General features: G+C 43.9%; 25 protein-coding genes and 1 long non-coding RNA gene across 48 annotated transcripts in view; 11 read left to right on the top strand and 15 right to left on the bottom strand.

The window, feature by feature from the left end:
- Nucleotides 1–93258, bottom strand: part of CDC73 (cell division cycle 73) — a 95803-nt gene extending 2545 nt beyond the window's left edge. Inside the window, exons 1-15 of the mRNA XM_079313522.1 lie at nucleotides 93055–93258; nucleotides 87820–87925; nucleotides 86832–86901; nucleotides 85740–85802; nucleotides 85598–85650; nucleotides 85165–85253; nucleotides 83609–83825; nucleotides 74312–74410; nucleotides 73010–73088; nucleotides 64188–64252; nucleotides 14386–14443; nucleotides 11351–11386; nucleotides 10868–10955; nucleotides 2646–2807; nucleotides 893–993 (exon numbers count right to left, since the gene is read on the bottom strand). Coding sequence (XP_079169648.1) covers nucleotides 893–993; nucleotides 2646–2807; nucleotides 10868–10955; nucleotides 11351–11386; nucleotides 14386–14443; nucleotides 64188–64252; nucleotides 73010–73088; nucleotides 74312–74410; nucleotides 83609–83825; nucleotides 85165–85253; nucleotides 85598–85650; nucleotides 85740–85802; nucleotides 86832–86901; nucleotides 87820–87925; nucleotides 93055–93185 — 1417 coding nt within the window. The 5' untranslated portion in view covers nucleotides 93186–93258. The remainder of the gene's footprint in view (nucleotides 1–892; nucleotides 994–2645; nucleotides 2808–10867; nucleotides 10956–11350; nucleotides 11387–14385; nucleotides 14444–64187; nucleotides 64253–73009; nucleotides 73089–74311; nucleotides 74411–83608; nucleotides 83826–85164; nucleotides 85254–85597; nucleotides 85651–85739; nucleotides 85803–86831; nucleotides 86902–87819; nucleotides 87926–93054) is intronic.
- B3GALT2 (beta-1,3-galactosyltransferase 2) lies at nucleotides 34618–42838 on the top strand. The gene is made up of 2 exons (XM_079313525.1): nucleotides 34618–35213; nucleotides 40077–42838. The coding sequence occupies exon 2, from the start codon at nucleotides 40209–40211 to the stop codon at nucleotides 41472–41474; it is 1266 nt and encodes a 421-aa protein (XP_079169651.1). The 5' UTR covers nucleotides 34618–35213; nucleotides 40077–40208; the 3' UTR covers nucleotides 41475–42838.
- A 3385-nt stretch (nucleotides 93259–96643) lies between the features above and the next one.
- Nucleotides 96644–99826, top strand: GLRX2 (glutaredoxin 2). The gene is made up of 4 exons (XM_079313554.1): nucleotides 96644–96735; nucleotides 98256–98325; nucleotides 98646–98822; nucleotides 99336–99826. The coding sequence occupies exons 1-4, from the start codon at nucleotides 96686–96688 to the stop codon at nucleotides 99453–99455; spliced, it is 417 nt and encodes a 138-aa protein (XP_079169680.1). The 5' UTR covers nucleotides 96644–96685; the 3' UTR covers nucleotides 99456–99826.
- A 7073-nt stretch (nucleotides 99827–106899) lies between these two features.
- On the bottom strand, nucleotides 106900–115591 carry RO60 (Ro60, Y RNA binding protein). Of its 2 annotated transcripts, none has more exons than XM_079313520.1 (8): nucleotides 115015–115591; nucleotides 114106–114326; nucleotides 113736–113882; nucleotides 112404–112541; nucleotides 112060–112176; nucleotides 111200–111313; nucleotides 110649–110795; nucleotides 106900–109741 (listed from the first exon to the last, which is right to left on the bottom strand). In XM_079313520.1, the coding sequence occupies exons 1-8, from the start codon at nucleotides 115574–115576 to the stop codon at nucleotides 109589–109591; spliced, it is 1599 nt and encodes a 532-aa protein (XP_079169646.1). In that variant the 5' UTR covers nucleotides 115577–115591; the 3' UTR covers nucleotides 106900–109588. The 2 variants fall into 2 exon arrangements, with proteins under 2 accessions (XP_079169646.1, XP_079169647.1); XM_079313521.1 differs by having other exon boundaries at nucleotides 115244–115382.
- A 3450-nt stretch (nucleotides 115592–119041) lies between these two features.
- Nucleotides 119042–135018, top strand: UCHL5 (ubiquitin C-terminal hydrolase L5). 3 transcript variants are annotated; one of them, XM_079313534.1, is made up of 12 exons: nucleotides 119048–119433; nucleotides 120640–120703; nucleotides 122439–122544; nucleotides 125795–125878; nucleotides 129651–129776; nucleotides 129861–129922; nucleotides 130000–130130; nucleotides 131518–131581; nucleotides 132651–132753; nucleotides 133172–133285; nucleotides 133452–133550; nucleotides 134892–135018. In XM_079313534.1, the coding sequence occupies exons 6-12, from the start codon at nucleotides 129861–129863 to the stop codon at nucleotides 134934–134936; spliced, it is 618 nt and encodes a 205-aa protein (XP_079169660.1). In that variant the 5' UTR covers nucleotides 119048–119433; nucleotides 120640–120703; nucleotides 122439–122544; nucleotides 125795–125878; nucleotides 129651–129776; the 3' UTR covers nucleotides 134937–135018. The 3 variants fall into 3 exon arrangements, with proteins under 3 accessions (XP_079169659.1, XP_079169658.1, XP_079169660.1); XM_079313532.1 differs by lacking the exon at nucleotides 125795–125878 and having other exon boundaries at nucleotides 119047–119433; XM_079313533.1 differs by lacking the exons at nucleotides 125795–125878; nucleotides 133172–133285 and having other exon boundaries at nucleotides 119042–119433.
- Nucleotides 135019–143539: 8521 nt separating this feature from the next.
- On the top strand, nucleotides 143540–150162 carry DMRTB1 (DMRT like family B with proline rich C-terminal 1). Its single transcript, XM_079313543.1, has 4 exons — nucleotides 143540–143977; nucleotides 145520–145752; nucleotides 146300–146444; nucleotides 149392–150162. The coding sequence occupies exons 1-4, from the start codon at nucleotides 143602–143604 to the stop codon at nucleotides 149460–149462; spliced, it is 825 nt and encodes a 274-aa protein (XP_079169669.1). The 5' UTR covers nucleotides 143540–143601; the 3' UTR covers nucleotides 149463–150162.
- A 27806-nt stretch (nucleotides 150163–177968) lies between these two features.
- Nucleotides 177969–360855, bottom strand: GLIS1 (GLIS family zinc finger 1). Its single transcript, XM_079313555.1, has 12 exons — nucleotides 360800–360855; nucleotides 354889–355009; nucleotides 350199–350553; nucleotides 271497–271671; nucleotides 264572–265673; nucleotides 210045–210206; nucleotides 206892–207002; nucleotides 204083–204215; nucleotides 199263–199413; nucleotides 186785–186969; nucleotides 181303–181470; nucleotides 177969–178621 (listed from the first exon to the last, which is right to left on the bottom strand). The coding sequence occupies exons 1-12, from the start codon at nucleotides 360838–360840 to the stop codon at nucleotides 178485–178487; spliced, it is 2841 nt and encodes a 946-aa protein (XP_079169681.1). The 5' UTR covers nucleotides 360841–360855; the 3' UTR covers nucleotides 177969–178484.
- On the bottom strand, nucleotides 360856–374906 carry NDC1 (NDC1 transmembrane nucleoporin). The gene is made up of 18 exons (XM_079313500.1): nucleotides 374768–374906; nucleotides 374371–374491; nucleotides 373391–373492; nucleotides 373033–373207; nucleotides 372450–372588; nucleotides 370947–371055; nucleotides 370089–370140; nucleotides 369479–369611; nucleotides 368445–368537; nucleotides 367121–367202; nucleotides 366167–366322; nucleotides 364883–365137; nucleotides 364633–364751; nucleotides 364350–364400; nucleotides 363866–363929; nucleotides 362998–363098; nucleotides 361913–362073; nucleotides 360856–361108 (listed from the first exon to the last, which is right to left on the bottom strand). Exons 1-18 carry the CDS (start codon nucleotides 374807–374809, stop codon nucleotides 361045–361047), a joined length of 2019 nt encoding a protein of 672 aa, XP_079169626.1. The 5' UTR covers nucleotides 374810–374906; the 3' UTR covers nucleotides 360856–361044.
- A 328-nt stretch (nucleotides 374907–375234) lies between these two features.
- Nucleotides 375235–381341, bottom strand: YIPF1 (Yip1 domain family member 1). Of its 2 annotated transcripts, none has more exons than XM_079313539.1 (9): nucleotides 381152–381341; nucleotides 380318–380481; nucleotides 379612–379692; nucleotides 379416–379503; nucleotides 379175–379291; nucleotides 378069–378235; nucleotides 377454–377636; nucleotides 376529–376629; nucleotides 375235–375598 (listed from the first exon to the last, which is right to left on the bottom strand). In XM_079313539.1, exons 1-8 carry the CDS (start codon nucleotides 381180–381182, stop codon nucleotides 376534–376536), a joined length of 927 nt encoding a protein of 308 aa, XP_079169665.1. In that variant the 5' UTR covers nucleotides 381183–381341; the 3' UTR covers nucleotides 375235–375598; nucleotides 376529–376533. The 2 variants fall into 2 exon arrangements, with proteins under 2 accessions (XP_079169665.1, XP_079169666.1); XM_079313540.1 differs by having other exon boundaries at nucleotides 380318–380451.
- Nucleotides 381342–382337: 996 nt separating this feature from the next.
- DIO1 (iodothyronine deiodinase 1) lies at nucleotides 382338–386943 on the top strand. Of its 2 annotated transcripts, XM_079313545.1 has the most exons (4): nucleotides 382350–382917; nucleotides 384435–384578; nucleotides 385637–385836; nucleotides 386300–386943. In XM_079313545.1, the coding sequence occupies exons 1-4, from the start codon at nucleotides 382587–382589 to the stop codon at nucleotides 386387–386389; spliced, it is 765 nt and encodes a 254-aa protein (XP_079169671.1). In that variant the 5' UTR covers nucleotides 382350–382586; the 3' UTR covers nucleotides 386390–386943. The 2 variants fall into 2 exon arrangements, with proteins under 2 accessions (XP_079169670.1, XP_079169671.1); XM_079313544.1 differs by having other exon boundaries at nucleotides 382338–382917; nucleotides 385637–386943.
- Nucleotides 386944–387426: 483 nt separating this feature from the next.
- Nucleotides 387427–389808, bottom strand: IFT25 (intraflagellar transport 25). The gene is made up of 5 exons (XM_079313553.1): nucleotides 389620–389808; nucleotides 389084–389190; nucleotides 388699–388767; nucleotides 388122–388165; nucleotides 387427–387658 (listed from the first exon to the last, which is right to left on the bottom strand). The coding sequence occupies exons 1-5, from the start codon at nucleotides 389715–389717 to the stop codon at nucleotides 387551–387553; spliced, it is 426 nt and encodes a 141-aa protein (XP_079169679.1). The 5' UTR covers nucleotides 389718–389808; the 3' UTR covers nucleotides 387427–387550.
- Nucleotides 389809–389844: 36 nt separating this feature from the next.
- Nucleotides 389845–396394, top strand: LRRC42 (leucine rich repeat containing 42). Its single transcript, XM_079313524.1, has 8 exons — nucleotides 389845–389982; nucleotides 390787–391274; nucleotides 393397–393528; nucleotides 394549–394667; nucleotides 395022–395110; nucleotides 395193–395306; nucleotides 395459–395543; nucleotides 395911–396394. Exons 2-8 carry the CDS (start codon nucleotides 390802–390804, stop codon nucleotides 396165–396167), a joined length of 1269 nt encoding a protein of 422 aa, XP_079169650.1. The 5' UTR covers nucleotides 389845–389982; nucleotides 390787–390801; the 3' UTR covers nucleotides 396168–396394.
- Nucleotides 396395–396740: 346 nt separating this feature from the next.
- Nucleotides 396741–402920, bottom strand: LDLRAD1 (low density lipoprotein receptor class A domain containing 1). The gene is made up of 6 exons (XM_079313550.1): nucleotides 402815–402920; nucleotides 402380–402431; nucleotides 400997–401128; nucleotides 400523–400660; nucleotides 399901–400029; nucleotides 396741–399209 (listed from the first exon to the last, which is right to left on the bottom strand). Exons 1-6 carry the CDS (start codon nucleotides 402833–402835, stop codon nucleotides 399064–399066), a joined length of 618 nt encoding a protein of 205 aa, XP_079169676.1. The 5' UTR covers nucleotides 402836–402920; the 3' UTR covers nucleotides 396741–399063.
- Nucleotides 402921–406448: 3528 nt separating this feature from the next.
- TMEM59 (transmembrane protein 59) lies at nucleotides 406449–414703 on the bottom strand. Of its 2 annotated transcripts, none has more exons than XM_079313530.1 (8): nucleotides 414398–414703; nucleotides 412259–412364; nucleotides 410032–410126; nucleotides 409687–409839; nucleotides 409346–409430; nucleotides 408951–409032; nucleotides 408123–408231; nucleotides 406449–407416 (listed from the first exon to the last, which is right to left on the bottom strand). In XM_079313530.1, exons 1-8 carry the CDS (start codon nucleotides 414686–414688, stop codon nucleotides 407261–407263), a joined length of 1077 nt encoding a protein of 358 aa, XP_079169656.1. In that variant the 5' UTR covers nucleotides 414689–414703; the 3' UTR covers nucleotides 406449–407260. The 2 variants fall into 2 exon arrangements, with proteins under 2 accessions (XP_079169656.1, XP_079169655.1); XM_079313529.1 differs by having other exon boundaries at nucleotides 408951–409035; nucleotides 414398–414696.
- A 165-nt stretch (nucleotides 414704–414868) lies between these two features.
- TCEANC2 (transcription elongation factor A N-terminal and central domain containing 2) lies at nucleotides 414869–420859 on the top strand. Of its 2 annotated transcripts, none has more exons than XM_079313548.1 (4): nucleotides 414869–414998; nucleotides 415981–416122; nucleotides 417300–417493; nucleotides 419920–420859. In XM_079313548.1, exons 1-4 carry the CDS (start codon nucleotides 414897–414899, stop codon nucleotides 420106–420108), a joined length of 627 nt encoding a protein of 208 aa, XP_079169674.1. In that variant the 5' UTR covers nucleotides 414869–414896; the 3' UTR covers nucleotides 420109–420859. The 2 variants fall into 2 exon arrangements, with proteins under 2 accessions (XP_079169674.1, XP_079169675.1); XM_079313549.1 differs by having other exon boundaries at nucleotides 414881–415002; nucleotides 415985–416122.
- Nucleotides 420860–425073: 4214 nt separating this feature from the next.
- Nucleotides 425074–434937, bottom strand: CDCP2 (CUB domain containing protein 2). The gene is made up of 7 exons (XM_079314483.1): nucleotides 434768–434937; nucleotides 434018–434151; nucleotides 432031–432378; nucleotides 431597–431941; nucleotides 430771–431124; nucleotides 428126–428304; nucleotides 425074–427947 (listed from the first exon to the last, which is right to left on the bottom strand). Exons 2-7 carry the CDS (start codon nucleotides 434091–434093, stop codon nucleotides 427633–427635), a joined length of 1617 nt encoding a protein of 538 aa, XP_079170609.1. The 5' UTR covers nucleotides 434094–434151; nucleotides 434768–434937; the 3' UTR covers nucleotides 425074–427632.
- Nucleotides 434938–439052: 4115 nt separating this feature from the next.
- Nucleotides 439053–448956, bottom strand: CYB5RL (cytochrome b5 reductase like). 4 transcript variants are annotated; one of them, XM_079313728.1, is made up of 7 exons: nucleotides 448819–448956; nucleotides 447436–447615; nucleotides 446447–446595; nucleotides 445254–445341; nucleotides 442133–442237; nucleotides 440883–441086; nucleotides 439053–439284 (listed from the first exon to the last, which is right to left on the bottom strand). In XM_079313728.1, the coding sequence occupies exons 2-7, from the start codon at nucleotides 447610–447612 to the stop codon at nucleotides 439081–439083; spliced, it is 927 nt and encodes a 308-aa protein (XP_079169854.1). In that variant the 5' UTR covers nucleotides 447613–447615; nucleotides 448819–448956; the 3' UTR covers nucleotides 439053–439080. The 4 variants fall into 4 exon arrangements, with proteins under 4 accessions (XP_079169854.1, XP_079169856.1, XP_079169857.1 ...); XM_079313730.1 differs by lacking the exon at nucleotides 448819–448956 and adding an exon at nucleotides 448636–448809 and having other exon boundaries at nucleotides 440883–440930; XM_079313731.1 differs by lacking the exon at nucleotides 448819–448956 and adding an exon at nucleotides 448636–448791.
- Nucleotides 448891–452854, top strand: MRPL37 (mitochondrial ribosomal protein L37). The gene is made up of 7 exons (XM_079313727.1): nucleotides 448891–449368; nucleotides 449542–449725; nucleotides 450182–450297; nucleotides 450784–450969; nucleotides 451251–451408; nucleotides 451877–452080; nucleotides 452632–452854. Exons 1-7 carry the CDS (start codon nucleotides 448972–448974, stop codon nucleotides 452707–452709), a joined length of 1323 nt encoding a protein of 440 aa, XP_079169853.1. The 5' UTR covers nucleotides 448891–448971; the 3' UTR covers nucleotides 452710–452854.
- Nucleotides 452855–456958: 4104 nt separating this feature from the next.
- SSBP3 (single stranded DNA binding protein 3) lies at nucleotides 456959–511032 on the bottom strand. Of its 3 annotated transcripts, XM_079313526.1 has the most exons (18): nucleotides 510833–511032; nucleotides 510643–510715; nucleotides 510399–510460; nucleotides 509759–509843; nucleotides 475023–475112; nucleotides 467230–467310; nucleotides 466379–466438; nucleotides 464480–464546; nucleotides 464294–464370; nucleotides 461384–461448; nucleotides 461234–461282; nucleotides 461021–461056; nucleotides 460800–460854; nucleotides 460324–460394; nucleotides 459531–459609; nucleotides 459317–459345; nucleotides 459028–459129; nucleotides 456959–458466 (listed from the first exon to the last, which is right to left on the bottom strand). In XM_079313526.1, exons 1-18 carry the CDS (start codon nucleotides 510886–510888, stop codon nucleotides 458437–458439), a joined length of 1167 nt encoding a protein of 388 aa, XP_079169652.1. In that variant the 5' UTR covers nucleotides 510889–511032; the 3' UTR covers nucleotides 456959–458436. The 3 variants fall into 3 exon arrangements, with proteins under 3 accessions (XP_079169652.1, XP_079169653.1, XP_079169654.1); XM_079313527.1 differs by lacking the exon at nucleotides 467230–467310; XM_079313528.1 differs by lacking the exons at nucleotides 466379–466438; nucleotides 467230–467310.
- A 1094-nt stretch (nucleotides 511033–512126) lies between these two features.
- On the bottom strand, nucleotides 512127–520214 carry LOC306805622. The gene is made up of 3 exons (XR_013775248.1): nucleotides 516934–520214; nucleotides 515338–515414; nucleotides 512127–514279 (listed from the first exon to the last, which is right to left on the bottom strand). It is a non-coding gene; the product is annotated as an uncharacterized lncRNA (long non-coding RNA).
- ACOT11 (acyl-CoA thioesterase 11) lies at nucleotides 516153–541301 on the top strand. 11 transcript variants are annotated; one of them, XM_079313493.1, is made up of 18 exons: nucleotides 525313–525500; nucleotides 529467–529542; nucleotides 531058–531268; nucleotides 532085–532154; nucleotides 533992–534042; nucleotides 535033–535093; nucleotides 535214–535315; nucleotides 535534–535669; nucleotides 535943–536099; nucleotides 536416–536535; nucleotides 536611–536755; nucleotides 538241–538296; nucleotides 538424–538490; nucleotides 538576–538659; nucleotides 538749–538882; nucleotides 539139–539270; nucleotides 539343–539469; nucleotides 539553–541301. In XM_079313493.1, the coding sequence occupies exons 1-18, from the start codon at nucleotides 525478–525480 to the stop codon at nucleotides 539706–539708; spliced, it is 1908 nt and encodes a 635-aa protein (XP_079169619.1). In that variant the 5' UTR covers nucleotides 525313–525477; the 3' UTR covers nucleotides 539709–541301. The 11 variants fall into 11 exon arrangements, with proteins under 11 accessions (XP_079169623.1, XP_079169624.1, XP_079169616.1 ...); XM_079313489.1 differs by lacking the exon at nucleotides 525313–525500 and adding an exon at nucleotides 526327–526481; XM_079313495.1 differs by lacking the exon at nucleotides 525313–525500 and adding an exon at nucleotides 529200–529219.
- Nucleotides 516259–520960, top strand: LOC306805618 (uncharacterized protein). The gene is made up of 2 exons (XM_079313552.1): nucleotides 516259–516338; nucleotides 520253–520960. Exons 1-2 carry the CDS (start codon nucleotides 516299–516301, stop codon nucleotides 520678–520680), a joined length of 468 nt encoding a protein of 155 aa, XP_079169678.1. The 5' UTR covers nucleotides 516259–516298; the 3' UTR covers nucleotides 520681–520960.
- A 1297-nt stretch (nucleotides 541302–542598) lies between the features above and the next one.
- Nucleotides 542599–544223, top strand: TMEM205 (transmembrane protein 205). The gene is made up of 3 exons (XM_079313551.1): nucleotides 542599–542909; nucleotides 542999–543162; nucleotides 543904–544223. The coding sequence occupies exons 1-3, from the start codon at nucleotides 542780–542782 to the stop codon at nucleotides 544195–544197; spliced, it is 588 nt and encodes a 195-aa protein (XP_079169677.1). The 5' UTR covers nucleotides 542599–542779; the 3' UTR covers nucleotides 544198–544223.
- Nucleotides 544224–544587: 364 nt separating this feature from the next.
- On the bottom strand, nucleotides 544588–551768 carry TTC4 (tetratricopeptide repeat domain 4). The gene is made up of 9 exons (XM_079314269.1): nucleotides 551421–551768; nucleotides 551068–551347; nucleotides 550183–550260; nucleotides 549303–549427; nucleotides 548957–549043; nucleotides 548488–548702; nucleotides 547293–547374; nucleotides 546172–546251; nucleotides 544588–545274 (listed from the first exon to the last, which is right to left on the bottom strand). The coding sequence occupies exons 1-9, from the start codon at nucleotides 551751–551753 to the stop codon at nucleotides 545175–545177; spliced, it is 1380 nt and encodes a 459-aa protein (XP_079170395.1). The 5' UTR covers nucleotides 551754–551768; the 3' UTR covers nucleotides 544588–545174.
- A 611-nt stretch (nucleotides 551769–552379) lies between these two features.
- Nucleotides 552380–555080, bottom strand: PARS2 (prolyl-tRNA synthetase 2, mitochondrial). Its single transcript, XM_079314482.1, has 2 exons — nucleotides 555041–555080; nucleotides 552380–554461 (listed from the first exon to the last, which is right to left on the bottom strand). The coding sequence occupies exon 2, from the start codon at nucleotides 554430–554432 to the stop codon at nucleotides 553023–553025; it is 1410 nt and encodes a 469-aa protein (XP_079170608.1). The 5' UTR covers nucleotides 554433–554461; nucleotides 555041–555080; the 3' UTR covers nucleotides 552380–553022.
- Nucleotides 555081–560387: 5307 nt separating this feature from the next.
- Nucleotides 560388–569711, bottom strand: DHCR24 (24-dehydrocholesterol reductase). Its single transcript, XM_079313523.1, has 9 exons — nucleotides 569380–569711; nucleotides 568318–568473; nucleotides 567777–567882; nucleotides 567399–567517; nucleotides 567045–567308; nucleotides 566187–566330; nucleotides 565083–565280; nucleotides 564153–564331; nucleotides 560388–562598 (listed from the first exon to the last, which is right to left on the bottom strand). The coding sequence occupies exons 1-9, from the start codon at nucleotides 569635–569637 to the stop codon at nucleotides 562445–562447; spliced, it is 1578 nt and encodes a 525-aa protein (XP_079169649.1). The 5' UTR covers nucleotides 569638–569711; the 3' UTR covers nucleotides 560388–562444.
- Between the last annotated feature and the right edge of the window lie 1013 nt (nucleotides 569712–570724).

Here is a 570724-nt window from a genome sequence, read left to right as displayed (position 1 = left end):
AGGTCAGTGGCTCTCAGGCTATTCCAGGGTGAAGGGAAAGGGCAGCCCCTACTTTTAGATGCACAGATTCCAAGGGAACAGCAGAAACACACTGCAAATTCAAGTACATTCTCTTCGAGAAACAAAGAAGTTCTTTCTGAAAATCTCTGAACTGTGAAAGAATTAAAAATAATAATAAAAAAGGTATTTCTGAGACCATTGAGTAAAAAACTTGGCTATCTCCTAAAATAATCTTTACAAGATTAATAGTAGAATGCCAGTGTAACCCCCAAATGCTGCATAAAGTGTTCTGAGAAATTTAGTAACTGCCAATTTCTAGTGATCTAATATCAGTTAAAAATGGCAAAATATTAACTGTTATTTTTCTCTGTCAGATGTGTGACCTGTGCCAGAGAAGTGCTCAATACACCACAAATGTGGGGACTCAAAAAACCTGCTCAGATCTATACAATCTATACAATCTAGCTCACTTGAAACTTAAACTTTTTAAAACTCTGAAGTTTTTGTCAGACACCAGATCATGTTTTCAATGCTTTCTGAGTGGCACACTAGGTGATTAATCCTCTCTTCAAAATAGCACTGGAATGTGAAGACAGCCTGTAAACCTGCTATCTACGAATTGTTGGAATATGCATTGTCTGTTCACCCTTTTTTTAGAAGACTGGAAAGCAGATTTGTACACCAGCTATTTGTGCCTCTTACAGCTGACAGCTCTGAGAAGATTTCCATGAGCTTCCACAGATCAGAGCAGAAGAAACCACAAAGAGCATGGGAATACTGTGAGGAGACCACAGCCCAAAGTCTGCTCAGCCACCTGCACCCAACAGCACTCTGTTATGAGCAAAACCACCCTACAAGAAACCCCAAACCAAGAAGAAAAGAAATGCCTTACTTTTAGCAAAGATATCAACAGGAGATCCATCGGGCAGGAGCCAAGGCCAGCCCTTGAACTGCCAGGCAGGTCCCTGGACAAACACGGCCACCACGCGGTCCCTGCAACACACAGAGCGCGACACGGGCACGGCTCAGCACCTCTGCTGTCCCCAGCAGGCTGAGCCTCAGCACACTGGACAGCACCTCCAGCACACTGCTCTTCCTCTTGGAAAGGAAAAAAAAAACATTCCTGTGGTTCCTCTGGGCTTTCAGCCCCGTCCCTTTGCAGAAGGCAGCTCAGTTTCTCAGGTTGTGATTTTTCAAAGTCAGTGTTTATTTGTGGTCATCATTACATTGCTTTGGAGAAGTGCTCCAACATTTCAGAGGTAAGTCTGGAAATGGCACTTGAAACTGAGATGTGCAGATTTTAAAAGCCTTTATTCTCAACATGCTGGCTTCCAGGATGAAAATTAGTGAGAAGCAACAGCTGCTAAATTTCTGCAAAGTGAAATTTCAGCTATTTTAAGAGCACACAATCATTACCTGTGGTCTAAGAAAATAAATTTGTGATTAAGGCTAATCTTTTGCATTAGCAAAAATTTTTAAAAACCACCTTTGAGAATAAATGACCTCCCCACGTATGGTCTACCTTTTTCTTGAACATTTACATCATCCAACCACAGTTCCTACCTACCACAACATATAATTACCTCTCTAGTCCCCCAAATTTAATTTATCATTAAATCCACTAAATCCAAATGAAAAGGAATAATCCAAGTGAAGTTTTTTTTGCAGGTTTTATAATGGCTTCCTTGGGTAAAACCAAGATAAAAAACCACACACCACCTCATGTCTTTGGTCAAAAGTACTTTAGAAAGTAGTTTAGATGGTTCTTAAAGGTTTGATCATTAAACATTTTAAGTGGTATTTAATATTCAGAATTTTAAATGCACTAATTTCTGATTAGCTCAAGTTCTAAATACAGAGAATAACTGATTAGGAACAGAACCTTTTCAAAGTATTCCTCTCCAGTAAAATCTAATTTGGAAATTACAAAATCACTAAATATGTCATTGTCCATGTCCCAGATCTTCTCACTTGTGAGGAGGAAGTAAAAACCATAAAAACACTTCTCCAGAGTTTTTCTGTTCAAAGAGAACTGTTTTTTATAGCCTGAAAAATGCCCTACAGACCAAATAACCCATTTCCAGCTTTTTCATAAAAGTAAAAACTACAATTCCCTTTCTGCAGCTAGGGCTCTTCCTTCAGAAGTAAGATTCCAATAGTTCCAATACTGGAATCACAGTTCAGTCTTCACTGTCTGATGTATTTTCTTTAACTATTGAAGAGTTGGCATGTCAGATGCTGATGCCTGCAAGATGTATCTTCTCAACAGACCCTGCCTCAGAAAGGAGAAGGGAGAGAAGGGATTTTCTTACAGATCATGGTTCAGTGACTTGCATGTCACACTACCACAAACTAGAACAATAATATGAACATTTCTATTGGAATTTCTGGAACATTTCTGGCAAACTCAATAATATTAGCTGTGCTGTTCACACTGTTAAAATATAAAGTGTTTCAAGTTTTAAAGATCTTCTAGATTAATTTAGTTGCATATTAGTTTCAGCTGAAGACTCCTACACAATTAATAAAATCCATCCTTACATATGTATCTTCACTTTTCAGTAGATTTCAGAGCATTTTATTGTTTTCCTCCAAATTCTGCACTGTCCTGGGTAAGAAATTGTGTGAAGGAGAAATGTCCTTACCAGTCTTGTGGCATGAGTTTCAGAGGCTGGTCTACAACTCGGTAAGGGACAGTGACACTGACTGTGGTTCCCCCCGGCTGCATCTGGTCCTTCCTCCTCTGTATTAGAGTCTCATTCTCTCGTTGACAGCCCTGCTTCTTCTTCTCATCTGATGGTACAAACCTTAGGGAATAACAAACCCCTCAGTAGACAAGGGTAATTTACTTGATGGAGTCAGCAGGAAAAGTAACAGCTTTATCAGAACTTGGCATTATTGACAGCAGTCACTGCAGCCACCTCGTTCTCACGATCCCAAGTCTCCATCACTACTCATTCAGAACACCAAAAAAAACCAGAAGAATAATATTTCAGAAGCACTCATGGTAAAAACAGTCACACTAAAAGGTCCTCAGTGCCTCAAAAATACAGCCTGACCCATTCTTAGACATTTGGGGCCTTACACAATAATATTTGCAGATGAGGAGCCAGACCACAACCTGCAAAGTGACCACAACTCTTCTTTTTAGTGACCTAGGGTAACCTGGGCATTAAAACAATTGCTTCCTGGAGTAAATTTTAAAAGCTCTTGGAGCCATTAGAGTTATTATCAACTAGAATTCTCTCAAGACAAATGGAATTTTTGGCCAAAAATAGTTTTGAATGAGGTCTTATTTTTTTGGAGGATGGTGATTTTACATTATCAATGATTCATCTGGTTGCTATGATGCATGACACTATAGGTTTTTTGGGTTTTTTTCTAAACAGATTCTGTAATGGAATAAGTGCTTGTAAAATGCAGATAATGTGGCCCTCATGTCATATATATGCTCAATATGACAAAAATAAATGCTGAGATGTGACATGGCTTTCCTCCCTCTGATTAATTACAGATCCTTAATCTTTCAACCCCCTCACCTTAAAAAACAAATGCAATTGCATTTCAAGGCCCTCTTCTTTATAGTGATAATAAAATACTTAGAACAGGTCTCATCATAAATGTGAGAGTAGCATGGTCCTTTTTACTGATAAATCTCAGTGGATTTTGAGATAGATAAAAGAAAGAGTCATGCCATTCACAGAACTAGAAGTGTGTCATGGAAAGGGAAGTTGATGTGACCAGCAGCACCTTCCAGGCCAGCACAAGAACAGAGTTCAGGACTGTGTTCTCCTAATATTCTATTCAGAACCACCCAGCTGCCCTACAACCCTGTCTGCTGCTGACATTTCACTGCCAAAGCTTCTGGTAAAAATAAAACTCTGTTTCTCTAAACTGCAGTAGTTAGCAGGAGAATTTGTGGTACATTTTAAAAGCACAGTACATAGTTGGTAACATTTCTCTTCATTATAGTGCATATGGTGCTTTTGAGCAGTTTGCTACATTTTTTTGTTAAGTTGTTTGCAGCATTTCTATTTATTCTCTTCACTTTATTTCTATTTGAATACTAAAAACCAAATTTAAATGTGCTTTAACGGGCAGACCACACTTCCTATTGTTAGATAAACAGGCAAAAAGAATGCAAGATTGAATATGAAGAAAGTTCATTATTCAGTGAACTGGAAAACACTAGTTTTCACTACATATCCAATGAGAAAATGGCATTTTGGGGAAGAAAAAAAAAAAAAAAAGCAAGCAAACATGTTTTAAGGCAGCAGGTGAAAATTGTCAATAAACCTCCAAAAAAAACTGTGTTACTTTCCCAATGTAAATTAACCAATGATGTCTCCTCATGCTCCTCAGGATTTAACAGTGTTTCAGAAACAGAAAGTCATAAGCAATTTCTGAAACATGTGTCCAAATGCATTCAATTGATACAACTGCACTGGGAAATTAAAAAAAGCTCAACACCTGCAAATAACTATGAATGGTGCATTAAAGCTGACTAGAACTGCAAATACAGGAAAAGGATCACAGGTGTTCAGTGAGGAGCTACAGATTAAATTATGCTTGTCTGTCTGTCTAGTGCATATGAAACACCATCACAAGAAATACAGACAAAAAAGCTGTAGAGGACACTGGAGAAAAGAACACACTGGCCACCTTTTTTAGAAGCTAAGATAATAATTTCCCTAATAATTGAAGTAATTAGCAAACAGTTAATATTTACATACATTTTATCCATCACAACAGACTGACACATACAGTTGCATGCTACACAGAGGCATTTAACTGAGTTCTGAACTGGAAAAAGCCACCTAATGTGCCACCAGAATTTAAGTATTTCTCATCCATTAGCTAATTTAAGAAGTCCAAGGTGAGGTGCCCCTTTATCATGAGCTGTCCTGCCAATGTGTCACAGGCTTTGCTTTGCCAGCAATAACTGATAGGAAACTCTGTAAACTGAAATGAGGATTTGCTTGGTGGTCCTTCAGCTTTTAAACATCACCCATTAGAGCTAAATGAATCTGGGCTGAAAAGAATGAAGATAAATTTTTAAAAAAATAATTAGAGAAACAAGCCCTCAAACACCTTTTATCTAACTGGCAGTGTTTGTAGGAAAAGCCAGGGTCACCTGAAATGGTGAGCAGCTTGGGAAGAATTTTGTTATTCTCCATCCCCTACATTAAACAAGAACAAACTCTTAGAGAATATGTAAATAAAAACCAAAGAGCCCTACACACATTGCAGTGATAATCAAGCATTCATCTGAACAGGGATCTAAAAGGTCACATTTTCAATTTAATTTGTAAATGTGAGGAAGCAAACACATTTTAAATGGAAACAGGAAAGCAAAGCAGCCCTGCCAAATGAGAGCAGAGGCAATATTGCTGTGCTATGGAGTAACAACTTCACCACCCTGAGCCCTCTCACATTCTCTGCTTTAAATGTTTCCATGTTTAAGAATTCCTTTCAACACTAGTTTTTTGGCACTTTCTGCCCATTTCAGCCAGAAACTGTTACACCATTCACTTGCACCTCAGTTATGCCCCTGCTAGACAATGGTTTCAGTTTCATCTGGAAAAATTCTGAATTTTTGAATGCAATTCTCTAGGACACAACACAAAGATATCTTGTTAAGGAAAGACTATCAATGATCAGATTCAAATGGCACAGCATCAAATTAAGCACCTACATAAACACAGAGTACAATAATAAAGGACAGCTTACAGAAAGTTTATGGAATATATGCCTGCATTTCCAGGAATCATCGACTCAGTAAGCACAGTAAAAGTCATGTGCTCAAGAACTGAGAATCAATAGAAATTACTGAATAATTATAAATATATATAGCCTATGTCATCACTACTCAGATATAAAACAGAAGCCTAAGAAAACTGAGTATTAAACACCAAAAATCCCATCTTCTCTTGGAGATTATTTATAATATTACTATATAATACTATAGCCAGTGGCTTAACTACACATTTGTACTTGACAGCTTTTTATACACCAGAAATGTGTTCTGAAACCTGAGTGTGCAGGAGCTTACAATTTCTTGCTACTTCTCCAGATTAATATTCCCTATTAAAAAAAATTTTAAAAAATCCATATCTACTTAGAATGCACTTTTATGGCCCTAGCAGGGGTAAGAAATTATTAACCCTCGTTGTTAATTGTCAAAATCATTATCCACATGAAAAATGGTGCACTCTCACTTTGCAAAGTGAGACAGTGGGAGGTAACTGGTCAGACACCATCCACTGAGCTGCCTGAGCCACTCCTGCCTCAGCTCTAAACTCACTGCCAGCAGTCCTTGAAACATTTTCACTCAGGTCAGATCAGCACTTTCTGGCCCCCAGCACAGGCACACTGAAGAATTCATGAAAGGAGAATAAGGCAACTTACCAGCAACTGAGATCATCACAATACACATTTGATTGTGTTCAGAACTGGAGACTTATTTTTACCACCCTCTCAGTATTTCTGTTAAATCACAGCATCAAAAGCTTTAGACACCTCTTTTTGCAAGAGAACAAAGGTGTTTTACACTACGTCATGTCTGAATCTACTCCAGATATTTCACTAGGTATCAAAGCTGGATAAATCTCCAGTGAGTTGCCTGGCCACATCTGGTTAAATGTATCACAAGCAAGAGCATCATCATAATAAAAGTACATAATCACCATTTAATCATTCTCATCTGCCTGATGGAATTACTACTTTGCTTTGGCTGCATTTAAAGCAGAAGCCTTGCCTCTGAAAAGCCTGACCTTGAGTCACAGTTTCACACAGTAATTGTGATATCCAGTGTTGCATTCAGATAGTGAGAAAGAATAAAATATATTACATAAAATATTTTAAACAAGCATCACAACATACCAGAATGTATTGCAGTTCTGATTTTAAATTAAATGTTATCTTTTTACTATTTTAGAAACTCTTCATTTTATGTTGTATTTGGCTCTTTAGAAAAGTAACCTTTCAAAAAAACTTAGCATGAATATTTGCATATTATGCAGCAGGTAAATTGTATATATTACAATCACATACAGAAATGTCTCCCTTCAAAATCAAAGTTGCAACAAATATATTAAATAGAAAAATTAGATATCTTAAAAATAAAATCCTAAACCAGTACTTTGGGTTTGTCATATGCATTTCCTTCTACACATGATAGTTTTTCTGCTTTCCATATTCTCTACCCTAAAAGAGAGCCTAACATAAGTGATAAAGTAAGATGCTAAGCATCATACAAATGTCAGCCAAGTTTGGCATGAAAAACTAATATACCAGAGAGCTATGAAAAGCTTAGTAAAAATCTTGGTATAATTAATAGGTTTCTCTCAGTTCTTGGCAATTTAGTTTAAGTTCTACCACAGAACTGAATGAAGAATCTCCTGTTTATTTCATAACCACTAACCTAAAATATCTGGCAATTATTTTTTTCATATCCAAAGTGACAATGCATTGCAGTCCAGTTCCTTTAAAAAAAAAAAATCATCCAGGATTTTATATAAAAAGCATCCTAAAAGACAGATTCCCAGCTATGATTGCAAGTTATGATCTCTACTTTTGATCTTTAATTTCAGCTGATTTTTTTCCTTATTTTAAGAAACATTTAAATGGACAGAATCACAAGACTTGATTTATGAAACCCAAACTCTCATTCTTTCTGATCACACACTTCACAGACTGTGCTGCCCCAGGGATACCCATATCCCAACCACCACGGGGGCATCATCCTCCCAGTCTTCTCCTACATTTCTCCACAGTCTCCCCTACAATGGCTCTTTTACCCCTCCAGCTCCAAAAATCTCTCCTCCTTCTGCTCTACCACCAATCCCCTCTGATGGCAAATACAAGCTGACTATCTCTAGAAATACAAGAAATGCAAATCTACCTGCATTTTCCTCAGCAAGGGTAAGGGAGGGAAGATTCATTTAGGTGTGTCTTTTCTACCTGGACAATATTTCTTCATCCCAAAATTTGTGGCAATGAAAGGAGTCTCTGAAATCTCTGCTCTTCTGTCAAATTTAGCTGCAAGTGGGGAATGAGTTAAGAAGGTGCTGACTTAGAGGCAGAAATTAGTTAAGTCTTCTTTCCTTGGAAAACCATCACATATCCATCAATCACACTCGACTCAAGGCTAGTTCTACACTCTGCATGCCTTAACAGTAAAAACAAACCCTGAAGCCATTCCTGAACAAAGTACTTCCATCAATCTGAATGCAAACAAATACAGGCCAGGTGGCATATTTTCCAGAAGAGTGCTAGACCTGTCATGGCTAAATTAATATTTTACTCTCCTGAATTCTGCTCTTGCACATTTGATTCATTAACATACTTTGCTTTTCCACTTTCTCTTTCATGTAGGCAAACTATACAGCATCAACCTTTGAACCCTTAAACTTCCTTTCAGTTTGTTCTGATCATGCTCATTGCACTCTAAATATGAGCATCCTCTTGGGATGGCCTTGGCAAGTTGACTGCAACTCTGCCCCAGTGGAGCTGAGAACAGCAGAAAACTCTGACTCCTGACACAGATGCACTTAGACATGACAGACTGACTGTCCTGGCCTTGCCTTAATTGAATTTTTGGTGAGGAGGAAAAAGAGGCAGCCACAGAAGTGACTTTCCCTTGACAAACATTACAGTTTCCAGTGCTGCAATGACACAGCCAAGACCAACACTGAGAGCAGCTCAGCTGGGATGGTGGAACCCACAGTGAGAGGCAATGCCCCAAGGCAGGGCCCAGAGAGATCAACCTCCTCAGCACTGAAATATCCCATGTGAGAACCAATGAACCTGTGGAGCCAAATCTTCTCCCAAATCAGAGAAAAGGAAAGTGAAGGCACATGAAGAAAACAGGGTGACACCAATGGCAGTGAAGAAGGGGCCAAATCTCAGAGGAAAGAAGCAGAGGGGATGCTCTGGTTTTGGAGCTGAATACCTTTTGCAAGCCAAGGTAGGAATATAATATCCCAGACTACTTCCCTGTAGTTCATAAAGCATATGGGGAAATGCAGCATTCATCCACAGCTCAGGAGAGAACTGGAAAATACAGATGTTGAAAGAAACTGTGATCTGACTTGAACAGAGAGAACTTTGCTTTAAGAGATAGAAGACAACTTTTGCTTTCAGAGACAGAAGAAGAGATCCTTTGCATCTCTACTGGAACAGTCCATCCTTAAAAAATTGCACCCCATAAGCCACTGACCCACAGAGGCAGTTGTGAGATTGCCAAAATGTGGGAGGGACTTCATGACTGCAGATTTCCAGGCAGGCTGCTGTTCGTGAAAATTAAAACCACAAGAAACTCTTTCCTATGGCATGGCAAGAGAGACTCCTCTCCCTAAGCAAACTGAAGAAATTGAGATTTCTTTTTATTTTTACATGTGATAAACTGACTCAAAATCCCAGGTTTTGTCTCTTTAAGTTGTCGGTGGGAAATAGATTGAGAGGAGGAAAGGTGTTCTAGAGGTTTATTTTAATTCTTATTATTCTCCTTTTAATTCTGTTAATAAAGTTTTCTTTATACCCTTTAAAGTTTTGAGCCTGTTTTGCCCCTAAAGCCTTTTCTCCTAATCCTTATCTCAGCCCTATGAGCTTTAGTTTAACTGTTTATTTTCCCCTCCTCTGCTCCAATTACAGCAGAGGAAGATGAGCAGATGATTTTCGTGAGTGCACTGGGGTTATCCAGCAGTCAATCTGCTACACAGGTGCTTAATTCCTTTCTGGGTACACCTGTGCCAGGAAGTCACAAATTACACAGCTGTAAAAGCCAGGAATTGTGAGTTTTTCTCTAAATATAAAAACCCTCATCAACAAAAACCACCCTCTGTCAACCCAATTAGATCAGTGCTGTGACAGCTTGCACATTAAACTGTAATGTTAAAAGCCAGCCTTCTCTCAAAGTATTTTAGAGGAGACACCAAGAGTCCAGTACACTCACTGGATCTTGGATGGCAGTAAGATAGGAACTGGGACTAGCTGTGGATCAGAAGGCACCTGGTATCTCAGAGCACAGGATTAAACCATTCTAAGGCAACTCCAGCAGAATTTGTACCACAACAGCCTGGTTTGGACCACAAGCAGTGTAACAGTATCAGAAAAGATGAGTGCTGGAGGTGATAAAAAGATGACCCCTCCATTTTTTTGACATACCATTGCAGAAAACCTACAACGGTGTATTTCTCTGTGAAAATTACTGTTTCCAAAAATTACCTGATATTTACTGATAGGCAAGTCTAAAAACTATGGTCTGTTGGACAAGCAGAAAGATTCATTCACCCATATTGAATTAAATCTTAGAATCAGATCTGTGATGCAATAAACAAATTTTAGCAACTCACTGAAATATCCCTGGATGCATTTGCATCAATACTTAACGACAATATATGAACTTCAGAAAAAATTATTTATTTGCACAACCAGTGGGGATGCTAAGCTGATACAGCCTATCTGATCACCTCCTTTACAGTAACTGTGGTCCTTCCCCAAAATCTTTTCTGAGCTCCATGAGCTTCCTTGGTCAGCTTCTTTCAGCTTTCTTCTATGGGAAGGGTTCACTTGCATGTGGCTGCACAGATGTGACACCAAAGAAAAGCACTGCACACATTTCAACTGCTACTGCAAGAGTTTCCTAAACATGCCCATAGGTCACAACTGAGCCAAAACTCTGAATTAGGTTTTTGCTTTTTTCCTACTAGTCAAGAGAAATTAATTTCTTTTATACTCTGGTCTGTAAAACTAGCTTGTCCCAAGAGAGTAAATGAACCCTCTTGCTTAATTACTAATTAGGTGCTAGTATAACTTTGTATCTGAAAACAAACTGTTATACAGTATCTTCTAATCAGCTACTTACTTCAGATCTTGCAGAAGGTCCTTTGCATTAAGCATTGTTATTAAAGAGGTCGTGGCTGCTGGAATAATGATTATGGGAGTTCGAGATCCTGTAGAGATAATAAAGTTAGACTTGCCTGGAGGGTTTTTTCTTGTTGTGTTCTGGTTGTTGTTTCCTCCCCTCTACCCTTTTTTCATTAAAGGAACAGCACATAACAAAACTCTTGCTTAAAAGGTCCCAATCATAAAAATATAGTGAAGGAAAATAGTAGTAAAGCTTTTTCTAAAGACAAGGTTTTCATTCACCAAAAAAGCAGATCCTTATATCTCTCAATATGTGTGGGATCCATATTTAGCAAAATATAATGTTATTATGCTATACAGAATACATGCTATATATTCCACTGCTTGCTTATTTTGTTGTTTGTACTGCTAGGAAAAAAAAAAAAAAGTGGGCAGAATTCACACAAAAATGAAAAAGATCATGTAACAAAAACTGACTCACCTTTTTTCTGGTTTGGAGGTGGTCTTGCTTGAGAAACTGAGGAAATAAAGCAAAAAATACAGCAGAATGACTAGGACATAAATCCAAATGTCATTGCAAGGCATCTGTTTAATTGCAGGAGTGAATAGGGAAGAGTCACACCACAGTTATTAGATTGTTTCTACAGATGTAAGACACTAAGAAGGGATTTATAATTTGGGTTTGAGTATTCAGAAAACAAACAGCTTTTGACCATCTGAAGTAGTTCTTAGGAGAGTTGAGTCAATCTCTCCCAGTTTTACTGAAGCTACTTATCCCCCCTTATCCTCCACAAAAAGCCAGGACATGTCACCATGGACAAAATTCCCAGCAGTCTTGAAAAAAGCTGCTTGTAGATCTTCAGTTCAGTAATGCTGAACCAATAGGAAAACCACAACAAACTGATCTCTACACTTTACTAGTTCATGAGTAGCTATTATTGCACACAACATCCATGGAATTTAGCTATCCTGAACATAAATAGAACTTTTAACAATCAAAACCTTAATTTTGGGTTTACTCAGGTTAATTTTGGATTGCAGCTTGAGTTACATGAGGTCTTCAGGAGCCAGAAACAGTCAAGCTTGACATTCAAGGGGAAAACCACCCAACCAACCAAAAAAAAGAAAAGATAAAAAAAGATTAAAAAAATAGATAAAAAGAAAAAAAAAAACAACCAACCCATCCCCGAACAAAATTATCCTCAACCACCAAAGAAACCCACAAAACCACTGTTGGACTGGTAGAAACCACAGAACTGCCCCCCAACTCTCCAGTCAAATGTTCCCCCTTCAGCCTTCCAAGCTGTGACCACCTCAGCACAGGAGACACTACATTCCAAGACTGGAAAAGCAGCTTTGTTTCTTCACTTTGGTGCTATTACTGACCTACCTGGTTTCCCCAAATAAACATTTTATAATTCAGTTTTCAGGAGCCAAGTGTAGCACTTGATAATCACCATCATCCATGTTTATCATAATTCAGAAAATGGTGAGTAGTAGAGAGATTGATGCAGACAAACTCAAGTCTCAACTGCTACTATGCATGACAAATTTCATTAATTGACTTCCAATTGCTGAGCACCAACTTGCTCATGTTTATTTATGACCAACTGTTTCACAAACTTCCTAGAACAGTATAAATATTCACAGCACATACTTGCCATTGTTGAAATATTGAGACCATATCCTTAATTATCTTTTCCTGACACTGTCAAATGCTCAGATATAATTGGCAACACTATATTGAACTACATGAACTTTACCTACTCAGTGATTTTTAATAATTTTTTTTAATCTAGGTATCTCCTTAAAGTTAAAATGTTCTTGAAATTATGGGCAGAGCCAGCTGTCTTGAATGCAAAAAACAACAAAACAAAAAGGAGAGGGAGAGAGAATAAGAATCTGTAAGAAATTTAATAGTTGTACAAAGACAGGAGAAAAATTGGTAATGCAAAATGGTGCCAAAAAAATGTAACTTAGGAGAGCATCTCAAGTACTTTCTTCAAATCACTACTGTACAACAGTAGTTAGCCTAATTTAACTAATGCTTCCTATGTGGAAACAACAGGTTTTAGTTGCTTTGACTGCTAAGAATAGAACAGTTGAATTCTTAAAATATCCAAATATCAAAATGAAAAAATATCCTCAGAGAGAAATCCCTTCTGACTACATCTGTCTTCTTTATTCTCCCTTCAATTTCCAGTATAGATGCAAGATAATGGATGGGGCTGGCCTTAGAGCAGGGCAATATCAGTATCACCCATATAATATTTTGCATAATGTACAAACCCCACATTGCTGGCAGGAAATGCCCAGGAAGTCACAGCCAGCAGCAGGGACTATGACAACTCAGTCACATTTCCATTCTTGCCACTTTTACCCTTTTCATACTGCTGTCTGTCAACTCCATCTGCATTAGGATGCTTAAAGGAGCTAGTGAGATAAGTATGACAGGCAGCATGACCTTTCCAGTTCCAAAATAACCAAACAGAAGAATCTGTGCACAACAGCATTTAGGCATGCTGAGAACATTCAATATTAGAGTGGATTTTGGGTGAAGAAGCAGCTTTACAATATTAAATCTTAGCATTAAATCCTGCAAACAAATCTCAAGGAATTAGCAAGGCACACACTGAAAGCATTTAGAGTCTCAACAAGGATACACAGTATTCCAGCAGTACTTCTTGAAAAAGTATATTCATTTTAACTGGTAGCTTTGTTTCCAAGCCCCCCAGAATGTCCCTAGGACCTTCATAACATCATCTTGTCCTGAAATAGCACCTTTCACTTGAGACCTTCTTCCACCAAACCACTAAACTCTCAAAGTATGTAAATCAGGGGCAAATCTGCACATCAGGTTGCAAACACTGTCCCTCTCATGTACTGGTCCTACACACTTCTAAAAACTCATCCTAAGGGTTTCTTATTTAAACAAAGTACACTTATCATCACTGCATCAAAACTTGAGATTCAATCTGACAGACAAATGGACTTGGTAGCCAAAATCTACTAAATTAAAAACCCAGTTGAAGATTTTGGCTCCATTACAAATACCTTATGTCCTTAAAAGTGTGAAGAAGTAATGATAACACATTCAGAGAACTACTTATTTCTGATACATTAATCCTAAAAGTAAAAATATACCTCTTTTTGAGATTTGATTTGATTTAAGTTGTTGGAGTATTAACCAGCTCTTGTTACATATTTGAGTGAGAATTTTGTGGAATTTTAGTGACATACCAAGCCCACAACCAAGAAGTTCTTGACTTTTTAATTTCAGCAGTGCATCCTTTCAACAGGCTAATTGGGCAACACACTGAAGAGAATGACCCTAAGTCCCATGGTATAACATTAAGCAAAAGGTATGGGGGTTTTCCATTATATGTACAGTTAAAGGCCAAAAATAAATAACCCATACATCATTCTTGAGCTAAATAAAGCTTTAAATAGAAAGCCTTTGAAACTCCTGCATGCTAGAAGTGGGACAGAAGCACATGTGGCACTGGGCCACCTTACCTGGTCGTGGCACAGGCTGTGCTGCTGGAGTTTGTGTTTTTCGAGCAGATGCACCTTCCTTTGAAAAGACAGAAGAGGCAACATTATCAGCTGGCCTTTGTGTCAGGTACATGAGATTTTCAAATGAACACAGAGGTACAGAAAGTATCATGATAATGAGAGCAGTTTCCACTAAAGAGATGGAAGAAAATAGAGGAAACATTCCAAACTCTTAATGGATCTTTAGGTTTAGGGAAGACAGACCTCAAACTTTTACAGCCTTACATTTTAAGCAATCATAAACTTATTTTAATATACATTCAAAGAAACCTTTCCTATTTATAGTATTGTTTCATTTTACCTACTATTACTTTCACCAAGGGTTAGTAATGCAAATATAAGCAACTGGCTGTAGAAATTTCCAAACAAGATCCACTTATGCTTTGGATGGAAAACCAGGACCAAGAAGTTGCAATGCATTCTTGACTTGAGGAATTTTAGTGCCCAGAAATAGCACTCTCATGATAATTAGTTCTGCTCATGCCTTATCCAATTACCTTAATGTAACACACAAAAGACCTGCACTACTGTTTATTCTGGTTAACTCCCCAGAGTCAACACAGCATCAGAGAAAACAGTGAGGTCACATGTCTGCTTCCAAAGCAGCACAATTCCTGCAAGAACAAATTCTGCTCTCAGTTACTGCTGTGAAACCTCACTCAACATAACATACAGCATCAACATGCTAAAAAGCTGCAGAATATCCCAGCCACTTCTATTTGCAGAGCTGACAGGAAAAAAAACCTTTTTAACATGGAACCAGAGATTTTTATCTGCAAATTACTTAAACACTATGTGAGGTATCCTATAAGCAGGAGAAACTGAGAAAGGTCAGAGACCCCACCAGAGAAAAACCTGTTGGACAGGACTCCAATACAGCATTATCTGACTTCTATATCCATGCATAACTAACAGTGTGTTTTGTAATGCAAAATAAAAGAAAGCTACTGAGAGGGCTCACTCCATTATTTAACTAACACTTAGAGGAACTGGTGTAAAGTTTCCATCATGAAAGTTAGAACTCTTTATCTCATGATCTCTGAAGTACAAATAGAAGCTCCCACACAAGCCCATAGAAAACACAAATTTACTCAAATCCTCTCTTCCCTGAGCATTAGTGAAGCAACCCATGATTAGTTACAATAAACCTGAGCTGACATTTGGTGCAGTGAGCAGCTTCTGTAACTTTTACAGGCAGCAGCCTCCCATTAATCTTTAGTACAAGGATTTAACCCTGCACTGCAAGTAATGGGTCCATCCCAAATTTTGCTGTACTCTTTTCTGATTATTAAAATACCAACATTTATGTAGGGCAGTTGAGTCAGTACCTGTTATTTTAAGACCTACTTTTATAGCAGCAGAGGAAAGGTATTTTTGCCAATGTCCTTTCACAACAATTACTCAGAAAATTACAAAACTGAAAATACTACTACTCTCTAGAGGAAGAGCAGCTGGAAAGGTTGACTACCTTTGAGACAAGCCCTGCAACTGAGAAACAGCATCTTTCTTTTTACTTCCAGTTTCCAAGACAGCAAAAATAAAACATTTTGTACCTCTTTCTGTGGAAAGATACCATGTTCTGTGTCAAAAAAATGATTCTGTGCTGCTCATTACTCATTTTGAAGAAACCAAGAATTCCCCCATAACACTTCCTTAAATTCACAGTAGTTGATCAAACGTAAAGAAAATTATCAAGCTAAAGAAACATCAACTCCTGCAATGCCAAGTTCCAAGTTTCTAAATCCAGTTCAGATGCACAACCATTCCTGTGTGCTGTCCCACAGCTCCACTCCTCCTTCCACCCCTACAGAATCAGCAGTGCAGCCTTGCTGCCCCCTCTGCCACTCATTCATGCAGTGAAGGGAGGCAAACAGGAGTGCTGAAGAGAAACTTGGGAAGAATTATAACCAAGGAAGAACCAAAGCCAAACCAGTGGCTTGAGCCTAATGAAGTAACTGGCAAATTATCTGTTTGAGACTTCTTCACACTCTCCTCTGAATTTCCTGCACTACAGTGACTTATGGGAAACCATTCTATTTGAAAGACCAAATTCTGAAAATCAATAAATTATGGAGGTCACAGCTTTTAGTTGGATAAATTGGTACCTTAGACTATGATAATCTCAGGAATGAGCCTCCCTCAGCTCACAACTCCTGATATTGAGGTATCCTCACAGCTCAGCTGTCACCTGGTTGAAGGTGGACCAACAATTCTTTGGAGGTGACTTTCACCCCTTCTCTTTTTACAATTTTCAGTGATCTAACCATTACCTCCTATGCTGTAAAAGCTGCAGCTGATGTAGCAAAAGAAACTCTGATAAATATTTCACCCCCACATTTCTCAGAAGATTTGTAGAGAGAAATGTATACTGCTAAGGTGAGGAAAAACAGAAGTATAGAGCTGTGATGGTTGACAACATCTGCAAGGGGAGAGGAAAACCTGTTGTCACTAAGTCATTGCCAGGGTAATTTTGTTATTATTCTCCTTTGTCCTGCTAAATTTGGATTTAAAATTAATGCTTTTCCTAAGCATTGAGATAGAGACATAAGCTTTTCCTATGACAACACACTGATTTAAGACAAGCTCTGCTCTGAAGACAGGTATGAGCACAGAGAACTCCATGCCAGGATTTCTCCCAGAAAAACAGAATATCCATCTGACAGAGCAACCTCTGTAGCTGCTTCATCCAACACAGAAAGGAGGTGCTGCTGGTGATTTGTGGCCTCTCAGCTACTCAGAGTTAACTCCTTGTTTGCATGCTCTCACTGCTTGTAAAGAACAGAGTTATTGCTCACTGAGCACACAGGAAGGTATTTCAAATCTTCTCATGTGAAATTTTTAATCTAAAAGTTACTCTTAAGTAACCAGCAAGCTGCAAATTCAAACTTCAGCTAAGGGAGCTTTTGTTCATGCAGCTGTACCCTAAGCATCACAAGCAGCAGAAATCACTGTTTAGCTATTTAAAGAACATTCATTTCCTCAAAATTTCTGAATACTCAGACAATTTTGCTTGAAAATGACATACCTAATTCTCATGCATAAGCTGTTTGACACTGTTAAGGAGTATATTATGAATATTCATAAGCTGAAACTAATTTAGTAACAAAACCATGTAATTTGAAAAATACAAATCTTCTTTAAGACAACCACTTAACGTTGTTTTTTAATCAAAAACATATTACTTGGTTTACTTCTGCTAATTTACCATAGAAGGTTATATATATATATATATATATATATATATATATATATATATATATATAGTTTACTTGTGATTTACATTTTAACCATTCAGAAGCAACAACCTGACACAGAATGTAATCAGCTCCACACTTTCCTTAGCCTCACCTCCCCATAGTGCTGGATCTGCTCTGTGGGACTCATTTCAGTGCTTGTGCTCCCTGTCCTTTTACACATTGAAAATATCTCTGCTCAACTGTCTCCTTGTGTTTAGTGTATCCCTTCTGCTATTCAGCACTGTCATACCTAAACACCTAAAAAGTACTGGGTTCACAAACCAATGCATGAGTGGAAAGCAGGCTCAGTACATGTGGTTAGTACAGCTGTGGTTGCATTTAATTTTCTTATGATTGGGTCTTGGGGGTTTGTTTGTTTGCTTGTTTTCTTTTAAACACCTTTTAAAACCTTTGGAGCATTTTTGACCTTTCTAAAAATATCAGTTTTTAAAAACAGCACTAATATGTATTAATCAAGAAAAAAGACCCATTACCAATATTTACCTGACAAATTCATCAGGACCCAACTATTATTTTCCTGTATTTTAGATACTTTTAGTATTTTTCTTAGGTCTAAATGAGCACTAACACCCACAGTTAGGTTACCTTCATTTTCCAACTGGAATGAAAAATTGTCTGAACAGTAACTCCTCTGTTACTTTAGAAAATAAATCCTCCTGTTTGAAACCAAGTTATTAAAGATATCCTATGCAGCTTTACAGGTTCAAATGCATTTCAAATGTAAATTTCATTGCATATTCCCTTTCCCAACTGGTTTATATGTAGAGATCATAAGAGCCTGTAGTATTTTGACCTTTAAAAAATCATTAGGAGCAAAGGACAGAGTTGACAAATTGATGCCATCTTGTGGCTTTAATTTGGTAAATTTAATTACTATCTTGTTTCTTAATAATATTTAAATTAGTTCCAGAATTTCACCTAAAAATCTGAAAAGTATTGGGTGGCTTGCATGCTCCTACCCAAGAAACAGCAAAAAGCAACATTTGATTCTGCAAGAAGCATTAGCAAGTGCTTGCATGTAAAACACAGAGCAGTCTCCAGCTTCACCACCATGACAGAATTCACCCAAAGACAGCTCTGTTTGTGAAGAGAAACACAGCAAAACTTGGATTCAAAAGAGAAAGAGAATAAGTATATGTGGATGGCAAGCTTGTAAAATTATTTTTAAGAACAGACTTCAATGTATTTAATTTACTGCGCAAGAGACTGTAAAAACTCACTTTAATTATCAGCAACTCTATTATAATTTCTTGACTTAAAGTATTGAACCTTTGAAAATTTTAGTAAAGCCAGCCTAAAGAATTATTAAAAAACTGAAAAATAATATGATTTTTCTATAAATTAAATATTGCATGAACAAACAGCCAAAACAAAGGGTTGACTTCAAAGCAGGTATCTAAAAACTGGTCCAGATGCCCTACTTGAAGCCTGATAGAAACATCTATTTCATATAAATTGGATTCTGAAAACACAGAGTATTGTTCAAAAAATTTAAAGCCCATAGAAGCCTTGGAAAAAAAATCCAAGCCTTTCAAAGAGTCATGCAAAATAATCCAACTCAGTGGCTCTACCTCTGCAGCCTTCCCAATAATTCTCTGACTTCTGTTTGCATCAAGAAAATTTTAACAATATTTTAACTAGTGTTTCACATAATAATTTTATTTATACATCAAACTGGTGTAGTTTATTTTCATACTTCCATGCACACACATCTGCATGTAATCCCCCAAGATATACTTAAATAATAAATTGCAAGCTTTTAACTGCCTTTGTAATTTTAAGCTATACAGTAAAAACTAGAATTTGATAACAGGATCTAACTATTGTGCAAATACTTTAAATATAACTGTCACTTTCACTTCCATTGTTTGCAATATTAATGAAAAGGTCATATCTACTGTTTATATTGTTATCTTGCTTATTCCCTGGAAGGGAGAGTGGGAGTTTAAGCAGAATAAAAGATGTTTTTACAGAATAAATTTTAACAGAAAAAAAGTTTACCAGTATTTATCAAAGGACTCCTATACCAAGTACCTAAAGAAAGTAACAGCACAGATTCATTTTTTTGTATTTGGACAGCTAAAAGAACTGATGTGACAGGACAAAGAGGACTGATAAAAAATACATAGAACATGTTTATTTCAAAATACAAAACTCATCATATAATCATTAAATTTGGAAAATACCTTCAAGCTCATTGAATCCAACCTTTAGTGAATTTTATTAAAATGTATTATACTGAAGGTCATGTCTTATCCAGCACAGAAGGCTTCCAATCCTGAAATTCAGTTTCATGCCAGAAAATTCAATGTCAATCTTGCAAAGGTAACAGAAATCTCATTAGTTTTCCAAATATTGAAGTACATATACCAAATTTCACAAACGTAGAGAAATCAGAATGAGCACAGAACTACAGGGATGGAGGAGAGGGGGAAAGGAGAACCAGGGGAGGGTGGCACAAATAAAACTCTGCTGGTGCCACCCAAGGACTGCCCAAACTTTAACACTTGTACTACACCATGCAAATTAAATTTTCACTTACAAATCTGGTGCTTTATTAATCCACCACAGAATGAAAACTGACAAGTTTATCCAAATTCAGAAATCCTGACACTGATAAACACAATAAACAGAACTGATGGGTGTTTTCAGTAGCAGGTTAGACCTGGCAATGAGTGTCATTGAATGAAAAATATTCACTGCAATTTCTTGTTCATTGTCAGGTTAAAAGAAATTCACTTTAAACATGACTGAATTAACTGGACTGCTTATTGATATCTTAGGAAATATTCTGGTTCTGCAAAGAAAACAAACCAAAACACAACTGAATCTGAAGGAAAACTGTAGTGATTAATGAACATTTAGGGACAAAAGCATATTAAAAAGCTGCAGTAATAGCAATAATGAAAATCACTGGAGAAGCTTTTGAAAAAAATTAACCAAATCCACAACTACTGGGATGCTTTAAAACCATTACCCCCAGAGTTAAGCTACCCAACCCCTCTGAAGAGTCCTCTCTCTCTTCAAAGAGTGCAAGTGTGCTAGAGCTCCTCCCACCTTTATCCTTGCACAGTGTATCTGCAAAATTAAGAACTTTGTCTTGAATTTACATCAGTCACATAAATCCAAACTGTTGCTAAAAAGCAATTTCTGAGCAGAAGAGGGATGTTGATGACAAAGACTAAACATGCAAGCACTTCCATTTTCCTGAGGATAAGCTGTTTTCATCAAAAACAACAGCTCTTAATCCTGAGAGCTCCAGAGGACTTGTTTGCTTTTTTGAAAAATAAAGGCTTGTCTATACCTAGCTATGTTCATTTTAATGACTCATTTCCTTGAACTGAGTGAAAAGACAAAGGTAATTATCACTAAAACATCAGTTTTGCTTAGAATTCTTTCCCTTTGGGTCAGTTATCTAAGCTGGCCTCACACAAATTACTTGGCAGCCAGAGAGGGTTTTGAGAAGCACAGTTTGAGTATTAAGGGATTGCTTTATCTTTCTCAAAAGTCAGGTGTAAAGGTTTCTACCCTACTGGTTTTCTGCATGCCACAATCACCCCAGGACATGAGTTCAACAGAACTGGAATTTGGATCCAATTGTGAATTCACTGCAATTAGCTCATTTTTGAGTCTTTAACTTACCACTTCACATATTCATAGTTATCTAGCTCCAATACTGCCTCTAAGGACAGGGACTAGTCACTCACAGGAAGTGGTTTTTATCAGAAATACCACAGAATATGGGGCTCAAGAAATACATTTGCACAACAGCACAACTGGCATGCAAATTCCAAGCATACAGAGAAGCACTATTGTTTTTGTGATCAGATTGAGCTTTGAAAATGGGATTCAAGGGAACAATCCCATTGACATGACAGAAAATGCTGCTCAGTACAGAGCAGCAGGAAGACCCCCAGTTACAGCTGCACTCAGTGAGCAATACATGAACAGAGGTGTAAGTGACCTCAGAAAGGTTCCTTTGCCACTTCAGAAAGACTCATTAAATGCTCTGTGTGAGAAGAGTATTTTTAAAAGCTCTGCAGGTACCTAAATGAATACAGATGAATCCTTGACTTCTGTATGAGAATTTCTCAAAAAAAAAAAAACAAACCCCAAAATGAATCAAGACACAAGTAACTGAATCACTTTGTGGGATGCTGTCAAACATCTCAGTGCAACAGAAACTGCTGAGGCTCTTTCCAGCCTTCCCCTGCTTATACTGACTCCCATTGCTGCAACATAGGGGATGCTGGATTAGAATTCTAATACATGGGTAGCTATTAGAAGACCTTGAATTATTTAATGATTGCTTATTCAACCAATTATCCAGCACCAGTTGTTCCCAGTTGTTCACCATCCTGATGTGATCTTCTCCTTTCTATTCACTGAAAAGTGGTTTTAGTACTATTCTTCTGTACCTCACCAGCTTTAGCAATCCCAGCACTATGCTAATATATTACATTATGTTCCAAGAAAACACAATTATCATGGGTGGTCATGGGCAGAGAGATGAAAGCAATTTTCCAAGTAACCACCCAGCAAGACTTAAAATATCTGGGGAAAATCCTGAAACTGAATTCCTTGAGGAGCCAATGTGCAAAGCTGCACAGCAGAGCAATGAACTCCAAGTTGTTTGTGTTGCCTAGAAAAAACACTGCTGAGTTCAAAGATGTGTTTTTCAGGATCAAAAGCTTTAGCTGCAGCTATAAGAAATTGTAACAAACAAGTCAAGAGTGATGACAGCGATGGATGTGAGCATTCAAGAGACTGTAACCACTTGGATATGGAAAGGGCTATTTTGAACTGCCACAGGCCAGAACAGACTAAAAAATGTTCAAATTGCAGAGTGCCATGTACTCCAGGTTTCCTTGATGAACAACAGCTCATCTGCTATGCAAATTCAGCTGAAAAAGCAAAGAGACTTTTTTTTTTTTCAAACCTCAAAAGGTGATGATTGTGAGATCTGCTGTAACTGTAGTAAGTTGCTGGTAATACTAAATTGCACATTTGCAGACAGCTGAGTAATACTGGGCATGAAACTTGTGCTATCTCAGATTTTCTTCTCAACTCTTGTACATTTTCACTTTGTGACTTTTATACAAGCACACCCCAAGAGATTCTTGTGGGATGCCCACTGCTTCAATGGCTACAGCAAAGTTTACTGACAGAACAGTAACTATAGGTGAAAAAGGAAAAAGTAAGTGTATTTATAGAAATTATCTATGAAATTTGCAGAGTAGTGAAACTACAGCATGACATTGGTTAAAGCCCTCGGATCAACAACTTGTCTTGTTCAGACAGAGCAGATTCACTGTCTTGGGTGCTGGTGATAAAACTATTGACAAGATACTGAGACACAAGAGAGATCTGTACAATATGAGACAAGCAAGTTAGAAACAGAGCAGTAATTCTCTGCCAAAATTTCTGAGTTTTAGTCCAGCACTAGAGTGTTAAGATATCTGGACTTGCACATGCTGCAGTTATCCACACCCTGTAATTCCTCCAGATGGGGAAAACTGGATATTTTAATCTGCTTACAAGATTACCAGAATTCAGTCTCTGAACATTTGCCCTGCTCCAGCTGCCTCAGTTCACAAGTTCAGTTTTAATTGTCATATGGGGGAAAAAAAGGAGTCAAAATTAATCAAAGGAACACCACAATTCACAGAATCCCCAGATCCTGTTCTGCTCTTACTCTACAGATTTTATTGCTTTAACTCATTTTAAAAAAAAACAAAAAACCAACAGACTGAAAGGAAGAAAATATGTTGTCTACCATGAAGACTGAAAGTGAATTAAATAAGGATGCAAACAGAGTTTTTTGGAGGACAGGAGTGAGAGGAAAATGGGTGAAAAGATTTTTTTTTTTCTTTCTAACTCTTCAGCTAAACACCCTTGATCATAGTGGCATCAAAGAGTTCTCCTTGGCAAGAACAGGATTTGGTCATTTCCCTTCTTCTCAGATTCTGAACTTGAGCTTTGAATTTACAGCTTGTACAACTGGAACAGCCCCTGTGAAATGTTTGTCAAGCACTGCACATACACACAGCATATGCAAGGTTAAAATGCAGGGGAACAGTGACAAAAGCTTCAAACAAAACTTTCTGCACCAAATCCACCTGGAGGGGGGACTTCTCCCATACTGCCAGCCCTTCTTTCCTCATGTGCAGCCCCAGAACAGTCCCTGTTAACAGGCTGATAATGTGTTCACAGCTCAGATTTTATCACAAGAAGCTGGAAAAGCTGCCCCAGAACTCGAAGTTACTGGTCATGTTGTGAATGAACTTTCACTAAAAATACTAAATCAGAGAAACCAGCTGGTGTGAATATAACACTTTACATTTCCAATGTCCAGACTTGCTATAAGGTGCCCTATAAAAAAGCCTTATTTTGAGAACTATTATGACCAGAGGTGACATTTGACTGCAATGTTTCTTTCTGCCCCATGACTTTATACATTTGCATCAAGTAAAACAAAAGATGTCAACACAAAGAAAACACATCTATTCTTGGATTGAAATGTTTATATTCAGATTTCAATAATACAAATACACCCTTGGAAACATTTTCCCATAGGGCATGGAGGCAATTTGGAATTCGCAAGAATATATACACACAAACTTCAAACCTACAAAGTTCCTAAGCAGTGTATGGATAGTACTTCAATCTTAATTTTACACTTTAGGAGTTACCTAATTGCAGCTTCCCATAGGTAAGCTTAGATATTTAACACAATGAAATGTCATTGAAAAAACTCTTGTGCTCTTCAGTGTCCTCAAATGGCTGCTCCCACCTAGAGTCAACATCATTAACCTATTTTTCTCAGTACAATATTCTGAAGTCAGCATTTCCAAAATTTGCAGTTATAGCATTCCTCTCACACCAGTCACAGCAGCTCTGACAAAAACTGCCTTCTAGACTACCTTCCCTTTGGCTGCAGGATGTCTAAGTTCCATATGCAGCATCATAATCAAACAGCCTGAATAAAAATGCAAAGGGCTTGGTGCTGTTATGTGCCATTTATCACCCTGCCCTCCACTTCTCTCTGCCTCCAGCTTCCCCTGTGAGATCCATTCCAACACATACTTTTCATTGCAAAACTCTCATACCAGAAGTCTGTTTTAATTAAAATATTCTTTTATTTACAATTAGGAAAGAGCACTCAAATTAGACCAAAACATTTATTATTCCCCCTTTTCCAAGAAATTTCCACTGAGTGCAGCTGGGTAACTACAAAAGGCTTGAAATTTCCCTCCCTGGGTACAGATGTAAACAGATGAAAATGTTCAAGTATTTTGCAGGTATCACTACTACAGAGCACAAAATCATAGTACTGTACATGTCAGCAGAAAGAGCCAGGCAGCCACCTGAACCCAAAATCCTGTATTTCCTCAATTAAGCCTTTATACTTATCCTATAGATTCCACAATTAAAGAGCACAAAACCCAACCTAATAATTCCCCAAACACAACAACAAATTAAAACCTTCTGGTTTATACCCAGAGAACAAAGAGACAGCACACATTAAAGTTTCAGTTGTCTCCATTTCAGCATGTCCTAAAAACCTGGCTCTTTGCCAAAAGTAATACAGCCTTTGGACATGGCTGATTTCCTTCAAAAAGAAATCACACAGGGGGACCAAGCAAGAGAATCACAATATTCATCATCAGCTAACAAAGTCACCTGGGAGAGAAAAGCATTCCAGTCACACATCACAGATTCATATACTGAAGACAAACAATAGGAGAATATATACTGTATTTGCATCACAGCAACAAAGCTTCTACTTGTGTGCTTCTTGAGAAACAGATGTTTAAAGAAGTGTCTTCAAGGCTTTTAGTGCCAGCATGGCTTCAACAGGACCTGAGTATTATTGTTACAATACCATACACCAAAGAGATTGTGCCAATGGCTGTTGGTATTGGTATCCTGAAGAAACATATCATTCATACTACATATGCTGGAGCATGTAAATACTGATGATGTTACATGCCCACATCAAAAAACTAACTGTAGTGGCAATAAATCATCCATTAAGTTAAAATACAGGAAGGCTTCTGGCTGTATCACAAAAGAGGAATTTTTCCATTTGGCCTTCTGCCTCTACTTTCAGCTTCCGTTGGCATTATATCTAAATTCCCCATTATTCTTCTTTCTTTAGTACAGAAGATTAAATTAAGCCCTTCTCAAAGCACTAAGATGACAGCATTCAACTTTAATTTTTCCATTTTGCACACAATCCATACACTAGATAAAACTATCTCCAAGCTTCTACCATTGCATTAGAAGAACTGGTTTATCCCATGACTGTTCTCAGCTGTATTTTTGGTAGTGCAGAAATGCATCCTCTTCAATAAAGGTGAACTGACAAGTTGACCCCTCACATTGTGTGGGGCCATCCTTTCAAAGCTGAGGACAGGATAAGGGCTCTACAAAGCCAACAGACTTTAGGATCTGCTTGTTACCCTGTAACTTTTATACAGGCTCCATCCATCGCTGCAAAAAAACAACCCCTGACTAAAGGAGCAGATTCAAAAGTGCTCAAAAAACAGGTTCTGGAAGTTTTCAAACTGCTGTGCCCTCTCACTCTGTACACAAACACACACAAATTCATCTTGAAGAACCTCCCACTGTGAATAACCACCTGAGATGACAGACTGCCAGTCAGCACATTCACAGGTGAGGTTCACTACAACCATTATTTCTGGCCTCACATATTAGCAATCATCAGTCATCCATGATGATCCTGGGGATTTCAGTTTATCTGAAAGAAATCTGACACAAGCAGCAAGACCTCCTCAGCTCTCCTCCAGCCCTCACATCTGTCCTGGTACTCCAAATAGCTGTTTCACCTTTGTCTAATGTCAATGATAAAAAAAAATAAGTAAGTTGTTTGGTTGGGTTTTTTTTCTACAGCAATGTGTTGCAAAGTTAAATCCCCTCAGTTCAGAAAACTGAACACTTAAGTGGCAGGAAATAAAAAGGAGTAAACCACTAAGAACAGACAATGTTTTGGAATAGAGTTAGGCTTTCAATGCCAAGATTTCAATGAGAGAAAAAAAAAAACAAAACAAAACACAACACAAAGTGTAACAAGATTCCTCTGTTATGACACCCTGGAACTTTCTGTGCGTGATTAGGATGGCTTTACCAGTCACAAACAGATTCAATTTCATAGAGACTCATCCAATAATTTCCTTGTCTTAGTCAGGTCGTGCTCTACTTTCATGAGAAAAACACCAAAACAAAATAGCAGCATCACCTTTTGAGCAAGGGCAGCAGAGTAATTTTACATTTAGCACAAACAGGCTGATAATAAGCACACAGACCAGACACCTCACATTTTCCTATTTATTCCCATGCTTCCAAAAAGACATTTTGAAAATGTAAGAAAAAATAACTAATCAAGAGTTAATGCCAGACTACATATTTCTTCCTTATTTTGCAGGTTCTGCATTGGCATATTCTTGGGGGAATGAATTTGTGCCTATTCTGAAGGAAAAGCAAAAATCCTTATCTCCTCCAACAGACATTTCTGTCACTGACTAGTGCCTAGTTTGAAGAAACACATCTGAAGCACTGCCACTATGAAAGCTGTTCTAAGAAAAACCCCAACTTATTATCCCCCTCAGATCCCAATCAGCTGGGATCAGATATCTCCAGGTAGAATATTTTCCATTTGAGATGATGGAGATGCTTCCCTCAGATTTCACCATTTCCTTAGCTGGGAGCAGCTTTTTAGAACTGCTGCTCTCTTCCCTCCCAGGCCAGCAGGCTGCAGCCACAGCACGGGCACCCAGCAAGGAGCTGCTATTTATAATATCTCCTGGATGCCTCAGCATTGTTCCCAGGACAGGCAATTCTGCACAGAACCATCAGAGCTTAGGAGCTCCAGCCACATGGGACCCTGTTCTGGGCAGGCTCCTGCATCTATTGCCACATTCCACATTCCAGGAGATTGTGTGCATCACCCTGGGCATGCACAGATCCAATTTTACTCTGGCACTGGTCCCAACCAACCTGCCAGCAAGAGGAGAACAGAGAGCTGCTCTCACCTTTCCTGCTGTACCCAGGGTTTCCCACTTTACTCACACATCTTGCTCACCCCCCTTCCCCCCATGCACCTCTGATAAGTGACATTTAATTACACACAATAAAAAAACTCTTCCCCTCTTGTCACTAGGCAAACACAGCATAGGAGTACAGATACTGACGCATCATAAGGAAAAACAGAAAAAGAAAAAACAAAGAAAATGGCAAATGTAAATTTTTCACAGGAGGGAAGCCTTTTTCTTATGAGGTGACCTAGATTCTCAAACAAAGGGATTCCCTTTCTGCACTGCATCCAGACCTTATTAAATCAAGAAGGAAATTTTATTCTATTTATTACTTTGCTTGTTTACTCAGAAATGCAATAGAAGGGCTTTTTATATTTGGCAAAACAAGGAACACCAAGGCAAAGACTAGCACGGAGATCCAAAGGTGTGAGGGAAAGAAAAAAAAACCAAAAACCAAAAAAGTGGGTCAGATTTGGTCTCATCAACAGTTCATTGATAAAACAAGCATGCATTAACCAAAACTTACAGAAAAAGCACGTGTACAAGTCTGAATGTTTGATTACACAAATCCTCAAGAGAAGACTTCAAAGAATCTGCAATATGCAACCCATCATCCAAGGTAATGAGATTTTGTGGGGGTTTTAAGAGGATGACAAGTTTTTGTATGTTTTTAAGCAGTGGGATGGGCTTTTTTAAGATGACAAATGCTCTCTATAAATTTACTTTAGCAAGACAGATCAGTGATAGAACTCTTCCCAGATGCTGATTGCAAGATTATATACCTAACAAAAATATAATCTTGAATTTTAGGCCAAATTTTATTAATTCAGCATTATTATATTAAATAAAATCAGTATTATTAAATATTATATTAAATGCAACCAGTACTTTTTCTTTACAGACATACCTCCCTACAGAATGCATCAATGATTCTTAATATTATCTCTTGAGGAAAACAAGATGAAAAAGAGCTGTCTCTGATTTCTTCTTCTGTTAGAAGAATAAATTACAGAAAATAAACCACCTGGAATTTAAGTTTTAAATATAGCTTAAGATAACAGAAAATAATAAAAATTCTCTAATTCTCAATCAATATTCCCTGTCATTTTATATCATACAAACCAGACTCGGAGGATTTTCTCTAAATCACGTATTTGTGGACTAGGAGTCCTGGTTACTGACTCTACATTAGTAATTTATGTGAAAAAAAAATCCTCAGGCTCATGAAAATAATGTAGAGTCTTACACAGATTACAGAAGGAATTATGAACACAATTATTCAGATAAAATCCATTATTTCTACAGCAGAGCTTCCTTTTCCTTGGAAGCCACTCAAGGAATGGTATCATTTAAGTTTAATGAGAATTTTAGAAGTGGAAAGTCTGCACCTTAATCTCCACTGATTGGGAACTACAGCAAATTGAGGAAGACATGAAGGTGGAAAACCAGGAACACGTCCCCAGCTGGCCAGGCTGAAGCAGTTCAGTCAGATTGGGTGATGTGCAAAGTGTTAAGAGGAATTTCAGTTCCTCTAGCATGCCAGAAAAAGGGCAGTAGGGAATTGCTTTTAAAAGGGGATTTATTCTCTATTTTATGATCCAGGTTTTCTGTTGGCTATGAACAAATATGGCTGAAATTTATTACACGAATAGGACCTCTTGAGCCACAGGAGAAAGTATGTTTTTCCACAGATTTTGTTGGTTTTCCCAATTTAAGCATCTGTACTTGAAAAAAAGGACTCAGGCATTTAAGGCACTTGCTAAATCTTTGTTATTTCTGCTGTAAACCTTTCATGTCCCCCAGAATCAGCTGTAAATGAGGATACCTACAGGATGGAGCTGTAGGAATTAACATACTAAAGCTACTGAGGAAATGTGACAGATGGAGAGTCAGTATAGGTCTCAACCCCAAATCACAGGAAATTCTGACAGCTCTGAAAGTCCAGTTTTTTGATTTCACATCATTTAACATTCACTAAACAAACACACCACCAATTTCAGTACTAAACATTTTTGAGGCTGACAAAATGTCTCCATATTCCTGCAGAAACCATATACATGGGGAAAAGAACATAGTGAGAGGATGAACAGTTGGAGTTGCTAATCTCTTAATAAGTCCCACACAAAAGAAAAAAAAATAGACTCCTCCAGCATGGAAGAGTGCTGGGCAGGATGTCTGCATCCTTTGCTGAACCTGATGAGCCAAGCCTCTAAGTTATTGGGAGAGAAATGTGGGATTCCTCAAGAGCCTGAGGACAGCCTGAGGGAAAAGGGGCAGAAAAAGAAGGAATGAGAAAGAGAAAAGGCTTGGACAGGTGGCAGCAGTTGGAACAAGACACTTTTCCTTCCTCAGCATAAAAGCTGGTGCCTGTTATCTCCAACAGAATGCCATCTTCATTCCATCTCCCGTGCTTTGAAATTGGATATTCAGTAAAAGTTCTTCCAGGAGAGTCTCACTTTCTCTAACTCTCATGCCAGGGTTGCAAGGATGGGTGTTAGGGGTACCTTAATCATATAATGCAAGCAAGTGGATGAAACAACCACGAGGTAAGGGGGAAAACACCAGCCCATTTCCCACTGTAAACTGCCTGTGAATTTTGGTACTTCAGCTGCCTGGCATCCTCTCCCCTGCTGTGCTGAATCAAAGCTTCATAAAGTCCCTGCTCTTCTCAAAATGCAAAAGCAACACTTGTGACAGGCAGAAAATATTACTGCTGGCACTGGCTTGTCAGTTCATCAGCAGAGAACCACACAACCAAAAATCCTGCACAATACAAATGAAATTATCTTGTCCATCCCCTGAAAGGAATAAAATCTGCATTTAGCACTTGAGATCAGCAATAATTGCATGCAAAGCCTGGGGGAAGACAGGAAAAATCAGAATACAGAAGAAAGAAAATATATGATAAAGCAAACAACACAGTATTGAAGAAAGAAATACATCTGAAAAGTAGTCCAATATACATCTGCATAACACACAAAACCAGAAATGAATCAAAGCAGACCAAAACTTTGTATTTTGTACTTTGGCTTTTTGAATTAATTTTGAAGCACTTCAAACCTGTGTTCCTCTAATGAGGCTGTGATAGGAGAATAGACTGAATTCTAGCTGGACACCTAGAACATCAGTTTACTTAATAAAAAACACAAGCTTCTAAAGTACAGAACATCTCCTTGCAATGTTTCCAAAGAAACACCCTTCTGACATGAAAACATCACTTGGACTTTCTCACAACTTTGTGAAGTTGGGGATGTGCTTATATTCCTTATGGAATAAAACATAATAATCATAAAACCTGATGCATGTTTCATAATAACTGGGAACTTTTTCTAGTTCTATAGATTGATCTCTACTGCTTCATTCAAGTTCTAAAGTTAGGACACTCAATAGTTAATGAAATCACCAAGTTTATGGCTTGGGTGTTATTAGAGTGCAAAATCTTGACCATTTATTAAAAAATGCACCATGTGTAAAAGCTGGGTTTCACTACCAGCTAAACAATGGTGAAAATCTACTAAGCAAAATAAGGCAGGCAATACTGACACTTGTGGTCATTTCTAGATTGCTATTTTTCATTCATTTACAAACGTGTCTGGGATAGCTAAGAAACACGCTGGGATCTCAAAGCAACCAAGGAAATTCCAAGTATTTGCCAACCCTGTTTCCACTCTAGATGAACTTACTGGAGAAGTATTATTTTTGAAGAAAAGAGCATAATGGCCACTGGCCATACACATAATAATTCTCAACATGGAAAATTAAAACTAAGCATTTATGACACTCTGTATTAATACATTTCCACAAGGTAAAAATAAATTTTAAAAACAAAAATAACCAACCTTGAAAATGTTGCCATTAATCATCACTTGAAAGGTTTTCAACACATTACAGTTGATATACTATTGATATAATACTCCATTTCACTATGATAAAATAAACTCTGCAATGTATTCATGGAGTATCCAGAAAGCATGGGAATAGTGATAGGTCATCTATGGCCTAAATATTTAAACTCTCAAGGGGCTTGTGCCACCAGGCAGAAATTACCAAGCAGTGCATGCCTGACTACTGCAGTTACTCCAAATTAGTTTGAGGAATTTCTGCTAATATTGCCAAGACAGAACTTCACTGAATGGCTCAGCCTAAGAGTTTATTATAAAACCACTTAGACAAAACTCTGCTGACACCCTCTAAAAACTACACGTGGAAAGTTTTTAAAGTTTTTTTTAAAAAAATATTCCAAACCACCACAAGTTTGTTTTTCCCTGGATTTTGCTCAGTTCCAAGTGTGACATGCACAGGGCACTGTGAGCAGCTCTCTCCTCTCCCTCCTGGTGTGTTTGCAGGACTCTGAGTGCTCTGGCTCCTGGGCACAGGAACCTGCTCCTCACACAGCCTGAACATCCTCACTTACTCCTTGGAGCCCGAATAGGTGGCAGCCTTTCAAACACTACCATTGCAGCTTCTAATTTCGGATGTAACCATAGTAACATCACAGAACACACTACTCCCTGCTTGGAGAACAGGCAGCCAGCTGACCCTTCACACTGGGACTGTGCTGAAACAAAGCTCATTGCAGCCTCTACCCCAGCAACACCACCAAAACCTGCAGCTCCTGCTTCCAAAGCAGGACCTGCCCTCCTGAAATACCCACAAATGCACAGCGCCATAGGAAAGTAGCAAAGAACAAAGTGCTACAAAAGAAAAGGAAATTCTTCCCAAAACTTTGATTCTAAAGCTAAATCAGTCAATCCCAGACAAAGTACAAAAATCAAAGTTTTTTCTTACTTTTCTATAAGATGAGCAAAGAACTGCTCATATTTTTGGGGGGAAAAAAAAAAGAGAGAATGAATGAAATAAATTGGTCATTAATATTTAAGAATTCAATACTCAATTTGTTCACAAGGCAAGATGACAATTTTTTCACATACCAGCAGACAACAGCTCTGCTTGAACTTTACAGGCTACACACAAGGGATATGGCCATTTAATTAAAAGCCAAAGCTGATGTCTCTTCCCTTCTAAATTTACTTTAAAAAGGATTCTCTTTAGAAAAACAACCCTTGGGATTTTTGTACCTTTAATATTTACTAATGAGCATTTAAAGAGAAATAAAAACAGCTCTCCCCCTTCCAAAATAATACATAAATGTCCTTCCTACCTAGAGTTCCTAAACTCCAGGTACAGTGAAGCAGTAGCAAATAAATTAAATTGAAACAGCACAGATTTTAATTAACATTCTGTTGAGATCTGAACTCGTTTCCCAAATAGAAGGTTACATGTCTTGTCCAAAAATTACAACTCAGAGGTGTTTGACAATCCTTCTGCCTAAGTCCCCATGGATGCACTGACCACATGAATAACACACCTGGCATAGCAAACTCTAGCATCTCTGTGTGCTTCACAACAGACTTTACAAAATTCTGGATATTATATAGAGAAAGCTTTGTGTGTTTAGGTAGGAAATTGAATAGTCTGGGCACATACAGAACACCTCAATGCACTGATTCTCAATTATCATAAAGGTCCCAGATCAGTAAGTGGTGCAGGACACATGCCCTGTTTTCATGCTCCACCCTCACACTGACCCCTCCCTTCCATTTTTTAAACACTGATTTGTTTAGATTGGAGGAGATAAAAAGTCTTTGCAGATATGCACTTTATATTTATAATAACTATTTAAGAAATATGCTCATGATCCTAAAATGTCCTCAGATAGGATCAAAGGATTTGTGGAAATTGTTATGAGGTTAGGAAATGCATGCATTACAAACAAGACAAAATTAATAGAGAAAGTTAGTGTACATAGATGATTTAGTTAGGAGGATCTAAATCTGATTACGTTTCTAGTAAATTATCATATTATGCATGCAGAATAATAAAACACACTGACTGCCTGGGGAAACCTTATTTCCCAGTAAGGGACATGCCTATCCCCAACCCTACAAATGAGACACACCAGGTAAGTCACAGTTTCTTTACTCTCTGGCTAAAAAATAGTAAAAAAAAAAAAAAAAAAAAAAGAGAGAGAGGGAGAAAGAGAGAGCTTTTCAAAACAGAGTGGGCAAACACAGTGACTAATAAACAGTGACTAATAAATACCTGGGTAAGTAAGCTGCTAGCTCTCTATTTTCTCAGGTATTATGGTATTTTATTTATATAGTAAATATAATAAGATGCTTCAGCACAGAAGGGTCAGTCATTAAAAGGAGAGAAATGAAAGGAATACAAGTTTCCTTAGGACCAAAAAGACAGATTTTATGACATATGTATGTCTGTAACAGACAAAAGACATTTTAGGTTCATCAATAATTGAAGTGCCCCTGACTTTGCAATGCCGGACCATGGCACAAAGCTATTAACAGCAGAGAGGCAGTGAACAGCATGTGCTTATACATCAGTGTTGATCAGCCCAACTGAATAACCTCAGATAACAAAAAACAGTTTTTCAAGAGTAAGCATGGGTAAAGGAAACATGAGGAAAGAAAGACACTTCTATCTTTTCTTTGGCATGAAGGCACAGACCATTCGTACTCTAAGAGAGACAAATGGGTTAAATCAAGCTTCAACATTTAAATGCTTATAATTCCCTTGCACTGCAGAACAGCTTTTGGAATATGGGAATAGAATGTCGAGCATTAAAAATCTCCTAGTGAAACGTAAGTTACAGTGCCAAGGAAAAGTGAAAACAATCTGCAAAAACCCTAAAATTTTCACTTAACGATCATACAATTTTTATACTATTCACCTACCACTGTGCATGAACCGAGTACGTATCATTTATCAAATAAGAGCAAGAGCCTGTAAAGCTTCCTGTCTGCCTTTGGATTTAGTCAAAATGAATGCAAACAATCACGTGGGATTCAGCCAAGCAGTGACGTTAAATTCTGCTCTGTCAGAAGACAGCATCTGTCAAAGCCCACATTTAAACTGCTGCCTGCCTGTGCAGCAGCTGAAGAACTACGGGATGGATTTTATACGCCACAATTCTGGGTTAAAACAACTCCAAACCATTTCTATTACTGCCTAGCAACAATGAAGGAAGGAACAGAGGGAGATCCTATGACTGAAGAAGATAACTGAGGCACAACGCGCCAGCGCTGCCTGCTAACATTCCCAGCAGGAATATGGATCCCGGGGAGAGCAGAGCACAGCCCTGCATTGTCCGGGGCGGGAGGCAGCAGCTGTAGAGCGAGCCCGATGCGGCGGCCCTGAGCGCCCGGCACCCCGCGCCCTCAGCTCAACTCGCGTCCCTTTGTCTGCAGCATGGACGGGCAGCGCCGCGACAAGGACGGCACCGGCGGGCGGGGACGGTGAGGCGGCAGCGGGCAGCAGATGGACACGGCGGAGCCGGCAGCAGCGGCTGCTGGGGCTGTGCGCATGGCCGAGAGCATCTCTTTTGCTGAAGTGATGGCGTGCCCAAACTATTTTCTGTGGGTATAATCCTGCACCATAAATGGCCTGACCGAGGAAGGTATGTCAAACCCTTGTGTGTGATATTCATTCGCTTGTCTGTTATCTTTTCAGCCATTACAGATAATGATCGCTCCTAATTTGCAGAGCCCTGAGATAACACTGGCTCAGAGCAGGGAGAAAGAATTCTAGCAGGTTTTGCTCTCCCCCAGCACAATGTCACTCCCTTACACTGACTAAATGCACTGCTCACAGTCTGGTGTGGCTGGAGAGGAAGGATTAAAGGGATAATGGAGCTCCTGTAATGATTGCTTTTAACTGAGAAATTAAAAACTCAAACCCCTCCAATACAGAAAATCCAGTTAGAAATCCTCTCAAACTAGGTCAGAATTAATCCTTATCTAAAGTAATCTTAAAGCATGGTAAAATGGCCATAATGTGACACACCGAGAGCACTGAACCATCAAAACAGACCACACAGTCAAAAGGCATTATCTTAGAAGTCCCCTCAGCCCTTTTTACACTTGCTTTTCTGCCCCCCAAACACAAGCAAAATGTCACAAGGGCACCACCGGCCAAGCATAAATTGGGAGCATGCAAAAAAGACTGGGCATGATTTAAACCAACAGCAGTGCGATCAGCACCACGATTTACAAGTAACATCAGGCTCCCTGACATCCTAAAAGGAAACCTTCAAACACTGCACACTCAAAATGGTAAGCACGTAACTTATCTCCTGCCATCACTGCAATTTCTGTTTAATATGAAAACACTAACTGTTTAACTTGGATTGTAAAATGGCATTCCATCTAATTGCCATTCATTCCTGGTTTTTGTTGAAATTTAAATACCTTGTCACTATTGGCCAAAAAAGAAAAAAGATGAATATTTGCAATACAAATTTAAGACCTAAATCTATAGCAATTCAATACACCACAGTAAGAAAGTGCTTATCTGCAGAATCTACCAATAAGCTATAATAAATCATTAAATGTCAATATAAATGTGCTTTCTTTGCCCAAGGCAATGCCAACATGAAATAAACCAACTGCAGCTGGAAAGAGCTCACAAACCAAGGGATGCAGCATACATCAGACACCAGTTTTAAATCAGTTTTAAGACATTTAGAATATAAAGTCACTTGACAAAAGTTTTAAAGCAACAACAAGAAAATGTACCTTCAGGCAACACTCCAGGAGAAGCACACCTGGCTAATGCTTACATTGGTATCAGGCACTCAAAAATCTGCACATCAAACCTTATCCCAAACACTGTTTTGTGCAAAAGATTAATGGAGTTCATAAGGGAAGTAAGGCACATTAAATGAGACTCAATATGCAACTGCTGTTCATCAGAATACAGACTCAGGCTGCCTTTTGAACTCTTCCCTCTAATTTAAGAGTTTGCCCACAGAGCTAATCAAAATATGAAAATCCAAGACATGTGAATAGGAAGTCAAATGCTTCAATTTTCAAAGCTGTAATTATAGAGCAGAACTGCAAGTACCAGGAACCAAAACACCAGCAGAGCACAGACCACAAATAAAAATTCAAGAGGCATTCACAGTTTATGTATTTGGCATTTGATAATGCATCAGTGGCTGCACTGCCAGGTGCCAAAAATGAAGCAGCAGTGTCATAAATAATATTTCCAAAAAGCAGTTACATGCAACAACACACTCTCAGAGGACAAGATGAGTGTTCTAGAGACCCTCTGCTGTACTTAGGTTTTCTCATCTACTGTCAATAGTTGGTGCCTGTTCATTACCCTTCTGTGAAATGGAATTTTAAGTATTTGGGAAAAAAAAGCAATGCTCTAACCCTAATTAAGTGAGAGAAAATAGTATTTTTTATCACATAATTTGATGGTGGGTTTAATATCTAGTGACAGTTTTTAAACAATGCAGCCTAGCATGCAATATTTTTTTCCAAAGGTGCAATTGTTGTTGCTGTATTTTCAATGCTTCATACCCCACTGCATATTTTGAAATGTTTTACACACAACTGCAAAGAAAATGAGCCCACGTTATTTGGGTTTTTTCAGTCAATAACTCTATCACGCTGAAATATAGACGTAGGTGCTTCCCCTATTCATAAAATGCCTTTTTAAAGGGCAAACAGAGACAGATTTTCTACGACACGCCTACCTTGGAAAATCAAGGAAACGTAAAAAAAAAAAAAAAAAAAAAAAAAAAAAAAAAAAAAAAAATCAAGGAAATATGACTCTCTTAGAATGTCTTCAGATTCTAGTTCTGTTCCTCAGTGTAAAACTTATTTTCATATGCATTATGTAAGCATGCAGCTTAATAAAAAAAAGGCTTCAGCCATTGCAAATGCCTTTGCTGGGACCCTTCCTCACTGCATCAGGGAAACACAGCACCTGCAAACCCTTTCCAGTTTACACAAATACTTACATAACTTAAGATTCTCACTTTTGCCTATTGCCTTATTGAAGTAGGTGCTCATCAAAACACTACCTCAGTTAAAGATTAAACAAAGATTAGTAGTGCTTAAGCATTTCCATCTAATGACTGTAGTTTTGTAAGTGGAATAATTCAGTGTGACAAAATTATTCTTAGTTCTAGCTGCTTCTCCACATTCGTGAAATTCTGGTTTTGATTTTCTTCTTAAACTGTGGATGCATGCAATGGAGCAATAATTAATCAAACATTCAATTAATCAAACTGCTGCCCTTCAACCTGTTATCAAACAATTAACTTCCCTGAGATCTAGGCTATCCTTTGAAGTGGCATTTATGTTTGCTCATACAAGAGATATTCCTGAATAGCCGAGTGCTCATTTACAACTCACTGCACACTGCAGACAAACTAAAAATCACGAGTTTTGAGGGGAAGCTTCTGTTTTTCCAGCAGGGAAAAGCAGGTGCAAATGGTCACATAAACACGAGTCTCGCACATTTGGGGCTGATCTTCTTTTAAATAAGGACAACACTCGAGCTCAAGCAGCACAGACATGGAGTGTCAGGTTAATTCCTGACTACACAGTTTAGACACAAGAGTTTATGATTTTTACAGAGACAGTTGACTCTCCGGGAAGTGCCTTCAGCCCCGAACACTCAAATACGAAAACCAGAGGTACTTTCAGTAGCTGTAAAACCGAACGCGCGGAAGCAGCCGAAGCGCTCTGGGCCGCTCGGGCGTTCCCGGGCCGGGCTCGGGCGTTCCCGGGCCGGGCTCGGGCGTTCCCGGGCCGGGCTCGGGCGTTCCCGGGCCGGGCTCGGGCGTTCCCGGGCCGGGCTCGGGCGTTCCCGGGCCGGGCTCGGGCGTTCCCGGGCCGGGCTCGGGCGTTCCCGGGCCGGGCTCGGGCGTTCCCGGGCCGGGCTCGGGCGTTCCCGGGGAATCGCCGCGCGCGCGCCCTTCTGGCGTCACACTCGCCGCGCGGCGGCGCCCCCTGGCGGGGGTCGCTGAGGCGGCTCCCGCTCGCTGCGGAGCGCGTTTGTAAAGATAGCGGCACTGAGTAAAGTAAACATCACTCACACCCCTCTCCCCACCCTTCCGAAATACAAATATTCCCTTTCGTGAAAGGGCAGAATGAATGTTGCATCACACACATACAACTTAATATCCTATTACTCGACTGACATCTTAAATTATTTCCATATAATTTCCAATGTAACATATCACTTGATTTTTAAATGCACAAATTAATCCAAATATTGGTTTAAGAAGATAGCGAAGCAATTAATAAATTACATATTTCTATTAGAAACAGCATTTTCTATGGAGTCTTGTTCAACTGTCATCCCTTTTCCTATACAAAACCCTAGGGCCCAGGAATAAATTAGAGCAAATTGAAAATCACAAACGAATTGCTATTGTACAGTGAAGGCTCATTTACGAGGTGATGTGATCAGCTTTTAATATGCAGCATCATGAAGCTGCCATATTGACTCTGCTCCTGAATATGAACAAAAATTTAAGAGAAAATGAAGCACAGACTACTTTGGCACTTTTTCCTACAGCTACAGCTGCTGGTCAGAATACTTAAAGTTTCCAACTGCTATGTACAGTAGTTACATACACTGTTACAGAGGAAAAAAACCCAGCCCAGTATCATAATCATCAGATAGCTGGCCAGAAACTTAGTCCTGAGCAAATTTATTTCCAGTTAACACGATCACTACCCAAGATCTCTGTTTGCTGAAAATCGAGAGCTTCATTTTAATTCAGCTGCCTCTGAGCCTGACACCACAGCCCAGTGTTCCATGCAATGTTTTCCTCCAGTGTGGAGCAGAAGGTGAAAGGTGCCTGAAAGGTGACTGGGAATGTTATCCTGCGTCTGAGGCTGTGCAGTGAGGTTACTGGACCCTGAAAATTAATTTTGACAGGTGCATCTTCTCGTTGCCTTTGCTTGCACGGTGGGGCCAGTGGAGATGTGCCAGGCAGTGTCTGTGACTCACAGAGCTCTGCCACCCCAGCCCTGCGCCGTCTGTCCCACCACCAGGCACGGGCAAAAAGGGCTTTAAAACTCTGAGCCATCCTAGCCTCTGCACCTCTAATCAATTTTAATTAATGCCATTAAACCTTCCATCTGCCAGCAAGGCTTTTCCATTCAGTCCTTCTCAAATACTCTACAAGGATTTCACAGCCATGGATATGAAGCTATTTACATCTACTTCACACTTTTTCCTGCTAACTCAATCCATTTTTTTTCTCTTTATCTTTGCTATCCACAATGTTTGTCAAAACTCTTACCAGGCAAAAAAAAGCATTTTTAAAGGCTAAGAAATCAAGTTAAATCATAAAACAAGGTTGGCTTTTAGCATAAGTCAAATCTTGTTTCCATTAACATGGGCTGTTCTTTGAAAAAGTAAATTTAACTCAAATTATCTAGTTTCTGTTTGTAACTGTTTATATTACAAGTGTGTAAAATGTAAGATTTCTGATTTTTTTTATTCTTTGCAGAGTGAGCCCTTTGCAGACAATTACTCAACTCAAAGGAAAATGAATACCAAAGAATAGCAGTGGATTCTAAACCAATTGGAAAAGCCTTTTCCTTGAGCACTGTCTCATATCCCATTACTGGATCCTTACAACATGCTTCAGTGGAGGAGACGACACTGCTGTTTGGCAAAGATGACCTGGAATACCAAAAGGTCTCTGTTTCGCACCCATCTCATTGGCCTGGTCTCTCTGGTGTTTCTTTTTGCCATGTTTCTGTTCTTTAACCATCACGACTGGCTGCCTGGCAAGGCTGGATTCAGAGAAAACCCCATGTCTTACACCATACGAGGATTTCGATCTACAAAAAGCGAGACCAACCACAGCTCCCTGAGGAGCATGTGGAGAGATGTGCCTCAGACACTCAGGCCTCAGACAGTCACCAACCCCAACAACACGGATCTGTCCCCGCAGGGAGTCACCGGTTTGGAAAACACCCTCAGTGCCAATGGGAGTATCTACAACGAGAAAGGCACTGGGCACCCAACTTCCTATTATTTCAAATACGTCATCAACGAGCCTGACAAGTGCCAGCAGAAGAGCCCTTTTCTAATACTGCTCATAGCTGCAGAGCCAGGCCAGGTGGAGGCCAGGCAAGCAATTCGACAGACCTGGGGCAACGAGAGCCTGACACCTGGCATCCAAATTGTGAGGATTTTTTTGTTGGGCTTAAGCACCAAGGTAAACGGATACCTGCAGCGAACCATCCTTGAGGAAAGCAGACAGTACCACGACATCATTCAACAAGAATACTTAGACACCTACTATAATTTAACTATAAAAACTCTGATGGGAATGAACTGGGTTGCAACCTACTGTCCACATGTTCCGTATGTTATGAAAACTGATAGTGATATGTTTGTCAATACTGAATATTTAATACACAAGCTTCTGAAACCAGAACTTCCTCCGAGGCACAAGTATTTTACAGGTTATTTAATGAGAGGTTATGCACCTAATAGGAACAAGGATAGCAAGTGGTATATGCCACCTGATTTGTATCCAAGTGAACGTTACCCTGTATTCTGCTCCGGAACCGGTTATGTTTTTTCTGGAGACTTAGCAGAAAAAATCTTTAAGGTCTCCTTAAGCATCAGACGTTTACATTTAGAGGACGTGTACGTGGGGATCTGTCTCGCCAAGCTGCGGATTGACCCCATGCCCCCACCCAACGAGTTTGTCTTCAATCACTGGCGAGTCTCCTACTCCAGCTGTAAATACAGCCACCTAATTACCTCCCATCAGTTCCAACCTAGCGAGCTGATCAAATACTGGAACCACTTGCAGCAGAACAAGCACAACGCCTGCGCCAACGCGGCCAAAGACAAGGCAGGCAGGTTCCGCCACCGCCGGCTGCACTGAGGGCGCCGCGCCTCTACACAAACAGCCCAGACTGAGCCCAGCACACAGCGACGGCCGGAAATTATTTTTTTAAGTTAAAAAATAATATATGTATAGCTCTTGAAAATGATGGAATTAGAACTAAAATTGGTTTTCCCAGCGAATTCGAGATTAAAAGATAAAAAAGATGGTACGTAAGGATTTTTGTGTTAACATGCAATAATAAGCATGCACACTTTGGTGGTACAATTGCTGATTCGTGTGCCAGTAAAATATAATTGAGTATATTTTCCACACTAAAATTTTTATTTTAAGGAGTGCATTCATAGCTCTAGTTCTCTTCCATGTCATTTCTTATTATCCAGAACTGCTATAAAATGAAAAATTAAACACTAAGGAAATGCAGAAAGGGCAGATCAGTTTTACCTTCAAATGCCACATGACAATTATTGCACACTACTTTAATGTACCACACATTTAGCAATGTCACAATTTAGTAGGACACTACCAATAAATTCTAAAGCACTAAGAGTGTACTCCCTTCAAGTAGGTCCAGTTTTTGTAAGTTTGCTTATGTTGTTTGGAAGGAGAGATAAATGAAATCAAAGTTGCAAAGTTGTTTTGTGCATTGCCTTCAGACATGCAAGTGGTGTTCTGGATGCAACTTTCAGTCCACAAAGAGCTGACTGAAAGTTACTTCATTCTCTAGAAGTCACAGGGAAAGCTCCTAAGATCTGGTGCCAAGTAACATTCATTCCACTTGGAACCATTCATGCAAATTCATTGGATCTGCTACTAATTTCCCTACATAACTTCAAGGCAACTCAAAGGCTGATGAGAAATGCAAAACATAAGTTCCAGTCCTGCACTGTTCTTGACAAAATTTCCTGTCGTGCTAAGTGGGAGAAAACTAATCAAAGGTGATTACTCTTTCCTGTCTGACAAAAAGCAAGGGTCAGCCAAGTGAAAACACATCTGCTGGAGAAAACGAAGCCCCACACCTGAGTTTATAGGTGGGGAAGACTAGGTCACAATAAGATTGAGAGTTCCTGCCAGCAATATGGGCAGGAACAAAATCTAGGCAATTTAAAGTCACATCACGTACCACTGAAAATAAATTGCAAAAAGTGGGCTAAATCTATTTACAGGTTTGCAGTTTTCTAACAGACAGAACTTTTAAAGCCTATTTTCCAACTGTTACAGCAGAGTTATATCAGATTCAGGTTATTACTGCTTGTCACAGTGCCAGGGTAAGCAATACCCACTTCTGATCATGAGCAAATGATCAAACTGCAATTAGTTTTCTGTTTGACTGGGACTTATTAATTGGATAAAATACAAATATTTGATGTACTTTTATTATTTAATAAAATTGATTATATTTATGGTCTTAAGATGTTACTTTTTCTGGGAAAGCTGCTCAGGAAGAAAGAAATTTCTAACTTTAGCAATACTAGGTTTTTGTAGTGCTCCCCTAGTCCTCAAAGCTGGGGTTTCATGCACAGCACAGAGATCACAGAAGGTTTTCTCCTTTGTACTGAGAAGACAGATCACATTACTGGCCACTCTCAGCAGCTCTTGGGCTCTCTGTCTGCAGGAACTCTCACATGTGAACAGATTGCAAGGCACTGCATGTACCTCTGAAGCAATTCCAGCAGGTTCTCTGGAAGGTGGAGGTGGGAATTTGCTCAACACCATTTTTTGATGATCTTCCACTGAATTTTTTTCCTCTGCTGTATTTGAGATGTGCTAACTTTACATTTCTACATTTCCAACACACCTCAAATAATATAAACATCTGGTTTTGGGGAAAGCAAATACCTGTAAAAGTAATAACTCTCTTCTGCAGAGATTTCCCAACTAAACTGAAAGTTCATACACTCAGTTTACACGATGCCTGTTGGCATTCATGTGAGAGAGCTGCCCTGGACAGGTGTTTTGGGAGTGTGCTTTCAGCACCCATTGCAGTTTCCCCACTCTGTGTGCTGCTCTCCCAGCTAACTAACACAGGCCACGGCTGACATGCAGCTGAAAAAAGGCATCTGGCTGGAGATCACTGCAGGCAGGCTCTACACCACAGTGCTAGCTAGCTCTAGACCCAGAGCAAGTCTGGGAAGCCAGCTACTACTGCAGGGACTGAGTTTTGGAAGATATCCAATGTCATAAGTGGCCTCTCCACAAGCAGTGCTGGCCAGGGACACAATCCAGCCTCCTGGAGAGGACTTCAGTGCTGCTCCAGCCCTGCTGTGATGGACTCCATTTCACCAGCTCTGGCTAGTCCTAAATGCTGAGCCTGGCTCCTGGGTGTAGTCCAGGAGGTTAATGCTAAACCTTAAATAGTTTGGCACTGGAATCATCAAGTTTGGCAGCCAAACCACCCCTTGGGTGCCGGGCTTTGGAGCTCCTGCACGGTGCAGAACCACGGCAAGCTGCCCATGAGCTCAGCAAACCAAACCTCCTGCTACTTACAGCACTAGTGAGGAGCACCAGAATGTTAAATAAAAAGCCATTCTTAATGCCCTTTTAAGGGTCCAACACGATTTTTAAAATTTGTATTAATGTTTGGGTGTAAGTTGAAACTACTCTATAAACATACTTGAATCCTCATCAAGATGGTCAAAGGCGACTAAAAACATCTGCATCCAAGTACTGTTTTCTTGCACAGTTTGTTGCAAAGCTCTCAGAAACAAAAGGGAATCATTTTGTATGATGAAATATGCAATTACAGAATGAACACTCTACATTCTTTTCTCGGAATGTTTTACTGTTTTCTAGCTTGTGTTTAAGCGATTTGCTCACTCCACTAGAATATAAAAACAGTTCATGTTAAAAATAGTGCAATAGTTAATTATATCATTAAAAGCTTGGACAAGTTCTCTCACTTCCTTTCCCCATACAGCAAGAAAAAAAATGCACTTTTCATTAGCAATAGCATACAAGCTTGTAGCTAAAACTCTAACATGTCTGCAGTGCAGTAAAAAAAAGGATGTGACTATTCATTGAATACGGAAGTACAAGAGTTTGTATAATATTTGCTTTAAATGTTTTTACTTCTCTGTATGTCTGCATCAAGTTGAAAACAAATATAAAAGTCATAACGTCTCAAAAGTTATGATGGGAGAAAAAAAAGTGACATCATCAACACCATTATTAAGGCAAAGAAAAATCTTAGAAAAGCTGTCTGATAACAAAAATCAGAAATTGGAATTCCGTAATTTCCCCATACATATTTAATTTTCAGCTTAATAAAGGTTTACACATTGATACCATAGGACCAAAATGAAGTGCCACAAAAAAAAAAAGTTGTTATTGAACAACAGAACTGTTCTTTTCACATCTTCAATTAAATCAGTGGTGGGAGATATTTGCACATCCCACATCAATAGAATTAAGAATGCAAAATGCATTCAACTACAGCCTTTGGTGTAGTAGAACTGATCCCATCCCCAGTCACTGAGAGATCTTCCATGGGTAAATTCTGCAATCTGTTCTAAATTTTAAAAATTACATGTCAAGGTACTTCCAAGCATCAGTGGTTATTCTGAGAGAAAATTCAGTGCCCACTACGATCTTCACTTAAATTTATAAACTTAAATTATGGGATGGCAGTGATCTAGAAGAGATGAGGCAGACTGCTTTTCAGGTTAACCTTACTAGAAGAGCAATTTAGAATCTGCTTTTCCTTGCAGTGCAGTAATATAAAATGTGTCAGTCCTCATTTACAAAATATTTTCAGAATATATCAACATGTTAAGACATGCATTAACTGTCTCCAAGCCCAGGCTAAATCAGGCACTGGAGGGGAGGGAAGCACCTAAAGGCCATTACTTTAGACAGCCTCCCTCTTCCCACTTATTTTCCTGATATGTTAACACAGTCCAGAATCACACGTCAATCTAAAATACCAACATAATCCCACAGGGCAAGAAAACCTTTTCTCTTGAATGAATGCTCATTGCAATGCATGGAAATGTCCTAGGAGGAAATGAAAGGGAGAGGGAAGATGCTAATATAGAAGCTACTACTTCTGCCATTTGTGCTTTTGGGAAAAACAGCCTTGTAACTGATTTGCAAAAACATCACTTGTTATGGCCATGTTTTCCCAATATTAGATGTTATTTCTCAATTCATCTTTTGCTGTCGAATAGCACAAACAAGAAAAGACTGGACAATCACTCAGTTACACTGTGAGAACTGCACCTCTCAATGAAGGGCATTATTGTCCTTTTCATTTCAGATTGTCCTTCCAAACCAGGATGTGACTCCGGGCACAGTATCCCCCCCTTGCTGAGCACATGTGCTGGACATGGCACTGGCTGTTATTCCCACAGATCCCATCTCCAGCCCATCCAGCAGTGCCTCCCTTCCCCAGCCCTGCTTCCCAAGCCCAGGGGAAGGAGGGAGGCAGGGAAGCTGCACTGCCAGCTCTGAAATGCTGCACTGTGCAAATGTAGGTCAGCAGGGACAGAACGTGGGCTCTGCTTTGTACCAAGAGGGAAAGCAAAGGCTTTCAGGGCAGGAGGCTGGGGGAGGGCTCTGGAAACAACTTCTTGCAGCAAGTCAGTGAAAAAGGAGATGGAATGTCAGAAAACTGAAGAGTGAAACTAAAATTGCACAGCTGATCAACACCACACAGGTTGGCAATGCAGGGCAGAGTCAGTGGCAGGGAAAAGCGTTAAAAAAGTGAGGCCAAATGAGAAAGCAGGATCTGGAATTCTAGTCACAAGTGTTCACACTTCTGTACTTAGAGAAAATAGGAACCTATGAGGCAAATCCATTTTTCTCACAAAATTTTTACGTTGTGACTGCAGTGCATGTGTTTTCTTAAAGCCCAAAGGAAATTCCAAGTCATGACACGATGTCACGAACGTATCATTAACTCCACAGAGAATACTTGACACACAAGCAAACCAAGAGCACAGCAAATTAGATCACTTGTGCCTAGAATGTGTTTAATTTTCACACAAAGAGTTAATTTCAGCCTTCATTTGTTCCAGCTCAAAAGAAAACAGAGTCTGGTATAATATGGTACCTTCCTTTCACAGTTAAAAGACTGCATAGGAATTTAGCTGAATATGGGTTATGGATGAACACGTTGCTTTTCTGATATTGCCATGGCAACAGTTACAAGAGCTCTCTTAAGCATTTAAAGCTGACAGTTTTCCTGATAACACTAACTGAATGATAGTAATGATGCATTTTGGTTCATGAGCTAACTGCTCTATAACCACAGGGTACGAACTGTTCCCTTTCACTTTTCTCAAGGCTGTGCTTTTGGTCAAAATGTTCTGACCAAGACAGTAACCTTGAATTACCATTCAAAAAAGAAAAAAAACCAAATCATACAGTCCTTCCAGCTCAGGGAGTACTCATGGCTTAAAGCTTTATGTACTCTCAAAGGTTTCCATTTGAATGCTTAAGTTGTGCAGTGTTTTCAAGGTGGAGAAGTCAAGACTGCTAAAAATCTTTGATGGGATTTTTCTCAAAGGGTTTCCATTCGCCTGGGAAGGCTGGAGAAAAAAAAAAAATTTCTGAAGGGTGGATTGAATTGTCACTGACCTTCAAGATGTCATTTGCTCAAGAAAAGAGAAGGAGGAAGAAACTGGCATTTTTATACAATCTTTATCACTTTGTAACCAATATACACTTTTTTAAACAACAAAAGACTGCAAGCTGTTCTACCTCAGTGCAGGCCAAAGAGCACAGTGTGCTCTGAGGACAAGGGCATCACAGCAACACCTCCACCTTCCATTAGCCCATTTAGCTTTAGCTAATAATAAGTGGCATTTCAACTGTTTAATAGAAATATTCTATAAACCACTCACTCTGATCTCCCAGATGCTCAGTGTGGGCATAATGGAGAAGTCTCTTTTTCTTTACCTCATTAAAAAGTGAAGTGTGTGAAACATGTTTGTCATCCTAACATTTTAAGGATACCAGCTTTGATAATGCCTTGCAAAACATTCAACTGAAAAATACCAAGATACTGAAAACTGTATGAAATCTTTCAAAATTTCCCAAGATGGTGAAAATTAAGATTTCAGAAGAAAAAGTCATGCTTGCAAGGATCTAAGAGAGGAATCTTTTCAACACAAAAAAGTCCTCAAAAGGTAAAATATTCCCAGTTCTTTTGCTGTTAACACTTTTTAAAGTTTTATATTACATTAAAAATTTAAAACATCCATGCCATCCTAAAACCACCAAATCCCTCCACACTCTTGAAAAACCACAACCCCACCACATCTTTTCTTCTGGAAAGGCCAAGTATTCCCACATCTCAGTCAGGCTCAAAGTTTAAAATGAGAAAAAAACAACTGCCACAAGAAATCCTTTGTTAACAGAATACCAGACACAGAAGGAAACTAAAACCTTCCTCACTGCATTTCCTAAACATTTTACATACCCTGCATTTAAACAAGGTGAGGCCTAAGAACTATTTTGAGAATAAGAATAGCCTTCAATCTTGCAGGTTTCATTCAGGATTTGTGTCACTGGCATCACTTTCAAAAGAAGCATCAATTTACCTCACATTTTAATCCTGTTTTGCCTTGACATACAGGTTGATACAAGATAACAAATAAAAAAAAAAAGAAACACTGGAAAGTACCATCTGTGACTCAGTCAAAAATTTAGTGCTGCTACTTAATGCAAATGCCAGTCCTTTTATAGTCATTCTTCCAAAGTCCACCTAAACATTGATTTTTGCTGCCATAAAAAATTCAACTAAATCATCCAGTCTTCTGAATGAAAAGAACCAATTTGCCATTTCTCATCTTTAACTAATCTAAAATATTGTATTTTATTAACTGGTTTTTAGTGCAGAAAAGGATAACATTTTTATGTCCAAAAAATGTAGAGAAATGAGACAATTCAGAGGTACTCTTCATGTTATTCAAGACTGTAAATTAAAGGTAAATAACTCATATGTACCTGAGGGAACAACTAACACCTCTATTGCTCAAAAAGCAAATTACAAAGCTTATGCTGTATCCACAGTGAGGCATATCAAAGGGAAAAAGGAAAAAAACAACCAAAATCCAGCAAACTCCCATAAATCACATTGTTCATATATAGATGTATCTTCAACAATCAATTCAATAATACCTTTATTTATGTCATGACAAAATTCTGTCTTCCAAATCTGAAATTATTTTCAAAACTTGATACAGCAGTTTGCTTTTATTATTTGATCAAATTTTACATTATTTAAGTATTTTGGATGTTACCCACATTAATTGAAAAACCTAATCTTTTCCCTGAATTCTCAAATGGTAAAAAAAAAAATAGGGCAGCAATGATAGATAATCATAATTCTTTTACTTTACAAAAATTAAAAGCCATCCAGCTGTGAATTATCCCCTTTTTAAAAAGGAGGCAAATCTGTTTGCTACAACCATCAAAGGTATGACTTTTTTCTAACCAAAATTCAGCTGAGAAATAGATGCTGCAAACAACTTCAGATATCCAGCTTTCATTAATGTTAATAAAGGAATGGCAGCCCTGTGACAATAATTTGGAGTCTCTAAGCCTGAATGAAACACAATGGTGTCCTAGTCATTAACAAGTGCAGTGCCTGGATCCCTCAAACATTTTAATTGTTTTTTCTCCTTCCACCATTTCCATATTTTCCACTAGTAGAAGTTAAGCAGTTTGAATGATTTAGTGTCCAAATTTCATGCTAGCAGAGCAGAATGGAAAAACTAGAATAAACTACATAATGACATTTCTTCCCTACCCATCTTCCTATTCATTAAAAAAAATTACACCCATGAGCACACTTTTGTTAAGTAGCATCTTCTGCACACATCCCATAAATTGAGAGTTTTATGAAACACTGTTTTGGTTTTGCCTGTAAGACTCCTTATGACAACCAGTCAAGTATTAATGTTTTACCTTTTCCAATTCTGTAAGAAAAAACCCACCTACCAATCTTGTTTGTTTTTTTTTTTTTCCATTGTAAAATATTTTACATGGAATAGAGTGGGTTTTTTTCCCATTTCTTATCACAATATTCTCCTGGACTCAAATTCATCAGACCTTGATTTACTCCCAGAACAGATAAATCATAGGATGTTCACGACAAATCAGATGATCAGGAGCATTAAGTGTTGTTTGGTTTTGTTTTGTTTTGTTTGTTTTTTTTTTTTCTCACAACATACTGACATATCCTGGCTAGGACACAGCAAAGTTCTTCTGCTCCAGTTCCAAGTGCAGCCATGTCAGCACATACAACTATGATACAGTTTAAATTCAACATAAATTGCAGTTGGACAATACTCACACTCTGAGAGGATGGACATTTCTTCCACAGGTTGTCTGGGCAATCTGTTTCAGTGCCCCACCATGCTCACAGGAAAAAATTTCATCATATTCAATTGTGTAACCCAAGGTGATGGACAATTTCCTTTTTTTTTTTTTTTTTTTGTGTCACTTTAAGACTTGGGCAAAAATAGCTTTACATATTTGGTGAACATATTTCACACTGGCTTTGTCAGTTACTTGAAGTGAAAAATGATGACAATGAGATGTGTTGCCATAGGAAAAAAAAAAAAAAAAAAAAAAAAGGCTGCCTCCCACCACAGCTAACTAAAAAATTTGGCATTTCATTTGTTTCAGTGGCCAATACAGATAAAACTGTGTTTGTCCCTGGGTTTTGGGAAGTCAGAAAAAAAAAGAAATTTTTTTTTCTAACTATCAGTAAAGCTTTTTTTTTTTGTCATCCTATTTCCCTTTTACAACTACCTCTTCACAGGTAGATGTTTTCTCAAGTTATCAGAGATATGCTGCAACCCACAAGAAGCAAGTCTTTGCAAGATGCAATATGAAAAATTAAGCATTTTCTATACAAACCCCATAACAATTTCCCTCCTCACCCAAACACCTCAAAAACACATTAAATAATCACTCTCAGAGAAATTTCTAACTAGTCCTTTTAAGCAAGTGAACACTAACTCCCTAAAAACCTTTTGACTCAGAGATGACACAAATCTGTCTGTTTCTAATAAACACCAAACTACAGTGTCTGAATTTTCTATACAAAATTTTCAAAGCTTACTAGTAAGTTTTAGTCCTTTGGACAATTGATCATATAATGCAGACCAACTCTTTACTAAAGTGGCATCAGATGATATTAGACCAAATCAAATTTACTTGTTTCAAAGAAAACCAGTAAGCATAAATAAATATTGAATTAGGACCTGTTATTATCAATATCTCCTCCCTAAACAGCTGGTAAAATTTAGCCAACAAGTCACAGAAATACTACTCAAGTTTCCCCATTTACTGAAAAATATAAGGGCAGAAGACAGAAATTCACCTACATATATTCAACTACAGGGATGTGGTAATCTAGGACTGTACCATCCTCCACACATGCAGAATGGGAGAAGAAATTATCAGTATATTCATTCTGCTGCTGCTAACTCCATTAAATGAAAAGTATTTGTTAAACCTGGTAGAAATCCTTTAGAATAATGGACAGTAATTACAAACTTTCTAAGTTGTTACACTTCAGTAAGTATTACAGTACATCTCTTTTGATCAAACAGGGAGATAAAAGATGCAAAACCCACAAAATCATACTCAGGGGAAATACACAGCCAGGACAAGCACTTAAAAGAAAAAATATTCTGCCCTAAGGAGCTTATATAAGTAAATAAGTGGACAAATTTTAAATGGTAGGCTTCAATTCATCAGTTTAAGTACTGGAAATTAGTGGTTTTTCTTGTGTAATGACAATTGAAGTAAAGTGTGAAAGCACTGAGTATGCCCAAAAATAAACAGTCTATTAAGCATCCACAGCAATTTAATTTCCTATTCCCTTCTCAACTTAAAACATCCCAAACATAAAACTGAAAGCAAAACAAATTACCATTGTGCTTGCCAACCAAAATAAAAGCAAAAGTTAAAAATACCTTTAATTTTTAACTCTCTCTATATATACATATAAACACACAGAACAAGGGCATTATGAAAAACTTAAAAGGTACTGAATTTACTGCAGGATGTCCATGAAATCCAGAGGATCCTGAACTGTGCATTGTGGAAAACATGCAGGCTTTGCAGGTTAGTTAATAAATACTACTGGGGCTCTGTATAATCCATCCATTACTGCCTGGAGTGGAAAGCAGCAGCTGAATTTTATTTGTGGCTCTGGTACAGATCAAATCTGTAATCCCATGTAAGACACACACAGCACTAAGAAATGGGAGCAGGAATCATAGATGGCAGTCTGGGGAAGCTGCTCCCAAACTTAAAGGGTGAACAAAAATCTGAAGGTTTATCAAGATTCAAGGAAAGGTGGGAAGTCAAAACATATTAATTTAAATGCACTGAATTCCCATGTGAGTTTTCCAATGCAGAAGTAAATTGGCCTTCACTCACTGTAAACCAAGGAAATTAAACTACATACAGCTCCCTAAATTAATTTTATTCCTAAAGACCAGCCAATGGCAATTTAATGCATTCTAACTTATGAATGTTGATGTTGAACACTTTAGTAATTTGCTTTAATTTGCTTGAGTGCCTTGATCTAGATATAGCCTTAAGGAATACCTGTATATTGCCATTTTAGCTTGCATCATCCATTGTATTAAGGAGAAAAGGTTATTTGTGAATGGCAGAACTATGAAGAACAGGAAAACACAGAGAAGGGCTGAAGACTCTTAACTTCCTAAAAACTCCCAGCCATGCTCAGGTGGAAACAGCTCCACCCTGGAAAGTCCTGATGTGTTTTGTTACAAATGAAATATGAATTAAGATTTTAACTCATTAAAACAAATCCTGCTTTGGGGAGCTCAGGAGCTATAACAAATCTGGAAGGAAGTTCCACAAGGTCTTCAAGTCCCTGAAGGGCACTGACTGACAGAGACACCCAGGATACCAGGAAGAACCACAGTCATTTCAGGGAGGACTTTTTTTCACCCCAAAGCTTTACATGCCTTTTTTTTTTTTTTTTAAGAAAAAAAAACCTGAGTTTCTCCTACAGCAGCCTGGGGCAGCTTGGCTCTGCAGCCAGTACTTTATCAACAGAAAAGAAAAATATTAGAATATTAAGCAAAAGAACTGAAAACTAACTAAACTAAGTAAAATGAAGATATAAATAATGTAGGAAGGTTCTGAGTTTTAAACATTTAAAAGTGAAAACCAAAGAAGTAAAAAGCAAATAAAGTTCACAGTAACACCTAAATTTATCCTGAAGTGTAACAGATTCACTACAAATCACTGCTGGAGTAAATGAACTAGTAATACATAAACCCAGAATACATCTTTATTTTTCCATCAAGATAATGTCAAAGAGCACATGAAATGTATTACAGAAAGTTATAAATGCCTTTCTGCAATTTAACTAGAAGCAAAACATTCCCTCCCACCACCATTATCTCCAGACTTGCCAGAGAAGCTCATGCTACTTCCTTCACCCCTGAGAAAATAAAACATCTGCCCACCCCATCAGCTTTTAATCTTCTTATGGACAGAATTAATTTAGCTTCCTTCTGGGGAATATGATGGGAGAGGAAACTGGCCAAGCCTATTTGAGCCAAAGTCAGTCTTTTGTTTAAAGGAGAAAAAAGAAAAAGAGAGGGGAGGAAGGGGAAAAAGCCATAAGCTGTGAACACTCTTTAGTTATGCCACACTTATTAAGTATCAATCCATTTCTATGCATTTTACTATAGTTTAAATATGACTTCCCTAAAAAAACATCACTTTACTAAACATATGGCAGAAACTCCCTGAAGCATGCCACAGACTAAATGTCAGGTTAATCAATCATTTCCATTCCACTTAGGAGAGGCATCAGAAAAAGTTCCATTATTTCCTTAAAGGTATGATTTTTATTCATAACTGAGAATTTTCACAAATATTAGTATACTAGTAAGACTATCCTAGTGTTTCAACTTTAATCCATTCTGGATCTTAACCTGGAGGATGTTGAGTACTCATTACCTTTTATATTCTATTTCTCTCAGCTCCATATAAAGGAGTAATAAAATAATAGTTGAAAATATTTTCTGTGTACTGCAAATTTCCATCAATAAAATGTTCCCTGCATATGGATTAGTGTTATGGTACTCATTCTTTAAAATTATCTAATACCCACATTTGTATTTGAAAGGATTACAATTTACAGTGTTTGTTATTACAAGCCAAGAGCAGGCAGCTTTCCAGAAAAGAAAATAAAAGGACATTAAGAGTCTTGCTGAGCCCTGCCAGGGGAAGGAATATAAGAGACATACTGAATCTGTGGTTTTGTTGTGCAGTACAATAACACACACATGCAAGTTACCCATATTAAATATTTAGCTCACTTTAGGTGAGCAAACTGTCTGATTAGGCATTTTCATTATTCTGAATGGAAACTGTAACAAACCAGCAAACACAGTTTTCAAAATATTTCAGCTATGAACAAGGAAGTTGATTTACTTACTAAAACTTCACCTTTGAAATCTGAGCCAGCTATAAACCTACCCTTTAAAATCAGATGTACCATTTAGGCAGTTCAGAATCCCTCTAGATATTAATTTCTAAGACAGTATTAAAATCCATTTAGGATTTTAATATGTATTTTACTACTTTAATCTGCATTTCACCTGCTGTTCATGTCCAGATATTTTTGGAAGTCTTTTCCTGACATTATTTTCCAGACATAATTATACATGTGAAAGCTACTATGATAATCATTGTTTGCTGCAGCACAAAACATCACCCTAAAACAGAATGGCTTTTATAGACCCATATGAGGTAGCTGCATATATTCTGTATATTATTTTATCTTCTCTGTATTATTATCTACAAAATATTTGTCTTAAGGCATTATAAAGCCCTCTCTATCCACAGGTGTTCTGTTTTAGTTAGCAATCATGATAAAACACAACTAATCAGGCAGGTTATCTGCTTTAATGATGACTGTATTCCATTTTTATTTCAGTCACATGTAAATCTGTTTGCCTGATTCACACCAGAGGTAAATGGGAAGTAGGGCTGATGAACAGTGCTGAATAATGCACCCTCAAGTCTCCTGTGCTAAAGCAAAAGCAGACTTGGCTTTTTTCCCCACCTCAGGAAACAGCTCTTCTCAGTCTACTTTAGTATCATCCCCTCCCTTCTCCCACAGTATGGTTCAAAACTACTTCCCAATTTCAATAAAACCTGGAGAAAAGTTATTGCCTTTGTCAACTTTTATGAAAATTGCTCGCCAGGGAAATTAAACCCTCAAATTACTGTTCCCAGAGTGTGTTCCCTGCACTCCCAGGCTGTGTCTCCTCAAAATGGCAACACCCAAAATCACAGACCTGTAACTCAATAGCTGCACCTCTCTCCAGGCCAAGGGAGGGCACCAGGAAACACCCACCTCACTTCCAGGAAGAGGCTCAGGCCATTAAAGAGACAAAACCCGTTATTTATATGAAAAAACCTAGAATTTTTAATAATCTTTTAAATTAAAAGTACTATGAATTTACAGCCAGTAGACTGACAGTTAACTAGAAGCAAACTTATCACATCACTTTGCTTAGTCACACCAAGTTTTTTTTTCCTTCGCACTTGAACTGAATTTTAAAAGTGTATCTGTTGCTCATGCACAAAACCTACTCATATATCTTTATGGAGAGACAGAAAGGAAGAGATTTAAATTCCAAAAATACATCCTAAGTTTCTTAAAGCAGCAAACCAGCTGAATAGTTGGACTTCCTAAACCTCAATGTGCTAAATGCAATGGAAATACAAGATGAAATTTAAAAAAATGCTTTGTTAATATTCATGCTGTATGAAGGCTAACCAACAGTTTTATAGGTGTGAGAAATAAGTTACTGGGAATTGGCTTTTGTAAAATATGATATGAATTGATATTATAATGTTAATATTAAGATGTTATAAAGTGGTGAATGTTGTTCCACAACCCATCCTTCCTCCAGGAGATATTTCCTGTTAATGGGCCACTGAGTCCCACTGCATGACTGATACAATTACATCATCCCATTTGGAAATGCTCCACCCAGGGGGAGGAGCCGAGCCTTTCCTACCTAGATAAAAACTGAGGTTTGGAACACCAAGGCAGCCTTTACCCACTGATTTCCAGAGGACAAGAGCTACCAGACCTTTCTGCAGGATCACTATTTCAACAAGATCACTTCATCTGGACTGCTGCCACCACCATAACTAGCAGGGTGTCAGTTGTATTCTGACTCTGACAGTGCTTTTTCTTTTGTACTTTTGCATGTATTTTATTTCTCTTTTTTTTTTCCCCCTATTAAATAGTATTTTTGACTTGGAGTCTCCCATTGGTTTTGCTTTCAAACCATTACAATCCCAAACCAAAAATCTCCAGAAAATCCCACAATCCTTTTGGGAACAAAGAGGGGCAACAGAGGAAGTGGTGAATGAGAATGAAACCAGCCAATGCATCATTCAGTGCCTGCCTACACACACTTGCATACAGACACATCTGCCCTCAGCTCAGCTGAGTTTGAGATGAATAAAGAGCCAGGAGCCACCCTTGCAGCAGCAGTGATGCAGTGGTGTCAGCAGTAGCATATTGCTCTGTGCAAACACCAATCCAGCTCCAGATGGCAGCTCAGCAGCTCACACTCACAGGTATATTCCAGGAGGAATGAACAGCACTGCCCAAATGCCAGGTGAGTGAGCTGTAACTAATGCACAGCTCATTATATGGCCTTTACAGCCACCTACCAACAAGAAAGCCTGCACTGAACAGCCTGTTATCCAGAACCATCAGGAGCAAACCTGAGGAAATCAGGACTTTGCCTACAGACATCCTAAAAGTAAGGATGCTGATTCAGCAGCAACAGTGTGTCTGCATAGAAGACACAGGCAGACTAACACCTGGATTTAAATCCAACACTAAAATCTCACAAATTTTAAGACCTAAATATAGTCACTCTTAATTAATTACCTGCTTAAATGGTGTGAGAAGGAACTGCCAAAAAACTTCAAAATATGTCCTCTTTTGCTGTTCTAACTGGATCTTCTCATTAGTTATGTTGCACTACCTGGAAATAGTGTCCAATGATATCACTTATAATCCATCCCCCAAAAGACTGAGAACCAGGGCTCTTGCCTCAGCATTTCATCAACATTTGCCTCTAAAGCTCTCAGTTCTGAGCTCTGCAGGTTTAATGTGCTTTGAAAAGACTATCTTTGCCTTACCTATTCTAACTGAAGAACACCTGCCCATGTCACACTGCTGTAATAACTGTGTACCTGTGAACAAAATCTGCCACACTGAGATACCCTCTGGTATCACACACTCCCAGCCAAAGACTGAAATAATTCAACAGAAGGGAAAAAAAACTCAACTGAACAACCAAATAAACCCACAGCTGCAAGAAAAAGGAAAGGAAATGGACCTTTAGAAGAACACCACCAGAACAAAGTCCACAAATTGAAACAACAGTACACAAGTGTGTTCAAAGAGGGCAACAATAAGTGTAAGCACAGAATATATAAAAGTAATTACAAACAAATCATAAAGGAGCATGTGCTCTGGCTTAACTAAGTAGCAGTAAATGGCATGAGTGAGATGCACAGGAGCCTGGGCTCTGAGGCAGCTCCTATGGATATTGCTAAGGTAACAAGCTATCCTACTTTCTAAGCTCAGAAGAAGGCTTGATTATAATACTAAGTTAGATATAAGCAAGTACTCCAAGCAGAAAACTTGTTTCCACAAATAATGCATTCTACCTCACTGCTATTACAAGCAAACAGCTAAGTAGGTAGTGTCACAGGGTCTCATGACAATAGTATAATCTCAAAAACTGACCAGAGAAGGAAATCCTGACTCAGTTCTCACATTGGTTACATGAATTACTCAGATGATCATTAAATTCTTTAATTGTAATTTTGTTTTAGTTGCTGTATCGTGAATTGCAAAGTGTGTTAGAAACCTTCAAAACTTGTTTAAAACTCTAATTCCAATACACAAAAATGGCTACCCATAACCTGCAGGAAGAAGAAGGTATGTTAAAGTGAATTAATTTTTGATCTCCCATCTGTCACATGCTCATTTCTACTGGGTCTGCAAGATCTTTACACCATCTTCAGTAGTTGTGAATAAATTACAACCCTACATAACAGCAGAGTTGTCTTTCCCCAGCAATGTCAGGTGAAGATGCAGCTGTTAGACATTCATTAGATGTTTGGGGATAATTTACAGAGTAAAGGTGTTGACCCAGATGTTTGAAATAAGCCCTTGCAGTGCATTATGTCTGATTGTTCAGAACTATTAGTACAAAGTGTAAAAAACTGTATCTTAGGTTCAGCTGGTACCACTGAGCAGCACCCTATAAAACTTTGATTACACACAAACCCAAAGACCTGAGAAACACAAACTAATCTACACAGGACTCAAGAAAAGGTGGACGTTTAATTCAAGGAACACAAATGAAGTGTCCCAGGCAGTTTTATTTGGGGCTATGTTTCCAAATGAGAGTGACTGCTGAAACATTCATAAGGGATCCCAGTCCTAGTGCACAATGGCAGGTGAGTTTCTCAGGGGACACCCCTAGGCTGACAAATACACTCCTGCCATGCAGCTCTGGATCAAGACAGGTCTAGGAGGTGATCTCAGAACTCACACCAAGCATGTCTGAGGCTCTCAAGCCCTTTTAAGTAAAGCTTCCTGGAAGTCCAAATGCATACTCAGAAATGCTTTGGGTTCTCATATTTGGCACTCCTCCATTCAAACCTCTCAAGGACCTGCCAGCCCTGCCATGAGCACACTGAGTACTGACACAGCTGAGTTTCACACACAGCAGTGATTCAGGGGCAAAGCTGCACAGCTCCAGGGCTTGCTGCCTCTTGTTCTGCAGCACACTGGTGCCACACAGCAATGCCTAACTTCCTGAGGCATGACTGATTATACAACATCCCTGTCTTCACTTGAATTTGCAGTTCTTAGCCTCAACATAAAAGAAAACCTATTACAGGGAACAAAACAGGCAGTTCTATTGTGCAATGCAGTACAACAGTCAGATATCTTGGCACAGATGTACACGATTTATAATCCCAAAGAAAACCAGTGCACTATTGTTCAACCTAACATATTTTCTTGAAAGCAGCATTTGTATGTGATTTTTCTTGGTCTGTATCAGCTTTACTATTTACACTAAAACTCTTTAAGGGAAAGCAATTTAATATTTGAAACACAATTGAGGCAATGAAATGCCAACCACTGTAACTGTTGTGTGGGCCTTAAATATAAAATACAATAATAGTTCATAGGAAACTTGGTTGCATTTTATCCACTCTCATTGGAGTAATACAGACACACAAAGCTTCTTATCTGCTATCTCAGAGCAGTGTAAGGTTGTTGGAGAAACATCCATTTCTCCAGCTAAAGGATTTTTTTTGAGTTCATGGTCGTGTCCTGGCCCTTCACCATAATGGACAAAGGAGCTCATGGGCATGTCTGAATTATTTACAGAAAAGTATACTTATGATGAAAAATAATTTACAAACCCATGAAAAACAAGTATCTACCTCAAGTATCATGGAAAAACATCTGCCTTCATGCAAATCTATGTAACTTTATGATTCTACATTATTACAGTTTTCCTCAGTTCCTCTTGCTGGTTAAAAACTGAATAGGATGCACAGAGAGAATTCACAGAATGCTGCTCAGCCTGCAGAGGGGAGTGGGGGTGTAGGCAGGCTGGTGCTGCACTCACACTGGGAATAATGACCACCTTATGCACAGGCTGCATGAAAACTATGCAGCACTTTAGAGCCTGTTCCAAATATTTCAAAGAGTTCATTGTTTTGCTGACTCCTCCTTCAATCCCACTGTCCTCCAACATTTTAATGAGATGAGACATGACACAGAAAATTGCTGATGTGGACAAGTAGGTATCTCTCTTCCATCTCTAATATTAATTATGCATTAAGTTTTTATTTCTTTTTAAAAGTGCTATTTATCTGGACACCAAGAGACAATGTCCAAATCCACCATATGCTTCTAAACAGTCATTTTGAATTTTGGAACTGAATCACAAATTCCTCATGATCAATTATAGGATCCTGTGGATTTACTCACCAAGAGACATATCAATTTTCTTAAGTCTTTTATACAAAATACATGCACACACCATTTTAATTGTTTCTGCCCCAACTGCTTCCTCTCCAATGGCTCAGTCTGTAAAGTGCCATAATTTAGTAATTCTTTTTGTTTATGCTACACACTATTCCTTTAAAAATACACCATAATTGATTTTAAAAACCTCTCAGTTAAAAAAAAAAGATTATACCCAGAGATAATACCCAACTCAAAAGATGTTGAGGGCAATAACATCCTTTGATTAATTAATTCCCCAAATCTGACACTGACTGAAAAATGCTGTTGACCTTAGAGGTGTTGAATCAGTCTCCATTTCTTTTGAGATTACAACTGCTTGTACTGTGGTTTACATAAAGACTCCTTTTTAATTACTTGGTTTCTGTTCAGATTATGAAATGTATTTGTTGTAACTGAAATGTAATGCATTTACTTTAATTATTGATATTCTCATATGTTTACTCAAGGCACTTTTATCCAGATATTGCTGCAAAGCCTGGCAGTGTACAAAGGTAAGAGGGATATTACTTTTGTCAGTTTGGAGGAAAAATATCACTCAACTCAGCAGCACTGAAAATTTACATAGAATTTCTTACTTACAAAGTTTGAATACACCACAGAAATTTGCATCTGAGTTTGTTATAAGTGAAGTGCCTCCAGTGAAATCCTCACTAGCAGTACTGATCATCCAGGTGTAGCTGCAGACTCTCTGGGAAAGCCCTGAGCTCAATCCTACAAGAACTCTTGCACCTGCCTGTTTACTGAACTGGAAGAGAAAGAAATGCCAACAGTAGCTCTGGCTGCTTATGAGTGCAGATGATCAATGACACATTCCATTACTAGCAGCAAAAACCAAAGACAAAGAAAGCTCTCAAGCTTCAGCAGCCCTGCATGCTAAAAGAAATCCCTAGCTGAAAACAGGAGTTTTCCAGCAATTAGGAAAGACAAAAAAAAAATTTATTTCCACAAATAACCTATGTAGTTCTTGTTCACTTGAACACAAGTTTCCAGCACCCCCATCACATCCACTGACCAGACAAGGCACTCAGAACTCAGAGGAAATCACCCTACAGAACTCCACAGCCTTTCATGCTATTTCTTTCATATTAAACCTATGAGAACTCAAGGATAAAAGCACAAAGATGAGTAAAACCAGCATCACCATGACTATTCTTATAATGGATAAACAAATATTATTTGCAAGTGCACACAGTCAATACAAAGCATGCCCTCAGCTTGGAAGCTGCTCACAGCCAGCTTTATCAGGACAAGCAAATTCTTCCTATCCTGCCCCTAGGTGCAGATAATTGCTCTGTTCTGATCTTTATATATTGAGCTATACTAACAGTTAAATGCTTCACATATCCTAGTTACAGAAATGCACAGCCCAAAATTCAATTTCATTGCATGTAAAAGGTGAAACCCACCTTCTAGGCTTCCACCAGATGACACTGGCCTCCAAGTTAACATTACCCTCTAGAAAAGCAGAGGCTTTATGTCAAATATGTCAAATTTACACAAGTAACAAAGAATGTTCAGAATATCAGCTTAAGATTCTCTCTCAGCATTACCTCACAGCCTGTGTGGTACAGAAATACAAACATACTTCTCTTCCAAAGATTTATCCACCTCAAACACCAAACTTCCTTAGATAAAAAACAGAAGTTGTTCTGCTATACAGGGAATTATGCATGGAAATGAAGCCTGCAGGGAGACCTGCAGGTTCTGAAAAGTCAAGCTGAATAGTTTGCTACATTGACTGCAATGGGGAACCAGATAGCAAGAGCTACCACTACTAGCTTGCTTATTAATTTTCCAAAATATCATCAATCCAGGTGCTACAAGGTATTAAAAAAAAAAAAAAAAAAAGGTAAAAACCAAAATCTGAGGAAAATGCCTTGCTATACTTGCTATAAACAATTCCAGGTCCAGAATAATGAGATCATGCTTTCACAATAAAAATTCAATAAATAAGTCAGTTCTTCCTAAGAGTGTGCCAATCAAGCAAAAACCCTGTTACAGAGAAGAACTGCCAGCAGTACAAGTTATTTTAGCTGACATTACTTCAGAAAAAGCCCACCATTCACCATCTGCTCTGGCACAAATTCTGAATGCAAAGAAAGTTTCCAACATCACTGATGAAAAGAAAGCAGTCAAGATGAAGAAGTTTTTGTTTTGCTGCTAAAAAGAACAAGCATCTAGGACAGCTCACATTTCAGCAAGAACAAACACAAAACATAAGTGCACATTTCATAAAAATAATTACAGAGAATTACAGAAAGGCAGAGTGCAAGTGTAGGAAATATAATACAGAACAAAAACCTTTTACAAATTTTGTATGAGAAGCAGGTGGGCAACTCCAAACAGTGGATCACTTGACACTGGAGCTAAGAACTGTAAGTTTTAAGGAAATCTGACCACACTCCAGAAATACATTAATGGAAGCAAACCCCACAGAAAAAATGGAGGACATAGTGGCATAAAAAAAAGCAGCTTTCAAATGTGAGTATCCACCTGGAAATCAGAGATCTGAAGTCTGAAGAGAGCCTCTAAACAAAAACTACCAAGCACTCTTAATTCCTTTGAAACATTTGATGAGTTCCTGCAGGGGTTATACCAATACTATGAGGACAGCAGATGAGATCATGCAGGTGGAATGAATTCCAATGCTATCCTTCACATTCCTATGATTTAGCCAATGAGTATAATGTACTTTCCCATTAAACACCTAGGGAAAGCAATTACTTTCCCATTTCCTCCCTGATTTTTCTAGCATAAAAAATATAACAAACCACAAAAAGCCTTGAGTAAAGGCAAAATATGAAACTTGCTAAGTGGCAGGAGATTAACTATTCTCCACAAAAATACTATCTGATATTAAGGGTAAGAACTGTGTGGTCCATCACTATGACAAAGTTTAGACAAAAACAGATGAAGGTAATTAACAGATTTATTTCTCCCCCATCTGAAACACAAAGCCAGGATGTCACTGCAATTTATGAATGAGCTAAATATTGAGGGCACCTTTTTAATAGTCTGGAAAAATAAGGCTCCAAAAATCCCTCACCAGTTCTTTCTTAGACAAAAGCTGGGTAACAGATGGAGTTTTAATATTTCTCATGACACCAGATGATGCTTTATGTGCAGTCATGCACTCTTAAATAGTTATTTCAAAAAATGCTGGTTTGTGTTGAAAAAGGGTTTACTTGTAATATAATATCTATTATGTTTTCTTCCAAAATGGAAGAAACCAACAAGGACAGTTTAAAAACCTCAAAACCCTAGGCAGTAAGCTCAATACACAAGGTAGGATTCCTTGAAGAAAAAACCTTACTTATCTTTATGACCTTAAAAAAAAAACCCTATCATTTTTAGACTTACTCTACATCCCTTCACTTTTAGAGATTTTACACTGATAATCTTAAAACATTTCAACATTTCTGCTTTACTATAATCTTGCTTTTCTCTTCTTTGTTCTTCCTCCCTACACAGCAATTTAAACAGAACCCATTTATTAACCTATTTCAAACCCCAACCCCTTGAAGCAGATAGGTTATCCCACAGAAACCTGGGTTTGGTGTAACAACACTGATTCCTCACAAAGCAGCTCAAAATAGAACAAATCCTCAGACATAACAGGTTATCTTTTTTCTTTATACAATCAATTTCTGAATTCCTCTACAAATTACACTGCTAAGTAGATTCTTTCCTCAAATATTCCCTTCCATTTTCTTTTATAGTATCTTAAATCAAGAGGAGTTGGGAATTAAAGATTTGGGAAAGGACTTTTATCAAACAAAAAACCTTTGAATGGTTTTCGGAAATTTCTACTCAAGGTCCCATTTTACATTCAAATCAGAAGTGCAAACTAAAAGTAGTGCATGGCTTTAGGAGAGTGTTTAATGCTTTCTATTCATCACATTTACACAGGTATGCAGCTGGCAAAAACCTTAATGAAGATTTTTGAAGAAGTTTTCTAGCTAGCAGTTTTTTCTAGCATCCATCATATTTAGCAGCAAACAAAACAACATTTGAGAGCATTCAACCCACTTACACAAAAACAGACAAACATTGGCCAAAGAAAGAAAAGGGAATCTGTTTTGAGGGTCTCTTTTTCTCATGTGTGAATGCTTCAATTCCCACTGACAGCTTTGTAAAGCCATACAATAGAAGCAACCACCTCACCAGGCTAGAAAGCTTTAACAGTAATGCTGAGGTCTAACTCTTCCACTACCAAAAAAAAAATCTATTTTATTAAATGTAGAGTGAGACACAGAGTGATACTCCAAAGCCTGGGTTTGTTACTTCAGTCTTCTGAATATAGTTTTATCACTTATGATTATGATCACTTATGCCTCTTCCAGACACACCTAATCAGCAAAAATCTGGGTATGTTAAATATAACAGAAAAAGGCTGCACCTAAAAAAACCTTCCCAGCACACCTTCTTACTTCAGACAAACAAATCTCTGGGGCACAGACCTCTAGAACATGCAGATCAAACAAAACACATTTTGTTTTTTCATAGACAAGAACTTTCATCATTTGTTACTCAGTCTAAGTGACCTTCCAGAGCATAGACAAGATATCTCTGGCTCCAAACATACACTGTATATATGTTTACAACCATGCCAATGAAAGATATTTAAGTGAAGATTTTCCACTCACCGTCACAGACTTGAGAGTCATCCCGTGGTAAGTGCCCATGGTGTCAATCTTGAAGCCTTCAGTTTCTGCAAAGGAAAAGAAGCCTCCTGTAAATCCTTGTGAACACAGCAGTGTCATGTCTAAATGGACAACACTGGAGATCTCTTTGTTATTTTGTCAAAGAACACATCTTGCTGCTGCTGGTTTAGGTTCTGTTCCCAGTACCTGGGTTGTCACTAGGAAATCTGCTTTCTTTAGACAGGTCAGTTTGATATTGCTGCTTTCTCTAAGCAGAGCAAGCTTTTTCTGCTGCATGGAATAACTGAAAGCACTTCAGAGAAAGGCTGTAAACCTAAATCTTTGTGAGAATATGTTACAACTTGCATGTGCTCTCAGAAATTCTCACTACAAGATTAAGAAGCCCCATTCATATTCCCAGAATGCATTATAATGCAGCATAGTCAACTTGCATTAATGGAAAAATATACCTAAGAAACAGATTTACATGCCAACTATAAAAGTGTGGCCATTTTCCTTGATTAATTCACTTATAGAGTGCTGAAGAATAACATTGTCATTGTCATATGATACAGAGGACAGAATCTGCATAAATATACAATACCAGACTAAAGGATATAAAAATGGGCGTTCTTGGGGTAAGCTTTTTAATTAGTTTTAATTAGATTGAATTTATGCTAAGTGCCAGAAGCCTGCAACTGCCCAGTGACTAAACCTGCTGTCAGTAGCCTATTTACTTTTGAATACTCCTTCCCTGTCCCCCTATTCTCAGGCTTTAAGATCAAATTAAGCACCTGAATAGTGAGTGCCACCAGTACTCCAAAAGAAAACCTTTTTGCTTTTGTAAATTCCCCAGACTTATGCATCTACCATCAACTGATGCCATCACCCAACCATCCAATCTCTACCTAAAATGGCATGATATCACCACTCAAACCATGATAAACAAGCATTTTTCTACATCTAAGCAACTTTTAGCAATTTCAACTAGACTTGGGTAAAGGTAACTGATTCCGTGTAGAAACAGCTACTTGGAACTGGTGTGGTTTTTGTCATTTCTTATACTCCCTTCATTTTGTGCACCAGCACAAAATCATGATAAATGAAGAAATAAGGCAGAACCAAAGTATGGTTCCTACCTGCACCTTAAAAAAGTCCAAGAAAAATATTGAATTTTCAAAAATTTGTTGCTCTCATTGTGAGTAAATTAACTTCAACTGAAACCCAGACAACCCTGAAAGCAATGCACATGCTCTGGGAAACATCTGTGGCTGCTCATCCTTTCTTCCTTAGCTGAGGAAGGCACTCAAAGGAAACAAGGAAAAGATTTAAGAACTCTCCAGTGTCTATAAAAAGATACAGCAGAGTTTGGAACCTATCATAATCCTCTCAGCACAGAGATAGCTTACTGAGCATTTGGGGTTTCACCTTGTCCCCCTCACTCCTCCAATAATGCCACCAGACCTGCCACTCACCACCAAGTCAAGATGCTCAGTGTTACTGATCATGTTTTGTTTTACAGTCACCTCAGTTCCAGCTCTTCTTCATTTTCACTTCTCAAGGCCACCCCTCCCCTTCTGCCAGATTAATATTACAAACATAATTACATAATTCTTAGAGAGTAAAATGCAGGTACAGACACAAATTAATCCAGTCCTTCCTACCAAAAAAAACAAATAAACAAACAAAAAAAACCCCACACAGACAAACAAAACAACCTATCCTCCCTATATAAATTGATACTGCCTCCCTATATAAATTGATAGGCCTTTCCACCTTTCCCCTCAACCCCAAGCTGTAACTATGCCTTGAGTCTTAGCTCAGAGGTCACACCACTGAACTTGAGCTGAGGATGGTCAAGATGTGACTGCACAAACATTTCCATGGAGAACAGTTTGCTTTGTGACTATATAGGTTACTGCTGCAGGGCAAAGAGCATGTTAATATTTCAGGTGGTGCCAGGAGCCTTGTGGAATACTTGGTAGAACTCCCTAAGTTGAAGGGATGCTTTTGCTGACTTGGAGTGACATAAATCAGGTGTCTAACTCAGGCTGACAGTTTATGAATTTTAAAACATCACCACCAGAAGAACCTTTATCCTTTCCAGACTGACCTATTATGGGTTCCTCATGCCTGTGACACACAGCATTTCCAACTATTTTGGTTAGATGTTCTTTCCAAAGCATACAGACACCTCATAGCAAGACCAGCACAGCACTATCCTCTGTTGTACATGTCCTGCTGTGGCTTCTTTCTCTCAGCAAAAATCCTGACTTTGTAATTAGCTCTCCATGTTTGTTCCCTGTCTCCATCAGCACTGCAAAGGGAATAAAGGCCCACAAAGCCAGCAGTACAGTCAGAAAGTAAATCAAAGGGGAGAGAGGCACCTGGCAGGGAACAAATCTCTGCTCAACTGCCACTGGTTTCATCTTTTGCAAAGTCTTCCCAAATCTCTCATAAAATCTGTCCTGGTTCATTTAATGAGCCACAAGAGCCACAAACCACAGCTCTGGCACTCACCAGCTTCCTGCTCCCAACCTTGTTCTGAGACCCTTCTTTCTAGCAGGACAAGTAAATAACTTGGATGAAGAGCCACTTGTTGCCTCCAGCAAATGCCAGTTTCCTGCCTGATGAATGTTCCAGCAGCTACACAGGGTCCTAGTACTATTTAGAAGCTAACAGGGTAGCAAATAAAAGAGTTCTGATAACTAGCAAATAATGTCATAGTAGCATTGTGTACTAATTCAAATATAAAACATGTTAAATGGTCAGTGTAGGTACCCACACACATTCCTGCAAACAGTTTCTGCAGCCTCTACAAAAGCTGTTCAGGGCCCATGTTCTGCTGTCTGCAGTAGGGTGGGACCTGTAGAAGAAATCACCTCCCAAACTTCCCACCAGCTCTCCAATTTCCTGCCTCAAACTCTCAAGCAACTGGTGAATTAGAGTTCACATCTCCAGCTTGCACCCCCTGGAGCAGTAACAGCACTGACACATTTCTCAGAACACAAATTTATTGATTCAATCCTCTCACACCCACCATGTGATATTGTACCTGTCAGCCAATCACTTCTCTCACACAAATAAACATTGCCAGAAGCCAGAGCCCTGCCCCTCCCATGTCTGTACCATGTTTTAAGGTCTCAATAGTTTGTACACTTGGGCACATCCAGCAGCACCCTCAGCTCCACTCACTGTGCACAGCCTGGACAAAGCAGGAAAAAAATGTTTCCAGGTCAGGGACTCCACAGCTCCTGCTTCATTCCCACTTCAAGAACTGCAGGGGATATCAGCCAGGTTAATGCTGTAAAAGATATTCAAGGACTAGGCTAGAAAGCAGAAGCACTTCTTCCAGATTATTCTGCAAGGCCGGGGTCTGCCCCTGATACAGCTGCTCAAAAGCAGACCTGAGACACAAGAGGAACCACGGGCCACAGTAAAGAGAACAGAGCTCGACCTGAAGCCCCTGAGCATGGCCTCAGCCCTCCACAGCACAAATGCTCTGCCACACCCTCCAAGAACACAAAAGCAATGCCTCTCCTCTCCTCCCAAAGCAGCTCCAACCCCTGCTGCTGAGTCACACACCAGCAGTGAGATGAAATGGTCACACCTGGCCAAGAATTAGTTTATAACTCTAGCTTCAAAAGCCCAGCTTCACTGGTAGTAATAGAAGCAGTTAAAATGATAAACCATCTACTAAGATAAGGGTGTTTAAGAAAAAAGAGCCTCCTAAATAAAGGTACCATGATGGTAAGACTTTGGAGCCCTGTTTTTAAGCTTGGAACTAGAGGCAGAGTATCTATTAAAAAACTTACTTGAGGGTCTTCAATACACTGGGATTTTTCAATAAAGACAGACATTTCCTTTAGGCAAAGAGCAGTCCATATTAAATGCTTCAATCACAGGTCTAACATTAAGGACTACAGAATGCAAGCAAAGTCCAACAATAATTTTGTCATGAAAAACTGTACTGTGACCTTTTGTTTGCCAAATATAATCAATTTTAGAAATATATGCATTGTTAAAAACACCAACATCAACTGATGTCTTAAAACTATATCTTGAGAGACTAAACATAGTACCTAGAACTGAATAAACAACTCTAATGCTTCAAAAACATAACCTATCACCGTGGGTTTTTTCCTTCTTCAGTCATTGCACATATTACTGTCACAGTTTCTCAATTCTGTGACCCAAAGACTGGTAAAAGAACCATAAACATTTCCAGGGTGGTTCATCACAAGTTACCTTTCCAGCATCCCCATGCAGCAATGTGAGTGCCTTTTCTTATTTAAAATAATTAGACCTAGAAATGAAAATATGCACCCTAATGCATCAGCTTTTTGGAGTGATAATATTCTCCATCAGCATTTGGGTGCATGTTCCATTTTTTTGCATGTAAATATTAATGCTCAGAGAGCCTTTCCTTTGCTGAAAGCCACTGCTCCACATCCATCTAGGTCACTCTGCACTTTGATTCTGCACATTCTGCAGCTCAAGTCATCCAATCCAGCTACAAATTTGAGCTCTGATACATTACCAAAAGAATAAAAGCTTGAAAACTACTCAAATTAACCTGAATTTCTGGAAGGAAGTCAAGGGAAATAAAAACAGAACAAAGAGCATGTCTCAGACAGCAAAGAGCTCGAGTTAAAGACTTGGTTTGAATTGTGGATGAATAAGAGTGAATAACCACTCCTTTTCTCAGCTGTATACTCTTCAAGCCCCAGATAGCAACACTCAGCAGACAGCCTGGAAAGGATTCACTACCCCACTTCACAGCCCCAGGAATTTAATCCCTGACACCAAATGCCACTCTGCATGAGAGTTTACTGAGCACTCCTTTACAGTACCCTAACAAGTAAAAGTTTCACAACCTAAATTTCCAAGTTACACTAATTACTTTACAAATTCTCTGTACAGTTCATATATTACAGCTCTGTAATAATCTTACCAGTAATTAACACCAACACCTTAAGTTTCTCACAGTTAAAAGCAATTTATGTGTTTTCCAGCACAGAAGTGAATGTACAGTGCTGAAAGTTTTTAAACTAGTTGGTCACACTAAGACAGAAAATACAGATGGAACACATTCTGTAGCCAAATGTGCATCTCTTGCACATATTCTCTGTTAGGAAAAAAAAAAGAAGAAACACATAAAGTGAATGCAATAAGTAAAAGTTTAACAGGTCAAACTAAGTCTGACCAGTAAAACTTCAGAACCTTCCATCTCCTGCTACCAATTCTATACTCCCTGTGTAAAAAGACATCACACCATTTAAAACAAAATAACTTATAATGAGAAATGCTTTATAGAGAAACTCTCTCAACAATGTATATGAGAGAGAAACAAAATGTTATGGTCCAGAGTCATCTCAAACATAACAACTTCACAGTCCTCAGTTCCCTGGGCTGAGCACTTAGGACTGATTGAAAACCAGGCAAACTTCTGGGAAATGGCAGCTGTGTCTGAAAAGCCAATAAAGTTATAAATAAAGCATAAAATAACAATAGAAGAAGTCAACAGCAAACTTTGCTGAAGGAAACACTTGAACACAGTCAAGAATATTCTTTTCACCATTACAGGCTGAAATCACACAGCAAGACTCTGATTTACACTAAATAGGACTGAATACTGCTGGAGGTTTTGGGGGTTTTTTGTTTTGCTTTGGAGGCAGTATTAACAATTGGCTTCTACTATGTTGAAACTCTGAGAACAACAGGAACACTCCTGGAATAAGCCTTAAAGATCTAACCTTGAAGCAGCACAGGGAAACTTGACTTTGCCATCCATGCTGAGATGCACTCAATGGGCCACAAAAATGTTACACCTTCAAGACTACCATCCCAGCACTACTGCACACTTTCAAATTACAGAACAAACAAGTGTGTGAAAAAGATCTTCTGAGGTAAAGCCACCCAAGAAAATCAGGGAAAGACAAGGTACAGCATTCAAAACATATATATCAATAATTTGCATTTAAGTATCAAACATTAGGGCATACAGGAGAGGACACAAAATAAGAGCTTAAAGCATCAAATGGCATTTGAGCACAGGATTTTTAAATCCTGAAAAAGATTTTAAAATTACGTTTCTCAAGAAGGTATGACAACCTGCAGTTTGAAAAAATATCCCCAACTGTAAAGATGCACATTAATGAAGTGTACAAAAACCACTCAAGCAAGTAAAATGTAAAAAGGAATAGGACTACCATGGTAAAAGCAGAGGAAGTTTAGCACAGGATGGAGCTCTATGCTGTTGAAGAGAAGACACCATCACTAACTGCCAACATGCAAGAAACCAAAGCAACAGGAAGAAATCAGCACCTAAGGAAAGTGATTGCAAGCAGCTCACCTCCTCACCTCAAAAACATTTGAGCAGCTGGGCAGGATGGGTGCACTGCCAAGCAACATGTTCTTCCACTTTCCATGTGGAAATACCCAGGATGTGCAATTCCTACTGCAAACAACATTCTAATGCATCACAGACCTTGAAGAATGTCAAAGGAAAAGTTTCTCTGTCCTGTGTGACCAAAGCTGCAGGAACAGACCCCTGCTGGGCAAAAGGTGACCAAGCCCTGTCCCTGTGCTGCTGAGGAGTTCCACTAACTGCACATGGAGTTTACTGTTTGCTCTTCAAGAGCAGCACAATTACCACCCCTCACACTATTAAACCACCCTAGCAGCAAAGCCTGACCCATCTGGCATGAAAATTTTAAGTCAGTCTGCCAGAGAGGCATCCTGATACACTGCATCAGAAATAATGATCCATCCCAAGGAGCAGAGAAATTTGGCTGCACCTCAACAGTTTACTTAATGCATGTTAAAATTCCTAAATTTACTCTTAGCTCTACAAGCTTTAAATTTCTTATGTTAAGGACAAGACAGCTAATGGAAAAACTCTGTATTAAAGCACACAACTATTCAAAGAAAAACAGTTCATCTCTTCGCTGCCTAAACTTTAAATATTGTAGCATTGTGGATACAATGGCATAAAGACTGCAAGTTATTAACCTTTGTATTTAATCCCTGAAGTCCCAATACTGCAACCTTTCCACAAACATTTGTAATTCCAAGTTCTTACTAGACTTATCGTAAAAAAAAAAAGAGTTTAATTTAAAAAAAAAAAAGCTTTATTTTGTTTTTCTGCTTGTAGTCTCACTTCTACAATGAATATTTGGGAGCCACAGCTTCATTTTGAGAGCAACTAAATGAAAAATCCCATAAGGAATGAGTTCACTTATGACAGAGCCTGCAAGTGATGTGCATAGTTCAGTTTTAAGCAAATTACATTATCAGTGCATTAATGCCTAATTATGACAGGAAAAACACAAATTAATAGTTAATAGTTTTACAATGGAATATCCTACAAGTAAATGAGATCTTTGCTATTTTTTGAAGTTAATTTGAAAACAAAGATCATCACAAATATCTCTAGATATATAAAATACTAAGAGAAGGAAACTGCAAAAATATTCATGGAAGAGTTGGTTTAGCTTTATATTTTTTGTTCCTTCCCCAAATTGCCTTGGCTTTTCTTGAAACAATTCATTCTTCACAGAAGCTACTTGAGCTTATTTTTCAGCACTGAAAAAGCTGCCAAACATCCTGCTTTGGCTTTTTTCTCCAGCCCACCATGCAACTGACAATGAGCAGTAGTAAATAAAACCAGTGCATTGAATTATAAGTATATGGAGGCCAATGGGGAATTGACTTCAAGAGGATATAATACAATATCTGACCAAATTTCCCATAGGAAGTTTCATACACAAACAAACACCTCCATAAACATAAAGGATGCATTCACATGTAAATGCATCTTTACAAAATCTTTTTTTTTAATTTAAATAATTTAAGAGATGAGTTGGCTCCAGTTTCCCTTAACAAAAAATGGTAATAACTTGGACAAAGTCAAATATTCTAAAAAATGCAAGTTGAATTGTTCACCTACAGTTTAAAATGGCATTTAGCAGCATGTAAGTTCCTGCTGCCAGAATAGAAAGCCATTAAAAACATTAAGCCCTTAAAAACATGGGAAGTTTCATTAAAGAAGAAAATTATTTTGTTTGAGAACTGGAAGAAAGAGACAATTCAGAAGTGTAACAAAATTTGCATGACCTTCTGCAAGAAGCACAAAACCCTCCAAGCACAACAAACACAAGATTGCAAAATAAAACCACAGCAAGCCATAAAAGTGAAGTAACTGAACTTGTGCTAAAAACAGGATAAAAAAAAGGAATGGAGACAGGAGAAAATTGCATTAGAATGACAAATCATCACTGAAGTTCAATGTTCACCATGTTTTAAAACTGGTGAGAATTCTTCAATATTGTAGATTGCTTCCATCTCCTCTCCAGAAGGGAGCTTGTGTTCTGCACTGCTGTTCCCAGTTTGTTTTCTAATTTATATAGACACAACTAGACAATATTTACTTGAAATTATTGGAGACAACTTTTAGAGCAACTGTGATTGTTTGAAGATGGGGAATCTATTACATATTATGCACCTGACAGTTATCCTTGCACTTGTGCTTGTTTATTGCATAGGACCCTCCCTAAACTTTTTTTTCCCCAAGAAGTTCTGGTTTTAAGCACTCCTTTTGCTTCCTAAGAGGCAGAAACAATTTCAGCAAAATAATAGTTTTGGATTTTATTACTTGGAAAGCTATCTTGAGATAAAGTTACCACTCTTTTTATGTCTTTTCATAGGTTTGTAAAATAAAAGCAGAGAAAAATCCCCTAATATGAACTTTATGACTTGTCAGTTTGGGTTCTCTCTTTTTTTTTTTTTTTTTAATTAAAAAAAAAGTATTGCAATCAACTTACCCTCTTTGCCTTTAAATCTTTCCTGATCATATCTGTTGTAGGCAGCTGGAATAGGTTGCTTATTTCGCAAAGTAGGATCCTAAAACAGGTTAAATAACATTTGTAAAACATACTAAAAGGCATTTGATAGTTTTTGACTTTCATGAAGAATTACTTAGAACTACTCAAGAGTATAAACCCAGTATATTTTTGTAGGAGTTTCAATGTATCTGAAAACTTTTGATGTTTCCATTCAATATCCACTTATAGTCATACAGAAACAGAGTTTAGTGCTGAATGCAAAGAGAACAACTGAGGCAAAACTAAAATAACAAGCAGCAACAATCTACATTACTAAATCTCTACTGAGTTTTTGTTATATTTAAAGAATTAGTGAGGAAAAAAACATCAACTGACAATTCATTACTAAGGTTTCAGCCACATAAAATTTCCCTTGTCAGCCTGATCAAGATAAAATTTTGCTAAATAAAATAAATAAAAACAAGTTTTGAGGAAAAAAGGCATTCTGGGGAAAAGGTTTTTATAAAGCACCAATCTAGAAGTACACTCAACACCAATTCAATCCTTTTTGTGGATTGGCTTAGTTATGTATTCACACCTATTCTGAGTAGGACATTTGAATAATGTCATGCACAATTTAAGAAATTCAACACAAAGCAAATATTTACATGTTGGAATTCATCTTGTTATTTAAATTTAGTTCTTTGTTAAATGCAGTAGCAGCAAAACAAAACACAGTATGATCAAACAGCTTTTAGAGCAGACTACCACCATGTTCAAAGATACATTAGGTTTAATAGAACACAACAGTAAACAGCACAATTCTAAACAAATCCTGTCTAATACCTAGACAGAAGTAAACAATACAGCTCCAAGTCTGTTCTGATTTATTACAGGCAAAAGAAAGCTGGTTTGAGCTGTTCCCACTCATGAGTCATGCTCCAGATTCTTAAACATTTGCTACCCTATCTGTCAGAAAAGCAGCAAAACACTTCATTTGAAATGGCAGCACTCTCATGGAACACATTTTTTGCAAATAGATGCAGCATGTGGCTAATGCTTGATAGATGCAGAAGCTGGCACTAGCAGATTCATCTCTCAGTAACAAGAGCATATTGAACTAATTAAACTAATATATTCAACTCTTTAAATACCAATAAATGCAAGTTAAGTTGAAGAATAGCTGAGAAGTTATGCTTGAAAAATGTGCATTTTTTGGAAGCAAACCAAAACAATTGTGTATGTAATACTGAGAAGTATTTTTGGACACACTGTTGGTGTCAAGCCAAACACTGCTCTTACCGTTGGTGCTGTGTTTGGTGCAGGTCTTTGCTCAGGTGCTCTGCCTTCTTCTCTGGCTTTAACTGATTGAAGAATTGCAAAAATATTCTTGGCAAAGTTCTGAAAAAGATATCAGGTACCTGTGAACCTTACTGACCATCTGTATTTCACATAACAACCAGCCAGGTGGATTGGTTAACTTGGCTAATTTACATTTCACCGAAAACCAAAACTGGTGCACCAGTTTTCTGAACAGCTGATTTCTGACCCCTTTTCTGTGACAGGATCCAAATATTAACAGGGTTTTAAAGCATCATTGCTACCCCCTACTCTTCAAGGCCCACAACTGCTAAATCTAACTGGCTTCATTACATCACAAAGTAAACCAAATTCCTTTCAAAGCACTTGTAACCTACAAGGTACAGAGTTAAGTGTACACAATGTCTCTTACTAATGTCAATTTTCATTAAAGGTTCATCAGCAAAAGAAACTTTTTACCAATTAGGCAAAACAGCTTTTTTTTACTGGTTCAGAATAATATAAAGTACTCACAAAATGATAATGCTTTTCCAGAGTATTGTATATTAACACTGAAGTGGTGTTAACACTATTGGTATCATGAAACAAACAGATGAATTGCAAAACAAAGACTTCTGGGGTGAATTTTGTAGAAATCATTTAGAAATTTGTACTGCAAAGCTTCCCTAAGCCAGCTCACTTGACCTCAGTGAACATCCTGTCAATTCACTGCAAACCACCAAGGGCAGGAACTGGAAAACCACCAGAAACACACAGGCAAAGCCATGCCCTGAGCAAACCCAGTTCTTTTGACAAAGACTGAAAGAACTCACACAAAACTTTATTTAAAGTTCTTTTCAGTCTGAAAAATCCCCGGGAAAAAAACTTTCAAGAGCTGCATGCCATGCACATATCAATTATATGAAGATACTCCCAAACTGTGGCCTGGGCACCATATCAATCACAATTCTTGTCATTGCTGTGCCTTATCACACACTGTCTCTAGGAAACAAGGCTACTCCATCTTCTGAAACTCACAAGGAGGAACTAATTAACAACAGCAGCAATGTTATAAGAGTGATTATCCATGCAGAAGCCAAATCTCCCAGTCACAAGGAACTTACAACCAACATTCACGTCTGTATTTTACTCATAAATCCACAGTTAACATAGTCTTAAAGGGAAGCTGAACTTCAAATAATGCACTTTTCAAAGGCCTTTAAACATGGGATTTTAATAGCCTTAAATTGCACATCCTGGACCAAACTCAGGTAAAAAAACCCCACAAGGTTCTTTCTCCTATCTGCTGAAAACAAACCACTAATAAGCATGGAATCAGAAATGTTCTTGCTGATGTCTTTTTTCCACAGTGTGAAAATGCAAGTCCCCCAGGGCCACAACTAATGGCTGTTTGGAAGAGGAGAAAACCAGCAGGGTTTTAACAAGCACTCAAACTAATATCATCTTCTTGCTGGTCACTGGCTTGGTCAGGGATATGGGATTACATTACTGTGACAGAAAAATGATTGAGCAGGAAGTCCACTGCATGTACCAGCTGATTTGTAAAGCCCTGCAGAGCTGAAGACTGCTAAATTTTCATTGTTCATCCCTTCAGAGATCAGAATATGAATATTCATCAGCTTCTGCCCTAGATTTAGTTAAACTTAATAATCAAGTGCAACTTTTTTACTAGCAAAAGCTTCTGGTCTGGGGGACAGAGCAGAAAAGAAGAGGGGAAAAAACCTCCAAATATCAAAATACTTGTTCCTCTGCACAGATGCTCTATTCCTTGCCAACACATGTATGACTAACATACACCAAACCAAGTTACTATCACTGGTGGTGATTTAATGCCAAGATATTTGTGGAAAAATCCCAGGGCCAGTCAGATCAAGTTGCTCTGATGAGGAAAGCTTAATGAAGTCACATCACTAACCAATTTTTTTTGCAATAAAAATCCTTCTATGGCAATATATCACATGCAGTCTTTAATTTCTGTAAGTCACCATAACCCTAATTTCATTATCAAAGACTTCCAGTCACTACAGCAGCTTTATCATGCTAGCAAAAATAAATAAAAATATATTTTTCTAATAGTGATCATCAAGGATAAACATTGTTTTCAGCTTAATTGAAAACAATTCTAGAAGAAAGAAAATTTGAAGAAAAGTATACTTCATCTCTATCATCTGACAAAAATAAAATCTTAAATCTAACATGCAAAACAAGAAGTATATACCCTGCTATACAGTATGACTTACAGTGCTTAAAAACTTTCCTGCAGCTAAGTTGTAACCAATTTTTAATCAGGTTTACACTCCAGTGTTTCACTGCAGAGAAAGAGGAGCCTAAGAAAAACCATACAAATTTTCTAAATCTCATATTTGATCTGACAGTAAGGATTTCTTGGATGTGTATCCCAGGAAAATCAAGAACTGCAGAATGTTGTAAACATTGTCCAGACTTAGAGTAGGGCTGGAGAAAGAGGAATTGAGCCCCAACTACATTTCTTTACACATTTGCTTAATATGCTGAGACATACTGCTAAATCCTTTGCAGCCATTGGCAGAGTGAAAGGCATGATGCTGTGCCAAAAAGGAAATATTCCTGTCACACATTTTCAGTAAATCCTATATATGGCATGACAAGAAAAATGAAAACAGCATTGAGATGGCCTCATAAAAGTACAGCAGAAATTAAAACATTGCTCATAAGGAACATGAAGTGATAAACTGTATATTTAAAAGAAAATATTTTGCACATCTAAAATTAAAGCACATATTTAAATCTGGAATTCAAATCAAAAAGTAAAAAAAAAAAATAAATATTTAAGGCATCACTCTCCTATGCCTCAGAATATGTATCTTCAATTTGAAAACTGCTCACCATCTCTGAAGTTGATTTTCTCTCCTCTCTGCTCTTGTAATTCACTCTGCAGGGACTCACAGGACCCCTCAATCTGTTCTCTGCACACTTTTGACCCAGGCAAGCCCTGCTGGGGCACACAACAAGCAAACTGCCACACAGGACTGTGGATTAACCACCTGAATAAACAGGTGTTTGTGATCCTGCTTTCAGGACAATGGTAGTTGAAGAAATTCACATTACACTACTGGAATTTATATTGCTAAACAACTGATAGAAGAGCACATAATGACTTTGTCAAGGTTCACATTAGGGAGCCTCTAAGAAAAATTGATAAAATTGAACTTGTTACTAATTGTTGGGGGAAAGAAAATAAAAATGAGACACTCCTTTCACAAAGTTCATCTTTGTTAATTCTTTGTGTCCCCTTCAAAAAGTTAACTGTGTATTACTAAAGCTGAACTGAAAACATAACTGTGAGTATATTTGCTCCCTGTATAGCAGTGGACTATGCTCCTTGTACAGCTCCCTGTACATTTGTGTTCAGTAAAAAAGTGCAGTTCTCATTTGTCCTATGTTATCTTCACTAAATTTTTATTGCAAGAACATTATATGAAAGATAACTGAAACATTTAGTTTGAAATGCTAATTCAGAAGTGTGAAAGAACAGCAACAAAAGTCTGAAGATACAGTACAACATAAAATCTCAAAAATCCCAATCCCCTTGATACATAATCCTAGTTCATTTCCCCTATAAATGCAGCATATGGAAATACATATTTTTTTTTAATAATAGTTAGAGCAGTGTTAGTGTAGAGTAGTATTTAAGGAATTACTTTATAGCTGACCTAAATATTCTTTCAGGAAACATAATGCTTTATTCCACAGATTTTTGGGTCGAATTCAAGGGGCATGTATAGACAAAGTAAGATTTATTATTGCTCAATATAAATACAATTTTAAAAATCTGGCCCATCTTTCCTTTAAATGCAGCATTCAAAATGCTTGCAGTAGTGCCTGGCATCAATAAAAGAATCTGCCTAGTTTTCCCAAGGGAGCCAGTCCTGCATAAACTGTCCCATGATATCTGTGCACAGCCACCCTCCTGCTCCACCAGGACTAACAAGAACACCAGTTGCTGTTAGCCTGGCACACCTTTACTCTTTCAATTTGCTACTGAAATCCCATTGCTGTGAATTTCAAGAAGGTGAGACAATTCTGCCACCTAGAGCCCACATATAAAGATGTTTTTACAATCAATTTCTTTTAAAATATCCAAAATTTTATTCTCAGACCACTTAGTTGTCTTAAGTGATTAAAATACTACTAGTGTTGCTTCAAAATTGTTTTTCCAGCTAAATTAAAGTACTGGAATTTTAATTATAACTGTAGTATTAACCTCCTCACAGATTACTTCAGTAGTAAGAATGGTCAAGAGTCATCAGAATAAAAGTAAGAGAACTGAAAGTAACTGAAAACATGATTTCTCACATTTACTTCAAATATAGTAGTTATTGTAAAAAGGACCAAACCTATAAAGAAAATGCATTAATTTTAAAAATAAAATATGCAAGTACTAACTGCAGTAGTAATATTTTGCAGGTGGTAACACAAAACTAAAAATCTCACAATATAAAGGTTATGATACTACAGACTCAGCTCCACCTAACTCTGATCCCATATCAAGTCTCAGTAGTTTTTCCATTATAACCTGCAGAAAGAGCCCACATCCCATCATTTTTAAATTTAATGCACACCTAACTCCATTGGAAACATGTATACCTCAAAAGCCAATTTCTCCTGTCCAGCTCTCATGGTTCTGCTTCAATGCTTTTCCCTGGACTGTCTCCAGGCAGGCAGTAATGTTAAGATGCCATATAGGTCACTCCAGACTCCCAGTGCCCAGCAATGTCTTCAAAAGATTTACACAAGGCTCAGGGAGCAGAAAATATTTACAGATATGCTAAAAGCTGAGAAATGCAGCAAAGCACAGCTGGGCCAGCTGCTGACAGATGTGTACATGTGTCTGCCTGGACAATGCAGCAGGAGTGTGCAGCTACTGCTCAGCTTCTCAGCTGAAGAGATTAAGAAAGGTCATGTGCTATAACCTTAAAGACTTCCCATATCTTTGGCAAGCTGGATTATGTCATTTCCTTGTATAGAAGGTTGGAGTTCACTTGAGAAAATAGAATTCTAATATACTTGCAACTGTGAGAAAAGATAACTGAAGAGTGCTGGCCAAAATTTAAAGTTTTAGCAATAATCTGTAGCATTTTGCCATGAACTGGGTCTGGCTGAGGTGGAGTTAATTCTGTCCTAGCTTTCCTGGCAGTGCTGCACTTGTGCCTTGGTAGCCAGAAAGGTGTTTTTGACAGCCCAGTGCTTTGGCTGCTGCTGAGCAGTGCTGGGTCAGCAAGGCACAGTGCCTTAATCTACCCCCTCACCTGTCAGCTGGGGCTGGAGAGGACAGGCAGCCAGGACAGCTGATCCAAGAACATTCCCCATCACAGGACATCTGCTCAGAAGTAGAAGCTAAGAGAAAGTAGGAGGAGGGGCATTTCTTGTTACAATACTTGTCTTCTGGAGCAACTGTTAAATGTACCCAAGTTCTGCTCCCCAGGAAGTGGCTAGAGATTTCCTGCTGATGGAAAGTGGAGAATACACCTTTTGTCCTTTTTGCTTCCCCATACACCCTCTGTTTTTTGTTAAACTGCCTTTATGTTGACCCACACACTTTTGCATCTTATTTTCTCCCAGCCATCCTGCTGAGGAGGGATGCACCTTGGTGGGCACCTGTTATCCATCTAACCAAGGTCAACCCACCACACACTACAAAGAAAACTTTTTTTTTTTTAAGAACATCTGAATTGCTCAGAGCTGCTTATTTCAGAACACTGGTTCATTTCAAAAAGATACAAATTCACAAGGCCAGTATTAGTGCATTTCTAAGATTCCAGCTTTAAGATTTCTCTGCAAGCAGAGCATGTTCAACACAGCTCACCCAGTCACCTTGCTGCTTATCTAAGAAATAGTTCTGAGCAATCTGGGAGATTAAAAATAAATAACAAAACATAAATCAAGTACACCAGCAGTCACAGACAAAAACACACTCTCCAAATACACCTGTGAGTGCTGAAACTCCTGCTTAGTCTACTTTAATTTGTTCTCACAGGAAAAATTCAAGTGCCAAATACATTTACAGTACAGATGAAATGAGGAGGTTTTTCCTTCAGAAAACATTGCTGTTGCCTGCTACAGAAGATAATAAAAAGAAGAGGATTCTAGGAAAGAAAACTAGAGGAAGGATGTGAAAGGAAAGAATCAATTTCAGTATAAACACAGGTTTTTTCCTAGATGTTCAATGGCATGTTTTACAAAACAGCTTCCCATTTATCTAAAAACATGCACACAACTGAAACCTGTGCAGAGCACTGATACAAAACTTAACATTTCAAACACTTATGATAGTAAATAGTCTATGTATGGATTCAAAACTCTTCCTGAAATTAAATTCCCTTAAACAATATATGCTGTCTAAGAGTCCTAAAATGAAGTTACTATGAGAAGGAAAAAAATCCTTATACTAAACAGATGCAATTTGCTCTGAAAAGTGATCACATAAAAATGTCACATTATTCATAAAAATCTAGAAAACTACACCACAGACTTGGGGAAAGCCAACAAATACTTAAAACAGACAGAGCAGGATGACTCACCTACTAGGAACTAAATCAAACACTGACTTTCCAAAACAGGTAGAACTGCATAATAATCATACAGAAAACTATGGAAAAATAACAAAGTGTTCTAAGCAAAACACAACAATAAGCAAGCAGATAAATGCAAATGTAGAAATCTTAAAACCAAAAGAGGAGAGGTGAACTGAAATGTCTGATTTTACAAACAATAGGAACCTCACAAAAATCAGTAAAAAGACATGCAGGGATCAACCCTCATCTGATCAAAGGAGGGTAGCAGAGAGGTCAAACACACAAGGGACCTTACTTACACTTAAATTACACATTCTCAAAAAACAAAAAACCCTCACAGGCAGGAATATATCTATCACTAATTTCAGCAAGGGGAGATTTGTGACAATGTAGATGCTGGCAACAAAAGCAGCAGGTAAAAGGACAGAATCCAAGTATCATGAAAACTTCTTAAAATGTTAAAAAAGAACACTACACCACCAGAGACTTTAAAAAAAAAAAACCAAAACTGAACAGTTCTATAAAGGAGAAACAGTAAATGTTTCAGAAATATAGTTAATATTTTAGGCATGTATGAAGAATTTGGAGGAGCATATTGCTGGTGGAATCAATATTTTCTTCAAACATATCAAAACCAGAGGAAACCTGTCAGTAAGCTGAAAAGGTCAAGAGATTTTTTTTGTACTGTGGTTTGATCTTCCTAGTGTTTCCTTCTTGCATCTTAAGCTGTTTCTGCATCTTAATTTATTACAGAGAACACAGGGAAAACTTATACATAGGAGTGTTTCTCTGTGGAAAAGAGCTTTAGAAGCAGCCTTAGACTGAAGCAATTTTTGCAAAGAAACAACAAAAATTACATTTACAAGTGCTCACTGTTTGTTATCATTCACCCAGCAGGTTCCAAAGGAATTCAGATATTAAAAAAGCAATGCTGAAGTCAACTTGGGTTATAAATACTCTGTGAGGATTCAAGAGACTGCAGATAAACCCAAACCAAGCAGATAGTGAAAATTTACAATAAAAACAATTATCAGGCACATCAGCAATTCCAATATCATACAAAAGAGTAAAAACAGCATTTGCAGAGCAGTATCATGCCTCCTGGCCAAAATTCTTAAAAGGAAAAAGGGAGAAGAAATTATTTGCCTGAAACAAGGTATCTGAGTTTCTTTACAACTTTCAAGAAGTTCTTCACAAAGGTTCTTGAAATAGAGGGAAAAAAAAAAAGAAAAAAAGAGAAAAGAAAAAAAGAAAAAAAAGAGAAAACAAAAACAAAAACCAACCCAAACACACACCAAAAACCCTCCCAAACAATGTACAAATGAGAAACCTGAGCTGTTCTGCAATAAATCACAGCCCTCAGCAACATGTGATGTTTCCCCATCTACTTACTCTCACTGCTACTTGTTGGAAAATATAAACATTAACACTCGGTGATTTCTGTCCAAGCTACCAAGAATGTTCCTGCATCCCTGCACAAACCGAAATAGAAGATTTGCTGTTATGCCCATACACTCACCAGGCTGCTCACAGTAACTGCATGCTAGAGCCCAAGAACAAATTTCAGCTCTTGGTTCTTGTCTTTCTCCCTGTGTCATGTTTTGCTTTCACTACAGGGTCACTACAACAAACACATTCACCTCTTCCTTACTATCTTTGCAATTTCACTTGGAAAAAAGTAGAGTGAGGAATGCCATGAATGATTCACAAAAGGAAGAAGAGCTATGCAGATTCCTTCAGTACAAACCTTTCCAAGGATTACAATATTAAAACTTTTATCAATTTATCACCTGCTCAGCAGCAAGGCTGCTACAAATCTCTGAGACTCAAAGAAGCAACTCTCACTCTGTAGGTGGCAGACAGGGATGTGCCACATACCCAGTAATTACCCCATAATTCATGAATTAAATTATTCTACCACTAATGCCCTGGGACAATACTGGAAAGTTGAGAGATATGTAAAATACTGTTAAAAATAAGACAAATGAAGACTGAGAGCTCATTTACTTCTAAACATTATTTTCCTGTGACAACACTTAAAAGTAGTAGTGGAGGCAAAGGATGCTGTTTGACAATAACCTCAGGAAAACAGACCCTTGAAATCTTCTAGAAATTGACTTACTGCTTCCTTGAGAAATTTAGTGCCAAGTAGCTCTGCAAAGAAAGCCTTACTGTCCAAAGAGAGCAAGCTGTCAGCTGTACTTGCAACCATGTTCAGAATAGCACATAACCAAGTGCAGCCAAAAGTAGCATAAAGAGACAAAAATCTCTTCATGGCAACACTTTCTGGTTTTGTTCATTCCAGCATTTTTTTTCCTTACTGCTTTGGTGTTTTCCACAATGTAGAGGCCTTTGGACTTTCAATATACCTGTGTTGCTCTTTCTATCAGTTACTCCCCACTTTGGTCTGTTTCCAACCCACAGGTACTTTCATGGAGCCCGCCCCACTGCACGGCTCAAGCTAGCTTTGGTTAAGAGGAATTAAGTGATTACTTAGTATCTTTTAAGTGGCTGATGCAAGTAGTTGGAGATACAATTTAGATTTACTGTAATGTGATAAGGACAAACTCTTCTGTCACTGTGCCAACAGCCCTGCAAGCCCACCTTGATATGGAACAGTGAGCATAATCCCCCTGTCATCTCTGATTAACAAATGAGATACAGAAAATCAAAATGCAGTTTGTTGTAGGGATCATAAAACCCAGCTTCATATCCAGAGCCTTACCTTGCCTGTGCTTTGTAAGATTGTAGTTCTTGTCCTCCATACTCTCTCTCTGCTGACAATATCTCTAGTTACATCCACTTCAGCATCAACAAAACTTCTCTGTTTAAGAGCAGTTATGTCATCATCCAGATCAGTTTTGATAGTGGATCTTTTCTTTGCCATGATTTTGGCTTTGATAGCAGCAATTTTTTCCACTGACATAGCTTCAGACAAGGACCTAAATGAGCAAAAGTAACAGCAGAGACTGAATAATTGAACAAACAATTCTTCTGAAAGAATTTGTGAAAGAATAACTTTATCCTGCCGAAAGTTTAAGGCTGTGCTATAAACCACAGAACAGTCACCTTATATATACACAAAATATGGGCTTGGCATTTCTGTTTTGGCCACGTGAATTTATGACAAAAGACTCACAGTACTAACACAAACACCATCCAAAACTCCCAGCTATACCAAACAAAAATAAAGAATCCAAACGTAAAGGATCAGGACCAACCTTCATTTGTAACAACAACCAAATTTCAGTTCCCTGTTATTTTTAGTGGATTAGAATTTTGTGTCCAGTCAACCAACCACTGGTTGCTCAGAGGCTTTCAAAGCATTAGTCTAAATCTTGGCTGAGGTGCAGTTATGTGGACTTGGTCCCTTGGAAGATGTGGTAACTTCTAAGACCATGCAGGACAGCAAACAACAGATGGTGGCAACTTTGTCCACACTAATCTGAGTTTGAGAGAACTCACTCATGTCCAAGAGTGCCAACACCTATGTGTGTTTGCTTTTAATTGTAAACACAGAATAGGGCTGTCAGAGAGCCCTACTGTTTTGCAGGTGAGCTGAAGAAAAAAAGATAAAAACTGAATTGCACAATACTAACTGTCCATACCAAATTCACTATTACATGGGGTTGTTTTTTCTTTGAGAATTCACTAAAAATTAATGCAAGTACTGCTTGTGAAGCATTCTCCTTTATAATAATGTTATGGGAAAGGGAACTTCTTTGTCTTTCTACTTGGTTCACAGCAGTGTCAAGCATGGAGCTGAAACTTACCACCTGTAATATCTGTACTTTTTTATAAGGGGCAATCTTTTACATTCAGTATTAAAAGAACTGGTAACTAGAGAATACAAACTAATTCAAACAACACTTGGTAATCCTCACTGCAGCACTGCAAAGGTGTGACATACTCAAGGTAGCATCCAAATTATTCATTTATACAAAATCACATGTACTTTTTGAATTTTTTTTCTCATGCTTTCTAATCATACCTCAATCTGATTTTTTCCCTATAGTTTCCTTTTAAGTACACCAATATAAGAGACAGGAAGAAGTCATTCAAAATACATATTTTTCATGTGGTTAGCTACAATTAAGGATTTCACAAATGCCTCAAATCTGCGCTGTCATAAATGTTTCAAGGTCTGACTCCTCGAACATTACTGAGAATATCAAGGAGAGAAGTTCCACTGGACAGAAGCAAAACTGGCTGCTTTGAACAGCACAAGAATTGCTCTCTATCCTGTAACTAAGCATTAGGCATAAGGGAAAGTAATCCCACCTGATCTGCTCTGTTTGCACGATGCCCTCTTTATGTCCTTCCAGCCGAGCTGCCAAGCGCTCCTTGTCGAGACGCACACACTCTTCATCCTGCAAAAACAGCCATGTTTAAATTCTTGTGCACTCCCTTTTCAAATATAAATACAGCTAGAATCAAAGCTATTCAGAAGTATTTTCTTCACATTTGCAAGGAGAATCTTTATTTCCAATGATTTTTGATCTGGGCACTAGCATTAAGTGCAGAGCTATTGGAAGTTTCCTCAAGAACCACAATTCCTCAAGTCAAATTTCTAATCCCTTCCAGCTCCCATTCACATGAAAAGAAGGACACCAAAGGACAGGTAACCCAAAAATTCCTACAAAATTCTTACAAATTCCTACAAAAACAGATAAACTCCACCCCAATTTGTATTTATGACAGTCACTGTCATTACCTCTATTCTTGGTTTCTTTGCTTCTGCTAATATTTCATCTGCTGCTCTTTTAACTACAAGAAAAAGAGAACATAAAAAAATGCAAGATTGTAGTAGATTTTTATAAAATAAACATCAAAGTTATTCTTTAGTTAAACTGTACCTTGAGTGGATCGTTGAAGACCAATTTCAAGTGGAGCACTTCTGTCTATGCTTGATGAAGTTGCTGCACACAAACAGAATGTTCAGTTTAAAAAGAAAATATTTGCAATAATTTTTGAGTATAACAAAAAGGACAACAGATGAATGCAACAATGGAAACTCTACATATCATGTAGCAAAGGTGGTTAAATGCTGGGACTGGAGTGGAATGGAGATATGCAGAACCTGATTGAATTTAAATCATGTTGCTCAGGGTCTTTTGGCCCATCTCTGAAAAGGGAATTGAACCAGGTGACCTCTGCTGGTCCATTTCAACATAAATTAATCAATGATTCTATGATCTCTATATACCACTCATAAAAGAAAACAATCACAATGAGAATTAGAACCTAGAACCAAAACCTACTGGTTTGCTAGTTGGTTTTTTTTTAAAGACAACTTGCTGATCCCTTTAAAATATATAAAGTGATTTTACTCATCATATTACAGAAATAATTTCATACTCCAGGATACTTAAAGACCACCTACAAAACAGGGCATCTTAAAAAGGTGATATTTCAGTTTTTCTCAGAGAAACTTCTTTTCTCTGACTATTGTTAACAAAAAATTTAAGATGATGAAATGCTAGGCAAATCTGCCAGATTGACAAAGCAGTGATTTAAAATATTTTATTAAACTGAATATTTCATCCCACACATCTCTTGCATTCAAGATCAATGTACTACTGAAAGCTTCCCATAGTCTACAGAAGGGAAATACACACATACTAAGCATTCTAACATGCAATTATTAGCCAAAATAGGCTAATAGTAATAGTAGTAGTAATGTTCACCTCTAAACATGCATGTAGGAATGCAGCTATCTAAGCAAAACAGTTAATTTAAGAACACAATTAAAAACACAAGAAATAATAACTTTGAGAAGTTTCAGCACATTCAATTAAGATGTAAACTGCCTAAAGTTTCAGCACATTCAATTAAGATGTAAACTGCCTATTGTTTACCCAATCTTCCCCTCCTACTCCTCACTTGTGCCATGAATATGAAGCAGTAAAAAGCACTGTGTGTCCAAGGCAAAAGAACACATTACTCACATGTTTCCCCATTTAGGTATGCAAGCAAGTCTTTCCTATCAGGTCTTCTTACCACAGGAATGTTTTCAGTCTGAAAAGACAGCAGATGTGACATTAAACTGTTCTTCCCTCATAGAGACTCTTGCTGAAGATTTTTCAGTTTTACTGAAAACTATTCATTCACACAAAGACAAGCCCATGTGTCCTGCTATCCAGGGAAGTTTAATTATCAAGCTTAAAGTGCAACCACATCCTAGAGGATGTGCAGCTACACAAAATTAAACCTGCTATGAAACTGAAAGAGAAGGCAGCCTTTTTCCTCCTCCCTTCAAATTTGCAAATATGATTAAGAACTGGCTTTTGCCACACACACACACACACACATACACTCCTCTCTGCCAGGAGCCTGTGTTGATACATAGAAACCAATTGTGTTGTTCAGGTAACAATGAAGCACAAGGAAAGATGAAGAGTGGCCTCCTAGAAAGCAGTCAAATGGAAATCAAATGGACTTTTAAAAAATTCCTGTACCTTTATTTGTAGAGCTTAATCAGTTTTTTTTATTGGATTGCTTACTGCCAACTCCACTCCAAAGCTGTTCTGCTTTTCTCCATTCTGTAGATCCCTACCATCTACAGCACTAAAGACAAAAGTGCTCCTGAAATAGTTTAGTGCTGGAAACAACTATGTCCATAGAATATCAAGATAAATGCTACAATTACTGTTAATAACTGGTTGACAAACTCTTGCTGTAAACATAATTTGGTGGTTTGAAGTGATAGTCTGACAGGAAGTAAACTGCCAAGAAAAATACTCCACCCTGACAGGACCTGTCATGTGATCCTTCTGCAGAGGTGATTGTTTTTAAACACACACTTTGCTGCATATCATTCTCACTTTCCCCAGCCAAATTCATACACACAAGTGCTGTTATCATTCCCTGAAAATAACCACACACATATCCATTACCACAAGACAAAAAAATCATTATTTTGTATGTTGTACTTACTGCAGCACGACGGACATACACAGGATGGGAAAGGTGCACATTATTGAGCAGGAACAAGATAGAATCCAAGGTGTAGTATTCCCTGGGCTGGCCCTCCTTCCCTGTCCTGTAACACAGGAAAAGATTGGAACATTTAACTTCTCCATCTCTGCCCTCAAGCACACCCTTTTTTAGAAAAGGTCTCTTTTCTTTCCAGATGACAGCTTAAAAAACAAGCAGTTAATATTATTATCAGGCTATCACCAAACTAATGAGCTCTCAACTGTGCTAGAAAGAACAGGTGAGGGAGATGAGTTCTTGCAGCCTCTTTAGTGAATTTATTATTAATTTATTAATGAATTATTTAAAATCTTCCCAAAATAATCCAAAATAAGAGTTGGATGCATTGCAAAATGCAAGACTTGGGAAATTGTAAGTACACATTCCCCCTCATTCACACTGTTTACTCTGATTATCAAAGGAACTGTCTATTCTATGTGAGACAGCCAGAGAAACAGAACTTAAATAAAGTATTACATCATCCTCAGGTACAACAGCCCAGAATTTTCAGCACTAGGGAAAAACAGTAAGAACTTGGGATATATAAATTCCACAAAGTCTAGGGAGCAAAGGGTTCAAAATGGTGCTGAAAGATTAAAATAAGGAGTGACTACAAACTAATTGCACACAAAACCAGCAAAACCCTAAAGGGTACAAAAATCACAGTGAGCTTCCATATTGAAGTCACACCACATCAGAGCAACAAAACAGCATCAAGTTCAACCTCAGCTTTCAAACTGCTTGTTTCAAAGATACAGCTTTTAAGTCTAAAAGGGAACTTGTTCTGTGCAACTATTCACCAAAAAAAAAACCCAAACAAACCACACCAAACAAGGCCAAATAAATCCCTGGCTCAGTTTGGCTCCATGTACATTGAACACAACTCCCCCCTCTCACACATTCACCCATTATGCTGTTACTACAAGATTTTGTTGGGGAAGCAATGCCTGTCCACATTTTAAAAAACCTGCTGCCTAAAGTCCAATTGCTCTGAGAAACAGACCTGGCAGTCAGGAAAGCAGCAAGAGCAGCAATTCCACTGCCCACCCCCACTTTGGGACCTGGCAAACCCCAGCTCCAGGCTGGACAGGGCTCCTCCACATTGCCCAGTCCCTGTCCCTGATTAGCTGGTTCACCTTACAACCTGAAGAAGTCACCACAAAACCAGCCCAAAGCTATAAATTTAAGCCTAATAGAGAATTTTCAACACAAGAGAGATTTCAGGAAGAAACCCTTCCATTAAAAGAGTTTTCCCTCTGAGTGCAGTGGCTTTACTCACACACCACAGGAGTGCCAACCTCACTGAGAGAAGGCAGAGGAAATAAAAAATACTCAGTCACAACTTTATGGAGCCTGAAAGAGCCACACAAAAATCTACTAAACCAACAGAAGTATATGTCTGTTTTCTCAGTACTATGGATTTAATGCCAGCAACTGCTTTGTTTGTCATAATTTTTCTGAAATTAGCCAAGAGTGCCCAATAACCTGTTCAGAACTTATTATTAGCAGTAAAGTTGAAAGCCTCACTGTCACAATGATGCCTCAGAAAACCAATAAAAGAATAATATGCAAAGAAAAGGGATTCAGGATACCAAAACTGTAGAATAAAGGCTCTCTTACCACTGTCCCTTCCTTCTGATAACTTGCTCTGCATGAGGTAGAGGATGCCTGTACTTTTTGTTGCTGCAGAGGAAAGGGAATAGACACAGGATCTTTCTTTCAGCTGCTAAGAAGCCAAAACTTGGCTTCACAACTACAGAACTGGATTCCTCAGCAAGGAACTGTTTGAACAAGCAGCAAAGCAGTAAGGATCTTTGATAAGGTGGTATCTAAACATACTGGAAGCACTAGCAGAAACAAAAGCTTCCTCCACACAGGCTTGGCTCTGAAGCAAAACCATGATGTCACATGATACAGCTGTCACTTCATTTTAAAACAAACATTTTAGAGTATCTTAGTTCAGAATAACTCATATATAATGTGCAAGACATTGCACATTAATGGGAAATCAGATGGACAAGCAGTTGCACACAAGGAGAAAACCTAAGCCTAAACTGACATTTCAACATCAGTGTGTGTTCCTGCTAAATAAACAGAGAACTAAAAACAGGCAGATCCAAACATAGCTTGCCTCATTTCATTTACAAACATCCAAAGCAGAAATAGAAATTAATTCTGTTATTTCCCATATTCAGTTATGGCATCAATTACTTAAGCAAAAAAAGGAAATTTTAGGAAGCAGACCTCAACAAACCATTAAAGTAAATTAAACTAAAAGTAAAGTAAAAAAAGTTTAAAAAGTAAAAAAATACAGAAGAGTTGCATCTCTTACAAAATAAACTCCAGCTTAAAAACTGAGAAAATGTTTATATAATAGGAGAAAGCAAGTTTCACCTGTTCATTTTTAACACCAGAACCTACTTCTTTCTGATCCATTCACCTTCTTCCTATGAGCACCAGGACTTAATTCATTTCTAACAGCTTTATTTCCTCTTTCTTGTTTCAAAGCCTTAAGTTTTACAGAGGTACTAAGGACCTGTGTCTCATCCACAAAACCAAGCAGAAATCTTCAAAAACACAAGAGAAAGCACACTGAGTATCACACAACTGACAATACCCAGGGCCAGCTCTCACTGTTTAAAAACTCAGCTGCATATCCAAGCCCCTTGACTAGGCAAACAAAGCAATAAACTTTTCTGGTAGATTGATCCCTTCCTTTGGTTTTGAAACAGATTCATTAATCACTCTTCAAGGCCCATAGGCCAAAACACACAAACCACTTCATCTCAGACCACCCAGCATTTTTCATGTGCCAGCAGGAGCATCCCTATAATTATCATCTGGAAACTAAACTGGATTAAAGTTGCTTTCCCCTCACTTTTTTTTTTTTTTTCATCCAGGTTACTTTTAACTTGGCTTGATTTCTCAGACCAATTCCCTGTTTGGGTGACACTTGTGCTAGCAGAGAGAGAAGGCAATGCAGGGCAGCACTGCTGACTTGTGCCAGCTAAGCTGCTCCAGGAGCCACAGCTAAAGGTCTCATGGGACTACTTCTAATTCTAGCAGGGACAAATGCCACTGCTGCTCTTCAGCCTAGCATTACTCTCTTCAGGCTGGAGATGCAATTACAGCAATACTATGGACACCTAAAACAGGACTCAAGGTTTGTTCTGTGAAAGTCTAAGCTACCAACACCTGCTCACTGCAAGCATAATTTAGATCCTGGCAAGTGACCTGAATATAAAATGGTTTGAAACTTGAAAGTTTTTGAAAATGTCCCTCCTGAGTGTGGTAATTACCTAAATTAGCAGTTCCTAAAGTGTGGTGTTCAAGCTACTGAGCATGGCTTGCAGAACTGGTCTCATTTTTACTGTGTCTTCAATTCAAAGCTGAGACATGCAAAATGCCACAGTGGTTGACAAGAAATGCTGTGAACTGAGAGCAGTCTGATCCTATCAAAAGATCAGAAGCCACTGGTCTAAACCAAGATTAACTAGCTCAGCTCAAACAAAACAAAGAAAAGCCCTCAAATTCTACCACACATGTATCCCAGGAGGTGAGCATGTGTGAGAATGTCACTCACAGCTCTGACAAGGAGCTGCTGTGCTCAGAGAATCCTCTGGTCACTCACACATCCTTCTTGACCTGGAAGACAAAGCTCCCTGGCTGTGCATAGCAAAGTTTGTTACCAAAAGCCTAAAAGCAGCTGGAGAGCAATTTCAGGTCTAATCCAAGTTCTCCTGAGCAGTAGGATAGGGCTGACATATCAGTTTGCTGTTCCCTGCAGAAGGGCAATGAAACCTGTTTGTCTGCTGAACCATTACCTGTCAGCACTAGGGAAAAGCAACTTGTGGCAAGGAAACCACCACAACTGTCTAAATATTGCCCAGCAAAAATACAGCCAAGACTTCTAACTGCTTATCCAAATATTTTTCTTCCTCTTCAGTCTACATACCAGTATCCCCCACTCAGCCAGGAAGCACAAATAACTCCAAAAATTACTTTCTGAAAGCTCGAAACAGCTAATGAAAAAGCATGTTCCTAGTAATATATAAGGTAGAAAGTAAAATCAGCTATGAAAAGTCCAGCTACAACTGAAGATAAGCAAGTAGGCTAATTTCCTTTCTCTCTCTCAATCTGAGGCTAATGAAAGTCATATCATAATTATGAGGAAAAAAAAAAAATCCTGGTCAGACTTAACTACAAGTTCAGGGTTTTTTGAGAAATCTGCAGGCACTTTTGCTTTTCCACAAAGGTTCACAGAACATGTCCTCTCTGATCAATACCTGAGCTTTAACAAGAATGGTTTTTCCCCCTTAAGTTTGAAAAAGATTCACTGGAACCCTCCTAGTGAGGACATCAAGAAACAAGCAGCTGCTAAATTCTGAGAAAAGTCAAACAAAAAACTCCTTTGCAGTGCAAGGAATCCATACTATAATAAGAAATTCAACAGGTAAAAACCCTCATTTTCTAGAAGCTTTCTAAAACCATTTTATTTTATCTTATACAATCACGAAAGCCACATAACACTCTCTCTACTTGTTTATTACTTTGTGAGCGAGTAGGAAGCAGCGTGCTGCCCAGCAAGAGGCCTCAGGTGGGGGCAGAGCACCTGCACAGCTCAGAGGCAGCGTCACCCTGCACCTCGCTGCCTTTGTTCTGCTACAGCAAATCTGCAGGAGATGAGAAACAGCCCCGCCAAGGCAGCAGGAGCAGCACGGAGCAGGCTGAGCGGGACGGGACCCGTCAGGATCACCCACTGCAACTCCCGAACCCGGGCAGAACACCCCGAGAATGCCACGGCGCGCCCGAGAGCGTCCGGAGAACAATATAACGCCTCTTTTTGGCCAAACACCCGGAAAAACTTGGGTGAAGCTGCCTCCAGGCATCTGATCGCATGAGTCTGCAGGACAGGAGCGCCGAGAGGCGCGGAGCGGCCGGGCCCCGGCTCAGGGCAGGAGCTGGGAAGGTTCCCGAAGGGAGCAGCGAGCGCTGCCTGCCCGGCAGCCGACAGGAATCGCCCGCGGGACACGCGAGGCCCCGCGGGAGGCGGCAGCAGCCCGCCCGATCCCATCCGCTCGCTCCCCGCGGGGCGCCGGGGGCAAAGCGCGGCGGGACCGCCGTCCCCGCTGCCCGGGCGCAACTTCGGGGCAACTTCTCCCCCCGGCCGCCCCTTCCCCCGGCCGCGTCGCTCACCCCCAGATGACATAGTTGGTCTTGACGTTCTTGGGCCAGGAGAACTCTCCGAAGATCACCTCGTCGCCCTTGACCACGATCTCCTTCTTCTGCGTGTTGTACTGCCGCAGCACGCTCAGCACGTCCGCCATCTTCGCCCGGCCGCCACCGCTCCGGCCGCCGCCGCCCGCCGCAGGACCCCGCCGGCGCGCCCCGGGCTGCCCGCCGCGAATGCCTGAGCCGACGCCGCCGCGCCGCCTACTCGGGGCGACGCCGGACGCGTTGCCAGGGGAGCGACGTGGGGCCGCCCCCGAGAGGGGCGGGGCCGGCCGGAGGGAGAGAGGCCACGCCCCCTCCGCCCTCACGGCGGGGCGGGTGCGTGTGGACGTAGCTCTGCCTCCGGGGCACACAGAGCTTTCCCGTGTTTTGTGTGAAAATAGAGCCTTTACACACCATCACTGCCTAAATTTATCGGCGCTGCTTCTCCTCTCTGGAGCTTCGATGCTCCCGGGTGTGCGCCGAGTCACGGCGCGGGCGCTGGGATGGTTTGGGTGAGGGTAATGAGTTCTGAAAAGGGTTTAGAGGGTGCTGGAAGGGGGTTGGTGGCGCTAATGAGGGCTTATGGGGGTGTTGGGATGGATTTGGGGGTGCTAAGGGAGTTTTATTAAGGTGCTGGGAGGGGTTTGTAGATGCTAAAGCACTACTAGAAAGTATTTCGGGGATGTTGAGGTTTATGGGAGGATTGGGGATGCTAGGATAGTATGTGGTACACTGGGAGGGGTTTTATGGAGCTAAAGAGGTTTTGGGGTGCAAATGGGGCTTTAGAGTGTGATGAGGGAGCAAAAATGGATTTGGAGGTGCTGAGGAGGTTTGGGAGGAGTTGGAGGTGCTGGGATGGTTTGCTGTGGGACTAGGAGTGGTTTTAGTGACACTAAAGAGGTTTTAAAGGGCCCTGAGTGGGGTTTGGGGGTGGTAAGGGGGTTTTATGTCATTACAGCCCTGCAGCACGTGGTTGGCATCAGCTGGGACAGCACGGTCACAGGAATACCTCAGGAAAACTGTGTAAAAGGAGCAGAATCAGTGAAGTTTATGCTGGACATCAGGGAAAGGTTCTTCACCCGAGGGTGGTCAGGCTCCCCCAGGGCAGTGGTCATGGTCCCAAACCTGCCAGAGTTCCAGAAGCTTTTGGGCAATGTTTTCAGACACATGGTGGGATTATTGGGGTGTCCTGTGCCCCAGAGACAGGAGTTTGGTTCAATGACCCTTAAGGGTCCCTTCCAGCCCAGGATATTCTGTGACTATATTATTCTCTCACACTGTGTGTGCCTCTCACTCTGCAGGCTGGAGAGAAAAACTCCTGTATCCTGTATATAAAGCTGGGTTTAAAAAAGATAGAAAAGCCTCTGTTTTATCAGTCACAAAAATGTCCTTTAAAAAAAAAAGACCATAGCAAAAAGAAAAGGTCATTAGCAAAAAGTTGCCTGTAAATCTGAAGAAGGACAAATAGTAATGCCATGGAGCATATCCTACGTTACCCTACAGAATTTGGGACCTCAGAGCTCAGTTTGCTCTGTTTGCTCACCTGAACAACTGCACAGCTGCAGCTGGCACGTGCTCCCTCCATGTTCCAGGTTAATTTCTTCACTCAAACACACAAAAACCTGGGAGCATAGCACTCCCAGAAGAACCAAACGAACTGGTACCCCCTGGGGAACTGCAGGATTTGAGGCCCCAAAGCAAGCTCTCATCATGGCTTATTCTAACCTTGGATGCTCATAATTTTCTTAACACTCTCCAACACTGGCAGAAAACATTATTCCATCTTAAATTTGCAAAAGACAGAACTGGGTCATTTTTCTTCTTGCAAGTAACATGTGCTGAGACTGACAAAACAGACTAGAAGGCAGCAGCCTATAGAATTCCCTGTTTCAATATGTTAGTGATATCCCCATCTGTGTCAGAACAACTCAAGAGCACCACAAGTGTATTTAAAACATTTCAAATATGGTATTGAAATAGTCTAGCACACAAATATGAACCACAACACCCATGGTGAATTATACCAATCACTGCCAATATTTATTTGTCAATGGGTATGGAGCAATATTTATGTGTTTAGAAGACAAAGCCATAATGAATAAACAGTATCATTTCCTGAACTGGATTTGGAATTATTAGTGGAACTACAGGTCATGAAAATTGAAACAGGAATTTAAATGTTTCCAAGCAGGCCAAGTCTCATTTCCATGCCTCATCCAAAAGCCCCAGTGTATCCCCTAAACCAGTGCCACCTCTTCAGAAACATCTCTTCTGTACATCTGCTGTACACCTGCTGCCCTACAGCAATGCTTCTTTTCCGTGAGACACACAGTCACTGCATTACAATGACACCAAAAATCCCCTCATTTCAATTCTGCTCCGTTCTGCTGCTCGGGGAGCAGGGAATGGTGCACTGCACAGTCAGCTGCACACACGGCAGCAAAGAGATTTATTTCCAAGTTTCCGGAAAATGTTGCTCTGATTTCCTTTCTCATTTCAGGCTGCCCTCACTGGGGAGAACACTGAAAAAGCAAGCTGAGCAAGAAGGAGCGTGTGCATTGGCAGTAGTCCAGCAGGGACAAGCTGGCTGCAGCCTTAGGAGCAGATCCCTGCAGGAGCTCAGTGTGCTGCTCGGAGGAGGGAACAAAGCAGGGAGCAGCGCCCAGCGAGTTTGTCTCGCCCTGCTGGAATCAGCGCAGTAGGAAACAAAGGATGGAGCAGCACAGAGGCGCTGCGGTCATGCTCTGGCAGGAACAATGCAGGTGACAAAGGTAACAAGCCAAAGGAATGATCCAAACCATGACCCAGCTTTGGGTCAATAACCCCCATATATGCTCATGACTAAAATCAAACTCCGCTTAAGCAGGAAATTATGTCAGCTATAACTTCACCTGTTCCCATCACTCACTGAAGACAATATAAATACAGCTGCAGTGGAAAGGGAGGTCAGAGGAGACTCCATCTCTGTATCCTGGCACTGTCAGAGGGCTCTGCCTATCTCCTCCCCACAGAGACACTACAGGGTAAGACTCCAGCGCTCAGCTATACCGGGTGCTTGCTCATTTAAGGTGCAAACTGTGCCATCCCCATGCTGTCCCTGTGCCATCCCTATGCTGTCCCTGTGCCATCCCTATGCTGTCCCTGTCTGTCCCTGTGCCATCCCTATGCTGTCCCTGTGCTATCCCTGTGTGTCCCTGTGCCATCCCCATGCTGTCCCTGTGTGTCCCTGTGCCATCCCTATGCTGTCCCTGTGCCATCCCTGTGTGTCCCTGTGCCATCCCCATGCTGTCCCTGTGCTATCCCTGTGTGTCCCTGTGCCATCCCTGTGTGTCCCTGTGCCATGCCCATGCTGTCCCTGTGTGTTCCCATGCCATTCCCATGCTGTCCCTGTGCCATTCCCATGCTGTCCCTGTGCCATGCCCGTGCCATCCCCATGTCCCCGTGCCGTCCCCGTGCCATCCCCGAGCTGCCCCCGTGCTGTGCCTGTGCCGCTGGCGGTCCCGGCGAACCGGCAGCGCTGCGGGCAGCCCCGGGAGGCGGCGCGGGGGCCTGAGCGGAGCGGTGTCGGACCGCCGTGAGGACTGAGGGAGCGCCGCCCCTTCCGGCCGGCGCCATGGCCCTGCAGGGGGCGCTGCGCCGGGCGGCGGCGGGCTGGGGGCGGCGGTGAGTGCGGGCCGGGGGCACCGGACCGGGACCGGGAATGGGAATGGGAATGGGAATGGGAATGGGAATGGGAATGGGAATGGGAATGGGAATGGGAATGGGAATGGGAATGGGACTGCGATAGCGAGCGGGATCGGGACACGGAGAGCGATAAGGATCGGACAGGGACCGGGACACGGACACGGTCTGGAACAGGGACTGGGATCGGAACTGGGCATGGGACTGGGTCAGGGATAAAGATTGGGATCGGGACACGGATAGAGATAGGGTTCGCGACCGGGACTGGGAATGGGATTAGGGTCGGGACGGGGACAGGGGTCGGGACTGGGATCGGAACAGAGACCGGGACAAGGAGAGGGTCCGGAACAGGGATCAAGACCGGGACCGCAACTGGGATTAGGGTCGGGACAGGGCCCGGGACGGGGACAAGGACAGGGTTCGGGGTCAGGATCAGGATGAGGACAGGGATGGGGATGAGGGCAGGGGTCGGAGCGGGCGGGGTGCCGCTCTCCCGGCAGGGCGAGGAGCGCGGGCCCGTTCCGCGGGCGGCGTCGCGCTGTCACACGTCTGTGTCTGTCTGTCTGTGTGTCTATGTCTGTGTGTTGGTGTCGGTGTCGCGCTGTCACACGTGTGTGTGTGTCTGTGTGTTGGTGTCGGTGTCGCGCTGTCACACGTGTGTGTGTGGCTGTCTGTGTTGTTGTCGCGCTGTCACACGTGTGTGTGTGTGTCAGTGTCTGTGTCTGTGTGTCTGTGTCGGTGTCGCGCTGTCACACGTGTGTGTGTGTCTGTGTGTGTGTGTCGGTGTCGCGCTGTCACACGTGTGTGTGTGTCTGTGTGTGTGTGTCGGTGTCGCGCTGTCACACGTGTGTGTGTGGCTGTCTGTGTTGTTGTCGCGCTGTCACACGTGTGTGTGGCTGTGTCTGTCTGTGTGTGTCGGTGTCGCGCTGTCACACGTGTGTGTGTGGCTGTGTGTGTGTGTGTGTCTGTGTGTGTGTGTCGGTGTCGCGCTGTCACACGTGTGTGTGTGGCTGTCTCTGTTGTTGTCGCGCTGTCACACGTGTGTGTGTGGCTGTCTGTGTTGTTGTCGCGCTGTCACACGTGTGTGTGGCTGTGTCTGTCTGTGTGTGTCGGTGTCGCGCTGTCACACGTGTGTGTGTGGCTGTCTCTGTTGTCGCGCTGTCACACGTGTGTGTGCGGCTGTCTGTGTTGTTGTCGCGCTGTCACACGTGTGTGTGTGGCTGGCTGTGTTGTTGTCGCGCTGTCACACGTGTGTGTGTGGCTGGCTGTGTTGTTGTCGCGCTGTCACACGTGTGTGTGGCTGTCGCCGGCGCCCGGAGCGTTTCCCGTGTAACGGCCCCGCCGCGCTGTTCGCAGCCGCGCCCGTCCCTGCAGGCACCAAGGAGCTGCAGGCTTTGCGGCTCAAGCGAACTGCGTGGAGAACTCAGTTCAATATCCAAACAAAGCAGGGTAATGTGGCGTTTCTCTGAAAGCTCGAATATCTGACTGTCACTTCTTTTCAGCTCTAGAATGGGGAACATCCAGACCGCTTCTGCAGGATTGTCCAATGATGCTGCTGTGAATCAAATACAGGTAGCTTTATTTATGTTGCTTTTACTGATTGTCAGCTTTATAAAAGCCATTCACTTCAAGCCTTTTCTTATTTATACAAAGAAATACTGTAAATATTTCTGCCTGTTGAACCTGTTCCTATGTTTATTATGATTATCCAGCCATGCTGGCAGTTTTATTTATCCACAGCCCTGGAACCTGATCCTCCTAGGCTGCAGATTTTCCTGTGTTTGCTACTCTAGCAGCAGGTTTTTAATTTGTGTATTACTTTCATGACTGTTCAGTAGTGTTCAAAGTGCATGGGCTGGAAGCTCGCTGAATTCTCTTTTTTGAGCACACAGGACATTATTTCAAACAACCAGGTGGTGATTTTCTCTAAAACAACATGTCCTTACTGCAAAATGGCAAAAAACCTGTTTGAGGGTTTGGATGTGAACTACACAGCTGTGGAACTGGATGTAAAGACAAACGGGAGGCAGTTCCAAGACATTCTGGAAAAGATGACTGGTGGCAGAACAGTGAGTATATTCTCTTGTATGTAACAAGTAACAGCTTGGGCTACACACATCACTCTTGGTTATATCCATAGCAAGTCCTTAATTTTTTTGTGACACTTAAATTTGGGATACAAGCTTTTAAATTAAATACTGCAGGAGGGTTCTCTTCTTCTAGAACCCCTCTGGCTATCCCTCAGAGTTGATTTTTGCCATATTGCCACTGAAATAATGGAACTATCAAAGCCATTTTTCATTTGTGTATTCAAACCATTGTGTTTAACACTTGTATTTTATTTTATATAGTCTCACTTGAATTTATTACAATCACCCACACAGTGACTTCATCCCATTTTTAAGGGGCACATGAAGTTTCCCATCTCTGTAAATATTCTGGAGAACTATAGGTTATACACTAATATTATCCACTGATGTAGAAGAGTACAATGATTGTATGTACTGGAGTCCACATGGGCTTGCTTGAATGTTTACCTTTTTTGCAAAAAGTAACTAATGCAACTTTTGTTTTCTTGATAGGTTCCAAGAGTGTTTATCAATGGGACTTGTGTTGGAGGTGCAACAGATACTCAAAAACTTCATGAGGAAGGCAAACTGCTTCCTTTAATTCATCAGTGTCAAATGAAAGCAAATTACTGAACTACTGTCTCTAGCTTAGCTTCATCTTCCTTTGTATGAACAGAATTTCAGATTAATTCAGATCACAGACACACAGCACAAGCTGCACTCAACAACCTCAAACCATGGCTTTCTGAATTACAGATCACTTAGAAAGACTTTATGGACTTGGTGAATTACTTGGTGTCCTTGCCTCAGCTTTCCCACAACCCAGATGGTCATTAGCAAACATTATGTAACTCCTGGTGTTCTTAGTGAGACAGTGATGTCATTCCATGGTGATTGCATCCTGCTCCAAGGAAGTCCAGGCTCTGCAAAAAGAATCCTGTGGGTTTTGCTGCACATTAGTTTACTTTCTAGCTTTGTCTCAATAAATTGTCAGTTTAATTTAATGGTTTCTTTAAATATAATTCTCTGTCAAACTAAAGTGTGAAGGAATCCCATATTGTAGTGATATTGGTGTGTGCATGCCTGCCTCTTGTATTCCAGTGCCTGATCACCCAGCTCCCAAATTGTGTGTGTCCCATGGAACAGAAAAGGGAATAAAGATTCTGGCAGCTTTAGGGAGTGACAGCTTTCCTCTTTGCTCTGCCCTGTGAGGTACCAGTCTGCACTGCCATTCAGGAATGTCCTTCCAGGGGGCCAGGCAGCTCAGGCACTCAGCTGCAGCTGCACACTGTGCTACAACCAATGCAACAATAGCATCAAACACAAGACCAAGTGAAGCAGGTCTAATATGCATAGAGTTTATTTAGTACTTAAATTCTACAGTCAGAATGCAGTTTACTAGCCATTTTAACTTTCAGTTACATGTCTAAAAGAAATTACTAAAATTCCATCATTTCAGTACAATGTACATCCAAAGCCAGACCAGGCAATGCCAAGACTCTTGGTTATTTCAAAGAAGTTCATATGCAAGTAGAAAATTAGATCCCATTCTTCAGTTAAAGGGACCATAACACAACTAAAGGTGCACATATTAGAATAAAATCATTAGTCAATTAAATTTTTACTCACTTTTTTGTGAATTAAGACTCCTGTTATTTCCATTGCTTTCAGCATTGCATGTACCTAAACTACTTTTTCTCCTCAAGGGAAAAAAAAACATCAATCTTTAATTCCAGCTAACCAGGATGGCAAGAGTATCATTTAAACTTGACAGCTTAATTTTTGTGATGCAGGTTTGAACTCAGTTTAAACTGCATCATTTGTAGAAAGTCTTTAGTATACAGTTGCCTGCATTGTGCATCTTTACCATGTAATCAGCTAATTCAACACATTGACCTTGCTTCATTTTAATTATTGCAGTTTACTGGATGGTGCTAGAACACAGTCATCAAGGTAAACACACAATGTGAATCTCTCTGAATTTATACTTAATAAAGCAATTTATTTTGCACATACAGTCATATAAGAATACCAAGTATTCTTTTTCTCTGTGTAGAATTTTTCAGCCAGTGATGTTTTTACCAGAACCTTAACAATAATTTTGTCCCCAAAGCTGATAAACCCATCACATAAAAATAATAACAATAGTATGAAAAAGAATTTTTCAAAGACCTTTTCATTTTGTTCCCTGTTTAGAGGCTTGTTTTTTTAACCAGTAGTCTAAAATACCCCTTTGAGTTCCAAGTTCTGGAAATCCCAGGGCATTGTCACTTAAGACAAATTCTCTTGCAGCTGTTGAAACAAGCTATGTGCCTGCAGATGCAAGTGAGTGCCCCATCATTAAATAGGATCTAGCTTAAGGCACCCAAAGGGTTAATTATGTTTATTTTTTTAAACCATATTAAGGCTTCCCATCCAAACAGTTTTTTCATTGTGTACAATTTCACAGAAAGTAGCAGCAAGACAGTGCCTTTGTTACTGGATGGCACAAAGCCATGTTATGCTTAAGTTAATTAAACACAATATGGCAGTTAAAGTGTGGTTTTAATCTAGGGGTAAAAAAAAAAACAAAAAAACACCAAAATGAAGAACCTCGAGAATAGTCATTAAAAAATTCAATTTTTTCCCCCCCACACTGTCTCCAGGACAAAGCTGTTTATCTTAAAATAGGCTTGTCCTGGGATCTAAATATTAAAATTTATCCACTAGAAAATCTGGATACCTGCTCATCCATCTTAAATGCCATGCTTCTAAGAAGCAGAAGCTGGAAACAAACACTGAGTTTTTTAATGAAGCACACAGAGCTGTAAATTTGTTACTTTTTAAAGAGTAGAACTGCACTTTTACAGGAGAAGGAAAAGACATTTTATTTGTAACTAGTTGTGCTTAACTCTTAAGCTGGTAACATTAGGAAAACAGTTACTTCTATTCATTATTTGTTAATGAAGCATTTGTCAAAGTTTTCAACATACCACATATATATGCAAATATATATATATATTTAAACTTAAATTCAGAATGCAGAAATACCTAAAGAAACCACACTTTGCAGTATCAAAATTATAAATCCAGATATGTAAGCACACATATTAAAGACACCATACCTTCTGCTGAAATTAGCTAATCTTTTATGATTTCCCTCAGAGTAGCATATCCATAAAACACTGTCCTGGTCAGTGTTTTATCTTTTCCCCAGAACTCTTGCTCCACTGTGTCATGGTAAGATGAAATCTCTACCATTCCAGCAAGAAAGTCATTAGAATAGCTGCTTACAGCATATCTGTGCATTTAAAACCACTGCAGACAGCAAAATAAACCTAGAAACTGGTGGAATTTCATAGAAACTAAAGAAAAGGATTAAATGCAGAAGACAGACAAATTATTCTTCTCTTAGGTTTACGTCTATAGATTATTATTCACAGACTTTTTCATCAATATTGCAAAGAAGCTGCCTGTTTATCCAGAATATTAATTTGAATGTTTTCCTAATTCTGCATTACAGCAGCTTGATACTATTTAAAAAAATGAAAAGTTTCAAATCACTGAACTAATTCTAGAAAAAAAAAACTTTACATTTGAAAAGCCAATTGTAAGAGGTTACTTTTTTCAAATCAAGCCATTCACAGCAAATGCTGGATTTTTTGTAATAAATAAAGTATACTTTTGTCACTGATTTTTACAGAGTTTTACCAAAAATCTGTCAGGTATAGCAAATTAAATGTTCTGTAAGAGATTTATATAATTACAGAACAGAAAAAAATATTAATTACTAAAAACCTTAAATACTATGCCATCAGTTCTGGTGCAGGGAGCTAAGTGAGCACACTCATTGACAGCAAGAAGGCAGAAGAACAGAGGCAAAAAGTGTAAAAAAAGGAATGGATGACAGCTTGTGAAAAAAGATTCAAGTATAGGCCTGAGGTGACAAGATGGAGAAAAAAAACCCAACACTAACAGAGAAAAGGGTACAGCAAAAGAAGAAATAAATTGAACCAACCAAAACTAAAGCTTCTGTCATGGTGCCTGTGAGCTCAGGACAGGGTTAAGCAGAATTTGCAATGCAGACAAATATTTTCATAGTGTTCTTACAGACAGAGCCATTATTAAAATACATTTCCCAAACTGCTGGTGTGTTTTTAAGCCAAGGATATGTACTTTGTTGAATAGCCTTTAAGGCCATACCCATTTATGGGCACCAGTTAACAACAGCAATGTAAAAGACCAACATAAACGCCCTTAAAACTTATGTTTAACAATCAGGTTTAACAGTGGTTTTAAGCAGCAAGGTATTTTAGTGTTATTAGTAATTATCAGTAGCCTTCACACAGTGAGCATTTCAGACTGGCCCTGCTGACCTCAGAACTACACCTACCTTCAGACTTCTCTTTTTTCAAACACACAGGACTGCCAACTAATTCTACAAGCACCTCAAACTCTCCTACTCCCTGTTCCAGTCTAAAATTCCTGAAATGAAATTCTATTTCTTGGCAAAATTATTATGGTCATTATTCAGTTTATTACACGATGTTGATGTGCTCACTGCATTATTTTTAAAAGTTCAAGAGCCTCTTGCCCTCTCCATATCATTGTGTCCCTTCCATGAAGAAACCTGACCTTTGATCTTCATTCCTTATAGAAGAATGTTTAATTTCTGCTGTGCTTCCAGCCACAACATGCTTTTCTTCCTTCCTAAAGCTCAAGTGCCTGAATGTTAAAGTCTTCCACACAATAGTCTAATGCTCCAGAATTGCCAAGGGGGTCACAGGGAAATGGCAAACTGAAACCATGTTAGGTATCAGAAACAGTTGCACTCTGCATTTAGACCTTCATTAATACAGTATTTTGAATTTAATTCAGTATTTTGAATAAAATTAACTAGCTTTAAACTTGTCCCTGCTCAATATTTACTGATAAACTGCAGTGCACAATTATAGCCCCTTCTCTGCTTCTCCAGTCAATGTTCTTCCAATGCAAAGATCACTATTAATTTCATTCTCCTTATGGGTAAAAGGGTAGGTTGTTTATTGTACACTGAACTAAAGCTTAGGCTTAGCAACTTTGTCTTAGCTCATTTTTTTTTATTCTTTTTGAAGCATTACAGTAATTTTTGCCTCTTTACGTGTTCTAGATGTTGCTTTGGAAATTACCAGTTTAATAACTAAAGACTAGAAACAGGACAAATGCATCTTATGGCAAATGAGTCATGCTGTCCCCTAAAATTCAGTGTATGGGCACATAAAAAAGATCCAGTCTATGGACAAGGACTATGCAGCATCATTCTTCTATGCCCCTTACTAGAAGAGAATGGCAAAACCAGAAACTCCCAGAAACAAAGGACCACACACTATAAAATTTCAGCTGTCAGCATTTACTTTAATTTCCCCTCTCTGTGCAAGCCTTGAAGGAGGATCAGATGGCAGCAGGGTCTCATCAGTGCTGGTTTTATATCACACAGGCCCCTGACAAGGTTTTTAATCCAGAGATACAATAAATCATTAGGAGCAGATTCTGTACCCTAGCAAGGATGACTACCTTTCATCACTGGTCACAGCTATCCAGTGTCAACAGATACAGGGATCTACCATTTCTATCAAAGTTCATCTTTACTTCCACACTCTAGTTCAAGAAATTGCATTTTAAACTGGACTGCTTCCAAAGATCCATCACCACTATATAACCATACAAACTGTTAGTAACTATTCTAATTTTTATTTGCAATGAATTTACTTGAAAGTTACTTGAAACACTTGTTTTAAGTATTCATTTTATATTTAGTCCAAAATATTTCCTATTACTTCACAAATACTACTCCAAATAAGAAAAAGTACTTGCAAAAGATACTTATCTATCAGTTATTTTTGACATCTCTAGCTTAGAAGGAAACACCTAATCAGATGTTTGACTATTGTGTCATTTAAAATGCATTACTACCAAACCCAACCCCAAAACATCAGTGCATTTACTTGAAATAATTATTAACAAGTACTGAGCAGATGAGTTTACTCCCCATATTCATGGTGTTTTGTTTAGATGCTGAAAATGATATGCAGTTTTTCACCAAAATGGCCGTTTTTGCAAACCCAAAAGTGCTGTCTTAGCTTTTGTAGGAACACTTGGCTTGTTCTAGAACTCACCTGAGGAGCTGGTGGCAGTCCTGTGTCTCCCAGCATCCTGCCAGAGCTGCTCTGTGAGAATTCAGGAGTGATTTACATTCATGTTGGCTGAAAGGCAACGCTCTACCCAGCAGCTCCTTCAGCCCTGCTTTGTGCCAGGAAAGGCTTCCCTCTCTGGAGTGATTATTCATTAAGGGAGAGTGTAAGTAAGTAGCAGAATACCTTCAGTAACATGTAATATCTTATTTTAGCACCAAAAGAGATATCCCAGCTACAGAATGTAAGCTTTGAATTTATAATCAATAAGAATGAGGCATAATGAAAAGTGCTACAAGTACTAAAAGTATAATAGGACCTTCAATTTTACATTTAAAAGCTTGGGTTTTAGGCAGAAAAATATGGTCTTATGTGTAATTTATCACTATGGGTAAACATGAAATTTTTATAAATCACCATTATTTTCAAATTAACATCAAATTCACTGTTTAAATTAGTCTGCATTAGCATAAAAGAGGCTGAAATACATATGTTTTATAGGAAGTCATAAAAGCATCACTAAAAAACCTTTCAAACCTTGTAAGACTGATCTACTAAAGAGATCTTTTAACTTCCCCCCTATACACACATATAGAAAACACAGAATTAAATACATATACACACAAATTGCTATCAATTTCTGTTCCAAAGTGGCAGAATACTCACTGACTTTCTCTTTGTTACACTCTTACTATCAGACAAAAAATAAAAAAACTAAAAATAAAGAATCCAGTTTCAGTCACTTCCTAAACCAGATTTTGTGAACATGAAGAAGGGCAACTGTACAGTTCATAAAAGTTTTTAAGAATTGGTCACTATAAACTGGAGGTAGTTTTGAAATATGTTAGCTTGAATTAATTTATTAAATCAGAAGTAACACTAACCTACAAAAAGATATTAAAAAAATGAAATACTCTCCTGTTAAGAAGATTGTTTCTGAGTCATTGAATACATTCTTTTGAAAAATAAAAAAATGTAGCTTTTTGTTTCTGGTAGTTCCCACTCAGCTTTGGGGAGCAGGCCAAGACACATGCACTTGTTAATCTTGCTCACTGAAGGTGTGCTGATGCTTCTTGTAATTGTGACAAGGTCTGAATCCCAATCATTTCCAAGGTTTTTTTCTACTTAAAACAGTTTTTAGAACTTCCTGTAAAGTGTCTGAATTCTAAACTAGTGCTTCTGAAATGGTATTGTGCAGAAACTGCCCCTCAATTTATCTAAAGGCATATTTCCTCCTGAAAATCCAGATGATAATCAAGAGAGAAAAAGATTAGCATGAGCTCTTGCACTTTCAGTTTTATCAGTATAAAATGTCCCTGGGTAACTTTTACACTGTATCACAGTCACATGGTCTCAATACATACCAGAAAAAACTTGTTTTGTAGATTTTAGCTGTAACCATGGAAACCACTGAACATTAGTAACATTTAAAATACAAAGATTTTTAGAAGTCCAACGAAAAGTCCCTCTCAATGAAGTTGCTGGTAAACTGCCATTATTAAAAATACCAAGCCCATTTGTTTCCAGCCCCATTCTAAAAGTAATTAATGAATTTATTCTTGCAAATAAGCATTCCACAGCAATGGGGGAAATTAAAAATCTCTCCATATTTATAGTCTACTATAAATGAAATTCATTTATATACTATGTAACCCTGTAAGCTCTTTTAGCAAACTTCTCACTGTTATTTTAAATTGTGTGCAACAGGAAAAAAAAAGAGATTCCTCATCTGCTTTTCTTGTTTTCCCTTCAAGAAAAGGTAATAAAGAATCACAAAATCATGAGGGTTGGAAAAGAGCTCTTAAGCTCAAGTCCAACCATCAACCCAACAGTCAGGTCCACCACTGAGCCATGTCCCTAAGCACCAGGTGCACATGGTTTTGGAACACTTCCATGGCTGATGATTCCACCACTTCCCTGGGCAGCAGTGCCAAGTAAAGAGCAACAAGTCATTCCCTGGTCCTGCTGCCACTCTTCTGATCCAAGCCAGGATGCCCTTGGCCTTCTTGCCCACCTGGGCACAGCTGGCCAAGTTCCCTCACTCTTGACCAGCATCCACTGGGCAGTTTTCCAGCCCCTCTGCCCCACCTGAGCAATACAGGGGATTGCTGTGACCCAAAGGCAGGAGCCAGCACTTGGCCTCGTTGAGCCCCACTCAATTGGCCCCAGTCCATGGATCCAGCCTGTCCAGACCCCTCTGCAGAGCCTTCCTGCCCTCCAGCAGAACTCCTCTTTGGCTCAACCTGGTGTTATCTGCAAACTAACTGAGGGTGCCCTCAATCCCCTTGTCCAGATCAGCCATAAAGACACTGAACAGGACTGGCCCCAACAGTGCCCTTAGGAGCACCACTGGTGACCAGCCAGCAGCAGGAGGTGGCTCAGTCACCACCCTCTGTGCCCAGCCATCCAGCCAGTATTTTAGCCAGCAAACAGTGCACCTGTGCAAGCACAGGCTCCTAGCTTCTCCAGGAGAATGCTGTGACAAGTGTCCTAGGCTTTGCTGAAGGCCAGGGAGATGGCATCCACAGCCTTTACCTCATCCACTAGGGAGGTCACCATTCACTGTAGATCAGGTTGGTCAGGCAGAACCTGCCTTTCACAAAGCCATGATCCCTGGCTGTCCTGCATGTGCTGTGTGATTAAGATGATCTGTTTCACAACCTTCCCTGGCACTGAGGGCAGACTGACAGGCCTGTGGTTTTCTGGATCCTCCTTCCAGCCCTTCTGCTCCATGGGTGCCACACTGACCAACCTCCAGTCGTTTTGAGACCTCCCTGGTCAGCCAGGATTGATGACAAATGGTGGAGAGAGCCTTGGGTGGATTCCATCTGACTCCATGGACCTTTGAACATTTAGGTAGAGCAATTGTCACTGTTTCCTCCTGAATTACAGGGTCTTCATTTTGTTCCTTGTTTCTGTCTTCCCAAGGACAACTGGTCTGACTATTGACCACTGAGGCAAAGAAGGCATCAAGTACCTCAGCCTTTTTCTGACCCTCTATGGCAATGCTTCCCCTCACATGCAATAAAGGATGGAGATTCTCTCCTTGGCCCTCCTTTTGTTGCTGATGTATTTGCAAAAACAGTTTTTGTTACCTGTTATGGCAGTGGCCGAATTAATTTCCAGCTGGGGTTTCACTTTTCTAACCTTCCTGCATAACCTAACAATGTCCTTGTAGACCTCAAGAGCATCCTGCCCCTTCTTCCAGAGGTCTTTTTTACCTGAGTTCCAGTGACAAGCTCCCTGTTCAACCAGGTCTGTCTTCTTCCCCACTGGCTCATCTTTGAGCACATGAGGACAGCCTGCATCTTTTAAGATCCTTGAAGAATGTCCAACCCTCCTGGACCCCTTTTCATTCAGGATTGTTTGCAAGGGACTTTCTCAATCCTAAAAGACCAAAGCCTGGCCTCTGGGGCTCCTCAGCTTCCTCTACACCCTCCTCAATGACTCTAAGGTGGTGCTCAGCACTCTGGAGATGATCCACTTGCATCCTGGCACTGCTGGTCTCTGCTGCTGCTGAAGTCCTGGGGGACAAGAAGTTGGCCATCCTGCAGTACAACCTCCTGTGGCTGATGAAAGCAGCATGTCCTCAGCAGGTGCTGCTGCAGCAGGGATATCTGCAGCAATGGAACTCCAAAGAAGCTGGATAACTTTGTGGCCCTCTTCACTTACCCTGCTGAGCAGCTGGATGTGGTCAAGCTGGTGTCTGGGCTAACTCCAGCACTGGTGGAGATCAAGAGCAGGGTCCAGCATGGTGACACAAAGTGTTTGCTGCAGTGGTGTCTTCCTTGGGCCCAGGCAAAACCACCCTTCTCCTCAAAGCAGTAGAACAACAGGGATGGGGTAATTCATGTGGTGCAGGCCAAGATAGCCAGGAAGACTTTGGTGAAGCCCAGGACCAAGGGTTTGTAAAGTACACTGTGGTGCTGCCATCATCCCATCATAACAGGGGGTTCTGTTCACCCCCTGGGACAGATCCAGGCTGGCTGTTGCTGGCCCACAGAACTCAGAGCACAGTTACTGTGGTTGTCACATAAGGGATGATGCTTTCTGGATCTCCAGCTCATACAGAGCTCAGGCTGGTCAGGGAATTAAGTCCAACTAGAGTTTTGATTGTGTGTATAGGAAGAAACCAACTGCCTTGGGAAAATGAGCAGGCTGGATACAAGGAAGGTGGCTGAGAAGTGGAGATGCCCTTCTGAAGGGGCATGGAGCAGGGCTGCAGGACTCTGAAGGGTGAATGACTGCACTGCCAGCCATTACCAGGCGTGTCCAAATGCACAGTGTGCTGCTGCATGGCGCCAAGTTCCAGGGTGACAGCAGTGACACATGGCTGCCACCTCCTCTGGCAGGGGGATGACTGGCTACTGACAGTTTGACACCAGAGATGCAAGCACTGAGTTTCTCTGAATCTGTTAGATTTGCATGAGACTGAAGTTCTGTTTAACCTTAGTGAGAAGCTCTAGTCAGAAATGCTTGAAGTGCCACCATCTCTGGTAACATTCTGATATGTATACAGTATGCCATAAGCTAATAAAGTGTATTTGGCTGGGAATTCCCAGGGTGAAGTCTGTTGCCAGCAATGGACCCACTGGGAAGAGCAGGTGCCTAAAAACCTTAGATGAAATCCAAAGTGAAGTTTCGGATGACATCCAAAGCTCCCGTATCGAAGCCACAGATATCCAACATCCCCCTGTCATCTGGGTCTGCAATTGTAAAGCCATGGGAGGTCATGCCACACACAACCAGCTTAGCAGGAATACCCATTTTCTAGAGGAAAGAGAGAAACAATATCAAAACACATACAGAGTAAAACATGTGCACATATGCAGTTACTCAAATAGGCCAGAGGGCCAAATCTCACTTGCATAAGCCTCTGTCTGAAGAGCTGTACTGACAGAAACAAGGAATGCCAGAGCCAGAACTGCAGGGTGCCTGTCAACCCTGGAATGACAGCTAACCTCAGCTAAGGAAACCAAATTAAACACTTCTGGTATTCATTTCACCTGGGTGGAAACTATGTAATGATTAAAGTCCATACACCCATGCCTGACAAACACATTTCTGGTAGTTTAAAAAATAGTTTCTTCAAAGCATAAAGGGTTTTTTGCTGCATAAATAAGGGTTTCCAATAGCAATGTGCTTGGAGAAGGTATTTTTCTTTGTTCTCCTGTAAAATTATGAAGCTGTACAGCTCAGAGCTGTCCCTTTAAAACACAAAGGGCTTTCTTCACAAGATACTGCCACCTCATCCTCTTGACACTTGCCTACATCACTTCATTGAAACTTTTCGACATCTACTGCAGACATCAAAGTTGAATTTAGCTCTGAGAATCAAACATCATTCTGTAACAACTATAAAAACTTATTCCATCAATTATATAAAGGATGTAGAAATTAATACAGTCCCTGAATAATAAAATTTCATGGGACATTGCAGCACACTGAGCACGGCAGGCTAATTACAAATCCTTTTAGCATTTCTGTTGTTTTAAATATGCACAATTAGTGCAATATGTGCACTAATTCTGCCTAACTGCAGTATTGATAAGTTTTTAACAATATATAATTATTTTCTGAACAAAGACACAACCATTCCAATCTCTAAAAGGTTTTTAGAGCTGGTACTTATTCTGTACAGTATTTATTAATCATAAACAGTCAGAAGCATATTTACCTCTCTGTACTCTGCAAGGGCCATTGCAGGAGGAGTATTCCCAGCAAAGGTCTCATTATCAGTAAATATAACAAAGACATCAGCAGCTGTCTGAGTTTTTTGAGCCCATATCATTGGAAGGGAACAATCAGTGGTACCCACTGGAATCTTATAGAGAAAAAAATATATATATTGAACACATTAATACAGAAATTAACAAACCATGGAAAAATTACTTTTGATGTAAGCTTCATGTTTTACCATGTGTTACTACACAAATAGGCTTTTTTGTTACATTTGGTCACTTTATCTATATTTGTCCAGGGTTTTTTTTTTTTGTTTTAAATTTTATTTTAATATTCAAGCTAACTCATTGTGACCTAGTACTGCCATTCTAAATTGCAATGTTTAATATCCAGCAAATTAAAAAACATTCGCTGGGCTCTTTCTAAATAAAACACATCAAAAAAATCCAGTCTTGTACTAGAGAGATAGAGATTAAACAAAGTAGTAGAACTTATTACACAGAAAATACAATGTAACTGCTGAGGTTGGTTTTGTTTTTTACATACTTCATACATTTTCACTAAAACTTGAGGTAAGGTCATGTCAGCCGTGACTGGACAAGGGACCATTTCGTGTGAAAAGGCAACAATTTGGGAATCCTTCTCAGTCCGTGCTACAACCTGAGAAACAGGGAGACAAAAATAATTCAGTTACATTCTTCTGAATTTTAAATGTCTGAACTGGGCCATTCCCACCAACACAGCATGACAAGTGCTTTTGTATTTAAGTCATCATGGCTCCTCATAAACAGTAATGGTTCACTCTACACTTGAAATATTCTGTAATGTTACTGTAAATAAACAGTGCAAGAAGAGCTGAACTACTGCTCTAATTACTGTAATTAAAGATAATTCCTTTTTTCTTCTCTCCTCTCTGACATAAAACCTTGACCATTTTTAAGGACCAACAAAAGTTCAAGTCCTCTGCAATAAAAGCATACAGCACAAACTTTAGAATACTAAACTGAGGGAAAAGCAATTGTGAATAAAGGCCACATAGATAACTCAAATAGACATAAGAATTATCCCAGCATTTCTTATCTTATCTGCATTTTTCTGTGAATGTTTCTGAAAAAAAATGAAATCTATAAGATAAAGTTGTCTTTTTTAATTATAGCAAGCCATTTTATTATGGCTAAGCTAAGTGAAAAAGCTGCCCTAACCAGTTTGATTCACAACAGAAAACCACTTCTTCAGACAGATGTTTCTGAATATGGCTAGTACCTTTCAGCAATGAGCAACCTTCTCCCAAAAAAATACTATGTTTAAGTTTCCTCTTGATTTCTAACCAGCTTTAGAGCATCTTTGTATCAGAAAAGCAATGCAAGCTGAAAACAGTCATAAATAAAAGAAATTGAAAGCCTCACCATACACATTACTGCTGCAACTGTGCTGGCATTGAGCACACTGCCCAAAACCTTTTGTGTCATTGATGCACTAACATCAACTGCAATTACAAAGCGTTTTCCTGTTGGTTCCACTGTCTGAAAGAATAAAAGACAAAAATATAACAGGTACACATAATTTATATCTTAATTTCTTCTGTTGCTTTCACTCCTGAAGTCAGCATTTTTCCTTTTTCTGGGTAGCATCAGGACAGTCCTGCTGCCAAAGTTTCCAAACTGTTACCCATCCCAGGAACTGTTCTTGATAAGCTTTCAGAAAATACAGAACTCTTAAAAAGCTTAACAAATTGGAGACATATAATTACCTTGAAAGCTTTGTAAAATGAGGCATCTAAAGCTCCTAAAATGTCTTCATCAGGACGCCACCAAAGCTTCCCTCTGTTTCCATGTCCAGCTTTATAAGTTTCTAATGCAACCAGAATATGGAAGGGATGTATTCTACCCTACAAAATAGAAGTCAAAAACAAGGGTATGAAAATGTAACCTCCTTAAAAAAGTAACAAACTAAATGTGAAAATAAGTTAGTACTACAAAAAAATCTCAGATTTAGTTTATGGTTACTTTAAATTTGTTAAATCTAATGAGTTCATGCAGTCTTTGCACAGCTGTTGGATGAACTGATACTTGTGGGTTACTGATAATGGACCTCACTCCCTCTCAAGAATCCTCTAATTGACAGCAAATGGGAGGCCATCACCAGAATTCTGGTAAAATTTTGCAGCTCTGTGATTGTCCAGTGCTATTTTCCATCACTTACAGTAAGAGAAAGTCCCTGCCCAGATGAACAAGGAAAAGAGCCAACTTAAAACTAGCTTTATACAAGATACAGTAACACTGGACAAGAAATTATTTTTGGAGCATAGCATACATTTTTCTCATGCTATAAAACACTCCAATTTTTTTTTTTTTTTATTTCCATATATAAACTTAACTTATATAACTTTATCAACATTTTGTTATCTTTATCTTTGTGTTTCAGTCCTTAATCACTGTCAGCATCAAAACTCAGTAAATCTGAATGCCTGTCCATTGTTACCTTCCATCAAGGTACTGCACCATGATCTTTGCTTGCCCTTCTCCAGTGCTTGTGGCTGATTAAGGAACAAACCAGAGAAAAGGAGTAGCAGAAGGATGGGGAATAAAGGACTTCTGTTGTGCTCAATTCAGCTCTGGTGCTGAAGAATTTAAGTGTCCTGATTTTAATCTTCCAGCTCACAAAATTGCTGACAAAATCCCTGAAAATTTGATTCTCTATTTGGGGAACCCTCTTACTTTCCTACCATTTTGATGGACAATAAAGCAATCAGAAAAGAGGGAAATCTCCTTACCCATCTTGTTTTTCCCCTCAGCTGCTATGCTATTTTCTTAACTCACTTCAAAATTACAAGTCTCAGAAGAAACTGATGAACCCAACTAGCAAAGCTTGCCACAGCCCTCATTTAAGAAAAGATCCAATAGCTGCCAATACACTTATTTTATCAGAATGTTTCAAAAAGCAGGTGGGGAGTCAAATGAGAAATTACAAACAGAAATTTTAAAATAAAGTTGCAGGCATTATACTGCATTTTCTAAATAGAATAAACCAAACATTAAAATTTTAAACCCACAAAGGCTGGCAGTGATTATAAAGTTCTTACCTTTTTTAGTAGTTTCTCATTTCTCAGTTTTTCACATACTATTGCCACTTCTGAACCTCGTGGTTCAAGCACTGAATTTGCTGACAGCTTTCCTAAATTTCTCAACAATACAGAAATAGGCATCTCCTTGAGTAATGCCTTCCAAACCTATGATGAAAGAGAAGGCAAACACAAAAAGATGAGATTCTCTAACTACAAGAACTGTTAGCTGTACATTGAATAAGTATATTTTAAAAGAAATGTAAAAATTATATTAAGGGCCAGCATAAGGGCCATTTTTTAAAGAAATCTAGACTTAGTACTCTGAACAGCATTACCCTGTGGAAAATTCATACTTTTAGGGAGAATTCAACTAAGGAAGTTTACCTACCTCTTTAGATTTCAGATGGTTTGTCAGGAGATGCTCTCTAACTAGACCATATTCCTCAATCAAATGAATAACTTCCAATTCATCTTTTGTGCGTTTTACTTTCTCCACAGCCTCCAGATACTTCAAGAGTTTTTCAGTCTCAGCTGAAACTGCTTTCTCTTTATAAGCTTCCTGGACCTCTTTCCACCCCTTGGTAATATACTTAGTGACTATAGCAATTCCTGATGAAAAAGAAAACCATTTCTCAAGCAGGATTACCATCTGTATATTGGCATTTATCATTCTAGCATGCAAATGAATTAGCAGGTTTCATTCTCAGATCTACCAAACACCCATTGAAAAGGTCAGCCACACACAATTTAGAGCAATACTTTTAATTACTGAATTAATCTCCTTAGAAGTAAGTAGCTTTATGTATTTGTTACATTGCCCAGAGATGCTGTGGATGCCCCATCCCTGGAAATGTTCAAGGCCAGGTTGGATGGAGCTCTGAGTAGCCTGGGTTAGTAGAAGGTGTCCTTGCCCATGGCAGGGGGCTTGGAACTGGATCAGTTTTATGGTCCCTCCCAACCCAAACCATTTTATTATTTTAAGATTTGAAGTCAATAGATCTTCCCACATAATGAAAAAAATGTTATTTCATCATTTGTAAGCAAATAGGAACAAAATGAGGGAGTTGTGTTACTTTATCTTCTCTTGGCACATGGCAGAAAAGAAGGAACAAACCCTGTTTACCTTGGAGATAAACAGGTTCAGTTTTGATACAAACATCCACGCTTTTAAGATGCAATTTACAGGATATCATCACTAAGATTTCATCTACAATGGCACTTGCGCTTCCAAAATACCTCCACAGTAAATATAAAAGGTTCAAAAAACAGTATTTTCAGGTAAATAAAAATTTATTACCTTCACTGGCAGGTTTTAGGTGGGACAACCTCAGAAGATCTTTATGAGACCAACCACTTCTTTGCTTATATTTTGTAACCGCTAAAGCAAGAGCCATGCCATTCTTTCCATTGTACCAATCTGCAACAGCTTTCCTCAGAGCACGGCCCCACATGCCACATTTCATGCCCTCCTTCAGATCTTTTTTAAACTGGATGAAAGTAAAGAGATGGGTTGGTATGCAACACACCTCGGGGACAGCTTTAAACGCCGCTTGTTTTGTTTTGGCATCAGAACACTGCGAGCAAACTGCGAGGGCAAAGAGCAGGGGCTCCTGTTTTGCTGCTCTGCCCTCCTGACTAAACGCTTTGATTTCTTCAACAACTTCGCAGCCTCTGCCTTCTTCCACCAGCCTTAGCAAAGCCTCCGCGTTTTCAAAGGCCAGTTTCTGCTCCTTGGCGTGGTAGGTGGGGCTCTCGGAGCCGAAGCAGAGGAAGCGCTGCAGGCGGCGGCTGTCGGGGAGGGACCCGCTGCGCTGCGGAGCCGCGCTGGGCGGCTGCGCCCCGCTCTCCTCCGCCTCCATCCCTCACACGGCCGCAGCTCTGCTGGAGAGAAAACGCGTCTTATTAGCGACTGCTCTTTTAGAAAAGTAAATATGTGTTGTCTGTAAACTTAAAAATGTTAAGTTTTCTTTCGTAAATTTAATCGCGGCGTGCTCCAGGTGTGCGGTAATACACATCAGTCAGAGGAAAGGAAACAACTCTCTGAGTTATAACAGTGACCAACTTATTTCTTTAAAACCAACTCAGAAACTACTTAACCCCACTTTTGTGGCAGACAAAAAATCACGAAAATCACAAAAATTACAGCCTTTTGCCACTAATATATTACATCACTTTCTTAGGTAGTTTTTTATATTGCAGATCAAATGGCTCAGAATTCAGATCTTGCCCTGCTTTATTTTTCTCAAGAATTGCTAGTACCGACCAAATGAAGAAAAACGAGGCTAAAATGAAGAACTAAGTTGAGCTGAAAGACTTCGTGAGAATTTATATATGGATATTGTAGGTTTGAGTGAAGCTTAGACAACAGCTTCTTAGCTACTGAGTAGCTCAAGAACAAATTAGATCAGTCTGCTGCTCCAAGTGAGATCCAAGAAAACAGCAACATCACATTTGTACTGCTTTACATTCGAAGTCAAGAAGCAAAAATTAGCACAAAAATTCACAATCATTCGGGTCTCTCTATTTATACACTCCTGAGCTGCAAGAGAGCTGTAATCATTGTAGGGCAGCAGCACTGCTCTTACTTGAGAACATCCAGCATGGTAAAACTCAAGCCATGACATCTAAAATGAAGTAAATGCAGGTGAAATTAAATTAGCAGGGTAAGGGTAAGAAAATTCCTCATCACCACTATTTCCAAAACATTAATAGCACAATAATAAATTCAGTTTACTCAGTTCTCACCAAACACTAAAATTACACTAAATAGCACCAAGAGCTCCTGCTGAAAACCAAAAAGGCAGAACCAATAATCTACTCCATCAAACTGCATCTATATCTTAAAATACAGGGGCTGAAGTCTGAGCACACACAAATGACCTCTCAAAGAAATCTAGTAAACAATTTTCAAGAATTGCAGGTATCTACTTTTGACTTTTTTGGTTTGTTCAGATAGTGAAGACAAATAAAAGCTATTTTGCTCCATTTACCAGGATAAGCTAGCACAAGCAAATGTCACTAACATAGACAGGGGTTTTCTTCCCACCAGTTTCAGTAAGTAACACTCTGATTTACAAACAACTTCCCTACTTCTTGACAGAGAATTTCCCTTTTTCTGCAAGTAACTAGAAATGCACCTTTCCTCTATTTTTGCACATCTGCATTAATCTGCACCCAGAATTACACAACAATCATCAGTGCTCCCACTGCATTCTACAAACTGATAAAAATCATAAAAATAGAACCATCTACTGATACCTGGTTTAGGAAAGCAGGTTTCATTGAAAATTAAGTAAGAAATATCTTTAATTGTATTATTTACAGCATTGGTGCTTAGCTAAAATTACACATTCTATCCACATTTCCTGCCAAGCCTATTCAAATACACATCATTGTTGAACTTTTCCCTTGACATCTGAAGCAGCCAAACACCCTGAAAATGACAAGGGAGGTATTTCCCATGCATGAATACCACATCAGGATTTTTTCATGTCTAAATACATTTCATTACAATACAGTTCCATTAGATCATTTCACTACACAGTCAGTAACGTTTCATAATAAACACAGAAAACCCAAACAAAAAAATCCTGAAATCAAAGTAAGCATCCATCTATTTATCAAAAAACAAAACAAAACAAAAAAACAGTAGATGAAAGATACTGAGAAACACCATTATCTTGAAGGAAAAACAAGCACCCACAAACAAGAACTCCATGTATATAGAATGCTGAGCATGGTTTCTTTCATATCCCTACTACAATAAGTACTACTCCATTGAAATGGGACAAGTGGGAAAACTCTTATGGATATTAACAGTGGATAATTTTTATGTTTACTCTTGTATGAACTAGGCTATTCATGGACCCACAACACTGGAAAGAGGCATATGCCTGCATCCACATGCTTCTAACACAAACCCATAATAGAAAAGAGAGATGCAAAGAGTTTTTCTGACACCTAGCTCCTTAATTTGCTTTCTTAGGGATACGCTTTTAGTTACAAACCCAGATTCTATTAATTTCCCAGGCTAGGAGTTGTATAATAAAAATTGCAAAACTAAACTCAATGGCTGTTCACTGTTATTAATGAAAGAGAAAACCCACGACATTTCAACTGCCATATAATTTTTTTAAGTAAAAATATGACTGACTGCTCTGAAACAGGCCATACACAAGTTACATATCAACTAGCAACTCAGTATTTTTGTTGCTGTACCACAGCATGATCCAGTTCTTAATTTCGATGGCTTTTCCAACTTACCCTAGCTTTTCTAAGAAATCAAATGTCTGACAAGTTTCATAGATGGATAAAAAAAACCACAAAGTATAAAGCTTTAACAGAAGTACAGATTCTAATTTAAGTTCTTAAGTTTAACTGCTACATTAACAATTAATCAAATGTAGTAGCAAAATCCTATGAATTAAGCTTTGAAAAAGTCAGATTTTTGTGACAAAAAAAAAAAAAAAAAAGCATTAACATTTTAGAGACAACATTTAAAATTGTCTTTGAATACTTCAAAACCATATATAGTTCAATCTACAAGGAACTGCATTCTGCTTCTCTGCTCCCTAAATTCTGTATAAGCATTAACCTGAAGACTACAAGGAATGTCTTCTAATTAATGGAGCAGAGACCACAACCATCACATTGTAACAAAGCAGGCTTGTGCTACAGATTAGCTCTGACAACGTAGTTGCCATATTTCAGGAAATAAGCACAACTGGGATGCCAGGAGAACACTTCCCAGCAGCAGCACAGCAGGTATCCGGCTCTACGAGCCACATACCAGCCCACGCATTTCTACCGCAGAATTTGCAAGAGCCTGACTGCTTAAAAAAATGTATTGAGTGAGGAGCGAAGGCAGCTTAGCTGACGCAGCGCAGAATTAGGAGATGGACGCACCTAAAGCGGATACCCGTGAGCTGCGCCCGCAGCTGTCAGTCTCCACAAAGGCGATAAACGCGCCTAACGCCACCGAGGGCCGGGAACGCCCCGCGGGCCCCTCGCTGCCCGGGGCTGCCCCTGCGGCCTCTCCGCATTCCCCGCATCCCTGGGGCCGGCCAGGGACCCGCACCCCGCTCCCCCCGGCCCGGGGAGCGCCACTTGCCTGCGAGGCGGCGGCCCGGGCGGGGCCGGGCGGTGCCGCAGCCGCGGGGCGATGGGCAGCGGAGGCACCGGGGGCAGCGAGCGGCGGCCGGGCGGCTGCGGGGGGCGGGCGGGGCGGGCAGGGCCGTCCCGCTGCTGCCGCCGCAGCTCCGCGTCTCCCGCTGCGGCCCCGCCCCGGCCGCAGCGCCGGGACCCGGATGGGGCCGCGCCCCCCGCGCGGTGCCCGGATGGAGCCATGGCCGGGGCCGGCCCCGCTCCCCGCCGCGCAGCCCCGGGGCCCCACGGCCGCCGGCCGCTCCCCGGCCGCCCCGGAGCGCGGCCCCGAGGCGCGGCGCGGCCCCGCCGCGGCCGGGACGGTGCCGCCGGCGCCCGCGGCCGCCCCGGATCCCGCGGCTGCCCCGGATCCAGTCCCGCGCGCCGCTTCCTGCGGCCGCCCCGCCTCTCCATGGCGCTGCCGGGCGCGGGTCCTGCCGGGAAGGGAGCGGCGCGGCTCGGCCTCGCAGCCTGAGCGGCGGCGGCGCCGCCATGTCCGGGGGCAGCAGCGCCGGCGAGTGGTGCCTCATGGAGAGCGACCCGGGCGTCTTCACCGAGCTCATCAAGGGTTTCGGTGAGGGGCGAGCGGGGCCGGGCAGGTGCTGGGCGCTCCGCGGCGCTGTTCCGCGCCCCGGGTGCTGTCCCTGCCGGGGAGGGGATGCGGCGGCTCGGTGGCCGCGGGGCCGGGCGGGCGCCGGGACGCGGCGGGGCCGGTGCCGGCAGCGCGGCCTCGCCCCGCGCCTCTCGCCGCGCTGCGGGATGCTCGGCACGGACCGCGTGGAGCCGGACAGCGGTAATTGCCTTGGGAAGAGTCGCTCGGATCCCCGAGTCCGACCTGTGCAGCGCCACCCTGTTAACCAGACTCGGTGCCGTGTCCAGTCTTTGCTTAAACACAGTGACTCCATCGCTTCCCCGGGCAGCCCGTTCTAATGGCAGATCACCCCTTCGAAAAAATTCCTCCGGGTATCCGAAAAAATCCCTGGCGCAGCTTAAGGCTGGGAAGGTGTTGGGGTTACAGAGCAGTGAGGATATTCAGGGTAGGAGTTGTGCTTAGGCCGAGCTGTGGGGCTTGGCTGCCTGCAAGCAGCTGCCTGGCCTTCTAGAATGTTAAATTTTGTGTTAAATTGCATTTTAAAACTATGAATTATATGGTTATTACAACAGACTTTCAGCCGAAGAACCAAAATTATTTTACTCCACATTTCATTGGTTCATAGTTTCTGTCTTGTCCTTTTCTCAGAAATGAAGTCCAGACGCTCTTCTTTTATGTTTTTATTTAGCTAATAAATTAAACTCCCACATACTAAATATTTGAACCTTTTGGGCTGTGTATTATGCAGATGTCTTGCTTGAGTGTACAGCAGTTTTGGTCTACTACCATGAGTTTTTGTCTGGAGATAGATGTTTAAAGTTCTGCTTTGGACTTGCTGATAATGCTTTTATAAACAGTGTTGTTTTCAATTAAGCAAAGGACTTGAGGTGACCAGAGATATTTAATCTCCTCTGCTTCTTTTTTAAATGCAACTGTATTGTAAAGACAGCATCACTTTACACAGGTTCAGAATTTCTTGAAGTAATTTCTCTTTGACTGTCTTGTTTGGTTTTTTTTTTAAATCAAAGTCTGTTAAAGCCCATGGATAGACTTTTCCATAGCCTGGACATACTAGTTGTAAATATTATACAATGTCTTTATGTCTTCTTTTATAAGTCTGTCTTTACTGGCCTCATCCATTTTTTAATGGTTTAATTGAAGAAACCTGTATTTTTTCCCTTATTTCAGGCTGTAGAGGAGCACAAGTTGAAGAAATATGGAGTTTGGAGCCAGAGAACTTTGAAAAGTTGAAGTAAGGCACTTGTTTAAATTCACATTTTTCTGAAGTCCCTGAAAGAATGTATACTGAACTCAGGTGGATTTTTGGTGGATTTTTTGTTTGGGGCATTTTGTGTTTGTGTTTTTTCCTTCAGTTTCTACAGAAGTTCAGTAGGATTTTGATTTAATGGCATAATACCTGGCAGTTAAATTGGTTTTTGTTAATGCTTTGGTACTTTATCTAACTTAATCAGGTTTTGAAAGGAGTGCTGATAGCTAGAATGTGGAATAGATTTCTAATGATTTTTCCATTAGCTTGCCTTATAGCTTTTAACACATTTTGGGTAAATTTCTGTTCCTTGCTTTATCTCCATTCCTCATCATATCCCATGATGTTGCTTCTGTTGTCTTAAATTATTTTCTGGTATTTAGATACCTTTGTAACTCGTTTTTCTTGCAGAACCACTTCTATATGTACGTGAAGGCAAATAAACTTCTTATGACTGATAATGACTGGTGTCATGTGGAACAATTTTTTCCTCATTAAGCAACATTAATTCTTTTAACATTTTGTCCCTGCTATGTTCTTATCCATGTTTATATACAGGATTTTAAGAGGAAAATAAGTATGGTCTTCTAACCTGGACCATACTCTTGTATCTCATGCAAATATCCTTTACTTTTAGGAGTAATCTTTCAAAAGATGCAGGAATTGGTACAGAGGATGTACTTTTAGGATTTTTGACTGAAGATGTTTGACAAGCAGCACCTGAATGGCAGGAATGTTGCCTACAAAGCAGTTTATATGCTGTCTGCACCATCAGAACATTTACCTGTTTGTTCATTAAGTGACAGCTTTGTGTGTCCTGAGAGATGTGTGTCCTTCTGGTCCTGAGGGATGGGGAGCTTCCATCCTCCTTTCCTATTATACCTGCAGGATTTTACACAATGTGTAAACATGGGAGTGAAAGAATATAGGAGCATCTTTCTAAACAGCAGGTCCAGTGAGAGAATTTGAAAAAATGCATCTCAGACTTCTGGTCAGAGCTTAGGAAAAGTTTCTTATGCAGTACAGGTGTGTGTTTGTGTTTTGTAGAGAATCTTTTTGTGGCTTCTTTGTGGTGGTGACCTTAGATTTAAGCTGATGAATAAGTTTTTATCTTACTGTAACTGTAGATTTTGTAAGACCTGTCTCCTTTACTGGTAAATTTTTTATGTTCTGGGAATCCTAAATACAGTGCAACATGTAGTAAAAGCTGTTACTATTCAAGACATGCAGTCTGAAAGGTAAGACACATTTTTACTAAAGGAGAAAAGTGGGTTTCTCTGACTTATTGGTGAGATAATAAAAAGAGCTCCTCTATGGGTATTTAATCTGTGTCTAAAAGGATTACCAAAACTTTAGTTCCTGTTCTTGTATATGACTGACAAAAGCTTTGACAGCTGTTTAATATTAAGCAATTCAGATGGGAGGTCTGCAGCTATAAAAGTTGCAGTAAGGGAAACTGGTCCAGACTTTTGAAGATGACTGGCTAAATGCTAATTCATTTTTAGTACTTACAGAAAGATTGTTTAACACTTACAGTGAGAAGCCTGAATTGTTTTTTGCCTAATTAAAAGAGCATATCTGAAAATTACAGTGCAAGTTTCTGATATTTAGAAAGAATTCAGAGAATTACCTTACCAGCATACAGCTAAACTACAGCACAGTAATTTTAACATTTTTCATCAGTATTGGTGACCTTTTTCCTATAAATTTTGTTTTTCAGGCCAGTACATGGGCTGATTTTTCTCTTCAAGTGGCAGCCTGGAGAGGAGCCAGCAGGTTCTGTTGTCCAGGATTCCAGACTGGATACAATATTTTTTGCTAAGCAGGTATGAGAAATTCAGTAATTGTTTTAGATACATCATGAAACATAGCTTTTAATACAAAAAAAGTAAGTGTTTTGGGGTTTTTTGTTTGTTTTTTGGGGGGTTTTTTGGCTACAGAAATTAATATTTTGGAAGGTAAAATAGCTTCCACAAATTCTGAGAGTAGGAGTTGTGTATGGAGAAAGCAAATCAGTTTGGTCTGTCAAATCAGGGAAAAATAGCAGCTATGGAAGAGGAAAGTTCTTATTTATTTGTCAGCCCTCACCCATAAAGTAAATCAGTCTTCTTTGTAGTAAGTAGTGACTTAGTAAATGTTCTCAGCAGAATGAGCAAATTACTTCTTTTGAAACCACTTTCAACAACTTGTTGGAAGAATTTTTTTTTTTGCTCCTGTTTCTCTTTCTTATTTTTCTCAAATGCTCTGAAGCTGGGGCAGTATATGCAGGATAATGCTTTCCTTTAAGGGTTTGCAGACAATTTTGCATGCATATTTTAAGTATTCAAATCAGAAAGATGAATTTAAATGAGAAATAACAGGAAAAATCGTTTTTGCTGATGTAATCCATTGTGTTTTATTAAATACAAGGTAGTACTGAAATTTTGTCTTAGAATTAACAGACTGCTGTGTGTGTTGTTTGCAAGCAAGAAAGGCAAGAGAAAATGATCAGAATGAAAGCAGTATTTTAAATGGATGTTATTTATAAAATATTGATATCAAAGGGCAAACTATTAGGATTTTTGTCAAGACTCTTACACAGTCTAGTTGTTGGGGTGTTTAGGGTGGGAGTTTTGGGGGGCTTCTTTTTTTGGTTGGGTTTTCTCCTTTTATTTCCCACCACAAATGCAGAAGTGTTTTGAATGTAAATTTCAGGATATTAAAAGATCTCCACACACTTCCAGGTAAAAGTGTAAAAATATGGAAAACAATGCAAATAGGCATCTTGGGCACTCTGTACCTGCACTTCTGTTTTGTTCCTTTTATAGTTGCCTTCCTGTTTCATGCTGTTGTGGATCAGCTTTTTTTCTCTTCATTCTTCCCCTGCTGCAGCTCTTCAGTTCTGCCAGGCACTGCCCACCAGTTTTTTTGATAAAGTGATCAGCAGCAATTTGCTAATTGTCTTTACAGTTTGATAGCTCTCATAGACACTGGGTTAGGTTATGATTTCTGCCTAACCAAACATACTGTTAGTAGCCATGGGCTGTAGAAAAAGAACAGCCATGAGGCAAAGAACTCAGAAAATCCTTGATACAACTTTCAGGAGGTAGTTGCATAGTGGAAGGAAATAACTCTGATCAGAATCTAGAGAGGGATTTTCTTAGAGGATGTTGTTTTTTTATTTCAAAGTGAAGGTAAATTTTCCCTCACTTAAGGGATTTCATTTTGTTTCCTGTGAGTAGCTGAGGTTGTCTTCAAATTGCTGTTTTTGTGAATGCTGAAAAGTTTCAGCACATTTGTCTCCTTACTCTCTTTTTGCCTTTTCCACTCCCCTTCCCTTTGCTGAAGCTTGACACTGTTTAAAGGCAATAGCTAAGGGAAGCTTTCTTGGGCTTTAAGATGAAATTGCAAAATGTACATCACAAAGCTTGGATAATGTTGTATTTGATAATAAGCCTCACAAAATTAAAGGTTAACAGTGAAAATTCTTTATTTTATAGTTTTCTTTGAAACACTCATATTTTAATATGCTCTTAAGCTGAAACCTCCTTTCTAATTGTCCCTTTCCTTCACCTGCTGCCTTAAAGAGAATGTCCTGGAGTGACTCTTAATTTCAGCATGGAAAGCAATTTCTAGAAATATTGAATCTTAGAGTAGTACTGCCTGGTTATGCCACTTGATGGCGTGGAAAAGATGTTTCAAAAGTCATTTGGAAAAAATTTAGAATTAGCATATTTTTCATTTTTTAGTGTTATCTCTCAATCAAATGTAGTGGCTTTGCAAAATTAAAACATTCCTTGCAGACATATATATGCTTGTGTTTCATATCAGTTCAGTTTTGCCTTGACTGAACAACTAGAAATAGGTACAGAGAAATTATTATTAAAAGTCAACAGAAAGAAGCTGCTTTGGATATTTTGGAGGAATACCAGTTTAGCTCTGGTGACTTTCACACTGAAGAAAGTTAACCTAGGTTAGAGATACAACTTGACAAGCAATGTTTTGGGACTTACAGTGTTTTCTTGAGCAAGTGTCTGATCTTATGATTTGCTGCTGTTGAGAGCTGGGTGCAGTGAACTCCTGTGAGCCAGTAAAGCTCATCCATCCCCCAGCAGTTTTCTGTGCATATTATCTGTCTGGTCTCTGCTGTACTATGGGATGTGTCTGTACAGGGTAAAACTGATAACAGGTAAGTGAGAGAACAGGGGGCTCTTTATGGTAGTGCTGAAGTTACTGCATTTCTCAGAATTGCAGTCTGAATCCTTCTGAGTCACCCAGGAGCACAGAGCAAGATGAGTATTAATACTGAATATTTGTGTTGTGAAAGAGCAGGTCCTCCCAGCCATCGTTCAACTGGGTTTTTGTGTAGTTTTTATTTCCTCTGTATGTTTTAAGCCAAATTTTATGCTGGCTTTGAGGGTCTTTTCAGAAGACCTTTGCCTTCATTACAAAAGTGATGATGTAAAGTTACACTGTGTTCATTTGTAGACTGGAATTCCTGAACAAATAGATTGATTAGGGCAATTTTTATGATATTGAAGATCTGTTGATCTGTATCTTCAAAACTGTCATGACACCAGAGCCTGAAAAATCTCAACAGGTCTTTGCCTCATTTTTCCCTTCTCACATATTTTTTTCTTTTAAATGGTCCAATTGGTTTTACTGCAGACATGTTTTCAAGTGTCCTCCTGAATCCTTTGTGAGCAAGACAAGGTTACTGTTAATACAACAAGAAATTTTGTTTCTGTTCAACTTCATTATGTGTTCAGTCTTAAAAATTGTTTCATTGTGGGGTACTTCAGTTAGAGGTAAAAGGCTGCAGCTCTCAAAGTGTCTAGTAAAACATCATTAAAATTGCATTAGGAAACAATTTTGGTAAGCAGCTTGTGCATGCTCACATTTTCCTCATTTCCACTTCCATAGTGATGTTGCAGTTAAATTCCAGATGGCAGCTAGATCTTGTTCCAAGTTAAATCACAACTGTGTTGGGGGGTTGAATTTTGAAGTCTGTCTTGTATGCATGCATATTAAAGGGGTTTTTTTAATGGTCACTTTTTTGTGCACTCATGTTAAATTTGGCCTCCCTGTTATGCCTAGGTATGGTTTGGTCCTCTAGTTGAGGCCACAGAACTCTGGAGGATCTTACATACCCTTTGAGCTAGGATACATAGGCACAATGAGGTGAGTTAAGGATACAGTTTCAGCCTTAACTCAGAATTTCCTGATTTCTCTGTTGCTTCGGTGCTGTTGTTTTACTCACACACAGTGGGTACCTGATTACACCTACTCAATGTGTTCAGCTCCCTGCCACACTCTAAAGAGGGGCTGCATTCTCTGCTGAGCACTGCAGAAGTGTCTCTGGACAAAAAAAAAAATGCCATTGTTGCAGGCCTGAAACTACTTTTTTTGAGTTTAACAAATTCTTCAGCTTTTAGTATGGAACTATTGGTACTGACTTTCTTAGGTGTCACATATTTATTTTATTTTGCTTTGTCATGACAGAGCATTAGCTTCATTAATTGGGAATAAGAAGGAGTATTTTATAAAAGATACTGTTAATAACAAAACACTGGTCTCTGATTATGTTTATGGCACTAATGTAAGCATATGGGGATTTTTGTATTTCCAATACTTAATTGGTTTCAAACTCAAAATTTTTGACCATTTCAAATTTGGTAACATTAAGATAGACCAGATATCTGTGTTAAAGCTAAGTTTGGGAGAACAGATAATTTACAAGAAGTACAACTTCAAGAGATGAAGTGAATCAGAAAGAGAGTTTCAATAACTGAATGTAGCTGTAGAAAGATTATATCTTTACTCCAACAAAATGTAAATGGAAAAAAATTATATCAGGATTATGAGCAAGAGTAAATTGTGGAACTTTGTACTGATGCTGAATTTTTCATGTTGAGCTCTGTAAAACCAAGTGTTCTGTAATGTTGGGATATTTAGTAAGCTCAGGGTCTTGGTGGTTATACTATCACTTGCAGCACAGGTTTGTCCACAGTGTTTCTGAAAAGCAAAACACATAAGCCATCAGGTAGAAGATGTGAGTAAAGAATTTAAAGTGCTTCTGCCTAAAGTTGATCCAGAAGTTCAGATTGGATCCCTGGAGAAAGGTGTGTGATTAGGCTGCTCTCATCTTACTTAGAGAGTAGCCTAATCAAATGGGTCCTTGGTTTGTTTTAAGCTGAGCTTCACTTGGGGATAGGTCAATGTTCTCTTGATACATTTCTGTGTATGAGTTTACAATTTTCTTTCAAATATTGTTAAATACACCTTGAACTTATGTCTGCAAAATCTTTTAACTGTGAGTATCTGCTCTAAGTTGGAACCTTGGTCAATCTAATACATCACCAAGACTTTGTGGACAGAAATATCCTGGCAAATCTTGGTATTTCTGGACAAATACAGAAAATCCTTTTAAACCTCAAGTCCAAATAAAAATCTTTTGGGAAAAGCCTGCATTTATTATCATGTTACCTAAATGCAAAAAATGTTTTCTGTTAATGCTGAGGCACCCTAAGTAAGTGACACACTGGAAATAAGAGATGGGTATCCTGAAGGACTCTCTAGGTTGTGTATGGAGCAGTGCTGGACTGGCTGTGTGCACTGGTGACATTGTGACAGATAAATCCAGCCCTTGCCCACATTTGGTCCTGCAATCACATCCTCCTCACTCTGCACTCTTCACCCTGCTTGTGAGCCACCACTGGCTGGATATTCCCTTGTTCCACCATGGTAGTTCTCCCTTGCCATCTGCATCCAGGAACACACTGGATTTCTGTGCACATCACCTGCATTTCCTTCTATTCCTCTGCTACAGGCTGTTGTTGCTGCCTTTTCTTAACTCCTGCCTCTCACTTGACTGAAGTTCTAGAATGTATTTCTGTAATCTATTTTCATTTCAACAGCTGGAGGCTGTTGTCCTGAGATCAACATCTTTTGCATATTGTTTTCTATCAATCAGACTTAGTTAACTTGGTCTATATATACTTCATCAAACTTCTCATGCTGGAGTTGGAATACAAAATATGTTTAAAAGCCAATATTTGATGAGCCCATTAATTATTTGCCAAGTCTAATTTTTCCTCTGATTTTATTTTGTGTTTCAAGCTCGTGGATCCTGCTGTTCAGCAGTCTCAGTGTTGAACTTTCCTCTAGGCACACAATCTCAAAAAATTTCCCTTCCTTGTTTTGAAGCCATTATTGAATTGTCTGTAAAAACTGATCCATCTTGATTTTTCAGCAAAATTAGTTGCCATTTAGTCCTGTCCCTCCTATAATGCCCTGTATTAATTATCATTTGCAAATACAATCTGCCTTTATTGTAACAGCACTATTCTAACAGTGTGTCAGCACAGGTATCTGTACCTTCATTTGCTTCTCTATCAGCTTAATTACACTGCATCAGCTTCACCCACTCTGATCCACTTGAGATTTCTCTGTTTTCATCCTAGAACTACTTTACAACTGTCTGTGATAACATCCTTTAGTAGTATCTCAGAGAATCTTTAGTTCTTAGTTCTTTTTCCTGTGTTACAGGGTAATTCAAAGTATGCTGCTCTGCTGGTCTGGGGGTTTTGAATTTTTCTGCTGCTGGTTCATTATTTTGCTGCCCTTCATGGATTTTCCTTGTGTGTCCTTTATTTTGCATTTGTGTGTATTCTAGCCCTTAGCTTGTGTACCTGCAGTTGGTTTAATTTTGAGTTTTGGCTCCTGTAATCTGTTCTCCATGTGTAGTTGACTCCCTTGATTATCATTTAAGTCAACTAGATTGTATTTCTCTTAAATTAAGAAGTGTTTTATTATTTATCATCTGCATACAGATATAATCTGAACTGAGAACACCCTGAAGTATAGAAAATAAATTTATGACGTGGCTTTTAGTATTAACATACTAGGTTTTCCTTTCTTAGGACTAGCCTTGATTGTAAAACAGGTTGCTTGAGTTTTCTTTTTCTTTCTCCTTTCTTGTTGGAAGTGGTTTCACATTCACAGTCCTGAACTGATTTTCATTTTTTTATACAAAATTCACATCTTCTCTGGAAGTTTTAAGGTTTAAGTAGCATTTTCAATTGCAAAATAGTCTCAAAGACTAATGATATATCATTCTTTCCTAATCTGTAGCTCTCTGAGGAAAAAATGCTAATATAAAGTATTTTATTATGGCCTCATACCATTTGATTACAGTGCATTTAGTTAAATCTCAAATTATATTTAATAGTCCTTGTAGCCTCTTTCTTTAAATGCAGTGTTTTAGTTTGGTTGTTAATAAACAACTTTAAAGACATGGCTTAATATGAAGGGGGCTGTTTATATTTTCTAAAAGTGGAATATTTAACACTTGAAAAGGATGGGTTTATTGGGCAAGCATATTATTTAGCTAACCAACATTTAAGCAATCTCTGCATCTTGGAACACTTAAGTTTTATTACTTTATCTCTTGAAATTTTTTGTCTAATAAAACCTTTTAATAAAAATTCTGAGTTCTGTAATGTGCTTTTTTGCTTCAAATTATTTTTTTTTTTACCTCCTACTTCTGGTAGGAGGTCTGATTATTTGAAGGACTTTGCTTGGGAGAGCTGAATTTTTTTTAAGGTCGTAGATAAAATAACACAATTTGGGCAGCTTGCTTTAAATATTACTGTGAGTTTTTCCACAGGGATCTGAGGATTTCTGCCTTCCTTCCATGCCTTTCATTAATAGTTTCTGAGCACAGCTGTGAAATATGAGTTTTTTCAGTAAATTGTATATGACAACCATGCAGAGCTGTTTTTATTCCAGCAAGGGCTTTTCTGTAGCTACCCAGACAGGAAATCCAGCCTGTGTTAGGCTGCAGCTCTAATGTGAATCAGCACAGAAAGTGTGTGTTTGTAACAAAAGCAAACACAGTTTGGAGTGAACCATTCTCACCAGTGCTGACCAAATTCTCCATGCTTTTTCCTAGGTCATAAATAATGCCTGTGCAACTCAAGCCATAGTAAGTGTGCTGTTAAACTGTGCTCATCAGGACATTCATCTAGGAGAGACCTTGTCAGAATTTAAAGAATTTTCCCAAAGCTTTGATGCTGCGGTGAGTGAGCAGTGTGTTCTGCATTTTGAGTGTCCCAGTGTTACAGCTGGGGTGGTTTACAGATGTTCTGGTGCTTCCTTTCAGATGAAAGGTTTGGCACTGAGCAACTCAGAAGTGATTCGGCAAGTTCACAACAGTTTTGCCAGGTAACATATGTTTTAAATCTGGCCAAAATTTGAGCAAATCCTGTTTAATCTCAGGAGATTTTAATTTTTTTTTGCAGACAACAGATGTTTGAGTTTGATGCAAAGTCTTCAGCAAAGGAAGAAGATGCCTTTCACTTTGTAAGCTATGTTCCTGTTAATGGGAGGCTCTATGAGCTGGATGGCTTAAGGGAAGGACCAATTGATTTAGGTAACATTTTACATTTTTACTGAACTTCCTTTATTTTAACAATGGCTTTTTGCAACAAATTGCTCATATGTTATAGGCTCAAAGCAAATTATTTATTAAAATAAAGAATATCTTGAAAGTTTTCTCAATGTGCTGTAGGCTTGTACTTCCTTGCAGTCGTTTGTATTGTTGGTCTGAAAATACAATTTTCTCCCTGTTTCCTTCATGTCTCTGCTCTCTTAATTAATATATAATAATTTAATTAAATAATTAAATTTAAATAAATTTAATTAAATAATAAATAAATAATATATAAATTAATATATAAATAATATAAAATATAAATAATAAATAAATAAATTTAATTAAATAATTAATTTATCAGGTTCTGCAATCCCTTCCAAAACCTTGATAGTTTTGTTGCAAGAGAGAAGCTTACATAAAGGGAGAATGTATACAGCTGACTAAAGACACTTGATGTGTTTTGTGTTTACACACTGACATGCTATCTTTTAGATAGCATTTTCCTAATGGTTTAAAAGAAAATAGCTTTATTGTCTGTAACACAGGCTTCTGTTTTGTAATCTTTCTTGAGATATGTGTGCCCTGTTGAGTCTTGAAAAGCTCTGCACTGCCTGTCATGTATCTGTACTTTAGAGTCTGATACATTGTCAGCATGTTCTACACACCATTCCCTGAGTGTTTTCCCAGATTTGTTGACAATTTTATTTATGTTTATCTTTAGTAGTGTAGAGATACTGTACTGATGCCTAACAGTAACATCATTTGTATGGGGTCACAAGATCATGAGTCTCTAAATTTACTTTAAGGTCTTGAAATTGCAAAATAGGCATTTTCAGCTTAGGAAATCACCTGTAGGTATTCTGTCATGTATCTTGAAATCAAGTCCTGTATCATATATCCTTTTATAGTTTTTCTTTCTGTCTGACTTTCTAACATTATATTGCATCTACACAGACAAAAACCAAGAGTTAATATTAAACAGCTGTGCCTGTCCATAGTGTTTTCCTTTGCTGTCTACTTCAGTGTTGTCATATCCTAATTTCCCTTGTGTCATAGAGATCTTACACACTTTCCCCCACCCCATTATTTCTGTTATCAGTGAAACAAATGTTAGATGCTTATGCCCTTAAAATTTAGCTTTGTTCCATTGCTTTGGCTGCTGTGTTATCTAACTATTGTTATTAATAAAATATCTTCCACCTCCTGAAAAACCACCTGAGTCATTGCAGACTGCCGTAGCAAAGGAAAAACTTGTTATATACTCTGAAGTTGCTGCATAAGCCTGAATTATACAAGTCAGCTTTGCAATAAATTTTGCAGTGATAGTGCATTTATTCCTGTGTTGAACTTTGCAAAGATGGTGATTTTTCCCTGTTTTTCCCAGGTGCATGCCATCAGGATGACTGGATAAGTGCAGTGCGACCCGTCATAGAGAAGCGCATACAAAAGTAAATGGTCATGATGCCTTGGAAACCTGGCACCTCACTAAGCTTCCAAATTCCATAATCCTAATCTCCTTCAGTTCAAGGATTTCCACCAAATTTCTTAGCAATGCATCATTTTTTTATGCATATCATAAAAAAACTTGAGAACTTGTTGCCCAGCATGAGGCAAATGTGATGATAGATAAATCTCAAATGCACTTTGCTGCTGCATAATTAACCCAAGTGGGTGTCTGTATAGTGAAGAGAGATCCTATAAGTGCTCTGGAGAAGATTATTTCTGTTACACAGCTGTGGATCTTTGTGAGTGAAAGCTGAGAGTGCCATGACCATGAATATTTGCCTGTGCACTTAAAATTATTAGATAGTCATTCTGTCCATACAACTGGTATTTAGAGATGAGAAGTTTTTCTTAGGAATGGCTTGTCTTAGAAATTTAAGGTGGAAAAACATACTCTGGAACTTTCTCACTTCTTAATTCTGAACCCAAATTCAGTGCCAAAGTTGTTGGAAGTAAAGTTGATTTAATGCCATTTTTAGAAAAGAATTATAAGTTTTTGTTTGAGGCCCCATTTTTTTTTTTTATTGCATAAACAAAACAGGACTACCAAGTTGCTTTTGGAGAATTTAACCTCCCAAAGGTCTGCTAGTCTTATTTGTTGACTGTAATTCTCACACTGTGTGGAGAATTCTCCAATATTTTCTAACAAGTAATAGTTATGAGAAAGTAAAAGCTGTGGTGTGAAGCTTCTTCTATAAGTTCTGTTGTTGTGATTTTTTTTTTGGCAGTTTCAGTATTTTTTTTTGTGACCACAGACAGGAATAGTAACTTGGGGAGAGAAGATTATTAGGAGTTACTGGATATATATATTGGATAGAGTTAATTTGTGAGCTGATTTTATTTTGTTACAAGATTGGATCTGTAGCACAATTCCATTTAATAGACCCATTTAAAATTTTGTTTCCATGAAATGCATTCCTTAAAATGAAATGGAGGAGGGGGCTTTTGAGTTGTCATGTTGGTAACTAATTTTGAAACTGGGTTTTCTTTGCTGTTTTGTTTTTCCTCATTTAGATACAGTGAAGGTGAGATAAGGTTTAACCTGATGGCTATTGTGTCTGACAGGAAGATGATATATGAGCAGAGGATTGCAGAGCTACAGCAGCAGCTGGCAGAGGTAGGCCATGGAATTTGAATTGCTGAAGTAGTTCTCTGGTAGTTCTGTGTGTTGGCTTTACCATGCACTTCCCTTCCTTGCTCCAAATGGAGCAGTAAAAAAAGCAGGAAGTGATTCAAGAGATCTGTCCACCACAGTGTGGATGCTCTCAGTGCTGCAGCTCTGAGCTGAGCTCTCAGCACAGCTTTGACCTTGTCATTTTGACTTTCTGCCTTGACTCATTTGCTGTGCTGCTGGAACTGATCTTTTCCCAATACCTGCTTGTAACTAACTGCAGAAATTCCTGGAATATTCCTGTAATGGTAAACAAAACTGAATCTTTCTGTGATAGAAATACCCTTGAAGCAAAACTTGCTTTAAAAAATAGTAATTTAAAAATGGAGTAACATCATCCATTTAAATTTTTGTTTTGTGGAAGGAGGAGCCTATGGATACAGATCAAAGTAGTAATATGTTAAGTTCTATACAATCAGAAGTTGCAAAATACCAGATGTTAATTGAAGAAGAGAACCAAAAATTAAAAAGATATAAGGTATGTAGTCTTTGCTTTTCTGATTAAATTATTGGAACAGTTGTAAGAAAAATACAGCTTTTATGTATATATGGGAGCTTTGCAGTTAATCTGAAGGAACTGGATGGGGACTAGAAGATAGTTTAGCTACATAATAATTCTGTTAATGCTTTTAATTTATTTTTAGATTGAAAATATTAGAAGAAAACATAACTACCTGCCTTTCATCATGGAATTGTTAAAGACTCTAGCAGAGCACCAGCAATTAATACCATTAGTAGAAAAAGTGAGTATTTCCTAGCTGATAGTACATCACCATAATTTTTCATACCTTCTCTTTTAAGTAAACAAGCCCATGACATTTATTCTTCCAAGATCCTGGGCCAGGGGTGGCTCCCCACATTCCTGTGGCAGCCTTGGCACAGCACTGGGAATTCCATCTCTCCCTTTTCTCTCCTCCTATGCTCATTTACTGCTTTGGGTTTCCCCCTTTCTAAGGTAATTAGCCATTAACATTGATTTACTGCCAAGGTTTGTATTAACATTTCAATAAATAAGCCTGTCTTCCACTCTGGCAAGGTTTTTAAACTGGTCAGGTACTTGAATTGTACTCAGCTCTGTGCTGGTGTGCACTTGTGCTTGAGTGCCAGAGGCAGGGTCTCTGATTTTGTACTCAATGAGAAAGGATCTCTGAATTATATAATGAAAAAGGAGCTGTGTATTATTTAATGAGTACATTCTTTCGCTGAATTTGTTTAGGAAGGTAAATTTGCAGGCTGGTAGTTTTTTAAGAGAGTAACTTACAGAGTTCTAATTCAGTTTCATGTTAACAGAAGTCATTTGTAACACCCATCCAAAAAAAAAGATTTCACAAGTAAATTCCCAGTGAACTGGTGGTAACAGATCTTAGTTTTTAATCACTGAATTAGATGCTGTTGTGTTCAATAATAAGTGATAAGAAGCAGTATTTAGAATGAAGCAGATTCAGAATTAACTAATGCTTAGACAGAAAGTTGTTGGCCACTGTTGCTTCTGAGCTGCCCCTCTTCTTGCCCAATCTGTTTCTTAAGTAAATGCATATAAGGAAGAAGGTGCCAGTTCCCTATTAATTTGAACTATTTATGATTGATATAAGTTATGAGAATCTGTCTGCAAATATTTTGAGAGGAACTTTTGTGGTGTTTTGTTCTGCTTATTAGAAAGATCTAAACCACTAAGATCTTGGGTCATTTCAATTCAGTTTTGATAATCTTTGTCTGAGTGTGGTGTTTTCTTGTGACATAAAATGTTTCCATTAGGAAGAGGTTTTTTTCTATGTTAAATAAAATTGGTATGGAGATACGAGAAATTAAGGTTTACATTATGTTTTTAAAATAGTGTTTTTCCCCTACAGGAGTTACCTAATCTCAGTTTCTTTTGCATAATTTATTTAAATCTGTATTTATTCTTAAAAGGTTTTATATACTAACCTAGTAAAATAGTAGGATGCTTCTGAAGGGTCCAAATTTACATTTAATTTTTTTTCCAGCGTATCTTTAATATTCAGAAATTTAATGGGTAGTCATTCAAAGCTCCAGGATGATCTTCATCTTACCAAAGCTTGACATCATCTCCCTTTGTTTCCTAGGCAAAAGAAAAACAGAATGCCAAGAAAGCTCAGGAGGCCAAATGAAGATGACTTTGCAAAACACATACAGTTACTTGCTTCTGATACTATTTTCATGACAACAAATAAAACTTTTCATAAACTTCAATTTTTGTCCAGTGCACGTTTACCAGTTGTAATGGTTTGTCTTGTACTGTGTGCATGGGTCTGACTCTTCCTTCCCTGCATCTCGTGCATGTAGTACTGCTGAGCAATGTTTAGGTTCTCCTGGTCACATTCAGTATTTAACAGTCCGTCTGATTGCTGAAACCTTGGGAAGTGGACCCAGAAATGTGCAAGGAAAATGTCCCCATTTTGTCCCACTTGAAAATGATACAAATGCCAGAGGTTTAAGTATAAGCATGAGCTTTCTTTGCTCATCCCTATTAACAGTTACAATCCTTTCCAGTTGTTCAGTGACATAGCCTGTGTCTTTGTTTTTATGAAGTATGTGTCTAATTTTTTTACAAAATGGAAAAGTATTAATTTAGCTGTAGAAACATTTGCAAAGACCTATGTATAATCTCAAAAGAACTGCATTGCTTTAGTAGAAAAGATAATAAATATTCCCATTTTTATTTTGGCAAACTTTTTTCTGTGGTATTTTATTATGGAATAAGATGATTAGGATATGGAGGTCATCAGCCTTGTGACTTGAGTATATGCATTCTAAATTTGAGGTAGAAAGAAGGCACACTGTTTTGGGGAGTTAATATTCTTGGATATAAGGTATTTCTCTTCTGGAGTATGTTTCATTTAGGTCCTTAAAGCAGTGCTTTTTATTTAACTTTGAGAAGTAATTTTTACCTTTTTTTGCCCTATTTCTAGAATCGTTTTTTCATAATGTATGTCTTGGCTTTAAAGGCAGTTATTTATATGTTAGGACAGCATCACATGAATACAGAGCTGGACATGTTGATCCTGGCTAGGCTGGGATGCAGTTAATTTTCTCCTTGGTAGCTGGTGCTGGTGTTTTGGATGGAGCATGAGAATAATGTGGATAACACATTTATGTTTTCAGCGCTTGCTCTGAGCGCAGGAATTTGCAGCTTCTCGGGAGCTGCGGGGGCACAGGGACGGGCAGGGGACACACCAGGAGAGGGATATTCCCCAGGATATGGTGTCACGGCAGTGTTAAAATCGGGGCAGGGCTGGCTCGGGAGCCTGCCGGGCACTGCCCGGTGGGTGATTTCGGACAAGATTCAGACGCGAGATGCAGAATGCGGCGGCTCGTAGCGCTGAGAAGGAAAGTGCGCGGTCCAGGCGTGTTTCGGCGAGAAGCAGCGCTGGAGCCCTTCGTTCACAGGCAGCACAGTGTTCTGTGCGAGACGTAGACGACTGTTTGCATCCGAGAGGGTTGAAAGCTCGACAGGTTAGAAAATGCCAAGAACGAAGCTGCAGAGCCCCGGGCTTGTGCGCGCATGAAAGGATCCCTGTCCTTCCCCGCTACGTGCAGCATCGCATCCCGTCACTGCACGGAGGAGCTCCTGCTCCAGCTGCACCCGCTCGAATCCGGGAGATCTCGGCTTTTTCTTGGGCACTGCCCGCGCTCAGGAAAACAACCACACGATGGCACCTTCGACTTGCGAAAGAGAGGAAAGCCCCGAGCCCGGCTGGAAGCTGCCCCGAGCGTCCAGGCTCTCAAATCAACCGTGCCAGGACAAGGTTCCACTGACCTTCCCCTTCCAAATGCAAACTCTTCTTCGCACCACGCGAACTCCGCTGCCCTGAGAAAGCTTTTCATTCTCGCACAGTCCAGCCACAAACTTGAAAATACCCGGCAAAAACACGGCTCACAGAAGTGCCAGCTGAGAAAGATCTTGCTGCCTACAACTTCAACAGCATCCATCGGACTCCCGGCACACGCCCTGCTATGGGCACTTTCCTTCTCAGCTCCAAGAACCATCCTTCAGTCTCAGGAGCTGCAAGGAAGGGCACCAGGGACTGCTCACACACTAAAGCTACCAGGACAAGCTCAAGAGGTTGGTGTTTCCATTCCCACTGACAGTTTGACAGCTCTAACCCAGAGAGCTGCCTATAGGGAAAAGCCTTTAAATTTAATTATATTGAAAATAACTCTGAAGTAGAGGGTCAGATTTTTGAACCATTATTACAGCACTAAATATAGACTATAATTTGGGTTACTAAGGGCCAACACAGTAAAGTGGGAAAACTACAGAAGTCAATACTACTTGTCCATATTACATGGGGGAAACGCAGTGAATTTAAGAGGGTTAAAAATAAAGCACATTATGATAAGCAGGTTTCTATAAACTGGATTTCTCTAGGCAGCTGAAGGAAAAGCACTGTAGCCAAGAGTACATGTATGACTTTGGCTATCATTCAGTCTTCTAAACACTTGAAAAGACGCCAGAGAGATCTGGCAGAGAGGCGCAGAATTAATTTTATTTTTCTCTGTAACAAACCTCCATGTATATATGATAAGATGTAAGGAATAAGTTGTATAAATCCCAAGTGACTATTTAAGGATATAATTTTGCCTTGTAATTACTGTGGTCTCTCAACTACCGTTGTGTTTAATCATTTGAAACACTTCAGGGCTGGAACGATTTATCTCGGAGCTCCATCTACTGATCCGAAGGTGGCAAAACGTTGTTGGGAACCATCCCAAGCCTTCAGACCTGAGCTCTGAACCTGGGTAAATCCCATGTGAGGAGAAACAGATAAACCCCTCTGAAGCCTGTAGGTGTATCCTGTATATCCTAAACCCATGTGTGGTTTGACAGGCATCCCTCTGTGTCCCCTACCTGCACGTTCCCAATGCCACAGTCCCACCTGTGCAGACATTTCCCAGGCTTTTCAGGAAACAGGGGCAGCTAATTCAGACAATGTTGGTGTATTTTGGCCCAGGGGCAGGGATGAAGGCATAGCACCTGTTCCCCACACTCCCACTGCCCCCCAAGTCTGTGGAAAGCACTGAGCACATTAGAAATTAATTGATATCTGCCACACATTTTGAAGCTTCTTTAGAAAATGAAGATAAATAGATTTCTCTGTAGAAATCTAAGTATCTTTGCATAAGATTTTAGTCAGACAGCTCCACCTTCATTTCAGCAGAACTCAATGAGATGTATCAGAGTAATGTCATTGTTCTTTGATTAATTATAATTTTCTTAAAAGATATTCAGCACTCTGAATATCTGTTTTAGAAAACAGAAATCACTCAAGACTTCATCTTTGGTATTTAGCATGAAAAGCAATCAAAACAGGGTTAATGTGAACTCTCTTTAAAAATCATTTTATCAAATAAGTTATACCAGATTGTTACAGAGAGACCAAGGAAAACTAAACCTGTATGAACAATAACAAAGCATTTGGAAATAGACTGCATCTGAAATTCCAAACCTTGGAAGCAATGCAGAAAGAACAAACACTTTCTTTGAAATTAACTGTATCGAGACAGAGCAGCAGCTGCATACTGAGATTTGGAAATAAATTTATCTTATTATCTCCTTATTCTAGAGAAAGGAGGATGAGATGTGACTTTTAGTGATGTGGCACCTTGCATTGATCAGAGGAGTTCCAATCAACTCATTTGCTTGCAGCCCTGTAGGTAAAGTGCCCAACTGAAATCAGGCTTTGCCAATTGGAACACAGCTCCCAGTGCTAAGAGTGGTCCCCAAAAGGAACATTTATCACTGCACTAACAGTGAAGAGATGGACAGCAGCAACATTTTGCTCCATAGCCTGGGGTGCCCTGCTCTGCTCTGAGTTTTAGGAGGAATCCACTGCAGGAAAATCTCTGGAAATGCTCTGGCTGTGCTGGCAACAGAGAGAAAAGGGGAGTCAAAAATACACCATTTCTCCAACAAAGAGCAAGAATGCTACAGGCAAGAGCAGTTACACCTGACAGCAAATTGACCCAGCCAGGCATCAAGTGCACTGACCTCTGTCCAAGCTGGATTCTACCCAGAGGAATAAGAATATTCAAAGAGAAAAACTAGGACATTAGAATTCTTTGGAGATTTGTTCATATAATAAAGCACAAAAGAAATCTTCTTGTAGGATTCTATTTCTATCCTGAGGTCTTTAGTGGCTATTAATTAAAAATTTATTGTCTGGTTAGATAGACAAAGACATTCAGAAGCTCAAGTAAAAGATAAAAAAATAGACTCCATATAATTAAAAAGAATTCTGAAATATGTTTAATTATGTGTTTTATCTCTCTGTAAAGCAATTTAGTATTTAATTTTTAATTTAATATTCTACTAATTATTCCTTGCCAAGAATACTTTTATCCCAGTGAAAATTCCTCCTGCCACTGTGACAGAAACAGCTCATAAATGCCTGGCATAAAGGAGTAACATCTAACAGAAGCTTATAACATTTTCTTGACAGAACTGCCTAGTTTAGTTTGAATTTCTACAAAAAGCACTCTGTTGAGAAAGCATGAGCACCCATCCCCTGCACCCCATTCCATGGAGTCTTTATCTAGACCCACCCACACCACAGAGACATTTTGTCACAAGTTTACTGGGAGTCTATCAGTTCCCAGAATCATCCCCAAAGACCAGATGATGTTCTCTTGGTGTGAATACCAGAAATCAATTTCAGCATGCACGCCAGAGATTAATCGTCACTAATGTTGTCTGTTCTGTCTCCAAATTAAACATTTGGATGATAGTCTCTCATTCTATGCTGGTAAGTAACTACTATTTGGTAATTTCATTTGTGTTGGCTTCACTGAAGTATCTGTGAAGGGTCCAAGCTGAAGAGGAAGAAATTAAGGCAAACAGATGGTTTTATTTATTTTGCATTGTTTAAGTTACTTCAGATATTCTGAAATCTAATTCAGATGTGAGGTGGAGAAATGCATTTAGAAAATGTGGGATATGTACCAGTGTTGACAATCACAAATGGAATCCTACCCACAGCAAGTACAATTGATGTTTGTAGTGGTCTTTCAGCTGTCTCCTGCCTTATCCATCTATTAGCATTGCTTTAGGCTTGCTGACAAGGCAATATGACAATTTCAACATGAAATAGGTGCTAAGCAAAGATGACTCTAAACGGGCCACCTACTAACTGTGGAGAACATGGCTGTTCCTGCATGGCATCCTTTCCTGCTCTTTGGGAGAACTGGATTGTGATTTTCTGTTCTTTGTGTCTAAGATAATATGACAAGAACTATAGCTGAGGGGAAGGAGAATGAGGACTCTGGATTAGAAATGTGTTTATTTCTCTAGGCAGAGGACTGATGGAGAAGCTGAGTGACAACCAGTATAAAAATCACTAAATTTGGGAGGTTACTGAAGTACAATGGTGCTGTAAGTAAGGCACCCCTGCAGCTGCTATGGCACTACCAGAGTGGACTATTCTTTGGGTTTTCACTTACTCTTTTTTCTATTAATGCCAAAAAAGGTGACCTTCTAAAGAAACAAAAGATTTATTCTGAAGGGATATTTTTTTATTAGACATAGAAAAATAAGCAAACCATCAGACTTTGATGATACAGTGGTCCTTATTCATTGCAAACTAACTGAACAACTCCCAGAGGTGGTTTTTTTTTACCATGGATCTATTTTTTTCTAGGTCAGGATCTTTAAACACCCTATCACTTATTTGGGGAAAGCACTTGTGTGTGTGTGTATTTATGTCTGTCTCATTCTTTTTCCCTTAATGCATTTTATTTCCTGCTTATAGGAGAGGTGGACTGATGCAGAATAAGAACTGCTATGTGTTTGGTTTCCTTGCTGGGGTTGATTTCTCTCCAAGTCCACCCCATTCTTCTGGAACTCATGAAATAACCAGATCACAGAGTTTGCAGTTTAATTGCTTTTTCTTTTCTCTTAAATAAAGATCTTGTTGCAATAAACAAACAGCAGTGTTACTAATAAAGTCTCTGCTGTTGATATTTAAGAACTGTTATATATTAAAAATATACTCAATTTTAAGTACTCAATATTTATTTTAGTTGTGTTTGTTAAAGAAACCAGAAGTGCTTATATAACTTTGATACATTTTTAAGACTCTAAAATATGTATAAACTCCATCCAATTTTCTCTGATCACAGTATCGAGTTTCACCTTTTTGACAGAGCAGATGAAAGTCAACATCTAATTGTGCTCAGGTTAAAACTGTTTTAAATACAACAACAATAACCCCCCCATCTGGATACTTCCATACTACATAATGGAATACTTCCAAACTACAAAGATAAAAAGATAATTTTTGAATAGAGGATTTTGCCTTCATATGTGATGTCTTAAAAATTTGAAAGATACTCTTGATTTTTATGTATAAGAAAATGTATTTCCGACCAAGCGTGGAAATATTTATTAATGGAGATCTCAGGCTGAACAAATTTCTTGATTAAGTTGCTGTTGCTCCTGAAATGTCAGAATGATTTTCTTGCCACAAAAAAAGTTTTCTTGCCAAAAAAAATTACTATATGAATATTAGCTGGAAAGTCTGAGAATGAAGAAAAAAACACCAAATTTTCTGCTATTCACTTTTATGGCAGTCTTTTGATTTGCTCCCTTTTAGCTAAGTCATTGTTTTTCCTCACTGTTTCATGTACAAAGCAAACTGCATACTAAAACCACACACTTTATATGATCCAGAAGTTAGAAAGGAGTAGAGATATTATTGCTATTTATTTCAATAACATGAAGTCAGCAGGTTGCCTTCCTTTCATTTTTGCAAGATAATAATTCTTATAAATGCTACTTTAATACAGAACTCTTCATACACTTTATGTTCTGCTGCCTCTATATATTGCATAAAATACTAGAGAAAACTAAGTTTTGAAGAGATTTAATTTGGCCTCATTTTCTTTCAAATATGAACAAAGAAGAAATTTATAAAAGACATGAAACTGCATCCACATACAAGTCTACATTTCGTTCCAAAAATGTATTTTGAAGTTTTTCTATCTTCTCTCTGTTATGGTTTTTCTTCCAGTGTGTGATTAGGCTAACTCAAATATACATACACAAAAGCATAACAGGATTTGAATAACAGCATTATTTGAACTGCCTGCAGAAATAAGGATTTACCTCACAAGCAAAGTAAAATGTTCACTTTTCTACTAAAAGCAAGTCTAGTTATGTTTGAAACAAACTATATGGAGAGTACAATAAATCCTGAATGTTTTGATGAACTCTGTTCAAAAGAAAAATCCACATGATTTGAAAGATATTATTTAATTAGTGAGGAAACTGGTGTAGCCCATGGCTCATACACCATTTTAAAATATTTGTCTTGAAGAATAGTATTATGTGACTCAGAATAGGAAATTCCTGGGGAAAATGCATGTAGCCTACCTTTCTCTCAGTATCCAAATGAACACAGATTGGGTATCTATGAAAAAATATAATTACAGGTTTTTTAAAATGCATCATCCATCCTCTTTCATTCTACAGCTAAATCAGCACATCCTGAGCATAGAGCAAAAACACAGACCATAAAATTAGGAATATTTTATCTGTCTATATTTAATAGCAGCTGCATTGAAGGCACATCGAGAGACTGGGTGCATTTGAGATTTGGCTCTGAATTGCGTTCAAGTGCAAGCCTGGGCTCCTGTGCTGGTATTGCACTTACAGGAGGGATGATCCTACTGGAAACCTGCAGGACATAGTGCAAAGTCCTTCCTGCTGGTTCTTTTGCAAAGGGAGGAGGCTGGAATCTCTGCTGAGCTCTGGTGGGCACAGGGGGTGGCTGCTCACTGCAAACAAGGCTTGTTTCCACATCACACTGTTGCCAAATCCCTAACTGATGCTCTGCTGGGGTCTCACCCCCCAAGATGTTGAAGGCTTTGCAGGATTATTTGCACCAAGGGAAGAGTTTCTGCCACGTTCTGTGAAACAAACTCCATTGCAGTTAGAATTGTTTCAGAGCAAGCAAAAGATGTTACCCGGTTCTCTTGAAACTTATTAGAGAGCTCCACTAGTACTTGCTGTTTAATTTTTGTGGTGTTCTTTTTAACATAGAAGCTATTGCCACCTTAAGATTTTAAAGCTGCAGTTGTATAGGTTAGAAAAGCCAGCAGTGTTGCGAAGTGGGGAGTTTTCTCCTGAAATGGGCTACTGTGTAAACCATGAGTTTGCAGCTACCAGCAGAAACAAATAACAAGTGCTTTCAAAGCAATACTAGAACTGGAAAATTCCTGTATTTCTAACTGTCAGCTTGTCTTTTTTTCCCGGAGAATAAGGAATTCTGAGAAAAAGAGACAGGTCTCTGGAATGACATGTGCTTTCCACCTTCGTCTTAGTACCTTCTTTTGAAAAACAGAATGATGCAAGTGCTCTTTTTCTGCTGAGGCGGTCACTCCTCCCCAACAAGAGGAGCACGCTGCAAATTGGAAACAAAATGGGACTGCAGTCCCCTGAGAGCTGTGGAAGTGGGTGCAGGTGTTGAAGCGCCAAAAGGGAACATTATCCTTTAGGGCACTGCTGTGATGGCCAGCCCACCCACAGGCGCACCCGGCCCGGCCCAGGGCTCCGTGCCCCCCGCAGCTCCGGCTGCCTCAGCCCCCCGCGGCTGCGCCCGGTCCCGCCCGCACCAAAGGCTGCGGGGGGTGCCGGGGAGGCTGAGCCCTGGAGCCGGGCAGGGAGCCCACAAAACCCGGCCATTCCCCACCCGCCCCTTGGTCTGCTCCCCGCCAGGCAGCGCCCCGTGCCACACAAGAGCGCGGGGAAGGGGGAGAGCCCGGCCGGGGGGCGATGCCATGGAGGCGGCCGAGGCCACGGCCAAGGCGCTGCGGGCTCCCAAGTGCTCCCGCTGCCGCAACCACGGCTTCGTGGTGCCCGTCAAGGGCCACGCCGGGCACTGCCGCTGGAAGCTGTGCCTGTGCGAGAAGTGCTCGCTCATCTCCGAGCGGCAGAAGATCATGGCAGCGCAGAAGGCGCTGAGGCAGCAGGAGGCGGAGGCGCCGGGCCGGGCGGGCGCGGAGCCCGTCCCGTCGGGCGAGGGCCCCGGGGCGGCGCGGCTGGACGGAGCGCCCGAGCCCTGCGGCCGCGAGAGGAAGAAGGGCAACCAGCCCGACAGCGGCGGCAAGGGCTCGGCAGCATGGGGGCCACCGCCGCCTCCCTTCAGGGACGACGGTAAGGATTGTCCCCAAAGCCTCTTCCTCTGTCCCTTCCCTGTCAAACGTGCCGCCTTTCGCTGGTTGCTGAGGCTCCGCTGCCGGTGCCGCTCTCCCTCCCGGGGCGCTGCGCTCCAGCGCGGGCGGAGCAGCGTGCTCAGCCTCGCCGCCCTCTGCGGGCTCCAGCCTTGTGGAAATGGCTTTAATTGAGAGGGAAATGCCTGGGAGTGCCTCCAGCCTTGTCGAAATGGCTTTAATTGAGAGGGAAATTAGTCTGGGAGTGCAACCAAACTGCGTCTGCACCGCGTGTTAGTGCTGTCACAGTGTTTATAAACTCACAGCGACAAAATTCCAGCAACAAAAATGCAAAAAGTTCAGTGATGGCATGTAAATAGATAAGGTACTGGTACTGGCTGAAGCAAGCATTTTATGCCAGCACTGTGAAAGAAAAAGACGTTTTCGCCTTAATTCATGCCTGTGGCAAAAATTTAATTTGGCTCGGATGACCTGAAGTAAAAGCGTTTGGTATATAAGAGCAGGGCATAAACCTCTCAGGTGGAGCAGTTTGTCATCTCTTAAATTGCTTCCTTTAGTAGAGTCTTTCATGGGACCTGTCTAGTTTATTATAGTAACTCTATTCTATTATTATAAGAATATTGCAGAAATTCCTACTGATTGCAGTAGTCACAAATCTGAGCCTCTGGAGAGTTGGCAGCCTGCAAGACAAGATGTTGTCCTGAGAAGCCCAGGGAAAAGACTTATTTTGGACATCTCTAATCCCCAGAGAATACTGTCAATAACTTCACTTTTTTAGCTTTGTTTTGGAATAAAAGTGTGTTTATAGATGACAGTAGCTATACAGATGTCTGTGAGTCCTTCCCTTAACATTTCTAACCTGCTGACCAACTTCAAAAACAGATTAGACACGAATTATAGTACTCCAGAAGTAAACCTTTCAAAAGAAATTGTTTGCCTTCTCTGCCAATTGGAGGATGGGGCAGGCAAGAAGGACCCTATTTACATTCAAATAACCACTCTGCTTTTTTTCCTTAGAGTTCAGAGAGGCCATATAAGATTCAAGATGCAAGATAAAGAATGAAGTAACTGATTTCTGCTTCTGAAGTTGTTTGTGTATGAGCCTAAAACTGAGCATGTTGCAAATTAACCTAAGAAGTGACAGATAGGACTGCACTGTTAGAATACTAGAAAGTTAGAATTTTGCCATTTCTGTGGAATTTTGTTTTTGTCTAGTACCACTAGAGTAAAAAGTTAAGGTAGGTTGTTCTGTTCTTGATATTGTACTGAAAAGACTAAGATTCTGCAGCCAGTGCTTTACCAAGGACAAACTTTACAGCAGACAAGACAGAAAAGAATGCAAAATAACTGCATTACAGTATCATGTGCTGTACCTTTTGCAAAATCAATTCATGGGGAGCTAAGCATGAAACCAAAGGACCAGATTCTCCTGTCTGAGAGCTGAATTTGTTCCTGCAGCTACTGCTACATAACTCCATAAAATTACATGGATAATTTTGTTTGCTCTTTTCCCATTGTTCCCTAGCTCACCCTGCTTTTCCTCCAGAATATGCCATCAACCCAGAATACCTGGAGAGAGAAATCCCCAAAATGTACCCTGGGTGCTCTGGAGTGTATCCTTACCACCCATTTCCCCTTGGATTTGCCATCAATGAGCCCAGCAGTGGGGAAGCACCATCACCTCCAGGGATATCACTTCAGAGGGGATTCCGACACATTCCTAGCAGCTACATGCCAGGGAATGCAACCACTGTATCTGTGAGTAGCAGACTTTTAATTATTTGTGCTAATACTGCTTTCTTTTAGCTGCCTTCTCTCTGTTGAAGTAACCGTGAAGAGTCATCCTCCTTTTCAGTTGCTTCATAGCATTTTGATACATCACACTGAAGAAAACATTAGCAAATGATGATGTTAATAATCTGAGCTGTTTTCAGCACAATTCATCAGGTAGAGTGATCTGCCTCAAGATGATAAACAATAGATTTATTGTGCTTGTGTAGAAATTCCCTGTCATGTTATAGGGGTTACTGAGAAAGAGGATGACTGCTCCTGATTTAAACAAATTACTCCAGTGAGATGTCAGAACAGTGACAAGGACTTAAAAGGTCAGTTTTGCTCTGACATGGTCTGAGAAGTTCTTGCTCCTCAGTTGCACCATGATACCCTGTGCACAGGCTTTCCACATGCCAGTGTGCACACTGACATGGCAGCATATGGACAAAAACCCAGAAATGGTCTGGTAATGCAGATGTATCCTGAGGAGAATCTTTAGATGGAAGGTGATCTGCTTCATGTGTTTCCACAGGTTCCAGATGGAGCTGGAGATTTCCCTCAAGGATACTACACTCCTCTGCATCAGTTCATCCCATCAGGTTTTCTGACAGGGATTCATTACATCCCAGCTCCAGTTTCACTGAACATCCTGGCTGAAACAACCAAGGAAGTACATGGTAAGGAAGCAGGAGATTGACTGTTAGCCTGGTTTCAATACCCAACCCCAGAGATGGAAACCAAGAGACTCTGATCCCAGCTAGTTTTGACCTCTGTGATTGAAACCAGGCCTAAAATCCTGATTCTTGGGACAGGTTGTTCATCTCTGGGAAGGGCTGAGCTAGGGGAGGCAGCCTGGCATGACTGGGCTTTCCAGCTGACAAGCACCTCAGTCTAAAGCAGATGTCAAAGGCCCCAGGACTCAGAGCTATTCCAGAAAATCATCTGATGTTTTCAAAAAGAAAATATTTCTCTACATAAGTAGTTTGCAAGGCATATCTTAAAAATTCTTTGGTTGTATTTCAATTTAGACAAATAGTTAAAAAATAATGCCGACTAATACTGACTATGAATAATAGGAAATTTCTTGCTTATCTGAAAATGCTAGATTTTAATTGCTGGAAAAGAAAAGTTGAATCTTCAAAATCTCTAACTGATTCCCACAGGATTTTGAATTTCTGTCATAGATTAAGTCTTTGTGCCCCTCTATTTTAGATCTGTTTCATGTACTGTGCCTACATGTGGACATGTTTGTGATGATACTCACAAATTTTTTATTTGGCTGCAGCTAAGCTGTGACCACAAGAGGGTAGAGCTGCTCAGAGAATTAACCACTAATACTGGATGAGCAAATAGCCAGTTCTATTTTAATTTTTTTATTTTAAATCTTTTAAAATGCAGATAAATAAATACAACTTTCTTTCTCTTTTTGAACATCAGAACAAAAAATCATTAAGCTAACAGTTTATGAAGTTAAAAAAAAAACCTGAAAAATCAAGATAGAGGAGAAATAAGAGAAGTAGAATGATCTCATCTGAACTGATAAGATGGTGGTGATGGTTATGTGGGACAAAATATAAATTGGGGTTTTTGGTCTGATTTTTCAACAACATAAAGCTCATGCAGCCTCATTTTCTGTTAATGTCAGTCCTCTCATAACTCTTCAGCCCAATTGCTATTTTCAGCCAAACATATTTGTTGTGTTGACATGTGTACACAATATTGATGTGCAAGGGAAGCAGATGCCTCTCACTTTGCTTTCAGCCCCATTGGGGTGTTGTGCTGGCTGTCACCCTGCTCTCAGTCCCTCCCTGGTGTGTGTGTCCCTGGGCCAGCCACCAAGTGCTGCCAGTCAGCCCAGCAGTGGGGACACATCCCCCAAGCACTGGGGACATCCCTGCTCCTTGTCTGGCTGGAAAGCCAAAGAAAAGGAAGCAGGAGTTGTGGTGGACAAGGGGAATATGGAGAATATGGCAGTATGGGGGTGTGCAGACATTGTAGAAATGTAAAGTTATTTTAAGATACTGGTAAAGGCAGTGTGTGGGAGATACTGGTGTGCTGGAGGTGAAGTAATAGGGGCTGAGTTTGAGGGGAAGAGAGGAAAACAAGGGCTGGCATGCAAATCCAGAAGTGTGTGTGAGGATTAGTGGGCTTTGTGATTTGGAGGGGATAAAAACCTGGGGGATGCTGCAGTGGCAGGGAATGTTTAGGGAGCTGTAGCTTTTCTGTTGGACTCTGAGGGAATGGGAAGGAATTGGGAGTAGCACACAAACATGGGGGACATGGGTTGAAGTTGCAGTAGTGTGTGAGGGAAACAGAAAATCCAGTCCTGCACTGGTGGAGTGAAGTTGTACTGGCCAAAAAATGATGAAAACAGGAACTGGATAGAGAAGAAACACCAGTGGAACAGCCTCCCCCAGGGAGCAAAATGCCATCTAATGTCCTCAACACACAGCAGGGGAATCACAGCCCAGGAAAAGAGCCATAGGGAACAATGCATCAGGGATTGTGCTGCTCAGAGAACAATCCAGTTTCCTTAGTGCTGTGGAGAAAGTAGAAATTAATTCTACTGCTTAGCACTTGTGTTCTAGGATATGTAGGAATTTGCAATTGCAGCCCAGTAAGGGGAGATAATTCTGTATGAGATCATACAAAATATCCTAAGAGTAGAAGATGCAGATATAAAGGGAAGAGTGAAACAAATAAATTCTTTTTGGAATTCAGGATGTTTGAAAAAAGAGAAAAGCTGTAATGTGTAGTGTATAAGGATGTGTTAGAATTGCATAATGTCTTTCTTTTTTCAAAATGGAACTGACTCCAACCTGCAGTTAAACTTGGGAACATCCTTTCTCCAGAAACCTCCAGAACTGAGGTGAAATGGGCTTTCTGGCAAAACTGTTGCAGGAAGATTGATATAGAAAGCTGTCACCTAGCTCAGTGACAGCTGGTGAGGAGAAGTGTCTGTGATCTCTGACCAGAAGGAAATCTCAGATAAAAACAAAAATGAAAAACTCCCAAGGCTTACCTGAAAAAGATGCTCCTAGGGTAGAAAATGCTTCCAGAAAGATTTGAGTTGATGAGTTACAGAGGTGATGTGAGGTATAGACATGTTGTTACACAATTCCATGCAGTATTGACTGGTAGTGTTACAGAGATTTGACAAAATAAACACAAGATATGTCCACTAGAACAGCCAATCCAGCATCTGATGGTAGACTCTGACTGCAAATGGTTTGCTTTCTAAAAGAGCAAGATACAGAAAACCAAAACTCTGATTGCCTGGGAGGAGATGAGGGAGCTTTTCATGCAAATTGCCAAGTAAATACTTTATAAAATAAAAATCCTTAGATGCATTTGAAAAAGAGATTATGAACAGTCTGTCAAGGCCTTTGAGAATTCACAGGAGTGTTAAAAAGGCATATTAAAGGCATGTTTAAAAGGTGTATCATCCACAGTGTAGGTTCACTGTGGGTAAGTGGGCAGAAGTATCTGCCTCATTCTTCTACTCCAGTGCAGCTTCAAATGTGGAAATGTGATTGATTCCAGGTGTAGCAGGAACTGAAACAGAGGGTTTGGGGGTTTTGCCTTCTTTGTTTAACTCTGACATTTTTCTATTCTTCATTTCAGCTACTGAAACTGAAAGTGAGGATTCAGGAGTGGTTCATGAACACGGCCAAACTCCTTCTTCCCCAGAATAAACAAGAAGAGACCAATCTGTACATTATACACAATAAATGGGCTGGAGAAGAGCTGAGAGCAGGCAGCACTGTTTTCATCCCTGAGTGTTAGTTAATGAGGGTAGAGTGACACTTAATCACTGAGCAGTCACAACAGCCAGAAGGGGATTAGTCCTCTGCCTCACTTTATGATCAATGTTTGAGCTGCCAGGCTCACAGCTCTGCCTCCCAAGCACTACAAAGCCCATGTAAAAGGTTTTCCAGTGGATGCAACAAATGATTATTACTCTGAATTTGTTCCTCTGCTGAGGTTACCCAGACCATGGTCTCTGAGCCATGTTCATTCTGCAGCATTTTCATGTTCATGACATTAGTCAGAAAGATGTTGTTTGTATCAGTTTGCTGTATAGGAAATCTGGTTCTGAGTGTTACAGAAGAGTTAAGTGATGTGGAGCCTGAAGACTGTGAGAGAGGATGTGGAGACAGCCTGGGTTGTGATGCACTTGGCTGCCTAAGAAGGTGACAGAGCAGGGAAGGGAAGGGAAGGGCATGGCAGGAATGTGTGGGAAGGCCTGGAGCCTCCACATTGCTCCTGGGTCCTTTAAAGCAAGTCCTGTGTAGAATGGGGACAAAGCTATTTGAAATCACCTCTTGTCACACAGGCTTCACATCTGACATTTTGAGTATCCTTGATGATTTATACATGATTTCAGTGTTATTTAACTCAGCTGAGACTGAGAGTACTGTTTGTTTCTAAAGGGCTGCTGTGGCAGCTTTACACCTGTGTACTGGAAGTGCACAGCCAAGGTGTGGAGAGATTTGCCCAGGACAAAACACTAGTTACAATAATAATTAGTCAAATCCATCCATACATGATTGTCAATGATAATCTTTCATTAAAAATGAATGGTATATTCCTCTGCTGGTTTGCCTGCATTAATTGGTTTTGTATCAAGTGGATCAGTTGTTAATGTTTGAACAATTGGGGTGAGACTTTTGTATAATTAAAAAAGATACATTAAACTGTTGTTCTGGTTTGATGTGTGTCTGCATGTAATTTTTCTAGCCAAATGTCAAGATGTTGCCCTGAACAGCTCTGTGTAACAGACTTGTCTGGAGAGAGATTTAGGCCTCAGTATTTTTTTTCTTATGTCTTTCTGCTTCTGCAGAAATGAGCACAGTAAAATAAACGGACTTCTTTTCTGATATTTGTAATAATAACTCCTTGCTCAATGCAAAAAGTAAAGTTCTGATAAGGTGAACATTTATCTTTTGTTTAATGTAGTAGATGATCTGCTGGAATGCTTTGCAGCAGTGTTCTGGGGCAAAAGTGAGAATGGCAAATTTAGAACTGCCAAGAGAAAAAAACAGAAAAACTCATTTATCTATAGCAAAGAATCTGATGTATAACTTGTTATATTTTAGATTACAATAGGATCTTTGCTCCCAGGAGTGTTCCAGAACTTCTGTCTTCTTGAAAAGCTCTGGATACCTCTTTCTTTTCAAAACAAAATAATCTACAAATAGAAATACCAGCAATGCCCACAAAGTCAGTTCCTCTGTGGATGGAGGGTTTGGTTTTCATAACATAATGATTTAAGAAAACAGTAATGTTCAGGATGAATACTTGAACCAGCTCCTTCCCAGATATTTTTCTAAAGTCATATTGAGTGTTGTATTACTCCTTAAATCTCAAAGCAGGGTGGGTTCCAGCCCATTTCACTGGTTGTATTTCACTGTAGGTACACTGCACATCCAGCACTGCTTGCTCTGCCTTACTGGGCCAGGGACAGCTTCCAGATTGCTGTGTCACAATCCTTATTTTCCTTTTCCTCCACCTTTCTGAACTCTCAAGTGAACCAGAGCCCTTTCTTTGGCTGTTTGAGGGATGGTCTGGCACTCCACAAGGGTCTCCCTCACTGCCTTGCTGCAGATAAATGGGCATCTCCAGAGGGAAGCAGTTTAAGAGAAGCCAGAGAAAGGCAACTAAACTGTAAAAAATGAGATTACTGTGGGTCTAAAAGTAGAGTTTTTAGTTTTAGAACATGTCAGGTGTGGCAGAGCAGCTGTAAAACCATTACCAAACCTTGCTACTTTATACACCTGAAGGACAAGAAGGTAACTGGGGTAAAGGGTCAATTTGTTTTCACAGAATCACAGAATCATCAGGTTGGAGGAGAGTTTTAAGATCCTTGAGTCCAACACCTGCCCTAACATCTCAAATAAACCATGGCATTGAGTGCCACATCCAATTTTTTTTAACACTTCCAGGAATGGTGATTCCACTACCTCCCCAGGCAGATGATTCCAGTACTTTATCACACTTTCAGTAATTTTTTTTCCCTAACATCCAAACTAAATTTCCTTGGAACAGCTTAAGACTGTGTGTTCCTATAGCTGTAGGAAAATAGTGAGGCCAATCCTGCTTAATATCTTAATCCTGTCATCAGTCAAAGTCTGTGTGGTGTCATTTCAGACTTGCACATTTCAGGAAACTTGTCCCCAAGTTCTTGCACCTTTCCCTGCCTAGAGACATAAATGACTTGGTAAGAGAACTGAAAGTGGGTAACACTCCAGCTGACAGGATGAACTTACATGGCTAATTCAAGGTTTCATTCTTCCACTTTGTGCTCAGCTTGTCCTTTTTAACTAAGGAAAAACCATTCCTTGACAACTGGTGTTGTCATACTGTGCACTTAAGGACTTCAAAGTGAGTAATTTTAATTCCAAACTTAGTGCCAACCGGTGTTTCCAATAATTAAATTCTGTGATCACTTCTGACTCCATTTATTTAAATAAATGACTTAGGGATAATGAAATCAGTTTGGATTGAAATGGAATGATTTGGATTAGACAAATCACTCAGAGGTTGTTCCAGCCGAAATAATCCCAGAATTTTATTGTTTTATATTAAAGATGAAGCCACACAGACTTTGGTTCAATTAGTAAAATTTGTGAAGAAAAAGGAAAGGATTGCTTTTGCTTCTGAAATCTTTCTGCATGCAAGCTGCTACTGGTTGCATATATGCAACATATATACAGTTGTCATCATCACTATTTTCAGATTTCTGAGGATTCACTCCTTGAGCTGAACTTTTGAAGGTGATTCCTAACACCTGGCACTTTCTGTCAGTTCTCTGTCCTTCTTGAAGTCTCTGGGTCCTCACAGAGCCACAAACTCTTGTTTGTTCCTTGAAGGAGAAAACCTGGAATTAGGACCCAGCTCTTTAACATTTATTCCCACCACTAATTGAATTACTTCCAGTGGAATTCCTTGTGAGGGTAGAGAGTGGACAGCATTGGTTAGGTATGCAAGTTTAGGATCCAGATTTTATTTAGAGGTGTCTGTGGCACTCAAAACCCTCAGATTATTGTAGATCCACATTTATTTAGGTAGGAACTTTAGAAAAATGAAAGCAAACCCAAGAGATTTAGAAGGATAGTATAACATGTCCATTCTGCAAACATATGTAGGATTCATCTGACATTTCCCTGCAGCAGACTGCTCAGTGTTAACACTTTCAGGCTATTGCCTTCTACATCTGCACTGAAGCAGGTTTTCATATGACAGTAATTATAATTCTCCTTCTAGGTTTTTGTTTTTTTTTTTTTTTTTTTCCACTTCTTGGAATTAGATGCACCCAGTTGGAAACCTCTGAATCCACAGCAAGACTATAGCTGGTTTTTCCACATTAATGAGTAATTAATTTTGAACTGCAATCCAAAGAAATATTTAATTGCTTACCAATAAAGTCAGCTTGCAGCAAAGAAAAATCTCCTTCCCCTTAAAAAAATAGTTTTCATGACAGAAAAATTCTTTACGATGTGAAACATAACTATTTCAGAACAGTGAAAACTTTAATTAAATCATTCTTACAGGCAAGTGGGTCTGCTTTTGCCATTTTTTTTTTCCCAATATTTTACTACTGCAACATTAGCATTAGTCACAGAGTTATGTCTCTGCTTAGCTTGCCAGAATATAAGGGAGAAATCCAAATGTAAAGGGAGACCTATTGGAAACTGTTGCTGAAGTCAGAGAGGGATTGCCTGCCTGTTCTGTGTGAGACTCCAGATCCACCACAGGTGCCCAGGCAGTGATGTGTCCACACACCCACCTTTGCTTTTGACTTTTCCAAAAATCCTTGCAGGTACACCTTAAAACATGAGCAAGCTTGGCTTCAACAATTCTGAAAGAGCGCCCACAAAAAACAGATTTATTTTGGCATTACTTTTAATTGCAATGGGTAATGTTTTTCTTGTTCCTTCTTGCTGATTTTTTGGATATTGTCCTCAGCCAGGCAACATTAGTGATGACCTCGCTGCTGATTTCATAGGGTGATCTCCTATGGATCTAGTTGTGATTTCACACAGTTTGGTTTTATTTTATTTGTTATTTTCCACAACTGCCTTCAGTGGAGGCATTTCTGGTTTCATTTAATAATTACTGTTAGGGTTTAATATCCTTACTGGTACAAGGCACTCCAAAGTGCTCAAGCCATATAAGCTACAACAAATACAAATTGCTTCTTTTTACAAAATTTTTCCTCTTTTCCAGAGAATGTGGTTTAAATAGCAGCCATAAACATAGTTCCCTAGGATAACCTTCCCAATATTTTTTACAAAAGCCTCTGTTTTTCATTAAGAAATGTATTATAGTACCAAATACTTGGTACAGCTTTACATTTGACACCTACATTTGCTTTCAGACTATTATATCAATTTGAGAAGTCTAAGTTTAATGCCCACCAAACCTGCAGCATTGAAACAGGAAAGGAAAACATTTAAGACTTAACCTAGAATACTCTTACTTTTTAAGTAATTCAACACAGTTATTCATGGCTTTGAATTCCTTGGACATAAACTTTGGCTATAATGGATGTTTAGCCCTAATGAGACTTGTGCTGATTCATGTTGAACATCTGTCTAAGATTCAAGGTCAAATGAAATCTGACTCCTTCAGACCAATTTATGTCTTTACAGTGTTTCATACTGGCTAAACAAATTTGGTTGGCTGACTCCAGTTCCAAGTTCAAAAGTGAAATTTTAGAGGAAGAGAGTTAACCAGGGGAACAGATTGCCAACAGGGTGGTGTGAATTTTCCATTACCCTAAGTCTAAACCAAAGTAAGCAAGTTTCCCTAGAAAACATGCAGATGGGTTATGTTGAAGAAATTGAGGTGAAATGTGCGTTTCATGCAATAGATAATCCAAACTGCTCTTGGAGCCACAGAAAGGACTGGAGCTCAAAAAGGCACTTGTCTTCTGGGGCAAGCAATTTTCAATCTTCTTGCTGAAAGGACCCAGTGCTGTAAGAAAGCAGGAGAGTGCTGTGCCTTCAGGACTGTCCATGATTGTGTTACCTTCAGCTCAAGTCTCTGTTTTTGATCACCTCTCAGCATGAGAGTTACATATATTTTTATAGCAATATAAAAAAATTAATTTCTTTGTGTAACTGTAGGAAAAGAATTGGGCAAAGATATTTTTATACCAAGTTTCAGGCTTTCCCCCTCTAAACTCAAGCTTGTCAAACTGATTAGTGATTATTGCAGTGTTTAAATCATACAGATTCTAAGTAGATGTTAAATAAGCTAGCTCTTAGTGGGTGATTCATGAGGCAGGGTGCTGCAGTAGTTGAAGCTGAGTCAGGAAGGTTTTGTTCAATCCCTGACCTCAGTCCTACTGAGTAAAGTCAGGCAGTTAATTCTCTTCTTGTCCTAGTTTTGTCAGACCAATGGTCTTAACCTTTTTTGGACTTGAAGTGTTTGCAGAAAAATGATGTCTGAGAGCTGTTTAAATTACAGAAGCCTGTGGAAGCACAGCCTATGGACAGACTTGGTGTGCATGGTGTTCCTTGTGCTAGTGTTCTAGAGCAGCAGGTTATAATTAAAGGCAGTTTTCTTTTTTTTTTTTTTTCTTCTCCTAGAGTATAAACCTTCCTTCCAAGAAAAAGGCATTCTGTTTTCAAAGTTGAGTGAGAGAATAAGGAAATTAAGAGTCTTTGCAGAAACAGAGCTAGAATGTATCACAGTGTATTGGGATCTCCAGCAGGGAAAACCAGAGAAAATAGGACTCAGAGCCTACAAAGACCCAATGGGGATTTTGTAGCAATCACACAAATGTATTTAATATTGGCCACAGTTCACTTCTCGATGTACTTCAAGTGTGATTTCCTACATTATGTCTTCTGATACATTCAAGCACAGCAGTTCCACAATACTGACTTCATCCATACCAGACACAAGACTTTCTTCCCTCAAATACAAATCTTTTACATCTGACTAAATGAGAGCCACAGCTGAGAAGAATAAATTTGGTGAAGAAACCAGAAACTTGCAAAGCAAATTGCTGCAGTTGGAGGGCCAATGTTTCATCCAGTGAGTTTAGTTCCTTTTGGAGAGATGTGCAGTGAGAGGCAAGAAAAACACAGGCTAGCTCTCAAAAAAAAAAAACAAAAAAAAAAAAAAAAAACAAAAAAAAAAAAACAACCCACAAGGAAAACTGTCCATTGAACTATGATCAGAATGCAGGCTCAGAACCTTGTAAGATGCTGTAAGATGTTGTAAGATATGTTTAGAGTGGATAATCTGTACGTTTTTGAGTGGCTGGTGATAAAATTGTTCAACCTGAGCTGTAACTGAATCAAAGAGGCCAGACTGATATCTTCTCTAAGGATAATTTCTGGATCATCAAAAGTTAATTTTTAACTCTCCACGAAGTGATGTATCCTCAGTACCTGTGTGAATAGGTACTGTGTATATTTACATAATTAGGCTCATGTTTGAGAGGTTGGTTTTAGTGTCTTGATTGGGAAAGTAATATCTTTTCCAATAGGTGGGTAATTTTTCATGTGTGTGAGCAACATCAAGTAGTGAATTTTATTCACTGTTTTAGAATGCTACTCATTAAAGACATCTACTGTGTATTTTGCAGCTTACAAAATTGTCTTGTCAGAAAAGCAGAATTTTTAGCCATCTTTCTATTCCTTACTGAGGAGCATTTTGTAAGATATAAATGTGTTAGGTGTAGTGTACTGAGTAATAAGTGAGAAGTGAATTGAAATGACTTTGCATTTTTAGAAATACCCATTTTAGTCAAATATTCATGAATGATTCTAATATTTGCAGAAGTTCTGACTGAACTGGTTGTTGTTGATTATATTAATTTTTCTGGACCTTGGTTTTACATGAAGCCAGAGCTCCATGGCCTTCAGAAAACTCTTCCCTGTAACTGGTGAATTAAGTGCTGAAACATTAAAGAACTAAGCATTTCTCTTGGTACTCTGCCTTTTCTGCAGTGAGCAAACCAAAATCAATATCCCCATAACAAACTGGACATTTTAATGCAAAGTTTGGTTTAAGCTGGAGAAGGGTATTTCTTCACATCTACAACAAAATTTTTTTTTTTTTTTTTTTTTTTTGTCTGTCCTCTGTTCCCCCCTGTGTAGTAAGTGAGACTCCCAGGGAGAATGCAAGAAAATGCCTTCAGAAGTTTGGAGTTTAACCTGACTGTAGATGCACATTTGACTGCAGAGAAGCAAGTCCTTTAATTTTGCCCATTTTTGTTTGTTTGTTTGTTTGTTTCATTTGAATGTGATGATACCTGAAAACACATATGGAAAATACAGGCCCCTTCTGAAGGGTATAAACAGAATATTGATGATGTGTAGCTCAGCACTCCTCCACTCCTCTTACAGATTCATGTTACTTATTCTCTTAAACAGGGGAGGACTTGGCAGTTTAATGAGCTGGACAAAAAATCCAAAGTTAAATTGGAAATAAAATCCAATTTCTTCAATAATTAATCACAAGAACCATTGGCATTTCTCTGAAAAGACTTTTCCCAACTAAAGAGAAATGTTTAAGATAGATTTCCCAAAGGTAGACACAAATGCTTGTCAGGGACTGGAACAAGAAAGACTTACTGGTGTAAAGAACAAACTGCAATATTGCTCCTATTTTAACTTTTGGACATTTGTCCATTCATGCTGATTAAACACTCTGGAATATGTTGTCAGGTTTTCCAGCGTTGTTGAACTGACTTAAAATGTAGTTGACTTAAAACAAATAGAACAAAACCCTCATGTAATAAATGTCAGGTTCATGCTGACTGGAAAGAAAACACCTTGTTCCTGCCCTGTGACCCCGTGCTTGTGTTAAAGCACAAAGTCTCCAATCATACAAGTGGAACATAAAACCTTTCACTATTCACTTTCTCCATGTAACCAGGCAGGTATGTGGGGGTGTGGGCAATATAAGAAGCTGGCTTTTTATTTGTGTAGAAATTTGATAGTGCACCTCACAGAGGAGCCTGGAGAAGGCTCAGCCAAAGATAAGACTCTTAAGTGATGAGATCCTGTAGAGTCACTGATGCCCAAGATGGGCTGGAACATGGGACAGACACCTCTCTGCAGGTGATGGCTGTGGCCCCTGAGATGTCAGGGCTCTGCCTGCCCTGGTGTGCAGCCATCCCCTGGCTTGTGATTCCTGCCCTTCCTGCAGGGCACACCTGGTCTGCACAGCACTGCCAGTGCTCACAATCTTCAGGAGACAGGCAGGGAGGTGATGGCACTGATAACAGCATTGTGATAGCTGAGCCATTGCTGTGGGAGATCCCCCCCAACAGGGAATTTGGCATTTTTCCACACACTGGCACAGCTTTCATGACGGGGTGGGCAATGCCTGTTCTTGACTCTTGTTTCTCCTTTTGGAAGTGTCTGTAAGTGAGCATTCAAGCCCCATTTAGTTAAAGTGGGTCTCTGGAGACCAGGTGGTTGCAAGGAAATCCAGAAAGAGGGATGGGTTGAAGCTGCCTTTCAGTAGCATCTCATTGAGGAGAAGACAAGAGCCCAGATTAGTAACAGAAGATTCAACAAATGGAATTTTCAGTGGGAGTATCTTCTGTTCCAGGGTTTGACCTCCCTCTACAGGGTAGTGGCAGGCAGGTTCGTTTCCCTCTTGCTGTCAGTGAGGAATGTGCTGGTTCTGTAGGTGCCCTGTGTGTGCTGTTCCAATTTTCCTTGCAGTGTAACTCACTGTGCCCTTCACTGCTGCACTCTGCCTTGCTGTGCTGGTTCCCCCCACTTTGCACTTTCTATTTAGACAATAAAAGGACCGTAGGGAAAACAATGTTTCTTTATGGTACAAGTACAGCAGCCTCACATGTCAATATTTCTTTTCCCCTGTGCGCTCTGACTTGGTTTATTTTTTTAAACACTTTGGCTTCTTTTGAGGAGATTCGAGTTCCAGAGCAAACCAGTTTGCACAATGTGCTCAGCTTCATGTTGCACTGAACTGATGGCATTTGTTATGTCTACCAGCTGATACAGTTTTCTGAAAATATTTAGCCTGTAATGTAACCCTCCCTGGTCTTCTGTTTTTATTACAAACATGCAATTAATCACCCTAATTGTTCCAATTACCCAGAGGCCCAAGTGATTATGATTTAAAAAAAATAAATAAAGATAGTGATGGCATAGTGTGGCTGTAAGAATGAGGTGAACATTCAACACAGCTCAGGAATCTTCCACTGGTTCTTTTCTGTCAGGGTAGGTGTCCTGAAAGTGGCTTGATGCACATGCTGGGTGTTGTATAATTCAGCCTGGGTAATCCCTGCCTTTCTGGTGACCATTGTGTGCTGCTGCCCAAAATCTTACTGCATTTGGCACCAATAAAAAGTGTGAACTGATAAAGAACTGCATGGGAGAGAGTTGGCTTAGAAAATTATGTTTAAGAAACAAGACCAACATCATTTAGAGGTCATATATATATATAATTCCTGAAAATAACTGCAATCAAAATGAAACCAAAGGTCCATTTCTGTTCTTTGTAAATTAAAAAAAATTAAAACCAGTGGAGATTTTCTCCCTTTCAAATAATTCTCATGCTAGGAGCTTGAGTCTATAATAAGTTTCACTTGTTTGGCACATTCTCAGGCCCAGTTAAAAAATCCTTGGAAATTATCATAGAAGTAATGTCCAAACACAAACCTGTGAGCCCTGATCCTATGGTATGCCAGGGAGAGCTCTGCACTTCCAAGACTTCTGAAAATTTCCACAATGACTCTGAGCAGCTCTGGGGAAAATAAAGCCAACCAAAGTCTGAATTTTTTCTGTTATGATGGAAATGGTGTTTTAATCTTCCAGAAAAGTACAAACCACATGCTTTGATTTTTCTACCAAGAGGCTATGGAGGAGTTTGCAATGTTCTCCAAAAAATGCATGTATTTTATGTATTTATTAATTTATTTGTATATATAAGCTTAGCTCACACTAGCATTACATCACTGCTTTATCTATTTTAAATCTGGCTCAGTCCTGAATTACAGTGCTGTGAATGCAGATGGAGCTTGGACTGCAGCACAGGTCTGAAATGCTGTTTTCTAATAGGATTAGTGAGTCATTTGTGTCCAGATGTAGATTTTTTTGGGGGAAGGGAACGAGGGTGGGGTGAGGAGATGGTATCCTGATTTCAGATCCCACCAACATCCATGGAAATTTTCAGCACTTTGTTGCCCATCCTTGCTGCTCTTCCCAAAGCACAGGGAGCTGGAGATGAAGAGAGGCAGGCAGTGTAAAGAAAGTGTAAATCCTAGGAGGGATTGAGCTGGGTAGGACTTGAGCCCTCAGAGATGTGGGAGTGGATGTAACAGAGGTTTACAGAACCCTAATCACCAAGGGTGAGCCAGCAAATGCAAAACAAACTCAGTTGCAAAAAGTCAGGGGACCCCAGGGTACATGCTGTTGATGTACAACAAAAGATGAAATTATTTCAGTAGGAATTGGATGAAATAATGGAGAGGCCCACAAAAGCTACTGTACACCAATATCCAGGGCATGAGAACAGGGCACTGAATAGGAGTTTAGTTGGTGTGAACCTGGAGTTAATGCTGATGGTGCTTCTCCCTGGAACAGTGGTTCCCTGAAAATCCTTCTGCTGGGCAGGTGTGGGCTGGCTATTAACCTCTGAAATTTCAGTGGTTTTAATGAAGTGGGCAGAAGTCAAAGGTTCAAACATTTTTATTCTGTAGGTTTGTCTTTGCTTGTGGTCTGTAGGTATCACTTGCAGTCTGTCCTAGCTGCAGACAGCTAGCCCACCATCTGACAGAAAAAGAGTAATTATATCATTAATATGGACATGTATATTTTATGGGAAAAATTAGTATGCCACCTTGTTAAGTAAATATTTACCAAGATCTGTAGCCTGGAAATGCTGAGGGACAAAACAAATGCCAGTTAATTCTGTATACTTTGGATCAGATTTCAGCTACAGTCAGTGCCAATCATAAAACTGAATGGAGTGACACAGAATATTAAGGAACATATAATTTGTCACACAGTGTCAACATTGCTGGCATTCTATATTTCTTGAGTTAGCTCTTTTGAGCCAAGTCTTGTAAAGTGTCCCAGAATCTCATTTAGCATGTCAAAAAGTATATTCATTGTTCATTCTCTGAATGGTGGAGAAACAGCCTTTGAGATTGACAGCTTTTAACAATCATAGCTGAACTAACCTCCTAATGGTGGGATTTTGCCTGTTACAAGTGTGCAGTGTTTGAAGCCAGCCCTGCTAGAAAAGTCTGTTCACTGCAGTGACTGAAATTGCATTTTCTTGGAGCAGTGTCTGGGTATCTTCAGACACACATGCTCTATGCATCACTTAATCCTAAGAAAGTCAAAACAGAACAAATCATAACAAAATGGGCAGAAATTCACATTTCCTAAGAACACATACAAACCCAAACCATGAAATTATTCTTTATTTGGTGGTTACTAAAACTGGAGTCTTACAGCCCTAAACACACCGTGTCTGTTTTATGCCATTTCTCTGTCCTGAAGGTTTGACACTGAGGTGGCTTTGTTACCTAAAGCTGGGCAGTTCTGCTGTGTTGTGAGAGTAAAGCACCTTTTTGTGCTCTTTTTGTGCTCCAATAATGCCTGAAGGCCCAAGTCAGCCCACAGCTCCAGTGATGCTCAGCACTGGCAGGGGAAGGCAGGCAGGGCTCTGTGCTGAGGACACAGCACACTCCTCTAGGAATTCGGGGAGGAAGGGAATGGAATGATGCTTACTTTTCCAGAAAAAGTGAGATTTTGTATGTTTTACATTATATTTTATTTTGAGATTTTGTGAGAGAACATCAGTTGGCACCAGAGTGGTTTTGCTCATGCTTATCCTTTCTGTACTCTTGCACTCCTGACTCTTTCAATTCACTGGTGTTGCACTGTGATTTCAAGAACTCAGAACATATTTGTCCTGCACAAGCATAGTGAAACTGGATACCTTCTTTTTTTTTTTAATTAAAAAGATGAAGTTGTTTTGGCTGCAGTAAAAGCTAAGAACAATGTTTTACAATGAGGGAGAGATGTATGACATGCAGGCTTTTTTGCAGTACACTGTTCTTACACAACTCATTAGAGGAGGTAAAAGTCCTTTGTGTTCTGAGCTAAGTCTGATTGCTGTGCTTCTCCTATATAATATTTTATAAATTCCCATAAAAGAAAGAAACACTAGACTAAATGAATGTTTTGAAGTACTGTGACTTTGACTGCAAATAAGGAATAGGACTTCGATTACTGCCTAAAAGTTACAGTCTAAAATGTTATTTTACATGCTATCCTAAGTCAAGGCTTATTTTAAAAACAAGCTCTTGACAGCAGAAATAAATTCACATGACTATCTGCATAGGGCTGGATACATTTTGTGATGATGGTTTAAATTACCATCATCTTTTCAGCACCTCCTGATGCCATGAAAAGAAGCTTTCTTCCCTGGTTTTCAGTGCAGAGTCTGGCATTCTGAAATAGCAGCCACACTTCTAGGACATTTTTCTGCAAAGCAGCTACCTGTAAGTGTAATCAATATTCCAAAGCTTTGGGCTTGAATTCTGTATTGGCTGTGCAAATTCTTCCACTGAGGCCAACATGGCTTTTTGCATAAAATAACTTTGTGAGCCACAGCATGAAATTCTCTAAATTACTACTTTGTGCTTTCTACTTGTGTGCCATATAGAAAGATAGTTAAAAATTCAGACAAAAGAATAAACTTTATAACTTGGATCAACTTTTATTTCATTTTTGAAACTTTTTAACAACCTGCTAAATGACAGTTAGCAGGAGTCTTCCTTGACATATGCTCTTCAAAATCACAGCTGAATGTGGGTCCTTGGCTTAAGGAATTTTTACTGAGTTTTCATTACTTTTTTAATTACTCTGTTACTTTTCTGCTTGGCTGAAAGGAAAAAAGCTGGTTCTAGTCAAAACACTGTAATTAAATGTTCTGTAATGCAAACTCGTGCATAGTGGGAAGACCTGGCAAGTGGTGAGACACTTCACAGCTCAATGTTTACACTTGGCTGTCTGCTTGTGGAACGACTGTACCAGACACTGCACCAGCCCAGGCTCAGATATTGAATGTACTGAAGCTTCTTTGGGCTTCTGACTTTTTTATATCAACCTTTATGCACGTCCTGCTTATGTGCCCAGCTCTCCATTAGGTACAGTAAAAACTCCACAAAACAGAAAACAAAACCCCTTCCAGATGATAAAATGTGGAGTTGGTTATGGTGTTACCAGATACTGAAGAAATCTGGAAGCCTGAAAATGGAGATTTGCACCTCATCTGGGACCAGGAATGGATCATCCATAAGACTTGCATATCATTATCATAGATTTTTATTTGTGTTATAGTTACAGTGTGCACTGAGAACAAATCTAAGACCCAGTTAAGCCACAGCCACAACACCACCAGCCTTTTGCTCTAAAAAATTGTATTAGGAAAATGAACAAAGCCAGCAGAAGACTGAAGAAAGGAACTGGGAACAGACAGAAATCTGAGCAGGATGCTGAGAGCCAGGGCAGGTCTTTGCCAGCCTGGATATCACTTTGGGCTTTGTTCTGTGTGTAGTTCTGTGGAGTCTGCTTTGGGAAGAAGGAGTTAAGGCTTCCTTAGGGTTGTTCATCAGTTTTTAATGCAAAACAGTTTATTTGCTCCTTGTAGGCAGCATGCACACAGTAACCTGTTGCCAGCTTTGGTCAAAGAACTGATACTGCATTTCCCTATATTTTGAGTTTACCCCTTTGGCTTTTCCCTCTGAGGGTTCTCTCTCTCTTTTCTCACCTTTTCCCCCAAGCTTCTCACAGCATTGCAGCTTTGGCACATCTTCTGATTGTGTTCCTTCTTTTCCCTGTCTCCAAGCACCTATGCTGCATCCAAATTACTTATCCCAGGGAGAACTGGTGCCAGCAAAGAACCTGCATTTTCTCTTTGGCTCTCAGATACCTCTCTTTTTCTTGCATCCCATTCAGTTCTCAGCCTGTTACCAGCATTGTCATCACTTGGTGACTCTGCTGGAGTTGCTGATGTCTGTGCAGCCTTAAGCCTGGTTCATCCAGTTTATTAAACCTGTTTTGCAGCTGATTAATTTCATTTTAGAGGCCCAAAACTGCTGAGCATTGCCATCAGCCTTGGGGAAGGGAGCATCACTGCCAGCCAGGATCTGGCTGCTCTCCCCTCCTAACACATCCAACAGCCCATGAGGAATCACTTCTGTTGAAATTTCTGGTGAGGAGGAATACAAGCTGGCCAAGACCTAAAGATTAAAATTCATTCTTCTTACTTTCTTTTAAAGTACCATGATGTAATTGCTAAAAAATAAATGGTCAAGATTTTGGTTGTATTTCTTATAAGAAAGATTGCCTTTCCAGCAGCTCAATTTCCCCAGCACCAAGCTGGGAATTAGTTCAACACAAACATAGGAGAAGAGTGTCATATTCTGAAAAGCTGCCTGCAGAACTTGCCTTTTCTTTTCAGGAGGGTTATGGAGTTGAGTGCATTTTGTGCACATTCTGAATAAACTTAGGAAAACTTGGCTTGTGTCTAATGAAACTTTAAAAGCCCCAGTCCCCAATCTTAGCTGAGAGCCCTCTGCTGCAGGCTGGGAAGCAGGGATGGTCATTCTGGATGGTTCCTGAGATGCTCATTTGCAGGAATACTTTTCTTGCTGCTACACTGGCTCTGTCCTTCCAATTGTGCACAGTGTGATTCAGTGTTAATTCTGTTACCTCCAGGTTTTGGACAATTCACATTCAAATCCTGCATTATTGCTTGTTCTGACTCCCTCCAGTTGCTCCAATTTACTTTCCCACTTACCTTCCTGCCCATTGTGGCTGCTTTGAGCTGCCCATGCCTGTGATGAGCAGCTCCTTCCCTGTACATCCCAATCCTTCCAGCCCCTCCTCATCCTGCACTGTCCCTTCCTTTCCCAATCAATCAGCTCAGCAGCCTCTGCAGCTTCATCTCAGATCACATTTTCTCCTCTGAATTTGCCTGCTGGGTTTTCAGAGAGGAGTTTCACTTTTCAGTTTTGGTGTTTAAAAGCTGCGAACCTTCGGGGGCCTGCAGAGCATCAGTTAAAATAATAAAGGCACTAATTAATTGACAAGATGTTCTCACTCCAATTTAATCTGCCAGAATTTAACTCTGCCTGGAGGACATAAACTTTTGGTTTCCATACCTTCCAGTTCTAGCACTTGTAAGGCTTTACTTAGTCTAGTGATTATTGCTGAGGTAGTTTGAGCAGTGTGAAAACAGACACAAGTATCAAATGCATCTGTCACCTTTTCAAATTGTCTTTGTGTCTTTTCCTTTCTAGTTGAAGGAGCAGGATCTGACAGTAGCATTCCTACATTATCATACTGTATTTCTTATTGTTTCAAAGGCTCTCCAGTGAGGAGAAACTTAGAGGAGTATCATAGCACTAAAATATCTTCAGCAATATTGTTTATTTTTCCACAACTTCTCTGGGAACCTTCTTGCATCACTGTTTTCCCTTAAATTAATATTAATTTGCTAGATCTGAAGCAATTGAATTTAGGATAATTTCTGACATACAGCTATTATTAAGTTGTGTTTGAATGGTGTCTAATAATATATTCATTAAAGAAAGCTGTTAGCTAGACATCATAAACACCCACATACCAGTTCCTGGCTTCCTTCCACATGAATGTCATCCTTTATTCCTCCATCTCTCTTGCATTACTTTTAATTGCATTACCCCCAATGCCAATCTTGTCTCTTAAATGAGCATTCAAAATTTGCTATTTTTGATATTTTAAATAGTGAATGACTTTACCTATTATTTTTTAAATGGTTGGTTAAAGACATGATGAGGTCATCTGAAGTGATTCATTATGTTTAATGTCTATATTGATAATAATTGCATGTGGAAAAGCAATCTCTGCAGTGTTACTCATTTCTCACTAAAACTCCCACAAATCTGCTGCTGTAGAGAGGGAGACTTACTCACATTACAAGTTTTTAACCTTCCAAAATGCCACCTCTGCTTCAGGTAGGGGCCACACAAAGATTAAATACAATGAACATGTATTATATTGTATGGGATAAGTAAAGACTGCAGTGCCCACCATGAATTTAATGTGTTTTTCATTAACAAAGTATTTAAAAGTGAATTGGAAAATAACATTTAACAAGTATTGCCCTGAAATCAATCATATTTTTAATTAAATAAACATAAGCAGGCAGTTGAAAATGAGAGCTGAAATCTTTAGTAATGAGCACCATAACTGGTAAAATACCACATCAGTGTTGGTAATTCATTAACAATACTGGGAGAAATCATATAAAAATGACAGTTTCTATTTCAGAAAGAAGTTGATGAAATGTTGGAAAATATGTGCTGCTGAGAAGAGGGGGGGGTGTGTATCCCCCTGTGGCAGCCTAGTGACTAGGAATGATTTTCAAAGATTCAGATTAAAAATGAATCCAAGCTTGAGGCTGTGCCTCAGGCTCGCTACCCAAATCCTTGTCCTTCTTTTTCTTGTCCTGGTGTGCTGCCTGGCTTTGGGAACAAACCCTTTTCTGGCCCCTGGTCTGCTGTTCCTTGCCCCCAGGCAAGGCAGATGACTCACCAAATACATTCATTACAAGATCCAGTAGGGAAAAGAAGCCTTTCAAAATTAAAATGTTGGTTTTTTATTGTTAATGAGTGTCCCCAAGAGGGATGTCCAGGTGTCTCCAGGTATCCTTCACTCTGGCAGAGATGGGCTGTGAGGTGTTTTGGTTTTGTTCACTGTGATTGCCACAATGAACCTCAAAAGTTCAAGTAACAAAACTCATGCTCCTATGAAAGGCATTTTTTAGAGTCTGTGGACAATTCAGAGAGCAACATTTGCTGCTGATGTGCAGCTGAAACCACCACCACCTTAAGGGCAGAAAATGCCCAAAAGGTGAAGCAATATTTGGACCCTGTAGGTGGCTTCACAATGCAAGGGATAGGCAAAAAAAAAAAAAAAAAAAAAATTCCCCCAAACCCCAAAGGAAATGAGAAAATAAAAGATGAAATAACAGTAGGAAGCCATCTGACTGTGTACAGCATAGAGAAATGCCAAAAATACCAGAGAAAGGAACCGCAGTTCATAAATTTAAGTATCTGTTGCTTTTTAAAGAAGAGAAATGCCTAGGACTGAAGTACTCTAAAAGTGCATGAAAAAGTGAAAACTCATTTCACTGACACTGAGCTGAGACAAGTGCCTTACACCTCCATCAGACTGGGAGCAGGATTTTGTGCCAGGAGCAGGTGCAGGACAGGGCAGAGCCAGACACTGCAAACCATTTCCAGACTTTGGGAGCAAATCCCCAGAGCTGAGAATTGTTTTTGTCCCAGCACATGTCCCTTGTTCTCCTGGGACAGGATCCCTAAAGGCTCAGCTAGGAGCTTTGGGGACAATCTGCTCAGCTGCATTAGCTGTGAATTCCCATATATAGAGGAAAAGAGATTTAAGTTTGTGGATGCTTCCTTTGGTTTAGCCAGTGCAGAGCAGCAGGCTGTCCTGATTGCCCAGCATTTCCCTTGACACAAACCAAATGGCTTCCAGCTTGAAGAACTGTCTGTTGAGTCCCATGTTTATTATAAATCCAGGAGATGAAAAAAATTATTTCAGTTTCTATGTTTTTTACAGCATTTCCCACCAGAGAATGCTAACACTTGTAAAACAATAAATGCTGTAGTATAACATAGCAAGACTGTGAAATGCTGAACAGTAGATTAAATTATTTGCCAATACCATTACCATTTCTTTTTCAGAAATAATGCAGCATTTAATTTTATTATAGATGTGATGGGTGTAATTTTTAGATGCTACAAAAAGGAACATAAATGCAGAAATGCACATATGCAGTAAGGTACATTCACTATTTTAATTATTTCTCTCACTAAAAATAATTTGCCTCTGTGATTGATTTCATCTCTGCTCCACCAGTTTTTGAAAAGCAGCTACTTTGCTAAGCAATTCAAGGGAAAAGCATCAGCAAGTGTCCCACTTGGGCTGATTTTCAAACAAGATTTCATGGAAGGACTGGGGATCAGAGGATCAGATTGTGTTGTTTCAGTGCAGTGAATGGGTCAGGGACATTTCTCCACTTAGGCTAATTTGTTCTCTGATGAGGTTATTTCCATTCTTGCTGTAATACTGAATTCCAGTGCAAATGTTGAGTGCTGCTGTCACAGGATGGTGGTTAGAGGGGAAATGCTTGGCTCTGCCTCCTCTTACTCATTGTGCAGCCAATCTGAGCCAGTTTACAGGATGGGAAAATGCACATTAGCATGAAGAAATCTAGTCCTGAAAGCAAAGCATTTGAATCCATCCCCTACCTGTGCATTTCAGCTTCTTTTCTCCTTCTTGCTATAAAAATAAGGCCAAGGCCAGTGGCTGCAATGGCAGAGAGTTTGTAGCTGTTTCTTCAACTCTGCCAGCTTTTTCTATTGATATTCCCTGCAGATGATTTTCTCTGGAAAAGCCAAAAATGGAGACTCAGCACAACAGGCTCTGCCACTTAAAAAGTCCAGAGAGGTGGCCAGGCAGGTTTGCTGATTACTCCTGGGGAGCAGTTCTTTTCACTAATGTAATCCCTAAATAAAAATTAAGGTACTTTCAACCATTCCAGAAAATAATTAATTTCCCAGCATAACACGTCTGGATTTGCCAGTTCTCCTTTGATTTTCATTGCATCATTAAGTAAACAGTGGTGCAGTTTGCTTGGCCATGTTGCAGCTCTACCTGGAGCTGCTGCTGCTGGGACAGTTCCTGTGGATCAGTGCTGGGACAGTTCCTGTGGATCAGTGTTGGGGCAGTTTCTGTGGGTCAGTGCTGGGACAGTTCCTACGGATCAGTGTTGGGACAGTTCCTGTGGGTCAGTGTTGGGACAGTTCCTGTGGATCAGTGTTGGGACAGTCTGTGGGTCAGTGTTGGGGCAGTTCCTGTGGATCAGTGTTGGGGCAGTTCCTGTGGATCAGTGTTGGGACAGTTCCTGTGGATCAGTGTTGGGACAGTTTCTGTGGATCAGTGTTGGGACAGTTCCTATGGATCAGTGTTGGGACAGTTTCTGGGGATCAGTGCTGGGACAGTTTCTGTGGATCAGTGTTGGGACAGTTCCTGTGGATCAGTGTTGGGGCAGTTTCTGTGGATCAGTGTTGGGACAGTCTGTTGGTCAGTGTTGGGACAGTTCCTATGGATCAGTGTTGGGACAGTTCCTATGGATCAGTGTTGGGGCAGTTTCTGTGGATCAGTGCTGGGACAGTTTCTGTGGATCAGTGTTGGGACAGTTCCTGTGGATCAGTGTTGGGACAGTTCCTATGGATCAGTGTTGGGACAGCTCCTGTGGGTCAGTGTTGGGACAGTTCCTGTGGATCAGTGTTGGGACAGTTTCTGGGGATCAGTGTTGGGACAGTTTCTGTGGATCAGTGTTGGGACAGTTCCTGTGGATCAGTGTTGGGACAGTTTCTGGGGATCAGTGTTGGGACAGTTTCTGTGGATCAGTGTTGGGACAGTTCCTGTGGATCAGTGTTGGGACAGTTTTCAGTGTGCTGGGAGCACAGGCAGTGCTGGCACAGCCAGCTCACACCAGGGATGTCAGTGCACATACCTGGGCACTGCTCCTGGGGTAGGCACACAAAGCTCTCTTGGCTAGGGAATTTTTTTGGCTAAAATACTCTGCAATTCAGCTGGGAGCTGACTGGAATTCTGGTAGCTGCTTCATCACATGCAATCAGCCAGCTGAGCCTTTCCCTAAAATTTCAAATTGGGATGGGAATAAAGTGACTCAATATGAGCTGCAGAACTTCCTTTTTTTTTCCTTTTTCCCAAAGTGAGCTCTACCCTTTTCTATAAACTTTGATTTTCTATAACTGCTAGAACCACTTTGGCAAAAAGTTCAACATTTGACAGTTTTTATTTAGATGTCGACATGTGGTTTTTATATTCTTAAGTTTAGAGAGATGGTGAATTCTGTCATTTTCAAATGTTTAACTTGTAACTGTTGGAATCTGCTGGCTGTTTAAAAAGGATTTGAGAAAGGAAGTAGGGTATTAATTTTATTGGGGAAAAGAGAAAAAATATTTTTAAAAGTTCCTTTAAACGAATGTTTTTCTTACATAATATAGAAAAATGTATTTATATTGATTGTAGTGTTTGATACTGCATAATATAAATGCCAGTTGGGAAATATTACTACAGTGAAATATTCCGTATTTATTGTATAATAAATGTTCCACAGAAATAGCATATAATGTTTAGAAAAAATAAAATCGGATTTGAGGGAATGTATTGCATGGCTAAAGCTTTTATGTTGTGCTAATACTACTTCAAAAACCATTTTGTATTAAATAGACTGTCGCATTTGTATTTACCACAGACTGTGAACAAAGTAGGTATTTTTAAAGGCAGACTTTATTATTGTTTGAAGAAGCCTTAGCCAGCGCCAAATTCATATTCCCTCTCTCATTGATCATGGTCTTAATTAAACAAAGCCGAGCTGAATAGGGAGGCAATGAGATAATTTTAGACCCTTACTCCATGGGTATGAAATCCTTAATCCACGGATATAAAACAATTTTTTGGAATCGGGAGCGAGTCCATTAACATGTGTAACAGGTAAAGCGTGCAGGGAAACTGAGGCAGCCCCGCTCTCAACCCGCCGACCTGCCGAGCCTGTGCGAGCAGCAGCCTTTGAACAACTTGTTTTAATTATGTGAGGAGCACGCTAGCTTTCCGCAGCCGCCTTTTAATCTTTTTTATATTTCTGTTCGCACTCTGTCCCAGATCCGCGCTGCGTTTAACCAGCGCGGCTCGGCTCGGGTGCGGGGCTGAGCGCAGGACGGGACGGGGCTCTGTTCACCTTCTTTACGGGATTCTTCGCCTTGCTGGTCATAGCAAACCCTAGCAGATCTATATTTTCAAGACAGATGTGTTGCTCAGAATAAATCAGAAGGATTTGCAGCCCGTCCGCGCTCTGCCTGGCAATTCCATTGTCAGCGCCCGATCCTGCTGTTCTGCAGCGCCCCTGCCCCTGCCTGGCTCATGTGGGACCCATCTTATTCGATTTCCCTAAAAAGTCGGAGCCTCCAGCAGTCTCCCTGCCCCAGAGGAGCCCCGTACACCTGGTTCCAGCCTGGGGACACCTCTGTGTGTCACTGGCCACCCCCGAGCCGTCGTTGCGGTGGCAGAGCGCTCCATGGTTTGGATCTGTCAGTAATTCTGGCATCAGCAGAGGGAGCCCAAGGACTCGCAGTCTCAGCTGCGCATTTCGGACCAACGCGGATTTCTGGGTGCTGAAGTGTTCCTGATAGAAACTCTCTGCCTTTGAGTGTGACAAGAACTTATTTTTATGTCCCCAAACTGTGCAGTGGCTGCGTGGGGCCACCTGGGTTGTGCTGGAATGAGGAGAGCTTAGAGGGAGAGGTGTTGCTAATAGGAATCTCTTTGGGGAAGGGACTTTTTTCTTAAAATTATTAATAATGAGATCAGCACAGAAATCCAAGGTGTCCAACATGACCCTCTGGTGGACCAGTTTGGGTGACCACAGACCTGCCCATAAATCTGGGTGAGAAGCAGGATTGGAGTTGGATACAGGGAGGGGTTTAGCTAAACTCTGAAAAATGTTACTTTAACTGGGATTTGCTGTGGGGTCTTTGCATTAAAAAAACACTAGAATGGACATTATAAGGACAATTGGTATTCTTGTGCTATAATTCCATTTTATTACTTCTGACCTATTTCATTGCTCAGCCATAACACCCATCTGATTTCTGAGGAAAAAAAGTTTTTTGACAATCACCGATCTTTCTAGCACTGTTAAAAACCATCAAATTCATTTGGCAAATTTATAAATCACTGAAATTCATATTGATTTTTCAAGTGCTTGTTGATGGGTTTTTAACTGCAAAAGGAGCCCTGCAGTCCTGACCTTGAACAAGAGATGGTGTTTTCAGGGTCAGCAGGGCTTGGGCAGGATGTTTTCATGCCAGAGCCGGAGCTCCCTCTTGTGAGAAAGAGAAATATCAGAAAAGTTTGGGACTGTCAACTGGAAATGTGTAGTGAAGGTGATGTTCAGCAGGGAAGCAATTCCCAGTAGCCTTTCCTGTAAGTCTGCACACTCTCCACTGGGACAAGAAAGCAGGAGATTCAAAGTTACCAATTTATAAAATAGGGAAGTAGCACCATAATTTGTGTTTAGCTGTGGTGTGTCACAGAGTTCTGATTCTTGATAAAAGTACAGGAGTGTTTTTTAGTGGAAATAATTCCTCTGTTCCACACACCCCAGTGACTTTTGTCTCTGGCAAAAAAAAGCCTAACTTTATGTCAGCTAATAAAAAGCAGAAAAATAAAGGAATCTGTCAGAAGTGATAAATACTGTTTGCATTTTTGTGCTCTCTGTGCTCAGTGTCAGCTGTGATGAATTGGTGACTCTGCTGCCATCCTCAGCACCATCTCCCCTGGGAAAGGAGGAGTTTCCAGACATGCAGTGGGTGCTCAGGGTATAATGGGGTACATCATCCAGGAAAATTATATTGGAGACCCTATAGATGTCTTTAGGTGTATTTTAGCTTGGGAACATTTATGGAAAATACTTGGTATTTCGTGAGATCTGGTACATTTCAAAGGAGAAAAACTGTTTCAGAAGTATTTTTATGAGCCTTAGGATTAAGTTCTTTCTGGCAGCTGTGATTTAGTGGCAGCCAAAGGGGTGACAGTGACCAGCAGCAGCATGACTTCACTGGGAGAGCTGTGGCAGGCTCTGGACAGCCCATCCAGAGCTTGGGAATTGGGGATCCTCCCCCTTCCTGCTGGGGTTACACCTTGCCCCATGCCCACTGCCAAGGAGGAGCTGCTCCTTACAGAGAGAAAACAAGTGTTTAAAGAGTTTTGCAACGTTTGTTTGGTTTATTTTGCTGTTGATAAATAACCAGAGCTCCTGGGTTAGCCATTGGTGCAGCTGCTATGGCTTTAACACCAAAGCTGAAGTATTTGGGTTGCTTCCTCCCACCTCATCCCACCAGAACCTGTCACCTCTGTCCCTTTTTCATCAGGGAAAGGACAACTCTTGCATCTTACAGACTGTCCCCCAAAATCAGAGTGCACCCAGGTCATGGCACCTCCAAGGATTTACACACTGCTTTTCCAGGATGTAGTTTATTAAACCAGCCTCTTTTCCCTCTGCATGGCAAGAGGTAATTGTGCTAGTATATTATTCCACAGGATTATTTAAAAAAAAAAATATATCGTTCTTCTTACAGCAGGGAACATGTCCAATAATTGATGTGGGAATATTAATACAATATGTATGTTATCAATTTAGAAAAGCAGAAGACATATTTCCTTAAGCTTCTAATCATTTATACATATGACCTTCATTTATACAGCAGAAGGGCTCTTCCAGAGAGCTACAATTTGCTTCAGATGTTTAGCTTGGGTATTTTGCTTTACCTTCTAACTGCCAAGTTTGGGATTATTTAGTAGTAAAATTAGAAATGTGGATTTGAGTATGTACCAAAGTCATGACAGGTGTTAATGGAACTCAAGTTGGATATTTTATTCTTTAAATAGTAAAATGTAAACCTGCATTTGTTTAGCTTTGCCTTCCTGCCAACTGTATCAGGTATCTTGTGTGACTAGAATCACTGTTTTCTGTACATGGTCTTCATGGCAGTTTCCAGTGCCTGTTCCCAGCTCAGCCTGTATTTATAATCCCAACAGATTCCAGCTCCACAGAGAATTCCTTAGGCAAATGTGTGATTCTCAACTCAAGAGATAGGAAAGAAAACTCATAATGTTGTATAGTCCAGAATTGAAGAATATGCCTAAAGGTACAAATAGATTCCTAAGAGGATTTCTCAGAAGGAAATAAAATCCTGGAGATGAAATTAAAGCAATTCAAGGCAGTTGTGTTAAAAACAAACAAGCAAACAAACAAACCCAAACCACTTAGTCCTTTTTTTCATTCTTAGGCATTCAGATACCTTTAAAAATCTGTTCCTCGGCCCATTGCAATTTAGCAATGTCACTTACCCAGGGCAAACTCTGGTTGAGAGGGGTTTGTTTTGGTCCCAGTGGTTTCCAGGTTTGCTCAGATTGCTGTGTGGGACCTGCTCTGTTTCAGAGAGGAGCACTGGATGCTCAGGAAAGGCTGTAGGATACTGGCACAGCACTGGCTCAGCTTCCTTAGCACAGGAACTGCTGGGATGTTTATTATGTCTGCATTTTGATGTGGAGACTGTGGCTCCTCAACACCTTCCTGGGACAGACTGACACCCCTTTTGGAGGCAACTTTTCCTTCTCAGCTCCTGAGAGGAATCCAAGGTGCAGGTCTGACCACTCATGGACACCGGGAGTAGGGGGAAAGGAAGTTACTGAAAACCCTGGATTTCTTATCTGACCCACACACTGATCCAGGTGCTGGGAGGGGAGGAGCTGCTCTGGGGCTCTCTCAGTTACCATTGCCATGAGGACTGGGGGGGTCCTGCTGCCCCTCTGATATTAGGGGAACCTTAAAATGTGGGAGGATGGGTCCAATCCTCCAATAAAGCAGCACAGTGAGCTCCCTTCCTAGCCCACTCCCAGGCCAGTGTCTCTGTACTGTCCCTGTGCCCAGCAGCTCATTCTGTTCCAGTGTCTGCCACACAGGCACACTCAGAGAGTTGCAGACTCTCAGAAAGAACAGAGAAACTCTGAAATCAAGAAGGCCTAAACTTGTAACAGTTTTGAAAATCAGCATCATGCTTTTCTTGGTGTCCTTGATAAATTGATGAGAACTTCTGTATATAACAGGGCAAGAAAGGCATTTTTAAAATTGAGTCACTTGGGTTTGAATGGGTTTACTGGCACTGGCCAGAAAATCTGTATTTGCACAGAAGAATTATTTTATTTTCTTCTGGCTTCCCCACCACTACAAAAATCATTTTGCCAAAGGAATGGGCAAATTTCATCTCAGTAGGAATCTAGTAGAAAGCTCAGTCTTATAAGGCCTTTAGCTAGATTGGGACTTTGTACAGCTTCAGTGGTTTAAAGAAAAATTCTGTCATGGTTGAGTGGTTTTCAGCCCACGGAGCTGAGACAGGCAGCCTTGCAAGGCTGTGACAATCTATGGCTACAGCCCTCCTTGTGCTGACTCTGGGCCATGGACTCCCAAATCACCTCAGGGAGTTTGCAGTTTGCTTTGAAATTGAAGCAGAGAGGAGTTTTTAGTGTAACTCTGCAGATCTCAGAAGGGCTTATCTCAGGAGGGAATATTTCAATGGCTTTGTGCTGTCAGTGAATTAAATTATATAGGCTCGCTATTTTTTCATCTTCTGTTGCACTGACCTAATTCAATACAAATACATTACTGGAGAGCTGAACTAAAATCGTGTAGGTCTTAATAAGATCATAACAAAACCCATTGAAATCTTTTTCTCTTATGCAATTTAAATTCAATTTACAGTCAGTGTTTATTTTCACATACTTGGTTGTTGTTTTAAGCACTGGGGTTTTTTTGCACTGCTTGCGTAACTCAGAGCTATTGCAGTATCAAACCGGTGCTCTTAATGTGCTCTGGAATTTGGCCTTTTGGACTTCTACCATTTAGAAAATGTATCCAGTTTGAAAGGGCAGTCTCAGGAACAGGGGAGCCTTCCCACAAGCAGCAGCTGTTCCTGCTGTTGGGTGTGTGTGTAAGAACAGAAAATATCTGAGATGTTCTCAGTGCCTGTATCCTCTCCCTGGGAGCACGTCTGAGCCCTGAGCAGGCTGCAGCCTTTCCTGCTGCACACCTGAGCCTGTGCCCTGTGCAACATCAGAATGAGGGCATTACAAGAGTGGTGTTTTGTCACTAGATGTCACACCTTGGGCTCGATGAGCACGGAGCTTTCCAGCCTGAGCAGTGTTGGGAGTCTGTGAGCACATCTCATCTGCAAAGGTCCCTCTGGAGCACGGCAGGACCATCACTTCTGGAGCTTGTCAGGTGCTGCAGTGGGATGGGAACAGAACAAGCATTTTGGTTTTCTATACAGTGAAAAGCCTGAGCTTGATTATATTAAAAGCTTTGAAGTCCTGCTGAATGTTTGGCTCCCAGCCCAGCTGGTGGAGAGTGCAGAGAAGTGTCTTTGCTGTTTCGGTGTCAACTTGAAATTAATTTTCTGTCTCCCAGCTTGATCAGCCACTGAAGGTCATCTTATTTCAGTTGTTCCTAAAGTGTCCTGCATACACACAGTACATGCACAGGGGTAAATGGGGTTTGCATTCACTGGGGAAATGATTTGTAGCTATTTTTCAAGTACTGTAATTTATTAGTTGAATTCTGTTATTTAGATTGAAAAAGTATCTGACCGTCAACTGGAACCAGCAGTTCCATTTTAATTCCACAGGGTAATAATTTTCTACTATTATATATAAAGCCTTACCCCAGTTATTTATACATATTAGTTGTTGGGGTTTTTACAGCACCACAATGAGAAACTTGCCAAGCAATAAATTCCATTGAAAGGTTTCTTTGTGTCTTTAGGAAAAGCTTACATGAGATACTTCCCTACTTACATGTAATAAAAGGAAATAATAAGGTACACAGCACACAAGTAACCATTAACTTGTGCTATTGTGTATTTTACTGGCTTTATTATGGATAACTTTCCAAACCATACAGACTAAAACAAGTGCTTTTCCATTTCTCTGAATCTATCCTTTTAATTTACAGAAAACCTGATTCACACAGATTGTGGAATTAAATCATCACCCCAGCTGCTATGCTTTAAGTTTCCCAAACCTTTGTGAATCATTGTGTGGTTTTGAAGAGCCTGGTTGTTGTGACATAAGAATTTTTGTAATTGATCAAATATGTTTAGGATTGGTTGGTTTATATTTTTAACAAAAAAAAAAAAAAAAAAAAAAAAAAAAGAAAGAAAAAAAAAGAAAGCTGTTTTTAGAAGAATTTATTTAATTTTTAGGAAATTGAATTAATCTTGTTTTTAAGTCACTATTTCCTTTCTGTGTTTCCAACTAATTGCAGCACAGGAATTATTTTGGTTTTTGTCTCAGACATTACAGCTTTGTTGGGCTTTGGATATTTTTCTAACTCTTCCTTCAGAATCCCTAATTCTTCCTGCTTGGCATTTGTTAAGCTACCTGCCTCCTTGTTTAATGTTCTGGGAAAGAGTTCTGCCCACTTATGTCTGAGACCAAAAAAACCCCAACTCTGAGGCATCAGAATAAATAAACAGGACAGAAAGCCAAATGTGGCCGTGATCAGAAGCAAAGCCACATGTGTAGGCTTAGAGCACAATTTGGAGCCTTTCTGCATTTCAGCTCTAGGAGAGGAATGATGAGTCAGTGCTGCCAGGGCTGCTTGGCCACAATTAATGGGTTTGCAGCTGGCACTGGGTGTCCTTGAGAGCCAGAGAGCTTGAGGAACCCTTGCTAAAACAGGGGGGGGGTCGGGTCATGTAACCCCATAAACCTTGCTCTGCAGTGACTAAAACTTCCTGAATGTCTAAGTTTCATTCAAATTTCTTGAGGACAGAAAGCTAAATTGGATACAGAGACCCCTTCAAATGCACTAACAAGGTGCAACCAGGCCCTGGAGGAACAAGTGCACAGTGCAGCTCTGGTTACCCTGGACCAGCCTCAGCATGGGGGAGTTTCTGTGTTTGCAGGGGCTGAGGAGAGGCACAGGGGCACCAGGGATCCTGGAACTGGGACACAGGCACCCTATGGGACCTGAGCTGTGTCCCACACTCCTGAGGAGACAAGAGACAAAAAAAGAAAAGTTCCTTCCCAGCCACAGCCTGGGTTCAACCCAGTTTGGGCTTTTCAGCAGTGCCCTGTAGCAGCCTGGCTAACTCTGTATGAGAACAGACATGGACTGATGCAGGGTCTGGACAGCCCTTTTTGAGCCCAACTTGCACTGGGTTGTAAATGAGAAATCTTTTTTCCCCTCCAGTTATTTTTTCCTTGCTGTTCTCCCAGAGCCATGGGACAATTCCAGGAGCTGGGCTCTCACAGCCCTGCCTGGCACACACTGGGGGCAGGGCCACAGTGACAGGGAACCAAACTGCTGCAATGGAAGCCCCTTGGTTTTGTTCACATAAAGGTGGGCTGTTTTACTGTCACAGTGACTGAGATGTCACTGCTTTGTTAAAATACCTGTCAGGCACGTTAGCAATGCAGTACCAGGGAGCCCAGTGGTGATAAGAAATGACAGTACACTTGTTTCCAGTTTTTAATGCTTTCTTGTAAAATTGAAAATACAAAACCAGCTGAGCAAATGTAGATCTTTATATACATGAGGTCTCTGATTAAAAAAATCCTTTTAGTTAAAAAAAAAAAAAAAAAAGAAAAAGGCAAGACCGAACCAACAAGTTAAATGAAAACTGATTAAAGGGAACAACATTTTCAAATTGAAGCATACTTTCCAAGAAGGAAAACATCTTCTTTACAAGTTTATTATATAACTTACATTTACACTTTACTGAGAGAACTTACAAAACAAGCTGCTTGAAATACTCCTCATTCCCTTAAAGCATGAATTTCAAAGTGCCACAGCAAAGGAACAGGTTCCAATATTATCTTATACAGACTATTCATGTATAAAATGGTTTGGTAAATGTGAGGTGTTCATTTAAATGAGCACATATAGGGATACAGACTAAATAAAAGTACTTGAACAACACCTTTGTTATTACATACGCAGTTATAGGTATAATAAAGGAAACAAGGCCAGCACTGCTCTTAGGTATCTGTGTAGATGGAAGGAATGTGATTCAAGCAGTGATCAAAGGCACTGTTCTGGAAGAATCCATTTCCATCAGTTCCATTGGAGACCATGTCTTCAGACACACACTGGGCTTCAGAGATCCCCTCATAGCCTGGAAGAGCATGGACACGAGTTAGTGCCAGGGGAGGAGGAGGCACAGCTGGGGCCTGGGCTCACACAGCACAGCATGGATGGACAGACAACAGTGCTCAGCATCAAAGCTTGCCCAGGAGATTTCAGCACAAATTTCAGTGAGTGTTTGTGTCACCATGGCTGGTGACAGCACAGCCCCCTTGGGACTCACAGTCATTATCTGACCAGGACATCAAAACAATGAGGGGGCAACAATCCTACTAAGTGTGCACTAGGAGTGATGCACACCTCTTGGTCTGTGTTTTTCCTTTTAATAGCACTTCAAAAAAATACTCCATGTGTCTCCCAGCTGCTCTTAAAACCCAGAAGAAACCTGGACCCTCCATTTACCAGCTCCCTACATAGTGCAGGTCTGAGGAAGCATGGCTGGGGCAGCTCAGGCTCAGGACATAAGGAAAGAGCTGTGAACCTCAGCCCACCAAAGCCCAGCAGGCCAGGCTGGCTACTGCCATGGCTTTCTGGTAGCCTGCAGTTCTCCCCCTTAGCATCATCCTTTATTACATATTCTCATTTCCTTTACCACCTGATTGGGATTGGGTCTTTAGAAAAGCATCTGTGTGAACTTCAGCACAATGTTCTATCCCTTGGACTGAGCCTGCAGGCACCCCAGAGCCTACCTACCACAAATGGAATAAATAACAGCAGCAGCAGCAGCTGAGGGAGCACATGGAACAAGATGCAGTTTAGCAAATGCCTGTGCTGACACAGAAAGTCAAGCCCTTACACAGAGTGGGGACTGCACTGGGGATGGCTGATCCTCATGACTCTGTGGGGCCATTGGGAAATGACTCTTTTTCTGTACCTTGGTGGAAAATGAGGTGATGCCTTCTCTCCAGCCTTCCCCTTGCCTTTTCCACACCTTTGCAGGCAGGTGTGCCTGGGTGGGGCTGAGCCAAACTCTGTCCAGGGCCCTTGGGGCTAAGTGGTGCCACACCAGCAGCCAGGGATGGATCCTGCATTACACTGCAGTCCTGGCTGCAGGAAAACCTGTCCACTTCATTGTGGCTATTTTACTGTTAGGTACATTTTTATTTTTTGAGATCAAATTCTCTACTTACTTACATTTCTGCATTTTCCTATGACTTATTAACTGACTGTTGGTTTACAGGTCACATTCTGCTGTCTGCAGAAATCTGGCACACAGTGAATGTCCAGAGGTTCTGGAGGACGACCTCAGCATGTTTATCTCTGTTGGGCCAAGTGGAGTGACCATATTTTGATAAGTTTTGCAAGTGTTTATGTTATGCTAATTTCTATTTGATGAGGCTGTATACAGGGTGGATACAGAACCACAGATGGATAAAACCCAAGATAAGCATACACCCCAGAAATCATTATTAGATTCCAGATAGAGTAAACTATCCACAGTCCTGAACAGAAAATAAAAATTTATTGACTGTTAACGTGATTCATGGAACAGCTGTTTGCCAGTCACATTTGGCATTCCTGTGAGATGAGATCTCATTTAATATTAATGGTGCTATAAAAGCCTGAAAAAAATTAATGCATAGCCTTGATGAATCTTGCAAACCTGAATGGTTCTATTTTACACACTAAAAGATGAGATGAGATTTATATATTTCATACATGTTTATATTACAGTCTTTTAAGTATTTGCATGCCTCAATAACCACTCCAAAAACAAAAATACTAAACAGAAACATTTCATGATAGTTTAGGCCCAGACAGAAAAATCAACTGTTGTTGAAGTTGGTGTCTTGCCACGGTATTATTCTTTACTGCTACAATTTCTTTTGGAAAGTTTATTTAGTCTGCTCTTTAAATATTGCAGGCTGTCAATCTAAGCTTGAAATTTGATGTTAACATGAAAAACCCCTATGTTTCAGTAATATCAAACTTATGAGTAACACTAAAGAATTCAAAGTTTAAGCTGAAACTTCATCTTAAATGTTTCCCTTGTGTTGGTTACTGATGCATGCACTTCCCAGAATGGAACAGCAGACAAATGCGTGCACACTTGCTCTGAACAGAGCCTCCTTTAATACAAAACAAACAGGAAAGTCAACTCTAATTTTGTGGTCTGACTCAGGCCCCAATTCAAATAGCACTTAAACATATGTTTTCAGTATCATTCTTAACCGAGGTGCCCTCCTGAGTGCAGACATGAAGAGAAATTTCTTGGAGATATGTAAGTAAAGATTGCTGCAAATGGTTGTGTTTTGTGGCTCTGACAATTACTCACATTTTGTTTGATTTCAGCAATTCTGTCAATTCTTCATTTTAAAGGTAGGGGAAAAAAAAAAAGAATACTAAAATACTGCAGTACTATAGTAATGTAGCCAGTATAATTTTGACCTGATTATAAAAGCCTGCCTGAGCACACCTGAGATGTTCAATGAACAGACCACACAAAAAAATGTAGGGAGTGCCTAAGTCAGCTCTCCTGAAGGTGGGTGTTGTTTATGGCATCCACAAGAACAGAAGATAATTTGCCTATCAGTCAAATACAGCAAGATTAAAGAAAAAAAAATTGCTTTCCTTCTGGGGTTTTTATAGATGAAAACAAAATTCAGGGCATTTTTCATACAGTTTTGTCATAACTTTGAATATAAAATGTAGTCTTTGCCCCTTTTGCTACAAATACCACATGGTTAATTTGTTATAGGTGGAATAAATTACCTGTTGAAGCTAAAGGTGCATTGAGTATGTGATAGCCATTCTGCCTCAGAGGATTGAAGCAATGGGATTCCCCTGTGAGCACATCACTGCTGACAGACTGGTCCATTGTTCTGTAGCAATCTCCATAGTGGAAACAGTTTTGTATGGAGTGAAAGCTGCCTTGGTAACCTGCAAGCAGATATTGCACACAATTCAATCCTTCTGCAGTGGTACAATCCCTGCTTCTGTCACAGCATTTCATTACTGTTGGGGGGGTTAGTTCCTCAGTTTTAACTTTGGAAAAATGATTGTCCTGTTCTATAAAGTGCAGTTACAGAAGAGCTGCATCAGACTTGGTGCCACAAGGTGCTGTGGACTGTGATCCCCATCAAGCAAAAATCTCAAGGATGGGCTTCATTTCAAGCAATAGATCAGCTGAACACAGTCAACAGCACACTTGGCTCCAAGCTAAGCAGGGAGCCCTCCACTGGATCAGGTCCACACTGCTCAGCTCCTAAGGGAATGTCTCTGTAAAGAATCACTCTTAATTTAAATACAATAACATAGTATTTAAATGAATAGCACTGCTTCATTTTCATTTAAGTGAAGTATTTTCTCATCCATTGTGTGCTGTGCACACCTTCACAGGTTCCTCAAACTTCTTTCTCTGCTTTTGATTCAAATGAACTCCTTTTACTGGACACAGGAGGCCACAGTATGAAGATAAAATTGACCTAGAACTGCAGGACTGACTCCAGATGGTTGTCACATGAAGATGAGTTCAACCAGGGGGTCTTCTGCTTCTGGAAAGTGCTAAGATAGATCTGTACAGTCTCTGCTTGCCTCAGTCATTCTGCTTTTGGGGCATGTTTGACTTTCGTTCTCCACATACCCAACATTTCTTAGATCCTGGCTTTTTTCCCAAGTGTTGTATTATCAGTACCCAGCAGTTTGGGTTTTGTCATCAGAAGTTGTGTATGAATTGCAGACAACAAAAGAAAATACTTAAGAGTAAAGGACAAATGAATTGCTGAGGAAGGAATTTCTCGATTTTTTATGAGTTGTTCCAAAATCCTAAAAAACTGTAATTTGTTCCCATAAGGATGATCTCAAAGTATGTCACAATATTTAAACCAACCATGGCCTGATTTAATTCTCATCCTTCCTCCTGCCTCTTCTTTATTCCAGGTGCATTACACATTAGCTGCACATTCCCATCAGCTACCCCTTTTCCTACCTTCTCTGAAATGACTGTCCTTCCCTTAAATGCAACTGAAGTCAACCAAATTAGGCTTAAAGTCTAGCAGAATGTGCTTCAGGATTTTCCTCTGATTGCCAGAAAAAAATATGGAGCTGTTGTCTTTCTTTCCTGAGTCTTACTCAGACTGAAACATTTCCTCAGTAGAAGCTCAGGGCAGTTCAGTGAATCCCAGTCCCAGCCACATTTCCCCATTTCCAGCTGACAGCACAGACCTGCCCTGCTGGGCTGCCTGTGCAGCTCTTCAGTCTGTTTGTTCTGAAATTAAATCCCTGTGCCTGTCCCAGAGCACATGGGGCTCCATGGGGTGAATGTGTCCTGTACAATTCCTGCAGTGTGCAAGCTCTCTCCTGTTCAGTAAGATCTCCCACACATCCCTATGCTTTCCCTCTACTACCAAATCCTGACCAAGCAGACAGCACCAGGCAAAGCTCAGGGTCTGGGCACTTCTTATTTCCTAAGGTGGCAATAAATAAGGCAAATTGAGGCAATTCTTGAGTAGAAACTGCAATAAACTCATTGAGTGGTGAAAGATTTGCTCTGAAGTTTCCCAGTTTAATATGTGCTTTGGCAGAACCTTCAAGGATTAGATGCATCATTTTTTGAGAATGTATGATCCATTACAAAGTACATAAACTGTTGATGTCCATGATCAGTGAAGTCCTAATGGATGGCTCTTAGATAAAGACACTACACACTCTCTACCAAGGCTGCTCATATTTGCTGCTGGAGAAGCAGCAGCAAAATGGAGAAGGCAGCCCAAAAATTTGGAAAGCTGAGCATTAAATGAGGCATGTCTTTCCTTGGAATAAACAGCCAGCCACCTCTGTTTACTGCCTGGAGAGTCTGGCTCAAAGAACCAAGGAGCTCTTAAGAGAGGTAGCACAGCTCTCTTCTGATGTGGTTTTAGGTACAGTGTGGCTTTGATAATTATCCTGAATTTCTGTTTATGAAACACAAACTCCTTGCTGTAAGCCTTCTAAAAATACATCCTTTTGAGATGAGCAGTGAAAAAAAGGAGACACTTGGCTTCAAAGGAGGCACAACTGATTGCAGAAAGCACTTAGATGCATTGCTAGAGAAAAAAAATGAACCTTTTCCAGAATGTCTGCTCTAGACATCACTCCTAGAGAAGCATGATGTGTATTTTCTCTGTCCCTGTAACTGCTGTCTTTCCCCTGAGCTCCCAGGCTTGCCTTTGTTACATCAATTCAAAATCTTGATGATCCACAGAGCTGGCACAGTGGCTTAGAAAAGCACAGAGCAGCCAACTATGACAGAACTGGATTGAAACTAGTGGGATCCAGGATTTTCCCAAGACCTATGGGGAAAGGGTATTTTGAAGTGTTTTAAGTTACACTGTCTGGAAATACCTGAAGCAGAGAATTGCCTCACAATCAGAGTCTGGAAAAGAACTGCCATAAGCAATGAAATTCTCTCTTTGGATTGCAGTGTTTATCCCTCAGCACCACTGTGAGATAATCTGAGAAGGCAGAGGAAAAAGTGTTCCTGGAACCACCCAGTGAAGAGAGGGGTGTAGGAAAATCCTCCTACTGCTACTGCACTGCTGAGTTCCACCAGGACCTGATTTCTGCCAAGAGAAAACACAGAGAAATGCACCCTCCCTGCTCTAATGTGCCTGCAGGGTGGGATAAATGCAGGCATGAAAGTAAAGAAAAAACACAGAACGAGGATGGCAAAGGGTGCAGCAGGAACACAAGTCATGTAGAACAAAGCATGACACTAAAAATGGGATTTCTGACCCTTTGGGTTCATTGCATTAGTTGTGGTTCCTTTAGATTTCTTTGAAGGCTTCACTGAGAAAATATGGGGAATTAAAATATGAATAAAATCCCATGACCAAGCATTCAGTTAACTAAATATGGTTGATTAGAGTAAACTAAATAGGGAGCATTTATTACAAGTTCTTTAAAAAGACTCCCTTCAGTGGTTAAATACAAAGTAAGCAAGAAGGCTGATCCAGTGCAGACATCCCTGCTCCTTCTAGAGTGCAAATCTGTAGTACCAATTTGGCAATAAGTGTTCCACCAATATTTTTTTTGCCACATGGATTTCAGGTTTTCCTTCAGTTTTTATTTAAATCAAGAATTTTCTGAGGTTATTTTCAAGTGAAGAATTTACTAAATACCCTGTCAGTTTAAATGATCACTGTTAAATGTTTTATATACAGTAGATGTAGAAATATAACAGTTCATAAAGGAATAAACTGAGTTCCAAACATAACATTTATTTAAAATTTTGCTTTGAAATAATTTGTGGCAGAAAAGCTGTACTTAGCCACTTCACACAGTGCACTGGCTGCCTCTGCTTCTCTAAGGCACAGCCTAGAAAACTTCAAGCAGCTTTAAAATGAATGATGTAATAAGCAAATAATTGGAATATGGCTATTAAATGCCATCTTGTTATGTCATGTCATTTACATGTATTTGCAAATAAATCTCAGCTTTTCAAATTCCATAAAATTTCTGACAAGAAATCATGTCAGGTATAAATAACTACAGGATTCCATTGCCTGCCAAATTCTTTTGGCATGTAATGATTTCCATGTGATTTTACTACAGCAAGGTTAAAACATATAAATAATATCAGCTTGTTCTTTCATGATCAATATTTCTGCTACCAGCCTGATGAAGCTGCCATCTCCTAAAAATTCCACATCCATGCTGTTTATGTGCTTCTGTACACATGCCTGGTTCTACACCAGGTTTATGTGGTACACCGTTTTTTGGCAAAAATTCAAAACTCCTTAATTATTACAGATTCCATTAGAAAAATGTGCTATTAATGAACTGAGAGGCAAAAAAAAAAAAAAAAAGTAGAGCAAGTACAGCTAAGTACAGGTTACAGATAATTGGTTTCAAAGGCTGCTAATCAAAACTGATTTTGGAATGACCATTTCCATAATTAATTTATAATAATACTTCAACATTTGGCCAAAGTGGAAAATTATTGCTTTTTCAAAACCACATGACATAACACTTAGAAAGCAACAATTCATTCAAAAGGAAATGTGGTTTTCTTAAGGAATAAAGTCAATTTATTTAAGTGGTTCAAAACTTGTTCTGTCTATGCATTTGTTTCTGCCGTAGTAATGAGCTGCTAAACTTTCCTCTTGTGGCTTGTAGTTATTTAGCTCATTATAGCAACATAATCATATATCATTATATGCTATCATAAATCTGCCACTTCTCCTTTACAGAGTTAATCTTTTTAAATTGAATAATCTGTTGAGCATCAGGTTGAGTTAGTTTTTCCTACAGCACAAATCATTAAATATAATATGCTTTAACTTTTCAGACTAAGCCTGTCCAACCCAAGAGCAAAAACACTGCTCAGAGAACGAGGGGCAGAGGGAAATGTTGGGATACCCAACCCCATCCCAGCTGGGAGCTGCTCATGGGTTTGTGTTCAGGCTCTTGCAAGCAGACAGATGTCCTGCACACTTCTTTATTGGGAATATTTACCACATTTTAGCAGCTCGCCATCTGGATTGCATAACAGATTTCTGAAATATGCAAGCTCCTGTTATTGGAAGAATCTGTGATAATAATATCTCTTGCTAATTTGTGCCTCAGAAATTTCAGGGATATTAATTATTTTCCACATCAGAACTCCAGAAGAGGTATGTAAGCTCGCAATTAAAAAGGCTGAATAATTCAGAAAAAAATATTTTCAGTTAAGCTGTGGGACAGCTGCTTACTGCTCCCATTCCTGTCATTCAATCCCACAGGCACTCTACAGTTGTAGAGAGTGCATTTACATGTTACTATGTAACATAAACCAAGCTGAACTTCCAAATAATAAGTGAAAAAATATCTTTTTTTTTTTTGTCTAATTCCATGTCTTGTGCATCACTGTGAGTGGGCTGAGCAGGACACTGCCAAGGTGTGCCTCGTGTATTTTGGGACTGGATGGCTTTGCAGGGTCACTCTCCAGGCTGGATAATCAGACAGAGGAGGTGCATGGCCAGCAGCCTTCCACTGAAGGACCTGAATAAAAGCAATGAATCTGTTGTTGGGTCCTTCTGATGACAGCCCCATTATGATGACATATCACAGCATGGACCTGTCTGAGTATTTCCATCTGTATGTACATCAATCCAGTTTAAAAACTGGAGTTCCCACTGAAATGCTGAGAGTATTAGCCAAAAAAAAAAAAAAAAAAAAAAAAAAAAATTCTTTCAAGCTAGGAATTACAAAAGTTGCAAAAAACAAGAAGAGTTACCTTGAGATCCCTGCTGTACAGACTGGTTGGGAAATGGGGCGTAGGGTGTATTTGGTATCCCAGAAAACTGCTGCCCGTTGGGTGACTGGCTGTGGGATGATGGAGAGCCATGTTTCTGCAAGAGGGAAGGTGGAACTAAAGCTTTCAGGGGGCTGACAAGTGGAGAGATTATGTTGGGAGCAAGCCTGGAAAAAGAAAATACAAAAAATCTTCACATATCACATCATAATATGGTAAAATTAAACACTTGAATGAACTATTTCCATAATGGCCAAACTAGAGAGAATCTGGTTTGCAAGTACAAATTATATTGGAATAAAGGACAACAATACAGTGCTACCTTCAGATATTTACTAGGAGGCAAGAGAGTTGACAAGGAATTCTGTCCCTTTACATTGAGTTCCTGCACTCACCATAACAATAGAATCAAAATGACACCACTCCTCAGTGAGCAACTTAAATGCAGCTCAGTTTGATTTAGAATTTTGTGAGCTGCGATGTATGTCTGCAAACAGAAGTGGAAAATGTAGACAGAATGAATAAATGCAAGCAAATTGTTTAAATGCCTACACAGGTAAAGTTGTAACAGGGTCAAGCTGCAGCCAGGACAAAGAAAAGTGTTGGTTTCACTCTGGAGAGGAGCAAAGAGTGAATCTGGTACAGCTGTGACAAGGGGCTCTGTGCTGCAGAGCCCAGTGTGCCCTGACAAACAGCACAGAGCAGCTCTCAGTACCCTCTGCTGCCTCTGGAGCTTTTGCTAAACCTAAGAAGGACCTTTTTGAGCAGCACCAGAACCTTCAGATACTGCAAAATCCATCTCACTGTCTGAGAGCCACCCTGTGGAAACTTCCCAGCTACAGAACCCAAGGAAGAAAAATAAAACAACCTCTGCAGGTTGTAATAGATGTCACCGAGCTGGAAAAAAATACTGAGCACAAACCATTGGAGGCAGACAAAAATTAATTAAATAAAAACTTTAATCTCTCACTGGTGTCTTCCTCTACCCCTGCACAAGCTGTTCAAACACTATAAACCATCATTTCACACGACAGCTTCTTGGAGCAATTGGACCAACCTTGGGAGTGAGGCTACATGGGAGTGTGCAAGAGGTAAACAGAGGGGAGCTGTGAATAAATGGTGACAACAGCTTAACCAAATTTAACATGAGAGGCACAGGAACGCTGCCAAAAGCTGTCACAGTGACACTTTAAATATTAGAAGGGGTTTAAATCAACCAATCCAATCAAATAACTCCATCTCCCAAAACAAGGAAGCAAGACTTATAATACAAACCACAAAGGCTGAAACTCCCCAAACTAAACTAAGGACTTAAACTAGCGTTGTTAAATGGGTGAAGGCAAAGATATTTTCAAGTCAAATAGCAAGAAATGGAAAACATTTTTTTTTTTTTTCTAAGAAAGATACCCCTTCCAGTAAGTGCTGATCAGTAATACGTAAAATAAAGGCTACTTGTCGAATTAAAGGAGCCAACACGTAAGGAGAGAAATATCCTATTTGTTGTGGCTTGGAAAAGGCCTGGGGCTGCAGAGGAGCCAGAAAGGGACTGGGAGGTGACCCGGTGCCAGGCCAGGGACCGAACGCTCTGTGGAGCCCGCGCTGCTGAGCAGCAGCGGCAGGGAAACACCGGCTTTATTTAGGGAGCGGCAGCAGCAGCAAAGGCAGGGGCAGCTCCCCTGGGGCCGCAGCTTTTCCTCCAAGGGCTGCGGGGCCGCGCTGGGGCCGAGGGAGCGCCGTGAGCCCTGCGAGCGCTGAGCCGCGGCGGGGCCCGGCCCGCAGCACGGCACCGACACGGGCACGGCACCGCGCCCTCAGGAGCCTGGAAATGCTTCCATCCGAAAGGAGATTAAAACGATTGCAGTTGTTTTCGTTGGAAAGATAATAGCTAGAAGAGCTCATGATAGTGACATTTATATGGGTAATGACCACACACACATTTAAAAGAGAAACAAAAGACGTACTAAAAACTCCGATGCCGGGATGAGCCAGAAACCACTGTGAATAGGGGAGGGAAATGCTTCTGGGGAGCGAGTCCTCTGCAACTGCCTGTGTTGGGTTTCCTCTGCCTGTCCTTGGAATGTCTTGTCCTGGCTACTGCTGGGAACGCAGCACGCCACAGAGACCTGCCGGGCTGCTCCGAGCGCTGTGCTAGCGCCGGCCATGGCGGCTCTGAATTCTATAAAACCCCGCTGCTTGTCCAACAAAAATGGTACACTTCGGTATCCAGCTGCGGGAACACTGAAAATCCCAGCTTCCCTACCCAGTTTAACTACTCCCAGAGGCTACTTAAATCTTAACCACGGGAGAAGAATTTAAGTTTTTATTGTTATTTTTTAAAGCGGTGCTTGTCCCCACTCACACTGTCGCATTCCTGTTTTTCCTGTGTGTGAGCTCTGCAGGCTGAGCAGAGTGGAGCTGCCGCCGGGCACGGCAAACATCGCTGGCTCCGGGCAGCTGTATCCCAGGAGCAGGAACCCGAGATAAAACCCTGGCAGCTCCGGGTAACACTGGAGCATCGCTGCCTCCTCTGCATCAAGAGACTTCCACTGACTTGAGCAGTTCACCAGAAAAATCTGCTGTGTTCTGCTCGGGCTCTCCCGAGAAGGAATTTAATATGCTTACTGGAAGTTAAGGCAAAGTTTTCAGCTAGGAAAGAACTCTGCTCAGCAGAAAAGTCTGGCTATGTTAGCACAAGTGGCCAACATGGGGATCTGTGTCCTTAAAATATTCATCACAATCCCTACAGCTCAATCTTAACATCTCAATATTACCCCGCGTGTGCGTGTGTGCATGTGTGAATGTGCTCTGGCACGCTCAAGGGGAGATTTTCATCAGCAAAACTGTCCAGTCTCCAGTGCTGTGGTTTCAATTCTCTCCTGAATATCTGCCTACTAATTAGGTTGCTGTGATACTCAGATCGTTAAAAGAGGAGGAATCATTCCTGATACAAATTAAACGGATTCAAGCCTAAAAGGTGATGCCTTCTGTGTGGAAGATGAAGCACTGAAAGACTTACAGCAGGAACTCAGCTGGATACACTAAAATTCCCAGGCAGTAGCTCAGGCATGTGTGTTTCAATAACTAATAGCCTGCACATTTCCTGTTAATACTGTACTACAACCACAGTTTGCTTTGGTTTGGATAGTAATAATAAATATATACCATATATTTTACCTTAATTGTAACTTGCATAATTCAGTAAATTTGCAGGTCCTTTGGGACTTTTTAATATATATCTGTGCCTATATATAGCTATATATAAAAATATATAAATACTCTCACAGGCATGAAAAAAAATCCATATCCTTCCTTAATTCATTATATTTGAGGGCTCCTGGTTCTATGGAATATTTTTGTTGAGGGCCATACAAGGGTGTGATGGGGGAGCCTCCTCTCCACCCTGTCCAAGACACAGGAGCAACAGGACACACACCACTGAGAGAAGGAGCTTGGCTGGAAACAAAAGGAACATTTTGCTCACACAGCATGCCCTGGCCTGTGCCATTCACAGCCACAGAATCAAACAAAACATCTATTTTTTTTTACAAAGGGACTGAATAATTTAATGGCCAAAACCAACATTTCCATGCAAAGCGAGGGGTAATCACATCTTGTGCTTCAGGATGTGATCACCCATGGAGGCAGAGAGGAATTCTGCTCTCCTCACTCTCCACACAGCTCAGGGTGACTGACCATGTACTGGGGCCTTTTCCAGTTGCCCCTGGAGCACCACTGGAGGATGGTGCTGGAGATGGAATTCCTGCTGGAGGGAGCTGGGATTTCAGGTGGGATTGCAGGGCCAACGCCTCCTCTGAGGAGGCATCAGCAGGAAATCAAGGGAAAGGACTACTCAGAAAAATCTTATGTGATTCATACACAACCAAAAGGAAACTTTGGGAATAACTGAGCCTAGCTCAGTAACCACACTGTCTGTGGCACTGTGCACATTTCTGTACCAACACTGCCTGAAAAGGCTCAGCTCCACAGCCCTTCCCACGGGAACTCCTGCAGTCAAGCAGGATTCTACCCACAAAGAATCATGAAACCAAGTGCCAGTTATGGACAGCAAACCAGTTCCTCAGTTCTACTGGAAAGCATTTGTCACTCACATCAATGAGAATGCCCAGAAATCTTGGTCCTAACAGAAGGACTTTGCAGAAGAGAAAATTAAAAGTCAAAACGTAAAAAAAAAAAATCACCTCTTCCTTTCTAAGTGCTCATCATAGGAATCTCAAATCCCAGTAATTTTTTTAATATAAACTTTCTTGTGAACATGTTTTAACAATATATTTTGGATGGTGGAAGTTTATATTAAATTGTAAGTATGAGGGAATTACCTGAGTATGCCATGAGCTAGGAGTGACCTACAGAAACCACACCTAAAGACCTCAAGTACCATGATTTTGCTTTAGAATTATTGATCTTGTCTCTACTCTCAGCCTCCCCAAGCAGGGAAGGGTGTTTAAGGATCTCTGTATTCTCCCAATGCACACCAAATGTCCTGTTGCAATATCAGTGCAGCATAAAGAACCAAAAAAATAAATACAGATGGACATGGATTGTTCTGAGATTTCCATCACAATGTCTGGATAGATGTTTTCTATATATCCACAGTGCTTAGTCTGAGGAAGAAATAGATTTGCCCTCTGCTTTAGTCTTTATTCAATACCAGTTCAAGGACAAATTAACAGAATAAGAAATTATAGAACTCCTTTCAAGATAAGAGAGCTTGACTAGACCTTGACTGTCAAACACTACATACAGTGTACTTAGTAAATACTATGTGGAACTGAAAATTGAAAAATAATAAAAAATAAATTCAAACTAAGATTTTTGAATTATAAAGAGGAATGAGTATAACTGCAAATGTAAATATGGAAGACAGGGATGTTTCCAATATGAAAACTGTCTGGGTTTGTTTTTTTTTTAATGGTGTGATGGCTTGACTGACAGATTCCTCAGCTAGAAAAAGAACCTCAACCCATATCCCATTGAGTTCAGTGGAAACAGGACGAAATCCAGGCTTAAAAACATATGTCCTTTATGTCAAATCATTTTTTGTATATTTTGGATTATAAGACCATTCTGTAACAGTTCCATGCCCAGCAGTGCTGCCAGAACAATCGTGACTTTGGAGAATCATGTTTTAACTCAGATTAACATGAAAAAACATAGTAAATAAAGCACCAGAGTAAGAAGCATAAACCAAAGCAGTTCCACATTTTATCTGAAGTGCAGCACTGTAGCCACTTACAGGAACTCAAGAGTTTCCATGAGATGAGGTTCTCCCATAAAACCCAGCACACCAACCAGTTCATTCACAAAATCTCTCCCCCAAGCACTATAGTCACTGATACTGTGAGAAAGTCCAATTCAGTTCCAGGACCAGGAGATTATTTTTTTTTTAATGGAAAAAAAAGTTAACACGGATTTTCATCTCTTCCCATAATATTAAAAATGATGTGTAAAGCTCTGCTAATCAGGTCCCTGGATAGAGCCCAATCTCTGGCCACGTGTTTCTGTTCTGGGTCTTGCCCTAGGGGAATTTCTGTCAGCACATGCTCAGGAAACAGTTACACCGTTCACTCTTCTGGACTTTTTTGTAAGACAGACTCTATCTGAAGTTTGGTGAACCTTTGCACTAATCACTGCCAGGTGCCTCTGGTTATGTTTCTGGAATGCAAAGAATCTTTTCCTTCTCTCTTTCTTTCTTCCTTTCTCCTCTTTCCCTCCTCTACTCAATATATAATAAATCCTGTAACACAGATCACCTTGCTGGGCATCATTGCATTTCTTGCATTTCCTATAAACAGTGAGCACCCAAGTCCTGGGGCTGTGATTCCAAGGTACAACATTGTGTCTGTCTCCTTTTCTCAGGAGCATGGACAGAGGCTCTGCCCTCCTCTGCTGCAGTTGCAACCTGTGACACACCTGGTATCACATCCTGAAAGTAGTGCTGAGGCAATGGCAGCCTTTTTCTAGCTTTTAGACAAACACAAAATACTAATTTTCACTCAAAATGCTGCCTTGGATTTCCTGGATCTGGTTCTGCACCTTCACTCACCCACACTCTGAGCCCAGTCCACAAGTGCAGGAGGTGCTCAGCTCTAAGGAATAAGGGAGGCTTCATAAATATTATGGAGAACATACATTATCCACAGGAACTTTCATGTGACTGAAGAGTTGCAGGTCATTTAATTGCTTTAGAATATTTTTTATTTTATTTTAGTGATACCAGTAATAATAGTGATACAAAAGCAATTTCATGTTCAGAATCACAAAGGAGTCCTAAAAGTCCTCTCCTGGTACACTCAGGGGTTTTCTGTGTGGGACTGCTCTTGGGCCCAGAGGGGCTTCTTGAAATACTGAAATACTGAAATACTCCCTGTCTGCTCTAACAAACACATGTGCAAGTCTCAGTGGGGCACAGAATGTAAATTGGTGTTTGTCACCCATTTCACCATCTACACAAGCTCACAAAACACACAAACACTTACTCTGTGCCAAATGAGTATCTCTGCAATTGTTCTGACCTGAGATGTGCAATTTCTGCAGAGCAGTTCCTCACAGGGATCAATATGGGAACTGTGCCACTACAAAGGATGCTTGTATTTATAAGGGCTTGTTGAATAACCTGAATAATCTCTGAAATGAAGCTGATGAATTGCTACAGTGGAAGTCACTACACATGAGGGAGATTTGAAAAATTATTCTTCCTTACAATCTAGCAGGAAAAGGTATTTTGGAGTGAAAGAAAAGCCTTATTAATATGGTCAAAGAAAAAACATATTTAAATAAAGAGCAGTGCCTTAGGTTCAAGTGATTGCCAGGAAGTCAATTACAAAAACATGTAATCAAACACAGAGACTGTCTACTCCAGATTATCTGGCATGTGCTGCATGCTTGACTGATCTATCTCATTTCAGTCATTTAAGGCTCATTATTCTCTGGCAAACAGGCAGCAAGATGCTTCCAGGTGGGTTCTGTACAGGTACTGATGTCTGCTGTCTTCAGGTTTGCCAGGTAGAACACACTGCTCAATAGTGGGAGACATTAAAATAGCAAAAATACTATTTGTTACATTGTGATAAGCTTCTGTGTTGGGTGTATATGGTTTGCACCAAACTGCAGCAGTTTTGCATAAAAAACAAAAAAAATCTTGGGAAAAAATGGAGAAAAAATGGCTTTACAAATGTTAAATGTAAATTTAACTACAGATAAATCCAGCTATGGCTAAAATCATTAATGTAATGCAGAAGGGCTCTGGCTGAATCCATTTTAAATGCTTTCAGAGTTACTTTGACCATCTCCTTTAACCTCTTACCTTCTCCTGTAAATCTCTGATTTCTCACTCAGTCTTCCTTACAGTGTCTCCTCTGGGCAGGCACCACAGCCCTTACTTTGAGAGGCACTGGCTCTCTCCTGAGTGTCAGTCCAGCCCTCTCAGAAACTCAAATTAAACACCTGCCCACCTATTTCTGCTGATGGGCAAACAATATTTATCCCAGGATCCAGCACAAGGTTATCCTTAAATACATAACTGTTGAAACAGGTCTATGCTAATGCTAATTTTGCTTTAAGGGGAGAACCTGTATAAGCCTATCTGGACATGATTATGAATGAATTCTGATCACTTTTTCTACAATGAGATAAATGACTTGGGATTTGAAACCAGGTGTTTTTAATTACTGCTGTTCTTTGTTTTTGGGGCCCAGTGCCACACCTGTACATTGTTCTTTCTGGACAGATGTACTGATGCCCCTTCTGCGTGCTCAGATCCATAAAACTCAGATAAATTATGAAGGGTTCTTGGCTTCCTCCATTGAAAATGTTTTCAGCTGTCAGAGATATCTGTTTCTTGTTACTGGTTTTAGTGCTTTTGAAGGGGAGACTAAACCACTGACTTGTGTATTCTGTTATAAATGAAGAGTATTCTCCAATGGAATCCACAGAGAATGAGGGATGGATCTCCTTGGTCTGTTAAAATATCTGTGCAGGTATTTAGTTCTCCAAAGTACTTCTAGAGAGTGAAAGTTTCTTTCCTACAAAGATCCTAACAGCGTGTCAGTTCCTCCTCCATTGATTTATATAAACTCACAAACTTAATTTAAAAGATTAATCAATAAACAAGAATCAGATGTAAGTGGCTAAGACACCTAATTGTCTCTTAAAGTAATGAGAATTAGGAGCACAAATGTTTTTTCCTACCTGGCCTGGATCCTGGCAGCTCAAGGAAATAGCACAGGAAAGAATCTCCCCCATGTAACCTACAAGATTTTATCCTGCTTGTTTAGTTTCAAGCTTAAAAATACCAGGGATTTCAAATCTGGTGTTCCCTGGTTGAGCAGAAGGGAGGCTCTGTGTACCTAGTGTTACTTCACATAAAAAGAAGTGAAGGACTAAGTTTTTAACAGAGAACTCTTTACACTGAAGTATTCCTGTGGTATTTGAAATAACAGGTGCTAAGAACCAAGCAAACAAAAACTCTGATGTTTAAGCGCCCTGATTAAAATGTCTCTTTTCACTTGATAGTTATTAAATCCCATTTCTTGTGATTTTCTGTGGGGGTCAGTGTCACTTCAGGGGGGTCTGGCCCCTGGTTTCTGCTGGCTGCAGAAGTCCAGGCCAAGGGAGTTGTGTGAGCCCTTCCCTCTAACCTTGCTTAGAGCTAATCCTTTATATTAAGGGCTCACCAGATTTGGCTCAGAGTCCTCATTAATCACCACCTCTGCACATCACAGATGTCTAAATCCCACTACTTCTTCATTTACTGGTGTGTTTACAGAGCAGAAGTGACCTAAATTACCACAGGAATATAAAAAAATGGTTTCACTTTCCTTTCCCTTGGAGACACATCACCCTCCCAATCAAGTCATTATTTGCCAGTGCCCCAGCTCCTGTTGGGAACAGAAGTGCAGTTTGTGACAGCAGCACAAGTGACAGAGAGCCTCAGTCACACACACAGGGATCGTGTTCAGGTCCTACAAAGTGACCTTGTTGGGCCACTGCACTAAATTAGTGCAAATCCCAAACTTGGTGTCACCACTCAAACTCACTTAACTTCATTCAGATCAGTTTCATTAAAGCTGATAATTTATCACATAGAATATTCTAAATTGCAATTTACAGAGATAGTCTACAAATAAAACTAAGTACACTTTTGGATTACTTAGATAATAAAAAAAAAATAGAAAAGCAAGCCAAGTGCAACATTCACCCAAGATTTAATACTAAAAGCTGCTTTTCTGTCCTCACTCTGCTACAAATCAAAATATACTATTTTTGCAATGGGCAAAATGAAACCCAGTTTGACATTATACATGGCAAATGCTACAAGAAATGCTAAAATAAACCCTTGCTACCTGAAATAAAAAATAAATATACATTTTAACCTGGATGATGCCAAGCCCACTTTCTGCATGCTGAAGTACTTCTCACCCAACCACTTTTACCTAAATTAATATCAGTATAAGTAATTTTTTTTAGTGTAGCATACACATCATTCCAGAATTTGAAAAAATGTGCTCCATATTGAATAAAGCCAGTATAAATACATTTGGTAATGAGGTCAGATTTTGTTAGAACATTTTCAAGTGAATTAGATAATTTTGTCAAACTATTTAAATGTCTCAGCAAACCATTTGGGAAAATTGACTGCTGCACTTGGTATTGACTTTGGCAAAGGACAGTGTAACACAGGGGTTTTTTTTGTTAAAAAAAAAGAAAAAGCCTTTAAATCAAATTCTGAATCTCATGTCAAACTTGAGTAGACTATTTGTACTCTGCCTCATGTAGTTTTTGGCATCTTGCACATTTGATGACTCAGTAATTAGATTTCTTGATAGTAATCACTTGGTTCCTGCCACAGAGTGCACGATGTGATCCAGCCTTGTCATGGTCCCGATCCACAGAGCAGAATTCTGTGTTTGCTCCAGCCCAGTGCTGAGACAGCTGACAAACTCTGTCTGTGAGTGCAGAGTGCCCATGGAGGGAGGCACTGGGAGAGGTTCCCTCTTTTCTTCCCTGATGTACATTCCAGGAGGGATGGCACTGCCAAGGGGAACAGCCCTGTGAGCCAGGGGCTCCAAGCATGCAAGTGTTAAGTGATTTTGCCCAGTTAAACTATGCTAAATGAAACTCAAGGACTATTAATTAGCTCACACAAAGTTTCTGCACTTGCAATTAAGATGTCATGGGCTGCATTTCAGCAGTCATGAATAATGTAAGCATAAAGCATTAAATACAGCAGAAGGATCTTGGACTGGGAATGACGAAGCTGAATGAAGATTATTTTGAGTTTAGAAAATGGTATTTGAGATGCTGAAAAATTCCAAGTAACTGTGTCATGAAACTGGATGCCCTGTTTTAAAATAACTATTCAGAAATACATTCCAGTCTCCATTCCCTGATGTTTGGCTCATGGTTGGGAATCTGTTCTCTGACATTTTTTCATAGGATGTCTGGGCAAATACTTTACTTAGATACATGAGCACTGAGATAAGGAATCAGCACTGTTGTCTCCTCTGAGAAGGAATCTGCACTGCACTAAAGCTGGAATTGGCAGAGACAATTCTGATGGAAACTGTGGTGTGCCTGCAGCAGGAGCTCAGTGAGAGGCTCGGCCCATGGTGCTCCTGGAAGGGAATTTCTGTGCTCTGGAATGGAGACACCAGGGGCAGGAATGAGAATTCATCTGGGAGCTTCCAGCCTCTCAAGCTGGAAACTTGTCTGCTGCCCTCACTCTGCTCAGGCCCTTCTTTCATTTCCTATTAGCAGCACCAGAACACAAAGTGCCTTAGAAACAAATCCACCTTCCTGACAGCCTGCTAAGTCCTTCCCACAGTATATCCTTACTTTATGCCATTCTTGGTTGGGATTTTTTGCCTTAACTCCCCTAGGAACCAACTCCAAGAGGGAACAGCTAAGCAGCACACTGGGAGCAGTCAGAGAGAGGGATCACACTCCAACAGGCTCAGGCAGTCCCATCCTGCAGAGAAAGAGCAGCTCATGGATGCCCTTCACTTTGGAATGTCTCTCTCCATTCCTCCTATTTGCTTTACTGCCTTCTCTGCTGCAGAAAACTTCCTATTTATCTGGAGCCATTTCCAGTGCCTCCTGTTGGCCATGACTCTGCAATGGGAATGAGTCTGACAACAGAGAATACAAGGCCAGGAATGTGGCAGGGCAGGGAAGGAGAAGGACTGGGCACAAACATTTTATGGGACAAGGACAGGATAAATCTATCCATCATACTGGGAGGGGGACACTGGTACCTGCTACTGGCCAAGGTCAGAACAGAAGGCTGAAGGAGCAGAGGGTACAGAAGCTCAGCTTGTTACAGAATTCATTCCCCAATTAGGAAAATTGAATTTCCTCAATCAGATTGTTCTCCAACCACCCCAGGTGCAGATTTCCTTACTGCACCTCTTCCATGCCACACACATTCTGCCTTCTGCCCTTTGCTTAAAATCCTTCTGGGCTTTCCTTGTGCCGTATAAAAGAAGGGAAAGGTCAGTCACTGGACTAGAACAGGAAAGCTCTACATTTAATTGCTATATTTGCTAAAGGACATCAACATATTCCTAGGGAAAGAAAATCCTTTAATCTCTCTGTATCTTAAATTCCCATCAGTAAAGCCAAATCAGAATCCTTTCCCCATCCAAAGTACTGGGAAGTAAAACTGTAAGTGTGACGCTGAATTTGCATGAGGCCAGGCACCAAAAAAATCTGAGTAAAAAGGTTAGAGCAGAGTTTTGTGGCTTGCAGAGAGATTCTTTACTGCTGAGAAGATGTTATGAGAGCCTTGAGCAAACGGCACTTTTGAAATATCACACCCTATAGCCATGCAATTGTATCTGTGCTGTAGCAGTGCAATCCATCCAATCAGTGGGATTTAACACTCTTCCCTGATTAGGATCTGGCTGGGTAAAGGCTGCTGCTGAGAGGTACATTGCAGCAAACCTTATCAGAGAGCAAGGAAGTGAGAAAGCCTGGCTCTGACAGAGTGAGTCTTACTAAGGCAAACACAGCCTGATTCCTAAGTGAGTCATAGGTCAGGTTTTACCCTTTGAGAGGTTTCTCATGTTAGCTGAGAAAAGTTCTCTGTGCTTATCCAAACCGACGAGAAGTCATCCAGCAAGAATTTAAAAAATTAAAATTCAAATGTAACTGCATGGTATGAAGAAAAAAAATCCTATAGTGTTTTGTCAAAGACAAGGACAAGGCCCTGAACAACCTGATAATGATGTCCAAGTTTGCCCTGCTTTGCACAGGGCATGGATGACACAACCTTTTGAGGTCCTCTGAAAACTAAATTATTCCATGACTCTAAAACAAACAAAATTGTTTCGTCTGGGCCAGTGTTTTCTTTTGAACAGCATCCATGTACAGTAAAACAAACAATTCATCACCCATGCTCATGGCAGCCCCAGGCCCAGCATGTTTGGCATGACACACATACCCATCCCTGGCACTCTCCAGCGGCGACTGGTGCTGGTGTGGGCTGGACAGGGCAGAGTCGAGGGGAAGGTGCCTGGAAGGAATGTCATGAGGAGGAGGCAGCACAGCTGGGGAGGGGCCATTGTGGTTGGTGCTGGATCCACTGTACATGCCTGGGAACACACAGCAGTTGGCAAAACAAAATAAGCAAGGGAGCATCAATAGGACCTGTGGAGTCTCCAGCTCCTTCCCTCTCCCCCACCCACCCTGAGGCACAGAGCAGAGCCCCTGTGTCAGTGACTGCCCCTGTGCCTGAGCAGCACTCTGAGCTCTGCCTGCTACTTTGACATGTCTCCTCTTTGACCCTCCCAGGTGCTCCAGCTGCTCCTGGGCTCTACAGAGCTGTAAAACCCTCCTGACATCCACGAGGGCTTGGCAGGACTCCCACCCTGCCTTTCCCATAGCTGTGAGAGAGAACCTGCAGTGCTCAGGGGATGGAGTCACACACCCATGGTACCCTGGGGTTCTGCTGCTCATTTCAAACTTTGTAATTTGACTTTCCATTGCTAAGCTGCTGGACTTCCCAGACCATTTCAAAATATCACATACTGATATAAATGAAACCCCAATAAATTAAATGAAAAGAGGAACAAGGAGAATTTTTAAATGAGATAATGAAAACAGGTTCACTAATGCAGAATTACTGAAGGAGTGTGGATGTACTATTTTTGCGGACTGCACCATGGCAGCAAGGCACCAACAGCTAAGTGCCTACCATGCCCTCAAGCATTGTTGAGGAAGCTTTGGCAAGGGCTCTTGGATGAGGATAACTGGAATTAAGTTTTTTCTCCCTTCTGAAGAGTGACCATGCACCAGGACAGGCACTGCCTGGGCTCAGGGCTCTCACACTGACATTTGGTGTGAAGGCTGCACTGAGGCAGGTCTCTGTGGTGACAGACATCACAGGAGTGCAAGCATGGAGTGTGCCAATGCCTCTAATGACAGGGGAAAAGGGCTGGCTCCTGTCATGCTGTTCTGGGAAAAGTCTAGTCCTTGTTCTTCCCAGTTTTTCTGCCTTTCTCCAAGTTTTGCCACAGTTCTGTCCCACCCTCCCAGGGAATGTGCACATGGGTGAGGACCAGAACTGCCACTCACACTGTGACCTGAAGGCTGTGAGCAGCAGGTGAGGTCTGCCAGCTCCCAGTGTCCAGCTCTAGGGCACAGAGACCCCACACTCCCTCTGGGGCCTTTCTTTGCCATGTCTCCTGTACCATTTATTTTCTTTCCCCCTGCACACCCAGGTCAGAGCCATGTGCCAGCTGTGCTCAGCCCTGCCCCGTGTCACTGGCAGGGCTCAGGACTGCACCTCTCCAAACCCTCCTCGTGACACAGAACAAGCACAAGGCAACATGAAAATCCTGAGCTGTGGGGAATGTGTGACACCCTTGGGGTGAAGAAGCAACATCTGAATGTCAGCATTTGTTTCTGTGTGTGACTGAAGAGCAGAACCACCGAGGCAAGATTCCAGCCACCTTTGTAAGGGGCTTCAGATGAGTCAAAACCCCCCAATGAACAATGAGTCCTCAGCTGCTGACAGATCTAAAGCAACAAAACTGAACCACATCATCTCTGTCTCCAGCTAGACAGAACATTTGTCAACCAGCCAGTGAAAACAACTTGCTTTCTGCACTGCACACCAGACAGAGGGGGCTTTAAGAAGTCAGATGTTCCCAGGTGATGCAAGGATTTATTTGTCAAAGCCTCTTCTGGTAACAGTAAGTCAGTAGCAAGGATGCTACATTGTGGAAATGCTTTTCCACTGGTGGCTTCAGTCCATTTCACAATACAACAGTTTCCATTTCCCTCATATCCTCACTGTTCATACACCCATTGTCAGGGCTGAAAGATGAGCCAAATTTGACCTGGTCTGTTCAGTGTCATTTTGCACTTCAGCTCTATTTCCCACACCACTGGTTCAGGTATATTGACAGAACAGCCTGGAGGAAACAGAACCTAAACCAAAATGTTCATGCTCTAAGGCTCCCACACTGCTGGCTCAGTAGTAACTTGTACAAAAAGCTCAAAAATCCACAAAAAAAGGTTATCTTAGCAGGCCAGCAAACACACTCCATGTTTTATCTTTCAGTCCCATCCCTGTACAGTTCATGAATGGTTGGGATGTCTCTCCTGGCCTGTTCCTTGAGGTGATGAGGGAGACAGAGTAGCTGAGTGCCTACAATCAGCACAACCCTCCAGAGCAGCAGGAAAATGTTTAAAAACCACCCCACAACTCTGTATGGGCAGCAGCTGAGTCCCACATGACCCCTGCACTCAAACCCATCACATCAGGAAACCAAATAAACCAGAATCCTTGTCACCCCTAGTTTCTGCCACCCCCAGCCACTCTGCAGAGTTTACCCATCTGTGGAACTGCTGGGGTGGACACCCAGTGCCCACTGCAGGGCTTGAAGAGTTTCTAGCTGGGGACATCCTCTCCCAGATCTATCTTTTTTGAGCACTAATATTTTGTGTACCTGAAGTCCCAGAAAAGCCTTTGGAGCTGCTGTGAGTGACTCCTGCAAGTGCAGCCCATGCCAGACCTGTGCACCTTGGGCCATCTCAGCTTGTAAACAGAAGTCATCAATCAGTATTTTTAATGGCTTGGCCTTTAACCTTAACATCTGTGGCCAAAATAGTGCTCTGAGCATCTGTGACCAGCAGCCTTTTCCCCCTCAGCTTTATGCTGAAAGCAGGCAAACAATAATAAAACTCAGAGAAAATCCTGAGTGGGACCAGAGTGCTGTGTGCAGCCATGAAGCATCTTAGTTATGAGGAGGGGAAAAAAAGGAAAATCTCAGCAAACAATGGGTTCCTCTGACTGCAGAAACATTATTCTGCTCACTGTCTTACCTGCTTTGAAGTCAGACAGAAGGGATGGGGCCTTTTTTAATATTTCATTTTTTCTGTGATAGGTTTTCATCCCTGACATATTTAAAATGTGCTTTAACTTGGAGAAAGACAAAACTGAAATTCTCCAGGAATCCAAGTGATCCCTAAAGCCCAGAGCTCTGCACATTAATAACGTGGTTTCTTTGAAAAAAAGCAACGTACAAACCAAACTCAAAATTCCAAACTATGAATGTTTTCATATTTCAAGTAGAATATGAGGACATCATACACTGTATTTATCCATGTATAGCCTATACTGATTGTAACTGATTTCTCAAGAAATATTGCCTCAGCTTATTTGAAAGAGCAAATGTGCAATCACTGCAGACTATAGGTGGCAGCAGGAATGTCCTTATGCTTTAATTCTTTAAGATCAGCACTTTGGTTTATATGCCTTGAATAATGACAGAGGAACAGTTTTGCCTGTGGACTGTACTGCACATAAGATGAAGCAACTTCTGTTTCACTGCAAAACAGTCTTTGAAATCTTGATTTATTTTTCCCTGGCACTTGTTCATACTGTGCATTGATGGGGTCTCATATGGAGTGACCTGATGCAAGTATCAGGGAAGATTTACAGTTTTTTACAACATCCTGGTGATGGATCGATACAATCAGCACAGAAATCATATCAGACAGAGCCAGAGTTATGGACAGATAAAATCCTTCATTTCACAAGAGATTCTCTGAAATGACACTGAGAGGTTAGGGATGGTCTGTTTATCTGTGAGCTAATAACTCTTTTCCTGTTTTATTGTTGTCACTTGAAATCTGAGGCTGTTTCTGAGGTTCTGAAGGGGGAGGCCAAGCCATGCTCCAGCTACACAGGGCTGACAAGGGGACAGCACAAGCCACATGCTGCCCTCACAGACATTTTTCAGTGCAGGTGGCACAAGCAGAGACTGGAAATTAACCCAAATCCCTCCAGCTTTCTCCCACTTTTCAAGGAGCCACATGAAAGCCCTGAGTGCAGACTCCCAAGGAAAGCACATCAGAATGATGGGTATTTCCCTTTCTACTCCATTCTGTTACATTCCAACATTTTAATGCAATTAGAACTAGAAAAGAGCATAGGAGGTATCAAGCAAAATGTATTTTTTGTTTTGAAGATTTGGAGTAATCAAAAAAAGTAGGAGATTTTTGCAGAAGGCAGATTACAGCTACACTGCTGGTCTTTGGTAGTGCCTCTCTCTGCTGCCTGAACACAGAACCTCAAAATGCACATCCCTGATTCAGGATCCTCTGCTGGGGTTCAAAAACTGTGAATCTAGATCTTATTTCCTACAGAAAGGAATAACAGCCTCTTTTTCTCTTCCTATAAAATGTATAGAAAAGTCTAAGGTCTCTGATAAGGGCCAACTCTTGTTCAAACCACAAGAATGAAAGAAAATACAGAACAAAATATTAAGTACTAGAAAATATTATTAGAAGAAGGTTTGACATTTCAAATTCAAGTTTTCTCCCCATTCATGTATCACCCTGTTTTTTGTTTTGATCCAAACTGCATCATAACATTCAGCCCCATCAGCTTTCCTGCAGCTCCTGAAGAAAACCCTCCTGCTGGGAATCTGTGCCAGAGCATCCTCCTGGAGCTCCTGCACCTGCACCCTGCCCAGGCCAAGGCTCACTTTGAAAGGAGAACAAATGGATGGAGACTGATTCTTAGCAGGTCTGCTGCCCCCTCCATGTGAAATTAACAGGTTCTATTTCTCTAACTATGACTAATTCTGAAAAACCAAAAAAAGCAAAGCCCTAGCAAACAATTCACGTAATTATTTAATCTTATTTGTTGGTCTGGAGTTTTTATCAACTTCCACAGTGACAAATATTTTCTGGTTTGAATCCCCTGTTATATGACATATTTAGCACTACACTTATTAGAAGGATTCTTACCTGTAATTAAATCATGAGGACCTACAGACCTGCCACACTTCCCATCCAGGATGTGCTGTGAAGATGTGTGGAGCTGTTGGATAGCTAAGCATTCACTGAGTACATCTTGTTCAATATCAGTACATGACTTTAGCTACAAGAAGAGGATAAAAGAAACATTGTGTTACATAGTAAAACCAAATTATTTGTAATTAACTTCATATATCTCCTTAAGGATTATATATTGAAGGAAGAAATGCCATTGTTAGGAACTCAGTGTAATTAAGGATGTGTGCAGTACTTGGTACTGGTAATTAGAGGTGACTGGTTTTCTGAAGTGCCCAAGTTCAGTGTGCTAATCTTAAATCAACAACCAGTTTGCTTCAGACAATAATGCACCCTGTGTTCCTTCAAACCTTCCTCAGTAATTCAACTGCACATTTTCAGGCTTTCTGCAGCTCCTTGGATTCTGTGGCACACACTTTGCATCACCCTGTAACTGTGACACTTGGAAGGACACTTGATAGGGAAGAAAAGCCTTTGTGCTTATCAGATTAGAAGTGGCAGAGTGAGGAGCTGTTGGTGCTGTGGAGAGGTGCCACTCACGTGGCAGCTGTGCTCCATGGAAATTAAAGCTCTGGCAAAAGGCTCTGAAGCAAACTCTTGAAAACCACAATGTCGATCATATTAAAAACAGCAGGAGAGGAGAATTAAGAAAGAAAAGCATTTCTAATTCTCTTTCAAACATGCTGATGCTGCCAAGCTTTTGTCATAACAGAGTGCTCGCATTACACAAACAGCCATCATATTCTGCAGCCATTAATAAATAGTTATTGTCCTTATGGGTACAGCCTCACATACCCAATTCCTCTGGGCTTGGGTATTCTAAATAAAGGGCCCAGGCAAACCTTCTCAGAATTCTGCTCTACAGCCATTTGTGGGTTCGAGATAAACATCTGACATTTGGATCACAAAATGCATCTGCAGCCAATTAAAATACTACTAAATTAACAGCTAACTTTCTCCTGTTTTGTTCCTGTAAAGCCTTTCAGAACAACCAAATATCACCACTGCACTAATCCTCTAAGCTATGAACTAAGTGCTCAGGATTCCTTTGATACAAGTCTAAGCTCAGGCATTTTGTTTTGTATCAGAGATGGCACATTTTGGTAGCATATCTCAACCAAGACACACTGGCAGAACAGCTTGTTAGTTTTTCTTTCTTGGCTAGGTCATTTCCACTCAGAACATTTGGGAAGCTGATACCAATGGACAACTGCCTTTACTGAGTTATAACCAAAATGAGCAAGTGAGTATAAACAGTCTTTTTCCCTTTTTTTCCTAAATCTGAAATCCAAAGTAGACTGTTCAGTAATACTGGGATTTACTTAGTTGTGAAACACGTTGGGGTTTTTTAATGTTTAAATTAAATACTTAGGGGGATTCTTGTTTCTTTATCACCCAGGTTTGCTTTGATCCTTTTTAAGGGAGCCTGACCAAAACACATTTTAAATCTGCTGCTTTTTCAGGTGCCTTTTAGTTTGAGGGGAAAAAAAGTCACAGGATCAAGTATTCATAAAGTTATAATGGATAAATGAGATAGGAAATCTGAAGATAATTTCAAACCACTTGAGGAGTGCAGATTTAGACTGGTCTACCAAATAAGGTGTGGGAGGCAAGTTACTAACATTATTTTAAGATAGATTTGATAAGTCTATACAAGGCTGTGTACATGCACACAGCAAAACTCCTCAAGGCAGGAGATTAAGTGATATGAAACCCTGGATATTGATGTCTTGGTGCATCCAAGCAGCCTGAGCTTGCAGCTGGTGTTAACAAATTTGTCCTGGATTGATTCTGTGCTTCAGGCCTCCTACTGCTGATGCAGGCAGTACTTTGTGCCTTTTAACACAAAGTTTGGATTTGGGGGTTTTTTCCCACTCTGCTCTGTAGAAAAGGAACGAGGCCTCAGGAGGGGACAAGGTGTAACAGTAGGGACTGTCCTTGGATGTAAAGGATGGTGACACGATAATGCTGTAGGGAAACCACAAGGCCTGATAATACAAAATTGGGATGGAAAACTAGGCAGTGGCCAGGCTATGTAAAACTTCTGACTAGGGCTGATATGTGCAAAGACTCTATTCCATGGACACCTGGATGGTGCTGGGCCTGTGTGTCTGCCAGGCACAAAGCTCACCATGCAGTCAGTGAGCCCTGAGCATCTGACACAGCGTGCAGAGCTCTGGCACTGATGTGCTGGGAACTGCTGCCACACTGCACACATCTGGCAAAGACAAGGGTTACAGGCAGAATTAGGGGACACACAGCTGGCCTGGGGAAGGGGACTCTAGGTTCAAACTGCTGAAAACCCTGCAAGAGGAGCAGCAGGAGGGAAGGGCCATGGCTGACACAAGGACATCTATTCCATTCCATTGTACCTTGCCTTAGTTTCATTTGTGTTTTAGATGATTTGCCACCATGTACTTTAGTAAATACCATCAGCTAGTCCTGATTGTGGAGACTCAGTGCATGGACATTTTATGTGCATGACAGCAGTCTGACAGGGCTTGTGTATGAAGGATGAACAGCAAAAGAAATGCTTGGACAGAAAGTGTGACAAACTGAAATTAGAGGGTGGCAGCCTTTGAAAATACCAATACAAGGTGGTCTGGTTAACAACAGTGATTAAAAAACAGGAAAATCAGCTCCGTTTAAATTTTCTTCTGTGATATCACAGCAAAACTGATCTGAAAACACATGAATTAAAGGTAAATAAAAAATGACTGCACTGAGGAGCTGTGGGGAGGGGCCACTCTCTGCCTGCTCTTACCTTCTTCCTCACCTGCTGCTCTTTGGCCGAGTGAGCCTTGACGTGCTTGCGCAGGGAGCTGGGGTCGGTGTAGCGCTTGGAGCAGCCGGGGATCTGGCAGGCATAGGGCTTCTGGAACAGCAAAGGGACACAGTCACACCCCCTGCCCTGCCTGCCCAGGGAGTGCTGCAGGGGGGCACACAGAGTGCTGGGCCTGAGCTGCTCCCTCTCTCTGCTGGGCACACCTTTGCTCTGAGCTCACAAACCAGGCACGATGCAAACAGAAGTGATGCTGGCACACTGGATATGGTTTACTGGGCTAAATGCTAGTGAGGTGGAACTGGAAGGATTTTGAGAACATTTCTTTATTCCCTAGCCTTTACAGCAAACAAAATTATCATAGGACACAGTAAAATTATAAAAACAGACATTCTGATTTTGAATTCTGATTTACATAAATTTTACAAGGATTGCAAGGCACTTGTGAGACCCCACCTCGAATCCTGGGTGCAGTTTTGACAAGAAAAGCATTGAGGGGCTGGAGCATGCCCAGAGAAGGGCAATGGAATTGGGGAAAAGTCTGTGAGTGAGAGAGCTGGGGGGCTCAGCCTGCAGAAAAGGAGGCTCAGAAGGGACCTTCCCAGTGACTGAAATCCTCACAGAATTCTTCTTGTGGCTATGCCTATTCCAAACAAATGGAACACTATCTCTGGCTTGCAGACAAACTCCAAATGAAGGTACAATTGTCAAATGAGCAAAGGCACTTTTTATTAATTAACAATTGGCTTAAGTGCCAGTAAAATAGTGCTGCATGGCACAGCTCACAAAGCTTTAAAGTTGAATGGAACATTCTTTTGCCCTCTGTTTTCTTGCCTCATCTATCAGCATTACCTCAGCCTTCTCACTAGACTAGCAAATCCTTTTGGTGTCTTCTCAAAGGCAGATAACTGGTTTGCCATGACCTTGATGTCACATTCTTTAATCCCCTTGGTTTCAGAAGGAGGATGCACAGAAGAGAAAAAAATCCCTCCAGTTTTGGGAGAAGTGACTGTGAGGTCCTTTAAACCCAGTTCCTCTGCTCCTGGAGGAGTGCTGATGTGCCCTTTTTACCACAAGGACAGACAGGTTCCCTTTGTTCTGCTCCTGCCTGGGAGAAGGATCTGCTTCCAGATGATTTAGTAGGGATTCTATCAAACTAGCATACACCAGTAAGTGAAATGATTTACAGATTCTCCTTTGGAGAAGATAAATGATGGAGTGACCTATGTTGAGAAGCTTTAAAACCAATTCCAAATGCACTCAATAAGGAAAAAGCAGCCTATATAAACCCCTTTCTTTGTAAGTACCTCCAGAGGATAAGCAATGCTGCTCTGTCCAGCCAGCAGGAAATTTCTCAAGGAATAATAGAATCATTCACCAATTCATGACCTTACAGGCTAACACAGCACCTACCCAGAAAGTTACAGGGCAAAGGAGATTTATTGAGAGTGTCTGGAACACAGAGAACTGACACCTGAGGAAAAACTATGGAAAACTTTAACAAATCCCTTGGCAGAAAAACGAGCAGAGTATTTTTCAAATCATTGATGTCATTCAAATTAGTGATAAAATCATTCAACTCAGTCATAGGGAAACTAGATGAGAATCTGAGCACCCTTACAAAGGTTCATGGCTATTTGCTCTGACATTTCAGGCAGCTGTTTGGTGCAGCAGCACCATCCTGTAGCTCTGCTATTTTTCACATTCACATAAGCACACAGTTCACTCAGGTTAAACTACAGGGCTTCAATTAACCCAGGTAAGTGAAATTCAGTTACTGTGTGCAGGACTACAGAAACAGTTTTAGAGAACCTGCAATGGAATAGCATGGAGGATGGTTTTAGATAGTTAAGAAAGTTATTAGAAAATTATTACTGTACCTTTTTCCTGAGTAATGAGCATTTCAGATAACAAAGACAGAGATAAAGGGAGAAGAGAATAAAAGAAAATAGAAAGTTAAGACATTTGTCTTCAATATTGCAGAGACAACACATACAAAGAATTTGTGTTCATTTTAGTAACCATGTAAGTTCTCTCTTAAAACTAATAGATGGCATTCCATTTGTGAGTTTGGCTAATAAAAAATATATCTACTAGATTCATGCAATTCAATTTAAAAACTGCATGCAATTTAGTATATCCACTTTCAAAAGAGATGCAAATTACAAATTCAAATATCTCAGGTTAACTTTTAAATAAATAAAACATTGTTATTGTAAGTGTGTTTTGGTTTGGAAAATGTGACTGACTTGCTTCTCTTACTTGTTTGTTTTTGCAAGGCATAATGTACATTAGACATTCCTTAATGCTGCAATGTCTGAAATGTGTAACTGCTTAAAAAGTAAATATCAATTAAACTCAAAAGTTCTGCCCCATAAACACTTGGTCAAACTAAAACATATATTCACTTCTTTGAAAAAGACAAAAGAACAACTCTGCCTGTTATTCCTTACAAGCTTTATGCTGAGGACATGACTGGTCTGCAAAGCTGTCTCATTGCTTTCTTTCCCCATGATCTGGTGATTTCATTTCAGTAGAGCCCAAGACACCTGACAGGCTCCCATCCTCTCTGGAGACAAGTGAGAAGAGCTGCAGAGTCAAGCCAGATCTACCTACTGTAGAGAATAAAAGTGTGTGTTTCTCACAGTTGATTCTGATGGAGGGTACTTAACTGATTCCACAGAGTTAAGGGACAGATTTATTTTCACTTTTACAAATTTACTGTCCAAAACTGAAGTGCATTTGCCTTCCACTGAGAAGTCTGAACAGCTTTTGCATTCACTCAGAACACTCACTGAAGGGGACAGAAGTGAGACAATGACACACATTTGGTGCAGCAGCAGTGACTCAGCTACACCTTATTGAGCTGCTGCTTCCTCTTACTGGAACAGGAACAATGGCAGAGTTTGCTGAGTAACTCACTGCTCAGCATGAGTAACACCAATTGCCTCTCTGTGACCAAGTCATTTTCATTTCTCAAAGCACATACAGTTCAAAACCAAACACACTTGCTCACAGCTGAGTTTTCTAAGACTCTCCTCATGAAAAGACCAAGTCCTCCTGCAGCTGCAGAACCAACTGTGTACCAGGACCACTGGAAACCTCAGTGCACTCCCAGTGTGAAATGATGCTTACAGTATCCAGGTGTGTCCTCTGGTGCTTGGCCCGGTCACTGGAGTTGCTGAAAGCTTTCTGGCAGCCAGGATGCTGACACAGGTATGGCTTCTCCCCTGTGTGACTCCGGAGGTGAATCTTGAGGTTCTCAAGCCTAGAAAATGCCTTGTTGCACCCTTCAAACTGAAAAACGTCATAAAGAAAAAATCATTGTAAGGTTCTATTAAATAAACCATGTGCAGCCACAATGAGAACAGTGTAAGAACCAAGCTGGACATGCAATAAATCAAGCAACATTCAAACATCTGTTGAAATTTATGGATGAAACACAACATATTGTGCTGTTCATTTCATCTGTCACCAAAGACACGGTGTGGAGCCCAGCAATAATACAAGGCTTATAAATATCTCACATATTCTGTCTGAACTGAACATTAAAGACATGGTGTCAGAACAGAAAATTTAAAGAAAGAACAAGTGTTCTGGGGAGTCCTCTGAGATGTTAACTGGCATAGGAACCACTGTGGGCAATAACAATTAACTGCTACAGATAGAGAGCAAAAGAAGCTGGCGGGTTAGAACCTGGTTTCAGGTGTCTGAAATATTATACACTGGAGCAGATGAGCATGGACTATTACAGGAAGACCTGATCCATCTGAAGATCAATCCAAAGGAACTCTGCTGTTATCCTGCACCCTTTTCTTTACTAGCTGTATCATTCAGAGCTGTTCTCAGCATTTATACAACCAGTAACCTGAGCAATTCTGACTTCTTAAGCACCCGTTTCATTAGGGCACTCAGCAATAAAACACTGCATAGCCTTCATAACAGAAGTCACTGTTTCAAATTAAATCTGAATAAATAAATAAGTAAAAGCTACTAGGCCAAGGGAAGAGTGCTTTGTGTTGCCCACTGCTAAGTTTCAGGCAGTGGAGGCTCTCCCAGGTAAATAAACACAAATACTTGTGTGTGCACATTCATGCACCTGCACACCCACAAAATGCACTCAGATACCTGCACAGGTTCAAATACTTGCATGCAAATACTCAAGTGATGGTCTGCATATATTGCTGTTTCATAGCACTGCACATCTTCTCATGCCTCTATACAGATAAAAACCTGGTTCCTCAAGGATTTGTGATCTGGAGGAATGTATTTGAGAAACTCGACCAAATCCACCTTCCTATCAAACACTAAGAGCAATTCTGAAATAAAGTATTTTCATAGAAAGGTTTGGGTTGGAAGGGACCTTAAGGCTCACCCAGTCCCAAGCCCTACCAGGAGCAGGGACAACTTCCACTATCCCAGGTTGCTCTAAACCCTGTCCAACCTGGCCTTGAGCAATTCCAGGGATGGGGCAGCCACAGCTTCTCTGAGCAACCTGTTCCAACCATTTTTCTAGCTTTTTCTATGATTCTTGCTCATAAACAGTGAAATCCTGACTCTCATAAAATCAGCAAATGTTTTGTCACTTCCTTTTGCTGAGTCGAGATTTTGCTCAGCAGTTTTCCAGGAACCTGTGGCTCCTCAGAATGCATCACAGAAATCACCACCTTGCCAATCCTGTTTGTCACACACACCTCTTACATCAGTGCATGCAAACTGCAGACTCAGCTGTGGCATCCAGCAGTGCAGGGGGAGGGATGGGAAGGCAGAGCAGCTGCAGATGGAGCACTGAAGGTGCTGTAACCTGGAGACACCTCCTCTCCTAAAGGCAAATCACTGATGGACAAAGGGACACCACATTCTGCTTGTCCCAGTGTGTTTTGTAAATACCTCGACACAGCAATCAAAGTGATTCTCAAGGCAGCACTTCATGTGCAGGCTGTGTCCTGGCACTGGATGCAGATCAGCTCTGCACACTACAGGCAGAGGAGTTTCTGGCACTTCTGTGCCTGTCCCAGCCACTCACACACCAAAGGATCAATGTGGCCTTTACTGCCATAAATATTTTAGTGCACTGAGCAGTGACCTGTCTGAATGGCATACTGGGTGTGTGTACAGACAACTCTCTGATGGGTATATATTTTCCATCTTTTCCCATCATAGCCATTGTGACAGATCCACCAAATCACATGCGGTGTGAGTTCACAAGACATGCAGTTTATGAGTTCAGAAGCTTTGTCTGGCCACAACCCATCTCTAAATACTGGAGCTGGTGCAAGGAGGTGGGGGGTGGGGGGGGGGGGGGGGGGTTGGAAGTGACCAAAAACACCAAGGCTTCAAAAGAAACAAACTTTCTTCACAATCATCACTAAAAATCTGACAAAGATTCAGGACGGAGCAATTTGAAATGTGCAAAAATGCTGAAGTCCATGAAAAACAGAGCAGAGTTCAGCAAATTCATAGTTCTCATAGGACTTTCCATAAAGTTGAGTGAATGTTCTCAGGTCCTAAAGATCACTTTTTTCCTTTTTGTTCCCAATCTACCTCTCCTTTCCAGCCTCCTTGGATTAGTGTGCCCTGTGTGGTATCCCTTTGAAGTACTATCCCTTTAGTGTCTCTTGCAGATCCCCTTCAAGCTCTGAGAGGCTGCTCTAAGTCTCCCTGGGGTCTTCTCCAGGCTGAACAGACCAACCCTCCCAGCCTTTCTTCTCAGAAGAGTTGTTCCATCCCTTGGAGCATTTTTGTGCTCCTTCATCCCCCGGCCTGTGTTGATACCAGAGGTTGCCCAGAACCAGCTGTGGGATCCTGGACTTGACTTTGTTGAAACCCCCAAGAGCCACTTCTGGAGCTTGTCCAGGTCCCTCTGGATGCCACCTCATCCTTCAGGAGTGTCAACTGCAGCACTCAGCTTGGTGTCACCCATGAATTTGCTGAGACTGTGCTTGGTCCCACTACAGACCCCCAAGGGACACCACCTGTCACAAACGTCCCATCTGAACATCGAGTCCTTCACCACTCTGGAAGTGACCATCATTCCTCATTCTCTGAGCCCTCCAACCATCAAATCCATCTCTCTCCAATTTAGAGAGAAGGATATCGACCCTTAGAATGTTTTTCTAATGGATTACCAGTCTTCAGTTCCATCTCTAGAGCCCAATGCAAAGTAGGAAGGTATGCAGAATAACCCAAACTCATTAAAGGTCCAGCTCCACTCTCATTGATGTCAGTAGCAAAAATTTCAACAGCAAATGTCCTAAAACATCTAAACACAAGCTTAACTTAAAACACATGAAAGCACATATGTTTAAGAGTTTGCTGGATTGACACTTCAGGGAGAGAAGGAGCAGGCCCGACCAGAAATGCTCAGAGCTACAGTACTCAAACAAATATGGGCTTATTTACAGCCCCTTCTCCTGCAGTCAGCTGCCTTTTCTCAGTAAATGTGTCCAATGCCTTCAGCAGTAAGGTTCATCCATCACCACATATGCTTGGACATTCAGAGCTTTTCTTATCAATGTTATTATTTCCTATTTCACATTATTTGCATTACCCAGCTCCATTAAACTGGATAACAGACAGTGGGATGGCTCCCAATGCAGTGATAAACTCAGAGGAAACATGTCATGTGGAAAAATACACCAGCAAAGAGAATGATGTGACTGCAGTACTCAGATTTTCAAGTTGGCAAAGGCTGGGTTGGTGAAACAGAAACTCCTTTCAAGAGGAAAGCAGTGGGGACAAGAACCTTGCCACAAGTGATGAGAAGAGAGGAAGCTGAAAGGTCTGAAAGGGAGGGAGGGAGGAATGGAATTGGTGCAAAGAGCTGAACAGGGTGGGGCTGAGAATGCACTCAAGAGCTGCACAAAGAACTGCACTTTCCAACTCTCTCATTTCTGGATCTGCTGACTGTGTCTCTCACAGTTTGTCCCTGCAGAAGTCCACATACAGAAACAGCTCCCCTGAGGCAGAGTGGAACAACAACTTCAACTGGGCTCTTGCTGTTAAGACAACTTTGTAAGGTAATTGTTGGGTTTAAGGGCTACTCACCAACTCTTTTAACCATTCCACCTACTCTTGCTACTTGGAGTGTGTTTACATTTACACTATATAAAACTACTCTTGGAAGAAAGGGGTGCTCATTCTCCTTCTTAAATACCCTCCAGGAAGATCCAGCCATCCCACAAGTGCCTCAGCTTCAACTACAAAGAGCAAATGCTCAGTTTCAAAAGGGCTTCAGGATGCTAAGAGCTATTTTATCAACTGAGAAGGCCACTTACAGCATCTCCCAGACATCTGGCCCCAATCTGTCACTGCTTAATCCTACAATCCTAAACATTTTGTGGACGTTTGATGCCCAGGATAACTGTAACAAAAGCTGCATGATCCTCAAAGTCTGTAAATGTCAACAGAGCTCTTAAACAAGCTTCATCAATAAAAGTAATAGTTATATTGCAATTACTACTCTTGTCTTTGCTGTGAGATTGTTAATGCTGCATACACCCAAGCACAGACACCAAACAATGCCACGATTACAGGAAGAACACAATGCAGTTATTGGGTTTTATAACTACTGCTGCTTTCAGAACAGGGCTTCTACCAGGAAAAAAAACCTTGTAGAAATTTATGGGACTAAACTCATTTGTTACCATATGGAAATACACGTTATCTTTATTTCACACAAAAATCTCACTGCAGTGTCACTGTTGTAATATCATGCATTCAAAAGCCGTATTTATAAAAACACTGAATTATCTCACAGTGATCTAAACACATCACGATTTTCCCAACAAAACAGTTTAATCTAATAACTGTAATTGCTTAAAATGTTTCTTCTTTGCTTCCAGATTATACTTTGAATGCACCTGAGAATGTTGCCACGTAGAAATAACAGCATGTTCCCAAGAGGGTTTATATTATCAAATGTTTACCATTTTCATAAGAGTATTTAATCACAGCCATGTCTAGAATATCTGTCAGTGGTACAGATCAGAAGAAATAAACTATAAACGAACCAGCTCAGACCATAGGGTGAAGCAATAACTGACATTTTCTTAGGAAATGAGTTATGACTGAAAAAGAGAAGGCTTCACAGTCATAGTGCTAAATAGGTCCAGTGTGCCATTAGAGCAAGCTCATTAATATACACCTCTGCTCTCTGCTGCAAGATCAGTTAAACAAGCTGCCTTTTATTTATAGACCTAAAAGGGAAAGAGCAGGTCATATTGGCTGCTGACATCTCAGACAGCCTACAGATGGAAAACCCAAAACATTTCATTCCAAAGCATTTAATGCTATCAATAGGAAATCTGATGTCTGGTCAAAACATCCACAAGCCTTATGAACATTGTGAAATGTTCTTTCTTCCCCCAACTGATTACAAAATTGAGAAAATTTTATTGAAAAACATGCTATGAGAAAAAGGATCCTGTGAGGCTGTGTATCCCTTCTGGAGGGGAGGAAACAGCCACACCACTCTTTAAATAGCATCAATGTTTTACAGCACACTGAGGCCAATGTTGGGGCCGTGGCTGGGAGAACATGGGGCTCTGCTCTGTTACCAACCCAGGAACTTAAAACACACGAGCTGTTCCACCCCACAGCACAATCAAAGTGTCTGTCTTGGTGCTTTGTTTTTCCCAGCTAGCTCCTAATTAGATTAATGTTTAATTCGCTGTTGTAGCTACAATGTAAAGCTCTGATCCTGCAAATAGTTGTGCACGAGTAACATGGCTCATGCAAGGAGTTTTATTAAACTCAACAGAACTATCTGAGCACATAAAAGTCACCCATAGGAATGAGACTATAACATCCTAAGGAATCCCAATTTATTGAGCCAGATTCAAGCTTGCAGATTTAAATTGTTAAAACCATTTTTTTCCCCCATTTGTGATTACAATGAAGTGGAAGGTAACTGCCAATTTCTGGGTTTGGTTTTATTTCTAAAGCCTGAACAATTTATGTTTACAAAGTGACACTACAAGTCATTTGAGTCCTGGGCAAAAACGCTTGCACTTTTAATTATTTGTCTTTAAAAAAAGCATTCAGGGCTTTAGCCAGAGTGCTGTACAGCTGCTGGTGTGTAAGAGAAGAAAAGCTTAAAAGGTTCAGAACAGGAAGAAAGACTTAGAAAAGTAAGCAACAGTATAAATGCAAGACATCCTTCACATTGTTGGGGTTTAGGGTAGTTGTGGCCAACCTTTTGACATCCTCACACTGCCCACCAGTAGTTCATTTTTCTTTATGCTGTTAGACAGATTGTGCATTTCCTAATTACCAGGAAACTGGGAAACACACTGAGAATCCCTGGAGGAGGTGTCTGATCATCACTGACTTAAGACTTTGGGCTGCCTGTTTTATTTCAGTGTTATGAATTTTATAAGCCCCTAAGCCTGCATTGCTGACCTCCCTTGGGCAGTGCAGCAGGGATGGATCCATGAGGAATGCAGACCTGGCCCACTCCTTTGGTGATGCTGTTCCAAGAGTGAGCAGGTCTGATCCTGCCCACGAGGTGATTCCCACTCACAAACAGACCCAGCACCTGCATCCCCTGCACAGGAAAATGCTGCTTCCAGCATGGAATATTCATACATTCATTTCTTCCAGTGCCAGTAGGTCACACACTTCAGTGAGCAAACAGAGCTTTCCATACATTTTCCAGCAACCCCAAAATATCTGGGAAAATCGGAGCATCCTATCCTTTTTACCAGACCTGATTTCCAGTATTAAAACTCTTTTTAGTAATCCTTCTTTAATCAAGCAGAAGTATAAACATTTGTCAAAACAGGGGTAGTTGCATTTGTTTGCTACAACATATGAGAATGAACCAGGAAAGTTGGGAATATTTTACTATCAGCAGCTTGACAGCCACAGATTTTGCCATAAGGTTTTGCTAAATATGTCATTTGGAAAGCAAACAATTTTCTGAAACCTCATTACAGTTGGACTGAATGCAGTATTATGGCTTGCAGGCAAAAATAACATTACATGAGGCAACATTTTAAAGAACAAAATGCAAAATTCATAGGGTCATGTAATAAGCAAAGAAGACACCCCATGTCAACCCCTTTACTCCCTCAGATGTAATTGGGAAACTATTCTTTATTTGAGATTTTTTGAATAGCTTACAAGCTATTTGAAATTAAAGGACAGCACACAATCCAAGATTTGCTGTTCTAATATCTGAAGCCAGATCTGCTTGTTTTGAGGACAAAATTAAGATTGAACAAAATCAATTAAAAACCCTCTCCATCCATGCCAGCAAAAAACCACAAATAAATTAAAATGCTTCCCTCTGGTACTTTTATATCTTTTTTTAATAAAAAGTATAGTTTCCTACATGTACTTCAAAACCTTGCTTCTCTGGATCAGTAATTCATTGTCTTAATTTCCAAGGAAACATTTCCATCCCAGTTTGCATCTGAAGTACCAGGGGCAATTTCAGTACAAACAGTTCTGTTCTGACAAGCAAGGTAAAAAAGGTGCTCATAATCTACTTACAGGTATGAGAGTTGGAAAGTTTGGAGTGAAGAATTAATTTGCTTAACATAAAGAATGCAGCCTCAGAGCAAAAAGAGAATCCATTACGACTGATGTGCACTAACCAGTTGGGGTAACACAAAATAAAACAAATAGAAAAAAGAAAATAATTAAAGAGACAACAGCATAAAGAAGGGGGAAAAAAAAGTAATTATAAAAAGAAAATAAAAAAACCTACCCCAAAACTTATGGCTGATTAGCATAGCCTAACATCTTAAAAGGCCAAAATACCACATGTGTGGCATGTTACAAAAGAAGATTAAAATAAAGGAAAAAATAATCCAGAGAACCATGAAGTCTCAAAACATCTGGAGTTTTATAGTAACAAGGAGGAAAAAATCAAAAACATAATTGAAAAAAGTCCACTGTGATACATTATTGTACAATGAAGCTTAATGGAATTGAAAGGAGAAGAGATGAAAAGGCAAAATAAGGGGGGGCAAAGAAATAAAAGAAACAAGAAAAGGCATTTATATTTTAAAGATGTCACTGGGGGTTTTTATCCCAGTTATTAAAAATTACACACCCTGCTTCTGTAAGCTGTTCCTGTGAAGTGTTGAGCACTCTCTTTCAGCATGGGGCAGTCCTGCAGCTGGGGGACTCAGCAACCCTTCTGTGCCCAGCACAGGGCACTTCTCACCCCTGGGTCTGGCAGAGACATCTGCAAAGGGCATGGCAGAGAAGCTGCCTGTCCTGGTTCACATTCTGAATCCAATGGGAGGTTGAAGAGAGGCAGGACAAACATAAATTAAGAATGTTTGTTAAAAATAATGTGCACATTCAGGAATTAAGCAAACAGTCTTGTGCTGTTATGCTGGGATCAGACACTATTGAAATTCTCTGAATGTATTCACTAACAAACACATGGGGGAAAAAAACAAAAATGAAAAGCTTCCCTCTTTATTTCATATTTTCCTTTACTTTTAATGAACCAGCAAAGGAACAAAAAGATCCTCACATAGTCCAGTCTGCCTTTGCAACATGCCAAGAGTGTGTCTAGGAACAGGATGAGTTTCCAGTGCAGCACAGACAGAGCAGCCTGGGTTAGGTCTGTGCTGTGTCTGTCTCCAGCCACAGGAAGATCTGAGACCAGCATGTGACAAACCTGTGTGTCACACACACAGTGTCATCTGAACTTCCCACTCATCCCCTCTGAACTCCTATTGTCTTATGATTCTGGATGACCCAGCTCCTATCTTTGCAAAGACCAATAAATAAATATGTTTTACAGTCATAGCTTGTCACATGTCATCACAGCTTACAAAGTGGCTCCTGCCCTTGGCAGATCAAACAGAGGAGGATCCTGTGGATGAAATCTGATCTACAGTGGGAAATTACTGGCTACAGCTGACTAAACTACTCCAGCACAACCAAACTCTCTTAGGAAAGATGAAAAATAGCAGCAAGGTAACTCTCTGCCCATCTAGGTAGGGTTTCTGTTGCAAATACAACTTTCTGTATGTGGTTCAACCCAGCTTGCTCATTTTCCTCACTAAATATTTCACAAAGTCAATAGTTTTATTGCTGGGGTTTTCTCCCATTTTAGTTAGGGCGGATTTTTTTTAATCTTAAAACCTACTGTCCTTCTCATACTCTACTTGTGTTCATTTCCCTAAATAAATAATGGAGCTTTTACAAGTTGTTATTTCTGTGAAGTTTAGCTCAGAAGAGTAGTTTCCCTGCAGAATTTGCCAACACCAGTTTAATCTGCACAAAGAATGAGGAGAACACACAATTTTCTCAGGAAAGTCAGTGGGACTTTCAGTGCTCAAATGGGCTCCTGCTCCTTCTGTGCCATGCTGATTATCCCCAAGTGAAGACTGAGGACCTGTAAACCAAAGCAGGCAAGGGATCTGCTAAAATGAGTGTACCTGACACTCTCTCATGTATGCAAAGCTGAGCTCTGGCAAAGAGCCCTACAAGAGGTGGTGCTGAACCACTGGGGGCTGTGTGATGTGCTGGGAGCTTGTTCTCACTGCAGCTCAGGAGCCTCACTCTGCTCTCCCTCGTGCCCTGGCTGTGAAGCTCTTGGGCAAAAATGCTTGTACTTTTTATTACTTGTCTTTTAAAAAAGCATATTTAACTACAGCAGAATCTCACAGAGCTCAGGGTAACACATGGAGAAGGATAATATTCTCTTTCTGAGAGAACTGGCTCTCTTCCCCCTACAAATAAGGAATTCATCCTCACTTTACCCTAAGTCATTAATTTTAGTCTGGCAGTGTTTGCATTTTGTCTTGCTTGGCCACGTTCATTAAATGAAGGAAAATCTGAGAGATTTATTCCTAGGAAAATGGCTTCAAGACCTCACCTTCTTTAAAGGAAGTCAGTTTTCTCTCCAAAGGAGATGTTAAATCAAGATTTTGCTAATGAACACCCTATTGCTGCTCTTCACTCAGGGTGATTTACCACACCCACTGAGCTGGTGTGGCACCTTCCATCAAACCCTGCTCAGTTTAAAGAGCTGGAGCTGCCTCCTGAAGCCTGTTGAGAAGATGAGCTCTGCAGAAGAGCAGTGCCAGGTCCCTCCATTCTCTGCAGCACTGTGGGATCCTCTGGATAAAAGGCTGTATAGCAATGTTCTTTTCTGAATAGCACTTAATGTTTTCCCACAGTCTTATTGTTTACAGGGAGTTTAGCAAGTCACTTCTCTAATTTAAAATAGATTGTGTCCCACATGGGTGGATAACAATAACACATATTGGTGAATCATATGGCTTTCAAATGATATGTATGAAAAAGAAGCGCTACACATATTGTCTGAAATTTTATTGTGTGAAACCACAGCACTTAGCTCCCTACCAGCTGTGTCAACAATTCAGTATAATAAACTAATACAATTGTAGAATAACAGCAAGGTTAGTTCTAAAAATTAAAAGCTAAGACTGAAAAAGAAATGCAAGAAGATGTATATGAATATAGATGGACATTATTTCAGGTGGGAAAAATCTGCCTTGCAAATGATGCAACCTCATGAAACTTATATCCCATGGCACAGGTAAAAGCCTAAGAGGAAAAGGGATTATATGAGTGAAATGATTTTTAAAAGGGACAAAGGGCAGGTTTTGATATCTGAGCAATTTGGCATATTACACTTTGTGTGACCACGGCAGAACCATCCCATCTTACTGCAAACTAAACAACATGGGTCAGCTTTAAAATGACAGAATAAACATCTTCCCTGGACTTAGCTGCAAGGTTGAGAGCAGCTTCCCATCCACACTGAGCACACACAGGACTCACTCACATGATGCAGCTCCTGAGGCCACTGCCAAAGGACATTCCTGACATGCCTGACCAATGGCAGCCCATGTACAGGAATGGCTGAGTGAGCCAGGCTCACATAACAAAGGTTCATATTGAGCTGTCTCACATAATTTTTAATATGCTCCTAAATAAATAAAAAAATAACTGAATAAAAGATATTTTCTAAGATAATATTTTGAGGGAAAACTGGGAAAGGAGCTCAACGGAAATAGGTTTTAAATTGAAACGTTGAACTGTAGCCCAGAAATGACAAGAAAACTAAATCTCTTTTTCTCCTGAACCCCAATAAAAAAAAAAAAGTCTTAAACACTCTCGGTAGACCACAGTTTTGAAAGAAATGAAATTATGTTATTGTCATGGATGATTATTAGAAGGTATCTGCAAGGTTTTCCTGAGAGTTATCCCTCTATCCCAGAACCTAGCAGGAAACCACAATCACTTCTGTACCTTACGTGAAGGACTTTGAAATGAAAGTGCCTCAAAATCAAATATAAGCAGCTTTCAACATGTGCATTTAATCTTCCTAGGTTAAGAAACACCCTGTGGCCACCACACTAAAGAACTGAAAACGTAAATTGAAGAAATTATATCCATATGATTAAGTAAGATTCTTAAAGAGAAACATGTTGTTAAGTACTTCATTCAGAATAAAATGAAATGCAGTAAAATAGAAGCTATTTGGAATAAATCACTGACGCACATGCTTTCTATGCAAAATGGCAGTGTTCAGCTCAGAGTGGACATCTGGAGCAAATTAGCATTATGTTGAGAATAATATAAAATTGAAACATTTCGTTTCAGCTTCTAAAATTAAATATAAAATCAGAGACCACTGTTGTGTTGGACAGCTCGCCTTGTGACTCTGATAGCAAGAGTTTATTTTGTTTTTCAAGTTGTTTATTCCTGCTATCACTGTCCTGGGAGCCCTGATGCTCCCAGGTACCACGTCTCAAAAAGCTCCAGGCACAGGAGTTGTGTCTCACAATGTGCTGCCAAGTCCTGTTCTAGGGGTTCAAACCAAGCATGGGCCAGAGCAACTTGGGTAAATCAAAAAATAAATGACCCAAAACTACAGGAAGAAATTGCACCACACCCCAACCAAACATCCCAGGAAGGAAATGGTTCATTTTTACCTGTGCATGGTGACTGCTCCTCCTGGAGAGGTCCACGTGCTGAAGGTGCTGGGTGACCTCAAGCCCTTGTGCAGCCCCTCTTAAAATGTGCTGAGCTGCTCCTGGCTGCTGGTGCTGCTCAGTTCATGTGAGGTTTGGCAGAACCAACCCACAGGAGATCTCCCAGCTCCTACTGAGGTGAGGGGGAGAAGCCTCTGCTCCTGGTGGGACCTGCCCTAATTGTTTCAGGGACAGCAGCCACCACAGAGCTACTTCCACACCCAAACAAAGCTTCTGCTCCAGCTCCTGTCCATTCTGTGTGCAAACTCCAGGTGCTAAAGACAAGTGAGCATTTGTACTCACTTCCTGGAGAGATTAACTGGGATAAAGGAGGTGTATAGGGCAGTAGTTCCCTATAATCATTCTCTTCTCCACCTGTGTCACTTGAGCTGCCTGAAGCTTGGAACTGCTACACCTCAATACCTGGCCTGTCCACTTGGGTTCTGAAACAGGAAAAAGGAATGTTTCTGCTTCCTTGAGGTGCCAGCCTTGGCACTTGACCACAAACTTCAAGAAGACCTAATTTTTCTCCTGGACATCTTTCAAGATGTCCAATTTCAGCACTCTGCTCCACACAGCCTTCCAGAATTTACTGGCTTATAAAACTTCCCATCTCCAACTAGACAGAAGAGCCACTAGCAGCAGTATTTGTGAAAAGCAGGACCCCAGGACATTTTTGAACAATTCACACCTGGTCCAGGAGCTGTTCTTGTAACTGGTGTCATGCCAGTCCAAGTGGGTGACCCTGAACAAATCATTTCAACACCTGTGCAGAGTTTAGCCCTTCATGTTTCTGTATTCAAACACCTCCTCAGCAGGGACTGCATCACCACCTGTGAGGTATTTTTTGAGTGTCCTGACCTTATCAGTCACTTATCAACCTCTGAGCCAGGAGCAGAGCTCTGGAGAATCAGGACTTCCAGCAGATCTATAACCAGAACACTGGAGAGAATGCTGGACACATCATCATCTTTGGGTAGTTTTTATTGTTCTTTTATGCTAATATTCTCCTAGATACTTGGAAGTAACACTGAACAAGCAACCAGCAAATAGTTTATGTAGCATAAAAATGAGCTCTTCATAGTATGGCTTATCTCCTTTCTGATACAGCTGGGGGCAAGCCAACCTTGCCACCTGTTCCTAGACTTCCTTTAAGGTAGCTCTGTCTTTCAGCATGAAACCTAAATTGGATGTGCACAGCCTTGCTCCTGCACTCTGCAATGTAAACACCTGCACATATGTTTTAAATAGCCTCACACCTCTATATGTAAAATTTCAGACACCTGTGAATTGGCTTTAAACAGCCCCACTGGGTTTTGTGGATGGAGAACAACTTCCAGGTGCAGATGAATAAGGTTATTTCAAGGGCACAGGCAGTGCACAGCCTCCAGTCTGAGTATGTACAATACTGTATTTCCAAACTCAAAGCACTTTAAATGTGTCCTCTCTGTGATTCATCAATCATCTACAAAATGTGGAAATAAATGCATTTGGATCTCTCTGGCTTATACTGAGCTTTAATTCACTGGGGCTTTAATTCTGTAAAGCATCTTGAGATCTCTGCACTGGGTGAGCATTCCTCAGGTAAGGACAGTTCCAGCCTTGCTCTTCATACAGATGCTCAGGAAAGGCTCATTTTCACCAGTTTCAGACCACAGTGCTTTGTGACTCTTCTGCAGGGCCATGACTCTCTTTTGAAACATTAACAAAATTCTGTTATTTTATTTCAATTCTACCAGCACCTTCAAAGCAGAGCCTCACAGCTCATTTCTTATTTCAAAATTTTGGTCTGTTTTGGCCCGTCATCTAGTCATAAAGAATTCTGATAAACTTTTTCAAATTATAGGCTATGTGAATAAAGACTGGAGCTCTAAATTAATCTACAGCATGTCTTCTTAAAACCCTACCTTGTCCTGTTTCTTCTTCAGTCACCTCATAATTGAGAAAAAAAATGTTTTAAAGTTTAATTTTCTGTGAAAGAGATGAGTTCTGCAGCAAACTCACTTTGATTTCAGGGTGATCTTTGTGACCACAATGTGTTCTTTGAAAACGAGAATGAACTTTTACATTTAATGAATGATTAGACCTTTCCCCAAAGCTGCCAATTTTTTTTTTTTTTAAAAGCTGTGTCTTTTTCTCCTTCCCCAGAAGAATATCCAAAACAACCTCAACTTTCCATAGCATGCAAACACATATTTTAATGAGAGTGAGGAAAGGTCTGCTGGGAGAAACAGTAGCTTTTATTAGCCCAGCTAATACAACTGAAAAAGTGCATAAAAGCCTTTCTTTGGAGATGATCTTTAAGATCCCTTCCAACCCAAAGCATTCTGTGATTCCAGGTAAAGCTCTCTCCAGACTGATCTCAAGGAACTGTAGCCAGAGGAAGAAAGGACAGATGCAGTTTCCATTCTGCTCTACAAAGAGAGACCTGATGGGCATGGCAGCCTGGGGGGAATTTCCACACTGGCCTGAGCAAAGAGTGGCAGAGCTGCTCTCTGCCTTTCTGAGCAGATCATTAATCCAGACTCAGGACAGCACAGCTGGGACAGTCAGCTTCCAGCTGTGCAGCAGGCAGTGCCAAATGGGCACCACCTACTGCAGGGGCACACCATGGGCTCAGAGAAATGGCTCAGGGGTGCAGTGGGAATGCCTGGCTTTGGACAGAGCAGACCATGTAAAACAACCCCCCTACGACTCCTCCACTTTGTTTTTCACTTTTTACCCTTGGCATGGTTCCTACACCTACTCCTCTCCCACTGACTGCAATCATGGAAATGCCAGGAGCATAGGAATGGAGAGATGCAGCCTTTCTTTCTGTCCAAACAATCCTGGATCAATATTTTGTGTGAACAAAAACCTTCACCTTCTTTCTTGTGAACTTTATGTGTTCTTTTCTCACTGCCAAACATGAGCATATGAAGCAAAAACTCTTTAAATTTCATACTGGAGGCTGGTGCCTTTTTAATTAGTCCTTAATTACAGAGAAGCTAAAGAGCAGACAGGCAAGTTGCAATTAGAAAATGTATGCAAGGAAAATAAAAGGGGCAAGAGTGACCAACCTACTAGCCTTTCCTGTTCTCATGACTTTTATATACACATGATCTCACCAATTACATCAACAGGCCTTTCTCTCTGCACTGAATGTCTTCAGAACATTCCTGGCCAGAGAAATTTATCTCTGAAACCACCCACTAGCATCAATCCTTTGCATATCCTGAAACAGGGACTGCACAGTCGTGCTTCTGTCAAATGATGAGAAGTGTAACTGGTTACAGAGCCCTTGTGTGTGACCACACCATTACTGATGCAGCATTAACTCTCTTGAGCTTGCCTCTTGCAGTAGAAAATATGCAGAGATCTGCTCTGAAAGCTGAGCTTGAGCTACAGGTTTGCAGTGTGCTACAGAAACACCAAGAGCTGGGGTGGAAGGCAGCACCAACATTATTCCCTGCTGAGACATGGTGATAAACAGCTCAGAATCACTGCCTCAGCTCTGGCACCTGTTTGCCACTAAAGCACAGCCAGAGTGATGGGCTCCTTAAATTGAGAATGGCTCATCACCATTAGAATGCCTTTTCCTAATCCTCACCAGGAGCCAGTACCTGCACACAGCCAAAGAATCCACATCATCAAACTCTTCACATTTTCCCACCAAACCGGGAAAGCAAAATAACTCAATTTCATGGAGGAAATAAGGCTTGAAAGGACAAAGGGAAGAATGGTGGCATCCCTCTGGGAGGACAAGACCAAAGCCTGGCTGGGTTGGAGGGCTGGGAAAGGCAAGGCATGAAGGGGAGATTCAGCTGAGAAAATGGAGCAGCTCTCAACAGTCAGCTGCACTCACTATCTTGCTTTCACTGAGGGGGTCACCAAAAAAACAACACTGGCATAGAAAAACAAGACAAAGGGAGCAGAACAAATGCTGAGCAACACATGGGGCAGACTGTGCCCACTGAAAAGATTTTAAAATTAGAAGACAGGACGGTAACAACAAAAATTACTAAAAGGTTACAGAATACCCCTCCTGCCTCTGAATCCGGTGTACAATGAGTAATGTACCAATGATTTTTATGTGTAAACCTAGTTTCTGCTCAAAACCAACCAAGTCCATGCACCTAAATACCTCATGTCAGGCAGCACAAAACATACCCCCATTTTTCATTACTTTGTTTGGTTCTCCATTAATATTTTCCACCATAACTAACACATGATTTTCCCTCAAAACTTACCATGACAAAATCACAGCTTTAAACATAAGAGCCCGCAGGCTCTGAGTTAAAGCATGCCCTGGCACAACAACCATGTGAAGGACATACTCAGCCACAAAGGATTATGCCAACAGATTACCACAGACACATTTGTGAGCTCACCATTAAAAGCCACACACAGCAATCTCTGGCAAACAATGCCAGTGACAATGTAAATGATCCTCCATCAGGGCACAGGAAGATCTGACCAAGGAGAGTCTGCAAGCATTTGGTTAAACCATCTCCCCCAGGCTGGAGTTTCCTGCACATCAGCTGGACAGAGTGAGTGTGCTGTCAGGTCTAAGTGTAGGAAGAAATTATTTTGCTTTTACCAAAAGCAAGTCATTATTGTGTTCATTTGCAGGTTGTTCTGAAAAGCCAGGTTTGTTTTTTAGCAAAACAAGTTTTGTGAATCCTTTCTTGTCCAAGCAGTCAAGTTACTCAGCTCTCCCACCTCCCACAGACAAGGATGAATTGGGTGCTAACTCACAGGACTGGCCTCTTCTGCTCTGCCTGGAATCCCACTGACAAACATCCCAGCACATAAAAAATCCAAAGTCCACTGCTCCACACACAGTGTCAACAAATCCAGGCTCTCACCAGTTCACCTGGGATATCCTGCCTTTCTCCCCCTAAGCTGTGGGCTTGGACTGTTAGTAAGAAGTTGACACAGCTGTCCAAGATACAAACCCACCGGCACTTCATCTGATATCTTCAAGTGACAACAAACAAACAAATCCAAAAAGTGTTAATGCCAAACACAATAGTTCAGCTCCAAATACATGCTAACATTGATGGGAGGATCGAAGATCTGAAGGCAGGGACCACAGTAAATTAAAAAAACTTTTAAAGTTTTTTTTTCTTTTAATGCCATCTGGGAAATTGTGAAAAACTAGTGAATTTTAAACTCTAGGCACAGCACAATGCTGTCCAAATTTCATGCCCTTTCAGTGCTGAGTAGGTGATCTAGGATGTAAATGGCAATATAATAATGGTGAAGATAAACAAGATAAAAACATGTAATCTGCAGAAGAAAGAGAAGTCATTAGAACTCACTTTTTACTGCTGGCCACTATTCAGTACTGGCAACTGAGGCACGAAGGAGCCCATGGATCTGTGATGTGTCAGGAACAGTTCTCAGCTGAAACACCCAGTTCTGCTGTTCTTTGATCTACCCTTGTGTATGGGACATTATATTCTGGTTGTGTGCACAGGAATCTTAACTGGAAAAGTGTGTGCTCTTACAACACAGGGGCCATACACTCTGTGCTGTAGTGCTCTGGTTTGTTTAGAATATTAACTGGTCTTTTATTTTACTCTAATCCTCCAAATTGACACTATCTGCATGCAATATCCATGATACACATTTCATCTGGTAGCAATCTTTCCCCCCAAAAACTCCTAAACCCCAAGTAATCTGAAAGTCGTTCTACTAAGGTGGTAGAATCTGAAAGATTTTAGAATTTAGACCAAAGTCTGAACAACCATTTTAATTATTAAAAAGAATTATTTTTTAATAATTATTTAAAATAATATTTTTTTAAAAAAGAAGTCATTGCTAAGGCTCCTCACTGACTGCTTTACAACTCCAAGTTCATTTGAGAAATAAATCAAAACTGGATGAAGAGAGTACAAGTAACTTGTCCATCAAATCCTCTTCCAGAATAACCTAAAAACGACACCTCTTCTTTAGAATAGCTTTAAGTGTGTGAAAGAAAATTTAAGGTTTTCTTTTTTGAAAAAAATTATTTTCTTCTTCACGTTTTCCAAATTATCTCAGTGGACCTAAAAGCTCAAAACAAAATTGTTCTGTTTTGCTTTTAATGAAAATGTAGGTTCTGGCAACCATATCTGTGCCAAAGGATCTGGAAGCTGGTACAGGAATTTGCCTCATTGTATGGCTACCTTTTAAGTGCCTGCCTCTGGTTTACTTATCTCACTTCCCTCTGCCCTAGCAATTGCTATTTCAACACATTAATGGATTTATGTGTAAAAGAGAGAAAGAGAGATGTACATATTTTTTAATCCAGCCCAGTATGAAACAATCATTTTCAATTAGCATGTCCTTAGATGAATACAATAAGCCAGTGTTTTTCATTTCCAATTTGTTTTGTTCCGTGCAAAAAGAATTAAAGAGATAAAGGACACACAAAGACTGGTCCCAGATGCAGCTGTAAAGCAAGATTTATCAATTAGTATGTTAGAAAAATCAGGCATTCAGATTCCCATCTTTTAGTTGTATCAAGTTTTCTGCTTTTAATTAAATATTGAACATCAGCCTGGTTACTTGAGATAGCATCAAAATAGCAGCAGCATCCCAACACTGTTTGGTGACTGCTACATTCAGTGTGATACAGGAGATTACATTAACCACCACAATTACAGGGAAGAGAAGATGCACTGGATAAAGGTGTCTTTCCATTTCCCCTCTAGAGGGAGGAGCTTCAGAGCACTAAGTACACACTATTTTACCTTTTCAAATAATGCTGTCCCACCCTCAGCATCCAGCAAAGCCATCCCTGCCCTGTCCAGACACTGGAAGTCTCACTCAGCACTGAATGGTGCTGAATGTAGAGTTTTCTCTCAGAGCAAATATAGCTTGGATGAGCTGCACTGAACTAAGCTCAACTGCATTTGTCACATACCCAGAGGATGACAAAAATCCATTGTAGGTGTGTTCAGCAGGTGTCACCTCAACTCAGGGCCAGTGTCACAAAGCAGATGCTTTGGTACCAACACTGACTTCAGGAATTCTTGTCCCTGTTTCCCCCATTTTTTACTCATCCCTCCATTGTTTTGCATGCCTTCAGCTCAGTCATGGCAAGTGCTTGCAGAGTCATGCTGTGAACCAGACCAGTGACTTTCCCAGAGTGAAAACCAGAGAACATCAATTTTAATCACATCTGCCTAACTCAAACTGTGGATTCCATAAGGCAAATAATAGAAAGAAGGTACAGTAACATTCAAACCCTGGTGCATGAATAAACAGTGAGGGAACACTTTTTAAGCCCTGCTGAAAGCCCATGCACTGTGAAACTGTTTGGAGCAGCAGTGGCCTAATCCAGCCAAGGTTGCAGGGCATTAATCAGAAGCACAGGGAATCACTTCCCAATCTCTTAAATAAACACCAATTACACAGTAAAACTGCAGCCTGCTTAACACTCTTATCCTTGCTTAGCTCTCTATGATCTCTCTTTTCCTACCCTAAACCACCAGAAGTCTCCATGCCCTGCAGTGTTCCACAGAGTTCCTGACCTGTGCCTTGCTGAATCTCAGACTTGTTGAAATTAGACTCGATGCAAATGTAAGTGATTGCTACTTTTGAAATTTCCATTCTTTTTCAAGACCTTACATTTTCACAGGTACACAGATATTAAACTTCCCATCCTCTAGTACACAAAAATGAAAAACTGCCAAATTAAAAAAAAAAAAGTCCTGGTAATATTTATCATTCCACACAGTAACACAGAGATAGAGCAAAGATACAAATCTTCACATGTACATCTGCAATGAAATCCTATTGTGGCTACAGAGATCAAGACTAAGGAACTTCACATCCTGTCCTCTCTTATTTTAGAAAAGTGAACTAGGTCTGGATAATCAACACCAGAATTCCTCATGTCTTAAATCTCAAAGGTGTAAGTTTTTGGTCACTGGGCAATCTCAACTCTGTATGCAGAACTCTATGCCGTTACATTTCTTTGATTTTAAAACAATAATTTCTCATCACTCTACACTCCCTCAACCCCTGGGCAGTGACAGCCACAGCCACACAATGCCCATTCTGTCTCACTTCTCTGCTTTTCTCTGCCTCTCCAGTGCTGCCTGACCCTCCCTCCTGGAGCAGCTTCCTCCCAAAGCAATCAGAGGAGCTGGGAGGTGGCACAGAAACGGTGCAGAGCATGGGGCTCTCTGTGAGAACAATTCTGATTTTTCATTTCACCTCCCACAGTGCTGAGTTGTACCAACTTCCATGTTCTCCAGTGCCTCAGTGCCAAGGGCTCAGTCCATACAACCCCTCTGCAGCAGCAGTCCCTGAGTGAACAAACAGCAAATGCTCAGATCCTTCCCCAGTGCATCTACAGAGACCATTCCATCTGTAATTTATTACCTTTCAAGAAGAGCCTCTCTAAAGTCAGCCATGCAGATTAGGAGGAGAATCCCTACGCACACACAATCTGCAGAGTGAATCTGATCACAAATAGCAGAAGACACTTGCAGGGGAGGCCAGCAGATTGTCAGAGTTCTGCCAAGAGAAACAGATATGGCAGCAGAGTAATTTGTCCACTTGATTTGCTCGAGTACTGTGACCACACACAGGCTGAAAATTCCTCTGCTTGGTCTTTTTGGTCTGTACCTATGTAGTCAAACCTTTTTCTGTAAGAAAGTATTTGGAGTTGTATTACCAAGAATGCAACAGAAGTTGTGAATTAGCCAAGACAAATCTTGAAAGAGTGAGATCAGTCAGGGTGGGAGGTATAAGAAGTAGTTTTATGCTTCATGAGACTACAAATACCCAGCAAAAGCACCTTTTGGATGGTAAAATTCATTTTTCTGGGTCCAAGGAAGAAGACTTAGATCTGACACTTTGTGACATTCGATAGAAAAAAATCAAGTCTGAAATAGGATTTATCTAGCAAGCCTGAGCCCAAGTCCCACTAAGACAGTGAAGAACATCAACCAGCTTTTCGACAGGTCCAGAAACACACCCAGAAGGTCCCACCTGCTGAATTCAGAAAATGCCAATCTCCCCTCCTCTCACACTACCACAGTATGGATGCAAGATATTACAGAAGCATTCCAAACATGTTTTCTGAAGTGTATTTTGTCAATAAAGATATTATTTCACATTGGCTTAGATACTGAAAATCAACTTAACTTTTGCTTGTTCAGACATTTCTCCTGTAAGTGAAACATCAACCTGCTCAAGTCCAAGTTCTCAAACATAAGCAGGTATCATCTGCAAACCTAAACACATATTCAGCATATTTTTACTTAACAGAATTAAGTAAAGCTGATTAAAAAATGCAAACTGATCTGCCAAGAATAAACACAGATATTTGTGTGGTACTTTCACTATGAAACTAGAATTCAAAAGCTCAGTGTATGTAACTCCAACCTGCAGAATTACACATGCATGAGAACATAGGATGGAGCCTGTACTCAAAGACTCAGGGAGGGGCCAGGATGTTGGCAAGGACTGGAGAAGCAAGCAGAATTAAGTCTCCCAATGTTCACCCAAAGATCATGATCATGATGTGCAAAGCCTGAATTCCTCACTGCAGCATCAGTGCTGAACAGAGTAAAATGCATATCCATGGATTCAGATTTTAAATCAGAAGCTTTGATACAGCAATGGCTTAAACTACAACTACAAAATCACTTTCATTCCTGTGCTCTCCAGAAGAGAAAGGCAGCACCTGAAAATCTGATCCACAAGATCTCTGGTGTCTTCTGCAAGACCAGATGCTTTAAATAGAATGGCCTTGCCCAAATCACAATCAGCCTTACTATACAGGTCTACATTATTAACTGGTTCCTTTTATCTTGCCTGTATTTGTTTCAGCTGTGCTTCAGAAGGCTGAAAGGCTGCATTAGGATTAATCAGGCTGAAAGATGCTATACACTATAGGTATACTTCCTCAATAAGCACAGTAGCCACCATTTAAACATGAATTTCTTAACTAGTTTTAATTCTTTTTAATACTCAAAGGCACCAGTAGATGTTTAAAGCTGTTTGGGGGCTAGAAAGTCCTAAAAAAGGGAAAAAGAGTTTCTGAAACAATTAGATTTCTATTTCACTCGTCACTCTTTTGCAATCTGAAAACAGGCCTGTCAATAAACCAAATGCAGTTTAAATAAGGAAAGCAGTATGCTCTCAGCCTGGAACCCTGTGTGCCAAATTATGGCTTGCAGTAAATTTTTATGAGCAAGTTATAAACCCCTGAAAAATGGAGCTTGCAGCAGAAACATTGGAAGAGCCATCACTGCAGCAGCCCTAACATGCTGCTTTGCTCTAGCCTGGTGAATTCCAGCTTCATCCCTCCTCCTCTTCCTCAGCATCACTTTGGCTTCCCAGAGGGACTTGAAATGCTGGACCTCCCACCTCCACCTCTGGGCACTGAACTCTGCATTATCCATCGTGTCTTGCCCCCTGCTCTGATTTCTGTGCTCACCCTTAGGGAGCACCTATCTCCCTCTCAGATCTGTGGTTTATCCCACGATGCTGAACCCAACTCTTGGCCTCTGGCTCTCCACCTTGGCAGCAAAAATGTCCTTCCCTGTCACCCCTCAGTGACAGACAGGGTGAATGTGGACTACCATTTGCAGTGAAGGAAAGTGAAGATTCAGAGGAAGCAGAAAATTCTGGAAAGAAGAAAATCCTAACAGAGAATAACCAAATAACAGATGAGTGCTCATGATGTGATTAAATTGGCTGTTTCATGAACTTGGCAATACGAAAACTATAATGGGAATACACTAAACTTGCCCAGGATTTTCACCTGAGCTGAATACAGAACCCTGTCATCACAAAAACTGGGAAAGAGTTCCAAGCCACACACCGAAAGTAATGCAGTTTCTACAGGATAATCCCTACTTACATGGCTCTGTGAAAACACCTCTGCACTGATCAAAACCAAAGATGGGCTCAAGGGCAACAGCACAGCCTGGTGAGGAGAAAATGTGCAGGTTTAAAGGCAGCTGGAACTGCTGATCTGATTGACAAGTGCAGTTGGGTTTGTTAGCTGATGTACTGACACGGAGATGGAGGAAAACCATCTCAGGCAAAGTGATGTACTGTTAACCAAGACACCTTCAAAGCCTGGAAAAATGCATCTGATGGGAAAAAAGGAACACTGGTCACATAAATAATTCTCCTTGGTGATATCTTACACTCATTGTAAGAACTGATTTTTTAGTGCCTGGAATGGTGTGCTTTTTCTTTTCCATCTCTGATTTAAAATTATGTTTTCCCAAATCTGAAAATGCTTACACATTTTAGACTTTTCTACATGTTTGTAAAAGGATTTCCACAATCTTTCAGATATTCTGTACTGTTTACTGCTCCTATTTTCCTCTTTCATATATTTCTTCCTATCATCTGTTTCTTCTCTTTTCCTTCTTTCATTAGTGATAGAGGAGGGATGAGAGACAACAATAAAAAAGCTGTATACTGCACTGGGCAATAAGGGCATTCTTTGTTCAGGAAATGCTGAAGTTTTTCATGAAGCATACCTTGACTCTTTTGTCAACTCCATTCTGTGACCTTTTTTCTCACTGAAAAGAGACTTTCTACAACACTGCCTCATTCTCATCAGGTTCAAACAGCAGGTTGGGAGCATCTTCCACAACCATTTTTTACTTTTCCTATTATGCCACCACAATGAGCTGGTTTTAGACCCTCATACAGCATTGGATATTTAACTTAAGAGGAAACTAAACACAATGAATGGATTCATACCACCTGTCATGACTGTATTTGGAAAGCTGTTTGACAAAAGCACAGTCACAGTCATGAAAAGCTCCCTCCTTCCACACTTCTGTGGTGTCTCTCTTAACACACACAGTGAGAGCTGTGTGTGGAACAGCCTGTGAGAGCACTCCTCATTTTCTCATTGTCTCAGTACATCCTCCATGATTTAATTACAGATTTTGGCTCTGCTTTGATTTCAGTTTATACTAATGATATTTGATTGACAGTAACTTAAGAAAAATCACAAACTTATGTTAAATTACTAGATTATTTATGTATTTTCTGCTGTACTGGTAACAATGACTTCAGTGAAACATATGGAACAAATAATGAGATATTTAGAAATCAGGAGTTTATAAGAAACTGGAAACAATTTGATATAAACCATTTAAAAACTATATTGTGCTTCATTAAAAAAGATATATATTTACCTAGTCTGTCTGGTATTACAGGAAACAAATAAGAGAGAGGTACTTGCAACTGTAATTGAAGTGACAACATATTTCATGGTAGCTGGAGATTTCAACTATCTCTAAAGACTGGATTCACTTTAAAACTACACAGTCTACTCACATCACTGTCCAACTTCAAAACACACCTAACATTAAGAAGAGTTGGCAATGTATTCCCCAAGCCAGGAAAGTACTTTACAGTACTGAGGCACAGTTGATTCTGATTATCCTGTTGTTAACTGTCACCCCTCAGGCACAGCTGCACAGCCCCAGGCCATCATTCCTTTGGGGAGTGAGGGAATCCATGGAATACTGAGCTTCCACTTGCCTGGGTCAGTCAGATGCAGGCTGGGGCTGGCAGTGCTGCTGAGGCACTTCTAGTGCAGGTGAGGATGTGACCTGTCCCTTCATCTCACCCTGTTTGGTGACCTGCACAACTGCTCTACCAGCACTGAGCTCCTGTGCTAAAAACTGTCCACAAAAAAAACCATTTCAACCTCCTCAACAACGTGCCAAAGCCAGAGATCACCAAGCACATGCTAAGAGCAAACATGGGAGAAAGCCAATGGCAATTAAAGAGAGCCCTGAGGTGCAGTGGCAGAGGAGTGATTAACACACTGCCAGGCACTAATTAAGGTGAAGTAATAATATGTTGGCAAGTCACATAATTAATAAATAGCTTGGTATAAATACAAAGTATTAAAAAGCAGTTTATGTGCACTGTCATTTTTAATCACCAGATTTATGAACAATTATGAGTAACGATGCCCCACAACACTATGAAGTAACAATAGAACTGTGGTCCAGGCAAAGCAAAAGCAGCCATTTGTTAGTCCTGGCTGCTAGAGATGTCCATAGCTCCTACAAATCAGATTTGCCTTAAGTACAGCCTCCAGCTCCCACTGCAATCCAACTGCAAAGCACACCTAATAGGTCTCAAGGATATGTTTTTCACACCAGAGCAGTTTCAGTGCCACTTAAAACCTCACCAGCAAAGCTGGTCACTGTAATTCTCTGGACCCTTTGCCAGCCAGTGTATAAACCCCCATCCACTGTTATTCTTAAATTTCCTTTGTAGCAGTTTTTCTCCCAGAAAAGCTGGGAGGAACAGTATTGACAAAAAGGCTTCTTAATATATATTCCTGTGAGAAGACAAACCTTGCTCCTGGGTAGCTAGGAGGGAGTATTTGGTATCACTCCATAATTTGATAATATGAAAAAATTAAACTGCAGTTAAACAGCCTTGAAAAGGGATTGCAAGACCCCAAGCAGCATCAGAGCTTTAATCCCCAGCAGGATTCCCAGCACCTCCTGTACCCAGAGCTGTGTGCCTGCACTGGGAGCAGCCTGGGAAGGCACCACAGGCTCCCTGTCCCACCCTGCCCAGCCTGGACAGAAATAAACTCAGTGTTTATGACATGGGCCTAGCTCCTGGCTCCTTGAACACAAGGTACATTCCACTCTAATTATTCCTAATTGCCATGACCTAATGTGTAAATATTTGCAAGCACGAATGCAGAAGTGCTTCCATACTGTTGGTAGGGCCCGTTCCCAGCTGCCAGGAGCCTCTGCAGGCTCAGCTCCTCAGCTGACCTAAAGCCTTTGAAGTGAGGGCCTGTCTTGTGTTATTGAGGTTTTTCAACAGATAATTGAATGGGAACTAATGTAGTTCTGATGCCCCAATTTGCACACACCATCTTCCCATAAATCTTTTTTTATCCATTTGTTATTGTTTTCCACAGCTGCTGGATGCCTATCATTGTGCAGCACGGACCCCACCTACCCTAAATCTTCCTTTGCCCTGTCCTGACTGCTCCCCTGCCACTTAATATTCTGTCTCTTCTCCATCCTGCTTGCACTGTTCTGATTCCAGGGTATTGGAAAACTTAATTTGGCACAACAAGACCAGCTAGCTGTAGAGCAGACATGACCCAAGTGTGTTCTTCTCAAATTAGTCCCTTTTCTTGGTAGAGCCAAACCTGCAGAGAGAGTCAGACACAAATTCCAGGGTGGTCAGGGAGGGAGCTGAGCAGTGGGTGGCACTGGGAACAACCAAGACTTTGGCTGCCAGTTCCAGAAATTTCACAGGATGGTTCTGGAGGCAGCCATCCCAGGGCCAAAAAGCAGACAATTCTTAAGGTTACCCTGCAATCAAGTTTTCCACCTCAGGTGGGTGTGCCAGGGCAGTCTGGCAGCAGGAATCCCTGTCTGCTCAGGTTGGATTTACTGACTGCACTGAGTGCCATCAGCCATCAGGCACTCCTGAAGCTGGAAAGATTCTCAGCTTCTTCCACTTGGACCAGAAAATTGGAGCAGCTGAGACACTGTATGCACACAGTGCTGTAACTCACTACAACTCCCCTGAGGCAGCTTGGGCTATAATTTATACAGCTCTGAGTGCTTTTATATTATATAGAACTGAGAGCTCGAATGAAAACCAAACAAAATGAAACAAAGCAAATGCAGACAATGAATAGCCTGAGAAATTAAAATAGCCTCAAAACTTGAAGAACCCAAACTGTCCCCCTAAATGACTCACACTAAAGATGCCTCATTTATTAAGTTAGAATTGTAAAAATAAGGACAGATTTAAAGGAAGAGCAAGCTCTCAGGAGTTTCACAGGTCACAGTTTTTATTTTAATTCTAATCTTTTGATCCATATTACACAGCCATGCAGCTGCCCTAAGGCTGGGCCTTTCAGCTGCTGGTGACAGGGCAGCCTGTTCTTCCTTCCTTTCTTTGAGGATAGAGAAGGTACCACATAGGGCCTGGCACTGCCTCCACTTAACAAGTTGTTTTTTTCCTCTTCCATCCCCCAGGAATAAAAACCTCTCCCCCAAAACCTGACACAGGCCTTGCTAAGAGGCTGGGGAAAGAGGGGGGTGAGAAGGGACAAGCCACAGAGCTGAAGATGACAGCAGCCCAAGCCATCCTCACTGAATCCTCTCCCCGGCCACTCTCATCATACAGAGCTCACAGGGATTTGGCAAAGTTGAAATAATTTTTAATGAACAGTAATAGCAAACATGAATTAGTCTAATAGTGCAAGATTATACACATAGAGTCATTCATACTTGTCACAGAGAATACAATGCACACACTCTCCTCTTAGTCTCTGTCCATGCCATTTCCCCCAGCATTATTCTGCAAGCTGAAATGAGTTTCCTTCTGGGACGAGCAGTCCTCAGCAAACTCTGGGCAATAAATAATAATAATAAATAAATTACAAAAGCCCTGGAGCAGCCTGTTTAGTCATCTCATTAAGTGTTACCAACACTTTCACAGCGTTGGACAGGCCTTAGTCATTCCTGTAAAAGACATGGTTTTCTCATCAATAACCCTCTGCAAAAGGAATTGCTACAAACAGAGCAAGGAGCTCCTCTCTGCCCTCTCCCACTGCAGGACAGCACTTAAAGGTTGTTCTGCACTTCTGCCTTTTCTCTCGTTGATTTTAACTACAGGACAACATTTAACCATTTCTGATTACCAGTCTGCTCCCACATCAGCCAAAGTAGCTGGAGCTCTGTCTTTGGTTATAGAAAAGCATGAGTAGATCCTAGCTGTATGAGCCAGTGAGGCACTACAATTTGCTTTAAAAATGGGCAAAAGCTTTTCTCCTTTTATAAAAAACAAAGGGGATGCCATAATGGCAAAGTAAAAAATAAAGCAAGCAGTAACCCTCAACAGTTTAAGTTTCCAGATGCTTTGAAGATAAGTTTCTAAACTGCTCTTTTAATTTTAGAGATTGAATCACATGATCATGCTGCATCTAACCAGAAGTGTTAATCAGAAAGACCAGTAACAGCCCATCACAATGGTAGTAAGTACATAAATATTATTTGACATACTTTTTCAATAATCTTATATGTGCTTTTTAACAAGCCTTCATAACACAGAGAACACATGAGCCCTGCTAGTATATACCAAACAGCAAGGTAGTTAAGAATATATTGCATTTATAAACTATGCACAACTTTATGGGTCTCTAGCTATAATTTCATCATAGCACAGTAATTGGAAAGTCTGCATAATTCTGGAAGGATATGTGTTTTAGTTAAAAGAACACTATTATTGCTAATTGGATACCAAGGTTACATTGTAAATCAGAGCAAAGTATGGGCTCCTAATTACAAACTTTTTTGAAACAAGCACTGTATGTCTTTACATTATTTTTGGCTAACAAGTGACTTAAATAATCTTAGTGTTACAAAGTCCATAAATCTTTTCTTTAGCTGTGGCTGATGAAATGTTACAGGATAAGAATGTGTGTTCCCAAGGTAAATATCTGACTTGGCAGCCTCATCTCCTACAGTGAATCAAGGTAAAGGAGTATGTAAGTAACTGGCACTGGCACAGCCCCAAGCAGAAAAGGTAAAAAAGTAAAAAGCTGGTATTAACTTATGAAGCATGTTGCAGCTTAACACATTTTAAACAGGCTGGGATCACTCTTTGGCATCTGGAGCTAAAAACTTACAGCCGTGTTCTTATGTGGAATGAACTTGTGTATTAGAGTTTTACAACACCAGCAACAAGCTTTTATGAAGTTGTTAAGGCCCTGAATCCAGAGCTGTTTTGCGAGGCTCTTTTAAAAATTATTTTTTTCCAACCAGCTTTTCCTCCGCACGCCTCGACCCGCTCTTGGTGCACCTGTGGCAGCAGAGATAGCCCTCTCTGCTGAGGGACAGACACCTCAGCAATAAATATGAGACATGGTGCTTTGGGAACTCTGCTGGGCTGACAAAGTGCCCAAAGCCTTCTCCTGTGAGAACCCATGAGAGAAGAAAACAATGAACAGGAGTTATGATGTGCAGGGGCAGACCCTATCCCAAGCCTAGGTGCTGGGAAGATGGTTCACTATTCAGGTAATGATCTGAACACACTGGTTTGTTCAGCATGGCCTTAAAGGTGTGCTGTCTATGTCAGTGATGGACAGAGTGAAAAGTCTTTGTGCATTAAAAGGCACGAGAAGGAGGCAACTTAAAAAACTGGATGTCCTGGAACATGGAATATGGTCTAGGAAGATCACCACATCCAAGTTAGATGTCTACCTTTCATTCTCTCCACACTGAAAGGAAAACTCATTCCTATTTTCAAAGTCTATTAAGTAGACATTAATGTACTACAAATCTCTGGAAATCATTTTGATTCTCTACCTATTTATTAAAGAAAAATGTAATGTAAACTTAGGCACAGTGATGCTGTTCAAATGTCAGCCTGCACAGCATCAAGACAGAGGCCATGTGTTCCAGATTTAAAAGCTGTATTCACTTTGTGATACACCATTCAGCAAGGACTTGCTGTCAGATGAGCTTTCTAATCTGTTCAGCATGTTTCCACCTCTTCTTCTTCAGGGAACTGTTGTGGCACATCTCACCAGGTTACTAAGTAATGGTGGTGTCTTTACAGCCAGCTGGAAAAGAACTGGTCTTTAATAGTCCCAAATAACCTATGGGTCTATAGGCTGAAAAAGTCCCCAAGGTCTTGGAGTTCAGCAGCTCTGGATGGTGTATGTATTTAACCTTTCATCCTGGCCAGGTTATTAAAGTGAGTTCAGTGAACTTGATTCCAGAAGAAAAAACAGAAGCAGCATGCTTGCACTGTTACAGATGAATAAGTACGGCTAAGTCCTGTTTTATGACCACTGTAATTCCTTTTCCATAAATTCCCTAACATCAAATCACAACTGTGAATGCCTCTGACAAACAAGACTTGTCTGCATGGAAGCAGAACATTTCAGGCTCCACTTGGCTTGTGCCTATTTGTTAATGCAGGACCTGAAAATTATTTCCGTCACAAATTTGACCACAATCTTCTCCATCCAAGGTTAACCCAGGCTCAGTCTTGCACTGTAGATGACTCAAATGTGTTATTAAAAGCACAGTGGTACAAGCACACCAGCCATGGAAACTGCCTTGGAGCCTTCTCACCACCACCAAACCATAGCACAGCTTTACCCAAAAACTGATGTATCTAGGATGGTCAGACATGAAAGACAGAAAAAAATCACACTGCACTGCCAGAAAGACTTCAGATGAGATTGTCTGAGTTGATTTGGCCAGCTTGTTCTGGCTCAAGTCTTTAACATCTAGAATCAGCCTTTTAGGACACTCCTGATAACTGAACATAGCATGAAAATACTTTCTCCTGGAACAACTGGATTAAGTACAACAGTGTGGGAAAAGGTCCTTTGGGGAACTTTTCCTCAGTGTCAGGTTGGCAGGTGTTTCTCATTGACCAAAAGAACTGGGAATTATTCTGGAACAGGCAACATGTCCTTTGAGACAAGAAGAAAATGTCAACTGGAAACTTTTAACAAGAAAGGTACAGCAAGCTCTACTTAGACTTAGACTGAATCATTAGAATGTGATTGTAAAAGAAGAGAAAAAAGGGACAAAGTCAGATGTGGACATGCAGAACAGACAGCAGGACATGACTCATTGTCTTCTGGACAACTTTAGTTCTTAATCAGAGTCTCCAAAGAGAATTCACCAACTCAAGTAAGAACACATTCCTGTGAAGCTGAGCACAACATGTGCTCTTCATAACCTACAGAAACCCAGGAGGCAGTGGGCACACAGAACGAGGGGCAAGCACACACAGTTCAAACCTCACTGCAAGGCAATCTGCATCCACCTCACACCACCTCAGGGGCACATGGAAATGCTCTCTGAGTTCTCAACTCAGCAGCAGAGGGAAGATTTACTGTACATGGCAAATAACCTTTCTCCACAGAGCAGAATTTGTTATACTAAAAAACCTAATCAGACAGCCACAGACTGCACCTTCCAGACCCCACTTGCAATTAATATTTTGAAACTTGCAGATAACTGCATTTTATGTTTTTATTTTTTGTTCTGCTATTCTGAAAATTCTGATGTTTTCATTTAACACTGCTTGAAATGAATCATTAATTTCAACTAAAACTAGACAAAATTCTTCACCTAAATTCTTATTTAAATACCTTTAGAAGTAGTCTGTTTTTATAGGTGCTCAGACTTTGAACCTCTGAAAAAAATTGAGGTGTTCTTCATCAGACACCACTTCTCTCTTTAATTAAACTGTGTATTTCTGCCAACTTGGAATACTTTGTTTTCAAGTAAAAATCTGTCCTCTCTATCTTTTGGGCTGACACTTGGTTCAGTCCCTGGTTGTCTCTTAACAGTTTTCTAGGGGCACAGATATTAAAATGTCCCAGTCAAAATAAACATGTTCCTTTTCTTACAGACCACCTGAGCACAGCAGCAAGGCTGACCTCCCATTAAATAATTACAAGAATTTCTTCAAGACTGGGTCAGGTGAAATGGGGGAGCAGCCCTGCATGTGACAGAGCAGAGAAGCAGCAGGAACACAGCTGAGTCTCTGTTTTGTGCAGAATCCTGAGAGTGCTGACCACTAACTCTGCTTTCCAAACAAAGTGAAACGTTTTGCCAAGAGGGATTGGAAGCCAGCTATTAGATCTGCCATGTGCATGTTGTATGTGCATGTTGTAGGCTATGCCCAAGTAACACATGACATTCCCATTAGTTTTTGTTAACTTCTGCATCAGAGCAAGCCAAAGTCTTAAGAGTATTAACCTCTGTTCCTTCTAAGTGTTCCTTAATTTTTATTAGAACAATTTTGAGGGTAGTTTTGCAAGCTTTTTTTTTTCTCCTTTGGATGGATACAAAAATTTCTCTGATGAAAGCTTCAGGCTTTTTCAATTAAAAACAAAACAAAACAAAAAAGCCAACAAACCCCAGCCCTGTAACATTACTTTCCTTGAAGAAACTGCCAAAACTCTAGGAATCAAATTACAGAACAGAAGAAGACGTCACAATTCCAGCTTTACTCTACCTACCCAGGAAACCTGAAAGCCTCTCTGAGGTGATGAGTTGATGGGAAACAGCACAATTCTGCACTAAGGAGGGATTTTCTACTTGCATTTAATGAACTTGGTGAAAGTGAAGCTTATGAGCATATGTAATGGATTTCTGTGTTCTTAAAAGATGGAAAATAATTCTTTTTGCCTACTGCTGAATAAACTTCCATGCACAAACCTACAGTCACCTCAGAAAGAGAAATGTTGGGGGCTTCCATTTGTGGTCTGTAGAGTGTTGAGACTGCCATAAAACACCATTACAAAAAGCTGATTAGCAGTGGACATACATTTGCTATTCAAGAGTCTGCAATCCTAGTCAACCATTTTTTTTTAGAAATCTATAAACAAAACTACTTCAGGGTCGCAGGGCCTGATTTTGGCCTTCTTCACTCATGATACTGTTTCTACTTTCTTAATTGACACACATACTTCATTCATAAGCCTTGTTGCTTAAATGGCCATTGACTTCAGGAAAAAAAGTCTCTGTTACATTCAATAACTGCTAACCCCATTTATCCAACCAATAAATAATCCCTCACTCTCTCCTCCCTCCTCCTCACTCCCAGGTTATTAAACTGCAACATCTTGGCTCTATGCCTATTTAATCTTGGTAATAATGATCAAAACCAGAGTGAATACACAGACCTCAGCACCCTGATTAGGATCACCAGCCAACTAAACAACACACAGACTTCATTAGAAAAAGAAGGTTCTGCCAGAGGTTGCCATATTCAATTGGAACCCTTACATTTTTTAGGATTTAATGTTATCATCAGAAGTTTAGATCCCACTGGACTTTGGATGGCAACATTTATTAGGTTTTTTCCCCATTGTTAGAGGCTAATGAGAAAGTGGAGTTTTTCCTTTATACATTAACTTATGTCAAGAATGACGATTCTAAAAAGCCATTAGTGAGCAGGAAATGCAGAGTGATTACAGCACAATACCTTACAAATGACAAGATTCTGTTCCTGCTCCAACAAATGAAAAATGCTGCTAAGTTTTCACAGTCACATCTATCAAGAAACAGGACAGTCCAAATATAATGTCTGGGTGATGTCTCTTCAGTGCTTTTTGTAGGAGCATTTAAGAATGCACTTTGGCACTCAGTGGCTTTCTGTGACAGTGGCCAAACATCTACTGATCAAAACTGTGCAGTCTAAAGGCTTCATTTGCCAGACTCATGCTGCAAATAACCAGATTCCAGGTGTACAGTACAGTTTACCCTGGCAAGGAGAAGATGGCAACTGATTTATGCAATCCAACTACCACCACATCTTGCCCTCTGATGTGCAACAATAGCTACCATTTAAACAACAATCCCCATTGCTTGGTTCTGAAACTGGACAGACAAAAGATTCACTGTAGTTATGTTCCTTACGTTTTAAGGTAATCTATCCTTCAGTATATGTGGGAAAGTCAGGAATTAATTGAGTTCCAGTGCACACTGACTGGGTGATTATTCTGCAGATGGGGACTTCATTGGCTGGCAGGGACTTTTCTTCCACTGATGTGGTGATACATAAAAAATGTAAAACCTGAGTCATTATACACAGTTGTTAACAGGGGAAAATGCAAAGATATATTTTAAAATAATGCTTTGCCATGGTCCTGCCTTAAGCAGATTTAAATCAGCTTAGAACCCTACTCTCTTTTGCAGGGTCAGTGTCAGCAAGACTCGGGGTGCTGACAGAAATACCAAACTGCCAGCCTTGGCTGTAGATGGCTTGAGACACCCAGTTTGTGCTGACATGTCTGATTCATGGCTACTTTACAGAAAGAATCATTTATCTTATCTATAGGTTACCTTAATGAAAGCAACCTGGCTTTCCTGAAACACTGAGGTGTGCAAGAGAGACAGATTTCTCTACACACAAAGAAAATTCCAGGCAAAATGACCAAGGATTTCTGGCTGAAAAGATATTAAGTTCCTACTAGTTTTTACAAAAGTTGGCAGCTAAGAAGGGGGGGAGACTGAAGAAAAGACATCAGTAGATGGCTAATCCTCCCTAGACATCAGAGAATCCTCTCAGCCTTGAGACAAGCAAAGGAAAATGGGCTGGATTAGCTCTGCTATCCACAGATCTGTTTTTAGGTTAATTAATGTATCTCCCCTATAGAATACTAAAGAATCCCTTAGTGTAAAAACATCTGTGGGATGGGATGATGCTGCATGAAGTGTTTCTGTCTGCTGCCTCTGTCCATAGAAGAAATTAACTGTCTTTGTCCAGTGGACACTGCAGGGAAGGGGGCTGGGCAGGAATTGGGGAGGAGGGATTTGCCCGTGCACATGGGTTAAAAGACATTTAATGAATCACAGAAAATAATAGCTTTACACAGCAAAAGCATTCCCTCTCCCTGCTTCTCTCCCTCTGCTTTTCCACATAAATTATGTGAACATATCATCAAAACATGATGATTTTTATTTTCATAAATAGGGCCATATGTCAGTTAAAACAGAAAATGTGTGCTGAACTGTGATGTGGGTTACATGATACACTTTAATTGGATGTCACTTTAATGTAAACAGCTTTACATAAAACTCAGCCTGAAAGAAAACTTTTTTAAATTGTCAAATATTAGTTGCTAAACCAATGTGATGCTGCATGTGTCTTTTTCATTGTCTAGTCAATCAAAGGGTACCAGGCACAAAGGGGCTGCATTCTGATCCCACTTGCACCAAAGCAGGCACAGAGACCTTGCTATGGTACTTAGAATAGGGAGTCCAGGAAAAAGATTTTTTTTGTATAAACATTTTGGCCTAAATTTTCCATATAAGAGGACTATCTTTTAATTGCAAATGTCATTTGTTCATCTAAACATTTAACAAGTGCAGTTCACTTGTGGTCAAGCCTGCAGGCCAACATCCCATTTTGCAGTGGGAGCAATCTTACTCTGAAAAAACCCCAAAAACCCAAACCAAGTACTATATACACACTTACAGAGGCAAAACAGCCAACTTTCCTTCATCCAACACACAACTGCAGCTACCCACATGGAAACAACATCCATAAACAACATACTACCATAATAATGAACAGCTGAAAATGACAGGATTAAACAAAATTTTAAAATGCAGATTTGATAATGCAAATAAAATATCAACCACTTATACCGGGAAAAATTAACAAGTCAGTATTTTCTAGCTGATCCCACAGGGCTACTACCACAGTCATTTTCTGTGGATAAACACAGGAAAAACAGGCATGTCTCACCTGTTTCTCTGTGGTGGATGCTGGCAGAGGCTCATTCCTTGATGCCACTGGCTCTGCTATCACAGCAAAGCTCAAATGGAACCTTTTGAAAGACACCATCAAGTTCAATTTCAAGTGACAACTGATTCTTACCACCTTGCAGCAACAAACTCATACTTGAGCATCAGATATGCAGCTGGATAACACTTGTGACCTCCTAGAAGTATTCATACATGTCAAACAGAACTGCTGGCATCAACACACAGTCACCATAAACCACTGCCACGTTTATCAAATACCTCTGGTTTCTTGTAGCAATCCATCAGGCTGCTGTGCAGACACTCTCCAATCTTCAGAGTTATCCCTAGCACTAAAGGCAGAATCCCACAGCATGGTTAGAAGCATTCCCTATAAGCCACCCCACAGAACCCATGGTCTGCTTTGTAGGAAAAATAGCAGCTACTGTTTCTTTGCCTGCAGGTTTTACAGTGAGTCACTGCACCTCAGAGCCACACAATGCCACCCCAGACCTGGGTTCTCCTAAATCAAAAGAAGATGCACAGTTCTCTCTGAGAACCATCTAATATGTTCTGGAATTACTTCTAGACCACCAACAAAGCTGCTGGAGAAAAAGGGGAGCAGTGTTGTATTACAAAGCTTCTCCTTACAGTTCCTGTCACTGATTATTGGACATCATTATGGCTCTTGTAATGATGGCAGCATAAATCAGCAGGCAAAGGCTGAATAGAATGTTCTACCCTTGTCTCCCTGATGAAAATTCCTGTCCAAAGAAGGGATAAAATAATATATTTGTTTTAAAGAATCACTTTTCCCCTCGAGTTTATTTTGGTTTAATTTAGCAGAATGCATAAAAGAGGGATAAAAAAAAATTCATAAAACCAAGTAAACCACAAAATCCCCTTAAAAAAATGAGATTTATGTTCAAGCTTGAAATGGCATAAACAGACGTTACAAAAATCATCTCTGTTCCAATCAGAGTCATAAAAATTGTCTTAAAAATTACAAGGCTGTAAAAATTGAAGATGACTGGTTCAGCAGCCCAGTTGGCTCCTGCTAACTTAGTGTTTGGTATTCAAGTGTAAGTGGCACTGCAGGTTCTTCACGTGCTGCCTGTCCCTTAGGCTTGTTCAGACAGATCATAATGAAAGAGGGAAGCAAGTCCATGTGCTGCTCCCCCAAAACGTGCAGCACTCAAGATGACCCCAAATGCAGTGCCAGGGGATAGGAGGGATCAGACAGCCACCTCCAAAGCAACGTGCCTCGTGCTTAAGGGAAATTTCACCACCTTACAAGGAAAGCCTGGGGGGGAATACTGCTCTAAAGCATAATTTTGCACATGAATATCTGCTGAGATGGAAATCATCTTTAAATGATGATCACCTTTAAATCATCTTTATGAAAGAATGTTTGAGAATCTTATTTTTCAGGCTACACTGAACAGGGCATCCACTATCTCAATCCAAGAATGACAAAAAAAAAAGGGCAAAATTTTCATAATCAAGCTGCAACAGCACAAACAGAAAAACCCAAGCCAGAATGGCTTTTATCCTCTCTGTCAGAAAGACTTTTGACCTGAGCAGGTCAGTAACAGCCCTGCACCCCCAGAATACACCAATTGTTCCCTGCAAGTGTGTCCAGGTATGTCCCTGCAGCACTGCCCAGTTGCCCCAGCAGGGACTCCCTCTCACATCTCCCCAGCTGCCCACAATCCAGATGGATGATTTTAACAAAATCTCATTTACACCAGCAGAACATAAATCCCATGCATGAGGGTGGGCACTGCCCCAAGCAGAGTCTCACCAGGGATGGCTGTTAGACACAATATTTATCCCAGAGCCTGCAGCAGTCATCCCTACATGGGTCTGTCCCAGCAGTGGTGCCAAGGCTCGTGATGGGAGAGGCATTCTGTCTTTGTCCCTCTAGCACAGCCCTGGCAGCCCAGAGCCCTGCTATTCTTTTATGTACCTTTTCATCTAGGCAGCAGGATGCAGCATTCCAGTGCCATGGAACCCCTCTCAAAATGAGGGTGATGGTCCAGTTGTGCAGGACTTCACAAGGACGATTAATTCAGACATTGCAAAAATCATCCCTTTACAATTATTTTGGAAGTATGGGAGAAAACAACACCTACTGGAGCTATGGAGACTCATCCCTGCCTCCAACATCACCTGCAGTGTACAGAGGAGAACGAGCACAGGAAGATGTGGTGCAGGTGAATGATTTAACTGACTTGGTTGTGTGTGTTGTACAGGTGGTGGGATTTGGCTTGTGAAGCATGACCCTGATTCAGGGATTATACATCCCCTTCCTTTCTCAAGAACCAGGCTGGGGAAGGGGGTAGAGAAAGTTTGCACACATGCATGTATGTGTATGCTGACATACAGACACACATGCATGCACATACATGTTTATGCTTTCAAATATGCCCAGAATAAAATACAGTTGTCTGACAAAATTTTCTCTCCCTTATAGCAGCACTGCCAATCCAGCACCAGGCATTCCATCTTTTATATAGAATTCAGTAAACATATCAATCTAAATGCAAGAGCCATAGCCAAGGTATCAATAACAGTGACATATTATGAAACTTTCATTCCCTTTCCCCCTCCCCTTCTACCCCAGTAATAACTGTCAGGCGATCCTGGCAATTTCACAAGCACAGCAATGATTCAGCTGGCAGATTTCAGTGGATTATTGTGGCCAATTTGGAAAAACACTCTAATAAGCATTACTTTCCAGAAACCAATATAAATCTGGAAGAGGGGATTATTAAACCCAGGGAAACTATAACAAAAGACATTAATTGCATTTTTGGAAGGAGCTTTTGAATTAAATTATTACCTGCTAGTTTATAAGGAAAATATATAGATAAACCCCACTACCGTGACAAGAATTTATTTATATTGGCCACATACACCATAGGAAATTTACATACCAACACTCTGTTCATTTATGGCATTATATAAGCATATGTATATTTTCAGACAATTAGGATTATGCTGTTTACTCTCACATCCACACATATGCACACAAGTGATGGTAAGTAAAGCAAAAAGATCAAAGGTAGGAAGGATCACAATGAATTCCAAGCCATGTGTTTCTGTATTTGTACATACATTTTAAGGTTTTTAGACAGACTTACAACATAATACAGCATCTCTTAAAATGACAGGACTTAGATTTCTCTAACTTGCTGCTTACATCTGTTTTAAAAAATCACCATCCTGCTCCAACGTCTCTTGAAGTACATGAGGAGCTTTCTCTTGACACCAGTAAATGCTGGATCAGACCATTAATACAGAAAGATTAATCACTGCCTCAAACGTTTGTGTCTTTGGGAATTGTGTGAGAAGAACGATGGAACAACCACAAGCCATTTTGGAGGTTCCAACACTAAATGACTAAAGGATTCATCTCACTGTTAAATAACAGTTTTGAAAACAAAATAATGTATTCTTACAATAATATGATGTAACCTCTGATTTTCTTATTTTCCCTTTGTGAGACCATTAGATTGTATACATGTTCTTCACATTTCATCTGTGTTCTCCTTGTATTTGTCTTTCCAAACATGTAATGAGTATTTTTGGAAATAAAGGACATACTCTCTCCTTTGTCACTGAACTTAATTCCTCAAAGGCAGTAAAAAGATAGTGTGATGAGCAAACATCTAAATGACAAGAAATCTATACAGCCATAAAAGACTAAAACTGGTCATGAAGACTGTATTTGTTTTGGTAACTTGAAAAAAAAATAAAAATAGCTAGGATTTTACACTCCATTATTATTAATTAACAGACTCAGAACAAACACAGGAAGCCAAGCTCCAAAACAAATACTGCATAGGACACTGCTGCTCAAACCCAAAGCACAGCCAAGGAGGCAACAAGATCAGAAATACCCAAACAAACACTGAGCCACAGGACTCCCACACTGTTACCTTTTGCCTTCCTGAGTGGGAAACAGAGCCCATGTCCTGAACCCAAACATGATCACCCCCTCTCCTATGCCCAACACCAGCTCTGTCTACCCCACCTCCTGCACTTACAAGTCTTAAGGCTTTTATAAATATAAGTGCTTTTCACAGCACCCTTCAGAGTGACCATTACAAAAGTTGGGTGAAAAAAGAGCATTAGAACTCTCTGCTGACCTCAGCAGTTGCCAAGGTCTCCCCACATGTCACTGGGGTCAGACAGCCCCCACAGATGCTCACTTTCCCACAGCATGCTGCTCCTTGCAGGTTTAAGGTGGATTCTGATGGGATACAAGTCAAACATGGGCCCTAGCACCATTGTCAGCTGTCTGTTTTATTAATTCCTGAATTAATCAATACACTGTGCCCATATATAATGAACCACCCTGTTCCCACTAATTCTTATTCTAATTTTTCATTTCCTGGCTACCCTGAGACCAAAAATTAAAACAATTACTGTGTGGTAAATTTAGAATGCTGCATCCATCAATGAAACAGGGCTGAATTTACAAAGGAGGAAAGGATAAAGGAATTGCTCCCTTTCTTTTCCTTTTAGCACTGCACATGGATAAATTCAGGTAAGACATGCCCTCTCCTTTTGTCACTCCTCAATTCCCAAATGACCACCAGTCATGTGTTATCTGCTGAATTTGAGGAACACTTGGCCTTCAGTGATATGTCTGGCTGGAAAAAAAGGCTCCAATGTCTTACACTGTTTTGCCTTAAACGTTGCTCTAACATGAAACTACCTTAGAATTAACTGAGAAAACAAAGTTCCTGGGTGATTCATGCTGCGTATTTTCCCTAAACCTGAGCTAAAACCTTCAAAGGCTCCCAAACTGAATCACCAGAGTGAATCACCCTGTTTCCAAAGGGGTGGGGAGCAGGGCTCAGAGGTGCTGTGGAAAGCACAGGCAGGGGAAGTCACCCCCCTCTGCAGCAGAACCACTCAGAATCTCAGGAATGGGGGATTGATTATTGAGCTCGGATCAGTCCAGCCCTGGCTGTGCTCCCACTTGTTTGTGGTCAATGGGAATTTTAACCCCTGCTCTCAGCACAGCTGAAATTTGCCTTTAGGAACTGGCAGAGGCTTGAAGTTTGCAACTGGGAAGGCTCCAAGCAGGTGCACAAAGGATGGAGACCCTGCTCTGCTCGGAGCAGGGACACTGGGGACACTGTGGGGAAGCAGAGCTGTCCCTCCCTCCCTGCATGCTCCAGAGTGGACAGGACAAAGCCAAGCACAGGGGAGAAAACAGCTACAATTCCACCTGGGAGTGCACTGTCCACTCTGCCTGCACACCCAACAGCAGAGCTGACTTCTCATCAGCAAATATTTCTACATTTCTAGCAGAAGAATCAGCCCCTCTGCTCCCAGCCCTTCCCATCAACCTCTCTTGCCCTCACAAAAGCACAATGACTTGATGGCCAAAATGATGCATCTATAATTTCTGCAGTAACATTATGAAACAGTTCTCAAAATGTATCAGGACAAGACTCAGGTCATGAATAAAGCAAAGAACTAGGAATTGGGATTTAAAAGCTCACTGTTCTTCATCCCTCATAATCTAAGTGAAAACTGGCTGCAATAAATCCTAGAAATTAGATAGTCTAGATATTGCTGTTTACTCATAACTTCTTTTAAACTACATTTGCCAGCAATCTATATTTACCATTTTCTTAAGTATACAACACCAGTGTCTTTGACTGCATGGAGGGACAGAGTTGAAACAATAAAACATTTTCAGTGCAGCACTGTAATCAAAAGCACTCAATTTAATACACACCTTTGATAGTCTAAGGTGGCTATTTTGTTCAGGTTGTGGTTTTTTTGTTGTTGTTGCTTGAAATGGGTTCTTAGGCAAAGCACCACAGATTTAGAATGACACACTGCCATGTTTTTAAGGAAAATATGGTTTTGTTTAGGCTACAATTAGATGCTTTCACAATTTGTCTCTGGCAAACCAAGACTGAAAACTCCAGAGTCAATTTGTTTAGTGTGAACTGAAGTAACATCTATCTTAGTAAAGAAAACTTTACAACAAAAGAGCCTTCAACATGGTAAGAGTTTTCCTTCTAAAAATGCAAGGCTGCCATGCAGTTCTTAACTCATACCAATTCACCAGGCTATCAGCCAATTCATGAGCCATGTATTGTTTGGAAGCCATGGGGGTAAATCAAATTATCATGAATGACACTAATGATCCCATACTTGCCTGAACATAATGCACCTTATACAGTCTTGCCTTTAGGGATTATTTTTTATATATATAATTAGTACAAATGGCTTACTCCCCCTCTTTTGTTGACCTTACAAAGAAATGCACTCAGGTACAGAGTCTGCCTTTCTCGGGTTAATTATGGGAACCAAACCAGCCTTGCCCATTGTGTGAGAAGTCCCCAGGTAATACCTGGGAAAGCCCTGAGTGCAATAAATGGAGGAGCAGATCATAAAATGCATAAAATGACTACCCTCTACTGGATAGAGCCAGAGCAGCTGAGCTGTGTCAGTGGATCCTCAAAGCCATGATTTAATACAACTCCTTTCTCAGTGGCTGGGCTGGGTTTGGGTTTGCACAGCAGTGGATCTAAATGCAGTTGTCAAAAGGAATTCCTGGGCAATCAGGATATGCTGTCCTTGGACAGAGCCAGCATTTCTGCTAAGCACAGGTCAATTATATGCACAACATACAAAAAAGTGAAGGTTTTATGAGAGAAGAGAATCGTCACAGACTTTCAGAAATCCAAATGGTTGCTTTGCCTTGCACTTTTATTTCCCAGCAAAATCAGGCCAGATCCCAGCTGGTAAAAACTGGCAAATTTCCATTAGCCTGTGGGTCATTAACTCTGAAAAAAGGGCAGTTTCAAAACCAGTTTTGTGTATAGTGTTAGTTTCTGTCAGCGTTGCTATAAACAATCAAAATAGAAAGTATCTGGTATGACTACAATACCCATTTATTTCTCTTGCCATTCAGAGATGTGATCCAGCCCTGATTTTCGTAAAACAATTGACACGTATCAGAAGCTACATCTGATAAGTTGAAATATTCAACCCCAACTTCTAAGTTTGCACCCCCTTGTCTATCTATAACCATCTCATAAATTCTCCTGGCAGTGCTTTAAGTGCTGAAGGGAACAACTCATTAAAAATGGCTGGCACAAACAAAGAGCAAAAAATTGGCAAACCTAGGCCCAGGTACAGATTTAGCAGTGATGTCTACAAACAATCCAGCTTTTCCTCTCCCCAGGTTTTGTTACCATCACCTGCCTGTGCTGCTGTACCTGTGCAGCTCCCACATGCCCAGGTTCCCTTCCACACCTGAACACAGACCCATCCCTGGGGCTTTGGGACACCCACCAGTGCCCACCAAACAAGCTGGGACCAAGACTTGATTTCATTGCCAGAATTCTGAGTGAGTTAGACTGTGAAACTGCTGCTGTGCTCAACAGCCTCTCTCTGTCCTGTTTCACAGCAGAAATAATGGATCCATATGTCATGGCACAGTGGTTTCTGGCACAAAGCTCTATGAGGTGTGTTAGCATTCACTGGAATCAATAGTCAAGCTTTCCTTTAGGGTGAGGAGAAAGGTTTTGTTCTAGAAAGGTCAAACCTGGTAAAGGCAAAACAAAACAAAAGGTATCTCTCTTGGCAAATGCACTCTCTAGGCAGTAATCCCCCATTTCACACCTGGCACAGTGAAGTGCAAGCACATGTTTGTGAAAAGGTCTGAGAGCCTGGCCTGGAAGGACAGGGGGGACCCAACTCCAGGGATGCTGAGCATCCCTCTGCATGGGGTCTATGCTCAGATACCTCACAGAACATCAGCAGGACAAAAATACACACATAATACATTCAGAGTGCAGACATCTGAAGGCTTGAACTGCATCCCTGTGCCTGCTAATGCATTTCTTTCTCTTACATCCAGTAATCCAACAATCTGTGTTCAGAGAGTGGCAAAATGTGAAGTAATTTTGCATTCAAAATTATTCCCTATTTTCCAATTTTTTAAGACAGTCTAGCTTATGTTACTCATACAGCTGGGCATCTTCTACTTCCACTACAAAATTGTTCCACTCTAAGACAGATCTCCTTTTCAGGAAACCTTTAGTGAAAAATTAATTCTCCTTTGCCTGATTTTGCTTGATTATTCCTACTTGTTTCTATTCTTTCCTAAACAATCCCTCCCTTTTCTCTTCTCCCCAGCCTCAGTTTAATTCCTTTCATCTTTCCTTAAAAGACTGTCTCTCTGTCCCCTTAATCATTTTTTAATTTCCCATCCTTTAGGCAAGTGCCAAAGATGTTAAAATAAGAAATGGATGTTTGCCATAAAGGAACAGAACTCCTGTAACTCCAAAACAGTTGAAATCATGAGAACTTGCAGGCCATTACCCCATTATGTGAATGGTATTTTTACAGCATTAGAAATGAAGTAATGCAGCTACAAATATTCATGTTTTCAATGTGGTGTCATTCTAGTGGCCTGGCTACAAGTTGCCTGAGAGGTACTGAGGAAGGCTGGGGTATCACATTCCCCTGAGAAGATGACTCAAGCTTCACAAATGTTTCTTCCATTCTGATCCATTTAACTTTGCTCAGTGTTAAAATGTAATTCCTTTACAAAGTCCTAAATTTGCTGCTTTTCAACACCCACCTGTGAGAAGGGATGATGCAGAATCCCTCACCCAGCCTTTCCTGTCATGTTCACTGTGCACCTCCAATACCTCTCCCTCCAAATTCAGCAAAGTCTCTTCACACCTGGAAGTATTCCTGACTGCCTCCTTTCAAAATCTGAACAGAAATGCTCAGTGATCAACTGAGATAACTTTGTCACTTCAGCTCAGAAGCAAGGGGTCCACAGGAGGAGGTTGGCCAATCTGAAGTGTAAAACATGCTATTTACCACCTACCTGGCTAAAAGACTTGCTCTGACTAAGCTGGAGTGTGTGCTCTGTGCATCTGATGCATGTCTAGTTCCTGGGTGCTGCCAGCTTTTCATTCCTTGGCCTTGAAGACAAAGCATAACCTAAAAATGTTCAGCTGGACCAAAGTCCTGTAAACAGTGAACTCTGAGATCACCAAAACCATGCAATAAAAAATGTCATTACATTTGAGGATATGCAGGAAGATAAAACTCCATGAGTAATTGTGTCACTTGAAAATATTTTTACACAAGCTGCTTTTTTTCTGATCTCCTATGTCTTTTCTGAGGGGGCAGTTTATTATATGGAGGCAAGTGGGCAACACATCAATCAATAAATGTGATTTTGTTGAGAGCACCCCACACTGAGTCAGGTCTACTGCTCTTTTGTGAGTACCACAAGGTATCTATCTCCTGCCAGCTCCCTTCTCCATGGAGTACCTGAATGTGTTTTCAGACATCATGACTTGCACCATGCCAGGAGCATCCCCTGGGCCTTGTTTTATTAGAGACAGTTTGCTCGAGGTCCACAGGGAACTGGGTTGAGACTGTGTCTCTTTGTAAGGAAAGCAGAGTGATTTATTTCTACACTGGCCAGCTCCTGAGCAAAGGCAGACAAATTTGGTTGTACCCAATTTGAAATCAAGGGGAAAAGGGGCAGGATTTGTTTCACATGACTGAAAGGTCCTGACTTACAAGCCCCAGTGTTGACAATCCACCTTTCCCAAGGCAGGACAGAGTGCCCTGTGCCTCTGGGTGCACTGCAGCATCACTGTAAGTGACCCACCACTTCTGCCTCGTGTTTTCCCTTCTGTAACACTCCATCCTCACCCTCTGGCTGAAGCAGGGTGCAATCATACCAGCATGGACACAGCAGATTACTTTTACAAGGTTCCCACCAGTCAGACACCCATCAGCTTTCTAACCTGGTGGAAACACAATCCCCTTTGCAAGGACGCGCCGCGCTCTCGGCCCAGGGCTGCAGGTTAAACTGATACCCAGGCCCTGCATTCCACCAGCTGCTGATTGACTGACCCTGCTCCTGACATTCCCAGGGGCTGGCAGCCTTCCATGCAAGGGTTAAAGGCAAGTTGTAAGCAACGGTTCTGAAACACTTGGAAGAATCTCCTTGAATCAAAACCGTTTCATAAAAGGCTCTCTGCCAGGCAATAAAATATTTTTTGATGGACTCTTATTTTATCGTTACCCATGTAAGAAAAATGTATTGCAAGAATCCCAACACAATTCAGGGAAGTAATCATTTGCAGATTTAGTAGGCATTCTCAATTGGCAAAAATGAAAGATTTATTGTAGGCATGATGAAACAAAGAGCAGTTGTGCAAACTTTACTGAGCTGGATTATGAGAACATGCTTTTTCCATTTCCCACTTTTAAATGCCTTGGATGCAGTTTCAAAAGACAGATCAAGATCAATTATTTAACACTGCAGCTCCACTGTACCTGAGCAGAGGATCTCTTCACACATATGTTATCTGTACACAACAATAAAAGGAGATGCAGGGAAGACACTGATATAGACAGCTACAGCAGACTTTGAAATAAAACTCCTATTGTTCCTTGACTCCACAATCAGCCAGGGATGTAAACAGAAAAGTCAGGCACTGACAAATATCTGTGATTAAATGCACAGCTATTTGAAATGCAGCCATTTCTGACTTATCCAACTATGGAAAATACAGGTGTCTGTAAGATACAGGGCACCAAATTCTCTACAATGGTGACATTTTCTTTGAAAGCCACAGTACAGCTGAATAAAATCACTGTCTTGCACACCTCTACTCATGAGAATAATGTTCTGACGTAGAAGGGACTTTCTGGTCAGCAAAGCTGCACAGTCTTACACCGAATTCACAAAGTACATGAAAGAGAAAATACTTTGGAAAGGAGGATATCTTTTCTTTGCCTTTTCCACCAGGTACTTAAATGTATTCTTTACAATGATACCAGTTTAAACAGGGAGAGGAAACAGAAGAGTAATCTGACTTAATTCAGTTACATGCAGAACTTGGGCACAAGAGTTTTCACCACACAGAAAAAATGCCGTTGGCAGGCAAAAGCTTGAAAGAGCTTTGAAATTCTCAGCAGAAGGAATGATTAGAGATGCAAAATAGCATTATGGGCACACTAAGTTATTGGCCTCAGCACCTCACTGTGATTACTCACCCTCACTGTGCTGCAAAGAAATTTATTTCATTGTACTTGTAAGGAAAAGGAGATCCAAGGTGACAATATCCCAAAGTGGTCACGAAATTTCAGTAACAAAGTTCCTGGTCTGAGAGGAAGAGAATTCAATTTCAGAGGTGGAGAGCAGAGCACCTCCAAAAAAAACCTACCCAAAACCAGGCCTGCTTTTGGAAATAGCTCAGAGTGAGCTGTCAGATGCCAGTAGGTCACATTTTGATATACTTAGCTTAAGCAGCACATTGTTTTTTTACCAGGCCCACTGGATTACTTGCTAAATGAGCCAGTGAAGGTTTCAGAATGTGACCCTGCACTGTGCAATGATGGCTTTTCATTTCTCATCTGATGTTAAAGGCCAACTGCTGCTGGTTTGCCCCAAAGTAACAAACAAATGCATCACATTGAGAACTGAGATAAAACTGCATAAATGACTGCATAAAGTTTTAATGTGCACTAAATTCCTCTTTCTCCCCTGAGACTACACTATACAGCCTCTCTGCTGCCTACAAATGCAGATTAACATTTTTATTAAATGACATGGGTTTCACTAATACAGGGTATTAAATGTATTGGCCTAATAAGAAATATTATTAAGTGTATCGTTGGTGCAGGTTTTAAACAATATTTAATTTTATGGCTTTTTAATTTGACCAAGCCTTCTGCCAGGTGATACAAGCTATTTTTCCTTCTTGAGGTTAATCATTGTCCAGAGAGGCAAAATCATTGAGAATTCTGAACAATTCCTACCACTTTTAATAATCCCCACAGAACACATACAAAGGAATAAAATAAAGCCATGTACTTAACCTCAAGAACAAAAGCATAAATACTTTGTTTAAAATGTTATAACTTACAAGTTCTCCACCAAGCAGCCAACTTGTCCACCAAGTAACAGGATTAACAGCATTCGGATGCAAGTTGATTTTTCTAAATTAAATTTCAGGGAGTAAAAAGAAAATTCCTCTCTCATTGCTTGTAGATATTCAAATCACTGAATCACCCTACTTTCCCAGATCTTCTGGAGACAACTCACCCTCCCAAAATTATGCTGGATCCTGTAGAATTATGGTTTTAGGACAACTGCTGGACACATCTTTGAGGTACTCTTGAGATGCATTAAGATATTCCTACAGCAAACAGGTATTTCACAATTACATTTCCTACTCTGTAAAACTTATTACTAGAGTGGAGAACGTGTCTGACTAGCTGAGGATGTATCACTTATCTTTACTACTGAGCAGATTTATACAGTGAAACCCATGGAGGATGCACCCCAAAGCAGGGGAGACAGTGAGAAAGAAACCTTCTGCATGGGAAATGGTGAGCCACAGAAATCTTGAAGAGTTATTGCCAACACAATGCTTAGAGGCTGGAAAGCCCTTCTCCCTTTTTGCTCTTCAGATGTGATTATTTGATAAAATCCATTGATCTGCATGGCAAAGAAAGTGATCCTGTGGTGCAGCTGGAATGAATTGGGAGTTAGGAGGCTGTTTGCAGCATATCTTCAAAAGGTGATGCCTCATGAGAGGTTTATAGGTCTGTGCTGAGACTGGGGTTTGTCCAGAGCCAGGCCACAGCAGAGCTGGAAATAATTCTGAGTGTCTTAATATGAGAAAGAATCACTACTTGCTGAGTCTTGTGGGACAAGAGGATAAAGATAAAAACATGGTATCGAGATGTCATTTCTGTATGTAAACTGGGTAAAGGGAAGGGAAAGCAGCCTAGAAGAAATCTTCCAAAAAAGACCTGGGAGACATGCCTAGAAGTTTGTCTGGCAGCCAGACATGGTAGGTCACAACTAATAAATTTCACTTTTTTGCAGTTGGGCATACTTCAGCCTATATTATTTGACAAAGAGCATGAATGACTTTGTATGGTGTGGAGGAGTTCTGGTGCAAGTACCCCACCTGTGCACAAGGGTGCAAAGTGGTTCTGTGGAGAACCACTTTTAATACAAAATTGATCCCTTCCTTTAAGATGCTCTCCTTAATCAGAGCATTGTCAGGTATTTGTAAAAAGTTTGGTGTTTAGGATTCTGACAAATACCTGTGGCTTTGCAAGAAAAAGTATCTTTTTCCTTGTACTCAAATCAGGTCACAGTTGGAATTGTGGTGAAAAATATGTTTCAGTAGCCAAATAAGAATACTGAAGAATGAAGAGAAGATAAATCAGTCCAGGATGAGATGAAATATAATTGTTTAGGAGACTCTACTAACAAAATAAGAACACTGAATAAATCAAATGGGGAAAGCTTTTAAACAACAACCAGTGTCTTTGTTTAAACCTTATTCATTCTGAAACAGAAAGTAAAAAATTGTCTATAAAATGTCAATAGTAACAGAATCCTCCAGTCCTGTTCACTGTTCCTCATCACTCATTTTCCAAAGTGAAGGTGACCCAGATTCACTAATGGCTTTTCTTCTCAAAGCTCTAACGTGACACTACTGCTAGACTGAAAAAACTGGTGAAAAAACCTAATAAAATTTCAATCATGGAAGGCGGAAATGAATATCCATGCTTTTGTCACAAGGCTATCTGTTCTCTAAACCACTATCTGCCTATCACCTTACTTTCAGCAGATACCAAGTATTGTTAGTGGAAATTATCCAACACTGTGGGAACTGTAATAGTGGAAATTAATTACTATATCCTATGGCAGGGAGTTTCACAGGGGGAGTGCCCATTATGTTGTGGTATTACTGTTAATACCCCACTTTCTTTCTTATTTAACACACTGAACAGCAATACCTACACACAGTCACCAGACCTGCACAAACATATCAGGAAATCTTCAGGATTAGTATGCTTTAAACTGGTCCCAAATTACTTCATAATTTATCAGGTCAAATGAAATTAAACCTTGTGGAATTAAACATTCTCATAGGATAAAGAAAGTATGCATTTGAAAGCTCCTCCATGCTATACCTCTAACTAACATATTCCATTTCTCAGATCTCTTCAGTGTCCTGTATAACATTTTTAAGGCACACAAGTGAACTTGAAAACCAATTTGGATTCTGGCAGCAACACTCAGAATTTACTTCATTTTAATTTCTTTAGATTTACGCAGAAAAACTCCTGGAAGTATGTCAGCCAGACCTAACCCATATCAGACTGCTGGAAAGTAACAAAAAAGGCAGCCAGCCCAGCTTAGTGAGAGCACAATTCCATCAGGTTCAGCATCCCATATAATTTTTCTATCAGCCTGATAAAGCAGATGCACGTCATAGAATGTCCCGAAGACCAACAATCCCAGGAAAACCGGGAGGCTGATAATCCTTCAGGAAAACCCTGGCAGCTCCTCTCCCTGCAGCCCAGCTCAAGGAGAAGTCTCAAGCCCCCGGGGTAGTGTGGGGCCATTGCACTGTACTCATCTACAGTTCTGTCCTGCTGCACTGGAACACAATGGAATTTGGGCCATAACTTCTGCTGCTTTTGCTCTCCAAGATCTGTTAGTGTGGAGCTTTCCTGGGGGCAGACAAAGGGGACTTCAAACCCCCCAGCTGGTTGGGCATGAGTGAGAGAGAGCCAAGCCCAAAGCCTGTTGCTGGCCTGCCCTCCAGTGCTGGGGCACGCTTAAACCCATTTGTACTGCCCTGGAATCTGCAGTGGGCTTAGTAAACAAACAAACATGGTGTTTCCACAAAACCACTGCCTGCTGTCTGCTCCTCTAATCAGGGTGTTTTGAATGCTGACGTTCCTTGACAATATCGGGAAATGCCATCAGAGACCTAATAAAAAGAGAGATCTCTGCTGAGGCAGCTTTGATAGAATGGATGTTTCCTACTACTGACTTCAAAGGAAAGAAAGTGAGCCCCATATTATTGTTGTTTTTTTAAAGCACTTCTTTGGCATCAGTGCATGACACCCTCCACTCCAAAAGCTGAAAACACTTTCCAGACTTCCACAACATTCCCTTGAGTCAGGCATGGAAACTCATTGTTTAGGTGAAGTAACTCACAAGTGGATAAGCTGCTGCATGCAGACTCATTTTACCCACAGATGCAGGGCTGTCCCTGAGACTGCTCTGTAGCTGTAGACCTGCAGAGATCTTATTTCTCACCCTGCACTGCTGGACACACTCCCCATGGACTGCAGATGGCATCAGACTCGCCATCTTCTGGGAACAGAGATTCCACACTGGTTTCCTCAGAAACAGAAGCAATAATACTAATCTGCTCCACAGGCACTGCCCTGTATTCCCAATAGCCAGGTCTCTGCCCATGAAGTGTTTCAGATGCAGCCAAGCCTTGTGAAGAAAGCTCTCACACACTCACATCATGTCAAACCACCTGCGTCAGAGGCGTGCAGTGAAAAACTAATAGGAAGTTCAGCCAGAGCACAATCATTTGTGCAATCTGTACAAAAATCTGTTTCATCAGTAAATTGTAAATCATTAGTTTGTGTGAAGTGGTGACTGGAACACAAGATCTGCCCTGGAATGCTGGAATTGCCTAAAGACACCCTTAGGCAAGTTACTTATCTTCTCTGTCTCAATTTCCCCATGTTTAATGCAGTACCTATGGTGTCTCAGCCTTAGGGATTCAAAAGAACTGACTACAAACAGCACAGGTGCTGAATTTCACTGTGTACAATGCAGCACCCAAATCATTCCATTCAGACCCCTCACAAACTGATTATGTTGAATATATACACGAAAAAAAGATTCTGCTTTAAAGTCTTAACTCTCTAGGCAAACACAGAGAAATAGGTCTTAGAAGACACAGAGGAGGCATTTGTTTCTTTGAAATATAACAGCTCCTTCCATGGATATCACACACATTATGATGACCAGTTTCTATAAACACTAATTACACATGTAGAAATCATATAAAGATAAGTCATTTACCTTGATCCTGTCTGGGGAGGCCCCTGAGCACACATGAATGCAGTGATGGGAACATATTTCCTACTCGTTATGAAGCCACAAGAGTACAAGAGGGTAAACTAATAAGCCAAGTACAGATTTGTCCAAATCAAACAATTCTAGGCAACTAAATGAGCAGCTCTATATTTACATTTGCAAGCAGAGGCTTAAACCAAGGATGCAATATCTAGAGATCAGCACGCTTCTACTCACCAAAGTATTCGAAGAACTGAAAGGCAGCAAAAGATGCAGTTATGAGAAACTTTTTCTTTCCCTTTTTTAAAATAAAAACCATTTAAGCTTGCTAATTTTTGCTGTCTCAGACAATCAAAATTCCAATTGTCTGGGACATCAAATCTAAAAAAGCATGAAATTAATCTTCAGAAGTTAAAGTCTTAAAGGCATTGCATCATTATTTTTGTTGGATATATTTTTGATTATAATGCAGATGAACCCCAAATTTAATAAAACTAAAATAACATGAGTTAAGTATGAAACATAACAGGATATTGCAAAGAGATTAGGTAGTTTCCTTTAGACTACTTGCAGATCCCAAGGAAAAACCAAACTGAGGGACACAATGATGAGAAGGCACCGCTTAATTAGAATATTTAATGGAATATGAAAACAGAATGCTCATAGTACTGGCCTTGGCAATGGAACACAGCAAGCAGAATATGGACCCAAAACATTGCTCCATACCAGATCCTGTTTTGCCTGTCGCCTGTCTGTAGTAAAGAAAGGAGCAGGCTTGCTAAATTCAAACCAGCTGCAACAATGAGAGTGTTACAGTTGGACTGAAGGAAGCTTACCTCATGAAAGTATTGTGGAAACTGCTGTTGGAAAGATAATAAAAGGATTAACTGCAGTTTTAGTGAACCATTTACTTTTCAATCAAAATGTCTCATGTATTTCCTGTTCTCAAGTAGCTTGAATTCCAAAATTCCTTTGTCTATTACAGTACATAGTAGCAAAGCCTGTCATAAGAAATTAATAATTTTACATGGAAAAGTACTTTTATGTATGAGGGCGGGGTGCTGCTCACTGTGAGCTTCTCCTGAGCAGTTCAATACCTAGTCAGGCAGTAATTTTACAGGCAAGAGCAAAATCCACGGCTTAAAAAGAAAGTACAATGGGTAATTGTGAACAGGGAAAGAAAATCACCACTACAAATACCAAGAGATGCAAAGTTACTTTAACAGAGCTACAGCAAAAACAAAACAAAATCTCAGACCTCTACAGAGAATGAACTGCCATCTTAATTTGCAGGAATAACAGCACAATTATCACCATATCAAAAGAAAAGCCATCGTTTAAAATGACATGACATCACTGCACAGTGCAACACTGCACAGCAATCCCTGTTTCACGTGGAATGGAATCCACTGGGCAAATCATCCCCACTTGATATTAATAACTTCACAGAGCTGTGCTGCAGCTTTGGATCCTGCCCCTGCTAGATCAAGCTCTTTTCAGGACAGAAAAACTAAATCTGCAAAGAAGACACAGTTTCTGTTTATTGTCTTGGATCCACTTCACTCTCTGCAGAATTCCAGGCTGTGACATTTAACACATGACTCTGCTGACAGTGGAAGGCTCCTACTGTGGGAATAGAAGAGTTAACTCCAAGTTGAGCAATGTGGAGCTCCCAATCCTAATTGGGCTATTCCAAGTATGGGAACAACTACAATATCTGCTCCAGTAAAAGAGATCTTTATATACTTACATGCCAAGGCTATATCAATACAACTTAAAGGCTGTCTGCAATATCAGATGCAAAGGGTTTTCAAACCTATTCACAAAACTTTGATGCATTATCAAAAGCTGATAATTTACTGCAGATGAAATTAATTCAAAGTAGGACATTTTTGGCATTTGCTAAGACATTACAGTATTTAATATCTCTGCTTTACCAAGTTTTCTGCAGGAATGGGAATGTAACATTAGAAATCTGCCATACAATACCTGTTAAATACACATTTTTCAGGAAAAGAGACAAGTTCCCTTGTCCATGAAGTCTACTGATCTTTCAGCACCACAGGAAATAATCAGGGCTTCATGTTTTCAGTATGCTTTCCATTTACTTACCTACACTTCTACTCAGGGAAAGTTAAATTCATTTTTAGATTTAGAAAATGTCATTGAGCTACTTCTGGAATAGAACCACTCAGTTCTTGCTTTCAAAACAAAAAGAAACACTTAGTCTTAGACTGTTTCCATTTTATCTTGGACAATTTGATGGTATTCTCTATTATCATAGGGAATACCCACTAAACAATGCAGACACTAAAATAATGTTTTTCATTTATCCAGTGGAAGTAAAAAGATAATCAGGACTATCACTTACATAGAAAATTTTTCTCAGCAACACGTTTTGAACACTCTTTTCTTGCTTCTCCCTTCCATAACCATCACAGGCCTGGAAGCTTTTTCTGCAAACATTCTTTCCTATTCCTCCACAGAAAGCTACAGCTTGCCATGGAAAACTTTGTCATGATCTAACATCCTTACATGCATTTTCCATTGCATCATGCTCTGACCAAAACAATAAAATAGACATACAGCTGAAAATTCTGCCTGTCAGGAACCCCAACCTGCTGCCATAACCATCCCCTTTGTCTGCACCTGTGTGTGTGCACACACGTGTGGGTGTCACAAATGAGACTCTCCAAATTTCATGGCCCAATTTGGAAGCTTATGTCAAATTTGTTTTGCTTCATGTGTTTCAGTCAGGATCTTATATCATTGTTGTTTCAAACATGTGGAAAGCTTAATGGAAGTCATTAACTTTTATTTTAGTTTGGCCATATTGTCATCATGGTGGGCAGATGCAGAGATGGTGTTATTCCCAAGATCCTCTTTTTGGAACACTGCTGTTGTTTACATCTTCTTGATCAGAAGAGAACAATGGTTTTTACTTATTTTTAAAGCTCTGGTTTGCAAATTAAAAAAGCCCCTAACAACCTTTGAAAACATAATTAAATATATTCTTTTTCTTCTTTTAACTGTTTCAAAACCTTTAACAAGTTTCCTTTTTTTAGTCTAAACTACCATTTGAAACTTTTGCACTCACAACTCTATGGGTTATTGTTCAGCTGAAGGAATGAGAAGAATTTCATTAGATGTGTTTTATGTTTCTTGATTAAAAATGTCACCCGAGGCTCAGTGACTTTGTTTTACGTTAAATGACGGCTGCGTGCTTTGATCATCACTTTATTAGTGGTTTAATGAATATTAAAAAAACAAAGCACTGTATTAAAAGTTAAGCTCTCATATAAGGAAACCGAATCCCTTCTCCAAGAACTACAGTATTTCTTACTCAATCATTTCCTTCTAGATTAAGGTTTTCTCCAATTCCCCTTTAGCCTGCTACGGACTAAGTTACAGGAAAGCACAACAATTATATTGGAGTAAGATTGAAGAGAGAGCAAGAAAGAGCAGAGCAGTTATGTTTCTATTCAAACAAATATAATCCAGACTTACCATGCACTTGTTTGGTTTTTCTCCAGAGTGCACCCTCATATGAATCAGCAGTTTGTAACGAGCATTGAAGGGTTTATAGCGGCGGACACAGCCTGCCCAGAAGCAAGTGAAGTCCTCTCCTTTCCTCTGGTCAATGTGAGTCTTTTCTATGTGTCTGACCAGTTCGTCTTGTTGGTCGTAAGTGGCACTGCAGTCAATCCACTGACAGACCTGCTTGCCACTGCTGAGCTCCTGCTCGTCGCCGTCGCTGGGCTGCAGGGACTTGGGAGACATGGAGGAGCTGAGGTGGGGCAAGGTCCCCGGGGTCTGGCTGAGCTGCTGGTGGAGGTGGTAAGGGGGAGGCAGCCCCTGGTGATGGCAAAAAAGATCAGCAGTGGAGGAATAATCGTCAGCTGGTTCTTGTTTTAAGAAACTCACCTTCTGGGTGCTGTGCGAGGAGTTGTGGTGAGGAAGGCTCGTACCATTCATCATAAGGCTGAGGCTGCCATTCTCCTCGACCTGCTGCATTTGTATCTGCTCACACTCACCTCTGTCACATTCAGTGGAAAGAGGCACAAGACATGCTGGAGGGGAGGGAATACTGCAAGGGTTTCCAGGCTGAGAGCAAGATTGGGGCTGAGAGGATTTTTGAGCGCTGTGATGACTGATCTCCACAGGATGAGAGGAAATGCCAGCTGAGTTAGTTCTCAGTCCATTCACGCAGGTGACCAGTGACGTCTGCGACGTGCGGATGATCGCTGCAATATCGATTCCTTCGGCTGAAGACGGCACAACGGAGATGCATCTCTTCTTCAGGTTGCTTGTTTGTAGCCTGGCTGAGTGCTGAGGGGTGCCAAGTGACAAAGGACCCAGGGAGGAGCTGTGTTCATTATTAAACAAGTAGGATGAAAGTGAATTTGTAAAGCTATTATTCATTAGGTCTAGTTCAGGATGCAGACTACCGGAGGCTCTCAGCTCCATCCCCTCTGTAATCCTCCTATGTGTGGAAGCCTCAGACAGAACCTTATAATCACTGGGGCATTCTTGCTTAATGTGCTGAGCAGGGTGACTTCCATTCAGGCATGGAGCAGCAGAATCTACTGAGTCTTGAAACCTGGGTGACCTGCAATACAGTTTTCATTAAGCATCGCTAACCACCACAGGGTTTATGATTTTTGTACAAGACACAAAACTTGTTAAACCCAGCAGAATGGAAGCACTTGCTCTCTGCTGAATGTTGCTTGTCTAATGCAGCAATTGCACCAAAAAAATCTGCAATGCTTCCTCTCCAACCTGTATAAAGACAGCATCGTTTTACACAGGATTAATTTTACACATGGAACAGAGATCTTCCCTCCACTGCTACAGGCAGTTCATCAATCACAATCAAGGCTTTCAATGCATAATAGATTGGGCAAAACAATAGCTGAGAATGAAGTTTGAGAACTTTGGGCGTATTTTAATTATTCAAATATTGTCATTTTCCTCAGAGCACACTGGGAAAATGTCTGGGCATTCTTGTTGACTCAGAAAAGGCTAGCTGAGCTTTGCTTACATGTCAGATATGCTTTCCTTTGCTGTATTAAAAAAGGAGCCAGATCACTGAAGAAAAAGAGAATACAGCAAAAGAACTGCTTGCTTTCAACCAGCACTCCAGAATCAATGTGAGATCAGCTGAGTATTTACTTCCACTAAATAAAAAGTTCACAGCCAGTAAATTTAAAATGGCAGTCTATGTACTCCCATCTCCATTTTTCATAATAAAGAGTGCATGGGACTGTAAATCACAGTTCTGGTCTACAAAAGTGATTTTTCATCATTTTTCATGTCTGTTGAATTCATTCATGGAGGAAGCAGCACCTTGAGGAACTCCACAAAAGACTTTTCAGAAAAGCACTGCATCAAGAAACATTTCCTCCTAACATTTTCTTCCAAGCAGTTAGCAACTGGTTTATGGCTTAAAATAAAACATTTTATCTCGGCTATAAACATTTACTGTGGATGATCCAACTGTGTGCTTTTTCTTAGGAGCAGAGGGTGTTTCTTACATATCCCTAAAGCATGGGAGGGTTTAACCTATGGCTTCATTGTGCCAGACCAAGGAGAGGAAACAGTACATCTGTGTGCAGGAAAGCTGTACCTGAGCTAATAAACCCTCCAGAGAAGTGCCCCGTGGTTCTTAAGCTGACATGTTCTACTTAAATGAATTTTATGCTTTTTTGATGCTAGCACCACAAAAGCTGAAGAAAACGGAGCCATTTTGGCAGCTTTTGTGTGACACCATAGCAAAGGCAGGTCTGACACATTTTAAAGCACAAAACACATGCACATAAAAGTATTTTGGACATTTATATGCTCAACTATGAAGCTGCTGAATAAGCTGCATTTATTTTATATCTTAGATTATTTTATCACTATTATTTCCATTAATCCATCCCTAATATTAAGATGGGAAGCTGGGATAACTTCCAAAACTTCCTTGGTAATAGCTCTCAAAAGAACAAAAATGGACAGAAAAAATTAACAACAATCAAAAACTTTAAAAATACTTCCTTCCTATGAAATTGAGGTTGTCAAAAACTGGCACCTGTCTGAGGCATACAGCTGGGAACACTGCATTCACTACTGACAGGTTTCTAAGCGCCAATAGGGCTTAATGTAAAAAAAAATGCTTTAAGATCATGAGAGAAGTTAAATTCCCCACCATTCACTGAATACAGAACAATCAAATCCTTCGTTTGCCACCAGAAAGTTTAAAACAGTACATTTAAATATTTTAGAGGTTTCCATAAACCATTGTTTATAATTTCTCCCTTTAGGTTTGCACAGTTGGTCTCAGGGTAAACTTAAAGCACCTGTTTCTGCAGATGGCGAATTTATATTTTAAAAAAACCAAATCAAGCAGCATTCATACATTATTTTGGAACATTTGCAGAACCATATGTCTGTAAAATATGTGGCATAACTATACTTTTATTGCACATGTTTGGGAAACCCTGCTCTGTTTGCTCAGTAGAAAGAGTGGTGTTTTAAACTCATTCTGAGAAAGGCTTTACAGCATGCAATGCCAGGCACAGCATTTCCTATTACTTGGTTTCTGCTGTACAAAAACTCTTCTAAATAATTCAGTTTGTATCACAGTTTAGTGGTCCCAAAGCCTCAGGCTAAAGTAAACTCAACACATTTCCTACATCCACATAAAGCTAACCCAAGCCTTACATTTCAGCCTGTGATAATTTGTGTTGTATTATTAAGCTTTATGTAAAGCTCCCATCTTGCCAGAAATCCATGAGAGAAGTTTGGTTTTTGACTAAGCTGGAGTCAGTGCAAAGTACCTGCAGGAGGGACACGAACATCCATGTCCTGAGAAATGCTAGATTTCCAAAATCCTAGGGAACAGTGAGCTGCATTTCCAGCATAGGATCTTACTCAGAGTCAAGACTGTACTGATGTGATGTTGCAGAGCAGATCCTGAGACACACAAGAGAGTTTTGAACCACAAGGCAAGCTGGAATGCCTTATTCCAAAAGCAAATGAGATGAGGGCACTGAAGTCACACTTCCCATTGCCACAGATGTGTCTTATCCATTCTCTGCCAACAAAATGATAAGCACAGACTGCTTGTGCAGATCAGAACCAAGTCCTCTCCAAGATCTGCAGTTTTCTCTGTAGCACTGTATATTTATATACATTATACATCATGTGTTAGTTAACTCTGCAGGGAATATCTGACATTCCTTCAATTTCCTGATGTTTAAGTGTTGGGTTTTGAGTGATGTTGAGGTTGCATTAATACAAAGTTCCTGTATCCCTGGCAGCACTCTGCTATCACTATTTTAGGGAAAGCCCTGCCCATTCCTCTGTGTCCTGGGGGGGTTGAAGGGAGAAGGGGCACAGAAATAAATCCAATACAGGAACAGCACAAGGTATCTGACAGCCAGCTTGCAGGATGGCTCCCCTTACACCCACTGACTCTTTGCCCCTGGCATCTTGCTGTTACACCCACGGAGCAGATTCCAGGCCTGGTACCCACAGGCTGTGCTGGCTGTAAGAATTTCACAATCTCTGGGCAGCAGCCAAATATAAATACCTATGAAATAAACAGGTAAGATGAGAGGGACAAAGGCAGTGCAAGGAGTACCATGGGACACACGGATCAGTCACAGCAGCTCTGGGGGACTTTCAGATAAGCAATCCTGGAAAGAGAGTGGGGTCAGCAGAAGAATATACCCCAAAAACCTCTCTCCAAACCTCCATGCATCAGGGATGGACAATCTAAAGGAACAGAATTGCTGCTTAGGCTCATGAAAGCCGAGTGTAAGGCCTTTGAAGAGTAACAGCAGCCTCTCAGAGGATACTGAGGCAGTGTTTCCTAAGAGACTCCCTTACGTGGTAATTGGAGCCAGAGCACGAGGCCAGTAGCACCACGCCAGCAGCGCTGCATTTCCCAACTGCCCTCAGAGGAAAAGATGACTGTATCTGAAATCTCCGGATTATTTACAAAACATACATGCCTTCAATTGCCACTGGAAACGTGCACCCGTGATAACTGACAGTTTTCAGAAGCTGGAGGGATTGTTGTGCTGCTCATCCAGGGACCCTGTGCAACACTATCCGAGCGCTCTGGTGTCTTCCCCGGGTTTTACATGCCGAGCCTGATAATGGATTATTTGACTAAAGGCCAACATTAGCTGTGTGCTGCCTCCAGTTGTGGTGAGGAAGGTATTGGGGCTTTTCCAGTCCCACACACATTGTATTCACAGATAGAATGTAGCAGCAGTTATGCTGCACAGATTAGAAGTTATTAACTAAGTGGGGAAAAGGGGCCAGGAAGAAGAGGGATCAGGATTCTTGGACTAAGGCAGTCATCCCTAGAATACAGTTTCCAAAGGAAAACAATTTCAGGAGAAGCTGAAGGGGATAACAAGTTGCAGTGCACTGAAGCAGAAAAAGGACAAAGACAATCAAAACCCCAAACCCTGAGGGAGATTTTTGATTGCTAGGGGAGGTGCTCCCTGGTTTGTTTGGCTTTTCCTTGGATGTTCCATAACCTAGAAATGCAAAGTGGCTCAAAGTTCTACCCAGAAATCCTGTTTGAATTTGTGTCTCCCTTTACTTCTATGCTGGTCATCAGAGCTGGGCAGAACAAGCAAAGACAGTTTGCCCTGATGTGCATGTGCTCCACTATCTGACAATTCCAGCTCTGCTTCTCCCATCCATTTTCAGATGAAGGCTGAGATCTGGGGAGGCACAAAGCACCCTTAGCTCCCACTGACTTCACTCCTCTCCTGGGTATCATTACTAGCTCAGTTACATTTTCCTGTTTTCAGACCTTCATGGAAAGACCACATTTTCTGTTACCTGCTTGCCAAGAACCTTTAGCATCACAAACTCCACAAACAGAAACAGTTTGAAATGCTGTCCACTTTCTCTCAAATGCCAATGTTTTGGCTCTGTGCCATGTGTCCCATGAAAAGCACTGTGATATCAGGAGACACTGTGTCTATGGGGACCACAGAGCAGAACTGGGCATTGGCTTCACCTTGCAAATCTCATGCAGACAAATGCACTCCATTAGCCAGGTGCACACACAAGCACAGCATGAGCACTGGGACACAAAACAACCTGTAATGTCCTTCAGGGTATTCTCCAAACATTTCCAAGCTTAGAGGCAGCAGAGTCTCAAGGCTTTAGACTATGCCACAAAGCAGAGGGGAGGGAATCAGGCCCATCACCTGCTTTCTCATGTTATGCAGCCAACAATCCTTTATGTTGTTCTGGGAATCCTCTTCCAAATGGGGGCTGGAAGGGGTTCATATTTCTGAGGGTGGGTACTGTGATGCCAGGTATGAAGGTATCTGTCATTTCCTCATTATAAAATTTACAAAAAGGTTCAACAAGATCTAAGCAGAGTATTCTCTTCCTTCTTTTGTTTGCTCTTGCTCTAATTATCTTTGTTTCATAATTGTCCTCACTGACAGAATGAAAAAAAAAAAAAGGTTGATAACTGCCAGTCCCACATTGAGCCATAAAGAAACCAGGAGGGAGCAGATTTGCATCCAGCTGCAAAGGCATCTACAAAACCTTGCAGCAATAGTGGATTATTTTGTTGTGGCATGGATATTATTTATCCTTTTCAAACAAACAACCAAACAAACATGCAAAAAAGTCTTTCCACTTGCTTTCCACATTACTGTGCCTCCTTCTCCTGAAAACACAGATGTTCTTACCCCACCAGTAAAGTGAAAAGAGGAAACAAGGCATGAATATGCATAATAAAATCAGGAATGGTCAGATTTTCACAACCAACTTGTAGGCCATATTTCCCTTTGTTGTCACTAGGGAAATTTCAGCCTGATAGGTCCATCCACAGAGTGCCAAATATTTCAAGCACCTAAGATAAAGGCTGCAACTTTATTGAGGCTTTTTTCTCCTACAGCTCTTCAAAAAGGTCAAGACTATTCCTATTACATCCACTGCCAAAAAGCAGCATAATTAAAATGGATGGACAGATTTTAATTTGTAGCAGGTTTCTATTCACAATGGATGTCTGTTTAGGGTACTTGTTTAAAATCTGGTAATGTTAAATATGTAACAACAACAAAAAAATAACGGAGTTCTGTGTTTTCATATAATTAATTTATAGCAAATGTTCAAATAGAGATTTTGTTCATAGCATATCCAACTACACTGTATATATCAAAACCAGAAACCAAATTTTCACATTACAGCCTTAAAAGCAAATACCAAAGATGTATGGGAACTCTGCAAATACTTCATTAAGGGAAATAAAAACGGCACCGGCTTCTGTAGATTTGACGGTGACGCGCCAAATCACCGCGTTGGGGACACTGGGCTGGGAGTGAGCATCACACAGGCAGAGATTCGGTGGCACCGTGGCCTCGGGTGGAGCCAGGGGCAGGGGCTGGTGCCAGCTGGAGCATACCTGAGGTCGGGGTGAGCCAGGCCCACGTGCAGCAGCCGCTCCCGGGACACCAGCGAGTTTCCCGCGTGCAGGAGCAGACCCTGCCGGCACACGGGCACCGCGCCGCTCGGCACCTCCGTGTCCATCATGCTCCTCTTCTCCGAGATCAAACTGCAGGGATTGTAGCCGCCGTTCACTGGCAAATAAAAAAAAAAGAAAATAAAAATAAATAAGGCTTGGAGTAAGAATTCTCTCCACTGACTTTGTAAACTCATTTTGGACGCGCGTCCAAAATTCTTGTATTTACAGTAAGGCAGTGGAAATGGAAGGTTTCACGAAAAAGCAAAGTAATTGCCAAGGAATTGGGATCTGTGAACTGTGGTCATTTATTTCTCATTGTACAGAAATGAAGCATCTTCTGGCCTGCACAGTCAGTTGTATTCGGTGGATTTGGACTGAGGTATTTAAGAAGACCATTTGGATGCCTTTCAGCTTATAGTGGGTCTTGATGACTATCAGCTCTGCCCTGCTTGTAACCATGACATGAATTATCATTATATCCTCTGGAGTCTACAGCTTCGTCAGGTTTTATTCCATTCCTATTCCAGCTTTAACCCATCATCGTTTCACTCACTTCAGGGTTAATACCTACCTTAGCAGGACTGTATAATAAGACTTTTGACTGTAATTGGGGCAGATGAATCACCTTTAAAGGGTATTTAAATACACTGCTGAACACTGTGAATAAGTTTTTAAAGGCCACACCACCAAGAGAAGATGGTAAATCAATCATATTACAATACCCCATTCACAGTTCCTCTCTTTCCAACAGCAGAATTACCTGGAATAGAGTCAAGATGTATCTTCCCTCCAAAAGACTGTAGATCCCTTTCAAGTGTTTAAGATTTATACTGGACTTGTAATAAAACACTTTCTTTCATTCCCCAAATGACTCAAGTCTGAAATTCATTAGGGCTTTCTAAATATGTACTTTACCAATTTTATCATATTATCAAAACACAGAAACTTGAAGCTTCCACCAAAGCTCAGCAATACCAACTGCAGCACACACTGATACCTGTTTGTGTGAAGACAGAGATTTCCTAGAATAACATGAACACTATCCCTGTGCTGTCAAAAATAATTATCTTCTCTTGTAGCTGTCAAATCACAGAACACATTCACTCCCTGCAAAGGAACAGAACACTTACACTAAATCCATGAAATTCTGTGTTTCAGCCAATTCATTTGCCTTCACAAAGTATCTTACAGATTCATTAGTAAAAGCTAAAAATTTCTTGCACAACAGTGCCCTGAGCACAGCTGCACTTGCACCAAAGCCTCTGAAATGTGCTCGCCACATGTGAGCTGGAACAACGATGGACAAGGAACAACACCAGCAGCTTATGGGGTTTTTTTCCCCCCACAGCAACTAAAAAAAGAACTGTGAGATTATCTCCAAGCACAGACAACCCAAATTTTCAAGTGCCCAAGCACATGTGAAAGCAAATTCGTTACCTCTGAATAGAAGGGAAAAAGTCCACTTTACACCACTGTAACTGAGAACAGAATCTGGCCCTTTGACAACTGGCTGTTCTATACAATATTAATATCACTGGCTGGCACACGTAAGATTTAAGCACTTTCCATGTCTGGAACCAGATCTCTTCTTTCACTGGTATCGAGGGGCCTTTAACCTACATTCTGTAACTTACCAATAACAGATGAAAAGAGCACACACTCCCTTGCCTTCAACCAGAGGGTTCACCCCGCTTGCACTATACCGTAGCCATTCCATAAATCCATATAAAAAACTAATCCTAATTTACAGAGAGTAAATCTAATAAAAGCAGAATGGTTTCCAGAAGGATCTCATGGAAGTGGAATCCATCAAGGTAACTTTTGTCTTTTTGTGTCCTGGAGTTTTGATTTATATTTTCACATTTAAGTGTTCACAAGGGAACGGAAGGAGTTGATACAGTAGTGTGCAAAGGCTGCAATCAGGCAATTCCTTCCATATGAGTAATCAAGTTAGTTCAATTTTGGGTATCTTGCTTCTTTCATTCTGGGGTAACTGACTTTGTGAGAGTTTTTTCTTGATTTATGCCAGGTTAAGTCAAGTGAGAATTGGTCTGTGATGAAGCTACACACGTCAGGAAGGACAGCTCACACTGGTCAGGACCTGTAGGGTCAGCCCTACGTTTCTTGTTAGGGGTAAATTCTCCTAGAACAGAACAGAACATTTCCTTACACAAAGGTAAACCTGTTTGTCCAACAATGAGATCAACATTTAAAACACCCCTACTAAAGGGCAATAGCTCTCTTTCTTCCCCAGGGAACACCTTGTTTACCATTCAGGAAGGCTTGGCCCTTACTGAGAAAATTAGCTGTTAAGGCTAAGAAGATAAGAGCAAGAAAACTTACCAAAAGGGTAATTATTCAACAATAAAAGCATGTTGCAGTGCTTTGGAGTTTACCTAATTAAGACCAATGAACAAATAACTGAAAGATGTCTAATTGAAATGACTCACATTCGAAATAGAGACAGATTTGAAATATTTGCCTAACATACTAGATATCCCCAGAGAGCTGCGGGTTTTGCGGCAAAGACCAAACTAGGTCATTTGCCTTTTTTTTTTCTTACTGTTCATTCTCTTTAATTACTTCTTGTTTAAAAAAAAAAAAAAAAAATGCCATTCTTGGTTTTGTTTGGATGTGATGTCCAAAATTTACCACGACAACACTGAGAAATGGAACGCCGTTCCTGGCAGCTGGATGAGTCACGTGAGGCGAGTGAAAGACCAAACAGTACCAGATTTTCTCAAACAAGTGAAAATCATCCACGCTGGAAGAGGCCATCACATCCCTCCACTGAGAGGAAATTATTAACTCAAGAGCTGCCAGCACAGCAAAGCCATGGGGGAGGAGGTGCCATACCCACACTCTGCATCTCATTCCATGAAATGAGCACTCAATAATCCACACCCCTGAATGTTTGGAGTGACTGCCACAACTCCTACACAGTCAGCAATTTAAACCCATCCAGAGAGATGCACAGAACTGCTGACTGAAAGCTCTAATGAACGAACTAAGTGCTTCAAAACACAGAATCTTCAAAGTGATTCATAAAATAGGCCATTTATTACATTTTCAACAATAACAACAAAATCAACACTTTGCCTAAGCTTTTTATGCCTGTCATGCCATTCTCTATGGTGAATGGGAGGGATTGTCTTAATGCTGCGACCCCAAGCCTTAGGGGCTGAAAAGTTGCAAAGGAAAGGGAAGCAAAGGATGGGAAATAGATACTAGAGTTGTTGTTACACCCCTTGCAAGGCAGGCCGAGCTGTGTGACTGTGGAGACATTGGAAAAACATGGAAAAACATGGCTTCTCCTTTGTTTCAATGAACCATTACGAGCAGGGATGTGAGTTTGGGTCTAAATTTTTCTATTATGGACACAAACAAGAAGATGAGATGGAAGAACATTTTAGAAGTAGGCTGGGGTGATTAGCCACAGATGTGATTACAGCCTTAGACTTTACCCAAGTGTAACACTGGGATTTTCAGTTAAACCTTAGAACGAGACATCCTAAACAAGAACTTCCAGATCTTGGCCTAGAGATCCAAAAGAAGAAATGTTCAGATTCTTTCTTCACAGTCATTTGCACCATCTCATACACAACAAACCTCTAGATATTTGGGCTTTTCACCACTTCACAGTGGATCTGCACTCTTCTGTTGCTGTTTGCCCTTCCCTGAGGACTGAAATGGTTAACAGTAACAGCACTAAATTTTCAGTGCTGCATTCAAGAGTTCCTATGTCAAGAGGAACAAAGCAGCTCACACCACACCCCAGGTTCCCCCTGGATCTCTGTATCAGTTACAACCTGTTCACATTTTAAGGTCTGTTTTATACAGCTGATAGAGACATGGCTTCATTTAATTATCATGCTTGCTCACTGCCTTAATAAAAACACAGTGAGAGCCAAAACATTTTTTATCACCAAGCAGACCATACTATATAATAAGAGTCAAGTGAAGACCAAAATTGTCCTACATTGGTATTTCAAAACAGGGGTGGCAGATCCTCTGCATATTTCCAAACAGATACAGATGACAACAATCTATAAAACATTAGGAATAAAAACTAGCACTGAATAAGATCAGAATAAAAAAGAAGGATCTCTTTCCTCCAAGTTTTTATGAACCATGCAATAAAATCCTACGACAAAAATACTTATTTCTTTACTTTCACATTGATGTATGAGTGAAGACAGAAGGGCAAAGAAAACTCTTGTAAACTAAAACAACCCAGATAGAGAAATAATTTGTCGAGTATCAATCTTGAAAACTCATGAAAGATAAATACAAGCCATGTGTGTCTTTCTAGTAAATTCTGGACCCTAAGTGTTGGCTACATCCATATTTGTTATTTCATGTTCAATTTATTTTTAAAACTAGTTATTTGGATTGCATTATATTTCTGTTCTGGGGAATTTATTTTTGCAGACTACACATAGTGTTTTAGGAGAGTGAATGTGTACGGTTGGCACTACCAAATAAAGCAGCATGGTTAATTTTGTATCAGTCCAGCTTAATACAATTTGAAAACAGTTCAGTAGTTTACAGATCTGTAACCTTTTCACTTTCGAGCATGTGGATAGATTTGGCTCCAATATTTGACTTTATCATGGTATTTTAAAGGCAGCAAAGAATACACAATAATCTACTACACCTCCCATTGCTAAACCAGCTGCAATGTTACAAAGTTTAGATTTCCATGTGAGACCTGCACAGCACTTTCTGAACTTAACAAGTACAGCCAAGATTGAGGAAAACACATGCCATGATCTTCAGTTTCAGTAACTTACAGCCTCAGTTAGACTCTAGATGTGTAAGGATAGAAAAATTTTAGGCAGCAGTGAATAAATACTCAGAAAAATATAGAAATGCACTGTCTACTATCAAAAGGAGTCCCTCCCTACAAGCAGGTTTGAAACTCAACATTCTTGGCTTCTATTTGGATCTCAGACCTTTAAATTATAGACCCAAACAGAGGTGAGAGCAGACTGAAAATGACCATTGGACTCTATTGTAACCATCAGGACAAAACCTTTCATAATTTGATGAAACACAGGTCTTGTCATTACATTTATTGTTACAGAGTCTCTTCATCTTGGAATGACCCTTTTCCTGTTGCCAGGCAATTTGAAAAATATTGTTCTCAGCACATCTGGCCTTTTTTGTGGTCAGTTATCTTTCCTCACTACTTGGATTTTAGTAAGGAGAGGAAAAATTACACTAAAAATCAATGTTTTACAAAAATATTAAGCTCAACAAACATTATTTTAATTAAAAGGAAATCACCAAACCCTCCTAACGGGCACCTGGAGAACACAAGCTCAATGTAATGAAATTTGATGTGTTACTTTTTTTTTTTTTTAAAAGAATACCATGTTTGGAATAGGTTTAATTCTCAGTATTTCTGACAGGATATCCACACCCCCCAAATAAATGCCACTGTATTTTTGGTGTAAGCTTTAAGACAATATACACTGTTTAAGGTTATGTACTCTCTCACCTACCCTTGGCCCCCTTGGTTTGTCTTTTCTGCTGCTCTAAAAGGACACCACCAGGGTTTTCACAGCACCCCATCATTACACAGAGGCTGTAGGCTGAAAGAAATCCAGAGACTCAAGACAGAAGTTCACAAGTTTTGTGATGAGGTACTTGAATTGTTCCCCCTGCAAAGATGCTTTCATAATTGATTATGTGATTCCATTGGGAATCAGGATCTTTCCATATATGCACAGACTGAGAAAATATATTCCTTTTCTTTTGTCCTCTAAGTCCTTTAGTTCCCCAATAGCCAGAGCATGCCTACTATGAACTGCATGTGGGTTATTGCTTTCCCATTTACTTACTAAGCCCTGAACTTTTAAACTCCCAGATCTCCACTCCCCTATATTTTACTTAGTCCATTTAGTCTCTCTTTTCCATGGAAGTTTCAGCCAGCAGACCATGTAAATAATCCACAGGGGTATGGACTCTCCCAAACATTTGAAACACAAGGATGTGCAGGGAATGAAAGCTGGGGTTTTGCCATATGGCACCTTGCATATGTCTTATATAAACATATTCCAAGAAGGAATTTTATGTCTGCCTGGCTCAGGAGTACACTAAATACATTAGAAAGAAAAAAAAAACAACACAACAAAAAATATTTCCATCAAGGTATTGGGCTCAAAGTTTTAGGAGCCTGAAGTGTCACTAAGTCAGAGCCACAAAGACAGAGTCACTACAGATCCCTTGGGCTTACACAGAAAAATAAACTTTGAGAAATGGAGGAAACTGGTAACTAGAAAGCATTTTGTTCTTTTCAATGCAAGCTGGGTGGAGGAAAAGGTCTGGTGGGATGTGGATGCACATGTAGTCTTGTGGACGTAATTCTGATGCACACATTTGGAAACCAGTCTACTCACAGGCAAGAGTGAGAAAATGAGTCATAACAGCAATCAAAACACACTGCAGTCTACAAAGAACTTGCCATGTTGCTATGTGATAGGAATGCTCCAACAAAGAAGGGGAGTTAGTAAACCTGCACATCACTGCCAGCTATGGGTTGTCTTCCATTTGCTGGTCCTCCAAGAAGGGTGAATTAGGCTCCTTTCCTGTGAGTTGCTCCTTTCCACTGCTATCTTTGCTTCAAGCTCACTTGTTACAAGAGCTTCCACCATTGTTTTCTGCTTCTTCATATAACAGAGATGAAAAGCTACAGTCAAAATGCATTTGGTTGCTGAAGATTACACATTCTCCTAAAACACTTGCATTGGCTCCTCCATGCTCTTACCAAAAAGGAGAAATCCTCACACACACACAATCTCCATCCAGACACACTGCATACCTCTCACCCCTAACAAGTAACCCACATAACCCTAGAAACATCTTTGTACTCTTACAAAGAATAATTTTTTACAATGAAAACTCAAATTGCTACCACATTAGGAGGCCGTTTCACCTACACCATCTCCTTGATCATTTAACACTTGATACCTAATACAGTAATGGCCTCTTTGCAGCTGAGAATTAACACTGCCAGAAAGAAAATTCAAGACAAACAAACAGTTTCCACAACATATGCTGAAAAGAGCAACAGCCTATCCCTGCTACTTTTCATTTGCTGTTTTCATTGTTTGACATTTCTTTCTGCCAGGATTTTGGCATTATTTCACGGCTTGATTTGAAATATATTTAACATCAAGTGATTTGCAATGTCGTTTTCTATTTTACCAGAACTATGCTTGGGACTAATTCTACTCCAATTGAATTTACCCTTCTGCACTCAGTGCCAATGAATGGGCCTCTTGCAGACTCTCCTCTGACTGCAGTTTTGGGGCTGCAGACATATGCAGTGCCTGTTAAACATACAACTTAATTTATCACCAGTAAACACAGTCTGCTGAAGGACACTGTCAAATATATGAGTTCTTGGTGCAATAAATATCATTATGCCATGCCACACAGGAAAAAAACTCTGTGATTTAAATGTAACTAGTTCAGGTGTCTATCCAAAATGGGGCAGCTTCAGACAGCAGCTGGGAGGACTGAACATCCTGATTGTATGCATCTCTTCCAAATGTCAGATTCTGGGGATAACCAAGGCACCTCCACCAGCACCTGTTTGCTGTAGGGTTTTTTAGCAGACTGTGGAACAAGGTAAAAACAAGACTACTGTGAAATCTGCTGTGAAGAGGTGAAGGCACAGGGATGAAGAAAAGCAGAGATATGAGGATAAAGAAAAATTAAAGAGTGCACAGAATGCTATAAAAAGGGAAAGGATTCTCACGGAATGGTGCTGTCTTACATGAACAAATGACAAGTTTAGCTCCTGCTAAAAGGCCTCTGTGAATCTTCCAGCGATGACAGTGGGCAGTTGCTATGGATTAGGAGTTTTGTGGAGTACTGTCTGTTTTTATTTAGCAATGCTGCCTTCTGTAAACTGGGTCTGCACTTTCCACACGAGCCCTGTGAAAAAGGTATCTCAGGGATTTCATGAAGCTGGATAGGCCAGTGAAGAAACAGATACAGAAGGATCACTGTAACCATGAGAAGCCCTTTGCTCTGACTAACACATTATGCAATCATGAAAAACAGGGCTGAAAGAATCTTCAGAACATGATTTACTCTGTCCTGTGTCCCTACAGCATAATCCAGCCTCACAAACTTAAGGGGGTGTTTGACCAATCTACTTCACATGCTCCAGCAATTCCCCAGCATTTCCAGCAAAACTATTCAGTCATTTCACTTGACTTAGGAATTCTTTTCTTTATGTCTAACTTTAAAAAGCCCCTTAGCACAACTCAGTCTGTTACATATTGTCCTGTCCAAACTGGACACGGAGAGGAGTCTGTTCTCTTGCCCTCCATAGCAACCTTTTGTTTTTGCAGGCTGTCTCCACTCAGTCTTCTCTCGCCAGTGTTACACAGCTCTCATTATTCAGTTTTTTTTCTCATAAATCATGTTTTCCAGAGCTCTGATCTCTTCCCTCTGTCTCTCTTCTGAACTGTCTCCAACAGCCCTTTTTCTATTCTTTATACACCTTTTTTCTCCACACTTTTCACTATCAGATTCTGTTCTTTGCAGTTGGTAGCAGATATAGGCTTCTTTCATCAGCAGCACTATGGCAGGCAGATCCAGCACTTAAATCTTATCTGGACTAATTTATCTTTTTTCTTGGGTAAGACAGAGAATAACGAGATTAATGAACCTTTGGCATGATTCAGTTTTGCTATTGGTTTTTACTGTTGGATCAAACTGCTCTCTGAAAAATGCCTCGAAAGCCCAGAATGGAACTTATTAAACACACACATGCAGAAGCAAAGGTTTCCTCCACCAAGGTCCCCTCATACCAAAATACAACTTAGCACCATAAAACACTAAACAAAACCTCTCAGGAACGTGCACATATCTGCACAATGTCCAGGATCTGGTGTTAGAGAAGTCTCAAAACTCCAATTAGGGCTGACTCTTCAGATCTACAGCACTTTTTCTGCTGACCATCCCTGCCATCAAGAATATGAGAAAGGCATGAAATCATTCTAGCTGATCCAATCCATCCCATGGAACTGAAACTAACCCATTAATCACACTGTCTTTGAGCTCAGTTCTGTTCCTGTTTGGTTGTCAGTCAGGAGTCTCTGCCACAGGCAGTGAAATGAACAGCACTACAAAACTGGTAAAAGCAAAATCAGAGTTAGGAAGTCTTCCAGAACTGAGTATCTCAAGATGCACACTGAATTCTGACGTCTGCATTTTAATAACAGTGCTCCATTAGAGATACAAAGAGTGCAGCCAGGAACTCAGCAAATATTGTTTATTAACCAAAGTGAGCAAAGAGCCACGGACAGAACAAACTTCTATTCAGACTAGATTTGAAGGTGCTGGAGGAAGTTTAGCTTGTTACAATTCTGGGCAAACACTCCACTCCTTCCCTCCTCACCATCACCTTAGCACACTGCTAACTCTGATCATGTGCATTTTTATGTGATTTTGGTGCTGGGAAAAAAAGGCTGATTAAGAGCTATGGAGATTATAATGTTCACTGCACACGAAGTGTGGCCAAAAGGTGTGCAAGGTTCCCTAAATGTCAGGACCAAATGTTGTATAAAAACTGTGTATTTCTAAGTGGGAAACAGACCTCGAGGGTGAGCATAGCATAGAAATAGAGTGAAACTTCCAAAGACCACACAGTTTACAGGCTGAGCCCAGAAAAAATGCCAGTGTGCCTGGTGCATTGTATTTCCTCTGGGATATCTCCATCTAATTTAACCACACTGTTGGATCTTGAGTGCATCTTTTAACAAGACATCAAATCTCACACTGGAATCTTTAAATGATGGAGAATTGCTTCAGTAGCAGTTTGTTCCATGGTTCTCAGCATGAATTTTAAATAGCTTCAACTTGTTTGAGTTCAGTTCAGGCACTGGCTGTCACATTATGACAGTGTGTGCTGGGTGAAAACACATGATATACCTGGAAATCTCTCCCTCTGCTTAACTCCAGGCTTAGTTCCTACCTTCACTGATTAACTGTCTGCTTTCTTCATTTTCTCACACTACAGTATATTCTCCAGATCATGAATCGTTTGTGTGAATCTTCTCTTAAACACAGCCAGTTTTTCCAAGCAATCTTGTTAAATTGTCAACACTAGAACAGCACAACACTAGAATCAATAACATAAGATAGCAGCATTGTTTTGCTACTTCTGCTTAATATGTGCTCAGACACAGCTTTACAACTTCTAATGGTCTTTTAACGGGTCCTTTAAAAGATCTTTAAGAGGTCCTTTAAGAGTCTCAGCGTTTTCAGGAAGGGAGAAGGATGGTTATTCTGGTTTTGTGCGTGACTTTAATACAAGTGTCTGCTAAGAAACAGAATCAAGTCACCAAATTATACTACTGTGCCTCCAAAGTTAATGACCCAGAATGAGTTCTGCTGTCGATGGGCCTAACTCAATAGGCACCACTGAAAACAATGGAGTCCCCTAGTGTGTGACCAAAAAAGAAATAACAACTTTTTAAGGAATGTAGCAACTGCAGAAGCTCAGTAACCACTTATGAAACTGGGTGGTGGGGAGAAAAACAGCCATTTGAATTTTTTGTTTACAGGCAAAAAGAGCTCCAGCAATAGATTCAGTGAGTGTGAGATTTCTGTTATTTTAATTAAGCCTTTCTTAAGTTTGCCTTGTTTGGTTTAGCACTAGTTTTACAGAATAGATCTAAACCCTATGGCTAGTTTGTAAAAAAAGCAGAAAGGGAATAACTAAAGCCATTTAAAAAATAAAGGAGTTGGAAGCTGAATGTGTGTGTCATCTGAGCCCCACACTAAGCCATGGCCTTTTACAGCTAAAATGATTGCTGACTGAACAGACTACAGTTCACAAAAATCCCTACTTACCTGGCAGAAATCCATGTGATCCTGAGCACGCTGACTAAGAAATTAGCTGAGATTAAGGGGGAGGAATGCAACCTCTGGAAGTTCCCAAAAAGAGAAAACCAAGAATTTTTTCCTTCTCATTGTCAGCAAGTCAGCAAGAGGGAAAACATGAGAAGAGCAGAGCTCCAGAATCACTCCTTGTGATACAACAGAAGCAAGTCTCATGCATTATTTGCACTGCAAATCATTTTTCCAGAAAGCAAAGCAAGGAAAGAAGACACTAGCCACAGGCAAGCTGGGGCTCCTCAGAGCATGCTGCAGGGATGGATGAGCTGTGGGAATTGCTCCCAAGTCCTGGTACTGCAGGGGGGATCCAAGCCTGATCTCACAAGCACTTTCAGAGGGGAGATGCTTAGAAAACACTAAGCTCAACTGAACCAGCTCAGGGACTGCAGAAACCAGTCTCACACAAGCAAGAGTGGCTTCCCAAAGCTCAAGCCTACATGCCCTGTACGTCAGTGCATTTCCCTCTTCTCAGTCAGTGTGGAAAAGTGAAGTATCGTGTTTCTGTGAAACTGAACCCCAGCCATGTGTATACAGCTAATGACTGGTTACACCACCCATAATGAACAGTCACGTTTTGCTAACTGCATCGAAAATAAACAAGCTAAAAAAGAAAACAATTACTGGCTTTGGTGGGAATCTCTCTTGACCTCCCTTCTGGACTCAGACCCTTGATGACTGCTATGCACTACAGTCACACGTAGCACCTGCTTCAGGTTTGCTTTCCATTTAAAACCATTTATATTTCTTCACTCTCTGCTGCAGAACATCCATCCAGCAGAGGCCAGAGCAATGGAATTATTGTGGTGTGCTCAGGATCATCCTTGGCCTCTCTAGTCTCACCTGACTGAAGAGCAGTCACATCAAAGGATCAATATCTAGCTTTTCCTTCAGAGGCACAGGCAGTGTTTGTCCAAAACACACAGACACAGCATGGCAGAGGTGTGAGGGAACCTTGTACCCTCCTCCTCCCCCTCAGTACCAGAGAGGGGAGAGAGATCACACACACACACACACACACACACCATGGTCTGCCACAGGGAACCTCTCACACTTCAGTGTTTTTAGTAGAGAAGGAAAGTTCTGCCTGAACATCCTCCTGTGCAGTCATCTGCTTCTCTGCAGCCTAAGGCAAGCCCAGTGACACAGCAATGTCTCCAGAGGTGACATGGTGGCTGCACAACCCTGCCTGGATGGGCATCCAGCCCATCCCTCTCTTCCAGGGAAGTACTTGCTAATCAGTTATTTCAGTCACAGTTGGACTGGGACATTTTACAGGGAGAGGTGGGGGGGAAAAAAAATAAAAGAAGAAAAAGGGGGACTTACACTGACAAGTGGCTGGTGGGGATAATGACCCAGTCAGAGTCCTTGTGTTCTTATAAAAAAGTCTTGACAAACCCCAGCATCTGGTAGTTCAGCTGTGGGTTTCCACTGTTTATTTTTCTATTCCAGTGCTCTCATCCCTATGCACTGCTTATGCCTGGCTCTGTTAAGCATTCCAAGCTACAGAGCATAATTGAAAGAATAAAAACCCCAGGCTCAGCATCAGGCACATGCAGAAGCAAATGAAACTGCTTAAATCCTTCCTTACATTGATGAGAACACAGGCAATAATGCCCCAACACCACATTAGACAGGTAAATCACATCAGTGGGGTAAATGCAGACCAGGAGTGTCAGCCTCAGCAGGCTCCTCTGAACTGGTGGCTGCACACATCAACACCAGGTTATTCTGTTCTAAGCACTGGGAATAGTGAAAAACCCTGTGATGCACAGGGAGAAGCTACTCTAGTGAACCGTCGAGAAGATGGATCCTATTCATTTCTCTCTTAATTTCAAAGAGCTTCATTCTTAATTCTTTCTGTGTCTCTTCACCCTCTTCACCTTCACACTCCATCTGGTTTGTAATCTCGATTACAAATCCAAACATAACACAATCACACTGCTTCTACTAACAAGTGTCTGCCTACCAGCACTTTAAAAACTCAGTCTCTGGCATTGCTTAATGGATGGTAAGTCATCACAGGCAGCTCCCACCAGCTGCACCTTCAGTTTGCCTTTCTTTCACTTTGAACAGACTCTACCAAGAGGTCTTTACAGCACAGGCTCCACCTCTGACTTGGAACTCAGAACCTTCACTGCCCTTTCTGCAAACTATTCCAAAGCCTTTCTGATCTACCTGCACCATCAGCAGATCCACCCAGCTTCCATTAACCCCGTGTTTCTTTCTCTAATACATCTTCCCATATGAGCTTTACCCATGCAATATTCCCTTACTGATAATCATCCACACTAGTGCAGGAAAGAACACCCAGTTCTTTCCCTTTAGGGCAGAAGGAGAGCAGAGGCTCCATCAGCCCCAAAGATGCTCTGCACTGTGAGGTGTCTGTGCCAGCCCCCAGGGGGCTGTTAATGCCCCATTTGCAGGAATTCAATCTCTGAGAGTAATTTTTAACAAAATCTTTTGAGAAATGGCCCATCTTTCAGTCTAGGGAAACCATGTTCTGCATCTAATCACCAAGGCCGCTGGAGCTGCTAACTGTAATTGGTGATAATCACAGGAGAATGTTATTCTGTGACAATTCATTTTCTGCAATTATTACTCTATTCTTCTAAGTTACCTAAATGCTGTGCTTACAGCTACAACAAGAACATTCCCATTGCCAGCTCTCAAATTGTTTTCACTTTGAGAGATGCATAATATTGAAAGCAGATGTACCAACTTGAACCTTTTTTTCTGCAACATACTGTAAATGTTTTTAAAATGTGACTCTGGTACAATGCATGTCAAACAGTTGAATTCAAGGTAAAAAGCACAGCCAAAAACAGAAGACAAATGAAGTTTAAAATCAGTTTTGACAGATAAAATGGAGACACTTTGAAGCCATAAATCAGATGGCCAATCTCTAGGAAGTCAATAATGCATGTATCTTTTCTCTATATTTATTATCCTGAAGATATACAGAAAAACAAGCTGACAGCAAAAAGCAAATTTGTACTTCGATGTCTAAAATACTTTACCCAAGAGGCAGTGGAAGTATGAGCAAGTTCACCTCCCAATATTTGCCTGTTCAGAAGACAGATGAAAGACTAATATTTGTACATCTCAGTATTCAGAATCATTGTCTAAAATAAACATTTCAGCCTGATCCACTTTCAAAAAAGTGCAAACCCACATTCACAAACCAGCAGATATCTGGACTGTATTTTTTAACATTCATTATGAGCAAATCGTTGACTGTTTCAAACAGGGGATTTTTTTGTGAACTTATGTTCCAGGAAAGAAAGGACACAAGGAAATAAATTTTGCTTGTAAAACCTTTTTCTACCTTTTCTGCAATCTGGTTGGTTATATTGGGTCAATCTCTTCACATGTAAAACGATGCATGCAAATAAAATCAAATCAAAACAAAGAAGGCAAAGCAAAATGTTTTCCAAGCTCTGCAACAGAGTGCTTACAGTGTTTATACAAATAGTAAAGTCTGGCTAAAACAAGCATCTGACAGCTCTGTGCTGCTTTCAGACACATGACTCCTATTTGCCCATGGAGGCAGAGCTGGGTGCCCAGGCAGAGCCCCAGTGAAATCCCTGGGGCAATGCATGAATACAGAGTTTTACTTGCACTCATGCCATTGCTAGATTAGATCTTGTGTGCTGTGCACTCCATTCCATGCTCACTCAACACACTCCTTCTGAAGGAATTAGTTACTAAAGAATACATAATGAACAAAGGCCCAAGAAACTGGTGCATAGAAAAATAACTTTCACCTCCAGGATTTTTTTCTTTTTATAAATTATAAATTATATTCTCAATCTGCTGCCACACATTCTGTTTGGACACCAATGAACCCCCTAAAGAGAGTGAGGTCTCCCAAACTGGATTCCCCAGCATCAGTCACTTTAAAGATGAAGTTGGTGCTATGCCATCTTGTCCATACCAGGTATCAGGGAAAATTCCTACACCAAAAGGGTTGACAAGCATTGAACAGGATGCCCAGGAAAGCACTGGAGTCACCATCCCTGGAGGAATTTAAAACCCGTGTAGATGTGGTGCTTAAGGACATGGGTTAATGGTGGACTCAGCAGGGCTGGGTTAGAAGTTGGGTCTTAAGAAGCTTTTTCCAACCTAAACAATCTTTGAGCATGCTCTTGCCAAAAATGGTTGGACCAGATGAACCATGATGTTCCTTCCACTCTGGTATTCCATGACTCAAAATGCAGCACCAGATAGCAAACTCAGCAAGATTTAATGAGGAAGTCTCCAAAGGCTTCAGGAGAAAAATCTGCCACAGCAGCCTCCTAAATTGTCAAATCAGGAAGGAAACTGGATTTGTACATAAATCCATCAATATGAATGTGCCAATGCAAACATTAGAATGTGGGAATACCACATGGATTCAGGACACTCTGTAGAGATTAATACCATTACAACAACCTAGACATACAGGAAAGCTTGATAATGGTTCATGAAAATGATTCTACCATTTGTCTCAAATCACTATTCCAAGTTTTAGATCATCCATAAAAAAACAGAATTAGGACTAATCATTAAACCTTACCAGACTTCTTTGAAATCAAGATCTTGAATTAAAACAGGCAACATTTTCTTTTAGCTGCTTAAGATCCCAGTGCTCCTTTTAAGTGATCTCATGCATTAGTTACTCTGGTTTTTATAAACACCCAGCCCTTGCCCCTCCATGCTCAGCCACAGGAGGCTGTGAGGAGCCTTTCAGCAGCAGCTGGGTCTAAAAAAAATCCAGCCTATGCAAAAGGACTTTGCATCCTCTGAAAGGCCATCCACAGCCAATATCTACTACAGTATCTATTCTCTCTCTTTGCTTTGGCCCTGATGTGAGGTGGTGTTGGTTCTTCTCTCAGCAATGGACATCGGGGATTACCTCAAATCAGTATGCACCATCACTGGCTCTGGTAATTACTGCCAAATTCTCCTAATCCACAGAAATTAGCATTTAAATGATGGTGACTTGAGTTTTAATCCTATCACACACATCTCTATGTCAGTTCCTTTGGAATTCAACAAAACACAAGCCATGAGGCTTGTGAAAGTCACTACATAAATCACCTGGAAGAAGGGGGAAGACACTGGGACAAGTAGAACTTGTTTTCTTAGAAAACAGCATTTCCCATAGTTTGTGGTACCACATTCTTCCATTCCTTCCGATATTATGTTTAAAATAAAGCTAGGATTTTTGTCAATGCCAGGTTTTCCTTTGTGAGTTTATATCCTACAGTTTATGTTATTTTATGGATCACTGAACTGCTGTTCACAAAACCAGCCCTGAACAATATGCTTTGTAAAATGAAGAGAATGCTCAAAGCAACCAATTCATCACAAGCTCTGCACCTTGCCCACCAAACACTGCAAGTACATGAGGAAGGCAGCAGGGCCCCATTTCATTAGTATCAAAATTAATCACTCTGCAACATGGAAACCTGTTGGTTTAAGCTACTTTATGGATACAGCAATCAAAGGAAAACTGGGAACAAAAAGAGTTCCCTCTCTAAACACTGTTGCTTAGAAACTCTGTATTTTTAACACCCTAGCACTCTAAATTCAGCAGTCTGTCAGGATGGGATTTTAGCACAAGACATGAAGGTATTTTGAGGCCAGTTTCCTAATTTGCACTGTACCCCATACAGAGTTATTTTTCATAGCAATACAGTGACACTATCAATTGGGATAAGGAGACAGGAAGCTGAGTATTTGTTCATTATTCATATTGCCTGAAAACTCCGCCATAAAGTCAATTAATTTTCTTCTGCTAGTGATGTGCAAACAAAACTAGACAGACAAGCCTTAACTTCACACAATGTACAGAACAGGAGACCAAAAAGGATACAAAGGGAAATGCATGTGAAAAATAACATAAGCGCAAAATTTAAAATATTAAATAAATAATAAAATTAATCAATAAATAAACAGCAGTTATTTGGTTTTGCTAGCAGAGCTTGCTTGAAATGCATGCTTTGTTCTTAGAAAAAACAAATGGCACAAATGTAGCTACACTCTGCTAAGTGGTACCTGACAGCTCACAGGACGCTGCTGAAGCACAGACACATCTGTTTGTAGTACCTTTGTTGTGTTTTATTATCTCAATCCTGCTGCACTACTACTTCCTTGCCTCATACATTTCTGAAGTTTAGAAGTTTTATTTATTTATTTAGAAGACCTTTCAATTCAAGTAGTTTGGGGTTGCACTAAGGAAGAAGTGATTTTTATAAAATTAAAAATTGTTTCTCCAAGACAACTGTATTTTTACAGAGATATACAAACATCTGGGAATGAGATTTACTTTGATAATGGATTTTTGTAAATGAGAAAAACTGGACAAAGTTCCATCTGAAAGACAAGAATGTGAGGCAGAATCAAGAAGTTAATTCTGAGCTCTCAGAGACTTAATCTCCATGTTTTTTATTAGAAACTAATTGGGAACAGTAATTTTAAATACTTAGCAAATCAATTCCTGACCTTGCAATTAAAACTTTATCTAAAGTCTGTGAGTTTTTTATCTAAGAAACAACAAAATCAGTAATGACTACAGGGATTGGGTTTTCATTCTTGGAGTTTTACCTTGACTGCACCTATTTTAATTATCCCTGCTTTCCCTCAGGCACTACCACCCACCTTTGGTCACATCCCAGCAATATTTCTTCACCCCCTAGTAACCTCCCAGGCCAGGCTGTGCCATAGAATGTGTATAATATACCATTCCCAGCCCTAAAGGATGCACCATTCTCACAAGGATAATCTCAGCTCTACCTATAAACATCCCTCTCCTCCTAATCCACAGGGATGGCAATCCTTGCTGTATTGCCAGGAAAACATTACGTCTCCAAGCTGACACTGATGTGACCCTGACCCTCTAAGGCATGTTACATCTTGTTCTCCAGCCATCAAGTTTTACCATCTCTTGTGTAATTCACCAAACAGTGATGCTTTCAGGAGATACTGAAGGGCACGTTTTTATTGCAATGTGACGTACCCTGAAATCAATGGTGGGGCCTCAGCTTAAACAAAACAATATTCTTTTACATATAGTTTATAGGGCTTAGCACAGGGGCTCTAACTTTACATGAGTGCACAGTGTGCCATGGACATTTCTGAGCATTTCACTGCTAAAAGTTTCCTAACGATTCTCCACTGAAATGCTGGTGTTTATATGAACAGAACAATGCAAAAAAAAAAAAAAATCTGCAAGACAAAGTCTATCTTCGTTCTGCAGCAACAGCAGTCATCACCACTGTGGGGTTTTAGTTCTCTCTCTATGGTGAAGTGCTTGTCACTTCTCTGTTGATTCTTTAATAAGAATAATGGAAGATAAATTTACAATCAGTCAAGGCAGTCCTTAAATATTACCAGGCTATTTTTCTGAGAAAGTTCAGTTGAGTTATCTGAATCTAATCTTTTCATTAAAATTGCAGATTGGCTCGGTGACCAGAGTAAGAGTTTGTGTAATGATTGCCTTTTATTGAAAGCAAGTAGCAACAATAGATTCATACATAAATGCAACTAAAAGCAAAATAAAAAGAACACATCATGCCATAAATTACTTCTTTTTCCTTAGGTTTTCATCCTGACAACTTTTCAGTAGCTTGGATAAATATAGTCTGAAGATTAATTTTTTTATTAACTTAGTTGAAGTTCAGCAGAGACTGTTTTTTTAACACAGTCAAATTTTCTTGAAAAGATACTTTATTTGGAGAAAAACAATTTATAATTCCCCAAATATTTTCAAAATCTTCAAACCCACTCACAGTTCTTAGCCAAAGCAAATGGAGCCAGAATTTCCTCAGATGCATCAGTACTGTCACTGTCCTAACTCATGCTTTGAAATTGACAGGGCTTGCAAGGACATCAACATTGAAGAGCCAGGTTTGGTAGGAAATTAAAGTCTCAGGCACCAAGCTCCACGTTCCACTGCTATTGGAGCCTTCTGCATGCTCCTGGATGGAATTAGTGTTATTGGACAGTAGGACACCAATTCTTGGTCTAAAGAGCAAACAGAGGCCCTACTTACACGAAGTATATGCACATGAAACACAAATAAGTACTATTTTCACAAATTAGCTTTTAAACAAAAGTACTAACTGCTGTTGTGGAAGATTGCACTTCTTTATAAGAAGAAACAAATAAAACTACTGTAGGATCACTTTAATTCATGACATTACAGGAGCAAGAAACAACCTCTGTCTCAATGAACTACACCCAGCAGAACAAGGAAAGCAAAAGGCATCACAGGTTCTTCCAACTGCAAGTTCTGTAAATGTGACTGTCTAATACAAACTCCAACAGATTCCAGCAGCATGGAATAAACTTTACAAATTCCTCTGAGTTTTACTGCATCACCTCAGTGCAGTAAACACCAGTATATGCCAATTAAAAAAATGACAGATAGGACTGATATGTTTTCAGGGGTTAATGAAAGTCATGTTCCATATAGTCCATATATTTTACTATCTTTTCAAAAATGGTCATTTATATTCTGCATCTTTCAGGCCTCCCTATCAAGTTCAATACTTCCATCACAGCTGATGTATTTTACTGTTGTTTTCTTAGGATACCTTAATTAAGGCAGGGTTAGGGCACTTTCAGCTTTTCCTCCAACAGTATATGATTTATCTTCAAAGACTGTGGTGCCTATGTGCACTTGAAGCCTGGAAGGTGGATGGTCCTTGGATTAGAGCAAAGACTGAAACTTGGAGCTGGTAATTCACATTTTGGATGGCTCTCAGGCAAGTCACTGAGCTCAGCCTGCACTTTATGGCTTTCTGGTAAAATGGGAGTAACAGCATTTCTATATCTCACAGGGATACTAACAAAATAAATATATTAAAGACTGAGAGATACCCGAGTTCTGCAGCACCATATACAATTGCCCTACGTAGAGAAGTTACTGTCAAAACATTGCTGTCTGGCCACCCCCCATTTCAATGCTTTATGTATTTGCTGGCAAGACCTAATATGAAGCCTTCACCTAAAGTATCTTAAAATATAGTCAGAAAACACACAGGGGATTGCATGATCTTGGTCAGGAAAAAGTCTGAATAATTCAAAGAGGCTCCAGAATTGCAGAGACATATATATTTTTGAGATACTCACTGGAGCTAAGCCTTAAACTCTAAACCTCCTAAGCTTTTGCTGTCACTGCCAGACAGGAGAAACCTTCACATGGTTAATTTTAGAGCATAGGAAAGGATCTTCAGAAGCATCCCAAGGAATCATCAATTCTAGTGTCCCCCAAAGACATGCCTCCTATAACAAATCAACTGATGCAAAGGGAAAGGCAGAAAGCAAGCTCTTTGGAGTAGGCTGCTGTGCTTTTTACAATCTGTCTTCATTTCTGGCAAATTAGCTCAGACTGCACTGCAAGGCCCATTCCCCAACAGATCACCCATCAGAGGAAGGAAAGGTAGTCAAAGCCTTGTCAGAGCACATTTCAGTGAGGCTTTCTGGGGCAAACAAGTTTAGTGCTCAGAGAATAGAAAGACTGAAAAATGCTTTCTGAGAATTACATTTTCAATGGGAATGAAGTAATACTCAAGCCAAGAAGCAGCAAGAAATCAGGCACAGTGCAGTTAGCCCAAAGCTCAATCAAATCTGAGACCTGGCTCTATGCAAAAGTCCAGCTTAAGACAATAATTTAACACATTCTCTTGTAATAATCAGGTTTAAGTCACTTCCCATTCACCTTAAATTGTGACCTGGTCACATTTTCATTGTTGCATCGACAGGGAAAAACAACAGAAAGGGACAAAAGCAAGAAAACCAAGAGGAGCCCTGGAGTCCCTGTCACCACTTTCTCCCTCCCTCCCTCTCCCCAGCCTGTTCCCTGTTGGGTCATCCCCACCCTCCCATCCCATCCCTCACACCCTTATTTCCAAGGCCTCAAGGCCTGTCATCACCAGGGAGGCAAACTGGCACATCCCTCCCTCAGCCTGCCTTGGGAATCTGGGATGTTTGCAGTTTCCACATCCTTCCAAATGACTGCTGCCAGCAGACCCTCACAGGAAGGAGGGATGGCTGCAGGGCACATCCTGCTCCAAGAACAAGGATCTGCCCAGGCCAGGGTCTCTCATCCAACAATCCTGTACTGTTCTGGATTCTAGCTCAGGAGAAAGCCAAACACCTCACTCAAACACAGTCTGAGGCCAGGACTGGGTGTAGGGATCTTCAACATGACATTAGAGTAGGTGGGAAGAGTTTTCTCCAGACTCCAATCTCCACTGGAGATTTGGCAATGCTCATGGAACAAAAACAGCTGAAAGAAAAAGACTTGCTTAGAAAGGAAGATGCCTTTCTTCCCATTTCAGTTCCCTTCCTTCTGCTTCATCCAGTTTAGAGGACTTTTGTGATTTTGGGATCAACACTGAGTTTCAAATCCTGTGTTCTTCTGGAGAAACACCATAAGGAAACCAGCCAATCAAGTCAACAGAACCCAAACCTAAGGAGAACTTGCTCATTTTTTTCCTTCTTCTTTTTGAGCACTCAGAAAAGGAAAAGAAAGATGTATTTTCTGAGGGGAATGCTGTGATTTGAGCATAGGAATTAAATTGCCAAATTCTTGGAGGAAGGGTTATCTTTCAATAGAACAGCAGCAAGAGCACTTTTGAACTTCTAAGGTAACTAACAGGGAGATACCAACATGCTCTGAAGACATAAATAGATAAAGATTAAACTGGATTTGAAAAAAATCACTATATTTAAAGTGAAAGGAAACTCTGAAGATCCAGAATTCTGCCACCCTGCAAGGTGGCAAGTTTCTACTTATCAATCCTTCATACTGTCTCATACAGGCACTTTCGTGAAGTAAGTGCAACCTAATTTAAGTTCAGAAAAGAGAGCTGAAATACCTTTCACTGACGAGGAGGTGCTGCAGGGAAGGATTGTGCATGTGGTTACTCACAAGTGAGCAATGACACGAGGTGATTTGTTACTCTCCAGTAATTTATCCTGATGCCAGAGCCCTGAGGCCCAGTGCCTCCATGAACACATCTGCTCCTATCTCTTTAAAGAGCCGAAACATCAACACAATAGTAATTTGTCTCCTAGTAGAACCAGAGACATTTATGCACCTCAAGAGCAATGATTGTACACATGGAATGGATATTCTTGGAAAACCTGTAAAGTTCAGAGAAAATTTTGGGGAGGAAATACTGTCTGTCCAGCCATTCTCATGAGACTGCCTGACCTACCCAGGATGGTTCTGTGGATCCTGTTGATCAGAACACAGACCCCAGAATTTCTGCTGGTGCCTCACCTGTCCTCCATCTACTGATATACAGCACAGCCCAATCAAATCCTGCTGCTGGGAGATCATGGGGCAGGTTCTCAGCTCATGCCATCATCAAAATTCCCTGCACTCCAGCATTGACTCCAGTTCCTTTTGCAGAACCATTCAATTTTAGAGCCAATGAGTAAGTCAGCTTTCATCTCCTATCTGCTGGTTGCAGTCTCATGTGGCTCTTGACTGCTCAATTCTGTGATTTCACAGGAATCTCCATTAGATCCAGACTGACCTGAAGGGTCATACACTACCAATCAGCCAAAACCAAATCCCTGAACCAAATAAAACAACCATTTCTAAAAGCACGGGCAGGTTTGCTTGCCCAAGTTCAGACAGAAATACAAGCTCTTCACATTCCAGGACAGCCTCTCAGTATTTTCCATTTTCATTTACATACCTTATAAAAATAGCCAATGTTTCATGATATATACTCACAGAAGTTAGTCCCTGAGGACAGATGCAATTTTTGTTTACACGGAAAACCTGTCATAGGCATTAAGGGATATACGAGTGTTACTGTGAGCTGTTTGAATTGTGTCCAAAGAAAAAAAAATTAACTTTGTAATTAAAAAAACAAATCCTGCCTGAGGCTAGGCAAGGAAACAAAAAAAACAGTGCAGTAGATGCTCTGTACTGGGGAAAGAAGCACACTGTTCAGGGTGGCATCTGGCAGAGCCTTGATAAGCACAAAATGGAACTGCCTAGAGAAAAGAGCAAAGGGAAAAAAAAATCCAAACCCTCCAGGGAAAGCAGTAAAACACAGAGAGAACAAAATGTGCCCTTGAACTCAGCACAGATTAAGTGATCCAGGAGCTCCTTCCATCCAGCCTTCCATGTGTAAATCCCACGGAGACAAACTCACTCCAGAGCCCGACTCGACCCTCACACTTCTCCAGAGAGTTCCATCACTGGTGTAACAGGATGGTGCCTTCCTTCCTGCACAACACCAACAATTCACAGCACTAACTAATGACAACAGCAAAGTCTCCACCAGTTTGTGGCAGATCAATCCTGCAGCTCCACTGGAGCAGGTGCTGTAGAACTTCCTAAAAAATCTAAGAGATGCAACACAAAAGAATAGTCTGGAGATACAGTAACAGCAAATGCCCTCCTCTGCACTTCTGGAACCATGTTAATACAAATAAAAACAAGTTAAAGAGTTCTTGATATCAGCAAAATCTTTTGAACACATGGTAGCTTCTGGATGAACCTAAAAGTTGTGATGCAGAAAAATGCAAACCATCTTCCCTCCCATTATGTAATCTATTTAGTATCTAAAAAGCAGTCTTGATATCTCACTCACCGTACTTTTGACTTCATTACAGGTCATAAAATATGTCTCCTTCCAAGACAGTACTGCACCAACCAAATACTTTTGTAAGCAAAATGTGACAGTATGAGATCTCTACATATGAAAAGCTATTCCAGCATTCTGCTAACATACAGAAATATCAGCGTTCTGCCCTGCTTTATATGGAACTCCTTGACAGACTCTCTCTAACTCAGAAAACAGAATAAAATAATTTATGTTCCTTGTGTATCTATTGGCAATAATACTTACACAGTTTTAATGAATTTGCTGGTAAATCAATAGCTCTGTTTCTGTTCTGCATTACAAGTATTACTGCATGTCAAATAAATCATTGTAATGAAGTTTGATGAGCAAAGGGTTTGATGGTGGTGTTCCATAATTATAAACATCAGCAGCAAGACTTTTTCAAATCATGAAAGGAAAAGTGCTTTGATGATTGCAAGTAAATTCCCTGATTAAAATGACTTTAGACATTTCAGGCAATGGAAGTCTTCAAATCTGGCCCTGACCTCTGCTCTTCAAAATACATCTCTTCATTAGTAAATTGCATTACGTTTAATCATCAAATAATAAAGACACTGAACATCACAAAAGCCACAGTACACATTTGATTTATTTATGCAAATTTTAAGAGATGCAGTTGCTCGAGCCATTTTAAAGGTATCCAACTTCTAAGGAAAGAAAAATCTGTATCAACCTGATGGAAGTATTTGCTGCCTTCATATGGAAAGAATCAAAGGACTGAAGAAATAAAGAATCAGCTGGAATAGACATCACATTATCAAGACCATAAAACAAGACTTATTTTCAATTTTCTCCTTGACACGAGCGTTGAATTTAAACTATAGCTAACACTGGGTCAGGTGCAAGACTCAAGAGAAGTAAAAATCACCTTCACCATTTCTACAGTTTTTCATCAGATTCCTCCTATCTGCATATCAAACAACTCCCTGAATGCCTTACACGCATGGAGAAACCAAGTGACCCAACTAAATAGGTCTTGCTGTGAACTGTAAACAATTTAGGTGTTCCCATCAAAGAATAATAGAAACAAACCTGGAAAATAACATCAGAACAGATGTGCAAATTGCCTGCTTGGAAATAAACAGAGTTTTACCTCATTATCCAACAGAAAAAATGGGCTTTCTCAGGAGAAAAAAAAACTTTTTTTTTGGTCACTCCTTAACATCCTGAAATACTTCTACGTATTCTCAGCTATTATGTTTATTGTTCTTGGTTACAACAATACATTCCAACTACACACCAAAGACATTTTCCCAAACTCACAATAACATGAAACATCCCCACTGCTCCTCCCTCCCTGTGTTTGTCCACGCCTCTAACCTTGCAGGTTATTACTCTGAGGACATTTTGGAAAAGGAATTCCAAAACACAAAAGTGTTTCAAATCTTCCCAAGATTGAGCATGAGATGTCAAGGATGTGATAAATGGCACATGCTGGCCAGTAGCTGCATTAACTCAACTGGCACCTACACAGGCTCAAAGAATTGGGAGCAACAGGAACCTAATGAAGAGATCTGCATTTAGGAATGTCTTCTCACCTTCCTGATCCACAAACAGGAACTCAGTGCTCTTCTGGTTTTATACCTTTCTTACAGATCCCTCTAGGATTTGGGCATGCACAAGAGCAAACATCTCCTGAAAGCAGCATTTTAAACACCAGAGAAATGCCCCATGAAGCAAAGCTTGAAAGGGAATGCAGTATTCCTGCTAAACAATGAGAAAGAGATCCAGGGATCTTTCTTCATAAGCTTGAGGGAAAAAACAACCTGTGAGAGAATGCTGTTGCATATAAATGACAATATCTATCCTCCATCATAAATGAGTACCCCCACTCTGATCTTCAGCCGTATTTCAATGATGCAAAAAGGAATTTATTTTTTCTGAGAGTTGCTCCACAAGCTATGTCCAGAAGGTTTCTTTCCAGAACAGCCATAACCCAACCACAGCAAAACCTGAAGAACTTTTCTAGTATTAAACTCAGAATATACCAGCACAGTAGCAGAAGACACTTCCCTCCCAGATGAAATGTCAGTGATAAAAAACCTCACTTTAGAGGGCAGAATGGACACCAAACTTCAGCAACCCCATCGAGACAATAAAGAACATGATGCACAATGGGTTTGCCCATGAATTCATCATCGCTGACTGCAAATACAATTCAAGAAATCAAAGAAAACAGCACTTGGAAAGAGGACCAGATAGAGAGAAAGGAGAAAGGCAGATATTCAGGCATCAGCTGAGATACTGTCCCTGAATACTCATCCCTGGGAAATTCAAATAAGTGAGGAAAGAAATATTTTGTTGGAGACAAGACTGGCCCTGCAACTGGCTATAAAGGCATGGCAGGCAGCTAATTCCAAAGGGTGAGGGCAGCAGATTGGAAGAGATCAACAGAAAGGAATCTGATGCTTTGTGTGCCAGAAAACATTGGAAATACATTTTCATAAAAACTCTCTTTTTTTTTTTTTTTTTTTTTTTTTTTTTCCTCCTCCAACCAGTAATACCAGTACAATGAGAGACAAACTAAACCAGCTGCCCCTACTGCCATGTCCAAGACATTCTGCAGAGCCCATGGGCCAAATCTAGAGGTGAGCATAACCAAGGTTACAGAAGTCTGTGGTCACCTCAAGAGCCCTGTGCTTGTGTGCCATCCCCACTGGGACTCCCTCCAGCCTCCTGTGTGCTTCTCTGTGCCTGTGGCTAACCCATAAATCTCATCTCCTCATGCCCTGCCTGAACGTGGCTCTCTACATTCACGCCCAAGTGAAGGATGTTTTGGGGAGTCCAAATTCTGGTTCTGACAAGACAGCAGAATGATAAACACGTACTGAATCCCAGAGGGGGAACAGTGAGACTCTGGGAGCAATTAACTGCCATGTACAAGAATGCAACTCACAGAAGGGAAGGGACAGCTTCACTTACAGCAAATAAGACTGGTGTGTGTGCACATTAGTATATTATAGAACCAACTGTAAATCATCCTAAAAACAACTACTCTAGTGGGAGGTACTTGTGACATGTCACCTCTGGGTTAGTCCAAACTTCTGCCAAATAACAGGGAATGTTAATGTTTTAATGTTTTTCTGAGGTGGTTCCCAAGGACATTTTGGTGCCTAACCCAGGGGTCCCTGCTGCTGCTTGATGCAGTCCTAGGGAGTAGGTGAGCAGCCAGTGCCCACGTGTACCTGACCCAAAGCTTTCCATTCACCTTCATGGAGTTGTGCAATTCTGACTGAAACTCGTCACAGCCTCTTGCACACTACTTCCAACATCCAGAATTGTTTTAAGTAGCACCCAAAAGTTAGCCAAGTGAGCTAACATTTTCCTTTGAACCCAAGAGCCTTTAGAAAGGTCAGTAAATTTTTATACAGTATAGAAGCGTGGTGTGCTTGCTACTTAACAATCCAGTTCTGTGCTGGATCTGTCACCACTACAGTAAAAAGTTTAAGTGTATCGTGTGCTTATAATAAATACTTTGCACAAAATTATTCATTCCACAGATGGACAAAAGGGACTTTAATGCTTACTTTGTTTGCAGAATGCTATATAAACCCTGCTAGTTACAGGCAAGAATATGGAAGCCCTTTTGTTCTATTAAATAAAGGAAACAAGGTTCACGTTTTAAAATTAATTCAATGAAAACTATTAAGTAGCTGGCTGTGAATGCTTTGGGAATTTTTATATACACAGAGACATACACATTTTTACCTGATACTAATTTCCCTCCCCCCTTGCCTCTTAAACAAACACTCTGTTAACCACATCATTCCCAAGGAGTTCTACAAGGGAAGAGCTCCAAGTGAAGATGGCACAGCAACATTCATTACCCAAATATTGCAGTCCTGCCACATCTTCCAGCAGGCACAAAGGCAGGGTAAGCCAGAGGGGTTTTCTCCCAGCAGATGCAATTTGATCTCTCCCATAGTCATGCTGGTTTAATACTAATAGCTGAGGAGGAACAGCCACAGCTCTCTTGTGTCTTGGCAGTATCAGCATCACTTTGGGGATTAGTCCTGAGCAGACTTCTGGCAAAGGAGTGATTTCTGAGAGCTTGTATGTACTGGGTTTGCCTTGACTTCAGCTCCCTTTGCTGGTTTCAGGGCAGCTGAGCTTTTGTCCTGAGCTGAGAACAACCTGACAGCCCCAGCCTTCTGCAGCCTGTTGTGAGCTTACAATACAAACCAAATCAAGAATTTTAACCACTCCTTCCCCGAGGTTCTCAACTTTCCAAGAGCAAATGTGCTCGCTTGAAGGTGTAATTTCCCACTGTGATTACACACTCTCTTTTTATCCTCAACCACCTCTTTACTTTTTGGACTTAACACCAGCAAGATGTGATGACATTAGTCCTAAATATCCCCACAGCGACTGGGTGAGGCCACAAATGATGGGCTGAGCATCCAACTCACAAGAAAGTTGGGGGTTTGAGGAGAACAGAGCTTCAGTTTAAATAAAGCCAATTGTTTATCAAGAGCCACAAACCAAGGCAACAGGAAAAAATACTAGAAAAAAATAATGCATATAATTAGAAAATGTCACTAGTTTTTAAAACACTTTCAGAGAACTTTATGTATCTACGTCTCTCTGAGTTTCCAACAACATATTTCTAATCTGTCACAGCACAAGTCACACTTCATAAAAAGTAATAATAACATGGCTGGAGTCAAGAGATTCCTGCACCACTCACAGCTACCCTACTGTGGAGCTTTTCACTCTCTCAGATGGTGCTTCCCATGGCTCCTCTATCTCTCAGAGCTTCACACCAACTCCAGATACAAATTCTGACTTAAATTAAGCTTGTGTCAGGATGATAATTATGGATGTCTTTGAGAACTGTAAGGATAATGTGTCAAATCTTTTAGCTGGCATGTTTTATTCTACAGCTTCATTGCTAAATTACTCTAATGATCTCTTTATTCTCTGGATTGTGTATAGTCCACAATGGTTTAAATTACTCTCCTGGACTTGAGCATTTGGCTTCTATGAAATGATAGGCAAGTACCATGCAAATGTATTTTTGCAATGATCAGTGCCATCCATATCAAAATCTCAGCTGAGTAAACACAGTTCAAGCACACAGATTTACACCACCTTTAACAGAACCCTTTGGTGAAGATCTGTGGAAACCTCTAATAGAGTTGTTAGTTTTTACTCTTGGCTTTATCTAACAGAGTTTTTAGCACAGCAATCTTCCATGATGTATTTTGAAGCTCAGATGACTAAGCCACATGAATATCTTTAATGACAACACAGCAGCCTTTCTGTGTAGTCATATTAAAGGCAGCAGGATATGGATTTAATCCAACTGGCTTGAGCAAATGCAACATTTGGGTAACTGCAAAATTGTATTCAGCTCATCTGATTCCATCAGAGGAGTTCTCATGGTGACATCAACACCTGCAATTCTCAGGTGTACAGTGGGAGATCAAGGAATGACTCCAGGTTACTTTGCTCCATCTTGCTGGGGCACCTTGACTCCAGAAACTTCATCCTGGAGAATCCCCAGGAGTCATATATGTGCACAATCACACAATGTCTCAGCCTGGACTGTCTCTGTTCTTACTGAGATACACTCAGGATCCAAATAAAACTCAATTAGCACATCCAGGGAAGCTTCCCAGCAGCAACAGATTTACTTACCAAAATTACAACAAACCCCAAGCACTTGAAAGTCAGACTGGATCAGTCATTAGGAAATTTTCACTACTCATCCTGTTCTTATCAAAATCATATGGAATTTTAAGTGATGCTCTTTTTTCTGCAGTAACCACACATGGCAAACCTGAGAGATGCCCTTCAGCACACAAGATATATCAGTAATTTAACTTCATGATACAAAATGGCAGAGAGAAGCAAATCAAGAAGAACAAGAGAACTATTGTTAGGATAATTTAGCTATTCAGAGAAAGAGAAAGAAAATGCAACCATGTTTTCTTATGAAATAACAGCAACAATTGGCTTTGTCAGCTAATTCCCTATAGGTTTTATTGGTCTCCAGTAGAGCTTTAGATGAAGAGCATCATGCAGATGAACTCAGTGAGGGCCTGGCTTGTGTTTGGGAAATGCAGCAGAAGGAAGGGAGACAGTTGTTTGAGAGAGGAAAATAACAACGTGTGAAGGCACAACAGAGGGAACAAGAGGGTAACAGGATAAAGTGATAAAGTGACAAAGGATCAGGGACAAAGCAAATTATCAACTTTCCTGAAGACAAAGCAAGAAATATTATACCCAAAGCACAGCAACATTGGAGCAAACAACAGGATTTATTCAGGACATGATGTGATCTAATCACTGGAATAAAATGCTGAAAATTTATCCCATCTATCATTTACCCACTCAAAAAATAAAAATCATTAAGAAATAAGGAGCTTCAGGTCTTCTTGACTACAACAGAACCCAGATTTGCCTCAGAATAATCAGGGAAAAAACCTGCATAGAGTGAACTGCATAACTGAACAGGAGACAGGCTTGTCAAAAGTGAAACACTTTATTAGTAGAAGGTCAGTTAACAAAATTAATTTGTGCAAGACTGACACATGGAAATAGAAGCATTGCTTTAGTGTTTATGCTTTGGAAATACTAAGGGACAAAACCCATGGAAATCTTCAATGCCGTTTTTAGAGCTGCTTTTCAGGGAGGAGCTGCCCTTTAAGTCTGAGTGACTAATGGCAACGAATGTAATCTGTTTTTTATTTGCAGTGCCAGGCTCATTTGGCTTGTGTAAAATGCAACCCTTTGTTTGGTAAACAAGCAAATTAAACTGGTGATCCAGAGAATCTTGGAAACTTTACTTAACTAAAGGAGCCTCTCTCTCTCTCTCTCAAGAGCTGTGGTTTAAATTTGGAAGGTGTGTTTCCAGATTATCATAGGCTTTGCTGTCAAGATCAAATAGGTAAGCTTTGCTAATACAGTCATGCCATATTAAAAATAGAAGTAGTGAATAAACATCTATTTATTCATAAAGAAACAGCCTCAGGTCTTAGTGAAGCCAGAATAGTGCTGCCTGATGTATTTTAATTAAAACAGTCACATCACTGGAAATACCCTCAAAAATTACAAATATCTATACTAATGTTACAACAGGAAGACTAATATAAAAAAATTAAAGAAACAGGGAAAGAGGAAAGAAAAGTATGCCCAGCAAGAACTGGATAATCCCTCCAAAATATTACTAAGATTTGGGATCTCTGGAAAGATAACCTAAGACATATGTGAACCTTGGGGAAATATTCCATGTGAGAAGATCCTCCAGGCAGTGAACAGGTCCATGGCAGTCAGGGTGACACACTGGCACCCCAAAAGGCAGAACCACACAGCATCACCGTGCTCCAGCTGAACTATGCCCATTTACTCACTGCCAGCCTGCCTGGAGCAGGAGTGCAAATATTCCCTGGGATTCATGTGAAGCAGCAATCTCCCTGTGTATCCAGGGAAAGAAACACTGCTCCTTGTCTTGCCTTGTCCTGAAAGCAGCCAGCACAGCAATTCAAGTGCATTTAGTGCCAGTAAGAGCAAACTGCTTTGCTCTCCCCAGCTCTCAGCACCCCTGGGCAGAGCAGAGGCTGCAGTGACAAAGTCTGTGAGTTCTGAGTGTCCAAAGCTACTGCAAGGAGCAAGGCAGTGTCTCACAGGCACTGACTATTTCCAGACCGTGGAAAATGCAATACTGGAAGCAACTGGTTGATTCTCATGCTGCAGTTCTTCTAAAAAATAAATTATGCAAAAATGACACCCTCTGGCTGCCTGGGCTAAGCTGTTGTTTAACATCTTAGACAGGACTGCTGTCAGGTACTGACAGAATTTGGAAAATGCTTGCTACGGAAACCAAAGGCTAAACAACACTGAGAGATTCCAAGGACACTGCTGGCCAAAACACTTGTTTCTCCCCTCCCTGCAGTACAAAGGGAGCAGAAGCAGGGTTCCCTCTGCTGCACTATCAACAGATCACTGTGCTAAACTCCAGCACATATTTAAATGCACTATGCAAGTTTAAAGGGGAAGATCTGATCTTGGACAGTGGCATGCAGGGTGAAATAACCCATTCCTGAAAACAAAAGTTAGTTTGAGAAAGCGAGAAAGCAGCAGTCAGGAAACACATCTTTCCATCTACAAACAGAGTAAGCTGTTAAGCAACCAGAGACATGATAAATCTAGAAGCCCTTGCCATCATTTTCACAGGGCTACATTTCACAGCAAGGCTGGAACTGCCCTTGATTTATGCCCAAACAACACAAAGTCTGACAAATTGAAATATGCAAAATGAGATAAATTGAAGCAGGTTCCTTCTGACTTGGGACATCTCTTCCATCTCTAACGAGTAACACAGTTGAGTACACATGTAAATCCATTTTATCTGCTATTTCTCATTGTGAGGTTTAGCACAAGATGGCAATAAACTCCCTTCTGAATTGTTTTGATTTTGTTGGTTTAAACTTGATCCTCAATGCTTGGAATTTTTTTTATTTGATTATACACACTCTCGCAGGAAGGAATGCAGTGTGCTCTCTCCAGCTTTCAGTTAGGATGATGAGATTACCTTGAATTTTGTAAAACTGCAGCAGATATGTTAAACTGAAGATAAAGCAGCCCCTTTGCCCCAAGGTATGTGAGATTTCTAAGAATCTACATATGCCAATATCACTGTTGGGATATTAACTCAATGCAAAGTCAGCAGCCAAAACACAAATTAGAGCTGGTGGTAAACCAACCCCTAATCTGTTTGGGATCGTGCAATGAGATCCCCCAGGAATTTGCTGTAATATTTTGGCTACTCTCAGCCTGCTGCCTGTGTACGTGGTCACAAGCAAACAGTCAGACCAACACCCTAATAATAAGCAAAATATGAAATACCATGATAGCTTGAGATAAAACTCTACCACACACTCATGCACTCGTTGTGCTTTTTCCTACACAGATAAATCATCAGCTGCTAGGGGCAGGGGGGAATTTATACCTTTTTTATCTCCTGGATCTTCCCTAACCCAGCACATTGCCAATACCATGTTAACGGTTTTTGAATATGCCCCTGAAGAACAAAGATACTCCTTTTGCCAGATCCCAGTATTTACAAGCAAGCCCAAATCTGTGAGAAAATTCAATTGAATGCAGATGGCAGGAAATTCCTCTAAAATGACAGTGGCCAAATTCAAACCACAAGACATGAAAATAACCCAACGAACTAGACATGAAGAACATATCTTATAGATTTTTCCTCATGCAATTCACAATCTGTGATTGATTACTGGGAAGACAGACTGCAGATTTATTGGACTTCTGTAGAACAAGTATTCCATTTGCAACAATTAAATCTTATGTGGTTGAAAAATAGGTTGGAGGAACCAGTGGATGGCTCTGACACTGAGGAATGCATTTCTAGGTTGTCCGTAAGACTGTAGCTTGTTTAATTTTTGTACTACATCCCACTGTGCACTGACTTGTTAAGTGTAATTAAAAGGATTTACTCTTTTTTTTTTTGTCACTGTATCAAAAACCTGTACTTGAGAAACATTACTTGTACTATCATAACTTCATTTTTTCAATGATAGAAGTTGTCCATCTTTGTTGTGATTTAACAGCTAACTTAGTCCTTTTGTGTCCTTAAAAAAACAAAAAAAGGTGCTATACATATGACAACCTGCAGATGGAGGCTGGACAAACTAGTCATGCTTCAAACTCATATGAGGAGGAGGATGAAGCAGTTTCCATGTCAAAGAGACCAACTACATAATGGTGGCTAGACTAAATGTGGAAATCACTGTAACACCAGGAATGTGTCTCTCTGTGTCTGCTGTAAAACTCTGTGGCAACCTGGGGACAGAAAGGTTGGGTCTGATATCAGACAAATCCCACAAACCTGCATCACAAGAAACAGAACCATCTTCCTTCCTTTCACTGTGCCTCAAATCCAGGGAATACCAAAGGGCAGCATTCACATCTTACACTTCTGCTACCACTTGTTTTTGTTTAGTTCTAGCAAATTGCCAGGATTATTATGGTTTGTGTCAATACCCAAATGAATTACTTGCCCTCCAGTTGTGGGCACTTTGGTTAGCTAACTAGAGATAGAAATGTTATCAAGCAGCCTAGGAACACCAGGAATCATGGACTTGCAGACAAACTTTCTCTCTCTGCCTTTATCCTTACCCTTCTCCCCACATTTCCTTTTTCAAAATAACTCTTCAAACTCAAAAGTCCAAGGAAATACCCATGGAAAGAACAGCAAAGACATGAAAGCAATTATGACTCAATCATGAAAATATAAACAAGCCTGATTCTGATCTTTCAGTTTATATGGGTAGAAATACATCAAATTTATTGCAATTGTTACCAAATGATACCGGAAAATGCAACATCCAAATTCTAATTTCTATGTCAACTCTTGGAAGGATAATCTGTCAAATAATTACATTCCAGTGCTTCAAAAGTGCATCAAAAGGGATGCCTGTACAAAAAGGTGTCAGTGAATACCTCACATTTGATATATGAACACCACCAAGCAAGAGCACTGATCTGGGAGTAAAAGTAATGCTATTTTGACTCACTCATCTTCACTGAAGCCAATGAAAACCCTCCCACTGAGCAAAATCAGACCCTTTTAAGGATGATGACAAAGAAAATCTGGTGAAGGTTGGCAGGAATGTGATATGATTAACATCTGCCTTTAGCATCCAGGAGAGAAAACTGGCTCTGTGCCTGACCCTGTGCTTTAGGTGATACAATTTTTCAAGACGTTTGTTTTGACTTCAGGAGACCTAGACTTTTAATATATTCTAGGGATTCTTTGCATCTCTTATTAAGAATTTATTACTTTTTAAAATTTGATTTGTTTGAACTCACTTTTCACTATGCTTTTTTTCTGCTGCATTAAGAATCCTTTAATGTACAGACCTTTATTGTCATCAAGTCACACAATTTTTCTGATAAGCCAGAAGTAAAGGAAGGTTTCTTTCTCTTTAATGCACTTTGTCAACTTGTAATGTTCTACTGGGAGCAGCATAAAGCTCTCTAACACCTCAGTGTATGTATTGCCACTGCTGCCCAGAACTCAGAACCAGCAGTATACAATACCAAGCTGTGGAAAAATAATTTTTTCTCAGTGGGTTCCAATTTGTAAAATGACTGAAAATGTACCTATTACACTACTCTGATCTAGTCATTATTCAGCACTGAATCCACCTTCACATGCTGCAGGAAGTTCTATCAGCAATGGTTTAGGAGCTCCAGCCTCAAGTGTTGAAAGGCTTGACTTGCATACACAAACCCACTGGATCCACCCACTTTGGACTTGCTACTCAATTACTCCAAGCCAGCACTTTTATCTGTTTAGCAAATGTTTCAGCAATATCACATAGTGTGTGTTGGGGGTTTTATGGTTTTTGACCATTTGAAGGTTTTTTTAAGGAAACCTCAATCCATTAACCTCATAACCTCAAGGAAATCTGACGTCAGATTTCTTGGACAAGACACACTTTCCTTTCAACCACGCTAAACTAACTGCATGCCTGCTCTTCAATACTTCATCAAATCATGATATTGCCAAATATCAAGTCCCATTAACTGGCTCAACACTACCCCATGTGTTCATTTTTATACGTTTTGGTCCAACATGCATTTCATGCTACTTTTCACAGCGATGCCATCAGTTTGAGGCATAAGGAAAAGAGTCACTCTAGTGATGTGACACATTAGCAGCAGTGTCCAACAGTCACAGAAGCCATGGCTCCTCAGTGGCAGAAACAAAACAGACACCCACTGATTTTGTACACAGTGATCAAACAGAAAGGCAGGAGAAATGGGGAAAGGTGGAGGAAAGGAAAAGGAGTGGAGTGTGAGCCTTGCTCACAGTCTCAGTAGCTGCTCTATATCCAGAACACACTGCATAGCAGCTGAGGCTCCAGAACCTCTCAGGGCTATTAAACACCTCAGGAAAGTTATCCTTTGGTATTAATAGTATAATTCATTTCAAGAGATAAAAAGATCTATGAAATCCTCATTACCTTTAAATTTATTCCTGTGAAGCACCATTCACAGTGAGCCTTGGAAGACTCCTTCTCCCTTGCTCAGCTCTGAGCATAGGGTAGCAATCTTAACTCCTGCCAGCACTGCAACTGGAGACAGGATCAGACATCTCCCAGCTGTGTGCATCAAGAGGATGAACTCACTGCAGACCTCTGGGGTCAGCCTGGGCTTCATTCAAACTTGTGCAGGAGTCAGCAAAGCCAGCTGAGTCACAGGCAATCAGCTTCCCACAGAGCCATCAGCTTTTGAGGATGAAGCAGTTGCTACTGCTGCAACACTGATTTGTGTCACACTTCTGATCCCATGTGACTCATCCCCACGTTCCTGTGCACACAGCTATCTTATCCCAGCAGTTTCTTTGTCCCAGACTGTCTCCAGGCCATGCTGAGGGCAGCACAAGACAGCTATGTGGCAATGGCTGTCCAGTCACTCACCTCCCACTGCTGGAGAAAGCACCAGAAGAGCTCCTGCCCTCACAGCAGACACCAGGAGAAGGAGGGGATCACTCCAGCTAGCCAGAGAAACAGTAAGTATGGAGAGGAAAAGCCTGGAAAGTGAAAAACTGACATCAGGTCTTGAAAAGCAGTTTCATTAATCAGAGGAGAAGGTGGTTGGAGGGAAGGAGGCAAGTGGACAGCAATGATCCTGCAGAAGACACTGTTGTTTGTTGTTTTAAAAGGGAAGCATGACTGTAAGTGCACAGGATGAAATTAAGGACAGAGAGCAGGCAAATACAGTCTGACCAGAGAGATCTATTCACTTACATAGAAGTTTCTCCAGAAAATACAATCCTTGGTCATATGGAGAAATCACTAGTAAACCTGCAGTACAGAGAAACCCCACAGTGGTAGAAGGAGCATTTAGTCAATTCCTCTTCTCTGGGAGAATGTAGGATAGAGAACATCATACAACACTTCTGTATATAAGGATCAATAAGACTGGACAAAAGGTCTGGGGACTCTGTTTCCCCACCTGCAAACAGGAGTAATTTCATGCCATAAGGGTAATGTAAACTTGAAAATGAAGAAGAAGAGTCTGCAATACAAGATGCTGTGAAGAGTAAAGAATACTATTGCTAAAAAGGGAGAAAATCTAGTGGAGCAAAGGCAAGGAGTACCACCCAGGAGCAGAAAGAAAATGAAAGGATAAGGACCTAAAAATCATGACAAGCCCTACAAGAGCTCTGCTGTGTCTGCAGAATTGCCTGATTAAGCTCTTCAAGGGCAACACACTTACTGTAAGTGATGTCTAACTCATATGTGAATCACCCCTCTCCCCATTCTCTGCTCCTTGTAGCCAAAAGTATAAAAAAAATTTAAAAAATAATAAGGTGAATACTTCTGTAGTGCTCTTCACACAAATTACTTGCTCAGAGCTCTGCTGGCTGGACATTCACAACACAAATTCTTTCCACTGATGTTGCTCATGGTGACAACCCCTTCAGCATCTAGCTGGAAGTCCTGTTGGGCAGCTATTCTACCAGGAAAGGTGAAGGTAAAATCATCCTCTACAGTCTGTGGTTTTGATTTTTCCAGGTTTTTCCTTCTCCTGCCTTTAGCTGCCCCTCTGCCCAGGTACTGTCAGCACACCCATGGATCTGGGCAATCTGGTAAACACTCAATTATTACTGGAAAAAGGAGGATACAAATAACTAATTTGATTGACTGCATAGGCAATACTCAAAACACCTTCCACACCCGGGTGAACAGAGATGCAACAGTGCCTGTGCCCACAGTGGGTGGGATATCCAGGATCTCAAGCCTGGAGCCAAAAGACACATCCACTGCATAAATTACTAATTGCTCTTTAGGGTAAACAAAACAAAACAAACCCCACCTTTAAGAAGCACTGATGATGCATATTTATCAGAGGTAAAAAAATTCAGAACCACTTACAGATCTCTAGAGGGGAACACATAAAAGCTAACAGGAAATAACCAGATGAATTCCAAAATCCTGTAACTGGGAGGAAGATTTCTATAATGTGCTGTTTGAAGGTCAGCACAAGCACAAGCAGCACAGTTGCATTTAAACCTTCACACATTATTGATGACATGCTGGAGCTCTGAAGTGGTCAGGTGAGCTGGATCCATCAGCACAGGAAGACAGCAGAGCCTGGCAGTGCTGTGGAGGTGGGTGATGTCAGGAGCAGGGTTTGTTGTGACTGAGCACTGAGTCACTCTCCCTGGGCTGACAGGGTTAAGTCCAGCCTACAGCCATGTCTTCTGACAATGCCCCTCTCTGTGCCACACAGCAAGTGTTTGATGGGGCATCTGCTCAGCAGCCCCTGGAAGGTCTCAAGGTCACAGAAATTCTGCCTGGTCACACCGTGGTGCTGGTTCAGTGGCAGTCTAAAAGCAAGATTCTCTCTCGAAGTACTCCTGACGCCATTCTCCTCTGCACGAGTAAACAACAAAGAAGTCATTTCAGTTTCTGTAAACATGTTTTTCTTCATGAGCTGGCTGCTTGGTGTGCATTACATGCCGTGCTGGCACGGGCTGAGATGTCTTACAAAAACGCTTTCCACTAATACTGGAATCTTTCTACTCTGAAGGAATGCTGGGTTGCACAAGAGAGGCATCAAGAATCAGTTCTGCCTTTTCCCCCCACAATTTCAGATACCAAAGAATTAGTTTTATGTTAATTGCACATTCCAGTTTTACAAAGCCCTTGGGCGTAAGTCAAAATTTTAAAAGAACTTTTTTCCCCCATTTTTTCAGAGAAGAAAATGATAATATTTAAATAAAGCTAAATGAATGCTTACTAGGCTGAAATAGAGAACACTGATTGTTCCAGAATAGAACAGCCACATTCTGTTCTCACTCTAACTGAATAAATAGAGTGCATGCTATGAGAGTGAAGGAAGAGAGATTTCTACCCTACAATTTTATATAGGAAATAGATCACTAGGTAAGTGGTGTGGGAACTTGAAAATAAGCAAAGCAGGAAAATACTTTGTTTAGCAAAATAGCACATCCATGAATTGGAGTTATGACTGACTCCACTCAAGTGTGTGTTCTTTCCCCTCTGGTCTTCTCCAGGCTCAATTCTTAAAACTCCTCAAATGGAGCTGGCAGAGGATGATGTCCCTGACATGACTTTGACAAAAACCTGTTAAAGTAACTGTATCGTTTTGGCTCTCTATTAATGAGTACTCCAAGGCTTCTGCTGGTGATCTCCTGTCATGTTCTCACAAGAACCCCCATTCCTAAAGAAGTGGGGAAAAGCATGCAGTACTTACTTCAGATTTGTACATCTCTTATGAGCTGAGAACTTCAATATAACCAGCACTGCAGCTAGACTGTGGATCTCCAAATACTGTCACTTCCCAAGAGAAATGTAACATCAAACTCATCACTCTCCTGAGCTGCCATTCATCTGCTTGGTACAGATTCTAACCAAGTGACTGCAGTAACCAACTGATCAAGAGGACACTTCACAAATACAGGGACTGTGTGGCACACTGTGGGCAGTGGATCACAGAAGGAATTGGAATATAAGGTCCATTAAAAGTCAGCAGGATTCATACTGTTCCATTTAAGAAAAATATTTTTTGGAGCAGTTTTGATTAATGTGTACTTACTGTCAGCCTTTATAGAGTTTCTCCATGTCCATAAAGACTCTATCCAGCCCTTTGTGACAGAAAGTACCAGCTTGGCTTCAACTCCTTTGAAAGCTAAACAAAATCTGTGCCTCCATTCACTACAGCCTACTCTCAACTTCACACTTAAATTCAGTCCTGCAATCATTCTATCTAATTTGGGAGCCCAAGAGCCTTTTACAAGAGTCAGGAGAGACACCCACAACTTCAGATCTTAGGTGTCTGAATTAACCTTTGGGAAGTATCTTTGTCTTTTTGCCAACTGCAGAGCATGCCTAGAGATCCGGCCTCTCAGCAGAAATGGTTTTAATTTGAAAGTCTAAATTTAGCTGGGATGCCACTAGTAAGATGTCTTAGTCCAGAGGGACTTTACGGTACATTTGATTATTCAACTGGAATATTTTTATCTCCGCCATCACCGCCTCGTTTTGTTTTAAATTAATAAACATTTCGAGCGCAGGTTTAGCAGCGGGCACCTAGAGGGGAAGGAAGCTGCGTTTGCTGCTCAGGGCATGAACGAGGAGCCGCAGCGGAGCCGCTGCAGCGCCGGCGGTGCCGCTCCCGGGGCGGAGGGAAGCACAGCCCGACAGCAGCGCCGTGCCGCGGCGGCCACACCGACGGGAAAAAGGGATAAAAGGTTTGTTTTCTACCCACGTTCTGCCACAGGGAACGAACGGGTTTGCTCTGCTGTCCTCGTTACTGAAATCCCGGGATCAGATCCTGAGGTCGCTGTGTACATGATCTGATAAATGCTTTGCAGCCCAAAGCGCACCACGCTGCTCTGGGATGTCACAGGGACTGTAACTCAACTCAGCTCCCGGTATCACCTTTCCAGGAGCCATTATCTTATCTATTATCTCTGCTCTTTAGTCTTAAATGAAGCTAATTCCAGTCAGACTGCAGAATTTACTACAGAAGCGTTTTATTTCTTGTGATCACATTCTTTGGGCCACCGGAGTGCTTTATGCCAGATGTGCAGCTCTGTACACAGTAATGGGCTTCGTGAATTATAAACCTTTATGAAGGAATAAAACAGTCTCTCAAATGCCCCTTGAAACAGTGAATGAAAATGCAGCAGAAGAAACATCTGCCCACTGGGCTCATGTCCATGCTGTGCTAGAACATCTCATCACCAAGATCAGCTTGGCACTGCATACAAGAAACAGCTGTAAAATGCTGAAGGAGAAATCCTTGTTTAGAGTGCAATTAGAATGTGCTTTTCTTGCTTAAACAGATTGTGATGTGAAAATAAATATACACAGGAAAGCTCAGATTTACTGCTCTGTTAACTAGACAGGTCTCCTATGGCTTGGATCATTCAGTGACAGCCCTGCCCTCCCCCTAAACTCCTCTCTGTTCTCAGCACCAGCCTATAGATGTGGATCACCATAGTTCAAAATATCATTTTCTGTGTTTTTGTCTTCTGGCATGATGCAGCTCCCTCCCTGCAGTCCCATTTCTTTGCCTCCCAACCTGAACATCACTTGTATCTCCCCTCAGGAAGGCCACTGAATTTCCCTTGGTGCAGATGAATTTATCCAGGAGACAAAGTCTTATGCATGGAACACGAATAACCCACAAAACAAAGGCCCCTGGGCATTTATGTACCTCTGTAGAAGAATTACTGGCTCCTCTTTCATTCATTCAGCAAAAGGCCACCTGTGATTACCCCCAGTGTGCCTGCACACCAGACAATACATTAACATTATCTCACAGTAATTTGCAGAGTGGGACAAGCTGACTCTGTGCCCTGTGACACTTCCCTGAACATATCTGCACACCTGAACAGCCAAAAGCACTTTAGGGAACCTCAGAGATGTCCCTCTCTCTCTACCTGAGCAGAATGTCCTGGAAAAGAACATGGGAAAAGTGGAGCTAAAAGCTTCAGCTGGAGACATTTTTAATTACTTTTTGCCAAGCTCAAAACTGTTCGAATTCAAAGAAATGCAGATAGTGACAGTATTTTTAGAGCTCAGCTTTTTACTGATGCTCACAAATTTTCACTGCCACCTGCTCTCTACAGCTGCCCAGCACCTTATGAAAAAAATAAAGCTTTTCTTCCAGATGCTTTTGTGTGATTTTAGAAGTCTCAGTATATTCTACTTTCTTTCAGCACTTGATACAATATTCAGTAATTCATAGCCTAGCTGCAGCGACCCTATTTCTCAATCATTTAAAATATTTCTTTCCTTTCCCATGAAGTTTCAACCTGAAACAATCTGGTTCCTCACTAGACTAAAACAAAAAACAACAATCAGGGTGGATAAGGTATGAATGGAATAAATACACAAAAGCATGTCTGACTGAATGAAGTACCTATTCAGATTTGTACTTGCTCATCCAAGTCCCAATTTTCCCATGTACTCTGCCAGTGCCACGATCTGCACCCATGATTTTCCAACATGTGTGGCTGGTTAACAGGCTCTATTTCCAGTCAGGAAAAAATTAATTTGCCCCCCAAACCATTCCTTTGTCAAGTACCTAAAATTACTCCTTTTGGTTATGTACTATGGACTGTTTCAGCCCATGGAAGCTCAGATGGCACATGCCCATTCCTCAAACTAAGTGGAAGAGCACTCAAGAGCTGCAAACAAATGGAAACAGCAAAAAAAAACCTCTGTTCAGTGTATCCATGGCTACCCTTTCTCAGGATTGCAGTTCAACTCCAGCCAAAAGGGAAACTGTACAAACAAACAGACATAACCAAAGGCAGAGAATGTACCTCAGAGCAAGAGATCCCACAGAGATCTGGAACTTTATCTCAAACCCAGAGATAACAAGAGGTGATCAAGCTACATGATGAATGGTATAAAGGTAACCAGGGAATAATTAATTCTCACCTCCTTTTATCACCAGAAGATGATCAACAAGACTACAGCAGAAGTGCTGCAGCACCTCCTCTGAGACATCCAGGATCATTGCAAGCTGAATTAGCTGGATTAATGTTCCAAACAGGCCTTTATTTCTGCTATCCTAAGTTATCACTCCTAAAGGAAAAGGAGCTTTTTTTTTGCCTGTTTTTTTCAAGGGTTTTTTTTTTTTTTTTTTTAATTTTCTGAGCAGTTTAGAAGCTAAGAGGGATGGAGCACACAGGGCTCCTGTCACCCAGGGAACAGACAATATCCTCCCAGGAGCTGGTCAATAATCACAGCTGTATTAACTGGCATCAGCTAACAGTTACCTTAAGCAATAAAACAGTCTCAAAGCTGGAAGAGTCCATTAGAGAGCAATTACTCAAAATAACAGGGAAGGTAATAATTTTCCATATCATACCTTCAAACTTTCAGACACATGGCACTGAAATCCAGTACAGCTCAACTGTAAATCAACTGTGCATCACAGGACTATTAAATGCTTTCAAACTGTTCAAAAAGTGTTTTCCCACTGCTTGGTACAAATTGAATCAAGATGTATTCACAGCTGTATGAATATCAGAAGGAATAATAATTTATTTTTTCTCCATTTCAAAATCAATTTCTATTGGCGTATCTAATTTAATAGATTTTTTGGTCCAGTTTCACAGAATATGGCTGAAATGCAGGAAAGAAAAATGGTTGTTGACACCTCAAGCAGACATCCTTAGTCATGAATGGAAGCTTATTGTGCAATAAAAATAAAAGATCCAAAAAGATCTTTAAAATAACTTGTAAAGCTCTTTGGAAAGCTCACAGTGATGAATTTGCTGCTTGTTTACTAAGAAAATCCAGCTTAGATTTAAGATGAAAGTGGTAGAGAAACCAGATGTTAGGACAAATATCTGAACCTAACACAGTGCAAAAACAATTTAATACTCATGTTTTTAATGATTTCCCCCCCTATTCTCATTCCATTTTGACTTCCCTGGAGCATGATGGCCTCTTAAAATTATCTCATCCTACCCTAAAGGTCATGCTATAAAACTCAAGTTTGAGTTTTATACCAGCAAACTGATTTCAATCCTGTGACAAGTTTCCTTCAGGACAAGAAATGACAAACTTCCCTCCCTAACATGTCATTAAATGTTGTGCAATCCAAGCAGTAAAATACTACTAAGCAGCACATGGATAATGGATCCCTTCACTCACATTCCTGTAAGGTGCAAAGCAGAGGAGGCACCAAATGCAAACATCACATGGCAGTTTCTGTGCAATCACAATCACAGTTTTTAGTGGGGAGCTTCACTAAAATACAACTAAGCTATGAAAAACCATCAGAGGATATTGTGAATATTGTGAATACATATGTTAAAAAAAATGACTAGAAAAAAAACTGTGGTAGCCAGACAGGTGAAGGTCTGTAAAATATAAGCACTAATTCAAGAAGTCCCCAGGCTGAATACTATCAGTGGCAGGAAGTTTGACTACATGCTTGACTCCTTCTGCTCTTCCTTCAGCATTTGCTGCCACTTCCATTAATACAGAGAATATTGAATTTAATCCAGTATGGGTGTTTATACATCAGGGACCATCAATCAAATTTATGTGTCTCATGGAAAAGGGATGAGAAGGATCCCTAAGATGTTACCTCTACAACTGTGCCTCAAATCAGAATAAATTGTGTCCAATTCTTCCCCAGCAGAAATCTTCCCAAGCAGGTGGTGATTTCACAAACTCTGTGCCCTTCAACACATTAAACTCCCACATTGATCTACAAGTGCTGATCTAGCTGCATGTGTGTGACAGTCCCAACCATGTCATGTCATGGTGCCAAGAGCCAGGCTTTCTACTGTCTTTCCTTCCCAAGTAATTCTGAGTTTATCATCTCTTACTCAGCTCAGCCTTGCCTCCTAGCAAGTAAAGCTGCAGCCAAACCTTGTGCCTTGACACAGAAAAATTCTCACCAATTTATTTTAAAATTATTATTATTATTATCATCATCATTGTCATTATTATTATTATTACTAAAAGTAATTATGAGTGGCAGTCATGTTTACTGCCAGAGACATCCCTGACTGCACATTTCAAATCAGGGGAAATCCTGTAGAACAGTGCAATAAATGGCTGTGCTGGCTGTAAATCAGACCCCACCTCATTTTGCTCTGTAACATACACAGAACAGGCACAGCCATTTCATGGACCATTTCATGACCTACTCACACTGAGGACACACCAAGTCCTAAACCACATTTCCATGATCCCAAGCCTTCATTTCTTGAAGTAAAGCATTACTAATCCCTTGGTGTTGTGGAACACTAATAGAAGGATTTGGTTCTACATCAGCCTCCAATCAATCTGGGATCTAACATCAATTCTCCAGAAGCCTAAAAGCATCTGAATATTTTTAGTAAGGCTCATCTTTGCCTTTACTACTGCAAGTAAAACAAAGTTCTGAACCCCAATTCCAGAGTTTTTCTTAAAAATATATTCCTGAGACATGAATCTCATAGAGGAAAAGAATAGGAGTTCCATACAAGCATCTTTACACAAAGGCCTAAACCACTGTGTTACCAATGTACCATAAATATATACCACAAATATAGATCTGAGCCTATCGTGGAATCCAAAAATAAACAGTTGAGTTGAAATTTTCTGCTGGAAAATAATCCTATTAAGTACAGATGGGAAAATGATACTACTTTTTGCAATCAGTAGGGTCTTTCAGCTTCAACAATGTGTCCTTTCAATCAAACACTGCAGGACAGGGGTGTTATGGAAGTCATGACAAAGTTATGGCAGCAGAGAACAAGTCCTCTGCTCGAAGGATGTGCTCCTTTCCTTTGGTTCTCAGACAATTTGTACTTTTCTGCAGTCATCAAGGTAACAGTTTTAGCCAATACACAGTTTATATGATTTAAAATATTCTACTTTTTGCATCAACTACATAAAACAAATCAATCTCTAATTAACATTCTAATTATTTGTAATTTTACAGTTTTTTTTTTTTAACTACACCTTTTAGAACTTTTTTCCTCCAATTCTGCACTTTCAAGAGGTACTTAAAATGCAGATCAGATTGTGCCTTTTGATATTAAGTTCTGTAGTTGTCACATTGCTTTGATTATTTCTAACATCTGGGATCAGCATGTGCCATTTCAAGGCATGAAAAAGTTCGTACAATAGAACAGTCAGTTCTCAGCAAGAATTCTGCAGCTTGCACTATTGATACTATGCACCTCAAGAGAGTCAAAGTGCACTGAAATCACTCCAAAAGCACATTTCTTCCTGGCTTTTCTCTAATTCCAAGCTCTGAACACTTAAGCAGTCAGCCAACAAAGCCTTCTAGCATCAGCTCCTAAATTCTACAAAAGGCACGTTGGGTGCATAAGCATTTTTCTTACAGCTGGACTCAGGATCTGCCTAAGTGAGCAGTGCTGCAGAGGTCATGATGTGTTTCTTTTGATGCATGTGATTTGCCATGGTGCAGACACTTGTTTCTATGTGAAAGAGTGAAGGAGGGCAATGGGAAGAGACAGCTTCAGTAGAAAAGCTGATAAACCATTTTCTTTATGAATTACAGTCACCAACATCAGTCCCTTGGACAAGCACTTTGCTCTTTTCTTTAATTAAAATGAATAAGTTTTCAATGGTGTTTCTTCTCCCATGGAGCCAAGAGCTCTTGAAAAACCCTCCTGAGTGGATGGGCCTTTTCTGAAACCATGTCTAGCTGGCTCTTTTTTCCTGGACTGGGAGAACAATCCAACACAGCCTTTCTACTTAAGCCTGGCTGAAGTTTCCTGTCCATGTCTCCCATTTCTTCTACACTATTGTCCTCCTCCTCTCAAAAATGGCTTTCTGTGTTCTCTGTTCCCAAGGAACTAACTTCCTCTGCTCTGTCCATTTCTTCCCTTCTGTGACCAAGCTCCAAGAATTACCTCTGCCTAGCCAACCAATGGTGAGAGCATCATCTTTTTAGTAACCTTCTGCAGCTTGAAACCCCACACCCATGAAGCTTAAGGGGTTTCCTGCTTCCCTTATAGATGTTATGGTTTTCTGTTGTTGGAAGGTATTGCTCTTCTACAAATGCCACAGTAGTTCTGTAAAACTTTCATTTTTCTAGATAACATTACCTAATGGATAAACAAACCACTGTTGTGCTGTATCACTGTGCTAGCAGTGATTGAACAAGCACAAAAATCACAGTGCAACTTCCAGATGCCAAAATGAAAATAAATTAAGCTTTCTGATTAAAAAGAAAAAACCCAACAAACTTTCAGCAAAATTCAGCTTTTGGTGGTTAAAGTTCTATCCAATGTTATCTACAGTAGAATCCAATTTCAGCTCATCAAGAAAGACATCCTTTCTTTACTTGACTGGGTGCTCAGATCCCTAATTTGAGGATTTTTAACAGTTTTCTGGTTTGCAAGGTGGTCACAGCACACAGAGCTTCTACTGTTACAGCTTGCACCAAAGAGCTGCACTTTTGACTAACTGCACAGATGAAGTTATTATGCCATCCATGTTTTCCAGCTGGGAGAAAAAACAATCTTAAAATCTATCTGAGATCATTGCAAAGCAGCTGATACCGTTCAGAAGACCACAAACATGTGGGTGAAATGCTAAATTTTCAATGCTCTCTAAAGAAAAAAGAAAACAGGAAGATCCTTATGAAAACACTGAGTGGGAGATAGTATCTTGCCTGACAAAGGCTTGCACTGCAAGACCACTAAACTAAAGAAACTGAAAATATACCCTTTAGCAAAGAATAAAGTTGAAATTAATCTTAACTGTCTTGTTTGCAAACGGAATCTGATCCTCATATTTCAAAGTAGCTGAAAATGACTCAAGACAAATTCACAAATCCAGTTACTCAACATGAGATAATGGAAATTATGGCTCTATAACTCATAAGGGATGCTTCTGAGAAAATTTCTGGAAAGTGCTGTACAATTATGCATGATGAAACAATGGATTTCTCCAAAAGACAGCTAGTGGTTTTATGTCTGCAGAATGTGGATGACAACATGAACATTCATCCAGAGTTCGCCAGATCCTGCTATACTTGTGATGAAATCTCATCAATAATTAGAATGTTGTGTGTGGATCTAAGGGACATCCAGTGGTATGGATAATGCTGCAAGGGTGCTGTTAAAAATGGCAATTTTTGCAAAAGCCTGACTACAGAAGGAAGAACTGTAAGTCATTAATACTCACTGCATAGGAATTTTTCTTTATCCAAACAGACATTTCTGAAAACATTTATCTTTTCTGGAAATTCCCAAAAGGGAAGAAGCATATTAATAAGGATTTGTTGCAGACATCACCTTGCCTCTGTGTCCTCTATCTAGCAAGAAGAATCACATTCTGAGAACTTGGCACACGTGAAACTTGGGAAGATGTAAAAGGTGCAGTGAAAGATCCTGCATTAATAGCACAGCAGCTCAAATGGGAAAGCCTAATACCCCCTTTGGCACTGAACAAAGAGAGTCCTGCCTATGGTAAACAAGCAACCTTTTCACAGCCCTGCACGGCCTGGATATATTATTAGAGAAGGCCACTTTCTTACACAAAGACATGAAATGCCTTCAGCCATCCAATTGGGATAAAAGTTACAACTTGTTTGTATCCAATGGCTTTTCACCAAAGATTGCTGGAGTGCCCGAACGCAGTTACAGAAAATTAGAAGGGAGTTGTCTAAGTGTATCTGTGCTGAAGTAATGTTTTTATAGCACCCAGTATTCAATCAATTTGAATGCAGAGGCTTAGAAAATGATTCAAGATCTTTAAACTCACATAACAACTCCAAACAAAACAGAAATGCAGAAACAAAAAAGCCTTCAAGTGGCTGATGCTGATTTCAGCTGTAATTGCCTGATTACTCAGAGTCTTCTGCTGCAAGCCAACTGTAAGCTCACAGCAAGGTCCTTGTAGTCTGTTCAGCAGTACCTAAGCTGCCTCTGCCAAGGCTGGAGTCCAGAACAGCACAACTGCTAATTTTGGTGTCAGTGCTGTTTTAACACTATTGTATTAAAAATCCAGGCTGAGACAGTTACTTCTCCAGCGTTTTGTGGTTTTGAAAACGAGAATCAAACTGGTGACTTAAAGCTTACAGGTATTTTGGAAAAACTCGTATCAAGGAATTCAGGCAAATATGAGTTACTAGAACTTTGGGTTATAATTATAATCATAATTTTTCAAAGGGATTAAAGGCTCTAGAACCTCAAGTTATTTTGCCTCTGGCAGTTCTAGAGCTAAAGCCTTTAAAGTTCACACATACCATGAAAGGGACATTGCTTCAATTGTTACAAACCTGCAGTTACTAACAGACTGAATTTTGCACTGAGAGCTCAACTTGGTCTACAGGTCATGCAGTACTGTTTTTAGAGCCACAATGACTACTCAAAGCTAAGATCAGAACATCTTTCAAGGGATTTTTGTTTGAAAATACTGGTGTGGAGTCCCTCATTCCCTGCTCAGCCTGACAGCAGAGGAAACCCTGAGAAAGGGCAAATCTTTTAGAAATAACAGTGTCCATTACATACCCAGTATTTCTGTCCCTGTAGGACATCCCCCTAGACTGATGCCTTGACTTTCTTTGCCAAACTGTAAATGCTTAAGATACACAATGCTTGATCCCTCTGTGTCCCCAAGGAACTAGTTCAACATTAACAACTCAAGGAACTGATTTGGGTTCCCTCCTCCCCCTCAGTACAGAAAACAAGTAAGAAAAATCCTCATGAAGTAGTTTGTCAGAAACCTTTGGCTGTATCACCAGAACATATATTTGCATGATTTGCAAGTATTCCTTCCTTGTAAGGAGTCTGACTTCATAGTTCAGCTCAGTTTGATCCAAAGACAGTTGGCATCTTTACAGTGAGTAGATAAGTAATGTTTTCATGCAATGTGACAGTAGTTACTGTGTGTATAGCAGAGTAAAGTAATTGACTCTCCTGATTTATTACAAATGCTATCAACACAAAATTCACAGTAAGACTTTCATTATACTATGTTTTCTGTATAAACATCTCCATGGGTTTTGTCAATCCATTTTACATCCAAAAAAACGTAACAGCAGGGATGCATAAAATATAAATATGTCTGAGTCTGTATTTTGACTATTTCTAAGAAATATGCTTTAAGCAATTAAAATGATAAATAGAATAGGAAAGGAAGCTACTTCATTGTTTAAATCCAACATTTCATGCTCAAATGATTTCACAGGATCTCTCTCTTCTTCAAATTGTCCTTCCATTTACCTGGATTTCCCCCTGCCCCTAACCCTGGAGGAAATGAACTACAGACAGTTTGGGGGGAGATCAGATTTATGTGTCTTAAACACTATAAAGACTTATTATATATTGCAGACAAAAGTTAGACAGTTCCTGCCAAAAACCCAGTCTATACATTGCTAGCTGCAGACTGAGCTGGTGCCATAACCTGCAGTTTGGAATGTGTTTAAATCAGGCATTACCCAAGGTACAGATCAGGTGCTTCTAACCACCCAAAAAAGTGTGTACTGAGTGTAAAGGTGTGGATACTGCTGCCTTTACACAACTACAGTGCAATGGAGAAATTTCACATCATCTGCTTTATGGCACCTGACCCATCTGTAATATCAACCCTCCAGGGTTTTCTGGAGGTGGACCTCACCTCTCCTAAAAGGCAGCTTAAATTTAAAAAGCTTCAATGTGAGTCTCTCTCCTATAGGGTCAGATTTAAAGCTGGGCTTTCCAAGGACAAAAGTTGTTACTGTATTCATGCACCTGAATGTGTGTCAGGTGAGGATGAAGACTGAATCCTTGGGGAGGGAACAGTGTTCTTGGGTATTTACATGAGCAAACTGACTACAGTCCTCTGACATATTTGGCTGTCAAGGTGGGAAAATTCAGTCCTCACTGATATTATGCTTTGCCTTAATTGTGGAAAACTTAATGCAGCATTCGGGTTAGATTTCAAATATCACTTCTCTGGGTGGCAAGACATGAGACATTCATTAACTGCAGTGTCAAACGAGCAGATGAAAGTTCCATCACTAAGTATTTTTTCCAAGTCTACGATTCTTTCAACAGCTATAAGCAAACAGTAGCACTCTTGTCCATCAGGGAGAGTCTGTGGACCAGACAGATCCTACTGGCTGGAAATCAAGATAACTCCCATAGAGATTTCAAAAAAAGTAAACTGACTCGATTCTAAAACCTTAAAGACATTTGTTGGCAAAAAAAGTATACATGCCGTGTTTGCATCTGAATAAAAGATCTTGCAAATGTTTATTTTGCAAAACAGCCATTTCTTCTATTCCCACTTTTACATTTGTATGTCAGCAACAATTTGAAGTATTTATTTGCAAGTTATTATTTTTAAATACAGGTAGGAGGTTGTATGCATTGCTGTGGATGCTGATACAATAGTCTTCTAGAAAAGCAGAGCTACTATAATAACCACAGATTCTACCTTTAAAGTCCTAGGATACATTGGAGTCACATTCCTTTTTAATTTGGCTTATGTATTTACTTACTTACACATCTGAATGAAATACAAAGATGAAAGCTAGGAATTCCTGTAATTATCAAGAAGCAAAAAGAAAAAAAAAAAAGGCAAAATAAAAAAAAAACCAAAAACCCAAAACAGTTTTCCATACATTTCCTTCTTTGTGCTATTTCAAGCCTGCTGTGGGCCAAAACTCCATTTAACTCTACCATGAGTGGGAGGAGGGAGAACAAATACTCCAAGGGTCTAATCAGGACATTTCTTTATACTTCAGAGACAAGGATTGAGCTGATAATCTATAGTAAAAGTCCATCTTTAGGGCAGAAAGGTTCTCTTTATGGTAGGTCAGTAAAGCTCACTCCAGCACAGTATCATTTGTTTACACAGCACATCTCATTTAAGATCGTCAGGTTATTCTCAAAATAATTTCATAACGTCTTCATGAATGGTCACTTTGTTACTCAGATCTCCAGAAACAAGACTCACAACGAGAGATCTTATTACCCATAGCTGCAAACAAAACCAAGCAAAACTCCCTCTGTTGTGTAGTGGAAGGAACCATACACAGGCAGTTTAATCTTAGCCCCAAAGGTGTGTGCTGGTGTGATCTCAAATAGCTGTGATGCAAGGACATGGCACTTGGGCCAGACCCCAGCTGCAAACCCCTCTGTAAAACCAGCCTGCAGAATGACACAGCCAGTGACACGTGTCCAATCTACTCACACATAAACAGCTCTCCTGTCACTGCCTTGTTTAGGCCCAGGTCCAATGACAAAACATTCTGCTAATGAAAACAAAACATGACACTCAATCCTGCCTTCGCACAGGCTGAGAGTGAAACAACTGCTCTGCAAAGTAGTTATTGCCACCATTTTAGTCATGACAAAATGAGAGTTGGAGTCCAAAAAACTAATCCCTTGGTTTGAATGAAATTAATCTGTGTTGTGTCACTCATGTTTGGAGAGGAGGTTTGTCTTTATTAGGCTGCAATGTTAAATCAGACTCATTGCAAAAGCTTCTTTATTCTAACAGCCAAAATCAGCATAGATTCAGAACTGGTGCTTTCAAACTGGATAATGTTATAGGGCTCATCCTCAGAAACAACTATTACAGAATTATAAAACATTTTCTGCTTTCAAGTGAACATAAGGTGGCAGGAAGGACATTCATCCTCTTCCTGTCAGGCCAACACAGCTGTTCCCTACTGTCCTCAAACCAAAACCTTTCAGCAGCAAGCAGAGCAGGCAGGACCTCTGGGAGCTCCTTGCCAGCTCCAGGCTCCACTGAGGAACCCAAGCTTGGCTGGAGTGACTCAGATGGAATAACTTCTGCAAATGCACTTCAGTACTGACCCAGCAGAGGCCTTTATTATTCCAGCTCCCAATTTCCACTGAGCACAACTGCTGATATAAAGTCAGACTTCAAGGGAAACACCATCTCTAGAGTTCTCCAGACACACAAACAAATCTGCACATCTAGGGAAATGTCATGGTAGCTGTGACTGCCTGCCTTTTACAGGTGATGGAAGCCAAGAGGCTCAGGAAATCCACCCAGGGCAGGCTGCAGGACTGTGTTCAGATACTGCTCTCCCTCAAGTTCACAGTTCTCTCTATCTACCCTGTGTTATGCCTCAGAATGAACAGAAGAAAGGACAGTTTTGTTCTTAAGCAAGTATATTGTCATCCCAACTTGTGCAGAAGTGGAACAGTACTGGTAGGGACCAGGATGGGGATGGGAGCAGCTGCTCCATATATTCACATAATCAAGATATCCAAATGAAAACATGCAGTTGTAATGGCTGCCATTTCTGCCTGCTAATTTTTCCCCTGTTGCTGCATTCATAACTCAGCCTGCCTGACATGCGTGTGTACATGACAGTTTTGTACTTGCCAGAACACTTACAAATCTTTCTATAGTCAGAGTATCTCCAGGCCCCTACTGAGATGCAGTACCCTTTGTTTAGATAGCACACACAAGCTTAAAGAGAGTTCCTCCCAAAGGAATTTCAAAGAGAAGTGGGTGAGGGAGGGAAAGAGGAGAACTGAGGCACTGGGAATTCAAGTAACATGTTCACAGTTGAACAGCAAGCCTGGAGAGAGTTGGGAATTAAAGCCAGACCTCCCAAGGCCCAGCCCAGTGCGTTAACCACTAGACCCTCTTTCGTGAAAGCCTACTCCCACTTTCAATTGCATAGGAAATTGGAGCATTGAACTAATACTTGGCACCAAGCATCAATACTGATGGATCACTTAATTTCCCAATACCTCAAATCATCACTACACACATCGTGGTCTCTTGCTCCACAGTATATACAATATATAGTCTATTTTCACAAAGCCACAAGTAATTGTTGCTTCATCCGTTAAAGAGTATTTTGGCTGAATAGAGGTTTTTTTGTTTTGTTTTTGTTTGGAAATCCTGCCAAGAAACCCTCTTTGGTGGATAGTAACACATTTAGGGACTTGTTACATTACAAGTTAAAAGGAAAACTTGATTAAAAATTATATCAAACAGAATGGAGTTGGCTGAAGATTCAGAGCATCAAAGAATGGGAATCTTTCCCAGTAAGGCCAAAGTTACTACCCAGGGTCCATGGCAAACAATGGAAGTATTCATCAGAAGTAGTGCACCTTCCCTGCTGAATGTTTGTGAGAACATAGAAAAGCAGAGCTGGACCTGCTATCAACAGGCCAACTCTGTCTTAAAAAAAAAAATTACAGTCCAGAGTCAATCACAGTGGCCACAATGCATTTCAAATTTCAGCCATCCTTCACAAAATCAGGCAGATCATATTTCCTGAACAACTCAAGAGCCAGCTCACAGGCTTCCAAAGCAGCTCTTGCAGAGGCAGTGCCTGAGGGTTTCACATATATCCATGCATACACACACAGACATCTCTAACACAGATTTCCAAGGCTTCCAGGAGACCTGCACACATACAAAGTGATACCAGCATGAGCCAAAGCCCTCAAATCCCAGCTCCCAGAAGGAGTACACACTACAGCCCTATGCCACTGCTGGAGCAGCATACAGCAGCTTATCACAACTGCCCTGGGCATCTACAGGTCTCTGGAACCTCTTGAGAGGGTCTTCTATCTTGCTGCTGTCTTTGTAATAACAAGGGAATGATTTGGATTTCAGTACACACAAGAATATCTTGAGTGGAAGATGCCCTTGGTTTAAAACAGACTCCAAGCCAGCTGTAGGTAACATCAGCAGTGCCCAGCACTGAGCTGCAACAGCTCCAGCCCCTCAGTAACCCAGCCAGCTCCTTTCACACTGTAGTTTAACCACACACGTTAAAAATACTACTGAGTGGAGATGAATTTAACAAGGAAAGGGAAGAAAGATAACCACCATTTTCTGAATTTACAGTAAGGCACAACACTTCTGCAGGCACTGTTGTGTTACCTGTGGGTAGGAAAGTCATTCACTTCCCAGTCATCAGAGGAGCTGAGCCCACCTCAGACAGAGCTGAGTCTGAGGAGGAATCACATGCTGAAATATTGTGGTCCCTTCCTAGCTGGAGACTCTGTGAAAGGACCCAGTTCCCTGCATCATGTGAAGCTGCTCTTGGGAACTGAAGCAAAGGATCAAGGATTGAGACATTCTAGGAAAAAAAATCTGCTGGCCTGCTTTAGCTGGAAGGAAGATGTTCTGAGTCTGTGCAAAAATGCAGCAGATTATTTTACAGATCTGTGAACCCTTCCATGTGCATCCATGCAAGGCTGAACTGCTGTGCTGCCATTCCCATGTGCTCTGTGCATTACAGACGTGTCTCAGATTTGCTCATCTGTCCATGTGGTCAGATCACCACAGCTCAACAGCTGAGCCATTCTGGCTGCTCATGGAAGGAGCATTTTTAGCCTGAAGCAGGTGTGAGATCATTCCTCCAAATATTTTTGCCATGGTGAGCCAAACTCAATTATATTGTCTTTCCTTTCCCACAGGCCAAGAACACAGTAGGGGACAGTCATCACAGTGTAGCTGGCACATGAGAATTTTGATTTTGAAAAATGAACAATAGTTAGAAAAAGCAGAAGACATTGTTCACTGTCTCTGAAAAAAAAAAAGAAAATAAACCCCAAACCTGTCTAAAAACCAAACTTGTGCATTAAACAGGGGTGTCAAATAATGTCACAATTTTAACCTGTGGTTTAAAAAACAAAAGATAAAACCAAAAACACTTTTAGTGACCAAGCCCAGGCCATTACACAGAAATCCTAAGCCAACATGAAGAGGAGAAAACAACAAACTGTGAGCACAAGCTGCTGCCATGGCTCAACTCAATGAGAGCTGTGGGTGCATATGTGAACACTTCAGTGAAAGATCAGGACACTTCTTCACAGCTCTAATGGAAGAAAACCCAGCTCTTAGATCTGTAACAGCTGAACAGCCACTGGTCTAGTTCCAGCTCTCCTTTTTTTCCTTTTCTTTTTTTTTTTTCTACATTAAGCTGATTTTATAGCAACTAAACAATTTTCCTTGCCCTCACTGCATGCTGCAAACATTGGTGCTACAACATGGACATTATGACTTTAATAAAACTAGAAGCAGCTAATGGTTAACAATAAAAAATAATATTTTTTCTTCAAGCAATTAAATTGTAATATAGGGCTCTCTAATTCCTTCCTGTCTGGTCCCATGGGCCTAAGAATAAGGCAACACAAGAAATAAATAATGTGTTGCTGTTACACTACTTCAACTAAGTCCTAAAGTCTCTACAGGAGAAATATTGTCTCCCTCATTAATTCTGAAATCTCTTTTATGGTTTCATATATCAAATTACCTTTCTGCTAACGTTTTATTTATCCACTAGTTTACTGCTTTATATTTCCAATTCAGCATTATTTTAATGAGTAATTTGGCTTTGATAAGTCTATGACACATCACAGACAAATCCATGTTACATTTAGCTCAACAAACACTCCAAAATAAGCAGGCACCCAACATTCAAAGAGTTTGTAACATTTTGCAACCACACCTTGATGTTAGTTTGTTTTTATATATTCCCTTCCAAATGCAAGTAACTTCCCAGCTCACTTTAACAAAGAAATACTAACAGTAGACAAGAAAGGGATTATCTTAGAAGGGTTCAGTAAGTATTCAGACAAAAGTATTACAGTATCATAGTCTAGTTTCTAAATCACACCCTGAATAACCTATGTGGAATGATATGAACAAATTTGCAACTTTAACCTAATCTGGAACTCCACTTAATCTACTGCTGGGGAAGCTGCAGAGGATCTAGGCAAGATCAGTCCTTCAGCACTGGGTGCTGTATCAACAGAGCCTGCTTCTAAATGTTTTTAGCACACAATGGATGGGAGCTACATTCTGGTATCAGAAGGCTCTATGTGCAGAAAGCTTCTCAAGTTTACAATGTCATTTATAAGCAAATGAAAGACTGCACTGAAGTGAAAGAATAATGTGCAGACAACAGAAAGGAAACTCAGAACATGCAACCATCACAACAAGAGGCTTTGCACATAGACCTCAGGCAAGAAAAAGAATCTCTACCTTGAGGTGAGATGGGAAAAGTTTCAGAGTATTTGCTGGGCTAAAACAAGATGAGAAACTTTCCAGCTCAACCAAGTGTTCTTTTCTGGCTTTTAGGAGCTGTGAGAACTAGCACAGAAATAATAACTCCATGTTAACCCCATAGCAAGTGCAGGCTGAGGGTTCTGCTTTCACCATACCATCCTCCAGAGCTCTTCCAGCAGCCCCTATGGCCTGTGCCCCCTGAGCTGGGTTTGGCCTGGGTAGGAAGCACCTGATCTCATTTATGTCCCCACCAGGGACATGCACTGCAATGAGAAATGGCCCTCTCATGCCCCCTGGGCTGCAGATCTCCTGCATAATCTCACCCTGATGTTACAGAACCTGCATCATGAAGATTCACAGGAACTGCTCAATGTATCACTGCCCTTCAAAAAATATGGCAAATCAGCTATAAGGAAGTATAAACTCTTCAATACTGGAAAAAGATCATCACCCCAGGTCAAAAAGGGAATGGGAATAAAAAGGGTTTGGCTCAGTTTCTTTTTTTAACCTGACACATTACCTTTGCTGGAGCATATGAAAACAACACACTTGTGAAAGCATCAACAGCACTAAAGAGAAAAGAGTCTACCTTCTCATATCAGAGAAACTGCATCAGGGTACAGAACCTAATGAAAGAATGAAGTTTTTCAGTGTTGGCAGATGTTTCAAGTACATGCTTGAAGTGAGTGTGAGTTAACCAGCTTAGCTTTGCTGCAGACCTCCTCTGCCTGGTAAAACTCCCTGGTATTTCACAATGACACACGTGCCCCAACACCCACACACACCACGACCATCTCCAGTAATAATGATGTGTGCCCTGGAAATACCAGTTATTGTAGCTCTAAGCCCTGCATTTTATGAGCTTTGAGTAATTCTTAGCATTCAAAAACCTCATTCCAAAGGAGAAGAATAACAAAGTTTGTAAAGAACAAAAAGGAAGGACGGGTAGCAGTTGGCATGAGCACAACTGGGCACCAGAAGTTTCTTTCCTTCTTTCTCCCTGCACATAGTTTTAGTTGCATGTACAAGCTGCTGCATTCAAGAGCTTCACCAGTTCCACAATAAGTGAAATTCTACTCCTGACCACTCTTCCAGAAAGTGAAGTCTAATGACCTCTGAGTTACAATAATTACTTATATGCAGTGCTCTTGGACCACATACTCCCCCCAGTCAAGAAGCACTTTAGAAAAGCAGGCATCACCAGCCTGATTCTGCAAGCAGCAAGCCCAAGGCAACTGAGGGGGTTTCTGCCTCACTGGAGATTCTAATGGTGAGCCAAGGCAGAGCCCCCAACTCAGATGTGACCCACATCACCAGACTCAGCACTGCAACCAGAGACAGATGTCACTCAGCTGGGTTATGCACCACACACCCATAACAAACCTTACTGCACTAGGAGGCAAAACCTGTCACCTTTGTGGACAAAATGCAAATGCTGAATAAAGGATTCCATCTTGTAAAGACTCCCTGTGAGATGCAGGATGTCCCTGATCTGCAGCTGAGAGAGGCAATGATGCTGTCACCTGGCTGCAGGTCTTACACACTCAGTCAAGCTACATGTCAGTGATTTAACCCTTATCACCTCATCAAATGTATCACAGGCACTTCACAGGCAGGTTTGTAAGTCCAAGCTAAAAACATACCCATATAAGAAGACCTCTAAGTCAACAACAAGTGCAACAACACTACAAGGACAATGTACTGGAGTACGAGACTGATCTGTCAAAAACTGAAATAGCTGATTCCCACAATATTTTCTAAAATTCAGAGAAGCACTGGGAATTATTAAATGTAACTGATATCACTGAATTATGTCTCCATTTACACAGCATCAGGTTCACCAACTTCCTTTCATTTAAAAAAGAACAATATTCATTTTTTGTTTTCCTTCCCTCTGCTTCTCAGTTACAAGTGTTTCCTTAGGAATGCAGAGAAAACATGAAAAATATAATTAAACTGGTTTTTAATAGAGAATTATTTACTGCTTATTTTCAAAGTTGGTATGGTTGCAGTCACATGTAGGACATGTCTGTATCTTTGATTCACAAAAAAAGGTTATTCATTCTATATATTATATATATTTAGCTCATAGTCATACATAAGTATATAAGTACTACAGTACACACTGAACTGTTTAGATAAAACATTTGTCAGAAAGAACAATGTCTTAAACCACACAGAGCTAAACAGAATTGTTTCTGTTTCATGGAGTATTTATTCCATTCCATGAAACTATTATTTCTCTTGTTCTCAGCTGGGGCTGAGAGTGGTATCACTGTCACCACGAAGACTCTATCTACAAAATGCTCTGTAAAAGCCTGAGTTATAATATCAGGGTTTAATCAGCCTTAACCCCACTAGCTTAATGAGGAACAATTGTGTAAGTGGGAAAATGATTTATCTGGGGACTGTGAAGCAGATAATTTTGGTTAAATTTTTCCAGATGGCTTCAAACCCTGAAAACTAGCCAAATCCTTTACCTACCTACTGAAAGAGCTTGGATGCCTTCCCTGGCTGATTCATAAAAGGAACATGTTGTATATAATCTATATGGTATGACATCCCCATTCTTGGCCACCAGCACAGGGATATAATTAATCAGTATTAGCTGATACGTGTTTTTCTTTCCATTTATATTAGAAATGCAGATTAAACACAAACTTCTTACAGTCTTTGGATGTGACATTCTCCCAGTGAGCTCTGATGGTGGGAAATGGGAATCTGCTGCCTCCCAGCAGCACCAGAGCTATTTTTACAAAGCAACATGACAGACAATAGGTGATCCTTGCTTCTCAAGCACTGGGCAGGGAGATCCTGGTGGATTTGGCCATTACAGACATCTTCTAAAGGAATCCTGCCAGGCAAAGAAAAAAGCAAGAAGTGAAAAAGGAACAACCACTGGCAAAGCATGGAAGGACAGAGCAATGGAAGGAGACAAGCTGGGAGAACTCAGCAAGAACCTGTTCAGCATGAAGCATGATGAGAAGGAAGTTTTAATTTCGGGGCTTCCTCCCTGGCGGCCTGGTACCAACACTTTGACTCCAAGAACAATTCCTTTATGATATATAAAATTATTAACAGTGTAACTAGTTTTCCTAGTGAAGAAGTTACCTGTTGGAACTGAAGGAATTTCGTTTTCCTTCAATTTAAACAGGCTTAGAAAAATCAAAGTCAAGAGGTGGATTTCTGGTGCTATCTTTCCTGAACCCAGCTTAAAGGGCAGAGGTGTGATGCCCTCACAAAGCTGAGGGGTATGATTACCAGCATCAGACAAAACACAATAAATACTCTTCTACCTACCCTTCACATTCAGTATCCATTCTGCCACTTAAAGATTCCATCTTTCTAAATGTGATAATTTTTCTACTTTTTGTAGGACCGAGAGCTAAGCTACTTCTTTTTTCCAAAATCACATTTTTCCCTCCACTCTGCATCTTTGATCTGTATCAATTCTCAACAAAATCACTCCCCTTCTTTTCAGCCTCAATATACTTTTTTTCAAGTCTCTGATCTACTATTCAATCCATCTTTGAAGCCTTTTAAATTCTGCTAAATCTTTTAGGAGGCAAAATATTAATGTAACAACATAATATTACTTCCAGGGCTATTTTCTATTCTCTTCTTTGTATTCTCTAACATCTGTTGTTTTGGCTTACACCATATGCAAGGGGAAGGAGGGCTGAACACTCTATAGGGAAATAACTGCATTATGAAGATTTTCACTTCCTAGTGCAGAGAATGCTTATTCTAAAAATCTCAGGTAGATAAGGATGTTTTAGTGAGCAAGGTGTGGAACAAAAAAAGAAAAACAAATAAAAAAGAAAAAATAATTATCACTGGATTTGTGAAAAGCAGAAGTGTACTTTAGCTAACAGCTTTTCAAACACAACTCACTCTGATGATATGAGATGCAAGGTCATGCTTTAACTCAAATTAAGTCACACAACACTTCATAAAAGCATCTCAATTCACAGAAAACTATTTCTCATACAGTTTTCTCATTTTGCAAGTATTTTTGTTTCTACCCTGACAAGTCCAAACAAAAGCAAATCATAAATGTGCCTATAATTTGCATTCCTTCCCTGTGGAAGATATTGAAGCAATTTATTCATTTAAATACTTGAATCCTATCGCTTTAACGCATTTTACCATATCTCATCCAGCAAAGATAATGCTTTCAGATGAGGAGCAAAGAGCTGTTAATTTGGCACAAGTCCTTCAGTTACAATGAAGAGGCTCCAAGCAGGAGGTAAATACTGCACCACAGCATGAAATTACTCAGCTGTAATAAAAATTTATAGAACTTAAACTTTTCTTGTATTTGCAGTGAACATTACTTTGCAAATCTAAACTGACAGGAGCTTTAAGAACTCAAAGCCATCTTCTCTTGCAGCAGTTTTTCTGTTCCTGACAAAATGCAGCTTTGAGGATCCAGGTTAGAACAAATTCAGCCACAGAAGGCTAAATCTCAATAATGAAAATGCTGCACCAAGTCAGAGTATGTCCTCAGATCCATCTGAGTAGCTGAAATCAGGAAACATTCCACATTTGCACCTGTGTAACTGAAAGCAGAATGCAGGTATCTGCTTTCCCTTTAGTCTCAGAAGCCAGGAAACAAATTCAATCTGTTCCCACTTGCTACATTTATGAAAATCCTCCAATTGCTCTCCACAGGAAATATTTAAAGGATACTCTTATGCTGACATGAAAATACTACTTGGGGTGATTCCCTACTAACCTGTTCCTCAGAACTCTGTGCAATGCCCCAGGTATCAAGGTAGGGACAAGCAGCTCCATCTGACTGTTGCTGATTCATCCCATTTGCACCCATCTAAGCAGAATTTGCAGCATGTTTACATAGCAGTTTTTAGCAGTGGCACAGGCTGCTTGCACAGATCTGCTGACTGGGAATCCTGAGGAATACAGAACACAAGTAGGGCCAACATTACAAGGAGAAGGCCACAAAAGGTCACAAGTTCTTATGCAGAGCTGAATAAATTCACTTGAAAAACCAGAAACACAAGGTAGTCAATGGCTTATAGAGGGAGGAAAACAAAAGCCTCAAACTTTCCAAAGAGCCAGAGCTTATTAATCTTTTTCTGTTCAGCTTCTAAAGTTTTATAACCACATATCTCACCTATAAATACTCAGTCTAAGAGCAATATGTCTTGTTCCGTGTAAACTCCCCAATCAATGCTGCCTCCTTTTCTATTAATCCACCCTTTAAAATACGTTCTTTTATCAGGTTTTAATGTCTAACATGATTTAATCAAGAACACATGCCTCATAAATATCATCTGTCATGTTCCATTAGTTTCATGTGGAAAAGTACAAGTCAATAAACAAAGGTTGTGCCATAAATCTGCCTTGAACACATTATACCTCAAATAAGAAAATAAAAACATGTGTGTCCTTTGACCTGGATATTCTTAAAATGGAACTTCAGGTATTGTCTTATGCCTTTAAAAATGTCTAAAGCATTCACAATTAATTGCGTACCTAAGCAATTTCAATTTACATAATGTTGATCTGGAGATGGTGATTAAATAAGCACTATGCCTTTAAGGCACCTGTTAAATAACATCACTGCCTCTGGGTTAAAACTGATATCCCACACTGCACAATGAAAACCAGGCCCCTCCACCATGCAACTGTGCAATAAAACCCCCTCGTAACTCAGAGCAGCCATTGGCTTCAGTTATTAATAGAGAGAGGGGAAGAAAGGAAAAGAAAAGGGGGGGGAGAAGGAAAAAAAGCAGCACCTTCTCCTGTGCACTGCATGGAAATGTGGCTGCTGAAAGCACCAGAGGATTCCTGATAGCTCTCCCAGCCCCTCCACTCCAGCCTTGGTGGGCACCAGTCTGGCACCAGTTCTCCAATTGCCCAAGCACACAAGTAATATGAAGTACAAAGTTTTGGTACTTACAACAATGATCATATATGATGCTTGGGGTCATCTGGGAATTTTTATTTAAGGAAATTCCCAGCCTTTCCAGGGTTGAAGTCAGTGCTTTCAAGCTCTCCTGCTCTTTTAAGGCACACAGCAGTTTGTGGCTTTTGGTGTTTTCCCCTACTGATCTCAGTTTGTTACAGACTTTGTGGGTGGCATGGGACAGATGCTCCCTGCACTGAGCACCTGCATAGCCACAAGCTGGATTTGACCCTCCACATGCTCCTTCCCAGGCTCTTGCTCCTTCACCCAGTGGGCTCCACACCCTCCCTGCCTGGCCCTCTGCTCTACAGCAGCACAAAAAAAGGGACAGAGATTTCACTGGGGTCCCTTATCCATGCCCCAGCACCTTTCTGTGCAGCTCCCATGTGTCCTGAGTGACTCATTCAAATTTAGCTCTGCTAGAGGCAATCGTCTTTTTCTCATGTTCCACTGACTTCTGGAGGATCTGGAATATGGTGGACAGTTCTGGTTCCTGTCTAAAACCAGAGAAATTGGATTGACAACAGCTCTAAAGGCCCTGGGATAGGAAGTTTTCCTCCATTCACTGTGAAATCTGAGAAACAAGTTCACATCTCAAGAGTTCAATTTTTAAGCTTTACAAAGAAAATAAAGAAAATAAAGAATATCTAGGTCTTTTTCCTTAATGACTCCATTGATCACCCACACACAGCCTGCAAGTCCTGTTTACCTTTTTGTGCAGATGAGCCTATACTCACGTCCAAAGCAGTTGTGAATGCAAGGAGAGGCTGATGGGGATTCCAGGAACTCCCTGGCTCTCACATCCCTCAGCTGGTCACACCACCAGAACTGTGGGTCCATATTGAAAGTGCCAATTGCACAGTACCACAAGAGTGAGAGAGCACCCAGAGGAGGGATCACCATCACAGCACCCTGGTGCAGCCCTTCACAAGTCAGGGTTTAGAGAACAGCTCAAAGGGCTGGGCAGTGACTCAGCCCTGGCAGTGTTTCACAGGGCATTTTGGGAGTACACTGAATATTTTAAGTGAGAGGACTCTTGGTATTCTCAGTGCCAGACACAGAACCAGTGTATGGCAGGCAGTCCCAAGTGCTCACTCTCAGGCTACATCTAACCTGGCTGAACACCAAGGCCCTTTGCTGGCAAAGGAACAAGTCTCTTCCAAAAACCTACTCTAATTACAGCTGCTCTCAGGGCCCTTATAAACATCAAGTCCCACTTCCCAGCTCTTGTGTTTCCTTTTCCTTCAGTAACAGGATTTTTAAAAGAAATACAGTTTTCTGGGTCAGAAGACCAAGAGTCTACACATTAGAACAGTTTGATAGGAAAGTCATAATACTTGTAATTCCCTGAGATCTTTTATCTTGTGCATCTCAGAGAGACTCCAATGGTATCACCTGGCAAGGAGCCAAAAGAGCTCTGCTACTAAACCAGCATGATAACATCAGTGCTGAGTGGAGGAAATGCCAACAAAAATCTCCCACTTTTCCCTGGATTTTCACTCACACAAATGAGTATGTCACTCTAGTTCCCCACTCAACAAAGTTGCAATGCCTGAAGGTTGGCCCCATCCTCCCTCAGCAAGGATTAATAGAAGTGCAGTGTATTTTCTCTGACTCACTCTCCCACCCCACTGCTTGTCTAGTAGGTCTCATCTCCTTGGTGGAACAATAGATTATCACATGGCACAGCTTTCTAGGCAGCTGGCTGCATCACGTGCTGGAACTCACCACGGGAAAAACTGAAAATTAAAACTATTGCACCACTCACAGAAGATGCCTTAAAAGGAGACCCACAGAAAGCAAGAACTGTGTAATATTCAATGCCAGAAGACCAAGCACCAGATCCAGAGAACTGTTTAGGCACTGAATTTCCACAGATGTCAATGAGAGTTAGGTGCTTGAATACCTCTCACCATCATGCCTTTAGAAAAGCAAACTGTAAGGCTTGATTTTCTAGTAGTTCTATAATTCCTACAAATTCTTCTTCACCTCCTTTGAGGGGCAAGTCCTTCAAAGAAATATCTAGGGCAGTCATCACACATTTGTCTTGCCTGAAAGTAACCATCCCATTCTCAAAGAGAACAGACAGGACCTGATAAATGCATGAAAATAAAAAAACAAACATGACCTTTAAGGACACTGTTCAGGTGTCACTGCTTGGCTTCCTAGGAGCCATTTAACTCCGTGAATCTCTGAAGCAGGATCCTGTCTCTACTTATAGCTTATAGAGAAGCAAGGAAGTATCTGTCAGGTATTGCACTGTAGAAGAATACCTGAGAGACATTAGCTGCTCCTTAAAACTAATAGATTGTTTTCAATTAACATAGGCACCATTGAATTTCACTGGTTCTTAAAACAACATAAAACAAAAACCCCAAGCAAATTCATAAAAAGCTACCACATTAACCAAAATTAATGTGGCAGGGTTCTGCAACTGAAAATCCATAAAGAAACTTAACTTAGCACCAAAGGGTGATCACTTGCCTCATTCAGAAATATAAATCAAAGATACCACCCAAAGGAAAGGGAAAAGAAAAAAAGCCCTTGTGATGACAGTTCAGACTGAAATTAATTTGCCCACTTGCAGAAATTCAGAAAGTGTTTGCTCTTGATTTTTCATCTCCACCACATGGCAGCTGCTTTCTCCCAGGGCACACACTCGCAGGGCTGTGGGCTGCAGGAGCAAGGCAGCCAACACTGGGAATAGACACGTCCCGTGGTGGCACAGCAAGGAGCAGGCACAGACACACTCCACGGGGTGTGGGGAGCCACAGGTACACAGACAGACAGACCTGTGTCTGGCCCAGGGACTGACAGAGGGAAAGGTGTCACAAACATAAATCTCAGGCCAGGGAGCCAAAGAACTCAGCTGAATTTTAGTCACATGGGTATCTCTCAGTTTCCCTTGGCTGCCTCGACCAACTGCAGCCCCAAGCTGTAAAACCTGCCCACAGCTGCTCTGCTCACCCCCAACCTGATGTTTCACACTGTGACTTTATGCAGGCTTGTTTGGATCTAACAAGGTCCTTATTTTTCTACAATGCAGGAAATAAGGAAACCAGCCATCAATTATTAGAAGCGCAGCAGATCTGAGCCGCGTGGCTGTAAAACAGATTTTTCTTTAATGAAACTGAGCTGGCGTTTGCCAGAAATAACAAGTGCCCAAGACCAAAATGTAAATCAAAACTAAAGGAGAGTTTTCAAAACTTTGAATCATTGGTAGCAACAGACAAGCTCAGAAGGAGGTTGGTATGATTTTGGAATGTCTTAAAAATGTGTGACTAATATGACTTCTGAAGACATTATTTGTGAGTTAGTATTTCAGTCTCCCCACAGAAAGAAAACATCATGACCAGAGAAGGCCAAAATGTTTGCTGTAATAACTGTGTTAGTATGTCACTATTGCTGGGCTAGGAAGGAGGTTGAGCCTTTGTTTTCATTTCAGAAAACAAAGAAAGGGAAGACATTAATGTTGAAAATCATCAGTGCCAGGCAAGAGATATCACAACCGTTATCCTTTCCCCACGTGTCCAGGTTTTAAATCCTTGGTTTTAGTTGGTCTCAGCCCAGGCCCTGGGAGACAACAGGTTCCATCACATCTCTGAACAGACTTGTCTGGTCCAGGAGGAGTGGTGCTGTTTGCAGAAGGGAGAGACATAACAAGAGGAAAGAAAGGGTGGGTTTGGAGCAAACATTAGTTGCTAGTGATTTCCTTGCCATAACTACTGCCCAAACTGTGTGACTGTGGTTGTGGCAATGCTCCTCCTGCCTGTCCCCTACTCTTTGTCACAATACCCAAAATGAGGGCATAAATTTGGCCTCCTCTGGATGCCAGACCCATGGACTGCATTGCAGAGGGCACATGAAGGAACTGCAGCACCAGGTTTGGAATCCAGTCTTTTACAGACTGTAAGTGGAAGCCCTTGGCATGGTCCAGCTTGTCCATTTAGTGATTCTGCCACTGAATGCAACTGTCTGTAATTGAAATTAATCATTTTTTCCATAGGAACATTCAGTCTCTCTGAACTCCAGCAGGTTTATCCTTTACTAAACTGTTCCAGGCTTAATTACCCTTGCAGTCAAAAACACATCTTCCTTCTTGTTTTATCCTTCTCAGCTTCCAGCCATGAGATACCACTCTGCACTCAAAATAACCCTCAAGTATCACTTATCTTCTCCTCCACTGCATCTCTGGAACAGACCAGATTCCCTGTTATCTTCCATTAGTCCATAGGTCAGCATCTTCCAGGTCATTCTCCCAATCCTTTGATTTTCCAAAGCCATTTAAGAAAGTCTGAGCATTAATCTATTTTCCTGCAACCAGAATGGTAATTTGCAGAAGAATTACATCTCTTCCTTAAGCTTTTTAATAATGTATCATATTACCTCATACCTTATTAGAAGCATTATTTTCTCATACTAGTTGGATGTGACATTCCAATCCTTTTAAGTGTCACTGCATTCCAGAACAAACAGCCTCCCACCTATAAATCAATTTATATCCTCCATGTCAAGGTACTGTCTCACACGTATGACACAAGAAAATACCTGTTGTCCAGTTCCTGATGACTGCTCAAGAAATCAATGTCAAATGCCAGTCACTTCCTGATTTTTATGAAATAAAAATATTCCCTTAAACTGAAGGAACAAACTTTGGTGGTAGTGGCTTTCTATATTCTGCTGGGATTTCAGCAGAAACTATTCAATAACACTGGGAACAAAACTCAAACATTCAGAGCAGTATACAAAACACTGTCACTGTCCAAAATATTTATATCTGGTGTGCATCTCAATTTCTATAGTTAAGTCAGTTTCTATTCATTTCAAAAGGCAACAATATTGTTTTCTATACCACTGTTTTTCTGTCATCAGCAGTGAATGTGACAATTCAAAATGCATCCCAGAAGTTAAGTCTTATCTACCAACACATGTACCTCTGCCAGCCTCACTCTCAGGCTTGCTGTAGAACAAGAACTAGCTTGATGAACTCTTAAAAAGAACAGTTTCTTTCAGCTGCTCTGTTAATGTCAATTTCTGCCACGTTCCATCCCTAGATATAAACAGTCTGAACTCCACCTGGACCATAGGGATGTAGATACAACCAACAACTGAAGGCCAATAGTGCTGCAGGCCTTCAGTTAATTTTTGTATTTGGAAAACAGGATGCACTGCAAATGAATAATAATTCAATGTGAGCCTAATTCAGTATCAATAAGGCTATTTCCTTCTTCAGAACAATGGCTGGCATTTTCTATCCCCAACAGGCAATCATTTGTTAGCAATGGCATGTCCCCAGAATGCCACAGAACATTTCACAACTGCTTTGCACATAAAATCAATCATTTTCCATGCCCAGTTGTCCCACCACTGGCTCTCCCAACTGGTGCTCTTCAAGCCCTTCACTCAGTCTGGTTTTTATTGTATGCTTTCTCAGTGTTTTCTTGACAAACAAATGAGAGGCCAGAAACACCAGCATTAGACAAGGAGGGATCTGAACTTTGTTCAGTATAGAAGCCTTGACTATTACAGCTTGAGAGACCTCTTCTAACTCTCTAGTGCCTGAACAGTTGAGTGTGGGAATTAAAAATGTCACAGGAAAGACATCTGGGCCCAAAGAATTATATTCCACAGTAGGATTTCCATCCAGCCCATCTTTAAAAACTCCAATGATAAACAACTCATGCCATCCTTGGGCACCATATGTCAGAAAATCAGTATAGTGTTAGAATGTATAACTTTCCTAGTGTCAAGCCCACATAATCCCTGTGAAGAATAAACCAATCTAGAAGACACAGAAGGTGCTGAAGATCAGGTTCATTTCACAAAATATTGAGTTACCAAGAGAGAAAACCTAGAGCCACCCTCAGCTCAGAAAGGATGCAACAGATTTTCTTCTGGACCAGAACAAGACCAGTGCCTCTGACAGATGTGTGGACACCATATACATGAACTGTGATTCTGATCTACAAATCACTGTTTGGAAGCTCCTTCCCATACACAGCATATTCAGAGTCAGGGCTGTTCACCAAACTAGCAAATGCTGCAGTCAGCAGACTTCACACTGGAACCTGTATCCTATCTCCCAGATCGTTTTCTCTAGTGGTAGTTAGTGTCATAATTCATTTTTATCTAAATGCTAGCAGACTATGAGCCTATTTTTCACCAAGTTTTCTCTCAAGTTATTATCTAGGATCCAAAACTACCTCCCTGTTCTCTTCAGAGCGACTGCTTGCTGCTGAAACATCTACCCCATGCATGAAACTTCTTTATCACCTCTGATGTTTACTGTTCTTAATTTTCAAATCTTCCAGCAACTTCTCCAGCAGCTAATTAAAAACCTATTGTTGGCATTAACATTATCCCTTAGCAAGGAAAGTTCCCCAAGCAGGTTAGTCTCATTTTGAGAAACTCAACTTGGGTACCACTGAGGCTGCAAGTCTGCAACACACCAGAGTGTTTTCATTCTAACTTGTCAAATAAGCTGCACTTGTAGCCAATGCTAGCATACATTTCAGCTCAAAACACTGCTGATGATTAATCATCCCAGTTTGCTCTCACCTTCTAGGTTTTGGTCCTTTTATATTAGCTTTCTATGACTAATCTTCCAGAACATATCCACTTGTAAAAATATCTATGGAACTAGCAAATGTAAAAGCAACAGGTATAAAAGTGCATTTTGACAAAGCAGTTTGAGTACTTATGCCAGCAATCTCTGCCTAATAGCTTCTGACAGGATGCAGTATAAGAGAAAGGAGATCTCATATGAATAATGATTCCAGTAAAAGCCAGCCAAATCACCCTGACAGATTTTGAGTGTTTACACATTCAGCAGACCAAAAGCTATTTACACCAGTTGCCATGCTTCCACTCATTTAGCCCACAATTCAAATGAGTTACAACCCTTTAGATATATATTTTAAAATAAACTAATAGCACAGTGGCACAGTGAGCAGACCAAGAGAGAAGAAAATAAAGGTCACTAAGACACAAGGGCAGCAAAAGAGCAAGTGGGCTCTAGTGGTTACAAATGTCCCCTTAAATTTCCTGCATATCCATCCAAACCAGAGAGATGCTGAAATGCATGGTGATCTTTGCTCTGAAAGGAGAACCATCCACACATTGTCTGTAGCTTATCCCCACAAAACTATGACAAGTCAGCAAACCTCGAATAGCTCAAGAACTCAAAGAAAAGGAATAAAAGCGGATTTGTGGTAAGTTGGCAGGAGGAAAAATAAGAAGCAAACTGTTCAGATTAAAAGCGTGAGATGTCTTTTTCTTTTGCCAAGTGAACTGAGTCCATACTTAGAGGACAAATTTTTATGCATAAGCCCTCCAGAGCTCAAGTCTGCCTCCTTTTTATCCACTCTTGGATTTAAAATGGCATCACTTCAGATTTGCACCAGTGTTAGGGACAATGGGATCAGGCCAGTTCAGTTTCAGTTGAACATAAACCAGCTCTGATAACTTCAAGGAAACTGAACATAACAACAATCAGATATCCACGAAGAAGGAATTTAGTGTTGCTTTTTCTTGTTCATGTCCTGGAGACAGTCTCAGCTGTGTGCAGAATGTGTTGTGCCAGAGTGATGAGGATCTTGGGAAGCTTGTAGCAGCCACCTGCACCTCAAAAGCCCAGGGACACACAGTCCTTGGGTGATTCCTGCCTCAAAAACAACACACCCCAAGAAATTCTGCCATCTGCTGGGAGGGAAGAGCAAGCCAGAAAACTGGGGGGTGGGAGGCAGAAATTTTCCTCCCAACAGGTAATTTATTCTTGGCTATGTCCAACACAGCTCCCTTAATGTAGCCTCCTCTCCTCACCTCAGCACATCAAGTGCTAAAATAAACAGGAGATTTTGTTCCTCTGCAACAATTCCACAACTGGCAGCACAATCCAGATGCCAAGCAGCAATAAGCCCAACTCAAATGTTCTGTTAAAAACCTCACTCTCCCAAAGATAACAAAGATGGATTTTGCACTTTCCACCATTCCTGCTTACAGATGCACCAACAGGGGCAAACACCACAGCTAATTCCATGTAGCCAGGAGAGAAACCCAGGCCATGCACATGCTCTGCAAAGGAGCTGCAGCCACACTGGTGCAAGTGCCACCCTGGTCTGACACAGCCCTACACCACCAGAGATCAGACCTCAAACACAGCACAGCCACACCATCCCAACGCTGCACCTGAACTAACAAACTCTGCCTCTCAGCACAGAAAATGAAGCTGACCCTGAGAGCTTGCCCAAAGAACTGCCCCATTTCAGATTCCAAATCTGGCTTGGCTTTCCTACACCGTACTCTGCTATGCTCTGGCTGGAGAAATATCATGACCAGAACAGAGTTTTGCCCCAAAATGATAAAAACAGTAGTCTAGGACAGAGTCCAAGCATCCCAGTTCTGTTAATCTAAAATATTTATATACTCAGCTGCTGGCACAATCCTTCACCACTTTTGCCTGTTTCACACACAATGGCTGATACACCAGCTTTACACCCATGCATGGTCTTGAACACCAGAAAAATTGCAGGTGAACATGATGTGCTAACTGACCTTGGCACCTGAGCTACTGGGCTACAAGGGCTTGCACACATTTTTCTCCAGGAGAGAAATCAACACTTGGATCCTCTCTTCGGGAGCATGGAAGGAATTTTCAAAAATATTCAATACTGGCCTCCTCCTGAAGTCAACTCCCTGCAATTTCAGTAGAAGCAGCAGGGCAAAGCAAGAGTTATGAAACCTTATGTTAAATCCTTTCTGGGATTTTCCCAGAAAATACTGGGTAATAAAACAAAAATTTCCTCTTTTATCTGTTCTCACTTTAACTCTCTCCTCTCTGTCTAGCACAGATAGGGACTGGGAGGTAGGCAGAACAATAAGTTCTAATTTAGAACGAAGTGAATCCTTCTGAACACAAACTGTTGCTTTCCTTGAGCACCATTCCTGTCCTATTCAGCCTTTTCTCTCCAGTCACTACAGAGATGTTCCATCAAAGAGCACAACTCGCACTCATTGTGACTGATCACTCCCTGATTCAGGTTAAATCAAAGCCAGCTGTTTTAGAGGGCAGGCAGCTAAGAAGTTAAACAAAATAATAATAAAAAATGCAATCTAGAACCTACATAGATAGGAAATCTACTCTTGTGGTTCAAATAAATAACTCTAAGGTATTTAAGCCTCACGCACAGAAAACAATTTTGTAACTTTTTAAGTCATCCTCTTGCATTGTTGTTCTGCCCTAATAACTCTGAAATGTGCTACTCATCTCTCCCAGTTAAATATCCTGTTTCACAAGCCCACTCCTAGATATCTGAAACTGCACAGCATTTCTATCTAGCTTTAGGCATCTAGCATTCCAAAGAATTAATATTTAAACTTATTATAAAGGAATGGGGATTGCGTTAAGCATGTAGCATTTAGCAAAACATTCATACCAATAAACTGCTGTGTTGCTTGTCTGAAGCACATTTATCATCCTTTAAACTCAAAAGAAAGATTATGCTCCAAAACTGACACATGTATCTATTTTCCTTTTAATACAACCAAGACTTAGATAGGATTAGAGAGTGGAAGCTATCAAATTTCGATTTTAACAATACACTTAAAATTATATTATCTTTCTTTGCCTAGGGGATTGTTGACTTCAGTATTTAAGTAACTTAACCATAGCAAATTGTGAAAAAGCAGTGAATCACAATACTTATTTTAAATAATCCTAGACCCTCTACCCCTTCTAGGGAAGGGCCTCATGTTAACATTTTTATACATATTACTGCTCTTATATCTCTTGATTATAAATAAATGAGTAAAGAAACTCTAACCTGTTGCAAGACATCACTAATTGGTATTTTTCCTCTTATATTAGCCTTTGATTTACACCTCACATACATTCTCCCAAGCCAGCACATATAATTTATTTACAGCACTGGAAGGCAGGCAAAATACATCATCTACTGCTATACAACCTTCTACAAGGTATTAAAATACCAGGCCCCTGGAGACACACTTCATATAGTTCAGCAAGTTCCAAAATAAACCAAACCACCAACCCCCTAAGCACTTAAAACAACAATGGACATCTGTATTAAAAAGTTAGTTTTTTACTGTATTAGATGATGTCGCCTTAGTGTCATTTCTCCCTCTGGCTAATATGCAAACAACGTGTAAGAATGAATTTGTTTTCTCCTCATTGTAAAACAACTAACAACTCTACAGCTCTCACAAAGCCCTCTTATCACACGTATAAATGCCAGAATTAAGTGCAGTTTATGACGTTTTGCACTCATTTAACCTTTAGAATAAATTTGGTGCTGTAAATTCAGTCACAGTGCTCCTTACCAATCCATTCGAAGGATAATCACCTATACATCCAAACATAATGACAGAGAAGTCAAACATAATTATTAAAGCAAAACAGTTGCTTTAAATGAAAAGATCTTAAGCACTTTGAGTTGACCGAGATCAACTTTGTAATGCTCAAAATTAACCTAAAATATAGAATTTGGATCAATTTCCTACTGCAGCTCTGGCAATGTCTCATCTGTTTTACAAGCAGTCCGCTGTCTACAAATAATCATTAACAATCATTTCATATAGTCAAACTAATGACTGCAATAAAATTTAAAAAAAAAAGAAGTCCTTGTTCCAGGTAACCAATGAAGCACAGATTCTCAGAACAGCAAGTTCAGGTTCCAACCGAGATTTCACATGCAGGGTGCCAGAAATATAATAGGAGGGGAAGGAAAAAAGGGGAACTCTTTGCCTCTATTCTTCAAAGCCTGTGCAGAAAGGTATTGCCGGGCTAGTTTGCAGCGATGGTTATCTGAATAGAGGACCAGCCCTCGCTTTTCTTTGCACGCCCCATTTACAGGCAATAAAACGGCCCGAGTGGTTCTGGCTGGTCGTTGTGTGTCACCGAAACGCTGCCTGCTCCCGGCAGAAGATAACAGCTGTGCCATATTCCCAAACACATATTTTTGCTATTGTTTGCGCATTTGTGGCGAAAGATTACGCTGTACCACAGTCAGTGAGCGCTGCCCTTGCTTTGGAGCCCTGTATTCTGAGTTACAGCAATGTGCTGGGAAACAGCGCTGGGTGGCTGAGGGAAAAAAAAAAAAAAAAAAAAAAAAAAAAAAAAAAAAAAAAAAAAAAAAAAAAAAAAAAAAAGAGCAAACAAACCCCAGTCTAATAAAAGCCGTTTCAGGCACTGTGAAATGATTACTAGATTGCACGCCTGGTTCGAGCTTGTTGACATACAATGATTGAAATCTGGAGTGCAAAATGGAGTGGTTTACATCTATTTTCCCTCTCCAATTACCCTGCCATCAACATCTTCGACAGCTCTAAAAATCACTAAATAGCAGAATTTCTAGAATAATGGTAATTATGGTACTGAGCATGGAAATTATATTCACAGTACTACAGATTTCTCTCATAGTCCATACATTATTTCACATCCTAGCTTACACATGGATTTAATAGAAATTTGTTCTACAAGTTTACCCTGTACACAGGAAAAAGAACTTCTGTAATATTAGGATTGAAATACTGACCCATCTAAATTTAGTGGTGAGACTCCTACTGATATTAATGATTTAGGGTAAAATTTTGTAGTTCTTATTCAACAAAAAGCCAAACCACTTTACTGCGATGAAGCAGTGACTTTAAATTTAGCAGTTTCACTAAAAAGAATCTTGGAACCTTCCTAGAATATAATTTCAAATACAATAAGATCCTCAGCATACACTTAATAGTTTATGTATATACTGGGCTGAACTCCTAAGATGCAAATAATGTATTCAGTTATGTCAAAATGATAATTTAGAATGCTGTGTGTCAGAAAATTTGTAGTTGATTAAATTGTTCACAGGAACAGTAATGTACATACTTAACCCCTTGCAAGATGTGGACTTTTCTTACTATAAAAGAAGAAAGGGTATTTTTATTCTCACTCCACTTAGCCCAGTATATATTAACTTCCATTATTGTAACATTTTAAAGACAGAACAAGTGATTTATTTTTAACTTCTATTCCTTCAAACAAAACTCAAATCAGATAAAAAAATATTTCTTCCAATGATTACTTATTTCCTTGTTGAGAGTAATCTGACGTTATCTATTATTCCATATATTTCTACACAATATTAAAATAGATACATTTATTCTCTTGAGCTTTTCCAGCAGCTGTAGTTTTTTTTTCATTAAGAAGAAAAGAGTTTTTTCCTTTTACTTTACAAGTACTGAATGCCTTTATATGACTGGTTGATCATTAGATCTTCTGGTTTATATTTGCTAAATATTCTCCACTAACGATTCCTAAATTACAATGGATTTAATGATTAGATACAATTAAACCTCTTTTAAATTAATTCCATGAAAGTCTCATCTTCAAGTCAGTGACTGATTTTGCAACACAAAACATTAGAAGAACTTCCTTCAGCAGCAAGTAACTGAAAGTAATTTGCCTATTCAAGACAAGTAAGCATTATAGGCAGTTTAAGGGAGGAGAGGACAGTCACAATTTATTCCAAATGAATTTATGAACACATTCTCCAATTTGCAGTTTCTTCTCCTTTTTCCCCTTAAAAAACAAAGTTAGGCAGAAAAAAAAAAAAAAGACCATGAAATAAAAATATAGTTCTGTAGCTGCACATTCTGTCCAGACCAGCCGTTCAATTCCTTTTTGTAGCAGATCTCAGATGCAGCAAGAGTGAAAATAAGAAATAATTATTACTACAGCTCTACATAAAACAGAGTTTAGAGATCACCATAGCAGTGAACTTGTCCCTGTCTCCTTATCAGCTCACATAATATTTATCAGCTCTAGGCAGTCACACTTGTTCCAGTGAGATTATTCTGATGAACACAGATAAGGTATAAGAAAGAAAATGGTAACATCAGGCCCAAGACAAGTCAATTCACCTAATAAGGCACATAACCAAAGTACATGCTTTTGCTTAGAATCTCAACAGTATAAGCTGTTCCTTTAACAAGGACAGTCCTGATAACCAAGGAAATAGTCACAGGGGGATTAAATGGCAAGACCTACCCCTCCTTTTCAACAACAGAAGGAAATTAATACATTTCAATACATTGGTTGTATGTTTGCTGAAAGCAGCTACAGTTAACAACAAACAAAAAAAATCCAAGCCTGTTCTCCTTGTCTGAATAAAACATACTCTCAACAAGGAAACATCCAACTACTGCAACTTGACCAGCTTATTGTTTTGCCCACTGTAAGTTAATATCTGAAGTGGTTGCTGCAAAGGTCTGGGCCATTTGGATGATTTCCCAGTGGCACAGCTAACAGGATAAATCTCGTCATTTCTACTGAGTCATGAATTAGGTACACTGAACAAAACTGGAAAAGAATGAAAAGGAGAAGTGTTTCCTGGTAACAGCCATAATCAATGTCATTTAGAAACTGAGATATTTGGCATCTTTATAGATCACTCTTTTGTCACCACTAAAGCCTTCCCAAAAGCTTCTTCCCTGTAGACAATAAGTATTCTGCCCTGTGTTACAAATTCAACAACACAGAACCAAAGCCACAGAATCCCAGGAAAACACTGTGAAACGGACTTCATACCTTATGGTAGTTATTCTATGCCAAATGCCTCTGAAAAGCAGTTTCTGTATGCAAATACTCTGCCTTGTGACACACAGGGAAATCAATGACCAAGAAAAGCGTGGTGCCTATCACAGCCAGATACATCAGAAGGGGTTGGCTGAGTGAAAACTGGGTATTTATTTTAAACAGCTCCCAAACACAAAAAAAAATGAAGCACAATCCCAAAATACTGGTATTTTCAGCGAATGACCAACAGCTCCATCCTGAAAGGTTTAGACCCAAATTATCTGATTCCCAGAAATAATCCCCACCACAACCCCTCAAGTTTTTGTTTTGCTGTTCAGAAAGTCCAAAAGACTTGCTCAGGCACGGAAGCATTTTGCAGGATCATAACTAAAACACTGTGAAGCAGCAGAGTAACACCACAGAAGACATTACAACAGCAGGATACTTCTTCCCCATTGTGATTACTTCAAAGCTGCCCTTTTTATTAGTAGAGCAGTGTATCATTTTGATTCATTCTTTTTGGGAAAAAAAAAAAAAAAAGTACGATTTGTTTAGGGAAAAAAAACCTTACAGGCAACTATAAAAATCGGTTTTGCTCTTGCTAGAGAGCGTCTTTTACACTCTCTATTTGCAGCTTTCAACTGTGGATAAACCAAAACCAGGAGGCACATGCTGTAATCTAACCCAGGCTGCAGAGGGAATTAGTGGGTACATGGCACTCTGGGGCTGGAGAACAGGAGACACAGGGCACGACGGTCTGAAATCAAGCTGTCATCAGTTTCCTTCCCAAGACCTTCCACTGGGTAAATCTGAGTATTTCCCTCACTTCCACTTCTTAGCTTTATCTTGGTATATCACATCCACATGCAGCTATCCCAGTCCTTTATCTTGCTGAGAGAACCAGGGTTGGTGGGAGATGGTTTGCACTGCTCCTTCAAAGAGCAGCAGCTCTCCTGTCTGTGGCAGAGCCTGCTTGAGATACACTCTGATTTCTGAGCTGGAGCACAGTGAGCATTCCAAAATGCTCCAGTGGATATTAAAGCACCTGCTGACACCATCCAGGTCAGGAGCAGCACATCCTACCACTTTACATCAGACTCAGAACGTTACTTTAAATTTTACTTTCCCTAACTCCTCCTGAAAATATCTTCTTGGGGGAAAAAAAAAGGCAAAACCAAACCAAACAAAAACCCCCAACAAACAAACAACAGGAAGCAACCCAAAAAACTCAGTGGTGCCATCTTTGGAAAAATCCAACATTATCCAACAAACCCTCCTGCTCAGTCAAATGAACCCTATCCTGCCCGTGGACACCTCCTACTTACTCCCATGACTCAAATCACCCAAACACTGAAGCAACCACAAGGTAACACCCTGGACAGAAAACATACTAAATAAACAGCAACAAAATTTAAAACACTTTTTCTCACCCAGTGGTGAAAATGGGAAATTGATCAGTCAGGAAAGATGAACTAGGAACTTTCTCTCACCTACATCTACTGTAACAATCCCAAGTGAATGCAAAATTAAATTATTCCTATTTCCCTCTCTACACCCCTCCCTCTGCAACAGCAAGAGGGACATGCATGAAAAGAGGGCTAAATAGCTCAAAGGAAAAAATGTTTTAAAAGTGTTTCAACAGTTTGCCTGGACAGGGCAATGCATGGGCAGGATTTTAAGCTAATATGAACCCTGTCAAATGGCACCGTGGGGCCACAAGGGAGTAAAACATCCCCTGAGTCCCTAAAACAGGCAGCAGCTGCAGCAGTACAGTGGTAAAAGAGCTTGTAGGTCTCCCTTTACACTATTTGAATCCTCCTTCTCCCCCCTCCAAACAGGAGCCTGAGTAACAGACCTTCATTTCATTCCTGCCAAACATTAACAACCTTTTTTTTTAATCAGGAGAGAAGAATTGCAGCATTAACAAACAGAAAAATAAAAAAGGTAATTTATAACCTGCTGCTCCACTCTCTCTGTATTCAGTGGTGATGAACAAACACATCCTAGAGTCTGTAGGACAGACCTAGCAGAGATCGAGGTGTTCATTAACATAACTTCATGGCAATGAAAGGTGCCATCACCCTAGGTAACAAGCTCACAAAAGAAAATGTCACTAGTCCAAGGGCATGCAGCCTACTTTTAATTTTCAGAAGAATGGACGGAACTGGAAACAATCCCAGTGAGAACAGTCTTACACTGACAAGATAACTGCATGTACATATCTAAAATAGAGAATGGGAATTGACTGATAAGAAGAGAAAAAAGGGAATTACCTTTTAACATTGCAGAAAACATTGTCTTAATGTTAATAACCTTAGATGTAAGTCTCTGCAATCAACTTTGCAGCATAAGGAAATCCTCCAATTCCCTCTGAACCCATCCAGTGATACCTTAGAGGGATTATCTTAAAACTGAATTTTGATTAACAAATTTCAGCTGAGTTAATAAGTTCTAGCTGAAAAGTGTAATTAACAGATTTTTTAGTAGGCAACTCCTTACCCTACCTCAGTGCCACTTTTTTAACGATGGACAGCTGAAAAACAGGCATTTGTTAACTAGCAGAATTTGACCTTTTGGGCACCAGGAGCTTCCCAAGGATTCACCGCCTGAATCCAGCATTTGTAGCACTTCTTTGAAATACAAACTATAAAATCCAAGCAACCGTGGTGAAAGTGCTGAATAAGAACCGGGCATTTATTGTCAGCAACACCCCACGATTACTCTCTGGTGCGGGACAGACCAGCCCAATCTTCAGCACCAACCCCAAAACCTTCGAGACGCGACCGCATGAGCAGCACCCGCTCAGGACAACCAAAGAAGATGCTCTCAAGATATTTTAAATACTATTGAGAGACACTCAGCTTTATACTAGCAAAACACAGTCTGGTTTATCTTGTCCCTTCGAGGTACTCAGTAAAAAAAAAGGTTTTAAAGCTTGAAGTGAAATAAACAAGTTAGAAAACACATTGAAGAGTAAAAAGGGGGGAGAGAAGCTTGTTATGTTTTTATTTGTTTGGTGAATAGGTTTTTGGTGATGGTGGTGTTCTATTCATGCATTTTCAAACTCACCCTTCACGCTTTGATGTTTCTGCTGCTGGAAATAATCTTTCGAGCCTCTAGCGCATCGCAGCTCCTGCGCCCGGGGCAGAATCGGAATCCTCTCGAATATGCTGGGTCGTTTGGGGATGAAATCTAGCAGAGGTGCTGACATTTCAGGTGGGCTCTGCTGAGGCTCCGTGTGGTCACTGCTGTTGCTGACAGATACTTTAAAGGACATCTGAGGATTCAAGTGAGCTTTAGCAGCGCCGGGACGAGTCACCCGCGGCAGATCCTTCTGGGGCGCTCCCTGGCATTTGTCGGTCACCTCGAGGCGGGCGCTGTTTTTCTGAGCCGCGGCGAGCTCGCAGTGCATGTCTTGCGGCGGCTGCCGGGGCCAGTGTCCTGCAGCGAGCGGCACACGGGCTGTCAGCGCGGGACCCGCCGCCGCAGCCCCGTGCCCTCCGTCCCGCCTGAGCCCCGCGCCGCCACCGGCCGGTAACGGCCGCGCGTGGGGCGGCGCAGCCCGCAAACCTCAGCCCGCTGCCCGCTGCCCCCGCCCGCTGGCTCACACACACCGCCCGCAGCGCTCGGACCCCAGCGGCGGCTCCTCCGTAAGGGACGGGACGGCCGGTGCCGCGCGTCGGCTGCGCTCCCTCTCCAGGCAACACTGCCGGGCTGCTCGGAGCCGCTCCCGGGAAGGCGAGCGCGGCCGGGAGGGGCGGGAAGGGGGCCCGGCACACGGGCGGGTTGTTTGGAGGCCGGTGCCTTTCAGCTGAGGCATCCGAACAGCGGCAGCCCCGGCAACCACGGACGCGGTGGCAAAGCGGGTTCACCACCGCCGGGCTCGCCGCGGTCCCCGAGGAAGGGAGGGAGGGGGGACAGCCCGGCCGGGCGCGGTGACAGCCGCGCCCCCGCGCTCCTACCTGGGAGGGGCCGCCCGGGGGGACGCGCTGCCCGCCGGTGCCGCCGCCGCGCCGGGCGCACGGGCTCAGCCCCGCTCCCCCGCCGCAGGGCCGGCTGCCAGAGCGCAGGCGGCCCGGGCCATTACCCTGGCGCGGCGGCGGGGCCGGTCGGGGCGGGCAGGGGGAGGGCTGTGCCGCCGGGGCCGCCCCTCGGGGTTTGGCAGCGGGGTTCGGCCGCGGGCCGGTCCGGCTGTGCATCGCGGAGCGCGGCAGGGGGGTCGCGGATACCCCGTGTTTGCGGGGCCAGTGGGAGGGTCAGCCTGTGGATAGGTGCGCCCCTGGTCCGCACCTTCGCGGTGCCGCCCGGTGGGGAGATCCCTGCATTGCCCACTTGCCTCCCTAGAGGTCCATGATTTTCCCTCCCGCGGCCCCGCTGCCCTGGTCCGTTTCCCTTTGCCCGGGGTCGCCGAGGATCCTGGTGCCTGTCCCCGGGCAATCTGCTCAGGCGTGCGGCTGCCCCGGCACCGCACACCCACAACCCGCCCCTGAACAGCTGGCAGTGCCCTATAAACGACTCGTGTGCGAAAGCCACAGCCACTGCAGCATGTCACAGAGGAGCAGCAGGAGAGAGCAAAGCCTTGCCAGGGACAGGGGCTGGGAAGCAGGAGATGTGGTACAACCTGGCCAAGACATCTCTGGTGATGCATTCAGTGCTTCAGTCGATGGGCGTGCATCGTTCTCTGCCTGCCCTGCAGGTGCAGGAGCTGGCCCGTGCCCACAGAGCCAATTAAGCTAGCTCAGAGCAAGCACCACAGCGCAGTGACATTTGCACTGGCTCCTCCTGGGCCAGCGTGGGTCTGGAAGCAATCTAGTTGGGTTTATTAGCTTGGGCCTGATTCCAAGCAAATGCAGGCTGAGCCACAATGTGCAGCTTTGCACCAGAGAGCTGTACCAGCCCACGTTTCTCTGGCTCAGGGATGTCTGCACCCTCCTGCCCTACATGCTGCCGTCAGCACAGGTGCAGCACAGCAGGTCTGTAACACCAGGACAGAGCCAAGATAGGAGAGACTCGGAGTCAGCCCTGATTTACATGGGTGTAAATCAGGCAGACAGCTGGCTGGAAATCCTACTTGTTCACAGTAAACCTAAAAGAGAGACTTGAGAGATTTAGCACAAGGAGGAGGGACAGCTACTGAACTGGCGTCTTGCTACGCCCCTCCTGAGGAGCGTCCCGCAGCGAGACAAGAGATCTTCATCTTCTTGTAGCACAGATGCTGCACAGTGCCTCACTCACAGTTTCATCCAACCCCTAATAACATCTGCCACGCTGCAGTGTGCAGAGTACAGGAATGATCAGGACAGCAGGGCATGACTTTTTCTTGGCAAATGCTGTGAATGTTGTGGATTTAGTGGGAGGGAAGCAACTCTCAATAAAAGATACAAGATCTTGAGATAGAACAAGTAGTTCTGGGAGAAGCAGTACTATTGACTTTCATTTGCAATGCCTCTCCTCATTCCTGCCCAGCATGGATGACCTGAGGTCTACCAAGCAAGGAACTTGCCAGTCTTTCCCCTCAATAATGGCAGTTAAAGGGTCATTTTCTTCTGTAAGACCATGCTTTAAATTGCTAGAAGTTAATAGCTATCTGTCAAATGTAGTTGAAAACTGGTAAATGTCCTGTGAATATCTTAATGAGAAACAAGAAGCTACAAAAAGGGAGAACATCCTCACCTTACCTCTATGGGAAACAAAACTGAGTATCAACTAGCTGACACAAATACTGAATTGGAATGGTGATATCCTGGGGATTTATGAAAACAAAGTAAAAATTTTCAGTGTACTTTATCACACCACCTCCTAGTGCTCTGCTAACCTGTGCCCCCATCCCCCAGTCCTGTCCATCCATGGAGCCCTCAGGACCAAGCTGTTCTTTTTCTTTGATTTGGGAATGCTAAAAGCACCTGGCAGTACTACCACAAGCAGTAATTATTTAAGACAGAAATACACCGTGGCAACAGCCTAAACCTCAGCTGACATGAAGAGACAGTAAAATTTACTGAGGGAAATATTATTCCAGAACGCAGTATAACCAGAGAAATCCCACTGCTTCCAGTGCAGGAAATAAACAGCATTTAGGTGGATTCTGAACGTGGGCTCATTTTGTGCAAATCATTACAACTATATTGATACATGCTGCCCAAATATCTAAAAGAGAGTTTCCTAGAAAGCAGGGAGTTTTGGATATACTGTGTGCCTTGCTGGAGGAGAATTTCTTTTGTGGTTAGGGATTTTCCCGCAGCAAGCGGGGAGAAGCTGGTTAAGCCTCATCACTGCATCCTGTACCTGAGGTCGTGTGTGTCCTGCTCTGAACCGCTGCTGCTTTCTTTGTATCGCCAATATCCAGAAGTTTCTGCAAAACACCGGCAGGTGCCGCCAGTGGCTCAGCAATGGCCCAGGGCTGGGCTGTTCGTGGGCAGGAGCCGGCACGGTGCCCCTTCCTTGGGCTGGGCATCCTCTAAAAGCCAGGAAAGGCTGAAACACACCCCAGCTCCAACAGCACAGAGGGTAAAGCCCCTCACACCGAGATGAATTTCTCATCATGTCACAGAAATACAGACTCACAGCTCAACCTGCAGGTCCCCATATTCTTCCTGCAGGAAATGAGGCTCAGAGGACTCAAATCTGCACGGACAGTGCTGTTTCCTCAGATTCCAGTAAGGCATTTGGTAGCTGCCCTGTCTTTAGTGGGACTGTGCAGCTGGGGATGCCCAGCCTTGGTCCTGAGCAAGAGAAACAGGCTGGATATTATCTTCCAGACCTGTCTGACAGAGACTTGATTGCTAGAGCTGTTCTAAAGCAATGACTTGGCCCCTCTGGAGTGTCCAGTGCTGGGAGAAACACATACTCCAAGAATAGCAAGAGTTAAATAGTCCCTTTTCTCTCCCTACTGAATCAGAAGACACTTCATGTGTTTTGGTTCTGGAACAAAGGCCAAGCAAGTGCAATCGTGGCTGCTGAGTCTATTCCATGCCCTGGGTCACCACGACTTTGCTGCATGCACGAGCTGTACAGCACACATTGATTCACCCAATGTTGTCACTACATCTATGAGCTAGATGGGTGTCTCCCTCCTTGTGTCCTTGTGAAAACCAGTCATTGGCCTCTCTCCCCCCATGACAGCAACATTCTGCCCTTAGGAAAATGAGGGGGAAAGATTTCTCTCTGTTAGCCTTCTTGTTCAACATCCCTGGTTGCCAAGGGCTGTGGTCATTGGTCATGGTGTGGCCCACACTTGGGCCATTTTGCTCTTGTCTCTCTTAATGATGTCACCATCAGCAAAGCCAAGCTTTCAGACAGCCATCTTCAGTCCCTGCTTCATTCTGAGTCACCTATGAAAGGTGGGGTTGCAATTTGGTATAAAAAACATCCAGAGGAATGAAATTGCTTGCCTGAATATCCTCTCACTAGGTCAAGAGGGTAGGACAGAGGTGCTAAGTAATTAGAGACTTGCCTATCTGCCTATTTGCTCCTAGCTGGTAAAAAGAGAAAACAAGTCTAAGGCTAGCTTGAGCCAGAGTAAAATTGCACCAGTAAGGAGAACAAGTTTTAAGAAGTTTGATACATTTTCCCTGCTGACACTGCCATGACAATGTTTTCAGGCCTACAGGTGCTTTTGCAGACACTCAACAACCTCTTTGCTCTGAAGAGTCCCCACGCTCACAGCTGCACAGGCAGAGGCACAGTCTCCTGCCTGGAGAGCTGGATACACAGGAGAGATCATCTGCTACAGGAGGGGGAAAAGAACACTCCACTTCACCAAATGCAGCCTCCAAAGCTCTTTACCTTTGTCAGGAAGGGATGGCTGTAACCAGCCACCATCACAAACCAGATCTTTGAGAAACTTGGAGCAGCTGAAAGCTCCAGTTCCCCAAGCAGTTCTGTGGGAGGAGAGGAATGAAGCAGAACGGATACAGGTAAGGTGAGCTGTGCAGAGCAAACAAGCAGAGGTGAAGTATTAATCTCTAGTTCACATATTGAAATCATCTATTCCAGCAGGCAACAAAACGAGATTTTAAAAGGACACAATTGAAATGGTGAGAACTTTGTGTAACTGCTGCAGTGCAGACAGAGGTGGGAGGTGTTACCATAAGCATTCTCTTAATAGTGGGCAAAAGAAGCTCTCTGGTGGGAGGATAATAAACTTTATTATAAATAACCTGGTTGCAAAGGAGCTGTCAATTTACACACAGCAGTTTATTTACAAAGGCATGCCAAGTCCAGACTTGTTTTTGTTTTAATTTACTGCATCACAGATAGCAAAAGAGAAACAACCAAACAAAAACTGAGCCAAAGGGATTGTCTCTGTGATTATGCTCGTTTCTTAGAGATTGCCCATATCCCTTTAAGGCAGCACAAAGCCCTTCTTCATAGTGGTTTGAAAACGACCTCCTAAATTAAGGCAGCAGGGTCAAACTGACCACACATTATCTAGTGATGGACTCAGCTATTGCCTCATAACTTACAGAATTGTTTATAGTTCTTGTAGTTAGAAAAAAGAAATTCCTCAGATCACACTGACATCTTTACAAACCTCTTTACAATCGCATATTTTGGGAAAATCGCATGGTAATCTTGACTCCACCTTTGTCTTGCAGAAATTGCAAGAAACAACTACCATCTCCAAAAAACACTGTAACACTACAGATCCCTCCTGCCCCCAGTTATTTGGCAGATAATTCCTGTGAACTTTGAGGAAAACATTTCTAAAGAAGGGCCCACCCAGGCTCCATTCAAGATGTGTTTTTTTACACCTGCAGCTAGTTTCCTCAAACATTGATCTGTACTATTTCTCTGCATCCATAAAGAGACCCATCTCTCACACCACGTATACACAACACAAGTAGTAAAATAAACTTCAGTCATAAACAAACAAACAAACAAAACCCTATCAGAACAGGACAGCTTAAGAATGTTCAGCTTGTAAAATCCAGTCCTTGGCACTGGATCATGCCAGGACTAGAATTGCTGGTACAAACTTGACTCATGCCTACTCTAAATGAGTTACAGAACTGGAATTATAACATGACCCCCAGTTATTTTGCCTGGGGTTCCATATATTGAATGCACTGGAGACAGTGATTGCTGAATGAGCTGCTAGTCACTCTTCTTTCTGTTTTCTCTTCATTGGCACAGTGGTCTGGGCCACACAGTTGAATGTATTTACTGAACACCAGCCAAGCTCTGTGCAGAATACAGAATTATTCATTTACTCCAGGGTATTTCTTTGGTGTCCATCACTGCAGCCTATTGATTTGGACACAAACATTTTGTTATCAGCACTGGAGGTGAGGGAGGGTGGAGTTAAGCTAAATCCCATTTTACAACAGGAGCCCAGAAGCCAAAATCTTCTGTTTGAATGCTAAACTTTGACAAAGATTGACTGCTTCCCTCACCCTTCACTCCAGGTTATTTAGCATTTTCCATCATTGTCTATGGCAAAACTCATTTCCAGTTCCATCAGTTAAATTCAGCCCTTGGTGTCCCAAACAGAACATGCAGAATCTGGGAGACTTGCAAACTGGCCACCTGTGAAGAGCTGAAGTGCTGCACAAGATCTCTATGCAAAGCACAAAGAAGACAAACCCATTTTCCCCTGGTAGTTTTCAGCTTGCACTACTTACAAGAGTGGATTTTCTCTTCCTAAAAGGCACCATGGTTGCTAGAAAAGCTTTCCCAGATCTGATTGCTATTATGTGTAAAGAAAAAAGCCCCTCAGTACCCAACTCTGAGATGCAGCCATGCTCAGCCCAAAACTTTTACCATCCCTGGCACGGCCTGCAGCCTGGACCTGCTCTGAGCAGTGACCTCTGTCAGGGAACACAGTGCCTTACCCAGAGCTACTGCCCCATCTCCCTGCTCCTCTGAGCTTGCCACAGTCTGTCTCTTGAGCTAAAACTTCACCACTGGAACTTGCTTAGCAAGAGCAGAGAATGATGCTCACACATAATCCTCAACAATCTTTGACTTGCAGGCAGTTACAGATTTCCATTCCTAATTCCTGCAAAATTCTTCATGTCATACATTTTCAAACAAGATGCTGTTATATACAACAGCCCACCTCAGCCCTGTGTTTTAGGAATCAGATTTAAAAGTGGATATATTCAAGAAGTGAAAGGCAAAGCCTGTGATTTTTTAGTTTTGTGTTTTGGGCAGGGGGTAGAAGGAACTCACAGTACACTCAGCACTGCCTCCTTTGATGATTACATGAGTACATATATGTGGCTTAGACCAGTTTTTTTCTGAAATTCTTACTGTAGGAACTGACTCTTTAGAGGGATAGAAAAAGAAACTAAATAGGAAATTCCTGTGCCATCACAGCATTTATCTGTCAAATCAGCTTGCATATCCCACAGGGAACTATTCCCACTTGAATTTGTTTTGTTCTCATTGCAGGCTCCAGAGATCCCCTGTTCATCTGTCTCCTGACTGACTAGCTCTACTGTAGTCCAAAGATTCTTTTTAAGGACAGAAAGGTGAGATCTTCTCTATGTTGGTTTTTTTTTTTTTTTCTGAAACCTGAGCACGGTGCAGGTTTTGCTCTCTCAGACACAAGGGAACTGGGCTGTTTGTTTATTCTTTTGTGCAAAGCCAATCTGCCAGATGCAAATCTCTACCATGAGTCTGCAGCAAAGGAAAGCAATGTTCTACATCCCCTTACAACACAAGAGCTTGGCAAACCACATTCTAGGCATGTCCACAGCACCCAAATGCATTTAATCCACACAGCAAATACATTAACAAAGTACTGGTGATGGACAACAAAGACCATAGAGAGAGGAGGGTGTGGGGATAGTGGGGAGGATTCTCAACTGGCAGTGTAGTGTCTGTGACAATTTCACACAGACTTCCACTGTTTTATTGCATCTTTGGGGAGAGGTGGTGATGGGAGCGTGGCTGCCATCAGTGTGTGGATCCCTGCAGCTACAACACACCTGCTTGAACAGGGAAAGCACTGCGAGCTGCATTCATCCCACAGGGAAAGGACCAGCACTGGACGTGGCAAAGCACCTGCACAGCCAAGGGTGCTCCTGAAACCACTTGCTATGGATTCCATACTTCCACCCACCCCCCAGGGCATCAGGCCCTCTCCAGGCAGAGCTGGGGGAGGCCTGGCAAGCACAGAGCCACAGACTGCAGCACTTGCCTGAACTGACCAGGTAGCAGAACATGGATGAGCGAGAGCTGGCGCTTCCCCGGCTGCCCTGGAGAGCGCGGTGGGAGGTGGGGAGATGGCTGCTGCAGGCCTCAGGACACCCAGCACAGCACACACAATGCAGCCTCTGTTCAGAGCAGGCAGCTACAGAATCGAAACCACTTCACTTCAAGGGCCATTCAGGCCTGGAGCCACGACTGGCACTGGGACAATTCTCCAGAGCTCCCGTGGAGGGAGCGAGTCCTGCCCTCCTCCCGTGGATACTGCAGTGTGCAGCAGCTTCCAGGACCAGGGCTCTGCATTTGTCCACCCACACTCTGAATTCTCAAAGCTGTATCTCAGACAATGAAGCAAGATAGACTTTTCTCAGATTTATAATTGATTGCTCAAGAGCTTAAGCCTCTATTTCATTACTCCACTGTAACAGCAATGTGTATCTGAACCATCAACCCCGTACCTCTCCACAGTGGATTTTATTTCAGGTACTCTTGACTGCAGCTCACCTGTGGGAGAGGCAGGTTGTTCACAAGGTTACCAGAATGCTGTTCCACCTGTGCATGCAGCAGGCAATCCAGCAACAAGAAGCAGCTCAGCTTTGAGATGATTAAACAGAGGAAAAACATCAGGCTTGAGGGATCCAGTTTAGTTGCAGTACACAGAAACCAACTGTAAAAAGGCTTTATTTTTTTCCTCAGTACCCAGAATGCAGAATTGAATTCAGGAGACTCTTCCCCTACCTCACAGAGGCTTCACAGACTGATTCTTTTTATGTTAAGACAAAAGTATACAAAAGGACTCAAAAATCACCACCATTTGCCAGGGGAATAGAATTATTCCCAAAGCCAAAACCAGAGTAAGATGTTATCAGCTACTCAACTTCAAAGAGCACCCAACACACACTTTATATTCTTGTACACTGTGATTCACAAACATGAGATACTGTTAAAGATGCACTTTTAAGTTAAGGCTTTAAAAAAAAAAAAAATCTTCAGCTCTAAGTATTTGAGCTGTTAAAGAAACCACAAAGCAATCAGCTTTTGAAAGCTCTTTGGTCATAGGGAGAATGCCATGAATCACACACACATTAGCAGATTTCTGCTGCAAGTGCAAGGACCTCAACCACTTTGCCATCAAAGAGTCATGTACATTTAAGGCTGTTGTTCACAACTCTAACACTTAATTAGAACTTGCAGTTTGTGGCTGTGGGAGTGTTGCAGAAAATAGCACAGCAATAAAAAAAAAAATAAAAATCCTGCACCTGTTCAAATGTGTGAAAAGTTTATTTGAAACTTTCATCTGCAGTATTTGGGTTACCAGAGGTACCAGCTAAAGCACCATTTAACTCCAGGTGCAGATTGCAATGCCAAAAAAAAGCAAATTAAATTATTTAGTAAGTCAGGCAGGCAAGAGGCTTCTACCTGAGGTAGAATTCAAGTGTGGGGAAGCTCCAGCTTAACCTTTACACCTGTGAAAGGCTATCTATCACCTAATTGTGTTTGCTATGGGCATCTCAATACAAAATCTGCATGACTCTCACTTCCACTACCAAATCTAACATCTGCAGTGTCTGCATTATAAAAAAATTACCTCTCAGTACTGAAGAAAGCAATATGCAGGTCTCACTGGAGAGTCAAGGGTTTCTCTTCTACCCAAACCCTAAAGACACCCTATTACTACACAGCTATATCACACCAACATAACTAACACCATGGCCATCCTCAAATCTTGAGTCCTCTGTTAAAAAAACAAAGAACAACAAAACAAAAACCATAGGATTAACAGCACTGAAGGAAAATGATTGTTTTGTTTCCCCTTATCAAACTAAATTCCTTTGCAAGACCATTTAGCTTACTGTTCTCATCTTCATACTCCACACATTTTCCAGTATAGACATCAGAGTAACTGGAGACTGTTTAAAAATGGAGTAGTTAATTTTCAAACTATTTAGGCAGGTTTCCAGATAAAAAGCTTTTCAAAAGTAGTATTTTTTCTCCAGAATCTACCAATAATGTATATAATTTTGAAAACTTTGTATGTGCTGCAAACATCCTTCCTACCCCCTGAACAGAAAGCTGTTGATCTAAACTTTAATTCTCAGTATCATTACTTGTGAGCTTTACTAAATGCAGAACTGTTTCTTGTATGTTTCTGTATAGATCAGAGCTTGGTTTGCTAAGTCACCTTAAAGACAAAATCAGAGCTGCTCACTTTCCAGGCAGTTTTTGTGTGCTAATAATGCCTTTCTGCACACTTATTTTACTCTGAAGGAGGAGTTCCAGCTTACAGAGGAGCAGAATGTTTTATTCCTGGGCACATCTGTTTCTTACACTTAAACTACACTCTTGATCTAAAAGTGTTATCAACTAAATTTATGAAGCACTTAAGCACTAAGTATCTACATGAATCTCTCCTCAGCCCCTTAATAGAAAAGAGTAGGGAAAGAACACAGTGTGAAAAATAATGAAAGATCTGAGTGCCAAAATAACTCTGGCAATCTTAAATGTCATAGTCTTACCTAGAAAGAAGAACTGGCACTTTCTCATTTGTAAGTGGCATTAAAAGAAGGCAAGATGAATTTTACAAGTTTTATTATACAAAAGATGATCCAAACCCACAAGAAGTCTTCTACAGTTCTAAAAGTTTTGTTCTGCAACTTATACTTCCATATGCTTTTCCAAAAAGCCAAGGTAAAAAGCCTCATCAGTCCCACTTTCTTCTTAGCAATAGTCTTGAAAAATCCAACCAGAGCTGCATCAAAATTCATTCTCTGTAGTCCAGGAATTGCTGAAGTCTTTTTTTATGTTCTGTAGACACCTGTACAGCACTAGAAACAAATGCAGAACATTTTACATTAGAAGCAATACAGCACAAAAATAAAGTCTCATGCCAAAATTGAGTATACATTGAAATCAATTACCTTGAAGCTAAATTTTATGAAAAACCATCTATGTTCCAAGACAAAGAAGCATATTAACCCTTGAAACTGTCAGTTCTTATTCTCAACAGCTTCTAAAAAATACATATACCAGGAAACCTTGCCCATTTCCTTACCTCTAAACAGCAACTGATCAATTGCAAGGATGATTTTAGGTAAGAAGGAATCTCCTAAAATAATCCCTCCTGTATATTGAACACTTCTAAACTGAGGGACATTTCATCCCCAGAGGGAGAGGTGGGCAGATACTACAGGAAATTTCAGTCCCACATATTCTAATGCAAAGTATGGAAGTTTGCCCACTGTTGGCTGAGGAAGAGCTGTTGGACAAGCAGGAAGCAACAGAATTTCATTATTTGGACCCTTCATAGGACTCTCTCTCTGCAGAACAATTGTCTCTAGTTAATTTATTTTCTTTTCAGCATCTCAGATGTATTAAAAAAGTGGTATTCATGAACTGCTTCTAAAGAGTTCATGAAAATCACTAAGAAAAATTGCCCAGAAATCCATGAATAATAAATTTCTAAGGGGGACCATATATCTACACAGGAACTTTTTAAAGTTCCACAAATCAAAAAATATTAAAATACCACGTTATAATAATGACCAGAAGGGATTTTTTTCCTCAACTTCCATTTTCACAGGTCCTACAGTAACAATTTAACAAGGAAGCAATCATGAGGAAGTTCTTACTTCAAGTGCTCTCCAAAGACAGTAGTTATCCTGTAGAGGGCTGTTTTCAGAGATGCTCTAAGTGCAAACCGAAGTGTTTTGTAGGATGTGTCCACCAGACTCCCTGAAATCCGGGCAGGTTTGCTGGAAACATGTGGCAGTTTGAAATGTCTGTCTACCACCTGATTGAGAAAAAACAGGTAACTGTCATCCTCCCAATTATTTAATAATTAACTAGTGACATGTTTGTGTCAAATAGAGAAAAAAAAAAAAAAAAAAAAAAAAAAAAAGTGCAAGTTCAGAAATTCCACCAAGACACACAAAAATGTTTTGGAGACTGAGCATTTCCCAGCCATCAACAGGAACACAGAACCAGCTTCTGTGAAATAAGATTCTCTGTTACTGAGTACATCACATGCTGCAGGAGAAACTCAATTCTATCCTGTATTATGCCTTGTTTCTTTCACAGACAAGGGTATTGGCTTTTTTTTTTTCCCCTGGTGCCTGTTCTTGGAATAGATGACTTACACTGAAGAACTTTAATAACCTCTAAATTCTTTCCAAGAATCTCCATTAGGGCAGTGTAGAATGGTTATGTTAATAGGACATGGATAGCTCTGGAAATAAATCTGGATTTTTTAAAACACACATTACACAAACATCAGTTATTTGAGAATAGTGTCTTAGTATTAGCAAGGACACAGATTTTATCTCCTGAGATTTGCAACATCTCCAAGCACTCCATGTTGCACCAGGAATTGTGTGCAACCAAATAAAGATTAAGTTCTGACTGCAAAAGATACTGTATTAGAATTGCTGGGTCCCTGAAATAAACTCAGACCAACTGAACACACAATAGCATTTCTTTAAAATTAAACATTCCCTATTTTCTCCTTCCACATTTTAAAAAACCAGCAAGGTTTTTGCTCAGCTGTTTCATAATGTACATAGTGGCAATCAGCTGTTTGGGTTAGATTAACTGCAGAAGAGCTGTTTTAGTGGCAGCAACTTCAATGTTATGACTAGTCAGCAAGGTTATTATGTAAAATCAACAAGACTCCTCCCCTCCTAAACTTGCTTTCCAGAAAGCAAAAGTTAAGTTTTACCTCCTGAAGAGTCAGTAACGTGTTCAGGATAGCTGGCAGTGTAGTTTGGACAACTCCAAACTGGTCTTCAGTAAAGGAGGCTGCTACCAAGTGAGACAGACCTTTGAAAAAAAGTCATAATGAATGCTTCAAAAGGTGAGAATTCAATAACAAAGATCATGGTGTTGCCTGAAGATATCACCTGTGTGCTGGAATTCCAGCTGACACTCACTTCAGCTCTGGCTCAAGGACCAAACCACTCACTGGTTTGACAAGTGTGTAATAGCTTGAGGTTGGTAAAGCAAGAGAGACTGTATAAAATTTATGTGTGAATCCCATCTCCAGACCCTATACATCCATAAAACACATCATCAAGGAAACTGATCAACTTTGCACAGTCAAATGTAGTAGAAGATTTTATTAATACCAGGATTTACTCATGACTTTGAAAGAAACAAGAAAAATCCAAAATGTCATTGTTTTAATTCTCTGCAAACCATCTTTTTGTTTATTTGCTAAGTTACTACCAGTTGGCCTCCCTCAGCTCTCTGATAAACAGAGAAAGAACCAGAGCCTTTAGTTAGAAAAGCTGTTGTAAAAAGGCATCATAAATCTGTCACTAGAAAAAATGTTAAAGTGATGCATGGCTTCACATGAGAGAGAAGCACCAAAAATCAAGTTTAGGAATCTGTGCAGAACACAAATTAAGAGATCTCATGTGGGATCTCAAAACTGACAAGTGTATTAGACTTTAGTTATGTTGGTGTCTGAAATGCAGTTTTGTTTTTGTCAAAAGCATTTCAGATATTTTTATTGTTACATTTGTAAAGCACAGAGCCCAGAGAGTTTTCCATGAACCAACAGAGTGGATCACCTGGAAACCACTCACCTTCCAAAGCCCAGATGTGCATTTGGGCATCAGAGAAGACAGCCTGGATGGAGGCTTCTGGGTGCTGAGAAGAAACCAAAGTGTTGTGAGTGCACTTTATAAATAACATCACCAAACTTGCAGTTTCAGAACAGACCTGCAAGGCCAACGGATCTTGGGAAATAGTCAGAAAAATCTGATTTAAAGAACTAAAATTATTTTTGGACAGAAGCTGCCAACAATGCTACAGCTGTAATTGAGGAGTGGAAAAAATGGGGGAAGAAAAGGATATACACCAGCTAGTTTTCAGGGGCTAAGAATGCTTTAAGCAAAATGCAGTTTCTAATCAGATGAGTTTAAAAAAGCTGTTCTTATTTTCTGCAGGTATGGGACAATCCTGTTGTGAAACTCATAGCAAGCTAGAAGTTATACTTATAGAAAGCCTTACATGAAAATACAGGTTTTAAAGCCATTACCTGTGTCTCAAACACAGGACCACCCTTACCTTGCTGAAGAAATACATTATCAGAGCCCGTTTGGACAAGAAGGTTTTTATCTGAAAAGGAACAAAATATTAAACTCATCATCTGCATTTATTTAAGGCATGCACAGTTTGCCCTTCTCAGCCCTACCACCTTCACAAAACCATAAAGGCATTGGGAGTGAAGGGAAGGATTTGTCTTATATAAGGTAAGTGGAGAAGGAAGTATTCATTCCATAAAGTGGAAAATTTTTCCAGACAGGTATAACCTAAGCTGCAGCCCCTATGCACTGCAATTTTACTCTACCTGTTCTTGCTTGTTCTGAAGCCATGTGTAAATAAATCTAGGCTGCACTGCCTCACTGCCAGCTCTTGCAGCAGAGAGCAATGGGGAGGATTCATGGTGGGAACCATTCATCTGCTGATCTGCAAGAAAAATAAATACAGAGTATCTTCAGAAAAACTGCTGTCACTTTAATCCTCTCAATGCAGCTCTCCATTGACAAGGGTACTACACTTATGGCTGTGAGGCTCAAGTGCTGGGGAAGAATCTCTACCTGAAACTGAGGTCCACAGCTTTGGTCCCCTTCTCATGACGTGGGGACTTTGCACTGGTCCATGCCAAGGAGACTTCACATCCACAACTCCCAACTTGTAACTTAAAGCAGGAGAGCTGAAAGGTGAACCAACATCAGAGCCAGGAGACGTCTTCACAGGCATCAGGGATGGCTTAACAAGTGGAGACATGGAGGCTCTGAGAACAATGTTGGACCTCTGTGACTGGAATGACTTGTCTTCTATCCCAACAGCTCCTAGTGACAAAGAACTGCATGAAGACAACAGGCTGGCACAATGACATAGGAGATGGGTTTGTTATTTGATTGCTGTTTCAACAGCTCCTATACCAGAGCTTTTATGAAAGGACATGGTTAGCACTCTGGTCTTGAAAAGAAGTACATATTAACATAAGCATGGAGGGTTTTCAAAGTTTATCAGCTTAAAAACAGCAAGGGATGAGAAGGATCCTTGTGGATTTATTTATTTTACTCCTGCTAGCCAACATTACAACACTCTGCTATATATGTACATAAAGTGGGCTCTTGGCATTAAGTACTAGAAAAAGGATGTCCATAGAAGAATGAAAAACTATTCTAATTGGCATGTAAGAAAAGGCATGTCTGTCTCCAAATTCAAGGATCTGCAGCACTAGAAGAAATTCACCTGTGACACACCACCAGTGCCTGCTGTTGCCAGGGCACAGCCTGCTAGGGGATTGCATTACCTGGCAGCCTTGTGCTAACACAGCTGTGCTGCCAGGAATGAGTCCCAAGTCTGGCATGTAAAAGACATGAAATGCCTGAAGGCTGCTCACAGCTCAGGAGTCAGACTGGGCTTTCCTCACTCTACAGTGATATTAGTGAATCACACAAACATAAACAGAACCTAATTTTACCATCTTAAACTAATCATAAGAGCAGTTATGCAAATTGCAGAGCATCTCTTGGCAAGACTTAAATTCTCCCTGTGCTGTGAACCACTTACTGAAACTGTGATAATCAGATTTTTTTTTATTCATTGCAAATATGGAAAAAATACTGTATTGAACATATTATCATGCAAGTAAACAAACTGAGTAAACATGATAATTGCAAGTTTTCTAGCTATTCTAGCTATTTTGGGATTATTTCAACACAAATACCCAAGATTAATTGGGGGAGTATGCTTTCTGCTTGTATTTACTTGCAGAAATCCCTCATTTTCCTCATAAAATTTAATTGAGATTAAGGTATCTATTGCTACCTTCATGCTTTACAAACCTTTATGAGCATTTCCTCACATACCTGGAGTCTGTGGAGGTACTTTCAGCTCTCCCACTGGTGGCTTTGCTCTCCCATTTGCTGCTGCTGCTTCCTGCTGTGCAATCAGCCTCTGAGTCAGGTCACTGAGGAGACTCAAACACTCCCTGGATATGGCAGTCCAGTTGTGTGGGTGCCCACCTGGCAGTGCACACAAAGAGCAGCTTTAACCCAGCTGCTCCTCCCTGCATCTGTTCTGACAGTGCCCCTGTGCTCTCAGCAGGAGCTTCACTGTCTCAGTGCCACTCAGCTTCTAAAATGCCACAGGGCATTTCCACTGTGACAGCTTGTTTGTACTGAGAAGATGAAAACATGGACAGATTCAATGGATAATTCTAAAAAGACTTCAGTGAAACCTGCTAAGCAAACAGGCAACACAGGCAGTGCAGCCCATCAGATCTGAAATCACTGAACAGCTAAAATGAACAAGTATCAGTGGCAATAGCAACACAGTTTTGAGGCAGTACAAACACTAGAATTCCTGATAAGGTGCTACAAAAAGTTCCTAAGGCTTCTAAGAAGTTTTAATTGTCCTCCTCTGCCATATCTGAATACAGCAAAAGGACTGTGCACTAATTGAAGTTACAGCCAGTATTTACTCTCAGAGCTGCAGTGGTGACTCAGTATTTGTGCCTGATTTCCCCTCACTCACACCTCAACATTCAGCTTCCACACACATCTGTTAGGTTATCCAGTCTGGACCACCTGACTGCTGTCAAAATCCTAAACCTGTGTTTCCTTGTGGCTGCCATTTAAATCCAACAGGCACCACAACTGAAACAATATGAATATAGAAAATTAAGCATCCTTTTGGAAAAGACACCACAGGGAAGAGGCTCCTGGCTTATGCAGCATCCTTGCAACATTACATAATTTCTAAGAACATCTGACAAATTATTTTTTAAAAAGGAATCAACATGAAATAATTTTTATAATTACCTGGCTGACTAAGGCTAAAGACCTCCTGTCGTCGAACAGGAGAATACTGGGAAAGTAACATCAAGTCTTGTAGGGCTAAAAACTACAAAGAAAGGAAAATGTTTTAGTGCATGCAAAGTCCAATGCATTTGCTTAAAAATTATGTAGTTATCCATATAAAATCAATTCCTACCAAAGAATGAGTTCACACTGACTAAAACCAGTCATGTAACAGAAAGAGGATAGAGGCAAATCCCTAAAACCACTCTGGATGGGGATGCTGAGATATTAACAGCATTACTGAAATGTCAATTCTCAGGAGTTCAAGAAGATCTAACACTTGTTTTATTCTAATAGCTCAGGCAGAAAGATATTAAGACACTAAAAAGTCTAAGAAAATAATTGTTTTTGCAAACCAAAGCTCAACTACAACTTTGCTCCCATACAGGACTGACTCTAAACTACCACAGTTCTGCCATGTGATTAAGCAATTAATGTGCCAACTAAAATTAAACAGGTTTCTCACAATATTCAAAACTATTATAAACTGGACATTTTAATGACATCTGAGATCATATAATATATTTCCTATTCCTTTAACTATTTCTGCTCAATTCTTCCCCACCTATTCTCAGATAATGCAGCAAAGCTTAAAAAGGTATTGCAGCCTGTTGTATCTTCAGCCTTATCAGAAATCTGTAAAATCAACAAAGGTAGATTTTGCATGTGCAAGGGAATATTCTTATCTTTATTTACATAATACATCTTAAATGAGTTCTCCAATTTCTAAGTGTTATAATCAGTAAGTCCTATTAATGATTACCATACACTGGAATTCCTCTTCTTTACTCACAGGTTTTAAGCAGCTTTTTAATATTGCCTTTTACAAAAAAGAAACCCAACTTCCAACATCAGTATGGATATATTTTTAATTAAAAGAGAGAACACACATGTTAAGAGCTCAAATATATGTTGCAGAGACAAGATGTTGTTCTGAGAAAACACCTGCTTATATGAAAAGACTCAAAATTGAACTACAAAAACCTGAATGCCACTAAGCTGCTGTTTTTGCATCAGTACACACCATGACACTTCTGTTGCACACAGATCTTAGCTCTAACTAAATGAATCTTCAGCTAGCAGTAACAGCATGGTGAGCACCACCAGATGTCACTACTAAACAAATTTTCAACATTAAATGCAACAGCCTGTGAGTGCTCTGAGGCAGATTTCAAGGAACTAACACCTCAGTGAACAGAACTGGTACCTGGAAGATGTGACTGGATGCTCTGAAAAACACCTTTTCAGCACACACCTGCCAGGGAAGAGGTAGGAGCTCAATTACCTTTATAAGGAGAGGAGGATTGTTGTTTAAGATTTTAGGCAGGCACTGGTCTGTCTCCTGAGCAAATGTTGGTTGAATGGGAAAATGATGACTCTAAATACAAACATCAAAAGTTGTGTTATACAGAGGAAAGCACAAGAAAATCTTATGAAAGATCAGCAAACTGGCCTGGAATCTCTAACACAGAAACAAAAAAAAAATTGAGAAATCTTAGAAAATTCAGATACCTTTATCTTCAAATAAATGTGCTCATGTGGGCTAATCTTACAATTTCTTCCCTGACTTTTCAGTTAACACTATGCAAATATGTAAAAGCAACTTTGGGAATTTTTTAGCTCATTAAGTAAAACAAAACCACGTGCATAAACAAATCTTTTTTCATCAGCCAAAAGGGCTAAGTCCATTTTATACTTTCACAGATGGATGATTTCTTTTGTCTTCCACAGTTTTACAAGCAATAATTAGAGATGTTTATAAGGTGTTCACTGGTGCTTGTTATTATCCTTTGAGACAGGTTGCTCACATCTCAGAGCTGTTGTCATGCTTGACTCATTGTTCATCTTTTTTCCACTTAGTCACAACGACACCTTTCTAATTAAAGCTAATTAAACACCCCAACAGCACTGTGTTTGCCACTTCATTCCATGAGTACTTTGCACCAACACACTGACCCAGGATTTAAACCTCAGGTTTTTTTCTCTATTATCATGAGTGTTTTAATTTAAAAAAATTAAGTTAGACTAACGATTTTTTTCTCTCTAAGGAAATACCTGAAAACAGAAGCAAAAGAGTAAGAGGAGGAGGTGGCAGTAACAAAATTAATTTTGTAAGGAGCACAGGTCTTGCTATGAGAAGGAAAGTCAGTTAATGCCAAGCTTTTCTTGACAATTCAGTTATCAGTTATTATCTGTAGTGCATGTTGTGAAAATTAAAGAACTCACTATGAGTTACTTCCTAGTAGAACTGCTTTTGAAATGAAAGAATTATCTGTACCATGCTGGTGATATAACCTGAGCACTGTCACAAGCACTGACCTCTGTGGCATAGATTTTGAAGAGCAGCCAAGCAATGTACCAGGTCATCAGAAGAAACACACCACTCAGCCAGGTATGGTAAAACAAGGAGAGATCCAATAAGCCACTCAGAGTGTCAAGAGGATGTAATTTACTGCAGATAAAATAACCAAGAGGATATAAGTATTTCAGTATTCTTATTAGAGAAAAATGAATGAAATGAAGGAAAATAAATATGCAAGTAATAAGTAATGACCACAGTTTTTGTCAATTAAGGTATTATGACTCCAGCTTCTCTATTTTAAAACAAACAGCAGTCATAAAAAAATAAGAATATCCCCCCCTTCCCCAAAAAAAACACCATAGAAAATCAGATAAAAACTCATAGATGCAATCTGGAGTGTTTACCCTTTCTAATACTTTAGAGACTTATAGGGGAAAAAAAAAGGTGATTTCCTAATTACTATCTTAATGACAATATGGTTCTTTTAGGATTAATTTCAGAAATGGCCAGAGCTCCCCACATTCTGTGTGGGGAGGCAAAGAACTGAGTCCTGCTGCCAAGCTGCACTTCCTCAGCAAAGGAACCATTCAGCAATATTCCCAGTTTCCAGCACAATGCCTTACCTACCTGTCTATATGAAGATCCATTGTGGTGCAAATCCATACCTTTGGGATGTAACCTAGGGGTCAAAAAAGAAACTCTGAAACAAATGCAACACTACAAAACACACAAACAGTAGCCAATAAAATAAGACAAAATTAGAATTCACACAGAAACAAGAACCTGGTCTTGTAACTCACATGGACAAGGAAACTATCTGCCTTTGGGGTTACTTTGTTTTATGAAACAGAAAAAAGAGAATGAAAAAAAGCCTTAAGGCTAGCAGCTATACACTGAGAGATGCAGACCTTCTCTTTTACTGCTGCTTCTCACCAGTTAATTGTGTCTCCTCACTAACAAAAGAGGGTTAATAGTAATTTAATATTAATTTTCACTACAGCCCAGGCAGCAGCAAAGTGCTTTTAAAGACTTAATGGAAGTTGATATAGAACAACCATATTTCTAATTTATCCCCTGATGTAAATAAAGGGATAATAATTCTTGCATATTTTGGCAGCATTTAGGAGGATGATTACAATCCTAACAAAGAATTCTTGATTTTTAGAAAGCCCAGTACAATCATCTTCATCAGACCAATCACCTTACCACAGACCAAACTCCATTTTCATATGGGAGGCATGGATTTGTTTCCCAAGCTCATTCCAAATAATATACAGGGCACTTGAGAGTAAAGCTAAAGTGCTGGTCTTGGCCTAAAAAAATGGAATGACACAGCAGCCTTGCACAGCAGTGAAGTTCTGCCCACTGCTGCTGTGTCATGTCCAGCTCTGGGACAACACATTTCCACTACCAGGCAATGGAAGGAGCAAAAGACTGATCAAACAGGAATTACAAATAAAAACAGAGAATTTCAGAAACCCTTACCAAAAAAGTAATATGTGACACAGAAGTTTCTAACAAAATATAGTGATTCCACACAACTGTGTTTTATCAGGAGAGGCAAAGATCTTCTGAAACGTAAATATTTGTATTGCTAAAACCAAACAAAATAAATAGTTTAGTATTCCACATTCAGAACAAATCAATGAACAGTTAATAAAAATAATACAACAAAAAAAGGACAATGTAAATGAAAGCCTGAAGTCTAGATCAATTAAAAACTTAATTTAAGGTGTTACATTTATTAATTATGGTCTGTTTTTCCTGACATTTTATAATAATTTCTAGTTCTTATCCAGTTTCCTGCTTGTAGCAGTGAAAACAAAACCCCATTGACACAATACACAAAGGAACAAACTAGAACAATCCTGTCTAATGCAAATTAAAGAAAAAAACAAAACAAAACAAAACAAAAAAGGGCATATTTACTCTACTAGATCTCATTTACATTCTAAATGACCAATCAAGATATAGGGGAAATTTAGACAACTGTGAGTTCCAGAGTCAGTACTCCTCCAAGCAGTAAAACCAGTGTAACACTGATGCTTTCCTTCAAATAAATTAACTTTATGTTTCCAAATGACTAAAGCAACCTAGCTGACAAATGAAACTATGAAAATGCAACCAGTGATTTAATTTTACTAGGTTGCATTAGGGGAAAAAAAAGGAAAACAAAAAAAAAGCGGGGGGGGGGAGAAGAAACAAACAAACACCCAAACAAACAAGAAAAAAGGGAGAATTAACAATATTGAAATTGACTTTTCAAAAATATTTTAACTACAGCATTGCCAAAATGTTGCTTGATTTACTGATGAACTGAATGGTCAGCATAATGCAGCAAATTTTTTTACCAACACAACCACCTCTGGTTAAAAACATCTTTTGCCAAATTGGTTTGTCTGTGTCAATCTGGGAATCAGGAAAAGTTAATGGCTGCTGTGGGGCTGCAGCAACAGAAGTATTTTTAAGATGTTTCACACTGGTACAGATTTCTGCAGGACTCCTCCAGAGGAATTAATGGAATTTCAGTTTCCATAGTGCTACACACACAAAAAGGCTTTAGATGTTGAGCTCTGAGCAAGATTTAATGTGCTACTTAGGCTTGAACTGAACTTATTTTTTTAACTGTCAAGATTTTCAGCTTTTAGGTAACCCCTGTAGTCAGTTCCTGAAATTGATACCCAGTTTGTGCACATTGTCATTTTCCTTAGTTCACCTGCCACCTCAGCCAGCTTGTAACATGCATCAGGGAGGTGTAGTCTAAATGTTGAGTCACAGCATCCCAGTTTCTGTGTTCATTTAAAAGCAGCTGAGCAGGAAGGAGTGGGATGAACACTGCTGGCATTTAAAGCTGGGTGTACACTTCATCCATCAGTGACAGCAGTGGCACACAGGCAGCTCCTGTTGCCATACTCAGAAATTATCCATTATTATTTTGATCACTGTTTCACTTTCACATCTTTCTACAAAGATTTTTAAACCTCTTACCTGTATGATTGGAAATGGCAAATAATTCATGTTGTTAATAAGATAGAAAAGGCTGTAACTGTATCCCAAGAAGGCTCCAGAAAGTAGAAAGAAGAGGTGATACTCATTCAGGCACATCTGAGAAACAGCATCTTCTAGGCTAAAATAGAAAACCTAGAATCAATTCTGAGTTCAAAACAAAAAGCTGCTCAAGCCTTAGGAAAGTCAAATCAGAAGTTTGATTTTACTTTCCTGATTAGTATATCTGATATCATCTTAATAAGTTTTTGCTGAAGTAGAAATTCCACCACCTGTTTTTGTAATGCCATTAACCACAAGACCAAGACTTAGTTCAAGTGACAACCAACTTGTCATCAACTTTCCATTAAGAATCCTGGCAAAGTAGTTTTTCTGGTTCAGTTATTTCTCTGTGCATTGTAACATTAACCAAGGGAGGTAATTTTTGTCCTTTAATAAAGAAAATCAACATGTAATTGCTGGTTTTTGAGAATACCCAAATTCTTAGTATTCTCTTTGAAAGAAACAATCAGTAACCACATTTAACAATAAAAGTTCTTTGCTTATCTCTGACACACACAATTACCTTTCTGAAGGCGTGCAGGACACAGCAAGAAACTGGAACCTCCCTTTTGTCATGACAGTAGCACACCAAGCAACCAGCATTCCCATGATAGCATGAACAAAGGAATGGATGACTTGCTGAGGGTGAATAATTTTTCCTATCAGTGCTAATCGAGAGCATGGTATCGATGGCACAACTGTAAATAAAAGTTAAAAAATCATTTTCACTTCTTATTAATAAAATCTTTCATTAAAAAGAAAAAAGAGAGAGAGAGAAAACCCCACCATTATCACTAAAGAACTTTCACAGTTAGGATCAGTCACTAAATTATAAATGATTGTCCTATTTAATTTAGGTATCAACACTTCACACAACCTACCTGCATAAAATTCAACGTTGAAGATGCTTATTACTATTATCACCACAGACATCAGGAAGATACAAAAGATGACATAGGAAGTATACAAATCGTTGAAAGAATCTAAAAAAATAAAAATATTATCATTCAGAAAACTGCAATAACACAGCAGCAACATATTAAGTAACAGACAAGAACACTTAAGCAATGGACAATAATCCACTGAGTGCTTAAAGGGCAGTAATGGTCAATGGATTTTCTAATCCCACATGAGGTCTGCTACACAATATTTTAGCACAAAAGCACGTTTAAACTTCATATGCACTATTTTACACACTTAAAACAGCTTTTCTTATAAGTGAACGCTAAGAAGTTTGTTTAAAAAATCAGCTGTAGCTCAAATATCCTATTTCCCTTCATTTAAAAAAAAGCTGCAGCCATCCAGCCACTCTAAAAGACATTAAATTTCTTACAGAGTGGTTCTTTTGGGCTTTTCTATTTTCAAGGGAGGAAGGAAGTGAATTCTCTCTGCCTGGAGCAGCTCTGTGATCACAGACATTGAGCTTTCAGCTAAACACCTCTCAATTTTCAGTGCAGGCACTCAGGGGAAGTTATTCTCACCACGCAGAGTGGCTGCTTCAGGAATTTCTCTTGGGATTCAGGGCGCCCTAGAGAAAACTGAAGCTTTTTATGGGAACAGCAGCTGCACAGGGTGGACGGGGAAGGATATCCACGGATTCAGAACAGACAATTAAAGCACTTAACCTGGTGTGTTTTTCTCTTCTGTGAGGATATATTCACATGAACTCGCAACACTTATTCCTATCTAGGGTGGATTGTGGCTGCTGTAACATAGAAACATTTCAAAGGCCAAAGACTATCGAAATAGAAGTGTAACACGATGCCAGCGCCAGTTCCCGTTATCTGAGCCCAAAATAACAATGTAGGAAAAAACCCAAACAGGTGAGAGCAAAAACAGGCAAAGGCGGCCGGGCACCTACTCGAGATCCAGCGCAGCGGGTGGAACGGGTCGAGGCCGCTGAGGACGATGAAGGCCGCGGTGCAGAGGGGCAGCAGCAGCACGGACCAGGTCACGGCGGCGGCCACTCGCCAGCCCAGAACCTGCGGGGACACAGCGTGAGGGGACCGCGACCCGCCAAGCCAGCGCCTGCACGGTGGCAATGGGAGGGACCGGGAGCCGCCAGCGCAGCGCCTGAGGGCGCGCAGGGTGAGGGGAGCAGGGCTCGCCACCCCAGAACTGAGGGGAGACCTGATGGGAGGGACCGACACCATCCGCCAGCCCGGCACCTGCGGGGAGACAGCGTGATAGAACCGGGAGCGGGGGGAAACGCGCCCTGAGGGAGCGCGGGGTGTGGGGAGCGCAGCCCGAGGACCGACCTGCCGGAGCAGCGCCCGCTGCCCGCCCGCCACCGCCTCCATGGCCGCGGCCCGGCCGCCCGTTCAAAGCCGCCGCCCAACAGCCCCACGTGCCGGCTCCGCGACACTTCCGCCGCGCGCCCGGGCCGCAGCCAATGGGAGGGCGCGCACGCCCGCTCTCCCCGCCCCAGGGAGCGAGTGGGTGACGTCACTCGCAGTGAAAACTACAAGTCCCGGCGCGCCCCGCGCGGCTACGGCGGCCTGAGGAGGCCTCGGGTCTCCTCCGCGTTTAAGGGGATAGAATGCAGGCAGGGGCGGCGAGGAAAGCAATTGTCACATTAGTCCGCAATACGAATATTTATTTACACTTTGAAAGCCTCGCTGGCGGCACGGGCCCACCTTTAGTGTGTTCGGTCCTGTCACAACAGCATGCCTTGGCCCAAACCCTCCCCATCGTGTAGAGCATTAAGATGCTTTGTGCACAAAACACAGATCTCGTATCACCTTCAGAACGCTTTATTCAGATGCAAAATAGTGTGGCAAGCATAGACTGAACTAAAGAAAAAACAAAACAAATCCTCCTAAAAAAGCGAAACAAAACATTAAAAAACAAAAAGAAAATCCCAACCAAATAAAACCAATCCCTTTCTGTTGTAGACTGGGATCAATGGTTCACTCTCCTCCTGGAAGCAGCCAGGGTCCAGTTAGCACGGAGATGTCCATCTGTCCATGGGACATCACTGTCCATCCTGCTGCAAAACACATCCCTTGTCCTTGAAGTTTCCAAGGTCCTCAGTGAAAAAATAATCTAAAATAAAACTACTGTAGAGGTGGAGAAACTAGTGCTGTTATCTGAAAGAGACAAATAACTCCAGTGAATATTTCAGCTTCTCACCAGAGGATACAATAAGGCACATATTTAAGTTAAAATACTAAAATCCATTCCTATTATATATTAGGCATCTGGAATGAAAAATTGATTTTACAGGAACAAAAAGCCACTGAAATTGACTCATATTATTGGATTGTGTAATTTTTTATGTGCCTTTCACTAAGGCACATTTGGCTATTTTTTATATAATTAATTTTAAATCTAATATAACTTCTATTCAGTAAATACTCTGATTTTCACACACCTGTGGCTGGTGTACTCAGAGTGGCCTGGCCTTTACATGCCTATTAGCCCATTCCTGGACCACCTCCACAGAATTATCTATCAGAATTCAAATGTCATCTGCTGCTGGCAGCAGTCCCAGATGCCAGGAAGCAAATGCTCAAGCTATCCCACAGAGGGAATGCAGTCCAGAGGGATGGATGCCTCAGGCTCTGAGTCAGCCCTGCCCACAGCCTACACAGATGTCCCCACACAGGGCTGCTCTCTGAAACACTGCCCCAAACATCAAGGGAAAAAAAAAAACAATCTGCTTTTTACATTAAATGGAAAGAAAACCTGGAGTGTAGCACTTTATTGCTTAAGTTCCACTTGTGCAGAATAAATTCAAATAAATGCTTTTGGGTTTTGGTAAAGGAATGGCCTCTGGGAATGAGCAAACCTCAAAGAGAAAGGTGACAGATCTTTGTTCCTCAGACTCTTCAGTTTTTATATCTGTACTTAAAACTGAGAACTGAAACAAAGTTAATAAATGCTACTTATATATATAGACCCCATTTAGCAAAATTAGTCTGTTAAACCTCTTTCCATTCAACCACAGGGATGGGGAAAAGTTTCAAGATGCCTGTGATAACTGCAGGGAAAAAAAAAAGTTTAGACTTAATCCTTACCTTATTTAGTGACTCTTGGTTATTACTGTTGTTCCAGTACTGTTGTGAGCAGGAATAATAGGTGCAGGAGTATCCAGCTCAGGGGCATCAAAAAAGTATGCCTACATTATCAGAGAAAAAAACTGTTTAGAGAGAAACATGCAGTGCTGCCTTATCCCAGCTCTTTCTTTCCACACCCATCAAACACAGGTACAAACACAGCACTGAAATGGCAAATTTGAATATTTTTTCTGTTTTTATTATATTAGAAATGGTCAAATAAAATGGTGCTGTGAACTGTACTTTAAAATTTAACTGTTAGCAGCCACGGCCTTTATAAAAGATTGGAAAGGGCTGGATTGCAGATGCAGGGAGAGTTGTGTTTTGCTGTCACCTCCCTGCACACTGAACTGTGGGGAACCAGATCCATCTCCTCTGGAAGCTGTGGAAACTGTGGCCTGGCTGATACCCACTGCAAGAAGGAAACAAATAATCTAAGTGTTCTTTGTATATTTCAGGGGCCTCAGGGTCTTGTTTTGTAACACTTGCTATGTATAAACCTGCTAACACTCATTGAACATTTAATCCTTCTAAAGGACTAAGCACAGTACTCATTGGAATAAAGTGCAACTGGACACTACAAAGATTAAAGCTTTGCTGATACTATGATGAATTCCAGGTAAATTCAAGAGTGCCCTGGGAAGCTGGACTCTCTGATACTGATAGAATATCTCCAAATTGGAGGAGACCTATGACTCCATAATTGATTAATGAATTTATTATCAGCACTGTCAGGCTCACATCGGCATCAATTTTTTGCTACGTTTAAAATAATTTTTACATTGGAGGTTTCCCAGTGACCAGCCAATCCTTCCTTCCCTTCCCCATAAGATGCCAGCTGTCCTATGAAACAAGAGCTCAGGGAAAAGGAATGGCAGTGTCCCACCAGACAGCCAACAGCCAGCAGGGCGTGCAGCAGCAGGATGGTGGCCACGGTGGCCACGGCCACCCTGCGGTTGTCGTCACGGACGGCGGGCCAGAAGGTCATGACCAGCACAGAGCCCGAGAGGCACAGGGAGAACACCATCATCACCCAGCGCACCACCCTCTGGGGGATGATCCACAGCATCTGCAAAGGCAGGGAAAGGCTTTCACACATCTCTGTCGCTGGAGGGAAGAGTAGGAGCAGTGGGGAGCTTTACACCCCGACACAGAGTGAAGCCCAAGTTATGTCGCTCCCTCCAAGGGAAATTTGTCCTTGGAGCCATCAGCGTTGCTGCCCTGCAGAGATATCTGTTCCCTGGGGACACAAACATCCTCATTCCTGAGGTTGCCTTGGGCTGCCTGCCAGGCTCACCAGAAGCACCTTGCTTGGTTTTGCTGCCTCGGGGGGAATGATGTGTCCTGGACTTTTCCAGACACCTTTACACTAGACAAACTTCAAGAAAAAGAGCAAAAGATTCTCCCAGTCTCCAAAATTTAGACAAATATCAACAATATGATAAGAAACAGCAAATCTCAAGCAGGACAAGTGAGAAGGACACTCTTTAGCCATACGTACCGCTGTGGGAATGTAGATGAAGAGGGAGTAGCCATATACACACACTATCTCCAGGAATGAGTAGGAGACAATGTTCATGACTTTACTGTTCCTCCACATCAGGAATCCCCAGAGAGCAAGGGGAACCAGCCAAGCATATGCATAAATCGTTGTAGCTGCTATGGACACTGGAAACACAACAAAAGGTTTAATGTTCAACTTTGAATCCTGCCACAATCAAAGGTGTAGAAGCATTCAGTATGGAAACTAGAAAGCTATCTGTGAAGATACTTCCAAAAGATGAAGTTTGAATTATTAATAAACTGAGAATTTTGCATTTATATCCAGTTTACACCCAGTATTCTGCCAGCACTTCAAGATAGTTTAAAAGTAAAGACTTCTGAAAAAAATCTCTAAGTAATTTCAATTTCTTTATTATGCCTCTATACAAAATGCTACTGGTTTCAGCTGGAAAGGAAAAGCCACAGAGGCAGGAAAAACTTAGTTAAAAATAGAAATTCAGCTACTAATAGCTAGTGTCAAATCTGAAATTATTCAAGTGAGTGCATTCCCAAGTGGCAACATTCTTCCCAGTACACTAAGGATTTTGGAAACAAAGAGAAGCTGTGTTCCTCCACAGGGAACACATAATACAAAGACAGATGTAGACAAATTGGATCCTCACTCTAGTTCTTTGGGGAACAAATCAGTTGTTCATCTTTAGGTTATTTTTTGCTTTGCCACAAGGTACCAAGTTCCAGCCCTTGGTAGGTGATATGAAGACAGTCTGATCTTGGATTTTCTCCCTGAGGCCTGCAGGTTCCAGGAAGGGTCAGAGGCCAGTGGTGGGCTTTCACTCTCTGTACAAGGAAACAGCCACTAAGGCTAGAAAATAACTAATTACTCCTGCCTGCTCTTCTAGAACCCTGAAACTACTTCATGCCCCAAAAAAAACAGGATTCTGCCAATCACAGCCCATTTTAAGGGCTTGTTTCACATGTCTAAAAATTTAAAGACAACAATCAATCAAAAGACTGTTCTAAATCAACCATGACATGGTTTTATACTAATTCATTTGCACATTAAAAAAAAGACAAAAAAACCCCCAAAAATGACTACTTACAAACCTTTTCTGAACTCAGGCACATAATGGTATGTTGGTTTGCCCAGATGGATGAAGAAATTTGAGAGATTGCCACTAACAGCAATGGTGAACACGAGTGTAGCACATATCCAAAATGGACCTTAAAAGGAGACAAAAATCAATAGCACTGCCTCTGCTCTCTTGCTTTTCAGGCCAGCAAATAAAATGAAATACAGACTCAAAATATTTAGGACAGAAAATAACTTCTCCCAGCTCATACCTACCATAGAGGTCAGGATTGCTGCGGATATAGAGCCTCACAAAGTTCTTCCCAGGGACTGGGAACACCGACCCTTTGATTCTGTCCAGGACCTATGAAACAGAAGGATTTGTCTGAGTGACAATGCAAGAAGGAAAAAAAAATCTCAATGGATAAGGCATAATTCAGATAACAGTTCTCCTCTGGAGCAGAGTATTAACCTGGTATGTGTCCACATCGAAGAAGGTCTGGTAGTAATCAAAAGTCCAGAAAGGGGAACTTTTCTTCTGTCCTGCAAGCAGCTGGATGGTGGGAAAGACAACATAGAAAGTGTTACAAGCACACAATTAATGTATTACTAGCTCATTTACACAGTAGTCACATGATTTTGGTACCCAAACTGAAAACAAACTTAATAGGGTAATGCTTCCTATGGATTATGTAAGGGTTTCCTTTTCCCCTCCAATGGCAGCCAGCCTCTTATCTCCCTGTAGGCAGAATCACAGCCTGAGGTTCTAAAGAGCAGCCTGCTAATACCTGCTGCCACATCATCTGGAACACACACCCTCATCACCATGACAAGTTCCCTTTGCTGTAAGAACCATAGAATGGCCTGTGATTGAAGGGACCTTAAAGATAATCTCATTCCATCCCCTGCCATGGGCAGGGATACCTCCCACTATCCCAGTTTGCTCCAAACCCCATCTACCCTGGCCTTGAACACTTCCAGGAATGGGGCAGCCTCTGGGCAATTTGTGCCAGGGCCTCACCACTCTCACAGGAGAGAATTTCTTCCTAATATCCAATCTAAATCTCTTCTCTCTACGTTTGAATCCATTTCCCCTTGTCCTGTTTTCTGCATGTTCTTGTAAGAAATCCCTTTCCATCTTTCTCCCAGGCCTCCACCAGCAGGGCTGAGAGCATTACCTCTGTTTTATCGGAGTCATCAGTGCCCAGTAACTCATCATCCTCCTCCCTGCCTGGCTCCTGCAGGCGGCTGTGCTGATTCTTGGGGATTTCAGCTGGCTCATCGATGCTTATGGTGGTGGCATCAGGATTTGCTGCAAGCAAATTAGCTGCATCGTCAAATTCTGCAAATAAGTACATTACAAGACAGGTGATGATCAAGACACTCAAGTTTTTGCTCTTGTGGCTCAAATAAAAACACAAAGACCCTGAGACAGAACAACCACTAGCTTAGGCATGTTGGGTACGATCTGTTTGCTAAAGCCCAAGCTGACAGGGATCGAGCTGAACATTTAGTCGCTCAATAAAGTGTGAGTCTGCTTTTCCTGGCAGTCCGCCTGCAGGATGCTACAGCGGCACCTCTGGAGCCGCTTCCTGCCCTGCCAACAGCCCCAGGCCAGGGTCCCTGCACGGGGAGGGGAAAGCTGCCTCGCTGGAGAAATGGGCACTTTCAATAGTCTCCAAAAACTGACACGAACTTTTTAATGAATAACTAAGGAAGTCCCAAGCCGGGGCCTTCTGCAGGTTACAGAGCGCTCTGCCCCTTTCCAGCTGTCACTTTCTACCATACAGCAGACGATTTCAGACAACACGGGTTACATTTTTTAGCTCGCCAGCAGCACAACTTCACCTCAGAAAATCCAGGATACCTGACCCCATCCCGACCCCACAAGCAAAACTCCCAGGACGTTTTTATTCCGCGAACGCTCGGAAACGCTCCCAGAGACTCCAGTCCCTGACGGCTCCCGCAGCTGGGGCCCAGCCCCGCGCCCGCACCTGCGACATCGCCTTTACCTTGGAATTTGAGGTCGTCCGCCGTCGCCATTCATCCGCCTGGCCGAGGATCAGCTCCCCGGGGCTCGACCCTCCTGAAAGAGGACAGGGGCAGCGCTGGGGCGGGGCCGGTGCCGCGCCCTGTGCCTGCGCCGCCGCGGCCGCAGCCCGCCCGTGCCCCGCACCTCGGCACCGCCGCGGCCCCGCCCCCGCCGCCCGCTCCCTTAAAGGCGCCGCGGCCGCCGCGCCGCCGCAGCCAATCAGCGGCGCCGCCGGGCCCCTCTGCCCCCCGCGGCGCAACAGCCCCGCCGGTGACGCGCCTGGCACCGACCAATCACAGCCCGCGCGGCGCTTCCGCGTGCGCGCCCGCCCGCCCCCTTAAAGGGCCCGCGGCACCGAGCGCGGCTGGTCAGCTGTGGCGGTGGCTGCCGGCTGCGAGCGTCTGCGCGCGAATATACACGGACTGTAGATAAACTGTTATAAACGTACAGGGCGTGTTTTGGTAGCTGAGAGTTTTATCAGAGAAGCACAGAACGGTTTGGGTTGGAAGGGACTTTAAAGCTCATCTCATTTCAGCTCCCTGCCGTGGGCACAGACACCTTTCACTGTCCCAGGTTGCTCCAAGCCCTGTCCAGCCTGGCCTCGGGCATTCCCAGGGATGGGGCAGCCACAGCTTCTCTGGGCACCCTGTGCCAGGGTCCCACCACCCTCACAGGAGAGAATTTCTTCCTCATATCTACTCTAAACCTGCCATCTGTTGGTTTGAAGCCATTCCCCCTTGTGCTGCCACTGCAGACACTTGCAATGTCAATAGCCCCTCTCCATCTGTCTTGTCTCCCTTCAGGTGCTGGAAGGCCACAGTTAGGTCACCCAGTGCCTTCTCCAGGCTGAACAATCCCAATTCCTCCCAGAAGAGCTGCTCCATCCCTCTGATCCTGGTGGCCTTTTGAGGCCTCACTCCAACAGACCCATGTCCTGCCTGGGACCAGCTGGATATTATATATTAATTATATATTATATATACCAGAGTATACTTTTTTAAAAATCCTTCAGCCCCAAAATGCCAAACTCTGAAGTGCAGCAGAGCCCCAGAGCAGGAGGAACAGGGCACTGTTTGCACAGCACCTGCATCACTCCGAGGCCCTAAGCAGCAGCACCTTAGTCTTTACTGTGGGATTCAGGGAGAACACCATGATCCAGCTGCCCTCGTTTGTAAAACACAGTTCCCATTTGTGGATAAGGCTCACAGCTCTGCAGTGAGCACCACTCACCCACCCTGGTGAGCTGCCTTTGGTGCAGGTGGAGGGAGCACAGCTGACAGGATCCTGCAGGGAGAGGACAGTGGAGAAGGCAAGGCAGAAACTCAACCAAGCACGTGAACCTTTTCCCTCCCACTCTACCTTTGCCCCTGCCTTGCATTCTGCTCCCATCCAACCAGCCAGACCTCACCACCACAATGCTGAGCATCAGGATATTCCTACAGAAAATCCTGATTCTGCTGCAGGTTACTCTGTCTGTTGTTGTTGGCAAAACACTGATGATACTGTTCCCCAACGCCATGAAAAGGTACATCCTAAAGATGGGTGAGAAGAGCAGAATGAACCAGAATCCAAAGTTCAGCTATGAAAACTGGGGCCCGACTTTCTTCAGCTTCAAGTATTTGCAGTTTGTGCTGAAGGTGAAGTGGAAGAGGCTGGAGGATGAAGCCTACGAGGGACACCCTGCTCCCAACACGCCGGTGGTGACCCTTGATGGGGAAGTTTGTCACCTCCTGGATTTCATGGAAGGTCAGTAACTGAGCCAGGCTGCTGGGCTGGGTTTGCTGAGAGCATAAATGAGGAGATGCTGCTGAGGGAACAGGGACAGGCAGCTGGAGCCTGAGTGCATCGTGCAGAGCACCAGCACTCACCTCCTGGAGAAGATGCAGCACATTTACTCCAACTGCTTCTTGATTTTCAAAAATAACCTGCATTTATCACCCTGTCTGTGCTATCCCTTCACACCACTGAGCTTTTTGCAAGAGCTGGCTCTGCCTGGAAACACTTTTTGCAGACAGCCACGGTAATAATTTGTTTTAGGGAGAGAAGGTCCAGAACTGAACCATGTGCAACAAATCCTGAGCGTTGGCTGTCATTCCCTGTCCATATAGAAAATTCCACACCAGCTCCCTTAGCCAGCCTAAAGCCTAGAAAGCACACAGTGGGTTTTTCCAGATCCAAAGTGGCTGGGAATAAAGCAGATGTAGCTGCTTTGTACTTTGTCCGCTGCCTCCCACTGAGATCTCGGTAGAATGTGGAATTAATCATTAAGCTGCAGCCTCCATCCCCATGGGAGGGATTACATTCATCTCTCACTCTGCATTCCTAATTATATATAGATATTTATGTAGAAAATGGGCTGCAAATTTGGAGAAAAGATACACAGTATCTACAGGAAGGTACCACTGTTATTTAATTCTTTAGGATGTGGATCTATGTCAGCAGCAGCTTTTAAGTTAAGCCATGCCAGAAAGATCTTGAACAGATTTCATGGCATAAAAGAGGTGCTTAAAAATCCTGCAAGCTCTCTTAAATCAAGGCCTTGCAAACAGATGCCAACATCAACACAATCCTGTGTTAATTTGTAAGCAACTGCAGATACTTTTGCCAGTGTAAGGTTAGTTTAATAATAATATATAACCAGAGTCCTGTTTGGACAGGAAATTGCAGAAATACATTAAAAGCATGAAAGCCTGTGGTGCATGACTGAAAAGTCTGCAGTTTCCCCTCAGCTCAGCTTGAACTGACACATCTAAAAAAATTCTGGACATGAAAAGGCACTGGGACTTTATCCTCAATGTCCACACCTGAACCACTGTCCTGGGATAACCTTGCAGAAGGCCATGTTTAGTGTTTTTGAAATTGCTCCATACTAAGGAACTCAGGGAGGCTGAGATGCCCATTTTGGATCAATTCCCTATCCCAAAAATGTTGGTAACTTGCAGATTAGCTCTTGTGATGAGGAAAAGAGAAGCTGTGTGACTGCAGGGTGCCTCCTGCCTGTACTGGGCAGGGTTCCCTCAGGTAAAATCCTTGCTGGATGCAGCACAGATCAGAGTCAGGCTAGGAAAAACACCTTTATATCTGTTTTGCAGAGATGCAGAGGTTCTGCTGCTGCTTTTACTGACCTAGGAGAAGTTTATGAAGTGATTTAAGTGTTGTCCAGGAATCTCTGCACCAGAGGTTCAGTTCAGTGTATTTAATCCTGTCCTTCCTCCTTTTGCTTAACTACAATTTTTTTATATTTTTTTTTTTTTTTCCCCCAGATAACCGACCTTTAATCCTGAATTTTGGAAGCTGCACCTGACCTTCATTTATGCTAAAATTTGATGAGTTCAACAAGCTCATCAAAGATTTCAGCTCAATAGCAGATTTCCTTATCATCTACATTGAGGAAGCTCATGCAGTAGGTACAGTACAAACACCACAGTGATGCCAACCACAGCTGCAAATGTGTCACTTCCTTTAGGGGAAAGAAAAAAGGGTGCTAGCAAAGGAGGGGGCTGCAAATAGAAGAAAAATCTTCAAATCAAATGGCAACACCACATCTAGGCAGTTTGTGTCCCTAAGTCTCCCAAGATTCTACTTACACTTCTGACTTTACACTGAGTTACTCACATGAAGGACACAGCTGTATCTTTTAAGAATTGCTTCTCAGTGTTAGTACAGCTCCTTTTGGAAACAGGAAGAAAAGACATTTCATAGAACAAAAGTAAAGTGTACAGTATGTTATGTGCTATGTGTTAACAGAAAAAAAAAAAAATTAGCTTTTAACATTTTCCAAGAACAGGATGCAGACTCCAATTTGAAAAAATTAGCAAGCAAACAAACCACACTTGTTTATCTACACTGGATTATAAGTAACACATTGGCACTGGTTTTATCCCAGGATTAAAGGTTTTAGAAAAACCTAACATTTATAGCTTTCTAACAATATGTCATTTTCAGCAACTGAGAATCAGATAATGACTAAGTCATCAAACCCTTTTACTAGTTTCTACTTTACTGGGAGTTCTGTGCAAATGTTTGTTTGCATAGTTCTGAACAACAAAGGTGTGTCCTGGCTCACATTTTGCTTCACACAGAGCTGTAATTTTGGTTTATAGGCTTAATGAGTACAACCAAGCAGAATGAACAGCACTGACAAACCTTACCCAAAGAGACACCAGGTGGAGAACATGTATTCTTTCTAGGGTCAATTTATATGGGAAAAATTCAGCTAAAATCCATCAAATGTTTCTGCAAGAGGAAAATGTGGTTTGATTAAATTAAATGGGAAAAATCAGACCTTGGGACCACTTACTGGAAAGCTCTAGTGCTGCCATAGTTTGAGGGGGGCTTTCATTTCATGGCAGGTTTTGATGATAGGAATAAACTGCAAGATTCTTTTAACCTAGTTTTGGGATCTGACACACCCTTGCACCTATTCAAAACCTTCATTGCTAAATGCCTTCCTCGTTTGTTTTAGATGGATGGGCTTTTAAAAACAATGTCATTATTAAAAATCACAGAAGCCTTGAAGATCGAAAAGCTGCAGCACAATTTCTTCAGAAAAATCACCCTCTATGTCCAGTGGTTTTAGACACTATGGAAAACCTGAGCAGTTCAAAATATGCTGCACTGCCAGAACGACTCTACCTGCTTCAAGGAGGGAAGGTCTTCTACAAGGTAAAAAAAAATATCAGCAGCAATGAGCACAGTGTACAGAGATTTTTAAATTTCAAGGTAACTTTAGACTGCTTTACATTTAACAGACAGTCTTTAATTCTGTTTGAGAGCTAAACATTTCACAATGCACTGTAAATGTGCAGAGAAATGAACATGCAGCAAAACCAGTCTGGGCCTTTATAGTGTACACATTTGATGTACATCTCAGTCTTGCTCAAATATTTATCTTTTGGCTCACTAGTAACCCAAGGTACATCTAAGCTGTGAGATCCAGGAACACTTCCCACCTCCAGGATCCAGACATTGGCTGTGTCCCAGTGACACAGCAGGGTGTAACCCACTGGCTGCAGTGGAAAGGGAGCCCAAGGCACACCTGCCCACAGTTCTGCTGCAGCTGCTGTGCTCTGAAGAATTTCTGCTCTGTCAGCTTGAACATCACTGTATCATTTTATTGCCTTTGCAGGGAGGAGTGGGGCCTTGGAACTACCACCCCCAGGAAATACGTGCCATCCTGGAAAAACTGGAACAGAAAAAGAAGAGGACTTCAAAGTAAAAACTATTCGGACAAAGAAGTTCAAAAATAGTCACAAACCTAAGTCTAAGGAACAGAAAAAGAATTTTAAAACAGCCATAAGACAAGAAAAGAATGTTGTATGTGCATGTAAGGAGCATCTGGAATGAGGTTCATTATGTTGGTCTAGAAGCTTTCAGGTGTCATCCCTACAAGACCAACTTCTGTTCTGTAGTAACTTACTACTCTTATACCACATGAGTAGTGTGGGAGCTGTGTCCACTGAGCTGTGGGTACCAACATTTACACTTGTAGGGAATATCCTGCAGGATAAACTTCAGGGTGGTGACATTTGCACGAGTCCAGTAGCAGGAAAAGCAACTGACTGCCCATTACTATACACACTGCACTTATATATATAAAATGTTCCCTGTCACTGACTTCAGGAGGCTTCTGACAATCTCTATCAACATCTGTTTCCATGAGTATTTGTTATGATGGTCCCAGCACAAAGCACTGGCGGCTGTGACCTGATTGGAGAAAATACTTCTAGAAACAAGGGATTGATCTGCAATTATTAAAAGTCTATCAAAGCACTTCATTTTGCTACAGATTATTTCTCTTCCTGCCCTGCCTCTCTCCCCTGGGGTATTTCTAAGCATCAGCAGACACTTATATTCATTCTAATGATCTCTGAGTTTGAGCTGATCAGAAAGTTACCAATTTTTAAGGACTTGTTTCACAGTAGGAAATAGTACATCCCACTTAAGTAGCTCACACTTTTTTTTTCTATTTAACTCAGAGTGCAAGGAAAATTACAGGAAATTAAGTTTTAATTCATGTATTATGTATATATTAAGCCTGATATAAACATACTACCTTAAATGGAGTCAGTTATGCTCAGGTATTCTAGGCTGACAGCTTAGGTTACAAAATCAGAAAGATGTTACTGCAATTAATAACAGCACTGTGTTGTGATTGGACTTGATGATCTTAAAAGTCTTTTCCAACCTAAATGATTCTATAGTCACCCATTCTATTCCATACATTAAACCAGCAGGGAATACATACCACATCCAGACCTTCAAAAACCATTTTAATACAAGGTTCTAATAATAAACATTATCTGTAGTGCAGCTATCAAAGTGTAGCTCCCTTATTAAAAAAAAAAATAAAAAATGGAGGCCCAAATTTAAGCTGGGCTCAAATGTGCTCTGCTGTGCCCTCTGCCATCACCTGGTGCACCGACACAAAATGATCAAAGGCAGATTTGATGATGAAACGCAAGTAAGTGGCTTGAAACTCAGGAAGCTGCAGAAAGAATAAAAATAATGTTATTGCTTTCTCTGAGGTAACAAAACTACCAAACCACATGTGCAGAAGTTTGTTAAACACGAGGATTGGGGTATTTCAGTGTCTGTTTTTGCATTGCACATAAATCAAATTCTTTGACCTGCAACTCAAAAGAATCCCATCACCTCCTGAGTTGTGCAGCCTTAAAGGCAGCAATTGAAGGAGGGAAGATTGCCACACTTCTGGAAAGGGCCCTTGCACCTCTTTAGGAGCACTAGGCAGGTGCAATTTCACAGCATAATCTACAGAGGAGCAGCTGGGAAGTGCAATTTCACACCACAATCTACAAATTCCTCTCTTTAACACCAACTGAGCAGTAATTGTAAATAAAGACATGTTTGGGGTTTTTTATGGTTTCTCCCCACTTAGTCCAGACAACCCATTTCATGAACCAGTACTGATGTACACTGTAAATACTCACTGGAAATTCTTCCACTTGGAGCTGTCCTTCTCTGTGCTGCAAATCTAGAAAACATATTTTAAGGTAAATAAGGAAGAAAACTGAAGTTTTTTCTGGACTCAGAGTTCAAGTGAGTTTAAGGAGACTATGGATTTACACTGCTTATAGACATTGTTTTTTTGTTGTTGTTTTTTCTTTTTTTACAGGTGATTTAAGAGAATACTTTTTTTGCAATATCCCAGTATATATGTCCTACTCATTACAGTGTTACAAAAAGTCACCCAAGAGGCACTAAAAAAAGCCAATCCCCAAACCAAACAATGCAGGAAATGGCACTCTATTATACTATGTAAGCCTGTTTTTAATTTTTGGAACATAAAGTGCACAAGTAGTGCTTTTAGCCCTTATACAGCATTTTACTCTCCAACTGCTGCAGAGACCAGCAGTGTTAACAGAATTCATTTAAACGTGACTGATACAAAAATCTAATAAAATAATCATCACACCACACTTCACTCAACAAATAGATGAGGGGTAACAGTGATTCACTGAAAAAGAGCAACATTGTTCCCATTAAACCCCACAAATTCACTCTTACCCTTTTCAATGCACTGTTGAAAACCCACAGGGTCTTTAGATGTGCTTCTTTCAATCCTCAAGGTCCGCACTAAAATATATATAAATTTGAAATATCAACACAAGTTCTCATTGTTTATTGATACTAGTATTTATTCAATCACTTTGTAACCAACAAAGCACTTTCAAGGGCGTGAACTAATTATTTTTTTCTCTAAGCTATGGGGATTGTGGATACGAAGGACGATTGCTTTGTGAAAATTAGTCGTTATGCAAAATTAAATCTTTATGTGAAGTGTTTATGTTAAAAGTGATTACGTACAGATTATGACATTAGTGTGGGAACTTTCATTAAGGCACGGACACACATTTGAATACAGCATATATTATCTACAACAAAGCCTTACCCAAATAACACTGGATGGCGACTTTGCTGATTTTTACACATTTGGGAAAACCAATTATCAATTCCTGTGGGAACATGCCTGTCGTCATCCAAAACGTTTTGGAACTTCTGCAGAGAGAGAAGCGGACAAAATCCTCAACTCCACCTTTCCATCTATAACTATCCAGAATGAAATTTATCACAGAAAAATGTGGAGGGGAAAGGAGTGGAAAAACAGGAGGACGATGAGGGAGAGGGACGGAAAGGAGGGGGGGAAAGAAGAGGGGTGGACAAACAGGAGGACGATGAGGGAGAGGGACGGAAAGGAGGGGGACAAAGAGGGGGTAAGCATTTTTATTTGGGGTACTCTCAGCAGTGCCTTGTTCTGGGACGGGGAGGCAGCTCTCTGGAGGCATTTACACCACAAGCACCGCGCAATGGCGCCGGGCCCCGAGCACTCCCCCCGTGAGGCGACTCCGGCGTGAGGGCCGAGCCCGGGCCAGCCGCGGCGGGCTCCGAGCGGGAGGAGCCGCTCCCGCCGCCCCCGCCCGGCCTCACCCGTCCGCCACGCTCTCGGCGGGGTGATCAGCATCGCTGGACGTGGCCAGGACCAGGGCGGCCCCCGCCGAGCTCCGGCACCAGTCGGCGGCTCCCATCGCTCGCGGCGGGGCGGGAACGCCGGCGGCTCCCCGCAAGGCCGCTGCGGCTGCCGGAGCTGCGGGGAGCCGGGATGGCCCCGGCAGGGCGGAGCAGACCGGGCGGGCAGACCGGGCGGGCCCCGCCGCTCCCGCCGTGCCCCGCTCCGCCCCGCCCGCCGCCCGCCCCCCGCGCGGCCCCGCCCGCCGCCCGCGGGCGCTGCGGGACGGGCGGCGGGAGCGCCGAGCGCCGGCCCGGCTGACGGCGCGGCCCCTCCCGGGGCAGGTAGGTGGGAGCCGGGGGATTCGGGGGACGAGCGGGATTGCGGCCTCACTGCGCGGCCGGGGACCTTCCCCCTGTGCCCCCTGCCCTTGTGCCCCTTCCCCTGTGCCCCTGCCCCCGGCGCCCCTCGGGGCTGTGCCCGCTCATGGCGCTCTCACCCCCGGGCACGGCCCGGTCCCTTCACAGACCCTTCCCAGCGGAGCCGCTGAGCCCCCTCCGGGTTGGACCCGATCCTTCGCACCCGCCTCCCCCATCCCTTCGGTACCCCCGACCCCCTCGGGCAGGGCCCGATCCCCAGCCCCGCGGGGCAGGAGCTGAGGGGATCCCGTCCCTGTCCTGCCCCTGGCCATGGCAGCCCTGAGCTCTCCTGCCCCGCTCACGAACCCCGGCTCCGGCGGGGGAAGGGGCACGGGAGATGCCCACCCTCCCAGGGAGGGAGGTTCCAGCAGGCTCCATTGCCCAGCTGCAGTCAGACATGTGCCCTCCTCCTCCTCCTTCTTCTCCTTCTCCTGTTCCTGCCTGCAGCTCAGCCAGGCCTGGTCGTGGGGGCTCTTCCCACTCAACCCCAGCCCCTCTCCCGCCGCCCCTGTCTCCATGCCGGGCTCTCAGCCAGCCCGGGCCCAGCTCGCACTCGGATGGGGTGTGTGGTTTGGTGGCAGGCGGATCACACCCTGCTGCACACAGCCTGCCCTCCTTGCACCGCGGGGCTACGTGGCCATGCTCAGGGCTCTGAGGGGAGCTGCCAGCTTTGGGGGCTTCCCTGGGTCACCAGGCTGTTCTTCACCTGTCTGTGATTTGTTTCTGCAGAGCTGATCGAGGGGAATGTCGTACTGTCTCCACTCAGAAAGCCATTTGGATACTGGGCCAATATACGTGCGTGAAAATGGGAAGCTGCACATGGTAAAGCAGGGTGCAGGCGGCGTACAGCACGTCACTCCCAAAGCAAGACCTTTTAGTCTGTTTTCCAGAAGTTTCTCAGTGGAGCTTTGTATGAACAGGGAGGATGATAGGGCAAGGAGGCAGAGGACTGATCATTTCATCTTCACTTACACTAAGGAGGGGAACCTCCGCTACTCGGCCAAGTCCCTCTTCAGCCTAGTGCTGGGTTACATTTCTGACAATGTTGATCACATTGACTCGTTGATTGGTTTCCCAGAGCAGATTGCTGAAAAGCTCTTTTCAGCAGCAGAAGCAAGGCAAAAGTTCACAGAGCCAGTGACAGGACTGAGAGCTCTGCAGAAGTTCACTGAAGCCTATGGCAGTTTGGTGCTGTGCTCACTGTGCTTGCGGAACAGGTAAGTGTGTCCCCTAACAAATCTCATCATCTGCTGGGCCTTTCTGCTAGCTTCAAGCTTCCCCTAAATTAAATTAAATAAAAATACATTTTGGGCTTATAGCACCACCTAATCTTAATGAAATGCCCTGAGCCTTATCTGATTTTTGTGCTTGCTGCCTTTTGTCCCATCTCTTTCCTACAAGTGCAGGTGCAGGTTTCATTTTAAGATACAAATCATGATAGAAGTAATACACCACATTTGTTTTAACCAACAGGGGATCTTATGTGGAGGATTAAACCTGAAACTATTTTTTAACAATAATAATCAACACTTCTGTGAAATCCATGTGCTCAGTGCCTTCTCAGGCATTTCATGAGTTGTTTCTGTAATTGCTGTTTAAAAGCTTTCCAACACACTAGCTGACTGTACAGATAAAATACACCCTTGCAAATTGTTCAGGTTTACTAACTATAAGCTTGCTGTCATGTCTCATTTTGGGGGCTCAGAAGAAGATAAAGACCTGTGGGTAAGTTGCAGGTTTTGAAATCAGGGAGGTTTTACCTTAATTTATTGTTGTTGCCACTCCCATTCTGAATGCACTTTAACAAGGCCCTGATTACAGTCCAGGACTAGTTTTTCCATCTTCTCAATGCCACATCTTTCACTGAAAGAGTCTTCCCAAGTTTAAAACTGGATTATGTTTTTAAAACGTTGCTCCTACTGAAGTCTTTCCCAGTAATAGAACCCATTTCTTCCATTTCTACACTTGAAAAAGGGGTGGTTTATCCAGTTTAAAATCAAAGTACTGGCATATTCATCTGAAGTGCCAAGGGTGTTCTGAACACAGCAGGAATGTTTGAGGAGAAGTCAATTATCCTTTGTTTTATCCTTTAAACCTACTCCCTTTTTATCTCTAGCACAGATAATTTTATGAGTTTAATTTGGAAATTAAGCTGCTTCTGGCATCTTTTGCCATTACAGAAATCTGAGTTAAGTATCAAGTCTTTAAAATCCAGGAAGTAAGGCATTAAGGCATTTTCTGATGAATTTTATTCCTAAAAGAGCCCACTCTCCTCTCCAGAACCCCCCTGAGCTAGTAATCTCTCAAGAGCTGGCTTGTGCTCTGACTGTATGTTGTGCTTTTTGCAGAGCTACATTGCACAGGAAAAGGGTGTGAGGACTGGTTTAATGGGTAAAATTACACTGGGAGGATATTAAGGTCCTCTTATTTGCCTGAACAAAGAGGTGTTCCTGGAGGGATCAAATTAGCAATCACCCCCAATTTATGCAGTGAAGATGCTGACCTCAGGGTTTGTCTTGCCATGGGGAACACGAGGTAGATTCAGGAGAGATCAGTGAATTTGGAGCTTGTCTTGCCACAGGGACAGCAAGAGGTGACTGCAGGGGAGGTGTTGAGGGCTACGTGCTCATTACTGCATACTCATGCCTGCCATTCTTCAGTGGTTTGTTCCCATCTCTAAACCTCCTACTGAATAGCTCCAGCACAGATGTTTGCGTGGCTGCTGAGTGAATCAGAGCAGGGAACCAGCACAGCTAAAAAAAAAAACCCCATGAGTAACTGCTGCCTGGGGTGTAGCCACAGCTCTGGCCAGTTCTGGGCTTTTATTCCTTGTCAAGTATTTTATTGACTATATATAAACGGTAAAATTTTTGCCACTGACAAGCTGTCCTGTTTAAAATCCACATTTGAGATGGGTTTTAAACCTGGATGAATGTGGGTTTGTCTATACCCTTCCTAGACACTGAGAAAAAGCAGTTTGTGAAGCTAATTTATGATAAATTGGGATATTTTACATTATTCTGAAATAATACAGCAATAATCTGTAAAGAAGCTCCTAATAGCAACATTTTCTAGTTGAAATCTTGTTAGTCCAATATTTTGTATCAAATCAAAACCATGATAGTGATTTAAGGTGAAGGCTGGGAATTCAGACATGTTGTGTGCCAGCTGCACATAAAGAGGTACTTAGTGCAGCTGGGTAATTTCTGTCAATTTTCACATTGCTACTTAGCAGAAACGAGTGCACTGTGCTTATGACACTTGGGGATGACACCTCCTTACATGTCTGAGCACTGAGGGTTGTTTTTGCTTTTTTTTTTTTTTTTTTTTGCTTTGCAGATACCTGGTTATCTCTGAAAAGCTTGAAGAAATTAAGTCTTTCCGGGAGCTGACGTGTTTGGATCTCTCCTGCTGTAAACTTGGAGATGAACATGAGCTGCTGGAACACCTCACCAAAGAGGCCCTGTCTAGGTACCAATTTCTTGTGCTAAAAAAATGACACTTTCTTTCCTACCACTAAGCATTTCAGAGAATCAGGCTGAGATTTTAAAGGGAAGTTTCACCAGGCTGCAGAGTATAAGGTTGAAGATTTGGTTGTTCATAAAATCTGTTCAGGAGGTAAACAAAATACAGAATTTATTGTACACAAAGCACAAAAGTACTAAAAGCATACAAGATAATTTAGTGTCTCATGTTTTATATCAGCTTTTTATAATTCTCATTGTCTGGGTCAAAAATGCATCCATAACATTTGAAACAGTTTTACATTTCCTATTTTTAAAGGGGAACTTTATCAGCCAAATTTTTAACCAAACTAGTGCTCTAGATGAAGATTTCTGCAAGCAGGAACTTGACTAATTGATTACTTAACATCTTGAAACAGTAAATTTTGTGATTTTGTTTGGTACCAAAGAATGACAAGTAGAAAATGTTGGAAACAGCAGGTAGGATTACTGCTAATTGAGGATGTTATATTGCTTTAATACTTTGGTGCAGTTTGCATCAAGGTTTTGTCTTGAAGTGCTCTGGAGACAACACTTTAGTGTGATGGTTTTTCCTGAGTTGTACTAATCTGTTATAATACCTCATTATTTTCTTAAAATCATTGCTGTATCACTTACTGAATCTGCTCTCTCTCATTTTGCCAAGCATTTTTTCTTAGTTTTGAGTGCATTTCAGTTTGGCAGCCTTGGTATAAAGAACTTCAGGGTACAAAGAAGCTTATTGTCTCTGTTGGCAAATGTTTGGCTCTAGGATCAGTTTGTCACTGGTGCTGAGGGAATAGCTGCTCAAGTAGTGCTTCTGTTGAGCTAGCAGAGAAATATAAAGATATTTATTAATCTTGCTAACCCAGCTCCTTTCTCACTGCTCTTTACAGTGAGCCTGTAGGGCTTGGCACAGGATGAGCCTTCTGACACAGAACTTTAGGACATTCTGCAAAACTGTCAGAAACAATGACCATAAAGTACCTGTTTGTGTCTCTCCTGCCAGTGTGAAAAGGCTTCTCCTGAAGGACAACTCCCTGTCAGACGCCGGCCTGCGCAGGATGACAGCGCCCGTCCGCGTGCTGAAAAAGGGCCTGGACAACCTGCTGGTGCTGGACTTGTCCTGTAAGTGCTCCATGGTCTCAGAACACAAAGAACCTCTGTCCTTTCTCATAAAGGATTTATATCCCTTAGCACTGAAGGAATACAATTGATTTGTTGATGAGCCAAGTGCTCAACCCCAGATTTCACCAGCTGCCTCCCAGGAGGCACAGGGCAGACCTGAAGGCTCAGGCATTTGTTAATTACATCAATATTTTTAGTAGTTTGAGAATTGGTATTGTAAATATTTGTATTTTGATAATTAGAGGGGGAAAGTCAGTTCCAGTATTAGCTTTTGGAACAAATACTTCCTTGGTGTTTTGATCATCTTTTTCCACATCATGTAACATAATTAACTTTACTTGACCTTACCTTTAGGTAACCCTAAAATCACAGATGTGGGAATTGGATACCTTCTTTCTTTCAAGAAATTGAATTGTTTGGACATTTCTGGGACAGGTCTCAAGGTAAAAATCATCAGAAAAAGTTTACTGGACAAGTGTAACAAAGGTTCTTGCCCTCTGACTGTTTTACTTCCCCTTTTCCCAGGATGTTGATGCTGTCATAAAGCGCCTCCAAATGCAGATAGGCCTGGTTCACTCAAAAGTGCCTCTGAAAGAGTTTGATCACAGTAACTGCAAAACAGAGGGATGGGCAGAACAGGTAAGGGGAGTTAAACCTGTTTTACTCTCTAAAAATTTGCCTTATAGAGTACAAAATCGCTGAATAGGAAAGAACAAGGGATGGAGTTGTTTCAAATTATATTTCTGTACATTTTAGAAGACACATTTTAACTGTTTCACCTGTTCTTTCAGACAGTTCTGCAGTGGGAACAGGCAGTTATGGAAGCCAGGAAACCCCAGGACAAGTTGAAATCCACAGTAACAGCTCTTCACTTCTGTACGTAACTGCATGGACAGCACAGAGTTGATTTTTTTTCTTTTCTACAGGAGTATTTCCATGCTTTTTGGGGTTATAGAACAAATAACATCTCAGGTGTGCAATTTCAGCCCTTTGTGTGACTGCATTACAATGTGCTTGAGTCTTTTCATTTGTTAGACTGCTGGGTAATTCAAGTAAAGCACATATAATAACAACTGAGTTTTTTCCTTAAAATTTTGAGTCCAAAATATAATTGTTATTTTTTTTCCACTGGACATTTTCACGTTGGTTTGGCCAAAACAATTTGTGCCACAAAGTTATGCATTTTATAGCATAATTCTATTTTTCCCAAAATCTAAACTTGTTGTTTTTTCTTTGCTTGTAGATGGCAAGACACGCAGAATAGAGGAAGTAGTCAAATGCACACTGGTGGAGCCAGAAACTAAAGCATCTGGAAACTTGCAGTTTTATAAGGAAAACATTCAAAATTGCCATTTGCCTCTGAAAAAGGAGGTTGCAGGCAGCCACGAATTAAAGAACAATAAAAAAAGAGCTTTGGCTGAACAAGAGAAAGAAAGGACTTCCAAACAGAAGCATCTGTGCCTCACTGTGGAGGACTGGGATTTGTTAAATACCTACTGAGTCAGAAAGAAGTGGGTCTTTTGTTTGTTGTTCTCTTGCTGATGACAGGATTTGGACATATTGAGAGAGAGTGACAAAGGAGACAAGTTCTGTTAAATGTTTGCTGTGACATGCCTGTGGGGTAACCTGTGCTGGGGAAGGGATAGAGACAAGAAGGCTGGTAATGCTACTGTATATTTTCAATACATAATAATTTTTTCAAATAAAGTTTTTGTTGTCATCCTTAATTAACTCTTTTGATTAAGGTATTTTTCACCAGAAACACTTGGTCCTATCCCTGCTCCTCTCCTGCCTGTCCAGGGGCAGGACACAAATCACTGCAGCTCACCTGAAATGAAGCTGCACTGGGCTTATCAAGTGCCATGGGATGTTTACAGTGCTGCTAGAACAGAAACCTCAGCCTGAAAGCACCAGGCTGTGCTGATGGGGCTGTGGCAGAGGGAGGGAGCACAAAGGGATAAGCACAGAGCTCTGGGAAGGGAGGCAGAGCCACTAACACCTCACCAACAGAAGCCCAAAGTGGAACACAAGTCCCTTTTCTTTCTCATTTTCACCCAGAAAATGAGATTCACCCAGAAAATGAGAGCTGCAATGAGGTTACTGTAGAGATATGCTCTGCAGCTGGAATACATTCTCTCTTACAAGTAAAGTCACTGCATTTTAGATCATTCTGTGGTTTAAAACCCGTTTTCAGCCTGCAATACACTAACTGCACTTCTCCATCTGAAAACATTGTGGGACATTTATAATTCAAATATTAATAATGCAGATCAGCTGAAAATCACCTGGACACTCAGACCTGTTCTGTGTTTGTCTGTGCAGCTGTAGTGCTGCAGGTAACATTGAATCCCTGCCCTGTTCCCATCAAAACTGGCTGAGGTGCACATGGCTCACCACTCTCAGGCCTCATGAGGCCAAGGATTTTCTCCAGGTTTCCCCTACCAGTGCTGCTTCTGAGGGTATCTTCCTTTCACACTGTTATTTGCCATAATTCATCACCAAGAAAAGCAGCACATCCTTGGAAACCAGGAAGAGGCCAAGAAAATGAACTTCAGCTCAAAAATGCATGAAGAACAAAACCCCTTTTCCTTACTGCTGAATTTCCCTCAAAAAAAGGACTACACACAAACAAAACAGGCACACTTGCATTCAAATCCTACTTTCTTTTCCCAGAAACTCCAGGCTATTAATACCTTCCCCTGACAACTACATCAGCTCTCTGCTGACACAAATGGCACAAATTGTGACTCAAACAGCAGCTCAGTGGGGAGGAAGATGTGCAGTCTTCCCCCTCAAGCTGCTTCTGGTGCAATTGCCACCAAGGAATTTTTGGCCCCCCTTCCACCACTGGAGATATGCTGATCTGACCATGGAAACATGCACATTTTTTAACAATCCTATTTTTACCAATCCCATTACCTGGGCCCTGTGCTGAGCATGAGGGTTCCTGTATTTTTTTTTTAACAGCTGATCAGTTCAATCCTTACTGCACTGGGATGATATTTTACAGGCACAGAGAGAACAAGCTGTGCTCCCTGGCCAGACCTGGAGAGGGACAGGTGAGTAAAAGCAGCTTAAACATTCCCCCATGCAGAGTTTTGCCTTCTCATTTCAGGTGAAGTGTGAGTCACAATACTGTAAAGCTATTTATAAAAAGACCTCTCAGATTTCCAGCTGTATCCCAGTGACAAATTAGAAGCAACATTCACCATTGATCTGAGTTACAGTGACAGGCAGAGCTGCAGATCACAGGACAGAGAAGAAATGAGTGAACAGAGGTTTATTTTTAAATATCTACAACCTGGGGTGGCAATGGGAAAAAAGATTACGTCATGTTTATTTTGGGCCCAGAAAAGTAAGAGTACTCACTGTAAATGTGGGGGTTTCCTCAATGTTTTAGATACAGATGAGATTTTCAATCAGAGGAAACCTCATCTTTCTTTCTCATCCAATTTCAGTGTCATGCCCATACCTATATCTTGAGGACTGCTTTGAAGGCTTGGCTGTCTGATCCTGCCTTGCTGGCAGAGAAACAAAACAAGCAGCAAACAGATCCAGTGCCATCCCACACCACCCTGGGAGCAGCACTTGATTTTCTGCTGCTCTCTGCACCAAGGCTGAGACTTCTCTTTCCTCCTTTCTTTGCTAACTTCAGCAAGATCTATCCCAGCTCTATGGTTGTTCTCAACCTGCTGCTACAGAACTGCACAGCCCTGAGTGAAGAAGCAGGTTATTTTGTCAGGGACAGCTACTCTGTCACAGAGATGTGATTTATCCCCCAAAACCCTGAAACTTCTCTAGTTTTCCATGCCATTTTACTCTCTGTGTTGGTTTCATGGTTGGAGAAGAGAGCAGGAGAGCAGTTCCCCACGCTGTCATCCCAGCACAGCATTCCCAAGGATGTGTCAGGAGCATCATTCCCAGGAGCATCAACACAGAGCCCTCAAAGCCACTGCTGAAACCATCTGCAGATGTGTTTTGAACACAAATATACTAGTGCATATCAGGACTATGAGGATGTGTTGGAGGCTCACCTCACTCAGCTCCTGCTCCTCGGGGCAATTCTCAGTGTCCCTGTGGTGGCTGCCTGTATGTCCATAGAGGACAAATCCCTGAGCCAGGGCTGTTCCAGCAGTGGCTGGTGAAGCATCTCCAGCACAGCATCAGTGCTGAAGTGTCACCTTCACGTGGCAGCAGACCCCTGGCAGCTGTCCCCCAGCCAGTGTCCAGCCAAGGGCTGCCACACAGCCCTGGTCCTGTTCTGTGTCACTGCGCTGCTGGGGAGGATTTTTTTGGGCTGGATCTTCCCAAGCAGGTGGCAGGGCAGGACCCCAAGGCTGCAGGGTGATGTGTGGGAAGCAGCCTGCTCTCTCCCCAGCAGGATGGGTGCGAGGATTCAGGCTGTGCAGAGGAACTCGTCGGACCAGCCCAGGCAGTGCTGGATGCCATCCCGGCACAGCCTCCTGGGGATGCAGGAGCAGAACTCGTAGTGCACAGGGCTGCAGCTCCACCACTCCTGCCCACACGGGGGGCAGGCAGCCACTGGGAAGGACAGAAAACAAGGAACTGAAATGGTTCTGCTGCACTGACCCCCTCCTTCCTTCCTTTCATGGATAAAATCCCTACAATCCCTTCAAGCTGCTGTTGACAACCCTGTGACTGTGAGCCCACTACAGCAGACACTGGCTTGGTTCTACTTGTGGAAGACAACCAGAGTGTGGCATTGCAATGACCTTATGGCAGAGAGACATCCTGGGGGGACCAACTAACTGTAATTCCCCCCAATCCCCTTTTTCTTCCCAAAACCATGGCAGTGACTTAGGAACAAATCTGCTGCTCATTTTAGCAAGACTCAGCTCCCACCCAGCTTGGAGATCCACCCATCTGCTGACCAGCTACCAAAGGCCAACTTGAATGGTTACTACTAACCACAGCCACACATCCTGATGAAACTGCTCCACATCAGCAAGCCATGGAGGAAGAGCAATTTTTGGCACTAGGAGTAAAGCACAGAGCCTTTCCCCTCTCAGTTGCCCTGGCTTTGATGCAGAAGCCTCAGCAACCAGGGGGACTGAGCCTGCATGGCTCATACTCACACCCTAATCCCAGCTGTTCTGTGTTTCAGGGGTGGATGCCAGCCTGCAGGCATTTCCAGCAGCACTCAGGAGCACCACACCTGTAGAACCTGTAGCAATCCATCAGCAGAAGGGCAGGAGGCAGCAGACACACTTACAGCTCCCTGTCTCATCAGAGCAGTCCCCGCAGTCGTTCATCCCGTTACACCTCTGGTCAGCATAAACCCAGGACCTGGGGCTACTGCAGTAGAAAATCAAGTGTCCTGGGAGACTGTGGGGCAAGTCACCTGCAAGGACACACACAGGACATGGTGAACTCCCCCAGGCACAGCCACACCAGCTAAAATGAGGATGGCACACACCAAATGCTGCCAGAACACTTCCCCTGCAGTATCAAAGGAACATGAACAAATGGGGAAGCTCTGATGTTGGACACAGGAAGTCTGCCCCAGGTTTCTGCTTTATTTATTTTTTTCTCCAGGGTGACTGAACAACAAATTACCCATGTAGGCATACAGCTTCACTGATGGAGGAAAGCTACATCATGTTGGTTTTTTTTTAATTCCCTAGGAAGATCAGATGAGCTTGGAGTCTTTAATTCCTGTCATTCCTGCTAGGTTTTGGGCAGTGCCACCTCTCAGCACCTGCCCTACAAAGGTCTGCCAGGCTTATCTGCTCCTGTGGGCAGCCAGAGCATGGAGCAGGGTTAGAGGAACCCCAGCTGCTGTCTCACAACTGGAAAACCACTGCAGGGAGGATGCTCACAACAAAACCACTCACCACAGAGCTGCTCCTGCTCATCCTCTCCGTTCCTGCAGTTGCTGACCCTGTCACAGACCCAGCTGGCTGGGACACAGGTCATTCTGTCATCACACAAGAAGCCTGTCTTGTTATTAGGGGCTGTGCAGAGGCGGTTCACTGAGGGGAAAGCAAGACAACCTTCATTTTCCAGCATTTTTGTAATATGGGGAATAGATCAAGGAGAGTAAAGGGGGGGGTTTAAGGTTTAAGTGTGAAGTGCTACCCAGAGTTATCCCAACCCTATGGAGCAGGACAAGAGAGCCAGGGAATGGCTGGTGGCCATTTGGAATGAGCAAAGCTGGTCCAGTCCCCACCACCCTGCTCATCCCTTCCCTTCCCCCTGGTCTGTGCTGGAGCACACCACTAAACACACAGTGATGGACACGAGGATGTGCTCATGCAGCACCATTTCTGCCTCCCTTTCCAAAACCAGAACCACTCTTGGGATACAACCTGGTGCCCGTGGCAGGAGTGCCAGAGCCAGCCCCGAGGCCAGGGCAGCCACGAGGACGAGCAATGCCACAGCAGAGATGCACAGGGGTCTCTGTGTGCAGCCAGTGCAGGCACCACAGGGATGGCAGCAGCCTGGGGAGCAAGAGAGAGAGGTGAGGCACTGAGGAAAGGCCTGGGGTGTTTCAGAGGGGAGCAGTGCAGGGACACGAGGCTGATGTTTTGGGGTCTCTGCATATGAGACTGGTATGGGCTGCTGTGGGTTAGGGGTTGATAGTTGAGTTTAAGGAGACAAACTGCAACATTCTGCCCTAGGTTACAGTGTAAAGATGTGCCCAAAAGTATGTATTCCATCACCAAAATGGTGAGAAGGAATTGAAGAGCTGCCCTTTCCCTCCCTAATGCCATCTCCAGGGCACAGCAACCTTCCAGGGACTGCAGCTTTCAGAAAGTCAGGTACATAAATCAAACCAACTGCAGAAAAGGCAGTTGGCCAAACCCACAGTCACTCAACACAATGGTAGCACACAAAGGAGCAATGCCAGGCACCCACCCTCACCTCAGCAACCTCCACCTAGAGCTTTGCCTCTAAACCAACAGGGAATTTTCCTGCATTCCTTCATACTCCCAATAGCAAAAAATATTTTGACCATCTCAGAATCACCAGTCACTTAACACAATCCTGCCTGTATAATTGGTTTTGGTATATCTGAACTTAAAAATATTTAAATAGAATTTTAAAAAGCTTTCAGGAACTTTTAAGTTAGGATTTGTCTTAGCTGTGCTTTGTGTTTACTTAGTTGTTTCAGTGCTCAAACTCAAGGGAAGGCACAGCCTTTGCTCAACAGCAAAAGGATCCTGATTCCAGCAGCCTCCCCCTCTGCCATGCTCCAGCAGGAGCCAAACACATTTCAGCTCAGAAGAGAAATGGTGAATTACAGCATGTCTGTGTCTACAAAACACCTCTGACTACAAAGCACAACAGTTACAGACTTGAGTGTAAAATAATGGTGGTGATGAAATGTTGCAAGCTGATCTGCAGGCTTGCAATTTGGTTCTGTTTGATCTCACCTCGTCCTTCAGAGCACAGGCAAAATCTGCTGAAGTTTGGCTATTAAGACATATGGAAAGGCCCCAGCAATCTCATTATGAACCTTTCTGTGACAGACAAGGATTAGCTATCATACCACTATACACATGACTGCCAGCTCCAGGCCAACACAGAACAGCTGAAGTTTATTAATTTTATAGCCTGGGCATTTCACTACATAGAAAAGAGGGAAAATCAGTCCAAACAGACCATAAATAGTGGTTGTGTTTTATATTACATTGATAGCTTCAATTGATTTATGCTTTAATAATAGAATTCTGCATTTTATTCATTACCTCTTTTTCCAGAGAAGGAATCTGTTGAACCTGTAGCTACACCACCATTTCTCTGGAAGGAAAGGGATAAAAGGTTCTGTAAATCCTCAAAGCCACACAAACTTCACTTTTCTAGTTCTCACACCATCTTATCCAGGAATATATCCTGTACTCCATTATTGTTATGTACAAGCAAAAATTGCTTCAGTGAAAACATGGCCCAGCTTTAATTCCCAAAACGATCCATCACATCACCTTTTAAACCTTAATTACCCATTTATAAAACAAGCACTAACCAAGCCCAGTGCTTTATCTCAACTCTTTTGTATCAAGGTAAGTGGAAACAACTCAGAATCCCAGAGAAAGCAGTGATAAAGAGGTCAGGCAAACAGCACTGACAAGAACAGAGATACTTCAGGGAACAGCTGTATGTAGGATTTTTCTGAAGGACTGTACCTGGGGATGAGTTTTGTTCATGCTTCCCAGAGCTCCAGGCACCGTGGGGAGTTGTCTGTGCCTGGGCACAGAGCTGTTTCCAGGATACAAACCCAACAGAGGCAGGAGAGCAAGGAGAGCCCTGCACAGACAGGAGGGCACTGGCAGGGCAGGGCTCAGCCTCTGCTCCAGCCCCTGGGAAAGCCAACAAACTCTCTCTCCTTCTTCTTGTATCAAACATGGTTTGGCAACAAGGCATTAGACAACTCAGAGAGCAGAGATTTAGCCCAGGCTCCTGCTAGATGATGAGATCTCAGGAGAGCTGTGCAGGATGCAACCATCTGGAACAGCTTTCTTGCTTGGGCAATGAGCACAAGCAAGGAAATCCTTCAGGATCCTTTTTCACTCGTGGGCTTGAATTTCCAGAATCACTAGAAAGTTTTGCAGCTCAGTCTGCAGCAAACACAAACTTACAAATAGACTTGGAGCCTTCTAAACTGGCCACGGGTCTCAGCACAGAGGGGAGCTCTGCAGCTTCAAGGATGAAATTTCATGAGCAGGCAGCTTTTCCATGGGGGTAGTGGGGAGAAAAAGCACCAGCACAAAGATTTTGAGGAGCCTGTGCTGTTCTTGCAAGAGGGTCCATAGGACTCAGTGCTTCCAAATTGTTGCCACCCCATGGGCCACGACTCTTCCCCAAGCAAGTTAATACAAGAGTTAATACACTCTTCATGGCCAGGGCATCTCCAAGCCTGTCCTCACAGACCAGCCAGAATTAAACACAGTCCTGTAGGAGCTCCTCCTCCAGTACAGAAGCAGCAATTTGTCCAAAACAGAAGCTTCTCACAGGAATACATCACTACTAAAGGTGGTGCTAGAAAACTCTCCTGTTTCAAGAAGGATTTTGGGTGAAAACATCCAACACCATGTAGCAAAGAGTCTGCAAGTCTGGGCAGCTGCTGCAATGTGGAAAAATGTCAGACTAAGTGGATCTTAAATTCTGGATCTCTTGCTCTTTAAAGAGGAAGTTTCAGTTTCTAATCAGACATGATACAGGACTATTTTGAGCCTTCATAAAGCTTATTAGGTGATTGGCAGTTTGCTGAGAGGCCTGTGTAAGAGCCAGGTCAAGCAAGCCAGCTGTGCATACTCTATAAAACAATCTACAATGAGGAGTTTAAAATGTGGAATCAACCCTACCTTGGAGACAAATTGCTCTAAGAGATGTCCAGAGAAGAACAACAGGGGAAAGCTCTGGAGCACGAGTGTAATGAGAAACTGCTGAGAGAGTTCAGCCTGGAGAAAAGGAGGCTCAGGGGGAACCTTCTTGCTCTCTGTGACTCCCTGAAAAGAGGTTGGAGCCAGGTGGGGGTCAGGCTCCTCTCCCAATTAACAAACAACAGAACAAGAGGAAACAGCCTCAAGTTGCACCAAAGGAGGCTTAGATTGGATAGTAGAAAAAAAATTCTTCACTGGGAGAGTTGTCAGGCATTGGATCAGGCTGCTCAGCTGGAGGAACTACCCCTAAAGCCATGTGGACGTGGCACCTGGGGACAGGGGTTACTGGCGGCATTGGCAGTACTGGGGAAAGGGCTGGACTCATTCCTGGAGATCTTTTCTGAGCAAAAAATTCTATGATTCTACACGCTGACATCTACCACCATCTGTTTCCTGCTGCAGGATTACCAAGCTCAGCTGTAGCCAAACAGGCTGCTGGGTTTTAGAGCAGTTACCCCACATCAAAGACTGCTCAGAGTTCAGAAAAATGAGCTCATGACAGAGACGTAAGAAACATAAGCAAGCTCTTCTGAAGTTTAAAAAAAAAATTTAAAAATTGACAAATATCAGAAAAGCTGAAGAGGCAACAAATATCAAGGTATCCAGTATGGTAGAAGGTTATTGTTAATTCTAGCACCTAAACCTCCCCTAGTTTCCCCAGCTGTACCTTGGTTATTTCTGCCAGCAGTGAATTGCACACACTTAAAGAGGGTCACCTCATTTGTGTCCAGATTATTCCATTCTAAACTTGACACAGGTTCAGTTAGACAGATGCCTAAAGAGAATATAAAATGCTTTCTGCCTGCAATTTCAATAATTTAAGGCCCTTAATTTAAACAGTGGTTTTGAGCAGAGATCAAACCCAAATTGCAGCCTCTGAAAAGGGAGATGTCAGTAAGTCAAACATTTAACAAAAAATGAATAAGAAATGACATTTTGCAAAGCCAAATGCCAAGACAGCTTAAAGACTCCATTTAGATTAGAAATCTTGAGAAGCAGTTCAATTACTTGCTAGTATCTGATTTTACTGAGGGAAGGTCTTTTGACAAGTTTACAACACTCACCAGGTTCCTCAGGCTCTGGCTTGCTCTGGATACAGCAGTGCCAAGTGCCAGAGTGCCACAGGCACAGAGCTCTCTGTGACCCAAGAGCACATTGCTGAATCACTGGCTGCACTGCACACATCACTCAGCTGAAATGTCATTAAACAGTGAACAAAAGACAAAACACCCAATGAAAGCACAAGTTGTTTGCTTAACTCAAGCCCAGGGCTGTAAGCAATGGAGTTTTGAATAGAAAATTTTGTGAAATCAAGTCATCAGCCTAACAGAGGTTGTGCTGTCCACGCTGGAACAGGCAAAGAGCCACGTATGCACTGAGCTGCTCCCTCTGCAACCACGTGTAATGGTAAAGGAAAACATTTTAACAGCTTGCAAACATTTCCATAAGCTATTCAGCTAGAAACATGGGGAGTGCTGAAATCTCTCCTGGAAATCCCAACCACCACAGTGCTAAGATGGGCACTAATCCCTGAAGCAAAGCCAGCACTGGCAGAGTAATTGCTGATCAGGGTTGCACAGGTCACATCTGAGCTCTGGCATCCCCAGCAGAGGGGCTGGGCTGGGCTCTGCCTGTGCCAGCAGAAACACTGCAGCAGCTCTGACAGAGCAGGGAGCAGTGTCCCCACACATCACCCTGTCCCTCCTCACAGCTGGCCTCTGCAATGCCACCTACACACAGGGCAATGCCTGCTGGCACCCCGAGTTCTGGCTGTGCCATTGAAGAGTTCAGCATGAAGAGATACAATCAATTAAAGGCTTCAGAGGGCAGTTCTGCAGGCTGACACAAACCTGCTTAGAACAAACATCCTCCAGGATCTGAAAGCTCCTGACAGCCTCACTGCTGGTGCTGCACATTCCTGCCTGATGGCCCCTGAAAGGCTCCATCAGCTGCAGGCACACCTGCTCACAGACAAGCTGGGAAGGACCACTGAGCCAGGTTTACATAAGGGAATACATCACTGTAGCACCCAGAATGTCCACACTCCTTCATTACATTTTTTAAATCTTTGGGGGAATTCTGTCTAATCAACAAAAAAAGTCAGTGAATTGTAGACTCTGCATTCTAGCCAGCATTTGCTTAGACACCTTAAAATAAATCACCAACACCCCCAACTTGCCAACACTGTAAAATCAGCATATAATAAGATCCACAAAAATAGGTTAGACATGAGGGACATTGTTAGTTGTTGTTGCTTTGTTGGTGAATCACCAAAATCAGGTCACGTTGCCCATGAGAGGAAGGCTACAGCCAGGCTTTCACACTGAGCCTGCTGAGGCTCAATAATTAACCATAGCAAAAAGCTATATAGACAACATTTTCTATACAGTCAATTTTATTTGTCTGCTCTCATTTCTCAGGAATCAACTTGTTTCTGTAAATGAAGTTACAAGACCAGAATAGTTAATCAAGAACAGAAAACAGAAGTTTTCAGAAAACACAGGTGCTAACTTTACAAGCAATTTAAGACTTAAAGGCTAAAGTCTGACAAAATAACTGACCATGTAATGTTCTACATGTGAAGGGATATGTCTGTAAATTTTAACAAGTTTCCAACTTTCACAAGCTGAGTTTTAGCTTACAGTACCTCACAAATGTTTTCCACCTCGAATATTGCCACACTGTAGAAAAAATAGATTCCTATTTTTGAAGACAAGGTTGTTTGTGCATGGACATTAACAAGTACAAAAAAAATTCAGCAGATAATTTTATAATATTTTCTCTTAACTATAACAGAAAGTGCAACACTAGAAAGGCATCTCCTGCCTACTTAAAATGTCTTATACCTTTATAAAGCTAACTCTGACTGTACACATTACATCCTAGAACACACAAGTAAGTTTGAAAGTGTCCTGGCAGAAGTATGGAAAGCATGCTTACAACTTTTGTAAGCAAAAAGACACAATAGCAAACACCAGTGAAAAGTGATTATGCCTGGAAACAAACAAATTCATGTCTGAATGTCTGAATCTTCTCTACTAGCTGAAAACAAAATCCCATGACATTTGTTGATTCTGCAACTTTATTTGCATTTAAAGACTGGTTGCTAAGCTTCTCATCTGAAGAACCACCACAATCAATCAGGAGTTTCTAGCTCTGTTAGAATTAAGTCTATCAGATCCAATGGATTTAAATTGCAGATTGATCCAGATTGACTTTTGTAAGAAGAGGTCCTGCTTCCTCATGTTCCTCAGTCTTGCATCTAACCACAACAAGTGCAGAGGGTGGGTATCTGTTGAGTTTTTGTTCATTCATGTACTCCAGATCTCCATAGATGCTCAGCTTCTGAAACATTTAAACAAGGTACTTTAAGACAAAGACCCTCCATATTGTGAATAATATGAATTTCATTATGCAGCTGCATTCCAGGTTCTGATGGCTGCAGCCCTGCAACACAAGCCCTTCTGTAACATCTGAACTTCACAGCTAGAACTAGACTTGCATCCAGAAGAAATGTAAGAAATCTGCCAGAAGAAGGGTGGATGCAGTGTTTGTGTGACAGCTCCTTTGGTGTGCAAACACTGAGTCAGGGCTCTCTGGGCACTGGGAGAGTGCCTGCTCCCCTCAATCAGACTCTGCACTCACCAAAAACTGTGCTGTCACTCTGTTCTCACTATTGACCCTCCTGCATTAAACCCACACTGGGTCCCCCCTACCCCACCCAGCTCTCAGAATATATTAATTCCCAGAGAAATGGGAATCAGCCTCCATTTGTTCAGAGCACTCTGAAGTTTGTTGAGAGTACAGCACTACAAACCCAAAGTCTAAATAAGGCTCAGAACTCTATGAGCCACAGGAATGAGCATTCTTGCTCATTCAGCTATAAAACCATCATTTAAATAAACCAAATTGGTTTGCCATCCACAGCCACAAAATAAAATACCCCTCCTTAACTGAGCCTCCCCCAAATATTTCTTAGTCTCTAGACAGCTGTAACATAAAAGCAGTATAATGAATAAATTCCAAATACTGTAGTTCTGAAGTGCAGTACCTCAGATGGAACATACTGCTCCACAGCTGTAGCTACAGTGGCACAACAAATCCAGAGCAGCACCAGCACTGACAGGACGAGTGTAGTGGTTAAAATCCAACTGGAATTTCTGAAATGAGAAGAATATTAATAGATTTCATAGACTGAATACAAGGCAATGGACCTCTAAAAAATCTGGCTCATTTCTGACTGCCTTTCCTGCCAATTCATTAGTCTCTGTCTCTTCCAGCTACACAGCCCACTGCAGACTCCTGGGTACCAATATCACAAAAGACTTGCTGGATTCTGTTATGGGACCCTAAGAATCCTCCTGTTTACAGATTTAAAAACAGATTTTTCTCCTATGCATCTGCAGGGCAACTCACTGATCCCTTCATGTGTGAACTTTTAAGAAGAAAGCAAGGAAAGCTTTAATAAATACATACTGAGTATTTTCAGTCTGGAAACAAGGCATCCCAGTGTGCTACACAACACAGTCCCAAAACAATGTGCTTTGCCCTAAAACACATCCAGAGCTAATGAACAGGCAAAACACAGTATTGATTAAACAGTTCCCAGAACACACTCTAAAAACAGAGCAGGAAATTATCAATATGTTGTTCACTTGAAATGGAAAGGAAAAATCAAAGTTGGCAGGACAGCCTGCAGAAACCATGGGGCCAGCACAGCAAAGCAGCACAATTGGTCAGATACAAAACTGTGATGCTGTGCATTCTGAGCCTACAGACCTGGAGACCATGAGACCTGCCAGCAGTGTACACACACAGAGGAAGGGCCTTCCCCCTCCTCAGTGTGCAGACATGCAGACAGAGCCCAGGACACACGTACATGGACAGACACTTGAAGAAGCTGTCGCTGGCTCGCTCCTCCAACAGTCCCCGGAAGGGCTGAGAGCTCCCTGGGCGTCCGTCTGCTGAGGCACAACAGCACAAACAGGGTCAGGGCAGCAAGGAAGGCAAAACCCAAACCCCACACACACTTTGGCTGCACACACAGCACAAAAGGAAGCTTTAGAAACAGCCCCAGCTTGCAGGCTTCCATTTCCAGCAGAGCTTGGTTTCTACCACACTTACCAAGAGTATGCAGTGCACTCTGCACACTAAATAATTATATTGAAGCTTTCTAAAAATTTGCTTTCATATGCCACCTGTGTTGTCATTTTAAAAACTTGCATGACAGGGAATATTTACATTTCCTCTTCCAAAGCACAAAGAGCAACTTACAGGCTGTCTTACTGAGTGACAAAGATCCTTTTGTATCTCCAGCTTCCTGATCAAGCTGTGGAACATACTGCACTTCTGGCTTTGACTAAAACAAAATAAGGAGTTAGGAGATCCTGCTAGAAAGCTTGCACTGATTTTGATAATTTACATTTTCAAAAATAATACAGAAATTAACCTTAAGACATGTTTGATCTTTTAAGTTGGAATTTTAAAATGGCCTTAAAGGCAGTGAAATACTAGGAAAAATTAAACACTTTAAAAACTGATCTGCAGTCTTTTCTCTGTCTGGAAGGAGCAGAGTTGAAATCAGCCACCTTAATCTCAATGAAAAAAGGAAGCACCTGGAATATGACAATTTTGCCATCATCTGCTTGAAGGTAGAAAGTCCATGAGGATGTTATGAAGCTCTGAGCTGAGTCCATCATGTCACTCCAGAATGATCTCACCAGTGTCAGAGGAAAGAGGAGATGAATTCTTGGCATCAGGGACATTAACTGCAAGCACAACATTAACATTTTTTCCATTTGTTTTCATATGAAAAGAACAGAAATTATGTTCTTGCTCACCTCGTGTCTAGATTTCAGTCCTTAGGAAGATTTATTTTCCATTTGAAGAAATTTTAAAAAGAGAAGACACAGTGAACAGAAACAAGTAGGTGGTATTTGAAAAACATGTCACCTACTTACTTGCTCTTGCCTTAACTCAGCAAATGGCAACTGGTTCTGGCATCCAAGATGGCAAGCATATTGTTCATCAGATTGGGAGTATGCTTCAGTGCAGGCTGCAAGGGAGAAATTCCCCAAATGAGATGATAAATTCTGCATTTTAGTTAAGAAAACATTCTCAGTATAAATTGGATCAGAAACAAAACAGCAGTTGACAACCCCATTTGCAAGGGAAGCTATGGTAATCCCAAGGTAGCATTTGCTCTGAGGTTTAATGACAGAATCAGAGCTTCAACAGAGCAGGGAGCTGAAATCTGGCTGCAATCAGAGCAAATGATCAGCAGTGTTACTCTGGCTGAGCTCAGGGATGCAAGTTCTCACTGATCCTCCCACCACCATTATAGCTCTTCTCTACATATCACATAAAACATCAGAGAACAGAGATGGAACCCCAAAGAGAACAGAGGGACCATCAGTCCATTAAATCCCTTTGAGGTAACTGCAGAAGCCATGGTAACAAAGGAAAATCAAAGGAGTATTTCCTGCTAATACAGAAACTGCACTGAAAGTATTATGGAATAATTTCTTATGAAAAATTAAGCTGTTTTAGAGAGAGCTTCTATTAATTGCTCACTAGAGATCATAAAGACCAAGAAATCTAAATTATTTGGAGAGAATAATTCAGTTTATTCTGTCCATGGACAAATCAGGCATATGATACACAGCTCTCCTGTACAATTCTAAAGCTTAGGTGGACAGTGTTGCAGTAGTACCTGATCTCAAGAATCAAACCAAAAAGCAACACAAAAGACAGCAGCTCCCCCAGTTTTCCAGAGGAACAAATGGACCATCACAAGGACTCAGAAGCTGGCAGAAGTGTGGCAGCAGCAGCTAAACATTTGAATGTTCAGCTCATGGCACCTGAGCAGCCATTCCACGCTACAACTGCCATGGAGTCAGTGTCTGCAGGAAGCACCAGAGACAGAAGTGAGCAGAGCAGCCAAGATGGATCTGCCAAGCACACAACACTCACTCAGGGCACCCACCAGCAGATCACAGAACATAAGCCAGCAAAGACAACAGCCTCAGAAAGGAGAGTTAAAGCAGAAAGAAGCAACTGTTCCATTACTCTACATGTGCTCTATTGCTACATTACCCTGCTTTATGGCACTCTCTTGTGTGTGGTTTGACAACTATGCTGACAGGCTGTATCACAGCTACTCACACTGTGACAGACTGCAGCATTAGCCCATTTCTGGAGTATTTACTGCACTTTTTGAACATTAGCATTGTTGTATGCCAGGCTTTCTGCTTCCCTACCTGAGCTGGCCACAAGCTCTCTTGCTTCCAGGAGCTACTGAGAGGACAAAAGGCTCCCCTAAGTGCTGGCCTGGTGCATTATTGTATTGATAGTAAAGGTGGAGAGATCCTACCTTTCCTTTCTGAATAAAACTGTGAATCAGCTACCTCAATATTATTGGAAGAAAGTTTTATACAATTCCAAACCCAGTATTAATTGGCCTGTATCACACACCATTCCTCGAGGGACATAAAGGTGTGGCACTTGGGGTCACGGTTTAATGCTGGGGGAGTGGTTGGACTTTCTGCTCTTAAAGGTCTTCTCCAACATAAATTATTCTATATTTCACTTTCACTGTTAAATCTTTGCTTTAACACAGATAACCTGAGAGGATTAGTAACCAGTACTTAAAGGCCTATTCCAAACAAAACATGTATCTCATTCCCAAGGGTTTAGCTACAGGAAAAGCTTAATATGTATATCAGATCACAAGTTACAAGGCACATTAAGATCTGTGCTCTTGCTCCACTGAACAATTCACTTCTATATACAAATTTGTCAAGAATGGCAAATGGGACTGATTGTCACAGGGAATTATTAAAAGACAAGTGTTCATTTGCTTGCATTTCTCCCCAGGCATTTTGTGTTTTCCAAGACAAACTGTTTATAGTAAAATGCAGTATTTCCAATTTATTTACAGAAACTGATGATACTTGAGGAAACAGAACTCAGGAAAAAAACCTCAGGAAAACAGCAACACTGAGGAGAAACTCAGGAGAACAACTTTCCCATAAGATTAATTTGAATACATCCCGTATGTAGATTTGAAGAAGCTGTAAAACCCAAAGCAACTAAAAGAATGCCACTGATTCAACACCAGCCTTTGAGGCACTGCAGCTCTCCCCTGCACTGTGGGATGGGATGCTGGAGGGGCTCTGAGGGGCTCACCAGAGTCACATTCCTGTTTGGTCCGATTCAAATCGGCGCCATCGTCCACGAACTGACAGATGGAGAAGAGTCGGCAGCCGCGCTGGCAGGCAAACAGCTCCTCTTCCTGGGGAGGCACAAGGAAAGGCTTGCATCCCTCCAGCCCACAACAAAGTGGCACAAAACAAGCATTTTTTGGTTGGTTGGTTGGGTGTTTTTGTCCTCCTTCCCTCCACCAGATGTACAAGCCAGCTCAATGTGAAACGGGGTGAGCTGAAATAAGCCCAAGCCAGCAGCACTAACCTATGGGTTTATCTCAAACAGAGTTTTTCCTTCTGCACTGGGCAAACCTGGAACAGCAAATGCTATTTTGTAATTCCACAACTCACAAACAATTCCACAATTCCAGCAGTTTTTAAAAGTGTTGTGTTTGAAATTAAGAGACAGTGCTGAAAAAGATTTATTGATGCTTAATCTTACAAAGAGTAGAAAATCTCCATTCTCAGAACTTAAATGGTAAAACCAGCAGGAAAGGACAAAAATCCTCTAATTTTGACAGTGGAATATAATGTATCTAAACAGATTAATGACTCTAATGAGAGCTACAACAAAACTATCAGAAAAAGAGATTATTTTCTGATGTCCTACACTGCATCCTGGTTATCTGCCTGCTTCACAAACACAAATGTTTATTTATTATATTGAACTGAAAGGCAAAAGTGCTTCCTCACTGCCAGCTATTAAAAATAGGCAAATACAGAAATCCTACACCTAGCATTCTGTCCACAGCTCCAGGGGGATGATGTGAACCACAGCCTCTGTCACAGGAGTGTCTCACTGACCACACCCTGCCACTGACCCGTGAATCAGAAATTCAAATCCAGCAGCCACTGCAAACAGGTGCAAAACAGGCTCTGGATTGATCTAACAACAACCAAACACACCACACCTCTTGTACAACCTGCTGAAAATGACCTGGCTATTGTAACTGACACCACCAGCTTTACAGGCACAGGAGGAGAAAATGATTAATATAAACTAAAACCTGACACTGACAAGGTGGGTGGTGCTATAGCAGAAAATGTTTTGTAATTTGATATCCAGATAAATGAGCTGTAGAGATTTATTTCCACCACAATCTCAATGAAGTTCCTCTTATTTTCCACTCATAACTAAAACTAGTTTCCTTCAATTCCACCAGGAGTTTTGTGACAAACAGAACAAACACTGCTCATAAAAAAACGTGGCTGGATTAGTGGACAGCTCCAACAACACGTAACAAAATTCTTATTCAAAAAGTGAAGTAAAAAAATTCAATAAAATGCAATAAAAATCACGTAAATATCAGCCCTCCTTGAGCTTCAAAGGTCTTGTAAGAGAAACAAGAGCAATACACCAAAACAAGCCATAATACACATGTAAATTTACTCATATTCCACACAACTCCCTTCTTTCCAGCTAAAAAAATCCAACTGAATTCCATGGGGAAGCAGACAAAGCCCTGTTACCTGATCCTGCTCCACTTGCCTGCTGCCTTCCTTGAAATCCCAAATACAGGATAAGAGTTCCACCTGCTAAACAGCTGCAGCTGATAATGAAGTTTATTGCCAGCAAAGAACAGCAAAAAAATATGAGATTTTTGATCTCAGATTTTCCAAATTTAAGCTCGTAGTTCAAAGGCATGCACACATGAGCAGCAAACTCTGGGGGATGAAATTAAATTCTTATCAGACACAATTTCAATATCTTACAATGAGATAAAAAAATGCCCATGAAGGCTTGTTGTCATAATTTTATGCTTCATTTTTCAACACCCAAGTGCCACCCTGACTCAGGATCTTTGCCCTGCCACAAACACAGCACGGTTTCAGTGTCCAAAACACGGAGCAGCCCAAGCTAAATTACAGCTGCCTTTTTTAGGAACGGAAAGGGGAAAAAAAAGAGCGGCCAAACGCCCTAAACCCACAAAACCTCGGGCACTGACAAAGCTGTAGTTGGACAACAGCGCTTCACTGGCAAGCGGCAGCTTACCCGTGTAGTGACATAAGGAAGTATCTGTCTTTAGAGAGAGCCGCGGGGGAACGGGGCAGAGGAAGGGCCCTGCCAGCCCCGGGGGAGGCGGAGGGAAGCGCCGCAGGTACCGGGAAGCGCCGGCCGTACCTTGGGGTAGGTGTGCAGGGGGTAGGTCAGCTGGCAGGCGCGGTGACACGAAGCCGTGTTGCCCAGCACGGAGTCGAAGGCCTCGGAGGAGGCGGCGGGGAGCGGCCCTGAGGCGGCTCCCGCCTGGATCACCAGGAACAGCGGCAGGAGCAAGAGGAGGACGGCGAGGCCTCCCCGCCGCACCGCCATCTTCGTTCCTCCGGCACCGGCCGCCGGCAGCCCCTCGCGAGATGTGCCTCTCGCGGAGCCTGCTGGGAGGTGTAGTGCGCGCCGCGGGGCGTCCCCGCCCATTGCGTAGAGCCTCGCCCCCGATGGGAACTACCGTGCGGAAAGGGCGAGGCAGTGGCGCCGGCTTCCGCGCGAGGCCTGCTGGGAAATGTAGTCCGCATCTCGGGGTACCCCCGGCCATCCCATAGGGCCTCGGCCCTGTAGGGAACTACCGGACGGAAATGGCGAGGCCGCGGTGGCGGCTTCCGTGAGGGAGGGCGGCGGGGCGAGCATGGATCGGTTCGTGGTGCGCCGCGCCCGCGGCCCGGAGAGCCCCCGCCGGGCCGCCCCCGGGCCCCGCGCCTACCGGCAGGTCACCCTCGAGTCCCTCAAGGCAGGTCACCGGCGGGAGGGAGCGGGGACACGGCCCGGCCCGGCCCCCCGCGGCACCGGCTGAGGCACGGGCAGGGCGGTGGGGGCGCAGCGGTGTGCGATCTCCCAAATCTCTGCAGCGTTTAGGTGGGATCCGAACAGGGAAATGGTTGTACAGGTGCAGAGGGCTCTGCTGCCTTGGAAGGGGATCCATGGGTTATAACTCGGCGCGGTGCAGGGTCAGGCTGGGCACACGATTGGAGCACAGCCCGGTGACTCCGCCAGCCTCGGTATTTCCAGCTGGTTCTCGCCCCTCTCCAGCAAGGAAAACCCTCCAGTTCATTCCATGCATGGCTTGCGTGAGACCTGCGCGGGATCTGAGCCCCTCTTGGTCAACAGCAAAACATTTGCTGCACCAAAAAGTTAATCGAGTGTGGCAGAAATCTAAAGAGTGGTGCATAAAGCATTGCAGTTGTCTGAGCACTGCTGGATAAGATGCCTCACATCTCAAAGAGACTTGCATTGTTTGCAGTCTGTTCTGTCGAGGTCTGTGGCAAAACCAGTGAAAAACACTGCAGCTGTGCAGTCCATTCAGGTCTGCATTCGTGTTCCCTTATGCTTTGGTTCTCACCTTGCTGGCATTGTTTTACATCTGAAGTCAGTCTGAGCTGGATTCTAAGGATAATCAGCCACCTCCCTCTTAATCCCTTTTCCTATTTAGAAACATTTATACAGTGGATTCCTTAAATCCAGAACACTTCTAGGAGATGTTTGTTACAGTCCCCAGAGTTTGGCAGACCAGGGTGAAGCCTCTCACTTTGTTTGCTGATTACTTCAGTCTTGATTTGCAGGAGTTTCCTAATTCCAAGCAAGTACCCATCATATATTCTGTGCCATGATCAATAATTCATGCACTGATAACAGCCCCATTAGCTGAGATGAAGGTGGTGTCCTTATTTATCATAACAATATTCCACTTTCCTAATAGCATTTCTCTTTCCCAGAGAGTTGTGGTTGTGGAAGACATAAAACGATGGAAGTCTATACTTGAGCTTCCTGGGCAACCAAAAGAGAACCTGATGGAAGCTTTGGAGGAGCTGAAAAAGAAGATACCTTCCAAGGAAGTGTTACTTTCCACTAAAATAGGTACATCTGGTCTATCTAAACTGTGAATATTAGGCTGTCTTGTGTCTGCTTGGCTTGTCAATACACTAGAGATTAGTCTGGAAGCTTTGTAAGAAATGAGGAAATTGCTGCCAATGGAATATTGTTGATATCAAGCCTGCAGTTGTCACAGCTTGTACTGAGAAAGTCAGCTGTCCTGAGATTTTCCTCCCAGGAAATGCTGCATCACCCCTTTTCTGGTCAGAGTTTTGAAGAGCTCTCCTTGGTAACTCTGTGTTTTATTCCTTCTCCTGCTGTCCATCAGGGCTCATTTATCTGATTTGGCTGAATTCTCTGAAAGTGTGAGAAAATCTCCTTTCAGACTGGCCCAGAACTGCTTCCTGCACCCTCTCACTGAGCAATCCCCAGCACATGGGCAGCTCCCAGCAAACGGCAGAGCCCGATTCCTGCCTCTTCTCCACGGGACTTGGGGGAGGGATAACGTGTGACCCCACGGTCCCTGCCCTTCCTGAGCAGGGACAGCATCCCGGCCTTTGTTTGCCGTCGGAGCAGCCGGATCTCTGTTCGCAGAGCCCTGCAAAAGGAGCTGTGACCCGCCCCTTTCTTCTTTCATCTGCCTTGTTCAGCTTATTCGGGGTTTTCCCCGGGATTTTTCCCTATGCCTGCCTGGGGGAGCCACTGAAGCCTAACAGTGACATCTCCTGGCCAGGGAAAAACATCCCTCTGGAAGCAGGAAGGTCCCTTTTGTCTCCTCGCAGGGGAAAGGCTCTTCTGCACTGCCAGGCCCTCTCGATGGGGAAGATTCTGCTTGGAATCACCCTGGTGCTCCCATGTTAAAATGCTACAGCTATCATCAGCAACATTTGTTTCCTTAAAGGGGTTCCCAGTTAAAAACCAGCACTTTTTGCAGGCCAGGCTTTAAAGCCTTTACCAGATCTAGGATCTGTGTAAAAAACTAATCTAGGCCTGTGTTAAATAAATGTCACTCCACACCTTGATGACTTGGAAAGGTGATTTTCACAATTCGCTAATTTCTCAAGCTCCATGCTTAAATCCCGGTCATTTTGTATTTACGTTTGTGTCAATGCTCAGCTGTTTTGCTGAAGAACAAGGTGTGTGGCTGCTTTAGCTGTGCTGTGAGTTGACAGGCTGTGTTTTCCCCAGCTGGCAGTCCCAAAGGAGCTGTTCTGTTCTCCAGGTCACACCGTGAACTCCATGCGCAAACACCGTGACCCAGACGTGTCCAGCCTCGCCAGGGACATCTACAGGGAGTGGAGAACCTTCATCAAGGAGCACTCCAACAGGCCCAGCATTGAGGTCAGGAGTGATCCCAAAACTGAGGCTTTCAGGAAGAATGCTCGGAGGCTGCTCTGTGAAGCTCTGGAGTTAGAGGTACAGTGTAACAGTGGTTTTGCACCACTTAATTACTGGTTTGTCTTGAGTCTCTTCTGTCTTCACTCAGAGCCAGTATTAAAAAATATAAGAAGGAAACAGATTTTCTTGTGTTCGGGCTTGGTTGTTTATTAAGTCTTATCGAAAGATTTAATAAAATGGTCAGATTTATTTAAAATGTTCAGCAATACTTCTAGCCACCTGCTAGAAGTGTGCAAAATGGAGCTAAATCCAGTGAGAAAAATCCAGCTAGCAGCAAGGTCTCTTAAAACTAAACAGTCCAATAGAGAAATAACACCTATATTATTTATACTTTTAACCCAACAACTAAATTCCTGTGACCCTCAGTGTGGCACTAACTGTCCAACTAGAAACCATTGCATGAAACCATGAAAAAGAAGGAAGATGAACAATGAAAGAGACACCACCCAAAATCCTCCATCTTGTCCCATACCTATTAATATATTACAAAAACCTCATATTTAAAACCCTTCACCATGTGAAAGCACACGCTTCTATTTAACTACACACCCACCATTGTAACTTCATCACTCAACTTTGGAAACCTTCTCCAAGGCCTCAGGCCAAAAGCAGTGTTCTCCAGGGGGTCAGTGCCAGAAAGCTCAAAACTCCACATTTCTGGGATCCAACAGTACAGTTCACAGCCACTTGTCCATGGCTCCAAAAATTCTTTGTTGTGGGAAGAAGTTAAACCTTTTCTAGGCAGAGCTACTGCCAAGCTGGTCCTGCCTGCAGAGTGAGGACAAGACCAGGTGATCTGTTCCTATTTTTAGGGATTCCCAGCACATCCCTATTTACAAGTAACTTCATTTGCAAGGTAGATAATGTTTTTTTGGTTGTTAACCAAGTGAACCTGCTAATTGTGAGGTGTATGTGCTGTCATTTCCATAACCTGTTTAGTTGTCTGGCTACTGCAGTTGGGCTGTACAAGGAGGAAATTAATAGAATATGAAGTTTTTCCTACTAAACAGCTATAAAAGCAGCAGTGGGACTTTTTGGGTGTTTCCTAATTAAGTATTTGTAACTTTAAATCTATAGCAAAAATGGAGAGGCAAGGTTGACAATATATAAAGTGGTGATAAATACCAGATCCCTCAGGTCTGTTTAACTAAATGAACAAGGCTTTGCTGTAAGGCCTAATAACTAGTTTGCTTGGTCTATGAAATGCCATAATAATTATGATTTTCAATTTATTCATTAATTATCCTTTAAATGATAAGTCAAGTGATAAACATTCAAGAGTTACAAAGTTGTGTGCTGTGAAAACAACCTCTCCAGCTTCCAGTCTGGGGCAGCACAGAAGGATGGTTTGCTGTAGGAATGCCTTAGAAAAGTGAGAGCTCACCTTTGCTGGGTCATGAAAGCACAACTCTGCATAGTGATTATAGTGGCAGTAAAGTCTAAATCTGTGGGATACAGAGACTCTGGTACCACCCTAAGATGAGTAGAATTGGGTAAAGCAGAATTGGGTAAAGCAGAATTGGGTAAAGCAGAATTGGGTAAAGCAGAGTTGCTTCTGAGCAGGACTCACCTGAAAACACCTGCAGGCACCACATGTGCAAGCAGAGGTCACAGCAGTTGAACTGCTTATAAAGGCAAAGGGAGCCACAGCTGCTGCACTGACACCTGAGAGGCTGACAAAAAGGAGAAGGGAAGGTGGGATTGAGTGGATCCAAGGAGCATTTTAGTGATGGGTAGTAAGACCTGTGTGGTGAAGGACTTGCAGGAATGCCACTTAGCTCACTGTAATCTCCTCTATGCAAAGCATGGGAGATTTCCCATCAAAAAAGGCAGAAGTGAAATTTAAACAATTTCTTGAAGAGTGAGGGATTTTTTTCCTAAACTGTGCTGAATTACAGGTTTTGGCACGTGTTGAAGCAATAACTACATAATTAACATTTAGCAAATCCCTTTCTGCATTCTTAATTACACCTCCTTCTACACACAGAGAGCCCACATTTCCCTTTATAGCACCAGGCAGAGAGTTGCCAAGTGTTTGGCATGTCTTAGAGTTGCTTTTGGAATTGAGTTTAAAATAGTATCCAAGGTACCTTATATCAGCAAGATCAAAAGTGAGCTTTATGGAGACACTACAGCATAGCTTATAATTGCAGTGGAGCTTGATACCCAAAGCTTGTCACAGATTAGTTTCCTGTTGTGATGGCAAAGTACTGCCACCCAGCTGGAGGTGGGGATATGTTCCCTGCCACTGACCACGTTGCCTTGTCCCTTAATTGCCAGGGTGGAATTAAATTGCTCTTCCTGTTACACTTGTGATGGGAAGCAGATTTCCTTGAGTCTAAGCTGATTAATGAAGAAACACCGAAAAGCAGCAAACTCCAATTTCAATCAGCTGGCCTCCTTATTAAATGTAAAGATCTAATTTTATACTTTGCTGTTTTCAGATTGATCACCCACTGGCTGAAAATATTGAGCGCGAAGCTTTTCATCTGTGCTCCCGCCTCATTAGCGCTCCATATCGCAGGGCCCTGCGAGCCCTTGTCTTCTCATTAAAGCACAAACCTCAGACCCGAGCAGGAGTCAAGGATGGCACACTCACTGTCCCTGCCTTTGTACAGAGCCATAAAAAGTGAGGTGCTGTGCTTGATCCTGAGGGAGAACTGCCTGTGCCTGCATCTCAGTGGAACTGGGAGCTCTTCCTGCGGTGAGGGGAGTGCAGGTGACTCCCTGGTACCACTCTATCAACAGGAAGGAAGAACTAATGATGGAATGGGTAAATCTGTAATCTGTAAATCTGACTTGGTAGAAATCCATGTGGGTTTGTTGCAAGGGAAGTTTCTTGTGCTCTTCTGTGTATTTTCTATCCTTGCTCACTCACCTGTTTCTCTCTTCTCCCTCTTTGTTGTAGCTCAGTTTAGCTCCATCCCTGACATGGAAGTTCAGGTGTAATCAGCTGAATAACCTTTTTAAAGGAGCAGCTCTGTGCTGTCCTGGCTGGAAATACTGGGAACTATGGGTAATTGGCCCATGGGAGGGGATTGCTGGGGGATAATTGCAAACTCTAGTTAGCCTTAAATCAGCCAAGTCTGCTGCAGCTGGACCCTGCCTGTAGCAAGAGCTGTTTTACAAGATGATTTCCCTTTGCTGCATTCCAGAGCTGGATGAAGAATGGATTTCAGTAACTTCCATCATCTCAGTCCTGTGATTTGGGGCATTTTCTAAAGCCCCAGGTAAAGGTGCTGTCTAATGTCTCTGCTGTTCAAGGTGCAGCTCATTCAGCCTTCCATACCTTGCTTATGATGTCAACATGGTGCTTGTTCTTACTGTAATGTGAAAAAAATCATGTAATGAATTTTCTAAATAAAACAAAATATTCCTTTTAAAGGCTTTTTTTTTTCTTTCTTGTCTAAAGGGAACATGGCTCAGAATGATTGCATGAACAAATCTAAGCAACAAACTATTGTTTAAATTCTTTCTGGTTATTGAAAATTGGAATTCTTGGCTCTATATTTGCTCTGATTTCTTTTGTGCCACAAGTTGTCCTGTTCTCTATAAGCTATTACTACAGCTGTTCCAGGCATGATGTTCATATCTTCACCTAAAAAATGACTGGCTGTCATTACTTGGACCTGCTAGATACTCTTTTCATCTGTAGACCTTTAGCAGAAACTTACCTGAGGTGTTTTGTAAACTCCATAAATTTAATTAGATAACTGCAGGTTCTCTTAAGAATATCTTAAACCTAGTTTTGTTTGCTTGGGCAGTACAAAACCAGTGTTGCCTGTACACATTGAAGGTGTCCTCAAACTGCTGAACACAGAGGTTTCATTTGTAGGAAGTTAAGGTCAGGTGTGTTGGAGGCAGAAACTGGCAGATCCATGGGTGGTGATGGTGTGGGTGATATTCGATAAGATGTAACACTTTTTGACCAGGCTATAGCAAAAAATGGGGAAACCCTCAATTTCTGACAAGCAATTAGCTCAATTTCCACCTTAAATAGCTACAAACTGCACAGCTGTAATTGAATTTGTGTATCCTGGACCATCAGGAGAGGTTCAAGATCAATGAATGACAGCTTTTGCATCAGAGCTGCAATGCCAAGACCTGCAGTATTTATTTTCAGCTTCATTTTCCTGGTGCCAGGCTATGCTTTTTCTGTTTGGGTAATGTGACAAGCAATATTCCTAAAAATGAGGAACTTCTGGTCTAGTGAAAGCCAGGCTAAAGAAGTTTCCCACACAGGTCAGATACAGTCTGTTTGTGCCAAATTATGTCCCAAATATTTTTCATTTAGAAAATAACTTCAGAGATGCAGAGTTGCTGCAAATAAGCAGAAAACTCTCCTATAAATTTACTGTTTAATGGTTGATGATTTTGACCAACTTGTTTCAAGCTGGCAGTAAATTTGGGCTGAGGATTCTCAGACTCAGCTCAGCAGAAAACTGACTGGAGGAACTGGAAAAGAGTCTGGAGAGTTGGACTCACAACAGGAGGAATCCAGGGAACCAGGGGACATTTAAAAGACAAAAAACAGAAAGGAAGGTGGGCAAAGAAAACAAAAACAGAGATGGGAAAGCAATAAGCCAAAAAAGGCTTTGTTCTCCCAAAGGATGATGCTGAATGTGACAACAGGATACTTGATACCTGGCACTAATGAAGTTTTTAATTGTCTATAAAATCCAGATTCCCTCCAAGGAGCAGCCTCACCTGCACTCTGTTTTTTTATGCCTTGGGTTACCTGCTGAATCAGTTTTGCTGCTCCTTGGCTCTTCCTTCCCTGTCTTCATGAGGGGAAACCCAGATGGAAAAGGAGGATGGAAGGGCTGAGCAGTGGCTCCCCTGTGCTCAGTTTCTCTGGCATGGAGACTGAAATCACTGGATCCCATTTAACAGGGGAAATGTTAAATGAGGGAGGCACCCGATCTAGAGAAAAGTTCTTATTTTTCCCTTCTTTCTTCCAGATTAAGCCCATCCCACAGATTCCTTTCAGCAAAGGATAAATAAAGCTGGCAGACCTCTAGAGACCTGCTACATCCAGCAAAGAGAGGAGGAATGCACCTTTGTGGAGGTGTCACCTCCTGATCCCCCTCCCCATGCCTGGGGAATCCAGCCTGGGTCAGGGCAGCACCAGGAGGGGTGGAAGAGGGAATTCACTTCTGCCAGAGCTGACTTCTGACCCTGGCTTTGAAGAGCAAATTTGGGAAGGCAGTAGGTGACAGCTTGCTCTGTTCCCCATCAGCAGGCACAGCTCAGGAGAGCTTTGTCCTGCTGCAAATTACTTGGGTGAAAGAAGATGGGAGTAGACAAGACCCTCCCTGTTCTTTGGAAAAGAGAGAGCTCAGCAGCTCACCAGTTTTCATCTTTCAAGAGGCTCTTCAAAGGTTTCTTCACAAAGAACCCAAACTTTTAGATCTCATTTGTTTCCCTGGCAGCCCTGTAATATGAAGGGTTGGTTAAGCTGGCCCTGAGAGATATTAAGGGAAGGAGCAGCCACAGAAATCCTTGGAGCCCAAAGGATGCTCCAGGAACTTCCAGGGTATGTTATGGAGCAGAAGCAGGGGGCTGGAGCAATGGAGGGACAGAGGGAAGCAGAGAAGAGGTAGAGGGAGGGAAACACATGAGGAAATTTCCCAGTCCAGCTGACCACAACCAGCAAAGCCTGTTCCTCCATGCAGGGCATGGCAAAATTCAGGTGAGTGAAAGTGGCACCTCACAGGAGGGGAAACTGAGGCACAAAGAAACTCTGATATGTCACAGTATCAAAAAAAAAAAAAAAAAAAAAGGGAAGCCCATGCCAGGGTTACACTGCAATTAATGATGCTCCAATTCTTGTGCTGGCAGTCCCCTGAACAACATCCATGGTCTCTGTCAATTAAACTAGATTATGGAATGATCCTTGCTAATTATATATTATTATCTAGCAAGCAGTTATCTTGTTATAAAGGGTGCTTCTATAATGGACAAACACTGTTCTTCTGGCACAGCCAGCCCCAATGGCATGAAAAATACAAAAGCCAAAATAATTTCTACTGTAGCCAATATTTTGCCTGAGCTGGAATGTTCACATTGCAAACACTGCACTCCTGTCCCAGATAGAGGGAAGAGGAGGAGGAGGGCTGCAACACGCAGAGCCAGCCAGAGGGAGAAGGCAGCATCAAATCTGTTATCCCCAAAGCTGCCACAAAGACATGACTGTAAGCTCCAAATCCAGCTGTGAACTCTCCCACCCATCATGGAGCACTCAGCCTCCACACACCAAAATCCCCATGAGCAGGGCCCTTGCTGCCCCTGGGGCTGTGATGATCAGGAAACTGGGCTTAAAATAAGCTTGGAAAACAGCTCCTGGTAAATGCTGTCATTTCATTTTTAATTGTCCATATGCTTGATCCATTATGTTTTCCCAGATGGCTGGGCTGCCTGACTACTGCTTCCTCATCTGTGTCACTCTGGCCAGGGTCTCCAGTGGGTACCTGTGAGCTCCATCCTTCCCAGCACAAAATCACACCCACTGACCTATCTGTGCCAAGCTCCTGGGGAGCCATGATTTGCCATGAATGGTAAAAGTGGCTGCTGGCCTCCTGACCTTACACAGTAACCCCCAAGAAAAGCACCCTGAGGAGCAGCAAACCCTGCTCCAGCCCATAAAACTGCCCTTATGCTTGCCTAAAGGCCAGTCCTTGTTAAATTGCCCAAAAAATGTTTGAGGAAAGGATGCAGAGGATGCACACCACCAGCATCCTCAGTCATGAGTTCAGCTCTAGCAGTGGCATCCCTGGCATCCCATTCCCTGACTGGGATTAGAGAATAAAAACTGAAAAGACACAACTAACCCTCTGAGCAGAGCAGTGGGGGAAGATCCACCCGTGGAGGACCGTGGGTGTCATCACAGAAAACTTACAGTGAACATTACATAGAATAAATAGCCTGGGAAGGGGTGGATCACACCCTGTGCTTGCTGGGCTCCCCAGTGGGATTCCTAGTCCTGCTCAGTGCCCAGGGTCTCTGGGCAGAGGGAGCAGTGTCTTGTGCCAGCAGCAATGCCCATTTTGTGCCACTTCCACCATCATTCTCTTGTCCAGTGCAGCAGCACAAAAGCACATTCCCCAGCAGCACACCCTCACAGAGTGACACATCAGGAAAACCTTCCTGGTGAGCAGAGAAAACGCAGAGAGCATGGCTGAGATTTTTCAGATATTTTAGCACAGCTTCTCTCCAGTAGGAGCAATCTCCCCAGGGAAGGAGAGGAATAAACCAATTGATCCCCTGGGGGCTCTTGCAGTCCTGTTTTCTATGATCTACAATTTCCCAACAGTTCTTCACTGGATTTGCACGCAGACGCTTGCAGAGGGATAACAGAGGCTCTCCCTCCTGCACAGCAGCCAAGCCTTTGTCTGCTCCAGAGAGACATGACTCCACGTTCATAAGCAAAGCAGGAAACAAGGAGGCTGCATCCAGCCCAGCTCAATCCAGCCATCATGGATTTATTTATCATCAATAAATAATCAGATGAACAACGGGAGCACTGCCCGTGCCCGGCGCTCCCCTGCTTGCTCGGGAAGCACCAGGCAAACTGTGGAGGGAACTGAGGCTGATGTGTGAGCACCACAGGCATGGTGGAGGGAAGGAGTGCTGGAGATGGATTTCTGATGTGTCTGCCACTCATCTGAGCAGCTTTTAGATGAGAAGAAGGGTTTGTTTCAGAAAATTGCCTGGGCAGTCCCTGTCCCCGACTGGGCTCCATCCCCAGCTGGGGCAGTACATCAGGGAAGACCTGGTTTAACAGGGGAAGCCAGTGAGCAAATTCCTGCAGGACAGGGAGAGACTGGATGCCTAAATCTAGTGGAGAGGATGAGACATGGTGGAGGAGGATAGGAGGCTGAGGAGGGCTGGTGTTTGGTGAGCACCTGAAGCTTTCCTCGCTTCAAGTGAAATGAGTGGCTTGAGTGGCTCACTGCTGGTGGCAGGTGCAGCTGTGAATGCCACCAGAAATAAGTGGGTAAAGGGCTTCTGGAGCCATTCAAGTTGCACTAATCACCCTGTCCATGATCCCTGGATAACACCCTGCAGCCCTGGGGCTGCTGAGGATCCCCTTGACTCAGGAGCAGAGCTGCTCCCACAGCACCAGTCCTGCATCCACAGGGATGTATGCAGGGGGAGCACTTCACCCAGGGATGCTTGGATGGCTGTGAACTGGAGCCAGAGCTGGAAACCCTCCCTGGGGTGACCAGGTCCAACTCCTTATTTGTGTGCAACACCAACAGCTGTCCAGAAAAGCCTTTTCCCCTGCAAATTGCAGGGCTCTGGAGGCTCCAGCTGGGCGAGGAGTGCCTGTCCTGCAGGCACGGGCTGGATGCTGCTGGGTGCTGTGGGCTCCCTGCCAGGCACAAGCAGCCACAGTGCTCACCTGTTTCAGCAAAATCTGGGCCACCAAGAAGGTTAATTATATCTTTAAGTTTCTTTCAGTTGTCAAATGTTGTCACTATGGTCTCAAGCTGACAGTTCTATACCCAGCAATTAACCGGCAGTGAGGCTTTGCAGGCAGCGGGGGAGGCTGGCCTTGTTTACCATCCCTGCACACAACAGGCTCTCAAAACATTCCCTTAATGGAGCTGAGCAGTGCTGGCAAATATTTCCCTCGGCAATCTCGCATTTGCCGATGTGTTGCACCAACAAACGCCAAATCAATCCGGGCTCCGGTAACAAAGTCTCCTCGTTAGGAGGCGTGCACAGCCCTGAGCCTTCTTCCCTCCCCAGACACTCTCTCAGTGCAATCCAGGAGGAAAAGCTGCTCGATCATCCTCCTATTCCTTTGCTGCTGCTTCCCCTGATGAGCAGAACTGTTTCAGAGGGAAGCAGAACATCAGTCAGGGCAGCCTTGCACTCTCCTGCCAGTCCCTGCTAAATGCAGGATTCAACAGCACGAGGGGTTTGCTGTGCCCCAAATGACCACACTGGGATGCTTCTCTCCCTGCACTGCAGAGTGTTTCACAAAGGAGGAGGAGGGGTGGCCTCTTTCCATAGCAAGATTTCATGTGGCTTTGATACACGCTGGCTCTGACCCACAGAGATGAGCACAGGCTGCTCTGTGACAGCCACCCCTCTCTGATGCTGAAGGGGAATGTCCTCTGAGCTGGGGTGGCACAGAGGCAGGCAGAGGTCATTCAGCCATCCATCAGGGCTCTTGGGGAGGATCCCCAGTTTTCTGGAGGGGCAGATGATCACAGGACTCTTCTTTTCATGCTCACCTTCTGCAAGGAGCAGGAGTGGAGATCTGGTGTCACTGAGGTCCCAGGGGAGCCAGCCCCTCCTGCCAAGGTTGTCTTTACAGAGTTACCAAAACCTCTGCACTCCAACATCTCCCCAAGCCACAGCAGGATTTGCCACATTTTCAAACTTCAGGAGTAATGCTGGTAGAGAGTTCACAGCCATGGACACCTGGATATGCTGCAAAGGAGGAAAACACAGAGAGAAGAGGATTGTTCTCCTCCCCTCCAGCTGCTGGTGGCTGAGGCACTCAGGTGAGTCCTGCGAGTAGGTGAGACAATATGAGAAGATCAAACGAGGAGCTCCAGGGCAGAGCAAATGCGTCTCATCACATCACCCACAGACACCCAGAAACATCACCTGGGAGCACCTACATGAGCTACATCTGTGTGTGCCAGGTGGAGATCCCTATAACACAGTTCCACACACCCCCCCAAGCACGGGCCAGGAGCACAGAGAACATTTGTTGGGAATATAGCTACATTTGAGGATGGTTTGTACCTCCAAGAATTCAGCTAGAAATAATTGACAGGAAGATTTGCAGCCATCGGCAAACAATGTTACTTTCCTGAAAGCAGCAGCACTACAGGGAAAACAAATTGAAGCAGGTGCGGGAAGAGTTAGGGAGCACAAGAATTGCATTCCTGAGCCAAATGGACAGATTGAGACAGAGGAAAACAAATTGGGAAGGGAAATGGCTGCCTATTGCCCAGATTTTTCAGGCACTAAGAGAAGGTGGAGGTTGGGTTCAGGCTCAGTTTCACAGCCTGGGAGCTGTGTCTCTGTTTGGGCAACAGTGTTAGAGTTCAGCCTGGGGTGAGGGTGGATTTTGGGGTGCCTTTCTGCCCTGGGCAGGGCTGGGACTGCAATCCCTGGAGTCTGGAAAGAGCATCCTAGAGAAGCACCAGCCCCACCACTGCAATGACCATGAGGAGCCCAGCCAGGATGCAGATGCTGATGAAGATGATGTCGCTGGTGTCCTGGCTCTTCATCTCACGGGCATCGATCACTTCCCCCTCCCACTGCTGGGCATCCACCAGGTTTTCTGCCTGGCTCAGCCTGGACGGATCAGGGCCAGCAATAAGGGTCACTGAGGCTTCCTTCCTCTTTGGTTCACACTGCACCTCGTACTGGTGGATGTCCTCCTGGTCTCCCACTGAAAAATCAATGTACAGGGTGCTGACGATGACAGACGTGTTGTTGCGTCTCTGCAAGAAAGGGACATGGCTCATCAGGGCTTTGTGCAGCTCCTTTCCAAGGGGTTTGGAGGGGCTGGCCAGGAATCAGGACAGTATCCACTGGGAAAATGTGGGAGGGACTGGGAATACCTCACAGGGCTAACCATTTGCTCAGCTTGCTTTAAAGGAGGGTTTGCTGGTCACTTACCTGGGATTCAGTGCCACAGGTGTCAAACCTGGTGTGTATTTTAAAGTTCCTGCCAACCACCTGGGCTGCACAGGAGGGAGTTCCCAAATAAATCCTATTCCTCTCCAGCTGGGCCAGGGACTGCACAGGGATCTGGATGTGGAAGTCTGTCCGGGTGCAGCTGACGTTCATGGGCACAACTATTGGGACAGAAAACAGGGTGCACGTGTAGGACTCCTGTGGGGGGGTGTCAGGAAAAGAGCCACCTCCAGAATTCAGAAAGCAATCAATATCAGTATTTTAGCCCTGTCCCAAGCCAAGGTGAGACATGGATAGCTCCCAGGCACCGTTCTGCTTTCTGCCCAAGGGAGAGATCTCACCATCAACCCTCTTGAACCTCATCCTCCTTCTTGGGTCTCCAAGTGACACATAAGTGCCATTATAGGCAACACCATCCTGCTGTCACTGCCATTCTCCATCACTGCAAAGCCAGCAGGACATTTGAGTTGCTACCCAGGACTAGACTACAAGAGCTTTGTGGATGGCTTGCCATGGGCACAGAGCTCTCCTGCATCCTACAACACGCCTGCAAGAGACACTTCACTGATGAAACAGAGGAGACACATCTTGGATGCCCTGCACCACCTGGAGTGATGCAGCTTCATAGCTGCCATGTGGCCCTCCTGAAAGGCTGAGCTGGGTCCATGGCCTTGGGGCATCCTCTTGGAGAATGGCCCAGCCCAGTCACAGTTTCAAGCATCACCAGCCCTCCCCAGTCCCCAGAATGCTAATTTTGATGGAGAGCTGGTGAGCAGTGTGTGTTGGGCTGCCCATGATGCCATGATGAAGAGCAAGGTAATGGTGACTCCAGCCCCTCTCCATCTCTTCTTCTGGCACCATGTTTGGCCTCTCTGGATGTAGAAAGCATCCACACAGGGAAATAAATGGGAGGAAGAATACCCCCCCTCTTTAAAGTGAATTCTTGCTCAGCTTGAACTAACCACTTGGGCAATATGAATTATTGAATTATTCCAGCTCCCTCTGAATCTCAGCCTTATGAAACTGGGAAGATGCAATAAAATCAATATGAAAAAATAGTGTCACTTTGCTTCGCTTAGTGCATTATAAAACCATTAGAAGATTTACCAAATAACTAAAGTGCATTAGATCAAGAGGAGGAGAAAGTGGATCCTCTCTCCTGGCGTGAAGGCTTTAATTTCAACAGCCATAAATCACACACGCCCCACCCAAGCCATGCCTTTTCGTGGGGCTGAAAGGGAAATATCTGCATGGCTGAAGGGCTGTGGATGCAGAGACTGAGGTGCTCCTTTGGCTCTGTGGGCTGCTGAGGAAGGTGGTGGCAGGGAGAGGCTGGTGTGCCTGCTGGGAGCAGCCTCTCTCCCGGCAGTGCTGGCAGCTGGATGTGACACGCAGGACGTTAATCACAAGCAGATGCTGGAATCACTGGGCAAACACAGCCAGCAGGCTCAGCTCTGTGCAGGGAGGCTCAGTTTCACACCCAAGCCTTTGTCCTCCCCTAGCATGCATCTGGCAGTGTGCACCAGGGGATGCAGGAGCAGCTGGGAGATGTCACACCCCTCTCTCCCTGTGATGAGACATCCCCCACTCTTCAGCAGCACCCCATCTCTCTATCTGCAGGCTGCTCCCTCTGGAGCAGTGACACCAAGATGCTCTCCCTGTGAGAAATCAGTGGGACAAGGACAGGGACAGACCTGCTGTGCACACTACAGCCCTACTAAATGTCCAGTACCACCTCTCTCCCTCCATAGGCTGCAGAGGCTCAGCACAAAACTCTATCCCATCTCTAACTCCAAGAGCCACATATCTCCAAATCCTTTCTGCTATGCTGGAAGTGAAGAAGGATTTTGCATCTGAGGGATGAAACCCAGGGCCAGCCTCCCCAGTGCCTGTGCAGCCAGTCCAGCAGCCCTGCTCTGGCTCCAGTCCCCTGGAAAGGCTGGCCCTGGCTGAATCATCCCTGACCCACAGGTCAGCTGGGATGTAATTATACTGAAATACAACAAACACCATAAATTTGCTGGCGTTCAAGGTGCAGAGGTTGGCAAATGGAGCAGGAAGGTTACACACTGCTCCTCCCACCAGCTGTGGACATACCAGGCAGGCTGGCTGGGACAGAGCATGCCAGCAGCCAGGCAGGGCTGGCCAGGTGGATTTGGGAATGCTGTGCCCTAGGGTCCTGCCCTCCCCTGCTGCTGCCAGTGAAGGAGGGGACACAGTTCATGTCTGCCTGCTCAGCCACGTGCTGGCAAGGCCAGAGCATCCAGAGCAGGGAACAAGGTTGTCATGCTTGAGCTGGTCACCTGCTCTGGGGTTTTGGCCCATTAAAAACCCTCATGTTTTCTCTCCCTCACACCCTGAGAGAGGAACAGGAGCATGGCAGTGGCAGACACACAGGAATTTGAAGCTGGAAAGCATCTCCTGAATACTAAAAAAGCATCTTCTGAATACTAAAAAAGCATCTCCTGAATACTAAACACAACGTGCAGCTCACTCGCCACGTCCCCCTCCGCCCCATCCCCAAGGAGCCACGGGCTCTGCTCCTGCAGACAGGAATGATCCTTCTGGAATTTACACAGACCTCAGGCTCATCCCAATTGCTGAGGAGCACCCAAGGGGCACTTTACCTCCCACGTAGGAGATGGAGAAGCCCCTCTTGGCCGTGTTGCGGTCGGTGTGGAGCAGCAGGAGCAGGCGGTTGCTGCGGGAGGTGACAGGGGCCAGGCTGTCCCTCCCACACCAGCGCCCCAGCAGGGATCCGTGCTCAGTGCCACCATCAAAGGCAGACAAGTGATCATAGTCACAGCCACCCGTCAGGCTGCTCCGCCCCTCCAGATCCATGTCCAGGAAGAAGAGCTTGACCCGGTAGCCCGGGGGCAGCTGGATGCTCCACTGGCACTTGAGGTTGTTGGGGTAGAAGTTGGGGTACTGAGGGCTGGAGAAATTCCCTTTGATGGTGGTGAACACCTCCTGGCACTCGCCTGCTCAGGGAAAAAGGGGAAAGGAAAAGTCAAAAGCAAAGCTGAAGCCTCCTGCGTGTGGATGAGTGATCACTTGTTTTGCTGCTAAAGGATGCTCTGCCCTTCACCTTGCTGCTCCCAGCCCTGTGTTTGGCTAATGGACAGCCAGCAGTTTTGGGGAATGGAAACTCCCAAGGCAGTAAGAGTCCTACAGGAGCAATATCCCCATTACATTCCCATATCCCCAGGGAATGGCATGAGCAAGATTGACTCCTGCTCAAGAGGGCAGCCCAAGGCTTAGAACAGCCACAGTGATGCCATTTGCAACGTGTGGTGTTTTACACTTCACACCATCATCTCATGGGCTTTCCCCAGTAGAACCCTGCCATGATCATCTCCCCTTCCTGCTGTGGGAAGGGGAGAATCACCACCCCAACCCAGTGCCTGTCCCCACGTCCTTCCCACTGCCCCACCACCCTGAGACCCCCCACACCTGAGTAGAAATGGGCCTTGAAGCCCCTGCCACCGATGTTGAAGTCCGACTTGAAGACGATGAGGAGGTGTGGGGTGGAGGAGATGGTGCGGGGCGGCCGTTTGCTGCCGCAGTAACGCCCCAGGTGGGGGGCAGTGACAGTGGGGCCATCAAACAGGGCCACGTAGTCGAAGCCACAGCCTTGGCCCCCCTCCATCTGGAAGTCAGCAAACACCAGGGTGAGGGGGCCAGCACCGCCAGCGCCCCCGATGCTCCAGCGGCACTCGGCATCGTTGGGGTAACTCTCGGGGTAGCGGGGGCTGGTGATCTCCCCAGAGAGCCCCGTCAGCTGCCCCCCGCAGGCATCTGCAAGGAGGCAAGGATGGTGAGGGCAGTGTAAGAGGAGAGGTGGAGGGAGGGACGGATGCTCAGTGACCACCACACCTCCCTGCTACCTTTCCTGTAGGCGGCGGCGAAGCCGTGCTTGGCCACGTGCCGGTCGGAGCGGAACACCACGGCCATGACGTGCCAGGCGGAGGAGAAGGGGGGCGGGGGGCTGTGGCCACAGAAGGTGCCCAGCAGGTTGCCCCGGTCCAGGGCAGCCCCGTTGTAGACCTGCAGGTAGTCGTAGGAGCAGGTGTCGTGGTACTCCAGCTCGAAGTGGCTGAAGGAGAGCAGGACGGAGGAGCCCTCGGCCACCACGATGAGCCACGTGCACTCTGTCTCGTAGGGATACAGCCCTGGGAAGTTGGGGCTGGAGAAATTGCCAGAGGGTGCTGAAAGTACTCCTCCACATTTGATGCCTGGGGGACACAGAAGTGGGTGTGATGTCCCCTTTCCAGGGGAAGCCTAAAAAAATGGAGACGGGATGCACGACACCAGCTCTATCCCACTACCACAGTACCCAAACATCAGCATCCTGCAGAACTCCACTGGGCTTGTCCACCTACTCTCTCTAGAGGATACATGTGCCCCCATCACCTTTCATCCCTCTGTGTAGCCCCTTTTCCCCATGCTGCCCTGTGGGGGCTGCAGCAGGGCTCAGCTGTGCCCTTCAGCTTGTCCTGCCAGTGACAGCACAGCATCCCACTTGTTTATGGCTGGGGAAAATCAAGTTGGGAGTGAGTTTTAAAAGCTCAGTGGTACCAGGTTTGCCAGTGCCCAAGCCCTTCAGCTTTGTGCCTCTCACTGACCACACTCCCTCCATACAATGGTGATATCAGAGAATTTGAGCTGGGGGAAACAGGGGTGAAGGGCTTGATATGCTGAACAATGAGTTATGCATGTAGGGATCGATTTCCTAATGAAATCTTTATACTGAGACATGGTTATTATAAAATAAGGCAGAGAGGGGGCTGGTTGTCACCTGCCCCTGGGTCTGATTAGGGCTGGGGTGAAGAGGCTGATACAGGGGGAACATACATCATGTCTGGGAGGGATGCAGACCCTGCACAGCCCCCAGGAGACATGTGTGGGTTCCCAAACAAGGCTGGGCGCTCGCTGACATCAATCTGGGCCAAGTATATTGCAAATCAATAGTCAGCCTGTGCACATTGCTTTTCATTGTGCTCACTGGCACAGTGACCTCCCAGTAAGGGGGTCTTGGGATGTGTGGGATGCAGCACCACGAGTGTATGTCTGGCCAGAACTAAAATCTCCTTGCTAATTACTGGGGATAGGTAGTGAAGTAATATAGGGCTGGTACTAAAGGAATAATGTTGAAATAAATACCCAAGAGAGAGCCTGTGAGAGAGGTGAGTAGCCACAGTGAAGACAGATGGATGGATGAAGGGCTGGAAGCCTTGGGGTGCTCTGGGAAGCCCAGGTGGGTGTATGGGGGGGACAAGCAGACACCACAGGGCAGTGCTGTGGCCTCAGGAGCACCTGCACCAGGGCCAGGGATGGGTTTTGATTTCTGGCTTAGCCCTTCTGTGAGAAAGGTCCTGCTGTTTTGGGATGGGGGATTACTTGGGCCACCCTTTCCCCTGCATTACTGTGTCATCTGCTAACCCTGCCCTGCATCCTGGGGGACCTTTTATCTGGGTAAAGTGAGAGGTTTATTGCACGCCTGCCACATACACACACATGCATATGTTCACATATTAATGTATATGTGCATATAGATTTATATAGCCAAATGCAACTCCAGAAGCTAACAAAGCACCTGCACACCACAAAAGGACAACCTCTACCTGCAGTCCTCAGTAAGGTAAGCATGAAGCAGAAACCCAAGCATGGAGCAATGTCCCACACTTGCTGCCACCGCAACAGCGACTCCAGATCCCAGCTCCTTGCCCCTGGCCTGAGCCAGCCCCTCTCCCTGCAGGACAGCTGGAACCCACTCACACCCCAGAGCCACTGTGGCACCTGCAGATGGCCCTCCCCTCCTCAGGAACCATGGATGCCCATCCAGCCCACCAGGAGCTGGGACCAGGCTCTTACCTCTGCTGGGAGCATCCCCGAGAGCCCCGCAGAGCACGGCCAGCACTGCCAGACTGCCCAGCCCTGTGCACCCCATCCTCCAGCAGGCAAATCTCCCCTCACCACTGCCAGAGCATCCTTTTGGAGCTGTCTATCTGGGAGGAAAAAAATAAATAAAGAGAGAAATAAATAAAAAGCAGGAGGACTGTAGAATTAATAGCAGAATGAATAATTCATCGCTTGTTTGAATTAAGAGCAGCAAGGTAACTTGATCTATTCCTCCCTTCCTTCACTCAGTTTTAATGATCTGGATCAAATGTCCCAAGGATTTACACTATACCAGATACCTTGTCAATACACTATATTTAGAAGAGATATTAATGTTTCAGAAATGGTGTATAACTGCAGTAAGTCTGGGCTGACAATATGCCCTTAAGGGGCTATGAAAATAATTTAGTTCGCCAGGCACGCCAGCGAACCAAAATGGGAATTTCAGAGTTACCACAGAAAAGCATCTCAGGAATTAACATGATTTATACTGCGGCACCCACTGCACAAAGCCAGCTGGTGGTGAAGGCTGGAGGAGCAGGGAGCAGGAGTGGAACGTGGCTGCCAGGTCAGCATCCCTGCAGCAGGAGCCCAGGCTCAGCGGGACGCTCAGCCCGGGAAAGCGGCAGTCGTGAGCACTAAAGATAGCAAATCCCACCTCCCCCGAGGAAGATTAGAGATGAATTGTGACTCATGGGCAAAAAGCATTGATTATTACAGAACCTGCTAAGGCCTTGGAGAATTGCCATGCTCTTCCACGCTGGCTCACGCTACTTCTCGCCCAGGCTGTTGGATGCGCTCGGCTGAAGGTAATCAAGCCTTTGGGTTTGGTGGGAATGATGTGCTCCTTGTGCTGTGCCACATTAGCTGGAGAAACCCCAAACCCAACAGCAGCTCAGTTCCTTCCCTCCCGCCCAGGAGAGAAAAGACTTTCCTGCTGCCACAGCCCACACCCACATGAATGCCAGGAAACAAAATCCCAAGAGGGCCTCCCAGCGTGAGGGACCTGTGCTAAAAAAGTCACCTTCAAAGCAGCAGGGAGAGAAGCAGTGAGTATCTCTAAATCTCAGGCAGGAGACAAGTTGCATTTATTAATTAAGCAATGAGGATCGATGCCCGAGACATTTCCTGTGGATTAATGATGGGCTGGGAGGAGCTGATGGCCTGAGGTGCAGCTAAAGACCATTAACGCCAACTGGCCATGAATCCCCAGGAAATGCTCCATGCCAAGGTCATTAAGTGCCTGCATATATTTATGGGGAATAACAATAACAATAATATTTGTGCAGGCTCCCTCCCCACTGCCCAGCCTTGCTGGAGCCATGCCGAGGGCTGCTGGGAGCAGTGGGACATCCCAGCCAGGAGCCCTCTACCCTAAGCCCAGCTGAGACAGGGAACATCGGGCTCTGTCCTGGGGCATGGAGTACTGTGTCACCCCACCAGCACCAGGACTAAGAGCACGTGGAATGAGGAGGAGCAGGGCAGCTCTGCCTGTCCCTGGGCACTGTGTGAAGATCCTGCTCCAGTGCAGGCTCTGGGAGATGCTGCAACGCTGGCACATCTCCTGTTGATCTCCCAGGAACACCACAGAGCTTAATTAGCTGCTTCCCTAATGGCTTGGAGAGGAGGTCTGTCCTTGTCAACAAGTGTTGACAAGGCCCACACAGCAAAGATGCAGGAGAGGTCTGGCCATGGCACTGGGGCATCTCCTGGGTGTTTTCCATTGCCACAACCCTGGTTCATCCAGGAGGAGTGCTCAGCCCTCCCAGCCACCATTCCCTGGGCTCAGGAACAAAGTGCTCCCCAACTTCTGCATCACAGCACGATGGAGCAACTTGTTTATTCCCATCACATCCATCCTGGGCCACTGTCTTCCAGCCTTTCCACCACTGCCTCAGCACCAGGACACCAGCACCTGCACAGCTGCTCCTCTCCCTCCCCTCAGTTGTGTCTGCATCGGCCATTCCCAGGAGATGGGGGCCAGGGCCGTGCAGCACAGCAGCTGTGCCCTGCTCCCAGGAGACAGCATCCATCAACCCCCGGCACATTCACCCTTCTCCTGACCCGGGATGGCCATTCCCAGGCTGGGCCTGAGCCCAGGCAACCCGGCTGTCAGCTGAAGAGTGGGTGGGAGGGTGGAGGGAGGCAGGGGGAGAGCAACTTGCAGCAGGGAAGCAGAGGAGCCAGACATGGAAGATGCTCTGGATCAGCCCAGGGTAATTCTCCCGTCACAGACATGGTGGGTGATTTCAAGGTGTGCCTCTGTTCCTCTGTGGGCAAATTTATAAATCATGAGTCAAAAAAGCATTTGATTCATTTAAACAGAAAGGATGTGATCAGGACTGTGAGACTTCAGAGAAGATCAAAGGTTTAAAAACGGTCCCCAGGAGAAACGGGAATTATTTAGGCAGGAAATAATGAGATGAAATTAAGAAGGTATTTAGGCTGCACATGAGGAAGAAGAAAGGAAGCGAAGCAAAGCCCCTTTCCCCTGCACAGTGCTGCACGGGTGGCAGGGGCTTCCTGGGGGCAGCCAGAGACCAGGAGCATCCCTGAACATCCCTGCCTGGCAGGAGAGGCAGGATGTGAGCCCCTGCCCTGGCTGGGCATCAGCCACCCACCCAAGCTCCAAACTTCCATCTCCACAGATTCCCCACGGAACTGCCACCACGGGGTGGTTCTGGACCTCCAAAGGGAAGGACACCTCTCGTCTTCCCCTGGCGAGGAATATTCTGCACCAGAACCTCTCCACTCCACATCCCTGCGCTTGCAGGAATCCACGGCATCCGCTGAAAGGGGCTGTGCCCATGGGGGATGGCGGGGACGGGGGGACTCGTGTCAGAGCCAGCCTGAGCAACAACAAAAGGCGGGAGGGGGAAGGGAGAGAAGGGCAGAAAATCGAGAACAAAGTGCCTGCGGGCGGTTTAAAGGGCTCCTCCGAGCTCCTGCTTCCAAGGACACCATGTCCCCCGCGGAGAATGTCTCGCAAGCCGCCGTCCCCGCGGGCAGGACGAGCCCCGGCGCTGCCGCTGGCCCGGCAGGATGGAGCCCGCAGCACTCACAGCTTGCTCCGTCTCTCACCACCCTCCCTCCGAGCCGCCAACAAAGACGGAGCCGCGCGGCAGCACGGCCGGACCAGCTGGGGAGGGTTTAAGCATCGTGGCCCATATGTGCTGAAATACCCAGACATATTGGGGTTGTGTTTAAAGGAACAGTCCCAGCTTTCACGCTGAAAGCCGGCGCTTTTCCAAGGCGAGCGGCAAGTTTTTTACCTTGGGCCTTTGCGAAAAGGTGGGGTGTGGGTTTAGCAAAAATCTCAAAAAGCATAATATTTAAAGCTAGAGGACTAGAAGCAAGGTTTTCAAATACTTAAGATGTGACAAAAAATATTTTCTTCATATTCCTAGCTAAGGCTAAAGTAGGGAGAGCTGGAGAAAACATTTCATTATCAGCCTATGTGCAAAGAAGCATCTTCACTACACAGTGACTTAGAGGCTGAAGCACAACCTGGAATAGAGATGAGGGCTTGCCTTGGACTGACCATGGACAACTTTTCCCTGGAACTCCATGCCTTTAAAGCCAGAACCCCAGTTTGGGTTAGAAAGATGGCTTTCTTGTCAGCCCTTTCTCCAAGGAAGTTAACATAAAAGCTGCAGCTACACTTGATTAATTCCAGGCATTTGGTAACTGGAGACAAATCTCAGCAGTGCAAAGGGAACTTACACTCCCTCCCAAATGTGTGAATCAAGCCACCACTTCAGTGCACACTGTGGTTTTTGTGTAACAAACTACATTTCCTTTGTGTAAGGTGCAGTGTTAGGTACAAAAGAAGCATGAATGATAATGCAATAACCACATGACACAGCCTGGAAAAACCCAACACAGGATGAACTGGGAATGAACAGAAAAACATAAGGTGTGCAGGAAAGTTGTATTTCCAGGTGTAGATGCTAAACACAGCAGTCTGAGAAGGTAGAAGAATGGGCAGCAGATACCTGAGAGGAAAAGCAGCAGCATTTTGGACTGAAAAAAGAGGAAGAGGACCAGGTGCCCAGGCTGGGTGCTGTGCCAGGCTGCCATCCCTGAGGCTCCCTGTCCCACAGGGAAGCACCCCAGCAGACCCCATGCAGCTTTGCCTCCTCAGCTGGTGCTCTGTATGCTTGGGGAACTCCTGAGGCACCTGAGAGAGTCCTGTGACAACACCAAACAGCTGCTTATTTGTAAAGAGGTGCAATTTAATGAGCCAGGGCTATGATACAACACTTAGGGGACATGGAAACCAAACAACCATCCTCCCTGACAGAAACCACAACCCAGCCACACTCTCCCAGTTTTAGGATGTGCTCTTTGTCTCCCCAGGTAGCATTTCAAGGGCTAAGCACAGGGTAGGTGACACAGGCTGTGCCAGGGCAGGAGCTCAGCCTGCCTCAGTTCTCACTAGACAGAATGTGTCATTCCATCCTTATGGATAGTTTTCCCATATATAGTTGGAAAGGCTCTCAGACATCAGTGCCACCTTCTCTTTATTATTGTACAATGGGCAACTGAGGCACAGTGAGGTTGAAGGGACTTGCCTGACACCAGCCTGCACATGACAGAACCAAAATGATCCCAGCTCTGCTGTCCCCTTGTCCTGGCAAGGATCCCTGAGGATTTTATCTCTCCTCTGGACACCTAACAGGGCACATCACCACTGCAGAATAACACAGACTGCAAAGCAAGTCACCAATCTTCATATTGCAGCAGAGCTGTGTGCATGGATGCTTTCTAGTACCCCCTTAGGAGATCACTTTCTTAAAATTGCATTTGAATACTTCCATTAAAATTGCCATGCTGGTCCCCGAGGTATGGGTGGCACACCATGTACCAGCCACTCTGGAATGGAACTTGTTCCTTAAAACACCCCAGAGTGAGGATCAACCAATAGTTGCTCCAAGGAGCTCAGTCTTCTGAGCAGGCCCATTTTGTGCAATGTCTGCAAAGAAATAAGGACATGCAAGGCTCAACCTAAGGTTCCTCAGGTCAGGAATGTACTGCTAAAAGACAAAACAGGAATTTTCTTCAATTCCTGCAGCTTTCAAGTATCTACTCATATCTTCATTGAATGCAGAAGAGCCACAGATTAATACAAATGGCTTTCTTCGACAGGAATTTACTATTGTCTTCATCAAGTCTTCACTGAGACGACCAGTGTACGTGTTTTCCTGGTAGCTCTGAGGAAGTTTTTCCAGTGAAGATTCCTGAAAAGGTAAAAGATTTGCTGTAACATAAAGAAGGACAACATTGCTTAGAGCTGAATCTTCCTCCTCCACCCAGAACAGTGCACAGGATGACTTTCACCTTTGTGACACCATGTGGCTGACACTGACCCTTCCTGAGAGCTGCATTCCTCTTCCCAAGCCCAGATGAAATCTTTCCCTGGCTATTTGGTCAGAGGGGACTGAACAAAACCAGAGTGTAACTATCACTAATAAACCCTGCAGAACCTTCTCCATGGAGAACATCTCCCAGGGCACTTTTCTAGTCCCAAGTCTGTTCCTCTCTATTGCCTCTCCCATTCCCAAATCTCTTTCAGTCCCATCTCCCTTGATCAAAGCTGAAAGCAGCCAGCTCTGCTCCAAATACAGCTCTGATCCCAGAGCTCTGATCCCAGGGGAAGTGTCAGATCCTATGGTGCTGGATCCAGCAGGGACTCCCCTGCTGCAATTAATCAGGAGCAGAAGGTGCTCAGATGTGGTGGTGACAGGCAGCACAATGAAATACAGACAGATACATAATCCCAAGAGGGAGGATGCACAAACCAGCCTTGGACTACCACAAACCCACTAAGAGAGGAGGAAAAAGGGAGAGAGGAGGGGCAGACAGTGTTGACAGGGGTCAGGTGGGCTTCGTGCCCTTCACTGATTGAATTTCAAGACCTCCTCATGCTCTTGAGACAGCAGTCAAAGAGTTTAAACACCCAGAAAAGGGTATTTAAGCCATGTCACCAGAAATAATTATGGTTATACTCCCACAGAGCAGCTGAGGGGTGCCCAAGTCACCAGCACTTTCCCCTCTACCAAATCTCATCTTGCCAAGGCCACATGTGGAACAGAATGTATGAGGCAGTTCCACTGTGAGAGATACAAGAAATGATTCCTCTGAGAAACTAAAAATGCAAAGGGATTCATTCCCTTAGCATAAATAATTCTTTCTATATCCTCCCAGCAATGAATCCTCATTTCTGACGGAAATAATTTTTCACCATCAAATCCATGCAGAACACAGGCAACTTTGGGACCAAATAGAAATGAAAAAGACTGCTCAAAATGTAAGACCATTGAGAGGTATGCCCTCATCCCATGAATGTGGCAGAAAAGTAATTTTACAGAGGGGGAAACAACTTTTAGAAGTTTAAAAATGGGTCAGCGAGGAAAAATAATTGCTGGGAAGTTGGTGCCAGCACACCAGAGGAGAGCTGTAGCCATGAGCTAAGAATGGAAGATAAGGACAGATTCAGGCACTGGTTAGAAAGAAAAAAAAACAGCTTATTTGCTGTTTAGGTGCAGCAACAACTGTCTGAAATGGGGGGAATGACCAACAGTGACTATGGAACAGCAGGTCCATCCCAACAGAACAGGGGGCAGAGAGAACAGTGATGGCCACTTCCCCAAAATTCTCCAGACTAGCAGCAGTGTGAGTACATGTAGCAGATTTAAGAACAGCAGCTACTGGATCACAAATTAGGCTGGATGACTGGGAAATAATTAAGCTCATGCTTATGGAAAAGTGGAGGAGGCAGAGGTTCATCTAGCACACAGAACCCTCACACAAACACACTTCACATCCATTTATTTACCTGGCTTAGGACATAAAATATTCTGATATTCCAGTACCGAGCCAAGTCCTGCAGAAGAGGTTTTAAATAAATTCTGTCAAAGGTAGGGAAGCAGCCAACAAGAGTTACAAAGGTTTCATCCTCTTCATCATCTGTTATAGACTGGAGGATGGGAATCATTGGTGCAAGGCCAGTGCCTGAGGCCAGCATGAGGAGTTCTCCATGCTAACAACAAAACAGAAAATTTGGAATGAGTTGTGGTGGCTGGAAATGGGTATGCTCATGGGGAGTTCCTCTTGCTGCCACCCTGGTAAAGAGAAACAATATATCAGAAGGTTAAAAACTGGTAAATTCAATCCCAACATGTATTTTTCTGCAAAGGATTACATATAGCACTTAAGGGTTTACACATCAAATTTAACAAAACTGAATTTTACCCAAATAGACTTGATCCTAACTTTAGCCTTGATTTCAATTAATTCATGTTTCAGTTTCAATTCTGCAGTACTATCTGCTGACCCACTGTGTGTTTTCTTCCACTGGAAAAGATCCCTGGGTTTCTCTTGGTTGCTGCAAAGAAAAATTATGAATGTCCTCTGAAGGAAACTAGTGTTTCAGGAAACAATTGCTCTGCATAGAGCTTGGCCACTCAGATTTTACTTATTTTTGTTGGGGTTAAAATAAACAAAAAACAACCCAAAACCAAATCCACCAAAAGCTTTGGGTTTCAAATTTGCCCCTCATTTGAAAGGTCAGAATTAAGTAACTGAATTAATGTGTGTGAGAAGCCTCCTCCTGAAATCAGATCTGCCTTTCCCTGCAGCCAGCCTGGCATTGGCAGGTGGGATCAGCGTTTGGGGAGCGACCTGACACCTCAGCAGCTCAGGGAATACCCGAGAGAGGGAAGATTAACACCTCCCCTTCACCCCTACTCAGTCACAACACAGAGATGGGGGTCAAACCAGGCAAAAACCCATCCACACTCACTGCTGGTGCAAAGCTCCCTTTGTTAGGCACATCAGCAACTCCTAATGCAAGTGATGAACACAGAGCCTTGCTAATATTTTCCTGTCTCCCATCCACCTCCTCTCCCTCTTAAATATTCTGCAGTTCAAGAAGGAGCTCCAACTGACTGCTAATGCTGTCACACTGTACAGTAACCCAGGAAGTCTCTAAATAATCATGAAAACAGTAATCAAATTGATGTCTTCAGAGTACTGAAGAAAGCTGCTGCCACAGGCTGAAGCACCCTATGGCTCTTAGGAACTAACCTTGTTAGGCTGATATGGGAACCCTCCAAACGGCCCACGCCAAAAGACCACGTCTCCTCTTTTCCACGTTTTTATGTATTGTGACATTAGCCCAGCTTCATAGCACTAATAAAAACCATAGCACAAAAGAAAAGAATAATTATACTCCATTGGAAAGTTTCCCAGCTTAAAGTCGATTATAAAGTTATCTACATTTAAATGAAAAGGGGACAAAAAAACATTTCGTGTATTTAAAAAAGAAAGATCTTTCTGTTTGAAAAATAACTCGAAGTTATACCCAAAACAAAGACATTTAAATTAAATCATATTGGAACCACTCCAGCTTGAATATAATGTAAACACAACCCCCCTCTCATGCAGCCTGAATTTCCAAAACTGGAAAAAGCTTATCAGAGTTCTTGCTTACAAAGCACACAGAGAAGAGTGTCTTGAATGCAAAGCACAGTGCAGGCCTTCAAGTGTTCTCCAAATCTCAGGGTATGGGGTCTGGAAATGCCCTCTGGGTGCTGTTAGTTATATAAATACAGCATAGCTCTTGCTTTGTTTCAGTCTCTCAGATGCTGCACTGATACAATTAGTGACCCAAAGTCGGGCTTCTCATTTGTAAAACCCTTTGTTTTCAGAACAGATCATCAGGATGCTGAGGGATGCCTCCACAGGTCCAGAAGAATATGTTAATGTTGGCCACATGGAAGAAAAACACGAGCAAAAAACCTGCCTCACTTTCTACCAGGCACAAACAACATTATCCAGGCTGTTGCCTGCAGGAATGCTGATCTCACTCATGACTGAGGAGAAGGGCTCAGTGCTTGCTGGAAACAGAAGGAATGAGAGGCTGGAAAATGAAAGGCTTGTCCAAGCAGTCATGTTGCTATCCATGCCCTGAATGTGTGACCACTGAATGTTTTAAGAGAAAAATGTGAGCAAAAGAGCAGCCACAGTGCAGGATGAGGCCAGAGAACCAGGACTGGTCCCAGCAGCAAGAGCTGAAAAAAGCTGCAGCACACAAGGATAAGACTGGGAAACAGCAACACAACCAGGGGTCAGAAAATGGGATGTGATACAAGCCTTTGGCAACTCCAGCCACACAAAAGAAATGTATTTGGGGGTATTTCCTGCACAGGCATTGGAGAGAAGCCTGGCTCCACACCCCAGTGCCTTGGCTGGCCACCAAGCTGCACTGCAGGCAAACAAAATTGGTGAACCACAAAGCAGCTCAGAAAAAGGGAGTGAGGGAGCCTGTGCTTGTGCTTGCAAGCTGTGTTAGCTGAGAAAGAACACAGATGCTCCTCCCTTCCCAGCCTCTCACTTACACCTGGAATATTAAGAAGTATTAGCACCACTTGTTACATTCAAAAGGTAAATCACACACACATCCAGCCTCTGAGTTATTGTCAGAATTATTTTATGTTCACAAGGCTCTGGGCAGGTGCTAAGTCTCGTGCAAAGAGTGTACACTTGCTTCAAAGAAGCAACTTTTTTACCTCCCTTCTTCAAATACATCTGGAAACCCAAGGCAAGAACAGAAAATCAGACTCACTTACTGCCTATTCCTAAAGGACTGGGGTAATGGAAACTAAAACAATCCTTCCTTCATGAAAATTATTTCCAAAAGATTGAGGCAAAAAGTGATTGAGTGGGTTTAAAATGAGTTTTTTTAAATAAAAAGAAAAAAAAAAATCTCCTGGAGTAAAACTTCCACTCCCCATTTTACATGGAGAGAAACCCTAACATTATAAAATCACTCAAAAAGAGGGTTATACTCTGTAAATGGCAACTCCCTCACTCTTAACTGTAGTATCACAAATGCAATGCTGTAATAACAGGATACAGAAGGGTTTGAACAGTGCTTGGATTGCATAGTAATAATAATATACTACTTTCCAAAATTGCCTCAATAGTGTGAAATATACCACAACCTACAGAGTGAGTTATAAAAATGGCTGCTTTACACTGGGTGTTACCAACCTCTTTTGTCACTGCCAGAGAATAACTATAGCTCCTTTTGGGATGAAAGGTTCTATATAAAGAAAAGGTATCATTACAATCATTACTATTATTATTGAAATGCAAAACCTGTGAGTAATGAGCCCCTATACATGAAATTTCACAGTCATCCCCTGAATGTATCCTATTAATGTAACATTTCTCTCCCCTACCACACACCAATTGCCACAAGAATGGGGAAATGACCCTCCCACAGGTGTCCTAGAGAAGCTGTTCACTTTTCTAAAGAGCAGGGTTTGTGTTCGAACATACAATGCATAATAAACCCCAGAAATACAAAATCCTCCAAGACAGGCAGAGGACAAGTGGCCCTTCTCTGCAAGCCACCTGAGATACCCAGCACTCTGAATTTCACACCTGTACTGAAATCTGTGTCTGCCCTGAGTCCCTAGTGACATACAGATGCAGTATTGGAAAAATGTTCAAGTCAGTATTTGCCACACAAAATAATCATATATGAGAACCCTGAAGACTTACATGAGACAGATTTCAAGCCAAATCTCCTAAAAAAATCTTTTTGAACTCAACCAGCATTTTGTAGTTGACTCCATAAAGCTGAGGACACTTGTCCAAAATGGGCTCTGCAACTATATCCACCTCATTAGGTGCAGCTTGTGCCTATGGGGCACCTTTCTGTCCTGTGGGTCACAGAGTCCCTCTCAGACTGCAGCTCCAGAGCTCTGTCAGCACACCAGGAGCAGCTGCCCACTGACAGAGGGGTTCTGCAAGTGAAATATAGAGGGGAGCATAAGGGCAAACATTTCCCAAAATCAGTTGTTCAGCTGAGCTGTGATTTTTGTTCAAATGGCTGTGATTTCAAAGACAGTCTGAAAAAGCAAAATGAAAGGAGAGAAGTGGAATGGACACATCTTTCCATCCAAGGGGCTCTCCCAGGTGATCCCAGGGCTTCTGCTGCAAAGCACTTGTTTGTGTATCAACGTGTTCTGCTTCCAGTTTTGTGGGAAAAACTGAAATTTTTATCTGCAAAGCACAAATGGTTCAAAATCTCAGAGAAACAGTCCATGAGGGATTTCAGAGAGTCTCACTTGAAGCACTGACAGCATGCTTGGTTCCTAAAGAAAACACCTTATACATATTGTCCAAGCTTACTTACTTTAATTAGAACTTCAAAGTAACCTTCTGCATTCCTGGGGCTAATTGGAGTATAGGCTCTCTGGATCTCCAAACCATTCACCACTCCTCTGAGAAGAGAAACAGGAAACCCCTGTGACTTGGGTCATCTGGGGGGCTCCTGCAGCTCTCTGGGGGACAGGCCCTCTTCCCAGTGGCCCAGCCTGTGCACAGATGCAAAACATTTCCCTTCCAGAGGCAAAAATCCAGGGGGAACATAATGGCTAATAGCACCTTTTGTTTTCCCAGTGGTGGCCTCAGCTGTACCACATCCAGCTCCTGGACACACCCCTGAAAGGGATTTTGTAAGGACATGCAAGAGTGGCAAAGGGGAGAGAAAACACTTAAGTTTGCCATTCCTTTTGAGCTGGGGTCACTTTCTGCATCTGGTAATCAAATAACAAAAGCCAAGGCACAGCCTTGACCTGGGGCCTTATCAATATAGACTGTATTTTCCTGTAAGCCTTCCCTTCCCATGGAATTATCCACCCTGCTCTTTGCTACTGACCACAGGAATTGATTGAAGTGACCAAACCTTTTTCTGTGCTGTGATGAGCCAGGGCTGGAAGGAGGAGCACGTGCTGCCAGCAGAGCCAGCTGCACACACCAGCCCTGAACCTACCAGGGACATCAACAGATGCACATCAATGGCATCCTAACAGGACTTTCTCTGTCTGGCAATGATCACCACAGATGGCTCAGAGACAGAAACTTCCCCCAAGTGGCCCCTTCCTGGCAAGCAGCAAACTACATAGGAGGGTTGTTTTGCTAGAAATCAGTCAGGCAGTGCCTGGGTACTGGGGTGCTGAGTTACCCCAAGATACAGGGCCTAAAACACAGAGCTCTGGGGCAAGAGCAGCTCATTGTCTTCATTCCAACACGCTGGAGTAAATAATCTGTTGTAACATCTATTCTTTTAAACCTTTCTTTCTGCAAATGCATTTTCTTAATCACACCTAGTTCTTTCTGAGCCACCAACGCAGGGATAATGCTGAAGAAAACTACAGCTTCTACCATAGAATTAGTAGAGGCAGCGAGCTCACGAGCTCTTTAATCTGTGTCATTGTGGAAGCACAGAAATCATGATTTGCCTGCTATGAAGCCTTTGTCTATTGACAAAACCCTACATATTAGGTTACATAATGCAGACTGTTTAACTAGCACAGAGAACAATACCTTAACACGATATGTTGTCCTAAACTCAATGGCAGGCTGCTCTTTCCTGGTAATTCAAATTTGTACTGGTAGGTGTCCTCTGTCAGCTGCTCCACCGAGCTCACGCTGAATGCAGTGAATGTATCTGGATTCAGCTCTGAATTATTGCTCTGCAAGAACAACAATAAATAATTACTTGGTTAGATGGTGTCTTTTATTATTTCATTTTTCTCTGGAAGCAAACGTGCGTGCTAATTTAGTGCCAGAGATCCTCAGGATGGGTATTAAACACCGAGGCCCAGCACAAATTCCAGCTCTCTGCTGATTCATTATCATGTTCTGTAGCGTGCACTTTGGGATCTTGCATTTCTCCCCACCAGCACCTTTTTAAATTACATTTTTTTACACCTTACAGCAAGGTCACCCTATTACGACTCACTGCAATCATTTTCTCGTGTCTGGAAACAAACAGAAATAATTCTGCTAAAAGAGCCAAGCGCTGCTTTGGGGGCAACTTTGCAGCCTGCTGATGGCCACAGTGAACAGAAAATATTGTCAGTTGTTTCAGCTGATCTCGTTTGCTTGACCCAGCATAGTTAATCTTATGTAAAAGGGCACTGACAGGCTTAAAAATTACACTCTGAAGACAACTGCTCCACCACGCACAACACAGCTTTTTCTCAGCATCAAAATACGAGTTTAAAAATCAGGCAAGGATAAGAAAGGTGAGGAAAACAAGGCTTCTCCGAGGAAACTGGGAGAGGAGAAGCTGCAGAGCCAGAGCTGTAATGCGACACCAGGGAGAACTCTACACTTGGAAAATCACATTACAGCAGGGAGAGAGTGGCCAAGGGGGAGGGTGAAGGCTGAGTTTGGGGAATTGCATTTACAGCCCTCTCTTAAGGCACCACTTGAATTTATCCCTGCATCCCTCACCCATCACCACAACCCCACACCCAAACAAGTACGATCAAAGCGCAGGCTCCGGGACGCGATGAAGATAAATGGACCTGCTCCTTTTTCCCCATGAGAAGGCTTTTGTCTTGCATTGCTTTGGCTCTCTCCCACTGTGCGAGCTCCTTCTCGTACACATCGTAGATGCAGGGCTTGCAGCCGCTGCCGCAGCACTGGGATGGAGAAGGCTCCTGGGGCCTCAGAGCCAGCCAGTCCTGCTCCTTGTCACCCATTGCCTGCAAAAAACACAAGCCCTGCATCAAAACCCAGCACGATGAAAAGCAGCGGGTGCTCATCAGCTGGGTGTTTTCAGAGGAGGACTGAGAAAAATGTCTCTCGAGCATCTCGCATGTGTATCCAACTGAAAACCTGGAGCCGATCTGTGTTTGCAACACCGGTTTTTGCTCAAAGCCTCTGCACAAATGCCAGACCTCGCCACCAGCCCAGAGCAGAGCCTCAGGCCCTCCTCCCCAGACAGGCTGCCCGGCCAAACCCTCTAATCCTGCTCGTTCCGCCGCGCTGATTTCCTACAAAAGAGCCGCTTGGTCAGCCGGAGCAGACACATCTTAAAAATCTGCTGCTGTGTCCAGGAGAAAGGGGGACAAAGCCAGGCAGCAGGACAATGGGTGATAAACCCAGGCACCAGATGTGGCCTGAGTTTTGCGCGGCTCTGAACAGGAAAGGGCAGCGAGCTGAAAGCAGCGTTCAGAGCCAAGAGACTCCAGGCAAAGAGGGCAAAGTCTCAGGCAAACAACACTGCTCATGGCCTTCGAATAATGCTTTAAACGCACAGGCAGGGGAGGCCGAGCAGCACAGGGTTTCATCCCTCGCTCCCGTTGTTTCCCGAGTTGTAGCCACTGAACACCGCTCGTGTCAGAATCGCTGCAGCCCCGCTGATTGCACACACGGGCCGAGCCACGGCTGCTCTCAGCGCACCTGTGTCCGCATCGGACACAAAGCGGCCCACAGGAAATTATGAAGCCACGGGTGACGAAGCGGAGGAAGCGAACATTTAGCGCTTCCAGCTGTTGCATTGTCAAGGTCAATTAATTAACTAACCTTCACCCCATAAGAGAAACACACTTATTTTAAGGAGGGGGGCGGGGAACGGAAGAAAAACCAAAGGCAACTGGTTCGGCTTCCCACCGCGCCCGCTGTCCAGGGACCCGGAGCACCCACGGGCTATGAATGGGGGGTAACCCAGCGTGAATCCCGGGCTCGGGACCGCGCAGATTTACGGAGCTCCGAGCACTTACTGTGCGCGCCCGGGGGCTCGGCCGGGCCGGCCCGGGGCAGAGCGGCCCCAACCCCGGGACACGCGTGCCGGCCCCGCCGGCTCCAGCCCAGGGACGGTCTCTCAAGTGCCCCCCCGCCCCGCAGGCGAGGAGGCGCCTCTCCCCGCCCACCACCCCACTCACCAACCCAGCGCCTGCCCTCACCCGCCAGGCAATTTGCCGACCCTCCCTTACGGCGGGGCGCGCCTGCCCGCCATTGGCCGCCGCCGCCGTCAGTCACGGGGGTGAGGGTGGGGGCGAGCCCTCGCCAAGATGGCGGCGGGCGGGCGCTGAGGCGGCGGCGGGAGGAGGAGGAGGATGGTGGCGATGGCGGCGGGGCCGATGGCGCTGAGGCGGGCGGGGGTGGCGGCGGCGGCGGCGGCGCGGGGCCTCACCCGCGGTATCGTCACCCGCGGGGGGCGGCCCCGCCACCGCGCGGCGCTTCCCCGCACGCCTTGGACTGTGCGCGGGCCGCCGCCCGAGGTGCTGGCGGAGATGGTGGAGCCGCGGCCGGTGCGGGAGCAGGTGGAGCTGGACACCATCACATACGCGGAACGGCTGCACTATGTGCCCGGCCTGGCCCGGCCGCGCTTCCCGGCCTGGGAGCGCGGCTGGCACGACCCCTGGCACTCGCCGGGGCCGCGCTACGAGGAGATGCCGCTGTACAAGGAGCGCGGCTGCTTCATCTGCCACCCGGGTGTCCGCATGCTGGAAGGTACACATACCCCGCCTGCCCCGGCGCTCTGCCAAGGCTTCTCCTCGCACACAGTGTAACACACGGGCTGCGTACAGCCCATGAGCTGCCGTGAGCCTCGGTCACAGCTAGAGTGGTTGGGTTGGAAGGGGTCAGCACTGTCCCGGGGCAGATCCCTTTGGGTTGTGTTCCAGGAGTGCGGCAGGCGCAGTGGCTCACCAAGACGAAGCTGGTGGAAGGTTTGCCCCCAGCCGTGCAGGCCATTGTGGATAACCCGGCTCTGGGGCTGCAGGAGCTCGAGGAGAGGGCGAAACATGTGGTGTCCCATGCCCGGCTCTGGGACACGGCAGAGGCTGCTCCCAGGAGGGAAAAATATTGGTGAGTCTGCAGCTGAAAGGGAGGTTTTAAACGCTACAGATAAAATTCATACATGGCTCTTCTGTGGAAAGAGGGTCTGCTGTGCAAGATCAGATTGTCAAACAAACCAACAGCCAAAGCAACAAATAAAACCCAATTCTGAATATTGACAGTAGCACTGACATAAATACTACGCTATCGAAGCTTTTTTCAGGCCAATGTCTCTGTTTCAACTCCAGATCTACTCCTAGCTGATGCAGAGTGTCAATTTTAAAAATAATTGTAAGCATATACCTCTGCCAACTTGAAACAGGCCTGGTGTGTGTGATACCAATCTGCAATCTCTGTTAACTGTTTGGGAGTGTTATGCCATTATATGCAGTACATACAGTAATTTTACAGCATTCATGCCCCAAAAGCATCTGCCTGTTATTATGATCTCATTTTTATGTAACTGTTTCCTTTCTTGTTTTACAGCCCGGTGCTGTTTGAAAACCTGATACATTTATGCCGGTCAATGTCTGGGAAGTATCCTTCTCTTAGTAAAAGGATGTTGGCTAGAAACTGCAGGATAGCAGCAACGTGGGAAAGAGGTCAGTTGCTGCTGTGGTGGAAGCATTTAGCTCTGTAAGATAAGAGGGGTAGCAAAGCTCCTGGCTTTAAGGCTGAGGACTTGGAGAAAATTTAAACAATTTCTAGAACCAGGTAATTCTTTCTGGTTTAAATAGTGCTGTTGTGTTGGCATGGGCAGCCTTGGATGATGGGATGTTGTCCCTGAGGAGATTATTAGGTGACATGATGGTGAGAGAAGGGAACCAGTGTCTTAGGCCTGATTGTTTATTTTCATGTGCCCTAAGTCAATGCTGTTATTTTTCTAAGGATGTTCAGTTAAGAACTTAACCCTAGCAATTAACATTGGCATTTTAGAAGAAAAACCTACAGCTGAGCTACTATTTAGGATGGGTTTGGTGGTGAGGGGGAAAGAGTGAGCCTTGCAGAAGAGACTGGCAGAAGGAAATGTACATCTTTCCCTGATGTTGTTTACCAGTGTTTGACTGTAGCCTAATTTCCCTCCCCAGAATCCATTCTCCTACAGGTCCGTGGCTTAAGTGGAATACTCATGAACTCTATGACCCCAATTCCACCAGTAGCCTCCCAGGAGGAGATACTGGCCACCAAGGAACATGTTCTGGAGACCTTCTATCCCATTGCACCTACAATCGATCTTCAGGAGGTGAATGTGTACAAAGAGCTCAATGATACAGGTCAGTGTTGATGATAATTGTCTGTGTTTGGGTTAACTTGGGAGTCCTTGTCCTGAGCTGAGAGTAGGGAGTGTGTGGGAATGAGGGGACAGAGGAATGGGCACAGGTTTGCAGTGCAAGTGCTCCAGACCTGTGGTGACTGTTTTCTTGCCTAAGCAGGACTGAGGACAAGAACTTAAACCCCAGCAAACTACTTGAACAGTTCCTGAAGATAATGGGAGAAAACCTTGGCTGCATAGCATCTTCCTGAGCAGTTTCTGACATGAGTATGTGCCCTTTAGGTTTCAGAGATGGTTATCCCTACTCTCATCCTCACACCCTGTTCTTCCTGGAGTCTGCCAACGCTCGCACTGACAGGTTCAGACCAGAACAGCTCCGTGCTAAAATGCTGATGTTTGCTTTTGGCAACGCGCTGGCCAAGGCCAAGGCGCTCCATGGGGTACGTATGGGAGGCTGCTGTGAGCCTCTCTTCTTCCTCTGCTGCTGCAGCCAGGCCTGAAAGCCCCTCACAGTCATTTTCACATCTGACCTTCCCCATCCAGAGGTGAAAACCCAACCTTCAGAAATCCAGAAATCCACTTCTCAGCAATGAGCGTGTTTGGGATGCAGCAGGGTGGTATGGGCAGGAACCAGGGAGCAAGTTCAGCTGTAAAACTCTAACCCATCCCACAGCTCAGTATGCAAATTGACACTCCATTGCTGGCTGAAGGAGGAATTTTAATTAAAATACAAAATCTGCATTCAAAACTAGTTTGACTAGAGTAATTTTCTGGGCAAGGTAACAATATATTTATTAAAATCTTGGCTTTAAACCAACCCAAAGATGCAGAATCAGCAAGTGCTCATACAATTTCTGTTGTAACTAGCTCTTGAAACATTCTCCCCCACATGCCCCTTCTTTTCCTAGAATGATCCCAAGGTTTTGGAGCAGCCAGTAGTGGTGCAGAGCATTGGCACAGATGGACAGCTCTTCCAGTTCATGGTGTTCCAGTTAAACACAACAGACCTTGTCTCTAATGATGGTGTAAAAAATCTAGTCTGGATTGACTTTGATCAGAACCTGTATGAGAGAGCCCAGTGTGTCCCAGAAGTCAAGAAAAGAGTTGTTGTGGTAAGGAAAACCTGGGAAATGGTCGTGGAAATGCTGCCCTTTCACCAGGGCTGGGGGTCTGGGAGCTGGCACAGAGCTGCAGCAGGTTGTAAACCAGCTGAAGTGGACATTGGCCTCATTTTTACCTAAGCAGGTGTTTCTGAGGGAACCAGTTCCTGAGTATTTGTAGTGCTGATGTGTGACATGCCAAACTTAACATGAGCTCCTGCATACAGACACCCCCAGCTGTAATCCACCATCTCATCATGTGCTTGTTTAAAAGCAGCTCTGAGGAAGGGAGCGCTCACAAGCGACCTCCAGCCTCTCTGGGGACCAAATAGAGCACAGGGCTGCCAGTACTGGTTATACTGGGAGGGCATCTCACAGGCAAAGGGGTTCTGCCCTCTGAGATTGACACCAGTGGAAGTACCCCCACACAAACCCTTCTGGGGAGGGAGAGCACAATTTGGAAGCTGCCATGCCTGAAAGTCTTATTCAAGCATGTTTAAAGCCGTTGTTTGTCTACATTAATCACTTCACTGCAAACTGAGCATCCGTGTCTTTCTCTGCAGAAGCCCGCTGGAATTTCTGGCTTTCAGCCAGACACATTCAAGAAGTTTCTGGCACTGTATCTGCATGGAACTGTGTGAAATTCAGCTCAAATGAAAATACTTCACCAACTGTACCTGCTGCTTCTCTTTGCCAGAACCGTCGTATAATTAAAGAAAGGTGGATTAATTTACTTTAAAAATAAATTATATTGTTACCGAAAGTAAAATTTTATTTTAAACTAAATAGTGCATGAAGAAACTCTTTCATTTTAGGGGCTCACCTCTGGATTTGGGTTAGAGAAGCCATCAGATACATCCTCCTGCACTCTCCTTCCATTGCCTGGGAAGAACATAAGCCAGTCATTATTCGTGTGCGCAGGCTCTGCTCTCAGTGTGCTTCTGCACAGAGCCAGACTCAAACCCATTCCCGAGGTTGCTTTGAGTCCCTCTGAATGCAGAAGAGACTTACAAAGCTTCAAGGGGAAAGCCTGAGCCACGAGCCTTTTTCATTCTGCCTGGCTTTGACTTTGTTTTACTCCTGGCTGCTGTGGGATGTGTCGTGCTGCCCTGTGCTTAGTTCCCAAAGCACTTAATCGGAGGGATTGCTTTGTTGGATCTGTAGAACTGCAGTCCTTTTATCCCCCAATCCTGGATGAAGAGACCTGTGCATTTGGGGAAAGTGATGTAGAATGTAGCAGGGAAACTTTGGTGTCTGTAGCTGGTATTTGCTGCTAAAAATACAAAGGAAGAATTTCTTCCTTCCACACAGAGTTAACTGAGCAGGAAGCGTATTCTTTTTAACATGGGGGGATTAGTGTGAGTTTTGTAAAATGAAAGCTAAATTAGCTGCAGCCAAATGTAGAATGTTTTGCAGTTCTGGTACCCTCCAGCACATGGGAAGGGAGAGGACAGCCTGCGCTATTTTAAGGTGTGGAAGAGCACATTTCCAAGAAATTCATCTCACTTCAGTGTCTTGTGTCAGAGGCTGGTCTGTGCTTTGTGATCCCTGGCCATCTGGATGAACACCCCAGTTGTGGTTCCAGCCCCAGTCCATCAGGCAGCTCCTCTCTGCAGGTTTTGGGAACATTCACCAGTTACATTTGAGATCGTCCATTGCACCCTGTAAATTGAGATGCAGTGGCTGCAAGCTAAATTAACAAATCCCTCCACAGTTAAGAGAAGTGCTTGAAGGAGAAATAACCCCCTAAGTGTTGCATTGCTCTGCATTGTGTTTATCCTGCCTGCTCGAGGGACGCCTCATTCAGCTCAGGTCTGTGATTTGTACCCAGGTGTTTGGGAATACATTTTAACAGAGCTGTGCTCTGTGGAGCCTGTCACACACAGTGGGTGTTTCTTTCTCGGGCTGTTGGCTTCCTGCTGTGTCACACGGACCCTGCTTGACATCCCCTCGCTCTTCCAGCTTCGGGTCATTACCCGTCCTAGGGAGGAAGCCCTGTAGGGCAGCCAGCTGCCTGTTAGCATTCCTGAAGAGAGAATTTCCCTGAGGAAGCCTGGTGGAAGAGCAGCTGTTGTGGGGAGGGGTTGTGTAGAGGTGAAACACCTCATGTGCTTCTAGTAGGTGTGGGAATTTGTGGGGATGGTCTGTCTGGAAGAGGCAGAGTCCCTTCAGCTGCTTTCACCTCTCAACAAAGACATCTCTGTCAGGGCAGGCAGTTGAAGGGGAGAGACTGAGGGAAGCTGGAACCCTGCTGTGTCCAAGCTGAGCTGAGACAAAGCACAAGCACAGGGAGGGATGAACGAAGGCAGAGCAAAGGGAGTTTTGAAAAATAGCTGGAGCAGGGAGGTGTGGGATGGTCAGCAAGAAAACAAGGCTCCAGGGTTGTGTGCAGCATCAGGGATCCTACACAAACCTGTGTAGGATGTCCCTGCTTTGCTGAGGCACAGCCACTCTCACCTGAGGACAGGGACTGGCAGTATGGTGTCACTGGAAGGAAAGCAGATCCTTGTGCAGAGAAAGCTCCTCTGAGGGCCTGGAGCTCAAGGTGGGGGTGAGCAGAGCTCCCAGCTTGGCACCTGGCACGGATGCTCAGGTGGGCATGTCATGGTCCTTGAGCCAGGCAGCCCCTGCTCCTGCCCTGGTGTCCTGCTGCCTTCCCAAGCACTCTGTGCATGGCTCAGCTCCCCCAGCTCCTCCAGGGTGACCTGCTGGAACCAGCCCAGCTGAGGGAGGTGGGATGGGGAGCCCAACAATGGGTCACAGAAGCACATCTGGGCTGGCATCAATAAGTTATAAAGGCTCGTCAGCAGACGAACGGCGTCACCTCCGCACGGACCAGGGCCAGGCATTAACTTTTCATGAACAGCAGCCAGGGAAGCAGAACGTGCAAGATGGGGAGGCAGAGGAGCCTGGCTGCCCACAGGAGAGCTCTGCAGGACCCAGAGGAGCCTGGCTGCCCACAGGAGAGCTCTGCAGGACCCAGAGGAGCCTGCCTGCAGGAGAGCTCTCCACCACTCCCTTCCCCTGAACCGCTCCCACTGCAAAATCCAGCTCCACAGGCTGCACACATCATGCCAATGAGTACACACCGTGCTCAGCCTGGAGCCCCTGGTTGTTCTGATCCTCCTCCCGCATTTAATTTAATGAAAACTAATGGGGGAGACAATTATCCCTGAGGCTGGGCTCAGGAGACGTTTCGAGGAGGGAACTTGGCAGTTTCATGGTGATATTTAATAATACCAGCCTGTAACCCTTAAGAAGCAACGGGAAGGACTTTTCCATGCCCCACAATAGGAACTCAACAGGCAGCCCTTCTGCTCCAGGAGCATCCACAACCACATGGTGCTCGCTGCTGGAATTCCAGCACTGATGTGGCTGTGGGTGCCAGTGCCAGGTGGGAGCATTCCCCAGTAGCAGCAGAGCTCCAGGATGGCACAGAGCCCCCTGAACCCACAGCCCACACCTGAACATTCCCACAAGGAGAGAGAGAGCCCACAGCCAGCCATGTCCTGCCCCAACTAGTCCAAGGGAGAGAACAACTCTCACACAACACCTCCAGGAGCATTCCAGGCACCTGGCACTTGCAACCACCCATCCAAAAGTCCAGAAATTCCCAATCTTTCCCCCAGCCTGATGTTGCCTGTTGGGGAACCAGGTTGAGTTGCCTGGGTTTCTCCATCCCCAGTAGCTCCTGGAGCTGTTTGTTCCTGCAGTGGTGCACACACCCACCCAGCACTGCAGCTCTTGCCAAGGAGGGGGTCACAGACCCCACTGCAAGCTCAATATTTATATATTTAAAAACAACACTTGTGTATTCCTCTCTCTTTCTTACCTCCCAGCAGTGCAGAGCAGCCTCCACCATCACACTGGCATGCCAACCCCTGCAGCCCCAACAAGCAAAGCCTGGGGAACTCCTCCAGCCTCTAACGAGCAAAGCCTGGGGAACTCTACCAAAAAAATCCCCTTTTCAGCCCCTCAAACACCCCTCTGTGTCTGCTGATGGGCTGGGTGTGGGGAGGGCAAGAGCCTGGCCAGCACATCCTCAGCCCAGTGCAGACAACACTGACCACTTTCTAGGCTAAATTCTCAAAATGCTTTAAAAAAACAATATTCAAGAAATAAGCAGACATCACTAAACCTCACCCAAATCCTAACTGCATCCTGAATCCCTCTGGGATATTGAATTTCCCAGGCTCAGCCAACCTCCCTAAAAAGCCACTTCAGCTCTGCATCACCTCTGCTCCCACACCCCACATCTGGGGTTTGGCCCTTGATAAAGGTTGGAAAAAATTCCCCAACTCCCACCCTGGGTCTGGCAGCAAACACCAGGAACAAACTGCAGAGCACTGAAATCAAATGTTTATGTTGATATTTATTACAGCAGGGGGAGGGGGGAGGAGGGGGAACCGTTTCATTCAAAAAACCATCCCATACCAATGAAGACAATAATTTACCTATTCATTTTAAAATACATTAAAACCGATCCTTTCATTTCCTCACATCAGAATAAAAAAAAAAAAAAAAAAAAAGGAAAAACCCCCCCAAACCTGAATAAGATGTAAAGTGGAAAAGGTAAAAATTTGATCCCTAGGAGAGCCCCTGGGTATGTAATGCAACAAATCTGCATTACTTGGAAAATATTAACCTGACTGTAACTATGAGACTGACACCCTCAGACCCCCCCATCCCACCCTCCCCTCCCTCCCTCCTGACTTTCTACAGGTAAAGCAGAATGAAAATGCCTAGGAAAAAGAAGGCAAACATTAAAAAAAATATTCATATTACACACTACAAAAAAAAAAAAAAAAAAGTTGTTTTGTCATCTCATGTCTTGCAGTCAGAATAATAAAAACAAGCCAAATGTCCCCCAAAAACATTTCAATGAAGGGGTGCGGAAAAAAGACATCCCTTTAATAAAACATTATCAACAAATATCGTACACAAACTACAATGTATAATAATTATTTTTTTTTTTTTTCCCTCTCGGTAATTTTCGAACCAGACTACAAGGTAAGAAAAAACACTGAAACAAGATACAATGCTTTCAATAATCCGCACAAAGGTCAAATCCAAGGGAGAGAATATTTTACAGAATATGATATACATGGAGCAGAAATGGGAGCTGGAGAAAAACCAAGACCAAACTACAGGGTAGTGTCATGTACAGAGATCCCAACCTGCCGCCTTGGCTCGTCCCTTCCTCTCCCACAAGGAAGGGCCTTCGATGCTTGCCATTAATTTTTATTTTCTTATTACAGAGCGAGCCTACAGAATAGCAAGGTTACATTTTAACAACAAGAATTCCTTAAAAAATATCTCCATCCAGTTCCAAATCATAGATAAGTGAAATCCTGACAAGAGCACATCTCTAAAGAAAATAATTCCCCCCCTGCAAAATACCCCCAAAGTAAATAAAACCCCCAGAAAATCCCAAAGTTAGCTGGAGATCACAGTTTCAAAGTCCCAGGTCAGATTAACCCTCTTTTTTTTTTTTTTTTCTTCCAGTGAATTAAAAAAAATTATTAAAAAAATCAATTTTTGCAGTGAACCAGCTGAAGGACTCTGGGGAAAGGAGGGACAAGAGATTTCTTCTTGTACTCAGAGGGGGGGGAAAAGACTAACACAGTGCATGCCACAGTCACAGAGAGCAAGATCACGATTCATTGGAGGATGTGATCCTAGAAGGGGTCACCTGCGTTAACAAGTTTATAACGAGGTGGTGGAGTCTCTTCCCCAAAGCAGATCTTGTTAACTGGAGGAGGAAGCGTTGTGCTGCAAACGAACAAAAAAAAAAAAAAAAAAAACCACAAAAAAAACCCAAACCCAAAAAATACAAGGGAAAAAAAAACCCAAAAAAAAAAAAAAAAGGAAAAAAAAAAGAAAAACAGGCCTTCTGAACGAAAACCACCATTGTAAACTGTCCAGTTTATTTAAAAAAATGACTACAACAGAGACAACATGATTTCATATCTAGACTAGCTTCCTGGTGTCGCACGGCACAAACATACAACAGGTTCGGTTTCTGTCTTTATTTAAAAGAACAAAGCAAAGAGATCGGAGTTGGGTGCTAGAGGCTTCCGTTTGTTTCCAAAAAGAAGTGTCATGTACATATATAAACCCTTCTGCACAAAGAAGGGTCTTGTCATGTCTTGAAATATTTTAAGTTTTGTCCTTCATGTTTTATGGAATAAAAAGTTCAGCCTTTTTATTGCATGAAACTAAACCTGGGGTTTTGGCCCCCGCCACGCGTGTCCCTGCCCATACACCTAGCTTCTTCTTCTTCTTCTTCTTCTTCTTGCATAATTCGTTGAGATCCTCCGAACGGCAGCTGACTCTCTTGATCCTGGAGAGGAGGAGGGGGAGGGAAATCACACACTCATCGTCATGCTGGGGGAATACTGCAAGAGAGACAGAGGCACGGTGAGAAACCAGGCGGGTCAGAGCCCTGGACATCCAAGAGAGGGCTGCAAAAGGAGGCTGATGACAACTACACAGCAACCTAATTGGATCTAATAAACCAGGAAGAGAGGATATGCTGGAGACTCCAATTTATCAGGGACTAATCTGTGCTGTAACTTGCTTTTCCAGGAAGAAAATCATCAGAACGGTATGGGGCGAGATGCAATTTAAAACAAATAATTAACATGCACATGTGTATATGCTGCTAATAACAGGGAGAAGAGGAGGGATGTCTGCAGCCACCCACGGAGCCTCCAATCAGCCAGGCCAGCACAGCCACCTCTGCACCAGCTCCTCTCCACCTGTGCACCCCCATCCCACCACACACCCCAAGCTTCCACCCCATCTTACTCCCTCCTTCCCACTTTTCTGTCCTGGAGCAGCCCACACATGGCACAATCCAAGTCCAAAAGGCACCCACTGTGCCAACCCACCCACCTCAGTTCTGGGACACCCTGGGGACTGTACCCCCATCCCCAGGCAGGCACTCACTCACTCACATTGTCATTTTGGAAGGAATGGAGAAAATTGCCTCCCAGCTCCCCGTCGTCTCTTGGAGTGCCCGGGGGATTGCTAATGCCACTTATGTTGTTTGGAGAATTCTGTGGGAGATGGGAAGGGTGGTGGTGAGCAGGTCCCCCCCGAAATGCCACAGGGGCAGGACACAGCCCTGCCCACCCCAGACACATTCCCCGTGTCCCCATCCATCAGGGTCACAGCAGCACCCCAGTGCTGAGGAAAGGACAGAGCCCCCACACCCACCCACCCTGCAACCAACCCCACACTTACTTTTGGAAGTCCATCTATGTCTCCTGACCCTGCAGAGAGGGGAGAGGAAGGAGAAGAGCCTTACTGGGCCTGCAGCCATGGCCCTGTCCCCCCACAGCCCCGCTGATTTCCACCCAGAGGCTCTGCTCTGAGCTCTGGGGCTGACCCCAGATGGGAGCAGGCACTGGGACGCTGTGCCAGTGTCCCCAGGGGATGAGGGGCCATCATGGCTCACCTAATGATCCGTTCATGTGATGGGGCTCCATGCCCCCCATGCCACCCATGGGGCCGTCAGAGCCGGGGCCCATCGGGAACTGCCAAGGGAAAGGCAACAAAACCAAAATCAGCCACAAAACAACCCCAGCAGCTGCCATGGTGACCCCTGAGCACTGACCCTGCCCCAGCCATCCCTCTGCAGCAGGGCAAGGAGGGAGGTATCATGGAATCACTGAATTGTTGAGGATGCAGAAGTCCTTTGACATCACCCAGACCAACAGTCAACTCAACACCACTAAGCCACACTTGAAGTGCCAGATCCACACATTCCTTGGACACTTCAGGGATGGTGACTCCACCACTGCCCTGGGCAGCACATTCCAATGCTTGGCAACCCCTTCCATGAAAAAATGTTAAGAATATCCAATCTAAACATTCCCTGGCACAACCTGGGGCTGTATCACTTGCCAAGGCTGCGGGGTTTATGGTCCTGTGGGTTCACCTATAAAATCTGGCTGGATGGCAGACCTAGAGCTGCAGCACAGCATTCCAACCAGCATTCCACAGAATTTAGGTTTGCCCATATCCCAAAAAACCCAGCACCTTGGCCGGAGCAGCAGGACTGCTGCTCTCTTAATAAGCATAAAAAATTAACAAAGTCGCCCAAGAGTTAATCGCTTTTTGATGGTTTGTTTTATTTCTGTTTTGTAACAAATGGCTGAAATCAATTAAACTGCTTTACTCTCAACTGATGAAGTTAATTATGATTTGTTATGGTATCTGATATGTAAATTATTAGAAAGCAGACTTACATTCGATCGACTGCCTGCGGGCGGTACTGGATTAATCATTGTGTAGATGTTGTCACTTGAATTTGTTGAATCTGTGGAACAGTGAAGCCCAGTAAGTCGGGTGATTAATTCATTTCTTAATTAAAACAAACTCATGCCACTTGAACTCATTCTTTTGTATTTTATCACCCAAAATTCCCTCTAACTACCACCATTTTCTGGCTAATTTGTATTTAATGAAGATCCAAAAAGTTTTTAATCACAGAAATTCAACTGTGAAAAATAATTCAACTCCTGGCTGGGAAGAGCGGGGAGGTAATTCCTGAGCCCCACGGCATCCAAATGCACAGGGGGATGTAGGAACATCCCAAAATGCAATCTCAAATTCAAGAAGCCCAAGCCATTTACTTCCCAGAAAGCCAAAAGCCACAAAAATTTGTAATTTCCAACAGGGCAGGGATGGCCCTGGTGAGAGAAGGGTCTCAGGGGGCTCTTACCTGCAGGACTGGGCATGATGGGTGTCCCTGGAGGGCCACCGCCGCCGGGCGGACCCTGCGGAAACAAAGTCGGGGTCAGAGGTGCAAACATGAGCAGTGCACTCCTTCCCATGTTTTCAAACACCTCCCCAAATTCTCAACCCCCAAACCCAGCCCAGTCACCTCCCATGGCACTGATCCCCCCCATAGAAAGGACAGACAGATGGGGCAGGAGAACTCACCACGTATGTACCAGGTGATGAAGAAGAGTATGGGATCTGCAGGGACAAGAGAGACAGGATCAGCCTTGGGCTGGATCCCACCAGAGCCCCCTCAGCCTGGCCAGGATGGGCATCCCAGGAACCCCCTCTCATTAGCAGGGCTCAGCTAATGGGGAATGATCCCATCTGCAGGACACTTCCCAACCAACCCTGCTCCTGCTGCGGGATACTCACTGAGTTAGCACTGCTGGGGTTCGGCCACGGTCTGCCAGCGCCTGGCCCCCTGGGGACAAAATTAAACAGGGGAAAAAAAATAAATGTTGTGTTGTTTTGCAGGCAGTCCCAACTCAGAGGTGAAAGCTCCCAGTGTGGGGATTGCCTTACATGTTAATTCCAGGCATGCCAGGACCTAGGGAGTTGGGTGGAGGTCTCATGCCGCTGCCGTAGTTCTGCAACGATAACCAAGGGTCAGTCTACTGGAACGGGAGGAGACACCAGAGACACAAGAGAAAGGGGGGAAAAAAGCCAACGAACAAACAAAAAAAACAAGTGGGTCTGTGTGCAAAAACCAGCTTTAAAAAAAAATAATGATGATGAACATAAGAGGCGATTGTGTTTATAAAAAAAAACAAAAAAAAACCAGGCAGCTGAATATGGATGGAAGCCAGGCTGTGCCCCAAAGTTCCCCCTCCCCGCTCTCTGTGGAGGGAAAACATCCCCCTCCCAGCTCCAGGAGACAATTCTGTTCACAGCCCCCAGCAAGAGCCTTTTGGATTTTCCCTTTGTGCAGGAGAAAACAGAGGCAGGAGCAAGAGAAAAGGCACCACTTGGAAGGTTCCTGCTGCAGTGTAAGGATGAGGAAAGGCTGCATGAGCTCCTCCTGAGATGGAGCACTCCTTGCTCCCTGGATGTCTGCTGGAGTAGGGAATACCAAGTCAAGCTTGTTTTTCTGTTGCTCCCCAGCTCTCTGCTCCATCCCCTAGAGCAGATCTGCAGCTGTGGGGGCAGGCAGCCCCCTGGGCCTCCTCTCCTGCCTTATTCCTGCCTGGCTTAGCCTCCAGCTGGGACTGGGAGCCTCAGATCTGCATCCCTCATCTCCTAAAACCAGCTCTAGTACAAAGCCAAGCCCAAGGCAGTGGAGGAAGAGGAATCCCCCCAAATGCTGTGCTCCATTTGGTCTGTGCTTTGCTCCCTGTGCCCTCCAGGCGACGTGCAGCCAGATTTAGGTCGCGTTGCTGCTCTTCCCCTCCCACCTCCCTCTCTTCTGTAATGCATCTTTTTGGACTGTGTTTCTGCCATTTAAAGAAAAATCTACAGCAGAAGGGATGGCTGGCCACTTCCTACACCACAGCCCCTTGGAGTGTTTCAGACTGGATTTCAAGCACTTCAGTGCTGTCAATTTTTACCTGGATTTACGGATACACCAGTGCTTGGTGCACTGCTAAGGGCATCACCAAAGTTTGTTTTGAAGAGGCAGAAAAGGGTTTTCCCCAAACAAATTACCAGCAAGTCCTTAATTGATTGAAATTTCAGCCATTTACAATGAATAGCAGAATCAAGCCCCTTGTTTAAGGGAAAAAAAAAAAAAAAAGAAAAAGAAAAAAAGAAGGCTCAGCGTTTTAAATTGGAGCTGAAAGGCTGGAAAACGAAGCCAGCTGAAAGATGCTCAGGGAGGGTGAGGAGGGAACGCAGCTGTGCAGAGCGACCTGGGCAAGACACCACCAAAACCAGAGAGCTACAAACCCTCCTCATATTGGCACTGGCAAACCCTCTCCTGGCTTCTGCAGAGCTACAAATGGGACTCTTAAAGGGAAAAAAGGCAGCAGCAATCAGCTGAAAGGGATGATTCATCACTGCTGTGCAATAAGGAGCTGCTGTCAGGACGCCTGGATGTCCTGGCTGGATGTTCTGCAGTGCTCTGGAATCGTTTGAGAAGCATTTACAAAGGTCCCAATGCAAAGCTTAAAGGAAAACAAGCCCTGGGCACACAAGGTGTGAGGGGCTGCTGGGTCTGGGTGGGTATTTTTGGAGGCTGCCGATTCCTGGATGGCTGCAGAGAGGCAGCGCCTGCGGCTGCCAGATTGGGAAGCCCAGCGCTTCTCCAGGGAAAGGCTGCCTCTTCAAAAAAAAAAAAAACGAAAAAAAAAAACCCCTCTCCCTAATGTACATACACAGGGAATGGTGGAGTCAAAAATAAAGCTCTGAACATTTCACAACTCCAGCCGGCTCCGGAGCCGCCGCCATCCCACGCGGCGCTCAGCGCGCGCTCGACGCTTCCAAGTTTCGCGGCGAGCTCTGCGAGTGGGAAGCAGCCTCCCCCGGCAAGCCGCCGCCGCTCGCCTTGGCACAGGCCACGCTTGCAAATGACTTTTTTTTTTTTCTTTTTCTTTTTGGGTGTAATCCTCCAGGAAAGGAGGATTTGAAGCCCGGCAGCAGCACTATGGGAGGGCTCGCCCGCGAAACGATGCTCGCGCAGGTTTTTTAGGATGGATCTGGGTGGACGTGGCTGAGCAGCCCTGAGCAGCATCCTCAGGTTGGTGTTAAAGACATGACACAACTCCCTCTTTACACAACATTCACTTATCTCAACAGTCTCCAGGGGGAAAACAAAACAAAACTGCAGCGCGCCCGCTCGCTCGTCTCCTGACAGACTCTGATCCTCGCGCTACAAACTCCTCGTAGGCGACGATGCAGAGAGGATAAACCTCCAACCAAAATATGGTAATCTGGTTTTGAAGTCTCGTAGAAGGAACAAACAGGAGTGAGTCAACAACAAGCCACTCCATAAAGTGAATCGACGGGAACGGCAGCATATATTAACCCAGATCTGCTTAATTTCAAGAGTTTACTCCCCTTTCCTGAAATAGAGAGCTCAAGCAGGCAGCAGGAGGGGCAGGTGGATGGGAACCTCGCAGGGGAAAGCCTTATTCCCTTTGCTAAAGGGATCTTTGCCATTTCTTTTTATTTATTAATTTCAAATGCAAGCCTCCTTTCCCTTTCCTGCAGTTAGGGTCGTAACTGTTTCCCAGGCAGGCAGTGTAATGCACTCAAAGGCTGCTCTGGTGCAGAGCTAAGTGCCATCCCCTCTGACAGAAGGGCAGGAGGGAGGCTGCAATACCCTTAATGAGCTCGGAAGACCTCACTCCTGTTAAAAGGAGGGATTTCCAGATGCAAGACTAATGCAAAATGCATTAACACTAATGGGGGCATAGGGTGTGGGGGGGGATCTCCCATCTCTGAGCCCCAGGAGGTTGCTCCCACGGCTTGCAGGATGTGCTCTGGCACCGGGCTTACCTGCGGACCGGGACCCATGGGGCCCATCCCTCGCGGAGGATTCATCCTTTGCATGGGGCCGCCCATGTTAGGGTGCCCTGGTGGGAGGAAAGCAGGGGTGTTACAAGGCACCACAACCACTCTGGGTGTCCTGAATTAACAGCTAATGAGGAGCATCAGTGGCTGACCCTCCTCTGCTGGGTTTACCTTGCTGTCGCGTGGGATCCATCGAATTGGGCAGCAATGGCTGTGTACCAGGAACAGCACCCGGGGGCTGTGAAAGCAAGGGAGCAAGGTGAAAAAATAAATCCTGCTTCCCCCAGCATCCTGCTGCATCCCACTGCTACAGCCTCCAGGTCTTTGCCTCCCTCATCCTTCTGCAAACTCTCTCTAAACCCCAAACAAGGCGTTTCCCCCTCCCCCAGGCCAAATGCTGCTGTATTTTAGGAAAGCAGGGGAAAACCCAAGCTGAGCAGGGTCAAATCCAGCAGGGAAAGGTGATGAACAGCATGGCACCCTGGTAACACAGAGCACCAAGGCCAAAACAGGCAGGGATTCACTGGCTGTGGTGGGGAGATGCTCTATGTGCAGCATCCCCACGAAGGCTGAGAGGAAGGTGGATGCTCCCCCTCCCCAAACTCACATTCCACTCGGGCAATGTTGCTATTTAAGCTTCAAAGGCTACTCCAAACAGATAAAGGGAAGGAAAAATGCAGATACTGTCTGCCTGAGGGAAGCAAACTGTAAACAGCTTTGCTAAGAAGCTCCCTTTTATTTGGATGCTGACACTGAGGATGATCCCAGTGCTGGTGCACATGGCTGTGTAGAGGCACAATCAGCCCAATCCCAAGTTTTCTGCAGGCTGGAAGCTGGCAGGAGGAGGAAGATAAACCAGCAGGGTTGCAGAGGTGGATATTTACACTTCTGCTGCCTGACCTTCCTGCCTGCCTATTTATTCCTCTTGTCCCTCAGGATGTGACCATAACCTCACTGAGCTCTGCCTAGGTACAAACATGTGTTTTATATGTGCTGTTTGGGGGAAAAAAATTGAAATCCTTCTAATTAACTTTATCCCTGGATGCTTGATCGTGCTGTGGGAACTGCCTCCTCAAACCAGTCCCCCCTGCTTGCCCAGCTCACTGTGCTCACCTCCAGCAGAGCCTGGGATGAGCTGAGAACCACTGCAGGATGGGGTGCTGTTAAAACTGACCCAAGAGGAGGCAAAGTGAATTAGCACCTCGTTAGACCATCCATCAATGCCATGGATTTCCAGCCATCCAGCCATGGGGGTTCTCCATTAGCCTCTCCTGGATTTTTTCTCAGCTACATCTCAGCTGTCTTAGCATCAGTTAGCAAGTTCCAAAGATTCAAATCTCAGACTCAGAGCAAGCTGGTGCATCCTACTTCCTGACTATCCTGCTCTTTCTGCTAATTAGACCTACAGGAAAATAACGCTGATAGCCAAAAAACAAGCTCCCAAGATAATTTTTGAACAGACACCTTTGCTGCCCAAAGGAATTACAGGTTTCCTTTAATTTCCTTTTAGTGACAAATAACCTCTGGCTTGGTCATTACCCTATGGATCTGCATGGAATGGTTGGCAAGGAGATGAATTCCTTAACCAAAGGCCACGCATGTGTCCGGGCAGGGCGTGGGGTGGAAGCCTCCATCCACAAGGCCAGAAACAAACTGCCCTTGCATAAGCTGGGATAAGAGGATAAACTCAACCCAAAAAATTCAGCAGTGACCCGCCCTGCTTGACCCCGCTGCTGATCTAAACGCTCGGTCAACCCAGCAGCAGGATTATCTCCATCACTTTAATTTTCTGCGATTGCAGGGAAAATCCAGCCGGGCAGTGAGCATGCAGTATGGCACAGCCCTGCTGGGAACACCACGGATGGAAAGCAGCACGTTCCCCACTGCTGTTTCCACCCTGCACAATCCCAAACCCCCCAAAAAAATTCAACTATTGTTGGTAAGCGACGAAAAGGAGCGTGACCACAGAGGTGACGCCACCCAAACTCATCTGCAGCACAGCTGCCTCTCACCCTCCCTTCCCAAATAAATGCTACCCCTAGGAAATGCAGGATGCTGAGAGCACAGTACCTGGTTGCCCATCCTGATGGGGGGCCGGGGGCCTCCGGCGTAGCGCGGTGACATGAACGGCTGTGGGGACACAGAGGGGGGTCAGCGCTGAGCCCTGGGAGGCACACGCTCCCCACGCACGCTGCTCAGCCTGCTTTTGGCATTTTTGTTTGCTTTTTTTATTTATTTTTTTTTTTTCTGGAGACATCTTTTTCAAAAAAGTTGTGTTTCAAAAGGAAAAAAAAAAAAAAAAAAAGCCAAAAAGAGAAAGGTGTCTGGAGTCTGTTTTTTAGACATTTTCTATGTAGGTTTGTTGTTTGAGAGCGTGTTTGACATTGGCAATACTAGGTGAGGCTGTTAAAATTAGTGCATGGGAAACCCTGAGTGTTAGATAATGTTCAAGTTTAAATATATAGAGATATATTAAAAAAAAGTGGCAAATAAGCACATACAGACACGCACACATAAAAAACCCCAGTGCTAAGTACTGAAAAAAAAAAAAAAAGAAGAAAGGCTTAACGTTACTTTTTTTACAACTGCTGCTACTAACAAAAGCTTAAAAACCCACATCAAGTTAAATTTCTCAGGCTACCTTGGGAAGGTAAAACAGTCTGATACCCATGATTGACTTCTCAGTCCATTGACAACTGCATATCCAAAAAACACGAAAAAAAAAAAAAAAAAAAAAAAGAGAAAGAAAAAAAAAAAAAAGGAAAAAAAAAAAGGGAAAAAGCCAACATTTTGCTTCAGAGCTGGGGTGCCCGGGGGGATGCTCCCCGGGGAGCTGCCCAGCATGCTTACAGAGGGGGAAAAAAGAAGTAAATCGAGCGCACGTCCCGGTTCACAGCCCTACCCATCACTAGTGTCTTTACCTGACTGTGGGGTCCCATCATGCTGTTAGGATTGTGGGGTGGAGGCTGTGCGTGTGGCGAGGGCTGTGACCCAGGCGGTCCCTGTGAGGTCAGACAGTAGAAGGAGGTTATGGATTAGCACATGAAAGCGCAGAAAGAGCTAAAAAAAGGATTCATGGGTGGACCTGTTTAGTCAGGGAGTCAGTTCTCCTGGTTTTAAATCAAATTTTTTTTTTCCTTATTTTTTTTTTAATTGAGTTTCTATTCATTTGCAGCTGAACAATGAGTAATGATATATGCAAAAAAAATATATATATTCAAAATCAGAACATCTGTCAAAATACAGTGGCCACATTGAGAGTAAACGGTCCAGTGGTTCAACCAAGTCTGCAATGATAAACACACAGGGAAACACTTTGCAGGGGCGTGCAACGAGGAAAAAAAAATATCTAAGAGAGGACCAGAGAGGTTGGGGGGAAATAGAAAAAATACCCCCAAACAAAAAAAAAAAAAAACAAAAAGAAAAAAAAAATCTAAAAAATTGAAATAAAAATAATTTCTTTTCTCTCTTATCCCTAAGGCTGGAAACACCTCCGGGTTTGTGTTTTGGCCGTGGTTCACTGGAGGGGCTGGAGGATGAGGAGCATGTCCCAGCTCACACTTGGGCAGCATTTGGCTGGCACAAGCAGGGCTGCACTGCCACTCTGAAGGGATGCAACATCCTTCCTCGAGGTGGATTCCCTAAGGATGCCAGTAAAATGGCTTGCGAGCAAAGAAAGGATGTCTAGGGGGAAAAAAGGAGAGATTAGTTGGTGCAGGTTTAAGGCTGCAATGCAGCAGTCGCTGACATTTTGGGCTTGAACGCCCACTTCAAATATTTTTTATATATATATATATATATTTTTAATTTCCCTTAAAAGCACAAAATGAAAATTTGCTTGGAAAAACCACGAGCTCGGTGCAAGAAATATACCGGTGCGTGTTAACGTGAGGAAAAGAAAAAAAAAAAGAAAAAAAAAGAAAAAAAAAAATATTTTTTTGAGTCAAAGGAGGTGTAATTGGTAGAGAAAGCACAGGAGCTCTGTCAGTAGGTGATGGGAAGCGAGGCAGGCTCCAGGACCAGAGCAGATGTTCTCTACCTGCCTCGTTACTAATTTCAACAAGTGTTCGCCTTCTAGCTGCTGCCAGCAATGGCATGGTTTGTTACCATGAGCAATTTTCTTAATTAACAGACATTAATTAGCCATTTAGCAATTTTGCAAGCATTTGTTTAGCAGCTTTCCTAAACATGAATACCACTGTGATAATGGTACTGATTAGAGGGTCCCCTAATTAACAGTACAGGGAAGGAAAATTGAAATCACATAAATTAAAAAGGGAGGGGAAGTTAATGAAGGCAGGACATATTTGCACCTGCAAATCTTTTGTACGGCGGAAACTTGAGTGCAATGTAAATAAAGTAAGAGGGTGGGTTTTTTCTTCTTCTTTTTTTTTTTTTTTTTTTTTAATTTTTTTAAAATTTGAATGATTTGGTGGCGAGATGGAGCCAAGCAGATTTAAACCAACAGCCTCCTGCCAGCCTCTCTGCTCCAGCCTCCAACATCCCACCACTCACACCACCATTTATTCTCCAGGAGCCAAAAGGAACCAGACCTTGCCCTTAGTTCCTGGCCAGCCTCATCTGGATGAGGTTACAGCACCTCAGAAGAACTCTCCCCACTGCCTTCTCCATCCAGTCCCACCAGAGCAGAGAAGGCAACGCTCTGAGGTCCAACTGCAGCATCAACCTCCTTTAGCAGAAGTCCTCTCCAGGCATGGAAGTTGACTTATTTTTGCTCCTGAGTTGCTAACTCTGTCTGTGAACAGAGTGCAGCAGGGGCAGCACACACCTCCCACCATCCCCCCAGGAAGGTCTGGCCACCCCCAAAGCCCTTCCTACACATCTCAGCTGCAGGATTTGGGGTAGGGAAGATCAGAATAGGTGAGTGAGTGATGAAACTAAGTGGAAGGTAAAAATCAGGGTTAACAGAGGCCAAACCTCAAGCCCCATCAGTGCAAGAGCCAGTGCTCCCCACGATGCCTGCCTTGTGCTGCAGGAGGGGCTCAATGCTGTGCAGCTACTGATGTCCTTCCCCCCATATGCCACAGCAGGTGAGGGTGTGGGGTGAACAGGTATCAAGCACACAGGGATCATGGCCACCTGAAAGCACCCTGGCTGGGCTGAAGGTGATGCTTGGGGTCTGCATTTTGAGCTGGAGAGCAAACGCTGTCTGATCATTGGAGAAAGAGCATCTGTGAGACACAGCAGCATTTTCACCAGAAGAAAAAAATCCCCTGTGGCAGCTGGACCCAGAGAGCATCCCTTGTTTGTGCTGCTGAGTGCATCCCCTGGAGTGAGCTCCTGCCCCAACACCAAGGGATGCTCCAGGCTCGGTGCCACAGCATCCTCACTCCTGCACTATCCCATGTGGTACTGCTCCCAGAGGACACTTCTGGATAAGGTGACACCCAGCTTGTGCAAAGGTTTTGGCAGGCAGGGAGAAGCTGAAAGCAGCTTTTAAATTGTTCCTTATTTTCTTGCTTTCTCTGTGTAGCAGCATCCAAAATGTTCACTCCAAACCACAGCCCCCTCAGCACGGCTGCCTTGCTCTGACAGAAACACACAGCCCCTCTGGAGAGTGTCATCTCCATAAATATCTGCAGATGTTTCAGGGCTGGGACCCGTGCTGGAGTGGTTGCCTTTTGCACAGGATTGCCTGGCTGCAGAGGGAGCAGCAGATGATCCCAGTGGATCATGGCAGTTGAGACAAGTGTTTTGCAGAGATGACATGTGGGCTCCAAACAGAACATCCCTTTTTTCTTGTGTTTAGCAGTTATTAACTACTCCTGTTAAAGGAGGAGGCTGAACACATGCTGTCCTGCTTCCTCCACATCCCTCCATCCAGCCCAGGAATCACATCCCTGTGGAACAGCTCTTTCTGACACACCATGCTGGGCCAGCAGGACCTGCTCTGCAATTGCTTCACTCTCATCTCCAAACCAGCAATGTCCCTAACCAGAGAAACCCCATAATGTCTCAAGTTTTTTTTCTTTTTCCCTCCAAACTGGACGTTCTTTGTGTGGAGTTATTCTTCATCTTCCTGTAGCTGCCTCAAAACACCCCCCAAAAAAAAACCCAACAGCTAAAATGGTGTTAGAGGAAACTGTTTCCAACAGCTGTCATGCCCCAACCTCCACTCTGCCTCATGTTTTTTCTCTCCTCTACACTCCAGGGACTTTAAAGACCCAACCTGGCCTGCAGGACAGCCAAAGTTTGCTGCCACAGCTGCTTCCTACAGGGAGTTTCCAAGAGATCAGGTTATTTCCACTCTGTCTTTCAAGAGCTCGACTCCTCAAACTTCTTGTAAAATATTAAAGATGGAAAATGGCAGGAGCGATCATAGCTCTGTGTGTGTCAATTTATGTTTCCAGCGTAATTCACCACAAATGGATCATGTTTTATGGGCTACATACTTTCAGCTAATGGGGGAGTTTTGCTATTTAAAAACATTTTCAAGCACCTCTGGGGGTGGCAGAACAAGGCAGGATGGTAAGAGAAGGCAAAGCATCACTGCCACGAGACACCGATGGTTTCGAGTTAGCAACAGGGAGGCATCTTGTGTTTAAAATACCTGCCCCTGCCTGCCAGTTTTGACATTAGAAAATACTAAAATAAATTAGATGGATATTAATTAAAGCCATGCCTGGGTTTATTGGAGAGGAGATTTATTTCTACTGAAGGAGAGAGATGTTTTGCAAGTTGTCAAGAAAATAGAAGAGATATCTCTGAAGGAGCCTTTAGGAGAGATGCTCCAGTTGACTTCAAAAGAGAAAGACCCAGCTGACTTCCAGCATGTGGTGCTGGGTGAGGACCTTCCCGAGACAGGGCAAGGCGAGGCCAGGAGAGGTTAGACAAGGCAAGGCAAGGCAAAGCAAGGCAAGGCAAAGCAAGGCGAGGTTAGGCAAGGCAAGGCAAGGCAAGGCAGCAAGGCAAGGCGAGGCGAGGTGAGGCGAGGCCGGCCAAGCTCCCCCGCAGACAGCGAAAGGCAGTCGTGGGCAGGAGCTCTGCCTCGCCTGCAGCTGGGGCTCCCAACTGCAGAAGCCTGGTTTTAAGGAATATGTTTAACACAAGCTCTTCAGGAAACAAACCCGTGTCAGCCAGAGCCAAGAACAGTCACCTCCATCTGGCTGGAGCACCCGAGAGAAAGTTGACTGCAAATCCCACCATATGCTCCAGACGCTCGGTACAAAAGCCTCGGGCATCCTACTAAACTTCCAGAAAAAAACTTTCTCTGATGCTTGCTTTTCCTTTCCTCCAGCTTTTAGGCTACCATCCTTCAAACCCTGGCTGGTACCAAGTTCTACCCCAAGATTTTGGGAAGAGCAGCCTGGTTTTATGGCTCTTGTGCTGCCTCACTGGAACCGGCTGACCAGAACTGGTGGCACCCGCTGAGCAGTGGCAAATCCCACTGAGCCATCAGGACAGCAGGGGGAAAATGGTGGCATCCAAGGAGGGATCAGGACAACATGGACCCCTTCCTATTGTCCCTGGCTTCACCATCCTCACCCCACAGGCATCCTCACCCAAAGAAGGGAGGTCTCCAGGACGCGGGGAGGAGAGGTGGGGAGGGCAGGGGATGTGTGGGGGGAGCCCCCCGGGCTCTGGAGCCCCCGTCCTCCCCAGCTGCAGAGGCCTGTCTGCATTAGGGGGCAGTGTGGGAACACGGAGCAGCCGGCGCTTTGTTTTGGTGCATCTCGGCGCCGAGCCGCTGATGCATAGCTAACGCAGCGCCGACATTGATTTATGGTCAACTTTCCATTTCATCAGCACGGGCTACTCTGTGCTGGGAGAGCAGGCATGGCTGGGGGGGGCTGCTGACTCGGCCCCCCCACCCATTTATTTAGTGGTATAAAGGTGTGGTGTTAATTGTTTTCAATTTTTTGTTTTCCTTCCTATGTTTCCCTGGCACACCCCCCCCCACTCCAGTCCCTCTTGCGAGGGATCTGCACCCCGGCATCAATCCAGCTTTCAAAACAAAAGCAGGAACGCCTCTGATGACCTTTAGGAGGATGAGCAGAGGGTTTGTTTGCTCATCTCAACGGGACAAAGAGAGAGATTTAAATAAAAGCATCTACCCATGCTGGCCGTCAACTCAGCCAACCTTTTGTCCGGAGTGCAGCCGATGCTGGCCAATGGCTGGCACCATGAAATGTCCCAGCAACCCAAGAGTGCCATGGGCGTCTCCTTTCCCAATCTTTTTGGGAGATTCTGCAGGCTGCACTTCCTTGGCCCCTGGCCTGAAGGTCTCTGCTGAGCCCTGGCACTGGGAAGGGAATCTCACTGCAAGGCAGTGGCTGTGGATGGGCACTGCAGCCTGGAGTCCTCCTTGCTTCTCCCTTTCCTGGAGCATTCCTTCTCCTCCAAAGTCACATGTGTTTGGGCTACAAAGTCCCAGGAATGGTCCATATAATTTTTTCCCTTTGCCAACCTGGTGTGGACATCCTCCCTTGCAGGGCTTGGGAGGTTCATGCACCCCCAGGGTGGCAGTGCGGAGTTTCTGCTACCCGAGCTTTGCTGGTGACTCATTCCTTAGCTCCCTGTGTGACTCCCCACCATGCCTGGACATGATCAGGCTCTCTAATTCCTCTCAAAAACTATCTGCCCAAGCTTGCTACCCTTGGAGATACCCCTTGCAGGTCCTTGTTGCAGAAGAGTGAGATGCTGACAACTCCTGAGCCCTCTCCAGAGCTCTCCTGGCATGAGGATGGCACTGGCTGAGGTTGTACCACCTCACTCACTGCCAGGCCTGGCATACCAAGCATTGGGGATAAGTCCTTTCTATCTTCTGTGACCTTTTTGTTTTTGCCCTCTGAATTTAGGCACTTTAATCTCCTCCAGATAGGAAATTAGACTCAAACTATGACTGGGTCGACACTGAGCCTCCATCCCACCTCTGCAAGAACTGCTCTCCAGCATCTCCTGAAGCAGGAATGAGCTCCAGCACCCGCAATAAATCAGACAGGCTTTCATGGAGGCGATGTTCAGACTGTGTTAAAAGGTGGGATTTTTCTTCTGCTTTCCATTCCGAGGGCTGGGAGGAGAAACCAGATGTTGGAGGGCTTTCAGGAAAGGCAAGCCCTTGAGATGTCACATGTGAGCCATATGCACCGGCACCCATCCTCTCTTCCCTCTGGCACTGCTGGGGATGGGCAGCATAACCTGTACTGGTGTTACTACATTATCTGGGGTTTCAGGATCCACTCCTGCTTCTGAGCCACCCCTTTCCCCAGTAGCTCCTGGGCCAGCTGCATGGGAGGCAGGGAGCTAGGATGGGCTGCTTGCAGAAAGGAGAGAGGGGGGACAGCTTGGAGGCTGTCAACGGGAAGACACGGCAGCATGAACAGTAAGTCTGGAGAGACGTGACTCCTCTTCCTCACCTTTCCCACTCTGGGAAAGCCAAACCCATACTCTTGATGCCTTGCCCTAAATTCATGCCAGTTTTGCAGCCCTCGCAGCTCGGCGTGAAGCAGAAGCCCCGAAGGACAGTCAGCTCCACCGTGGGGGGAGATCAGGACGTTTTGGAGACACATTTGTTGGAAGCAGCAGCTTGGCACTGGGATTGCTGGCAGCAGCTATGACCTGCGAGATCGCATCTCCGCCCTTGGCTTCAGCCCTGCCGCCGAGCGCTGCTACAACGTTCCCCTGTTTTAGGGTTCCCGATCAATATCGGGTATTCTTACTCTGTCAGAAGCATGTTCAGGAAATGGGATCTCTCTTTCTCTCTCTCAAAAAAAAAAAAAAAAGAAAAAGACAGGACCCTGCTTCCCCCTTCCCACACAAACGCAATCGCCGATATCGCGCTCAGATATCGCCACAATAAATCACAAGCTCCTTATCGAGCTCGCCTGTCTACTGCCCGAGAGGTTCTCCCGTATACAAATCACAAGCCCAGATTAAAAAAAGCCCAGCTTGCCAAAACAAATATTCCTTTCAACTCTTATCCCATTTTTTACATGAACAAGTGTTTCATCCTCAAGCAGGAGGATTTTAAAGCACCGAAAGTTAATGTTGCTGCAAACCAGTGCAGCTCACTCTGGGAAAAGAGATTCCTGAGAAAACACCCAAGGTTTAAGGTTTGAAAACTCCTTTTCTTTGTGCTTGTTGATATCCTTTCTGCCAGTATCACTCCAAACACATTACCCCCTCCTCTGTCAGAGCCTGTTGTGGGATAAGGAAGGAGTGAGGGGAGTTTGGGGACTATTTGCTTACAAGGTGCCTCCATGGCATTCAGGGATTTGGCTGGAGCCCACTCCCGCCTGCAGCCGCAGCCAGGGTTTGTTAATGCATTCAGTGATTGCATTTGGAAAAAATCAAGTGGTTAACCAGAGGAGGGGGAAAAAGTTTCAGGAATCAAAATCCAGAATGTTTTCAATTACACACGTCTGTTAGGACTGGAGAACAAATACAACCCCAACCCAAACACAAACCAAGCAGCTTTGGAAAAAAAACACTGGTTGTAAATACACAGTAACCTCTTCGAGCAAGAAAGGAATTTGCTTTAAGGCCACAAAAGATAGAAAGCAAACATGGAAGGACAGCAGAACACAAGTTATTCCTAGACAGGTCAGCTGTGCAGGCATGCTGCTTCCCTAGCATCCTCTTGGGGACAAAATAAAAAACCAAAAACCAAAAAACAACACAGGCAGGGCAGCGCTGACACCCAGAGCAAAGCAGAGACGTGCGTGGTGTGGAGGGGGCAGCAGCAGGAGCCTACCTGGAAGAAGCCGGGCGGGATGGGGCCCCCGGGCATCCCATCATTCGGGGGAATGTTTCCAAGCACGGGACTCGGGGCAGCAGCTGCGCTCTGCAGGAACAAAACCAGGGCAAACGTGGTCAGAGTTATGACAAAAGCATGTTAAAAATGCCACCTTCTCCTGACACTGAGTCAATCTGCCTTGGATCTCCTGAGTATCTTACCTCGTGGAGGATGCTCACAGCTGTGAGCCTCTGTGGCTCACCCAGAGGGGAGGTGGCCACAGAACCTGGAGATGATTCTGGGGTCTGTTCATTCATTTACCCAGGCACTAATCCACCAAGGAGCCTCATCCAATATGTAATTTTAGGCAGAAGATGTTTGAAAGCTTTTAAAATGCCTCTCTCCCACTTCCCCACCATGCTTGCTGGTTTAGTCCTGTCCTTTGAAAATTATGCTTCCCTGACCTCACCAGTATGCCAAGGCTTTATTATTCACTACCAAATTCACTGCATTCAACCTGTGGAGTTCCACATTCCCCCTTGTGCCCCACCCAGAATGAGCCATCAGCACAGCTCCAGCCCCAAAAAGGAGGGATGGAGACAGACATGGGGTACCTGGACACCCCACTTGCTCCTCTCAGCATCCCTATTTGTATTTATTCACTTCATCTGGGAAAGCACCAGCATGATGGGAAGCTCCTACTCTGAAGGAAAATATAAGAAAAAGATCTTGCTCTAAAAGCCACTGGTGGTGACACTTCCCTGTGAGATTAGGAGCAGTACCTGTGCCATCCAAGTGCACCCCACTTTGCCCACCACCAAGTGACCCCCATTCCAGTTACAGGGCAGTTATACAGGCACCTCTCAGTGGTGTTAATTGGATTTGGATCACTGAACTACTGCCTCCACCAATTTTTAGGATAGACATCCCCACCTAAAACCATAGTGGAAAAATTTTCCACTGAGGAAATCCCATGAACAGATGGGGTACATGTGAGGCTGCTCAGGCTTGGTTTTACCCAACAAACCCCACGTCCCACCAGCAGCCGAGCCAGCCCCGGCTCCCGACCGCATCCGATGCAGCAACAACCACAAGATGTGAGCAGAGGGGGAAGCCAGGCTGTCAGGGCAGCCTGGAAAATGAAGGATGATTACTAAGGACTGAGGATTGCCAAGACAGGATCCTCATGTTTGGTTGGCAAGCTTGGTATTCCTGACCAGAAAGCCCTGCAGAGGCAGGGGAGCAGCACCAGACTAATCATTGTCTTGTGCCTTCCCAGGGCATCCCTTGTGCCCCTTGTCATGCTCTCCAGCAGGAGCTGGCGTGCAGGATGTGGGATGAAGGCCAGGACCATGCCAGATGAGTGGCTGGTTTTCCCACCCCAGCATCTCAGAGCTGCAAGTGTCACAGGCAGCAGAGGAGGCTGATTCCCCAGTAAGAGCCTCCCTCCTTGAAATAACAAATTTCCCCTGAGGCTACAGGGTCTTGCACCTCCAGGCACAGCCCAGGCCACGCTTCCCTGTGCCCCTGAACAAGGCAACCCGAACAGCCTTCCCCCAATCAGCAGCAAAGGCCAGATCTGAGTGTTTTTACAGTTAATAAAAAAAAAAAAAAAGTCCTGGCAGGAAAAATAAGCCTGCCCATTTCAGGCTCTTTTTATACATCAGACGGCAGCAAAAATAGATGGGAGAGGGAGTGAACCCACTTCTCCCCCTCCCTCCATCCCCCCAAGTGGGTCAGCTATAAAAGTAAAACCAAATCTTAATCCAAGGCCATGAACATATTGCAGTTTCTCTGCAAAGCAGATGACGGTTCTTAATGCAAAAATATATAAGACTGAGCCCCAAACTGCAGCGAGCCCATTTGGAATTTCCTTTATTAAACCCTCTATCACGCAAAACGCTTCTCTCCCAAGGCGGCAAGCGCTGCAATAAAGCTGCCAAGGTGATATTTTATGGTTTCAAGAGATTTCCAGCACACTATAATCCTTTGCTTGGGGAATCTCCCGAAGCGAAATGGATCCCGAAGTGGTGGGGAGTGAAGAGGAACATGGATTTGGGGATCTGGGGGGAAAGGACGCTGCTCTTCTCCTCCCCTCTGCAACAGGGAGCAGAGGGAGAAAGGCAGAGGAGCCAAAGAAAATCTTGAAGCAAATGCCTGTTTTTCCACAAAACCACAGAGTATTTTTCCGTGTTAAACACCCTGAAACCTCACCTATGCCTTCGCAGCGTAAACGGGGATTTAAAGTTCCTCGCACATGTGGCGCTTGGCAGAACTTGGTAATTAAAAACCCGCAAGTGCCCTGAGCATATTGTAGGATGGGAGCCAAATTGGTCAGCCCTTGATGAATGATTTACAAGGCTGCGAAGTGACATTTTATTTCTTTTTTTATTCCCCTCCCCATCACCGCTGCTAAGGTAAACACCCAGGCACCTTTAGCCCTGGCGAAGCGATGGGAGCGCAGCCGTGGCTGGAGCAGCTCTGTAGAACACTTGGGTGTACCAGAAATGAAAGAAAAAAGGACAGCAGGAACAAGTTTTCCAAACCCTAAGGGTGAGCACCCAAACCCTAAGGGTCGGCACCCAAACCTGAGGGCTTTCCAGCACCCACTTCCAGGACTTTTTTGGCTACACAGCTCCTCCCACGTGGTTTATTTTCAACATTTTGTCCCAGAAATTCCTTTTAGGGACTCTTGGTTGCAGACTGCTTTCCAAAGCTCTTTCTTTAGGTGAGTATCTAAAACCCATGGAATCTCCCTGGTGAAGGTACAGACAATGTGCAGTTGCCATGGAAGCTGGCAGAAAATGGGCATGGAACTGCTGTGCCACCACAACCAAGCTGAAGCTGAACCAGAAGCACGTCAGCCACATGAAGGTGCCCATTAGTATGTGACATCCCAAATTTCCTTCCACCGAACCCCATGGAAAGCACTGCCAGAAATGAGCCAGGACAGCTCTGGTAATGCTGGCATGCCAGCTCATTTGCCTTTTGTAAGATGGCAAATTTTCCCTACGTTGGAAATCAATATATATGTGTTCCTGGGGAGCACATGCACGGCTATATACACAAACACACATATGTATTTTTAATTCCCTGCCACATACATTGGTATTTTTCCTCTTTTTTTGGTGGAAGCCAGTGGAATGACAATCTGGATCACCGTGTTTCGCTTCCAAACCGAAGCTCTCAGTTAACACACCGGCCTGGTACGCCAGCAGATGCCGTCTAAGCCTTTAAATCGCACACTAATTGCACTAATTGAGCTAACAGTCTCTGTTTCGTCTCCCTACCCTGAGTCAACCAGCATCTTCTGGTACTGCTGTAGAGATCCAAGCTGTTGACTGTAGTGTTATTTTGTCAGCCATTAAACGATTCATCAGAGTCATTAATTGATTTATTACCGCTGCCTGCGAGTATAGCTTTGCAAATAAAGAAGGATGGAGGTCAGGAGGCAATGGAAATCGGACAAAACAGCACAGCCAGGAGCTGGGCACTTGAATTATCGATGGGAGCCCACTTGCACAGACTGCTGGCATCAGGTTATGGAGGGGAAAAAAGGGAAAAAAGGAAAAGATGTGCTGTCTGGCTGTGCTACAAAGCTGGTCAGGGTCTTCAGCTACAATCTATGCAGGATGTAAAAGGGCTATTAAAGCCATCTTGTTTTCTTAACCTAATCCTTCAGGAGAAAGCAGGTTATTCTGCTGTATTAACTGTGCTGAAGAGCAGCAGGGAAGAAGCACTGCCCCACGCAGCTCCCCAGCCTCTGGAGCATCCCCACCAGCACTCTGGCATCACCCAAATCTGCTTTCCCAGGCAGGCTGAGCTGGGAACACAACTCACCTCGGCCATCCCGCAGCCCTGGGAGGAGCTGTGGTCTGGTGCTTTTATTTATTTACTTTCTTTACTGCAGGGCTGAGGTCTTTGCTGGGCGTGAGGGTTTGCTGCGAGCAGGGTGCGGCGAGCCCGAGCTGTTTCCTGCCCCCCGCCCTGCTTGGCCCCAGAGCAGCCCTGAGGCACTGCAGGGTTTTGGGGGCTGAGTTTAGAAAAGCAGAGCAGGTGGGTTGAAATCACTGCCACTGCCAGAGCGTTGCTGCTCCTAGGTACCTGACTAATAAAAGGCAGCACCCTACAAAAGAGAGCGTGGGACAGTTTCTGGATGTGTTGTCTGCACATGGGGCTGCTGGAAGGGATTCTTCCTCCTCATCTCCTTTGTGGACTAAGGCACTGCAGCCCATCCTGCACAGCTCTCAGTGTCATGGTGAGGCAATTGTAGCAGGGCACCAGCCAAGCCCCAGCTCACCACCCACCCAAACCCACCGTGCTCCACCAACACAAGCAGTGATTGCTGTTAACCACCTATGAAATACAGGTTGCAACAGCTGGTAGTAACTCTGCCATCAAATGTAAGCTGGTGTTCCCATCACACACTCCATGTGAGCAGCTTGCATCCTATGCTGGCTTTCACCAAACACTTTTAATAAAAATAACATGCCAAGAGGATGCTCCATTCGTGGGAACCACCACCAGCACTGGCTGCTTGGCCAGGCACAGCCTCCATCAGCCCAGCAGTGACATGGGAGAGCAAAATTATCTTCATGGCACAGACTAAAACCAAACTAAGGATGGCTGGGTATTTCCTTTCTGAGCTCCAGCTCTTTTTGCCCTCTCTCCTCTCCAGAAGAGTGGACTAGAGGATTTTGGCTGCATCTCACACCTTGCAATCACTGTGGGAGCAGCACAAGACTTGAGGGCAGCTGCCTGTGGTAGGAGAACAGGAGTGTAGGTAGGGGTGCTCAGGACATGCTGGTGATCTGGTATTTATCTGTGTCCTTTGATTTTTTTTTTTTTTTTGCCTAGAGCACAAGCTTTGGAGCCTGAAGAAGAAACCAGTGTGCGGGTCAGCACTTAAGCAGGCTGCGTAAACAGGTAATACAGAATTTAATTGGACTCCAGTTAAGCCTTTTCATCTCGTTAAAGCTGCCTTCATCTTATATAGCCAGGTTTAAAATTTAATAATAGAACCCTCCCACACCTCGCAGTAACCCGATTAACGGCGGCGAGGACGACACGGCATCCTCTGGACCGAACCCTCAGATCCTGCCTGCTGCATCCAGGTGCACCAAAATAAATACACCACCAGCCTGCTGCAGGTTCTGGGAGTGTGACTGCCAGCCCACGTGCCACCCATTGTGGCACCCACCTCAAAACCGTGGTGCTTGCAGAGCCTCTCAGGTGGGATCAGGGTTTTTTTGGGGCATGGTGTTCTCTCCAACCAGGGTATGCTGGAGTCCATTCTGCTTTCTCCAGTGCAAGCCACTTGGTTGGATGCTCCAGAAGACAACACAAACCTAATTTTGGTTTATTTTAGGGTAAGAGAAGGTAAAAGAGCACTGGGTTGAAGCTTTGTGTGTACCCAAGATACAAAAAAAAACCCCAAAAGAGAATAAATGGGCTCATAGCAGTATCACCAAACCACCCAAAAACCATCCCTGTGCTCCCATAGGACACCACACCGTGAATACAAGTTCAGCTTAATTACACTTGTACAACAGCACAAGCCTTTTGTGCTTATTTTAAATCCATCACTTGCAAACTGCACAGCACACAAAGCTCCAGCACACACCCTGCTCAGGAACAGCCACGCTCGGCAACTTTTCCCTCTCCATTATGGAGAAAGAAACAACCCCCAGTCCAGTATTTTCCTTGAGCCTTAAAAAAACCCAAACCATTAAAAAAAGGCACAGCAGCTGAATGGTGTTTCAAGCTAATACAGGGATTTTTTTTGTTGGTTTTTTTTTTTTTTTCTCCCCTCCCTTGTAAAGGATAATCTGAGACAGCAGCTCTGGCCACGAAACAATAGGATTTTAATCTCTTAAGTCGGCGTCCCCCTTATCCCCGGGAAGGAAACCCCTTCAGTCATTTACAAGTTTGTAAATAAGGCTCTTGGTAGCATCTCGTGGACATCTGCTCCGCCAGCCCGCCAGCGTTCCTGCTAACATTTACAAACATCCTTCCACAAACACCCAGCGCGCTCTGCTGAGCTGGCTTTCTCTAAATATATCCCAAGGAAATAACTTGGCAGGGCTGCAAAAATTTCACAGCGACCGAATTAAAGGGGGGTGGAGAGAGGGGAGGGGGGGATGAGCATGGGAGGTGTAGGACAGACTAAATGCAGTTAGGCTCCGCTTTGCACACGCGTGTGTACCGGGAGGTTTACACAGGGAAACTTGTGGGAAGTGAAGCTGGGCTTGCTGGAAGTGCTGCTCCTGACTCAGGAAGGGTTTTGCAGAGGAGAGCACTCCAGGGTTTCACACCATGTGGTTGGGTGTGCAGATTCACCCCAACCCTGGTATTTAGGGCAGTGCTGTGGAGTGGCCCCTGTCCCTGGTGTGGAGTGAAGGTGAAGCTGATGGTCCTGGCTTTTCCACTGCCAGCATCTTCCCCCAGCACAGGATCCATGTCCAGCTACACCTTCAAACCAGTGAACGAGCACCAGGGTATGAACCCTCCCACTGCCAAACAGCTTAAATGGGTCCATGCAATTAGCACCCTGGAAAATGCTGTAAATACACAGGTATTAATTACTATCAATTCTCCTCTAATAATTCCAGCAACAGACAGGCCAGGCTCTTTTCCAGCAATCAATACCATCCATTTCAGGGTCTACCTGCCAAAAAAGTTATATAAAATAATTATATAAAGTTTTCATTAGATAATGCAATTGCTTAGGACTATTAATCTATCTGTGCTCATCTATCAGTGGGGGATGCTCAGCTCTGTGAGGGCCACCCAGCAGCTCCTTGCACCAACAACCTGCATTCCCTTCTGCACTGGACACTTAGTGGTTCCACCTAAAAGTGCTCCTGATGGAAAGTTCACATATTAATTTCAGATTTTAAAAAACATCACAATTCTTAAAAGCAAAAGGGAGATGCTCCCAGCAAGCAAAGATGCTGGCAGAGGTAATTTCACTATAAAGTTGTGATGGTTTCAAGTTCCACAGGACTTTACTCCCAGTGATGTCCCTTGCTCCACGCTGCAGTTTCTGGGGTGTAACTATGTGGGATTGCATGGCTGAATGCTCAGTGTCATATGCACCAGCTCACCTTCCATCCCTCCCTTAAGCATCACAGCTAAAATCAAGTCCTCTCTGTTACCAGCCTTTGAAAAGATTGGACTAAGGAAAACACTGCCTACTCTCACAAAAAAACTAATAATAATGTGGTGATGAGGTGCAGGGGAGGCTGCTGGTGTTGGCAGCTGGATTTCTGCTTCCCAGTGCCTGCTGTTCTCTGCTCCTCTGCCTTCTTCCAGATCGAAACTGCTGAGTGCATTTTGGAAGGGGTTGTAAGAAAAGCTAGATTTAAATTGGTAATCCAATTCAAGAAGGAAAAATAATAATAACCCGTGACTTTAGAAAAATGCCACACCGCTGCACCACGTGCATTTGAAGAAAACTAGTTTTAACTTGCCCAAAGGATTTACTGACAACTAACGAGGATATTGCCAATCCCACTGGCAAAACACCCCAAAGGCATCTGGAGTCCGGCAGCGATTTCCCCATTAAAGATGGGGGCAAATTACAAATGTATTTTTCAATTTTTTTTTTATTTTTCCTCAAATTTTTGCCATCTTGTGTTGCTTGCTGCCAGTTGATCTCATCATTTGCTCTTTGCAATCAAAAATAACACGAAACAAGCTGTGAGTTTGCACGGGGAGCCAGTGATGCTTGGTAACTAACCCTTGTAGGAATCCAGGGAAGAGGGTGAGAGCCCCTTTCCCAGCAACTGCCTTGTAGTGCAGGGAAACACCGTGACCTGCCTGGAAAAACATCCTTTCTCATTGTCTGGGCAGTTGGGTGCTGTGGGATGGAGCACTGGCACCCCAGTACAGCATCCAGCACTTCCCACCCCCAATCCAGCCAGAGAAAACCAAGCCCTGGCTTTACCCCACGGGAAAAACATCCCAGTTTTCTCCATCCTCTCCCGCCGCAGGGAAAGAGAGGAGAGAATTAATGCAAATACTCCCATTCTTGTCGTGCACTTGAATGCCAAAATATCCCATTTGCTTAAGCCTATTTTACTGCGAGCAGCTGCCCCGGCATTATTCCCCGACACCAAAGGCAAAGGGCAAAAGAAGTTGGTCTGGAGCAGGTGAACACCATCTGCCTGTCCCTGACAAGATGCTCGTGGCCACCATCTTCGTGCAGTGACACAAAGGCTGTCTGAGCCTGTGAAAGGTTACAGAGCTTTCTGAGCAGTGCTGTAACCTTTCGTGGGTTTTGTGCTCCCACCGAGGCAGTTGAGCATCCAGCCCCGCTCGCAGCGGCCCCTGATGGGTTTGCCTGCTGATCTGTGAAGTTTTACCACAGAGAGATCTTCAAAAAAAAAAAAAGGAAATAATTAAAAAACAAAATAATAAAAAAAAAAAAAGGAAAAAAATCTCCTTCTCTAACAAAGCAGCAGGTTAGCAAAAAGGAAATCAGTGTTTTAAAAAAGGTGGCTCTGTCGTTGTTTGATGGTGCTTTGTAGCACCTTCTCTGCACAGCATATTCCATCAAAAATGCTGCTGAATGAGTGGAAATGCCTTAAATTGAGGTGGAGGTGGCAGCTGAACTTAACTGAGGGCTGTGAGTTGCTGCATGGGGACAAAGTCCAGCACATCCTATAAACCCTGGGGAGGTGGATGGTGAGGGAGGCAGTGGACTTTGCACGGGAGCAGCCAGCACTGCTGTAGCCAGACCTGGGGCAGCCTTCAGAGCCCTAAATTAACTGGGATGGATGGACTCAGAGCAGATTTGAGGACTGCTGTATTCAGTAACAATGATGGCTATGAGCTTTTGTCTTTGTCACTATCCAAGTAACACCCATCCTATAGGAACTACCCTCCTGGGAGCATTGCCATAACTAACCCTCCGTATTTCTGCATCCTTGATTCATCCCAAAAAGCCAGTAAGGGTTTAGAAATCCTTCATGAAGCTGCAGCTGTATTCCAAGAGCCAGCCCAGTCCTCAACAAGCCTTTGCTGGGACAGCAGCACTGGAGCACCACGAGGAAAGCTGCTGGCAAACCCCAACCCCAAGCAAGATGGGTTTTGTGACTGAGTGATGATGGAGAAAAGCCATCCTGCCTTGGGCATGATTCCCATGATTTCCACGGTGATGTTTGAAAAATGGTGAAAACGTTCTGCCCTCCATGCAGACCTTTTCACTGACATCTGCCTTAGGAAAGGAGCCACAGAACACCTTGCATGCTGGCATCCCTGCAGTGTTCCACTGCTCAGTTTGGAGCTGCAGAACACCCTGCATCCCACAGCAGTGGTGGTGACCCTCCCCAAGCAGTGGATGGCCACCAGCAGGGTCACAACACACTCCATTTCCCCAGTGCTGTGTCCCAGGCTCATCCATCCCTGGGGAGCAGGTCTGTCCAAACATGGATTGAGCACCACCCATACTCTTTCCAGGCACCTTGAGCAAACAGCTCAGGTTGGAAATGCATCAAGTGCAAGGGAAGGTGCAAGATGTGGGTGTGAGGTGGTGGCAGGAGGAAAATCCCAGCTCTGCTCACCAGCTGCCAGCACAGGATCCCAGCCCAGGCATGGCTTCACCCGGCAGCAGCGAGAGCGAGCTGCGACTGCAGGGGCACACTCAGACCCAAAGCAGGGCTAATCACCCCAGAAACCATCTCTGTGCATCTGCCAGGGGTCAGAGATGAGGATTTTTGGGGAGGGGAGATTGCAGCAACTTTCCCCTCCTCTCCACTCATCTAATCCCTCAGGCTAATCCCTTGCAGCCATATGGAGCCCTCACATCCCAAACCTGCTTCCAGGCTGCTCCTTTGCACCTTCTATGCCCCTGGGAGTAATGCTCTGAACCTCAAAAGGGGTGTATGGGTGGGTAAAGGGTGTGATCCTCCCTCCAGACCCCTGAGATATCCCCCAAATACTCTACACACACATGAAAATTCACATTAAAACACTCAAAATCCAGGCAAGCACAGCCTCATGTCTGGTGTTCCCTCCCCTTTTTCAACAGTAGGGTTTACTGCAGTTATTTGTGGGTGCTGCCCCCCAGAAATAGTGTTTCCCAGGTTTGATAATTGCTCAAGGCATTTCAAAATTAATAGAGCAGCTAGAGCAAAGGACAGGAGGAGTAAATCTGACGTAAGCCACTGTGTAATTCAGTGTTGTTCCCAAGAACTGGTGGCTTTCTCCACTGCCAAAAAAAGCCAGGGGCTTAGCAAGCTTGGAGGGGGTGCAGATCTCCCCTGGCAGGCTGGGATTTCTTGGGAGGGGGAGGGTGAACAGGAAGAGGCATTTTAACCATTTCAGCATGTTCTGGAGGAGAAGAGATGCACATCCATGGGGTAAGAGGGAATTCAGCACACCACCTCCCCTCCTGCTCTGCTGCCTCTTGCCTGCCTGAACTTGGGATCAGAAACACGGCTCTGAAGTGGCCTCATGTTTTATTTACCTTAACACCAGCTCTCTGCACTGCTTTGGTGTCGCTGGCACTGGTGATCCAGGCACAGCTGAGCAGCAGGACTTCCCCATGGAAAAGTCCTCCTGGGGTTGCACAACTGATTAGGTGCACATTGGGATAGGGGAGGATTTCTGATAAAAATACGGGTTTTTAAAAAAAAATCACAGTTTTCTGCACAGAGTGGTTTTGTTAGATGCAACTCCAAGCCACATTGCCCTTAAAGCTTACAAAACATTAATTATTTCTGTTCTAAGAGCACCTCTCCCTGTCAAAACACAGTGGTTAATACAAACCCCCCCATTTATGAACTGGGAGCTTTTTGAAGCCAGCTCTGGAGGGACCCCATAAAACCAGCGTGCAAACCCCTGCCCCCTGACCCAGCAATAAACTGGTACGTGAGGCAGGAAAACTTAAAGTCAGGAGAGCAAGGGAAAAAAAAAAAAAAGAAAAAAAAAAGAAAAAAAAAAAGAGCCCCAGGCTTTCAGACAGCAGAGAGGGGGAGGGAGTGATGTGAGTGCTGAGCATCACTGCAAGGTCTTGTTTAGACTGGCAGTGCTGGGAAACACCTGGCTACAGGGCTGGTGAGTGGAGTTCAAGGGATGATGGACCAGGATGAGGAGTGGAGGGAACAGAGGCATGGTGCTCATGGCCATGAATTGTTGGTGGAAACTTCCTGATAGGCTTTTTCTCTTTTGTTTTTTTCACACCCACCATTTGATAAGGTAAGAACAGTTCCTTCACTCCCCACAGTCAGAGCTGCTCTTGCAACACCCCGACACGAGCCCAGGCATGGGATGGTGGGTTGACACTGGTGGCACAGCCCCCACAGCACCCTCCTGTCCATGGTGACATTCCTGGAGCACCAGCTTGTGATGCTGAGCATCCCAAAATCTTCAAGCTTTGAGAGCTGCTGCCCTTTACCTCCCTGAGAGCAAAATCCCCCTAAACTCCACAGGGAGCTACAGGCAGACCCCGAGCTCCCCAAAACGCAGAGGACAGCCCACAGCATTCCAGTCAGTTTTTTTAGATCTTTGTGAAGCCTGGAGAGAACCCCCCTCCCCTGCCCACCCCTCCTGGGGCACCCTGCAGATTCCCAAGCCCTGATGAAGCTCCAAGGCTCTTTGGGGTTCCTCCCTCCCCTAATCCCGGTGGGACAGGGCACCCACCACAGCAACCCCCAGCACCCACCGAGCTTTCGGTGGGCAGCAGCCTCTCCTGGGAAAACTCTTCCCAGCTGCAGCATGCAATGACAGGAGGGATGAGGGCCCTTTGTGCAGGCAGCACCCTGCTAAGCTGCACAAAGCTGGGAGCAGGGGGGTTCAAAGGCTCCCGGGGCAGGGAAGGGGCCCCTCCATCTTCCCCCTCCCCGGGCACCGGCTTTTGTATCGCCTTGGCCGGATTCGTCAGCTCCCCTGCCGGAGCTGGCTGGGGCCTCCTCCGCCTGCAATCCCTGCGGATTTTACCTCCGGGCAAGGGAGGAGAAAGGGGGGGCAGCCCAGAGCCTTAAAAGAGCCTGGTAAAAACAACAGACTGCAGTTGGGGGATAGATACGCCACGGCTTTAAAAAAGCACACCGCGCCGAGGAGAGTTTGATGGCTCTGCCAAAAGGAAAGAAGTGTCTTCCCACTTGCAAACAAGAGTTAATTATAGAAAAAAAGGCCCAGGAAAGTGTTAAAACCATCTGTGCCATGAGGAAGAGGCTGGGGCTGGGCGGTGAAGGCAGCAGCGCTGACAGCTGCTGTGTACAGGCAGCCTGGACCGCTCCCCCGGCGCCGCACCGTGCCCTGCCATCCTCCTGCCCTGCCACCCTCGCTGTGACATCCTCCCACCCTGCCATCCTTGCCCTGCCATCCTTGTCATGCCATCCTCCCTCCCTGCCCTTCCTGCTGCACCATCCTTGTCATGCTGTCTTCCTGCTCTGCCATTCCTACTGTTCCATCCCTGACACGCTATCCTTGCCCTGCCATCCTTGCCCTGCCATCCTCATGCCATCCTCATCATGTCATCCTCGTTATGCCATCCTTGCCCTGCCATCCTTGTCGTGCCATCTTTGATGTATTATCCTTGTTCTCCTGCCATCCTTGCCCTGCCATCCCTGACACACTACCCTTGCCCTGCCATCCTGCCTAGCAAGCCACAGGTCCTATCTGCCCTAGCATGTACTGTGGGTCCCCAGCAGGATCAATCCCCAGCAGTCTCCCTCCTGCAGGGGTGCACAGGACAGGATCTCCAGGTTCATCAGGAAAAGGCACCACCAAGCCCCAGAATAACCTGGATGGCACAGAAGGGACATCCCTGGGATGCACAGTGCAGCCTTGCCAGGAGATCTGTTCTGAATATGTCCCACTGAAGCACCACATCAGTACATCCCAGGAGACAGACCTCTAGGCACCCATTTTTACCCCAAACCCTAGAGAAGCACAGCCCAAATGATGATGCCCAGTGTCCTGCACTGCCTCCACCATCTCCTCAGCAGGGCTGAGGATGGACAAGCCTCTGCCATGGAAGGACAGGATCCACAGGAGGCCAGAGCTGCTCGCAGGGCTGCGCTCAGCGCCTGACCCCGCAGCCGGATCCCAACCGCTTCACAAATATTTACCTAGCTGGTTTTTAAACAAACCCCAAATGCCAGAGAGTTTAAAGTCCATGTCCTAAACAGCTCCTGTCTTGCTCTTGCCTGCCCTTGGGTCCCCAGCTGCCTGCCCAGGGAGCCTCCAAGCCCCTGCAGCCTGCCTCGACCCTTGGGTTTAAGGAAACTGCAGGCAGCAGGCTCCTGCCTGGTCAGGCAGCTGGGCTGGAGGCAGCACTTCTGGCTCTGATTTTATTAGGGACATTCAGGCTGGATAATGTCTGAACATGCAACTGATGCATTTCAGAGGAGCCCTCATGTTGAGGAGGTTCCATATAGATTCATCGCAGAAAATAATTAGCCATAATTAAGGGCTTCTGGTTTATGGCTCCAACAATTGTTTAAACAGCAGAGCCCTGCTCAAATTAAGTTCAGGACTCACCAATTAATATTTCTCTACCCTGCTATGGTTTAGTTTCAAACTTCTGCTCAGAGAGCAGCCTGGGCTGCTCAGACCAGGGCTGCTACTCCTGTGAGCAGGCAAAGGAGCTACATGGTTGGGCCTGGCCCCAAAATCAGTTTATTGTGAAGCAAAAACCTGCTGTGGGTAAGAGAAGGGAAGAAGGAATGCAAGTATAAAACTGATGGGAAGTGAAGAGCAAGAAAAGGTGTTGCCAGGCTGTAGATGGCTCTGAGACATGACATGGCACCAATGCCCATGGCACAGACAGATCAGCTGGAATCTTGGCTCACCAAATCTGAGTTTGAGGCAGTTTCAGGCTCTTCTATGCAGCAACTACCCACCAGGCCAGCCCCCGCCCCACCTGTGGCACTCCCTCCCCATGGACAACATATGGCATGTCTCACCTCATTAGAGACATAACTAGCAGAAATAATAAGCAAGTCTTTACACAAAATCTGAACTAGTGCACCAGAACAGGCTCTTCAGCACTGAGGGGTTTTGGTGTGTCCCACTAAAGCCTTTTCCAAAATCCAGCTGTGTGTCCTGCAGCCTGCTCATCCTCCATGCCATCCACCTGGGCAATATCAACTGGGCAAAGCAGAGTTAAATGTGGAGATCAATATTCATATCAAGGCAGCTTCTGAGAGGTTTCAGTTGGTTAAGTAGCCTTGAGATTTTGGCTATGAAAGGCAGTGCTGCTGACGTGGCTGTAGGTGCACTCCGGGGTCATCTATACAATTGTGATCTCCGGAGGAAGTTGCTGACGAGAGGGAATCATAGAATCATTTATGTCAGAAAAGACCTCTAAGAACATTGAGTCCTACCTTCCCCCAGCCCTGCCAAGCCCACCACTAAACCATGTACTCAAGGGCCACATCTACACAGCTTTTAAATCCCTCCAGGGATGGCAACTCCATCACTGCCCTGGGCAGCCCGTTCCAAGGCTTGACAAGCTTTTCAGTGAAGAATTTTTTCCTAATATCCAATCTGAACCTCCTCTGGTGCAACCTGAGGTCATTTCCTCTCATCCTGCCTGTTCTAGCAGTCCCAGGCTGCTGGGATAGGATGCAGGAACCCCTCATGGGTGGAAACCTGCAGGCAGCTCCACAACACATACACTAAAACTTTACTTTTTTCTACTTTTTAGTTAACACCAGCCCTCTGTTAGCACTAGTGAAGGGTGTGCTACCATCCACCACGAGGCACCACACTGTGATGCAGTCCCACCAGGTAAAGGACAAGAAAAGAGGAGCCCATACAATGGAGTTTTGTCCCCAGCACAGTGGGGACATCACATGAGGATGCTGACCCTCAGCCTGGACAGCTTCTCCTCTCCAAGGCAGACCCTGAAGTCACCCTAGGGCCACCAAAGGCCAGATGATGCTGCAAATCAGTAAAAGCCTTTTCACAGTTTGATTTGAGGCAAAAACATGTTTTCCCCTGTGTCTGCTTCCTCCAGCAGAAAAAAACTTTAGACACTCCTAGGAGCAAAACCCCAAAGCTCCTGTGTCACCCAAAAGGGCATCTTCACAGATATGTAGGGCCAGCCCAGAATCACAAACTGGGAGCACTGCTGGCTCCTGCCAGCTGCAGGGTTTTCCCCAGTATGATGGAGGAGCACTGTGGGAAGCAGGCTCTGAAAACAACCATATCATAAACCAACTCAACTTCATGACCTGAACGCTTTAAGACATAGCAGGAGCCTTTGTACTGTGGCCATAACTGCAATATATCAGTAAGCCATCGCTTCCACCAAGATCTAGTGCTCCAGATCTCACAGCAAATGCTGACTTAAAGACCCATATCAAATACATTATGATACCACTGTTTCCCGTTACCCACGCTGATGATTCAATTAATTTAAAAACAGCAGTGAAATTTAATTTCACCATTAACCCTGCAATCCCCAGCAAACACCAGCTGGGAAGGCAGCAGCCACCTGCCCAAGTTTGGATGGACCAGAGGGGTAAGAAGAGAGTGAAGGGGTAAAAGATGAGGAGATACAGATGTGAGAAGCAAAATGGGGTAGAGCAGATTCTTTTCTAAAGACTTTGAAGGGGCAGAAGCAGGAAAGTTTTCAGGAGAGATGGAGCAGATGAGGGGTTGCAGAGCAGCACCTGCAAAAGGTTTCATTGAGGCTCTTGCCAGGAAAGGCTCACTCTTCTCCTTTCACCTCCTTCCATCAGCACCACCCAGACTCACAGGGTGTCCTGCCCAACTCCAAAGACTGTGCAGAGCACAAAATACACCAGCAGACACCCTCTGAAAGGATAACCCCCAGAGCCTGCCCAGGCCTTGCCTCGGATCCATCAGCAGGGCCAAGGGTTAACAAGAACCATCAAATGGAGAGCAAGCTGCTCTTTCACAGGGGTAAAAGGCTGCCCTTTGGAGCTCTGCAGTGATGGTCTGCACGTAGGCTCAGAGCCCAGGTCAAGTGGGGTTCAGCCAGGGCAGCCCAGCTCACCGCAGAGGAACAGCACAGAAGGGACACGGCTTCCCTCCCTGACACGTGGCCAGAGAAGAATAGTTAGCCCAGGCAGAGCTCTCCCATCTGCTTTTGTTTTCCACTCTTCAGTCCTGGGCTCTGCTAAAGCCCCTGAAGTCACCGGGCATCTGTTCTCCTCCACCCATCGCAATCTGCCAGCCACCGCCGCTCTGACAGCCATCCATCACGCCGTAATACGCTGACCACCAGACCCAGTGGGACATCATTTTCAAGTCAAATGCAGCAGTTAGCATAAAATAAAGCATTGCCCCTGGTTTGGTTTTTTTTTTTTTTTCTTTTTTTCCCCCCCCTTTCTTGACGATCCCGCAGCTGCAGCAAGGGACTCGGTATGCAACAAAAGTGAAGGGAGGGGGGGAAAAAAGGCACAGGAAAATGGCAATTCTACTCTTCTGAGTCATAACAATTATGACGTTGTGATAAGAAACGTTTTCTATGAATTTTTAAGTACCAGTAATCCTGTTTTGCAATTGTCCCCCGGGAACAAGGCGACAGATTGAATGGGGCTGACAGTTATTTCCATCCTGACAAACGCGGCTCCGACGCGCCGTCCCCGCCCTCCAAACTTCCCAGCCCACCACTCCTTGTTTGGTGGAGCTGGCTTGACCACTGGTGTGATTGAGGACATCCCCAAATACCCTCTGAAACCACCCCACTAGCTCCAAGCCCCAGGCATTTACTCTTCTGTACACCCACAGAGCAGAGCTGCCCTCCAACAGGGTGCACCCCTGACACCCCTTTTCCTTGGACACACAGCCATGCCCTCAAGAAACCTTCAGCTGTGAGCTATGAGATGAGCTGAGCATCTTGGCTCCCCTGATCCTGCCACAGCAAACACCCTTGGAGGTCCAGGAAAGATGGGGATGATCAACAGGGAAAGCACTGCTTGATGTTCTGCTGCTTGAGATTCCAAAATTTCCACCACCACTCTAAAACTCTGCAGGTTTATCTCATTGATACAGGAGAGAAGGCGGCAGGAAACACCTTTTTTGTTCAACTCTTTCAGACTGGGAACAAAACCAGCTCCTTTTACCTCTTTTGTAAAATGAGCACCGTCATCAGAATCAGTGCCGAGGAGCGAATTTGTTTTGCAGAGGATCAAATAAATAATGGATGACGAAGGAAAGCTGCCACGGCGAGACTGCTCGGGAGATGCTCTGCTCCAGGCAGCCTTCCCCGAAATCCTACCAGATCCTCACACTGGCTCCAGCTCCAGCAGTGCTCCCCAAAGCCAGGCACCAAGGGGTGCTCTGGCCAAAGTGACATCAGTGACTCGTGGCTGTTGTCTTTGGCAACCCCCACCAATGATGGGAATGTGTTTTAATTGCTGCCAAGCAAGGAAAGAGATGTGGGATGTGCTCCTGCAAACCCAGGGCATTGCATGGCCCCTGGGAGCCCAGCAGCCTGGCACAGAGCAGCATCCCTATAGGAAAACCCAGCTTGCTGTCCTGTGTTGACCATTCTCAGCCACTAGCCTGTCAGTAAGTCCCAAATCATTCAAAAATCAGCTGTTTTGTTGGTTTTTTTAATGGAAATACTAAGTTTCTGCTTCCCTGCAAGCAGCCACCCCATGCCTCTGCCACCTCTGCCCTGGAATGACTCTGTGCCACCACGCCAGTGCCCAGCAAGTGTGGGGGTGATGCCACATGCCCACCTACAAGGGAAGCCTGGGTCTTCAGTGCTCTATAGCCAGGAGACATTAAAATCAGCCTGTCAATTTACATGCAAATTTATTTTAGATGTGACAGAGAGCTTACAAAAGAAGGTGTACTAGATGCTGTTTGCTTCTGCAAAGACTGTTTTGGTTTGGCTCCCAAGGGTATTGCATGGGTGAGATTGAGGGGTAGGTGCTGGAATGCAGAGGCTTTCACCTATGGATCAGTCTCTGGCTGAAACCCAGCTCCCCAAGGACCAAAACCCCTGAGTGTGAGAGCAGTGCAAGCTGCTGCTGGAGCAGTGCACGCACAGAAACGCTGTGTGAATTTTGAGAAGCAAGCCCACCACCACTGCCCCTCTGCCTGGCAAGCCCACCTTGCCAAGACTCCACCTTGCTAAGATTCCCTCAGCATCCTTTGTCTTGTGCTTTGTTTCCCTTCCCTGAGCCCAGGGAAGCTTTCCTCCTCCCCTCCTCCCTGTCCCCAGCACCCAGCAGCTCCCCGGGGTGGTTTCTCAGAAAGCGCAACCGTTTCTGCAGAAAGTTTGGCAGTTTGGGCCAATGGCAGGAGTTTCTTTAATCAACTCAAATGGCATTTTCTGCAGATAAGTCTCCCACTCTCGGCCGCCAAGAAAAAGCCAGTTGGGCAGCAGCAAGGAAAAAAAACAAAAAACCAACACAACCCCCCCCCCCACACACACACACAGAGGCTGCAAAGTCACCGCACAAGCTCGCAGGGTGATTATTTATAGCCTTCCCCTCTGCAAAAGCCAAAAATAATTGTTCCAGCCCAATTAATGAATTTCTGAACGCTGGGCTCAGGGGTAGCCACCAAAGTGCAGCACTTTGAGCTACCTGCAACATATCGGGCTCTAGAGCAATGTATTTAAGAAGTGAGAAAAGTTATTGTGCAGGAGCAACTGCAGACAGAGAAGAGAGGAGTGAGAACATGAAAGCAGCAGACCCCAAGGTCAGTGGGGAAAGAGGAGGAGGAGATGCTCCTGCAGGAGATTGCCCTGAGCCTGTGGTGCAGACCATGGTGAGACAGCTGTGCCTCTGCAGCCCCTGGAGCTCCATGGTGGAGATGAGATCCACCTGCAGCCCATGGGGAACCCCAGGCTGGAGTAGGAGGATCCCAAAGGAGGCTGTGACCCCATGGAAGGGACCCACACTGGAATATTTGGGAAGAACTGCAGCCCAGGGGAAGGACTCATGTTGAAGATTCTGTGGAGGACTGTCTCCTGTGGGAGGAACCCCATGCTGGAGCAGGGAAGAGTGGGAGGAGTCCTCTCCCTGAGGAGGAAGGAACAGCAGAGACAACTGTGATGATGAACTGACCACAGCCCCCTTCCCTGACCCTCTTCACTGCTGGCAGGAAGGAGGGAGTGAAAACCAGGAGTGAAGTTGGGCCCAGAAAGGAAGGAGGGATAGGGGAAGTGTGTTTCAAGATTTAGTTTGTATTTCTCATTATCATTTTCTGATTTGATGGGCAATAAATTAAATTAATTTTAACTCAAGTTGAGTCAGTTTTGCCTGTGATGGTAGCTGGTGAGTGATGTTTCCCTGTCCTTTTCCAACCCATGAGCCTTTCTTGGTGTTTTCTGTCCCCTGTCCAGCTGAGGAGTGACAGAGTGGCTTTGGGGGGCACCTGGCACTCAGGTGGGGCCAGCCCAGCACCTGCAAGTGGCACCTGTGAGAGTGTGACCATGGTCACCAGCTGGGAAAACACTGAGTTGGGATCCTTGCACCTGTCCCAAGCCCACCAAAGCCTTCTGTAGCCCCCTCCTCAGGCACCTTCCCCAGACATTTCTGCCCTACCTCAGCCTCCCATTTCTCCTCACAAGCCCTCTGGTTTTGTTTGGAGAGCATTATTCCTTCTCCACAAGCTCAACCCACTCACGCCACTGCTGCCTTTTCTATCAGCAGGAGAGGAGCACCTGCATTTGCATGGGAAGGGAGGGGGGAAAGCACCAGGCATCCTCTCCAAGTTCCCAAGTTCTAAATGCAAACATTCTCTAATATTAAATTTAAAAAAATTACATTGTCCTGGCTTTGGCTGGGATAGAGTTAATTTTCTTCCTAGTAGCTGCTACAGTGCTGTGTTATGGATTCAGTATGAGAACAACGTTGATAACACACTGGTGTTTTTGCTGTTGCTAAGTAGTGCTTACTCCAAGTCAAGGACTTTTCAGCTTCCCATGTTCTGCCAGTGAGGAGGTGCACAAGAAACCATGAGGGAGAATGGCCAGGAGAGCTGACACAAACTGGCCAAAGGGATACTCCACACCACAGAATGCCATGTCCATGTTCCCCCATAAACTGGGGGAATTTGGCCAGGAAGCTCAGGAACAGGCTGGGAATTAGTCAGTGGGTGGTGAGGAATTATACAGTGCATGTTTTATGTTTTACTTCTCTCTATTGTGTCCCTTTTCATTCCTATTATTTTATTTCAATTAATAAGCTACTCTTATCATAATCCATGGGTTTTACTTTCCTCTCCTGCCCCCCATTCTCCTCCCACCCTACTGGGGCAGAGGTGTGAGTAAGATATATGGTACTTAATGTGGTTTTATCCCAACCAAAAAATCATACATATAAATATACCCCATATATATGGCAAGTGTGACAAACACTCACAGACCAAAACTGCTGCTGGTGGAGCCAAGCCACAGGGCAGCTCAGCTGTCCTTGCAGACAAAACTGATCTTATAAGATGGGTACCTCATATCCTGGGAATATTCACCTCCTGGCTCTCCCCCTGAACAAGTCAACCATCCACAACCCAGCACAAGCCCCAGGCACAGCTGCAGAGGACATGGACACCTTTGGAGGGAGAAAGCCTGGGGTCCCTCTGTATCCCACCTCTGTCTGCTGGCACGACCCACTGAGAAGTCTCAAAAAAACAACAGTTTTGGAAAAACTGGTAAAGCAGAGAGAACTCTTGTGGGAACCCAGACATGTTCCCAGAGCAAACCCACAAATAGGCACGTTTCTTTCTTTTTAGAGACAGCATAAACTTTTTCCTTACTGGGGAAGGAGTTTTCCTTTGGCATCCCCCTTGGGAGGACCAGAAGTGTCCTGCTGAGCTGCAATCATGACCTGAGAGGTCCCCGTGAGAGACACCCTATGCTACTGTGCCAGCAGAGCTGCAGCTGCCTAAACCCACCAAAACCCACCCATTCCCTTCCACATCCCACCCCACAACCACCTTCACACCCTGGGATGACCCGCAGAGGGAGCGGCGCACATCCCGCCGGGGATCCTCATCCACGGGACACCTCCGAGCAGCACCAGACCGACCTCCAGCCCGCCAGTGCGGGCTCCAAAGCGACCTGGAGGAGCCCAGATGGGAGAACTCGGGGCGTGGTGCCCCCCTCTGAGCGTGGTGCCCCCCTCTGCGCGCCGGCTCCAGCCGCTCAGCGCTCCAAGCGCGGCAGATGGCACGCGCAGCACTCGCGGCTTCGCTTTCCAGCCGCCATCGCAGAGCTGCTTCTCGGCAGGGCGGAGGCGGGAGGGGGGGGGAGATGGTTTTTTGTTTTTTTTTTTTAAATATATTTTCCTGTGGAATTTTGATTTTCTTGAAAAAAAAAAAAAAAAATGGAAGGTGTGTAATCCTGTGCTTGAGCCCCTGGCAGCGGAGCACGGCTGATTGGCAGCCTGTCTGTCTGTCCGTGCCTGGGGACCAGGCTGACCGCCCGAAATCCCCGCCGAGAGGGACAAATCCTGGAAAGCTTCACAAAGCAGAGATGGGGGGAAAAAAAGGGATGAAGTGATCAAAAAAAAAAAGGCTTTCTAGGGATTCTGCTGGCTCGCCTGGATTTTCTCCCTTTGCTTCCCTCCAGCCTTTGCCTCTGCCACCCCAGCCCTGAGTGGAAAACACCCAGAGGGAAAGCGGGGCTGTTTCAGCTCCCTGGGACATTGGTCCTCCTTTCTCCACCCGATAAGATGGAGCAATGGAGATGCTGTCCCACCCAGGGTGATGACAGGCTCGGGGACCATTTGCCAGCTTGGGCATCAGACCTGGGCTCCAGTGCCACTACACACCATGGTCCTCTCTTCCTACTCCAACGGCTCAAACCAGGTTTTCTACTTCCCACTGAAAGCCAACACCTCAAACGAGGCTGGGAAACCATAAATCTGGGCATCGCAGACACCAGATTGCTTTCAGCAGCCGCGCTCTGCACAGAGCTCGGCGATAAGTAACAAAAAGTCTGTGCTTTGCACCGCTGATTTCTTGTCTGGGGATGCATAAAACCTGGAGATGACAGATCAGCACCTCGATCCAAGAGCATCCCCGCCCTCGCTCTGCCGGAGAGGCGGGTAAACAAAGGCGGCTCTCCCCGCGTCCGCAGGCAGCTGCCACCGCCGGAGCAGTGGGAGGGGGAAAAAACAAAAGAGGTCTGCACGCCGGGATCTGCGGGAATGGGATGCCCCTGGCGCTATCCTGGCCCTTTTATTCCATGGGTACACAGAGAGAGCTTGGCCCCAGCCCTCTGGACACCTTCCTTCCCTCAGGGGGCCAAGGACAGAGCCACACTCTTTAACCACTCAGCATCCAGCAAGGGGGAAAACATCCCGGGTTTGGGCACAGAGAGCGGCATGGCCATCCTGGCTTGGACCTGGATGCAACGGTCCTGTGCTGCTGGGCACTGTAGGGTGTGACCAGCATCCATTCCTATCCCATGCAGGACTGTGCAGGCAAAAGTTTGAGTGCCCATCCAATGGTGCACAGAGATTTAGCGAGGTCAAATCAGGCACGCAAGTTTTGCAGTGATGGCTCCACCACTGCAAGGACGAGTGGGTGATCACCAGTGCTTTGCATGGGGTGGTCACTACAGCAAGGGAAAAGGGACAGCGCTGGGAAATGCCAACTTGAGGATGTTTCCAAGAAAAAAAATTAAAGGTGGACATGGCTGTGGCACTGAAATGCTCAGGTCTTGGTCCATCCATTTGTGCAGGTTGTGCCACTTGGCCCCAGTGAGGCCAGAGGAGCCTAAAGCTGCTGGAAAAATGCTGCCATACTCCTCCTAAAGCCCACCAACCTTCCCCAAAACACTGGTCGGATGCTGCATCTCAACTCCATCAACTTTTCCAATCACTGTGCTTCCCTGTTCATGCCCCCATCTGCTTGTCACTAGAGCCCCACAGACCCCAAAACACAGGGTCTGGAAGTGCCAATGAGCACATCTTTAGCTGTGGAGCCACACGGATTATTTTCTCTGGGGCCACCACGTCAAATCCTTTCAAATGAGGAAAGGCAAGGTAGGAAACCATCTTTACAATGCTAAAGTTGAATAATCATCACCCGGGCTGCGGGAAGCCCTCTCCCCTTTCTGAGCAAGAGCTCCCAGGACCCACGGTGGCCCAGGGAGGGGACAGTGCTGCCGGCCCCTCCGGGGCTTTGCCAAGGAATGCCGGGGGCGGCAGCGGGGGGAGCAGCGGCGGTGGCGGTGCTGGGAAGGGAACCAGCTGGAGAGCCGCAGCCTCATGAAATAATGAAATGCCAAACCAACCCCTGCATCTTCCACAGTCTCTCAGGTCACCTACCAGATTAGGAGGCCTGTTGCTAAGGCAACCATATCTTGCAAGTGCTAGCTGAACTTCCCCATCGGTTTTAACCCTTTAAGGAGCAAAAAAAAAAAAAAGAAAAAAAAGCTGAAAAAAAAAATCTCCCTAAGAAATACATACAAAAATAAAATGAAGGGGTAACACTGATGATGCAAGCCACAGGAGACCAGCAGAGGCCAAGGGGGGGCAGCTGGGAAGGGGAAGCAAAGGGAAGGCGCCCCAGCAGCCACCTCCTGCGCGGTGCACGCCGTGCTGGCTCCCTTCCAGGCAGCTAATAAAATTATTCGGCATCCGCACACGCACGCAAGACCCAGCAAACTTTTGATGCGCCTGGCAAGGCAGCAGGGGAGGGGAAAAAAAAAAAAAGCAAAAAAAAAAAGCAGCCCCCCCTTTCCTCCCTCCTCAAAAGGCAACAAAAAGTCAGGTTATGCATATGAAATGGGGGCAAACAAAGCAAAAATGGAACTTTTTTTCCTTTGTGTTTTTTTTCCTCTGGTGGCCTCGCAGACGCTGGGCAAGCCCTGATGCCTCGGCAAGCAGCCGGCAGCGCGGCGCCGCACAGGAGGGGACAGATGGCCGGCGCACAGACGGCGGGATGGAGGCCACGGGCACCCGTGGCCACCCCACCAGCTCTGCTGCAACCCATGGCCAGGAGCATCCAGAACGGGGATACACCATTTGTGCTCTGCGGCCATCAAACACAATAATAAAAACAGCCCCTTCCACATGCAAGGGATCATGTGCCAGTGGGGTGATGGGGATGACGGTTCCTTCCTCTGGGAGGATAAAACCCCACTCAGAATGCACACCAGGCAGGGAGCCCTAAATCTTGCAGCTCGCTGGGTTAAGAGTAAGGCCTGTGAGCAGTAAGAGGGGGGAAAAAAAAAAAGGAGCAAGGCAACGCACAGGCAGCACAAGGGAAAGGGAAAAAAAAAAAAAAAAGAAGAGGGAGAGGAGAAAGAGGCATGGAAAGGAGGAGAAAATGTGGAGCGGCATAAATCAGGCGCGCGGGGGGAGCGGAGCACGGCAGCACGTGCTGCGATCCAGGCGCGCGGGCAGCGCACGGCTCCTGCTCCACCGACAGCACCGGCCCCCTGCCCCCGAGAAAGGGCCCCAGCCCCTCCTGGGGCTAGCTCAGTGTGGGCTACTGGCTCTGCTGGCCAGCACACCGGGGTTTCCATGTTAAAGTCTCTTTGGGAAGGAAAAAGCCTCTGCTGGTGCTGGTGTGGAAGATACGTGGGCGATGGCAAAAAATTGGAAATGTTTCTGCATCCTTCTTCCCACCCTCAGATCAGGCTGGGGACGGCAATTCATGGTGAATTCCCCTCAAATGGGAGCAGCAAAATGGAAACTTGCTCCCACAAAAGCCATCATCTTCCCACCAGCCTGCTCCAAATTCATAATAAAGAGAGGGCAAGGCTCAGTGCAAACCCACTGAGGGGCTGCAGTGAGATGAGCTTACACCATGCTAAGTGGCTGCTGGTATTGCTGCCTGGCTGTGATCCTGCCCTCTGACCTCACCTCCATGCCAGCACCCCTGCACCCTGCCAACCAGCTGACAGGAGAAACTTAATTAGCCATGTCCATCAACCCCAAACATCTGTAACCAGCAATATTTACAACCAGAAATAAAGAGGAGTGACCTTCGCCGTGTTGAAAGACAGTTGGGTTCTTGTATTACAACAGTGGGGACAGGCAAAATTCATTATCTCTAATAGCCATCCTTATAACCAGATTAAACACAAAGGCAGCAATTCCATATTCCCTGACCCGCCACCATCCCCATCCCAAGCAGAGGGGAACTCCCCCTGCCACAGCACTGCTCACACAAACCCCACAGCTGCATGTTCAGCTGATGTTTATGCATGTGGCCATCTCCATCCCTCCTACCCAGAAAAGACAATACCCAAGGGCTGGGACACCCAGCTGGGGTCATATCTCTCCTGGTCCTTCTGCAGGCAGCTCTAAGGAGATGCTCTGTTTCTCTATGAACTTGCTACACCAGGAATGCTGTGCTGGAGATGTTTGCTCACAGGATGCAAGTGAAAAGCACCCAGTTTCCAGAGCACAACCCTCCAGAAATCACCATCATCATGCTTAGACATCCCCAGGCACGAGGGGTTTTGTCCTGAACATGCAGCCAAAGCTTTCACCTCTGGCTGAGAGATCCTCATGGTGCCAATGGCTGTTATTTTCATCAGAAGATGTTCTCTGTGGGAACTTTCAGCTGCCAGCCAGGAGAAACAAGCCACTGGAGAAAACCTGAGCCTCCTAATGGCTTTTCCTCCACCAGCTCCCACAGCAGTGTGAGGGCACCTCCTTCTCCAGAAGAAGAGCACCAGAGGGGCCAGCTGGATTCTCCAGTGTTCAGCAGCAACAAGTCAAACTGCTTGGAAAACACTTAAGGTTGGGGGGGAAGCTTCAAATGGACCAGGCGGACGATGCACCGCGCTGGAGCAACGGTAAAAGTTAAAATTAATTAGCTGGCAGGATGACAAAGAAGCCATTGTGCAGCACGGTGGAACAATCCAAGTACAAAGGCTTTATATAAGTCATGTTGAAAACTCCTTGATGACTGCAGGTAAGGACAGACAAGCTGTCAGGACGTGCCACAACACCCTGAAGGGCTCTGGGACAAGCAAGTAAATCTGCTTTTAATGATGAAATGAGCCCTGGGAGCCTCAGCCTGGACCTTCTCTCCAGCAGAGACTGGCAAAGGTGTGAAGCACCTGGGTGTTATTGGTGCTGTAATACCCAGGATAAAACAAAACCATCTGTTTTGGGGTTTCCATGGAAAATTGCACTTGAGCTGGGATAAAGGGACCCATATGCACTGTGAAGCAGTGTTTGCTTCCTTGTGAGCTCCCACCTCCATCCCCAGCTATATCTCACAAAGCACATCCCTGCCAAAAGCCCCCCTGATGAGACCAAGCATTTCAAAGCTGTCCCTGCCCCAAACCAGACCTTAACAGGGTCTCACAAAGCCAGACCCACCTCCTGGTTCACACCTTGCACAGGAAAACCCCAACAGCCAAAGTGTTTCCAGCACCAACAGGCAGACAGACCCAGGTTCTGTTCCTCAGGGAGGAGCTGGCACTCCCCCAGAGCCAGAGGGACACAGGAGCAGGGCTGAAGCTGTGATGGAGAGTCCCCCAAGCTGCCACGATCCATGACCCCCCTACCATTCTGCCAGCAGATGGGCAGAGGGAGGCTGGGTGTGATTTACACCCCATCAGCTGCACAGCTCTCTGCAGAAAGGGGGAGAAAAGCACCTGTCCTTCCTTCCCACTGTGAGCATCACTTGTGGGCAGGGGGTTCAAGCAGCTACTGCACTAGAGGCTGTCTTATCCCAGTGGGGCTTCCCCCAAAAAAACAGGATGAGCACCCAGGGAGGGCTGGGCAGGGCAGGAGGGCAAGGAGGATGCTCTGCTGGGCTGGGCAGGGCAGAGGAGCCAAGTGTGACACAGCACCCTTATCTGCCCACCCCAAACCAGGGTGCTTCAAGGAAGTGCCCTGCCCCCTTCCTCAGCCTGCCCTGCCTTTTTTTCACTTTAAAAAAAAGGCTAAAAACACAACCCCAAACAACCAACCTCAAGGTTGAGCTAAAAACACTGCCTGTGGCAGGAAGCAGCCACCAGCCTGGGGACACAGCTGGGCAATGCCAGCCACCCACGGGGTGACAGAGGGGCATTTCCCACCTTACAGTTACTAGAAATGGGCAAATAAGCAAAGCCAAGGCTTGGGACACCCTCGTAGCAAGGCTGTTCTGGAAGGAAGGAGATGCCAGCCAGCCACTGGCCATGGTGGGCACCAGCCAGTGCTGGACCAGGAGAACCAGGTACAATGACAGCTGTGTGGGTGGAACCTGGGAGAGCACTGGGACACAGAAGGAAATCCCTATCAGGTAGGAAAGTCTGGCTGGGGGGCTGTTGTACCTGCTGGGAATGCCATGGGATGCCAGCACCCCAGCTGTGTTGGGCAGGTCATGTTCACCAGCAAGTCAGAGCTGATGCAGTACATCCCCCTGCTTCGGTTTGTAGCCAAAAAATTCCAATTATAGGTGCGAGCTCAGCCTTGAGAGATTGTAAAAAACACCAGCCCAAATCCAGGGAAAATGGGAAGGAAACCCCCCCCACTCCAGACCCTGTCTGAGGCAGGCAGGAGGGGTGGTGAGAGCTCATTTTCACTACAGAAAGCTGCTGCACCCCAGGAGGAGAGGCACCAGATCAAATGTTTAAGGGTTGATGCAGAAACATTAAGGAAAAAAAAATTAAAAAGAAAATGTTAGCTCAAGACACAGCCAGAGGTCTTCCTTTGGACTTTATCTTAAGGCAGCAGGCACAGCCTCACACATGGACAGACAGACAGACAGACAGACTGCACACACTCCCACCCAGCCCAGGGAACACAGAGGTGGAAATCACCTTGCTAAAAACCACTGGTGGTGGTGGCAAAGGCCACGGAGGAGGAAGAGAAAGGCAAGTGGGAGGGTGTTGGATGGCTGGGCACAAAGCACTCTCTGTCCCACTACTCTAAAATATACAGGCACATTCCCCTTTATCCATATGCACATCTTAATAGTGCATATTCCACAGATATAACTGCATATGTATACAATCTTTTTCTGTTTAATTTTGATACAGTCACCATGCACGCCACATTAAGCTCAGGCAGAAGAGTGAGCACTTCTCTTACTAAAAAAAAAAAATAAATTATATATATTCGTAAATGCACAAACCCAACACAAAAGAAAAGCTGGTCTTACCACACAGAGCTGCACCCCCATCCAAACCCAAATCTTACCTAAGCCACACAGGAGCCCCTCTTGCCCTGACTGGCACAGGAGACTGGTGTCACCTCTCTGGGGATGAGAAGGGGTGGCAGTGGCTGGGTGGGCAGCAGGGCTCCATCACACACAGGAAGCAGCACCCAGAAGCTATCCCATATTTTGGAAATCCCCCCTTGACTGCACAGCTGTAGCTTGGAACTCAGCTCCTGGCACTTGTGGCCACAACCAGGAGTTTTGAGAGAAGGAAAAAAACAAAAAAACCCCAAACCAAGGCAGAGGTAAGGTATTTGTTTACTTGCACAGACATTGTTGCTCCCTGCCAGCCTGGAGGAAAGCACTGTTTCTGTTCCACTGAGACCCCAGCTCTGGGGCCCCCCAGGGATCTGCAGGATGAGGACTCAGAGTGAGAAAATTCTGGGCAATAAGGAGGAACATGCCCATGGGCTGAGCAGAATCCTCAGCAGAATTTAGGAAGCCTCCCTGACCATGAGTGGGATGCTGGCAAGGTGGGAGTGTGATGCTCATGGGCATACAGCCCATTCTGTGTCCTGTGGGCAGGGCAGGGCAGATCCCAGCACCAGCCAGGCTGGACACAAGGTGCTGCAGGCACTGCCCTGCTCTCCCTCTGCTCCTAAGGAAAACCAGGAGCAAACAGGGCTGCAGCAGCTCCCCAGCAGGGAGGGCTGGCACAGCCAGGTGCCATTCTGGTGGTGCCAGCTCTGCCACGGAGGCACGAGCGGCAAGAGAGGAGAATCAGCCAGAGCCCCTCGCCCGCTCCCCACGACCAGCTCCAGCAGCTGTTTCCAATAGAACCAGGGACAGCTTCACGAGAGAAAAATAGGGAACAAAAGGCAGGAGAAAATCCAAGTTTCCAAGGTAAGGAAGGAAATGATCAGGAGGACAGGAAAGTCCCACTCGTACCCAACAGACGGCGTGCTGACCTAACACCTCCCCGCTGCCCGCCGGACAGGAGCGCCCGTGCCGGCCACGGCTCGCTCGGCACGGCTCGGCCCCTGGCCCTCTTTGTTCCTGCAGAGGGACCCCAAGGCAGGGAGGGCAGGGCTGCTTTGTGCTGGCCCGAGCCCAGCATCTGCCGGGGCAGCGCTCCCCCCGCCGCGGGTCCCCTCGCCGGCCTCACCGCGCTCGCCCACGTGGCCGCCGGGGCAAACAATGGGATGGCGCTGGGCTGCCGCGCTCGCCACGCAGGGCCTTCCTCCTCCTCCTCCTCCTCCTCCTCCTCCCTGCTGCAGGCTCTGCCTAACACTGGGAGCTGGCCCCTCTCAAGCACAGGGGGGAGGGGGGTTAAAAAGATACTATTAAAAAAAATATAGGGGAAAGAAAGAAATATACCAATCTAGCTGCACATGGGTTTGTGCAAAGCGAGGGCAAGCTGACCCGTGCACACTGCAGGACCTCCATGGACAGCAGCCAGATCCTAGCCCCCAGCCATGCAGGGGTCCCCACCTGTGGCACGAATCCCCACTTGCCCTCCCATCCTCAGGCAGGATGGAAGAAATCATTCCTCTCCTCCCATCCCGTTCCTGGCTTTTTTGGAGAACCCCCTCCCGGACTGGAGCCAGAGAAACTTTGCATGTTCACACCATTTGTTGATATAAAATCCATCCCCTGCCTTACTTTTGCAGAGGCACTCGGGGTGGGGTGGAGGGGGGGAACGTCTGTTTCTATTTGAAACCGTCAAAATTAGCATTCAGTAATTAAAAATCACACCCTTTCTCTTAATAACCTAACCAGCATGATACAATCAGGTTGTGCCAACTCTTTAATCTAATTGACTAATTACAGATTTTAATTTAGTCAGTTACTGAACAACTGTTGACAATTTGTTTTCATTAGGGACAGAACAGGATAAATATTTAGGCTCCCCAGTCAAAGACTAAGACATAAGCTCTGGGCTCTGACCTCCAGTTTCACAATGGAGCCTTCTCCACGAGCATCACCCATGGAAAGGTGCTGCTCTGAAATGCCCTGGTCCTGCTGCTGGGCAGCAGGAAGTGTGCCAGTGGAGGTTGCTCTGCCAGGACAGACAATGTTGTTTAAAATATAATACTAAACTAATCTGTCTCTGCATGGTACTCCAGCAAGATCGAGCTTTAAAGGACATCCAGGCTCACCAGAACCCTAAACTGGGAGGGAAGGCTGAGCCCAGCACTGCCAGGAGAGGGAATATCTGGATTTATTTATTATTGCTGCATTTTTTTTTAAGTGATGTGGAGTTTTGCAGCTGCTCCTGGCAGCCTGCCACTCCTGAAGGAAACTCCTCTCTCCGGTTACCTACCAGGGAGCCCTGTCCCTGCAGCGTGGAGCTGGATGGAGCCCAGAGCACAGTCCTGCAAGGAAACAGGCTGAGCTGTGTGTGCCACTGCTGAGCCACATGCCCAGGGCTCAGGCAATGCCTGTGGGGGCTCACAGCGACCACACAAAGCTGTTCCCAACCCCTCTCCCTGCCTTGCACTAGACCTGACCCAAAAACACTTCTTCTCCTACATCTTTTCAATAGACTGGCTGCACACAACAGGAGAAGCTCTCATGGACCACCACAACCACCACAAAGGTAGCCATGGATCAACATTCTCACACCTGCTGGTCCCACCCTCACAGCCATGGGTGCCTTCAACAAGGTCTTACAACCTTCACTGGTCCTGGAATCAGAAGAACCTGACATGGGAGAGGAGACAGCCACACCAAACCCTTCATGCATGAAGAGCATCCCTTCCCAGGGGTCCCACAAGGCCATGTCACCTGCCAGTGCACCACACCATGAGCTGGCCACACACACCCTGGGGAGCAGATGGTGCTGTGACAAGGAAATGCTCTGCTGCAGCCCAAGAATACCCAGGCAGTGATGCTGGGATGGGGTGCCTGACTCACACCTGGATGGGGAGTGATTGGCAGATTCAGCATGAAAGAACCACCCCTGGGACATCCCCAGTCTGTACAGGCAGCAGGCCAATGTCCTTCCAGCCTCTTGGGCCTCACCTGGTTCCCACTGAGCACAGTAACTTTAGCAAGCCTGGATTCTCCATCCATCCATCCATCCATCCATCCATCCATCCATCCATCCATCCATCCATCCATCCATCCATCCATCCATCCATCCATCCATCCCCAGGAGCTTCAGAAACCTGAGATCTCAATCTAAGGGGAACTGTTTCAGATGGGGAAAACAAGAGGAGCCCTGGGTGTCCCCAGCCAAGACAGGAGGACAGGAGTTCCAAACACACCATCTTTTCCCAGATCAACCACTGCACTTCAGCAGCAACCACCCCCACTGCTGTAGAGAATCCTTCCAGACTCAAGTCAGAAAGAACTGCAGCAGCTTTCCAAAGTTAAAAACAAAAACAAATAAATCAATGCTTTGCGTTAATGGCAAGCTGAAGCCACATCCCCGCAGATCTTGTGCTGCAAAGAAAACAGCATTTCAAATGCTCCCAAGTGCAGGTCCTTCTTGGGAGGAAACAAGGGGAGCAGAGGAAGGGAATGATGAAGTCAACGTCTTCATCAGCTAAAGGCTACCCCAAGTTTCCTCTCCTGCATGCTGACATGAGCTAGCTGTGCAGGCAGAGCAGCACCACAAAAAAAGTATGTAGCAACAGTCAACTAGATTTAAGTTCATTTTCTGTAGCTGGAGGCCAAAATCGACTGAAGTGGTTCTGGTGATCAAGTTTTCTGCAATTCTCCTTTCTGTGTATTAGCTCTTTGACAGAAATTCACTGCGGTATTTAAACTGGCAGTCATCACCGCTAACTCAAATTGTATTGGCTTTCAGGGCGTTGAAATGCTCAACTGCGACCAGCCATCGGCCAATTCCCAGATAAGGCGGCGGCTGAAATCCCCTGTCAGGACCAGCGATGATCCCGGTCCCGCTGCAGGCTCAGCAGCTCCAGGAGTGTGCCACAGCACTGCCACGCTGCAGGAGCCTCAGTCAATGGCTGCTGGTTGTGTTTGAGGAGTTGGTGAGTGCTCGTGGGGGTGTTGCTTTGGATAAACTCTTTGGGTGACAAAGAGTTTTACCCTCCAACTGACACAACTCAATAGTTGTGTTAAAAGACGCACAGACCTGACGGAGATGGAAGGGTAGAGCAGAGCAGGATTCCTCCCACCTCTGCCAGGTGAATCCCCACTCCCATCACTCTTCTCCCAACAAGCAGTCCCAGCAGGCTTTTGTCCCAGTTTGAGAGTAAAACCTTAGGGGAAAGGCAAAAAGCAGTATTTCCAAGTGCTCACAAGACCCCACAGTTTTCAAAAAGAGTGGTGGGATTTCTCTTTCCTTTAATTTCTCACTGAAGATTTAAATACTTGAAACTGGACGAAGAAATTGACAATTTGTCCTGCTGCTCCTAATAGTTTTCATACAGTTATGCCAGAAAACAAAGTGGAAATGACACACCATGCAAATCCCACCACAGCACCCTGATAACACGAACTGCTCCCCCCTTCCCAAAGATTTGTCTCCCAGGCAAGAACCCCTCTGGTGCTGGGTTTGGAAAGGTGACATGCCAGGCTCCCAAAGCATCCCATCTTTCTGTCCTTACAGTAGCACAGTATCTGGGTTAACATGCACCCTATATTGGGCAAACAGCAAGCAGGACACAGAGTTTGCTCATTGCTGGGCAAGTGTAAATACAATGCTCTACCAACCTGAGGCAAGACTTAGACTGGGATATTTTTAACCACAACCACCACATGAAGCAATCCATGACTCACTGATCCAGCCCCATTTGGGGCTCATATCCCATTTTAGCTGTCATGCAGCACTGATGGGTCACTGGCTTTTGGGGTGGGTTTTTGCCCAACACGCTCACTGGTACCAACAGCCTGCCCCGGAAGCTGGAGAGAAACAAGGCTCTATTCACACTCCCACAGTTATCATTTGGTTCTTTGGTCAATATTTAAGTTTTGGCCAGGCAGGTCCCTCGCCCAGCAAAGTACACTCTGTGCCAGGAAAACACCACTCCTCAGAGAGGGACTGTACTGTGAGCATCCATCACCAGCCACGCCACGGAGAAGCACAAGCACTGTCTTGGGGCCAAAACATGCCTGAGGAAACCAAACCAGTGCCACCAAGCCAGAGCACAGGAGAGTGAAAATCTTCTTAGGAGTTACCCAAAAGGTAAAGCACTTGGGGCTGTTACAAAACTGCATTACACCGAGAATTAAAAACAATCAGGATTGTGTCTATTTACTGTAAGCTTAAAGCAATGTGTATTAAAGAAGTTTATGCGAATCATCTAATGCACTCAGGCCTATTGTTAGAATTATTACCAAGCTAAAAAAAGATTAATTTCTCTAAATACACTAAATCCTCAGACATGATGAGGAGGCTGCTGTGGATGGAGCATTACCATGTCTTGCTTGCTAATGTCATCTTCACCTGTGGCTCTGCTGCCCAAAGATCTACCTTTGCCTTGCTCCCGATGTCTCCACTGCTCCATCTGGGCTCCTAAAACCCCCACAATTTCCCCCAAACATCCAGGAAGCAAGCAGAAGCCAACAACTGGTAGATGTGCTGCTGGTTATCAGCTCTAACCCTTGGTTCAGGAGTTCACCATCTTAATCCAACCCAGTGAAAACAAGCAATGCAGACAGCGGCAGCAGGAATGGACAGACAGACAAACTCCACCTAGCAAATACCCAGACACACTTCTCCCATGACCCAGCAGGGTGGGAAGAAACAAGAGGCAGCTCAGCAGCCAGCCAAGCCTCTGTGGCACTGCCCGTGCCCCAGGGCAAGCACTGTGCCCAGTGCCAGGGTGTGAGAGCGCCGTGGAGGTCCCCGAGACGCTCGCCCAGCACTGCTCGCCAGCAAACCCTCACACATCCCAAGCCAGGCATGTCGAGGCAACGAGAAACTTGGGAAGGGAGGAAAAATGGTTTCCATACCATAGTCTCCCCGGAGCAGACAAAACCAGCTCCTGCTACCAGGTTTAAACGCACTTGACTGGGGTCCAAGCCCGCAGCCAGGTGACTAATCCTTTGATGCAAATTCCTCCCGAGGGGTGCGGGACGGGAGTGGGCAGCCCAGCCATGGGGCAGACATGCCAGGCACCCCTGCCAGGAGGGGTTCTCTGGGACACACCTCAGACTCAAACATGCCACCCCAAAAGCATCACCCATCCCTGGATCACGCTGCCACCTCTGCAGAGAGCAACCCGGACCGTGGAGAGCCAGGACGCACAACGAGCAACCAACGGGGGTCTGCAACACCAGCTTAAACAAGACAGCAGCTCTCCCCTGCTGGCATCAAGGCAGGACTCAAGGAAACCAAGGAAGCCTCCAGCCTTGCCAAAGGCAGGGAGATATTAACTGGGGCATTTGAGAGCGGTTTGGGGAATTCCCCCTTCTCCTCCCCACCAAAAGCCAACCCCCGCCCACCCTTCGAGGTGTCCTCAGCATGAAACATCTCACAAATCACAGTGTCCTCAGCATGAAATATCTCACCACCGACCCTCTATAAACGCTTTGTTGTCCATTGCTATGCAAAACTTCTTAATTCTACCACTAGCCCGAATGCTTCTAAGTACTCAAGATAAGTATCTGAGCTCATTTACATAATTGCAACATTATGAAATACTGTTCAGTCAAATCAGAACATTGCTGGTTAAAAAAACCCCACGCTTTTTGCCAGTCAGTTATGTCAGGTTGGCTCCCGGTGCGCCGGAGCTCCCCAACACCGTAATTACCGCGAGGATTAGAAACTTGTTACTCACGTAGTCATGAAAGGCTTTGGCTTCACTCGAATGTTCACAAGTGTCTCGCCTTTCGGGAGCTGCGCAGTACAGGTCCCAAAACACGCTGCACGGCAGGGAGAGACGGGGAACAGCAGTTACTCATCAGGGACTGGGCACCCAGGTAAGCGCAGGTGAGAGCAGGTGAGCGGCTTCCCACCCCACGGGGCCCACGGCTGGGATGGGAGCGCAGCTGGATCCAGCTGTGCATCCCAGAGCTGGGATGGGAGCGCAGCTGGATGCAGCCGTGCATCCCAGCGTCGCACCGCTCGGACCTGACCGACAGGAGCGGGGATGCTGGGAGCTTAAGGAAGCAAAAGTAGCCTTTAAGAGGCAACACCTCGAAGGGATAACACCCCCGTGAGACTTCAGGGACTTCTCGCAGCCTCGCAGCCGCCCAGCCCTGCTCCCCCGGGCACAGCCCGGTGCCTGCGGCTGGCCCGGCAGCTCTCCAGCGGGAGCCCTGCCCGCCGCTCCCGCGGGGCCGGGGGTGGCTCCGCCGCGCCTCGACGCCCGCGGGGAGCGGGAGCCGGGGCGGTTCGGGGCTCGCCGCCGCTGCTGACTCACGCCACTACCGGGGCTGCACCCCCCCCCACCCGCGACGGGACACCCCCGCACTTACCACCACCAGGAGTGCAGGAAGCCGGGGGGCTCGCCAAGCGTGATGTTCTTCTCCCACCGGATCTGCGGGCAAGAGGAAGGCGGAGGGGGGTGGGTCGGGAGGGGGGGCGGTGTGGGTGGGGGGTGGTCGCGGGTGGGCGTGGGCCCCCACGCGCGGCGACCCCCCGGCGCCGCCGCCGCCCCGCGCAAGATGGAGGGCGGGCGTGCGGCGGCGCACAAAGGGCGCGGGGGGCGGCGGGGCTCACCTCGGACAGGAAGGTCTGCGCAGACTTCTGGGCGCCGACGTGCAGCAGGTACTCGTAGACGTACAGCGCCAGCCTGCAACAGCCGAGCGGCGGGTCGGAGGAGCACGGAGAGCAGCCCCGCTCCCGCCCCGCACAAAGCCGCCCGCCGCCACCGCCGCCCCGCTCCCCCCGCCGCCGCCGCCGCTCTTACTTCTCCCGCGCCTGCCCGTCCGAGGGCACCGCCGAGCCCTTCCCTTTGGCGAACATGGTCCGCGCCGAGCAGGAGGGGGGCGGCCGCCGAGAGCCGCCGCTGCCGCCGGAGCCGCTGCGCCCGCCGCCGAGGGAGCGCCGGGGGCTGTCAGAGCGCCGGCCGCCGCCGCGCCCCCATCGCCCCGCGCCCGCCGCCGCTCGCTGCGCCCAACGCGCCGCTGGCCGCGCACCCGAACGTGGCCGCGCCGGGCGCCACCCCCGCCGCCGACGGGCGCCCGCTGCCGCCAATCACCGCCCGGCGGAGGCGGGGCCTCCCTGCGCCACGCCCCGCTCCGGAGGCGGCGGGCGGCCTCCCGCGGCGGGCAGGGAGGGCGGGCGGCGGCGGCGCGCGGTCCTAGAGCGCACCCGGTTCGGCCCGCGGGCGGCGCCGCTTCCCCAGCGCCGCGCGGCGCGCGGGCCCTTTAAGGCGGCGGGCCGCGGCGAGCAGCGCGCGCTGATTGGCCGGCGCCGCGGAGACCTCGGAAGGGGGGACTTGAAACCGCCCGTCGGGGGGGCGCGGGGGAGCGGCCGTGAGGGCGGGCGGGCGCTGCCGCTCCGCGGCGCCGGGCGGGACGGACCCGGCGGGAGGCAGGGACACGGAGAGGGAAGAAGGGAGGCGGCCGGCGACTGGGCACGTCGCTTTCTCCTCCGGACCGGTCCCGGCGGGTCCCGCCCGGCGCCGCGCACCCCGACTCCGCGCTGCCGGCGGTCACTCGGAGCCGGGCGCGTCCGGCTGCGTGGAGCCCTAAGGGGAGCCTGGGGCCAGCCTGTCCTGGCTGCCCGCTCCAGTCACGGGTCTTGTTCGCTCCGCCGCCCTTAAAAACACGCGGGGAAATCCACCCCCGCCGGGCTGGGCGGGGGTCGCGCAGGGTGGGCTTTGGGGAGCCCTTCTGCCTCTCTCCGGGGGCTTGGGCAAAGCCAGGCTTGTGTCCGAGGGCATCTCTAATTTAGAAGTCAGGGCTTTGCATCCCTCGCCCCACCAACACCCGTTTGTGCCTGAGCCCACCAAACTAACCATCGGTGCCGACCTCGGGCGGCAGCGCCCATGGGGACAGATGTTGGAGCATCACAAAAATCAGGGCTTCAAACAGCTCCTTCCCCCTGCCCTGGCCTCACCTCTACCTCCGAAGTGAGTGGCTGAACAAAAACCAGAAACCAGCCGGTCTGGCGGCTGCGCGCTCGGCCGGGGCTGTGTGCGGAGTTACCCACCGAGAGCACGGGGGATGCTCCGTGCGAGCGCGGCGAGGCTCGGGGCGGCGGCGCGGGGAGCCGCGGGCCGGGGGAGGGACTCCCGCGGCGGCGGCGGCGCTGCGGCGCCCGTGGGAATGTTCACGGCCACCGGGACCTGCCTGAGCAGGGCCAAACTCGCTTCGCAGTTTAGACTGAGGTTTAGATTGAGCTGGGGGTGGGGGGGGGGGGGGGGGAGACGGCGGGGAGAAGAAAAAGGTTGCCATGCGGTAGGTCGAAAAGGATCAGAACTTGCGGGCGTCCGAGATCGTCTCAGCAGAAAAGGAAAAACCTGGAGATTCGCCCAAGTTTTGGGTTTTATGGTGGCGGCCGGGGTGACAGCGGCGATGACAAGGCAGAGACCGGCACAGACCGGAGGGACAGGCACAGAAAAACCCCAGACTTTGTGTCTCCCGAGCCTTTGCATCCCTCTGGTACTCTGCTGCTCTGATGGGTTCAAAAATAACTGGGAGTGTCCCCTGGGAGTGAGGCTATGGGATAAATCTGACCCTCCAGCAGCACGTGAGAAGTTCACTAAATATCCCTGGTTAAAAATAATACCGTGATATCCTGTATCTCCTGCGTGGAGGTGGAAAGCGTTAATGCCACTGGAATGATGGGTGCTGTGCCCTCGGCAGCAAAAGGGCCTCTCTGTGCCCAGAATATTGCCCTGCCCTGCTCCTGTTCATCGGGAGCTTGTTTTTCTCTAACTCGATGATTTTCTGGGATAGGTGAGTAGGCAGAACCCAGCCATTTCCTCTTCCCAACCCGTGGAGTAGTTTGGGACGTGAAGCAAGCCCAGGGAAGTGAGATGGCAGACAGGATCCTTTCCTCTCCAGGTGCCTTCAGCAGTCTGGTTCCAGGTCTCCAGACAGGAGTGGAGGATGTTTCAGAGATGCTCAGAGGAGAGAGCAGCCTGAGAAGGGAGACAGGAAACCACCTTGGCTTTCCCTCCTCTCTTCCGGACAGCTGTGGTTCCCAGCTTTTTCTATAGGAAATGGCCAAGAGCAGTGATGAAAATCTTCCCAAAGTGGCACAAAAAGAAATGATCAATACTGCCATCCCAGGGTGGCAGAGCCCAACCTGCCAGCTGCCAAACACCGGCACAGCAAGGGCAGAAACTCCCGTGTGAATTCACTGGGCACCGGCCCTGCCTTCGCATCTCCCGCGACCCGATGATTACAGCAAATTATAAGCTGGTGCTTTGGACCAAGTTAGCTAAAGATCAGAAGGGAGACTAATTTCATATCATCACCACCGCAGAATGCAATTAAGTGGCTCTGCAAAGTCTTAACACAAGTTATGACAGGACATTTAGGAAAAAATAAATCCCCACGCCCAAAGCGAGCAGCTTCATCTAGCCGAGTCACAGGAGGATGTACCAAGGCTACCCAGTGCTCCCAAGGCATGAAGGGCAACCTGTGGGCTACCTTACTTGGCCAGATTTTCTCTTCATCAGGAGTTTTTCTTGGGTTGCAGCAATTAAAGCACCAGAAGTCATTAAAAACCCCAAACCATCACCCAGCTGGTTGTTTTAAACACCTGCCTGTGGATTTCTCCCAGCTGTCAGGGTGTCTCCTGTTCCAGGGCTGCGTTGCATGGCACCCACCTCATGGGTACCTAACAGATCCTGCTCCGCTGAGCCCCAAGGCAGGAGAAGGTGCCGGATGCCAGGGGGAAAACGCAGCATCCCCTGGGCACAGCAAAGGGAAGGCTCAAATTTACTGCACACTGCCAGCGGCTCTGCTGGGACTGCTGTGGGATCCCCGTGGGCAGGCTCCCAGTGGGCAGGGATGTGCAGCAGGAAGGACAGGTTTGGGAGGGAGTAGCTGTGGGAAGAGTGGCCTCTCCACGTTGCATATTAATGCTCCTTGTGCTTTAATTGCGGTGGGACCTCTCGAGCAGAGCCATTAGCATGCAATGCGGAGGAACATGTATTTTTGGGATGCCTGCCTGGCTCGCAGACTCTCAGCTGTGGGGAGGGGTAGGCTGTGGGATGCAGGGAGAGGTGTCTTGTTCCCCCCCCGGGATGCCGCTGGAGTCGCAGCTCCTTCCTCAAGCCCCTGAATCATCCCCGCTGCCATCTGCTGCACCCTCGCTCTTCCCCACAGATGTCCTTCTTCCTTCCCCAGAAGGAGATGAGAACCAAGGACGAGGTGCCAAACACGACTTCAAACAGCATCTAATAAAACACGGGATTAATTTCTTCTGACTGGTGCTCAATGGCTCTGATTAAGCAGAGCAGGATTTAATTAGCTTGTTTGGACTCCCTCTAAGCCCGTGCCAAAGGTAGGGGAGTCTCAGTGGTTGACTCTCCCCAGGCCCTTACCAAGAGCTGATGTGGGCCTGCAGGACCTTCCCCTTGAAAAGCAGAGACCACTGCCTGCCCTGCCAGGATCCTCCATCAGAATCCTCTGACCACCCTTTACCACCCAGGATAGGTGCCCTTGGCTGTGCTTAGTCCCAGTGACACCCACGGGGCAGGCACTGGGGAATGATAGGAACAGGGTGGGGTTTGATGGGGGACACAAGTTGGTGGCCCCACCAAGGAGACACTACTGTCTTCCCCAACAGCATCTCATCCTCTGAACCCCACGCCTCTTGGCACAAACCAAACTTGCCCTGCCACCAAGACCTTGAATTTAAAGTAACCCTGTTCTCTGCCTGATTTACTACCAGTTGCTGGCTCCTATCCTCTTCCTCCGCCTGTCTCCTTTAACCCATTTCATTATCTATGCTAGCTTAGGCTTGTCTATGTGGGAACATCATGGTGAAGTTATTGCAAAATAGATGGGCTGTGAATGTAAAGCGTGGCAGCTATTCCCAGCAGCTCCCTGCGTGGCAGCTCCAATTCCTCACCCGCGATTCCTGTGCTAACCTCGGCTGCAGGCAGGCACTGCCAAGTGCCGAGCAGGAGCACCCATGTGGGACATGGTTCTTGGGCTTTCCCCAGGGAAAGCTGGGAAACCATGCTGCATTCCCATAGTTGGCACTCCTGGGATTTTAACTCTGTGGCTTCCTGTCATTGCAGAGGAGACAAACTGAGGTAGAAGGCACAAAGGGAGAAAGTGAGAGAGATAAAGATGAGGAGCAGGACTTCCCTGTCTGAGGAGCACAGACAACTTGCAAGCCCCTAACTCATGCTCATGATTTGACTCCCAAGGAATGGGGCAAAGGCAAAACCCAAAATGTCAGACCCTGGTTACCCTGTTGCCCTGACAAAGTGTCACCTCTGCTCACCTCTTGCCAGTGCCAGCTGCTCTGGGCGAGTAAGGTTCTCCTTGTTCCCACCTCCTTTGCCATTAGCCTGCATCTCCCTGCAAGAGACATTTTGCAATGAAATATCCTCTCCCCAGGCAAACCAGCATGCAGGGGCTGTGGTCCTGCAAGGTAACAACCCCAGCCTGGCTCCCAGCAGTGCTGCTGACATTCCCATGTGGTGCTGTCTGTGTCTGACCCTGCTCCTCCTCTGTGGCTGAGTTCTGGTGGCTGCTGTGTGGGGCTAAGCAGGGCACTGGCATGAGGTGAGGATGCCTCAAGGGGTCACATTTAAGTGCTGTCTGCCAGACTCCCATGGCAATGGCATAGCAGGGACCCTCCCAGGACATCCCCGCAGAGCTGTGTGTGCCTGCATACCCTACAGACGATGGGATGGTGCCTGTGTTGGAGTTTTCTCAGTCATCCCACAGGACAACCTGGGAGCTGTGCCCCATGCCAGCCGTTCTCAAGTGAAGGGTCGCAGCCTCTCCAGTGTAGCAGCAGTTTTCAGCTGCCTTGGGAGCCAGGCAGAAGCTCTGCTGCACCACCTCAGTATCTGCTGAGTATCTGCACTCACCCCCCTGGCCTCGGCAAGGAGGGGTTTAGGCAGGGAACAGGCGCCCAGCCGGTGTTACGGGATCTAAATCCAGCTCTGCTGGGTCTGGTTTTGAGCCTCCTCTCTCTGCTGGGGCAGAACATTTGGGTCCTATCTCTCCTATTTCTTCTCCAGGCTGAGTCCCTTATCTGTCACCTCTTCCATCTGTCTCTGCCTGATATGTGCCGCCAGCAGTGCCCTGAGCCAGCCACCCCCTCCAGCGCCCTGCAGCGGGGCCAGAGCACCTCTGACAGAGAGTGACCTTGGGATTTGGAGCAGACTTTCCCCCTGCTGCCACTGGCCCCGTGGGTGCTCCCACAGCAGGGTGGACCAGTGCCAGGTGCGTGCATGGAGCTGCAAATCTGCTGCGAGTGCGGTGACAGTTTGGGTAGGTACTTATTTTAGCAGCCTTATTTTAGGTAAAAAGCTGCTGCAGGGTGAGCTGTGGTCCAACTGGCTCTGCTGCCCACGAGGGTTTCCTCCATCGCTCCTGGGAGTTTTGTGGGAGGAAGGGGGACCTCAGGGCTATAGGAAAGGTTTTCCAGTCAGCAGCCTGCCATTGGAGCCAGTGTCCTCAGGGACACTCGCCTCTGCAACATCCTCCAAGGTTGTAAACCAAACTCTTCCTGCTTGGAGGGCTTGCTCTGCCTCTGTTCACACACCCAGCCATGCATGGCCACCTTGCTTCCCAGCAGGCAGTGAGGAGACCTGGCTGGTGCTCATCCATCCCCTGCTCTGCAGAATGCAGTATGTAACAGACTCAGCCCCAGGCCATAGACCATGCTCCAAAATGAGCCCTTTCCTGCTCCCCCACAGCACTGAGCACCCCTTTTTCTAACTAAAAAAACCCCCAAACCAACCCATTTTATCAAGCCCAAGTTTTCCTGCCTTGCACCTTCACTTTGTCATATGGAAAGGCTGTGACTGGCTCTCCCCCTGGGACCTTCAGAAAGAGAGCCACTTCCCCCCAGCCCAGCTTTTACCTTTACTGTTTTCAGCTCGGTCTCTTCCTTCTTCCTTCTCCCTCTGAGCACTCACCGTTCATGCAGCCTGCACAACTTGCTGACCCAGCACTCCTGCCCGCTCCTCCATCCGTTTTGCCTCCACACGTAATGCACTTTGATAATTTTCCCTAGGAAGGTCGTGCTCAGCAGGTCATGGTGCTGCATCGGGGGCTGTGACAGCACAGGGAGCACCTGCACCTGGGCTTCCCTCACCATCCACCCCACTGCTTGGCCCAGACACCTCCAGGGATGTATTTTTGGAAGCCCCAGAATACCTAGTTAGAGGGCTGCCTGCAGGATAGGTGCTCCTCTGTGATGGCCCCGCTGTGCTGGCCATGTCGTGTCACTGGTCCCAGGGAGTTTTGCACTAAGCCAGGCTCAGTGCTTAGGCTGCCCACAGCCTCCCCACATCCTGGCCCTGGTTGCTGCCCGATGAGTGGGGAGTGGGCAGAGGCTGGTGACTGCCTGCAAGAACAGCCCAGATGTGAACCCCAGCCCAGATGTGCACAACAGCCCAGATGGGAACTGCAGCCCAGCTCTGCCAATGCCACAAGCTGAGGGATGCTTTGTGCCAAGGCCACTACCCTGATGCCTCCTTCTGCTCCCAAATCTCTTCTGGGGGCTTTGCCATGCCCACAGTATGCCCATGGCCACTGCTATCATCCCACCCCCAGAGAAACATGAGAGCCATTGCATGAGGCCCAGCCAAAGCCTTTCCTATTCTGATCAGTGGAGGCGTGGGCTGCTCACCACAGGGCCTCGTTAGCTTAATGAATGAATTTCAAAGCTGGGCTTTTAGATGACATTTGGGCATACAGCTTTGGGCAAAAGACTTCTGGAGTGCTAGGCTAGAACACAGTCTCCATGTCTCCAAAAATCTGCATCTTCTGGTTTCTGAGTGAAATAATAACCAAACCAGGAGACTCATAAAGGAAATCAGCAAAGACAACTACTTTTATATGTGCGCTTAAGTATTTAGGTCAGTATTTTTAGAATAAATAGCCGTGGGTTGGTTCCTATCTTTTCACTTTCATTTTTCACACTTCAGCTTCATTTTCCTGAATCTGGTTATACTGAACCAGCAATTGGGTTTTTCAAAGCACTCACACCTACCAGTGTGCTGACCTCACTGCCTCCTGCTTCTCCATGGCTCCTCTGGCCTTTCCTTCTCCTCTGAGGTATCACCATGGTTAGGAGCTGTATCTGTCCCCCTCTCTATAAAGATTCCCCCACAAGCTGGTGAGGGAAAGGAGGAAATGGGCTGCAGTGGGATCAACTCTGCAAGGGGGTGAGGATCTTTGCTGGTCTGAACCAGGAAAGGGATGCACGTGTGCACTGCCATGGCTCTCGAAGGGTGTGTGTGGCTCCCTGCATGTCCCCAGTCCTGCTCCCAATGCCATCCAGTCCTTCCTGCTCCAGAGAGAGCCCTGGCCACGAGCTGGGCGTTGCACCCTGCAGCCTGCTATTAAAAGCAAACCATCTAGAAGAGTCCTTCGGAGTGAAAGCAGCTTTTAAAGGAAACATTGGCAGCCTCGTTTGGCTGCAACAGCGCCTGCTCCAAAATTAGAAGAGGCTCAGAAACTTAGGATGGATGTTACTGCAGCAGAGTGGGGAGGGGGGTATGAGGGGGAGGCTCCAGCCTGCTCAGCCTCAGCTGTGCTTCCCCAGGAATCAGGATGCTGCTCCATAGCTCATTGATTGAACTTTTTTTGAGGGGGGAGAAGAAAAGATTGGCATGGGAAGAGAGCATGGGGCACAATGCCTGGCCAGCATGGAAATCCCAGGCATGCACGTGCTGTTGGAAGAAGCAGGGATCTCTGCTGTGCTAAACACGCTCCACAGGAGCAGAGGAGATGTGCCAAAGCCTCTTCATGACTTAGCTCCTAATAAACACGCTGAGGATGGGAAACGAGCCCTCGGCTTCCCCAGCGTGGGTGAGTGGCGAGCTCACGCCGGAGATGCTCCAGCCCTACAAGCTGGGGGGCCTGGGGGGCACGGGGCACGTCTCTGCTGGTCCCTGGAACTGGGGCTGGCCTCCTGCCTGCCCTGCATCGCCCCTGGGAGAGTTTTTCCCGAAGTAAAGCCTTCCTCCTCTCCGGCTCAACGGCCGCTTCACCTCCAAGAGTTATTCACAGATAAACTCCATAAATTTGGGGGACAGCCATTTTATCACTCCTGGCAGCTCTGTGCATTGCCTGCCACAAGGTGAAGCCGCGGGAGCTGGGAAGGGATGGGAAAAGCAGCTCCCAGGAGGGCTGGAGCAGTGGGGTGCCTGGCCAGGACCAGCTCCACTCTGGGACAGCTGGGGCCATGGCCAGCCAGACCCTCCCTGGCTCCTGCTGCCCACCTGGGGTTTCTGAGGCTTTGTTAGATATAGGGAGGCTCCAGAGCAGCAAACCTCCTCCTCCTCCCTGCCTTGCCTCCATGGATGATTTATTTCGACACGCGACTCCATCCTGTTTTGCTGCATCACTCCAGGCGTGTTATTGCTTCTGGCCTGGGCTGGTGACATCCCTGCACCCATCCCTGACTTCCTGGGAGCAGAAAGCAGTCCTCAAGCCTTTGCTTCTGGGGATTGTCAGGATATCAAAATGCTCCCAAGTTTTGGTGGTTAGTTGGCCTTTCCTGACCTCCCAGAGCAGCTTCCCTTCTCCTGGCCCCTTTCTTGAACTGTTGGTTCATCACTGCCTGGCAGCTTCTACCCCGGCATCTTTTGGATGCCCATTGCTGGGAAGAAAGCCTGTGCTTGTCAATTCACTGGTAATATTCTGCTGCAACATCACCTGTGAAAATAAACCCATTAAAAAGTGTCCATCCTTAATTGTGCCCTGCACTTACAAAGGTGCAGTAGCTCCAATGGCTCCGTGAGCCTCCAAAGTGTCGTGGCCCTTATCCATAGTGGGTATGTGGGCAGCGTGCTCTTGCAGATGGACACAGAGCTATACAGGCTGCATTCCTGCCTGGCATGCTTCACCCCAGCCTGTTGCAGGACTGTCTTCCCACCAGGCACCACTGCTGGCAATTTGGATTTTGAATTTTAATTTTGACCAAGCTATAGTCACGTTGCTCCCTTTCCCTTTTCCCATGGGAAAAAACAAAACTCTAGGGCATGAAGACTGCTGGAGATACTAATGGGGAGGACAGGAGAGGGGCTTCCATCCAACACACTCCCTTGCACCCCTCCAAAACCGGCTCACAGCCTCCCTGGAGTGCCGCGCAGCCATTGAGAGCAGCTAAATTTTTGTCTAAAATTCCATATCTTCTAATAAGGCTTTTCTCCCTCTAAACCTGTGAGCAGGAAGAGCCCCCTCCTCGTCTGGGCGAGATTTCCACACCTCAGTGGCGGTGGCGAGTGCTCTGCATGGCTCGCATTCAAATGAAGCCGGCGCAGGCAGGCGGGCAGCGGTACCGGGGGGCTCCCAGCCGGCCCCACGATGGTGTTTTTGGGAAGCAGTCATCCGCCTGCCGTGGGGTCGGGGTTTGTGTGGCTGGCGGGAGCTGCGGTGTTGGGGTTTCCTGTTTATTCGCGCAGCTGTGCCGGCGGTTGGAGGAGGCCGGGGCCGGAGGGAGGGCGGCGTTGGCTCGGAGCATCACCAGCGCCAAAACATCGCCCGCGCCCCGAGCGGCTCCGGGGAGCGAGGCCGGTCTGCAAACCCCGACCAGAGAAAGGCTTTTTATGAAGGCAGCAGCAGCAGCCATTCGCTGGTAGATGCTGCGTGCGCGTAATTAATTAAATTGCGTAATTAATAACGCTGCATTATTGATAAAGCCATGGGGTGCAACCAGGGGGTGAATGCCACCCTGACCCGGCAGCCTGGGATGCGGAGGTGAAGCCCGGCGCTGGCAGCACGCGAACCCGCACACGGTCGCGGGCACGCGTGGGTGCGATGCCCTCCCGTTCCTGCGCTCCCCCGCGCCAGCAGCAGGGTGGGCAGCAGGGCGGGCAGCGGCGCCGTGCTCCGGTCCCGGTTCCGTTCCCGGTGCCTCTCCCGGCCCGGTCCCTCCCCCCTCAGCGCTGTCCCCCCCGGGGCCGCGCGGCGCCGCGCGGGCGGGGCGGGGCGCGGAAGGGGCTTCTTGAAACCGCCGCGCGCTGATTGGCCGAGCCTCGCTCCGCCCCGCCCCCTTCTCCTCGCGGCTCCCCTGCCCTCCGCGGGGGCTCCGGGGGTGCCGGAGGGCGCCGTCCCCCCGCGGTGCCCGCCCCCGGCCGCGGGGACAGGCGGGGACGGACGGGGATGGGCGGGGCAGGCGGGGCGGGTAGCGGCTCCGGGCCGGGGCGGCCGCGGCTGAGGCGGGGGGGGGAAGCGGGGGGAGCGAGGGGCGGGGGGTGCGCGCCGCGCGCCGCCGCTCGGAGCAACGGCGCCCCCTGGCGGCGCGCGGTGGCGCCGGGACCACGCGGGGGTCCCGTGTCCGTGTGTCCCTCCATGCCCGTGTGTCCCCTCGTGTCTGAGTGTCCGTGTGTCCCCGGTATCCGAGTGTCCGTGTGTCCCCCCTGTCCGTGTGTCCCCCCGGTGTCCGAGTGTCCCCGTGTCTGACTGTCCCCCTGTGTCCGTGCGTCCCCCCGTGTCCGAGTCTGCTGTATCCATGTGTACCCCCGGGATCCCATGTCCCTGTGTCCAGGGATATCCTGTGCGTTTGTGTCCCCGTGAGTGTCTCTGTCCCTGTGTACCCCCAGTGTCCTGTCCCCATGTGCACACGGGTGTCCTGTGTAACCCTTCCAGATGTCCAAGTGTTCACAGACTGTCCTGGCATGGCCCTGTCCTCATGTACCCCCTGAGTGCTCCTGTCCCTGCAGATTCCTTGGGATTCTGCCTGCTCCTGTGGACACCTGGGGCTATTCCTGTCCCCTTGCTGTTCCTGTCCACCAGCACCTCCCGAACCTTCTCCAGAAAGTCTTGCTTCCCACTGCCTTTTCCTGCTGCCCAGGGAACCCCTGGTGCTCCCCATCCCCGTCAGGCTGGGCTCTGCCTGGGTGCCCATGTCACATGCTGTCCCGTTTAAACAAACCCTCATTACTCTGAGCTTTGGTATCTCAATTCAAACCAAACAAAACCCCACAGCGAGCCAGAGCCTGGCTCAGCCCCATGGCACACAGCCTCCCTCATCCTCTCCCTGGCAGGGTAGGCAAGCCGGCCTTGAAATTAAGTAAATACCAATGGAGAAGTTGAAAAATAGGTTACCTTGTAATTGATTTTTTTTTTTTTTTTGCCTGCAGCTAAAGAAAAATTAGCCTCCCTGCTTGTGCAGTGTGTTTGAGAATGTACTGGGGTGTGTAGTAGCTGAGGGGGTGACATGACAGCTCCTTGGCCCAGCCTTTCCCGCTACCTCTCTCCTGAGACTGGCTTTTTTTTTGTCCCTTTCCCCAGGCTTTAGACTCCAGGCTCTGGCAGGGAAATCTGAAGCTCTGATAGCTTGGAGGAGCCAAGAACAGGACTCCTGGCAGAGTGATGCAGCCCTGATCCCGTGCCAGGAGCTGTGGGAGAGCCCTGCTCTGAGGGAGACCCAGGCTCGTGGGGTGCCAGTTTATCACCCTGTCCTACCACCCTCTGCCTCTGTGCCAGCCAGGGCTGCTGCAGCTGCCGTGGGCAGCACAGCCTGTCAGGATGAGAGCGTGGTGCAGGGCAGGGCACCCCAGTGCTGGTCCTTGAGTGCTGGAGGGCTCATTCTCCCTGGTGTCCTTTGTATTCCCAGCCCAGGCTCTCCTCCCTGGTGGTGCAGAGCTCCTGATGCAGCAAGACATGAGAGTTTGATTTATGAAGTGCATTAGTATCACTTTTTCTCCTTTTCTTCATAACGAGCCATTTGTATGGCGGTGCATGTGTGCTGCCCTCCCTTCTTCCCATTGGTGCCAAGGTTTTGGGGACCTTTTCCAGGGAAAAGAGATCTTCAGCTCACCCACCCTCGCTACATTCTGGGAGTGTGGGGTCTGTGCACATCTCTTCTCAGGGGCTGTGGGTGCAGATTGTGGGTGATGACTGCACCCCGTGGCTGGGAATGGGATCCTGCTAAGGGCAGTTTGGGACACCTGGAAGCCTGTCCAAGCCCCTGGTCTCTCAGCAGTACAGGAGAGTTGGGGTCTCAGTCTCCATTAACCCTGTTCTTAGTGTGGGTCCCACTCCACCTCACAGAGTGCTGGGATTAGCTGTGGCTGCATCAGCACCATCCCCTTAAAATCTGAGAAAACCTACATTTCAACAAAAATCCACCTCACACCTCAGCCTCTTTCACCCACTGCCAAACCCCTGAGCAATTCATCCTCCCAACTACTCCAAGAAGCGATAAAACCAATAGGTCATTTTTTTTTTTTCCCGCTCAGCAGTAATTAATGGTTTAATTAACACTCACGACATCCAATTCCCCTTGCAGTGCATGAGCAGCCCCTCGCTGCGAGCTCTCCGGTAGCTGGGGGTGGAAAGGGTTAGCCGGGAGCTGGTGGGAGCCGCCGGCTGGAGGCCGCCCATCTGGCCCGGATTTCTCCCGAAACTGCAAAGTTCTCCTCCTCCCGAGCAGCAGCGGCATATCCAGCACGTTCCACAGCCCAATCTGCTTTTGCACGGGCTTGTTTGCGCCTCTCGCAGCCCCGAACCCGGGCGCCATCAGCACCCCTCGCTATTTACCCCGAACGATTTTCCAGTGTTTTAACACCAATCCCTGAGAAATTTTAGCCGTCCCAAGGAGAATAGCTGCCTGTAACCGGCTGCTAATTACAAGTATGAATGTCAATTAATTCATTTAGCTAATTATCCACTCTCTGAGCATCACGCACCAAAGAACTGTAAAAGACGGGCATATGGTGATGGATCAGAAGGAGGGAGCTGGTGCCGGAGTGCGCTCGCTGGGCGGCCGGGGCGAAGGGATGCAGGCAGCCTGAGAGCTCGGGAATTACAACATTATGCTAATTGGGCCTGGAAAACATCAGCCCTCTCCTTGCAACTTTTGTTTGGAGGCTCGAGCGTGGGTCAAGCATCTGAAGTGTTCCTAATTATGCTGCTCCCTCTGACTCTGACGAGTGGGAAGAATCGGTTTTGCTGTACGGAACAAAACTTTTGATCCTAATCTCTGGCTGCAGAAACAAACAGTCCTAAGGAGGGAGGGAGAGATCCCTGAAGAGCTCCCTGGCCAGGGGCCTCCGTGCTAAAGGTGGGGAGATGTTCTGGAGGATGCTCGCTGCGATCTGGTTTGCAGGGCAAGTGGGTAGAAAACCATCCTGGTGAGAAATATCTTATTTGCTGTCCCAAAAGACAATGCTTTAAAGGAAATGTTATTTTCTGAAACGATGTGTTTTAATCGCATAAGGCACCTACAAGGCATGGAAGGCGTTGTGCAGGGTGGAAGGGCCTCTCTGTTGCTGCTCCTGGAATGAAGAATGCAGATTTTATCCAAGTAGCTGAGCAGTGAATGCTCAGTGGGGTTAAAGTCCTCAGGCAACAATCTTCTTCCAGAGAGAATCTCCATCACCATAATCGGATCAATCACCTGGTGCAATGCAGCGCTGCTTTCTCCATCCCCCAAAGGCTCCAAACCCCCTCAGGGGGTCATCACCCTGAGCAGAGCCCCACCTCCACCCGGCCCAGCCCTTGCAGAGGTATCCAGCTGTTCCACATCCCCTCTGCCTGGGTCTAGGGCTTTGATGAACGTTTTCCAAAACCAGCCTAAAATTTAGGTGGCTAAGGCAGGGGCTTTTGTCTTGCGTCAGTGCTTTGTTATTCTCATTTACCGAAAAAAGAGTGGGGCCTTATTTCCTGTTGAAATTGCTTAATTATTTCTCTGCTGGCAATCCAGTGGCAATACTTGTGCTGCCGGTGCCTGCCAAGAGCTTTGATCAAACTCTTGTCGGTTGATTACCAAGATTCACTTGTAAAAGTGTGCAAATCAAATACAGCTACACCCAATAGTCATTAATGCGGTGACACGGCAGTTTGCATTTTATTTCCTTGTCTAAAAAAGAAAGGGGGGAGTTTTGTGACAAGCCTTGTCAAGCCCTTTCAAAGGCAGCAGTGTGTGTTGGATTGGCTTTGGAGAAGTTTTGCCGAGGCTTTTCCGGACATCGAGCTTGGTGTCGGCACCTGGGGCTGTGGGGAAAATACTGATATTATCAGGTAGGTTTAACTGAGTGCCCCTCGCTGAGGTGATGGGGGGAGAGGAGGATGATGAGTGGGCTGGGGAGGGGATCTCAGGGCAGGAGCTGCTCTCTGGAGAGGGATGAAGGAAGCAGCAGCACCCCGCTCCGCAGAGCTGCTGGTGCCTCCCTTGCTCTCCCCGGCTCTTCCCGGCTCTGCAACCATCCCGACACATTCCCGGCTGCATCCCGAGCCAGCATCCCGAGCGCCGGCCATTTTCCAGGCGAGCGCAGATCTGCCAAGCGCTACCTTAAGAAAAGTTCTGCGTGTCCGTATTTAAGGAAGCGGAGGGGGTGTGCGCTGGCCCCGTCCCAGGGCTCCCAGCCAGCCCGGCCTCGACGCCCGCGCCCGCAGGTGTCCGGACGCTTCTCCTCCGAGCCAGCCGTCGCCTCAGCACCTCCCGCAAATGCTCAGCTTCTTCTGGCTGAGGTGAGGGCTGGGGGGAGCTGGGCACGATGGGGGGAACCCCAGGGTTGGGTGAACGGCAGCTGCTGTGCATACTTGCACTCCTGGCGGTGGAGCGGCGGCTTGTTATGGCTTGCATGGGCGCTGGGCGGCTCTTTCAGGGGGAAGATGTGGAGTGAAAGGCTCTTGTGACCCCCTGCCCACCCGGGTGATGCTTTCTTGCCTTTGGGGTTTGCAGCGAGCTGTGCTGCTGCTCCATCGTGGTCGGCACTGGCGACGTGTCCATGGGGACGTGGCATCCTCCGGCTGCAGCGGGGACAGCGGGCGAGAGCTGGGAATATCAACCCCCTCCGGGTCTTTCTGGGTGTGACAGCAGGAGTTCTGAGGGCTTTGGCTTGAATCAGCTTCTTTTCAGAACAGGGGCAGATATTTGGGATATACAGGGCTGCTGGGAATGGTGGCGGCGTGGATGCACTGGGGCTGGCAGAGGCAGTGTGGGTGGCACAATGCCATGGTGGTCTCCACCCCAGTAACCTCAAATGAGGTGGTCTTGGCCATGGTGACCATGTCACCAAGGTGTTCACCTGTGTTTTCCACCCCAGTGGTCTCAACCATGGTCTTCCCACTGTGGAGAGTACAGAGTTAAGACCACCAGGGTGTAGAGCTTTGCACCAGCTTGGTCTCCACTCTGGTGGTTTCCAGCTTGGTGGCCTGAAACGTGGTTGTGTTGATGTTATGGCAGTCTCCTCCCTGGGAACACCGTGGGTGGCAGGGCAAAGGTGCCTGGGCTGGGCGGTGCTGTTGGGTGTCCCCATGCGTGTGAATTTTGGGCCTGGCAGTGTTTGCAGCTGCACTGAGGTGACATATGGCTTTGTTCTCCCCCTGCACTGGAGCCAGACCTTTGTCCCCCGGGACACTCCCTGGGGAACTTCGTCCCTGTGCCAGCAAATCGGCACCAGCCTTCCTGGGAGCCTCATGGGAGCTGCAGGGAGCACTCGGGCAAGGGTATGGATGGGGCTGTGGGCATGGCCAGGCTGGGGATGCTTCACCCTATGGTGGAGAGGGATGTGAGGGTGCTGGAGGTGTCCCTGCTGTGCTCACCCTGAAGCTTTCCCATGGGTGATGGCTGAAAAACCATCAGCTCCTTGTAAGAGGAGTCATCCTGCGCCTCACTCTTGCCTTTGACCCTTGGTTTGCCCTTTCCTGGCCACATACCTTGCTTTTCTCCATGAACTCTAAAGAAATGTGATGTGTGGTCCCACTTGCAGTGTATCCTGGCCTTCCTTCTGGGCTGGCCACCCTCCTGAGGTCCCACTGAGACCCACTGCAGGGAGCTGCTGTGTTTCCTCACCATGCTGAGACCTGGCAGTCCCTCTTGTCCCAGTGGGGCCACGTCCTGAGCAGCAGCTCTCACGCTGGGGATCCTGCTCCATCCTGATGTGCATGGGGTGATGGGGCTAAGCTGTGCTGGACATCTCCAGTGCCACTTCCAGCAGCGCTTTTCTGCTGCTGGCAGTGGGACTGGCAGGCCAGGTCTCAGGGGATGGACAGCCTTCACTGCCCTGTTGAGATGGCAGAATTTCCCAAAGTAGGTCAGGTTAATTTTTTAACGCGTGCAGATTTGCTTGTTACCATGGATATTGCTCAATTATACACCAATAATCCACCATGAGAACTTCACTGTCGCCGCTTTCTTCCCCACCATCTCCCTCTTTTTAATTTAAATATTTCCAGGGAGGGGTAAGGTTACAGGGCTGGAGTGAAGGGTAGGAGACAGAGCCAGGTGAGGGAAAATGGGAATTAGGTATTTGAGAGATGGGGTAGTGAGAGAGCTCTGAACGCAGGTGAGGATGGCTCAGGGTGTGAGGCTGCCCTGCTTTGCCCAGACCTGCCCCAAACCCAGCACTTGGGATCCCTACCCCACTTTCACCATTGTCTCTCCCTCTCATCCACTGTCTTGGGAATGGCTGAAGCAAACACCCTGCTTTCAGTGGGCTCAAGGACTTGAGGGAACCACTGTTCTCCTGCATCTCTGCCCAGCATCATCCCAGGGAGCTGCAGCACCCACGAGGGCTTGTAGTGGAGGTTCATGCACAGTGGTGGTCCCCTGGTGATTTCTGAAGACACCAGCACTGAACTTCACAGAAGAAATCTTCCCTGGAGCTTATGGGTGTTTTGGTGCTATGGGACACCCCTCTGCCAGGGTATAGAAGAGCTGTGGGGTCTCTCTCTCCAGTATTTGCAGGGTTGTTGGTGTGTTTTCCTCTCTGTGTCTTCTCTAGTTTGCTCTGTGGGCTCTTCGGCAGCACAGGAAGTAAGCGTGGCAGGAGGCAAGCAAAACATTCTGCTGGAAGGGATTTTTTTCTCTAACGCAAACTTTTTTTTTTTTTTTTTTTTTTGGGGGGGGTAGAAGTGGGTCACTCGAGGGGTGACAGAGTAAGAGCATCATCACCTGGGTACTGCATCCCGTTGCCATAGTGACCCGAGGGCTGCATCAGTCAACAGCTTTAAAAATGTGACAGCTGAGTGAGGCTGAAGATTCTAATGAGGACAGACACTTGCTCGCTTGGTGTCGATAACAAATACTCCATAAATACCCTCTGGCTGATGGCTCCGGGTCTCCGGAGCGCGGCCGGGGCGCTCCCCTGCCCCGGGGAGGGGGCGTGGGCTGAGTGCCTGGGAAAGAGCAGGGGGAGGATGCAAAGCAGACAGCTCCGGGTGTTTTCGCCCCCTCCTTCTGCTAACGCAACCCAGGGGACAAGGTGACACGATTGCAAAGCCAGCGGCAGGTTTGGGTTTCCAAGGAATGTCCCTCTGGTGCTGTTGGCTGGGGCTGCGGGGTGGAGCAGGACCACCCCCAGCCACCGCCTCGTGTCTGCAGCTGGGCACAAACCCATCCTGTTAAACAGGAGAGTAACTCTTGCACCGGGTCCTTGCAAGGGCAGGTGAGACATCAGGAAGCTCCCAAACCTCAATAACAAGCCTGGGGAGGTCATGGGACTAGGGAAAAAGTCATGGGGCCAGGGAAAGCAAAACCCAGTGCTGCTGGGGCAGGGGTGGGAGGCTGTGAGAGGCTCAGCAGTGCTGTTTGTGTCTTGTTTGGTACTGACCACTCTGTGTGATGCCCCAGCTCCTGATGGTGCAGGAAGCAAATATACAGCTTCCACTTTTTTAATCCCACACATTGGGAAAAGAGCTGCTATCTCCAGCAGCCTGGATTTTCCTGCATGGGAGAGGGATGTGTGCTGGGAAACTGGGAGTATGGCAAGGGCCTGGCAGTGTTGTGTTTGAAAGCAAACTGTAAATATGAAGCCTCTTCCACTTGTTTTTGCTGCAGCTCCCACACTGCTTTTCCTTGCAATGCCACTACAATGTCCAGCTGGGACACAGCCTGCAGGCACCCAAGGACACACAATGCCCTTGTGGAATGCCAGGGCTTCGAAAGCAGAGGGGCTGGAGCAGGGCACGGCAGCATTGCTGGAGTCAAGTGTTTCCCATTTGCTGTCCCCAGTACCACCCATGGCAGCCTGAGCCCTGCCTGCTGCCAAAAATATGCCCCGGGCTGTCTTGTGACTGCAACGGTGTCACTGCTCTGGCCAGGGGAGCTTCAAGGCACAGTCCTCTGTCACATGTAGCAACACGGGAAGCACTGACAGCGTCACTGACTGAGGGGTTGGCCACGGCCCTGCAACGTATGCTTGGTCCAGCTCCCCAAAATAGCTGGGATTCTTTCATCTGGGCTGGTGAGCGTGGGACCTGACCCCCATGGAATGGCAGGCACCTGCCCCAGGTCTGCCCTTCTCCGTTTCAGCTCTGACAGGCCCCTGATAGGTGCTGAGAGGGGTCAGTGGTGTGGGGAGGGATGTCAGCAAGGGCTGTGGGGACAGGGTGTGACAACCTGCCACACACACTGCCTTGTTCCCACCAGGAAACAGCCACCCCAATCTCTGCCAATCCTGCCATAACCAGAGCCACTCTTCTCCTTTCCAGGTGTCTCTTAAAAATGGTCAAGGGGAATATTATAGTCCCTGAAGACATCTTGAGCTTCTGTTGCAATGGCCTCCAGGTACCCCCCGTGCCGTGCAACTAACCCGTGGCTCCTGGTTGTGCCGCCGGATACTAACCCAGGCTGTGCCAGGCTGTGCCAGGCTGTGCCAGGAGTGCTCCCAGCCCTGCACCGGACCTGGCTGCACCCAGGCTCTGCCAGGAGCTGCTCCCAGCCCTGCACCGGACCTGGCTGCATCCCCTCCCCATCAGCATCCCCTCTCCATCAGCATCCCCAGCCTCATGCTGGCTACCGCAGGGCCAGGGCTCTTCCCACGGTTAGCAGCTTCTTCCCTAAAACTCAGAGCTGCCAAAGGCCGGGAAAATGCCCGGCGGGATCTCGGGCCGGGCTGTCTGCTCACTCTGCAGCAGGCGGCTTTGGAGCTCTTTGCATTGCTGGCTCGTACTCTGGCTTCCCAAAATAGCTCTGTGCTACTCGTGTAGGCGGCTCTGCGTGCCGGGAAGCAGCCGGGAGGTTCACAGAGGGGTTTGGAGGTTTCTGGAGGGGCTCTGGAGGCCAGGGGTCGGTGTCACTGTGGGATGGGGACTCCTCTGCCATCGACCGGGCTCGGTGCGCTCGCTGCCGGCTCTGCTGGGGCGAGGTTTGTGCCGCTCCCGGGATGTCGTGTACCAGTAGCTATGGAAACAGAGGTTAGACCCGCTGGAGAAAAATGCTATTCTGAGAGCCAGCGAGCTCAAGGCAGTCGGGAAAGCTTCATTTTCAGCATAAACCCATCTTTAAAAGAATCAGGGCAGAGCAGAGGGCAGAGAAGCCGCTGCGGTGGGACTCTCGCAACAAGCGCCGGGCGCAGGAGCTGCAGCGGGAGCAGAAAGCGGAAGGAAGGGCTGTGACGGAGCCCAGACAGCTCCTCGTGTCTCCTCAGTTACTCACCGGGCTAACTGAGTTCACCCCTTGTGTAACACGACTCGCTTGACATCTCCCACCAGCTGTTTTCCCTGCCAACACCGCCACACCTCCTCTCCTCCCACCCTGCTCCCCACCGGGCTGCCAGGGAAAATGTGCCCAGCAAAGGGACAAACCAGCAAGGAACTGATTTTACTGCCCCAACAACCCCAAACTGAGGGTGCTCCTCCTCTGCTGCTTGTACCACAGAGCTTCCAGCGCTTCCTTTGGTGAAAGGGGGGTGTTGGTGGCAGGTGTGCCCCAGGAAAGCAAACCTACCCTGTTCTGCAGCACCCTATAAAATGAAGATGTCAGGGAAAAAAATTCCTTCCCAGAAGAGTGTTTAACTTTGGGAGGGGTTTTCCGTGGTGTTTGGGAGGGCGCAATGGGGTTAGGTGATAAATGGCTCGAAAACTTGGAGTAACCCCCTACGGAGCTTTATTTTTAGAGGGTTTTTTCCCTTTAGGCTGCCAGCACCTTGTCTTTGGCAAGGGCTGGGTGGGTTTGTTGGTGTCCAAGGGCGTGCAGGGCTGAGCTTCTCCCGGCTCTATGTGGGGAGCATCTTCACGTGTCACTGTTCTCCCAGGGGATTTGCTTCCCATTTGGGTAAAACGCCGCTTTTGTGCCCCACAGGGCTCGACCTCTCCACGCCGTGCCGGGGAGCCAGAGGAGCGGGAGGAGGCGCCGGGGGCCATGGCGAGCCCCTTGGCGAGCCCCTCGGCTTACCGCAACCCCACCGAGGTGCAGATGAGCCAGCTGGTGCTGCCCTGCCACACCAACCACCGCGGCGAGCTCAGCACCGGCCAGCTGCTCAAATGGATCGACACGGCCGCCTGCCTCTCCGGTGAGCCATCCCCTCCCTCCGCTGCCCTCATCCTGCTGGGCTGCCGGCACCGGGCAGCATCCCCAGGAGCCAGCCCATCTGCAGCATCCCTGGCAGCCAGCACCGTGCCTCGGAGTGACGCCAGCTGGGGACACACGTCATGCCATTTTGCTGAGTAATTAGAGAGCAAACAGGAGCAGGACAAGAAGGGGAGGAGACGTGCACTGCAGCATGCATGCTGGCTTGGGGACAGATCAAAATCCCTGCCTGCTTCATTTGTAATGCTGCACTTTTCTTTGCCTGGTGTGCAGGGCATGGGGAGATCGGGCTGGTGGCACCCCTGGCATCCAGCAGCAGTTGGAGTGGGCTGAGCTCCTGCACTCAGCAGGGAGCTCATCAACTCAGCCAAGCGAGGGGAGGTTATGACAGGGAAATGGGTGCAGTTCTGCAGTTGGACGAGGCCCCCAGAGCAGTTTTGCAGCCTGAGGTTCCTGGGGTCCCAAGGGAAAGCCGCACCGGCAGAGCGGCTTTGAAATATTTGCTGTTTATGGGGAGATGGAATCAGCTGCTGGTGCAACTCCACAGATGCAAACTCATAGAAGGAAAGCAAGTACCAGCACACCCTCCAAACCATTAAACATCTGCAAACCCACAGTGCTGTGAGAGGAAAAACCCCAAATCCCACTCTGTGTGCAAACACAGCAGCGGGCATCAGCAGGGAAGGGACCCTGGCTGAGTGTCACCGGTGTCACCAGCTGGGCCAGAGGAGCCCTGGTGCCCCTCTCACCCTCAGCACATTGCTGCAGCTTGCTGATGCAGTTTGTTTTTCCTTTCCAGCCGAGAGACACGCCGGCTGCCCGTGCGTCACAGCTTCCATGGATGATATCTATTTTGAGCACACCATTAGGTAAATACTCCCCACCGCAGGGCATGCGCGGGGGTTTTTCCCATCTGCCAGCTGCAGCGTGGACAGGAGCTGGAGCTGGAGCTGGAGCAGTGCTCCTGGGAGAGGAGGTGTGGTGGCAGTGCCAGGCTCACAGGGCAGCCAGGGGCTGGAGCTCAGCCTGTGCTGCAGAGCTGTGGAGGGACTGTCTGCTCTGATTTATCCGCTGTCTGGTCGCCTGGGGAGATCCTGCTGCGTTGGCTTCCCGGTATTTCCCCCAACGCCAGCTCCTCCCTGGCTTTGTTCAGGAAACAGCTCTGATTTAGTGTTCTGGAAAACTCAGTTCTTGCAAATCGTGCCTCTGGAGCGGCCGTGTGGGTGGCTGAGGCGTGGTGGGGTTCACCCACCCAGCGGGTGCTGGGGGACGTGGGACCTCCCAGCTTTGGGAGATGCATCAGGCTGGGCATTGCCTGGTCAAAATTCCATCCCAGGCTGGTCCTGGCATCCCCTGGTGCAGCCCCACAGAGGTGCCCCCTCTGATTCAGGCAGCATTTGGGATATCCTTTTTCAAGAGACAAAGTTTCTCCTGACCTGAGGGGACAAAAAGCCTCCCAAGGTTCCGTCCTCATCCTCCACAGGCTCCCAATATTGAGACCATTCCCACCCAGCATTGTCCTCCTTTTGTACCCTCAGTAAGCCCAGGTATTGCCACCCACCTTTACTCATCTCTGAGAGCCCCCACACCCCTGTGCCTGTCTGTTCCCACCTGGGTACCATTCCAGGGGGCTGCATGGGGGTTTGCCATGCTGTATAGGATCCATGCAGTATAGGATCCATGCTGCCCAGCAGTTCCTGCCTTGCTATACGTATGGATCCATGCAGCACAAGATCCATACTGTGCAGCTCTGCCTGCTGGGGCAGGCACCAGTGTGGGCACCCAGGGCTGGCACTGGGGTCCCTGGCTGTCAGCTGATCTGTTTGGCACTGAGAGGTCTGACTCACTCTTGTGTTTTACTGTCATTCCCAGGAAATGCTGAACTCACACTTTAGCCCTCTGACATGAGGTCCCTATTGCCCTGGGGCTCAGCTCCATGGCAAATCCACAGTGTGGGCATGTGGTGCAGCCATGGTGCAGAGCATCACTGGGGCCCATACCCTGCTCCTGGGACAGCTTTTCCTGGGACACTTTTCTCAACCCTCCTGAGTTTCAGGAGCAGGGAAGAACAGACCCAAGGCCATTCCACAGCATTACATCAAGCCCTGCAAAGCATTTGTCCCTCCTCTGGGGTGAGCTGGGCACTGCTCCAAGAGGGCAGGGAGTTTGTGCTGCTCCTGGCTCAGATCCCACTTGCTGTGGTCCAGCTTAAGGCTCCGAGCAAGGGGCCTGGCAAGGATTTCCTGCAGAGCTGTTGGAAGGTGGAGGAGTTTTGTGTCAGATCTCCTCACGCAGCTGTTTGTTCTTTCTGCTGCCCTTGCACTGTGGGGGAGAGGCAGTGAGGAGCTGGAGGCACTTGAGGGCACAAAAGAGACCCCAAATTATATCTGGCTTAAAACTCACTGGCTGGGCAGCAGATTGTCCCCATCCTTCATCCTGCTGTGTGGAAGAGCAACCTCTGGAGAGGATCACACATACCCTTAAGTGGGGCTTGGTGTGGCATTTATGGCTCTGGCTTCTACTGTTTGATAAGCACAGAGAAGATAAAGCATTTTTGGGGCTATATATAGACACGTGGGGCTGCCAGTCTGCCTGCCTGGCCCCTTGCCCTTGCATGCCCGTCACACAAACCCATCCAGAGCATCCATCTGGCTGCTTCCATGGCCTCTAACCCTGTCCCCACGTTTGCTTTCTCTTTCTGCCCAGCCAGCCATCTGTAAGCCCTGCTGGGCAGCGGGACGGGAGGAGCGGTGTCGGGTACGGACGTGTTTGGCCCTAGAGCAGCCAGCCTAGCACAGCACTGCCGTGAGTTGGGAGCCTTAACCCCACTGACGTGGCATGGCATGGCAGCAGAGGCTGCTCACATAACCCTGCTAACGTTCTGGATGTCACCAGCCTGGGGTCCGTGCTGGGGGACAGCCAGAGGCACCAGCTCCTGCCACTCCTGCTCCAGCCAGAGCCAGCGTGCAGAGTGTCATTTACAGAGCTCAGTTGTAGAAAAAGCTACAAAAAGTGTCAAAGCACACTCTGACTCTTCCTGTTTTCTGGTTTTGAGAAGTGGCTTTGTTTTCCCACTGAGTTTTCTGGCACTGGCCTCTTTTGGGCAATGAGGAATATTACTGTTTTAAAAATTCATTTGGTAAACACTGCTGTTGGTGTCACTGAAAAGTTAAATTTGCTCATTCCATGGGTGCCAGTCTGGAGTAGCTCAGGCTGCAGGGCCAGAGTTGTTTGTGTGTGTGCTCTGAAGCCTGCTGAAGGCACAGAGAAGAGCAACAGTTTGCTGCCAGCAGATGTTTCATTTAAGAAATGATGTAAAATGCCCCTGGCTGGACCCTGCCTCTTGCCATCTCCCAGCATCTCCATTGCTTGTGGGGAGACCCTGTGGCTGGTCCAATTGTGCAGGACAGTGGATGCAAGGCTGGAGGAGCTGTTTGCTCTGGCAGGAATGTGCATGCCCATGAGGGGAGGGGGTGCCAAGTCAGTCTCAGGCACCTCTGCACCCCTCGAGCAGCACCCCAGACCTGGTGAACCTCCTGCACACAGCTGCTCAGGGTGACATCTCACTGCTCTCATGTCTCAGGGGTGGCTGTCCCTGTGTCCTGCTGGCCATCTGGCATGTCCCACAGTCCCAGGAAACCTTACCACAGCCTTACCAGTGGAATGTTGTGGCACCTCAGAGGGAGCTGCTTGGTGACTGTTGTCCTCCAGTAACCCCTCGCTGTTTCTCCTCTTCCTGTTTTTCAGCGTTGGGCAAGTTGTGAACATCAGAGCCAAAGTGAACCGAGCCTTTAACTCCAGCATGGAGGTTGGTGTGTCCCCTGCTCCTTCCCCCCTTGCTGTGTGCCCGTCCCCACCAGCCACGTGGCCAAATCCCCAAATCCTCCCACGGTTCCCAGCTGTAATCCTATGTGTTCACCTCTCCCAGGTGGGCATCCAGGTGAGCTATGAAGACCTGTGCAGCGGGAAGCACTGCAGCATCTGCAAGGCATATGCCACCTTCGTGGCACAGGGCCCCTTGGGCAGCAAGGTGAGCAGTGGCTGGTGGCTGGGGTGACAGAGGCTGGAAGGAAACGGCCTCTGGGCTGGGCTCAGCTTTCCATCTGCTGTTAATGGGTCAAGGATCCCTTGTCCCATGCTTGGGGGATGCATGGTGGGGGCTCTCAGCCCCACTCTGGGCATGGAGGGCACTGCTTGCTGCTGCTGCTGGCCCCCAGCAGGACTGTGCCCTGCCCCATCCCTCTGCAGGTGAGGCTGGAGCCGCTGGCCCCGCAGACAGAGGAGGAGAAGATCGAGTACAGCATCGCCGCCGAGCGCCGCCGCATGCGCCTGGTGCACAAGGACACCCTCAAGGACCTTCTCACCAGCAGCTCCCAGGAAACTGGTACTGTGCCCTGCAGCCCAGGCTCCCAAAATAGCCCTGACACCCGCTGGTGACATCCCATTTCCCCAGCATGATGCTGGTGGTGATTGTCACTTGGAGGTTTGGGAATGCCTGGCTGTGGTGGGGCAGGGATCATTCCCACCATCCCAGCCTCCAGGAGGTTTGGGGGGGTTGGTGCAGTGGGAGGGCAGCTGTGGGAGAGGCTGGTGGGGTTCTGGGAGGGGGGTCCTGCTGGCCATACAGCACCCTGAAGGCTGTTATCCCCCCGTGCAGAGCAGGAGACGCGGGACGGCAGCGGGGCTGTGCCGGCGGGAAGGACACGGGTGGAGAGTGTGGAGCTGGTGCTGCCTCCACACGCCAACCACCAGGGCAACACCTTCGGAGGGCAGATCATGGCCTGGATGGAGAACGTGGCCACCATCGCAGCCAGGTGACCCGGCAAGGGCTGCAGGCTCAGGGGATGACATGCCTGGAGGGGACACGTGGCTGGGTTTGTTCACAGCTGGAGTGCAGGGATCCTCCAAAGGGATGGTCCCCAGCATGTCACCCTTGGGTGACACTGCACAGGGAGTCCCACAGCTGTGTGCTGCTGAGGGACCCCAGGGAAAGGTTCACACTCACTGCAGTTGCCTCGTTGTTCCTTCTCACGGCTGGAATCCAGGGGTGACATTTTTTGGGGTCGGGGTGTGTTCATGGGGCTGCCATGGCGTGGGGCCATGGCCGGGGGGTGACACCTGTCCCCACAGCCGCCTGTGCCACGCCCACCCCACGCTGAGAGCCATCGAGATGTTCCACTTTCGGGGACCGTCGCAGGTCGGAGACCGCCTGGTGCTCAAAGCCATCGTCAACAACGCCTTCAAAAACAGGTGTGTGCCAGGGCTGGGGGAACCCCTTCCCACCCTCCCCACGGCCCTCTCTCCCTCATCCCCTCTTCCTGGCAGCATGGAGGTGGGGGTCTGCGCCGAGGCCTACGGCCAGGAGATGTCCATCAGCCGCAGGCACATCAACAGCGCCTTCATGACCTTCGTGGTGCTGGACCAGGAGGGACATCCCCGCTCGCTGCCCCTGCTGGCACCCGAGCCAGGGGTAAGGACAGCTGCTTTAGCCTGAGGTTTTTCCTTTGCCCCGAGATTACTCCAGAGGGACATGAAGGTGGTTTAAACCCAGTTTTTTTTTCTGAAGCAGCCGAAGAGAGATTGCTGGAGATGGTTTTCTTTTGTTTTAAGGATTGTTTATTGTTTTATATCTCAGGGACTTTTTGCCTGGCCAGCAGTGGTCTGCTCAGCCTGGTATCCATGGTGGAATCTGCCTGGTGAAGGCAGGGCATATCTTATATAGTTTGTACTACGTATTACATGTTTACAAAATTTTCCCAATACAATACAATTTTATTAAATAGTCCAGCCCTGACTCCATCCAATCCAAGAGTGCCAACGTGTCACCCAACACAGATGACATGGAGAAGAAGGAGGAAAAGGTGTCCACCCCCCCAAAATTCTTCATTTCTTATTATAAACATTAAAAAAAAAAAACCCTATTTATTTACGTTTAACAATTTAATTTACACTTCACTAATTTTTGTGGCTTGTTTTTATTTTTTTTTGTGCTGACAACTTCCCCCAGGGGTTAGAATTCAGCACCTGTGACACCAGGGTCTCACTCAGAGGTCTTTGAGACCCTTTCCAGGAGGGTTTTGAGACCCCCAAGGAGGCCAGGGGTATGCCCTGGGCTCCCACATCTGCCCCCAGCCTGGCAGCACAGGAATCCCACTCTGCAAAACAAACGCAGGTTTATGATGATGGAAATGAAATTGCTCGATAGCAAGTGGATTAAATTGATTGCTCAGTATAACTAATAAAATAAACCGCTTGCCTGTGCAAGAGATGGAGATGTATTAGCCATGCAAGGCTTAAGAGGGTATTGCCTGCAAATTCCAGCTCATCTTTTCTCTAATTTAAGGGAAGGAATGTTGAGGTTGTTTTTTACTTTTCAAAGTATCCTAATCCCATAATTTGCTGGGATCCAAATATTTAGGGAAATCTGTCATGGGATCACAGCAGCAAAGTGAACACTTGTGTCTCAGCTTCTCCTGGGCTGACTCTTGTCCAGCTCCCTGATTTTTTGATGCCTTAAAACTAGGACCTCCCACTGTGATGGATATAATCTCATGGCCAAAGTTGGGGACCCTTAAACCTCCACTCATCCACTTTAAAATGCTACACTAGCACTTTCTTCCAAATGAGCTGCTTTTTTGGGGAGCTTATTTTCCCAAGGAGAGGACATTTGTAGGATATTTCAGGGTCTGTTTGCAGCTTTGCAGTCACCACAAGGGTTTTCCCTCATGTGCCAGTGCCCATCACTTGATCAGGGCATGCTGACAATGCTGAAATAACTCACAATTAATCACTGACCACCACTGCAGCGTGGCCAGGGTGGCAGCTGGCAAGCAAGGGGGAGCTTCACTTTCCAGTCCTTCCTTGCTGATTGTTTTACCCACCCCCAAAAAGGTGTGATTTTTTTTTTTAAATCCTCCTTTTCCTATTAACTTAATTGTCTTTTCCCATTTATCAGGATGGAGAAAGGAGGTACAGAGAAGCCAGTGCTAGGAAAAAAATTCGGCTGGACCGGTGAGAAACAAAATGAGTGGGATGTGGAGATGGAGGAAGGAGGGAAGGGGGGTTCAGCACTGGGGTGCAGGGACAGTCTGGGAGTGGTTTGTGTCCCCTCATAAGGGAAACTCTTCCTTTGCTGCAGAAAATACGTTGTCTCCTGCAAACAGACTGAGGTGCCACTCTCCGTGCCCTGGGACCACAGCAACAAGGTAGGATGGTCCCTTGTGGGAGCTGCTGCCTCCTGCTCCCCCTCCTGCTCCCCCTCCTGCCCCTGACATGCTGCCCCTGCCCCAGGTTTATCTGAGCTACAACAACGTCTCTGCGCTGAAGATGCTCGTGGCCAAAGCGAACTGGACGCTGGCCAGAGAAAAGGAGAAGGTACTAAATACCCCCTGTCCCCTCTGCCTCGGCCCCAAAGCAGGGGCAGTCCCTGGGAGGGAGTCCCAGCTGTGCCCTGTGCTGCCCAGGTGCGGATGTACACGCTGGAGGAGGACAGGTTCCTGTCGTTCCGCATCGAGATGTCGGTGCGCGTGGCGGCCGGCCGAGCCTTCTCCCTGCTCTCCAACCTGCGGCGCCGCCACGAGTGGGACTCCCACTACGTGTGAGTGCTGCAGCCTGCCCAGAAACACACCCCAGGCTCAGCCTGGGCTTCAGCATGTCTCTGGGCTGTCCTGGGAGCCAGTCTGGTGCCTTAACACCCTCACTGTGTGTCCCTGGTTCTGTCTGGGCTGATGGCTGCGCTTTGCTGGAGAAAACACCTGTTTTGGGTCTCCCCAAATATTTGGGGTTTGTAAATGTGTAAGGCCCAGATTCAGGGGGCACAGCAGGTTTCTGTGACAGCTCCTCTTCCCTTGCAGGCGCGCTGATCTCGTCCAGAAGGTGGATGATGATGACATGATCTACCACGTGGTGAGCCAGAAGCTCAGGAACGAGAACAAACCGCAGGACTTTGTTATCCTGGCATCCCGGCGGAAGCCCTGCAGCAAGGGGTGAGTGTCCAGCCCCAGCCCTGCCCCCTGCCACCCCAGCTGTGCCAGCTCAGCGGGCTCTCTCGTCCCCAGGGACCCCTACGTGGTGGCCTTTCGGTCGGTGACGCTGCCCACCCACCCCGCCACAGCCGAATTCACGCGCGGCGAGACGCTCTGCTCCGGCTTCTGCATCTGGCCAGAGTCAGAGGAGATGAGCAAGGTGGATGCTGTGGGTCCCCACAGCCCATGGGGGAGGCTCCTCCCTCCCCTGTGCTCCTGCTGACCTTGTGCTGTGCCTTGCAGGTGGCTTATTACAACCAGGCCATGCCAGGGTACCTCAACTACGTCACCACCAACGTGGTGGGACTGTCCTCTGACATCTGCTCCACCTTTGAGGCCTGTGAGAAGTTCCTGCTGAAGAACAAGGAGGACCTGATCTCACGGCTGCAGGACTTCTAGAGCCACAGCCCCCTGCTGACAGATGGACAGACAGATGAGGGGACACTGCTGTGGTGGAAGGGAATGTGGGATGGTGGCACCCAGACCCTGCCTCCTGGGGTAGAGGGCCATCACTGCACCACCTCATCCCTTGCACTGACATGTCATACCTTTTCTTCTTTCTTTTTTTAAAATTTTATTTAGAAATTTTATAAGCTGATGTACAGGACATGGTTTTCTAGTTCACTTAACGCTACTTGAATCTTTATATGATCCAAAATCTTCCCAAACCAGATTTTTTTTTTTTTTTTACTAGTTCTTGGTGGGGCATAACTGGTTCCTTTTAAGGCAGCAAAGGGAGAGAGGGGGCAGTGATGTGGGGAAGGTGCTGTACCCCTCCCTGGTGTAGGGGTGCTGCTGGAACATCCCATTCTCCCCAGTGCTGCTCCTTTTCCTGGGCAGGGCTGGCAAACAGCTCCTGCTCCTCCTGGGCTGAAATCCCACCCCATGGGGGCGTGGAAGGAGCAGCAATGAAAGTGTTTTGAAAGGAAAAACATCCATATGTGGTCTGGGTGAGTGTCTGCTCCAGGGGCTTGCTGTGTGCTGAACTTGGAGCAGGGATCCTGCACCCACAGCACACCTGGGGCTCAGGGTGGGGTCCTGTGAGGCAGGGGTGGTGCTCCATGCAAGTGGCTTTTGGGGACTGCTTGGAGGTGTAGCTGTCATGTCTGGGACAGCCCTCCCTCCGCTGGGTGCACCAACACCTTGAGATGTAAACCCCAAACTGCCTCAGAGATGCTGAAAAAGGAAAAGACAGAGTCTTGTTTCCTTCAGTCTGGGAAAGCCAACAGAATGGAGCAGGGGTGACAGTGGAAATGCTACTCGTCAGTCACAGCACAGGGGACATCTGCCCTCAGCCCCCTCCCAGGCTGTCCTGGTCCACACAGCCAGAGGTTTTCTGATGGCATTGAGGTTTCTGGAAGGCTTGCTGCCTGCTGGAAAATGAGTGAGCCCTGGAAGCCCTTAGGGACACAGAGCTTTGGGCACAGCAGGTTTTAGAGGTGCCAGCTGTGCCCCTGCCTCTGGCTCAGAGCTCTGTGCTTAACCCCAAGGATGGGTTTTGTAGAGCTTAACCATGAGCAAGTGATGGTGATGCTGTACTTGGGGTGAGGTGAGAAACAACCACAGGGTCTTTCCCAGAACCCCAGGTGTCCCTCTGCAACACCCAGTCCCTTTGCCACCCAAATTCCCTGCACAGTTTAAAAGCAGAAGGAGCTCCTGCCCCTCTCCTGTGGCCACCAGCCAGTGGCTCCCAGCCCTGTGGCCATAAACCCCTAATCTCTGCTGTATCTCCCATCATAAACATCTCATCTCAAGGCCTGGCATGGCTGTGCCCCAACCTCCAAAAGATAAAACTACCTTAGGCTGAGCATAGTACAAAACATTCAATTTTTATAGAGCCCTCTTATCTCCCAAAACTCAGAGCAATCCTGCCTTTTTATCACTGGGACAAGAACCATCCTTTCTACTAGGAATTGCTGCTGCTTGATTAAGTGGAGGGGATGATGTATTTGCCTGAACATTAAACTTTAACTGACCTCTCCTTCTCCTTAAGTATTGTGCTTTTTCTCTCTGGGAGGCCCTGGTCAGCCCTGGCTCCAGCCTGGCTGGGTCCCTGGGGATGCAGGGTGATGGAGCAGGAGTGACCTGGGGGCACAGCAGAGCGTACTTTGTACTTCTGGAAGAAAGAACTGCAGCCCTACAGCATCCTGCTGGCCCTCAGGGGGGCAGGGACAGCAGGACTGGGCACTGGGAGCATCCCTGGAACACCCATCTGCACTGCCTCATCCCACAGAGGAGGAGGGACCTGCTGGTGACTGCCCTTACCAGCTCTTCCCAGAGCCTTTTCTTTGCCCTCCCCAAATGCATCACTCTGGGACCAATTCAGCAATCAATCACAATTTTTTTTTAATCCCTTAAAAAAGAAATAAATAAAAGTGAGTTACCCCCCTGTTTTGAGCAACCTTTCAACCTGTAGTTTCTTAGCGTGAGAACAACTTGGAGCTGCTAATTCCTGCATGGAGGCAAATAATTTGGAGAGGCAGATCTGGGACCTTGGGAGCAGCAGGGCTGTGTGCTGGCTGCTGGCAGAGCCCATCTCTGCCTTCCTGGCAGGATGATGCAGGGAACAAACCCACATAGGAGCAGGGAAAAATCCCAAAAACACTAAGAATATTTTGGAAAAGGCCATGAAGACAGCTGGGGATTTACAGGCCAGCACTCCAGGTTGGATGTGGGCGCCTTCTCCATGATGAGAAGGTTTAAGGACTTGATTTTATGGATGTCTAAATAAATACATGTAGCTAATATATCACAACACAGGGTGTATTTATCTGCTTTGCAGGAGTGGGATAGAATTAGACGGCAGTGTCTCTCTCAAGGCCAGCCCCGCTGTAATTCATGCCCCGAGGCGACCAGCCCAGGGGAGGAGGAATTCTGCAGGCAGCAGTATTGATGGGCTACTCCCAGAAGCTTTGTTTTAATTAATTGTCAGAGCTCTCCTCGCAGTGGATCAGGCAGCTCCTTCAAAGCCTCCTTCCACCCACTGCTGCCCGTGTTCTTCTGCAGGCTCTGGGGCAGAAGGGTGAGCCCAGAGCCCCTCTGCTCCTTTGAGCCCCCGGGCTTTTGGTTAAACAGTGTTGTTTTTAAACAGGGGGCTCCCCCTGGCCAAGAGGCCTCTTTGATGGCCACAGCGTGGGCAGGAGTGTTTGTCACAGCTTTTCTCTTCCCCTCTTTATTGACTTTCTGCTTGTCCCTGCTGCCAGGGGTCAGTCGGGGCGTTGGCTGGACTTTGCCAAAAGTCCACCCCAACCATGCGGCTCCCAGGCGCTGACGCAGTGCCCTGCCCCTGAGACACCAGGGGTTGAACAGCAGCTCTGCAGCCCAGGGTGTGTGGTGGTGAGGCTGGAACGGGGCTGTGCCAGCTCCAAAGCTTTTCCTGAGCAAGCAGGTTTGTGAACCTGAGCTGCATTTGCCCCGCGAGCAGCAAGGTGACAGCAGCCAGCACAGCTCAACACCAGATCCACGGTGCCATGAAGGGACCTGTGCCCCTCCAGGACAGCATGGCAAGTGACACAGAGCCCTCCAACACCATCAAACTGCTGCACCTGCTGTTCCTCTCCACCTCCTGGGGAATGCAGGTCTGGGTGACCTTCGTGGCCGGTAGGTTGGGCGTGCTGTGCTCTCTGCCCAGGGGGGTGGCACAGGGGAGGGGGCTTTGCCCCAGCACTCACCTGCTCTCCCCCTCGCAGGGTTTGTGATGAGCAGGCACCTCCCTCGCCACACCTTCAGCTCCATCCAGAGCCAGCTCTTCCCCTACTACTTCCACATCAGCTCCACCTGTGCCTTCCTCAACCTGACCCTGTTTGCCATGTCCCACCCCAGCGAGCGGCTCGGCGAGGAGCACACGGCCCAGGTAGCCTCCCCTTCCAAACACTGTCACTGTCTGGGGGGTCTTCTGATCCTGAGATCCCCACAGCAGGACATCTTGGTGGTTTTTAAAGTCCGTGCTTTTCCCAGCCCCAGCACCAAAGAAAATGCTGGAGGCTGTTTTTCAGGGTTTTCCATGGTTGTTTGTTGTTTCTTATTTAAGGAATTTTTTTCTAGCTGACAGCCGTCTGTTCAGCACGTCGATCCAGGACAGAAAGGCTCTGCCTGGGCTAGGCTTATCTTTTATACTTTAAACTACATACCTAATATTTACAATTATTTTCTACTACGCTACAATTTTATTACACTGTCCAACTTTGTCCCTGTCCAATCCAAGGATCCCAGCATGGAGAAGAAGGAAGAGACACCCCAAATCCTATATGTTAGCCACGAGCCCCCTAATATAAACATTTCTAAAAATTCACTTTTCTATCTTTTAACAATCTAATTCATACTCATTTTTTGTGACTTGTAATTCTTCTTGCAACGTTGGCAAATTTCTCCAGGGACTTAAATGCAATCCCCCAGGATTCCTGGGCACCATGCCAGGGCTTCTGCCAGGGGGGTTTAGAAGCATTTAGGGAAGCCAGGGGAACACCCACAAAATATGAACTGGCCATTGCCTGGCTTGCAAACCATGGAGCTCTGCTTAAAACAACCCCCCACCCCCCAATGCAGCGAGCCATGGGCTGTGATTTAACCCAGCCAGGGCTCTGCTCCTCCGCAGATCATCATCTTCCTGACCTGCATCGCCGCCTGCGTGCTGAACTCGGCGTGGCTCGGGCGGGTCACCGCGGAGGCGGCGGCGGAGCTGCAGCGGCTGGAGAGCGGCCACGGGCCGGGCGGGGAGCCGGGGAGCAGCGAGTCCCGCCGGCGGCTCCGCGCCGCGCACCCCGGCTACCGGCAGCTGGCCCGGCGCTTCGCCCTGCACCACGGCCTGTCCTCCCTCTGCAACCTGCTGTGCATGGCCTGCAACGGGCTGAGCCTGCACCGCCTGGCTGCACAGCTGGCCGCCCTGTGACCGCCACGCTGCCCGGGGACGGCTGGCCCTGCTGCAGAGCGGCCCCGGTGGAGATTCCTGCAGGAATTCAGCAATAGTGATGTGGAAATGTTTTCTCTAGAGCTGCATGCAGCCAGCACCTGTGATGGAAGCTGGAGTGTTTTATGGCTGTGGCCGGAGCTGCAGTGCATTCCTGCAGTCACAGAGAGACTGTGGGAGGGAAAGAAATGAGAGACTGAAAATTAAAGCCAAGCACTGATACAGAAGTGCAAAGATCCTGTATGTTGGCTGTACCAGTTAATGTAATGGATAAGGGTGGTATGTTGGGGTTTACCATCAGTGCCTGTCATTCTCTGGTATTCCACAAGGTGAGAAAAAAATGTTGTCTCATTCATTAGGCAGAAGTCAGTCTACTTAAAATAGCCACGTTTATTCCAGGTTCTGTAGGACATTCAGCAAGGTATCAAAAGGGTCAGTCAAACACTGCTCCAAACAAAAAGCTCAGCTGTACCCTGGCCAGCAGCACGGCCAAGCAGTGACAAAACAGCAGCTGCTGAGTCCCAGGCAGGAATCTGACTGCATCCACCCCTCTGCAGCAGGCAGGGATCTCCCCAGGCCACTGCTGTTAAACCCCAGCAGCAACAGCCCACCTCTGAGCAAAGCTGTGATTCTTCTCAGGTAAGGAAGAACATTCTCAGCTGCTGTTATACTGCAACCACAGTGTTTGGCACTGCTTCAGGTTTATTTCAAAACCACACGCAGCCTATCATAGAGGAGACCTTCTGCAAGCCAGCTGGGTTCCCTTTTAAACAAATAATCCCCTCATGTTAGCCCTTCCTCCTCCTATGCTGCTCCCCTGGAAATTTCCCTGTGTGCCAAGATTATTTTCCTCCCCTGAAGAGTGCAAGGTATTTTTGTTCAAGCAGAAGTCTGCATCCTGGAGCTGGGCTAACAAACAGCAGCCTCTTGCACAGGATCCCTTGTTTCTTTCTTGCTCATTACAGCCGATGCACTTTCTTGCCAGAGAAGTATTTCTTAGAGAAAGGAGAATGCTTGGCAAATACCAAAACTGTCGGTGTCCCAGCCTTCACAAAATACCTGCAAAGATTAAAAGAAGGAGTCCTTGGCTTCCTTGTAGCTGGCCCAGTGTCCTGCAAAGCAAGTGACTCCTGCCCAGCTCCATAAAGACTGACCTCCCAAAGGCTGGTGATGAGTTTTTGTGCTGCTTAGCAGAGCCTCTCTGGAGCCAGGGCTAAGCACATCTGAGGAGGAGTGTTTTATGAATCAACTCATCTCCCAACAGATTCTTTTAATTAAGGCAGCTGTTATTCTCCCTCTGGAAGGAGGATTCTTTTGCAACTGCCCTTGCAGCCTGAGATCTGAGGGCTTATGGACACTGCAGAGTTTTATGGAGTGACAGAGATCTGCTCCCACAGACCGAGCCCCCCTCGCTGTGAGCAGTTCCAGCCAGCTATGAGATGGGGCAACTCAACAGCACAGCCTGCACAGGAACCTTCTGCCTTCACAAACAGCAAATTCCTCCTCTCAGTAGCAGCAGAACTCTTTAGAGGCAGTTTCAGAGCAGAACAGTGCTGCTGCTGTGCCAGGGGCTGCTCACACAGCAGTATGAACAGCGAGAGCATTGTTAACCTTCAACATGTTCTGTACAGGCTGCTGCCTGGTTGCCTTTTTTTTTTTTTTTTTTCTTTTTAAAGTAGTATTGTGTAGATGGGATCTGGAATAGCCTTTCTGTGCTGCTCAGCTGTGCCCAGCTCCCTTTCCCATCTCCATCCAGTCCTGGAAAGTTGATCATTTTTTGGGGGGTAAAACATATATAAGCTGCTAAAGTCAGGCACAAAATCCATGCAGCTTTATACCTTCAAGAGGCAGGACTATTAAATTCAGAGAAAAGCTGGGACTATTTAAGAACAAACTGGACTTAAAGCTCATACTTCTTGCCATTTTTCCCCTGGACATGGACAGGTACAGCCTCACCTTTCGTGCTGCAGCACTTGTAGCAATGTGTGTTCTGGGTTCACCTCATACATTTCTCTTTCTTCATCTTCAAAATAGAGCTGGAAAAAAAATTGGAGTGGGGGGTGTTATTAAATGCCTAAGGTTGATGAAGGAAAGCACTAAGGTGCTGAAAGACCAGTAACAGCACACCATTATCAGCTGGGGGTTTATCAGACCTCTGTACCTTCCCCTGACTGTCAGATGCAAAATTCAGCAATGCAGAAATTGCTTTGTGTGAATTCCAAGTTTTCCCTCTATAAACCAGCTCAGGTTCTCCTGGCAGAAGCAGCAGGAAGGTAAAATGGACTGGCTGTTCCCATGCTTCACAGGCAATCAATCCAAATCTAAGGGCTGCTTTATAGCAGGTGAAATGCAGCAATGTTATGAGATAAACCGAGTGGGTTTAGAGGTATTTGAACAAAACAGAGTTGATTTAAGAGATTAAAATCCAGCAGTGGTGCCTTAGACTGTAAATACACACAGGATTTAACCTGGAAAAGTACACAGCCACTGTCCTTCTGGACCTGCCTGCTCACTGTACACAGGGTTGTGCTGCTGCCTGGCACAGATGACACTGAAGTGGGAAATGAAAAATAAACATTCATATCCTTCTGTGTACAACTTCAGAAAAATTCTCAAAAACCTGCTGCAGCCACAACCAACTCATAACCCACCTTTGCTGAAGTGTTAATGGAGATATATTATCTTGATCTGATTATGTGCTTAAGTAACTCCACTTAGTTCTGAAAATAAACTATTTAAAAATAATATTTTCTTATTTGCATTCAGCAACTCCACGATGCAATTAAAAAAACAGGCCACCTATCAGCTTAATGGTTTAAATCTTAATTATTGTTACAAAGATGGAATCTAAGCAATATCTATAAATACATTCTGTCAAATGCAATGTAAGTGGAAGAGAACTTTTTCAGAAGTGAATTCTGTCAGCACATGTGGGCAATGCTCTCTTGTTTCACATCTGTGCATTGTAAACAGATGTCAACACTTTCATACCCTCAGAGCTGTGCACTTTCTCACTCCAGAAATAAAAAAATCACAACACAATAACCCTGAAATTGAAGGAAAGTCAAGCTTCTCACCTCGAGATTGTTGGGAAGGTATTTTTTTTCTAAATCCCAAGGAGGTAACTCAGCAAACATCACCATTAAATGATCAATAAACCTAAAAGCCAAAATACACTTGGTCAGCTTAGACAAAGTTCTCAACTTCAATAACTTGTATACTTGCATTTGAATGATGGCAAAAATACATCAGCAAATTTAACAACAGACTTGAAAGTAAGTTTAGACCACGAATAGTTCCTTCCCTTCAAACTCATCACTTTCCCAATGAATCCAAGGCCCTGCTGTAACTCAGGTTATTGGCTTCAAACTTAAGCAGTGCAACAACAAATTATTTTTAATTTTACATTTTCACACTGAAAAAGATGTCAAAATAAACACCCCGCATTTTGTCTAAAGTGGATTTTCCTTCAAAACAGTCCCATGCTTCACCAGATCAGAGTGATGAGAATATCTCTGTGTCAAAGGCTTCTTTATTTTGGTACTTGAGGAGCGCTGGAGGCCAGTTTGTTGTAAAAATCCATTTCCTTTAGTCACAAAAAGAAACAGTGAACACTACCATAAAAGTACTACAACTTTACTAACCTGCTTGCACTGTAATTTTAAGTCCTAAACTTATTAATAGATCTGAGGAATTCGTCTACCAACAAACAAAAAGTTACAAATTCCAAATTTAACACTACAAGATCAGAAATTGAAGTTAACATCAAGGGGAGTGGAACTCACAGCCTGAAAGATCTGCAGCACTTGTCAGATCTGCTGAAAGGCCTGAGGAGAACTTTGGGGTCACTGCTGGTTATGAGAGGCTCCCTTTGGAAGCTTTTCATTATTTTTAAGTTTAACCTTTTTTTCTGAGACATCATATTTGGAGGGCTTTGAAATGGCACCTTAATGAATCTCTAAAATCCACACATGTGGATGGGTCACAGGTACCCCTGGCCACTAATTAATTACTGGTCTGAGCTTGCACTGCAAGCCCCTTCAGCCACTCAGGCTAAATGTGTTTGTCTGTACTATAAATTTATGCAAATCACACAATAATTGGGGTTGGAGAGGACCTCAGGAGGCCAAATAGTGCAGCCTCCTGCTCAAAAGCAGGGTCAGCTGTGTGATCAGCAATCTGGAACTGCTCCACCAGCATGGCAGTGTTTCACCTGCTCTCACTTGCTCAAACATCTCCTCTGTGCAAGAATGCAGCTGGCAGTGCATTTACCTGGAGTTCTCATGAAAAGCCACAGTGAAATCTGTCTGCTCATGCTCAGGGTACAGGAACAGCACAGGCCAGTTCAGGTTGCCATCAGCATCTAAGTGCACCTTTGCCCCTGTGGCACTGTCAGAGTGGAACCCATCTAAGGACATCTCAGCCAGGCCATCTGACACCTCCTCTTCTTCATCTGAAGGCTCAAGAACCAGCTTGATATTTCTTTCCTGCAGGGGAGGGAGGGAAAAAAATCAAAAAAACAATTAAAAATCTAACAGTTATGGTGAGGAGAATAAGAACAAAAAAGAAGGGAGCTGGGGCTAGAGCCATGCAGACCCAGAGAATCATAGTTTTAACTCAATGTTTTTCCCTCTAGCCCTCAAAGGCCAATGTATGAGAACCAACTTCTGGAGAAAAATGAGAGAGCTCTTAAAAAAAAACAAACCAAACCACACAAAACCAGCCCCTCTCAGTGACTCACCTTTATTGCAGCAAGCAAAATTTCCTTCTGACACTGCTCTTTGCTCTTCATCACCTTTGCTTTCCTGGCATCCCTCTCCTGAATTCTCTATAGGTAAGAAAAGGATGCACTGTGGTCACACAGCAGGTCACTGCTGTTCCCTGACAATGGGTGGAGAAATCAGTTTGGGTCCCCAGGAAGGTCTCCTCCAGCTCCTTCCCCTGCACATCTCAACACCCACCACATGGAACCAGCACTCATCCCTGTCTGGGGACACCACACTACACAGAAACCTGGATGGAGCATCCTCCATCCAAGGATCCCAAAGAGACAAGGACTGCAGATGCCAGGCTGCCTTCATATTTACCTTTAATTTGTCAGCTTTAGCTCTTATTTCCACAAGCTTTTTCTCTTTTGAGTCTATTTGCAAGCCTTCTTCACACCATGCTATTGCTTCCAAGAAATTCTTTAGCTCCATGTGGCAGAGAGCTCCTAGAAGGATTAATATTGTAAGTTTTCAGTGTTGGAGTCAGTGTATAACTACTACAAAAGTGATGATTATAAAGACAGAATGAGACCTGGTGCTTCTGCACTGAACTTTTTTGTCTTGTGTGGTCATGTTCAACCAGAAACTTCCAGCAGATCAGTTGAGAAGAAAATTTAAAATTTTCATCAGTTCTTATATCACTTAGTCATAGAAATCAGCAGAAAAGTGTCTGTTACAAACAAAATTTTATCACTGTAATTAACATTTCAGTATTTGTCTTGTTAGAAAAAATAAAAGGGGGATAGCTATGGATGGGAAAAAAGAATAGACCACAAAAACAGCATTGTGGAAAACAGGGAAAGTTATGCTGTAGTCTACAGAAACACATCCAGTACCTCTGATAGATACAGGAGATGAAGAACAAAATGATATTTGGATTGAAAATACAAAGCAAAAGGCAGAGCTCTGTTTTGGGGAGAAACAGAAACAACAAGTGAAGACATCTCTTACAGTAACTGCTTTACCTCTCTGAAATGAATTCTGTCCAGAAACAAAGTAGGATGTCTACTCACATTAATTTAAACTTTACAAACACAACTATTACGAATCCAGAAACATACAAGGAAACAAGGCAACAAGTATCAACAGCCTGTTTCAGGGCTGGCAACAAGGAAGCACAATCAGTAAAGTTAACATCAGCCAAGTGTTTGGAAAGGATGCCCCTGGTGCTCAATGCAGCAACACCAGCTTTAACTCTCACCTCTTATGATGGCTTTGAGGTGGGTGGGCTTCAGCTTTTTGGCTTGGATGGCATCATTCAGAGCAGAACGGTAGTTACCTGTAAAGCAAGTAAAATTGCTCAGAACTTGTGTTTAAAATCCAACCAGATACCAAAGTGACAAAACAGTTTATGCAGAGACCCTGTAATTTCTACCATCACAGTGAGGTGAGGGTTAAGAAAAAGAGCAAACTAAGAACAAGAAGTGAAAGGACAGGGATCAATCATACAGGTGAGAGGTAAATAACATGGTGTGAGCAGACCACCTAAAACACACAGCAGCAGCAAAAGGCCAGAACACCTTTCCTGTTGCATGGACACTGTTGGTTGGATGGTGGCAGCTGTAAGAGAGTCACAGAATTATTAAGGTTGGTAAACATCTCCAAGATCATAAACTAATGGTTTTAAACTAAATGAGGGTAAACTTACACTAGATAAAAGGAAGATATTTTTTACAATGAGAGTGGTGAGGCACTGGAAGAAGTTGTGCAAAGAGGTGGAAGGAGCCCCAACCCTGGAAACATTCTAGCCCAGGTGGGACAAGACTCTGAACAAACTCGTTCAGTTGAAGATGTCAGTGCTCCTTGCAGAGGGGTTGGACCAGATGGCCTTTAAAGCTGCCTTCCAACCCAAACTAGTCTATGATTCTAAAACACACTGTCCTGGAGCCAAGGCTGGACAGCAGGTGACAGCAGGAAGGAACAGAGAACAAACCCTGCACGCAGCCATGTGCCGAAATCCTCAGGACTCAAGGAGTCTCTTACGGGAAAGCCACTCACCCTGCCCTACCCCAAACCCAAACCCAGCAAAGAGGAAACCCCAGTCGGGTTGGAAAGACAGCTGGCAGGCGGCGGGGGAGCCCCTTACCCAGGTGGAAATGTGCAGCCGCTCGGTTGGTGAGCAGCACCGCGTCCAGCGCCGCGTCCCCGCTCCGCCGCCGCAGCCCCTCCGAGTAGGCGGCCACGGCTCTCCCGTAGTCCTTCTCCCTGAAATACTCGTTCCCCTCGTTCCGGTACATGCCGGCCAGCTCTGCGGGGCTGCGCTCCTCGTCGAACAGCAGCGACTGCAGGCAGGCCAGCTCGGGCTGCCGCGCCGCGTCGATCCGCTCCGGGCAGCGCTTCATGAACATGGGGATGGCCTCCAGCTCCTGCGGACGGACACACGGACAGACGGACACACTGACACACGGACACACGCTCAGCCCGGCCCCGCCGCCTCACCTGCTCCCACGTGTCGGGGTGCAGCGCTCCCCGGTACCGCGGCGCCGCCGGGGATCCGGGCACGCCGTCCTGCGGCCCGGGCTCCGCCATGCTCCCGCTGCTCCTCCCGGTGCTCCTCCCGCTGCCGCCCGGCCCCGCCTGCCACCGCCCCCGCCGCTGCAGGCCCGGCCCCGCTGCTTCCGAGGGGCGCCGGCATCGCACCGGTACCGGCATCGCACCGGTATCGGCATCGCACCGGTACCGGCACCGGCATCGCACCGGTATCGGCATCGCATCAGTACTGGCACCGGCATCGCACCGGTATCGGCATCGCATCAGTACTGGCACCGGCATCGCACCGGTACCGGCATCGCACCGGTACCGGCACCGGCATCGCACCGGTATCGGCATCGCACCGGTACTGGCACCGGCATCGCACCGGTACCGGCATCGCACCGGTATCGGCATCGCACCGGTACCGGCATCGCACCGGTACCGGCACCGGCATCGCACCGGTATCGGCATCCCACCGGTACCGGCATGGCAACCGGTACCGGCATCGCACCGGTACCGGCATCCCACCAGTACTGGCACCGGCATCGCACCGGTATCGGCATCCCACCGGTACCGGCACCACATCCCGCTCTCCCCCTCCTCAATTCCGGCCCCGCTCCTTCTGACTGGCACCGGCATCCCGCCGGCACCGGCACCACATCCTGCCCGCCTCTGCCTCAGTCCCGGCCCCGCTCCTTCCTATGGGCACCGGCATCTGCCCCCCTCCTTTCGACCCATCGTCCCTCCCCAGCCCCAGCGGGGATATTAGGAAAAAATTCTTCATCAAAAGGGTTGTTAGGCATTGGAACAGCCTGCTCAGGGGTGTGGTGGAGCCACCATCCCTGGAGAGATTTAACAGTGGATATGGCACCTGGGGACACGGGTTAGTGGTGCCTTGGCAGCTCAGGTTAATGGGTGGACTCAATGATCTTAAAGGCCTTTTCCAACTTAAATGATTCAGTGATTTTATTACAGTGGTACTGATGTTGCTCATGATCTCTAAATCTTGGATCAAGGAGCTGTGGCACAGAGTGAGGTGATGCCCTCCAAGCAGCTGCCTGTCCCATCAGTGCTGCTGGGATGGCACCAAGCTGTTCCTCACAGGATCTGCCACGGCAAGCTTCCCCCTTCACAGGGCCTGGGTGTTCCCAAAGAGATGCAAACAGAGGAAAGTCACTTTTCTTTGTCTCTCTCTTAGAATTCATGTCGAGAATGTGGCAGTGTCCCCCTGTGCAGCCTTAGCTGTCCTGTGCTCTTGACAGAGGCCATGGCCAGTCTGTTCCTGCCAGGCAGTGATGGGATGGCTCTGCCAGTGCTCCCACAGCCACACGAGGCTACAAGTGCTGGAAAAAGCAGCTGCCAGGGACCTGTACCCAGAGGGAGGAACGTCCCCAGTCCTGTGGGGGAATGTGGGCTGATTCCAGCTCAACCTCAGCACCCAGCACACCTGCAGGACACCGTGGCTGGTTCTCACATGTGCTGGATTTGCCTCTGCCCACCCAGAGCCATAGCCAGGGCTGCTCAGATAATCTCATTGCAGCAGAGATGACAGATTCAGAGAGGAGGCATTTAAGGGACTTGCACTTTACTCAGCAGCTCTATAAGCCCTTCTTTGGTGAGGAACAAAACCTCACCAGCGTTCTGATTCCAAACCTCAAAGACCGGGGGGTCCTCACAGACCCTCTTCCCGGCTACAACCACGTAGGGATAGCCCAGCCTTTTGGCATCCTTCAGCCTTTTGCCAATGGTCAGCTGGGTCCGGTCGTCCAGCACCGAGTCGCCAGCCAGGTGGGGCAGAGCTTCAGCCAGCTCATCGTACACCTGCTCCAGCAGCGCCGCTCCCTGCTCCTCCTTGCTGCCCTGCTTGGGGGGGATGAAGCAGAGCTGGTAGGGAGCGATGAGGCTGGGCCAGCGGATGCTGTCCTCGGTGGAGAGCACCTCGATGGAAGCCGCCAGGATGCGAGTGACGCCCAGGCCGTAGCAGCCCATTTCTGCCAGCTGCGGTGTGTTCTCAGCGGAGGAGAAGACGGCGTTGGCGACAGAGGAGTACTTGGTGCCCAGGTAAAAGGTGTGCCCCACCTCGATCCCTTTGGTCTCGGTGAGCTTCTCCCCGCACGTGGGGCACGAGGTTTGCTCCTCGTTTAGCGTCTCCACGTTGGCTGCGAAATGTCCCTGAGGGCAGAGCAGCAGCCTGTCCTCGCCGATGTCTGCCGGCAGCTGGAACTCGTGGGAGGTGGTGCCGCCGATGCTGCCCGTGGCTGCCCGCACCTTGACGAAGCGCAGCCCCAGGCGGGTGAAGAGGCGGCTGTAGGCAGCACACACCTGCTCGTAGGTGTGCCGGGCCGCCTCCTGCGAGCTGTCAAAGGTGTACATGTCCTTCATGTAGAACTCCCGGCTGCGCAGCAAACCGAAGCGCGGCTTGGGCTCGTCCCGGAATTTCCTGGTGACCTGGTAGAGGCGCAGCGGCAGCTGCTTGTAGGACAGGCCGCTCTGCGAGGCCACCAGCGCCGTCACCACCTCCTCGTGCGTGGGGCCCAGGCAGTAGCCGTGGTTGTGCCGATCCACCAGGCGGAAAAGCTCCGGCCCCATCTGGTCCCAGCGGCCGCTGGCGCGCCACAGCTCGGCCGAGCACAGGCTGGGCAGGTTCAGCTTCTGCCCGCCCACGGCCTGCATCTCCTGGTCCATCACCTTGACCAGCTTCTCCATGGCGCGCACGGTGGGCGGCAGGTAGCAGTAGCAGCCGGGGCTGCTGGGATGGATGAGCCCCGCTTGCAGCATCAGCCGCTGGCTGCGGCAGGTGGGCTCCCCGGGCCGGCCCTCGGGCCCTGCCTGGCCGCCCACGGGCAGCGCCAGCGGCTGGAAGAGCTGCGAGAGCAGCAGGCGCCTGGCCCTGCCCGGGGAGCCGCCGTGCCGGGCTCTGATCCCGCACTGACGGGCGCCCAGCGCCGGGACGCGGCACCTCCTCAGCAGGGCCTCCATGGCGGGACGGAGAGGGGACGGAGAGAGTCCTGCAGAGGGACAGAGGGCAGAGCAGGGGTCAGCGCTGAGCGCACCGAGACTGGCCACCCCCACACCCACCTACGTGCAGCACAGCTCACACGGACCCACACACACCTGGGATGTACAGGGACCCCTACACGGACACGTGGCTGCTGCACGGGTGCAGCCAGCTGTGCACACCTGCACGGCTCCCGGCATACAGGTACCCTGTCACACCTGAGCGCTGCACGGTGCGCTCACACACCCCTGCACGCGTTTCGGGACACGCGGGTACCCGGGCACGCACCAACGCGGCACGGACACACCTGCGCGCACACACACGTGGGAACACCTTCCGGGATGTACAGGTACCGCTGCAGGGCCACGGAGACACGGGAATGCCGCGGGGGAAGTACCTGAGCGCACACACTCACACACCTGAGCGCACACACACATGGGAACACCTTCCGGGATGTACAGGTACCGCTGCAGGGCCACGGAGACACGGGAATGCCGCGGGGGAAGTACCTGAGCGCACACACTCACACACCTGAGCGCGCACGTGCACACGCACGCACGTGCACTCGCACACTCGCGCGCGCACTTACAGCCGCGGGGGCGCGCGCCCGGCCCCGCCGGCGCGGCCAATGGGGAGCCCCTCCCCGTCACGTGGGCGGACACACGCGCGCCCCGCTCTCGGTGGTTCCGGCTGGCGCGGCGGGCGCCCCCTGGCGGCCGGGAGGAGTGTCAGCAGCGGAGGTTAACCGGGATTAACTAGGACTTGGAGTGCTGAGAAGGTTCTGGTTCTTGGGAGAGGCTGCTGCTGTGGAACTTGCTGCTGTCCCACCGGCTCAGAGGGACAGTGACAACTTGTCCGTCCTGCTGGTGGAAGAACTGACCTTCATCACCTCAAACAGCTCCTTTGCCAGCTCCATCCTCGCTGCTTTGGACAGCTGGGTCATGTCCAGAGTGTGGTTATGGCAGTGAGCCCTCAGCTCCACAGGCACCGACTGGGAATTCCTCATCCTTCTTAACCAGCTGTGCCTTTCTTCGGGCTCAGCTGCCCAAAGCAGAGTGTGCAGGAGGCTCCACAAGGCCTCGGTGGAGCCAGTGACCTGCCCAAAGCACTCGCTGCCAAACGTTTGCTGTTTGTCCATGAGGAGCTGCACTTTGGGAATGGCGTCATCCAGGTCAAACTCCACAGGAGTTTCATCCACCAGGGACAGTTCTTGCACAGTGTCCACCCTCATAGAACAGTAAAAAATAGTAAATAGAGGCAGGACAGGACAAAATGGGTCCTTGAAGGCAATGAGCCCATCTGTGTCCCCTTTCAGTCCTGGGACAGCATGTCCTGAGTGTGCAGGGGCAGAAGCACTTGGAGGGTGCCTGAAGGAGGGTTGAGAGATCAAAAGCCACTTTATCTCATTGCAGATTTCTCCAGTCCATCTGGCAGACAGACATTGCCTGGCACCCAGTGACCACCTCCACACTGCAGTGTTCAGCCTCCTCCCTCAGCTCAGAGGGAGTTTGACATCTCTGGAGCAGGTTGTAAAGTCCTCCACTGGAGGAGACAGCACTTCAATGAAGAGTTAAATAATCCTGTTTAAATATAGGGAAACAAGAAAGAATCCTTATTTTAAAAATGGGATTTGAAGAAATCTTCACAATTTTTCTGTAATGTGAAGCCCTCGTGCACTCCTGTTTACAGAGGGCTGGAAATGGGCAAAAGCAAGGAATTAAAGAGCACATCTTTGATGCTCTGGGTTATCTAGAAGCATTAAAATTATTAAAGCTGAGCCAGTTTTGGGAGATAACTCAATGCCCTGTGTGCCCAGAGGGACCTGTGGGAGTCCCTCAGCAGCTCAGTGCTAGAGCTGGGAAATCTGGGCCAGATTTCCTGGCTGACAGGTGGCAACTTCCCTCCCTGACCAGCCTTCACTGGTTTTTATCATGCAATTACTTCTCCCTACACGTTTGTCACCACAATTAGGCACCACAAACGCTGTTTGGGAGAGGTGCTGTGGCTGTCTGGAGGATCAGGATGGATCCCAGTGGGAAGAGCCAAACTGCAAATCCCTTTGTCCATCTCCTGCTTGCCCAGGAATTGTGAGATATTCACCAGACAGTTCAGGATGGGAAGGTTGTCTCCATTTCTATTGTTGGAGCCAGGGAAGTGAAACACATTTCCATTGGTGACTTATTACCTGCTGTGCTGATCAAAGGGACAAAACCATCTTGGATTGATTCACTGGGGCAGTGTTTTAACCAGGAGGGGTTAAGGCTACACAGGAGATGTGGTCTGTGGGGAAAGCTGATCTCTTATTAAATCAGCAGACAGGACTGTTTGTGGGGCTCAGCTCAGGGGTATTGTGCTGAAAGCCTGTCTGGGCTCCTTATTTTTTCCAGCTGTGCTGGTGGAACCTAATAAAGGTATTGCTGTCCCTGCAGCTTTTCACCTAACTGCTCCCCTGCTGCTTTGCTGGGGCTGATTTATGGCTTTGGGGCCAAAAGCATGGCCTGAGAGGGGCATGCTCTGCACATGGTGAGACTGAGGGGCTCAGCTCCTGTCTGGGGCCTCCCTCTTTGCCCCGAGGGATTTCCGGGAGGAAAAATGCTGAGGATGGGGAAAAGATAAATGAAAGATCAAGCAGGCAATAGCAGCTGTCTTGAATCAGTCCCTGGCACTGCACCAAAGAGATCAAGGGGTCAGTGTGAGAGTAGCCACTGGAGTGGTGGAAAATGGTTCTTCTCTTTCCAGCAGCATCCTCAGGTAGCATCAGGCCAGGGCTAGGGAAGAGAAGTCAGGGCAGGTGAGAGGCCAAGGCATTCAGTGGGCAAACCTCTCTCCACCCTGCAGAGGATTTGCAGTTTGGGCTTGGGGTTGTCACAGAGTGGTGGCACATCTCCTTTACCCATGGACATGCTCCTACACAGCTTGTAGGGTCTGTGACCCCACAGTGCTGGCTCACACCCTTGGCTCACTGATTTGATCCCCTCCAGAGATATTCCTGTAACTGCTGGACAATGTTTCTATGCCCAGTGGAGTGGTAGTTACAGGTCCTGCCTTTGATTTGCCCCTTGGGGAGTTGCTGGGGGATATAAAATTATTGCACACCCCCCCTGCACCCTAGCAGGTTCTCCCTCCTGGATAACCCTTGGGTGCTTTTAGACAGGTCCTCCTCAGGAGACAACACTTGTTTTTTTCCCTGCCAGGACCCTGCTGTTTTCTAGCCCTGTCTGCACAGGAGAGGGGACATTCCCTGGGGAATGGAGTGCCACGGTGATGGTTGCCATGGCAAGGGCTGCCACCATCCCTGTGGCCCTTGGGGACCAGAGCTGCCAGCATGTGGCTGCAGGCAGTCCTGGGGCATGGGCAGCTGGGTGAGAGCTGCATGTGTGTGGGGAGCTGGACTCAGTGATGTGGCTCTTCTCATCTCCCAGACTGTCTGTGCCTGCTGGGAAGCAGCTCCTTGCACAGAGACTTTGAGCACAGGGTGGTCCAGAATCAAGCTGGGAGCAGGCTGGGGTGGAGCATGGGATGTGCTGGGCTCCCAGCATGGAGCACACACTGCCTGCAGCCAGTGAGCCTGGCAGGAGCTCAGCAGTGACCTCTGCCTGCATCCTCAGGCCTTGCCCTTTTCAAGGGATGCTTGGACAACCCTTCCCATTAGTTTTGCACTGTTTCACCTGTAAGCAAGCAGATGCACTTCATGGATGAGGGCAGCTGGGTTGGAATCCTTTTAGGTGCCAGGAGCCTCTTGTATCCTAAAAGAAAATCATACTCTGCTGCTTAAAATCCAGTTTTTCCTCTAGCAGCATCAGCAGCACATTGCAGAGCCAGTGCAGGTAGGAGCCCTTCCCTCAGTACCCATTCCTGGAGCTGTATTCATCTTGGCAGCTTCCCCACAGAGAACCAGAACAAAGCCTAAAGGGCTCAAAGCAGACAAGGAAAGCTTTAGTCTGAAACAGCCCACCTTGGCTAGGGATGAACAGCAGGAATCCACATGGCTTCTCTCCTTTATCCAGCTGAGTGAGGAACAGGCAGCTTGAAAGAGGTCAAGACATCTTCGTAATTGGTGGGGAACTTTCAGATTATACTTGAGTGGGGAGGTTGTGACACTGCTGCCCTTCACTGCAGCTGGCAGTAGGTGACTGGTGAGTGTGCTCAAGCCTGCAGGTGTAATCAAATCTTTATGGCCTGAGGTGCTCCTGGAGGAGACTGGCTGGGCTCTCACTGGGTACTGTGTCCTCCTCCCTCCCCTGCAGTGTGGGCTCCCTTTGGTTGTATCACTTACTGAACGAGTGGCTCTGGTGCTGGCACTGTCAGCCTGGTCCTCAGGGGGCTTTTCAAACTGGGGGAGCCTCAGGAGCAGCCAGGAGCCTGCAGTTCACATGACAGTGGCTGATGGGATCTGGGGAGGCCCAGGAGTGAAAAACAAGACACAAACTGCTGGAATTGTACCATGCCTTCCCTGGGATAGATAGGGCTGACAGGAAGCATGACAGAGAGGATTCCCTGTCTGCCTGGCTGAGCACAGAGACTTAAAAGGAGGGGGACAATGACACTGCAATTGAGCTGTAATTAACTATTTTCAGTTGGGACTTCAGAGAAATTACATACATGAGAAGAGGATGTCAGATCCTGCACATCCTTCCCAGGATGGTGTGATGGCACACACAGCTCACTCAGGGTTAAACACATCCTTTCAAACTCTGCTACTGCTCAGAGAAGTTGCACATACCTGTTGTGGGTGGTGTTACCACACCTGAGTAGCCCCAGGTCCACCACAACTCCACAGAGAACTGGGTCTGAAATAGTGCTACCATAGCAAGATGAGCTGGGAATGAAAACTTGAAGGAAATAGAGAAAGTGAGATGAGCAGAAAATGTCAGCAGCAACAAAAGCTGGCCATAAAAATGTACTGGGAGCATGTTGGCTCTCCTAGACTTAAGATTATCAGGTCTTGTACAAGTGTTTAGACCAGACAGGAATAATTAAATCTAGGTGTAATTACATGTTAGTTGTGGCTGATTAAATATGCCAATTAATCTGCAATTATCATTTGGTGGGGGGAGATAATGGAACACAGGTAAAACTGCAGTGATTTAAGGAAATCCTGGCTATTGTTCTAGAGGAGGAGGGCTCTGAAGGGAAATGCCTGAGCAGTGATGTGGGTGAGGGAGGGTACAGCAATGCTGCTGGGGCCACAAAGGAGGGTTGTGAAATACAGCCCAAGCCAAGGCCAGCATGGAGTGTGATTAAAGATAGGAAGGGCTTTGGCACCTGAACTGCAGCTTCAGCAGGGCTGAGGCACTTGGCAGCCTGGCTTTCTCCCTGGGAGAAGGTGTAGCAGCTGTGATCAGGGAGGGGCAGAAGACTTGCCCCTGAGCTTACAGAGCTGCCATGAAGGTGTTTGTCAAGGAGATAGAAGAGGTGGGTGTGAAACTCCCCAGGCTGAAGACTGCACTGAATCTTCACTTGCACATTTGGCTGCTCATTCAAGGCAGGGATTAGATTTATTAGCATGAAATGAGAAGAATGAAGTAACCACCCATTGCCAATGGGCAGAAGCTAAATGCAAAATGGAGTTTGTCCTCCTTGGACAAAATATCACAGGGAAAGATTGTGTGTGTGTGTGTGTGTGTGTAAAAAATGGAGACAATTGGCATAATGGACCTGTGTGGAGCTAGTGGGGCATAACTGAAGGGTTAAAGACTCAGCTATGAGGTATTTCTTTTATTGCAGGTGTGTCTTGGGGCAAAGATAAATGAAGGCTCACAGACTTCAAAGACATTCCTACAAACATCACCTCCCACCACCTCCCTCACAATGCCCTGGGTCTCTTACCCAGACTTTTCTCAGTAATCACTGGCCATGTGGAACAGCACAAGAAGCAGGAGAGAAATGATAAACAGCAGTTGAAAAGCAAGCAACCACTCATTACAAGACACCCCTTGGAACAGTACGCCGGCCAGAGCTTTATTTTCAACCAAAAACCAAGAGCAACAGCAATGATGTGTGTGCATGTGTGTGACTGATACACTGCAGTACCCAATCATGGCATACAGAGTTTGCCAATAAATTAAGGAGTGAAAAAACAAACACAGTGCATACCTAAAGATCATCAGTACATAAGTGAAACACAGCCTAAGTAGAAGTATTTGCATATCCTTTAGCTGTTTTAACATTGCCCTTTCAAAGCTAACCAAACCATTCTTGCTCTGTGCAGACTATCATACAAGCACTGGGCTAAATTGTAGCTTCACCCCAGAGACAATTCCCTTGTAGGGGCAGGAAGGCAGGTCACACCCTGAGAATCAACACTTGCCTTCCTGTGTACCCCTGGTGCAGCCAGGAGGCGTGGCAGGCACTCCTGGATCACTGACACAGCTCCAGGGCTCGGGCAGCACTGAGGACACTGCACTGGCTGTGTCTCCCCATGGAATGCTGCCCCTGGGCAGGGTTTGAGGGGGTACCTTACTTGCACACAGTGTACATCACTGAGTTACAGCCCAAGCTTATTCCTGCTACTGCTTTATCATTGGTTTCATCTGGACCTTAAACATCCATCTATCAATAAATAAAATCATTGGTTTAGCAAGCATAATAAAATTACACCTCCCACTGGTAACTCTTTGAGAAGTTCTCTGTCTTACCCTCTACACAAGCCTCAAGAAAATGACTTTCTTTTCCCTCAGGCTCAGTGAGGTTTCAAGTAACAATTTTCAGTACTGCTTGGACAAGACACAGGCTTGGTTTGGAACCCTGATTCTGCCTACAGGGTTAAAACATTTCCACACTTCTACACTCAACTGTATCAAGTCCACGACTGTGCCATTTTCACCTGCGAGCAGCAGAAGAGGGAACTAACAGTACTTGCTGTTATTTCCTCTCCAGGTGACTGAAACAGTCCTTTTACAAAGCCTATCAACCTAACCCAGCTAAAATGAAAAGCAAAAATGTCACTCAAGTCAGAACCAAAGCCTGTGTGTATCAAGTTTCACATCAACAGTTCTTATCCACAGTCACTTGCTCTAACAAACCTCCTATAAACACAGCCTTGACTTCCTTCTCCTACAGACCAGGACAGAACAGTCTGAGATAAGCCATATCTTCCTCCAACTGAGTACTTATAAGGCACTAAAATTAAGCCACAACCAAAAAAATAAACCCAAAAAACCACAAACCCAAAAGAAACTCAAATAAACTGACCCACAAAGAAAATAAAATTTGGCTATATTAAATAGCAGCAATTTTTTTTTCAGTGGTCTACAAAGCCAGAACATTGATGCTTTGGGGCAAAAAAAAACAATGCACTGTTGGCCAACTACAAAACACCTAAAAACCTACATCCATTCACACATCATAATCAAAATCAGTACAAATCTGATAGGCACAAGTAAAAAGCATCTTCTTCACACCTCAGTGCTCAGTTTTCCAGCAGAAGCCACACCTGGGGAGCTCAGCTGCTGGGCAGGACAATGTGAGCAGCCCAGCACCACCATCACACAGCTGGAGGATGATGGAGTGTGGATGAGCCACTGCAGAGCTGCTCCAGGATGCTGACTGGAGGCAAATGTTTTTAACAACATGATTAATTAGACAATGTGTTCAGCTTTGGCACCTATTTCTGAGCCCTCCCTCCTGTTTTCAGAAGTCATGTTAAATATAGCTGTGGTACACAGCTGGTGTAACTCCAGTGTCTTCATCCATTCCCATTATTTTTGTTCTGCTTGGAAATAGGTGAACTCACCTATGTCACTACATTAGATACAAAGGCTAGCACTTCAGATTTCTTAAAAACAATCACTCTGAGTTTGGAAAACGTTTTGAAACATACAAAGAAATACTAAACATAAATGTGTAAAGCAGGAATTCATACCTTTAAACATCAATAAGAATGAGCTTATTTGGAGAGCAATAAAGCTTTTTTTTTTTTTTTTTAAAGGATATACTGACTAGCTATAGGTAAATTCCTCTTTCCCTGATTGCTTGGTGAGCTCAGCCAGGCTCAGTGCCTTGCAGCTTTGCAGATTTTGTCATACACTTCTGGAAAGGCATCCTTGCAATTCATCTGCTCCCTCAGCTTGTGGTACAACGAGCCATCAAACATATCCCAGAACTCCTCACGGGTCATGTAACAATCTGCATACAGCATCTGGAAACTGGAGAGAAGGGAAAAAGAAGAGACAGAGATTCAGTGTTAATTGAGCCACAAGATTTGATACAGAATATTAAAAATAAATTCAATGCAAGCTGTGAATAGCAAATATTGCTTTTTAAAAACAAGCAGATACAATAGCTCACATAGATTATGCTGGGACACTAAGCCAATTATGTTTTGTGGATTTAGTATGTTTTTTCTGTCTATTTTCTTAGGATCCATGTAGGTGCAGTCATAGAATACCATATTTGCCTGCATTACAATATCCATTCAAGAGAGATGCAACAATACATCCTTTGACTTTTTCATTTTTCTGGACATTGAGAATAGAACTAGGAAGGCAAGACACCACCAAATGAGACCAGGCTAAGAAGATAAATTCATAGTGTAAACAAAGAATGGTGTAACAAAGGTCCATTTAGAAATTAAATCCTTCTTCAGCTGTGGACTCTTTCCTCACTTCCATACTGTACTCTCTAAGCTGCAGCTACCATCAGAGTACAGCAGCAAAACACAACCTAACATAAAAGCTCCATTGTTTTGTGTGATTACAAAACTGCAAGATTAAACATTTATCCATTGTTCATTTCCCAGTGACAGGTAGAAAACAGACCAAACTTTGTCAGTAAAGAGCTTTAAATTAAAATCTTAATTTCAAGTTAATGAAAAAAAGCTTAAAATTAACTTTGGGTTGCTTTGTTCTCTGGCAAATCACTTCATGCAGCTCAAAGTCATTTGCAGTTCCCAAATCATCTCAAAGCAGCCTTGCCATTATTGCTCAGCCACATGGGACATGATCACTGTTAGACTGAGAAGTAGGTCAAAATAGAAATGGGGATAAATTACCCTGATGGTGTAAAAATACTGTGTTGTAGCTTTTTGTTCCTGAGAAACCAGCCTGTGGCTGCTTCTCCACTGACACCACTCCAGCAAATTAGGCTGGCTCGAGTCTGTGACAGATGGTGGGCACATGGCTCACACCCACTGTGGTCCTGTGTAATAAGAGCCCAGGCAGGGAAAAGGAAGCTCTGGAGCACAAGTTTTGAGGGAGGAAAGAATGCCACCAGCACACAGGGACTGACTGCAGGGACAGCCAAGGCTGGACCCTGGGCAAGGACATCGTGCTGCAAGGACAGGGCAGAGCTGCTCCATGAGGCTGCAAGGATTCAGGGACAGCAGTCCCAAGGGCAGCCAGGGAAGCTGTCCAAACTGCTGGGATTCCTGAATGATGGATTCCAAGGATCTATTTTGTAGCAGCAGACTCTATTGCCAGTACAGCCTGGAGCTGAAAGGTGACTTGGAATCACCAGCTCCCAACTACACGGCAAGAAATTCAGGGTGTCCTTTTGTTTGGTTGGTTTTGCAAGGAAATAATAAAGTGAAATCACATTTGAAACCCACCAAAATTAGAAATGTAAATTAGCTTTCAATTATTGTGGTGGTTAAATTAATGCAATGTTAAATATTAAAGCTCTGTGGGGTAAATAACTGTGATGAAAGCACATGGATGTGAATTATATGACATTATCACTATTCTGAGGAGTGGGGTCCTTACCCGTGCACACTTCTTACAAACTTCTCCATTTGCCTCATTGAAGCTCTGGCTTCAAATTGTTTGCTTTTGGGCTCTCCATAAGCTCCTATATCCACGTAGAGTTCAGTTTCATTTCCTTTAGGATGGACCATACCAGGATTGTTGGGCAATATGAAAGGACATAACCAAATAGGGTACACCTGCAGGGGCAGGAAAACACTTTAGCATTTATTTTTAAACACAATCATCCTTTAAGCTCTCTAACAAATGTGGCAAAATGAAGAGTTAAGATTTCCTCCCAATCTCAGACTGAAACCCTTGCTTGCAGCTCTGCCTTCCCAGCTGACCTGGTGCTGTTTTTAGTTGGACTTTCTAATGACCAGAACACAAATAGATTGAAAATGTCCTGCTAGAATTACATCTCCTCCCCTTAAATATTTGAAATTAGAAGGGGGAAAAAAAAAAAACCCCAACCAAACCCACAAACTGATCTCAAATAACAACTGAATAAATATTCTGAGCAAAAAGACAAGGAAGTGTTTTCTTTTTCAGGTCAGTGCAAAATAGAAATTATCAAAATTGAAATTCTACACTAATTAAAATAAATTCAGAAATAAAAGCAAGGGAAATTAAACTCCACAGTTGGTGTTTAGTGAGACCACAAATCATTTAAGGTGAAAACCAGTTAAAATGTTAGTAAGTGATAAAAATCTTTTAAAAGTGTTGGCTTCTACCAAAGCTTGGATCTTTTATTTAATTTTTCTCTTTTTCAGAAAGCTATGTTTATTTCTGCTGCAGCCTTGCATCACGGCCTCACAAAGCACAGCACTCCCCAGGACACAATAATGACCTTTTTGCACAAACAGGACATTATGTCTTTAAAATCAACAATCACAGTTCTTATCACAAACAACCCAAGCTTTGCTGTGTTCTAGGGAGATGTGTTCTTACATTAAGGTCAACGTGGAAGGTCTGGATGGATTTTTCAAGGCTCTTCATTGGCACCAACATGTCCTGCACAACGTGGTGCTGCTCATACAGCTTCCTAATGGCTTCTCCTTGGGTGAGCTTTAACAGAGAGATTTTTGGGGGCACCATCCAGCCAAACAGGTAACGGAACACAGGGTTATTGCCAAAAGGAATGATATCCTTCAGAGAGGAGAGAAAAAAAAGAGTTTGACTCCAGAATGTGTGAATGGACCAAAAGAACACTTCAGAGTCCTCAGGATAATATGAATTTCAATAAATTTAATTGCTGATACTTTGCTGTAGTAGTAAAATACAAATTAGCAGATTTGGATTGCACTTGGCTACAGAGCCCTGCCCCAAGCCTCCTCTGGTTACCACTGATTTTCAGTTGTATGAATCACAACATACCCAGCCCCAAATAATTTCAGAGAATAAAGTTCAGAAGCTATTATCTTGCAACAGCCAAGGGAGGAGTGCACAAGGAGCTAACTTTCCAGAAGTTTTGCAAGAATAATGAAACTTCTCCAACGTATTTTAAACATCTACAATTTTAATTACCACCTGCACAGCCAACTGCTATTTATCTTCTGCAGGAGCTGAAAGAATCTGGTCCCTCACTCCCAAAATTGGAAGTGTAGCAACAGGAGTATTTCAGAATGTCAAATAAAGTTTTGCATAAGTACACACGACAAACACATTTATGAAATTCAAAATAATGATCTGATGATAATTACTTTATGTGGGGGAGTTTGTCAGCCAGTATTTCACATCCATGTTTTTCCCACCATCTGAATTTGAAAATCACTCAGTAGGTACCAAAACTTAATGCTGAAATACATATTTAAGGTCTAAATTCAGAAAAGCACTAAATCAAAAATTAGGAGTTTCTGATACAATGCCTTGTATATGAAGAAGTGTTTTTGGATTTGCTGCACCCAAATGCAAGACTTGCCATAAACTTTGCTGTTTTTTTCTGCCATGAAAGACAGAAGTTGCTGCCAAAGGGAAGAAGCTGCATTGTACCTACACTGTGAGAGGGCAGAGTACCTTCCTGCAGATATATCTGAATTTTGGAACTGGTCTTACTTGGAGCTCCCAGAAGATGCTGCGAGTGTGTCTGTGGTAATAATGTCTGGAAGGAATGTATTCTACTCCAGTCCTGTCAGCTTTCAAATACTTCTCCACATGCTTAAAGAACCATGGCTTGTAGTAGTTGCCAATTCTGTTTATCTACAAGAAAACATGCATTCATTAGATAACAATTACACCTTGCTAGACAACAGAATATGTCCCAGATTCCTTTCCTGGGAGGAATCTGGTGTTATACCCTCTGGATAAGGCTGTCACAAGACATCTAGGGAGCCTTCACTCCACCACCTGCAAGGCTCCTTCTTACCTTTCTTCTTAAGGTTTAAGTAAGGCTGGCCACTGAAACTATTTAATGAATGTGACAGAACTGAATTCCTAAAATGCCAATCTCTAAACCCACCATTAATCCAAAATCTGACATGGCAGAGAGGAAACATCTGGGTGGAGGATTGCATGAACACTTAGCATGACCCTCCTCTGCATGACACTGATGTGTTTTTATTAATATTAACAGAATTAAAAGCTTGCTGGGAAAAGTTACTCTGAACAACTGCAATTCAAAGCATTGTTCAGTCTGAGAAAAGATCCTTCTCTTCCTCCTCAGTGAAGAGGCTGTAGACTGAATTATTTACTAGAACAAGGAAGTCAGTGGGTCATTTCTCATCAACGAAAGAGATTTAGAGAACAGACTCTGTTGTAGTAGGAAAAAGGTTATAGTTTAAAATATTCTGATGGACTGATCCAAATTTTAATTCTATGTTAAGAGATCATTTCAATTTTATAATGGTTTTATCTTAGTACAGTTTCAGTTAGACTTTGGGAGTATTTTTTTCATTGTAAGTTCCCTTTAGTTACCTTGCTTTGCTCAGCTTCATCAGTCAAGACTCCTGTCATGATGACTGCTTCATCCAAAGAATACAAAAGTCCTTCCACAAAATTATTCTCCTTTTTCTTAGACTCTTCAGTGAACTTCTCACAAATCTTCTGCAGTCCTCTTACTGGCTCATAATGTATTTTGACATATTTCTTGGCAGGAATCATTTTTATTTCTGCTGCAACCAGGAAACCCAGAGTACCACAAGACCAAGGCACTGCATAAAATAGGTCTGAGTTTTCAGTCTGCAAAAAGTATGTCATACTAAATCATATATCCACACCAATAACTGTCAATGACATTGTAAATGATAGCAAAGTAACATTTTGTCTTACTGGTGAACATCTCACAAGGCTTCCATCAGCAAGAACAAGTTCATAGGCCACACAGGTGTGCTGAAAAAGTCCATAGATATGGGATGAAGACTCAATGCCAGTTCCCATGATCAGGCCACCTTATCAAGAGAGCACACAACAAATCAAATGGAACACTCTAAAACATGGGTGATTTATGACAGCAAACCCCTACTTTATAGCTCTTTTAAGACTAAAAAAAGAAAAAAAAAAGGGAAGTGCTTTTAACATAAATATCACAAAGAACATAAGGCTCAATAGAGTATTTCTAGAACTTTAAAAAACACAATGTTTTACTGAATAAAATTCTAATGAAAGTGCAGCAGAATCAGTGAGTGTCTGGTCATCAGTGCCCCTTACCTACTGTGAGATCATCAAGCTCTGGTACCACAGGAATAGTCCAGCCCATGGGATTCAGGTGTGCAGTCAGCTGGCCCATGGACACCAAAGGCTCCACACGAACGACCTGAAAAGGAAAAAGAAACAAACCCCAAGCTCTCAACAAACACAAATTAAGAGTTCAGCACTAATGATGACAAAATATGGCCAACAGGATACACTTCCATCTGGTACCAGAACTCGCAGACTCACTTTCCTAACAGAGCTACTAAAAATAGTGGGAACTGTTTAGTGATTCCTCCTCTGCCTCAACATCTTGTTGCTCAGTGCCCAAACCCATAAATCAATCTGGTCTTTTAGACTTCAGCACATAAAAGCCAAGCAATTCCATATGCTGGGTTTTTCAGATAGAACGATCCAAGCACACATTGCAAACCCTTGAAATTTGATAGGTTTCCTCCAAAATTTTGTTCTTTGTGGAATTTAATCCCTTCATCTCTGGGTATTGTAAAGAAAACTGTAAAATCCATTGCAGTGAATGCTTTGTGGTAGAATTTGTTACCTGTCTTTCACTGTCTACTTCCAGAACATCCATTAAGTTGATCATGATATTCTTGTGAGTCTTCTTGTACTTGCCAACACGGAGGGACACAGTGAGCCAGCCTGGCCTGCCCGTGCACATGTATCTCTTGCTGCCTTCCTTCTTCCATTCCCGGACCTGCAAGAGCCAGCAACTGTCAGAACAGGGATGCTTTGGAAGGCTCTTTGCAGAGCTCTGAACTTCTAAATAAAGTACAACCAGAATGGTTTAGTTATGTAGAGGACACATTTCTAATATCCTAAAGCTCTGGGGTTTTCTTTTGGGGGAAGAATTAAGAAAGATAGTAAGACACTAAGAGAGAGTTAAAAAACCCTTTCTCTAAGGGAGGTATTATCAATGTTGCAATCTTAGTTCTAATCCAAAACACACAAAAAGTGGGCTGAGCCTGTCAATGACCAGGCAAAGAGACAAAACCTGGCCTAGTGGAACCAACCTTGAGCAAGCTGGTCTAGTGGAAGATGTGAGGTTGGAATGAGATGATTTTTAAGGTCCCTTCCAACCCAAAGCCTCCTAAGATTCTAGGAAAAGCTGAGAAGGAAAATGTGTAATCCATACATACGAGCCCTGAATTTTGCAAAACCATTGTGGTTAACAGCTAAAGAACAAACAATTGCATTTTCTCCAAAGCTGAGATGCTACTACAGATGTTTAAGAAACAAAACCCAATCAACAATCCCAACCCCTCCAAGAACAACGCCATGCACATTAACATCCATCTGTATCAGTCATGTGTGAGACAAGGCAGGGAACAGAAGCGGACGTGACAGAATTACCACAAATACCAGAGGGCACAGAATCACCAGAGACATCCGCATTTCTGGGTGGAGCAAAACTTTAATCAGCGCACGGAGCACCTCCGGGAACTTCGCTTTTCCCCGCTCGGGCTGGACTTTGCCCATCCCGTGTGCGGAATGGCGTGAGGGGGGGAAGGACGGGGATGGAGGGATGACAGAGGGATGACAGAGGGATAAGGACACGCTGTCCCCCCCCAAGCCGCGGTACCGCGGGGGTTCCTCGCCTCACCTGCTCCTGGATGTGCCGGACGCGCTGGGCGTGCTGCCGCGGCGCGCTGTGCAGGCGCCACACGGCCCAGGCGCGCAGCTGGTAGTAGATGTCGAAGAGGATGGAGAGCGGCAGGAGGAAGAAGCAGACGAAGACCCATCGGTGGTGCACCAGCACGGCCTCCAGCCCGCGGTGCCGCACCCACAGCAGTAGGAGCAGCAGCCCCGCGCCCACCGACCACAGCGCCGACATGACGCCCACCGCCCGCTCGCGCTCCATCACGGCCGCGCTCCCTTATGGGACCCCGCCATGCCGCGCCCGCCGCTCGCGCGCTCGCCGCCCGGGCCACGCCTCTCCGCCGCCATTGGCCGAGGCGTGAGGCGAGGGGAGGGCGGCGGCCAATGGGAGAGCTCCGCGGAGATCGGACCAGGCGCTGAGGGCGCCGATTGGCTGCGCGCGGCCGGCCCCGCGCTCCCCCTCATCGCCGCGGCCACCGGGCCCCCCCCGGGGCGGGGGTGTCACCGCCTGGGGACAGGGGGGACACGGCTCGGACCCCGGGCTGGGCTGGGCATGGGCACCGGGCAGGGCTGGGCATGGGCACCGGGCAGGGCTGGGACACCGGGCTGGGCTGGGCATGGGCACATGGACACGGCTCGGACCCCGGGCTGCGCTGGGCATGGGCACCGGGCAGGGCTGGGACACCGGGCTGGGCTGGGCATGGGCACATGGACACGGCTGGGACCCCGGGCTGGGCTGGGCATGGGCACCGGGCAGGGCTGGGCATGGGCACATGGACACGGCTGGGACACGGGGCTGGGCTGGGCTGGGCTGGGCTGGGCATGGGCACCGGGACAGGGCTGGGAATGGGCACCGGGACACGGCTCGGACACCGGGCTGGGCTGGGAATGGGCACCGGGACACGGCTCGGACACCGGGCTAGGCTGGGCACGGGCACCGGGACAGGGCTGGGACACCGGGCTGGGCTGGGCATGGGCACCGGGACAGGGCTGGGAATGGGCACCAGGACAGGCTCAGACCCTTGGGCAGGACTGGGAATGGGGACAGGAACGGACTCAGATTCCTGGCAGGGCTGGGAATGGGCACCAGGACAGGGTCAGACCCTTGGGCAGGGCTGGGCACTGGTCCTGAGGCAGGGGCTGAGTGGGATGCAGGGCAAAGAACAAGGGCTGAGGCAGAGGGAACCTCCCAGTCAGGGCAGGGGACAGACCTTGGTGGTGCTCTGGTGGCCAGTGTCTTCTGGGCAAGGGCTGCCTTTAGGTTGGGATGGGGAGCAAAACACCCGTGCATCCCTCACCTGTGTATCCCTCACCTATGTATCCCTCATCCGTGCATCCCTCATCTGAGC

This window comes from Erithacus rubecula (genome assembly GCF_903797595.1).
Source record: "Erithacus rubecula genome assembly, chromosome: 10".
Classification (NCBI taxonomy): domain Eukaryota; kingdom Metazoa; phylum Chordata; class Aves; order Passeriformes; family Muscicapidae; genus Erithacus; species Erithacus rubecula.
Note: the sequence above shows the minus strand (reverse complement) of the source record. Positions and strands in the feature narration are given on the sequence as shown.

Coding starts and splice junctions, on each gene's coding strand:
- B3GALT2 (XM_079313525.1), top strand. CDS start 40,209: ATGCTTCAGTGGAGGAGACGACACTGCTGTTTGGCAAAGATGACCTGG.
- GLRX2 (XM_079313554.1), top strand. CDS start 96,686: ATGGCCCTGCAGGGGGCGCTGCGCCGGGCGGCGGCGGGCTGGGGGCGG. Junction 96,736..98,255: donor GCGGCGGGCTGGGGGCGGCG/GTGAGTGCGGGC, acceptor ACTTCTTTTCAG/CTCTAGAATGGGGAACATCC. Junction 98,326..98,645: donor CTGCTGTGAATCAAATACAG/GTAGCTTTATTT, acceptor TTGAGCACACAG/GACATTATTTCAAACAACCA.
- RO60 (XM_079313520.1), bottom strand. CDS start 115,576: ATGGAGGCGGAGGAGAGCGGGGCGCAGCCGCCCAGCGCGGCTCCGCAG. Junction 112,177..112,403: donor CATTTTACAAAGCTTTCAAG/GTAATTATATGT, acceptor TTATTCTTTCAG/ACAGTGGAACCAACAGGAAA. Junction 109,742..110,648: donor CCCTTGCAGAGTACAGAGAG/GTAAATATGCTT, acceptor TCTTTCCTCTAG/AAAATGGGTATTCCTGCTAA.
- UCHL5 (XM_079313532.1), top strand. CDS start 119,352: ATGTCCGGGGGCAGCAGCGCCGGCGAGTGGTGCCTCATGGAGAGCGAC. Junction 129,777..129,860: donor CCCAAAGCTTTGATGCTGCG/GTGAGTGAGCAG, acceptor GCTTCCTTTCAG/ATGAAAGGTTTGGCACTGAG. Junction 132,754..133,171: donor TACAGCAGCAGCTGGCAGAG/GTAGGCCATGGA, acceptor GTTTTGTGGAAG/GAGGAGCCTATGGATACAGA.
- DMRTB1 (XM_079313543.1), top strand. CDS start 143,602: ATGGAGGCGGCCGAGGCCACGGCCAAGGCGCTGCGGGCTCCCAAGTGC. Junction 143,978..145,519: donor GCCTCCCTTCAGGGACGACG/GTAAGGATTGTC, acceptor ATTGTTCCCTAG/CTCACCCTGCTTTTCCTCCA. Junction 145,753..146,299: donor GGAATGCAACCACTGTATCT/GTGAGTAGCAGA, acceptor GTGTTTCCACAG/GTTCCAGATGGAGCTGGAGA.
- GLIS1 (XM_079313555.1), bottom strand. CDS start 360,840: ATGCCACTTACAAATGAGAAAGTGCCAGTTCTTCTTTCTAG. Junction 271,672..350,198: donor GAAACATCAAAGCGTGAAGG/GTGAGTTTGAAA, acceptor TTTATTTGCCAG/TGAACGGCGGCTACAATCCC. Junction 210,207..264,571: donor AAAAACCAAACAAGTGCATG/GTAAGTCTGGAT, acceptor GACGTTTTTCAG/TTTGAAGGGTGCAACAAGGC.
- NDC1 (XM_079313500.1), bottom strand. CDS start 374,809: ATGGAGGCGGTGGCGGGCGGGCAGCGGGCGCTGCTCCGGCAG. Junction 373,208..373,390: donor CAACGTTGAATTTTATGCAG/GTAGGTTGTGTG, acceptor TTTTATTTACAG/TTGTGCCATCGATACCATGC. Junction 367,203..368,444: donor ATCCTCCTCTCCTTATAAAG/GTAATTGAGCTC, acceptor CTTTCTTTGTAG/TTTTTAGCCCTACAAGACTT.
- YIPF1 (XM_079313539.1), bottom strand. CDS start 381,182: ATGGCGACGGCGGACGACCTCAAATTCCAAG. Junction 379,693..380,317: donor ATGACTCCGATAAAACAGAG/GTAATGCTCTCA, acceptor CCCACCATCCAG/CTGCTTGCAGGACAGAAGAA. Junction 379,292..379,415: donor CAGCAATCCTGACCTCTATG/GTAGGTATGAGC, acceptor TCTCCTTTTAAG/GTCCATTTTGGATATGTGCT.
- IFT25 (XM_079313553.1), bottom strand. CDS start 389,717: ATGGGAGCCGCCGACTGGTGCCGGAGCTCGGCGGGGGCCGCCCTGGTC. Junction 389,191..389,619: donor GCCGAGAGCGTGGCGGACGG/GTGAGGCCGGGC, acceptor CTCTCTCTGCAG/AAGTTCCAAAACGTTTTGGA. Junction 388,768..389,083: donor CGCCATCCAGTGTTATTTGG/GTAAGGCTTTGT, acceptor TATATATTTTAG/TGCGGACCTTGAGGATTGAA.
- LRRC42 (XM_079313524.1), top strand. CDS start 390,802: ATGTCGTACTGTCTCCACTCAGAAAGCCATTTGGATACTGGGCCAATA. Junction 391,275..393,396: donor TCACTGTGCTTGCGGAACAG/GTAAGTGTGTCC, acceptor TTTGCTTTGCAG/ATACCTGGTTATCTCTGAAA. Junction 395,111..395,192: donor TTTCTGGGACAGGTCTCAAG/GTAAAAATCATC, acceptor CCCTTTTCCCAG/GATGTTGATGCTGTCATAAA.
- LDLRAD1 (XM_079313550.1), bottom strand. CDS start 402,835: ATGAACAAAACTCATCCCCAG. Junction 401,129..402,379: donor TTCCTTCTCTGGAAAAAGAG/GTAATGAATAAA, acceptor CTTGCTCCCCAG/GCTGCTGCCATCCCTGTGGT. Junction 400,030..400,522: donor TGAGCAGGAGCAGCTCTGTG/GTGAGTGGTTTT, acceptor GTGTCCTTGCAG/GTGACTTGCCCCACAGTCTC.
- TMEM59 (XM_079313529.1), bottom strand. CDS start 414,688: ATGGGCGGGGACGCCCCGCGGCGCGCACTACACCTCCCAGCAGGCTCC. Junction 410,127..412,258: donor CAAACAGGAATGTGACTCTG/GTGAGCCCCTCA, acceptor TCTCCCTTGCAG/CCTGCACTGAAGCATACTCC. Junction 409,036..409,345: donor GTCACTCAGTAAGACAGCCT/GTAAGTTGCTCT, acceptor GTTGTGCCTCAG/CAGACGGACGCCCAGGGAGC.
- TCEANC2 (XM_079313548.1), top strand. CDS start 414,897: ATGGATCGGTTCGTGGTGCGCCGCGCCCGCGGCCCGGAGAGCCCCCGC. Junction 414,999..415,980: donor TCACCCTCGAGTCCCTCAAG/GCAGGTCACCGG, acceptor TCTCTTTCCCAG/AGAGTTGTGGTTGTGGAAGA. Junction 416,123..417,299: donor GTTACTTTCCACTAAAATAG/GTACATCTGGTC, acceptor TCTGTTCTCCAG/GTCACACCGTGAACTCCATG.
- CDCP2 (XM_079314483.1), bottom strand. CDS start 434,093: ATGGGGTGCACAGGGCTGGGCAGTCTGGCAGTGCTGGCCGTGCTCTGC. Junction 431,125..431,596: donor CAAGGCCCATTTCTACTCAG/GTGTGGGGGGTC, acceptor TTCCCTGAGCAG/GCGAGTGCCAGGAGGTGTTC. Junction 428,305..430,770: donor CTCCATCTCCTACGTGGGAG/GTAAAGTGCCCC, acceptor CTGTCCCAATAG/TTGTGCCCATGAACGTCAGC.
- CYB5RL (XM_079313728.1), bottom strand. CDS start 447,612: ATGGGTGACAAGGAGCAGGACTGGCTGGCTCTGAGGCCCCAGGAGCCT. Junction 445,342..446,446: donor GGACAACATATCGTGTTAAG/GTATTGTTCTCT, acceptor TTCTCTTCTCAG/AGGAGTGGTGAATGGTTTGG. Junction 442,238..445,253: donor ACTTTGAAGTTCTAATTAAA/GTAAGTAAGCTT, acceptor GGTTTTTATTAG/TGCTATGAAGCTGGGCTAAT.
- MRPL37 (XM_079313727.1), top strand. CDS start 448,972: ATGGTGGCGATGGCGGCGGGGCCGATGGCGCTGAGGCGGGCGGGGGTG. Junction 449,726..450,181: donor CCCAGGAGGGAAAAATATTG/GTGAGTCTGCAG, acceptor CTTGTTTTACAG/CCCGGTGCTGTTTGAAAACC. Junction 451,409..451,876: donor AGGCCAAGGCGCTCCATGGG/GTACGTATGGGA, acceptor TTCTTTTCCTAG/AATGATCCCAAGGTTTTGGA.
- SSBP3 (XM_079313526.1), bottom strand. CDS start 510,888: ATGTTCGCCAAAGGGAAGGGCTCGGCGGTGCCCTCGGACGGGCAGGCG. Junction 509,844..510,398: donor TTCCTGCACTCCTGGTGGTG/GTAAGTGCGGGG, acceptor CCTGCCGTGCAG/CGTGTTTTGGGACCTGTACT. Junction 464,547..466,378: donor CCATCAGGATGGGCAACCAG/GTACTGTGCTCT, acceptor TTGCTTTCACAG/CCCCCGGGTGCTGTTCCTGG.
- LOC306805618 (XM_079313552.1), top strand. CDS start 516,299: ATGGAGCTGCAAATCTGCTGCGAGTGCGGTGACAGTTTGG. Junction 516,339..520,252: donor CGAGTGCGGTGACAGTTTGG/GTAGGTACTTAT, acceptor ACCTGTGAGCAG/GAAGAGCCCCCTCCTCGTCT.
- ACOT11 (XM_079313489.1), top strand. CDS start 526,342: ATGGCTTTGTTCTCCCCCTGCACTGGAGCCAGACCTTTGTCCCCCGGG. Junction 529,543..531,057: donor TCTGTTGCAATGGCCTCCAG/GTACCCCCCGTG, acceptor TGTGCCCCACAG/GGCTCGACCTCTCCACGCCG. Junction 535,670..535,942: donor CAGCAGCTCCCAGGAAACTG/GTACTGTGCCCT, acceptor CCCCCCGTGCAG/AGCAGGAGACGCGGGACGGC.
- TMEM205 (XM_079313551.1), top strand. CDS start 542,780: ATGAAGGGACCTGTGCCCCTCCAGGACAGCATGGCAAGTGACACAGAG. Junction 542,910..542,998: donor CTGGGTGACCTTCGTGGCCG/GTAGGTTGGGCG, acceptor TCCCCCTCGCAG/GGTTTGTGATGAGCAGGCAC. Junction 543,163..543,903: donor GCGAGGAGCACACGGCCCAG/GTAGCCTCCCCT, acceptor GCTCCTCCGCAG/ATCATCATCTTCCTGACCTG.
- TTC4 (XM_079314269.1), bottom strand. CDS start 551,753: ATGCCGGTGCCAGTACTGATGCGATGCCGATACCGGTGCGATGCCGGT. Junction 551,348..551,420: donor ACCCCGACACGTGGGAGCAG/GTGAGGCGGCGG, acceptor GTCCGTCCGCAG/GAGCTGGAGGCCATCCCCAT. Junction 550,261..551,067: donor GGCTGCACATTTCCACCTGG/GTAAGGGGCTCC, acceptor CTTGCTTTACAG/GTAACTACCGTTCTGCTCTG.
- PARS2 (XM_079314482.1), bottom strand. CDS start 554,432: ATGGAGGCCCTGCTGAGGAGGTGCCGCGTCCCGGCGCTGGGCGCCCGT.
- DHCR24 (XM_079313523.1), bottom strand. CDS start 569,637: ATGGAGCGCGAGCGGGCGGTGGGCGTCATGTCGGCGCTGTGGTCGGTG. Junction 567,518..567,776: donor GCTTGATGATCTCACAGTAG/GTAAGGGGCACT, acceptor TCTCTTGATAAG/GTGGCCTGATCATGGGAACT. Junction 562,599..564,152: donor TTTGTAAGAAGTGTGCACGG/GTAAGGACCCCA, acceptor CCTTCTCTCCAG/TTTCCAGATGCTGTATGCAG.